The 468,197-nt window shown below is 49.2% G+C and overlaps 3 protein-coding genes and 1 long non-coding RNA gene across 19 annotated transcripts; 2 read left to right on the top strand and 2 right to left on the bottom strand.

Annotated features, from left to right (window-relative positions):
• The first annotated feature begins 45,290 nt into the window (after positions 1-45,290).
• STN1 (STN1 subunit of CST complex) lies at positions 45,291-81,312 on the top strand. 7 transcript variants are annotated; one of them, XR_008669005.2, is made up of 11 exons: positions 45,333-45,480; positions 45,924-46,118; positions 52,923-53,018; positions 58,242-58,307; positions 63,177-63,338; positions 64,401-64,524; positions 65,682-65,853; positions 71,149-71,271; positions 74,230-74,302; positions 79,953-80,054; positions 80,534-80,672. XR_008669005.2 is itself a non-coding variant. In XM_055352890.2 (11 exons), exons 2-10 carry the CDS (start codon positions 45,986-45,988, stop codon positions 79,827-79,829), a joined length of 1,023 nt encoding a protein of 340 aa, XP_055208865.2. In that variant the 5' UTR covers positions 45,333-45,480; positions 45,924-45,985; the 3' UTR covers positions 79,830-79,857; positions 79,955-80,054. The 7 variants fall into 7 exon arrangements, 6 of the variants coding, with proteins under 6 accessions (XP_004050095.3, XP_055208865.2, XP_018891006.3 ...); XM_055352890.2 differs by lacking the exon at positions 80,534-80,672 and adding an exon at positions 79,756-79,857 and having other exon boundaries at positions 79,955-80,054; XM_004050047.4 differs by lacking the exon at positions 79,953-80,054 and having other exon boundaries at positions 45,291-45,480; positions 80,534-81,312.
• LOC134759242 (uncharacterized) lies at positions 49,430-55,060 on the bottom strand. The gene is made up of 2 exons (XR_010135286.1): positions 54,356-55,060; positions 49,430-51,694 (listed from the first exon to the last, which is right to left on the bottom strand). It is a non-coding gene; the product is annotated as an uncharacterized lncRNA (long non-coding RNA).
• Positions 81,313-107,682: 26,370 nt separating the features above from the next.
• On the top strand, positions 107,683-366,844 carry SH3PXD2A (SH3 and PX domains 2A). Of its 6 annotated transcripts, XM_019034749.4 has the most exons (15): positions 107,684-108,226; positions 162,046-162,126; positions 196,214-196,289; positions 227,507-227,583; positions 238,970-239,061; positions 270,378-270,406; positions 294,769-294,813; positions 301,989-302,120; positions 335,872-335,985; positions 340,523-340,606; positions 345,759-345,876; positions 349,880-350,217; positions 351,440-351,489; positions 354,972-355,091; positions 357,100-366,844. In XM_019034749.4, the coding sequence occupies exons 1-15, from the start codon at positions 108,155-108,157 to the stop codon at positions 359,071-359,073; spliced, it is 3,402 nt and encodes a 1,133-aa protein (XP_018890294.2). In that variant the 5' UTR covers positions 107,684-108,154; the 3' UTR covers positions 359,074-366,844. The 6 variants fall into 6 exon arrangements, with proteins under 6 accessions (XP_004050093.2, XP_018890294.2, XP_055208858.1 ...); XM_004050045.5 differs by lacking the exon at positions 340,523-340,606 and having other exon boundaries at positions 107,683-108,226; XM_055352883.2 differs by lacking the exon at positions 294,769-294,813.
• Positions 366,845-370,370: 3,526 nt separating this feature from the next.
• Positions 370,371-466,736, bottom strand: NEURL1 (neuralized E3 ubiquitin protein ligase 1). Of its 5 annotated transcripts, XM_063710473.1 has the most exons (7): positions 443,061-443,248; positions 442,831-442,911; positions 389,856-390,097; positions 389,097-389,418; positions 375,674-376,363; positions 371,211-371,357; positions 370,371-370,744 (listed from the first exon to the last, which is right to left on the bottom strand). In XM_063710473.1, the coding sequence occupies exons 3-7, from the start codon at positions 389,955-389,957 to the stop codon at positions 370,506-370,508; spliced, it is 1,500 nt and encodes a 499-aa protein (XP_063566543.1). In that variant the 5' UTR covers positions 389,958-390,097; positions 442,831-442,911; positions 443,061-443,248; the 3' UTR covers positions 370,371-370,505. The 5 variants fall into 5 exon arrangements, with proteins under 5 accessions (XP_063566543.1, XP_004050094.1, XP_055208861.1 ...); XM_004050046.5 differs by lacking the exons at positions 442,831-442,911; positions 443,061-443,248 and adding an exon at positions 466,603-466,736; XM_055352886.2 differs by lacking the exon at positions 443,061-443,248 and having other exon boundaries at positions 442,831-443,014.
• Between the last annotated feature and the right edge of the window lie 1,461 nt (positions 466,737-468,197).

Below are 468,197 nucleotides of genomic sequence, written 5' to 3'. Positions count from 1 at the left end.
GACAGGGTTTTGCCATGTTGGCCAGGCTGGCCCTAAACTCCTGACCTCAAGTATTCTGCCCACCTTGGCCTCCCGAAGTGCTGGGATTACAGGTGTTAGCCACTGCACCTGGCCTCATGTATATCTGTTAAAATATAAAACCGGCATCATCCAGTACAGATCGTTGACATCTTTCCAAGCCATCCCAAATAGATCCGTCTAATCCTTTTTTAATAGCTGCACAGAGTTCTAGTGTCTAACTATACCATAATTTATTTAAGCATTTCTGTATTGACAGGCATGACAGGCATCTAGGTAGTTTCCAATTTTTTTGTCATCATAAACAATTCCACAGTTATCGTGCATATACAAGCATCTTTGTGTATTTGTCTGATTATATTCCCTTAAGACACAATTCAAGAAGTGGAATTGATGAGTCAAAGATCATATTAAAAGTGTTTTTGCTCTGTATTGCCTAACTGGCCTCTAAAAAGATTGGTGGCCAAACATGGTGGCTCATGCCTCTAATCTCAGCGCTTTGGGAGACTGAGCCAGCAGGTTTGCTTGAGCCCAGGAGTTCCAGACCAGCCTGGGCAATATAGTGAGACCCTCATTTCTACAAAAAATAAAAAAATTAGCCAGACATGGTGGTGCATACCTGTAGTCCCAGCTACATGAGAGACTGAGACAGGAGGGAGGATCACTTGAGCCCAGGAGGTCAAGGCTGCAGTGAGACACGATCGTGCCACTGCACACGAGCCTGGGTGACCAAGCAAGGCCCTGTCTCAAAAAGAAAAAAAGAAAAAGAAAAATGTTGATATATGAGGTGTCAAATTTCACCACACCCTCAATAGCAACAAGGTATTATCCGTCTTTTTTTTTTTTTTTTTTTTTTTTTTGAGGCAGAGTCTCGCTCTGTCACCCAGGCTGGAGTACAGTGGTATGATCTCGGCTCACTGCAACCTCCACTTCCTGGGTTCAAGCAATTCTCCTGCCTCAGCCTCCCAAGCAGCTGGGATTACAGGCGCCTGCCACCACACCTGGCTAATTTTTTGTATTTTCAGTAGAGACAGGGTTTCACTATGTTGGCCAGGCTGGTCTCGAACTCCTGACCTCAAGTGATCTGCCCACCTCGGCCTCCCAAAGAGCTAGGATTACAGGCGTGAGCCACCGCACCTGGCCTATCCATTAATCTTTACCAAGCTAATAGCCCCAAAATAACTTATCTTAATTTAGAATTATCTGATTATTAATGATGTAATACTTTTCCAGTTGTATATTGGCCACTTTTATTTCTTATTTTATGAATTGCCTAATCATATCAATGAATAATATCAAATAATGTTTGTCAGTATTCTATAAATGACATGAGCAAGTCTAACATACTTTGATGAAATGATCACAGAGTTAATAATAGCTTATATATTTTCACCATGAAGTTATAGCCACAGAAATTACTTAGTAACACTGGGTGTGATGTCATTTAGTCAGATCAGATTTTCCCAGTGAAGGCCATGACATGTAGATGTTTGTGTTATTTATAAATGATAATTTGGCTTTCCTGAATTTTTAGAACTTTAAAAGTAAAGCTGAAGCAGCGATCATGTATTCATTTTAAAAAAAATTTTTTTGGATTATACTTTGGTATGCAAATAAATTCATTTAATACATAATTTTTGGCTCTACCCACCTTAAAAATAGTTTAATACTTTCTCACTAAGCAGCTTGGTGAGAGGAATACTATCTTCACAATTTACCTGGTAAATAATCTTCTCTGGTAATAATAAGGATATCATCACAAACTGGAAATTTAGGCTGGGCACGGTGGCTCATACCTGTAATCCCAGCACTTTGGGTGGCCTAGGCAGGAGGATCATTTGAGGCGGGGAGTTTAAGACCAGCCTGGGCAATATGGCAAGACCTCGTCTCTACAAAAATAAAATTAGCTGGGTGTGATGTTATGTACCAGCTACTCGGGAACTTGAGGCTAGGAGTTTGAGGCTGCAGCGGGCTATGATAGGACCACTGCACTCCAGCTTGGACAACACAGAGACCCTATCTCTAAATAAATACATAAATAAATAAATAAATAAATAAATAAATAAATAAATAAATGGAAATTTAGTACATTGTGCTTAGTGGTTTACATGCATCATCTCATTTAAACCTCATGGCAACCCTATGAAGTAGGTACTATGATAATCCCTATGTAAAAGAGAGGAAACTAAGGCAGTGAGTTATGTAACTTGGTTATGGCCTCATGGATAGTAATGGCAGATTTTCACTTGAATCCAGATCTCGGAAAACCTAACTCTCCAGTATTTAACTACTCCACTAAGACGGTCTACTTAGCCTCCTTGAGATTTTGCCATAGTCGTCTCACAGGATCGTTGCCAATGCTATGTCTTTCTCCTTCCTCTAAACTGAAAACATTCTATTCACTGTCTCCACTTTGTCAGCTCAGCTCCCACGTATGTATGTATGCATGTGAGTGTGTATATGTGGATATATATGTATATATGTGTTCATATGTTAATACATATGTGTGTACATGTGTGAGTGTATAGTACTGAGGGTGTATGCATGTGTGAGCATGCATGTACATATTGTGTGAACGTGTGTATGTGTACGAATATATGTGTGTATGGGTATGTGTGAATGTGTTTGTATGTGAGCGTGTATATATCTGCATATGTATGGGAGGCTGTGTATGTTTCTCCTTCTAGACGGAAAGCATTTAGAGGGCAGGGACTGTCATGCTCATCCTTGTACCTCCTACATCTAGCCCAGTGTCTTCCTATTCCATATATTGTTGTTGAATTAATAAATGAAAATGATAAAACTTTACACCTAGTGAAAGAAATTACATGTCAATTCCTTTCCCCTTCCTTATTTAGACAATAAATTTACTAGTTAGTTATTTAAATGCTATTGTGTAGATTAGATGGAAGTAGCAAATTCCTTTGATATACAAGTATTCTGTGACGTAAATACAGTTTTCTATCCTTGTGGAGTTATATTTTTAGAAAGGAATTTTTTAGATATTTTAAGAAGGTAACTAACCTGTGATTATGAAAATTATTCTCCTGAAATAGAATTGTGTGTTATTCAGAAAATTCCAAATCAGGTTTTGGGTCTCTCTTTTTTCTATTTTGAAAACAAGAAAAAGTAAACAAGTCACCTGATTTAAGCTCTTTTTTATTTCATAAAAGGAATCGAAAAATATCCTCCCTTCTAATTCATTTCTCTTTCTGCGTCATACAGAACTGTTACACACACATACTCCCACCTTCTCCTCATCCCTAGTAACTTCTGCTAAAATGAATCATAAGCATTTGGCAGTGTGATGAGAAGGCTTAATGCATCCAAATCTTGGGAAATTAGAAAATAAAAACTAGATAGACATCCTTCTTTTACAAGTGGTACTCCAATTCCAGTTTAAAAATCTAGACTCCATAATATCTTTTGAACTTTAAGTATTTGAATGGTCAATATTAAATGTGTTTCACTCAGACACTGACTAAATGAGAGTAACCCAACCACAGCATCATCTGGCAACCAACACTTTGGGCTTGATAAAAGCCTCTGTGCTACTCCATTGCCCCCTACTTTTATGTATTACATTTGTTCTTTGTTTCATGAGACATATTTTGGATACGATCATTTTGATCATTAGCTCCAAATTATTTGTCCTCTTGTTAACCCTGTGACATTGGGCAAGTCACTAACTTCTCTGCACTTTGTGTCTTACACAGGAATTTCATGTTTAACAGAGGTGTCTTCAAGGAGATGAAACAATTCAGAATGACCTAGACAATGGGGTAATTCCTAAGGTAAGTTACTATAAATGTGTAGTAGTTTGCTTCATCAAAATGACCATGTGATCTCTAAGAACCTTTGCAGTTGTAAAATTCGATTTTTATTGTGCCCCTAATTTTAGTGGCATTATATGGTGATTGTGTTCATTTTTCTGACATAATGGTGACTGAAGAGCAAATAAGCGCAGTTAGGAATTTCAAAAAGAAGGACATACAGTATCCATCAAAATTCATGGAGAACACTATTTCCACTGAACACTGTTCTTGGGGTAAGCCTTAAGAAATTTACCTGGTGAGATAGGAAATGCTTGCCACGGGCAATGGGGGAGAGAGTGGAGATTTTTTTCAGAGTAATATCAGAAGCTATTTTGCAAAAGAAATTTTCAGTTTCCCCTGTAAAGAAATAACTACTCAAGTCCCTACTACTGTCTTATACATTTCCTCCTTCCCCCTTCTAATCTTTCAGGACCTAGTACCTCTCCTAGGTTTTTAATGAAAACTTTTTTTACTATGCATTCCTTTTTCACAAAGCTGTCATGACCATTACAAACCACAATTTGAGGCTTATTACATTATTAACACTGTCATGAGACACTGCCTATTTGTCTGGTAAATCCTAATCTTTTCTATTTCCATGACTCATATTTCATGTTGCTACAGGAGGAAATTAACCAATATAGATTCCTGTTAGAGGCAAATATATTCTTGTATTTTATATCAATGTTGTCATAAAATGATCATTTCTAACAAAAATGAACCAAATGATTTGCGATTGAGGGTTTGGTAGAATAAAAAAGTATATATTTTAGAGCTGACTCTTTAAATAACTATTTAGAATTGGTATCTTTCATTCTTTCATTTGTTCAACAGATAGTCATCAGTTTTCTCGTATATGTCAGGCAGTATTCTAGGGACTGAGGAATCAGTCAAAATCAAAACAGACAAAAAAATCTCTTGGAACTTATATCTAAATGACTAAGTGGGATTTAGACAAATAGATATTATTTTATTTTATTTTATTATTATACTTTAAGTTTTAGGGTACATGTGCAAAATGTGCAGGTTCTAATCCAGTGATATTTGGCAATTTCTGGAAACATTTTTGTTTGTCACAACTAGGGGAGGGGATGCTGCTGGTATCTGGTGGGTAGAGACGAGGGATGCTGCTAAACATTCTGCAATGTTCAGGACAGCACAAAGAATTATCCAACTGAGGTTGTGCTAATCTTTAGTATTAGAGATCAAGATATTGGTTACCTATGAGGGGGTGATGCCTGGAGGAAGACCTAAGGGGAGGTCTTCTGGATACTGAGTGCATGGGTGAGTTTATTATGTCAAAAGCTTCTGCACTTGTGATCTGTGCATTTTCCTGTGCATATGATTTTAACATACAACCCCTACATTCTGTGAAACTCCTCCCACTAAGAGTTAGGGATCAATGTCCCTTCCTCTTGCATCTTGGATCTGTGGCTGCTTAACCAATATAATACCACAGAAGTAATATTGTGCCAGTTTCCAGACTCAGGCCTTAAAACATTAGCTGTTTCAGCTTTCCATCACTTGCAACACTCACTCTTAGAACCCACCACCATGCCCTGAGGAAGCCCAAACAACCCATGGAGACATCCGCATGGAGAGACCTGTGCCCTCAGTCCTGGTTGAACTCCCAGCTGACAGTCAATGTCAACTTGCCAGCCATATGAGTGAACCATACTGAAGTTCATCATCCATCCCTGAGTAAAGCTACGTGAGCTGACACCATGTGGAGAAGAAACAAGCATTCTTACTGAGCCCTGCCCAAATTGCCGATTCATGAACTAAAAAAAAAGATTGCTGTTCATTTAAGCCACTAAATTTTAGGAATGTTTAGTAAGCAGCAATCTATAACAAGAACAATGGTCAATAAATGAAAATTTTACTTTAAGAAGGCATACTATAGCCACATAACTTTGGGAAACTCTCTTGGTTAAAGTTTTAAAAATTTCCCTTACTGCAGAGCTTTTAATGGGCTAATGTGTTTCATGTTCCCGCGCAAGAATATCCAGTGTTTCTCAAACATTTTTAACCACAGAATCTGTATTGTAAAGTGCCGTCTTGCAAGATTGGGGTTAACGGCCAGACTTTAAGAAAACCAAATGAACTTTTCAGTAATTCAATAATTGAAATTCTAATTCTTAAAATTGCAAAGAGTTTACATTAGGATAGTTTTAATTTGAAAAGTCATATGTTATAGAGTTAATTCTGGTAATAAAGTAAAATACCCTAAATTTGCCTCAATATTTTTTTAAACTATTTGCAAAGCTTTGATGACAGTTAAAAAACCTAGATGACCCTTCTGTAGTTATTCCAAAGTCCCTGAGGTCATAATCAATGGTTACATAAGTTTTTTAAAAAAAACCTAAATTCTGTTTTTCCTTGGAAAGTAATAGTAGCAATGTATATGCTGATTTAGATGTTGAATGCTTTCCACATTTCCTTAAGTTCTTTCCTGATCTTACACAACATACTTCTAATATACTGATACAAAGTTGTATGTTTATTTGTCCAGACCTTAAAAAGAACATTGGACTTAAGTGAATAAATTAAGAAGATATATCCTGTTTCATGTCTGGTGGAAGCCAAGTTTATTCCTTTTTGCTATCATTCAAAATCAAAATCAAATGGAGGTTTTTTCTTTTCTTCATTTTTTTAATTTTTTTTATTTTTTTGAGATGGAGTCTTGCTCTGTCTCCCAGGCTGTAGTGCAGTGGCGCGATCTTGGCTCACTGCAACCTCCACCCACTGGGTTCAAGCAATTCCAAATGGAGGTTTTTCTTTAGTTTTCCTATCAAAGGCCAATTCTCAGTCTCTGCAACACACATTCATCTCCACCACGTCTCAGCTCAAACATATCCTTTCAGCAGGAGGGAACTTTGGAAAAGAAATACAGAGACAAAGCATAGCTTCATGAGGGCTAAGATACTGACAGTTTCCCAGCTGCCCCTTGTCATTGTTCTTTAGCCTTTCAGTTACTCCAACAAAATGTGGCCCCTGGAGATAGAGTACTCCATTTTATCTTCTGTATTCCACTCTTATCTTGCATCAACAGTGCCTTGATTTCTATCCTGTGATGCCACCACCAAGTCTTATCCACTCTGATCTCTACCTGATTGCTGGAAAAGTTATTTTCTGTTGAAACATCTGGGTTTAAACTGTGCTGACTCTCATCACCTCACTCTCAAATCAACTGAGTTAGGAATTCTGGTTTCTAGATTTCTCTTTGGCTTATGGAAAGACCACTTGTTTGGCTTTTGTGCAACTACATAAACACACATAGCCAAGGGGATAAGGGAAGACTGAAATAGCCCGCACTTCATTAACCAGGGTGAGTGCCAGTGAATCTGTGTTGGCCCACAGGAACACTATTTTCTAGTTTTACAAAGATGACTTATAAAGTAGTCTAGTCCTGGCCTGTGACATAGACCTTGGCATAGCCATTTGAACATCCAAGATCGGCCGGGCACAGTGACTCACGCCTGTAATCCCAGCACTTTGGGAGGCTGAGGCAGGCAGATCCCCTGAAGTCAGGAGTTTGAGACCAGTCTGGCCAACATGGTGAAACCCCATCTCTACTAAAAATACAAAAATTAGCCAGGTGTGGCGGTGGGCGCCTGTAATCCCAGCTGCTTGGGAGGCTGAGGCAGGAGAATCTCTTGAACCTGGGAAGCAGAGGTTGCAGTGAGCCAAGATCGCGCCACTGCACTCCAGCCTGGGTGACAGAGCGAGACTTCATCTCAAAAAAAAAAAAAAAAAAAAAAAAATCCAAGATCTTATCTGTTGCCTTAGGCTGTTCTCTGTCCTGTTCCATGGTATTTCAGATGTTCCCTTTAAATATGAGTAGTTTGACTGAGTGATCTTTTTTTTTTTAAGATGGAGTTTTGCTTTTTTTTTTTTGAGCCAGAGTCTCTCTCTGTCTCCCCGGCTGGAGTGCAGTGGAGCGATCTCGGCTCACTGCAAGTTCCACCTCCCAGGTTCACCCCATTCTCTGCCTCAGCCTCCCGAGTAGCTGGGATTACAGGCATGCGCCACCACGCCCGGCTAATTTTGTATTTTTAGTAGAGATGAGGTTTCTCCATGTTGGTCAAGCTGGTCTTGAACTCCCGACCTCAGGTGATCTGCCCGCCTTGGTATCCCAAAGTGCTGGGATTACAGGTGTGAGCCACTGTACCTGGCCAACTGAGTGACTTTTAAAGATCCCCCTCTACCCTCAAGTTCCATGATTTTATATGCTGTTCTTCTTATCGCCCCTCTTCTTATGGATGTGGTGCCCTATCCCTCCACTTGAGAGGCTGTCATCCACCCACCTGCTGCATCAGAAGTTTCCATTCTTCCTCACCCATCTGAACATTATCACCTTTTACAATAGCCTCAGTTAGAGATGCCCAAACATCACATCGAATTTTAAAGGTAAACCTTATTGACATAGGTTATAACTTTTAAAATAGTGGAAGTCTGTGATCACTTTTTAATGAAGTTTTTTTTTAAAGAAAGCCTAAAATAATACTAACATGCTGTATATATATATATCTTACTCATATGTAATCTTTTCATTGAATTTTTAATGAAAACAAAGTCGGTGAATGACAGTCATTGTTGAACATATCTGTAATCTCTTGTTAAGGTGATATAAAATGATATTATGAGTTTGAGGGAGGAGTATACCATTTATTGTAAGAATGAATAACACAAAAGGCATAAACTATAAAAGAAAGAAATTAATGAATTGGAATTAATCAAAATTAAAAACTTTTCCTCTTTAAAAGTTCTATGAGCAAAGGCACAACTTCATGCAGCCCCCACATATTTTGGCCTCCCTCTATTCTGAGACAGTTCTAGTCTATTGCTTCTTAAGAGGAAATACAGACCTTGATTTCAAAAATACATTTTCATAATAGTTTATAGTCAACTAATTTTTGTAACCAATTATTGTAACCGATATTTTACTGGGAGAAATAAAAGGAGATCCAAATAAATGGAGAGGTATACCATCTTCATGGATTAGAAGACTTAATATTGTTAAGATGTTCATTCTCTCCTAACTGATGTCTAAATTCAATGCATTCACAATCAAAATCCCTTCAGGGTTTTGTCTGAAAATGACAAGCTAATGCTAAATATGGAAAAGCAAACAATCTACCATATAACAAAAGAGAGAAAAAGAGAACAAAGATACAGGATTTACACTACAAGGTTTCAAGACTTATCATAAGCTATAGTAATCAGGAGAGGTTCTGGTCTAAAGATGGGCAAAAATGAAACATAAGAGAGAACCCAGCATTAGACATACATACATATATATACACAAATACATGTATATGTATACATACACATATGTATATGTATACATACACATATGTATATGCACACACGCACACATATAGTCAATTGATTCTTGGCAAAGGTGCCAAGGCAATTCAATGAGGAAAGGATAATATCTTCAACAAATAATGCTGAAACAATCAGCCACGTGAAGAAATAAAAAGTAACCTCAACCCCCACATTATACCATACACCACAAGTAACTCTAAATGGAATATAGAGCTAAATGTAAGAGCTACAATTAAAAATTATAAAATTACAAAACATCTTTTAAAAATCTTAGTGATCTTGGCTTTGGAAAAGATTTCTTAAATATGACACAAGAAGCATAAACTATAAGAGAAAGAAATTAATGAATTGGATTTAATCAAAATTTAAAACTTTTTCCCTTTAAAAAATGCTACTAAGAAAGGCAAGCCACAAACTCAGGGAAAATATTTCCAAAACATATACCCAACAAATAACTTGACTCTTAAAGAAGACTTACAGAGCAGTGGGCTTAACCTCATTTGCAAAGGGTCGAGAGAGGCGAGAAATCTGTGGTCAAATAGTATGGCAACACTGGGACCAGATCTAGAAATAGAACTCAGGTGTCCTAACTGCCTGGAGTGTTTTTTCCAAGCCAACTAACCCAATTTAAAAATTGGCAAGATATTTAGACACACATTTCAGCAATAAAAAAGATATACGGAGGGCATACAAGCATATGAAAATATGTTCAACATCATTAATCATAAGGGAAATGTAAATGAAAACCACGATGAGATACCAGTCCCCATCCACCAGAATGGCCAAAATTAAAAAGACTCTCCCCATCAGGTGTTGGCAAGGATGCTGAGCAACTGGAAAAACTCATATATTGCTGGTGAGAATGTAAAATGTGCAACTAATTTGAAAATCAGTTTGATGGTTTCTCAAACTGTCAAACATATATTTACCATATGATCCAGCCATTTCACTCCTAAGTATTTACAGAAAAGAAGGTATATGTCCAAATACTTGCCCATGCATGTTTATAGCAGCTTTGTGTATAATAGCCCAGGTTGGAAACAACTCAAATATCTATCAACAGGTGTATAGGTAAACAAATTGCAGCATATCCATACAAGGGTATACTACTTAGCAATAAGAAGGAATGAGCCATAGATATACCCAACAATGTGGATCAATCTCAAAATAATCATGCTGAGTTAAAGAAGTCAGGCTCCCCCCAAAAAAGAGTACATTCCATTTACACAGTAAACGGAAACAAATGAAAACAAAACTATAGTGACAGAAAGCAGATCAATAGTTGCCTGTAGAGAGAGGAGGGAAGAGAGATTACAAGTGAATATATATGTCAAAACTTTATTATAAAGCTGAATTATAACTTTATAATCGTGAATTATAAATTTGTATGTTCCTGTATAATCTCTCCCTCCTCCCTCCTCCATCTTCAGGCAACTATTGATCTGCTTTCTGTCACTATAGTTTTGTTTCATTATAATCAATTTTATGACCTTGTATCTTGTTCAAAGGCAAATTCATAGGTTTACCTTAATGATATTAATAAACCCAAATTTACGTTACTGTTCTACAGTTAACATAGCTTTACACTCAAAGACCCCAAGCAAAATGTTAAGAAATCGCCTTTCATTGGTCACATTGTTCATTACAATTTCATTTTCATAGGAAAGAAAAATGGTAGCATGTAGGGATGATGTGAATGGACTTTGGCGCCCCCATCATTATCATTGACAACCACCTCCTTCATTCTTTGACATGGATAAGTATTAATATTATAGACGTAGTTTTTCTCAACGTTAGGTAAAGTGATATGTAAACACAGCTTAGAGGTAAGTCTGCCAGTTCCAGACGAATAGTTTAGACCCCCCTAAGCCTCTTCCATGTACGATTTTGAGCAAGCACTAGGGGAGGCCTTTCCCTTTCTGTGATTCTTTCCATAATAGGGAGTCACTGCGGTGGTTTTTATACCTGATTAGCACCAATAATCATACTGAGATTTGTAGAGCATCTTGCTTATAATTGATATTTACTAACTTTCACAAAATGTAGGCTTCTGTTGGAACCCTGAAAGTCCTTTCCTCTCACTGAATCTTTCTGCCTCACTCAGGAGACCATCCTAATTCTATTCTACAGCTTTGCCTTTCAAATGTTTGCTGGTTCACATAACAGCAGGGATTAGGGAATTATTAAGGGATAAAGACTGCTTTGAAGCCAAATATTACCACCATCCCACACCAGAACCAATCCTGCTAAACTAACAAACTCAGAAGCACTTGTTCCCTTCCAGAGAGCTTTCCTTTGTCCTCCCCTCAAACCATATGATTTAGTTTCCCGAGGAAGCCTATGTTCCATTACGGTTTGATAGTATCCAGATTCTCCAGATAAGCTTATTTACAATGTGTTATACGCCTATAAACCAGGCCAACTGAGTTGTTTTCAAATTATTCACTCCTTCTTAGAGCGGGCAAAACAAACTAGTTCAAGTATTTGATAGAAAAGCATTGTAAGGTGATGTGCTTCTCCAGCTTCAATAAAACATCATTTTATTAAGGAACAAGGGTTTCTGTGTAGTCAAAGTATTACTTATTCATGGGCTACACAGAAGGAAAAATTCAGTATCCCCTTAATTCCCAAGACCATGTAGCAAATTAACCAGCAGATTTAAACCCCCTTTATTAGAGTTTTAAATAATGAATGGAGGCACCATCTTAAAAAAGAAAAAGAGCAGTGATGTTTCTGATATGGAAGACGTTTCATCTTTTTACAGTTTGCTGAGCATTGGGTGTAGGAACTCAAAGAGACCAGCAATCAAATGATATGTCAATATTTTAATATGGGAAGCCAGAGCCAAGGAGAAAGAGCCAAAATCCAGTGCCGTTCTCAGCTGCAGCAGCTGCCTTGGAAAGGTCTAAGTGGGGTTTTGACAAATTTAAATTGTCATTGAACCTTTGGAAAACAATTTTGTTAGAGAAGTGGTGCTACAATGTGCCCCCTTCAGGAGTCTTCAGAACTGTCCCAGCTGAGGCTCTCCTCTCCCTAGGCCACATCCTTTTCCTGAGACAGCCCTCGTCCACTGACTGCTTGATGCCAGGGTCTGTCAAGGTCTAGCCCCCCTGTCTCAACTCAGGACAACCCTGAAGGGCTGTTCCAGCTTCAGATATCTCAGTGGGGTTAACTGAGGCCTTCACTGAGACTGTTTCATGATCCAACTTCTTCCTGCCCAATCCTGCTTCCTTCCCCTCCCTTCCCCTCCATAGGTATTAAATCCAAGAGTATTTGCATTTCAGCACACTCTTGTCTCACACCTGTTTTCCCCCAAAACCCATTAATTTGTTCTCATCTTATTCTTAAAAAATAGTTGAACAAATAAGATATAAAGTTAAAGATTAGGATCCCAAGGCTGGGCATGGTGGCTCACACCCTTAATCCCAGCAATTTGGGAGGCCAAGGTGGGCAGATCACCTGAAGTCAGGAGTTTGAGACCAGCCTGGCTAATATGGCAAAACCCTGTCTCTACTGAAAATACAAAAATTAGCCAGGCATGGTGGTGCACACCTGTAGTTCCAGCTACTTGGGAGGCTGAGGCAGGAGAATCACTTAAACCCAGGAGGTGGAGGTTTCGGTGAGCCAAGATTGCACCACTGCCCTCCAGCCTGGGTGACAAGAGTGAGACTCCATTTCAAAAAAAAAAAAAAAAGATTAAGATCCTGTACTTCTATTCCCCTAGTACCATGTCCTGGAAGGAATCACTGTTAACTATTGTTTGCATATCCTTCCAGAAAATAAATCTACAACCATATACACACATTTATGTCACTTTTCTGCAGAAGTAAGAGTATTACATGCAAACTGCTCTGCAACTTGATTGATTTCATTTAACATATTCTGTATGTCTTTTCATATCAGTGCATACACATACTTTCATAGTAGTTTCATATTATTCCACTACATAGATGTACCATAAATTTTTAACCAGACTTTCCTACATGAATATGTGGATAGTGTTTTGTTTTTCACTTTTACGAATAAGATTACAAGGAACATCCTCAAATATCCTCTTTGCCCTTTTGTATAGTATATATATAGGATAAATTCATAGATGTAGAATTCCTGATCAAATGTTGTGAGAACTTAAACTCTTTTTAAATTGTAAAATTGCTTTCCAAAAAAACAGCACCAATTTAAATTCCAAAGATTTCTATAGTCAATGTAAGAGAATACCCCTTTCCTTGCACCCTCACTAGATGTGGACATAACAAAATTTTTAAACCTTTGTCCATAATAAGAGGTGAAAAGATTATATATGGGGTGCTGATATAGTTTGGATATTTGTCCCTCCAAATCGCATGTGAAATTTGATCACCAATGTTGGAGTTGTTCGGGTCATGAGGGTGGATGCTCGTGATTGGCCTCATGGTAAGGAGTGAATTCCCATTCTTAGCTCCCGAAAGAACTGCTTGTTGAGATGAGACTGGCACCTCCTCCTCTCTCTCTTGCTTCTGCTCTCTTGCAATGTGACCCCTGCACACACCAGCTCCCTTTCCCCTGCCCCTTCCACTATGAGTGGAAGAAGCCTGAGGCACTCATTAGAAGCAGATGCTGGCACCGTGCTTCTTGTACAGACTGCAGAACCATAAGCCAAATAAATCTCTTTTCTTTATAAATTACCCAGCTTCAGGCATTCTTTTATAGCAACATAAGCTGACTAAGACACATGCCTTTGCATTAATATTTTTCAAATCCCTTTGGGCAAAGGAATTTAAAAATCTCCCTCCTCTCTTTGCTTCCTATAACCTCCTAGGCGGACTGAGACCATGACAGAACATGGAGTCTGCCATTCAGAATTCCATTTTCACTCCACTTGCCCTTTGGCCAGCCACCTTACACAGTGCTCAAACCGAACAAATACACATGGCAGCACTGGAGCCTCACTGTTTTGAATGATATGTCTTTAATTATGAGTAAGTCTGAACATCCTTTAGTATTTTTTATTGGCCATTTGTGTTTTGTTTTGTTTTTTCTTTATGGCGAGCTATTCTGAGTAGCTCAAAATCCATTGAGGCAATATTTTCATGACTCTGTACACTATCCCAATAGAATGAGTGAATGGTAAATGAAAATATTTCATACTTTATTTACTATGTTGAAACAAGTCATCTTTAAATTTAGTGATTTTAGGCCACTAGTTCATCAGCCTCAACTAAAATTGCATATCCAAATGTATAATGTAATTCCTATAGAGCTGTCCTCTTTTGATGGTAATAAAGACAATGGTAATGATAATAGATACCATTAATCAAGCATCTAATATATGGTAAGCAGATTAGGAGGCAGGAGAGCTTAGAAGCCTCATACCCTCACCAGCTGTGCCTAACATACAGCACAGGCTCTGCAGTCTGATCAGTTCTATTCTGATCCCTGCTCTACAAACTGTGTAGCTTGGAGAATTTACTTAGCCTCTCTGAAACTTAGCTTCTTCATCTCTAAGGTGGGAACGTTATTATCATCATGATTTTTATTATTATTAATACATTCCTGATGGGGTTGTGGTAAAAATTAAATAGTATGTCACTTAACATGGTGCCTGCTACCTGGTAAGTGCTCAACAATTGTGAGTTATGTTGACAGGGCATCTTATGTACATTATGGAACTCTCCTGATTTAAACAAACAAACTTCAGCAATTCTCTGTTGCCAGCACAATATGATTATGTTTGACACTGTGTTCCTTTGAACTGTAGAGATGCCCTAGGGGTTGCCGCAGGGAGAAGCACTGAGAGAGAGGTAAGGCCAGTAAGCCTTCCAGGCCCCTTCTCTTCAATCCAGACAGATCCACTTGTATCTGTCTTTTATGCTGCAGTTCCAAATAACAGTATTATTTGTTATTTTAAAAGTTTCCACTTTTTTTTTTAAGTAGAAGTTTCTCTGAACTGCAGGACAGAAATCCTGGTTTTCAAAGCCTTCCACAATTTGGCCTTAACCTACTTTTCCAGGATTGTCTTCCTTGGTATTCAACGATGAATTTACCATCGGATTCTCTGCAATGGCTTATTTGCTGCCTGCACAATAGATTACTTATTCCTTAAAGATGGGCGCTGGGTCATTTATGTTTCAGCATTTTCAGAGACTAGCAGAGTTTCTGACACCTACTAGGCATTCAGTAAATATTTGCTGAAGCAATAAATGAGTCAGTAAATGAACCCTCCAGTTAAATTTGTCTCCTAGATACCTCTCTCAAATGTGTCTTGTGTCTTTTTCCTGCCCTTTGCTCATGAAGATTCCCTTGTCTGCATGGCCTCTCCCCATCTCACCCCCACCAAATTCTTAATTCAGTCTATAAGACTAAAATCAAATTGTGTGGTTACTATAACATCAACTCTGGTCATCCTGGTTGGAAGGCTTCTCTTCCTCCCCAAAACTCATATGGTTTATGAGTTGCCTGTACATTCACCGAGTGCTTTAGCATGCATTACTTCCTATTGACATTATCTGCATGTCATATCTTCCTGTTGTGGAAAGCAGTAACCATGTCTTAAAGCCTTTTTATGCTTCATTGCTTAGCCCAGTCTCATACATAATGTGTGTTCAATATACACTGAAAAATGGATCAACAAATAAATGAATGTTTGGTTCCTTGATATCCCAGCCAGGGTAGCCCCAGAAAATGAAGGTTATACAATAGGAAAGTGAGAGTGAGACATTGTTTCTCAAAAGTTTTAAACACTGGACTCCTTTTTGTTTGTTTGTTTTTTTCTTTTAGACAGAGTCTTGCTCTGTCGCTGTTGCCTAGGCTGGAGTGCAGTGGTGTGATCTCGGCTCACTGTAACCTCCGCCTCCCAGGTTCAAGCAATTCTCCTGCCTCAGCCTCCCAAGTAGCTGAGATTACAGGTGTCCACCACCATGCCCAGCTAATGGGCTCCTTGATATGAGGACACTTGCCCCTGGAGTAGTTGGTTAGAGGACCCTCAATTCCGTACTTACCAGCCATATAGATTTACAATAGTGTACATTTAAGTTCAGGTTACAAAGCACAAGTAAAAGGAAGCATTTTTTTACTCTCTACAAATTGCACAATAAATTAATGTCTTTGGAGAGAAATCCCTTCTTTCTGCAGCCCCTTTGAGGTAGACAGTGTTTGGGTAGCACGGACATCTATGAAGAGCAGTGCTTTAGATATCTGCTCTTGCATAACAAGCCACTCCAAAACATGGTCATTTAAAATATCAATGTTATATTGTGTCTCACACTCCTGGGCTCCTCTTTTTCAATCTCGCCTGGGGTCACTTATGCAGCTCTGGTCATCAACCTCCTGCCTAGAACTGGAGGGTCCAAAATGGTCTCAGTTACAGGTCTGGCTGTTGGTGCTTGCTGTTTGTTGCAGCCCATCAGCAATCCTTCCTATAAACCAAACAAGGCTTCTCACAGCAGAGAAAGTCTCAGGATTTCAAGATGGGGAAGGTGGAAACTGCCAGGCCTCTTAAAAACCAGGTTCTGGAATTCATACAGCATCATTTTTGTCAGACGTTTCTTCATGAGACAAAGCAAGTCACAAAGCAAGCCCAGATTCAAAGGGTGGAAAATTAGACTCCATTTATTGATGGGAAGAGCAGCAGCAAAGCCACATAGCAAAAGGATATGAACTAGAAAGGTGGGATTCACCGGGGGCCTTTCTAATGATCTGTCACAGGAAGCTCTACAGACGTCATTAACACTGCTCATCCCATTTCTACCCCCTCATCATTCAGTGAGTGAGAACCACCTGAGTACTTTCGGTCAAAGGAGGCTAACTTCTGAGTTTTCTTATTAAAAAAAAAAGTAATATTGACTCATGAGAGAAATTTTAGAAATACTGTCAAAGCAAAGGAAGGAAAATAGCACCCACCTGCAATTCCACAACCCCAAAATAACCATTTTTAGGATTTAGGTATATATCCATCTAGCCTTTGTTCTAAATATTGGTAATAAAATATAGACTATATATTATTATATACCTTCCAGGCACTATACTGTGTACTTCACATGGATTATCTCATTTAATATCATGACTCTATGAGATAGATATGATTACCTTCTTTACGGGAGAGGAAATTGAGGCTTAGAGACCTCAGCTAAATTAATATTTTATATATAATGCCATATAAGTTATGCATATATCTTATACATCTATCTTATGTATCTCATACTGTTTTGTAGACTCCATTTTTTGTATAGTATTATATCATGTACATTTCATTACTTAATAGCTTTTGAACAGGCTGAATCAAAATTGAAAAGCAACAATGACTTTGCAATATTTGGATTTCTGGTTCCTGGCTGTGTTCGCTTCTTGAGCCTGTCAGGTGTTTGCAGATTAGAACAAAATAATGATGTGTGCCCTTCACTGAAAAGTGCTAGCTTTGAAATTTTAATCTTTTATAAGAGCCTCAAGGCTTGATCTTGGCAAAGTTGGTTGTTGGAGAATATAGCATCTGAGTTGTTTTAAAATTAAAACACATTTCCTAAAAGCCCAGCAATGCAGGTGCCGCACTGGAGCTCATCCACCTCCCAGGAGCCGGAGTGGGAAATGACAGTATCAAGGGCCACAGGGACACCCATAATCTTTTCAGGCATCAGATATTTGTGTTTTTATATGAGATATTACTTAATGAAACAATCAGCCAGCTCTCAATAAATGAACAAGTCCTTCCAGTGACATGGGCCTTGCATTTATATCTTTAATCTCTAAATTTTGTATATTCTAGGGCAAAAATTGACAGGGGTTTGTGGTATGTGGGAGGGAAGGTAGAAATGCTTGGGAAGAGAAATTCAGTAATGTCCCTTTTTACAGGAAATCATAAATTAATAACCTGAAAAGACGTGAAAATAGCAAATAGGCTGTGAGAAGCAACATAAATATACAACATAAAATGACGTGCTTTACAATTACTCTGTAAATTTAGTGCCTGTTTGTTCTTGTTTATAAGGGGATGACGTGATTCACCTCTACTTCTAGCTGTCAGAAATAGAAGACTCAGCAAGGTTCGTGGAAAAATTTTTCGAAATAAAGACCTTTAATCCACTTATTAAAATGATGCTCACAGTTCTCATTTCCAGCCTGCAATATAATAACAAAGATAAACATAGGAACAAAGCACTTTACTAATAAGGAGGAAATATTTTCATAGGCCTGATGTTGCCTTTTTACTTAACAGATATCATTGTGTTTTCAATTTATGGAGAAATACACAAGAAGAATAACCCAATTAAACAGACTGAACTTTCCTAAATGCTGGTGATTATGTAGCTGTCCTGTGGATATTTACTTTTGGGAATGAGAAACCCTTGATTCCTAAATTTCTCTTTCATAACAGTACCATATGCCCAATTGAGTAGAGATTAAATGTTATTGGCTTGGTACCAACCAGTAGTAAACTGGTAAATAAGTAAATAAGTTTCTTTTCATATTCCAATTATAATAGATTGGAAATAGCTGCCTAGAACACTAAGTTGAAATGGATTCTGAGGTTGACAGTCTGAGCTCAGAAGAAGTGTTCTGAGATAATTCAGTAATTTTTTGCCACTGGCAGGCAATGCAGGGGATACCAGCATGAATATCTCAGTGTTGCCATCCCTGTTAAGATGTAAGGAAATAATACTTTGCATGAAACATCTGTTTAATATTAATACTGTTTTCCACAATTATCCAACACGTATTTATTGAGCACCAATTAGGTTCCAGAAAATGCTTTAGGTACTGGGACACGAAAGTGAACAAACAATATATACACACTAACTGACATTTGAATATAGTACTTCACTATTTCCAGTGATCTTTCCTATATGATGCCTTATTTAATTCTCACAATAGACTGGAAAAATAAATAAAACAGGTATTGATATCTACATATTACAGGTGAAGAGACTGAGGCATAAAAAATTTGAATGTATTTCTTTAGCTTAAGTATACCCATACAGCAAACAAAATACTTAATGGTGAAACTGTAAGAACATTTTTATTAAAATAAGAATAAGATTCAATAAGATTCACCATTTTTATTCAATACTGTATAAGAGGAACATAAGAACTGAAAATGTATTATATAAGTTACTCTTATTAAAGAATATACATTGTGGACAAATTCCAAGGACACTATGTACACAATTAATATGAGGGCACAAGATTTCTGGGTACAAAATCAATGTATGAGAATCAACAGCATTTCTATGCATCATTAGTATTAACTAAAAAATGTAATAGTAAAAAAAAATTATTCTCAACCACAGTAACAACAGGATGCAAATACAATTTCAACCAAAATCCCAACTTAGTTATTTGTAGAATTTGACAAACTCATCCTAAAGTTCATATTGAAATACTTAGGGTCAACAAAAGATAAGACAATAATGAAGATCGAAATGGAGGGATACTTACACTACCACATATCAAAACTTATTATAAAATTATAGCAATTAAGACAACATGGCCTTGGCCCAGGGACAGATGAATAAACCAGTCAAACAGGTTAAAGAGACTATAAACAGACCTGTGCATCAATGGGAACTTGATATACGGCAAAGTTGTACTGTCATCAATGGAAATGATGAACTAGTCAATAAATGGCCTTCAGAAATTGGCTATTCTATGGAAACAAATATGTTCTTACATTACACCACACACACATACACACACACACACACACACACACACGCACACAAACTATTACTGTACAGGTAGATTAAAGACTTACAAATGAAAATCAAGTCTTTAAAACTTTCAAATTCACATCACTGTAGAAAGAAAAAATTTTTTCAAAAGAGAATATAGAAAAATATATTTAGAACTTTGGGATAGGAAAAAATTCTTGCACAAAGCATAAGAAGACTGGTAAATTTAAATTTCTATACAACAAAGATACTTTAAACAAAGTAAAAAGATAAGCTGCACACTTGGAGAAAGTATTTGCAATGAATGCAACTGCTAGGAGATTGGTTTCCAAAATATATAAAGTCATCCCACAGAACACTAGAATAATGAACTCCCCCATCCACCATGGGCAAAGGATACAAACAGGCACTCACAGAAAAACCCAAATGACAAGCATTTGGAAAGGTGTTCAGCATCATTCAGGATCAGCAAAACACAAATTAAAACAATGATTTCACACCATCAAACTGTCAGAAAAGTTTTTAAAGCTGGAAAAACTGAGCATTGATAAAGATGTAGCGCAAAGGCGATTCTCATACACTGATCCCTACAGATATTCAGGGGTATAGACTGATGGAGGCTCCAGGGTCTTCTGATAACACTGTTTTCAAACGTGGTTTCCAGGATCACTGCAGCAGGGAAAGAGAACAGAGAACTCAGTCATTCTTCTATGCTTACCCTGGAAGTAACACATAGCACATCTGCTTACAGTCCGTTGGCAGAACTAGTCTCATGATACCCATCTGGCTGCAGAGGAGGATGAGAAATGCAGTCTTTTTGTGTGCCCAGAAAGAGAAAAATGAAACAATATTTGATGAACACATGGCATTCTCTCAGCCATATTTGACCAAATAATATAAAGCTAGGTAGCAGATAAATGTTAATTTTACCCTTCTTTATATTTTTGTGTATATTTAAATACTTCATAATTTTTCAAAAAGGGGGAAAGTAAAGAGAGATTAAATTATCTGTTCTGGTTTACAGATCTAATAAGTGGTGGATTGAATATAACTGTCTCTATATAAACTGTCTTCCTTCAAAAGTCAAATCCACGTACTGTATTCAGATTATTCATTCAAGAAATATTTATTGACTGGGCACGTTGGCTCATGCCTGTAGTGCTAGCACTTTGGGAGACTGAGGCAGGCAGATCACCTGAGGTCAGGAGTTTGAGACTAGCCTGGCCAACATGGTGAAACCCCGTCTGTACTAAAAATACAAAAATTAGCTGGGCGTGGTGGCAGGTGCCTGTAATCCCAGCTACTTGGGAGGCTGAGGCAGGAGAATTGCTTGAACCCAGGAAGCAGAGGTTGCAGTGAGCCAAGATCACACCACTGCACTCCAGCCTGGGCTACAGAGTGAGACTCTGTCTCACAAAAACCCCAAAAAAACAGAAATATTTATTGAGCTCCTACTATATTCCTGCCTTTGAGCCTTGAGGAGTGTACAGTGCAATGGTAGAAGAGAGACACATAAATTATTACAATACAATGGGACATGAAGCAAATTATATACAAAGTGCTCCTGACCATTATAACCTGGTAACATAGTCACTGGAGACGTACTCATGATGGTCCTGACTCCCTGAGAGTTTTAAAATGTACATTAGCAATGCATGAGATCAATGTCATCTTCAATTATGAGAGCTGAACTTTTGTGGAGTGATTTTAGAAAATGCCTGAAGTAAAACCTTGTCATAAACTCCTCCTGATTCATACTCAGCCTGTACAGACTTGCTAGGGAGATGCTGCTAGAACAATACAGTCTTCTTAGACTTCATGTCTTCAGATAAGAAGTTCTTTGCTCATCAACCCCAAAGCAGAATTGAGAGAACCAAGTTCCCAAGGGAGAGGAGACTTGCTCAGCTTGCTAGTACTAAACTCTTGTGCCACATTGGTGAAATGCCTAAGCTGACAGTTCTCAGTGTGTGGCAAATCAGTGGAGGTCAGAGACAAAAAGACCTAGCATATTTTCTAGGCTCTTCTATGATCACAATTTGCTTCTGATAATTTATCTCCTGATAGTCTCCTTAATGTGATTTTTAAAATTTACATTACACATACAGCTCTGTTTCTCCAGGGAGTTCCATAGTCTAGTTTATTCATTCATTCAACACAAATGTTTGAGTTGGAAATATAGTAACTAGCAAAACAGACACAGTCTCTGACTTCATGGAGTTTATATTCCAGCTGGGGAATAGACATTAATTAAATAGGTATGCCATTAAACTTCTTATATGTGGATAAGAGTTATGAAGAAAAATAAAATAAAAGGTGTTGTGAAAGAGAATAAAGGCTACTAGGAATTCTAATTTAGAATGGAAGGGTTAGGGAATGCAAAGCTAGGCTGGTGGTGGCTTGGCCTAGGGAACTGGTAGAGGAAAGTCTAGATATTTGTGATATTTTTTGGTGGCTAAATAGATAGGATTTGATGATTCATACATAGGTGGATGGAAGGAGACAGACTATCCAGGGTGACTCCTAGGCCTGAATCCATAATATAAATACTTCCCTTACCTTGTTAGAATTTTTTCTCTTATCTATTTAAAAAAAACATATTGGCCAGGCACGGTAGCTCATGCCTGTAATCCCAGCACTTTGGTAGCCCGAGGCGGACAGATCACCTGAGGTCGGGAGTTCGAGACCAGCCTGACCTGACCAACACAGAGAAACCCGTCTCTACTAAAAATATAAAATTAGCCTGGTGTGGGGTTGTGCACATGTAATCCCAGCTACTCGGGAGGCTGAGGCAGGAGAATCACTTGAACCCAGGAGGCAGAGGTTGCGGTGAGCCGAGATCGTGCCATTGCACTCCAGCCTGGGCAACAAGAGCAAAACTTTGTCTCAAAAAAAAAACAAAACAAAACCATATTTATCTGTATGTTGCATTCCTTGCACACGTTTGATCCTTAAACATAGATATTTCCTTACCTGACCAAAGGATCGTTGGGATATTGACCACCTTTCACCTTTCTGTATTCAATGCCACTAGTCCTTTTGTCCTGTAGGCAGGATGTTGCTAAATCCAGATATGTGGGGCTCTCATCCCTCTCCTAATCTCTGCAGTTAGTCTATACTCTCAAAGAATAATTTAAAATTTAAATTTCATTTATTTACATTGCAGTCACATGTACATTAACATGGTGCACACAAGGATGTATACACAAAAGGGTATACAATGAAAAGTAGACCTCCTTCAACCCCAGGTTGTCTACCTGCTCTGCCAAAGTCAAGCAACATTATATATTTCTTAACTGTCCCCCAAAAGATCATTTTTGCGCATGCAAATGAATACTTTGTAAACAAATGGAAGTATACTATACACACTGGTCAACACCTTGCAATCTTCACTTAACGTGTCTGGAAGATCTTTTCATGTCATCTTTTTATGATGGCATACAATTTAATTAATTAATTATTTTTATTTTTATTTTTGAAATGGAGTCTCTTGTCACCCAGGCTGGAGTGCAATGGCGCAATCTTGGCTCACTGCAACCTCCACCTCCTGGGTTCAAGCGACTCTCCCACCTCAGCCCCCGAGTAGCTGGGATTACAGGTGCCCACCACCACGCCTGGCTAATTTTTGTATTTTTTTAGTAGAGATGAGGTTTCACCATGTTGGCCAGGCTGGTCTCGAACTCCTGACCTCAGGTGATCTGCCTGCCTCGGCCTCCCAAAGTGCCGAGATTACAGGCGTGAGCCACTGTGCCTGGCCACAATTTAATTTAACTAATTTTATTTGTTTATTCTGCCCTTTATTGATGAACATTTTCATTGTTTCTAACCATAGGCCCTTACAAACAATGCTGCAATAAATAATCTTTTACATACCTCATTTCACAAATATGAAAACACCTCTATAGAAAAAAATCCTATATACAGAATGTGGAAGCAAAGGGATGTGCATTTGTAATTTTGATAGCTATTGCCATAATTTTAAAGTATATTCCAATTTACACTTCCACTTGCAAATGTGTTAGAGTTCCAGCTTTCCCACCTCCTCACTCACACATTATGTCATCAAACTCTTTGATCTTTGCCAATCTGAGAAGTGCAAATATTATTGCACAATTCTGATCTGCATTTATCTCACAGTGAGATTGAGCATCTTTTCCTTTGTAACAGCACTAAGATTATACCTCTTCTGTAAACTTTGCACATCTGCTATCTTATGTGAAAGAAACTTTTCAAAATGAAAATTAATAAAAAGTGTTCTTGATTAACTATGAGTAAATATATATTATCAAATCCGGTTGATAATGTACTGTCTTTTGAATATGAAGAAACAAAGATCAATTTTGATGAAGTCATTACCTAATTTGCAAAAGTTAAGTCATAAAATATTACTATTTATCACTGAGATAGAACTAACATTGGCATATTTTCCCTTTTTCGAAAGGAACAAGCTATTCATTCATACAGCATGGACGAATATTAAATGCATGTTGCTGAGTGAAAGAAGCCAGAATGATAAGGCTACATCCTGGAAAAATTTATATTCTGGAAAAGGCAAAACTTATAGAGACAGAAACAAATCAGCCAGTTGTTGCTGGGGTTTGGGAGAGAAGAATGTTGACTATGTGAAGAACAAGGGATCTTGGGGGGCGTCTATTCCATATGCTACTGTAGAGGTGGATGCATGATACTATCATTTGTGGAAAACCATAGAACTTTACAAAACTAACAGTGAACCTTAATGTCTGCAAAATTTTACAAAATCAACTAGGAGGCTGGGGGATCCCAGGATGAAATACAGGCAATGACAAGAGAGCCTAACTATATTACACATTTATACATAACCGCACCGAAGAGGACTGGTATTCTATAACTGTGGAAATAATGGAAACTGGAAAACTGAAGACAAAAGGAACTGTACTTAGCACTATACTCTAGTTGGTAAAGGCGTTTCTCAAGGGGTACCAGTTAACAATTCTGAGACTGCTGTACATGTATGCAGAGACTGAACAAATAAGTAAATGGCTGGTACATGCTCACTCTCAGGGAGGGAGGCCACAGATAAACAAGAGGAAGAGGCTCTAATGTCATGTGTGGTTGTGGATTAGAACCAGAAACATAAATATGAACTCATGTTTAGATTAATATAGATATTAATGGATTGATATAGAAATAATGATGAATATGGGTATATATACAGGTTAGTATACAGTCATACATTTCTTGTCCCTATCCACTGAGAGGGCCTAGAAACAACAATACTCCAGTAGCAACACACACATCTCGTGCCCATATCTTGATTTCTTCTGCCATTTCCTAACAAAAGGAGCCAGGACTTCTTGGAGAAATGGCTGATTCTAAGAATGGGTCAGAGAGTATACCAGATGACGCTGGCACATCTTCTACTGCTAGAAAGTAAGGAAATGCTCAAAAAATAAAACCATGGAGATATTTCAAAGGAACACAGAAGCCAAGTGGAACAGCTCCCAGTGGCCAAAGCTGGAAAAATTGGGGCAAAAAAAAAAAAAGTATTAGGTTATAATCCAAAATATAAAATAAATAACCACCAGCCAGTACTAATGTGCATAAATTATTGAATAAATAAGTAAATGGGTGAAAAGAGACAACTCTCTCCCATACAAAAGAAGCCCAAATAGTTTATGTAGATGATCGCCCTGCAATGAGGCAGAGGGCAACTCCCTACCCCGTGTTAAGTGTGGATGGCACTTAGTGACTGGCTTCTGAAGAGCGCAATACAGAAAGGAGGGGAGAAGTAACTTGGCAATGAAGAAACCTGACAAACACCATCTTCTCCAGGCAGCCAAGGTTAACACCATCAGTGATAAGTTACATTGATAGCCTGTATTTTTGATATGATGTGTTGAGAATGTACTTAGTTTCTGTGGTCTTCTTCCCAAACACCTGACACCAGGCTCACCAGGAGAAAATGAATCCAAATTAAGGAACATTCTACAAAATACCTGACCAACACTCCCTCCTAAAAACTGTCAAGGTCATCAAGGAAAGTCTGGGAAGAAGGAAAGTCTGAGAAGTTGTCTCAGCCCAGAGGAGCCTTAAGAAGCCATGACAGGTCGGGAGCGGTTGCTCACGCCTGTAAATCCCAGCACTTTGGGAGGTCGAGGTGGGCGGATCACGAGGTCAGGAGATTGAGACCATCCTGGCTAACATGGTTAAACCCCATCTCTACTAAAAATACAAAAAAAATTAGCCACACGTGGTGGCGGGCACCTATAATCCCAGCTACTCAGGAGGCTGAGGCAGGAGAATTGCTTGAACCTGGGAGGCGGAGGCTGCAGCGAGCCAAGATCGCACCACTGCACTCCAGCCTGGGCAACAGAGCTAGACTCCATCTTAAAAAAAAAAAAAGAAGCCATGACAACTAAATGGACTGTGATATCCTGAACGGGATACTGAAACAGAAAAAGGATATTAATAAATCTGATCAAAGCAGAGAGCTCAGTTAATAAAAATGTGTCACTATTGTTTCCTCATTTGTTGTAACAAATGGTGCCATACTAATGTAAGATGTTAATAAGAGGGGAAACTGGATGCAGGATGTGTGGGAACTCTGTACTATCTTTGCAACTTTTCTGTAAAGCCAACACTATTTTTATTTATTTATTTTTGAGACAGGGTCTCCATCTGCCTCCCAGGCTGGAGTACAGTGGTGCCATCACAGCTCACTGCATCCACGACCTCCTGAGCTCAATAGATCTTCCAGCCTCAGCCTACTGAGTAGCTGGGACTACAGAAGTGCGTCATCATGCCCGGCTAATTTTTGTATTTTTGGTAGAGATGGGGTTTCGCCATGTTGCCCAGGCTGGTCTTGAACTCCTGGGCTCAAACAATGTACCCACCTCGGCCTCCCAAAGTGCTAGAATTACTAACACTTTTGTAAAGTAAAAAGTTTAAAACAAAAAATAAGATTGGTAGATGGATAGAGGGATGGATAGATAGCTGCGTGATAAAGCTGTGTGATAAAATATAAGAAAATATTATTGGTAAGATCTAGGTGCTGGGCATACAAGTGTTTGCTGTAAAATTTCTCTGACTTTACTGTATGTTGGAAAATATGCACAATAAAATGTTGGCAAAAAGAATATTAATATAATTCAGAGTTACTAATGTTGCTCATGTTTTTCTTTTTGCACTGTCATCTTTCTTTTTTCCTTATTTATTTATGGGCATGATTATATATAGAAAGTTTTAAAAAAAATTTTCCTGTTGCATTTCATTTCTGACCATTACTTCCATTCATTTTTTCATGATTATTACTAAAAATTATTTTGTCATGTGGAAGATTGTTTTAAAATTATACCCTCTGGGTATCAAATCATTAGATATGCCACTGCCAAGTATAACCGAATGTGTACTACCAAGGGGATCCCCCAGCCAGCTCCTGTCCTGGGGAGAGGCTGTGTAGGCAGCATTCACTGGGCTCTCTGTAGGGTGCTGAGAGCCCAAAGGGCAGCAGCTGCAGTGGCGGCGTGAGGGCTGGCAGCCTCGACAGTGGCCCCACTGCCCTTGTGGTGGTGAAGAGCCTGCTGTCAGCTTCAGCCCAGGCATCTGCAGGAGACACTGGGCACTTTTGGCCCAGACATTGGCAGCCTCAACAGCAAACAGATTCCCAGGGAGCAGGAGCAGAGCAGGAGGAGGACCAGGGCGATGCCACCTGGTATCTGGGGAAAAAGCCAAACAGGATTGTATGTATGTATGTATGTATGTATGTATGTATGTATGTATGTATGTATGTATTTCAGAGCCAGGGTCTCGCTCTGTTGCCCAGGCTGGAGTGCAGTGATGTGATCATAGCTCCTTGTAACCTCAAACTCCTGGGCTCAAGCGATCCACTCACCTTGGCCTCCTGAAGTGCTGGGATTACAGGCGTGAGCCACTGCACCTGGCCTTGTTGCCTTTTATAACTCATTTTTCTCATTGTGGTTTTGACTTGTATTTCTCTAATGATCAGTAATGTTGAGCTTTTCTTCATATGCTTGTTGGCTGCATGTATATCTTCTTTTAAAAAGTGTCTGTTCATGTACCTGCCCACTCTTTAATGGGGTTCTTTGTTTTACTCTTATGAATTTGTTTAAGTTTATAGATGCTGGATATTGACTTTTGTCAGATGCGTAGTTTGCAAAAATTTTCGTCCATTTTGTAGGTTATCTGTTTACTCTGATGATTGTTTCTTTTGCTGTACAGAAGCTCTTTAGTTTAATTAGATCCCGCTTGTTGATTTTTGCTTTTGTTGTCATTGCTTTTGGCACCTTCATCATGAAACCTTTGCCCGTTCCTATGTCCAAAATGGTTTTGCCTAGGTTGTTTTCCAGGGCTTTTATAGCTTTGGGTTTCACAGTTAAGTCTTTAATCCATCTTGACTTAATTCACACCAGTCAGAATGGGTACTGTTAAAAAGTCAAAAAATAGCAGATGCTGGTGAGGTTGCGAAGAAAAAGAAACGCTTATACATTGTTGGTGGGAGTGTAAATTATTAGGCAAAAACCACAATTACTTTTTGCACCAACCTAATAGTTCAACATTGTGCAAAGCAGTGGGGCGATTTCTCAGAGACCTAAAAACAAAACTACTCTTCAATTCAGCAATCCCATTACTGGGTATATCCCCAAAAGAATATAAATCATTCTCTCATAAAGACACATGCACACATATGTTTGTTGCAGCACTGTTCACAATAGCAAAGACATGGAATCAACCTAAACGCCTATTAATGATAGACTGGATAAAGAAAATGTGGTACCTATACACCATGGAATATTATGCAGCTATAAAAAAGAACGAGATCGTGTCCTTTGCGGGAACATGCATGGAGCTGGAGGCCATTATCCTTAGCAAAATAATGCAGGAACAGAAAACCAAATACCACATATGCTGATTTATAAGTGGGAGCCAAATGATGAGAACACATGGACACAAAGAGGGGAAAAACACACACTGGGGTCTACCGAAGGGTGGAGGGTGGGAAGAGGGAGAGGATCAGGAAAAATAACTAATGGGTACTAAGCTTAATACCTGGGTAATGAAATTATCTGTACAACAAACCCCCATGACACAAGTTTCCCTATATATCAAACCTGCACATGTACCCCTGAACTTAAAATCGAAGTCTAAAAAATAAATAAAATCACATTTTAAGTGATTCAAAAATTTGTGGGAAAAAAACTCATTTTTCTCATTTTTCAACAACTCCTCCCCACCTTCCTAATCTGTATGGTGATGACTTAGACGCGTAACCCAGTTATCAGCTGGGGCCTCCCTGCACATTCCATCCTTGCCTGAGTTTCTCTGGTTTTCTGAAAATTTCCAGAGGTACGTAAGTTCTTCATGGTCTTGGAGTTTACACGTCCATATTAGTCTCTGTTTTACAGCACATGAATCTGGATGTGAAACTCCACTGCCTCTCACACCCACCCTTGATGGGAGGTACCTCTTCACTAAAGATTTTGGGAGTGGGAGGCCAAGACAGGAGGATCGCCTGAGGTCTGGAGTTCGAGACCAGCCTGAGTAGAGAAACCCTGTCTCTACTAAAAATACAAAATTAGCCAGGCATGGTGGCGCATGCCTGTAATCCCAGCTACTTGAGAGGCTGAGGCAGGAGAATCGCTTGGACCCAGGAGGCAGAGGTTCCGGTGAGCCGAGATTGTGCCACTGCACCCTAGCCTGGGCAACAAGAGCAAAATTCCATCTCAAAACAACAAAAAAGATTTGGGGAGAGTGATGGAGGAGTTTACATGGCAATGCAAATGACTTCAAGTACATAGGCCTGCTGGCTACAAGGCCGCAAGTGACAGGGCTGCTCTCACTACATCCTGGACCGGCTTCAAAGCCTGGATCAATGCTGGACGTCTTCCCAGTCACCAGCAAAAGGGCTGAAGCAGTATTTCTGAGTGCGGAAGATGCTGCCTCCAGAACCCTACCAGGCACTGTGCTTCCTTTTCAGTAGTGGAGGCATGAAATGCAGACATTTGTCCTTTACTTTGAAGGGGATATCCCAGGGTAACCCAGGCTCTGTACTGATGTGGCACTGTGTGGACTAAACATTTCACTGACATGGCAGAGCTCCAGCCTCTGCAGCACAATTGTCTTATCAAGGCCTCCAATGTACTTGCACTTCTTGCTCACCCAGTATGATTAACATGGTATCATTGGTATAGTAGATCAATTTGATGTGATGTTCTCTCTAACTTCCAAGAGGCATTCTAGCAGTGCAACAGCTAGTGTTTCCTGGGTCCTTGCCGAGGTGAACTCCTACATCATGGGAAAGTGCTCTCTTATCAATGAATTCTTCTTTATCCAACTGTATGCTCTACCTCCCTCGATTACACATACTCAGGATTGTTAAAAGAAAAACTTTAGACAAATTAAATTTAACAGAGTTTAATTGAGCAAAGAATGATTTGCAAATCAGACAGCCACTTCTCCCCAACCCCGTCTCCCTCCCCTCCCAACCAGAGAGGATTTATGGACAGAAAAAGGAAAGTGATGTTCAGAAAATGGAAATGAGGTACAGAAACAGATGGATTGGTTACAGCTCAGTGTTTGCCTTATTTAAATACTGTTCGAACAGTTGGCTGCTTGTGAGTAGTGGAAGTGTGGTTTCTGTGATTGGCTGGGACTCGGCTACTTGTTACAAGAGTAGGTTACAGTCTGTTTACACATCCAGTTAGGTTACAGTTAATTCACTATGTACAGAAAAACCTTTAGGCTGAACTTAAAATATGAGAAGAGGCAGCTTTAGGCTAAACTGAATTTAACAGGATCCGTATGTACTCTTCCAGCTTCTGACAACATGTGTTGTCCAGGTCCTGCAGCTCCTTTGAGGAATGGTCTCTTTTCTCCCTGAGCAGGCTCTTCAATTATGTTGTAACCTCACCCTCATTACTGGTTTGGTGGCAGGATGAAGGGAGACGTTGAGATTCTGTGGGGAAAGAAGTTGTTTTCTTGCAAGGCAAAAATCTCTGTATTGACTTCAAAAGTAGGGAGTGTTAACCTTTAACCAACCAGGAGAATGGGCCCCTTCTGCAGGCCCAGAGAATTCAGAGGAAATCTGGGAAGTCAAAATTTACAAGGACACTTGCCTATATGTCCTCACCCCAAATCTCAGGATCCCACTCCCTCCCAACTAGGATTGTGACTTTGACATAGACAGCTCACTAGAATTGAGAATTCTGCCTTCACTGGAGCTCTGCGACTTTTGTTTGCTTGGTTGGTTGGTTTGTTTTGTGTTTGAGACAGGGTCTCACTCTGTCACCCAGGCTGGAGTGAAGTGGCACGATCACGGATCACTGCAGCCTCAACCTCCTGAGGCCCAAGCAATCCTCCCACCTCACCCTCCCAAGTAGCTGGGACTACAGTCACGCACAATCATGCCCAGCTAATTTTTGTGTTTTTTGTAGAGAGAGGGTTTCGCCATGTTGCCAAGGCTGTTTTGGAACTCCTGAGCTCAAGCAATATTCCCTCCTCCGTCTCCCAAAGTGCTAGGATTACAGGCGTGAGCCCCAGCGCCCAGCTGTGGCTTTCTAATTTAAGTTCTGGGTCTCATCTTCAGGAGGTCCAAACTCTGACTGCAGGAGATGAGAGTCTCTTGTGCTGCCAAGAAGATCTTCTGGTTTTTACATTCAGCCTGAAATTGGTGGTTAATCACCCATAACCTTTCATCGTCTCTCTCCAATGCATTGAGAGTGGCCAGTAACAACCATGCCACTTTATTGTCCTTAAATTACTACTTTCCCCAAACCTCTGGATGGGCCTACAGCCCATTCCAGTTTACCACTGGTGAAAGTCTTGCCCCACCAGGGACTCCATCTACCACTAGGGAAGGGTTCTCATCACCAGCCAGTCAGCAGCGACCCAGCTTCAAAATCCTACATTAGACGCTGCTTCCTAGGACCACTTTACCCCTGTGCCTGCTGTTGTAGGTCAGGTTCCTCTGGGCTGTCAGACTCTGAGATTTGCCTGATAGGGAATATTAGAAAATGCTTTCAGGAGCTGAGCCCTGAGGGCATGAGGGAAGCAGGATTGCACAGAAGGACAAGTTGAATTGAAGGGCAGTTACAATAGAGGCCTCAGCTGATCCCACAGAAAGTTCTAGAGCTGGGATAGTTAATCAGAAATGTCATGCACTAAGGTCTGGGGATGCGTCAACTGGTTACTGTCCCTGAGGGCAGGGCATAATTTTGGATGAGGTCACCCTACCTTGAAAGTGGCCAGTAAAAGCTCGTTTTCCCTCTACTCAATCCTGCTTCCCTCACCCACTCAGGGCTCAGCTCCTGAAAGCGTTTGTTAATATTCCCCTACAGGGGATCCTCAGAGTCTGAGAGTGGGGAACCTGACCTACAGGTAGGATGACCAGGAGCAACCAGGACTGAGAAAAAGCCTAGGTCATGGCAACATCAGCACTAAAACTGAACAGTCCCAAGCACGCAAGAATGTTCGGTCACTCTACAGCATCTGTCCATAAGCCCTGGCCTTAAAATACACTACAGGGAGCTGCGATTCTGTCAATTATAATTTATCAATAACAATGAATATATGTGGCTGGGTGTGATGGCTCATGCCTGTAATCGTAACACTTTGGGAGCCAAGACGGGAGGATCACCTGAAGCCAGGACTTAAAGACGAGCCTGGGCAACATAGTGAGGCTTCATCCCTACAAAAAATTGAAAAATTAGCTGGGCCCAGTGGCACACACCTGTACTCCCATCTGCTGGGCAGACTGAGGTGGGAGGATCTCTTGAGCCTAGCCAGTCAAGGTTATAGTGAGCTATGATCACACCACTGCACTCCAGCCTGGGTGATAGAGTAAGACCCTGTCTCTTAAAAAACAAAACAACAACAACAAAATGAATATATATGAATAGAATATACATCAGTAGTTAGGACGCTGGGCCACTGGATGCATTCTAAGGAGTAGGTCAACTAAAAAATGCTGCTAGAAGGTTTGTGACTATGTGACTATATTTGATTTGTAATATTTAGCGAGTCATTGAGTAGAAATATTAATATCTCTTAGGTCATGTCCCTGACATAAAAATGGAGTAGAAGTTGTTGAAACAAGGCCAAGGAAACAAGTTACAAGGAAATAAAAGATCACATCAGAAAAACTAGAAACATCAAAGGCATCAGGTTGGCTATCAACAGCATCAGAACCACCTGGGGCTCTTACTGCAAACGCAGAGTCCCACCAGCAGAAATAACCCGATTTGGTGGCTCCAGGATTGGGACAGGAGGCCACTGGAGCCTTCCTTTTTAACAGGTTCCACAGAAGATACTAATGCAAGTGACACCAGATCTCACTCTAAGAGGCACTGCAGTGTTTCTACCATCTGCTTTCTTTTAGCCCATTGATTAATCACCAATTATGTTCTTAAGTTTTAGCAAGTTAGGTTGCCAGATAAAATACAGAACACCTACTTAAATTCGCATTTCAGATGAACAACAAATAGCTTTTTAGTACATCTCATGGAACCATAAAATATTAATAATATAAAAACATAATATACTATAATAGAAATGTAATGTTAGAATATGAATAATACTGTTATAAATTAAATGATCACATCAAATAGACATAAATAAGTAATTATAATAAAATATAATAGAAGTGTTTAGTAAGAAGAAACTATTCATTGTTTACCTGAAATTCAAATGTGGCTGAACATCCTGCATTTTGATTGGCTAAATCTGCCAGCCCTGCTATCAAGGGAATTTTCAAACACACACAAAAGTAGAAAGAAAGTAGAATATACCCACGTGTAACCCTCCCTCTGCTTGAATAATTATCAAAATTTTGTTCCAGTTATTTTTTTATTGAACTTTTATGCTTATCCCCCATGCTGTGGAGAACATAGAAAAAAATGATGTTCTTAAGTAGCTTATGCTTAAGTTGGGGAACATGGTACACATTCCTGAAATAACTATTGAAGAAATAGGTGCTAAAGTGTGTGATGCTGACTGTAAGTTGCACAGTTGTTTGGGGAAGGGAGCATCAGCCAGTGTTGACTGGGGCGGTCTTGGCTGAGGGGAGGCGGGAGTGGAGATTGTGTTAGGCCTGATAAAGTCTGTGTAGATAAAGAGATGATTAAACAGGCTTTCCAGGTGGTAGGTGAGGTAACCAGCATAACCAGGCTGTATTCACTCTGGCTCTATAAAAAAACTCTCTTTCCATTTGAAAGCACTCACCACACCCGATGACCCTCCACCCCACCCTCGTGCTTCACACTTTAATCGTCTGGGCCCAGAGCAGCTGTCACCCATCAGGCTAATATACATCAAGCACTACTGCAAATTACATCATCAGAACCGATTAGCCCTTGAACATGTCAGCATAATAGCACTTCTATCTTCTCTGGGTGACTCGTTAATTAATCTCTGGAATATGCTGTCTTTGACATCACTGGGGAGTTAAATTTTTCCTAGATTGAAAGTAGCCCTGGGGAAAATTATAAGTTGATAAGAGAAACAAAATTCTATTCAGTCGCCCAGCTTTATGCTAATGCTCATGAAACGTCATGGCTACTTGAACCTATGGGCATGTGAAAGGAAAATAAATCTCAGTACCCCCAAATCACTAAACCAAAGGGAAAAGTCAAGCTGGGAACTGCATAGGGCAAACCTGCCTCCCATTCTACTCCTCAATAAGATAGCTACAAAGATAAAAAAGCTATATACCTCCCTTACAATTTGCCCACAAGAAAATTCCCTGCGGACAAAGGACAGACAGAACTCAAAGTCATTCCTCTGTTCATGTAAGACAAATGCATATCTGATTGCTACCTTCGGCCTATTGTTTCACTAAGCCAGACTAAGGCCTAAGTGACTATTCCTGTAAATTGCCGTATTCAGTGAAAGGCTCATCAGAAACTCAAAAGAATGCAACCGTTTGTCCTTTATCCACCTGTGACCTGGAAGCCCCCACCACACTTCAAGTTGTCTTGCCTTTCTGGACCAAACCAATGTACGTCTTATGTATATTGATTGATGTCCCGTGTCTTCCTAAAATGTAAAATACCAAGCTGTGCCCCAATCACCCTGGGCACATGTCTTCAGGACTCCTGGGGCCATGTCACGAGTGCATCCTTAACCTTGGCAGAATAAACTTCCTAAATTGATTGAGTCTTGTCTCAGATACTCTTTGGTTTACAGGCACATGTTGAAAAATAAAGCAAAGTACAAAATAGTGCTCTGTGTCTTCTCTGGAATCACATTAACATTTAAAATGATCAGTTTTTTTTGTTTTTTTTTTTTGAGACGGAGTCTCACTATGTTGCCATACTGGAGTGCAGTGGTGCGATCTCGGCTCACTGCAACCTCCGCCTCCTGGGTTCAAGGGATTCTCCCGCCTCAGCCTCCCGAGTAGCTGGGATTACAGGCACGCGCCTCCACTCTCAGCTAATTTTTGTACTTTTAGTAAAGACGGGGTTTCACCATGTTGGCCAGGATGGTCTCGATCTCCTGACCTCGTGAAAAATGATCAGTTTTTCCATACAAGTGACAAGAAAGCAAAATGTGGGATCTTACGCATTCACACACTCACTTTTTAATTCTTCTCAACTTTAAATGTAACTGTAAACACTAAGAAGAATGCAAACTTGAAAAAAATACTTTATTGAAATATAAATAGCTACAGATCAAGAAACACAAAATAACCAGTAGCCCCACAAGCCCTCTTCATGCTCCTTTGAAGTCAAACCCTTCATCAAAGGGTAATTGATTTCTTTACCTCTAATAGCATAGAACAGCTTTGACTGGTTTTGTACTTTATATAAATAGAGTCATATGATATGTACTGTCTTCTGTGTTTGCCTTCTTTCATTCCACATCACATTTGAGAGATTCAAGAGAAATAGCTTTTTTAATTAATATATACTCAACATTTTAAAAATTGGAGCTGGCTGCGGTGTTTCAGGCCTGTAATCCCAACATTTGGAGAGGCTGAGACGGGAGGATCAGTTGCACCTAGGAGTTCAAGACCAGCCAGAGCAATATAGTGAGACCCCCAACTCTACCAAAAAAAAACAAAAAAAAATTGGAAAACAGCCCTTTAGATTACTTTTAAAATTGTATGTATCGGCTGGGCACGGTGGCTTACACCTGTAATCCCAACACTTTGGGAGGCAGAAGTGGGCGAATCATGAGGTCAAGAGATCGAGACCATCCTGGCCAACATGGTGAAACCCTGTCTCTACTAAAAATACAAAAATTAGCTGTGCATGGTGGCGGGCGCCTGTAATTCCAGCTACTCAGGAGACTGAGGCAGGAGAATCGCTTGAACCCAGGAGGCAGAGGTTGCAGTGAGTCAAGATCATGCCACTGCACTCCAGCCTGGCGACAGAGCAAGACTCCATCTCAAAAAAAAAAAAAAATTGTATGTATGTCTGTACACAATTTATTTGACCAAGACTATAAATTTTTATAAATGTCCTGCCTAAAAAGAAAAGTTATTTTTTCTTTTTGACATTTTCATTAATTCTTTTATCCTGGCCTATTATAATGAATATTAATCCTGTTTCTCCAAAACTTAATCTTTACCCAGCTCCAAATGCCTTACAATCTTTGTAGCATTTTTATGAGAAGAGAAATATAAGAATAACACAAAGGTGTTTTCCAGCTGGTGGACCCACTAGCAGCTGGTGGCCACTAGGGAGGTCGATGTGTTGCCAGCTCTGTCCCTGTAAGGACATCTGTCATCTGTCAGAGCAATACTCTGGGACTTTCTCAGAAGAGTGCATGTGCATCAAGACTTGGCTGATTGTTTCCATTCACTTAATTATAAGCCTGAGTCCAGTTTAAAAAAAAAGGGAGTTCACCTATCACATAAACTACCAGTAACCATGGGAACTTCCAAAGTTGGCAAGACCCTGTGGATTTATGACTTAAATGACCAGGCATAATGTAGAACGCAGGCAACTGTCACGTAGATTTTTATACCATAAACTCCACAAACCATGCACAGTGTTGCCCTGTGATACAGGCTTTCTAAAAAAATTCTTTGATTTTCTTTTTAATTTTAAAAATTGTGTTAAAATACATGTAACATAAAATTTACCATCTTAACCATTTTAAGCGTACAGTTCAGTGGTATTAAGTATGTCCATATTATTGTGCAACTGTGACGGCCATCCATCTCCAGAACTCTTCATTTTGCAAAACTGAAACTCTGTACCCATTAATCAGTAACTCCTCATCCCCCCTACCCCAGCCCCTGACAACCATCATTCCACTTTCTTCAAGATGCAGATTTTTAAAGCACAAAACGCAAAGTTCTCTTGTGTACTCAATCCAGTCTCTTGGGACACAAATTTTCCTTAATTAAAGTCATTCTCTGCTCTCCAGAATGAACCCTAGCCCATTACCTCCTGCCCTCTTCATCTTTGCAAGGGTCATAATCCTTTGGTCAAGTTCCTGCCATTTGGACAGGAAGGATGAGCTATTTGACTTACATGTAAGGACCCAAGTAGCCCTCTTGATGCAGTGGGCAGCACTGTCAGTCTCATAAGTGTAAGGACCTAGAGGGTATCTCACCCTCAGCCATCTCTCCCTTTCATGTCTGCTTCTGCTCATTCCAAGAATGAGAAGAAGCAGAAATGCGAATTGCACCCTGGTTCACCTGGGGCCTTCTGCTGACACAGGAATCTCCTTCAAAGTCCATGAGGTGGGATGGGCTGTAACTGTTATCTACAACTAGGCAATTTCTGACTTTGTTCTACAATTCAGTCCTTCACTCCTTAAATTCTTGAGCCACCTTATTCCCCCTGACCAAATGGACTTGCTGTTAACGAAAAGCTATATCACTAATAACTTCTAGTTATGGGTGATTGACAAGATCAGCAAATCATCTTGCCAAAATGCAAACATAAAACTGGACAAAACTGACCAAAACAACCATTTCAGCACTCTGAGATCAAAGACACACAACAGTCTGAAAGCAGTTATGCTTGAAAATGACTGAACTCCAGGTAAGAACAGTGAGCATCTGATGCATTTGGCCTGGGGCCTCTCTCATTCCCCTTGCTGACCCCAGCTTGGTTAATGTAGATGTTCTGTCTGGGAAGGGCAAGCTGTCAGCGCAAGCAGCACCTCTACCACAGTCAAAGGGGCTCATTCAATTTGGAGTACCCATTCCTAAAGGGAAAAATGAAGAGCACAAAAGTAATAGTTATACAGGTTATTACAAAATCATCTATGGTAATTTTTCTTCTCATTTCTTTTTTTTTTTTTTTTTTTTGAGACGGAGTTTCGCTCTTGTTGCCCAGGCTGGAGTGCAATGGCACGATCTCGGCTCACCACAACCTCTACCTCCCAGGTTCAAGCGATTCTTCTGCCTCAGGCTCCCTAGTAGCTGGGATTACAGGCATGTGCCACTATGCCCAGCTAATTTTGTATTTTTAGTAAAGGCGGGGTTTCTCCTTGTTGGTCAGGCTGATCTTGAACTCCTGACCTCAGGTGATCCGCCCGCCTCAGCCTCCCAAAGTGCTGGGATTACAGGCATGAGCCACCACGCCCGGCCTCTCATTTCTTATCTAACTTTTTTCAAAGACATGAGATTGTATAAAGCAATAATTACAACATTGTATTGCTGTGTTTATAACATATAGATGTAATATATATGAAAATAATAGCACAAAGAAGGTGGGAGGGATAGAAGAATATTGAAGCAAAATTTTTATGTTTTTCAGGAATTTAGTATTAATCTGAAGTACGTTATGATAAATGAAGACATATATTGTAATTCTTAGACTACAATCTCTGAGAAATAGCTAAAACTTTTTTCAAAATGTGGAGTAATTCAGACGTTACCCTAAAAATATTTAACACAAAAGAAAAGAAAAAAGGAAAGCAATCAAGGATTAACCGATTAATAAAAAAGAAAGTTGACATATAGAAAACAAATAGAAAAATAGCAAATATAAATCTAACCATATCAACAATTACATTAAATGTGAATGGTCTACATACCCCAATCAAAACGCAGAGATTATTAGACTGAATAAAAAGACAAGAGCCAACTATATGATATCTATAAGAGGCTTAGATTCAAAGACACAAATAGGCTGAAAGTAAGAGGATGGAAAAGATACACCATTCAAAGAGTAACTATTAGAGGACTAAAATGGTTATATTAATAACAGACAAAACAGACTTTAAAATTAGAAATATTACTAGAGACAAAGAGGAACATTTCATAACAATAAGAGTCAATACATCAGAAAGACATAACAATTAGAAATATATGTGCCTTTAACAACTAAGCTCAAAATACATAAAACTGACACCTTTCTCAGAGATAACTCACGTGAAGCAGGGGGAAAAGTTACTGTCCTCTGATTACTCCAACTCAGGGCCCCCACTTTACGCTGCTAAGTTATACAGCATTTATCATGACATATTGTAATTGTCTGTTTACTTGTTTGGCTCACCTGGAGCCTTTTTTCCTTTTGTATGCCCAGGATACAGCACTTTTTTCAGTCTGCTCAGCAGATACAGAACAGTTGACTTTTGTAATCAATTAATTAATAAGTGAATGGTATCCTAGGCAGAGGGGGAGAAGCAAAAGACAGAGTGGCATATTGTAGGAACTGTAAGTTGTTCCAAATAGCTTGAGTTGTGTATTCCAATGTGAACTATTCATTGGATTTAAGTCCAAACTTATTTGGCCAAACTTTCTTCAATATTTTCAGGATGTATTCTTCAGAACAGCATTGGAGAGATGATGGCCTGAAGTGTAGGATGGCTATGAGGGACTGACGGGAGATGAGCCTGGAGAGGCCAGGCCAGGAGGAACTCGGTAGGAAATGCTAAGAGATTTGAACTTTATTCTGCAGACCACATAGAGCCATTGAAATATTTCAGACAAGGGAGTAACATAGTTTAATTTGCATTTGATAAGGCTCACCTTGGCAGTGGCACAGATGATGAATTGGAAGAAAGCCAGGCTGAAGGCAAAGAAACTAGTTGGAAGGTAGTGTCAGTAACCCAGGCAATAAATGATAAAAGCCTGGGCTCAGGTTATGGCAGTGGGAACAGGGAAGAGAGGCTGAGTTAAGAAAACGCATTTAGAAAACAGAACTGACAGGTCTTCATGACTAATTACATTGTAGGGTGAAAGAGAGGGAGGTGTCCTTGAAACATTCCAGGTTTCTGACTTCGACAAATGGCAGGTGGTGGTGACATTCATCCTGACTTAGAAAGGAGAAATGGGGAAGAGGTTTACTCTGAGGTATCCAGGAGAGTCTGGTTGGAAATTCACATGGCAGACTCAGGAGAGTGTTCTGGGCTGGATGTGAAGAGTTGAGAGTCACTAGAAGATTGTTTCCACTGAAGTCATAGGTTTGGATAAGGATACTCAGAGAAAGTACATAGGGTAAGAAGGGAAATGAGCAGGAGATTGAACCTTGGGGAACATCAACATGTAAAAGAGATAACAGGAGAGGACACTGAGAAGGAAGAAACAGAGGTAGTAGGAGGAAAACCTAAAAGGTGAGAAAACCCATCAGGAAGCCAAGGTGGGACTGAGAGAAAATATGATCAAATCAACATCAAATACTAGTACATCAAGAAAAAAAAGATACAGAATGATAAGGAAAGAAAAGTATTCATTGAATTTGAATCTGCTAAGGTTATTGTGAGTCTTAGGAGAGCAATGTCAGTCGAGTGGTGGGCTGTGGTGGGGTGGGTTGAAGACCAAGATAAGCCAAATGATGGTGGGTTGAATTAGAGACCTACCACAGAGAAGTACGGATAGGAAGCATTTAGGACTCTTCCAAGGAGCTTTGCTTTGGAAGGAGTTGAGAGTGAGCTGGAGGGCAGTAGTTAAAGGAGAGAAGGGGGTCTTCAGAGATGCTGTTTTTGGAAAGTTTGGATGATGTTAAAGAGAGCAGGAGAGCGTGCTTATGGGCCAAGGGGAAGCCAGAGAGAGAGGGAGGATGACATCATAAGGGATTGAGCAAGGTTGCTAAGGAGGCAGGAGGACAAGTGATACAGATGAGGCCCACTGCATTAGGCCCAGAAATGTTTTCTTACTCTAGTTTCTTCACCACCAATTGATGAATATCCATAAGACACAATTTTTAGGATAGATTCAGTAAATTGGATTGAGAACACTTCTTATACATTTTTGTAACCCCCACCATAGTATGTTAGATGTGGCAGGTATACCTACAATTCTTTTTTTTGAGAGAGAGAGAGTCTTGCTCTGTTGTCCAGGCTAGGGTGCAGTGGCATAACTACAGCTCACTGCAAGTTCGGATTCCTGGGCTCAAGAGATCCTCCCACTCAGCCTCCTGAGTAGCTGGGACTACAGGTGTACACCACCATGCCCCGCTGATATTTTTCTTTTTTGTGGAGATGGGGTTTCACTATGTTGCCCAGGCTGGTCTTGAACTCTTGGGCTCAAGCAATCCTCCCTCCTTGGCCTCTCAAAATATTGAGGTTATAGGGGTAAGCCACCACACCCAGCCTAACTACAATTTTTAAATTCATTAAATCATTCCTCTGATGAATAATTAACAACTCCCGTTGTTTACAGGAATAAAGGTAGAAGCTAGCTCAAGACCTTCAGAATCTAACTAAAATCTTGGTCTCCAGGTGGCTTCCACTGCAGCCTCCCTCTCCAGCCAGGCTGCTGTGTTGGCTTACCCAGGAACATGACTCGCCCATCCTGCTGCCTATGCCCTGCTCCCACTCCATCACAACATCACAGTACCCTTTTCACATAGAGTGAGACTAAGACTAAAATCCACACCAACCACGGCCTACAAGGTCCCTCGGATCTGCCTCCTGCCTATCTCTCCATTGCATATGCAACCGCTCTCCCCACACTCTCTTCTGTTCCTTGAACAGGGAAGTATTTTGCTTCCTCCACACAGTGGCCCTTGCTTTGACTGCTGCCTGAAATGCTCTTTGCTTAGCTCTGTGTGGCTGGCTTTTTTACCCTTCAGGTCTCAACCTGACGTCACTTCATCTAAGCACTGAGAACAATTTGTTTATTGTCCTTCCACTTTCCCCCTACAGAATGGAAGCTCCATAAGGGCTGGAACCCCACTGTCTTGTCTCTTTCTTACCCTCAATGTCTATTACAGTGCTTGACAAATGCCTTTAAAATATGCTTCATGAATGAAGCATGAATGAATGAACAGCTCCTCCATAATCTCAACACCCAGCTTAAATCCCACCTCCATAGTAAATATGAATAATAGCTGACATTTATTTAGTGCTTACCTTGTTCCAGTGGTTACATATATTATCTCACTTAATGAGGTCCCTCAATTTACCTCCTGTAACTCATACAGTAATTATCCATGCTACTCCTTTCATATTGAATCACAATTAAGCCTCTCACTTTGTTATTTAATATATTACACGCATCACCCTTTTTGCTCCAGTGGCATAATTACTGCTCCTCCACAACCCAGTGCCAAAGCACACAGAGAAAGCTCAAGATATGCTGAATGACTGAAGATGTCTCCGCCCCCCACCTGCCATCCCTGGGGTTATAATAGTAGCATAAGAAAAATGTTGAGAGGTTGTCTTTATTATGTCAAAGATAAGCACAGTCAGACTTTAGTTAAAGCAGTGAAAACACTTTACTGAATAACTATTGACAGTAGGGGAAAGAGCTGAGTTCCCTTCAGATTCATAGAGAGGTCACCGGGCTTTTTAAAGAGAAAATGAATTGGGGGGCAGTGGGGCAGGGAAGAATTGCAGGTGCTTAAGAAGAGTCTGCGAAGTGAAAAAATTACAAGAAATGAGAAGAGGGGGGACCAGTCCCTGTGAGACCCATCTAGGCTTGCTAACTGGTGCTTATTGGAGTTAGGCTCGTACCCTCCAACAAAGGCTAGGAGACAAGGCCTTGCCTTCAGGTATTGGCTGGAACAAACAGTAAATTCTTGTTTTGTTTTTTTTTTAATTATACTTTAAGTTCTAGGGTACATGTGCACAACGTGCAGGTTTGTTACTTTTGGCAGTCTCGAGTTTTCTCAGGCAGGCACTTTAAAGGGATCTAGTGTCATTCTAGGAATGTAGCCTTGAGCTGTTTGAAACTATGTAGCATTTGTTCATGTCTTTATAGGCCAAGGTTGAGGACAAATTGGGAAGAGGACTCAAGGAGCCTGATTAGAGTTTGGTCAAAGAGAGAATCTTTTGTCAACTGTAAACTTCAAATAGAAGATCTAACCCACTTTGCAAGTGGACAAACTCAATTCCACCTGTAAAGGTGTAAAACATGTTTAAAACATGATAGTTTGAGTTTGAGGTATGAGATATCCAGTTCAATCCCCTCATTTTCCAGGAGAACTTGTTAAAACCTTAACTTTCTAGAAAGAATTGTCTATTCTGTCACAAATGCTTCAAAACCAAGTTCAAAAGTTTCACATTGAGAAGCTATAAGAATGGGTTCCTAGCATTACGTCTTAACTGCTGGGTTTTGAAATACCTGCTTTGCAGTGTTGCAGAATTCCAATCAGAGGAGCCCTGCAGTGTTGAGGATTTTAGGAGTCCCTTCATACACGTCCAGGCGGTGGCTTGGGGAACCTGAAATCTGTGTTGATGGAGACTAAAGGGAAGAGGATCCTCCCAAATTCCTCTAAATGCTTCTGCAGTCTGGAAATTCTTTTCTACATTTCACCTTAGGTTTCAGTTACAACCTACTCCTTCAGGTTTGGGGCTCAGATCAAAAGGAACACCCTTAGACTCCAAGGAGTCCTCCCTTCATTGTAAAAGATGACATTGGGACATTCTGCTCTGCTTATACCACCTGGGTGTGGTCCTTCCCAAGGCTGGCGGTAAGCGTGGAGTCCAGGAGGGCTCTTATATCCAACACTCTACCCTTGAGAGCCATGAGCATTATTCCTGAAATCATCTCAGGCTCTGACACTTAGTAGTGATTTCCTCCTTTGGGTTTCACCCTGGAGCAGATGTGTACAGTCAGGAAAATGTCACCCAACCTGTCTCTCCCCATCTGACAGGTCAGCAGGAAGCACCTGTCCTACTGGGTATGTTTTCTTTGCAAGGGCCTTCCTCCCATAAGAGAAGGTATCTTCTCTCTCTCTCTCTCTCTTTTTTTTTTTTTTTTTATTGAGGCAGAGTCTCACAGTGTCACCCAGGCTGGAGTGCAATGGCCCGATCTCAGCTCACTGCAACCGCTGTCTCCCAGGTTCATGCGATTCTCCTGCCTCAGCCTCCCGAGTAGCTGGGATTACAGGCGCACGCCACCACATTTGGCTATTTTTGTATTTTTAGTAGAGAGGGGGTTGGTTTCCGTATATTGGCCTGCCTGGTCTTGAACTCCTGACCTCGTGATCTGCCCGCCTCGGCCTGACAAAGTGTTAGGATTACAGGTGTGAGCCACCGCGCCCAGCCAGTGTCTTCTCTTAATTAAATCTTAAACCCTACATTTCCTAGTGTTCATTGCAGTAGAATCTGGGCAATGTATTTTACCAAAGACTCTTGTTTTTGAGCTTCTTAAACAGCCGGGGAGGTAATTAAATGCCATAGGTCTAATGACACACACACTTTCCATTCCAGCGGCTCCAAGTTCCTTCTCTGATAAATAGTTTAGCAATTATCTCTTTGGCCACCACCTGCCTCCCCCGGGAATGGTCTGCCAGGGTGATCTGTACTCCCCTGCCATTTTCCAGAGTCTCTGTAAATTAGGAAGAATTCCTCACGTCTCGGGTAACGTAGCTCTTTATGGGAGTGGAACGTGGCTATCTTCCCTCACTTTAAAATAGAAATTCTGGAGACTAAGCACCATCAAGGTGGCCACGATTTACCAAAATGCCAGCTTTTCAAAGTTCTTAAGTGTACAACCTTCCAGACTGTAGACCGAACAAGGGTAAAGGAGACAAAATGTATTGTCATGATTTTGCACGGCTAGTCTCTGGCAGAGTCAAGACCTCACATTCACTCGAGGGCTCAAATTTAGATATTGACATCTCCAAGTGAAACTAGAGTCCTAAGTGTGTGTGTCAGGTCACTTACCAACTGTAAATGAACATTTAAAATATGCCACAATGCACTCGTGGCACTGCTTACTTTTTATCTGTTTTACATATCAGGAATCAAAAAGAAAAATAGTCTGATCCTGACCCAACCTCTAGGAGGCCCAGGTTCAGGGTCCCGCCACCAGCAGGAGGAGGGGTGAAAGGTGACTAGAAGAGCGGCGTTAGAACTGCAGGAATTTCAAGGTCGGCTCCTAGGCCTCAGCGGTGGAGGCTAGCACGAAGGCGGGGCTGCAGCGCTGCCTGAACCAAAAGTACGCTGCGCGGCGGCGGGGCACGGAACCGGCTGGACTTCGGCAGGATGGGGCCTAGCGCATGGTTGGGCCGCGGCGGGATGGGGCGGGGCTTCGGGCAGGATGGGGCGTGGCCGCGGCGGGATGGGTGGGGTCTGGGTGGGATGAGGCGGGACTTCGGGAGAGATGGGGCGGAGCCGTGGCGAGGCGCTGCAGCAGAAAGGAAATGCGCTGGCGGGGAGACCGGGGTTGGTCCCTGGCGGGGCAGGGGGCGGGCTCAGGCCGGAACTCCAGAGACGACCTCAGCCAACTGCTCCTGCGCCGGGCGGGGCCGTCGCCGCCAGCGGCTCCGAGCGCCGGAAGGGCCAGGTCTCGGTGCTCCTGGAGCTGCAGGCGGCGGGAGGGGCTACAAGTGGGTCCATTTTTTGGTATCTTTTTTCCTCCTTTTCTTGGCTCATCCCCAAAAGCGGAAAGTTTAGGGCAGAGCGACAATCAGACCCATCCACTATGCCCCAACACGTGCAGGGCTGCGAGGGCGCCCGTTCCTCCCGGGACCCCAAGCGGTTTCTGGTACGCCTGTATAGACGTATCTTCCCAGAGTGAAAGTTGATGTTTAGCCGTTCCGAAGTTGGTGCTTTGTGGGAAGGAGAACAGCGGGAGAGCCGTAAGGAACGCAGGCGTCCTGACGTGAGGAACGCCTCTTAACACGCCCCGTGGCATGGAGTTTGACAGGGCCCTGGATCCCTGCGTTCGCCCCTCCTGGAGTCCCGGACGCCCACCTGGGAGCAGCGTCAGGGCCGTGCCACTTTGACCCACGTTAAACGCATTGCATCCTCATTTCTGTGTCCCATCTAGATGCTTGACTCAGTGATGCAGAACCTTTCAGAGTTAGCTGGAAGCCACAGCCCTGCCTCTTGATGCAGCCTGGATCCAGCCGGTGTGAAGAGGAGACCCCTTCCCTCTTGTGGGGTTTGGATCCTGTGTTTCTAGCCTTTGCAAAACTCTACATCAGGGATATCCTGGACATGAAGGAGTCCCGCCAGGTGCCAGGTATGTGGCTAGCCACCCTGGGATGCCCTGGGCTGCATCTGCCACCCTTTCCCAAAGTCTCAGAAAGCTGGGATTAGAGGCTTTTAGGAGAGCCTTCCCTGCTGCAGGCTTTGAAAGGGACCTAGCCTGGACCTTCGCATGAGTTCATTTATTTGCAAGGTAAAAAAACAGTCTAAATCTTTTTTTTTTTTTTTTTTTAGTAGGTGTTTGGGGGAGTAACCTTTGTACTGAGGTTTTTACCTCCATTTAGGGTCTTTCATACTTGAAAATGCTCATTTGTTTTTCTTTGGCCCTGCTCCTGTTGGAGAGATCGCTGGGCCAGCTATTCCTAGGCCTGGCTCCTTTCCTAAATGTGCCACTTACCTGGTCCGGGCATGTGACTCACCTGCAAAGTCTGGGTTTCTTTGTAAAAATGGAGCTTAACCCTGTGTAATGGAATCTTTTGATTCCTGATATGTAATGGGGGTTTGTTTTCTTTTGAATTAAGCAGAATCAAAATATTATAAACTCCCTGAGAGGAAGAACGTCATCTGTCTTGTTCACCTTTGTAATCCCAGGGCTTAGAACAGTGCCTGGCATATAGTGGGCCCTCAAATAGAAATAGCAGTTGAAGCAACAAGGCATTATACATGTAAAGTTTAAATTTTTTTTTTTTGTATTAGAATAGTGGCTACTAGAGATAGGCTTATCTTACCTAAAAATATAACAAGTATAGTTTGGGGTGGATTTAAATAATTCACGTAGCTGTGTAATAATTCACAAATAGCCACATGTTTACTGTGCTATTTGAGAAGTTTGGTTAAACTTTCTTTGCTATTTTGAGTGAAGCTTTCCAGTCAAGGTCCTTCTGAATAACAAACTATGAGTTAGAAGTAGTCAAGAATCTCAAGCATCCACAGTTTTAATGAGATAAGGTTTTGTTTGTTTCCAGTTAAATGTACAAATATATTTGGATGACCTTATGCTAATGCCTTTTGTACAGATTTTTCGCCACACCTTTATTTCCTAGTTATTGTTGGAAATGGTCTGTGTTTTCCCTTGGAAGGCAGCCAACCTCCTCCACAGTTTTCCATTTTCCAGTCTGGTTTTCTTCATAGCTCATCTCTTCAGGAAGAAATTAATTCACACCAAATTCTAGCCTTGCTTAATGATCTTCTGCAGGTGAGAAAGCAGTTACCAAGGACATGACAGGGGCTTAACTCTACCTGTAGGCAAAAGACTTCATGATGTATTAAAAACAAACCAACAAAAACAGGACCAGTGATCTTTGATTTATCACTGGTGAGAATGTTTCCAAGGTGTTTTAAAAATGAAACCTCATGGTTAAAGCAGACATCAGCTGACAGATTGGATACTTTTAGACCTGGGGTCCCCAACCCCTGGGACCACAGACCACTACTGGTACATGGCCATTAGGAACTGGGCCACACAGCAGGAAGTGAGTGGTTGGCCAGTGAGCATTACTGCCTGAGCCCCACATCCTGTCACATCAGCAGTGGCATTACATTCTTTTAGGAGCGCAAACCTTATTGTGTACTGCATGTGTGAGGGATCTAGTTGCACACTCCTTAGGATAATCTAATGCCTCATGATCTGAGGTGGAACAGTTTCATCCCCAAACCGTTCCCCCAACCCCCATCCCCGGAAAAATTGTCTTCTGCAAAACCGGTGTCAAAAAGGTTGGGGACCACTGCTTTAGACTATACCATAGTGTTCTGGGGGGTGGGGAATTCCACTCCTAGGTTTTTGTTTTGTTGTTGTGTTTGGTTTCATTTACTATAAAGGCAAAACTTTTGACTACATAAAATTTAGGATTGTTTAAACAGCAAAGAATGTCTTAAACAAAATAACAAAGACAAACCCCAAAAATGATAAAATATGAAATGAATGTGTTGTGTGGTAAAGAATTTCGCTGACTTTTGCCCTTGGTTCCTGCAGGGTAACATCTAAATTATTATAGTTTCCTGAGTGATAGGAGCGTCATCATTATTCATGGTGCCCTCTCGAACCACACTTGAATTTATGCGAATCAGGTGGTTCATGCTGGATCCCTAGATAGTTTGGGGTGGGGCTGTCTATGCCTAAAAGACCAACTGTTCGATTAGAGAGTTGGGGGTTTTGAGCCAGATCATATCAGTCTGACCCTTTGGGAAGGGAGTGGGGCTGGAGATTGAGTTCAGTTATGTGGCCAATCATTCAGTTAATTGTGCCTACCTTATGAGACCTCAGTAAAAACTCTGGACACTGAGGGTCAGATGAGCTTCCCTAGTTGATAATTATGTGTTGGTGTGTCAGGGGGCAAGGTGTCAAGGACACAGAAGTTTTGTGTTTGTGCCCTCCCAGACCCTGCCCTAGCATCTCTTCATTTGGCTGGCCCTGATTTGGATCCTTCATGAATAAAACTATAATCATAAGTATAGCACCTTCCTGAGTCCTGTGAGTCATTCTAGCAAATTATCAAACCTGAGGGAGTGTTGGGGACCCCCAAATTTATAACTAGTTGGTCAGAAGTGCAGTTGGCCTGACGACTCTCACAAAACTTGGGACTCATGACTCAAATGAGGGCAGTATTGTGGGGGACTGTGCCCTTCACCTGTGAAATTTAACTTATCTTTGAGTAGTTAGCATCAGAATTGCATTGCAAAATGATTGCAAGACGTCAGCTCCTCAAAATTTGAATTTAGAGTTGAACTAAGAAAAATACTGTGAAATTTGATTGTGGTGGTATTTAGATTTGTGTGGGTTCTTTTTGTTTTGTTTTGTTTTTGGGGTTTTTTTTGCATTAAAAAAAAAGTATCCCAGGTACAGTGGCTCATGCCTGTAATCCCAGCACTTTGGGAGGCCAAGGCGGGAGGATCACTTGAGCCCAGAGTTCAAGACCAGCCTGGGCAACAAAGTGAGACCCCAGTCTCACTTTGTCTGAGTTTTAAAAAGCAGTACTTATAGTCCCAGTTAGTCAGGAGGCTGAGGTGGGAGAATCACTTTCGCCTGGAAGGTCAAGGCTGCAGTAAGCTGTGATTGTACCACTGCCTTCCAGTCTGGGCAACAGAGCAAGACCCTGTCTCAAAAAAAAAAAAAAAAAATATATATATATATATATATATGTATTTTTAATAATAGCTCATAACATACAGAAGTCGTATTTATTGTTTTAAATATCTCTATCCATGTCAAACTTTAATGATGGGTTAAATAATAGTGACTCTTTTATTTAAATCAGCATATAATACTTATCCTATTATTCTAGTGGGTACAATGAAGTGCAAATAATATATTCTAAGAATTATATTAAATCTGGTTGAAGAAGATTATCTTAGGTGTTTTAATGCTGTCAAACATAAATAACATAGCATCGATTAAATAACAGCAGTTAAACTAAAAAGAGAGCAATCAAAAGTACTTTTAAAAAGAGAAAACAGTCAAATGTCTTGCTGTGGTTGTGGATGTTCAGGGTTGGCTGCTTGAAATCCGAGTCAACCTGCCTGTGACCCTAGATCCCTGAACCCTTATAGCTTGACCCTCCTCCTTCTTGGGGGCCTGATGATCCAGGGGGTCCTCTGATGCTTTTAGGCCTCTGTGGGCTGCATGTGGAACAGCAGGAACACAAGGGCCTTGGGAAAGGCTGGAACATGAGCTCTGTTATCTAGTATTTGTTACCATTTTCTTTTCTTAGTTCATTAAGCTTTCTCTCAGTTGACAGAGCAGCCATCCAACTTTCCTGAGCTCTCTTCTTATAGAAGATCACTTTGATAGAAGAAAATGGCTCTCTAATTCTTTTTTCCATGTCTTCAGCCATCTTTTTGTAGATGCTGTGCATCTGATACGTATAGTTCATGTTTCTATATACTTGGAGAAGTTTCTTCTTTCTAAGCAGTGTATTTCCTCCTCAGTTGCTTTTCTCTGAGTTTTAAAATTCAAACTATCTGTTATAGTCTTCTGACCTCTTTCTCCGTTGTTCTGTGATGCTTTTAAGATTTTTTTTTTCATCAGCCACTTGGAACTGGAAGGATTTTGTTGCATCTTCATCTTGAGTGACCATGTCTGTCCTTAAAGGCAAGTCATTGTTGTCAGTCCGTGAGATGAAAATTCACAGGGCTCACTTTTCTGTCCTTTTTCAAGAAAGTCTACTGTGTCCACAAGTGAAGACCTGTTCAGATTTTTATTAAGTGTTGCCACATACAAAGTTGGTACCATTGGATGACTGGCCTCCATCACAGGTGACTTGAGTACTTCATTGGTTTGTGCCATTAGCCCAGTCTTCTCAATGCCTTTCCCCCAGACTTCAACCCAGGAAGAATACCTTTTGTTCCACTCTTCTCCCTATCTGAAAGTGTTTTTGCTCTTTATTAAAACCACGACAGTGGTATATGCTAGGATCTCCTTGGAGACCCAAAGAATCCTGGGACTTTCAGACATCACCAGCAGAGTATCCTGCTGCTTCTCAACCAACTGGAAAGACATTTCAGTGGCAGACAGCCGGCCCTCTGTGGGTCCAAACAGCTCTGCTTTCTGCCTCTGATTGCCTATGTGCTGTGGGCCACAACAGACCCCGTGGAGTGTCTGTCTCTAATACAAACAAGTACCTGGCAGCCAGGAAGGACCATCACGTAGGCCAGGGGAGGGGGAGGCCAGCCCTATTCTATAAAACAGTTCTCTCTAACTTTACTCTGCTCAGTGTACAAATAGTGATATAGAGCATTTGGGGAGGCAGAAGGGGCTGAGTGCAGCCAGAGATCCTGCCTGGAGCTCAGGCCACCTGGCCCTGCAGCAAACCTAGACCACCAAAGCAGCACCATGCCTCAGCCCTGCTCTGCACACAGGCACTCCAAGGCTGAGTGGTGGGGTGTACGGCAGTAGAGGGCATCCCTGGGTGAGGCTCATTTTCCTGGTTTAAAGTTTGCTTCTGCCATAAGGAAGCCTGCCCTTGACTACACAGGACATAGGGATCTCCCTTCTCTGCAGGCTCCCTATCCTTTTGCGTTTGGTCAGTGCAGGCAGGCAGGGGCAGGGGACTGAAGATCTCATCAATGGTATTATGGAAAAGACTAAGTTTCAATTGTGAGAACTTGGGAGAAGCGAGTTGGAACTGGCTACATCTTGAAATTTTATGGCCTGGGTGCAGTGGCTCACACCTATAATTCTAGTGCTTTGGGAGGCCGAGAGTTTGAGGCCAGCATGGGCGACAGAGAGAGACCCCATCTCTATAAAAAATTTTAAAAATTAGTTGGGCTTCTGCTTGAGACCAGGAGTTGAGACTGGAACCACTTTGTCTCCATTCAATCCAAGTTTTCCTGGATGGAGGTGACTCTCTTTTTGGGGGTGACACAGTGACCCAGGCTCCTTCCCTCCTTGTTCCTGCCATCTTCAGCTCATGCCTGCAAGGTTGTCCTGAGGACAGTCTCCAAACACCAGGTTATCTCTTGAAGCGTGCCTCTGTGGAGGGAGAGGGTCTTGCTTTTGGCTAAATTTGCCACCTCTTATTTCTTAAAACCACGTCTCACTCCCCTGGTGTCTCTCTGTAACTGAGGCTTAGAAGCTCCTTGTTCATTCTTTGGACTCTTCCTCAGTCCCTTTGTCTACAAGGGAAACAGAACCATCAGCAGAGGCCAGTCTGGGGGTTATAAGGGGCGTCGGGATTCAGGCCACAGGTCCCCCTATGAATGGAGAGAATTGTGAGGGGAAGAATGGCCAAATGCCTGAGGTGATCATTGTTTCTTAATTTAGAATTCGTATATTTATTTTAAAAAGGACTTAACTGGGTGTGGTGGCTCCCAGCACTTTGAGACACCAAGGCGGGAGGATCGCTTGAGGCCGGGAGTTTAAGACCAGCCTGGGCAACAAAGTGAGATGCCCATGTCTAATTTAAAAAAAAGAAAAAGGAAATCACCATATAAAAGTTTATAACCTGTTTCTGAAAGTAAAGAATTTAGCCATCATGGGGGCGGGGGGAAGAGGCTGGAAAAGAGATTGGGCAGGACTCTTTAGCTGCAGGTGACAGGAACACAGTGCGCGTAGCTTAAGGTGAAGTGGGGAGCTCGGGTTAGGTTATTGGGGGACAGGCAGAAGGGAAGCCCTGCAGGAGCTAGGACAGCCCTGGGACCATCAGGGACTCCCTGCTCTGAGCAGCCCCTCTGTGTCCTGGACCCAAGTCAGAAAAAAGCCCCTGGGTATCAGTGGGTAGGTTCCCCCCTCAGCTTTCTCCTCTGGCAGGAAGTTGCCTGCCACCATCTGTAGCCTAGGTTTTGAAAACAGAGTTTTAAAAAGAGAAGTTTTGGGGTTGTAACCTGGCCCCAAAGGGTAGCGTTTTGTAACCTACTTACTGTCTTTTTTTAAAAAAAAATGCTATTGCCAGTTCAAAGAAATCATGACTGGTTTCTTAGAAAAGCACTTGTTTGAAAAAAAAAAAAAAAAAGCCAAAGAAGCCTTTCTCATGGTTTCCTGTCTCTTTCCTTCTAGTTGCTTCAAATATAGTCCTGTGTTTGGTCCCCCAGTACAATGACTGTTTTCAGGCCCCTTGTAAGCATTCTGCACAGGGTGCATTAACCAAATCTAGTTGGACAGCGTTGGTTTTCTCCCGTCTAGTGCAAGCTTTAATGCCAAGCTTTCTACTTAGGACCTGTGAGGAAAAGACATTGGAATTTCTTGGGGCATTGTCATTTGTCAAGGACTGATTCTTAAGTCTAGAATTTCAGCAAACAGCATGGATTGATTTTTTTAAACTCCCTTCCCCCCTACAAGTTAACATTTAATGAAGCAGAAAATGTAATCATACATTATGTCGACTTTGCTTTTTTTAAATTTTAGGTGTATTTTTGTACAATGGACATCCAATAAAACAGGTAGATGTCTTGGGAACTGTCATTGGAGTGAGAGAAAGAGATGCTTTCTACAGTTATGGAGGTAAGAACAATTGTGTCTGAAATGAAGTTGATGTAGAAGGCTGACCCTTCTGGGCTGAAAGTTGGATTTCAGCAGCCCCAGCCATTTAGAGTAGCTGGGGACCCTCACTAAGGGCATGTACTTTCTCTATGGGGTGCCCCTTTATAGCCCCAGACACGGGCTAAGAATAAAATGAGGCAACAGGTAGGAATGATACTGATGAATTCAGTGAAGTGACAGCTGCTGAGGTGCTAAGAAGTGGAAGAATTAAAATACAGCCCCCTGTGAGCATCGATGGACGGGCAGGGGGGCACCTGATGCCAAAGGGTATATCTGTAAATAGCAAAGGGTGGTAATATTTGGTTATGTGGATCACTTTAAAAAGCAAAGACCAGATTAATGTTAAAGTAGATTCTTTAACAACACAGGAAGATGTGAAAAATAATTTTAAAATATTTATATCCAGAACAGTTAACAAAAAGCCTTTTGATACCCAAAGGGGTAAATACCCATTATCAGAAAGTTTATTTTCCCTCATGATGGAAGCTTAATAAAGGGTTTCTATATTTTGGACACCAGAGAATTGCTCAAATGTGATTTTAGTGTAATAGGTCTTTCTTTTTTCATTGAGTTGATTTTTAAGCCTTTAATACATTGCCTTGTACAACTCCAAGCTTCTCTATAGTCAAGAGCCCAAGCTAGATATTTTGTGGGAAACTTAACTTTAAATTCCAAACCTTTGCTGAAATTGACATTGTCACTTTTTGTGCTATGCCTTGGATTTGTATTCTTACTCTTCTTGAGGAAAGATAGAAGGCAGTTGAACTTTGTGACCAAGAGCGTTTCATTGGCAGTCCCTGCATGATTGATAATTTGTAGATACAATATTATTGCATTTCTTTACATGTATTCATTTTCCTGAAGAGTATTATCTTGTGCTTTTAATAAAATAACATGTGAAAAATAAAAGCTCTTATTTTTTCTGCTTTTTCTCAGCATATATATATATACATATAGATATATATTTTTTTTTTTATTCTGAAAAGGATCATCCTGTCAGACATTCCCATACTGAATCTCTTCTCTGCTTTATTTTACCAAAGATATTAGTCCTGTTTTTCTCCAGACAACTCAACAAATATTTACTAAGTTCCTACAGTGTATCCAGTGGGCAGTACACTGTGGTATAGTACAGTGCTTCCTCTCCAAATGCCAACAACGAAATAATAGCGTCTTTCAGTTTGTAAAGCACTTTTATATGCATAATTTCATATTATTCTCCCTCTAGTCTTTTGAAATAGAAAGTACAGGTATTATTTCCATTTTGTAGATGAGAAAACTAAGGCTTAGTAACTTACTCAAGATTCCACTGATGGAGATTTGTGGGTCCATTCTGTTTACTGACTCCAGTGTGTTCTGTGATCTCCATATAACTCAGTTTGATTTTTCTCTCCTCCTCCTTTCTTCCATCCCCCACCCACCAAAAAAAAAAAAAAAATTAACTGCATTTGATTTTTAGTTTTCTGTTTTTCAGATCAAATAAATGAGACTGTTTGAGGACTTTAAAATCCTGGCCCTAGAACCAGGCTAGATATTAAGCCTGTGTCTAAAGGAGCTTCACTTAACCTCTTTTCCCATTATAAAAAGATTAAGGCACTATGATTGCCTCTTCTCCAGTAAGCATTTCCCTCTGAGTGAGTGTCTGAGGAGCATGACACATCTGTGGGCTTTGGGAAAATAAAAAGCATCTGACTGCTGAAATTATTGAGAGTAGAGAGGCTTTTGCAACTTTAATTCTTGTGGAGAACTGCCCCTCTCCTTGCTGTCCTCAGGCACAATATGGCTTTTGGGCCACCTGCCAGGTGGCCGCTCCCTGCTGTTCTGGGTTCTGCTTCCCCTGACTCACCGCAGGCCTGTGCTGGGGGTGCTTCCTGCTCACACTGACTCATCCCGCAGCTGAAGCAAAAGGCCAGCGGCCCAGGCGGTACTGCGTAGCTGCTGAGGACATTGTGCAGCACTGCAAGGGTGCCTCCATTCAGGGGCATTCCAGCAGCCAGACCTCTGGGCACCAAGGCGCAGGGTCTGCTGGGAGAGGTCACAAACCTGGGAAGTCCGGGGGTTGGTGACAGTGCCCAGAGTGCACAGAACACTTGGTAGCAACTCGAGCTTAGACCTAGAATATTGGAAGGCTACAGTCAAGACAAGAATGACCTCGCATTCTCTAGGACAAATGTTCATGTGCTAATTTTTTTTTTTTTTTTTTTTTGAGATGGAGTCTCGCTCTGTGGCCCACACTGGAGTACAGTGGTGTGATCTTGGCTCACTGCAACCCCCGCCTCCCGGGTTCAAGTGATTCTCCTGCCTCAGCCTTCTGAGTAGCTGGGACTACAGGTGCTTACCACCACACCCAGCTAATTTTTGTATTTTTAGTAGAGATGTGGTTTCACCATGTTGGCCAGGCTGGTCTCGAACTCCTGGCCTCAAGTGATCTGCCCACCTCGGCCTCCCAAAGTGCTGAGATTACAGGGGTGAGCCACTGCTCCTGGCCTGCTAATTTTTTTTTTAAACTTTCTATTATACTATAAATCAAGCTTTTCAACTGCAGAGAAGTGGTGTGCCTGGAAGTGTCATGCATTTTTTTAACGCAAAATGTCATTATTCATTTTTTGGATTCTTAAAATGGTATTTACTCATTATAAAATAAAATTTCAAACTAGAGATAATTTTAATGAAGTATATAAAAATCATATGAAACACTATAAATCAGGCAAAACAATGTCAGTGTTTGGGTGAACATCCTTCCTCATTCTAAACATGTTCCCAGTATCAAAGAAATATAGAAATGCCTATTTCCTTAGTACTATTATGCATATTTCTTTCTCAGTGTTTCTGAAATTAGGCTTACAGTCAACGTATACATTGAATGTGGGGTTCCTTCCCCACACTCCAAGAGAAGCTGCTCTTAGTATTTAATGTCTTAAAATCATTTCTGTCAAAATACACTGTTTAATGTTGCACATAAATTGGATTATATATTTCTATTTTACAATGAGCCATGTATATCTTTTTATTCTCATATACTACGTCATTGTAATTTTTTTAACCAATTCCATATTTATAAACATTTAGGTATTTCAAAGTGTCAGTATTATAAAGAATACTACAGTGAACAGCCTTACATAAGATGTATGTATCTGTGTACTTGTTTTTGTTTTATCTGGAAGTAATTGTTAAGTCAAAGGATATATACATTTAAAAACAACTTTTTTTAAGAGGCAGGGTCTCACTGTGTTGCCCAGGCTGGAGTGCAGTGGCTGTCACAGACAGGCACAATCATAGCACACTGCAGCCCCAAACTCTTGGACTCAAGCAATCCTGCCTCAGCCCCCCAAGTAGCAGGCATATGCCACCGCACCTGGCTTACATTTCACAATCTGATGCATGTTTCCAAACTTGCTCATTAAGATTTAAATTTTAGAAATGCGTTACTAATTTATACTCCCACTATCAACGTATGAGGGTATCAGTATTTTTAATATTTGTCAATTTCATTATTGATAAATTATGTATACTTGCTTTTCTTAATGGTAACTAGTGAACTTATCATACTGATGTATTTTTATTGGCCATTTTTAGATCTTCCATGAATCGCATATTCTTTTCTTTGCCACTTTTTCTCTTGTGATGTTGATCTTTTTCTTATTAATTTATATGAGCTCTTTATTTATTTTTTATTTTTTGAAACAGGGTTTCATTCTGTTGCCCAGGCTGGAGTGCAGTGGCATGATCATGGCTCACTGCAGCCTTGAACTCCTGGGCTCAAGCAATTCTCCCACCTCAGCCTCTCAAGTAGCTGGGACTACAGGCACATACCACCAAGCCTGGCTAATTTAAAAAATTTTTTTGGTAGAGGCGGGGTCTCCTTGTGTTGCCCAGGCTGGTCTCAAACTCCTAGGCTCAAGTGATCCTCCTGCGTTGGCTTCCCAAAGTGTTGGGATTATAGGCATGAGCCACCATGTCCAGCCTATGAGCTCTTTATATATTAAATCATTAACCCCATCATTTGGAATATTGCTATCCAGTATTAGTTTTTAGGTGGTTAGACTTATCAGACTTTCTTTAATGAGTTCTGATTTTAAGATTCTGCTTAAAGAAGTCTCACCCCACCCACTGTAAGTCCAGGGTTAAAGGTATTCACCCATATCTTCTTCTCATCTTAAGTTTACCTTTTTTATATTTAATAAAATGAAACCCATCTAGGATTTATTTTAGTATAGGAAGTACTCTTTTTGGCTTTTTCTTCAGCATAGATTTAGGCCAGCAGTAACAAATTTTGCCTTAGATTTCTTCAGGATTATGTGTGCTTTTACAACAGTCTAGTTGATGATTTTTTTTTTAAATTTAGAGACACAATGACCCCATGCTTAGCAACCTCTGTTCTGAGTTTGTCGGAAATTAGGCAAAGAGAAAATGCCTGTTATTCCCTAGCAAACATCTCCAAATTCCTCTGTAGTTGTAAATATAACTGCAATGGAAATTGTTTGATTTTTTGCAAAAATGAGATAAGCCAGGAATAACATAAGCCAGACTAGTACTGTTTTTGTGGCCAGGATATAATTATTTTCTGTAATGAAAATAAAACGGTGCCCTTCTGTGATGTGCTTGGCTTTCCTTACAGCCCCTGCAGTGGTGAGGACTGGGCAAAAGATCTTTCACAAAGAGAAACCCAGGCCAGATGACTTGGAACGCTTTGTCATGGGAAGTCAGCACGCTAGCAAAGAGACTGTGACAGAAGGCTGTGCCCTAAGTGCCTGTGCCTCTAACCACACTCCACACGATGCTCTCTTGTTTCAGGGTGGGAGAGAAAGGCTGATTTTTTATGTGAGCAGTCATTCAGTTTTTGCACTTAACTTCCCAAGGCCACCATTTTTAGTAGAGAGGTGTAGACCAGCATCATGAGGGTACCCTTGAGGGTACTAATCGTTAGTACCTTGAGGTAGGATAAGTGAAATGCTGACCATATCCCGCTGGGCTTGTGTATTACATTGACTTGTGCAGACAAGCAGTTTATACTCGTATGTAGTGAGAGGTTGTTTCAAAGGTGGAAGGAGAGTTTGATAAGGGATTTGCTTCTCCAGGCTATTGAAAGAGGTCATCTTTCAGTATGGCTGAATGCAATGACAGCATGCTAATTCACCAGCCTTGCCCAAATCTCTCTTATACCCTTTTGCTTTTCTCTTGCAGTGGATGACAGCACTGGAGTTATAAACTGCATCTGCTGGAAAAAGTTGAATACTGAGTCTGTATCAGGTAATTTTATGTGCTACATTCCTTTACTTTTCACCTAACTAATGGATTTTACTCAATGTAGTTCATCAAAACAGCTATAGGGCTAAATTTTCACATTTATCTGCTGGTGAGTTACATTGATCTACCTGAAGCACTATACCCAGAGCTTTGGCTGCTCTGAAAACTGATGCCATAGGAGAGCCAGTTGCTTTTCTTTCTCCCATCTCTTTGGTGCTCACTGCTTCCTAAGCCTACAGGAATGTGAATAGGTTACAGGGAGTTTTAGCAACTCATTTTTACCATGCCCATTATTACATAAGTCAAGGTGTCTTAGCCTAATTGCTAGTCAGGTCTGAATCCCCTTGTCCCAGCCATATCACTTGACCAAAGAACATTTTGAAGACTGTTTCTCTCACGTGGTTGCCACTAACTTCTGTGGTGCCATGGTCCAGATTTTCTAAAATCTCTGTGTTCAAACAAATAATACCAGGAATTCTAAGATTGAGAAGGTAAGATAGGATTCCTTTGGAAATTATCCATTAAGTAATATAAATTAAAAGAACTTTAAAATTGTATAGTGAATACATTGACTATAACTGAAACAACATTTGGAGTTGCTTGAATATATTTTAATAATTTTTAGATACTTTTTTTTTTTTTAAAGATAGGTTCTCACTATGTTTCCAGGGCTGGTCTCAAACGCCTGGACACAAGTGATCCTCCTGCCTCAGCCTCCCAAAGTGTTAGGATTACAGGCTTGAGCCACCACACCCGGCCCAATTTTTAGATATTTTTTAATTTAAGGTCATAATATGAAAGAATATCGTGCAATATTGGTGATGGTTTTTGGTTCTAGAGAAGCTATGAAAACTGGAACCTTGTTTTTCCTGTGTTTTACAACATATACAGTATAGTGCCATACACAGTGTGGTTATTCAGTAAACACTGCCTGCTCTAATATCTAACATCTAGTATCTATCTACTTGCATTATGTATGGTAAGAATATCTAGTGCTTAGAGTCATTTCTTCTTTTTTGCCATTACGTGTCAGAATCTCAACTTTGTGCTTTGACTATACCGATCAATGGAATGCTCATTTGCTTAATTTTCTGATGTATTTACATTTAGAATTTGGCCATCAGTTTCATGTAACTTTGGAATTCTAATTCCTAATTTGGGAACATCTAAATCAATGGCATTGCTTTGGTGAGGAAGGTTTGTAGATAGATTTAAGGGAGACAACGTGTTTTTAGGCAGATACCTCATAGGCAAGAAATAAACCTATGAGACAATCAGGTATCTGGATTTTTATGTATGTCTGAGGTGTTTTTCTTAATCTGTTTTGTGCTGCTGTTACAGAATACCTAAGACTGGGTAATTTTATAAAGAAAGAAATTTATTTCTCATAGTTCTGGAGGCCAGAAATTCCAAGATCAAAGTTTTGGTGTCTGGTAAGGTCCAGGTCCCCCCTCCAAGATGGCACCTTGAATGCTTCATCCTCCAGAGGGGAAGAGAACTGTTCCTCACATGGCAGAAGAGCGTGAGAATGAGAACCACTTCTGCAAACCCATTTTATAGTGGCCTTAATTCATTCATGAGAGTGGACCTCTCATAACCTAAACACCTCCCATTAGACCCCCATCTTCTAACACTGTTGCATTAGGGGTTAAATTTCTAACACATGAGATTTTGAGGGGACAAAAACATTCAAACTTGTTTTTGTCAAACTGTAGCAGTATTAAAATCGTTTGCAGATTTTTGGTTGTTGTCACAATCTTCGGTCAGAAGGTGTAGTTTGAATATGCGTACTTGTTCTAGATGGGGAGTCAGCAAAGTTTTTCTGTAAAGGGCCATATTTTCTGCTTTGTGCACCCTATGGTCTGTGTGTCTCAACTATTCAACGCTGCCATTATAACAGAAAGTAACCATAGGTAGTACATAAGCAAATGGGCATGGCTGTGTTCCAATAAAACTTTATTTTAAAAAACAGGCTGTGGATGGATTTGGTCCATGGGCTATAGTTTGCAGACCCCTGTTTTAGTCATTGCTTCAGTTTTCAAAATTAACTCTTTTTAAAGAAATAGCATCATCAGGAATATATAATTCTTATACTTCGTAATTTTTTAGATCAACAAAATGGGTATTAATACTGAGAGTCAGATTTTTAAAATATCAATAAGTAGATGAATGGATGAACAATCACAGTAGGTAGCCTTAAGATTGCTTTGCAAATATAACGAGAAGGTAAGAGTAGGAGAAAACCTAAAAATGATTCTCATCGTCTTTAAATTGTTCCCAACTAGCCCATTCTCTCCTTTTAATTTAATTGCCCTTAGTTTAAAAGCTTTCCATTGGAAGGTGGCCAGCAAAGACTAATTTTTTAAACAAAATTTAGTCTGAGTCAAAATCATGTTCCAGTCAGTTAAAGTAAAAGAATATAATATTAGCTTCCATAAATGTCACATTGAATGTACCATTTGGACTTAGCTTATGAGCAAAGTTAAGATTTCCTGGCCCTGAGTATTCGAATGTTAAAGGGGATTTATCTTTCATGATGGAATAGACACTGAAAGTGAAGTTCTGTCAGGCTCCAGTCTTCTCATTATATTCATTTAATTACACAGCTTGAGCCTCCTTTTGGCAACTTGGCTCACCCTTTAAGTGAAAGGTGGGCCTCTTTTTCTCAGACCAACCATCAGTCTGATCATTTCAGTGGTGCTATGTGAAGCATTTATTATCACCTATAATGTCTGCATAATGACAATGAGATTTATAAATACCTTTAAAATGCAGCCTAAGTAGAAGAGGGCCTGGGGATAGGAACTGCTACTTTTGAAAAAGTAGCAGTTGGGGATTTTTTGAAGAAACCCAGTAAGCTCTGAGCAGCAGTAATGCTGATTGCGTCCAGGTTCCTACCTGGACTCACTGAATGCACAGAGTTCTCTGTGCTCCCTATGTTGCTGTTTCCCTGGGTATAGTAGGTGTGTTCAAGGAAAATTAATGCCTCTGTACATTACAGAGACACAGTTGTCAAAATTGTATTAGGTTGATTTTGATGAAGGGCTTCTCTATAAAGAAATACAGAGAGTAGATCATCTTGTGTAAAAACACAGCCTCTCCTGCAATTTAAAAGCAAAATAAGATATACGGAATAATTATGTATTTTTTAAGGTATTAAAAATCCAAATGACTGAAGCTGGTGTAGGAGTTGTGAGCCTGCATGCATTACTGACAATGTTGTCTAAAAACAGAGAGATTTGATCATTTTTTTCTGGCAAGCATTCTGACAATATGTAATGAACTGTAAACCAGTTTGTAATTTTTTATCCAGTAATAATCTCCAAAGAAAGACCCCCAAAAAACAAGATACTTTTTCTAGAAGGTTTAATTATTCATTATCACAAATAGCTTACATTTATTATTTCCTATAAATATGGAATTGTGCTAAGTGCAGAATGTAAGCGTTCAATTAGATCATGCACAACAACTCTATGTATGAGGTAGACTCTACTGTTATATCCATTTCATAATTGCGGAAACCGAAGCGTAAGCATAGAAAGGAAACAGGCATAGTGAGGTTAAGCAGGTTAAGCAGCCTGCCCAAGGTTACACAGCTAGTAGGAGGTAAACTGAGATTCACGTCAGGTCTTTCTGACTCCAGTAGCCAAAATGCCGATGGCTGAGCTGTACTGCCCCCATACAGTGCTAGTGAAAAAAACCAAAGTAAAAAATTATAAAACTGTACCTATAATCCCAGCTACTCAAGAGACTGAGGTGGGAGGATTGCTTGAGGCCAGGAGTTCAATTCCAGCCTGGGCAACATAGCGAGACCCTGTCTCTAATAAACATAAAATGCTTGGCTGTGTAGCTTCTTTGGATACACATGTGTATTTGAAATTATGCTAGACAGGAAAACAGAATACATAGTCTTTTACACCCACCAGCCGTAACTGGGAAATGTGAGTATCTTCCTGGGGCAGGCAGCAGAGAGTAAAGGATAAGTGGGATGGCTCTGGAGCTAGAGACTGCCTGGGTTCAAATTCCAGCCTTGTCTCTAACTAGCTGTTTTACTTTGGGCAAGTTGCTTGACCTCTCTGTGACTCAGTTTTCTCTCTAAAATGGGACTAATAATGAGCAGGAGTGGTTGTGAGGACTAAATGTGCTAATACATTGTAAACTCCTTAGAACAGCATCTATAGTACCCAGATATTCGTGACGATTCTTCTTACTTAACTAATACAATTTGGAAGTAAAATAGTGATAGAAGTTATTTAGAATTGAGTGTACATTGGGTTTTTTTCATCATAAAGTTGCTCGAGTTTATATTTTTAAGTGGTATGAGAAAGAGAAAGTGGAGAAAGTGTGAGAGTGTGTGTGTGTGTGTGTGTGTGTGTGAGAGAGAGAGAGAGAGAGAGAGACAGAGAGATTAGCCTAGTTTCCCAACAGAGATGAGAGGTGAGAAATTGGGATGTTGAGCACTCAGATGGGACAAGTCTCCTTGCAAGGACATTTGAAAGGTTGTTTAAAGCTATTGCTGCCACGCCCAGCTGAACTCATTGTACAGAATTCGTCTCAAGGCCATGCAGAGCCCTTTGACTGCACTGGTGATGCAGAGCAGGAAAGAAGGCCCTGGAGCCTGTCGGAACTTGCCCACTGGACCTCAGTCTAGACTCTGTTCCTTTCACCCCGCTCTTGAATAATTACAGTTTATACCTTGTTCTCAGTGGAGTACTCCAAAAGGTTATGTGGATTTCCAACAGTAGAACAATTACCCAGAAGTAGAATAAATAAGCATATTGTGTTGGTCTTACCCTAAAACTGTCTCACAGATGTGGTAGAGTGATTGTGTTATAACTTTTTCTCTTTCCCTCTGGCTCTAAACAACTACAGCTGCTCCAAGTGCAGCAAGAGAGCTCAGCTTAACCTCACAACTTAAGAAGCTACAAGAGACCATTGAGCAGAGAACAAAGATAGAGATCGGGGACACGATCCGAGTCAGAGGCAGTATCCGCACATACAGAGAAGAGCGAGAGATTCATGCCACCGCTTACTGTAAGCACAAGATATTTCTACCAAATTGGTGGTTTTTCTGGATGTGCGTCCAGTAAACCTCTTGTTCAGCTGGAAGTCAAACTTTCAAAAAGTTCAGTTAAGGTATAACTCTATTTAATGAGTGAATTACATTGTTTAACATGCTTTCTTTAGAAAATCAGCATTTCTTACTTTTATTTTGAAGACAGCTAATTATAAGTTGGGAAAGAAAATGAATTATTTACTTTATATATGGTTGGCAAGTTTATTTGGATGACATAGTAGAGTTTCCAAAGCACTTTCAAGTTCAGAATGTCAATCCATTAGGGCAAAATATGAATATTCTTCAAAATAATGGAAATTTCTTTATTTTTTCTTTATTTTTTTTCTTTTTTTGAAACAGAGTCTCACACTGTTGCCCAGGGTGGAATGCAGTGGCACAGTCACAGCTCACTGCAGCCTCAAATTCCTGGGCTCAGGAGATTCTCCCACCTCAGCCTTCTGAGTAGCTGGAACTACAGGCATGCGCCACCACACCCAGCTAATTTTTTGTAGAGATGGGGTTTTGCCATGTTGTCCAGGCTGGTCTCAAATTTCTGAGCTCAAGAGATCCGCCCACCTCAGCCTCCCAGAGTGCTGGGATTACAGCCGTGCGCCACTGTGCCTGGCCAGAAATTTCTTGAATACCATTAAGTCCATTAACTTTAAATGAAAACAGCTAATCAGAAATATGACAGTTCCCCATCATCTTCCCTTTGTACTGTGCTGGCTGGTTTTCAGTTGGAAATCTCAAGGACAGCCCCTGCTGTCCACCAGAGGAGCAGACGAATCAATACATTGATGTGCTTTCCTGGTTCCTTGGCCCTGGCCAAGCCCATGACACTTAGGGCATCGCATTCCCTCATGCAGGATGACTGGGAGCCATTTAGTGCATCTAGACTGTGATCCCTGGGCACTCACAAGGAAGGAGGCCCACCCAGCACCTCATTTACTGTTGTCTTAGCAGCAGTTTGGGCCTGGGAAAGAATTGATCTCAATGTAATTTGCAATTTCTGTAGCATCTTTTTTCTGGTCACTTGTTAGATAAAGTGGACGACCCAGTGTGGAACATTCAAATTGCAAGGATGCTTGAGCTGCCCACTATCTACAGGAAAGTTTATGACCAGCCTTTTCACAGCTCAGCCCTAGAGAAAGAAGAGGCACTAAGGTAAGTGGTGACTTATCACTGCTGAGCACGTGACCACAGCAGAAAAGTGAAGCAGCTGAGCCCAGATGCTGGGATCGGCCTAGGTGCAAATCCCAAACCATCCACCTATGCACTGTGGGACTCTGGGCAAGCCCTCTAACCCTCTCTATGCTTCAATTTCCTCAACTGTAACGTGAAGAGAATAATAGCACAGATGTCCTAGGGTTGTCGTGAGGAAATTATGTGTGTAATTGGAGTCACTGAAGGAGGAGTGGAGGCAGGAGCAGAGAAAAACACTTGGAAGAAATAATAATGCCTGACATTTTTCCAAGTTTGATAAAAACTTTAAACTCACAGATCCAGGAAGCTCAATGAACCCCAAGGCAAGAAACCTGAAGAAAAATGCACCAAGTCACCTCATAATCAAAATATGATACCATAGCACGTCATAATCAAAAACCTGTTTTAAAAAAACCTGCACCGGTCATTCTCAACCAGGGATGATTTTACTTTTTTATAGGGGAGAAAACCCAGGAGGAATGAGAATGTGTGCATATTTGCTAATATATGCATAAAAGAACTCTGAGAGGAGACACAGAGAACCGGTAACAGCAGCTCCCTGGGGGGTGGGGACTGGAGGATAGGACAGGAAGGGGACAGAAAGGAGACTTCACTGCGTATCCTTTAATGTTTTTTAACATGAATATATTATATATTCAAAAAAGTATATTAAAAGCACAACTATAGACTCATATAAAAAGTGAAAATTCTCCATTTTCCTGTCTCCTGCCTCAGGACCATTCCCCAGAGATTACCAATGTTCATAAGCCAATGTGTGTCTTTTTAAATTAGTTTCTTCTGTGCTTACACAAGCATGAATATTCACCCATAGATTTTGTGGGTTTCCATTTTTTTTATATAAAAATAGGACCATACCTTACGTGCTGTTCTGCAGTTTGACTTTTTTCTCCTAATCTGTCATGAATATCTTAGTTCCTGTAGTTCTGCCTCATCATTTTAAACAACCACATGATGTTCCCTGTATATATTACTCTGTATATGAAAAACAAACTCCAATATAGTGTTGCATTTTCTAGCTAATTTTCTGGTTTTTATACACCAAAAAGGAACAAAGGTGATGGTTTTCTGCAGAGCTCTTTAAAACTTTCCCTCCGCAGCAATCCAGGTGCCCTGGACCTCCCCAGTCTCACGAGTTTGCTGAGTGAAAAAGCCAAAGAATTCCTCATGGAGAACAGAGTGCAGAGCTTTTACCAGCAGGAGCTGGAAATGGTGGAGTCTTTGCTGTCCCTTGCCAATCAGCCTGTGATTCACAGTGCCTGCTCCGACCAAGTGAGTGCAGCATGCCCACGTGAGAATTCTTGTTCCCTGCCCCAGATCTGCAACTGCAGGTGTGGGTGAAAGTGACTGTGGCATGAAGATTCACAGAGTTGACCCAGGGAACAGAGGGAATGGTTCTGTCACACATTATTTCTATTCTGGAAAGGTCATTGACCACTAAGAACTTGAAATGAGGCATAAGGCTGGACCTGCCCCTTCCTCCTCCTTACCTAATCTTTTTTTTTTTTTCGGAGACAGAGTCTCACTCTGTCGCCCAGGCTGGTGATTCTCCTGCCTTGGCCTCACAAGTAGCTGGGACCACAGGCATGTGCCATCACGCCTGGCTAACCAAGATAACTTTTTCTAAGAGGAATAAAAAATTAAAGAATAAAAAATTACTTAAGTGTTCCTTGAAATTTTACTTACAAATGAGTCTGAATACAACTCGGTCTTTATTTAAACTCCTAAAACACAATGGATTAATCTTATTCTGAAAAAGACAGAGCAAGTCATTAAAAACCATGGTTCAAGTTCGCGAATCATTTTGCTGATGAATAAATCATCTTGGATGGATAATTACCTCCTCTCATCTACTTCCCTGTCACTTGGCTTCTGCTGAGATTAAACATCCATCTCAATGAATACTAACAACCTACTACTATGGACCTTAGACTATTATTATTTTTTTCTACTCAAATATTAAGCATAATAAGATTAAGTAATGAGGGGCCAGGCGCAGTGGCTCATGCCTGTAATCCCAGCATTTTGGGAGGTCAAGGTGGGCAGATCACTTGAGGCCAGGAGTTCAAGACCAGCCTAGCCAAAATGGTGAAATCTTGTCTCTACTAAAAATACAAAAATTAGACAAGGTCTCACTCTGGGTGACCCTGACCCCTGACTGTCACCCGGAGTGAGACCTTGTCCCAACAAAAAGAAAAAGTTATTTCCATGTTTTTACCCCTAGTTTTACTTGGGTAACTTGTTTTGTTGCTTGGTGTTGACGTATTGCTTGGAATTAAGAATTATTTGAGACATTGATTTTAGGCTTTCCCTTTCATTACAGTTCTTAGGTTTGTTGTTGTTGTAACATGACTCATTTATTTACTTTCTTTATTCCACCAGGGAATGATCTCAGCTTAAATGCCCCTCCTTGCCCTCCCTGGCCTTCTAGCTGCTCTGATTGCCACGTGGCCCCTCACCCTTACACCCTGCTTTTGTATCTGACGTCACTGGTCTTTATTTGTTTGCCTGCCTGTTCCTCCATCAGAATTTAAGTTCTGTGAGAGCAGAGGACTTGTCTGTCTTATTCTTTGCTCTCTACCCAGGGCCTAGAACGGGGCTGGCATAAAGCAGGTTCTCACTAATTATTTGCTGATTGAAGGAATGAATGATTTTTAAAAATTCAAATTGTCCCACAAAGTGTAAAGGTAAAGGTCAGTTTCTTTCCCATCCTCCCTCTCACTCCCTTTCCCCTGAGACAAGCACCAGTACTAGTCTCTGGAATATCATTCTGGAGATAGTCTGTGCTTGTGTGTACTCTAAGTCACTGTAGCCCCTTCTGTTTCACACAGATGGTAGCATGGCATAGTATACTATGAGAGACCACACTTTTCATTGACGTATGTCTTACAGATTCTTTCCTAGCCGTACATATAGGTTGGCCCCTACAGTCTTTGTCATGTGTACCATCATGTATGTGACCAGTCTGTCCATTCCTGGACTGTTTAGATGTTTTCTGATCTCTTGCCATCACCAACAAGGCTGCTGTGAACACCCTTGCTAGGTAACATAAGTTGTTCTTGATTTTGGTGGAACAGATACTGAGTCACATCCTGACTTCCTGGGCATGACCACTGCTTCTCAGTTTTGTTTGTGCTCCTAATTATCTCTTCTGGGCAACAGCCTGATGTGCCCAGTGACCCATGGTTTCATATGAGGAGATGAGGGATATCGTTTCAGAAAACACCAAAGTGGAAAGGGTCACGACTGGCTGCTTTGTTCTTTGCCAAGGTTGCTTCTAAACAGTTGCAGCGCTCCAGCTGTCGGCTGACAGCAAGATTGACCTTCTTCCCACTTAATCATTTAGAGGCGGCTCAAAGCCAAATTGACCTCCTAGGACTTCTGATGATTCTATCAGCATGTTTGGAAAGAAACTTTAAAGCTTAGCGAAGACCATATTTTTCACATGAAGCCAGCTCTTCCGTGATAGCTATAATTAAGTAGAGAGAGAGACTTAAGGACTCTTTGAGGACTAAAAGACTCCTCCATTCAAAATGATCTGTGGGGAACCTTTGGCATATCTTTTTGAAAATGCTTACAGCAGAAACTTGTGTCTGCCTAGTGCTATATGTTTAAAAAGAATCGAATATGGCACTATATTTGTTTTGTCTTTGGAAACTCTTTTTTCTATCAATTATGAATTAGTCCCTCACATTGCTCTGGTTGGGGAGGTCAGTGTGATTAAATTGAGTTCTGTTAATAGATTCCTGGGAGACTAAAGGTGCTTTACAATGAGACTGAAACCCTAGATCCTTTGGCACTTTCTGTTGTCATACAGATGAAAGCTTAACAGAAAAAATCATTGCGATGGTGTTACAGTTTAGAGGCAGAGAGAGAGCAGGCTTGAATGTTTCCTCCTTTTTTTCATAGTGGTCCTTCTTAGCAAATCCAGAAACGTGATAAGCAGGGCCTGCAAAACCATTGTTTCTTTGACAGCTGGATGAATGTTGAGTTTGTTTGTGAATGAAGACTATATATATTTCAGGGATCCACCCAGTTCCTGACCTGAGATGAGGCGAGGCTTAGTAAGGCTCAGCACGTTTAGCTAGTCACTGGTTTTTTTTGTTTGTTTGGTTTTTTTTTTTTTTTTTGCCTGTGAGCAATTTCGGTTTCCTAAATCTGATGAGTCTGTCATTGGTTTTTTGAAAAAGACAAGAAAGACACAGATCCCAGTCCAGGAAAAGCTGCTGGCTGGAAGAGACGATTAGTGGCTTTACCCTTGAGACTATGGTCTTTATAACTAGGCCAGGGAAATATGTCCCAGGGTCAGCTGAGGCAAATGTTTTTGGAAAGGAAGCTTCAAGTATTGTTTATATTTACAGAGAGCCATTTCTGGTGAGTCCTTGCTCACAGCTGAAACTGTGTTTTTAATCTCCCAGGCTAGCATTGTCTCTTCCTGCTGCTTGATCTGACTGAAATCTGGGAGGGGGAACTAGGCTTTTTATATGGTTTGGGGATAACCAAGAGTCATTTTTAAAGACAGGAATAATCATGTAACAATCATCTCTAGTTAGTTTCCAATTTATTTCTATCTTGCTAAGAGATGTAATAAACCTAACCTTTAGGATCCTTATGTTAAATTGACTAAAGAAGATAGATCTCCTTAGAATTATAAAGATTAAGTAGTTATGAAGGTTTGCAAAGGAGTCTATGTTGCACTGATGGTGCATCCCCTAAGAGCACTCATGTATGAAATTAAAAACAGTTTTGCCCTAAGCCTCGTGAATAAAAAGATGTGTGGCTGAGGATTGCTAGGTGTGGTGTTTATTCTAAACACACCCAGAGAGCTTTTCTGCCTGTGGGAGTTGTCAAGTATTTCTCAGCCTTATTCTCCCTTCCGAATGGAAGCTGTCATAACCTGGAATGTTTGTCAGTTTGGGGGCTCTAATGACGAGGTTCTCCAGCTTGTTCTTTTAAGGAAAAACTTAGACTGATAATTCAATTAGTGTGTTAGGCTGTTATTGTTAGCCCAGGAGAGCACATTTGTGAAACATCACCAGGATCTATTAGAGTAACAGAAAGCCTGTTTGGGAGGTCTCTTCTAGAAAGAGAAGGTTACTTTGGGACGGACTTGTGAACACTTGAGACCCTGTGGAGGCTCTTTCCTCTCCCCTTGAGGAAATGTCATTAGCAAATCTCAGCCAGTCTTTTTCAGCACCTCTGGGTGCTGCCCCACATAGGCTTTGTAAGTACCTTTCAATAGAGGTAGGACTTGGCCTTCAAATGCTTTTCTGGAAGCTTTGCCACATTTGTTTGGAACTCTGATCTTTTCAATATCTTGACAAATTTCTGTCACATTGAAAATGGATCTGTAGGCTGGGCACGGTGGCTCACACCTGTAATCCCAGCACTTTGAGAGGCCGAGGCGGGTGGATCACGAGGTCAGGAGATCGAGACCATCCTGGCTAACATGGTGAAACCCTGTCTCTACTAAAAATACAAAAAATTAGCTGGGCATGGTGGCAGGCGCGTGTAGTCCCAGCTACTCGGGAGGCTGAGGCAGGAGAATGGCATGAATCCAGGAGGTGGAGCTTGCAGTGAGCTGAGATCGCGCCACTGCACTCCAGCCTGGGCGACAGAGACTGTCTCAAAAAAAAAAAGGATCTGTACTTTGAAGAGCAATCGTTGTTCACCCTTTTCTTTATTTTAGGAAGGAGTGGAAAATCCCCAATGGAATAATAAGAAGAATACACACTCTCTAATGTGTATTTGTTTCCATTCATCTCACAGATACTTTATCAGTCACCTAACGTGTGCTAGGGAGGAGGTGGCCAAGATGAAACAAAGTCCCTGACTCAAGAAGCATCCCATCTGGTCAAGCATGGGGGGACATAGCTGATAGCCTAGCTTCCTCGGGGATAAGAAGCAGGATGACCTGGATGACCCTCCCCAGGCAAACGTGTCTCCAGAGAAGTGAAGAGACACTGAAAGTGAGGGGGAGAGCTGACAGCAGCAGAGGTCCCTTCTAGGTGGGGACTGTGCTTCACCAGGACTGCTGTCTACCTTCAGCCTTGTGGACTCCCCTTGGTGGATCTCTGCACAGCCTCTGTTGTCCTCCATTTAAAATAATGAGGCTATTTAATACTTCATGCTGGAATCCCCAAATTATTCCAACATACATAAAAATCTTTGAAGTCCCTAGGAAGAGATTGTATACAGCCTCAATTTTAATGGAAAAGGGGGCTAATATATATATACAGAGTTTTGGTTTTGTATAAAAAATAAGTCAAAGATTGTCCGACAGTGAGAGTAGCTTTTTTTATTCTGCACTACAGAGTGTTGAGTTCATTTAAAAAAAAAAAATCACAACTAAGGTAGGGAACAGTTATGAAAGGTGACCTGCTGGGGCACACTTCTCAGTCCTCCTTAAATACCATCCTGCTAGACCGGTACATACCAGGATCTTTTTGACTCAGCAGTTAAAAGGCCTGTTGGACAAATTCATGAACCAGTTGGTCTAGGAGTTGTTCTCAGGTGCCGTAAGGTGAGACTTATTTCTTTTCTTTTTTCTTTTTCCTCTCTTTACAGGTGAATTTTAAGAAGGACACCACTTCCAAGGCAATTCATAGCATATTTAAGAATGCTATACAACTGCTGCAGGAAAAAGGACTTGTTTTCCAGAAAGATGATGGTTTTGATAACCTATACTATGTAAGACACTTGCAACTTAACTTTTTTTCTTTGTAGCTTCAATTACAAATATATTTATTACTTATGAATAACCACTTAATTATTCTTAAAAATCATTAAGGAGGTACATAAAATCAGAAGTGAAAGTTGGCCCTTATCCTTCCCCAAGGTATCTCTTTTAATAATACAGTTGACCCATGAACCACACAAGTTTGAACTGCATGGGTCTACTTACATGCAGACTTTTTCAACCAAATGCAGATGGAAAGTACAGTATTTGCAGATGTGAAACCCACATATGAGGGCTAACTTTTTGTACATGCAGGTTTCACAGAGCCAACTTCAGGACTTGAGTGTGTGTGTATTTTGGTATACCTGAGGGTCCTGGAACTGATCCACTGAGTATACCGAGAGATAACTGTATATCCTTCTAGACATTTATCTGTACATTTACAGATGCATACATATACAAATGTGCTCCTGTGGCTTTTTAATTGTTTCAAATCCCTGACTTATGCAAGAGCCTTTTTGCTTTATAAAAAATGTGATCATCTTCTAAATCAACATTTCTCAATCTGAACACTATTTGGGCTAGGTGATCGATTGTCATGGGAACTATCCTGTGCATTGCAGGATATTTAGCAGCATCCCTGACCTTCACCTACTAGAGACCAGGAGCAACACCCCAATTGTGGCAACCAAAAATGTCCCTGGACATTGCCGGGTGTCTCCTGGGACCATTGAGACTTGCTACTATAAATAATGCTCTGTACCTTTTTTGGTACCAAGATAACACATGACAGGCACCTTTCCACATTAGTGGTTATAAATCTACCTCGTTCTTTCTAACATCCTCAGGGTATTCCATACTATGGGTACCTGTTGTGTATTTTTTAGACATTCCTTTTTGATGGGTACTTAGGGTATTTCTAACTTTTGCTGTCACAAATAGTGTTGCTGTGGCTATTTTTGCACAACTATATTTGTGAACTCATGTCAGTATTTCTGTAAGATTGACTCTTAAAAGAAGAGCTGCTGGAGCAGAGGGCATGGCCATTTAAGCTTTTGGTCGACACAGTGTGATGGGCCTGCCTGAAGGCTGTACCAGTTGACTCCCAGCAGAAGTATGGGTGCTTGTTTGCCTCACTCTTTCAAGTTAAAAGTTCACGTTTTGCTGCATACCTTTAATATTGGAGGAGCTAAGCTGGAAATGGGCCTTCTCAGGACCACTGACATCAGTGGGTGTGGACTCCGTTATGTGCAGCTCTCCCAGAGACTGATCAAATTCTGTGGTATTCCAGAAGTCTCACTATTTACAGGCAAGATTCCTGACGGGGAGCTTTTCTTAATATGACATTAGTGACTCCCCTCTTTAGAGAGATTTTAGAAATTACAATACCATTTAAATAACTTTTGAAACAGGTATCCCAGTCTACATAAGGGCGAGTGCCTCCCACACCGTCCCAGGATGGGAGTCCTGGCATGGGAAGGCCGGGTGGGAGGTGGTTGCTTCCTGGAAGTTGGAGAAGCTCATGGGGGCAGCTCACCTTGAGCCCTGCTCTGGGACACACATTTCCTCCCAGGCCTTTAGAGAGCAGCCCTTCCTGAGGAGCAGCAGTCCAGGGCAAGGCGTGGCGGGGCTGGGCACTTCCTCCTGTGAATCATTGTGATCACGCACAAATAGATCTCTTATCGCCATCTCTGACTTCATCTCTCCACTGCTTTGTAGTCACCTTTCTCCTGAAGCCCTGCCTCAGGGAAATGGTTAAAATAAGTCAACACTTCTGTTTGCCTAGTGCTTTCCTAGGTTCAGCAGCTCTCACACCTGACCTTGTTTAATCTTCATCATAACCTTGTGAGCTGAGAGAAGGCAGGTGTTCTCAAGATGCCCTCTCCAGTAAGGCAGGTCAGACAGGCATTCTTGGGCTGTCTTTAAGGAGGAAACTTACAGCTATTTGTTTGCATGCCTATTTTCTTTCTTCCTTTCTTCCTCTCTCTTTTTCTGTTTCTTTTTTTCTTTCTCTTTCTGTCTTTTTTTGTTACTAGATTCACTGTGGAACATGAAGGTGAAACCCATTGTGTGCTGCTTCCCTCTTAATCTGAGCTGGTTAAAAAAGACTAAGTTGGCCAGGTGCGGTGGCTCACGCCTATAATCCCAGCACTTTGGGAGGCCAAGTCGGGTGGAATCACTTGAGGTCAGGCATTCGAGACCAGCCTGGTCAACATGGTGAAACCCTCATCTCTACTAAAAATACAAAAATTAGCTGGACATGGTGTTGCACGCTTGTAATCCCAGCTACTCGGGAGGCTGAGGCAGGAGAATCACTTGAACCTGGGAGGCGGAGGTTGCAGTGAGCTAAGATCGTGCCACTGCACTCCAGCCTGGGCGATAAGAGTGAGATTCCGTCTCAAAAAAAAAAAAAAAAAAAGAGAAAAAGACTAAGTTATGTCTACCTTTGAGAGCAGAATGTGTTTCAGTGGATAGGCTAGCTTTACTCTCATGCTAGCCTGTCCTTGCAGGGTTTTTTTTTTTTTTCTCCTTTTATTTTTCCTTGTGGTTGGGAGAAGCAAGAAAACTGATGCAACACAAGACAGGTGTCAGGGCCCAGAAGAAGGAGTCATGGGGTGGAGATCGGAGGCCTTGATCACTGTGCCTCTCTCAAAACTATAACAACAAATAACAGAAATGTGTTATGAGTGTTGAAGAAGAAAGTTAGTTGCTCCTTAAAAGTATGCAATTCCAGCTTTTTTTTTTTGTTTTAACCTCATTGCCTCAATGAACCAACTCCCAAGGACGTGTCCTCTGGGCAGAACTGGTTTGACACTAGGCCAAGTATCAAACACCACATTAATGGTGTAGGGAAGATGATTATTATGTAATCTTTAGAAACTATCCTGAATACTAATTTGGAAGTCTGGATGACACAACTGCTGTGTTACCTAAGAACACTCTCTCTCTCAACTATTTTTCCTATTTAGGTAACCAGAGAAGACAAAGACCTGCACAGAAAGATCCACCGGATCATTCAGCAGGACTGCCAGAAACCAAATCGTAAGTGGTATAATGTACAAGTGATGCCCTGGTGCCCTGGAAGGGGATACTGTCTCCCGGGGAGCACTGGATGGAGAGTCAGGAGACCCGGGACTTTTCCCAGTAGTGACTTGGAAAGGTGATAGTCAAAGTACCTGCCCTCCCTGAGCCTCCATCTCCTCTCTAAAGGAGTGTTAGGCTAGCACAGTTGTTGTGATCTTGGCTGTACATAAGATTCAGCCTTGGAGCTCTCTGAACATTCAGAGCCCAGATTCTACCCTGGGGATTTTGTTTCCATAGAGGATGAGGTGGGGGCTAGACAAGGAATTCTGATACAGTGAGGTCACCACACTAGGACGTTTTGATGTCGTTCTGCTTCTCATGTTCTCTCTGATTTGTGTTATTTCCTATTTCATGCTTGCCCCCCTTCTTTGAACACAAACCTGACATTTCCCTCTATTCTAACATCAAAGCCTTTCAGTGTTGGAAGGGATGGTTCTAGACATGACTGTTCATGAACGGTGTAATTCAGTCATCTTGGAAACTGTTAATTTGCAAAAGACATGGTTTAGAAAATAGTTTTGGTAGAGTTAGTTCAGCCCCTAGTGGTTAGACACTGAAACGGTAGCTACTCTGACAAGGAACAATACCATTTCCACACTAGTTAGAAAGAGAAGGAAGCATTAGTCTATCTTTAAATCCTATGTAAACTGACCGGTCTTAAAGGTGACTTTTCAAAGTCTAGCTTTTGCAAACACATACTATAATAAGAAGTGTTGGAAAAGTTTGTTAATGACCCCAGGTCCCTGATCTGCCAGTGAACTCCACCTCCAGTCCTTCGGTCCATACATCCCTGGGGCCTGGACCTGTGCCAGGTTGAGTCAGTGGGTGAAGCTGGGCCAGGTTTCCAGCACTGGTGTTTATGGTAGACAGCCCTAGTTAGCCTTTAAGAAACCATGAGGTCGGATCCTAGAGTGGTGTGACAGCAGCTCTTAAAATAAACTCAAAGCAATATATTATTTCAGTGCAAGTGAATGGACTTTGTTCACTTCATTCAGAACAATAAAAGCAAATATCCTTTAGTTGAGGGAAAAGCCCATCTGTCCACAGTTGAAGGAGCTTTTGAGAGCAGTGCAATGTGGGATTCCTCAGCCAAGAAGGATGAGAAGATGCTCCCAAGATAACGTCACTGCAGTCACCCTATTCGCAGGCCTCCTGGCCAGGTTCTTATTTTCATCTGCATTAGGAATAGAATGGATTGAACCCTAGGGCTAGTAAAGCACATGAAAAGAATTCACATTTCATTTGGACTTGGCTCTCTGAAGTGTCCTGAAAGTAGCAGGTTTAACATCTACATCTACCCACAGCTCATCAAGTGGACAGGCCCTGCCACTCAGGCTGTGAATGGGAGCCTCTGAAAGCCACTAGCCAATCACCTGGCACTACTACACGCCCAGGAGCTGAATTCTGAAGCCTGAGTTACTGAGAATGCTGATAAAAGATGTTATAAGGACTGTGTTGGAACCTGCTGTGACCACCCCGCTTCATAATGTCATAACATAGCAATTCAGAATAGTAATGTATGCCCCTCATGAAAAGCCAAGCCGTGCAAAAATCCACTCCAAAAAGCCAGACTCCCTCCCAGCACTGAGCCCCAGCTTCTGTGTTCCCCTCTCCAAAGGCAGTGGTTGTTATTAGTTACTTGCATATCCTGTTGGATATGTGTTTTCTATCAAGGATAAACTATACAGATATGCACTTACAAACATATCGTATTATTTATCCTTGACAGAAAACACAAGTGAAGTTTAGCCGACGATATACATTGTCCTACACCTTGTATTTTAGATCTAACATTGCCTTCTAGAGGTCAACAGTACACATGAAAGTGCCTACGTCTTTTCATTAGCTGGACAGCATGCTGTTATATGTATAGGTAAATATCTGACCCTCAGTCTAACCATACCTACTGGGCCTTTAGTTCCTTTCTAGCCTTTCAAACAGAATATAGCCTGGAGTTTTTCCTTGTCAGGATGATTGGTAGAAGGACTTGAAGTCATTTATGAGTGTCTCACAAAGGCTAACCCTTCAATAATGAAAGGACTGTGAACATCAAGCCTGTGTTAGGTCCCTGAAGGATTGATACTTGTTTTCTGAAGATGGGCAATGTGGCGGCATTGTGAGGAGCTGTGCTCTGAAGCCACCTTGCCTAGGTTTGAATCCCGGCTCTGCCACTTGCTAGCTGTGTAATGTTGGGCAAGTGCCTCGGGTTCTTTAAATGCAAAGTGGGGATAATGATAGTACCTACAAGATGGGTTTTTATAAGAAGTAAATGAATTGGCATTTAGAAAGTTAGAAGAGTACTCAGTGCATAATTATGATCCAAAAAGTATTAAATAAAAATGAAGTTCTCTTTCCTAATGGCACAAGTGGTAACCCCTAATTCTCTAGCCTGCAGGCCTGAAGGCTCACCCTCTACTTGGTTTAATATTGATCTGGAAGGAGGCAGTTTCAGATAGAATCTGTATGTGGATTTTGCTGTATTATTGTTGGAGTAAAGTTGACAAAATCTGGATTTTGGCTTTCAGTATGGGTACAACAATGGCAAATTATCCAAAAGAGCTCTATGTTGAACATGTCTTTTTATCTCTAACTTTTTACTCTGAAAATATTCCAATTTATCAAAAAAAAAAAATTAAAAGACTGGTACAATAAACACCGATATACCCTTCACCTAGATTGACTAAAAACTTCAGTTTGTATTTGCTAAGCATGCAGAAATTCTCCTATTTGATCACCAAATCATTTCACACCGAAGAAAATTAACATTTGATGAGTTCCAAAATGGCAGGCTTTCACTAAATGTTACTTTATACCATTAGCTTTTCAAAAATCTCCTGTGTATTTAGCTCAGGTTCATTTTTTACTATCCCAGAGCTGGAGAGAACTGCTGCTTTTGGTAGAAACTGAGTACCATATAACACTACTTATACTGGAGGATTTTTTTTTTAAACTTAAGACAAACTTTTAAAAAAGACTTAAAGAAGTTTAACCTTTTGTAGTTATAGTAGTAGGTTATATCTGAAATGTATCTTTATGTCATTTGGGTCTCTAGAACATTAGCCTTTGTGGTTTCCGGTGGAGGTATGATGGGGTATAGTATGAATCAGGCTACATGTGAAAGTTCTTGGGAAAATATAAGGCGCAGTTATCACCGCTCATAGTGATCCATCATAAGATAACTATGTCTGCCAGGCAAACACTTTTCAGAAAAGTCTGCTTCGGCTTGTGGGTTTGTTCCAGAAGAGTCGAATTATGTAATTGTACTAACCCCTGGGGAGCTCCTTGCTGGCCTTTCCTACTTTTACTGTTTTCTAATAATTTCTCACTTAGAGAAGAATCTAAGGCCAGGCACAGTGGCTCACTCCCATAATCCCAATGCTTGGGAGGATTGCTTTGGCCAGGAGTTCGAGACCAGCCTGGGCAACATAGCAAGACCCTGTCTCTACAAAAAATAAAAATTAAAAATAGAAAGGAGTCTAAGTTCACGTTACCGATGTGACTGGAGATCACTTTTGAACAGCCTCACCAGATAACCCTCAGCAGAACAGCCTTTCTGACTAAATAGTTGAAGGCCTCTGAGACAGTCAGCATCACTGCTTTGGGCCCCACGGATGCCTGTAAGTCATCTTGAGCCCTGGGTCCAAGCATCCAGGCCTTGCAGAAACTAAAAGCTGAGCAGCACTAAATTCCCTCTGCTCCTCCCTACCATGTGCAGGTCTGTGTGGTTGGAGCCCCTCACCCTCCATCATCAAACCTATCCTTGCTTGCTGGTCAGCTCTTCCTCCTTGAGAGGCTTTTCTTCTTGGGAAGGGATGAAGCTTCTCTAGAGCAGGAACTAAGTTACATCCATCTTCTTGGATTATGGATATGATGAACCAAATCATAGTAGTTCCCCCTGGTCTCTCATCCACACAGCCACCCTGAGAAGGAAGTGGTTTTGTTACCGGGAGTGACTTTGTCCCAGTTGTAGAGCCAGGGCTTGAATTCTGGTGTGGTGGACTCCAGTGGCAGCTCTCGGTCTGCCAAGCTCTACTTGCTCCTCCTTGCTCAGCACTGCACACATAGTAGGTGTTCAGGAAGTCTGTGGAGTGAATGTTGAAGAAACAGCCTGGAAGTATAGATGCCAGCAATCCCAGTCGGAAGGAGTAATGAGTGGACACAGCCACTAGAGGTCAGAATTTAGCAAAGTTTTGTTAGCCCAGGAGCAGTCTCTGAACCTTAGGGTTGGAAAGGGCCTTGGAAGTGGTTTTCACCACAGCTGAGAACACTCAGGCCTAGGGATGGCTTGCCCAAAGCTACAGAAGTGCACCAAACCTTGAACCGTGCTTTGCCTCACACCGCAATACCTCTTCGAGCACCTTCCTGAAGCCTAAAGCATTTTTCATCTGTAAACAACTTTCAGTGACTTTGTGGAGCACCTTTTGTGTGCCAGATACTGGGTATACGGCAGAGAGAGACCATGCCTGGGCCTGCCATGGAGTTTTAAACTGTGACAACTGGAGAGGGTTTGCTTTTGGTAAAGAAGTTTGACTTTGACTCAAAGTTAGAAATACATTTTACATCATGACCCAATAAATTATATAATTCTAATGCATAAGATGTATATGAAATAAAGTTTCATGAATTAATATGTATCCAAATTACAATGCAGGATATTCTGTAATGTTCTATTTCTGCTCTCTTTTAGTTTGGTAAGAAAAAGTTGCTGATCGCAACCTACAAAAATTGGTTTCGTTATCCCCTAATAGGCACAACCCCCAGTTTGACTACTGCCGACCTAAAAGGAAGGAGCTGAGGCAAAATTAATACAAGCAGAGAGTTGATTTGGGCCAAGTTTCAGGATTGCAGCTGGGGAGCACAGATTCAGGTTTCTCTGAATATACACTCTGATTAGCAGCAGTGATAAGTGGATTTTGATTTTTTTTTTTTTTTTTTTTTGAGATGGAGTCTCACTCTGTCACCCAGGTTGGAGTACAGTGGCGCAATCTCAGCTCACTGCAACCTCTGCTTCCTGGGTTCCAGTGATTCTCCTGCCTCAACCTCCCAAGTAGCTAGGATTACAGGTCCATGCCACCACACCTGGCTAATTTTTGTATTTTTAGTAGAGACGAGGTTTCACCATGTTGGCCAGGCTGGTCTCGAACTCCCAACCTCAGGTGATCCGCCCACCTCGGCCTCCCAAAGTTCTGGGATTATAGGCGTGAGCCACTGCACCTGGCCCATAAATGGATTTTTAAAAGCCAAAAAGGAGGACAGGGAGTGGGCTGATACAAAGTTGTTTGTCAGGAATTCTCATTGGTTTATAGATAACATTGATTGGTGACTGGCTATACATTGTTAAGCCATAGGGTGTGGATTATAGTGTTCAATTTGGCATTATTAGGCTAATTTATAACTACTTGTGCCAATAGCAAGCAGTTTCCGAGGTGAATACGTAGGAGTAGGGCGTGATTGCCGTTTCATGGTCGTGTCTCTCTGGGCCTGATAATTAAAAGGACTTGCATTCTTCAGATAAAAGTTATTTCATTTTCTCATTACCAATGTTTAAGTCATTGATTTCAACTAGGAAAGAGGTTACTAACTCTGAATTTGTATTGTTGTATACTAGATGGTCTTAGTTTGGGGCAGAGCATAAGAGGTTACTAGGAATACAACCATCACAGATAAGACTTTTGGAAGCCAGGAAGAGAGGAATGAGAACAGGCCAAAGGTAGGAATCCCTTCTCACCAGGCAGCCGCATCAAATCAGGACTTAGGGGGAAGCATACGGAGGCTGCAGCAAACCAACTCTGCTGTGAGTCTCAAGAGGGCTCCTCCCTGAGAAACTAGAGGTTTGGCACTGAATACGTTACACTTATACATGTAATTACCCCAGAGAAAAAAGTTTATCAAGCACTAAAAATCCACTAGGTTACAGATAAAAAAATCTTTGATTGGGAATCCTTGAAGGTTGAAGTTCAGAGTCCCTGAGCAGTGGCTCCATGTCGCCGTGGTGACATCAGGGGCCTGAGAACAGGTGTTTCTGTTTTGTTTTTGTGATCATGTAGATCATGCATTTCTGACTTTAATGTGCATAAAGATCATCTGGGGATCTGGTCAGAATGCAGATGCCAAGTCAGGAGGTATGGAGAGGACAGAGGAGGGCCTGACAGTTGTGTCCACACTCAGCCACCTACCTTTTTCCTGCAGACATGGAGAAGGGCTGTCACTTCCTGCACATCTTGGCCTGTGCTCGCCTGAGCATCCGCCCGGGCCTGAGCGAGGCTGTGCTGCAGCAAGTTCTGGAGCTCCTGGAGGACCAGAGTGACATTGTCAGCACAATGGAGCACTACTACACAGCGTTCTGAGCAGAGACACGCAGACCAGCTGAGGAGGACAAAGATAACGTGGCGTTCACCCCCAGGCTCTGACTTTCAGCATCATGCAGGGGCTTATCTGTCTGGAGGCAGTTACCTCATAATAAACTATAAAATATAGTCATCTTGGGAATGGGATTTGGCATAAATGTTGTTGGCTCCCTTCTGTCCACTATGTCCTTGGTGTACAATGACTTTGATCTCAGCCATGACACAACAAGAAAACCCTCCCTGTTGAGCTCCTGGCTGGACTGTGCATTGTTCGCAGAGCAGAATGGGGAGGAAACAGTGTTGGCAGCTTAACTGATGTGTGTGGTTGGAGTCTCTTCCATGGCAAAGGGACACCACAGGGTAGTGAACATTCAGGAACTGAGGGGCATATGGCCTGATCACACAGTTCTAAGCTTTTCAAAACTTCAGGTTATCAGAGACCTTCCTGTGGGCCTCTCTTGCTGGCTAAGAACCGGTTTAGGGGAGTAGTTCTCCCTGGATGAGTGTCACTTGCTTACAGTTTCTGTGGCTCAGTTACCAGCAGTGGGGTTGAGACCTGGGTCGATGCTCTTTACAGGCCTGCCCAGAGATGGGAATAAACAGGGATCCACAGCGTGACTATGTGTTTGTCATTTTCCTTTTATTTCCTTGGGAATCGAAAGGTGTCCCAGTACATTTCCCTGCACTTACAGAGGTGCATGACTAAATACATTGTCCCTCGATGCCCCTGAAGATCACGGAGACAGTCAGCCAATTGCCTGGCAGGTGGTAGATGTTATTTTCAGGGTTGCCGCTGAGTGTGCAGGATGTGCTGACACCATCCAGACAAAGACTCAGTATGTGCCCAGACAGGTGATGGAGTCATGCTTTTGCTCAGAATGACAAGGTAAAGGAAAAACATCTGAGGTATGTTGTAGGCCTGTTCTGACAGCAAAATGACAAATCCAGCCAGCAAAAATAAAGTGTGGAGAAAGATTTGGAGTTAATTACAGTCATTTCACAGAAGGCACTGCCTTCGTCTGCCGCATTTGCTCTTGATGTAATAAGCTCTTCGTGGCTCAGCTGGAGATCCTTTAGGCCTGGAGAGTTGCTCCTCTCTCCGTGGAAACAGGACAGTCTTTATACGCAGAAGTCCGCTGCAGCTTGATACGTCAGGCTGAGAGCTAGGACCAGTAGATTGCCTCCTGTCATAGACTTTTGTAATGATGCAAACCTTTGCTGATTTCTAACAGTGATTATGTAGTGGCTGCCCTGCATCTTCTCTGTGTACAGAAGGGTCCCTAGCATAGAGTCTGCCTGGAATGATGTCCTGGGCAGTTCTTCCTTGAGGTCAGCAGCTGTTCCACGTTGAATGCATCTGATTAGTGGGGCTGCCCAGGAAGGAGTTCAGAATCAGAAGGTAAAAAGGGCATACCCTTGCCTATAGCAACTCTGCTCTTAGGGGTTTATCTCAAGGAGATGGCTACACAAGTGTGAAAGGATGGTTGCACAAGATGTTCATTGCTGTATAATCTAGAATTCTATATTGGGGAAAATATCTATAGGAAAAAAGTTAATTACGGTTCTTGGGCACAATGAAATACTATGCAGCCGTGAAAAAAATGATGAAAGCAGACAGACAGTGTTGCCATGGCACACTGTCCCCAGTAGATTTAGTGGGAAGTAGATAGAGTTATAGATCTGTTTCTATAGTATAACACCATTATCTACAGCTCCCTGTGTGTATGTATATATCCATAGAGAGAGTGTATATTTCTGCATGGAGGTCTTTATAAATGTAGCACATGTACATATATATATATATATACACACACACAGTCGACCACTCCCTTCTCCTGGAAGTACTTTCCGCGTTTGGCTTTCAGGACACCAAGCTCTCTGGTTGCTCCTTCTCAGGTTCCTTTGTTCAGTGCTCTGCCTCCCTGAGGACTCAGTCCCAGACCTCTTTTCTATCTGGCTTGCTCCCTGGGGTGTCTCCAGCAGCCACATGGATTATACCATCTATATGCTGTCCAACACCTCAGTTTAAACCCAGAATGGGCCTCTTCCCTGAACTGCAGACCCCTATATTCAGTTTGCTACTGACATCTCCACTTAGGTCTCTAATGGACATCTCAAATTTCATAGGCCCAAAGCCAGGCTCCCAATTACTCCTGACCCCAGGCTTGCTCCTGATAGTGACATGAGGCAGCCAAATGCCTGGGCAGAGAGGGGAGGGTCCCAAATGAAACCCCACGTTCAAGCAAAGAACAGCCTGAAGGCTAAAAGACCAGATTGCTGGTCCTGGATGAAACCCACCACGCAGAGTGGGAACTTCTGTTCCTGTTTGCCCACCCTTTCCCAGTTGTTCTTTCTGAATAACGCCTTGACCAATCGAATGTTGCCTTTTCCAGTAATACCTACAGCCTGCCCCTCCCCCATTCTGAGCCCATAAAAAGACCCAGACTCCGCCATATTAGGGGGACTTTCCCGCCTTTGGGGACTACCCCCACGTCTCCTCTCTGTTGAAAACTGTTTCATCACTCAATAAAACTCCCGACTTTGCTCAGTCTTCCACTGTCAGCACATTCTCATTCTTCTTTGGTGCTAGGCAAGAACTCAACCAGTGTGGAAGCCATACTTGGCCCAGGCGGGTGAAGTGGGCGGGCCGTCTCCTGCAGCAGGTAGCATGGTCAAGCGAGGCCCAGGTGGGCCGTCGCCAGCCAGAGGTCCCTGGCTTGCAAAGTGACCGAGAAAAAAATCCTGTGCCACTCCTTTGGAAAATGTCCCTGATTCAGGAAGAGGTAGCTCCATCCAGTTGCTCAAACCAAATCCATTGGCTTCTTTCTTTCTATCATACCTCACATCCAATCTGTCTGCAAGTCTTTTGGCTCTACCTTCAGAATATCTCCAGAATCTTAACTGCTTCACCCTCCTCCCCGGCCTCCTCAGTCCTCTCTGCTTCCGCCCTGGCCCCTCTTGGGCTGTTCACAGCACAGCAGCTGTTGCCGCCCTGTTAATGCTCCCACTCTCCTACAGCCTTTGGTCTTGCCCCAGGTAGGAGCCTGAGGCTGCACAGAGGTCAGCACGGCCCCACTTACCCTGCCCTCCCAGCCCAGCCGCACGGGCCTTGCTGCACACGTGCCTCGGCATATTCCTGCCTTAGGGCTGGTGCTCCTGCTATTTCCTCTTCCCAGGTAACCATGTGAAGTGTCTCCCTCTGCCCTCTTTCCAGCCTTTACTTGAGTGTCACCTTCTCAGTGAGGCCTGCCCTCATTCCTCTTTCGCTGTTTGCAACCCATCTCCTGTCCGCCTTCCCAGAACTCCCTTTCCTACTTCATTTTTCTTCACAGTACTTGATACTGCCTAACACACTGCATGGTTTCTTACTTGCCCTGTTTATTATTTTCCCCCAATAGACAGAATGTTCCATGATGGCAGAATTCTCTGTTTTGTTTCCTTCCATGTCCCCAGCACCTAGAACAGTGCCTGATGCATCTCCTAAGCAATACGACCAATAAGTATGTGTCTGGCTGCCTTCCGGCTGCCAGTGTCTGCCTCTTTCCTAGGGGGAGTGGTTGCGGGGGTGCTTTCTCACATGTGTTAGTAGGCTGTGCAGGCTGGAAGTGCTCAGAAGTCACACCCCCAGGGAGCAGCCTCAGCCAACAGCACCTTGGGTATAAATGCCCCAGCTCCCTCGCCCTCAGGTAAGCATTGCTGAGGCACATGTTCCATACTCTTTTCCACAGTTCCTCCGTGGGACTGAGCACCATCCAGCCACCCACAGGAGCAGCTAACCTGATAACCACCAGCCTCACCCTCCCTGCCTTACTTCCCGCTCCCCTTTACCACATGCTGACCTCCCAGATGCATTTCTTGCTTTCCGGTCTCTGTCTCAGGATTGGCTCCTGGATGAACACAAGCTAACACTATGTTCACAAATATATTTGGGAAATGCTGGATGAATGATTATACACATCAGACAGATTACTAGAAATTCTCACCAAAGGGATGCACGTGTTACCTCTGCATGGTGAGATCTCAGGTGCTTTTTACCCCACATAGCTATCCTTTGGCATTTTTATAATTAGCAAGTGCTCACTCTTCCACTGTCAGTACATTCTCATTCTTCTTGGGCGCTGGACAAGAATTCAACTGGTGTGTAAGCCAGACTCGGCCCGGGGAAGTCTCAAACTCCTGACTCCTTATATAATTTCTACAAAAATTTTAAAGCTGTTTCCCACTCCCCACCCCACATTCGTGTAACCTGAAGCATGAGTAAACCAAGAATGAGGTAGGCCGCTGTCTTCTAAGCAACATCAGAGCTCTAAGAACATGAGGGACTCTTAGAAAACTCTCTGGAGCTAACCACAGTTGGGTCACTGCTCATGTACTGAAGACCAGCCAGAGGGTTCCCCTGAAAAGGAGGGAAACTGAGCAAACATTCTCCAGTTCTCTTAGTGTGCACGTTTCAAGAGGTGTGAACCCCACATGTAGCTTGTGTAGGCAAGAAGACAAATAGTGCTACTGTCTGGTCAAGGATTTGTTTGAAGAGCCACGATTATGCCCATATGGTAAGCTACCAGTGCTCCCCATCCCTGTAAGACACTTCTTTCTCATTATTTTCTCCTCTGATGGTGTGCCAGGATGCTGGCCAAGAGAAGCCAAGTGGAAAGAAGGCTGTTCAGTGACAAGGAACCTAAGACTTAGTGCCAAGGACTGAAACCAAGTAAACTTGTAATTTTCCATGATGGAAACATCTACACTTTCTCATTAGTGGCCTCTACAGCAGTTGCCCCAAAGAAGCGTCTCATTGTTTTTTTACTACATTTATGTGAAGCATACAGGCAAACTCAGAAAGACTGTGATAAGGCTCGCCAGAGATGCCTGCACAGGTGCTGGGGGATAAGCAGGACCATCCTGAAGGGAGATGGTGTCTGTGGACAAAGAACTCTGTAGTGGTTCTTATTTGCATGATTTCTGCTGGTGGAGGCTGTAAATGTGAGCTCAAACTCCCACATAAGTGAGTTTTCATTGTAATCCAGAATGTTTTTAAATCACCCTACTTCTATTGAACTTGCACTATCATCTGTTAACCTCCACTGTATTTATTAAATAAACCTGAATAGGTAAATCACAGTACAGCAAAAGGTTCTGTGTTCCCCAGAATTCTAATCAAACTCCAAATTCCTGAGAAGGCTCTAGTCCTTTCCTATATGTCAAATTTAAATGATAAGTTTTCATTTTGGAACATAAAGAGGGATTTTGAAGACCACAGCATAGCCCTGGGTTTTTGCATAGAGATAATAAACAGACAATCTCTTTTCAGACTGATTTGAGAAAATGTCAGTGTGAATTGGTGAAAAATCTGGGTTGGAAATAGTGCTGTTTTATTACTTCAGGTCTACCCAGTGGTCTTTATTAAACCTGAAATACCACGAAGGAACAGGTTTCTGCTCTTAGGGAATTTGCTTTAATAAGAATTAATTGTGTACCAGTTATTAGTATCATTTGATTATTATGTATTTATCATTTAATATTTAGGTGATGTAAAAGTACTTCAACGCAAGAGAATTGAAAACATGGCCACACAAACACTTGTAAGCAGATGTTCACAGCAGCATTATTCCTAATAACCAAAAAGTAGCAACAACCCAAATGTCCATCAGCCAATTAATGGATAAACAAAAGGTGGGCTATCCATACAATGCAATATTACTCAATGAAGTACTGATATATGCTAAAGCATGGTGAACCTTGAAGAAATTAAGTGCAAGAAGCTAGGCACAAAAGGCCACATATTGTATGATTCCATTTATATAAAATGTCCAGAAAATAGGCACATACACAGAGAAGAAGTAGATGAGGCTGGGTGCAGTGGCTCACGCCTGTAATCCCAGCACTTTCAGAGGCCAAGGTGGGCAGATCACCTGAGGTCAGGAGTTCAAGACCAACCTGGCCATGGCTAAACCCTGTATCAACTAAAAAGTACAAAAGTTAGCCAGGCGTGCTGGTGGGCACCTGTAATTCCAGCTACTTGGGAGGCTGAGGCAGGGAGAATTGCTTGAACCCGGGAGGCAGAGGTTGCAGTGAGCCAAGGTCATGCCACTGAACTCCAGCCTGGGTGACAAAGCGAGACTCTGTCTCAAAAAAAAAAAAAAAAAAAAAAGTAGATGGTGTGGCCAGGCGTGGGGAGGGTGGGGATTGAGTGGTACAGGGCTCCTTTTGGGGTTAATGGACATGTTCTGGAATTAGATAGTGGTGATGTGTGCACAACTCTGTGAACAGACTCAGAATTATGGGCTAGGTTGGGATTCCTCACATCATGGTGTCTGGGTTTCCAGGGCAGGCTTTCCAAGAGATAGCAAGATAGCAAGAGCCACACGGAAGCCACATGGCCCTTTTTCTGTAGCCCCAGAAGCCACAGCCTCACTTCCATGGCCTTCTAATTGTTGAGGCTATCACAGTCCCATGCAGGTTCGAGAGGAGAGGAATAAACTCCACCTCTTGATGGGGAGTAATGAGGTTCTAGAAGGGAATACAGGTCCGGGAATATTACCCTGGCCACATTGGAAAATACAGTCTCTCACAGATATCTTTCAGCTTTTATATAAATACAGCATCATTCTTTAAATAGCTAGTCTTAAAAATACCAAAAAATACAAAGAAGGGGAAAGAATGGTCTACCACTTCCCAAATACCGTGTGTATGTATGTGTGTATATATATGTGTATATACATATCTCTCTCTATATATATATGTATGTGTGTATATATATGTGTGTGTGTGTGTGTGTGTGTGTGTATATATATAGGTGATGTATGTATACATACATATATATATATAGAGAGAGAGAGAGAGAGAGAGACGGAGTTTTACTCTTGTTGCCCAGGCTGGAGTGCAGTGGCATGATCTTGCCTCACCGCAACCTCCACCTCCCGGCTTCAAGCAATTCTCCTGCCTCGGCCTCCCGAGTAGCTGGGATTTCAGGCATGTGCCACCACGCCCGGCTAATTTTGTATTTTTAGTAGAGATGGGGTTTCTCTATGTTGGTCAGGCTGGTCTCAAACTCCCAACCTCAGGTAATCGGCCCGCCTCAGCCTCCCAAAGTGCTGGGATTACAGGTGTGAGCCACTGTGCCCGGCTTACTGTGTATATTTTTAAGATTATATGTATATTGTTAGGAAAATAACCATGTTAACAATATTTTTGTGTATCCTTCCAAAAAAAAAGTCAGCATTTTATATGCACTTCACATTTATATTAATACTATATTTTGGAAGTCTTTTTTTCTTTTTCACTTTAGCATGCAAAATCAGCATCTTTTAAAATGGTGACATAATTCCATCGTATTGCTGTTCCATAATGCACTTAGCCAGGGCCCTATTAAAAAACATTTAATTGGTTTCCGATTTGTTGCTATTGCAACCAATTCTGCAGGAAACATTTTTCTTTTCTTGGTATATGTTTAAAGTATGTTTGTATGGTAAATTTCTAGCAATGGAACTGCCAGGAAAAGGGGCATGAGCATTTTAAAATTTGCATAGGCACTAACAAATTACCCAGTAAAAAGACTGATCCATTGTACACTCGTATCAATGATTTATGCGTCTACTGTTTGCCCACGAGCTCACCCACACTTTGTATTGTCAGTATTTTTAGTCCATGTCCATCTCATAGGTGAAAATGATTTCTGGTTTCTGTTTGCATTTATGTTTTTTTAGTATGAGTAGTGTTGAGCATCTGTTCATCATGGGAGCCTTTAGATAAAGTTCTACCCTGGACAGTAGCCATTGCTTCCAGCAGGGGCTACAGACGGCCAAGCATGTGTTCTAGCGGTGGTATCTACTGCGGAACCAGCCCAGAGCGCGGCTGCCAAGGTGCCAGTTAATACACAGCTGGAATAAACATCCAGAAGAACTCAAAACTCAAAATTCCAAACCTGCCGCTCCAAGTGCTTGGTCACATGCCCACCCAAATATTAAAAATAATCATGTATTACAACAATGATGGTTTTATTTATTTTTCTTTTTTCTATATCACAAGTCATCAAGCAAAGAAAGGACAGCAATCTTTTCAACACCAGCCACCATATTATTGACTCAGACCTCTCATAGACCAGATGCCATTTAGCTCTGGTTCAGTGACACTGTCCCCAGTCAGATTAATGTGAAAAACTAAGGATGCTTCCAAGAAAGTGCTAATTAAGTGGAGAAGGTAGTTTTAGTAATAGAAGTGGTCTTACAGCAGCTGCCGTTGACTCAACATAGCTTAATTATCATCATAAGCTGAGGCTTCACTTTCATCGTTTACTGGGTTTGGTACAGTTAATTGGGGCATTGGGCAACACCATTTTTGATCATCTTCTTGGCTAGAAATTGCTCCCTCGGGGAGGAGGGCATTTATTTTTTATTCTAAGGACAATCTGTGATTGGAGGAAATAAAGCAGGGTGAGGACAGAATATCCTTCAGTTCTTCAGCTCTGCTTTAGAGCAAAGCAGCAGCGGGGTGCATGCGCTCTGATGTGGGACACAGGCATTTGTGACAAGGGCTGAATGTTACACTGTACTGAAATTGTGAATGATTATTCTAATATAAGTTAGGTGGCAGGATAATATATTGAGCTATTGATGTGGGTTTTGTTTTTCCTGTATTTTATTTCTTCTTTCCAAGCTGGAAGCTAGCCTTGCCTCAGGGAGGTTTGGCTTGGGGGCTGAATTCAGAAGTTGTTTGCGCAGACTCTCTGGTTTTTTTTGGTTTTTTTTGAGACAAGAGTCTCGCTCTGTCACCCAGGCTGAAGTGCAATGGCGCAATCTCGGCTCATTGCTTGAACTCCTGGGTTCAAGCGATTCTCCTGCCTTAGCCTTTCAAGTAGCTGGGATTACAGGCGTGTGCCACCATGCTCGGCTAATTTTTGTATTTTTAGTAGAGACGGGGTTTCGCCATGTTGGCCAGGCTGGTCTTGAACTCCTGACCTCAGGTGATCCGCCCACCTCAGCCTCTCAAAGTGCTGGGATTATAGGCCTGAGCCACTGCGCCTGGCCTGACAATCTGCTTTACGTTTTCTGGAAGCCCGAAGCCTAGGGAAGGATTGGAGATTGGTGGCCCCCAGGCATCGCGGATGGGAATGTACTCCCTGTGACAGTACTATGGCAGGACTTCTGTGGAAAGGTTTTGTGGTGTCTCTCAGAAGGTCAGAGCCTTAGCCTACGATTCTCAGCTTCAGCAAGATTCCTGTGTGTCAGCTTGGAAAGGAAGCGGCCACAAGCCCTTCCCTAAAGGTGCATGCAGGCTGGAGCCCCGGGGATTTCCACAGCGATCTTGGTCTCAGAAGAAGAGTGGACCTGTCCCTGTTTTTCAGGTACCCTGTAACCTCCTGGATTTTCACATATTTCCAGGGAAGGGAAGCCTGCCCCATCCTGTTACCACAAATCTAATTTTCATGCCAGGCTTGAGGTTGAGGGCATCAAGGCTGAGGTAACTTGAAATAAAGAAAAAAAGGGACCAGGCATGGTGGCTCATGCCTGTAATCCCAGCACTTTGGAAGGCCAAGGCGGGCGGATCACGAGGTCAAGAGATCGAGTCCATCCTGGCCAACATGGTGAAACCCCATCTCTACTAAAAATACAAAAATTAGCTGGGCGTGGTGGCACCCGCCTGTAGTCCCAGCTACTTGGGAGGCTGAGTCAGGAGAATCGCTTGAACCCAAGGAGGCGGAGGTTGCAGTGAGCCGTGATCGCGCTGCTGCACTCCAGCCTGGTGACAGAGCAAGACTCTGTCTCAAAAAAATAAAGAGAAAGAAAAAAAGGACTATGACAAGTCTCACCCACCTGCGTTTTGGTAGTAAGATTCATACTGCACCACAATTAGAATAACATTCAAGGTGAACCTTAAGGTTGTGCTCCCCATGCCCTTCCCTGCCAGAATGCTCTCGAGTGAGGGAGAAGGGGAGGACGTCACCGTACAGTTCCAGGGACATTGCCTATGGCCCTCCCTCGGGAGTGTGCTGCGACAGGAACCACCTGTCCTGCATCACTGCTGACACAGGATTGGACATCGCTGCCTCCGAGGATGGAGGAGAGATATGTAAGATCTTGTTGCAATTCCTCAGTGGGGTCCACCTCATCATGAATGAAAATGCCACCTTGTCCCACAACCATGACACCTGTTGCCAGAGGGGAAGAACGACCTGTGAACACAGGCCCTGTTCCTGCCAGGCTGTGTGGGAGCAAGCAGGGGACTCAGGAGAGTAAGCAAATAGAATCTATTCTAGGAGATTCCAAAACCACCTGAGCAATGAGTCTTCTCCCAACAAGAAGAAGCTTGAACGCCTTACTCATCGCAGCAGCTGGCCCAGCCCTGCCCTGCCCAGCCCAGCGCCTCAGGAAGAGTCAGCAAGCTCTGCCTGCGCCTGTGGTTTTGGTCCTGTCCGGGCTTGACTTGTCCTGGTGGAGGGCGAGACCCAGAAGCTCCGCTCCTGGGAATGACAGCTGGCGTGGAGGTACTGGTCTCAGCACTCTGCCACGGCTTAGGCCGTCAGCACGAGCAGATGCCCCATTAGGGTGGGCCTGAGAACTGAGAACGGGGACTGTAATCTGCTATTTCTGTCCATTTGTTGTTGACCCAGGTAACCAGGAAATATGGGAAGCAGGCAGATTCTGGTTGTTTCCACAGGACTTGAGACTTAACCAGACAACTAACTCTCCCGAGTGTTCCCTCTTGGGTGGCCACGCCACAGTTCACCCCGTAGTCTGTGGTAGACTCAGCATTAGACACAGTGCTGGTGCTTAAGAAAAGTTTCCGTGGACAGGCAGTGTGCTTATTGAGTGCCAGCTGTGTGCAAGGCATCGTCCCAGGTACCGAAGAGGATGCCAGGACAAAGTTTCCTGTCTTCAGGGAACTGTCAGTCAAGTGGATCAAAAGACACATGCCTGTGTGATCTACAACCCAGTGGATCATAAGGCACACGCCTGTGTTTTCTTTGACCCTCAGAGGAACAAAAGTGTTTTTATTTGACCCTCAGTGTGAGGGAAAACCCACAGAATTTTTCCATCTATATGGAAAAAAAGGCAGTGTGTGCTTGTGTATGTGTATGTTTGTAGGGTGTGTGTGTATGTTTGTAGGGGGTGTGTGTGTGTGTGTAAGGCAGTACTGCAGAAGAACCCGGCCACAGTGATGGCCTCTTCAAATAGGGAATCAGGGAGCAGGAATGGGTGAGAGACTTGTTGCAATGTTTTATAATTTTTTTAAGTGTAAAATGTAATAACTTTACAAATAAAAAAGGATTGGGGAATTCACATAAAAATCCAGGTATTTGGCTATTCCTGACAATGCAGAAGCTCTAGCAGGACTGGGAACATTTCGTCTGGAAACGGGTTGGGGGAGGTCAGCATTAAAGGATTTTCAGCTGAGAGGGGGCATCAGGTTTGTATTTTAGAAAGTATTTTAGCAGCAGAGTGGAGGAGCACAGCTTGAGGGCGAAGTCAGGGGCGGGTAGACCAGAGAGACACGTCTGCTGCCGTCATCCAGGGAGGGGTGGGGAGGGCCTGAACCGGACAGTGGCAAGGGACATTAGTGTAAGAGAACCAACAGGTAGGTAACCAATTTGGGGGAGAGTGGAAAAGGCCGGGTGAACTGCCAGGTTCTGCAAGGCAGACCACAGTAATGGCTACAGGATTTTTAAATTAATGGGAGGGGAAAAGGGGGCTCAGGAGATTTCTGGGGGTCTGAACTGGTGATAGCAGAAATGCTAAAGGAATACATCTCCTGAAATGTGAGGGAAAACCCACAGAGAAAATGGGCTTTCATGAGTCATTGGCTCCTCTACCCCTTTCCAGGCTCCGAGAGTGTTTCATGGGTTTACCAGAGAAAATGGCCTCCGGAGACTGCAACTTGAGAGAACTGGAATTTCAGACAGAAATTGAATGCATGTGGCTTAAAAGACAAAGAAGCACCAAGTGAAAAGTAGTCAAAATCATATTCCTTCAGGGAATGAATTTTTTTGGATCCGTGTTCATCCTTTATGGCTTTATTAGTCATTGCAAAAGTCCTTTTGGGGTTGCAAAGCTGCCAGCAGGGTGCTGTTCCTGGAGGATTACCTTGAGCAACAAGCCCCAAAAAGCAGCCCAGGCAGGCATGTCAGCAGGGAGGCTGTCCTGGCAACACTGCTGTCCAAGGGGAGAGGCCAACGCTCTACCCCTGAGGTTTGAGGCCAGAGGAAAAGAACCAACCTGGAGATTCTGCAATTCTGTTTTCTCTTAAGGTTGCTTTGGCCGTTTAGGGTTTTTCATGAAGGACAGAAACAGGTCCATTCCTTGAAGGCAGAAAGAAGTTTGTACTGCCCCTGCACTTGACAATGTTTAATTACATTTGCCACTTGAATCAGAGTTGAAAATATCTTCCTTTTTTTCTGTTTGAAAGTCTTGCTGTGCATCCCTCAGGCTGGCTGGAGGGCAGTGGCATGATCTCGGCTCACTGCAACCTCCGCCTCCTGGCTGCTGGGTTCAAGCAATTCTCCTGCCTCACCCTCCTAGGTAGCTAGGGCTACAGGAGCACACCACCATGTCCAGCTAGTTTTTGTGGAAATGGGGTTTCACCATGTTGGCCAGGCTGGTCTCAAACTCCTGACCTCAAGTGATCTGCCCACCTCAGCCTCCCAAAGTGCTGGGATTATAGGCACGAGCCACCACACCCAGCTGAAAATATCTTCCCTTTGAGACTTGGTGGCCAGCTGTTGATTTCATACTGGTGTGGCCTCAGACAATCTATGATGTAAGAAAGATAGTTAAAGTAAAATCAACCCAGTATTAATTACTTAATAATAACTAATGAACAGTTATGCACCAATAACTCAGCAAATTTAAATCTACCCGTAAGCCCAACTAGGTAGATACTGTCGTCATTCCCAGTTTACAGGTGAAGAAATAGAAGCTGAGAAACTAACTTTCCCAGGGGCATATATTTAGTAAACTGGAAAACCCAGGCTTCTACCCAGTGAGTTCAACCACTAGGCTTTAATTGCTTTCAGGATCAGAGAAGTCTGTTCTCTGGTAGCTTTAAACTATGAACCCAATACAGAGTGTCTTCAAATTTGGGTTGATATATAAACATTATTTTTGCCACAGTTGAGGCTGCACTGAGGACACACTTCTGGTGATGAACGGCATATGAGGGCGCTGGGCTGAGTGGGTGGGGTGACATCACATCACACCCGTGACAAAGAGGAAGCAGGTATTTACTGAAGATACAGGAGCCCTGGGTCAGGGCAGTAAGCGTTCGTACGTAAACAACTGTGCAGTCCCACAGGGAGACCAAGAGAATGGTTCAGTAGCCTCTGAGGAGTTTTATTTGGTTCATGCAGTGTTGGTCTTTCCAGGCTTTATTTTTTTAATGTTAAAAAATAGTTGATTTTAATTATGAAATATTTCAAACACACAGAAAATAATAAAGCAGATACCTAGTATCACTGAGATGAAACAGCTGTTAATATTTTCTCCTGACTGGGCGAGGTGGCTCACACCTGTAATCCCAGCACTTTGGGAGGCCAAAGCAGGAGGATTGCTGGAGCCCAGGAGTTCAAGACCAGCCTGGGCAACATAGTGATATCTCATCTCTACTAAAAATTTAAAAAATTAGCCAGGCATGGTGGCATGGTCCTGTAGTCCCAGCTACTTGGGAGGCTGAAGTGGGAGGATCACTTGAGCCTGGGAGGTCAAGGCTGTAGTGAGCTATGACTGTGCCACTGCACTCCAGCCTGTGCAACAGAGCAAGACCCTGTCTCAAAAAAGAAAGAAAGAAAGAAATCCCCCTATATGCTTCAGCCCTCTATCTCTTTGAAGAAACATGTTAGAAATACACATAAGGCCAACCCTGTTCCTTTCCTGCCTCTGCCCCCAGAGGTAATAACTGTCATGTGTATCATTCCCATGCAGATTTTTTTTCTTTTTTATTGTGGCATAACTTACAAGTGGTAAGTTGTACAAATTTTAATGATACAGTTTGATGAATGTTTGCTTATGCTATACCAGGATGATGAATTTTTACATGTGTATACACCTAAAACAAGGTAGAGGTCAAGATATTGAACATGTCCAGCACCACCTCAGAGAGCTCCTTTGCTTCACATTATTTCAAAAATAAGCAGATGGAGGTGCCAACATTTGAAAGTTTTAAAATCTAGAGATTTAATGTAAAAATTCAAATTTCTGGCTCTTGAAGTTTTGGAAAATATGACCACATTAAGCCCACATTCTAGCATGGGGACAGAGTGGCAACTGCCCACTGTAGACACAGCATGAGTGCCTCAATTTGCATACTATGCCTGCCATGCCGTGTGGGTATATCCAGCCCACTGCATTCACTTACAGAACCTGAAAGGTGCCACTCTATTTGTAAAATTTCAAAAGTGCCACAAATAAAAATGTAGAGAACAGTTACCTTAGCTATCTTTAGGAAGGCAGAGTTTGAGAAAAAGTGTCCTCCTCCCCACCTGCTAATGACTTAGGAAGCTGCTGACAATGTCATAAAATAAAAAGGAATCAGATTCTCTAGGTCCATGCTACTCAAAGTGTGGTCTGCGAATCAGCAGCATCCAGGAGCTTGTTAGAAATGCAGAAAGCTCAGTGCCTTCCCACACACATGTATGAGTTTGCTAGGGCTGCCATAACTAAGTATCACACACTGGGCGGCTTATACAACAGAAAGGTATTTTCTCACAGTTCTGGAGGCCAGAAGTCCAAGATCAAGGTGTCAGCAGGGTTTGTTTCTTCTGAGGCCTCTCTCCTGGGCTTGTGGATGGCTGCCTTCTCCTTATGTCTTCACATGGTCTTCCCTCTGCATCTGTCCTCAACTCCTCTTTTTTTTTTTTTTTTTTGAGACGAAGTCTCGCTCTTGTCACTCAGGCTGAAGTGCAGTGGCGTGACCTCAGCTCACTGTAACCTCTGCCTCCTGGATTCAAGCGATTCTCCTGCCTCAGCCTCCTGAGTAGCTGGGATTACAGGCACCCGCCACCACACCTGGCTAATTTTTGTACTTTTAGTAGAGACAGGGTTTCGTCATGTTGGCCAGGCTGGTCTTGAACTCCTGACCTCAGGTGATCCACCTGCCTCGGCCTTCCAAAGTGCTGGGATTACAGCCGTGAGCCACCACGCCCGGCCTCATCTCCTCTTCTTATAAGCACACCAGTCCTATTGGATTAGGACCTACTCTTATGACCTCATTTAACCTTAATTACCTCTTTAAAGACCCTGTCTCCAAATACATTCACATTCTGAGGTAGGGGGATTATGATTTCAACATACGAATTTTGAGGGGTATGACCAGGCACGGTGGCTCACGTATGAAATCTCAGCACTTTGGGAGGCCAAGGTGGGCAGATCGCTTGAGCTCAGGAGGTCAAGACCAGCCTGGGCAACATGGCAAAACCCCATCTTTACAAAAATACAAAAAATTAACTGGGCGTGGTGGCGTGCAGCTATGGTCCCAGCTACTCAGGAGGCTGAGGTGGCAGAATTGCTTGAGCCCAGGAGGTGGAGGTTGCAGCGAGCCGAGATCCTGCCACTGCACTCCAGCCTGGGCAACAGAGCCAGATCCTGTCTCAAAAAAAAAAAAAAAAAAAAATGAGGGGTAGACACAGTTTGGCCCATGACACCTACTAAATCAGGATTTATATTTTAACAAGACCCCAAGGGACTTGTGTGCACATTAAAGTTGGAGAAGGGCCAGGCACTGTGGCTTATGCCTGGAATCCCAGTACTTTGGGAGCCCAAGACAGAAGGATTGCTTGATCCCAGAAGTTCAAGACCAGCCTGGGCAACATAGTGAGACCCCATTTCTAAAAGAAAAAAGAAAATTAGCTGTGTGTAGTGGTGCATGCCTGTGGTCCCAGCTTCTCAGGAGACTGAGGCAGGATAATCACTTGAGCCCAGGAAGCCAAGGCTACAGTGCGCCGAGATCGTACCATGGCACTCCAGCCTAGGTGAAAGAGGAAGACCCTGTCTCAAAAAACAAACAAACAAACAAAAAGTTGGAGAAGCTTGGTCCAGGTCTGCTCCCTGGTAAATAAAACACTAGTGGGTCCAACTAGGAATGGGGAGGAGAAAAAGGAGAGGCTGCAATGATTTAGTTAGATGAACTTTCTCTCCAGTCCATAGGTGTTAGAGGCTGGAAATACCGGGAAACTTGAGGCCAATTCCCTCCTGAGTGGGAGTCCCTGCTTCTCGTTGAGGAGCAGGGACCCTCTGCACTTTGGGGCATGTGAGCAGGTTAACAGGTAAGGATTGATGAACCAAGTGGATATGAATTAGCCCATAGGAGCTAAGAGGAGCCTCCTTCTGAAAATAGGTTGGAATGCTGGAAATGTGGCTGCTTTTAGCAAAAAGCTCATTTTTACCTAATCACCATCTGTAGATTTCCTCTTTTAAGGTGCAAAGCAAGTCTCTTGGATTTCCTGGAATGGGGACCAGGAAGATATTACCCTGCATTCCTCTTCACTCTTCACAAGCCCATTTTCCACCTCTCTCATAGGCTTGATGCTATGGCGACAGTTGCCATAGAGATAATCCTATGCCTGGTTGAACCTAATCCATACCCATAATGGTCAATCATATGGTTTAAACTAGAGATTTTCAAGCTGTGTCTCATAAACCTGTAAGGTGCTTCCAGGATTTCACAAACATTTTATTCAAATAGCAATTAAATATATGTGTCTTGCTGTGTTGCCCAGGCTGGAATGCAGCGGCTATTCACAAGCACTAACATAGCACACTATAGCCTTGAACTCTGGGGCTCAAGCAATCCTCCTACCCCAACCTCCCCAGTAGCCAGGGACTACAGATGTGTGCCACCATGCCCAGTACTACTAAAAACATTTTAAATTTAAATTTATTTTTAAATGACAAAGAATGCAAACAACATCAAACCATATTTAATATAGTATTTGAACTAAAATGCGAATATCCAAATTTTGGTCTAACAGAGTAGAGTGATTTGTAGAAGGCTAACTCCTCCTACAGATCATAATTACAAACTCTGGACAAGGTGAAAATAAAAACCTGTTTGATGCCACTGGATGACAACCAGACTAAAGGAAGGGGACTTGTTCCTTGAAAGAAGGAAGACACTCCAGGTGAGGTCCACACTTGTATGACTTTCCCCTAAGGGCAGCCATTCTTGAACTTTAGTGTATATTAGAATCCCAGAGGAAGATAACAGAATCCAGTCTCTACAATATACCGTTTACAATGCTCACTATATAAAAATTATTAGATATGTGAAGAAAGAGAGAAATGTGACCCATAATCAAGAGATATACTAGTCAATAGAAACAGACTCACAGACAACTCTGATGTCAGACTGGCAGAGAAGGGCTTTAAAATACCTTTGATAAATGTGTTGAAGAGTCTTTGGAAAAGATGCATATACTGGGTAAAGAGATGGGAAATTTAGAAGAGATCAGGAAACTGTAAAAAACTATATGGAAATCCTAGAACTGAAAAACATACTATCTGAAAAGTGAATCTCCTGCTTCACATCCTCACTCCCATTCCAACCTTCTGCCCTGGAGTTAAACATCTGTAGTAGTCTTTGGTTATAAATGATAAAGATCTTACTCCAGCTTATGCCAAGGTGGTAAGGTATAAGAGAGAATACCTAATGAAACACTGGGGAGGGACAGAGTGGCTCTGGTTTAGGGTCAGTTGGCCCTAGGAATCCAAATGCTGGGAAGATGCTCTTGTTTCTCTCTCTTCCTGCCTCTGAGATTTGGCTGTATCCTCTCTCACTGTGAACATTATCCTCTGTGTTGTCAGAGAGATGGCTGGGGTCAGCTCTGGGCTTATAGCTTCACAGCTCTGAGAGGAAAGAGGTTCTCTTCCCACAGCACCAGTTAGAAAAGTCCCAAGGAGGGTGTCTGATTAGTCCAGTATGTGTTACAGGTGCGTGCCACCATGCCCGGCTAATTTTTGTATTTTTCATAGAGACGGGATTTCACCATGTTGGCCAGGATGGTCTCGAACTCCTGACCTCATAATCCACCTGCCTTGGCCTCCCAAAGTGCTAGGATTACAGGCATGAGCCACCGTGCCTGGCCTATTTTATTTCATTTTTTGAAACAGGATCTCACTATATTGCCCAGGCTGGTCTCGAATTCCAGAACTCAAGCAATGCTGAGTATTACAGGTGCTCACCACCATGCCAGCTTTTCGTGTTCATCTTAATACTTTTACCACAGATGTATGTATCCCTAAAATATGTATATTATGTATAGTATTGTTCTTTATGTTTAACATTTACATAAATGGTATACTGTCCATGTCTTTCTGCAACTTGCATTGTTTTTACTCACCAGAATCTAAGAGGTGATTGCTGATTTGTTTAGTTTTATTTCATTCATTCTTTTCTTTTTTATTGAGGTATCACATCTGTACATTGAATACACAACTCCAGTGCCCGGCTCAAAACCTCCACCCAGATCAAGGTGGAGACCATTTCCAGCACCCCGTAGTCTCTGTGCCCCTCCTAGCTCATACCTCTCAGAGGCAACCACTGTCCTGACCTCTAGCACCATCAATTAATTTTGTCTGTCTTGAACTTTATATAAGTGGAATCACACAGTATGTACCCTTTGAGTGTGTCTTTTATTTTTGGTACAATATTGTGTCTGTGAGCCTCATCCAGTGTGTTGCATGAAGCAGTAGTTTTGTCTTTGTCATGGGTATATAGTGTTCTGTTGTGTGAATATAACATTTGTGATATTGTGAAATATATTTGGCCTTAGTCCTCTGTTCTTGACATAAAACTCCTAAAATATTTGGTATCTTCAAAGTGATGTGTCCTTTTGTATGCAAATGAGTTGACTGGTGGCTAGTAACTCTGGGTAGCTTCAGGATGGGGGCTGGTCACTGGAAAGACCAAGGCAGGATTAGAGGGTTGGGACTTTCAGCCCACCCTTAACATCCAACAAGAGGAGAGGGTCCTCCATGCTGCTGGTCAGTGTCTACTGGGAGTCTTTCCTGCCCTCGGCCTAGGATGGGCCTCTGCTCTGTGTTCCTGAGGCTCCCTGTATTTCTTCTGGAGCACTACTCATCAGAACTGGACAAAGCCAGGTCAGTTCCCTGCGGTATCAATCCACAAGGCCTGCAAAAACATCACTGTGATAAATAAACTGGAAGTATGATAGCAGGTGGCTCGAGTTTCCACACATGTACCTCTATCTGTGTAACTGGTGAAATATACATCAGTGCTGCAGAAATTTGGGAGGAGATCAGGAGACACTCTCTTCTCCTTACAGAATCTAGAAGTAATTAATTGGCACTTTTTTTCTTTTTCTTTTTCTTTTTTCTCTTTTTTTTTTTTTGAGATGGAGTTTCGCTCTGTCGCCCACACTAGAGTGAAGTGATGCGATCTTGGCTCAGTGCAACCTCTGCCTCCTGGGTTCAAGCAATTCTCCTGCCACAGCCTCCCAGGTGACTGGGATTACAGGCACCCACCACCACGCCCAGCTAGTTTTTGTATTTTTAGTAGAGATGGGGTTTCACCATGTTGGCCAGGCTAGTCTCGAACTCCTGAGCTCAAGTGATCTGTGCGACTCAGCCTCCCAAAGGGCTGGGATTACAGACGTGAGCCACTGCAGCCGGCTTATTGGCGCTTTTTATACGGCAATGAGCAAAAGATTCAGAACTCTAAGAGTCAGATTTCATTTGAAAGGTTTTTCAATAATTATCTTTATGTCCTGTTTCAGTCATTTATTCATTTAACAAACATTGAGTGAAAACTGGCTATGTGTCAGACATTGTTCTCAGCACTTGGGGGTGTGCCATGATGAGCAAACCAGGCCAACATCTATGTGCTTATAGAGTTTGCATTCTTAATGTTTTAGTAAAGTCATTAATTAATAATCAGACATTGTCTACATGGTTTCTTGGCTCTCCATCGACAAGATTTTTCTATTTCGATTCTAAGCTTCTGAGCAGTGGCCACCCCTCATGAGCTAGGCAAGACAGACAAATGGCCAAGAGTCTTGGCCCAAAAGACAGGGATTTTTCCAAGGGTCTCCTGACACAAATGGTCCAGTTCCTACCACAGTAAACAACACTCTTAAGTGGAAATGTAAAATCTTTCCTCACAAGCACCTCTCATCTCCAGGGAGTTTCCTTTTTTAAATTTATTTTAATTTTTAGAGATGAGATCTCACTGTGTTGCCCAGGCTAGAGTGCGGTGGCTATTCACAGGTGCGATGATAGCACACTACAGCTTCAACCTCTTGGGCTCAAGCAATCCTTGTGCCTCAGCCTTTGGAGTAGCTGGGAGTCCAGGTGTGTGTGACTGTGCCCTGCTCCAGGGAGTATTCTTGGAGTGTGCATGTGCAGGATGCTTTGTACTTGTAGACTGACCTGGACCATCAGCTCTGACCCCTGCCCCAAATAGCCCTTTAAATCAGCAGCAATCACCTCAGCTGCAAGGCCAATGTGCAAAAATGCATGGGCTAGTGCTGCTTACTTGGAAGGAATGATTTGTTTTAAGTAAGTTCAAATCTATTAATATGCCTCCCAAGAAGTTAACTATTCAGAAAACTGATTCCTCTCCCCTGCAAAAAATACAAATAAAAAATGAAAAGCAACAACTCCAAAAATGCAGGAAACATCTCACCTCCATGAAAGTAAAAACAAACAAACAAAAACCCTTAAGATATCTTTTAAAAGACTTTGAAGCTATATTCATGTAAGTTACATCTATCTATGGTAAGCAAGTGAGTAACGATATCCAGGTGTGAAAAACCATGAAGTAAAAAACGATTCAGAAAACATTGCTTTCAGTCCATGTAATAAATGCCTTATTTTACCTTGAAATCTAAGGAGAAACTCATTCTTAGATGCTAACCACACCCACCCACCCCATCCTAAGTCTTTGCATCCCCCAAAACTATAGCTCCTCCAAATAATCTCTCCTCCATGATTCCAACTCTCCTTGGACTGGTCAGCCTGGAGGATGGTAATGACTCACCAATACTGCTAATGTTTGCGTCATTGTCCCTTATTTATTCCCTTCCAGGCTCATGACTCTTGTCTTTGATATAGGAACCCTGTCTGATGAAGCATCATTTCAGAATTTTAAGTCAACTTACTAGTGTGCTATTATTCACATCCGAGCACAAATTTAGGACTACTATTATTTCTTGAGTACTATTATTTCTTGTGTATTTACAAAGATCACTATTGTTGTATAAGAACTGGTCTCAACATTAATTGGTAGCAATACATAATCCACTTTATCCAATAAAACCGTTTCAGTTTTCAAAAACAAATAAATAAATGCCTTACTTTAAGTGTACAGGAAGAGGCACATGCTTAACAGAACACTTATTTCTCCCAGGCTTCATTAAATTAATGCTGAATAAATATTTAAAGAATAGTAACTTGAAGGGGCCCCAATGTGGCCCTCATTCTTTGAATTGATTCCCTAAACAAATGTGTTGGTTTATGATCAAATTCACAGAACTCCAGCCCATGGTAATTGACTGGACAGGGTGGATGCATGACCCAAGCTGGGCCAATCAGATTCTTTTTCCCCAGCAAACTGAGGGAACTGGACTCCAGAGGCATCCAGCGAGTCTTCAGGTGTGTCTGGAATTGAGAGATTGGTAGACACTTATGTGTTGTGGGGGGCTCCTGCTACATGAGTGAAGAAACGAGAAAAAGTCTGCAGTCAAAAAAGTAAATCAGGCACACAGTGCTAAGCAGAGATAAGGGATGCAGAAAATTATTATTGCTCATGTTCTTGAAGATTTGATACTTCCTGGTTCTACTACTTCAAGAAGCCAGGATGTGTGTGGATTCCATGAGACACTACTATATATTGGAAATAAGCCCCCTCCCCCTTTCCAAGCTAGCTTAGCTCAATTTTTAGTATTTGTAAACCAACGAGTCTTAACTAAGACATACACTGTTCATATGTTAGAAGGTAAGATCATAGCAATCTGCCTAGGGCAATACCTTGTTGATGACCATCCAAATCCCAGCCAGATTCACCCATGTAGGCAAAAGCCAGCCTGCTAAGGCTTTCTGTCTCTCACCTATTGGGTAAGAAAAGAACCAACTAGAGGGGTATCTTCTGCTTTAGATAGGGCAGGGCTTGAGCTGAAGCTGGACTTGACTTTGAGAGTCTTGAATCTTTCACCTGAAAGAGACGTGTGGATTCAAACAGGAGAAAGAACAGTAATTTCTATGCCATTTCTGAATAGAGAATTGAAAAAAAAAAAAAAGACAGGATAAAACCAATACCAGATTCATATTTTTGGTTATTTGTGGCTTCAGGCTATTTTTAAAGAAACTGCCTTTGAATTCCCCGTGGTATTTTTCTTTTCTGTTCTTTTTGTCTTCCAGAGGCCAACTCAGGGTTTGCTGGATTCTGGAAAATCCAGGGGATTTTGAAAATGAAAATCTGTGGTGGTTTATCACTAAAACAGAACTATACAGGCTGATCTTTTATACCCAGATGATGCTGGCAACCCCCTCCCAGCCAGGAATACACTTCAAGGTATGTTCAATTGTTGAGATAGACTGTATGAAACCATCCACACTCATTCCTGAAGGTCTTAAAACACAATGCACTAGTTTGGGGGCCAGATGTCTGGTCAGGGTTAGGGATGCAGCCTGGAGTTATGGAATAATATCCTTTTCCTCTGTGAATCTAATTATGTCCTTGGCCTCTTTGGCTGTGCAAGTTCCCAGATTTCCCTCTGGTATTCCAGGGGCATGGCCACTTTGCTAAGGCTGGAATTTCAAGTGGTTCTATCAAAACCTTCTGCTGCACACGGACCCTTACCGGAATCCAGGCTAAGACAGGAGAGTGAGACTCTCAAGGGATCGTGTAAAGAAGCATGTTGAGATTTTGCTGATGAACTTACTGTGCTGGGTGTCAGACGGAGGCGGCTTCCACCATCTGGTGGTTTGGCAACAGGAGGGGCCTGTTAGTTAGTATGGCTGGAATTCGTGAACAGTGGGGCTGGGTGGTAGGGCAGTTCTGGGGCCATATCCTGGTCCTGTTCCCCAGCAAGGACAAGAGAAGCCTGACAAGCAATTTACTTCCCTGGGCAGTTGGCCTTGCTGTCTGCTCCACACTCAGGTGGGACCATCCTCAAGACACTCCCCAAACATAAGTCAATAAATATATCAGGGCTGATTTGAGAGAGAAAGGGAGTGGGGGAGAAGAAAAAGGAGGAGGAGGATGAGAAGAAGCAGAGACAGAAGCGTGAGCGCTGGACCGCTTACAGTCTGTAGAAGGGCAGGTTATTCGTCCCAGGCCCTCCTGCCTGTCCCTGTGGCAGGAGGTAAAAGTGCTAAAACCACTTTGGCCAGAAGAGGGCCCCAAATTTCACTCAAATTTACACAACTCAGAGGGAGAGTCTTGCTAGACCTCAGTTTATGTAAGTTATCCACCACCGTACAGCATGGAAAGGGCCAGAAAGAGCACCAGAGACCCAGACGTGGGAAAGAACTTCAAGGTCACAGGCTGGTTTGTGGTTAAGCCAGGACTAGAACCCAGGTTGGGTAATTCCTGCTCTGAGACTCCAATTCTTCTTCTTCTTAGGCATCACTTAGCCCCAGCATTATCTACAAATATCTGCTGAGATCCCAGTAATTTAAAAAGACAATCATTTATTGAGGGCCTGGCATGTATAAAGCTCTGCGCTGGGTGGGCAGGTGTGTGTGGCAGGTGACAGAGGTGCTGGATGATGGGGGTGGGGAGGGAAAGGGTGGTGTCCATGTCTAAGTTCATGGTCCTCAAGGCCTTCAAAGGCTTCTTACTGGTTTAGAAGGCACAACCTAAAGCACAGGAAAGTTAAATAACAATAAAAGATATAAATAAGGTTCAATACAGTGAAGGCTGAGCTGTCATAGGGTGATGTATGATTAGTAAACAAATGTATGATTAGCAGTTGTCATTCGATTTCTGAAGAGGAAGAGAAGGTTCTCTTGTGCTTTCACATAGCACACTGTGGTTTCCAGTACTTTCCTGCATGTTGTCTTCTTTGGGGGTGGTCACAAAGACCCTACATGGGAGAGGAGGTAGGGCGGGTTCTGCTTTAGGGGAGCTGATGGAATTTGCACGTACACAGAGGACCATGGAGACACACACGGCCTCTGCTCTAGAGGATTGTACAGTCCTCTTTATTGGGAAGTCCAGGCATCACGAGTTCATATGCTTGTGTGAATGGAGAACTGGAACCAGGGACTCCAGGGTTTGAGTGAATGCAACATTCTAGACCTGCAGGTGTGCTAAGTGTGCCCTTTAAACAAGCTCTTCTTGCCCTAGTATAGGCACATAAATGTGGAGGGGAAAGACAGCTGGTTTTGGACTAACTGGCTATGTGGCATCAAGCAACTTGCTTAGTTTTTCTTGGCCTTGGTTTCTTCGTCTGTAAAATAAGAGAAATAAATAACCTCTCTTGTCCCTTCTAGTTGGAAAGTTCTTTGATTCTAAGCATTCTACAATTACCTGTTTTCGAAAATCAGATTTTCAGGTATCAGTTTGCATCTTTATGTTGGCTTCTCTTTCCCTTACTTATCCTAAACTTAAAAAAATTTTTTTGCAATTATATTTTGTCATTTTAAACTCACACAATGTCCTTAGGTTGGAGTCATCTCCAGTTCATGGGCGGAGGTGGCAAAATAGGGGTTTCTCTAATCCTTTATAGCACTAGCTCTTTGAGCAGATGTTTTCAACACAGGCCATCCTATATACCTACTGTGTGCCACGCATAGTTGGGGTATTTAATGAATGATGCACAGTCCCTGTTTCCAAGGAAACTTCCCCCAGTCTCTGTCATTTTTGGGGGATTGCCAGGCACATGTGAGGCATTCAATAAATGTGTATTGAACAGAAAGGAATTCCCAAGGCACTGTGGGAAATAAATCTGCATGAGGTTGAAATGTACCCAGAGAAGAGATAACCTGCACCATTTCATACTTAAATCCCCTTGGACATACGGCCCCAGTACAGAAAAGACATTTTTCTCCCACAGGTAGAAATAACTTCTGCCCAGATCTTGGCACCATGGGGTTGAGTGGGGAGCACTCAGTTGCTCCCTCCAGTAAAGGTAATTACGGAACAAAGGGGGAAGTTGGGAGTATGCTCAAGTGAGGCTTAAAGGCCTGAATTTATAAAATGTCAAGTTGCAGGGAGTCTTTTAGGCAGGAGAAAGGCTACCACTTTGTAGGCCGCTAGGAAGCGGGGAAGAACTGGGCCCTCTCTCCTACAAATTTATTGTGCTTGGTGTGTTCATTGTGGATCTGGGTCCGAAAGAAGGGTAATAAGGAAACCACTAGTGCTGTTTTAGGTGAGCTGACTGCTTTGATTCACAAGGGGACCCAAAGCAAACTAAACCCCCTCCTCTTCTTCCCCCCACAACAGCTAAACACCAGCCCCCCTCACTGGTGGCTTCTCAGGTTTTATTAGCACTTCCAGAAGACTTTGCCATCCACAGAAGATGAGTTATCCGAGAGCCATGATGAATCTCTTCCTCACAAACTCACAGGCTGTCTTGATCCATCATCAGAGAGGACCTGGAGCTGGCCAGCACCCTCCCACGTTCGGGAGCTCAATATGGAGGGCCCGTTCCAGGTCTACCTCTCATCCCTTCAGGGAATAATCCTTGCTCATGGAGGTAGTGCCCTGTCCTCCCATTTTCCCATCAGCTGAGCAACATTACCAGGTGCACCTTCCCCCAGGACTCCTGCTCCAACATTCACAAAGGTTTTCTGTTATCTTCTCTGACCAAGAAGCTCTGGCCTGGTGCCAAGATCTCTCACAGTCTGAGCCCCCTAGGCCCATCCATCTTTTTTTTTTCTTTGTCCTGTGCCATCGTTTGGCGTCCTGGCGCCCTTCCCCAGGAAGGTTGGACGAATAGTGGGTTACTCTGTACGGAGCAAATATGTGAATAAATAAAGCCTTAGATCTGTGCCTGGGTTCTGACAGTCTAGAGAACGCACAGAAGAAAGTATTAATGCAATTAGGTCATAAAATTATTTGTCCTCTTTTCAGATGTTTCACATTGGTCCACAGTCACAAAGCTTTATTGTGATTGTGTAACAACTGGAGTAGTTGTGAAAACACTACCCTTTAAATGTTTGAAAGCAGAATGGGAAAAAAATGTTGAACTAGAAGTGGGGAAGCTACATTGAATTAAGTAGTAACTGTGCTCCAAGTCCAGGGACCACGGACAAGTGGCTTGGAAAGTGGGTTTTCCAGACTAGAGGGAGGGGTGAGAATGCCAGAGCCTGGGGCTCACGGTGAGCTGGCCTCCAACCGGGTGGGTTTTCCCACCATTGTATGCTCCTTTCCCTGTCGCCAGCTTGGGGAGGGTCCCCAGGGGAGCCCTGGGCTTAAGGCAGTGGTGTTATGCAGAGTCTGTAATGTTGTCATTGGTAAATGATGCACAGGGTAGTTACACAAGCCCAGATCGATGGACGACTCAGGCAACGAATCGATCACTTTTCCGGGGAGAATTCACCCTTTATGACCTGCAGAGGGTCAGGTGGTTCGTCCAAAGAGGCTCTGGCTTGAAGGATTTAAAGCTGGCCTTTTCCCCATTCCCATCTCCTCCTCGGGGGCCTGGGCAGTAACAGCCGGGTAATAAACTACTTCTCATTAAAGAGATCTGGGGGTGGAAGTTGTAGGGGGGCATAAAAGTGGGGACAAAAAGGCAAAAATCCGCTCCGAGGCGGAAAGCCAGGATGGGGGCGCGCGGGGCTCACTTTCCCCGCTCCCTCTCCCCACGAAGCCACCCTGAGTTTTTGTGCCTAGCGAACTAGCCCGGTGCTGCGCCAGGCCGCTGGCTGCGCGCTGGGCTCGGGTGGGGGCTCGTCGGCCCGCCCCTGCCACTGGGGCCGGGCTGCAGCCCCCTCCCCGTCGCCCCGAGCCCCTCCCCCGGCCCGGAGCCCCTCCCCGCGCGCTTCCCCTCTCTCCCCTCCCTCCCTTCCCTTCCCTGCCTGCCAGGCCCTGCCTCCGCCTCCTGCGCCCACAGCCTCCGCCAGCGCCGATCCCCCCGGAGCCCGAGCCGGAGAGCGGCGAAGGGGAGCCGCCGGCCCCTCCCCAGGACGCTGACAGCAGGCTCCGGGGCCCCCGCCCCGTCCCCTCGCCGGCGGGACACACCCCCGCCCCTCCTCTGCTCCGCCTGTTCCCGCCGGACCCACCGGGCGGCGGAGAGAGCGAGCGGGCGAGCGCAGCGCGGCGGCCGCGCGGGAGTGAAGGGGCGCGCGGCAGGCCGGCGGGGAGCCCCCCGGGGCGCACGGAGCCCGCGCGCCCTCCGGGACCCTCCCCCGTCCCTGGGCCCGGACCTGTGGGCGCCGGGAGTCCGGGCAGCGTTCGGCGCGCCGGTCCGGGGTGGCGGGCGGCCCCGGGACCCGGGCAGCTGGAGAAGGAGCCGGAGCCCGGCCGGGATGAGAAGGTGACGCCGCCGGGGGCGCCACTCGCTTTGTGGGGGAAGATGCTCGCCTACTGCGTGCAGGATGCCACCGTGGTGGACGTGGAGAAGCGGAGGAACCCCTCCAAGCACTACGTGAGTACAGCCCCCGCCGACCCTGCTGGGGGTGGCCCGAGGTCCCGGGAGGGCCCCGGATGGCCCCTTGCCCCTCCCAGCTGTGAGGTCCCGAAGCTAAGCGCCCACTGGGCAGCCAGCAGCCGTGGAGTTTCTTCGCAGGGCTGTGATCTCCAGGGAAGCCTCTTCTGTCCTTCCTCGTTCGCACCCCCCCCCCCGGTTTCTTTTTTTGGCATTGGAATTGGCAAGTGGCTGCCCTTGTCTGTTACAACGGTGAAGTCATCTGTCCGCCTTTGATGGATGGTGGGGGGAGCTTTCGTCAACCCCTCGCAGAGCAGCCCCGTCGGGAAAGTGCATCTCCTCGGCCCTCCCCAGGGGCCCTGGGCGCTCACGCTCACACAGCCCGAGATGCTTTCAGAGCTCGCCCTGGGGAGGAAAGCCTCGCGCCCTGCCTCCCACGCCAGCTCTGTCTCTGCCTTCCTAGGCCTGGGGCTGGGGGCAGAAGGAAGCCGCCGCCCCCTTGCCCAACCTCCACCCTCCGCGCTAAGCTTTGATTTCCCTCATAAAGCCATTGTGTCCGTCGGTGTGAGGAGAATTGTGGCTTTTCCTTTTATCCCTCCTCTGGACGTGACCCTTAACCGGGTTCATTTCCTCTTAAGTGATGCTCCATCTCCAGACACGAGGAGGCGAATGTTTGCTGTGGTCTCCGAGGAACCGCCCCTCCCCCTTCCTCCCCCAAACTTTAATGAGAAGGGGTTAAGGTTGACTGGGGCAGCTCCAGAGCCTATGTGACAGTTCCCCTTTCATCTCAGCCGGTCCTGTCTTCCCATCCCTCACACCTTAGGAAGTAAACACGGTGTCCTTGACCCCTCTGAGCGTCTGTGCTCCTATACTTGAGATAGAAGAGACCCAAGCACAGAGGACTGCATGTTATTTGCAAATTGGGTATTTAGAGGAGCAGTTCCAGTGCTCAAAGCATTAATCTTAACAGTTAAAACAGGCGCTGGTTCCTGCCCTGGATTGTACATTGATTTCTGAAGTGCCTTTTCTTCCACTGTTGCAAAGGGACTGGGGTTTGTGGCAATGTCAGCCTCGGGCTACTCTTTGCCTTTGTCACCAGTGTAGCTCTAAACTTTGAGTTTCTTTACAGCTGAGCAAATGCGGCTGGGCTCATATGGGGAGGAGGTAAATGTGGAGGCAGGTTCCTGACTAGGCAGGGAGGTGGGTGCCTGTCGGGTCCAGTCCCTGACACCCTTAGAGAGTTGTTTCTTTTGTGTCATCTGGTCCAGCAAGCATCTTCTGCTGCTGTTACAAGAAAGCTCTTTTTGGAGGGCTTGGGTCACCAGGTGGTCAACCTGCTCTGTGGACAGATGTCCGTTTGTATATCCCAGGGTTTATTTTTCTCAAATGTTGCAGGCTAAGTTTTAAGGGTTCTCATTTGTAGTCCTCGGTTGAGCTTGGCACTGCATTCAACAGATGGCACTCTGCTCTGAGACCCAGGCAGGTGCGTTTCCAACTCTGGATTTTAGATGAAACATCACATTTCAGCTCCCACCGATGGTGCCCAAGGTTGCAGATGCAGGACACACTGGTAACAAACTAGAACTGGGGCCCACTGCAGACAGGATTGAAAGGCAAGATTGCTTGCTGGGGTTCTGAAGTTAGACGGTCTTGCTCAAAGCCTGGCATGCAGCCAGTAACTAGCTGTTCCACCTTGGCAAGTTATTTAAACCTCCCCCAGCCTCAGTTTACTCAATTTCAAGTAAGGATAATAATAGTATGTACTTGTTGGGAGAATTAAATGAGATCATCTATGTAAAGCACTTAGCCCAGTTCCTGGCATGCAGTAAGCTCTTATTAAATGGTAGCTTATTATTGGTGAGATTCTGACTAAGAAAGTATTTTTGAAAAGCAGCTATTAATGGTCTGGCAAAAAGGAAGAAAGATTTTGGGTTTTAAGATTGATAATAACTTGTTCTATGTGAAAAACACAAAAGTCCTGTCCAGTTCCCTCGAAATGATCATTTCCTTCCTTTTTACAGACAAAGTGTTTCCCGGGACGTCTCCGCTTCCCGAGTAAGAATCGATGACATTATGTTTGGGGGGGCAGGGAGTGATGTCACTGAACAGATGGGGCCATGCAGAGTTCTGAACTAGGGTTCTGGAAAACAGTGAGAGGAGAAAGTGTTACATGTTGTGGAATTGTGGAACGGGCAGAGACCCGAAGACTCATCTGGCTCAACTCCTTCATTTTACAGATGAGGAAATGGAGAGCCAGATTGGGTAAAGTAACTTGCAACACAGCTACTCACAGCTGGGTTTTTTTCATTGCATGTACCCTAAGTCCAGTTGGGTTTGGCTAAGAGGACAAATAACTGGTGGTCAAAAAGTTTCTACCCAGTTGGGGCATTGTATATATATTAATACATAACATAAGCATATCCAATAATAGAAAGGGGGAAAGAAAGCAATAGAAAGGGCCTGGTGGGACAGACAGGGGCAGGAGGAGCGGGTTTGGGGAGGCTGCAGCCTCTTCCTCTCCTGGCCCTTGCACGGTGAATACCACACACCAGAAGCTCAAGTGTTGTAAGTAAGGCCCTCTGGTGTGGTCAGCTGGCAGGACATGCTGCACCCATCGCCTATGTTCTGGAAACCCTCTACACTGGAGGAGCAAGCCTCCTTCCAGCCTTTCCTCTGCTGATGGTGAATTCTGAGTCTGTGGTTTGGTAAATTGCAGAGCAGAGAAGTTTTACGGGATGTGCATGTTAGCCAGAGCTAGCCGATGAGAGGCCTGGGGCCCACGCAGGAGGAGCTCTGCTGGCTCCAGAGTGCTGGGAACACACTGCAAAGGTTCTCTCAGGACATTCTGCAAAGGGTTTGCTCATCCCCACGGGGAGGGGGAGCTGCGTGAACACGAAGGGTCCTGTGCTTTCGGTCAGTTCATGAAGGCACGCAAGTAGCTTCCATCATGGGGATGGCACTCAGCCCTGGCTTCCTTCCTCTCTGCCAGGCCCCTGCTTGGGGTGGGGTTGAGAAGGGCAGGCAGCTGCTACTAAGGTCAGGCTCCCTGGCATGAAGCTAGGCTCCTTTCCCGGCTTTCTGAGCTGTGCCTGGGGAGACCCTAGGTAAACTGGCTTTGGCCTCTGACCGCTTGTCTTGAAAATGGTCCTGATGATGCTGGATGCAGAATGCAGATTCCTTCATTTGAAAGTTTTTCAGTAAAGATTTGAATTCAGGTCCACCGGATTCTTTGTGCTCACAGGCAGGTATAGGTATATATCAATTCATGTGGTGGAGAAAAGCTCGTTTATCTAAAACAAACAAGAAATTATATCTATTTGGATTTGGGAGGTATTGCACTTTCACAGTTGTTTTATTTCCTGATTGTTTATTTCAGACAAATACCAATCATGAATGTTCTGATCCTCTGCAGGACTCTTTGGGGAATGCAAATAATAGCCAGTTTAGCAGTTACCATCGATGGTAAAACATACTTAACACTCGTGTTTTTGTGTGATTCCTGCAGGTCATTGAATGTACCCTAATGTGGGGTAGGTTTTTGGATTCTGTTTTACAGATGAATTAACTGCGACTTGGAGCAATTCACCAACTTGCTTAGGGTCTCGCAGCTGGCACAGGGCAGAGCTAGGGCAATGCAGGTCAGGTTAGCTCCAAAGGAGGATGTGGATGTAAGGTGGGGCCCTTCTCTTCAATTAGAATCCGGGCAGGAAGGCCAGGCTCAGCCCTGTTCCATGGTGACAGAGCAGTGCAGGGTTGTCTTTAGGACTGCCTCACTGTGGAGACATCTACCATGTGCCCTGCAGGTGAGTTCGTGGTGGGCAACACAGGCGGGTCACTGTGAGGCAGGAGGAGTAGAGCAACTTCAGGCTGGTATCTGGTCCCCAGTAATGCTTAGGGTAATAAATTAAGGGTTGACCCTGTGGACATAATATATTCTTCCTCTGTTTAGATCATCCCAGATTTTATTCTTGGTCCTGGGAGCTACGTGCTTAGGAATTGGCCCCAAACTCATTCATTTCTGTGCCCTTTCTTTTTTTTTTTTTTCTCAGCCCTTAGATTGTGACTCCAGCCCCACAGGAATGAGAATGTGCAGCCACAGCCTGCAAATGCAAGGGTCTTTTTCAGGGCCAGTTCCATTATGGAATGAGTATGGTGTTGGGCAGATCAGTGCTTGAATCCTACCTGTGGCACTTCCTAGTTGTGCAACCTTGGGCTGTCACTCTGAGCCTCAGTTTCCTCACCTGTAACTTCACAGGGCTCTTGGGAAGTTGGCCTGAGATAATTTGGGGTAGTGTCTACCCAGTGCCTGACCTCACCATGGGCATGCAGCATATACTAGTTGCCATCTGCTGTTCCTGATCACCAAGGCACTGCAGGTGATTTAGGACCCAATCGGTCAATCTGAGAGAAAAGGAAAGACTGAGGCAAGAAGGACGGCCCAGCTTTTCACAGTCTGATGGGGAAGTGGGTTACACGCCCCATGGAAAACACCCAGCCTCCAAGAGGAACAGATAAACACAGAGCAGCTGTTCAGACCTGGAGGGGTTCCTGGAGCTGAGCATTGGGATCTGGTGGTGGCTTTCTGGTAAGCTGGGAAGAAACAGAGGTTAGGAGAGAAGGAAAGAGGTTGCTCTGGGTAAGGGCAAGGTCAAATAGGATCCTAGCCCCAAGGTCAGCACCACACATGGGTTAACACTCTTGCCTGCTCTCTCTGTCCCTCTGTCTCTCTTACACATGCACAAACATGGGAACGGTTTCTTCTCTGGGGAGGGAAGTGATCAAGGGGTGATTCACGGGTCTGACAAGGCTCCCTTCTCGTGGAACAACCAACCACATCCTTCAAGGCCGTTGGAACAGGGAGCACAGCTAGCCATTTATCGCAACCCTGTGTCGAGCTGAGTGAGGGCTTTTGGGGGGCAAACCAGGGTAGAAATTACCATGTGTGGTGGCAGGCAGAGGGGAAGGGAAGAGAAGGGAAAAATAAACCTATTTGATGTCAGAGGAGACCGATTCCAGCCCTGAAATACAAGCCCCAGCTGCTGCATTTTCCAAAGAGATATTCCGGGGCCAGCATGAGTTAACTGACCGTGGAGGCTATGAATTAGGGAAGTGTTGTTAGGACTTCTGACTTTGGGTTTGCACAGCAGTTCCCTGTAAATTGCCTTCTAATTGCCTCAGCCTGAGTCACTGACCAGACTATTTCTTGGCCAGAAAAAGTCTAACGGGCAACTGTGTTCTCTTTTACCTCTTAATTAAACAAAATGAAACAAATAATAGAGTTACACACATGGTAGTCCCACTTACTCCTCTCGAGTTCTGAGAATCCAGGAAAGGGATAGTGGATTAGGATAGGGACCCAGGGGACAGGAAGGACAAGGGGTGTGTGTGGGAAATGAGGTGGAGATTCTGGCTTTGGAAATAGGTTCTGAGTGAGGGCCAGAGGTGTTCTCTGCCATGACAATTGCCAAAAATAATGGAAGCGCCCAATAGAGTGATCAGGGCTTCCAGAGGCGGATTCCCAGAGCAGCGTGCTACTTCCTGCCTGGCCCGGGCTTCTGCTGCCTGTAGTGCAGCCAGTCACAGGCGGGCAGGTGAATGGAAGGTCAGGAGCCTAGCTGTGAAGGGGATGGGGGTCACAGGAGGATCCCTCTTGTGCCTCTGGGTAACCCCCAGGCAAGTCACCATATCAGCCACAGAGACTGAGCCCCTGCTGTGTGCATGGTGCCGGTCAGAGTCCAGCAAGGCTGTCCAGACCCCATAAGAACTGGGAGAACTAACATACAAGCACCTACTATGTGCCAGGCAATGCAGAAGATGCCTTTAGAGGCGATTTTGCTTGAACCTCATAACAACCCCATGCAGTTAGGTAGGTGTTTTTATTCCCATTTTATAGATGGGGAAATTGAAGCTCGGAGGGTTCGTGTCATTCTACTCAGAGTAATTCTGTGGCAGGGCTGGGATTCTCACCCTGGTCTCTGACACCCACATCTATGAGTGCCACTTCTTCCCCATCAGAGCTAGCTTGGTGAGAGAGAAAATAACCAGTGAGTCCAGGCAGCACCACCTGGGGATGAGGGGTGCACCTGAGAGGCTGTGTTGTCCCAGAGCACCTGTGTGCCGTATCCCTTGGCTGAGCATTGGGATATCCTGGCCCCACCACTCGCTGCCGTGGGATACAGTGCAAGTTACTTATGTCTCTGAGCCTCAGTTTCCTCATCAGTGAAAAAAAAAAAAAAAAAAGAATATATGGGGAAAGTTGGACCTAGCTCTTAGGGTTATGATGAAGATGAAATGAGTTTGTAATTGTAAAGAGCTTAGACCGGTACCTGGCACCTTATGGAGCTCAGCGTAAGTATTTGCTATCACAATCACTAAGTCCTGAAGCTGTTCAGAGGAGGGAGAGCACTCCGTGAACTGGAGTTTCCAGGGAAGACCGACTGGAGAAGGTAGCTTCATGATGGACCTTGAGGTGTAATTAGGATTTGGCTGGGAAAGAGTAGGATTTAGATGGGAATACTGGGGAAGGGCATTCCAAGAAAGAGAAAAGCAAAGGTGCTGGAGGTGGAACGTGCAAGGAAAAGCTGGGCAAAGCCGAGGGTGGATGAGGGAGAGAAGGATGACAGGAAAGCTCAGGGCCAGCTCTGAGAGGCTCCGATGGCAGCAGAGGGAATTCAGTTTATTCTGTAGACACCTTGGAACCTTCCTTTTCTCCCAAGGGCTTGGCAGAGAGAAGGAGCTAAATAGTCACTTTGAGGTCCTCCTGGTGGGCTCCAGCGCTGTTTTTGTGACTGTGCCTGGAATAGAGCTAAGTAAGGACTGGAACATTTTTCTAGCTCTGCCTGGGGGACTGTTTAGTTGGCCAGCTGGGTCCCACCCCTCCTGTTTACAGCTCTCACTCCTAGGGGTCTGGCTTCCCCATAAAAAGTTGATTGCACCTGGGCTCTTGGGGAGGAAGGGTTGAGGAGGAGGAGGAGGAGGAGGAGGAGAGGGAGCAGCAGGAAGTGAAGTGTCAGCTGCTTTGGGTCTTAACTAGCTTGGGAGGGCCTGATGCAGCAGCATTTCAGGTGGAATAATTTCCATCCACACTCCCCCAGTGGCAAGAGCGAGAATGCGCCCATCCTCATAGGTTCTGGGGGCCAATACCTCACAGTCTGAGGGGAGCCCAGCATGTCTGTGTCTTCTGAATCATCTACACTAATGTTGCCTTCTACTTCAGGATCTCTCTGAACTTGTTTTAGTTGTTTTTTTTTTTTTTTGAGTTGGGGTCTCACTCTGTCACCCAGGCTGGAGTGCAGTGGTGCGATCTCGGTTCACCGCAACCTCCGCCTCCCGGATTCAAGCGATTCTCGTGCCTTAGCCTCCCAAGTAGCTGGGATTACAGGCATGCACCACCACACCCAGCTAATTTTTGTATTCTTAGTAGAGGTGGGGTTTTGCCATGTTGGCCAGGCTGGTCTCGAACTCCTGACCTCAGGTGATCCACTCGCCTCAGCCTCCCAAAGTGCTGGGATTACAAGTGTGAGCCACTGCGCCTGGCCTGAACTTGTTTTAGTTTTAAATGCAGTGCTTCAGCTGGGCATGGTGGCTCATGCCTGTAATCCCAGTGCTTCAAAAGGCCAAAGTGGGGAGGATCACTTGAGGCCAGGAGCTCAGACCAGCCTGGACAATGTGGCAAGACCCCATCTCTACAAAAAAATTAAAAAATAAGCCAGGCATGGAGGCATGCGCCTGTAGTTCCAGTTAGTCAGTCGGCTGAGATGGGAGGATGGCTGGAGCCCAGGAGGTTGAGCCTGCAGTAAACCGTGATCACACCACTGCACTCCAGCCTGGGTGACAGAGTGAGACCCTGTCTCAAAAAAAAAAAAAATTCTAAAAAGCTAGGCATGGTGATGAACACCTGTAGTCTAGCTACCCGGGAGGCTGAAGTGGGAAGATCACTTGAGCCCAGGAATTGGAAGCTGCAGTGAGCTATGATTATGCCACTGCATTCCAGCCTCGGTGACAGCAAGACCCTGTCTCTAAAAACAAATAAATAAATGCAATGCTTCAAACTACCTCTTCATTTATTTGACCTCCACCACACTCCCAGATAGTCTAGTAAACCTTATTCTTAGGGAAAATGTAATAATAAAAATAACAGCCGACCTTTCTAAATGTTTTCTATGTGCTAAGCATTTCATATGGATGTTCTCAGAACGGCCTCACGCAGCATGTAGCTCCCACCAGCATCCATACTGTACAGGTGAGAGCACAAAGGCTCAGAGAGCTCAAATGAATTGCCAGATGCCACGCAGCTGATGAGCTGCATGTGGAGAGGCCTGCACTGACCCAGGTCTGCTGGCTCCAAAGCCTGCCCTGTCCCCACAGAGACCGCTTAATGACACATTACACACCCAGGATGCCTGGGCTCCACGGTTCCACCTTAGGCCTAGTTGGTTGGCTCCTCAAGCCGTGAGATCTTCCACATGTCACCTCCCCCTTCTAGAACTACATTTGCCCATCTAGAAAATGGTGCAACTGTTTCTTTTCAGGCTTGCCTTGCAGAGCGGAGGGCAGGTATAACAGCTGCTTTGGAAAGCACTGAGCCCAGAGATGATAGCTGTGTGAGGGGGTCCCTTGATCCCCCAGTCTGGGTTCTTAATTATCTAGGGCAGGGATGCTATACAAAGTGAGTTGTTCCTGACCCCAGGGAATTTTTAAACAAGGTTCACCTGCCCAGCCACCTCTCCTGAGAAGCCTCATAGACAGAGTCGACTCAGGAGTACTTAGGCTCTTAGTGAAGATCTCTTCTAGAAAACGGCCTCTGGTTTTCCTTCTTTCCAAACCAATCATTTTTTTGTGAACAGGAAAAGACAGAGTTATTCCCAGTCCCATCTCTCCCTGCTGTTACCTGAGCGGAGGAAGTGATATCTAAGTGGCTGAGTTAGCAAAGGGGAAACAGCTGTGGTTTCTGCCGCTCCACTGGGCTACTTTCTCTGTCCCTGTGCTGTCATTTCCCTTTGGCTGGTGAGGAAGCCACCCTCCCCAAGCCTGGGCGGAGGCCCATGGCTGGGTCGGGGTAGACTCTGTGTATGTGTGTCAATGCAGCACAAATTATGCAGTGGGGCAGGTGGGACAATTTAGCCTGTTCCTGGGATCCCTGGAGCATGAACTTCAGACCTGTTGGAAACTGATCACTCTTACCTGATCTGACCACAACTTCAGGGAGTCAGGAATGGAAGTAATGCCCCATGTTGAGAATGAACTTGCAGGGTGTACCAGGTAGGGTAGGGATTGATGGAGTGTGGGCTGGTTTGCACTTTTGCCCATCACTGTGTGGTCCCTGATGGAGAACCCACGTTGTTTTCCTTTTTTGAGGCGTACTTTCACTAAAGGAGATCTTGGCCCAAATTGTATCACCACCATCATCATAGAGCTGTTACAGAAAGGGGTCCCGATCCAGACCCCCAGAGAGGGTTCTTGGATCTCCAGCAAGAAAGAATTCAGGGCGAGTCCATAGAGTAAAGTGAAGGCAAGTTTATTAAGAAAGTAAAGGAATAAAAGAATGGCTGCTCCATAGACAGAGCAGCCCCGAGGGCCACTGGTTGCCCATTTTTATGGTTATTTCCTGATGATATGCTAAACCAGGGGTGGATTATTCATGCTTCCCCTTGTGAGACCATATAGGGTAACTTCCTGACATTGCCATGGCATTTGTAAACTGTCATGGTGCTGGTGGGAGTATAGTAGTCAGGATGACCAGAGGTCACTCTCGTTGCCATCTTGGTTTTGGTGGGTTTTAGCTGTCTTCTTTACTGCATGCTGTTTTCCCTTTTTTTCTTTTTCTTTTTTCTTCTTTTTTGAGATGAAGTCTCGCTCTGTTGTCCAGGCTGGAGTGCAGTGGCGCAATCTTGGCTCAGTGCAACGTCCACTTCCTGGGTTCAAGTGATTCTCGTGCCTCAGCTTCCCGAGTAGCTGGGATTACAGGCGCACACCACCATGCCCGGCTAATTTTTTGTATTTTTTTTTTTTTTGGTGGAGATGGGGTTTCACCATGTTGGCCAGGCTGATCTCGAACTCCTGACCTCAGGTGATCTGCCTGGCTCAGCCTCCCAAAGTTCTGGGATTACAGGTGTGAGCCACTGCGCCCAGCCTACTGCATACTATTTTATCAGCAAGGTCTTTATGACCTGTATCTTCTGCTGACCTCCTGTCTCATTCTGTGACTTAGAATGGCTAAACATCTGGGAATGCAGCCCAGTAGGTTTCAGCCTTGTTTTACCCAGCCCTTATTCAAGATGGAGTTGCTCTGGTTCACATGCCTCTGACACAGCTACCACATATTGAATTCCCATTTTGTGCCAGGCATTGCCTGGCCTTTGATTTATAACCTCTGGCCCCAGTGTGGCCATGAAGGTATGCATTTTTAACCCCATTTGACTCATATGGAACCTGAGGTTTGGAGAGTGCAGGTAGCATTGTTAAGAAAGCACAAACCCAGGCAGATGTGACCTCCTTCCCCTTCCCCAGCCTGCGCCTGGTTCTACACCATCACTGTGTCTTACACACTTGGTCCCTTTTCCGGGCACCCAGGGCTACAGGGGCTTCTGTGAGAAGGTGCTCCTCGTGGGGAACTTGCCCTGGTTGCTTTTGCCCATCTAAGTGTTCAGAGCTTATAGGGATTGTCCCTGTCCTTTGAAGTGGCTGCTTTGTAAACTCTTTCATGGTAGGCCCAATTCTGACCCAGCGTTATCCCATTTCCTGATGGCCCAGACCCAAAAGGCTATTTTAAGGGACTTGCCTGTGTGGGAGAATTTCTCTCTGTAACAACAGAGGAGGAGGCCTGGCCGGCCTGGCATGGGGCTGGCAGTGGAGCTCCGAGAGGGTGAAACTCTGTCCTGAATTCTGCCTCCTCGGCTGGAACAGATTAGTTGAGCCCTCAGCGCAGTGCCTGGCACTTGGAAGGGATAGAATCACTTCTTGATGAGTGTGAGATTCCCAGAGGTGGCAGCCCAGGGATTTCTGCTGGTCAGAGCCTCAGTGGGCTGGCAAACTGATGCTTCTCTTGCAGAGTTAAGGTCTGTAATAGAACAATGTCTGCCCTTTGGTCTCAAGCTGAGATTTATTACTGACTTTAGTCATCACTCATTGGCAACTTGAAGCAAGCAGCCTCATGTTTTTTGTTATTTCTGAACGTGGCAGCTCCCAGGCAGGGGAAGTGGGGATGTCAGGTTAGAGAATGTATGGGTGGAGTCCATTTTAGATGCAGGCACTTATCTCATTTAATCCCCACAGCAAACCCTGGTCATCATCTGTGTTTTATAGGGGAGGAAACTGAGGCTCAGGGAGGTGCAGCATCTTGCCCCATCACTGGCAGCAACAGTGGGAGCCAGGGTTGCATCCCAGATCTCTTCATGAACAAAGCCCGACGGCTTTATCTGACAGCTTCCCTAGGGGATGGGGAGCTAGGGAGCTCGTCACATAGGTCCTGGATAAAACCCCAAGGAGCTGAATTAAACCCCAGGTCACCTGCCCATGTGACCCTCCCTCTGAGCCCCTCCCTGAAAACATGATGTGGTTGGAGCGGATATTAGGATATGATAACAAGCTTGCTATAGGAACAGATCTGTGCCAAGGTCTGGCCTCTATTTGCAGGTTCAAATTTGTATTCCCCTTGAACTCTTGCCCAGGGCCACTTTTGAAGGCCTGGCCCTTCAGAGGGTTCAGCTGCCAGTCTCCACATCCTCCTCTTAGGGATGGTGGATAGCATGGCATTGTGGTAGGGAGCATGGAGGAGTTTAAGTTCCTGGTATTTTCAGCCCCATGCTTGCTTAGGCAAAACCAGGCTCTGGAAACCAGAGTAAGCACTAAGAGAGGGACTTGGGTGCCAGCAGTTGGAAGTTGAGGGCAAGAGGATAGGGGCAGAGCATCGGCAGCTGCTGTCATGGGCTGTGGCTCTGAAGCTGGCTATGAATCACAGCCCTGCCACTCATTAGCTTGTTTCACTTGGCCAAGTTTCTTCACCTCCTGGGCCTCAGTTTCCTAAGTAAAATCGGTATAATAATACTACTACCTAACCCATATGGTTGTTACTCATATGATAACTGTTCCATAAACGGCACTATTGCTATCACCAGCGTTATCATCCTTCTTGATTTTGCTCAGTTTCTGCCATCTCCTGGAAGCTTCCCTGACCTCTCATCTTAAAATGACATTTCCAGTCTACGAATTTTTATAATGTTAATTGTTTTACCTCTCATTTAACACTTACCAAGAATGACCTTGGATTGTTCAGCCTTTGGCAAGCTGATACTTACTCATGTTCATTCATTCATTGTTTCATTCAGTCAATATTTGAATGTTTACTATGTGTCAAGCGCTGGGAACACAGCAGGGCAGATAAAAATCCCTGCCCGTTTAGAGCTTACATTCTGGTGTGGGAAAGGAAACAATAAACAAACAAACGACACCCTGTCATTTGCAGCAACATGGATGGAACTGGAGGTCGTTATGTTAAGTGAAATAAGCCAGGTACGGAAAGACGGAAAGACGAATATTGCTGTCCTCACTCATAGGTGAGAGCTAAAAAGAGTAGATCTCACAGAGGTAGTGAAGAGTAGAATGGCGGCTACCAGAGGCCAGGTGGGAGGGGTAAAGAGAGGTTGATTAATGAATACAAAAATACAGTTGGGTAGAAATAATACGTTTTAGTATTTAATAATACAGTAAGGAAATTGTAGTTAACAATAATTTATTGCATATTTTACAGTAACTAGAAGAACTGGAATGTTCCCAGTACAAATAAAAGATAAGTGTTTGAGGTGATGGATATCCCCATGACCCCGGTTTGATTATTACACATTGTATACAGGTATCAAATTATCACAGGTACCCCCAAAATATGTATAACTATTATATATCACTTAAAAATAAGAATACAATAAAATAACAAAATAGGTCAAAAACATAGTGTATGAGATGGGGCTTGAATGGCGTAGGGAAAACTAAAGCCAGGTGAGGGAGACAGGCATGTTGGTGATGGTGGGAGTTGCTGTGCTATTTTTTTTTTTTTTTTTTTTTGAGACGGAGTCTTGCTCTGTCGCCCAGGCTGGAGTGCAGTGGTGCGATCTCGGCTCACTGCAAGCTCCACCTCCCGGGTTCACGCCATTCTCCTGCCTCAGCCTCCCGAGTAGCTGGGACTACAGGCACCCGCCACCACACCCAGCTAATTTTTTTGTATTTTTAGTGGAGACAGGATTTCACCATGTTGGCCAGGACGGCCTTGATCTCCTGACCTCGTGATCCACCCGCCTCGGCCTCCCAGAGTGCTGGGATTACAGGCGTGAGCCACTGCACCCGGCCTTGCTGTGCTATTTTATAGAGGGTGGCCAAGGACAGCCCCACTGTAGAGGTGGCTTTTGAGTAAGACTTGAGGGAGGTGAGGAAGTGAGCCCTGTGGTTATCTGGGGGAAAGTGGTTGAGGAAGAGGGAACAACAGGTGCCAAGGCCCGGAGGTGGCTGGTGTGGCCTGAGTGGAGTGAGAGAGGGGAGAACAGCAGGTCATGGGGTCAGATAGGGAAAAGGGTCACGTCGAGCCTTGTATCCCTCCCCACCGTGCACAGCATGCTCTGCTCAGCAGTGAGGCCTCATGATGACCCAATGGAGACTGAAACTGGCCAAAACACTGCCAGAGGTGGCTTCAAGGACTGCTTGGGGTTTGACCCTGACCCCCTTTAAAAGAGACCTCCTGGGGAAACTCAGTCTCCATCAGCAGCGTCATGGGTAGGAACTCCAGGGCCCCAAAGGCAGGGTACACACCAGGAAGCTTCACTGGCTGAACGTTATTTTTGTGCCTACTGTGTGCAAGGTGCTGTGTTGAAAGCAGTGCTCCAGCTGGGAGCCAGGAGGCGGGTAGGGGGGTGAATTCCTGCAAAAGCAGCGACCACATCCTTTCATCTTTAACGCCCCCACCTCATGCTAGCAGAGGGTCTGGATCATGGTGCGTCCTGGATCAGTGTGATAAATCCCTGGACAAAGGCTTCATTCTACTAAAGCCCCTTCCCCCCCGACCTCACACTCCTATTTTTACTGAAGCTTCTAACTTACAGTTGCTGAAGTTAGTTGTTAGAAACTCAGAACACATGTTCCTATCAGTATTGTGTCGTAAATGGTGTTAAGATTCTCAAGTCAGCCCACCAAAACCTTTCTCATCCTCAGAGTAGAGTTGTATCCCTGACAACCAGATATCTCTAGTTCACCTACAGCATAGGCTAACCTGGGAGCCTAAATGCTGTGTGTAACATCCAGGGAAACTGTCTTACATTGTTCACAGTGGGAAGGAAACCCTAAGGCTACATAACAATAACAACCGTAACAACAGCAGCATGAATGATGTGCCCGCCACTAAGCACATCACTCATTTAATCCTTGCAACAGACTATGAGAAAAGCACTATTATGGTCCTTCCATTACTCAGAGAGAACAGAGGCAGAGAGAGATGCATGAGATGCATTTACCAATGGTCACAAGCTAGGAAGGGGCAGAGAGGGGTTCAGAGCCAGGCAGTGGGACTCCAGAGTCTTTCGCGAAACCTCTTGCTTCCTGGCCTTCCGGGAATCCCGCCAGCCAGCCTTGCTGCAGCCCAGGGTGGCTGTCTGTAGACCTTACGTTCAGGACACTTGTCATTAGGTGTTAACAAGTGTCAGGGTGAGGGAACAAAAGCCACGGGTGGCCAGTATGAGCAGTTTCTCTTTCTTCTCCCAGACAGGAAAAACCATTTGTTTCTGGAACCTGACACTGCAGGGGGTGGGCTTGGTGTATGTGGCCGCCTTCCTGGGCCATTTACAAGTGCAGCACATGGGTCTGGGGAGGGGGCTGGGCCGGGGTGGTGATGTGTTTATTAGTGGAAGCTAGATTAGGGTGTCTGGCAAGATGTTTTTGACACCTAGACCATTCCACTCAGTGAAACCCAACAGGTGGCCAGGCTGTTGCTTTAGCTGGAAGCGGGGCAACCTCCCCGCCCTGCCCTGTTCAGTTTATTGTTGGAATGAGATGGGTCCTAACCAGTCCTTCCTCTCTTCCCTGGCCCCAAAATAAACAGCAGCTGTTGTTGGCGCCATCATTTCTGCCTCTGCCAGTCTGTCAGCAGCGCCGGGCTCTTGCCTGGCCTTGCCCTTTTTGATTTGATGGCACTGGGCGTTGGGAGCCCTTTAGCTTTGCCCTACGGAGCCTGCCCTGCTGACCAGCTGGTGTGCCCTAACATGCCCTCTCCCAGGCCTGGTGGCTGCCCACTGGCACTGTCCCCTCCGGCCCTGTAGTGAGGCATGTGTGCATGGCGGTTGCAAACTCGGACTCCAGAATCTGACATCCGTTTGCCCCCTGGTTCGGCTGCTTAGTTGGTGACTTTGGGGAGGTAGTTTACTGCTGAGCCTCAGCTTCCTTCTCTGTAAGGGCAGCTGTTAGTATCTGTATCACGGGATGTTGTGGAGATTATGTGAGGCAGCCAGTGGGAGGCCGACTGCCTGACGGGAATCCCAGCCTTGCCACTGAGGCTGTGTGGCCTCTGGGGAGGGGCTATGTGGCCTTGGGGGAGGGGCTTTGTGGCCTTGGGGGAGGGGCTGCAGCTTTCTGCACCTCGGTTTTCTCATCTGTAAAACGTTGATAATAAAAGCATCTCTCAGGCTGGTGATGAGGATGGCATGGGTTAATTAACGTAAAACAGAAAACACTCAAAACACTGCCAGGCACAGAGCAAGAGCTCAATGACTGGAATAGCATATGCTCTCCGTCAGAGAAGGCGGAGCATCCCCCGAAAGAATCCTTTGCATGTGCATGTTCAGAGCTGACACAATTGCTGTTCTCCTGACCTGACTTTTAGGTCTGTACTACCGAGCTAATTTGCTTGGCCTCGTGTCGAACCTGTGATTAGAACTTCCACTTCAGGGTGTAGGGGTGTTGGTGGAGCTAGTGATGAAGGAGGCTGGAGGCATGAAAAAAGAGAGTTGGGATTCCTATTCTACTTGCTAGTGGTTCTGCTGATGTAATGTAAGAAATGGAAAGAAGATTATGTCCACAGCCAAGGGCCGCCTTCAGAGCTGGTGAGCAGATCCCACGCGGGGTTGACCATTTATCTGTGCTGATGTGCACGCCCCAAGACGTTCTTCTAGATCTGTATGTATGTTGATGTTCTGGACACCCTCCCTGTGGGCTGGCAGCTGGGGCCAGCTCATTTTGGCCTCTTCCTGGCTCTGTACTCTGGGAAACTCTTGCTGTCTTTGGCTTTTCCTTGCTTTTTCTCTCCATTTTGGAAAGATTGTACTGGGAACCCCCATTAGAACATCCAAATGGAAAAATCTTTATTCTCAAAAAGAAAAAAAGTCATTGGCCCTGATTGTGTTGGGCCACAGTGCCAGGTGCCGCCATGGGCACACCGATGCCTGGTAAAGATCCCCCACTTAGGACCGAGCTGTTACACGGTCTCCCCAGGAGCCTGGTCCTGTAGGAGAGGTGGCTGCCTGTGCTGTTTTGCCTCCCTGGCCTTTGTCAGTCATTGTCCAAGGAGAGAGGGCAATGGTAGCTCCATTCCCAACATTTGGGGTGCTGCCTTCTGACGCATTAGTGAAGAGAATGGTCTGAACCTTAGAGAGGAAAGCACCAAAGTAGTTCAGAGAGGGGGTTCTGAAACCAGACTGCCTGAGTTCAAATTTCAGCTGCGCCATTTATTGCTGTGTGGCCTTGGATGAGTCACTTACCCCCTCAGTGCTTGGATTTCCTCTTCCGTTAGTATGAGGATAATAGTACCTTCTCAACAGGGTCATTAGGAGGATTAAATGCCGATGATGGCAAAAGCCCTGCTAAGGTGCCTGGTGCAGAGTTAGTGCTCCATGTTGCTGCCATGATTTGCACCCACACCGCAGGTGAGTCTGCTTCCCATCAGCCCAGAGCCCCTGGGGCCTGACAGGTATATATTTAGAGCCCTTGAGAGGGCCACATGGTGTTTGTGACAGAGGTGTCTTGGATGGAACCTGTGGCATGTTCTAGAGGAAGGGCGAGTGTAAAGATTCAGGCCAGCAGAGGATTTCCTAGCTGAGTTCTGTGAGGAGTCCTTCACCCTGGGGGCTCAGTTTCCGCAGCTAACCATGCCCATGCCTCCCTTGTTGGTTGGCTGCAGAATCAGAGACACCATGAGGCATCCGGTAGTCACTTTCCTTCACGGTGGCCGTTCAAACAGCTGTGAGGCTTGGCGAGGGCCCCAAGAGGCGGCTCAGTGGGCTCTGGCCTTTCCCACTCTTTCCTGCACTCTCCTCTCGAGAGCAGCCCTGAGTTGTGCAGGGCTGTGGGTGCAGCGGGTGACGGTGTCTTCTGCAGGTACTGTCTGTGTCCTAGTTTGCAGAGCTCCTCACGTCCACAACTTCTCTGAGGGGTGCTTCTGGGAAGTGCTACAGTTCTCCTGCCTATTTCACAGACAAGGAAAGGCTCAGAGAGGGTCCGTGACTCCTGGAAATATGGTGGGCACTGTTGATGCCTGCCCCATGTTCCCTGGGCTCACCTGAGTTCACCTGCAGTGCCCCAGCTGTGGCATCCAGCACACTGACAGCTCCCCACCTCACCTGTCTGTGTGAGCACTCCCTCCTGGGCCATGGCCCCAGGGAAGCTTGCTCTGCCCAAGTGGGTGCACCTGAGAAAGACTTGGGGAAGGTAGGGGGCCAATTGTCATCCCTGGAACACACCCTCAAGTGGTGGGGAATGGGAGTTATCAGCCTGGATCCAAGGCCTTGTCTTAGGGTCAGCTTCAGGAAGAACCCAACTAGGATAGCAAACTTCTCCTGCTAGCAAGTGGTAGAGCTAGGACTGAAAACCTCTGTCGGGAACTCCCAGGTCCCCACACCAGGCTGCCTGTCTGGTGGTGCCTGTCTGGAGGTTTATGGGTTTCTCGTTATAGAGGAGTCAGACAAGAAACTTGTTTGATGAGGTCTTCTTGCTAATAAGAGGGCAATTTCCTGAGTAGGTAAAAGAATAGAGGGCTGAAGAATACTTGATAAGTACAACAGCTTCTAGGGGCCCACCAGGGAGGAGCTCAGTCAGTGCAAACATGATGGGCGGGCCTTGGAAACAAGGGAACCCGGCCTTATGTAGACTTGCCTCAGGAAACAAACGAGAGACTTAGGGATAATAGAAATCTAATATCTTCATCCATCACTCGTCAGGCTGGGAGGAGCAGCATCAGTAAGTGTCTAAGGAAACGGAGAGGGGCTGCCGGCTCCTGTGCCCAGGTGCAAGGTGACATATATGAGCAAGACGCTCTGCTTGTTTGTAGTAAAATTCCCTCTGTAAAATCGGGCTAGTTGGCAGAGCATTGGACATTATGAACATGAAACCTTCTTGTGATGGTGTTTCAAATTGTGGAGACACTAGTGTGTTTTTAGAGATGGTGAGAACATCTTTAAGAAAACAAAGGGAGAAAATAAGGGGTGTGTGTGAGTGTGTGTGTACATGTCTGTGAGTGTGGAGTGTGTGTGCACTCGTGTGTTGGGGAATGTTGCATGTGTATGGACATGTCTGTGTGGGGGTTTGAGTGTGGACTGTGTGTGTTGGGGGATGTGTTGTGTGTGTATGGATGTGTCTGTATATGAGTTTGAAGGTGGAATGTGTGTATTGGGGGATGTGCTGTGTGTGTATGGATGTGTCTGTGTGTGAGTTTGAATGTGGAGTGTGTGTGTTAGGGGATGTGTTATGTGTGTATGGATGTGTCTGTGTGTGGGTTTGAGTGTGGAATGTGTGTGTTGGGGATGTATTGTGTGTGTATGGACATGTCTGTGTGTAGCTGTGAGTGCAGTGTGTGTGTGCATATGTGTGCTGGAGGATGTGTGTGTGTGTAATAAAAGCTGTTGGCATATTCCTGGGGCAATCTTTTATCCTTGAGAGCTCCCTATGATCAGGCTAGGGGGTCCAAGAATACTTAGATTTTAGTGTAAAAGGGTCTCATAGATCTTTGCATATACTTACAATAACCACCTTTGATCTTTTCCTCCATTGCCTCTTTGGTGCCAGGCAGGTGCCCATAGACCTCATTTCATGCTCTCAAAAGAGACTGTGTTTCTCCCCTTTATAGATAAGGGGCCTGAGAATCAGAAAGGCTGAGTCACTCACTCAAGGTAACACAACTAGGAAGACGCGGTACTGGGATTTGACCAACCTTTAGTCCATCCTTTGCTGGTTCCTCGTCCAGTGAAGGGGGAGCTTGGTGAGATTCAGCCAAGCCTTTGCTCATGCTGAAAGGGGCCTCCCTCTCCACTTGGGGCACTTGCTCTAGAAACGTGATTTCTGGCTTCAGTGAAGGCCAAGGAGGAAGTGTAGGGAGCAGAAGGCTCTGAGGCCTGGCTGCATGAACTATAGAGTGGTGCAGGTGTGCTGTGAGGACCTGCTTCAGGGAAAAGTTGTTGTGACCCAGAGGAGGGTAGAGCTGCAAGGGAGACTGTGGAAAATCAGTGATGACTTGGTGAGGGGTGGGAGGGGCAGCCAAAAGACCAGGACGTCCTTGAGTTCACCCCCCTGGGCCTCCAGGAGAAGAGACTGTAGAAAATTCTAGCTGGGTAAAGAACTTTATGTCTAGTTTTCATACCCTGTGAGCATCTGTCAACCTGTTTGTTTACGTGGTCTGATTTCTCCACCGTGTGGAGGTTCCATATCCAGGTGTGTGAGGATGGGGCGATGCAGATCCATCAGTTGTCTGCTAAGCGATTTCACTTCGAATAAGGGAATGGCAGAGAAACAGACCTTCCCAGTCTGGATTCCTGGAAGCGATCGCGGGTGGACATTTCGTCATTGTGAGTTCTTGGCAGACAGAGGCAATGGGGCCACCCGAGTTGCCTGGCTGCTCCCACCCCTGCGAGCTCACGTCAGAGCAGTGGGAAATCCCACGGAAGCTGCAATCCCAGATGTGACTCTGCATGGGGCATTTGGGATTTACTCCCAGCGTGGGCCTTTCATACCCTTTGGTTTCCAGAGCTGCTGGGAGAGGGCTTCCTGGTACCTAGCCAGCTTGTGACTCCAAACAACTACTTGAAAGCAGACAGCTTCTGCCAGTGTCCCCAAGAACCTTAAAGGGCCACCTCTGCCCCACCTGTGTGCTCCAACATCAGCCAAGTCTGGGAGGCAGGCAGACTCATTCAAGGCAGCCTGAGCAGCACAAATGTTGAAAAATTATCCTGCAATAAATTCCCAGGCCCAGAACGATTAAGATAAGTGTTAACCTAATACAGCATTAACTTGCATGTTGGTTCAGCTGTCTACTGACTTAGATTAGGATATAGCAGCCCACATAGTGGTTACAGGCCGCAGGGCTGCTTGAGAGAGTTGGAGTTCACCACCAGCCATGTGACTTTGGGCAAATTACTTAATCTGCCTGGGCCTCAGTTTCTTCATCTTTAAAATGAGGATGATAAAGTAGCACCAACTCCTAGAGTTGGTGGCTGGCATAAAAGCAATGTTAATGGTAAAAATACCAGAGACAGCAGGTGCTTGGCATCCCCACTGTGCTCCCTGAGTGGTGGCCCATGCCGAAGCAGTTGGCTCCCTCCCTTTTTGGAACAGCTTTATTGAGATATAATTCCCATACCATAGGACCAATTCACTTAAAGAGTATATTTCCAGAGTTTTTAGTATATTCAGAGTTGCACAGCCACCACAGTCAATTTCAGAACATTTTCATGTCCCCCAAAGAAACCCTGTACCCTTTAGCCATCACCTGTGACCACCACCCGAGGCAGCTGTGAACCTGCTTTCTGTCCCTGTGGACTGGCCTGTTCTGGACATTTCGTATAATGGAGTCATACACTACCTGGTCTCTTGTGACTGGCTTCTTTCACCAGCATAACATTTTCATCTACCATCAGCCCCTTCATTGGCTCGTAGGGTGAGCTGGATTCCTTCCATGTGGTGGCCGAGGGGTCCTGGACACAGCCACTCCCCATGGCCCTTGCAGGGCTGGCCTCTGCTCCTGAGTTCAGGTTGCATGAGAGCATTTCCTCTTGCCACCTTGCAGAGTGTGTGGATTTTCTCCCCTGCCCCAGCACCTTAAAGCTGGCCAGAGCTGGGTCTTTCAGGAAGTGTTGAACTCTCCTGCAGTTTATTCCCATTGCTTCCTCTGGCCTGGTTAGAGACGTGGGGGAGGGGTGGAAACTGGGCAGAGCCTTTACTGATCTGTTTCCCAGGGACTCTCTTTCCGGGAGGGGGAGGGGAGAGAGAGACAAAAAAGCATCTTTATTTGTTTTTAATGTTGACTAACTCCCCAGCCCCCTTACCAAGTTCTGGTGAAAGTTGCTGGGTTCCTGGTCACGCTGTCCTCCCTCAAAACACAGGATCATAGGACTTCTCTCTTGGGGGCAGCTAATAGGGAAGTGGCCAAGTGTTCCACACACAAGAGTCAGGCTGCGTTTCTTTTCCTCTAGCAAAGGAGATCCAGTGCAAAACCCGGGAATCGTTAGGAGGCGTTCAGTTGCAAGCAACAAAATCCCAGCTGAAACAATCTCAAGCCACGTGGAAATTTATCATCTCACTTTCAAGGCAGTTCGGGTAGATAGTAAGGAATTATAACTTTTAAAAAAAGATTCCTCTATTAATGAACATTTAGACTGTCTCTAACTTTTTCGCCACTTCAAACAATGCTGCTCTAAACATCCATATATAAATATAAATATAGAGATATAAATATATATATATGTCTTTGGGAACTTGAGCTACTATTTTTGTAGGGTAAATTATTGAAGTGACATTAATAAATAAGACAGGTTAGGATTTATGTCAGATGGGTCAGTTCACATTTAATCTGTTGTCCTATACCATCTGTATCTAAATCCATCAAATGAGAAGTGATGTTTACAGTGAAGACCATTGTGGATCCCTCATACCTATGGAATCACTTCATGGACATTGTATTATTTTGCATTTTTTCACACTTATGGCTGGGCAGCAGGCTAAAATAATGCTTAGATGGAAAAGACGTAACATAAAGGGCTTCCTGGTTAACCACCAGATATTTAGAATATTCTATACCCTTGAGTGCCATAGTTAGCAATTTTGTTCAAGAGAGTTTGTGATTCTCTGTTAGAAAGTACAGGATGAAAAGCCTAATAATGCTAAGTGTTGGTGAGAATATGGGGAAGTGGGAACACTTACGTAGAATTTTAAGTGGTGTAACCACTTTGGAAAACAATGTGGCAATATCTAGTAATTTGAAGGTGTGCTTATCATGTGACCTGGTGGTTCTACTTCTATTTTTTTTTCTTTTTATTATACTTGAAGTTCTAGGGTACCTGTGCACAATGTGCAGGTTTGTTACACATGTATACATGTACCATGTTGGTGTGCTGCACCCATTAACTCGTCATGTACATTAGGTATATCTCCTAATGCTTTCCCTCCCCCACCCTGCCCCAGTGTGTGTGTGATGTTCCCCTTCCTGTGTCCAAGTGTTCTCATTGTTCAATTCCCACCTATAAGTGAGAACATGCGATGTTTGGTTTTTTGTCCTTGTGACAGTTTGCTGAGAATGATGGTTTCTAGCTTCATCCATGTCCGTACAAAGGACATGAACTCATCCTTTTTTATGGCTGCATAGTATTCCATGGTGTATATGTGCCACGTCTTCTTAATCCAGTCCATCATTCATGGACATTTGGGTTGGTTCCAAGTCTTTGCTATTGTGAATAGTGTGTAGTATTTTAGATATTATTTAGAGAGTAGATAGAAATTTATTATTTCCTCCAGATCAGCTGGTTGAACCTTGTTTTCTTTTCTTTTCTTTTTTTTTTTTTTCTTTTTAGGTTCTACTTCTAAGTGTATACCTTAGATTCTAGGGTGTAGAGACTATCTCCCAAGTGCACATGAGAAGACATGTGCAATGATTTTTATTGCTATGTATTTGTAAGACAGACAAATTGGTTTATCAGTCAGAATGGGATAGGTTATGTTACAGGAACAAACAGCCCCCAAATTCTATTTCTTGCTCATACTGCCTGTCCATTGGAGTCATTAGGGGCTGCTGCTCATTGTAGGCACTTGAAGACTGAGACTTGCAAAGGCCTAGAGTGCTTCCATGGTCCCTGGGGCATGGGGAGAGAGTGTAGCAGTGTCCAGCAGTGGCAATTAAATGCTTCTGTCCATGAAATATAATTCTGCCATAAAAATGGAATGAAGTGCTGATTCATCCTGCAACCTGGATGAACTTTGAAAACGTTATGCTAAGTGAAAGAAGTCAGACACAAAAGGCCACAGGTTGTATGATTATATTCATATGAAATGCCCAGAACAGGTAAATGCATAGAAACAGAAAGTTGGTTAGTTGTTTCCCGGAGCTGGAAGTATTGAGGAATGGAGAATAACTACTAACTGCCATGAGGTTTCTTTTTGGGGTGTTGAAAATGTTCTGGAATTAGATAGTGGTGATGTATTAGTTGCATAATTCTGTGAATATACTAAAAAAAAACACTGAATTGCACACTTTAATTAGTTAATTAATTAAATTTATTTTTGTAGACACTGAGTCTTATGATGTTGCCCAGGCTGGTCTTGAATTCCTGGGCTCAAGCAGTCCTCCCACACTGGCCTTCCAAAATGCTGGGATTATTGAGCCACCCTGCCCAGCCAAATTGTACACGTTAAAATGGTGACCTTAATAGTATATGAGTTATGCCTCAATTTAAAAAAAATGCTTCTGTCCAAAAATAACACATCCCTTCGCCAAAGAAGTCACCTGGCCACACATACCTTCAGGTTGTTGAGGAAGCACAATTCTACCATGTGCCTGGGAAGGAAAAGAATTGGTATATTCAGTGAACAGCCCTAATGGCTACCACTTGGAACAGTACAAATGGCAATGGTTGGATAAATAAGGTATAGGATATTCACTGATGGAATTCTGTACAGTTAATGTGAATAAGATCTATAAGTGTCAACATGAAAAGATCTCCAAAACAGTATTGAATGAAAAAACAAGAAGTAGAATATTATCTCTGATACCATTTATGTAAATATTATTTATGGAAATATCGATCCATTTATGTAAATTAAAAATTATTCACAAAACAATAGTGTGTAATGTATGGTTACATATGTTTGTAGTAAAAGCATGCAAACACAGACTGGAAGGATGCTCCGCACCTGTCTTGTATTATGACTGTTCCCACCTAAAAATGTAGATCATGTGTTGGTTCTTCTGACCAACTGGGGAAATTCATCCTATTTTTCAATTTATTGCGTATTCTCACCATTGCAAACCCTCATCCTGACTTATTTTTATTTTTTCTTTTAGCCCTAATCCTCAATCCTATCCCTTTTCCTCTTAGCCATCCTCTCTAATTTGTTTAACCTAAGCCTGTGTGTCCTCAGAAAATAGGTTATGCTGTTGGTGTGTGTGGTTGGTAATCTATATACATGGTGTTATGCTATTGATTTTGTTTGGTAATCTCCCTTTTTACTCAATACTATATTTATAAGATCCATTTAAGTGGTTGTATGCCTCTACTTTATTGCTTCTGACTGCTGCATGGTATTCCATACTCATGTCCACCACACTTACTCATTCTCCCTCTTGATGGACGCTGAAGTTGCTTGCCTCCAATACCCTCTACTGCAAACATTGCAGCAGCAGACATCCTTATATATTGCAGCCCTTAAAACCTCCACAGAGATTTCTCCAGGAGTGGGATTGCTACTGAAAAGCCGTATGACAGTATTTACTTAAATGCAGTCTGTGTGCATGAGGGTTCCCAGCTCTCCTACATCCTCATCAACACTTGGTAATACCCGGAAGACCTTCCAGGCTATTGGCACTTCTCCCTAAGGACCGATTCAGCCTACATTGGAAGACATAGTGAATTTTAATCTCTTCCTATCATTCCTTCCTGGCCTGTCTCCCTTGTCTGGAATGAAAGTTCTTTTTATAATTTCCTACCCAGTTCTCACTGATAGGACCAGAAACCCAAAACCTTCCTCCATTATCTTAAGAACTCAGCCAGTTTTTCAAAACTAAGCCTCCTTTGTTTTTTTACTTAATCTGAAATAAACCTCTCTTATCTTGTTTTCCCCTCTTTGCTCAGGGCCTGGAAGCCTCACTGGCCATTCTTGTGGATTGCCCCTGAGAGGTATTGCTTCACCTGAGTATACCTGGGGTGGGGGTGGAGCTGCAGACCTTCCCCAGATGTCACCCACTCACAGAAGCCAGTTTTGGGATTTAGCTCTGTTTAAATTGGGACCTGTAGCTTTGCTTGCAAATGGAAATAAGTTGGTCTTATTTGCTGGGGATAATTATATGTAAAAGAATCCTACCTAATGCAACCCGACTTTTGGCCTGAGCCATTCAATGGATAATTAGTCCTAACTGTATTGCTGGAGTGGACCATTACTGAAGTCTTACCTTTTTTGTCCTTGCTTTTACCTTGCCTTGTTCCAGCGAGGCTTAAGCATAGCTTTAGGTCCTATGTTATGCGCATGTTATGTGATTGTCTGATTGATTACATTATAAACTCTGCACAGGCCACATCACGGTCTTTCTGCCCTTTCCTGCCTCCCTCCCTCCTTCCACTGCCTTGCTTCATGGAGCTTTGCACTTAGCAGGTGCTCAGTAAATACTTGCTGGGTGGTTGACACAGGATTACATGTTAATCCATCATCTTCAAAGGCTAGAACCAGACCTATTTAAAAAAACAAACAAAATCCTTCCTTTTAAAAGTGGCATTACCTTCTTACCCTTACAAATGTCCATTTTAGTCGCCTTTATTGCTTTCTGGGGTAGGGGGTCTTAAGGGAGTAACTCAGAGAGCCTCTTTAACTTAAAAGAGGCATAATAAATTACAGTCTTTAAGAGAAGATCGGATGCCTGCGTGCCTCCCAGAAGTGGGTTAGGAGCACAGAATTCTAGATGGCTCGTTTGTTTGCACCCCACCCTGTCTGCAGGGCTGGCCTCCCACAGCAGTGTGTGGTATCCTACAGATCACTATTAAATAAACAGTCCCTTGAAATCACAACATTGAAAAGTGCTGTCTACGTATTGTACCAGGAGAGCCAAATATTATGGAAAAGGCCAAATATTTCCACTGTGTTAAGAAAATAAGAACCCAGCAGCATGGAACTTCCCACTCAGTAGGCAAAAGATGTGGTGGAGACTTCAAAAGGGTGGAAGAACCATCAAGACAGCTTGAGCTGCAACGGGTGACTGCCCCATTAAAAAAAGCAAGTGTGTGTGTATTCCAGATGCAGCTGCAGAAATCGCAACACCACCTTTCAACTGGGAAATAAACGAATGCACCAACCTATGTATCATGGCTCACCCAAGCAATCGTCCAACTGTGACTAGGGCTGGGGGAGAGGTTAGGAGGAGAGAGGACGAAGTACAGAACACAAACGGTCTTTGTTCTCCAAAGACCCAAAAGGCAGATTCACAGGAAGAGGTTCCTCATCCTGGTCTGAAATGAAGATAGACAGTTGGCCATAGGGCTGATGGCTCTAGCAGAGGCCCTGCCCTTGGGATCTCGGCAGCGTCTCAGCCAGGAGGGCTCCTTGACTCTGGAAGTGGAATATTGAGTGATAAGAAGTTTGGCTTCTCCCACCCACTTTCCACCACCAGGTAGAGCTTGTGAAACCTGAAAAGTCTGTAGGGCCAAGCAGCATGACTTTCATGGAAAGAGACCCAGGAGTCAACTTGTTTTAATTAAAAAGTTAGGTTGGGTTATCTCAGGGCCACCCCCAGGGAGGGTGATGCTTCCAAGCTGACCAAATTCTGAGCTGCTGAGCTGCTTACTTTAATGAGCTTGGGGAAGCTCATTTGAGGAGTGGTGGTAAAATCGCTCACTGGACTTGCAACATGAGAATGTTGTTCATGAATCATCAGGAAGAACTCCCAGGTGTAGAGAATGGACTCTTGTTCTTTCAGCTGATTTGGGACCTGGCACTCACACTTGCTTACTAACTTTCTCTCCCTAGCGTAAGCATTCGCTTCCTGCCTAGAGTCTGGCTACCTACCCATCATCCCCATTACCCAAAATACAAAAACAGAGAACTGTAGCATCTTATTACATAGACTTTCTTCTCTCCCAAAAGATGTGCCAGTGCCCCTGCCTGCCGTGCCAGGCCCTGCAGGGATGATAATCATGGTCTCCATCATTTACTGAACTGTAATTCTGCACAGGGAACCAGGCCAGGCTCTGTGCACCTTCCTAGAGCCTCACAGCAGTCCTCTGCGGGGTACGACTGTTCTCATCCACTCTTGTCATCCCCGTTTTACAGCTGAGGAACCAGTGGCTCTGGCAGGTGTTGGGACGTCTGCCCATGGTCACGTAGACTGTGTGGCAGAGCTGGAATTCAAATCTAGGCCCCATGACTTCAGTACTGCTCTATCTGAGGACTGTGCAGAGATGGCATAGCCCCGCCTTCAAAAGCTCATAGTCTAGTTGTAGAGAGCAGAGCTCCTTGCATGGACAAATAATCCACCAGGCCCAGCAGAACTGGGTACCACAAACCGCATGGGATGTCTAGGAAGGGGCTGGAAGGAAGTCATGGTGCACTGAGCATGTGGTGTGCCAGGCGGTGTGCTATGTACCTATGTGTCCATGACCTCTTTAATTCTCAAAGCACTCCTGTGAGGTTCACTTTACAAATACAGGACTGAGGCTCAGAGAGTCATGTAGCTTGCCCAACACCACACAGCTCATGGGTGGTGGAGCTGGGCCTGAACCCACATGTCTTTCTAACTCCAAACCACATTCTCTTTGCATGATACCATGATAGACACTCCATTTCAGTAGTGTTACCGGGAGTGAAGGCCTTGAAGGATGGGTGAGAGGTGAGAAGGGAGAAAGGAGGGAGTGGGCATTCCAGGCTGAGGCAAAGGAAGAGGAGCGGGCCTGAGGAGCAGCAGGAATTCCACCAGCCCCGCCCAGAAGTGGCCCAGTTTTTGTCACCATCCCAAATACATCGCCTTGGTGTACATGAACTTGCTGAGGGCCTAGTTTCCATGGCTCCGAAGAGGTGACATCTCCCTCCCACCCCTCATCCACCTTGAGCTCCCTGGCTGATTTATTCAATGTGGTCATCTGCAATGGTGGTGGACCTGTTAGGATGACAGATTCGCCTGGGGACATCCTCCTGTGGAAGGAACTGGATTCATCCCTTGATCACTTCCATGCCCTGTGGGTCTCCCTACCTCTTGCTCATTCTATGAATTACCCCTCCATTAGCCGGGCGGAAGCATCCTCCAGGCAGGGGTTCCTAATTACCTAATGGTGACCATGCTACCCCTTGCCAACCTTATGAAAAGCATGGCCATGTCCGTTATCTCATCTGATCTTTTGCTCTTCCAACCAGCATTTATTAAGTGCCTACTATGTGCCACACACCATATCAGGTGCTGAAGATTCATGGGTGAACCAAAACAATTTCATGCCTGGAGAGAAGGGAGGTTACAGAGTAGCTGAGATGACTGACATTAACCAGAGTTACAAAGTGCCCGGCTCTAAAATGTGCTCCGGGACCTGGAAGGAATTACACTCACTAGGGGGAAAATTCTAGGATGGACAGCCAGTTCCATCAGAATCCTGGGATCCTCTGTCTCCTAGGATCTGCATGTTTCTCAGTAGATCTGAAGATGTTTGATCACCTGCAGGAGCTGGGGAGTCTGCTGGAGGCCTGGGATGGAGTTCTGGGCTCAGTCTGGAGAGAATATATAAACAGATGCAGCCTCCTTAAGGAAACCTGAGAGGCAGCACCACACAGTGGAAAGAACAGTTTTGGAGTCCAACAGACCTGGACATGCATCTGGGTTTATATCTGTGTGACCTTAGGCAAGTCACCAAACGTCTCTGAGCCCAAGTATCCTCACTTGGAGAATAGGGATGATGATAGCATGGATGTGCCTGAAATGCCCAGCCAGGAGCCCAGCACATGGTGACCTGAGCAAACATGGGCATCTTTATTAGCTAGAGGTCATGAAACTCTGGATGTGCAAAGCAGGCTAATTTGTGATTTGTTTAATTTACAAGATTTCTCATTTTATGAAAAAACTTGCTGACAATACTTTCATATTGGGAGCTCCTCTTATGGTTTGAAAAATAAAATAATTGGCCGGTCATGGTGGCTTACGCCTGTAATCCCAGCACTTTGGGAGGCCGAGGTGGGCCGATCACAAGGTCAGGAGATTAAGACCATCCTGGCTAACATGGTGAAACCCCATCTCTACTGAAAATACAAAAAATTAGCCGGGCGTGGTGGCGGGAGCCTGTAGTCCCAGCTACTCAGGAGGCTGAGGCAGGAGAATGGCGAGAACCCGGGAGGTGGAGCTTGCAGTGAGCCGAGATTGCGCCACTGCACCCCAGCCTGGGCGACAGAGCGAGACTCCGTCTCAGAAAAAAAAAAAAAATGTGTTACGGATGCTGTGTTTTACCCAGGAGCACCCTGTTCTCAACTTCATACAAAACTAAGCCAAGTGTGTCAGTGCTGTCCGGAAGGAGAGTCTCTAGGGGCATGCCACAGGACTCTATGCTCTGTCTCTGACCTGGAATGTTGGTCAGTGACTTGGATGATATTTTGATGGCATCCTGTTCACATTTACAGGTGACCAGGGAGGAAGGAGAGAGAGTGCTTAGAACTGAACAGATGTAGATGTAATGAGTTTCGAATGAACAATTCAAAGAGGAAATTAAGAAAACAATTCCATTTTTATTAGCATCAAAAAGAATAAAACACCCACCTCTTGCAAAATTGAAACTGTATCAATTAAATAATAACTCCCCTTTCCCTCCTCCTTGCAACGCCTGTTAACAGCCATTATACCTTGAGTAAATTCTCAACAAATGATACTGTCCTAGGAAAAAAAATGTAATGGGCCCTGATGAAATCAGCGGCCCAAGTGTAGGCAGCAGGAGGTTTGGTTTTCATGGAAGCAGGTGTGTGAGGTGTCAGGGTTGGGGTTGTTTGGGAGCCAGCAGAAGCCAGCAGTATAAATGCCTCTCCAAATCCTGGGGATGCATTCACAGAATTCACTTTTCTTGGAATGCATTTGTAGAAGTTTAGGATTTAGAAAGTTTAGAGAGAGGCTGGGCACAATGGCTCAGCACTTTGGGAGGCCTAAGCCGGTGGATTACTTGAGCCCAGGAGTTCAAGACCAGCCAGGATAACTTGGCGAAACCCTATCTCTACAAAAATACAAAAATTAGCCAAGCTTGGTGGTGCACTTCTGTAACTCCAGCTACTCAGGGGGCTGAGGCACGAGAATTGCTTGAATCCGGAAGGTGGAGGTTGCAGTGAGCAGAAATCGTGCCACTGCACTCCAGCCAGGGTGATGGAGTGAGACTGTATCTCAAAAAATAGAGAGACGCCATGGCAAGAGTTGCTTCCATTCTGCCCTCTCTGCCTGTCTACACCTGGTCTACACAGGTGAAGGTTGGATTCAGCTCCTGGTATACATTTTATGAGAGCAGGGTAGGAGGGCAGCCTGGATGGTGGAGACACTGGACTGGTCACCAGAAGCCACAGGAAGTAGGTCTGGTTATCCTCAAGCCGAGGAGATGCTGGGAGAGGGGCTATGTGAAATGTCCTCTTTCAGGAGAGGATTTTGATATGTTCTCTGTGGCCCCAGAGGCAGAACTAGTGGGTATGGGCGGGCATTAGCAGGAAGTAGATTCAGATCAGGATAAGGAAAATGTTCTCAGAGGCTCGGTGGATGCTGTGTGGCTTCCCCTCCGGGTTGAGCCAGCCTCTGTGCTGGAAGCTGGACTTGCTTGGGCAAGGGCTGAGTTCGGGACTGCTTCAGCATTCCTCCAAATAAACCTCCCCTGGCCACAGAAAAGCCCAGAGAACAGAGAATATTAGAAGCTAAGGGAGAGCTTGCAGTTATTTCCCAACTCTGCCCTTCCTCCTGCCTTCCCATTTTAAAGACGAGGAAATCAAAGCTCCAAGCCACCGAAAGAACCAAACTCCATGCCTGCCCACTCTCCCCTTGGGGCCGCCTGGAGGTTTCTGCAGAAGGAGGGTGCTTGGTCTGAGCCAGTCAGTGGATGAGGGGTTTCCCAGGGGAGTGCCAGGTCAGGCACATTCCTCAGAGCTTCAAAATAGCCCCGCAAGCCAATACATTTCCTCCCAGGGGTTGGGGAGTGGCCATCAGCTGGCAAGGGACAATATGAGGGACACATCTCAGGGGACACTCTCGAGTGAGGCATTAGGGTGTGGGTGCTGAGATGTCTCTTTTCATTGCTCTGCAGGAATGAGTGCGGCCTTGACACGCTGACTGGCCTGGCATGGCTGTCCCAGCTGAAGCCTGTCCCCTGTCAGCTGCCCTTCTTTCCCTCATCTCAGCCATGTCTGCAGGCACCTCCCTGCCTCCCACTCCCTAGGCTCACCAAGCTCCCTCAGCTTTCCAAAGTCTGTGAGTTGTAGTGTGAGGCCACGCCATGAGGCAGGGACAAAACACAGGGTTTGGAATCAGTCCCACTGGGACTGGAATCCAAGCTCTACTGTTAATACATCCCAGCTGTGTGACCTTGGGCAAGTCACTGATCCTTTTGGACCCTCAGCATCTTCTTCTGTTAGATGGGCTTGTACCCATCCCAAGGATTTGTATATGGGTTACATGGGCTTAATGATGTACGGCTGTCTCCAGTGCAGAGCCTAGCACATGGAACTTGCTAGGGTGGCCTCCCTTTGTGCCTCAGTTGCCATAAAATGGTGGAGCCCTGTGATGAGGCCAGCCAGAATGATGCTCCCAACCCTGTAAGGGCAGTGGTTAAAGCCGGTGTCAATCAAGGTGGGTGTTAAGGGTCAACTCTGGCCTGAATCAGGAATGCCACCTTCTTACACAAAGCCAGCATTGCCTTCAAGGTGACTTATGCAAAAGAGACGGATTTTTCTGCACGCCGCTTTTCTCATGGCATCCGTGGCACATCCTCTCTCCCTGTCAGCAAACCTAGGCTACCTAGATTTTGAGACAGTTGTAAAGTATTTATTCTGAGGATTCCCAGGACAACTTGATGGATCCTGCCAAAAACATCTTTGGACATATAACTTGACACACTTTTGTGAATTTATTCCCCAAGATAAATTCCTAGCAGGGGAATTGGTGGGTCAGTGTGCATTTCTCATTTTGATATATGTTGGCAAATGGCCCTCCTGAAAGAATTCAGCTCCCTCCCACGAAGTCTGAGACCTATCTATTTCCTCATAACTTCAGCACTGATCTGACCAAACGTGATTGTTTCTGCCAGCCAGATAGAAAAGAAATAACATCTTGTCGTTCTGATTTGGCTTTTTTCAGTTACACATGAGATGATGGAGTGTCTTTGCGTGTATGGGTTAGCCATATGTATTTCTTCTTTGGTAAATGCTTATTTATATTCTTGGTCCATTTAAAAATTTTTTTTGGGTGGTTCAGCTTATTACTTTGGGTTTAGAGGATTGTTCCCTGGAGAGAGGGGGTATTCTCTAAGGGGGCTTGGTGGTGGTATTCAGATCAGTTTCCTTTGAGGCTGTGAGTTAGTCAGAAGTAAGCTTCTTCACCCTCCCTGGGAAGAGGCTGCCCTGAGCTTGCTCCAGGCTTCCTGGGGTCCTCGTTAACAGGCATGAAAGTGCTGCTCCCCCCGCACCATGCCCTCATGGCTGAGCGGTGCATCAGGGCAGAGCTTATGTGAGGCTGAACGAGGAGTTTGGTGTTAGATTTAGGGAATGGGGGGCCATGGCAGGATGCCAGGGAAGAACCTGTGTATGTGTGCAGCTGTGTGAGAGCTCCAGAATTTCTGCGGGGAACTTGGACAGCTAGGGGTTACATCTGCATAGGAAGCACCCTGTCTTTGCTTAGAGTGTGTATTCCAAATAACAAAAAATAGCAAGTTTAATAAAGTTGCTTTTGTGCACAGTATGTATAACATCCAGAAAAGGTCAATGGCCTATTACTCAAGAGAAATAATTACACAAATAAGTCAAATGAGAAGGATGAAATAAAGCCAGGCGCGGTGGCTCATGCCTGTAATCTCGGCACTTCGGGAGGCCGAGGCAGGCAGATCACCTAAGGTTAGGAGTTTGAGACCTGGTGAAACCCTGTCTTTACCAAAAATACAAAAATTAGCTGGGGATGGTGGTGCATGCCTGTAATCCCAGCTACTCAGGAGGCGGAGGCTGGAGAATTACTTGAACCCAGGAGGCAGAGGTTGCAGTGAGCCAAGATCACGCCACTGCACTCCAGCCTGGGTGTCAGAGCAAGACTTTGTCTCAAAAAAAAAGAAAAAGAAGAAGGATGAAATAAAGAATAAAATAATAACAACAGGGCCAGGTGGAGTGCCTTATGCCTGTAATCCTAGCTCTTTGGGAGGCCGAGGCAGGAGGATCACTTGACTCCAGGAATTTGAGACCAGCCTGGGCAACATGATGAAACCCCATCTCTACAAAAAATACAAAAAATTAACCCAGCATGGTGATGCGCCCCTGTAGTCCCAGCTACTGGTGGTGGGGGGCAGGGGAGCTGAGGCAGGAGGATGGCTTGAGCCCAGGAGGTCGAGGCTGCAGTGAGCAGAGATCATGCCATTGCACTCCAGCCTGGGTGACAGAGCGAGACCCTGCCTCAAATAATAATAATAAGAGCAACAGATCTCCCACTTGTGTCTGGAGCTGGCTGATGGAGATTGTAAAGGTGGGGATTAAGCCTCCCTTGGTACTGCCACTGGTGTTAGAATTCCCAGGAAATCTACGAAATTAAAAGAATGAACGCCAGGTGTGGTGGCTCACGCCTGTAATCGCAGCACTTTGGAAGGCTGAGGCAGGCAGATCACTTGAGGTCTGGAGTTCGAGACTAACCTGGCCGACATGGTGAAACCCTGTCTCTACTAAAAATACGAAAATTAGCTGGGTATGTAAAATTAGCTACTCGGGAGGCTGAGGCAGGAGAATCGCTTGAACCCAGGAGGTGGAGGTTGCAGTAAGCCGAGACCACACCACTGCACTCCAGCCTGGGTGACAGAGCAAGACTGTCTCAAAAAAAAAAAAAAGAATGAACGACCATACATTAAATGTTTTCTGTGGGCCAGGCACATGCTAAGTGCTTTGGATGCATTATCCCATTTAATCCTCACTGAAACCATCAGAGGCATACCCTCTTATTACCCTCATTGTCTAGGCGAGGAAATGCAGGGTCAGAGAAATTAGTTGATTTGTCCAAGATCTTACACCAGTTAAGAGGCAAAGCTAGGATTGAATCCCTGAATTGGTTTTGGCTGTACACATTGGGCTTTCCTGTGTTTCTCCCCGGCCCTGACCCCTTGGTTAAAGCTGGGGGAGATGCCACTTAGAGGGTAGAAGACAAGGGAAGTTCTGGCCATGTGCCCCAGCCCCCAGCCGCCCTCTGGAGCCCAGCTGGCATCTCAGAAGACATGGCTGAGAGGGGCGCCCAACCCCCCCGCCCCTTATCTGGGGGCTTTGGTGTGCAGCCTGGGAGGGCTGGAATCTATAGCTCACGCCTTTCCCTGCATGGGCCTGGGTGTGAGCAAGGGTGTGGGGAGGGGACAGGCTCACTGGGGGTGGGCTCTGGCCAAGCAAAACAGGCTGAGGTCAGAGGGAGGGGGCCGCCCTCTCCAGGGAATGCTTGGATGACGTGACTTTGAGGGGGCACTGGGGGAGGAGGGCTGGCTGTGTGTTTCTCCTCTCACCTCAACCTCAGCCTGATGAGGAACCGGGGAATTGGGGCGGGAAGCCCGACCAGATGCAGCCCCTGGCAGGCTGCCCTGGCCTCTGCGCAGGACTCTTCTCCAGCCAGCTTGGCAGGTCCCTTCTTCCCCTCCTGAGGGGACCTGGGAGCAAATGACGTCCTGGAGTTGGCTGTGGCAGAGAGGAGGGTCCCCTCTGGCCACACGGAAGGAAGGGGCAGGGAGAAGCAGCTTGGGGGCTCAAAAGAATCCCCTTTCCTCATTCCAGTTGCTCCACATTTTGAGCCAAGTTTGGGAGCAGGAGGGGAGATTTAAAAGGTTTGCTCTCAGATCCGGTGCCTGGGAGCGAACTGAGTGTGAAACAAAGTCATTGACTTCTGGCACTTAGTTTCTCTCATTTTTCAAAAGTCGCTAACGCTCCCTGCATTGAATGCCTCAGGGTCTTAGTCACTGAACTGTCCAAAAATGAGCAGGTGAAGCACCCTGTGCCCCTCCAGGAACTAGGGTCTCCCTGGGGAACCCACTCCCACTCTGAGATCTATTCCAGTCACTCCACTGCATCCTGAGTGTGGACCATCTGGGGGCCCAGAGCCTTTGGGGTGGGATTTCTTGATCTCTAAACAGCCCCTCCTGGGCTCCCATCTCCGCCCCCTCCTCTAGGGACCCCATGCATTTCACTGCCCACACTCTCTCTCATTGCCAAGCCTGCTTCATCGTCCTGCCTGCCCCCTGCTCCAGGGCCCTTTGCTCCTTCTGGGCTCCCTCACATCCTCATCTATTCCTCCTTCAGCCCTTAGATCTCCCCGATGCCTGTTCTCGCCTCTCTCTCCAATCCCAAACCATGCCAAGTTCTCCACCGGAGAAACACTTTAGCTGGCTTTGACCTTGTGCGTCTTCGCCCCCTTGCCCTCCTCCCTCTTCTGCCCCCATCATTCCCTCAAGCCTCAGAGCTGGGACTCAGTTTACCTCCTGCCTCTCACTGCCTTGGGCTCCAGGCTCCAGTCACCCCAGCACCCTGGCTCTCCCAGGGAACTCAGGCTGTGTCATGCCCCCTCCCCTAGCCCTCAGCCTTTGCCTATGCTGTTTCTTTTGCCTAGGGTACCCTTCCACCACCACAACCGTCACCTCTTCACCCAGCCTACCTTCCTTACCTGTCACTCTGGCATCACCTCTGCTAGGAAGCCTTCCAGAGTGGTGCCTCTCCTGGGGTTCCCTGGGAACAGGCACAGCTCTTGACCTAGCCTTACAGCACATTGTCCCTTAGTACTGCTCTTTCTCACCACACCAGAGCTCCCTGGGACTGGAGCTGTGTTTTATTTGACTTTGTGTTGCCAGTGTCTAGCACAGAGCCCGCCCAGCACACAGTAAGCGCCCAATCCTTCTTGACGGGACTGGACTGAATTTTATCAGACAAGTAACATGGCTTTACTGAGGATCTACCAAGTCATTAGACATTGTAGAGAAAACAAAGGAAGCCCGGATCAAATATTTGCTTTCAAGGACTTTGTAATCCAGTCAAGAATGATTCTGGGAATGGGTTGGGGGAACGGTCAGGCATGAAATTGGCCATCTGAGTCTCCAGTGCTGCAGTGGGCACTATGGTTGCAGGTGCCTTGTAAAGGTTTCAGAGAAGGGGAGAACTGTGGGTAGAGGGGGACCCAGTGAGGTCTGGAGAAGGGGTGGAGGGTGGGTGAGATCACATGGGAGAAGGCTGGCCCAAACCCACAGTCAGGACTGGGAACTAGGGGAGAAATGTGTTTCCAGAGAAGGTGAGCCGATTTCACCTAGCCATAGGATCTTCCAGTGTCAGAACAGGGTTAGTGGATTTTAAGTGCAGTTTCTCTATCCTGGAGGCCAAACAGGAGCTGATGGCGTTCCCTGTTTTGCTGCATGATTCGGAAATTTTTCCTGCACATCAGGGTCTACCAGGGCCAGTGATCTCTCCAGGCAAAGAGAGCAGGATATTTTAGGAATCAGTTCTTTCCAATTCTCAGTGTTAAAGAGCCGGTTTCTTTCTTGCTGAGCCTGGGGAACCAGGTGTGTTCTCTTAAAGTCAGCCCTTCTCCTTAACCAGCCAGGCACAGCTGCTGCTGTGTGCCAGAGTTGGTGATGGGCAATGTGATCACTGCAGAGATGATTGCAGAGGTCCAGCTTACATTTCCCCAAGATTAATGGACATAGCATGGCGTCTACCCACACAAGCATGCTGTGCACCGGAGGAGGGGGCAGAGGGAGCACCAGGGCTGAGGCAGCCCAGGGAGATTTCTAGGAGGTGGTGGGTCTCGATTGGCTCTTGCAGGAATTAGACAGGCTGAGAAGATGGAGAAATAGAGTTCTTTCTGACAAGAAGCCCTTAACCAAGAGGTACATTGTCTCCCTTCTAACTTTTTAAACAATAGCTTTGTTGAAATGGAATTCATATCATACAATGCAACCATTTGAAGTGTACAATTAAATGGTTTTTAGTTCATTCACAGATAGTGCAACTCTCAACCACAGTCATTTTTGAACATTTTCATCATCCCAGAAAGAGGCCCCATTAGCAGTCTCCTTATCCCTGACAGCCACCCACCCACCCCCCAGCTCTCGGCAACCACAAATCTACTTTCTCCCTATGTATGTTTGCCTTTTCTGGACATTTCATATAAATGGAATCATATAATGTGTGGTTGCTCGTGTCTGGCTTCTTTCACTCAGCATAATGTTTTTGAGATTCATCCATGTTGTAGCATGTATCAGAACTTCATTCTTTTTTATAACTGAATAATATTCCATAACACAGGAACAGAAAACCAAATACCATGTGTTCTCACTTGTAAGTGGAAGCTAAATGATAAGAACCTATGAACACAGGTAAGGCATGGTGGCTCACGCCTGTAATCCCAGCACTTTGGGAGGCCAAGGCAGGCAGATCACATGAGGCCAGGAGTTCAAGACCAGCCTGGCTAACATGGCAAAACCATGTCTCTACTAAAAATACAAAAATTAGCCAGGTGTGGTGGTGCACATCTGTGATACCAGCTACTTGGGAGGCTGAGGCAGGAGAATTGCTTGAACCTGGGAGGCAGAGGTTGCAGTGCGCCGAGATGGCACCACTGCACTCCAGCCTGGGTGACAGAGCACAAGAACTTATGAACACAAAGATAGAAACAACAGACACTGGGGCCTACTTGAGGGTGGAGGGTGGAGGAGGGAGAGGAGCAGAAAAGACAACTATCGGGTACTGGGCTTTATACCTGGGTGATGAAATAATCTATACAACAAACCCCCGCGACGTAAGTTTACCTGTATAACAAACCTTCACATATACCCCTGCACCTAAAATAAAAGTTAAAAAAAAAAAAGAATAGGCCGGGCATGGTGGCTCACACCTGTAATCCCAACACTTTGGGAGGTGGGCAGATTGTCTGAGGTCAAGAGTTCAAGATCAGTCTGGCCAACATGGTGAAACCCCATCTCTACTAAAAATACAAAAAAAAAAAAAAATTAGCCGGGTGTGTTGGCACACACCTGTAATCCCAGCTAGTCAGGAGGCTGAGGCAGAGGAATTGCTTGAACCAGGGAGGTGGAGGTTGCAGTGATGGCGCCACTGTACTCCAGCCTGGACGACAGAGCAAGACTCTGTCTCAAAAAAAAGAATAATATTCTATTGTATAGATAAGTCACACTTTATTTGTTCATTCCTCATGTGGTGGACATTTGAGTTATTTTCATGTTTTAGTTATTACATAACATTACATAATGTATATATTTTATAATATAATGCTGCTACGAACATTTGCATACAAGTTTTTGTGTGGATGTAAGTTTTCATTTCTCTTGGGTAGATGCCTCAGAATAGAATTGCTGAGTCATCCGGTGACGCTACATTTAACCATCTGAGGAGCTGACAGACTGTTTTCCAAGGTGGCTGCACTATTTTACATTCCTACCCACGGTGTATGCAGGTGTGAATTTCTCTACATCCTCACCATCACTTATTATCTGCGAGTTTGATTATAGCCATCCCAGTGCATGTGAAATGATATTTCACTGTGGTTTGATTTACATTTCCCTAATTGCTAATGACTTTGAGCATCTTTTCACGTGCTTATTGGCCATTTGTACCTCCTCTTTGGAGAAAAATCTATTCAGATCCTTTGCCCATTTTAAAATTGGATTACATATTTTTATTATTGAGTTGTAAGAGTTCTTTTTAAATAAAAGTTGCATGTATTTCAAGTCTACGACATGATGTTTTAATACACAATACATAATGAAGTGATGACTACAGTCAAGCAAATGACCACATCCATCACCCTACATAGTTCTTTATTTTGTGTGTGTGTGGTGTGAGCACTAAAATCTACTCTCTGGGCATACCTCTTGCATGCAATACGGTATTAGTGATGGTAGTCCTCAGGCCGTACCTTAGATGTCCAGACATATTCACTCTACATACTGCAAATTTGTATCTTTTGACCAACATCTGCCATTTTCCCTACCTCCTCACCCCTGTCACCACCCTTCTCTACTCTGCTTCTATATATTTGGCTCTAGAATCCATATATGAGATTATACAGTATTTTTGTTTTTCTTTTTCTTTTTCTTTTTTTTTTTTTTGAGATGGAGTCTCGCTGTGTTGCCCAGGCTGGAGTGCAGTGGCATGATCTCAGCTCATCACAACCTCCGTCTCCCAGGTTCAAGCAATTGTCCTGCCTCAGCCTCCTGAGTAGCTGGGATTACCGGCGTGTGCCACCACACCCAGCTACTTCTTGTATTTTTAGTAGAGACGGGGTTTCACCATGTTGGTCAGGCTGGTCTTGAACTCCTGACTCCGTGATCCGCCTGCCTCGGCCTCCCCAAGTGTTGGGATTAGAGGCATGAGCCACCGCGCCTGGCCCAGTATTTTTCTTTCTGTATCTGGCTTAGTTCACTTAGCATAATGTCCTCCAGGTTCATTCATGTTGTCAAATGGCAGGATATCTTTTGTTAAAGTTGAATAATATTCCACTGTGTGTGTGTGTGTGTGTGTGTATAATATATATACTATATATAGTATATATATTATACACTGTATATTATATGTGTGTGTATATTATATATAAATACATATAGTGTATAATATATACACTGTATATATTATACATATATATACCACAATTTCTAAGAGTTCTTTATATGTTCCAGATATAAGTCCCTTGTCTAGAATATTTGCAAATGACTTGAAAATATTTTCCCCCATTCTGGGGATTGTCCTTTTACTTTCTTGCTGATGTCTTTTGAAACACAAAAGTTTTTTATTTTGATGAAGTCCAGTTTGTTTATTTGTCTTTGAGCTGTGGTTTTGGTGTCATGTCTTAGAAACCCTTGACTAATTCAAGGTCATGGAGATTTGTGCTGTTTTCTTCTAAGACTTTAATAGTTTTCTCTCTCGCATTTAGGTTTCTCATCTATTTCGAGTTAATTTTTGTGTGTGATCTGAGGTCCTTCTCATTTTGTACTGAGTCAAACTGAAGAGCCCCCCACCTCCCCACTTGGCCTGCCGCACTTTGCCTTCTGCATTTGGGTCTCAGCTCAAACATCCTCACTCCAGGGAGGCCTCCCCTGACCGTCAGTCTAAAGCAGCTGCCTCCCTGCAGTTTCAGTCACCACCCTATTTTATTGGGGCCGTCAGAAATGGTCTGACATGTTGTCTGTTGCCTCCCATATAAGCTCCATGACAACAGACCCCGTCTAGCTTACTGCCTTCATTTCTAGCACCTAGCGCAGTGCCTGACACTTAGCCAGAGCTCAGACTATTATTTGTTGAGAGCAGAAAGCTTCTTTTGGTTAAAAGAAACATTCCCAGCGGATTTTGCTTAAGACTTTGTAAGTGTCTCTGGCCTCATGGAGTTGGAGGGCTGAGTGGGAGGGGATCTACCAGCATCACAGTCACAGGTGGTCACTCGTCCCTTGCCCCAGCCATCCCATTACTTCACAAGACAGCCCCTTCCATCCTTGGACAACTCTGATGATTAGAAAATTCTTCCTGATGCTGGGCAGAGGCCTGCTTCCCCATCGCTGGCACAGTTATCCACTGCCTTCCTTTAGGGACAACTGGAGTTGAACTTCACATTTTGACAGTCCTTTAAATATTTGAAACCAGCTATCGTATGTCTCTTAAATACCTCCTCTGGGCTGAGTGCCTCTAGTTCTCTCAGCTGTTCCTCCTGGAGCCGAGAAGGGCTGGACTCTGACCCCTTAGTCGCTGATGAAGGCCCGCAGACATGGGGTGGGCACAGGCTGCCAAAGAAAGCCCCAGCACAGCCACAGCTCAGAACGAAGGAACCCGAGTCTCCTTGTTTGCTTTCCCCACTTTGAGCTGATGAATTCCAAAACTGGAAGCAGAACTTTGAGAAAAAGCACCCAGTACAAACTCCCTAACTAGATATCTTAAAGGCAGAGCTGACTCTTAGTAGTACAAATTACTCTGTAATATTGCTTTCTATTAAAAGGGTGTGGTTTTTTTTTTTTAGCTAGTCCAGTGGTCTTTTTGATGTTGGTTTAGCTTAGTGGTTCTCAACCCTGGAACAACCCGTAGACCCACCTGGGGAGCTCTTAAAACTATCAGTGGCTACCCCACCTTCCAAGATTCTGATTTAAATCCTGTAGTGTTTTTAAGGCACCCCAGGTGATTGTAATGTACAGCCAGGGTTGTAGACCTTGGCTTCAAGAGCTCAGCATTGAACCTGAAATTCCCTACAGCCCCACAAGAATGAGCAAATGCTGGATGTCAGCACAACATCCAGGAGCTGGCATGAGCCAGAGGACTGGCTAAGAGGACTCAGTTATTTTCTAAGATGGAGATTATGAAAGCTATACATGTTCAAAAGAAATGAAATAATATAGAAATGTTGGCCAGGCACGGTGGCCCACACCTGTAATCCCAGTACTTTGGGAGGCTGAGGCAGGAGGATTGCTTGAGGCCCAGAGTTTGAGACCAGCCTGGGCAACATAGCAAGACCCCATCTCTACAAAAAAATTAAAAAATTATCCAAGCATGGTGGCACATGCCGATAGTCCCAGCTACTGGGGAGGCTGAGGGGGGAGGACTTCTTGAGCCCAGGAGGTCAGGGCTGCATTGAGCTATGATTGTGCCACTGCACTCCAGCCTGGGCAACAGAGCGAGACTCTGTCTCTAAAAAGAAAAAGAAAAAAAGAAATCTATAAAGTAGAAAGCAAAACTGTTCCCATTTCTCCTTTCTCTCATTCCATGCAAATAACCATGATTATCAATTTGTTGTATTTTTTCTTTTTAATGTGCATAGACACACACATATGCAAACGTCCCCCCATACAATCCATCCCCCAGATAGATTTAATCATATGGTATACATAGCATTATAATCTTTTTTTTTCTCAAGATACTATAAACCTTTTCCCATAATGATATAGAAAAGTCCACCTTATCTTTAGTAGGTATATGAACCATAATTTATTTGACCTTTTTTTATCAATAGACATTCAATATTCCTTATCTTTATATACATACACACACACATATATACACACACATACATGCATATACACAATTGTGTGGATAAATTCTTAGCGGTCAAATTGCTGAGCCAAAGGGAATGCAGGTTTGGCGACAGAAATTGCCGAAAAGCTCTCCAAAAAGATTGTTCTTGTCTCTCTCAAGCAACGAAATTTCTAATGACAGCTATTTGCCTTGTGTCAAAAGTTGAGCTTTGCTGAGCACAGCAGAGAGGAAGGTGTGAGTGTGTCAGATGGTGGGGAGGAAGCCCAGGGGTCATTTCCCCTGCAGGCTGTGTGTGGAGGCGGCTGCTGGCCTCTGACTGCTGTGTTTCCCAGGAAAAGGAAACCAAGCTGTGTGTGTTAACCTTTGCCATTCTCTCCAGGGTGTGACGATGGAGTGGGGCACATTTTCAGGATGTGTGTGTCGGGGTCAGTAGGCCTGGGTCAGTCATTGATTTGGGAGTGTGTGGAATGAGATTCCCCTTTTCTGACCCTTTCCTAGACCCACTGGGTTGTTTCCAAGCCCCTTGGAAGCCCAGGAGTGTAATTTTTTTGATGGCTCAGGAGAGGATATATTTGTTTAATTTCTAGGACTCTGGCTCCTGAATGTCCGGGAGCATTGAGCTTTTCCCCCTGATTTCCATTGCAAGGTTAGCCTTATCACCTCAGCCTAGGCACACCATCGCCCTCTCTGGGCTCCTGGGCATTACCCAAGATGCCCACTGCCCACTGCTGGGCCTCTCCATTGGAGTGCCTGCTGGCTCGAGGTGATCAGACTTGTTTGCTCTGCCAAGCTGACTTGGGACCAGAGGGTGGTGGCAGGATTGGAAGGAGGAAGGTACAAAGGTCCAACCGCATGCTCTCAGGTACTCTGGAGAGTGTCCCAGTGGTGACATGCCCAGAACTCTGTGATTGCAAAGTGGGCTCCTTTCCAGGCCCAGCACTTATTGGTGCCCCAGAATCTTCTAGAGGAAGAGACTAAAATTCATCAAGTGCAAAAGACTGTGCTAGGCACTTTGCAGGGGAAGGGAAGTCACATTTATTAAGCGCCTACAGTGTCCAAGGCACTGTGGTTGTTCTTGTGTTCTCATTAATCTTCACTGTGAGGCAGGTATTCTTAACACTATTTTATGTGTTTATTTTATGGGGTATGGAGGCTCAGAGAGAATCATAACTTTTCATGAAATTGATCTGATTGATTTTAAACTATGCAAAATAGAGTGCTGATCCCTGCAAGGATCCCTAGCCACCTGCCTCATGGGCGGCCTCAGTATTGACAGATAGATCATTGTCTCTGTCACCAATTGACAGAGCTAATTGAGCCGCCAAGGCAAATCTTGTGGCAGGGACTCTGTCTTGCTCCAGGCAGTCTGCTGTTGTTATTAAAGAAGACAAAGAGTTCAGGATATAGAGTGAATGGCTGCATTTGAATCTGAGCTTCATTACTTGTTACAAATATGATGACCTCGGGTAGACCAGTTACCTCTCTGGGCCCTAGTCTCTTCACTTATGAACTGGAGACGATAACAACACTTTTCTCATAGGACTATTGTAAAGAGTAAGTGAGATAATTCGAACAAAGTGCTTAGCAATGCCTGGAACATAGTCAGTACTCAATACATTGGCATGGCCATTAGTGTTTCTGTTACTCCTGATCAATCAATCCCATTGTGCGTGTAAGAAGGTTTGGCAGAGCTGACTCTTTGGATTGTTTTTCTTCTCGTTCTGGGGGCTGTAAGGACAGAGCTGTGACTGCCTAACTTTTGAAAGGTCCGTGTAGGATTGTGAATCCTGGGAGTTCCTAGTTTATACACTCATTTCCCCTCCAGGAAACATGAAGAAAAGAAAAAGCGTCCAGCCCCAGAGGGGCCAACCACAGCACGTTCATCCTTTCAGCGGACGCTCCTGGGGACCGTCATTGTTTTCCCAGCCCTGGGCAGCAGAGCTATTTTTTGCTCCTCTGCTCTCCCAGGCTGGCCTTGGTATTAGTAGTGGTTCCACCACTGCCTTGTGTGTGTGTGTGTGTGTGTGTGTGTGTGTGTGCGCGCGGGCGCCTGTGTCCATGTGTGTGTCTCCGTGTGTGTGTCCATGTTTCTGTGTGTATGTGTCCCTGTGTGTGTCTGTGTCCCTGTATGTGTGTGTCTGTGTGTATGTGTCCCTGTGTGTGTCTGTGTCCCTGTATGTGTGTGTCTGTGTGTGTGTGTTGTGTGTGTTGTGTGTATGTCCGTGTCCCTGTGCCCTACTTCCTGCTCCCCTCCTATTTCTAGTCATAGCGTCATGATCCAAGTCTCACGGCAAATGGGAAGAAGTCAGTTCACTTCCTGAGTGTCTAAATAGCCCACATTCACTGGGCCACTTTGCACATTGCTAGGCCCTGTGCTGGGTGCCCCATGCGTATCACCACATTTAACGAGACACTCCCGTTAGAAACCACACTTCGCAGCAAAGGAAACCCTCACTCAGAGGGTCTAAGACACTTGCCTAAGCCCACATAGCAGGGACATGTATGGATTGAAATTCAAATCCATCAAGTGGATAGATTTGAATTTGAAGTCATCTTCCTCCTGTGTGAAGCCAAGACGGCCTCTGGTCCCTTCTGAGGCTTACTTCTTGGCACTCCATTACTCATCTTGCACTGTCCCTCCATGATTTGTCAGTGTGAGTTCCACTGCCCCTGCTGGGCTGTGAGGGCCTGGAGGTTGGATGCTTTGCCTCATCTTCTCTTTAGCTTGTCTCTAAACCAGGCGCGAGGTCAGCACTCACTGGATATTTGTTGGTTGCTTTGTTCTTTCACTGATGAAGGGAACAGTAAGTGAGCATCTCTTAGGTGTCAAGTGTGGTGCTGGGCACTAGCATGCCACGATCCACCTTCAGGAGGCTTCCATTCTAACAAGGAGACACAGAGTCAGCTCCCTGAATCCTCACAAGAGCCTCCAAAAGGTAACTACTGTGATCTTCATTCTGCAGGGTAATAAATAGAGGCTCCAGCAGTAGGGAGGCTTCCTCCAGACCCTCTCACCTACTCATTACCCTCCCATTTAAATAAATAGTGGGGCCGGATGAGGTGGCTCATGCCTGTAATCCCAGCACTTTGGGAGGCTGAGGCGGGTGGATCACCTGAGATCAGGAGTTCGAGACCAGCCTGGCCACCCATGGTAAAACTCGTCTCTGCTAAAATACTAAAAAAAAAAAAAAAAGCCTAGTGTGGTGACACACGCCTGTAATCCCAGCTACTCAGGAGGCTGAGGCTGGAGAATCGCTTGAACCTGGGAGGTGGAGGTTGCAGTGATCTGAGATGGCGCCACTGCACTCCAGCCTGGATGACAGAGCGAGACTCTCTCTCAAAAGAAGGAAGGGAGGGAGGGAGGGAGGGAAGGAGGAAAGGAGACCCATGATTCCTGCAAACAAAGGCAGGCACTGAGTGTGATGGGTACCTGCTACACACTCTTGAAGGATGCTCCCTACTGTAGAGGCATTTGCCATTGTCCCCTCCTCTGAGTCTCTTTTAAAAACCCTTTTCCCCAGAGAAGGTCCATCTGGCCCAGGTCTGCAGTAGAAGCGTCTGTGTTTTGGAGGCGACTGGTGGATGTGTGGTTCTGGGAGGAACCTTCTCCTAGCACATTATACCCCCTCCAACTCCCAGAGCCCTTCTGGGGTTCACTTCTGCTGCATTTACTATGACTGATTCTGAATACAAAGTCCTGTTGTCAGATGGTCTCAGGACTAGAAAAGTCCTGCTGCCTGGTCATTAGCCTTATAGTCAACCCGTGAGTGCGTACTAGCATGGAGGTCACCCTCCACTACATCTAGGCTTCTAAGTGGTGGTTGTTCCCCAAATCTGCAGCGTCACTTCTCTCCCCACCCTAAGAATGAACACCCACTCTAGCGGAGGGGTTGGAATTTTAATAGGGCCCTACCCTGAGGGTCCTCATCATTCTCAGGCTGAGCTCAGAAACCTTAGCCAAGTGGCCACAGGCTGTTGAACTTGATTTTGCTGGCAGGGTTTTAGGTTGGCAAAGATGTGTTTGTGTTCTGCTCCTAGGCCACCAGGGATTTGCTTCCGGGAATGGGGACAGTCTCCAAGTGTTGCTACTAGCCACCTCTTTGGCATTTCAGAGCCAGTGAATTTGATTGGCATTAGATCAGCCAGTCATTATCTCAGTGTGTCCAGCAGACTGGCAGGCCTAGTGAGCCTTGGGGGAGAAGAGGAAGATAGTTTGTACAGATAGGGAGATCTGGGAGGAAGACAGACTCACCTGTGTTGAATAGAGACCAACACAGCCTGTGTCAAGCTGGGTGTTCTGAGCCAACAATTAGCAAACGAAGGCAGATATAATAATTGACTAATCGTGGAAAGCATACTATGAGCACCATAAGGGATGGTCACAGACTCGCCAGGCTAGTGGGGGTCCAGATCAGATGTCAGAAGTCTGGGGAGATTTTTATCTGGGTGCAGCCATGTCAAGAGGGGTCTTTAGGCCAGGCATGGTGGCTCACATCTGTAATGCCAGCACTTTGGGAGGCTGAGGTGGGCGGATCACTTGAGGCCAGGAGTTACAAACCAGCCTGCCAACATGGTGAAACCCTGTCTCTACTAAAAATACAAAAATTAGCCAGGTGTGATGGCAGGCACCTGCAATGCCAGCTAGTCAGGAGGCTGAAGCAGGAGAATCGCTTGAACCCAGGAGGCGGAGGTTGCAGTGAGCTGAGATCACGCCACTGCAGTCCACCCTGGGTGACAGAGCCAGACCCTGTCTCAAAAAAAAAAAGAAAAAAAAAGAGGGGTCTTCAACACCAGGGCCTTTACTGCTTCCCGGTGGTGTGCAGTGGGCCACAGCAGGGAGGAGATGGGGCTCTGGGCCGGCGTTTGATGTAGGCACTCTCATGGGGAGCTGCAGCCCTGGAGTCCTCTGCTCTGCTGGGTGGTCTGCATCTAGGGGACCAGCCTGTACCAATTTGGAGTATATGTGCCCCCTTCTTACCAACCCCCCATGATAGAACCTTGTACATGGGGGCACTTTGAACAGAAGGTTAGAGCCTATTAGTACCTTAGACGGGCTGGCAGCATCTTCTTGGGTAAGAGCCTGACAATGATGAACTCCACCAGGAAGCCAGAGCGGTGATCGTGTCCCCACACATGAACTCCCTTTTTCTGGCTGCTCAATCGTGTTCATTTTGATTTCTGGGACCATATGCTTTAGCAGTCAGTCCCAAATGTTAGCTATCCCTGCATCCCCAGACTCCGAAGATTTGGGTAAGTTAAAGAGCTGAGGGTCTTGAAGAGATCGTATGACCTCGAGGACCCTAGAGAGCATTGACAGCCCACCCAGAGGAACAAGGCACATGTACATTAGAATAAGGCACACTTTTCTTGGCGTGGCTGCAGTCTTGAGCCAGGGTGCACAGTTTGGGGTGTGAAGTATAGGTTAGATTTCACACCTACATGTCCACTTGACCAGGCAACCACTGGGCAGTGAACAACTTGCCCAACTGTATACAATGGCCCTAGTGCAGCCAGCTGATCCCAGCCCCATGGTCATGTGAGCAGGTGAAGGAAGATTGCCATTGAGTTTCTGTTTGGTCTGGGGCCTGGGGCCAGGGGCAGCTGGTAGGAGTCCAGGGAAAGTAAGGCCTTCCTCAGTAAATGGGACCACAGTACCATGGAGATATGCAATTTCCTCCATAGCTCCTAACTCCTTGCCTCTCATTGTACATTTTGTAGCCAAGGGGGCAACAGGTACTTACCAGCACTTTCTAATTAAACGCAAGGCGGGTCCTAGGCCTTCTAGGAATGGTTGGGCTGTATATTTGCAGTTGCTAATTGGTCCCAGACCAGATCAAATCATGGACATCCCTCCACAGAAACGGGCTAGGCTTCATTCTCAGTGCTCTGGAGCTGCGCTGTAAGTCTGGTTTGCATCAAGGCCATTTTCTTGTTGAAAGGAGCAAGGCTAATAGAGGACAGAAGCACCCACTGGGAAGGCGATTTTGGAAACCTCAGACATTGGTGGGCCTTGTGAGCTGAGCAGACAGAAGGCAGCCCAAGATGACCTCTGGATGGGTGGGACTGGTTGGGCCAGAGCGTTGCGCTGGGTGTGTAGCGAGAGTTCCCACGCGGTGTCTGTGGTGATGATTCCACTCCTCCATCAAGAGTGAGCATGGTGGGAGGGCCTGAGCCCCTGGGTCCCCTCAGTCTGGACTGACCCAGGGGAAGCTGGAAGCAGTTGCTAGCCTCTAGCGAGCCTTCATAGACGCCTACCATCTGCCTGAAATGGCTGGAGACAGGGGAAATAGAATCCATGGGTTTTTAAAATCCAGAAGGAAGAGAAACTCCACCCGTGAAACATAACCCCAAGTAAAGCGTTTGGAAGCAGGATATTTAATTGCCAAACTTTTCTTGAGACCCAGCTGCCGGGTAATGTTATCTTGACTGCTCCTGAGGCTGGAGGAGAGTCTATCTGGGCCCCCGATGCAGGCTTGTAAACAGAGCTGGCTTTCTTGGATGACCTCTGCCCTGTCCCCCTTCCCTGTCACCTGTTCTTTCTCTGCGGTTTCTCTCTGAAGTTTCCAGTGCTGGCAAGGCCAGCTCAGGGAGACTTAAGAAGCTCTGGTGTTGAGGTAGGGAGCTAGGCATGGGCTGGGGTGGAATTTTGTGTGTCCATCACCCGTCTGGAGTGATAATCTAGGATGTCCAAGGTTTGGAAGAAAGCAGACGAGAGAGAGGCGTCTGGAGATTGTCCTCGTATCTCTGGGCTTATCTCCAGGGAGGTCTCTTGCTATTTCCTCAACCCAAGATGTAGACTCTGTCCAGGGGGGTAGCCTGGGGGGGCCTCTGGCAAATCCCCGAAGTTTGGGAGAACCTGGGAATGGGGGCTCGCTTCCCCATCCTTCACACTGAGTCACATTCATTGCTGCTCAGGGCATAGAAAGTGGGGTGCAAGATGTTAGCAGGAACAATCCTTTGCCAAACAAGGAAAGAACTGCTTTTTAGGGGGAAGCGTGGCTGTATCCTAGCCGGGTGGCTGTGGCCGGCAAGGGCCACAAGGACAGCTCTCTGTCAGCTCTTCCCTCTGGCTGGCTCTCCAGCGGGGTGTATCTTTAGTATGGTTTTAGGCCGAGGGTTAAACAGAGATGACTTAGTGTGAATTTTCAATTTTTATTTTTAAAATAGAGACAGAGCCTCACTATGTTGTCCAGGCCAGTCTCAAACTCCTGGGCTCAAGCGATCCTCCTGCCTTGGCTTCCCAAAGTGCTGGGATTACAGGCATGAGCCACTGCGCCCTGCCCTTTTATTTTTAAAATAAAGACAGAGCCTCACTGTGTTGTCCAGGCCAGTCTCAAACTCCCGGGCTCAAGTGGTCCTCTTGCCTTGGCCTCCCAAAGTGCTGGGATTACAGGCATGAGCCACCATGCCCTGCCAGTTTTCAACATTTCTGAAGAGTAGAGGGCAAAGAACTTTTCCGAGGGGGGATGCTCTGGTCATGTGCAGAGTAGTCCTAGGCTAGGCTGGGAAGTGGGACATCTGGGTTCCTGTCTCAGCTCTGCCACCAATGGATGTGAGCACAGTCCAGTGATAACCATGTTTTCATCAGTACTGGCAGCCCTGAAGGTTGTGTCCTTTGTATAGAGAAGGAGTCTGAAGGCCTGAGCGGCTGGGCTGGGGTCTTGCAGCCAATAAGGAGGGTGCTGCACCCACATGTGGCTAACTCCAGAGTCTGCTGCTTCCTACCTGGCCATGCCCCTTCCTCGGCAAATCACCACCCTGGCCCCTGGGTTTCTCCTCTGCTAAAGGAGAGGTCTCCCTGGATCCTCCCAGCTGCCAGGGGCTGTGAGCCTGTGATTGATTCTCTCTGGGAGGTGAAGGGAAGCCTAATTGCTAGTGGGATGGAGGATGTGTGTTAAGCCTCAATTAAGCCCTTCCCCTGGGCTCCACTTGGTTGGTTCCGGAGAAAGGCTGATGTCTAATGTCCTGCAGGCGAGTGCAGCCCTCTCTCCAGGGGCGGATTGGCCACTTGGGCCCTCCTCACATTTAGCTCCTGGGGTGGAGGTCAGAGAGACAGCACCTGGTGTGGGCTCAGCCTCTGCTCCTGCCCCAGGACCTGTGGGAAGCAGAGATGCAGGTGGGAGGGGAGATGGAGCTAGGAGTCAGCAGGGGACCAGGGTAGGTTATAACCCCCAGGAAAATCCCACAGCATTGAGTTTGAGGGGGTCCTCACCGTCAGTCGGTTTTGTAGCGTTCCTAACCATTTGCTTCTGTCTGGGCCCCCAGTTCTGTGTCTTCTTGGTCTCAGGCTCTTGGAAGGCGCCTTTGTTCCTGCATGTTTCTCTAAGGTGCGCTCCCTCAGCAGGAGCACCGCAGGCCTCTCAAAGCACCCACACCTTTATTTAAAAAGATGGTGTCAACCGGTCAGATGCGGTGATTCATGCCTATAATCCCAGCACTTTGGGAGGCTGAGGCAAGCAGATCATGAGGTGAGAAGATCGAGACCATCCTGGCTAACATGGTGAAACCCTGTCTCTACTAAAACATACAAAAAATTAGCCGGGTCTGGTGGCGGGTGCCTGCAGTCCCAGCTACTTGGGAGGCTGAGGCAGGAGAATGGCATGAACCCGGGAGGCGGAGGTCGCAATGAGCCGAGATCGCGCCACTGCACTCCAACCTGGTCGACAGAGACAGACTCCGTCTCAGAAAAAAAAAAAAGATGATGTCAACCAAAAATAAAATTTGAAGGCCCCCTGCAACCATCTGAATGTACTCCCTCCTCAGCCCGGGCACCCTAACATTGAACCTGAAAGACTGGTTCAGGCCATGACAGGAAGTGGGGATCAGACATGATTCATTATACTCCCACAGCATCAATATCAATGCAGACCTAAGATCTGATAAGAAACATTTACAATCTGTTCTCTCTGAAGCCTGCTGCCTGGAGGCTTCATTTGCATGATAAAACCTTGATCTCCACAAACCCTTATCTTAATCCAGACACTCCTTTCTAATGGTAGTAACTCTTTCAACCAATTGCCAATCAGAGTATGTTTAAATCCACCTATGACCTGGAAGCCCCTCGTCCCCTACTTAGAGTTGTCTCACCCTTCCAGATGGAACCAATGTAAATCTTATATGTATTGATTGATGTATTGTATTTCCCTAAAATGTATAATGCAGGCTGTACCCCATCCACCTTGGGCACATGTCATCAGGACCTCCCGAAGCTGTATCGCAGGTGTGTCCTTCACCTTGGCAAAATACACTTTCTAAACTGATTGAGACTTGTTTCAGATACTTTTTGGTAGACAATGTCATTCAGTCCTGATCAAAGTAGTTCAGTTTAGATAAATTTACGTACAGGGAGATAGTCCAGTTCAGTTAAGAGCATAGGTATTAGAACTCAGCTAGACCTGGGTTCAAATCTTTTGCTCTGTAATTTATTAGCTGTGTAACTTCAGGCAAGTTACTTAGCTTCTCCGAGCCTCACCTTCTTCTTGTACAATATGGGAATAACAGTGGTAGCTACCTCATTGGGCTGAAGATTAAATGAGCTAATGCATATACATGCTTTATGCTGTACTGGTAACTAGTTACATTTAGTTGCTTAAACATTAGGTAACATTAAGTTATCAAAATGGTTTTACAATGTATCATGTGATACCTATTTACATATGATATAAAGCAAAGCTTACCCCCATTTATTATAATAGCCAATAGTCTATTTTGAGCTGATGAAGATTGAAGATAGGGGTGGCCTTTTACCTTATGTTCTGTATCAGGGCCACATGTCATAAATGCCCCATCTCTGGGTGGCAACACTCAGGCCTGTTTGCTTTGGCTTTATGGCCCTCTCCTTGGTTGTGTTTCAGAAAAAACTCGCCATGGCATGAGGCTGCCTCTGTGTCATAGAGATAGGAAGGGAGAAGAGACTGGATTCAGCTCATTTTCCTGTGTATCACCTGAGCAGCCAAGCACAAAGCCTCACCACGCCTGTGGCAAACCGTGTTCCAGGCACCTGGGAGGTGGGCCAGTCTGACGGCAAGGTGTCTAAATGCCACTTCTCTTTGCTAATGTTCCTCCTCATCATGGCCCAGATCCCTGGCCTCACTGGCTATTTTATTCTTACTGGTAGAGTCCCCCCAGCCCAACCCCTACAGACCTACAGGACACAGTGACTAGGCAGAGACCCCGGAATCTGAATTTTTATGAAGCCCGCCCCCAGCCCCAGGTGATCCTAAAGGGCGGCCTGGCCTGGGAACCACCATTGAGGACCTACAGCCCTTGCCTCTCTCCTGAGGGAGGAAGGGAGGCAGAGGTCTCACCTGTGTCTTATCAGTGCCCTCCCTTAACTGTCCTCCTGGAGACACCCCTGCAGGTGTCCTTCCCAGGGAGAAGTTCAACAGAATAGCCCTGAGGCTGTGGGAGGGCACCCATTCCTCTAACTTAGGCCTTTCCCAGGAGGGACAGAAATAGTGGGAAGAGCAGGCCAGATTGTGTGGACTGGGGGCTTTCTCTCCTTCTCCAAGGATTCCTAAGTCAATTCAGCCTTCCAGAGTGGCATGAGCTCTTGCAGAGCCTGATGGAGACTTGGGAACCGGGGTGACAGCCTGGCCCTGAAATGCCTTCATTGTGAGGCTCCCAAAGAGAAAAGTTTTTCCAGTCTCCCACGTGCTAACGCCTCTTCTTCAAATCCGTTTCTCATCCAGAAGACCAGTGTGTTTGTTCAACATAGCAAAGTGTTTTCTGAGCACCTACTCTGTGCCAGGCACTGAGCAAAGACAGGGATGCTGAGATGAATCACACATCTCTGAGCACTTCTGGTCTCCTGAAAGGCATTTCAGAGTGAGTTCTGAGGATCCACAGTAGCAAAACAAGCTGGGGTTTGTTAAAAGTGTAAACATCCTAGCCCTCAAAACCCAGGTCTGCAGAATTTCAGAGAGCGGGGTCCACCTGCAATTTCGGAGGGCCTCTTATAGAGTCTCATTCACTCTAAAGTTTGTGAACCAGTGGAAATTAGCTATCTAAAAAGGCCAGGCGTGGTGGCTCATGCCTGTAATCCCAGCACTTTGGAAGGCCAAGGCAGGTGGATCATCTGAGGTCAGGAGTTCGAGACCAGCCTGGCCAACATGGCGAAACCCCATCTCTACTAAAAATACCAAAATTAGCCAGGCATGGTGGCAGGCACCTGTATTCCTAGCTACTCGGGAGGCTGAGCCAGGAGAATTGCTTGAACCAGGGAGGCAGAGGTTGCGGTAAACCGAGATCACACCACTGCACTCTAGCCTGGGCAACAGAATGAGACTCTGTCTCAAAAACAAACAAACAAAAATGTAGTGACCTCAATTTTATGTTTATTGTATGAAATATATACAAATAAAAAGAAGGAAATTAAAACCACTCATTCTGATCCTACTTTCCTAAGATAATCATTGTTGGCATTTGATGAAATATCCCTCTAGGGGTGCGTGTGTGTGCGTGTGTGTGTGTGTGTGTGTGTTTAGACATATATTGTATTATCTACATGGTAGCTGATACTGTGCTAGCCCCTAGGGACAGATGAGATGAGAAAAAGAGTGGTCCTGCCATATGGAACACCTGCAGTCATGTTACATGATGCCTGGCACAGACAGCTTGAAATCCAGCCTTGCTCACCTGCTCTTACCTTTTTCCCACAGGTATACATAATCAATGTGACCTGGTCTGACTCCACCTCCCAGACCATCTACCGGAGGTACAGCAAGTTCTTTGACCTGCAGGTGAGTTGGTCAGAGCTCGGACAGTGGCCCGAGTCTCTCTGGTGGGCTGGCCTCTCTCATACCCTCGCTTATCCAGGGAGCCCCCAACAGAGCTGTCAGGGTCAGAGTCCAGGTGGGAGCAGAGGGACAGAGGAGGGAAGCTGGAAGGTGGAGCTGGGCTCGTCTCAATCTTGCATACTGCAGGCAGACACTCGGGGCTTTGTTGGCCTCCTCTGATGGTCTTAACAGTCACGCTTTGTCACCCTCCCTTGCCTGCAGGGTAGGAAACTGTGGTGAAGAGGCGGGAGGATGGCGGGAGGTGCTGTGTGCCTGACCAGACGTGTGTCTGTAAACATCCAGGGTGAGACAGAAGCCACTGCATCATTGCAGGCAAAGAAAAGCAAACACTCAGGGAAGACTGAAACAGAAAATAAGCAATTTTTTCAACTACAGGCACAAACTAGGCATACATACCACGGTGTCTGTCTGACCGAATGAGGCACTTGCCACCCAGTTTGTACATGTACGTGGTAGGTGTGTGTCTCTAAGACACAAAGGCATGTTCACAAGGGAATGGTAGTATGGGTCCCACAGCTACCCCTGCAGACACCCCCCTTGGTGCCAGCTAAGTTAGTCAGGCCTCTTTGGGTTGCAAGTGATAGTTTTACAATTGCACTGGCTTAGACACAAAGGAGATGTGATTGGAAGGAGGGACCAGGGAAGCTTGTGCAGCCGACAACATGGTGAGAAGGGCAGTGAGGCAGAGGCTTCAGGAATGCCTGAAACCAGGATCTGCTCTCCCTCTGTCTTGTCTCTGCTTCTCTCTGGCACTGCCCTCAGCTTCTGTTACCTCACACCCTGAGGAATATGGCTGTCAGCAGCTCTAGAATTTTATATCTTTTGGCTCCCAACAGAGGGGAAATTGACTCCCAGTTCCAAGTTGAAAAATCCCAGGGACGATTTTGATTAGTCTGGCTTGGGTCAGGTGCCCTCTCTGGACCAATCAGTATGGCTGGGAGTTGAGGGTCTTTTAGCACAGACATGGCCACTAGGGAGCCCACCTCTGTGGATCACAGGCAAGTACTAGAGAAGGGAGAATCAGTGTGAGTTGAGCAGCAGCCCTTTCAGGTAGAGCCAAGATGTTCTAGATTCCTCTCGGGGTTGTGAGCCTGGTTTAGGCCAATAAAAACACAAAGAGACACCCACTTCTACCCTCACAGCCAGGGTCCACTCCTTTCTTGGCAGGCCTTTGGTTGTCAGTCATCTTGGAGAGGTCATCTTGGGTACCGTGTGCTTGCCCCCAATACCTGATTCTATCTCATTGTCCTCATTGCCCTACCTATGAGACAAGCCAAGGGTGAGCTAGCTTCCTGTATTACAAATCCTTTCTTAATCCAACAATGTGGGATTGAATATCCCATTGAATATGGGATTGAAAGCCACTCCTTACTCTCCAGCCTTCTTCCTCTTCCCTCCTCAATTCATATCCAGTCTCCTTAATTCCAGTGTAATCTGGTGGGGTTTGCTGATACCCCATCAATGGGTGCAGTGTGCTGGACAGGAAGTGATAACTCAGTTGGGGAGAGGGAACCCTGAAAGGACTCATTGACGAGCTGGAGGGGGCCTGAAAGCCAGTGGAAACTTCCAAATCAGAACTTTTCTTCCCCCTCTTCCCTTATGGTCCCCCACCCCCTCCTGCATTGCAGAATCTCAGGAGAAAGGAATGCTGCTCCCCCACCACCACCTCCCTTGCCTGGAGAGCTCATTCCCTGTGTGTGGAAAGGGGACATGCAAGCAGGGAGCAGCTAGTGCAGTGTGCTGGCCCTAGCTTGGCAATGGCCATGAGCTTGGCCAGGCTTGTCCACGTGGGTCATTGCTGACCTGTAGATGCAGTTTGGGAAGGGGTTGGAATCATTCTTTGGAAATTAACTTATGAGCCAAGCATAGCATCTTTACGAACCCATTTTACCTGCCATGATGAGTTTTAGTTCTTTTGAAAAGCCTTGCTTATTTATCAGGTCGCCGATTTGGTATGGCGGATCCTATAGAGGAAGAACAAAGGGAGTTGCTAACTCCATCTCTGGTCATTGGTGCACCTCAGAACTCATGTCCCTGAGAGATTGTGTAAGAGAGCAGCTTAGAGTTTAGGCACTGGGGGCACATTGCCTGGGACCGGTTACTGGCTGTCACCACGTAACTCTGGACAGGCTCCTTCACTTCTCTAGGCTTGCTTTTCTCATCTGTAGTGTGAAGGTTCGAATTGCCTGCCCGGTAGGGTTGTTAGGAGGAATGAATGAGTGAATCCACGTTTCTCCCAACACTTAGTTGCCTAGTGAGTTGCCTGGTGTTACCAGGTTGCAGGGATGTTGGGCTGCATGGCTTGGGGGTGTCTAGGGGCTGGAGACCCACTCACTGATGTTGCTTTGTGGCTTCCCTCACTTGGCATCACTCTGTGGTGAGCTCCCTGTGCCCAGTCCCTGCCGGCGTATTCAGAGCCAGGTAGGCCTCAGGCTCCTCTCTGAAGCTGTCCTCTGGGGCAGGGTGGGAGCCCGCTGGGAGCTGGGGTGTGGCCCAGGGGCAGCTCTCAGAAATGTTTTGCTCCTTTCCTTTTTGGCTGACCGTGAGAGTCCCAGGCTCACCAGGCGCACCTCCAAGGAGCTGCTCCCCGGGTTTCACCAACTCATGGTTCTAAGCCTCCTGGGGGCCACAGACCCCTCTGTGAATCTGATGGAAGCCCTCTCCCCAGGAAAAGAGCGGATACATACAATTTTACTTGCAGTGGCAAGTGTTCACAGACCCCTTGTGGACCCCCAGTGAAGAACTAGCCAGGTATGATGGTGTGCCTGTAGTTCCAGCTATTCAGGAGGCTGAGGTGGGACGATCACTTGAGCCTGGCAGGTCGTGGCTGCAGTGAGCTATGATTGCACCACTGCACTCCAGCCTGGGTGACAGAGTGAGACCCTGTCTCAAAAAAACAAAAAGAACTGCTGAGCTAAACCAGTTTAGGTTGTGAAGCATACATTCACACCTGGTACTACTTGGGCAGCATTTGGGGGTCTATTCAGATAACAACAGGAGGCCTGGACACCCCTTTGACCCCTTTGATAGACCCCTGGTTCCCCCCTGTACAAGTTGGTTCCCTGCACCCCAGCGTGGGTCTCCCCGTACTTCCCCTCCCTTATGTCTCCCTCTTTAGATGTTTTCCTTTGTTCCCGAAGGCCAGGCACCCACGAGGCGGCCTCGGGTTCCCACCTGTGTCACACAGCCGGGGAACCACGTGCAAAGCGATCCCAAGCGGTCCCTGACCCTCTCTGGTCATGAGTTGAGGGCCATGCAGATCTAGTTTCATTCGGAACAGCACACGGACCCTCTGTTTCTCCCTCTGGGAGCACACAGGGAGATGGACGCTTGCACCCTGCCCTTCACACTCTGCAGCCATGAGGCCAGGAAGCCCTTGAAGGGTGCTCTGTCATCTGAACAGAAACCCCACACTCTTTGGTTTTTCCATTTCTCTCCACAGTAGCTTCCACATCAGCACAGCCCTTCCCCACCCCCTCACCCCCACACTCCCCACCCCCTCCCAGATTCTAAGATCTGAAGCAGAACATTTCTCTGGTTATTATCTTCAAAGCTCCTGCCTCGACCTAACTGCCCTGCATGTGACGCCCTGCATGTAGATCCTTGGAAATGAACAGTCTCAGGCACACACCAGCCCTGAGAACAGCAAGCAGGAGGGAGCCAAGAGCCTGAGGCTTGTCCTTGGAGAAGGTTCCTTGTCCCTTTGGGGTGACTCATGGCATTAAGGACAGGGTACTTAGAACTCTGATGGTGCATTGAGGAGCTGTTCACAGGAAATGGGGAAAGTCAGAGGGTTGGGAGAGATGGAGAGAACCCCCCCCCTTCCCCGATCACCTGGTAACTGCTCATTCCATGCTTTCTGAAGCCTTAGGACCGTGCAGAGCAGAGCCATTTATCTCAGCGTCCCCTTCCCATCCCACCACCCACCTTCTTCACTCACAGCTTACCTGCTACCTGTGAGGCCTTGGATTAGGGTTGCCAGATAAATATGAGATGTCCAATTAAATTTACATTTCAGATAAACAGCAAATGCTTTTTTAAGAATAAGTGTGGGCACTGGGCGTGGTGGCTTATGCCTATAATCCCAGCACCTTGAGAGGCCAAGATGGGAGGATTGCTTGAGTTCAGTAGTTCAAGACCAGCCTGGGCAATGTGGCAAGATCCCGTCTCTACAAAAAATAAAAAAAATTAGCCGAGTGTGGTGGCATGTGCCTGTAGTTCCAGCTACTCAGGAGGCTGAGTTGGGATAATTGCTTGAGGCCGGGGAGGTCCAGGCTGCAGTGAGCTGTGATTGCGCCACTGCACTCCAGCCTGGGCAACAGAGTAACACCCTATCTCAAAAAAAAAAAAAAAAAAAATGTTCCAAACATTGCATGGCATATACTTACACTAAAAAACGTTATTTGTCATTTATCTGAAATTCAAATTTAATTGTGCATCCTGTATTTTCACTTGTTAAATCTGGGAGCCCCAGCCTGGCTGAGTGTGAGAGGCAAGGGTGGAAGTAGAAAGATGAGAGTCCAGGCTGGCTCCGGGTAAGAGTGGATGGGCCTGTGCTAAGGCCCCCCAGGCAGCAGCTTTTGTACACAGCGAAAGTGGCGCAGGCTGAGGAACACACTTTTGAGAAGGACAAGGTCTCTTCCTGCCAGGAGTCTACATCTCGTGAGGAAGGCAAACTTGGAAACAGTTAAGTCCACTGTAGATGAACTAAATACTAGATTGAGGTACAAGCAACATGCTATGAGATGAAGAGGAAGGAAAGAGCATTCTTGGGGGAGGGAACAAAGAAGATGCCCATATGGTCTCTCTCTCTCTCTCTCTCTCTCTTTTTTTTTTTTACATTTATTTATTTAGTTTTTAGAGACAGGGTCTCGCTGTGTCACCCAGGCTGGAGTGCAGTGGTGTGATCATGGCTCACTGAAGCCTCAGCCTCCCAGGTTCAAGAGATCTTCCGGCCTGAGCCTCCCAAGTAGCTGGGATCACAGATGCATGCCACCATGACTAGCTAATTTTTTTTTTTTATTTTTTGTAGAGACAGGGTCCCACTGTGTTGCCCAGGCTGGTCTCAAACTCCTGGGCTCAAGTGATCTTTCCGCCTCGGTCTTCCAAAGTGTTGGGATTACAGGCATGAGCCACCACACCCGGCCCCCATATGGTCTTAATTAGTGACAGCAGCCTAGGGTGACATAGCCAAACACCCACACTCTAGTTTGGGGGGATTTGGTTGTTTTTTGAGAATCCTTATCAGGGTAAAATATGTCTCTGGTTTCCTTCCTTCCTTCCTTCCTTCCTTCTTTCCTCCCTCCCTCTCTCCCTCTCTCCCTCCCTTCCTTCTTTCCTTCCTCCCATCCTTCCAATATTAAGTGTCTGCCTTGTACATCCAGGCAGTGTGCCAGCTCTGGGACACATTGATGATCCAAAGCAGATCTGGTTCCTGCCTTTATGGGTCTCACAGCTTAGTGAGGGAAGACAGATTTTAGTTAAAAAACAAAGACAAACAATATTGTTTTACACCATTCCAGATGTAACAAAGGAAGGTGCCATAGACATATTATAGGGAAACCTTATACTCTGGGATCAGGGCAGGCTTCCTGAAGAAGTAAGTTTTATCTGACACATCAGTGAGTTATTTTATCTTATTTTACTTTTGAGATGAGAGACTCTTTTATGCTTCTAATGAAAGCCAAAGACTCTCTCCCCAGACAAGTGCATGAATGTGCACCTGTAATTCTAGTAACCTTTTTGGTTATTCATACCCTGCCTGAAATCCACCCATGAGCACCAGGATAACACCCTCTGCTCTCCTCCAGACCTTCTTTCCCCATATCTCCTGCCATGAGCCTTCAGACCCAGACTCACACGTAGGGGCTGCCCACTCAGAACCCCCAGGTACGGAGACTTTAAAGCTGTACTGTCCAACGCGGTGGCCACTAGCCACATGTGGCTATTTAAATTAAAGTTAATTAAAAATTTTTGAAATTAAATTTTAAAAATTAAGTGAAATAAAAGTAAATGTTTAGTTCCTTGGTTGCACTTGCTAGATCACAAGTACTCAGTGGCAGCCGTGGCTAGTGGTTGTGTATTGGGCAGATATGGAACATTTCTATTATCACAGAAAATTCTATTAGACTGGTAGCTTAGACAACTTTGAACACACAACAGGCTTGAGCTGGCTTTCTGGCCACCCTACAGTGATCTGTCACCTCCCAGCCCCTTCCTGAGTTGCCCCCTGAAATCTTCTAGGGCCCTGGCAAGAAGAGGGAGATTATTCTCCTGCACAGTTTGCCCATCCTTAGGGCATTTCAGCTCAGCAGCTATTCCAAACACTTCTTCTGGAAACCAGGTCAGGTTCCCAAGAGGGCTTCTAAGAGCCTTTCAGATGTCAAGTTAAGAACAGGGAAGAGGTGAGGCTCTTAGTCTCCAAGTGGAAATTGGTTTCTTCTAAAAATAACTCACCACTCAGCCCTATCTGACCAGGAAAAGGACCTGTCCCAGGGGAAGCTGACCAGGACAGGGCCTAACGTCGAAGCCCATTTGGTGATTAAGGGCCTGGGTTGCTTGGAGGTGCAGTTGAGGTGGGAGGAGGGGCGGCAGATGCCCTTTTCAGTTGCTTTCTCACTGGTGGCTGGACCACATTTCCAGCCTTTGTCTATTTCCTTGCACAGCTCCTTCCTGGTCCCACTGAGGAGGGGCCGGAAGACTCTCTGAAGCCCTGGCTCCATGGACGGTTGTTTCACAACCTGACCTACAAAGCGCTGGGCTACAGTAATTGCTCTGCAAACACCGACTCCACCATGCTGCTAGTGCTTTAGTCTGAACTCTGGCCAGCGAGTGCACAGGGTCAATATTTGATCAGAACTGGGAGAGGCCCTTTATTTTCCCCTGCACCACTTGGAAGATAGAGTTAAGAGGGTTGTTCAGGTTTGCTCATTGGCTCTGAAGGACTTAACCTATTTTGACAAGCTTTTCTCTCTATTCCTTATTCATCTCTGCAGACTTTCCACCCATGCACCCCACCCTGGGGTCACACTCATTTTCCAGCTCCCCAACAGCCCACCTCATGATGGGTGAAAAAACTATAATTCCTGAATCACTAACAATCAGCCTTGGAATGAATGTGTATATGGGTGTGGGTGTGTACTGATGTCACTTACAGAGCTTTATGGGATCATTGCATTTTTAGAGTTAGAGGAGTTCTTATTCCAAGTGCCTCACTTTGCAGGTAACAAACTGTGTTAATTTTTCTATTCATTAAATTTATATAAGCTTTCATTTGGTTTAATATCCAAAGCAGGCCTCAGCTGAGATCAACCTGGGGTGATCCCAGTGTGTGCCAAGAACCAACCTGAAAGCAGAAAAGAGGAGGAAATGTCTCTTCTGCAGGCACTCTGCCTTTTAATCATTGAGGGAATTTGTTCGAGATTACTGACCCTAGACTAAAGCGATGAGGCCACAGCCTGGGGATGTAACCTGCTAAGTTCTAAGAATGATCTTGTACCAAGGATTGCAGAGAGCTCCAGCACACCTGGTGTGGCAGTGCCAGCTCCAGAATGTGCTGAGCATGGGTCATTTTGAATGCTCACATGCCCTAGACAGAGGAGAACATGAGCCTTGACTGAGGTCATTCACTGGTCCCAGGCAGGCACAGACAGCCTCATGTTGTTTGCAATGGCAAAAATGGGAAACAGACTAAAAGACCATCCATACAGAGTTGCTAAGTCAACTGTGGTATTCTCGCAGCACTTAGTACAGCAGTCAAAGCAAATGAGACTGATCCATGGGTGGATCTCCAAGAAACATTCTGAACAAACAGTGCAAGTTTCAAAACAGTACTTATAGTATGATAATAATTATATAAAAAAACCCAACAACAAGATTTATATTTTGCAGGTACATATCCAGCATATGAATGTAAATGTTTTTTAATCTAGAAGGCTGTACTCCAGATTGGTGTCCGACTCATCTCTAGATGGGGGTTAGGGATATCAGTAGGAGGAAGGGCTTGATAAAGGGGGAACCTTATCTTAATGTTTTACTCTTTTAGAAAAGGAGAATGCATTCATATATTATTTGCAACATTAATATTGACTAGTTAAAGAGTCACCTATGGGGGGAGCTAGGGTTGGTGGGAAGTCAAAAATGAAATATGTCTTTCCTGGTCATTATGGTATAATGGGACAGAAAGCACAGGTGAAAAAAGTAAACATAAGAACATGTCTAACAAGGAGGACATGAAACTCATTATAAAAATCACATTACCTCATATTTCCTGGACCATCATTCTAGATCATTCCTGTGGAATGTAAACTGGTTAGATCCCATTACAACCAACCCCAGGGACCTGTCCAAATTATCTTGTCCAACTGGAATCTTGTATTCAGGTATTACTCAAAATCTGCAAACTACATATTGAGGCAGGAAGCAGTTGGGTGGGGGTTCTTGTGTCATGACGAAACTGTACTCAGAGTTGTGTGTTGCTGGGGCACAGTGGCTAAGGGCATGCGCTCCAGGGCCAGGGCGCTTGGGTTTCAAGACCAGCCCCAGCACTTACTGTCTAAGCTTTGATGAGTGATTTAACCTCTCTGTGCTTGATTTCTCATCTGTATAATGGGTGTATAGTAATAACTGCCTCACTGGGTAACAGGAAAAATAAAATGACACAGTCCATATAAAGAAAGCCCTTAGAATAGGACTGGCACAGAGACGCCGGACAGGTAAGCTGAAATGTCACCAATTAGGCCCTCAGAAGCTTAAAACTCCAAAAAGCCAGAGAGCCCCACTCCATCTAGAGACAGAAGTTTCTTCCTGTGCCCCGTTAATGTAGACATCACTTTCACCAAATAGCTCGGCCTGCCTCCAGGGGAGAGAGGCAGAAGGCAGTGTTAAAGGTTTTCTAGATAAATGCTTTTCACCTTCAAAGTTTAACTACAAACCTACTTCCCTTCCAACAATGCTGTTAGGAAAACATTGTTTTTTAAAAAGTAATTATTAGTTGACAGCTTTTCCTTGCTCCTGGAAAGAGGCATCTTTGATTCCTGAAGGAACACATAGGGGTTCCAGGGGAGCCTTGTGGGGCTTCCATCGGCTCTTGGGGATTCCCTGGCTGGCTCCGCTGTACCTGGGAGCTGGCTGGGCTCCACCGCCCCTTTCAACTTGTGCCTGTGGCCTGAGTATGAACTCCAGCTTCCTCCTGCCTCTCCTGAGTTCCCCTTTGGCAGATCCTGTTAGCAGGTGAGGGAGTTGTGGAATATTGGGAGAGGAAGACCAGGGTGAACTGGCACCTCTGGGCAGGCTCAGGATGGGAAAGCCAGTTACCATTGAGTTTGAATCCTGGGGTTACCTGGGTCCGGCTGGAGGGTGTTGGGAAAAGTTTGGGTTGATCTTTTTTCCCCTTTAAGCAGATGGAGTTTGCAACTTCTCGTGCAGTTTCCCAACCTTGTGGGTTTAGGAAGACCCTTGTGCTTGTGGGGGCCTCTCAGGTCCAGAGCAACTCGGGACCTGGTTCCAAACAGATGGAGAGAGGTACGGAAGGAAGGTGGTGGCAGCGGGGATACAGCATCTAGGAGAGGTCTCTGCACATCTATGCATAAAGGGAAATAAGACCCAGAGGGCTGAGCTCAGGCCCTGAGAACCACCGCCTCGGGGCCTGCCCTCAGGAGAACTTTCCACCCAGCCAGAGCCTGTGGACATCAAGAGAGCTGGGGAACTTGTGTGACACTGAAGCCACTGGGAGTTGTCAGATATGCACCGTGCTGTGGGTGTGCGTGGGAAATCACACCTTTCCTATACAGTTGAGGACTCACTCTGTGAGCCTCATTTTGGATGGTTGTGTGCATTTGATCCAGGCCCAGGGTATTCACGGTGTTCACAGGGTGTTTGGCCAAATCCTATTCCTAATGGACTCAAGGCCCTGTCAGATCAGACCCTCATTTGTGCAGTAGAAAATCAAAAGCCATCTCCGCCCTTTGCTGTACCCCCAGCCTCTCCATGGGGTCAATGTGGGATTTTCATACAGTGGGGGAAGCTCTTTCGTAAACTGGGGAAAATTGTAAGAAGCTGGAATGTCCTCTGGGTGTCAATCCTTGGCACTGTTCATTGGCTCTAAATTTTTGGGTGACGTCTTGTGAGTGTGAGTGCTAGGAGCCTTGGGGGCATCACTGCTCCCCCAGTGACTGTCCAGCAGGGCTGAGAATGTCCCTTTCAGGAAGAGAAATCAGCTGTGTGCAAATAGCACAATATGGGAGGTACATGTTTGTCAACTGATGTTAACGATGTCCGCTGGGAAATCAGTGGTGGAATTATAAGTTTTCCAACCAGGAAGCCCTTAGAGATATCTAGCAGGATGACAAGTATCTGGCACTCATGTTGCTATCTCCCACTCATGCCTACAGCAGACATCACTAATTGATCATGGCATTCTCCTGTCCTGTACCCATGGCAGGCATTGTTAATTGATTACGAGCCCAGACATGGTCTCAGAGTCTTTCTAAAAAACAAAACTGAGTATCTTTAGGAAGTCACTACCTATCAGTTGGCAATGGCACCTTGAGATGAAACTAACTGGCCGCCCTCTGATCTTGCCCATTTCCCTTATTTGACAGACAAGGAAATGAGGTCCCAAGCGGGGAGTGATTTGTCCAAGATCACAGCAAGTGACAGCAGGACTAGAACTCTGGTACTCTCGCTTCTAGCTCACTCCAATCTGAGTTCCTAGTCTTCCACTCAGAAGTCCTCTTTCTGGGCTGGGCGCGGTGGCTCACGCCTGTAATCCCAGCACTTTGGGAGGCCAAGGCGGGCGGATCACGAGGTCAGGAGATCGAGACCATCCTGGCTAACACGTGAAACCCCGTCTCTACTAAAAATACAAAAAAATTAGCCAGGGGTGATGGCGGGCACCTGTATTCCAAGCTACTCGGGAGGCTGAGGCAGGAGAATGGCGTGAACCCGGGAGGCGGAGCTTGCAGTGAGCCGAGATCGCACCACTGCACTCCAGCCTGGGCGACACAGCGAGACTCCATCTCAAAAAAAAAAAAAAAAAAAAAGAAAGTCCTCTTTCTGTTTTTGGCTGATGAGGGCAGGAAGCTTCTGTTGCCTCACTGAGAGTGTGCCTGGAGGGAGGGGTGGGGAACCATTCACTCTCCCTAGAGAGAAGCTGCCTTTGCAAAGAGCTGAAGACTTCTCTCTAGATCCCAGAAAGGTCGCTGGTGGCTCCCTCCCAGGCTCAGCTGCTTCCTGGAGCTCAGCCCACATCTCCTGCACACCGTCACCTGCCTCTCTCATTGTTGAATAATAAACCCCAGCTTTGCCAGGGGCAGTGTCAGAGTCGGCTCACACCACCTGCATTACTGTTCAGAGCTGCACACCTTGTTTTCCTGGCGTACAGTGTCATGTCAGGGTGTGTTTGGGTGTCACGTCAGGGAGGCGTTGGAATGCAGTTGCTGCCTCTGCCACCTCCTTCCTCCTCTGCTCCTAGGCCCAAAGGTCCGACTTAGAAAATTCAGCTCTGCCCCTGCTGGGCCCTCATCTTACCCCTCTTTGGATAACCAACAGGAAAGTTGTCTGGAAAGTGTGTTGGGTGACAGTGCCCCCCTCCAAACTGGAGAATGAAGGGAAGGGGGATCTTTGGTGGTGGCCAGGTGAGTGTTGTGTGTGCGTGTGTGTGTGTGTGTGTGCGTGTGTGTGTACGTACACACACCCTGTGAAGCTTCAGGTGTGACCAGGTCACTCTCTTCCTGCTGGAGGGAATTTCAAGTGCCTCCTGGCACCTCTGGAGGAGCACTAGCTATGTGCCTGACTCCATGCATGGTGCTGGGGACCCTAAGGGGAAAATCCAGAGTCATCCTGGGTGGAAGAGCCCTCAGCTGGCAGAGCATGAGGGTGGAATGCACAGAACGGGTGTTGCCGCACTAAGTGGGCAGCCCAGGATGTAGACCACCTGCATCATGCCTGCATGCTGTGGGCATTCCCTTTGGCTTGTGGGGGCAGCTTCGATCTGGGGCCTGAAGGTCTCGACATCCTGGTCCTTCTACCCACCACCCGCCCCCCCAATCCTCCCCCACTGACGATGGCAGCAGCTGGTTTTGTTTTTGACTCTTTTGGAATGAGGCATGTAGGGCAGTCTGGTAAGCTATGGGAGCCTGAGCTGTGGGCTTTTCTGAGGGAAGATAGAGTTATTCGTCCCTCTGGGAGGCAATCTGCCACCAGTGTGGTGACCACGAGATGTGAGCTGCATTGATTCCCTCATCAGCAGCCCCCGCCCCAGGCTGGACCTCAGCTTCCTGATGATTTCAGGTGCTGCCATCCCTGTGTCTCAGGGACACTAGTTTATTTTATTTTATTTTTTGAGGCAGAGTCTTGCTCTGACACCCAGGCTGGAGTGCAGTGGTGTGATCTCAGCTCACTGCAAGCTCCGCCTCCCGGGTTCAAGCGATTCTCCTGCCTCAGCCTCTCGAGTAGCTGGGATTAGAGTAGCTGGGATTATAGGTGCCTGCCACCATGCCCAGCTAATTTTTGTATCTTTAGTAGAGACGGGGTTTCTCCATGTTGGCCAGGCTGGTCTCGAGCTCCTGACCTCAAGTGATCTGCCCGTCTCGGCCTCCCGAAGTGCTGGGATTACAGGCGTGAGCCACCGCACCCGGCCTCAGGGACACTAGTTTAGATTGGAACATTGTGGGAGTAGTTGGGATATTGGAGCTTTTTCCTTTATACCCTCAATTTAGCTGAAGCCAAGGAAAAAAGATTTTAGATCTCCCAGAGACCTCCACAGATGGATGACATCAGGCTCTCCAAAGGACTTGTGGGAGTCCTGGTGCCAAATTCCCAACTTTCCAAGTAGGGCAGCATCTCCCAGAGATGGAAGGTTCAGGCTGTGTTATCAGCCAGACTTATTTGGGTTTGCGCCTTGGCCTGCCCCTTTACCAGCTGTGTGAACCTGAGTTACCCTCCAGGAGTCTCCACCTTCCCATCTGCAAAATGGCTGTACTCGCAGAGCCTGTCCCATAGAGCTGTTGTGGGATGTGAAGATGAGCCTCAGGAAAGCCTTGCCATCATGCCTGGAGCAGCGGTGAAGCATTATTATTATGAGATTGTTGGTGCTGCCTCTGGCATCCCTGGAGAGGGGAAGGGGCTCCGATCCTCCCTGTGAACACAATGCATGCCCAGCCTGGATTAGGGGAACATTTTTCCCAGCCACAGAAGGGTCTTGGGTACCTCCAAGCTGCAGTAAATCAATGCTTTGGGGCTGGTGAGGAGACAGACCCCAAAGCCACCAGGGTTTGGCTCTATCTGCTAATTATGGAGCCTTGATCTGGTGCTCAGTAAACGAAGTGGCCGGTTCATCCACCCTGGCAGTCTTGTGCTCAGTGCTGGCTGGGCGGCTCGGGAAGAGCCCAGGAATGTGGTCCATTTAGGTATACCTTGTTCAAAAAGATTTTGTTTGTTTGTTTGTTTTTTGCCAAACAGGAAGCATGAGGCTGGTGTTTGGGCTGGAGCTAAGATGCTGGCAGAGGGTCTTTGGGTGGGTGATAAGCTGGGGCCATTCTTCCTGCTGAGACAGTCCCAGCTGCACCTCCCGAGGGCAGCCCTGGTGGAGGCCAGCCTGCCTTGCTCCCCAGGGAGACAGGCTCGTTTTTTTTTCTGGGTTTCCCAGGGCTTCACTGCTCATCTTGGAACCTTTGAGGAGGAATCCCCAGTGGGAGGGTGGAGGGAAACCCCTCTGTGTGTGCCTGCCCCCACTCCATCCAGCAGTGCAACAGGGTGGGGACCAAGACAGAAGAGACTGGGCCAGGCAGTCTGGCAAAGTGCCAATGTTTTAAGAAAACTGTGTAGGAGGACTCCAAAATGGGAGACTCTATCCATTGCTTTATATATATATTTGGTGCATATTGAGAAAAGTCTGCTGCTGCCTGAGTCTGGCAGTTGGGACAGTTTGGAATACCTGGGTTTCTTGGCTGCGTAGTCAAGAACCAGGGTGCGGGCTGGAGCCATGGGCCTGTGCCCTGGATGGGTGACAGAATCACCTGTGATCTGGGTTCACCTGCGAGCCAGATTAAACATGCATCCAGATTCCTGTTCCCCAGCAGCCTCCTGAATCTGACTGTCTAGGGTTGGCTCCCTGTGTCTGGAGTTCAGACAGGCTTGATAAGTGAATCGGATGCAAAGCTGGACAGAACTGTGGAGTGTTGGGATAAGGAGACCCTAGGGCCTGAGGAGCTCCCTGTCACAGCTGCTGGTGATGCCTGCAGGTGACCTCAGTCCCAGCGGCCAAGGGCTTCTCTCACCTCTGCACTTTCTCCTCAGCTCAGGAGGGGCAAGAAGGAAGGGAAGAGCTTAGGGACAAACCTTACTTGCTCCTCTTGAGGCAGGGGAGGTTGGGGAGCAGGGGTCACCCCTCAGGCTGGGGGGACTCTCCGTAGGAACCAGTGTTGGCACGTGCTTTGTATCAGGCCCTGTCCCATGTCCTTTCCATGATCACCCCTGAACTGCTTACAGCCCACCCTGGGATGTAGGCACCACGACTCTCCCCCATTTTTCAAAATTTATTTTTATTTTATATTTATTTTTTTAAGAGGTCTCACTGTGTCACAAGGCTGGAGTGCAGTGGTACAATCATAGCTCATTGCAGCCTCACCCCTGGGTTCAAGCAATCCTCTCAGCTCAGCTTCCTGAGTAGCTGGGAGTACAAGTGTGCACCACTGTGCTGGACTAATTTTTTAATTTTTTGTAGAGATGGGGGGTCTCGCTATGTTGCCTGGACTGGTCTCAAACTCTTGGCCTTAAGTGATCCTCCTCCATTAGCCTCCTTAGTAGCTGGGATTAAAGGTGCAAGCCACAGCCCCCCAACATTCCCCCTTTTTTTAAAAAAAAGAGATGAGGGTACTCAGGTCACATAGGATGTCAAGGTCTCACCACAGGTAGGTGGAGGAGCCAGGATTCAGACTGGGCAGTCTGGTGCCGGAATCCATGCGCTAAGCCGTTCCTCTCTGCTGCCACTTTGATGTGCTGCAGAGCCAGCCTGGGAGACCCCACACCTCGAAGAGGAGTCCTTTCCCTTCCTTGCCAAGAAGGCTTCAGCTACAGAGCAGAAGGGGCAGGTGGGGGCTGGGCATAGAGAGAAATGGTCAGTTTCTGTATGTTCGTTTCCTTGCTCTGCTCAGGAGTCTTGGATTCTCCCTGTGGTGTTCTCTCTCTGTCTCTCTTTCCTCAGTTTCTCTATTTCTCTCTCTGTGTCTGTCTGAGGTCTCTGAGCCCATCTCTGGCTGTGGCTCTGTTTGTTCCTGTGACCTTTCCCTGAGCCTCCGTCTACGCTCTTATGTCAGCCTCCCTGGAGGCTTTTTCTCTCGCCCTGATTCTGTCTTTGCCAGTCTCGTCTGCATGTCTCATCCCAGGATGCGGCTGCATCCCAGGCAGAAGTCTGGGAGAAGGGCAGGTGGAAGCCTGCTCTGGTCTGCATGGGAGTCTCCGGCTGGGATTAGTGAAGGCAGAAGCCCTTGCAGGGGAGGAAAGCTGCTTCCCCTCCTCAGGAGACTGTGGGGATGGGGAGGCAGCCTTCCCGAGAGTGGCTCACGTACAGACGCGCCTTTTGGAATCAGGCGGCAGTCTTGGCACCTGATGGGGAGGCTGTCCTGCCTCCTGTGGGCAGCCGTGATGGCCAGCCATTGCTCTGTCCCCCTCCCAGAAGAGCGGTGACTGCTTCCTCCCTTCCCTGGGCCATGCTGTGCCAGGGGGCCCTATGAGTACAAGGGGCTGGTAGTGGCCTCAGCACTCACTCAGGCTACCCCCAGAGAGTGGGGTTCAGAGTCCCTGTGGGTGGGGTTAGGGGCACGGAGGGCAGGAGTCTTGGGCCAGCTCTTCCCCTTATCTGACTGGACAGAGGGTCCCCGGGTCTCATCTGTCTGTTCCATTGCCTAATCCCTGCCCACCCCCATGCTAGCTGTTCCTCTAAGGCCACACCTGCCCCATTGCTGTTGCTGCTAGAAATAGCTGAACAGTGGGCAGGTGCCCAGGAAAGGGAGTGGCTCTTGTAGGGACAGGCTGGCCCCCAAGCTGTCAGTGATCCAGGTCAGGTAGGTGTCAGGAACAGGCTTGGGGCAGGGCTTTGCTGGCCCTTGAATATCTTCTATCAGTGAACAGCCGTTTTCTCTGGTCCAAGCCTTTGCCATCAACTGGAAGGAAGGGTTGGGGGTGAGCACCTGATCACATTTGTTGAGCACCTGCTAAGGGCAAGTGTTGGTGTTCAGAGTGGAGCTGAGGGGCTGGAGACAGATGCAACCCGAGCTGACCTGCAGACTGGTTACCCGTCTAAGCAGACACGCCTAGTAGGCTGCCACTCCCAGGTGTCTCTGCGTGTAAGCCACATGTGTGCCTCCACCTCAGTGTGTTCCAAACCCAGCTGCCATCTGGACCCCTCCCCACATCCTCCCCACTCCCTTCTTCTCCTTTTCCTCCTTCTCCCCTTCCTTCCTCATTCTTACTTCTCCTCCTCCTCCCCTTTCTTTTCCTCTTCTTCCTCCTCCACCCCAGCAGACCCATCCTCCTGCCTCCTCACTGCACCCCCCGAGTTTTTACTGGGACTGTCCTGCCCTCCAGCCAGCCGCTGCCAGTGCTTCTCTGTGCTGCAGTTTCTCTCCAGTGTTTATTTGTAATTATGAATGTTTTCAATCCTATAGAAAATGATATCACAGGCATGAGAGGACCGACTGCCCAGATTTAACACATGTGAATATTTTGCCACATTTGCTTCAGATATGTCTTTTTTAAATAAATAAAATGGTGCAGATAGAAGAGGTGTCTGGTCAATGCTACATTCCCTTCCTCCTGCCTTGGGTCTGCGTGTAGGAGTGGAACTGCAGGTGGAGAAGGGCTGGGGTTCAGGTAGGCTGGGAAGGCGCTCCAGGCACGGGCATCCACGTGGGCAAGGCGTGGGACAGGACCGCCTTGGGCATGCACAGAGGCTAGGGCGACCCCTGCTTCTGTGACCTCTTGGGGTCAGGAGTCCAGGGAGGGCGGGACCTGGAAAAGGGCAGGCCTGCACACAGGTGCCCCAGCAACCCCCAAGCAGCCAGCATCTTCTCTCCCTGCACTTCCTCCACCTCCTGCACCTCATTCCAGGTGGGCAGCTCCCCTGTTTGAAAGGAGCCCATCACCTGGGTCAGCAGCTGGGCTGCCACCTGGAGAAGTAGCCTGCAGCTGGGCACCAGGGTGGGCTTGGAAGACAGCAAGCTTTGCGGGGGGACTTTTCCTGTTGCATTTCCCAGGTCCCTGGCAGGAGGCAGTTTTTCCCCCAAGGAGAGCCTCATTAGAAGGGCTGGCAGCAGAGCCTGGGAAGCACAGGCTGCCCCGGGCGGCTCGCCTCACTGCGGGGGCTGCTTTACAAGGCTTCCCTGGCAACACTGCCCGAGGTTTATTTTTAGCTCTAGGGATTCCTCTCTTTTTCCATCTGGGCTCCACCTTGTTCTCCCCTTTTCCCACTGTGAAGGAACACTGGGAAGTCGTTGGCTTAAGGAGATTCCAAAAAGAAGTTACAGGAGACGTCTATGGGCAAAATAAATGCCTGACCTTAGTGACCAGGGAGGAAGCCATCCAAGCAGCAGATGCCAGCTTTGACACCTTCAGACCTGTACGGGGCACACCTGTGCCTGGGTCAGCTGCCATGTGCATCTAAGATGCCAAAAGGGATTCAAACCCAGTTGGGACCACCCCATACCTGGCCGGTCATGTCCCACATCCAGCCCAATAGCAAGTCAGCTCGTCCTCAGCTCATCTTCTCAGACTTCCCCCCAGAGACAGCCCGGATCTGCCCTCTTCCTCTGCATCGACTCTGCCCCCACCGTGGTCCAGCCCCGCATCAACCTGTCACCTGGGCAACTGAGACAGCCTCCTCAGGGGTCTCCACATTCTCACGGTCGCCTCCTCCATAGTCCAGTCTTCCCACGAATCAGAGCCCTCCTAAAACATAAACCCTATCCTAGCAGACCATGGCCTTGAACCTTTCTGAAGAATCTCTTTCTTTTTGGAATGAACTCCAAACTCCTTGCCTGCTCCCAGGCCCTGGGTGATGGCCCTGCCTCCCTTCCAGACCCATCTCTGTCACCCTCCTGTCACTTGTTCTCAGCACCCCAGCTCGCTCGCTTCACCTGCTCCTTGGGCACCAAGCGCAGTAATGCCACCAGGCCTTTGTCCTTGCTGTTCCCTCTGCCTGCAGTCCCTTCCCTCAGGTCCCCAAGGAGCTAACACCTGGGCACTCAGCCTCAGCTCACATGGCACCTCTCATAGAATCAGAGAGCTCCCCCCAGCCATGCATTCATTTCATGTACTCTTGGTCACTTTGTCACATTCTACTGTCTTCAAAACACTTATTACAACCTGTTATTATCTTTTTTTTTTTTTTTTTTTGGAGGGATGGAGTCTCCCAGTGTTGCCCAGGCTGAACTCCTGGGCTCAAGCCATCCTCCCACCTCAGCCTCCCAAAGTCTGGGATTACAGGGATAAGCCACCATGCCCAGCCCATTGTCTTCTTAACTATTGTTTACTATGTCATTCCCCACCTCCCTTCCCTTCTCCCCAGACTGTGAGCTTTCAGAGAGCAGAATCTTGCCTGCTCCATAGCTTCTGTTTTCCCGATGCCTAGAACAGTACCTGCCATATAGTGTGTGCTTGGGAAATCATTGTTGAATGAATAAATGAATGCATAGTGAGCTGCTGCTGGTTATGAAGGAATGGGAGAGAGAGGCCTGCTGTCCTCCTCCTCCACTTTAAAGGCAAGTTTTATTTAGCTCCCATTCCTCCTCTTGTGTGCCCATCTTTGCCTATGGGCTAGATTTACTATTGGGATCCGCTTGTTAAGGATTAGATGAAATCTTTATGGCAGAGAACAATGAGGGCTTCTCAAATTTTCATGTGCACATGAACTACTTAGCAATCTTGCTAAAAGATTCTGATTCAGCAGGTCCGCCTGGGGTTTGAGATTGTGCTTTTCCATCAAGCTCTGAGATGATATCAGTGCCACAGTCTGCCTTGAGTAGCACCGGCATGGAACATTAGGAGGATATGTTTGAAGTCCCTCTTCTCCATTCCTCTCTTATTCTTCTTTTGGTCCCAGTGTGATCTTTTCCCTTGTTAGGTCATAGCCCTTCGTGACCAGGTGGGGATCTGATCTGGTGAACTTGGGCTTTGTGAGGAGCCCTGTTGCAGCACTTCCCAGAGGCTGCCCAAGAATGGCGTGGGCTGCTTCAGAGAAGCCGTGGGTTCCCATCGTTGGTTCCTCTGAGCTTGAGGGTCATGTGTTGGGCGTGCTGATGTCCCTGTGGCAAGGAGGAGGCTCCTCCCTGCAATTCAGGTTTGTGTCTCTGTGTGCTTTCTACAAGCTTGTGAAACCAGGATCTTGAGGTGTGGCTCATTCACCTAGAGTGACTTTCAGAGGCCATCTGGCAAGTCCTCCACCCTTCTCAGTCCTTCCGGGGGAGAGCATGGCATTCTAACCACTGTGCATGTGGGTTTGATAGATATGGCTGTGGGAGAGGAGTGATGGTTTAGTTCCAGCAATAGTTGAGTCATGTAGGAATGTAATGCCTGACTTGATTGGATCTAAGGATAGAACCGCAGGAGGAATCTACCTTTTCTATTGCCTTCCCTCTTTTAGTTTGTTTCAATAGACCTTGATTGAGCTCCTCTGTATGAGTCAGGGCAGGCTAACTGCTGTATAACAAACTCAGTGACTCAACATAATATTTATTTTCTGCACAGGTCCCAGACCTAAACAAGTCACTAGAGGGCTCTGCTCCAGGCAGTCATTCAGAAACTCAGACTCCCCCAGCTGGTGACCCCATCCTGCGTGGAGTTTTACATCTAGCCAGCAGGCAAAGGAAGAGAGAATATGAAGGATTGCAGGGAGATTCTGTGGGTTATGCCAAAGAGAGGGGTACATTACCCTGCTCATGTGCCACTGGTCAGGATTTAGTTCCATGATTGTACCTCCCAGCAAGGGAGGCTGGGAAATGTATTCTAGTTATAGGTCCAGGTATGTGTTGGATACCATGATGGACAGTGGAAATATCGAGGCACAGACATGACTTTCAAGAAGCTCACAGGCTTTTGGAAGGAAACAGTTTCATAAGCAAATCATTAAATCCAGTATGGTAAGCATAGTTCTAGAAGTGTGACCGATCTGCAGGAGTGATGGGGAGGAGGGAGCTGTGGAACAGCAGGTTACACCTGTGGAGACCTCAGGCAGGCCAGGCAGTGTGCAGGGACGGACAAGCAAGGGTGGCAGGGCGTGTGACTAGAGAGGTCAGTTGAGCAGAGGTCATGAATAGGCTTGTGTCCCACAGGCAGCAGAGAGCCAACAAAGGGTGTGAAGCCGAAGATGAAATCTGCAGACTGGGGAGCAAGTTGCAGCAACATTAGAGACTGGTTCGAACTTAGCACTCTCCTTGCCTGGACCTGCAGAGAGGTTTCACATGTATCTTGGTTTCTCATGCCAGGAAGTTTCTAACAGAGGAGGAAGGGGTGGCAGTGGGGAGGTGACTCTCCAAGTCACCTGGTGCAGGCAGTGCTTCTGGCTGGAGTTTGCTGGGCCTGCCTGACCTTTGAGGGTTCCACTCAGCAACACAGGGCCTGGATGGTGACTTCCAGTGTCTTCAAGGATGCTTTCATTGCCCTCTCCTGAGTTCTAGGATGGCCCAGCCACTCTTATTTCCTGGGAAGGCCAAAGAGGCTGGTGCTGGTTCACAGCCCCAGGGCTCCATATTAACCAGGCAAGGCTGCAGGGAGGAGCTGAACTCTGCCCGCTTGACCCCAGCCTTCTGCAGTAGCCTACTCTTTCGCTTTTCCTTTTGACAAGACTTTGGAGGAAGAAGGTTCTGAGACCTATGGGCACCTTGACCCATTTGGAATAGAGAAAAAAGTGGGGAATGGAGATGCTTGGGGAAGGGAAGGAGAAAGGCAAGGATGTTAGACTGTCATTTAGAAGTGTTCTGCTTGGCTTCCCTTTCCAGGAAGCCCATCAGGGTTGCACACTGGGGGCCTGCTCTGGAATCTCCTTGCCTTGAGCAGCAGCCTGGGCCCAGGCCCACTGAGGGTCTGTTTTGGCTTCGTCTTTGCCAAAAAGTGCTCTCTTTGTCCCAGATTTCGGTCTGAATTTGATCCCGTAGTGGCCAGGGCACTTGGGGTACCACAGTTCTAGGCCATTTGGAGGACGAGAAGAATCAAGAACAATTGGGGCTAGGGGTGTGGTTCAGCCGGGAAAAGTTTAATGCCGTTTGTCTTCCTTCCCCTTCCCCCTTCTTCAGGGCCTCCTCCTATTTTGGATAGTCCTTGCAGTTTGTGTGAGAGAGAAAAGTGTCAGGCAGCTTTGGGGAGAATTTCAAAAACCTGTGAGTGGTCTCTGGCAAGGCTAGGGGATGGCTAGAGACCCCCAGGAGGAAACCGAGTGACCACAGCCAGGAACCTGCCAGAAAACACCTCAAATCTGGGCAGACTTCCTTCTCTGCGGAGTGTCACCACCGGTGCCCTGGGCTGGTGCCAGGATTCCTCTGGCTGGCTGTCCCACACACAGATGTTTCTTTCACCACTCTCCGTCCTCTGTACTGGCCAGATGTGTCTTCCTAGAATTCCACTTTCACAGTGTTCCTCCTCTGCTCAGCAGCCTCAGGGGCTCCCTATTGCCTGGAGGAGGAAGTCCGAGTTCTTCCTCTGTTTCAGATGACCCCTGCAGCCCTGCCCCTCACACTGCCCCATGTATACCCTCCCTGCTCCAGCACCAGGCTCCCCCAGCTCCCACACTTCCTAGGGACCAAAGGGAGGGAAGTTCACAAGCAGCCGGGGCTGGCACACTGGCGTATCAGGAGGATGCTGGGGTGTAGCTCCCATCCATAGTAAGAAGCCGGCCCCACACGGCACCTCATGCCAGGCGGGTGGATTGCTTGAGGTCAGGATTTCGAGACCAGCCTGGCCAACATGAGGAAACCCCATCTCTACTAAAATACCAAAATTAGCTGGGCGTGGTGGCAGGTGCCTGTAATCCCAGCCACTTGGGAGGCTGAGGCAGGAGAATCGCTTGAACCCGAGGGCAGAGATTGCAGTGAGCCGGGATCGTGTCAGTACACTCCAGCCTGGGTGACAGAGCAAGACTCCATCTCAAAAACAAAAACATAAACATAGTAAGAAGCCATGCCTCAGGTTCTGTGACTCCTGGGGAGACGCTATTCCTTCTGCCAGGAGCCAGGCTCAGAGCTGGCCACTTGCAGAATCTCTTATCTGACTCCTTTTGTCACTAGCTCCCCAGGTGCTCTGCTGCCCTGGCCTCATGCTCTTCCCTCTTGGCCAAGGGGAGCTGAAGTCACCTGAGCTATCTGTGTTGGGACAAAGCTCAACAGCCTTAGGATGAGAAAGGGTGTGAAATTATAGGTGAAAAACCCAAAAGGCCTTACAGCTGTTGGAAGTTAGGGTTAGATGGGCTTGGCAGGCGGCCCTGAGCAGCTCCCTGAAAGCAGAAAGGGCTGGAGGAGGGCATCAGAGATCAGGGAAACACGACCGGAGTCTCTTTACCTTCAAACTGGTGACCCCATTCATCTAGCACTCACGGTAAGGCCAGCACACCTGCTCACCTGTATTCTCATTTCATCCGCACAGTGCCATGGGGCGCTGTTTCTACTCCCACTTTACAGATGAGAAAATGGGGTCACAAAGAGATTAAGTGACTTGGCCAAGGTCATGTAGCTAGGAAAGAATAAGCTGGAGTTCTGACTTCAGCCCTCAAGCATTCCACTACTGACTAGAACACTAATAATGGTAAAACAGTGCCAAGGGAGGTGCCTCCTTCTGGGGGTTTCCTCTGTGCCTGGCCTGTGTTAAAGCGCTCTACCTATTCATTCCCCTCCGGCTTTTTTTTTTTTTTGGAGACGGATTCTCGCTCTATCGCCCAGGCTGGAGTGCAGTGGCGCGATCTCGATTCACTGCAAACTCCGCCTCCCGGGTTCACGCCATTCTCCTGCCTCAGCCTCCCGAGTAGCTGGGACTACAGGCATCCACCACCGTGCCCAGCTAATTTTTTTTTAATTTTTAGTAGAGACAGGGTTTCACCATGTTAGCCAGGATGGTCTCGATCTCCTGACCTCGTGATCCTCCTGCCTCGGCTTCCCAAAGTGCTGGGATTACAGGCGTGAGTCACTGCGCCCAGCCCATTTTCCCTTTTTAACTTCAGCCACCATGGAGGGGAAAAACAGGCATGGCTCCATTTTACAGATGAGTAGACTGAGGCTCAGAGAAGTTAAGTGGGAATGATGACTCCTGGCATTTGGCAGCACTTGCTTGCATCTTCTCCTTGGATCCTCACAACACGTGTGGAGACAGGCAGGTCCAGCATTTCACAGATGAGGCTGTGGTTACCCAGAGAGGCCAAGCCATTTGCCCCAGTTGCCCAGCAACTTCTTGCAGGCTAGAACTGGAATCCTCCTCTGTTGACTCCAACCTAGTGCTCTTTCTCTCCTGCACAAAGGCCATGGGTCAGCAGGTGGGGGGTCTGTGGAATGAGCCCACTGGGGTAGGTTTGGGGACAGGCATCGGTACTTGGGCACCTTTTGGGCATCAGAGAGAGGCTTTCTGTGGCTTGAGGATTTCCCCTGGGATTGCATCCTCCGGCACATCTTTGCTTAATTCACCCTGTGTACATCTCACTGCAGGTGTCGGGCTATCCGCCCAGGCCTAGCATGTTAAATGTCACGTCCTGGCCAGCCCCCATGCACGGAATGAGCTGCTGGGAAAGCCAGAGGCCTCCTCCCCAACCCTGGCCCACGCACGCCAGCTGGGCAGCTCCCCTGGGGCCTCTAGATGCCCAGAGCCAAGCTGGCCCAGGCCAAGACGCCTCCCAGACCCATCCACCCCTCTCAGTCTCCCTGCCGCCTCCCTGACCTCAGGGTTGTAGTTTCCTAAGCACTTTCCCTGGCATGAGGGACGCAGCCTGTTGTCATAACAAGAGTAATGGTGACAGGGGTGATAAGAATAGCTGGTGTGTATGGAGCACTTAGTGCCAGGCTCTGTGCCAAGCACTTTACCTACATTATCTCATTTAATCCTCTCACCCACCTGACCAGTCAGGTTTTGTCCCTGTTCCCATTTCACAGATGAGGAAACTGATTTGAATGCAGAGCTGCCTAGCTATGCACGATTTATTTTTCTTCACATTTTCTAAAATGTTGTGCAAGCACCACTGTGATTCAGGAAGAGACTCTTCATAGTATACGGACAGATATTTATCTTTTAATGGTTATGTTTTGTTTTAATGTGTTAATGGTATGGGTTGAAGTTTTTATGTGTTCCTCCCAAAATTCATATATTGAAGTCCTAGCCTCTGGTACCTCAGAATGTGATCTTATTTGGGAACAGGGTCATCAAGATGTAATTAGTTGAGATCATCCAGGAGTAGGGTGGCTCCTAATCTAACATGACTGGTGTCCCTGTGAAAGGGGGAAATTTAGACAGACACACACACAGGGAGAACAACATGTGGAGATGAAGGCAGAGATCAAGGTGCTCCTTTTTGCAAACCAAGGAATGCCATAGATGACTTACATCCCTGAAGCTAGGGGACAGGCATGGGACAGACCCTCTCTCACAGCCCTCAGAGGGAACCAACCTGCCCATACCTTGATATTGGACTTCTAGCCTCCAGGACTGTGAGACAATCAAACTCTGCTAAGACACCTAGTTTGTGGTACTTTGTTACAGTGGCCCTAGCAAACTAAATACAGTTAGAATACACACACACACACACACACACACACACACACACAGACACACACACGCATGCACACAATACACTTTTTTTTTTTTTTTTTTGAGACAGTGGTGTCTAGCTCTGTCACCCAGGCTGGAGTGCAGTGGCATGATCATGGCTCACTGCAGCTTCAACCTCCTGGGCTCAATTAATCCTCCCTCCCCAGTGTCCCAAGTAGCTGAGACCACAGGTGCACAGCACCACACCCAGCTAATTTTTAAATCTATATATTCCGTAGAGGTGGAGTCTCACCATGTTGCCCAGGCTGGTCTGAAACTCCTGGGCTTAAGCAATCCTCCTGCCTTGGCCTCCCAGAGTGCTGGAATTACAGGCATGAGCCACAGTGTCCGGCTATACACTTATGATTTGAAGACAGAGAAAGGGGCCATGAGCCAGATAATATAGGTGGCCTCTTGAAGCTAAAAAAGGCAAGGAAACAGATGCTCCCCTAGAGCCCAGGAATGGAAATGGCTCTGCTTTCCCCAACCCAGATGCTGTAGACAGCAGCTTAGTGAGTGTGTGTTATTATCGAGCAGGCATCTGAGACCTCCCACCTGCCAGTCCCCATCCCAGAGACTCCAGCCACATGTAGTGCTGTCCTTGAGCTGGGTTCTGAAAATGACTTCTCCATCTCGTCACACTGCTGGTGATGCTTTAGGGCACCCTAATTACCCCTGAGAGTGGCACATCAGGCATCTGCCCTCATTCAGCCCTGGTGCCAGCTGTGTGGTCATCCTCAAGTCACTGGAATAAATGATCAGGAGCCTCCACCCCGGATCCCAGCACTTTCTCTGACATACAGCAGCATTTCATGGAATCCGTGAGCAAGGCAAATCACTCCCATCCCACTGCTTCCTGTAGCAATCCTGACAGGCCCACTGCCGAGCATAAGTCCCTGCCATTCCTCCCCCTGGAAGGCCTTCCTCCCATTTCCCAGCTCTCTATTCAAGGCCTGGCTCTGATGTCTCTTCTGAGACATACTTTTGCTCACTCCAGCCACACTGATCTTGTCCTTTCCTAAACTCCCATCGCCTGGCTTTTCATACCACTCAGCAGGTTGACACCCACTTAATGCTGCTAGTTAAGTCCCTTGTACCCATGTGGGTGTCCCAGCTCCCACTCGGATCACAGACCATGACTGACACTCCTGAAACCTGCTGATGTGGTAAAGGCCTGGTTGGGAAGGGACTTGAAGTAGTGAAGGCTTGCATGTTTTCCAGAAAATGGTCAAAGAAGACTTCTTTGACTTGTTAAGGAACTTTAGAACCTGGAATGGGCTCCCTGTCAAAGTTGGGGTGTGTTCTAGCACCGTGCTTCCTCAGCGTGGCATGAGCCACGTCCCAGCTAAAAGCATCCCAACTCCTTGCCAGGGTGGACAGGTCCTCTCTCTCTCCTCTCTCTCTCTCCCTGGCTGTTCCTTCAGGCCTATCTGGGGGGCCACTAGTATGGAAATGGCAGAAGAGTCACTTAACTTGAATATAGATCATTAGAAATGATCCAGTCTGCATAACACTCCAGGCGTCCAGCTGGGACACCGGAAGGGCTGCACTTTAGCAGCAAGGACCTAAGTAAGACCCCAAAGTAAGGCCTACTGTAAACTCACCCTAATCAAACCCAAGAATAAGTCCTAACAATATCCACAGAGGAGACAGAATTTGGAGGTTGAGTCACATCAAGTTAGAGGTACTTGGAAAATACCTAGGACTTTCCATAGATCCCCCCTAAGAAAGCATAAAACTCTGCCTATGTAAGTTTAAGGTGATTAACCATTACTTGAATTGGCTACTAGAACAAAAATCAACACTTTTCAGAGAAAAACAACAGAATCCAGAGTCTCTACAGCATATTAGCCACAATGACAAGTATAAAATGAAACATTACTAAGTGGTCAAAGATATAAGAAAATATGACCCATAGGTGTAAAAAAGTACTAGAAACTAACACAGAGATGGCCCAGATGTTGAAAGACTTTCAAACAGTTAAATAACTAAAGGAAAATATGGATTTAATGATTAAGCAGATAGTAGAGAAATGGAAACTATAAAAAATAGAGTCAAATAGAAATTTTGAAACTTAAAAGTGCCATAATTGAAATGAAAATTTCACTGGATGAGCTTAACCACTAGTATGGAAATGGCAGAAAGATCACTTAACTTGAATATAGATGATTAGAAATGATCCAATCCGCATAACAGAGAAAACAGAATGAAGAAACACACGCAGAGTCCCAGAAACATGTAGTACAATATGCAGTCTTCTGACTTACATGTAACAATAGTCCCAGAAATAGAAGAAAATTATAATGGAGTAGAAACAAAACTTTTTTTAAAATGGCCACAAATTTTCTAAATATTGTGAAAATTATCAACTTACAGATTCAAGAAGCCCTGTGAACTCCCAAAGAGCATAAATATAAAGAAAATGGCTAGGCATGATGGTTCATGCCTGTAATCCCAGCACTTTGGGAGGCCAGGACAGGACCACTTGAGGCCAGGAGTTCAAGATCAGCCAGGGCAACAAAGTGAGACCCTGTCTCTACAAGAAAAAAAGACAATTAACTGGGTGGTGCACACCTGTAATCCCAGCTACTCAGGAGGCTGAAGTGGGAGGATCACTTGAGCCCAGAAAGTCAAGGCTGCAGTGAGCTGGGATTGTGCCACTGCACTCCAGCCTAGGAAACAAAAGCTTGACCCTGTCTCAAAGAAAGAAAAGAAGGCTGGGCACAGTAGCTCACGCCTGTAAGTAATCCCAGCACTTTGGGAGGCTGAGGCAGGCAGATCACTTGAGCTCAGGAATTCAAGACCAGCCTGACCAACATGGTGAAACCCCGTCTCTACTAAAAATACAAAATATTAGCCGGGCATGGTGGCACACACCTGTAATGCCAGCTACTCAAGAGGCTGAGGCAGAAGAATCGCTTGAACCTGGGAGGAGGGGGTTGCAGTGAGCTGAGATTGCACCACTGCACTGCAGCCTGGGCAACAGAGCGAGACTCCGTCTCAAAAAGAAAGAAAAGAGAAGAAAAACCACATTTATCATTATTGTCCCTCTCTTCTTCTGTGATGCTCGCTGATGTGTCCCCTGCATGTAACACAGGGGACTGCTTAGTCCTCAGCTAAGTAGAATGAACAAATGAATTCTGAGGTTTCCCGCAATCTTGCATGGTCCCCACAGAGACTGGGTGGCCTTGTCTCTTTTTTTCTCTTTTTTTCTTTTTTTTGAGACAGAGTTTCACTCTTGACGCACAGGCTGGAGTGCAATGGTGAGATCTCAGCTCACTGCAACCCCCGCCTGCCAGGCTCAAGCGATTCTCCTGCCTCAGCCTCCTGAGTAGCTGCGATTATAGGCGCCCGCCACCACGCCCGGCTAATTTTTGTATTTTCAGTAGAGATAGGGTTTCACCATGTGGTCAGGTTGGTCTCGAACCCCTGACCTCAGGTGATCCGCCCGCCTCGGCCTTCCAAAGTGCCGGGATTACAGGCGTGAGCCACCACGCCCGGCTGTCCTTGTCTCTTTTTAAGGGGAATTTCTGGGTCAGGAAAGCCACCAGCTTTTTGTAGTAATGCACCCTTTTTTCTTGAGCTAGATAGAAAGGGCACAAGGATGAAGGTTTGAGGATTGGGGCCTGAAAGCTTGAGTCTCTGGGAGCTCCACCCTCTGGGAGGGGCGAGGAGCCGGCCTCTTGGGTTACAGATGTGCCCCAGCTGGGCTTGCCCGTCCTCCCCTCTCCCCTGCGTGGATTGCTGCGGAGCCCTGCCCTGGGAGAGCTGCCGAATCAGCTTTCTCTGGCTGGAGCCAGCGCGTGGAGCCCAGCTGTCCCCTATCTCTCACACGATCCACCCTTTAGATAAACAGCCTGGCCGCCTCCACACACTGCGAGGTTCTGATGTGGTTGCGAGGGGCTCCATTAGCCAAATGCCTCTCACTCCAGCCAGGACCCTGGCGATAGGCCCTGCTTTTCCTCCAGCCTGAGTCAGGCCCGTGCTGGAGTGACAGGAGAATCTGCTTCCTGCCTGCAAAGGTGGTCCCGGAGAACGCTCTGCTGGGCGGGGCCTTCCTGCCTCACCGCCCCCGCGCCCAGCCTTCTTCCTCCCAGAGGGCGGGGCAGCAGGTTCAGGAGACAGCCCCGCTCAGCCCCGATTGTTTTATCTGTGGAAACTAGCCCTGCAAATTGGGTACTGACCAGGTTACAGAGCCCGCTTTGCAGCCTGCCTGGCCCTCTAGGAGGGGTGACATTTGAACTGTCTCTCACCGCCCGCCGCTCTGACGTATTGAGGGCCAAGATGCTGAACTGTGCAGCTTTGCTAGCTACAAGCGCCACACAGAATGAACTCTTACTTGATTTGCTCTGGAGTCTGAGCCCAGAGATTTGCTTTCGTTGAAAGCTGACCTGTGGGCAGAAAAGGTGTCCCTGGCAGCTGGTTAGCTGTGCTTCCGTTTTCCGTGGCCAGTGGTCCATGGGGGTGGGGGATGACTGACGGAGAGCAGCTCCGGGGCTCTGCTGGTTTATCCTGGTGGTGGGATTAGGTGACGTGTGGCTGGGCTCAGCACCTGAGGTCCTGCCCAGACCTGCTGAATCAGAACTTGCCAAGAGCTGCAGATGCATGTTGAAGGTTGTGAAGCCTGGCTCCTTGATGTGAAGGCTTGCAGGGTGTGTGTGTGTGTGTGTGTGTGTGTGTGTGTGTGTGTGTGTGTGTGTGTGTGTGTGTGTGTGTGTGTGTGTGTGTGTGTTTTGACGGAGTCTCGCTCTGTCGCCCAGGCTGGAGTGCAGTGGCACGATCTTGGCTCACAGCAGCTTCCGCCTCCGAGGTTCAAGCGATTCTCCTGCCTCAGCTGGGACTACAGATGTGCACCACCATGCCCACCTAATTTTTGTACTTTTTTTTTAGTAGAGATGGGGTTTCGCAGGCTGGTCTGTGAACTCCTAGCCTCAAGCAATCCTCCTGCCTTGTCCTCCCAAAGTGCTGGGATTATAGGCGTGAGCTACTGTGCCTGGCCATAAGGCTACAGTTTAACTTATTTGTAGCACCTAAGGCAGAGCCTGACATGGAGAAGGCATACAGAACGGTTCTTGGGGGAAAGGAATGAATGCATGAGTCCTGCCTGCCCCTGCCCACTCCCCACTGCATCACATTCCCTCTGCACTGTGAAAATCTCAGACTCTTAGGTCTGAAAGAGATGGAGGAGTCGGAGAACATATGCATGTCAGAGCTGGGGAAAAAAATGTCAAGTTTTTGTAGCCTAACTCCCTTAAGCCCCAGAGAGATATAGCACCTTGGGTGAGGTCTCACCACTTGTGGTGGAATAGCGGGTCACCTTGTTTCGGGAGACAGGTGGTTGAGATAAGGACAAAGCGTTCCATACCTGGGCGTGTGTTGCTGGGCCCACCTCTCTCCTCAGACATCTCTGTACCTCTTCATCAGAAACCTATGGAGTCATTTCTCAGAGGCCCCAATGACATGTTAGTTATCCATTTATGAATTCTCATTCTTCTTATGGAAAAGATTTAAGGTACTTATAAATATGCATAGAATACAACAAGATAAAAAGTAAAAAGAAATACGTTGTTATTAAGGAAGTGTGCGTAGACATGTGAACAAGGGGATTCACGACAGTGCTATATACAGTACTGAGAAGTCAGAAACAACCTAAATATCCAACAGTAGGGGAGTGGGTAAATACACTATGGCAGCAATATCCCACCACCAGAATAAGCCAGCAGAGCCCCGGAGCTGCTCCCCCTGTCAGTCATCCCCCACCCCCATGGACCACTGGCCACGGAAAACGGAAGCACAGCTAACCAGCTGCCAGGGACACCTTTTCTGCCCACAGGTCAGCTTTCAACGAAAGCAAATCTCTGGGCTCAGACTCCAGAGCAAACCAAGTAAGAGTTCATTCTGTGTGGCGCTTGTAGCTGGCAATATCCAGACATTGAAATTCTGTGTCCTGATTGAGAATGCTGACGTGTCCTGGGCGCAGTGGCTCACACCTGTAATGTCAGTGCTTTGGGAGGCCAAGGTAGGAGGATCGCTTGAAGCCAGGATCTTGAGACTAGCCTCACAGTGAGATCCCATCTCTACAAAAAAAGTTTTTAAACTAGCTGGGCATTGTGGCACACACCTGGTCCTAATTACACCGGAGGCTGAAGTGGGAGGATCACTTGAGTCCAGGAGTTTGAGGCTGCAGCAAGCTGTGATTGCACACTGTACTCCAGCCTGGGCAACAGAGTGAGACCTGGTCTCTTAAGAAAAAAGAACATTGATATGAAAGTATTCATTGACATGGAAAAATGTTCATTATATAGTGTAAAAGTATTGATGGGTTCATTTTATTTACATGGATGGAAGAATGCCTAGCAAAGATAGATATCCCAAGATATTAATGTCAGGGAGAGAGATTATGAGTGATTCTTAGTTTCTTTTTGACCACCCACTGCTATAACTTCTAGTTTTTTCCCTTAGCAAACATGAATTCCTTATGTCATAGTGTAATATAGAAATGAAATCTACAAAAACAGAATATGGGTGAGGAAAATGGGAAAAGGAGAAAATAGGAGTCCTAATCTGTATAGAATTTATTTGAAAATGTATTAATTTTTAAAATCCTTTGCTGAGCATTAAGGTGTAGGAAAGAAAAAAAAATCCTGTTTAGAGTGTTATGGCCCAGTTGCTGTTTTTACACATAGCAGGCAATTATTAATGTTTGAGAGTTTGACTCAAAACATTGAGAACTCACATGGCCAGGCGCCGTGGCTCACACCGGTAATCCCAGCACTTTGGGAGCCTGAGGCAGGCGGATCACTTGAGGCCAGGAGTTCGAGACCAGCTTGGCCAACATGGTGAAACCCCATCTCTACTAAAAATACAAATGTTAGCCAGGCGTGGTGGCACACACCTGTAATCTCAGCTATGAGAATCGCTTGATCCTGGGAGGCGGAGGTTGCAGTGAGCTGAGATCGTGCCACTGCACTCCAGCCTAGGTGACAGAGACAGACTCTGTCTCAAAAAAAAAAAAAAAAAAAAAAGAAGAAGAAAGAAAAAGAAAAATTCATGAGCCAGCTTTTGTTAAATATCCATCTGTATTCAGGGAAGTGAAAGTTAATCATGCTGCAGTCTTTGTCTTGTTTTGAATGTAATCACCGGTGACCTGCCCTTCATTATGTGGGATCTAAATAACCTGGGTATATTGGGTAATGATTATGCAAGAGACAATCCTAAAATTGTGTGTTAGAGCTGGATGGGTGGACAAACGGATGGATGGATGGAAATAAATGCGCGCGCGCGTGCGCGCGCACGCACACACACACACAGTCTAGCCTAGAACCATGCTATAGCTTGGATATTTGTTCCCCCCAAGTCTTATGTTGAAATTTGATACCTGGTGTCGGAGGTGGGCCTAATGGGAGGTGTTTGGGTCATGGGGGCTGATCCCTCATGAATAGCTGGTCCTGTTCTCATAGTAATGAGTGAGAGCCAGTTGTTAAAAAGAGCCTGGCGCCTCCCCCTTGCCCTCTGCTTCCTGTCTCGCCCTGTGATCTCTGCACATGCCCACTCCCCTTCCATGCCGTGAGTGGAAGCAGCCTGAGGCTTCACCACATGCCTAGTAGATTGTGAGCCAAGCTAAATAAGATTCTTTTCTTGATAAATTACCCAGCCTTGGGTCTTCCTTTATAGCAACATTAAACAGACTAAGACAAACCGCTTTTCACCACCTCCAGTGCTAACACCTTGGTCCAAGTCGCCTTCAGTAGGATCCTAACTGGTCTCCCTGCTTCCACCCTGTGGTCCACTCCCTACGCCGTAGCTAGAGCCGTCTTTTCTAAGTGTGAAGCAGATCATCTGTCTCTGCACAGAACCCTCCAGGACTTCCCCTTCCATCACGATAAGCCCTGAGTCTTCACCACAGCTTCACCAGGCCCTCTGCGCTCTGGCCCATCCTGCCACTCAGATCTCATTGCCTGTCCCTCTCATCCTGGCTCACTCCACTCCAGCCACATCGGCCTTGCCAGGCTCTTTTGGCATGTCCTGCTTCCCTGCCTGAAACGTTCTCCCTCTCCAGCGTAGCTTGCTTCCTCACCCCCCTGCAGGTCTCTGTAGAATTGCTAGCTCGGGGTCAGGCCTTCTTTGCCGCCCTATATAAAATGACAACTCCTGTACTGTTCCAGTACCATATCCTACTTGATTTTCCTCCGCAGCACTGATCTGATCTTCCCTGGCACATGACATTCTTATTTGTTTGCTGTTTGTCTCCCTCCACTGGAGTGTAAACTCCCTGAGCGCAAGAACTTTGTCTATTTTCTTTACTGCCCTTTCCTTAGTGCCCAGTGCTGTAAAGTGGATGCTCAATATATATTTGAAAGACTGATTGGACTTCAAAGATCATGTGACTGATCCTTCTCATTCTACCAAGGAGGGGCCTGAGGCCCAACCTTGAGAGGCTCCATTCCTTGCCTGAGGTCACACAGCTGGGGCAGCAGGACTAGATCATGACTCCCCTCCTGCCTATGCCTCAGAAAGGAAATCAGCCACACACAAAGGGGCCCTGGCCTCATCCATCCTGTCTCCTGTGTGTTTTTCCAGTTTACATAGAATTTCAGTCCAGAATAGAAAAAAAAAAAAAAAACAGTTGTTCCTCCAGAACCCTGGAAACTCTTCCAGTGGGTCCGTCCTTGGAAAAACAGCAGCGACCTCAGGGTGGGAAGGTAGGAAGTGGAGGAATGGTCTTCCGGCAGCGGGGGCAATGGGATGGATTTGGTTTTGCAATTAAAATAACAGCTGGTTCTGTTTCCACAGCATGGTTCTGGAAGGTGGGTGGTCTGTCTAAAGTATCAGGTGGGGCCTTCCCCCATCCTGGCCCAAGAGGGTTCGGGATGGCCAGTGGCTGAAGGATTCACCCCACAGACGAAGTAGGAAAGAAACTAGGCCCAAAGGAGCCTCTGGAAACCCTACAGGCAGCCTGGCCTGAAAGCCTCTGGTCCCTACCCCAGCCTTGCTCGGGATCATCTCCTGACACCTTCCCCTGCACTCCTACCCGCTCACTGAGCTTGATCAGATGCCCTCTTTGATGCAGAGAGAGCTTTGGCCTCCTCCCTCTCACGCCCCATGTGGTTTGTTAATCATCTGTGAAATGAGGGATCTCAGGCGTCACTCATCCGTGTGAGGACACTGGGGCCCTGGAGCAGTGGAGTGAGTGGGGAAGGGATGATGAGGAATGTTCTGGTCTTCTGAATCCTGTCCCTCTGTCTGTCTGGCTTCTCAGATGCAGCTTTTGGATAAGTTTCCCATTGAAGGTGGCCAGAAGGACCCCAAGCAAAGGATCATCCCCTTCCTCCCAGGTAAGCATTGGGTGGCTCCACCCAGGGATGGGGGATACCCGAGAAGGACCAGTCCTTCCCTTAGGCCCAGAAGAGTACTAAGCAGCAGATTCTGGGCGGGGCATGCCCAGGAATCTGCATATGAACAATTCCCCCAGGGGATTTGGAAGCTCCAGACTGTGAAGTCCACTGTCCTCCAAGTGGCTTCTCTCACCATTACAAGACCGTCTCTGCTGGCTCCTGGCCTGTGGCTTCTGAGGAGTTTCTCAGGCTCCTGGACTTTGGTTTCCTTTTCACAAAAAGCACAGAGAGACCGAGTTCTGTGAATGGATGAAGAGCTGCAGGCTGAGATGTTTGTACTGACTCCCATTCTAATCATGGATAACCTTAAATTGAGCACACTCCCTGATCTGATCTCCTCCAGTCCTCACGTCACCTTATATGGAAGAGGAGGCTTACACCATTCTGGAGTGTGTTTAAGGCAATCAATTACATTATGTAATTTAGAGGAAAACTTCTCAGGTGTATCATAACCTGTTATTTTGATGATGTCTTAAGTGTGTATAGAGATTTATAGCCGTGGAGTGCTTTTTTATTTGTTATCATATGCACATCTCTATACCGAGGTGTGTACTATAATCTCCTCCAATGGGTGAAGAAATTGGGGTTTAGACAGGTTAAAGAACTGCCTGTAAAAGTGGCGGAGCTGAGGAATAAACTCGGGCCTCCTGGTCCATGTCTGGCTCTGCCCTGCACCAGATAAGCGATGCTGTCTCTTGGCTCTCCAGAACCCCTACCGTTCCCCAGAAGAGCTCCCTTCACAGTGGGCTTCCCCCCGGGCTCAAACTGGCCCTGGACCTGCACAGATCAGGACCACAGTGATCAGTCAGACCTTGGCAAGAAGCAGGGCCTGCACCTTGCTAACCCCTGGCACACTGCCAGCCCACAGCCAGTGCCTACTTGCTGACTTGAAAACAAATGTAGGGGCACCTCCCTCAGAGAGCGGCTCCTCTCTGAAAGGCGTTTCTCCTGCATTCCTCCATCCTCAAAAGCAGCGAAAGATGTGAGTCCCTATGACCGCCCATCCTCAGAGTCCTATGCTATAGCTAGAGATAATTAGTTTAGCTACAAGGAAGAACTTCTAAATTCCACAGTTTGGGCAAGACTGGAACTAGTCAGTGAGGATGTAGGGACTCTCGGCCCCTGGCCTCCCCGCACAGGGGCATATCATTGCTCCTTCATTCCTGGCCCAGGAGTTCACATGGGGTGACTTGCATTCCTTGCTTGGCTTTGCACTGGGTCTTGAATGGAATGTCCAGCATCCAGGTTGGTGACAACCTTAGATGGTGCTCCAGTACAGTCTGGAAGCTCAGTGCCAGGGTTTGGTAGCCCAGCTGGGATGCTGTGGGCACAAGCGTTCTAGAGGCAACCTGAGGCCACAGTGTGTTAGGCTGGCCTTGGGGCATGAAGGTCGCCTGTTTGCTCCAGAAGAATGGGCTTCTCCCACTTCTTCCTCAGCTAGCACTCCAGAGAAAGAGCACCCCATCACCATTCCATCAGCAGCTGTTTACCAGGGCTCAGCCTGTCAGAGCTGATGGGGCTGGGTGGCCTGGTGAATTAAAGGGAGATCTGAATTTGTTTTCCTCATCTACGGAACGCTCAGGCTAGTGGAGAGAAGACCTGCTCCATCATCCCAGGACCATTTAAGGCAGGATGTGACTGTACCACTGTGCAATTTGAGGGTGACTGGAGAGGGAGCTCAGAGAACAGTGACCTCATTGTGAGCTGAGGAAGTCAGCAGAGACCTCCTGAACGAGGGGGGCCTGGAGCTGGCCCCCACACGATGGGTAGGCTTGGAGGGTGGAACGCAGGGCAAAGGCTTGTGTACTGCCGCTACCTCGGCCCCTTGTCTCAGGAGTCAAACTGCCCAGGTTCACCCTGGAAACCCTGGCTCTGCTGATTACCAATACAGAGAAGTTGCATTAACTTCTCTGTGCTTCAGTTTCCTCATCTGGAAAATGGGGATAATGATAGAATGTACTTCGTGGGGCTGTTTCAAGCATAAAATAAATGAGTGTATCTCAGGTGCTTACAACTATGGCAGCTCCTAGTAGGGGCCAAATAAATGTTAGTCGTTATTATTACTAATGTTCCACACATGCCTAGCATTTTACACCACAATTTACATATATAATCTGATTTGATCCTCCCAACAAGGTGATCATCCCCATTTTACTGACTAGGAAGCTGAGGCCAAGGGAGGCTAATAGACTTGCACAAGGATACACAGCCAGGAAGTACAGCTCACACCAGAGCTGTCATTCCTGACTCCTGGGCCAGGGCTCCCTTTCACATCAGCTGCCCAGGTGCCGAGAACACCATAGCTGCCACAGGACTGAGGACCTCTCTGAACTTCAGTTTCCACTTACAGGATTGCAGTGAGGATTAAAAGAATTTACGCAAAACACTTTGCACAAAGTCTGTCTTACAGTAAATAATAAATGGCAGCTGTTAATCAAGAAAGTCACCTGCCCCCACACCACCGTCACCTACTGGGAAAAGTCAAGCATGGAGACACCTTCCAGCTCCCGTGCAAATGTGACCTGTGCATAGCGGGTGATGTTGTCAGGAGGAGTAAGGTTGACTCGCCCCCACCCTGTGCCCTTCTTTTTCCTGGTTTGGCTTCTTTTCTTGCCTTGCTCCAGCAGGGTTCCCTTTTAGACTCCTGTTCAGCTCACTCACTCTCCAGGACTTCAAAACACACATTGCTGGCCATTTGGAATCCTACCCCGGGGTTCCCAAGCCCTGTCCCTGGCCTTCCTCCTGCTCACTAGAAACTACCTTAACCCTGTTATGCTCTGCTCACTCCTTAGCTCAGACATGAAGGAAAAAGATGGAGGAAAAATAACGCAACACAATCAGAACCTGGCCAGGGCAAGTTGAGTGGGTGTGAGGATTCCCCATCCACCCCCACCGCCCTGATGCACAGGGCTTCCAGGAGGAGAGGGTGTCAGAGAAGGGCAGTGATGAACATTGCCTGTCTTAGGTCAAGTTCATTAAATGCAGAGCCTGAGACGAGGATTCGCCTGCTAGTGGCTTTTGAGGGTATGCTCTCACGTGAATTTCCTGTGGCAGGGAAGGAAACAGGATGGGGCAGAAGAGGAAGTGAGGCAGAGATGTGTGTTCAGCTAAGTCTAGCCTCCGCCTGATCCCACGGGGAGCTCTGGAGGGTGAATGGCACCACAAAACTGTTCCATCTTAGGGGACAGCTTTTATAGCCCCCCCACATCAGTCATCCATTGTCTGTGGGCTGCCTCTTCTTCCAAAGGGTGTGGAGCATGGGCATGATGGCTCTGATGGCCGGGGGCATGCATCTGAAGAAGGGGGCAGCTGGAAGCCCCGAGCAGTAGCCCACACTCACAGCACTGAGGGGAGGAGCCGCAGCTGGTACAGGGGCTCAGGACAGCATCTGCTATACACACTAACACCAGCTCAAGGCTCTGCTTCTGCTTCCCTGCCTCTAGGGAGGGTGTCTGAAGGGACCCTGCTGATTCCCCCAGGCTCACCCCCAGCAGCAGTGACTCAGGAGAACTCCAGAGAACTTAACAGTCTTTCAACCCCAGGGAGGGTTAGCAGCCAGCCTTGAGAATGGCCTTGCCAGCCCTTTGCTTCACCTGAAATTTCAGAGCAAGGAAATCCCAAGGGGTGGAAGCAGAGAGCACCTATTATTTCCAGAAGGGTCTCAATTTTAGCTCCAGAGATGCTGGGATGTGCTGAGCATTTCTGCTGCCCAAGTGTGGAGTCTGCGGGATGTGCTTGGAGTGTTAGGCCAGCTGATTTGCTTTGGCCCATGTGGCTGCAGGCTGATGGCTGAGGGCTCATAGAAATTTTACTGGCTGGTAGAGCTGACAGAGAAATTAGAGACGAAGGGAACCCATGGCTTGGTTACATGCTTGCCCATCTGCCAGTCAAATCCTGGCAGAAAATCTCACACATGGGCCGTAAGTCTTGGGACCTAGGACACAGGCTTGTGATATGTCTGGGTGGTGTAATGGTCAGTTCAGGGTCAGCCTGTAGATTTAAAAAGTGGTGAGTGCCTGGGGCTCCTGTGGTCAAAGGCAGAAGCTCCATCCCTGGAGAAGCTGACCCAGACAGGGCCCATTGGCTCTTGGGGGACAGATGGAGTGTTGTGCAGTGGTGCTGAGGTTGGGGGTAAGGATTGGGGGTCTGTGAGTAGGGCCAACAAGGTGGTAGAGTGGGGAGCCAGTACACTGCTGACCCAGGGGGCTGACATTGGCATATCCATCAAATCCTGTAGAAAATTTTGTAGGGGAACTGCCCATAAGAGAGCCCCCGAATTGTTTTCATCAGGGCTAGAACCTGCTTTCTGGACCCTGGAAGTGAAAATCCACTGTGTCTGGGACCACCAGCCTTTATGAAGGCTGCAGAGCCCTGGAAGGGCAATGAGAAGCTATGGACCCACGTGGGACTGGCAGTTCTCCAGCAAGGCATCCTGGGAAAGAAAACCCAGACGTTTCATGGTCAGGAAGGGGCAGAGAGTTACTCCAGAGCCCAGATACCCTGAAGAGTGGTGGTGGGGGCAAGGGTTAGAGGGAAGGAAAGGGAGCCCCTCCAGGCCTATGCCTCCAAACCCCGTATTATGTGAGACTGAGGGAGACACACCCATCTCTTTTGCTGGCCTTTGCAGCCTTCCTTTGAGACAAGGCCCTTATCCGCCTCTGTCATGTTTCTATCATGAGGCTGGATGGGGGGTGCTTTGTTAAGACATGTTGGGCGCAGTGGCTCACACCCACAATCCCAGCACTTTGGGAGGCTGAGATGGGTGGATCACTTGAGGCCAGGAGTTCCAGACCAGCCTGGACAATATGGTGAAACCCCCATCTCTGCTAAAAATACAACCAAAAAGTTAGCCAGGCATAGTGGCACATGCCTGTAGTCCCAGCTACTTGGGAGACTGAGGTGAGAGAATCACTTGAACCTGGGAGGCAGAGGTCACAGTGAGCAAGATTGTGCCACTGCACTCCAGCCTGGGTGACAGAGCGAGACTCTATCAAAAAAAAAAAAAAAAAGACGTGTTGATTGCTCCTAGTGTGTGCCTAGCCTTATCCTAGCCACTCTGCATACCTTCCCTCCAGTCTCACTGCAGGTGGCTTTATCCCCATTTTAGAGAGAAGTCAAATCACTGTCCACCATCACTTAGCCATACAGCGGCAGAGCCGCGATTCTTCCTATGGGGCCGTATGTCTTCCCTTGGGCAAGAAGGAATTGCCACAACAGCCTCAGCTAGACTCTGTCTTTGTCCCTCCCTTCTTGCCTGCACACCTCCCAGGTTAGGGATCTGAGAAGTTCTGCCTGAGACAGACCACTGGGCGGTCCAGCCCCTCCCTCAGGCTGTCATTGCTATCTCATGTTTCAGGAGTGCCCTGTGTGGGCGGCAGGTGGCTGGAACCTCACGGGGACTCAGGTGACCTGTAAGGGTTCTCTCATTCCATTGAGTGGCCGAGGTAATTACTCACCAGCACAGAGTAATTGATATTTTTCTTGCAATTAAACCACTTAACTTATTATTATTTTAATGATTACAAATAAGATAGTCCCAAGGCTTTCAGAGTGCTATCTTCCTTTAATTATGATCTAACAAGTTTGGCTATTTGGTTTCCTAACAGCATTTTTTAAAACTTTTTATTTTGAAATAATTAGAGACTCACAAGAGGTTGCAAAAATACTAGGCACTCTACATTCCCCCCCCCCAATTCCACCACTGTACTGCAGGGTAGCTGGCATTATTCCCATTTTAAGGAGAGGTCAAATCGCTTTCCACCATCACATCACTTCCCCCCAATGGTAACATCTTATGTAACCGCAGTATGTTATCAAAACCAGGAAATTAATATTGGCACAACTCAACTAACTAGACCACAGACCTGAGTAATTGATTTTTATTTTATGGAGGTGGAGAGTGCTGTTAAACAAGCATGTCAGCTGGTCTTTAGGAAGGAGGCAGTGGTTTGATAATAGTCCCTGAGAAACTGCACTCCCAGGCCCAACCTCTCAGCATTCCCATCCTCAACAAAAAGGCATATTCCAGAAACCTGTGCAAATTCAGCTCTTTGGAACAAATCACATGATCTTTTAGGTGTCCAAAGTATTATTCTATTCAAAAGAGGCATATAATAAATCCTGTTGCAAAGCAAGGAACTTTTAAAAAAAATATTCTTTTAAGTATTCTTGGCTGGGCACAGTGGCTTATACCTGTATTCCCAGCAACTCAGTAGGCTGAAACGGGAGGATCACTTGAGGATAAGAGTTCGAGACCAGCCTGGGCAACATAGCAAGACCCTGTCTCTAAAACAAACAAACAAAAAACATATTTTTACTCCAGCTCTCTTTTGATTAAAAAAAAAGTATTCATCTTTCCCTCGTTACATATACATATTTAATTTATATACATATATTGTATTGTATATTTTATATTTTATATACATGTATATATTTTAAATACATATATATATCTTTTTGAGACAGGGTCTCGCTCTGTTGCCCAGGCTGGAGTACAGTAGTACAGTCACAGCTCACTGCAGCCTCCACTTCAGAGGCTCAGTCTGTCCTCCTGCCTCAGCCTCCCAAGTAGCTGAGACTACAATTGTATGGTAGTCTCGAACTCCTGGACTCAAGTGATCCACCTGCCTTGGCTTCCCAAAGTGTTGGGATTACAGGTATGAGCCACTGCACCTGGCCTGGTTTACATATATTTTTATACTTTGGGACTTCTCCTGTTCCTCCAAGTTCCATAGGTGTGACAAGACGGGATCAGATGAATGCCTGCATATGCAGTGAGTTACTTTATAGGAGGGGAGCCTGCATCTTTTTATAATGGATGGTAAGCAAACCTGCCCTTTTGCTCCCAAGATGGACACTATCCTTAGTCCAAGACTATATGCAAACCTGCCGTATGCCCCAGAGCAAGGCACTACCTCTGTCTTCTAAGGCTGTTTGCTATGCAAGCACCTTTGAAAAGATCATCCAAAACAAAAAGCAGTTAGTGCCTTGTTTACAAGACATGTACAACAGCAGGAGGCCCAGGGAGAATTGGCTCAGAAGTGTGCCTTAGCGCTTTCTGAGGTCTCTTGCTTTTTGGAGGGGTGGGCAGAAATCAAATTCCTTAGGACATTGGGCCAAGCGTGGCGGGGTCACCAGCCTCTCAGGGCAGCCTACTGTTTACTTGGAATTTTCTGCCTTGTTTTAGAAGATGATTGTGGAAAATCCATCTCCTGTTGCCCATCCTGGGATTGGAGTAGATTTCCTGTGTATCCCGAGTTTGCTGGCCTGAGGAGACTCCCTGAGAGGAAATGGTCATTACGACATGAAGTAGAGTGTGTAGCTGCTGATGTAAAAAGCAAACAACTGCGGCCAGGGATCGAGGGACTTCAGAAGCCAGGCAGTGGAGCAAAAAGAGCTGCACTCCCTCTGCAAAGGCTGTGCGAGGTCCCCTCCCACTAGCAAGCCATCTGTGTCTCTGTGCTGGCTGGCACTGGGCCTCTGGGCTTCCAGAAAGCCCTTCATCCTAATAGCTGAGTTAGTCCCATGCATCGCTATCCATATCCCCAGGTTGATGAGTCCTGGAGAAGTGAGATTGCTTAGGGAGAAAAGTGAATCTATAACCATAATCAAGGTAGGCGTTGCCAGCCTGCAGACAGCCTTGTGACCTTATGAGCTTAGAGGTATATTTTTAGTCAGCAGGCATGCTTGCTTCTTTTGTACTGACTCGCCAGTTTACGTAACAGCCCTGTAATGAAGAGGCAGTTTGGAGCCACAGTGCAGAGGGTGCTGGGTGAACTGCAAGCATGTTCTCCGGGGCCTTCCTCTCCCAGCCCCCAGAGCCCTGTGCAGAAGATCCGGTATTTGTTCCAGCATAGAAGGAAGCAGGGGGAAGGGATGTCTTTAACTAGAGCTGGTCCGTGGCCCCCTCCCTGTGCTATAGGTGTCTGTGTGTGTCTCCACCAGGCACCAGCTGAGAAAGCCCTTCCTGAAGGGCCCTGGATGCTATGAGGGAGGTCGTGGCTCATAGATTTCACCAGACTACAACCCCCAAGGGAGAGAGGTTGAGAAGTTTCTGGGTCCCACAGGTGACCTGGGATGTCAGGAAAAGCCAAACTATGTGATGGAGAAGGAAAAATAGGGTCTGTTGGTAATTCTGGGGTTTAAAAAGGTCAACAAGATTATAGGCCTGAGAGGCACCGTGTGCCATCTTAAACGCAGCTTTCCTCCAACCTCCTCTGGAGGTATTTTGTCTTCTCTTGCTGTAATTACTGCTTCCCATCCCCAAAAATCAGTCTCCTACTCTGTAATCTGGACGGGCAGTTCTCAGGGCCTGCTGTCAGCAGCTGACTCTGAACACAGCGTGGAATAGCTACATTCGTTCCTTTCTATCACAGATATTTATTGAACACATACTGTGTGCCAGCTGTGGTCACTGGTGATATGACTGAGAACAAAGTAGACCTGGTTGTGGTTCTCAGGAAGTTTACCTTCCAGTGTGGGAGTCAGAAAGAAGACAAATAGATGAGCAATTTCCAAGAGTGATGAGTGCCAGAAGGAAAAATAACCGGGTCATGTGGCAGGTGCTACAGCTCAAGACATCTGAAATTAGATGGTCACGAAGGGATTCTTTGCAGAGGTGACATCTCCACTGAGTAGGTTTGGATCATCAGGGCCCAGGGGTGCCAGGCTTGGGGGGACAGCAAGAACAGTAACCTTAGTGGGACCAGCGGTATATGTTTGAAGAACAGTAAGAAGTGTGTGGAACAGTGAGGAGTGCTGAGTCACCCAGAGACAGCTGGGCAGACAGGACTTGTGGAGCCAAGACACTCCAGAGCGGCTCCACCTGTGTGTTTGTGAGCTGTGCCATCTGGCCCAGTCACACGGACTCCAGGCTCTGTAGCATCATCTGTCAAATGGGTTGATCATGGTTTGGTGACATCGCAAGCAGTTAATGCATGGAAAGCGCTGTGTGGCGTGCAACGGGAGAGGACTGGTGCTGCAAGCCTGTCTGTGCTCGTGGTAGCTTTGCCGCAGGACACAGATGTGGGATTTCCTTTGCCCTCCCCACTCTTTGCTGAGTCAGCTCTTCCCACCGCAGCCCAGGCCACAGCCCAGGCACAGCCTCACTTCCTGCAGTTCTTTCCCGGCCTGTGGTAACTTGCGAAGCAGCAAGGAGCTTGTTTCTAAAGAGCAGATGACCCAGATGGCTGATCTGGGATGAAAGGTGGGGATCCAGCCTCTGATCACATGGCAGTGTCACTGTCACTACCTTCCAGACTCTGAGCTGCAGACCCTCCAGGTCTTGCGGGGAGTAACAAGCTTTGCAGGGGTCAGCCATACAAGGGGCTTTTTTACTTTTGAAATGTAGATCAGTCTCCCAAGCCCTTCCCCCGTGACATCCCCACATTCCAAGACCAGGAAAAGAGCCAGGCCAGCTTGTTACAACTTGGTATGTGCCTTCCCAATCATTCTAGAAGGGAATCAGCTCCTGAACACCTACCCCCAACCCTCCGTCCTGGATGGATTGTATCCTAGGTATCTTCCCCAGGAACTTTCTGATCTGGGCTGAAAAGCCTGTCTCTTTTCATGGTCTCAGTCAGTCTGTGTCATCTAAGACGCAGAAAATGCACCCGGGCCTGGGTCTCCAGAGTCCTGGATTCTAGTGCACCCCATGCTAATCACCATGGCACAAAATTGAAGAAGTTAAGTTTGAGCAATCAGGGATCACCTTGCTTGTTGGCAAAGTCACCAGAAAGTGACAGGCATGATTTCAGGGCTCGGTGACACTCCTGTCCTTTACCCTCCAATCCCTCCCCCTGGAAATACATCCTTTCCTTACCTGATGCCTAAATGTCCTTTTACAAGGTTGGATCCTTTCCCTCCATGCTGAGAGAGTACAGTTATACCCTGGTGTCCCCAGGGTTGGTGCTTCCAGCCAACTCATACTCCAGCGTAGATGGCAGACTGGATGGTTACTGAGACCAGGATTGATAGAGGTGAGAGGGCAAGTGGGCAGCTGAGGCTAGAGACAGAAGAAGGTGCTAGGCCTCAAAGGCCTGTGTGGAGTCTGGAGAAGGGGCTGATGGGAGCTTGCATGGAGCAGAGGAGACCAGCTGGGGTCCTGGAGAGGCAGGTGAGAGGGCAAAGGTGACTTGGCCTAGGCTGGGCCCTGGGTGGAGGGAAGTAGACTGAGGTCTGTCTTAGAAGGACAGCCAAGAGGCCATGCTGATGGATTGGAGGTGGTGGGGTGGGGTTGAGGATGACTGCCCATAGCTCTGTCTGGGCAGCCCTGGCCAAGATGGCAGAAGGAGTGTTTCACCTCACCACCACTCCGCACTCCTGCCTGTGGGCTGCATCCGTGGGGGTGAAGGGAAAGGACTTCCTCCCTCCTCCCTGAGGTGGCCGAAGCCTTTGGAGCATATGAAAGGTGCTTTGTGGTGGGCAGCCTCCCCCCCCAGGAGCCTCTGGGCACTGGGCACTCTGGTTTCTGGGTCCAGGTTTCACTGAGGGGTCGGGAGTGGCAGCAGGGGGTGGTGGTGGTGGAGGGGAACACTGAGGCGCATTGAGAAGGAGCTCCGGCCCCCAACAACTTCTTAGGAGGTGAGGGGCACTGGAAGAGATAAATTCCCACAGTGTCCCTGGCCTAATCTCCCACACTGCCCTCCTGGGTCACTCCAACTGGACCCAGGCCCAAGGACAAAGCCCCAAGCCAGAGCTCTTCTCTGGCAGGGACTGAGCTGGCTCTAGGCATCACCTGTGTGAACTGATGTATCATTCATCCAGGGCTGCCTGGCACCCAGCAGATCCATCGTTCTGGGCACTGAAAATACCTCCTCCCCCCTCACCTCCACAGTTCCCAGGACTGATGTCCACTGAGGAGGCCGCAGGATGCCAGGCCGCCCAGCCTCCAGACCACAGTTGGCCCCAGGGGACTGGCATGGCCTGAAAATGGAGCCCGTTCATCTGAATGTACCTTCAAAAGGGAAGGGAGGAGGCAATTGTGGAGGGTGGGGGTTGGCTGGCAGCTTCGCCTTTCTCTACCTGTCAGGGACAGGGTGGCCTGGCGACACCCCTGCAGGCTTCAACTGTCAAGATCAAAGCTCATGTGAAGGAAAGGGGCTAGGTTTATGTTTCTCCCCAGGCCCAAACAGGAGAAGCCAGATTTCGCCTTAGTGAGGACACATTTGGGTGGATCTCAGAAAGAACTTCCAGGGACAGGAAGAACTTCTCAGGGGGTAGGGGGTGGTTCTGAGCAATGACTTTGGGCTCCTGCAGATCTGGTTCATTCCTGGGCTTTCTACTTAGTGCTACTTGCCTGAACCAAAACTCTGCTGTTTTCCGTGGCTGAGATGGGTAGCTATTGTACTTCCACACTGGAGGACTTACAGCCAGACAAACCTGGGGTTCAAATCCCAACTCAGCAGGCTCGGCATGCTGTCTCACATCTGTAGTCCCAGCTACTCAGGGGGCAGAGGCAGGAGGATTGCTCGAGCTCAAGAGTTCGAGACCAGTCTGGGCAACATAGTGAGACCCTGTTTCAAAAAATAAAAATTAAAAGAAATCCCAACTCAGCCTCTTCATAGTTGTGTGACTCTGGGCCAGTTTTAATCAGTTTAATTCTGAAGCTCCATCATAATCCCCATCTCTGAAATCCCTTCCAGGGTTATTGAGAGCATCAAATGAAATGTCATCTGAAAAGCACAAAGTAAGCCCTCAGCACACGATTGTGATTTGGTAATTTTTAGTATCAGGTCCCTAACAAAACTGTGAGCTGTCTCTGGGATGGTTTGAATGCAGCCTCCTAGAATCCCTTCCAAGAGTGAGGTCTCTTCTCAGGAGTGCGGTCCCACAGCCTTGTGTGTTTTAAGGATTGCTGTTCAAAATGTGGTCCTCAGATCAGCAGTGTGGCCATCATCTGGGAGGTTGTTGGAAATGCAGACACTTGGCCTCCCCCAAGATCTGTAAGTCACCGTCTGCATTTTAACATGCACAGGTGATTTGTATGCACCATAAAGTTGGAGAAGCAATGTTTTAAGGTCCATCAGAGCCCTTCTACAGGAGGTCTACTGTGTCTTTAGGGCTCTCTTGGTGCTTGGTTATGTTCAGTTCATTCACATAATACAAACAACTGAGCCTGCAATGAATCCATTTCTGACTCAAAGTAGAGGTGCATGGGGAGACAAGGATTTACAGGGGTAACTTGGTGAGGGCTGGTATCTTGGCCTCACATCCTTCCATACACCTGAGCTGCCTGCCTGTTTCTGGTATTCTGTGGGAGGGAGTCGTGAGTAACAGCCCTCTCTCCTCATCACTAGCCCAACCAGGAGGATGCTCAGGTCCCAACCACACGCCCTCATCAGATATAGATCAGAACATTCTCTCTCCCCTCCCTTCCAAGATGGGGTGAAGTTTTGGGCCAAGGAGATTGCTAAGGTTTTTATTTTAGAAGTTCCCTGATTGGAGATGGGCAAGACTGGCTCGTGAACTCTCTGTGGTTTTGAAAATAGGGTGGCATGAGAACGTCTAAAGCCTATGTCTGGAGTTACGTCGTACTGTTAGGATGGAAAACAGGCTCTTGTAAGATGTCTCTGGAAAAAGTTAAGTCAACAAAATAAAGTGAAGCCAAGCATGGTGGCACACTCCTGTACCAGCTACTCGGGAGGCTGAGGTGTGAGGATCACTTGAGCCCAGGAGTTTGAGGTTACAGCGAGCTATGATCATGCCACTGTACTCCATCCTGGGTGACAGAGTGCAACCCTGTCTCTAAACAAAATTGGTTTTAATTTCAAAAAAGAAAAAAAAGTGAAATTTGAAAGGAGCATATTTTGCTCTTCTATATAAAATAACCATTGCAGACCTAAGCTTCAAAGTAAAGGAGACAGGGAGGAGAGTTGAGATGAGTGAGTGACTGGTAATTTGGTGGCCAGGTAATTCTTCTCTGATTGGCACAGTTTTTACTCCTGGCCTCTTGTTTCTGATCTGAAAGACGAATTAACCAGTTTAATAGTTGGTAGTTGGTGAAGATGGCTTAAGTGAGACCTATGTGGTCTTGGTTACCAGAAAAACTTGCTGGTGAAAGACAGAGGGTGGAGCAGCTGTTCACAATGTGAGCCCAGTGGTCCAGAGATAACAATTCGTTGAATTGGCTGTAGGGAAAAAGTTGCAAACAGCTTTCTAAGGAACTTTGTGTGAGGCCTGGAACTTCAACAAATTAAACTATCATAAATGAGAGAGAATGTCTGCTTAAGGATTATAGCTACTACTTATTAAGCATATACTTCTGCCAGATACTGTGCAAAGGATTCATGTGCTTATGTTGTCTCATTTAATGACAAGTCTACTTGACACATGAAGACTCACAGGCTAGAAGGGGTGCATGACTTACCCAAGGCCACTCAACTAGTAAGAGGCAGAGCTGGGATTCAAACCCAGTTCCCTCCACTTCCAAGCCCAAGCTCTTGATAACTATTCTTTTTTTTTTTTTTTTTTGAGATGGGGTCTCGCTCTGTTGTCCAGGCTGGAGTGCAGTGGGACAATCTCGACTCACTGCAACCTCTGCCTCCTGGGTTCAAGCAATTCTCCTGCCTCAGCCTCCCAAGTAGCTGGGATTACAGGCGCCCACCACTATGCCCGGCTAATTTTTTTTTTTTTTTTTTTTTTGGTAGAGGCAGGGTTTCACCATGTTGGCCAGGCTGGTCTCAAACTCTTGACCTCAAGTGATCTGCCCACCTTGGCCTCCCAGAATGCTGGGATTACAGGCGTGAGTCACTGCACCCAGCCTTTGACCACTATTCTTTATGTCCTTGCCACAAAGTGGGATTGACCAAAGATGTACTGTCTGGAGATTAACAGTTAAGATTTGGTATAAAATGGCAGGTATGTTGCCTGCACCAGGGTGTTTGCATTATCTTTAAACCTTGTTTCAACTATTATCTCATTTAAATATATATATATACATATTAGAGGTCGATCAATGTTGTCCTTTTAATAAAGTATCACATTCTTATGGTAAAAGTTTTAGCTAGATTACGTTATTTTCTCAGTCACCTTTCACTTACTCTATCAACTGCTACCAGCCACCTAGTGGCAGATGCTGGAATTGCAGGCATAGTGTCCAGAAGGAAATAATTGAATTCTGGAAAGCTGGCTTTGGAAACCCAAACCTATGAAGTAACTATGTAATGATAATCATCACAGATATTATTTCCTAAACCACGATTCAACAGAGTACTGAAAACAAGGAAGAAAGATGTCCCACTTTACTGTTATGTTTCTATGTGACACTAAAACTGAGAAGTTTTCCTTTGAGGCACCAAATAGAACCTTAGGAAAAGTCGCAGGGTTTTACTTATTCGTTCCTAAAACTTGGTGAGGGAGGAACTCTGGGCCTGGGGTCTGCTTTGCTGTCCGGTTTCTTTTGCTGTGCATGACAGCAGTTTCTCCAACATTAGGGTGGTGTTCTTCTGTGCATTGTAATAGATTTGTATTTATTAGTTCAGAATCCCCCATAAGGATAAGTCACAGCCCTTCTCTGAGCCTGAGTTCCCTCATCTGTGAAATACAAGTATTGGACTTGATGCTGTCTAGGTTTTCTCATAGTCCCAGCATTTAGTGACCTAATAGCTATTAAGACCAAAGGAATAAATGCCTAATAATGGAATATCATGCAAAGGGGAAAACATTTTAGGAGAACAGGAGTCCTCTAGGCCTGCCTCAAATCCCACTGTACTGGCAGAACATGGCTGCCTCTGTATAAGGCAAGCCTTGTGCCCTTCCCACTCCCCTGTTCCACTCCTCCATTTCCTTTGGAAGGCAGAGAAAGCCCCCTTGTCCTGAATGTTTCCCTGCAAAGGGCTCCTGCTGAAAGACTGCATACACAGCCAAGACTTTGACCTTCACCTTTGCCCCTCACTGACTTGGTGAAAAAGAGTTCTTATCCTCCCCTCTCTAGGTTTGGGAGGCGGGGAATCAGCTAGGGTTAGTAGGAATTCAATGAAAATATAAATAGAAACATGATCTATAAATAACAGTGCCCCAAAATATCAGGAGGCATGAATACCGGCTGGGCAGCAGACAGTCACAGATCACGAGGGCCTGGACAGGGAGTGCGGGTTATTCGGTTGCTTTGGTGTCTCTTGGGATGCTTCCAACTTGCCAGTGGGCTTGGAGAAACCCTCTCTCTTTCTGGACTCTAGAAACGCCCTCTTTGTTGCCTCTCTTGCACCCATCTCTAGCTAAACCTTCCTTAACACTGCCTGGAATTAGATCTGGTGTTTAATCCCAGCAGTGTGTGACTTGGGGAAATTCAGAAGATATCTCTGAGCTTTAGTTTTTTCATCTGTGCCCATGAGGATTTTTAAAGCTGGAGATTTTGAAGAGCAAGAACCGTATCTCATTTTATCTTGGTTAACAGGGTGGAACCTAGGGCCAGATTGCCTGGATTCAGATCCCCATAGTGCTCCTTACTAGTTGTTTGGCCTTGGAAAAGTTACTTAACCTCTCTGTGCTTTAATTTCCTTGTTAAATGGGAAGAATAATGGTATCTATATTGTTGGGCTGTTGTGAAGAATAAGTTAGTTAATATTTGTAAAGTGCTTAAAATAGTGTCTGGCACATAGTAGACATATATAAATATTTATTAAGCAAGGAAACAAATCTATATATCCCCCATGCCTACAGCATTACCTGGTATGTAGTAGCTGCTCAATACATGTGTAGCATGAATGACTGAATGACCTATGTATCTTGTAGTCTACAAAAGTCATTCAATAAGATCATGCATGAATTCTTTCTAAGCCACAAAGTTCTATACAAACGAAAGTGGGAATATTAATCTTACCTACTAGGGTGACAGTTTGACAAGGGTTAAAGGTACACTCCCTTATTATCCTCACTCGTCTTCTCTGCCTTGCATACTCTGCATTCTATTGGTCTGGGAGAAACGCCTGGAGCTGAGACAGCTCAGTGGTAGAAAAAGTCCGTTTCCCGCTGCGGTGTTCTGCGGCAGTGCCAGCCTCTCTGCGTGGCCTAGCACTGCCCTACCCTTCTTAGCATTAGGCCCTCATTGTGGGTAGTGCTGACAAAATTGTTCACAGGCAAAGCAAAGCAAAGCAAGCTCTTAAGCAGACAAACAATTGGCTGTGTCGCATTTTGCTATATACAGATTTTAAATATAAATAAAAGAAACAAAAAAAAGCCCGTGCCCCTCAACAAAGCAACCTGAATGGACAAGGCAGAAAGAGCATTGACCCCGGAGTCAGGTGCTGGGTTCTAGGCTCAGGTCTGCCTCAGCTTGTGAATAAGGGGATGGGGACCATCCCATCAGCTCTCTGAGCCTCCCCAGGTCTGGAAGGTATTGGATTCTCTCAGTAATTCTCAGCCTCAGAGGTACGTGAGAATCGCTCAGGGGGCTCATGAAAAAGGCAGACTCTCGCCCTGTCCATCCCCTTCCACTTCAATTCAGGGTGTCTGGGCAAATTTTAGGAACTTCATTCGTTACCAGTGTTCCAAATATCTCTGATTCAGGTAACACAGGGACCCTGTCCTTCCAAAAGGAGTGCTAGGCCTTGTAGTAGTTACCTGGGTAACAAATCATCCCCCAAAATTAGCAGCTTAAAACAACAATAAAAGGCCAGGCACGGTGGCTCATACCTGTAATCCCAGCACTTTTGTAGGACAGGGTGGGAGGATCACTTGAGCCTGGGAGTTCGAGACCAGCCTGGGCAACATAGAGACCCCCATCTCTACAAGAAATTTTTAAAAATTAGCTGGGCATGGCATCATGCACCTGTGGTCCCAGCTACTTGGGAGGCTGAGGTGGGAGGATCACTTAGGCTCGGAGGTCGAGGCTACAGTGAGCCAAAATTGTGCTACTGCACTCCAGCCTGGGCGACATAGCAAGACTCTGTCTCCAAACAACAACAATAAAAATGTATTATCTCAGCATAGTCTCTATGGGCCAGGAATTCAGGAACTGCTTAACTGGATGGTTCTGAGTCAGAATCTCTCATGAGGTTATAGTCGAGATTCAGCTGAAGGCTTGAGTGCAGTTAGAGGAGCCACCTGCAAGACGGCTTGCTCATCTCGCTGGCAGACTGGCGCTGGCTGCTGGCAGAGGCCTCAGCTCCTTGCCACATGGATCTCCACAGTGCTGCTTCAGCATCCTTACAACATGGAAGCTGGCTTCCCTCAGCATGAGTATCTGAGAAAGAGATGAGGAAGGCAGTTACAATGTTTTTATAATCTAGCCTTGTAAGTCATACGATTATTCCCACAACATCCAATTGCTTCCACAGGTCAGCCCTGGTTAGTATGGGAGGGGACCACGAGGCAAGAGTCACTGGGGCCATCTTGGAGGCTGACTTCCACAGGCTCCTTTGAGTCCTCAGTTCTATGAAACACTGTTAGTGGATGGCAGCTCTTGTTGTTGGGTTAGGATTTGTAGAAATTGGCGGCAGGAAAGACAGCTGAGTTGGAGACCCTAGCAGATGTAGCCTGGAAGCACAGAAGCACAGAAGCTTATAGGCTACGTTTGCTAGGCTGTCTGTAAGCCAGAACCAGGCTGCCAGGTCGGGTGCCCTTTGAGTTCAGCCTGGTCACTGAGTTGCTAAGAGAAGGTGGGCAAAGCGTGACCCTCTCAGAGCTTAGCTTTGACTTCAGAAGGTGAGGAGGCTGGACAAGATGGCCTCTGGGGTCACCTGGTCTTCACCCCTGTGTTCCACATGGGCTGTGGTGTGAGTTTACGTTGTATGTGCCCAGCCAGTGACCAGGCCCAGGCTGCTCCCCAAGCTCCTGAGATGTGAGGAAGGCTGGGTGCAGTGGCTCACACCTGTAATCCCAGCACTTTGGGAGGCCAAGGTGGATGGATCACCTGAGGTCAGGAGTTCGAAACCAGCCAGGCTAACATAGTGAAACCCCATCTCTACTAAAAATACAAAAATTAGCCAGGTGTGGTGGCACATGCCTGTTATACCAGCTACTTGGGAGGTAACAGAGCGAGACTCTGTCTCAAAAAAAAAAAAAAAGAAAGAAGAAAGAAAGAAAGACTTCAGGAAGAAGGGCTTCGGGCAGGGTCTGAAGGTTCTGGTGTCCTCTCAGCGTGAACATTATGGTCCTTGGCCTTGGAGGTCCAGGAACTCAGGCATTTCTGAATATGCAACTGTAGTGGCTTCAGTGTGCTCTGTGTGGCCATTCAGTCTCTTTGGCACCTTTCATAACCCCACCCCAGGGACCTCCCAGCATGCGTCCTGATGCACGTACTCACTGGACTCCCTTCAGCTTCTCAGATGTGCCTGTCTCTTCAGTCTCTGGGCCTCTGCTCAGACTCTCCCTCTACCTGGAACACTCTTCCCGCTTCCCTTTGCCTGTCTCACTCTCTCCACTTCCTCAGCCCTGTCTCCCTCCTGCGTATGCCTATGACAGCCAACACATCACAGTGCAGTGCCCACACACAGTATCCTTTGCGAGGGCAGGGACCGTCACCATCACACCCCAGCCCCCAGCACAGTGCCAGCATTTGGGAGGGAGTGAATGGGTGTTGCGTGTTGGCCCTTCTTTCAGGGATGGGGTAGGGTTGAGATGTACCCCGTCAGGAAAGCTGGCCACAGGTTGCACAGCCCGGGGCTCAGGGAAAGGAAGGAAGATAGCAGAATCATTAGGAGCCTAGGCATGTTCAGTCTGCCCAAAGAAAGAGACTGTGGCACACCCAATCCCAGCTCCACCACTTCCTCGCTTTGCAACCCTGGGCAGGGCACTCAACTTTTCTTACCTTCAGTTTACTCATCTGTAAAGTGAGAATAACAACAGCACCCAGTATGTAGCTCAGAGGTTGTTATGAGGATCAACTGTCATAGTAAATATAAGGTACATGGCACAGGGCTTAGCACATACCAAGTGCTCAATGAATGTACGTCCTCTTAATGTTACTGTCACCATCCTTGCAGGAGATGGGTGGAACCACAGAAAATGCTGGTGGGAGGTTGATGAAGAGAGTTGACTGTCTGGGCTCAGTTTTGCCAACAGAACCAAAGCTCAAGGAAAGCAGGCTTTGGGACAGGCGCGGTGGTTCAAACCTGTAATCTTCAGCACTTTGGGAGGCTGAAGTGGGTGGATTGCTTGAGCCCAGGAGTTCAAGACCAACCTAGGCAACACAGTGAGACCTCATCTCTACAAAAATAATAAATAAATAAATAAAATGAAAGCAGGCTTTGGTGGACAGTGTCCATCCCAAGAGAGCCAGGCAAACTCCCCTGTGGCTGGCCTGGCCAGGCCTGTGGTTTTGGGCCCTTTACCGACAGGCCTCTGCTTCCTGCGGCTTTTCCTCTGTCTCAGAGCCTCAGAAGTGAGTGGGTGTCTTTCAGCATCATCACTGCAACCCAGGACTTCCATCTGCCTGCCCCACAGCCTCCTCATCTGGCTGGGCCATTCTGCAGTGTCTCTCTGAGCCCCAGAGGCCTCGTGCCCCTCGCCCAGCCCCCCACACTGTGGACCATGCCACAGGGAGAGGCTGCCAGGAAGCTCTGCCCAGCGTCCCACCGTCTTTCCTGAGGGCAGCCTCCCCTGGAGGGAGGAGCCGAGGCTGCACAGGCTGAATGGGGCCCTTTATTCCCGGCTCCCACAGGGAGGGTACAGAGCCACTGCCCACCACGCCCACCACACCCACACCCACATGGAGGGGGTACAGCTTGGCCCTGATGCCGGCCTCTGAGCTAACCACACTCTGGCCCCACTGTGTCTGCGTCCTGGAGGGTGAATCCACCCCTCTCCCCAGCTCTGGCTGAAGCTGCCGTCCCTAATGTGTGGGGTGAGCTGTATTTGCTTGTCTGCCAGGGGTCTGGGGGTGTGTAAATGAGAGACAGCCTAGAGCAAGCCAGTGTGAACACACACTCACACTCACTCACCTTTCAGCAAGTCGCGATCGGGGTCCCTGTGTGCCAGTCCTTGTGCTGGGCCCTGAGGATACGTTCGTGGGCTTCACTGGCCGCGGGAAGCTTGCATTCTGTCCTTAGGGAACGCTGTAAAGAGGCAGGTTCAGAAGATCATTATCAATGGTGGCAGATTCTGGGAGGGAAACAACGGAGGCCGGAGAGAGAGGGCACATGGCCACCAAAGGCCTCCCAATGAGGGATGCAAGGCAATGGCTGGGCAAAGGGCAGCAGGAACAGTGCGCCAGGAACAGGAACAGGGACAGCGAACACGCAGGCCTGAGGTGGGGAAGAGCAGGATGTGTCTGTGGCGTGGGCGGAGTGACAGGAGATGGGCAGGCGGAGAGAGAGGCAGGAGCCGAATCCTGCCCGGCCACAGAAGGGAGTTTGGATTTTATCCTCAGTGCCCTGGGCAGTCACTGAAAGGGTTAAGCAAGGGTTATGGTTTGAGAATATTATTCTGAGGCCAGGCGCAGTGGCTCACGTCTGTAATCCCAGTACTCTGGGAGGATCGCTCGAGCCCAGGAGTTTAAAACCAGCCTGGGCTACATAGTGAAACCCAGTTTCTACAAAAAAATACAAAAAATTAGTCTGGTGTGGTGGCACATGCCTGTAATCCCAGCTACTCCGGAGGCTGAAGTGGGAGAATCACTTGAACCCGGGAGGCGGAGATTGCAGTGAGCCGAGATCACTCCCCTGCACTCCAGCCTGGGCAACAGAGCAAGACCCTGTCTCAATAAATAAATAAATAAAAATAAAAAAGAAAGAAATGGTTCTGGTCCCACTGCTCTAGAATGCTGCTCAAAAAGACTTCCATTCCATTTGGTTCAGCAAAGATGTATTAGTCCCTCCATGGGCCTGGGACTAGGTGCTTTATCACTAGCAGACACCCGTAAAATCCCAGTTGACCCACCTGGGGTGAGGGAGAGAAAGATACTGTTCCCTTCAGCCTGGCTCTGCTTACTGGGTATGGGAACCTCCGAACCAGAATTTGGGAGATCGTTCTTCCCTCCAAGGTGCGCTGATGCTTTCTGCAAGCAAGCCGTGGCTGCAGGAGGGTGCAGGCTTCACTCTGTCGTGAACCCCAGTGGGCTTTTGCAAGTGTGTTTCCCTGGGCGTGTGGGAGAGGGAGTGGGGAGTGCTGGAGCGGGCAGACACACCTGTGTGAGTCACCCTAGAATGCCCCTAGGGGGCAGGTGGAATGAACAATTGGCCTCCTTGCCATTGTGTCACGTCCTCTGCCCTCTGAGTTGGGCCTCCGAGAAACGGAAGCCGTGTGGGAGACACAGATATGTTTATGGGTTGGGTGAATCAGGAGGGGCAGCCGCAGGCTGAGGGGAGCTCGTGTTTGGCCTTGGTGGGAAGCCAGGTGGATGGACTGGGTGCCTGGGAAATGCTTCTGGTACTTGGATTCCACGTGGCCAGCAAGGAGACAGGCAGGGCCCACCCCACCCCATCCCACCTCCTTGACCTGGAAGTGTCAACTCATAAGAGATGCCATTTGTTCACCATTTGCCATGGGCTGGGCTCCATGCTAAATGCTTTTACAGACTCATTCACTGGCTCCTCATAATAGTCCTTTGCATTAGACATTACTGCCTCCCATTTTGTAGTCTGAGGAAACTAGGATTCGAATAGGTTATGACTCATCCCCTGTCACATAACAGTAACTGGCAGAGCCAGATGTACCAGTCAGGACTCTCCTGGTGACAAGAAATAGACCCATCTCAATCTGGCTTAAGAAAAAAGGGGAAACTTATTGGTTCACATAACTGAAAACCAAGAGTAATGGTTTCAGGCATAGCTGGATCTAGGGGACCAAATCTGTGTCTCTTAAGCCCTCAGCTTTGCTCTCTTTTCTGTTGACTTAATTCTCTGATAGGCTTCCCCCAGGTGGTAACAGAGATACATAAAGATGCTTCCTAGCAGCTTGGGGCTTGGCATTTATGAGTTAGCAGCTGTAGAGAGAGAACACATCTCTTCCTGGTAGTTCCAGTAGTCCCAGGCTGATTCCCACTGGACCAATGTGGGTTGCATGCCCATGGCTGGACTGTACTGACTGATCAGCCCCAGAGTTTGGGATGGGATCAACCCCACTGAAATCCCATGGACTGAGAATGAAGGAGGGATTGTTTCCCAAAAGAAAATCAGGGCACTGTAATAATTAAAAGCTGGCAGGCAAAACCTACCAATGTCTACCATGCTAGACTTCAAGCCAGAGGCAGCGTCTTGGCTCTAAAGAGAGATTCATGGGAGCCAGAACTCAGGGCATGGCGTCAGTATGCCTCAGGCTGCTGAACTTCGCCATGGGGATTGTGTCTTTCTGGAACCTGCATGTGCCCACTGCTTCCAGCCTCAGCATCTAGGCCTCACTCCTGCCTTCCCCCAGCCCAAGTAAATGGCAACAAAGCCAGATGTTGCAAGTGAAGGAGGAAGGATTGGGTGTCAGGGTGTGATCTGAGCCAGGTACAAGGTTGTAGACTCTGGGGATGTCATCTCAGCTGCACCAGAAGCTGGAGGCAGCCCAGCAGGGGAAGAGGTGACCTGCAGTCCCCAGGCTGCAGAGGGTCAGAGGTGACATGTGAGTTTCAGGGGCAGCACTTAAAAAGACAAGCAGGGGCCGGGTGCGGTGGCTCATGCCTGTAATCCCAGCACTTTGGGAGGCTGAGGCTGGCGGATCACCTGAAGTCGGGAGTTCGAGACCAGCCTGACCAACATGGAGAAACCCCATCTCTACTAAAAATACAAAATTAGCCGGGTGTGGTGGCACATACTTGTAATCCCAGCTACTAGGGAGGCTGAGGCAGGAGAATCGCTTGAACCCGGGAGGCGGAGGTTGCGGTGAGCCGAGATCATGCCATTGCACTCCAGCCTGGGCAACAAGAGCGAAACTCTGTTGCAAAAAAAAAAAAAAGACAAGCAGGGGCCTGCCATTCAGCCACTCCCACCCTAGCCTAGGCAGGGCTAATCCAGGTGAAAGCTGGGTGGCCCCATGGTCAGGAAACAGCTGAACATCAAGAGCAGGGCCAGCTTTCAGGAAGACAGGGGAGCCAGTAGAGGCTGTTCCACCGTTCTTCTCCCCTGCCCATTACATCCAGTTCCATCAAGGCCTCTCTGCTCTATGCTCTCTTCCCTAGCGAGACCCTGTTATTGAGTGAGAAGCCGGTGCCTGCTCATACTTAGGTGTGAATGGTTAATAAGGCTCACTGTACCATTCTCCAGGAAAAAGTTGATATATCTTGACGAAAATCTTAAAGAAACTAAATTCTGATTCTGCAATCTCAGGCATCAAAGAAGTAGATTGTGAGTTTGTTTGTTTGTTTTTAGAGTTGGGTATTCTTAGGGCCCAGGGCATACCCTCTTGGTGTCTGCTTGCTTTAAACCATCAAAAGTCCCAGCCTGGGCCAGGTGCAGTGGCTCAGGCCTATACTCCCAGCCTTTTGGGAGGCTGAGGCAAGAAGATCACTTAAGACCAGGAGTTCGGGGCCAGCCTAGGCAACATAACAAGACCCCATCACTATAAAAATGTAGCCAGGTGTTGTGTGCACCTGTTACTTCGGAGGCTGAGGTGGGAGGATCACTTAAGCCCAGGAGTTCAAGGCTGAAGTGAGCCATGATAGAGTCACTGCACTCCAGCCTGGGTGGCAGATGAGATCCTCTCTCAAAAACAAACAAAAAAAGAGTCCCAGTCTGCTTCTCCTTGGACCAGCTTGGATCACCGAGCCTCAGTGACTCGGTGAGTTGGGGGTTGGTAACAGCCTCTCTGAAATCAAACAGACTTAGAATGAAAGAGGGGTCGTTTGTGTTTTGTTTTTAATGGTGAAGAAAGCCCCATTAGTGGAATCATGGTTATATTCTCTCTGCCCTCCCCTGCCCAGGGCCCTTCATTTAAGAGCTTCTGTCTTCATCAGTCTGTCAGCAAACAACACGGATGGAGGCGCCTGGTGAGGGCAGCTGGACATGGGATCCTTGGCTGGTCCAGCCCACTTTGCACAGGGACCTGGTCAGGTCTCAGGACCACAGAGAGCTGTGGGAGTAGGAAACTTAACTTCTCCTCCTTCCTCCCACATGCATTGCCTGTGTCTTATCACCCCACGAACATGAGTGTCACCCTTGTAGGGGGAGGGAGGTTCCCTCTAGGAATCCTCACATCTTCTTTCCTCCAGTTCATCTGGGAAATCTGTTCGTCTCTTCTCTCCTGGGTGTCACATCAGCCCTCAGAGCCAGAGAAGGACCCGCCCCCCCATTCTCTCGGCTTCAGGTCCCCACAGCTTGCCTGTCTCCTCTCAGGCTGAGACTCCAGAGCTGCTCTGTTCAGACACTCCACTGTCCCCCACGAGGGCTTCAGGCTGCACTCATATCCATTTCACCCAGCGCCATGCCAGACATTTCCAGGGATTCAGGGAGTATAGAAACCACCCCTGTCCTTGGGGCCACTGAAATCTGCTTAGGGATATAGGGCCCTGTCAGGTGACTGGTATGCCCTGTGACTCTCCCATAACTACCCTGTGGTAGGTTGAATAATGGCTCCCAAAAAGACATATCCAAGTCCTAACCCTTGAAACCTGTGAATCTGGCCTTATTTGGAGAAAGGGTCTTTGCAGATGTAATCAAAGATCTTAAAATTAGATCATCCTGGATATAGGGTGGGCACTAAACTCAGCGACAGGTGTTCTTATAAGAGAAAGGCAGAAGGAGATGTGGGACACGGGCATGGGGTGGGAAGGCCATGTTAAGACTGAGACAGAGATCGGAGTGATGCTGCCACGAGCCAAGAGATGCCTGGAGCCCTCAGAAGCTAGAAGAGGTGCAGAAGAACTCTCCCTGATGCCGCCAGAGGGAGCGTGACCCTGCTGGCACCTTGATTTCAGACTTCTGACCTCCAGAACTGGCAGATAATACATTCCTGGGTTGTTGTTTGATTTGAGACAGTCTCACTGTGTCACCCAGGCTGGAGTACAGTGGCACGATCATGACTCAGTGCAGCCTCAACCCCCCAGGCTCAAGCAATCCCCCTACCTCAGCCTCCTGAGTAGCTGGGATCACAGGCGTGCGCCACCATGCCCGGCTGATTTTTTTTTAGCATTTTGTAGAGACAGGGTCTCACTATGTTGCCTAGTGTGGTCTTGAACTCCTGAGTTCAAGCGATCCTCCAGCCTCGGCCTCCCAAACAGCTGGGATTGCAGGCATGAGCCACCATGGTCTGCCAAATTCCTGTTATTTTAAGCCACTGGGTTTGTGGTAATTTGTGCCAGCAGCCTTAGGTGACAACTGCCTCCCACCTTCCTTTCTGTTCTCAGACCCAGTTAGAAGGGCAGGAGGGCTGTCCTTGGAGCAAGAGGCCTCTGCACCGTGCAGTCTGTGGGCTCCAGGCCCACCTGTGCTCTCCTTTGTTTCTTAGGCAAGTCTCCCTCGACAGCCTGGGCTTTCTGGGCTGCATTGAGGGGAGAGGGTTGTGAGCATCTGTATCCCTGGAGGCCAGGGTGGCTGGGAGGAGCTGGCCCTCCTTGAGCCCAAGGGGCTGCTGACCCTGTTGCTATAAATCAGGGATCCCCTTGAGAAGATGAGGGGGGTCCTGAGGAGGGTGGCTTCCTGACAAATTCTCTAGGACAGCAGGGGAGAGAGGGCCAGAGTGGGGTGACTGCCAGAGGGCCCTAGTGGTTGGCAAGGAAGGGCGAGACAAGCATTCAAGGAAGCCTTCATGGGGGAGGCAGCATGGAACTGTGCCTTAAAGACAGAATGAGTGTTAAGTAGGCAGGCCCAAGGGCACTTAGAATAAAACCAAACTCTTTTCTGTGGCTGCAGGCTCCTCTCTTTTCTGTCTTCCATCATGTCCAGTTCCTTCTGCCCCAGGGCCTTGGCTGTTGTAGTTTCCTCTGGCCAAGCCCGCTTGTTCCAGAGCTTTGCACAGCTGCTTTTTCTCCTTGAAGGCTCCACTGAAGCCCAGAGAAGCTTCCTTGACCATTCTCTGAATTCTTCTCGAGGCACCCCTCTTCACATTACCCTGTATTATTATCTTTGTAGAGATGAGGGAAGACCTGAAAGTATAACCAAATTACTCAATAGGTATGAAAATGTGTACTGCCTTCTTCCCGTGCCCACTCCCTTCCCAATTGGAAGGCCTGAGAGCAAGGCCCTCATCTGTCTGGTTCACTGCTGTGCTCCCAGCGCCTGGGACAGAGCCCAGCACAGCAGGCCTCCATCAAGACAGTGCTGGGTGGATCAAGGGAAGGAAGGAAGGGTAGAAGGAAGGAAAGAAGGAAAGGCAGGGGGAAGTCTTCCAAGAATGAATGGCGTTCCAGGTGGCAGAAAGACAGGGAAAAAGGAGTTGTACATGCATGCATAGACACTGTGAGTATGAAGAGGAGAGGCTGCCAGGAATAGATCAGCCTGCTCAGACCAGAAGAGGTCCCGAGGCCAGCCCTCTCTTACGGCTCCTATAATCAGTGCCCTCTTATTACCTCTACAAACGGGTCCTAGTTCATGGAGGTAGCTACCAAACTCTTCATGGCTGGTGTGGGGACCCTGGCCAGTGGTACTGTGTCTGGTGATTCTACTTGTCAAGGCCCCAGGCCCTGGCTCTCATGGGAGTCCATCCCATAGGTACCGCTTTCCCAAGAAGAGCCCTGGAGGCTGTGGTTGGTTTGGGGGTTTAACTGTTCTCATCTCCCTTCACATGCAGAATAAAATCCAAAGTCCTCACGGTGGCTCTCAAGGCTTGACATGATCCAAGTGCAAAGATCATGGCTCCCCCCGACTCCCTAAGCTTTAAAACCCCAGGTTGAAATCCCAGCTCAGCCACTAGATAGCTGTGTGACTTTGGACAGGTCCTTCAACCTTTCTGAGCTGCCATCTCCTCTAGGACAAAATGGGCCTGGTTAAAGTACTTGCTTCAAGGTTGTTGCGAGGATGAAGGGAGGGAATTCAGTGAAAAGCTCTTAGTGTGCACCAGGTGTGTGCTGAGCGCTTAGCTACCATTAACCCTTTCCTCCTTCCTCCTCTGCCTGCTAACATCCCCACTGTCAATCAATCTTAGGGCTTCCAGAGGTAGCAGCCATAGAGCCCAGGCCTCCGATGAGCACACAGCAGTCCCAGTGGAGAAGGGACCTGTTTCAGGGTCACACAGCCAGCCTGTGGCCCAGGTAGGACTTGAATCCCGGACGCCCACCGGAGGCCCCCACTCCTTCGCTGGTCTCACCCCAGCCCCGCCCAGAGTGGCAGGAAGAAGGACCTCCAGTTACTGCTTAGACGTCGCAGCTGCACAGCTTCTTCTCCGCTTTCAGGACTGAGTTAATCCTGATGAGTTAGGTCTGTTTCATGCCCCGTGCAATCTTCCTTGCGATGCTCATCAGATTCCTAGGGCGGCATCTGGATGGCTTCGAAGACTCTGGCAGAAGCTGAGCCCTGCCGTCAACGGGCTGCACTACATTTACAAGAGGCCTTTAATGCCCTGTGGTCCTGGCTTCCTTCATGGGGATTTTCCTCCCCCTCCTTTTTCTCTCCCCCTTTTTATACGGTCACCGGTTTGGCTTTCAGAGTGTGGTTTGGATTCCTAACAGAGAAGTCAAGACTGGAGAATCCCTTCCAGGCCCTCCCTCTCTCCCTCCCTGTCTCCCCCACTGGCCAATTGTGCCAAAGCCCTGGGAAAAGAAATCCTGTCAGGATTTCAGCGGGAAAGAGGGAAGCCCCACTGGGCTTCCAAAAACTCAGCTGGGAATTGGCTTGTGCAGAAATTCTCCTCTGACCTTGCAAGTGAGCAGCAGATCCAGGAGCCTGGTGGGGAGGACTGGGCAGCCCCAGGCGCAGTGGCCCGGTGGCCTCACTCAGAGTGCAGACTGGAGGGCAGGGCAGGGTCCTGTGCTTGGAGCCAGCATGGGGAGGAGTCAGGAGCACCCTCTCACCTACCTCCCCACCCCAACCTATCCCTCCCTTCTCTGGATCTCCTACACCTGTGGAGGCCTCAGTGCTCCTTAACTAGTTTTTAAAATGAGTTCTTCCCAGCACTTTGGGAGGCCAAGGTGGGCGGATCATCTGAGGTCAGGAGTTCGTGACCAGCCTGACCAACATGGAGAAACCCCATCTCTACTAAAAATACAAAATCAGCCGGGTGTGGTGGCACATGCCTGTAATCCCAGCTACTCGGGAGGCTGAAGTAGGAGAATTGCTTGAACCCGGGAGGCAGAGGTTGCAGTGAGCTGAGATCATGCCATTGCACTCCAGCCTGGACAACAAAAGCGAAACTCCGTCTCGAAAAAAAAAAAAAAAAGAGAGTTCTGTCTGCAACTAGGACAGGAATGATCCAAGCCTCAGCCAGAGCTTTGGCTAACCTTGAGATTGGGGGCTGGGAGAGGGACCCCATTTATCTTCCCATCTCCCTGCTTTCTTTTTTGTCCCCCAACAGGATGAGAAAGGGCAGGAGTGCATTTTTGGAGGCTGAGGCCCTGCTCCATGCAGGTTTGTGGGCCCTCCCCCACCCTCCTGTGGTCCCCCTGGGTTTCCTCTGTATCTCAGACGGTCCTTCAGGGTCCTGCTCATACGGCTGGACCGCTGGTGTCACTGGGTCTGGGCATCCCTCAGCTTCTGACAAACAACTCCCTTCATTAGAAAGGCCCAGAATTCCAGCCCCAGGGCCACCCATCTTCTTGGCAGTCCTGAGCTCAGGTCTCCTCATGTTTTTATTTTTACACAGCCTCCCCCTGGCCTCACACATGTAGCCTGTGGCATGTGAGCAATCAAGCGACAGGCAACCAAAAAAGGGTAGGAGGCAAAGAGGCAAGGAATACCGAATCTGTGACATCTTCCCCCAAGGAACAGCGGCGTCGCCGGTGTCTGGATAAATCACGTTTTATCTCTTTTCGAGAGGAACGCAGGGCAGAGCCGCTTCATCTTGGTGATGTCGTCTGTCTGCACAGTGTTGTCCATCTGACAGGGAGATGGCCTGGCCCTCTGGCTTCAGAGAAAAGATGACGAAGGAGAGCTTGAGCAAGAGTCCAGGAGAGGAACAAGAACGACCCAGCAAGCACTCATTGAGCATCTGCTGAATGCAAAGCCTAGTGCTCCATGTAGTGTGGGGGCAGACAGGAGGGGTGAGCTGCAGAGCCATCATGGAGAGATGAGAGATATCCACGGGAAGCAAGTCACATGCAATAGGACGCAGTTACACGTTCCACTGTCTGACTTCAGCAGGGCTGGCGACCAATGCTTGTGGTGGCAGGGAAGTCAGGGGTGGCTGCAGCTGGGGTTTTCATGGCCCCTGGGTCCCCCGTCTGTCCACTTCTGCCTACCAAAGGCTGCTCACTGGAGCCACTAGGGCCTTCTACCTCAGGGCTTTGTCTAGCCATGGGCACACACTCAGCCAGATGTGCTGGAGTTAACGCCCTCAGAGGCAGTCCTCAGTGACAAACAGGGAGTTGGTGGGTAGATCCCCAGCCTCCACATGTCAGGTACATTCTCTGTCATCTCCTGGAGCCCCCCAGCAGAATTGGGCTCTAGTTGCCCACCATGATTAACTGGCCTGATAACACTTCCTTCCCCTCCCTGCCCTTACTGTCCTACTCCCCTAATGATATTTCTTGGGATCGCCTCCAAAACAAGTCAAATCCTTGTTTCTGGGGCTGTGTCTGGGGGAATAATCTAAATCAAGGCAATGGCTTTTCTGAGTACTTCACTCGGACCTTGACAGAAGCAGCTGATGTGGATTCTATGCAGTCTATCTGTCTGCTCACATGCAATGGAAATGATCTAAATTGGGTGTCCTTTAATTCAAGTTATGAAAACCCATCTTCAACTCATTTAAATGAAAAAGAAAATGGTATTGTTTTATGTAACTGAAAAGTACCAGGTCGACCCTGGTTTAGGAACAGCTACCGACATCCAGCTGCTGAAATGATGTCAAAGGGCTCTGTCTCTCCCTCTCTCCACTTGGCTTTTCAATCACTCAAGAAGCTTTTACCAAGCACCTGTCTTGTGCTAGCCACCCTTCCTTTCTCTCATTCCGTTTGCTTCCCAGGCCACTAGAGGTGCCAGGCTTTCATCCTGCCAGCTTAGCAACCGTGGGAAAAAGCAGTCTCAGGGCTGACTCTCATTGGCCCAGATTGGGTCCCTCCCCACCACTGAGCCAATCACTGTGACTCTGGCTGATTAGGCTGCATCCTGTAGCTACCTTTGTTGCTAGGGGGTGTGGCTAGACTTACTGACACCACAAGGACTGGGAGTGGAAGATGCCTTCTTCAGGGGGAAATTAGGTAGACTGAGGCAACAGATGCCCGTTACAGCTACAGGTGAGCACTTCATCATGTGCCAAGCTCATGGGCCCCAAAATGGGTCACAAGTGCTATAACTCACAGCAGAATGTGGCAGATAGCCTAGGAATGGACAACGAGTTGTGGATGTTCTGGAAAGAGGGACATTACTCCCAGCTCAGCCAATCAAGGAAGGCCTTCTGAAAAGGGGGCTTTGGGCCTAGACATTGACAGCCACCTAGCACAGAAGTCAGTTGTGTAAGACCTTGAACGTCAAACCAAGGAGTTCAGATTCTAAATTTCTCAGACTAGAAAAGGACTTATGTCTTGATGCATTTGTTATGATTGAATGTGGCCAGCTTGGGAGAGTCAGCTGGGAAGGTCTGAGGGGCTGGCATTTCCTGTAAGCCTTGCCCATACCTGTAGAGGGGTGTCCCAGCCCAGCTGGCAGCAGCCCGTATGGCTGGAGGCTGTGTGTGCAGCGAGGCCAGGGAAGAGTCAGGCTGGGACAGCCATGCTTCCCTTGATATTGCCTTGTGCCCGCCCTGGAAGGAGCCACCCACCTAAACTAAGAATAGGAATTCCTGCCCAGCTGGCAGGAACGAATGCCGATTTCTCAAGGAGGGATGGGCCTGAAAACAAAGCGTAGCATGTGGGCTGGGCTCTACTTTGTGTTGATTTGCAAGGTCACTTGAGAGCCGCACCCACTCCAGGCATTCATTGATCCTGCCATTAGATCCAGGCGAGGTGGCCTGGCCAAGTCACTCATTGAATCCCAAGATGGCAGCCTCCAGGGCTCCTCACCCACCAGAGAGGTCCTGGGCTCTCAGCCTAGGGTGCCTTCTGCCCTCCAGGAAAGGTGACTGTTTCTCTCTTGTTTCCTTGACCATGGACAGGGGTGGTGGCAGGTAGTGCTGGACTAAGATGCTGAGAAGCTAATGGAGAGGGGAATGAGAAGGTCTCTGTGGCAGTTTTAGCCAGAATCCCCCACTCATGAGCATCTCTCTTCCAGGCAAGATCCTCTTCCGCAGAAGCCACATCCGGGACGTAGCTGTGAAGAGACTGAAGCCCATCGATGAATACTGCCGGGTGAGAGTGTGTCTGGGGCTGGGGGAGGGGCTCGGGGAGGGCTTCGGGGAGGGCTTCAGGGAGGCAAGGGGCCCATTTGCCTGAGTGTCCATCTGTGAGGAAAGGTTGCTGTACAGAACCGTCCTGAGGCCTGGTGTTTCCTGGCCAGAGGGGTGGGTATGGGATCACCCTGTAGCTGGGCCACCCTCTGGGACCCAAGGACCTCGGGTTCACAGCTAAGCTTCTGTGCCTGTCAGGGCATATCCATGTTTACAAAACACAGTTTTAAGTCACTTCCTCTGGGAAGTGAACTGAGCTCAGGAGCTAAGTCAAAGAGCCTCCTTCTGAAGGGCTGCTTGCTTCTCTATGTGAGATTTTGCTGGACATAGAAGAACTATTTCTTTGAATTCCTGTTGGGATGTTGTTGGGATCAGTTCACTAGCATCAGCAGTACACATTTGTTTATTCACCTAAATCTTGGTAACTACAAATTTTCATGTACACATCTTTACAGATGCAGGTGTTCACAGAAACACATGCACATTAACACAGCCAGTGCCAAAGAGCAGGCAGGAGAAGGACAGCAGTGTCATGAGCCAGAGCCCACCTGTCTGTCTTTGATTAGAGCCCAGCGCTGCTGCAGAGAGCATGAGTGGCTACCAGGGGATGAGCGGCCCTCAGTTTCCTTGGCACATGGCCTCTGGAGGGCCAGTCTTCCTGGGTTGGAAGCCCTGACTAATTTCATGAACTTGGGCAAGTTACTGAACTTCCCTGAGTCTCTATTTCCACATCCGTCCAATAGGGAGGAGAACACACAGGGTGCCTCCACACAGTGGTCATGAGGATGGAATGAGCTGGCACATTGTAAGGCAACAGCACAGCGTCTGGCTCAGAAGAAGCATTCAGCAGATGCTTTTATTATTTTTACAAAGGGCAAACAATTTGTATTAAATAAACAAGCAAATGAAAAAGCTTTATTTTTAAAAAATTTTTATTTATTTATTTATTTTGATGAGACAAGATCTTTCTCTGCAGCCCAGGCTGGAGTGCAGTGGCACCATCTTGGCTCACTGTAACCTCCACCTCCTGAGTTTAAGCAATTCTCGTGCCTCAGCCTTCCGAGTAACTGGGATTATAGGAGTGCGCCACCATGCCTGGCTAATTTTTGTATTTTTAGTAGAGACATGGTTTTGCCATGTTGGCCAGGCTGGTCTCAAACTCCTGGCCTCAAGTGATCTGCCCGCCTTGGCCTCCCAAAGTGCTGGGATTACAGGCGTGAGCCACCGCACCCAGCCATATTTTTAACATGTTTTTGAGACAGGGTATCGTTCTGTTGCCCAGACTGGTGAAAAGGCTTTATTAAAAGCAAATAAAAAGTTAAAAAGCAAATAAAAAATAAAAACAAGCAAATAAAGCAAACACAAAATAATTTAATGTTTCTACTGGGCACCATTGGCTTTAATAGAGCTAGAATTTCGTAGTTAAATGAAACCCACTGTGGTTCCTGACTCAAAAATCTTGAGAAGATGTGGTATAATGTGTTATAATGTGGCAAATGAGGTATAAAATTTCACAAGTGCTGGTATTAGAGTATCAGAAGGAGAAGAGCTGGAGTCGAATCTCGGTGCCCACTTACTAGCTACGTGACCTTGAGCAAGCTGCTTTGCCTCTTTGAGCCCTAGTTTCCTCATCTGTAAAATGAATATAAAAACACTACCTCACATGGGAGCTGAGTAGGGGGAATGTATATCACAGTGTCCTCATACAGAGCTGTTGCAGGAGGAGCACTTGAGGCCAGGAGTTTGAGACCAGCCTGGGTAGCATAACGAGACCTCATCTCTCCAAAAAAAAGTTTAAAATTAGCCAGGCGTGGTAGCACACACCTGTAGTTGAGGTGAGAGGACTGCTTGAGTCAGGAGGTCAAGGCTACAGTGAGCTATGATCACGCCACAGCACACTAGCCTGGGTAACAGAGAACGATCCTGTCCCTAAAAAAAAAAATAAAATAAATAAATAAAAAATGTTTAAGAACCAACTTGCTAAATTTATTAACTGGCATTCCCAAGCCTATAGGAAGAAAAGACAATGTAGTCTTCATTAAACTGAAGTTTGAATTTCGTGACTGTGAACATTATACTTGGGTCACATGTTCTGCCTTATTTTAAAAGGATGCCCCTGTGCTGGATTCCCTTAAGCTAGAAACTTCTCTTCTTCAGACCAATATTCATTTTTCTCTTTAACGGGCATTCACTGTTTCTGGTTAAATTGATGGCTGTAGCCTGAGCTTTTATTTCTCTTTTTTCCTTTCTCAAGAAGTTAAACCAATGGGCAAAGCTAATGGAGGAGGGGGCATAGGGCGGGAGGAAGGCTTTTCCAGCTGGGATTTATAGCTCAGATTAGCCAGCCCAAGGCATCTGCAGCTGGGCTCCAAGGAAATGCTGTCTGCTGGGTCATCCGGAGGAGGAAGTGATAGCATCTTATCTCCTGGGATCAGGCTTTGAACAGGACTCCTGATTCAGAGGGGCTCTGGAGCTCCAGTGTACCACGGGTAGCTGGGGGAGCCATTGAAGTGGGGTCTGCAAGAGGAGGGGCCTCCTAACCTGATTAGCACAGATGGAAACTGCCCAGAGCCAGACAAGGAATGGGGCCATGGGCTCACCAAGCAGACAGCCATCTATCTCACAGGCGGTGATTTACTCTGAGAATGGCGGGGGTGGGGCAGTACAGAGTGACCTTTAATTCTGCTGAACTAAGAAGCTGGGATCTGTGGTCTGATTGTCTGAGAAACCCACTGACCTTGGAATGGTTTTTAGGGACAAGTCCATGGCCACTGCCACCTAGCTATGCATTTCACAGCTTGCCTCCAGACAGACCACTCAGCATCACCGGCCGACCCCAGCCAGCACAGTGCCGTGTGCAGTCCGCTCCACGGCCAGCCCTTCCCCTGTCTCTACCTGCCTTTGTCTACGTACTGCCTAGAGCCTCTGGAGTCTCTACTTACAGTGCCCTGCATAGCCCACCTGCTTGGCTGGTCATCTTCCTTGGACCTGCTAGACAATGTGGGCTCAGAGTCTGGGGTTTGATGGGAATTCAAATGCACCCAAAATTGTACAGCTGGCTCTGCACACCGAGCAGCTGGCTCCCTGCAAGGACTCAGACGTGGAAAGTCTGACCGTGCAGTGGACCTCCCCAGACTTCGGGCTCCCTGCCCTTGCTGGCCAGCCAGTCCCACCACCTAATAGCAGTTTCACAGCCCAATATCAGTGTTAATTTTTAACATATAAGCAGCAGATTGGATGGGAATCACGGAAAATTTACCACATGCCGACTGAGTGATCATTTTATGTGGCACTTGAGGGTCAGGTGTCTATGAAGAGGGGTTCCAAAGGCATTTCTTTAACTTTATAAATTAATTTAAATGGAAACGTGGTAATGCAGTTAATATTTAATGGTCTGAGACCTCAACAAGTCGAAGACTTTCATCAGACTAACAAGAGGAAGCTATACCATAGAGGCTTGGACTCACAATTTTTTAAGTGACTCTATTTACCCCATTCCTAGGGGTGAAATACATGTTTGCAGTGTTTGTCCAAGGGGTAAAATAAATATTCTAGGGAGGGGTTCAGAGAGGAGTGTGAGAGAGTGTTTGAGAATGAGCAACTCAGCCTTTGACATGTTAATGACATTTATCCAAGTCACCACTTCCTGGTTGGTACGACTAGAATTTTTTTGCTGCCCAAATAGCTGAGCTTGTTTCTATTATTCGTCTATCTATGACACATTTGATTTCAGGGATCAATGGCTTTCTTTGTAGGAGGGAAGAGGGATTGGGTGCGGTCAGACTTAGGGGCAGGAAGTCTGAGCCCAACAAGAGGTCAGCACTGAAGGGTAAGGATCCCCTGACCCTCCCCCTCTGCACTTCCCAGACTCATTCATTTTTATTCCCACTTCCCAGACTTGAAAACTGAGGCTATTGCATGGCAGTGGTTCCCAGTCCCAGGTATTCTCCCTTCCACTGTGGGATTTTCCACCACAGCGAATCATTGGCTCTCCACTTGAGGAGAGTAATGTTGTTCTTGTGGTCCTTGTTCTGAAAGCAGACCTGGCCCAGGAGAGGCCTTGCCAATGCGGAGTCTTAGGCAGAGCCCAAGGCTGATCCATTCATGAGGGGCCTCCTGAGTGGCCTAGTTCTCTGGGGGAACCCAGATAGTAGAACCTCACCATCTCCCTCAACCCAGATAGTAGACCCAGGAGAAGGAGTTTCTAGGCTGAGATAAAGCAGATCATGTCCCTTTTCTCCTTAAAGACCTTCAGAGGGCCGGGCACAGTGGCTCATGTCTGTAATCCCAGCACTTTGGGAGGCCAAGGTGGGCATATTGCTTGAGCCCAGGGGTTTGAGACCAGCCTGGGCAACATGGTGAAACCCTGTCTCTACAAAAAATACAAAAAGTAGCTGGGCGTGGTAGTGCACGCTGGCAGTCCCATCTATTGGTGAGGCTGAGGTGGGAGGGTCACTTGAGCCTGGGAGGCAGAGGCTGCAGTGAGCCATGATTGCACCACTGCACTGCAGCCTGGGCAATACAGTGAGACCCAGTTTCAAAAAAAAAAAAAAAAAAAACGGGACTCCTTCAGAGGAGCCCTGCTGCCCCCAAGAAGAATATCTGAGCACCTCAGCTGGGCCCTGTGTGGGCTGGTTCCAAGTGCTGCTGGGGCCTCAGCTCCTACCTCTGTCTTCCATATCCTGCAGTCCAGTCTGGCAGACACAAGGCCATCCCCAGCTAGCCAGGCCTCCGCCCCTGAGCCTGTGCTGGTCCCCTGCCTGGGTGCACATTCGGTCTCCGCAGTGGGCCCTTCCATAAGCCTCATGACTCCCCAGGAAAAGCTGATCACTCCTGCCATTCTGCCCCCAGAGGACTGCGCCCACCCCCACTCTGCATTTCTCCTCTGCAGGAGGGTAACTTCTGTGTGTCTGTCTTCTCCCAGACTATGAGCTCCTTGAGGGCCACATTTGTCATCTCTGTGTCTTCACTAATAAACAGGAAGCCCAGCCCTAAGGGATTGTCCAGCCAATGCCTGATGACAAGATGGAAAGATCACAAGTAGACAAAACTTCCTCAGAGAGTGACATATCCCCCAGGCCCTGATGTACTAAGATCCCTTGTGAAATGGCTTAAACTGCTACCAAGAATTAGACATCATTTACATTTCAAGGGGAGTCGCTGCTCAGATCCTTCAAAAAGAAAACCCATGTGTTTTGAATACTCTGAACTCAGAAGTTCAGTGAGACCCCAGCTTTCTAGGTGGTGACCTAGAAAGAACAGTCCAAGCAGGTTAGAGGCAGCCCCAGAGGTGGGGCTGGAAGGACACAGGTGGGAGGCCAGAGGGGCAGGATGCCAGCCCCCTTGTGCCACGCCTCCAACTCCACCCAGCGCGGCCGGGCTTTTACCCATAAGATTTCCAGGGATTAGAAACTGATGCTTTAAAAAAATTAAAAACAAAACAAAAACAGTGTGCAGGAAGGAGCAAAAAAAAAAAAAAGAAACGAGAAAAGAAACTGATGCTGCTGAAAAGAGAGAAGCAATTGATCCTGTGTAAAGAGTGGGCACCTGTAGTGTTTTGCCAAATGCAGAGCTTTGCTCTTTGTCCTGACGCAGGCATTACCCAGAGTGGTGGGCTCTGTGGAGGATGACCGTTTCGAGGCAGAAGGCCTGAGCACAGTCTGCCAGGGCCCCCTCCTGTGCCACTTGCATGTGCAAAGACCACACTTGTGCCCACCATAGCTGAGTGGAGGTCTCAGAGACACACAATGCAGCCACCCTCTCCCTTGTTTACACCTGCACCATTGGCCATGATGACACTTGGTGCTAAGTGGTGGCTCATGTCATGGCCCCCATGAAATGGTCTTGAGGGGCAGGAGCTGGAGACTGCAGGACAGTTTAGGACTGGAAATGGGGAAACTGGCAGGGCTAGCTGATGGCAAAACCTGAATGGCTCTTCAGCACCTCATTACCAGTCCCCACGACCCAGGTACCCACTACCCCAGCCCCTTCCTGCGTGCCATTTCTGCAGATCTGCTCTCAGCCAACTCACTGACCCCTGGTTTACAGAATGGCAGGGTTGGAGGGGGACTGAGGCCAGCTCAGCTGACATTCTCCAGGGACCTCCATAGTTCCAGCAGCCCTGCAGGGCAATGCTTCCTCCCACTTGCCCCAGAACCTGAGGGCTAGAAAGTCGTACTCATTTCAGCCCTTCTCCAACCTGAGGCCTTCGGAACCCTCTGAGCTCACCTGAGCTCTATTAGAAAGTCTCAATCAGATTGATTGATAGATCAGACAAATGAATTCACTGGTGATGGTGCTGTTTAGTTAGAGCTGTTAACAGTTAGAGCTGGAAGAAACTTCAGAATGTCTTGAACCTGGATTTGCCTCAGCTGTGTTCCACAGGGCGTCACTAGGACTTGTTTGGAAAATCAGCACCGCAGTCAAATACCTGTGGGTAAAGCTAGAGGCAGGAGGGAGTAGATCAGGGCATAGGCTCTGGACTCAGCCTGATTCAAAATTTTGCTACTTACAGCCGGACGCCATGGCTCATGCCTGTAATCCCAGCACTTTGGGAGGCCGAGGCAGGTGGATCACTTACTTGAGGTCAGGAGTTCGAGATCAGCCTGGCCAACTTGGTGAAACACTGTCTCTACTAAAAATACAAAAAATTAGACTGCTGTGGTGGCACGTGCCTGTAAATCCCACCTACTCAGGAGGCTGAGACAGGATAATCGATTGAACCCGGGGAGGGGGAGGCTGCAGTGAGCTCAGATTGGGCCATTGCACTCTAGCCTGGGTGACAGAGTGAGACTTTGTCTCAAAAAAAAAAAAAAACAAAAACAAAAAAAAGCAACTCTTTGCTACTTACTAGCTGTGAGGCCTCAGGGAATTATGTAAACTCTCTGTGCTGTAGTTTCTTCTTCTGTAAAACTGAAATCATAGTCATACTGTCCTCTTAGAGTTGATGTGCTGATTAAATGACACAGTCCCACAGGATGTTGTTAGTAGTAGTAAATGCTGGCTTGTACAAAGCTCTACAGGTTTCTTTCCTGCAGGATTTCTCAGAGGCTTTGTGATGGTAGCAAACATGGTGATCCCCAAGGCCAAGATGGGGGGACCCTCAAGGCAGATTTCACATGTGCTCACAGAGCTCATTTCACCTCATCAGGGAGTTCTTCCGTGAGACATACTTTGGGATTCCATTTTATCTTGGAAGAAATGACAACCAGAGAGGTGAAGTGAGCTGCCTAAGGTCACACAGCAAGTATATAACTGCAGAACTGGAACTAGAATTGACTCCTGTCCCCCATTCCAGTGCTCTTTCAAGTGTTCATCACTGCTTTCTCCTAAAGAATGACAATGGCAGCGATGACACTAATGTTATCACGGCTCACATTTACTGAGTGTACTCTTCACCAGCCACTGTGCTCGGCTTCTCGTATTCATCTCACTTAACTTCCTAACAGCTAGGTAGGTGCCACGTCACATCCCAGAGCTCAGAGGGCAGGTAATGCATCCAGCCTCACACAGCCCATAAATGGCAGAGCCAGGACCCAAACCTGCATCTGCCTGCAGCCCTGAGGTCCTGAGGCTCTGAGGCCCTGAGGCTCTGAGGCCCTGACTTTACCACCACGTGGCGTACATCATGAATGTCTCATGGCAGAATTTTAGACCTAAGCTGGGGTTGCTAACCCTGATATGCCCATTATCTGGCCCCCTACCCTGCTCTTCTCAGAACGGCTGGGCTTGGGGGTGCCCTGGCCCTGGCCATCATCACCAGCCCAGGCTGCGGGGACTCACTGCTCAGCATCAGTCTCTCCTGCCAAATGATTTTGGCCAGAGCTGAGCTTTGGCAGCAGCTCTGATGGAAGCTGCTCTGGGCTGAGAGCCTCTTGTCAGCCTGAAATCAGGACGAGCCCTCCACGCGGCTCCCCTCAGGGCTCCCCGTTAAATAAAGATGCTGCGGTTGTTCCACCAAAAGGCCTCTTTGTCTGAGGCCCTCGTGGCCCACGCGTCCTCTGCCTCCGGAATGTGGGTCTCTGTCGGCATGAAGAGCCCCTCTGTTCCCTGCCAGGGCTGGGTGAGCCGTGGCTGGCCAGGGTCTGTGCTTAGGGTGAGTGGCAGCACACTGAGCTGGGAGGGCACTAGTGCTGTGGGCCGCTGAAACCCGCCCTCTCCTGCCCTGCGTCCCTCCTTCTCCCTTTCAGGGTGGTCACCCGGCAATGACTTTGCACAGAGCCGGGATCCCTGGTAATGGTTTCCTCCTGCCTTCTGCCCATCCTGATCCCATTGGCGCTCTCTCCTGGGGCCACCTGTCCTCCCTGACTTTCTCTCCCTCCCTCTCACTCCCTGTCTGCCTCTCTCTCCTCAGTTTTTCATTTCCTTTTCCTTCTACCCTTCCCGAGGAGAACACAGCATGGACAGTGTGCGTTAAATGAGAACTTGAACATTCTGGGGGCATGCTCCACCCATCTGACCTTCACAGCTTGGGGCTGGATTCTGCCCCTTTCCTCACTTATGGCTTCACCCCCAGCAGCCTCAGTGTCCCCATCGTACGTGGAGGCAATGATGTCTACCTCCAGGACAAAATGGGGTGACATGTCATTAGATTTGCTCTCTCTCATCCCTGTAAAACCAGGCACAGCCCCATATGCAGCACACACTGCAAAGCCCTCACTGTTTGGTGGATGACTGGAGGAGTCAAGGGGCCAAGGGCGGGGCCTGACACATAGCTGCTCATTTAATGTTAATTTTCCTTTTCTGGTTCTTGCCTGTTGATGGAGGTGTGTTATTTTAGAGACCCTTGGAGAGCCATGACCCCTGAAAGGAATGACTGAGAGTTACATCATGCTCTCTTATCTGCCATGGTCTGGTCTTATCTCATCTTGCCTGGGTGTGGGTTTGGCATCGAGAAGGGCCCATCTTGATAGGATGCCTGGTGCTAGATGGCACACTTGAATTGTTATCTAACTAGCTCAGAGAATAACTAAACCATTACTTTCCTCTTCCTCAATATTATAATTCTATAGATGCAACCTAAGATTATATGTGGGTTTTTTGCCCCACTATCATGTCCCATGGCTACTGGATATTGGGTTTATAGACATGGAAACCTTCACTACCTTATCCATTTTTCATTCATTTCTTTAAACAAATATTAATCAAGTGCCTGCTCTGTCAGGTACTCTACTAGGATCTGGGGACACAGAAATCAACCAAACAGACTAAAATCGCGCCTACATGGAGCTTACCTTCCAGTGAGTCTTTCCCACCCTCCGTGGGTGCCTGTGGGTAGGCCACAGTCTCCCTGCGCCTCTGTCTCCTCACCCGTAGTATGGGGATGGGAATTGTGCCCTCATGAGGACGACCCTCATGAGGATTTCCTGGAACGACACTCACAGACTCACCGTACTTGGCCCAGGAGCCACTGGATCTAGGCCTTGCATCTGAAGCTGGTCGTGGTGTGTGAGGTTTCAGGAGGCAGGGGTGTGGGACAGGGTCCTGTCTTATAGACCAGGTCTCATCAGGAGTTTCTCACAAGCCCTGTGTTTGTTGACTCCTCCAGTCCTGGGTTTTCCTGTCTTCTCCTGGCTCTAGCCCTCGGCTCCCTGTCCCCGTCCCTCAGCCCTGCTTTGGTAGTGTTCTCTCCTGTCTGTTTGGACCAGGGGATCCTTCCTTGCCCCAGTATTTCTCCCCATACTAAATTGAGGGGCCCAGAAAACGGGGCTACACCTGGCCTCACCCTACACCCCCAACCCCTCCATGTCGGACTGGGCCAGGTCAGGGTCCTGCGTGCTGGTGTGCAGCATGAACTCTGACTACCTTCTTTTTATTTTATTTTGTTTTATTTTATTTTATTTATTTTTATTTTTATTTTATTTATTTTTATTTTTTTGAGACAGAGTCTTGCTCTGTTGCCCAGGTTGGGGTGCAGTGGCACGATCTTGGCTCACTGCAGCCTCTGCCTCCTGGGTTCAAGCGATTCTCATCCTGCATCAGCCTCCCGAGTAGCTGGCATTACAGGCGCCCTCCACCACACCGGCTAATTTTTGTATTTTTCATAGAGACAGGGTTTCTCCATGTTGGCCAGGCTGGTCTCCAACTCCTGACCTCAAGTGATCTGCCCACCTCGGCCTCCTAAAGTGCTGGGATTACTGGCATGAGCCACCACGCCTGGCCTAACTCTGACTACCTCCTGACCTAGTGCCTCACTTTCCAGCTGCAGACTCTCCCCATGCCTGGATGACAAGCTCACAGCTGGCCCACACACTTGCCATGACTACTGTTTCCCATAGAATGCCCACTCCTCCTCTCTGCTTGTCCAAACCCTGCAAACTCCACAAGCCGTGCTCCTGCCCAGTCTTCTAAGAAACCTTTCCAAACTCTTCAGTTTACATTGTTTCTCCAGGCATCCTCAGCTTGGCCTAAAACAAGGCCCTGCTAGTCGTGCCCCTGCCCACCTCCTATGGCCCCTCTCCCTTGCTCTGGGTCCTCAGGCCACACTGGCCTTCATTCATCTCCTGAAACCAACATGCTTGATCGCTCCACCTCCACCTTGACCAGTTAATTCTTACCCATCCTTCAGAACTTAGCTTTAAAGAGTCCTTCCTAAAACACTGGCTCCCCATCTTCCACATCTTCTTGGGTTCTATCAAACTCCATCATAGTGCTTTGTTGTCCTTGGCAGCAATTATCAACTTGTCATGAAATAATTAATTTTGTGGTCAGTGTTTAGGGAGTGTGAATGCCTGGTGCAGCTGGAGCGTGGCTAGTGGAAGACAAGGCTGGGAGGACGTGACCTTGGACTGTTAGGTTAGGGATCTTGGACTTATTCTGTGTGCAGAAGGGAATTCCCTCAGGGTTCCTGCAGAATGATTAGCTCCTGAGGACCCTAAGACCCAGGGTTCCAGGGTTCAGTGGTCTTTTTTTTTTTTTTTAAGTCAGTTGTTTAGTTGGTTGACTGGCTGGTTGGATGGTTGGTTGGTTGGTTGGTTGGTTGGTTGACTGGATGGTTGATGGGTAGGTTGATTGGATAACTGGTTAGGGGTTTTTTTGTTGTTGTCTTGTTGGTTTGTTGATTAATTGGCTGGTTGGTTAGTTGGTCAGTTAGTTGGCTGGCTAGTTAGTTGAGAGAAATGGATAGAAAGAGGGAGGGAAGGAAGGAAGTTTGGTTGTTTGATTCGTTATTTGATTGGTTGATTTGTTGATTAGTTTTCTAGGTGGACAGGTGGGTGGCTGGTTGACCATGTCTTTCATGGCTCAGTTCTTGAGCCTCTCTGTCACTGTTGGTGTAAGGTGACACTGTCTTGGTTTTCCTGTTCCCAAGTTCGTCACACCTAATGCCTTTTCTTCCTGTCTTTCCACAGGCACTTGTCCGGCTGCCCCCCCACATCTCACAGTGTGACGAAGTCTTCCGGTTCTTTGAGGCTCGACCCGAGGATGTCAACCCTCCAAAAGAGTAAGTAATAGCTCAGGCCTCTCCTGTGTGCCGGGGAGGCGTGGGCTAAAGCAATGGCCAGCCCGGGGAGGCTGAGGCTGTGGGAACACAAACAGAAGGTGAGCTAGCAGGGCCAGCCGGGCTAAAGAACAGTGGTCCAAAGGAATGGGGGACATTATTCCCCAGGCTTCTAGTGCCAGAGCCCACTCTTCATTTTCCTTTACCCCGGGGCTGCAAGCAAGGGTGTCTCTGCATTTGTGGAGCAGATTTTCCTACAAACTCTTTCTGGCTCACAGGGTTGTTACAAGGAGCAGATGAGATAACAGAAAATATAATGGTCATGCCATTGAGACTGCTCAGGGCTAGCACAGTCCTTGCTCTTCGCTGTTATGGCTGCAGAGGTCCCAGTGTGCACTGCCCAGGCTGAAAACTCACCTGCCAAATAACAGCAGTCCTGGGCTGCTACAACAGATTTTATAATCATCATAAAAAATCATAATGAATTTACCCAGTGTCTTTTATGTATAGCATTTTATGATAGGCATTACCATATTCAATAGTCCTATTTACAGAGGAGGAAACCATGGCTCGGTGAGATCAGGTGCTTTGCCCCCAAAGTCATGCAGATGGTTTGATAGGAGACAGGATAAAACCTGAACCTAAGTCTGTGGTTCCTAGTGGCCCAGTGCTGGCTAATGTTTCCATGTTTGGAGAGAAACAGGGAACCATGCAGGTCTTTTTTCTCTCTGAAATTGGGATGCTGTGGGTGGTGGTAAAGATGGCCCACTCAGCCATGCTGGTTTCTCACATCCAGGACCCGACTCCATCCAGATGGCCATGCTCTCTTGCTCAGAGCATTCTGCTCACCTGCAGTCGCCAGCATAGGTTCTCACTGGAGAGAAAAATTCAGCTCCCACCCAGGAGCTGGTGGGCAGAAGGCAGGGAGGGGTATTGGGTAAGAGAGAGGGTTGGGGAGAGGACTTAAGGGGATGCTGATGAATCAGCTCACTCCATAGCTATCCCCTGGAAGCTTAAAGTACCGGATGGGTGAGAGAGAGGCAGATGGGGTGGCTACTACAGAGGGAAAGGAGAGAGTAGGACACAGGAACCCTCTGGGCCAGGTGGGGAGAGGCAGGGGGTACCTGATGATGGGGAGGAGAAAGCCTGAAGATGAGGGTGAGCATTGCATGGCTCTGGAGGTGCCATTCACACTGCACTTTCTGTGAATGTGCCCATGAGGTTGTAGAATATGTGGCCTGCACACCCATACATGGCAGTCCTGCCTAAAGGGACCCTTCTGTCTTCACGCATGCTAAAAGACTAATAGCCTGAAATGGCCTGGGCATTTTGAGGGAGGAAAAAGCAGCTCCGAGCCCCACCTGGCCTAGCAAAGACCATCTTCATTGATGGCTGCCTCAGGCAGGAAACAAGCACTGTGAACCATCAGGAGCTTATCGGTAGCTTGGTTCACAGTGTGAAGCAGTGGAAAGCCACAGGGTATAGGATGCAAAGTATTGAGTTCACGTCCCAGTTCTGTTGCTACTAGCTGTGTAATGTCCAGGCAGATCCCTTGTAACTTCCCCAAGCCTTCCTGTGGTCCCTAGTGGCTCAGTGCTGGCCGAAGTTTCTACATTTAGAGAGAAACGCGGATGAATCTTAAATTCAGCTGATTGGAAAAAAAAAAAAAAAAAGCTAGGCATATTGGCTCACACCTGTAATCCCAGCACTTTGAGAAGCCAAGGCAGGTGGATCTCTTGAGCCCAAGAGTTCAAGACCAGTCCTGGCAACACAGTGAGACCTTGTCTCTACAAAAAATAAAAATTTAAAATTTAAAATTTCAGAAGAAAGAATAGCGAGAAATAGGGAACCATCTGTAAAAAGGGAATAGTGATTAAGACCTGTTTTTGCTACCTCCAAGGGTTATCCATGAAACTCAGATGATGAGAGGTAGGAGAGGTTTGCACCAGGGCTTGTATATTCTTTTTTTTTAGACAGAGTCTCGCTCTGTCACGCAGGCTGGAGTGCAGTGGAGCAATCTCGGTTCACTGCAACTTTTGGCTCCCAGGTTCACGCAATTCCCTTACCTCAGCCTCCCTGGTAGCTGAGATTACAGGCACATGCCACTATACCTGGCTAATTTTTGTATTTTTAGTAGAGACAGGGTTTCACCATGTTGGCGAGGTTGGTCTCGAACTCCTGAGTTCAAGTGGATCCACCCCCCTCAGCCTCCTAAAGTGCTGGGATTATAGGCATAAGCAACTGCGCCTGGCCAGGGCTTGTATATTCTTATCCCCACATTACAGATTAGAAAACAGGATCTCACAGCTAGAGTGGGAATTTGAACCCAGAACTTCCAGGTTGCAAGCAGAAGCCCACATTCATCTGTTTCTCCCACCTGCTTTACTGGTTTGGGGACTGTGGTCCTGAAGCTCCTCAGTGTCTCCTTTCTGTCCCCACCTCTCTGCGCTCCTGCCCCTTCCTTCTTCATCCTTGCCTTGCCTCAGGGCAAGGGAAGGCTCTGAGCCTGGCAGCAGTATCCCTGGGTCCTCACCTGACCCTGTCCTTGCCCAGCTGTGATGTTCTCTCCAAGCCTCTCATTTTCTGTCCTTGCATGGGGAGAGAGGAGATGCTCCTCCCTACGTGGGTGGCTGTTGGGATCCCCCGTGATCGTGTGCCTGGCCACGGGGGAAAAGGATCAGGATCATTGATGGTGGAGGCAGCAGGTGTATCTCCACAAAAGCAGCTGACCCAGCCTCTGATCCATGCCTCCAAACCTGCTCTTTGCCAGTCAGCTGAATCCATCGGCCTCACTTCATTCATGGCATTAAGTTAGCCTTTTGCCCACCTCTAGGAGGCCCTTGAGGAACTGTGGAAACCAGGCTCAGTGAGGCACTTGGCTATTGGGGAGGCAGCAGGCCATGGCTTTGTGGGGCCAGGCTCTGGGGCCAGGCCCTGCCACTTAAGGCTCAGTGATCTTTGGCCATTTGCTCAATGTCTCTGCATTTCTGTTCCCCTAAAATGAGATAATGCAGAACTCACGAGCTGGTCAAGAGGGTTTACTCAAATAACCCGGCCAGGTGCTACTGGTGCACAGGAAGTGCTCCACGCCTGTGTTCATGGAAGGCTGGGGAACAGAATGGAATGTGTGCACGCTCCGTCCCTACCTGACTTTTGCAGGGAGGGGCTGTGAAGCATTTGGCCGCTCCATCACCAGGCCAGCAGGGGTTATCTGCCTCTTTCTTGAGGTGGTATTGGCCACGTGGGCCAGTTCACCACTGGTCTGGCAAGTTATGGGCCTGGGAACAGGAATGCCTCCAGCCCCAAGACAGGTCTGAGGCTCAGGAAGTGAGCTCAGCTATGGCCAGGCAGTTCTGAGGGGCTCCCCCTCCCCGGGCCCGGCCCTGTCTCTGCTCCGCCTCCAGGACCCACCAAGAGAGACCTGTGTTCCCCTGCAGAGTGTGCCTGCCACAAAAGAGCCAGACCTTGTCCGTGACCCTCGGCTGACAGGCTGCCGATGTGTCAGCCTAGTGCCTGCACCTCCTCCCTCTCCGGCTGTTTGGACCTTTCCAGGCCACTGTGCACCTCCCTTCCCTCCAGCCTAGAACATAAATACGGGATCGAATAACAGCATATTTTGACTCTGGGGCGACTGCGGAGTGGCTTATCAAATTATCAAAGCCTGTGGATTTAATTGGAATTTTGTAGATAACCCCTGGCTTCTTTCAAGTGTGCTGCTGCAGGGTCCATTGAGAATTCATGGGGGCTGGGGTGGGGGACTGTCTTCCCTTTCCATCTTCCAGAGAAGACAAGGTCTGTCACAGCCCAGACTCAGTGGGGGAGGTGGGCAGCAGGCCCGAGCGCCTCGGCTTTGATCCCAGGCCACTCGCTGGCTTCTGCAGGCGGAGAGCCAGGCCCATCTCCGGTCAGCTAGCGGTTGCTCTTCCAGACCACTGGCCCTGCACAGAAAGGATGTTCTTCATGGACACCTTTGATGAGCCTGGCACAGAGCAGCCATAGTGGTTTTGCCTCCTCACACGGCCCCCCCCAGAAGGCTAATGGGATTTGCGCCCTTATGAAAGAGGCTCCAGCAAGGCCCTTGCCCCTTCCATCATGTGAAGGCACAGCATTTGCCCCTTCTGCCATGGGAGGACACAGCTAGAGTGCGCCATCTGTGGGGAACCAGCCTTCACCAGACACCAAATCTGCTGACACCTTGATCTTGGACTTTACAGCCTCCAGAACTGTGAGCAATAAATTTCTGTTGTTAAGAAATTATCTAGTGTGGCCAGGCGCGGTGGCTCACGCCTGTAATCCCAGCACTTTGGGAGGCCAAGGTGGGTGGATCACCTGAGGTCAGGACTTTGAAATCAGCCTGGCCAACATGGCAAAACCCCATTTCTGCTAAAAATACAAAAATTAGCCAGGCATGGTGGCACGTGCCTGTAATCCCAGCTACTTGGGAGGCTGAGACAGGAGAATTGCTTGAACCCAGAAGGTGGAGGTTGCAGTGAGCCGAGATCGCGCCACTGCACTCCAGCCTGGGCGACAAAGCAAGACTCTGTCTCAAAAAAAAAAAAAAAGAAAAAAAATAAGAAAAAGAAATTACCTAGTGTAAGAAGGTACTCTGTTATAACAGCCTGAACAGACTAAGACGCTTGCTGTGTTTATTGTTGGCCCCTCCCACTAGAACACAGGCTCCAGGAGAGTACGAACTTGTCTTTGTTCTGTTCACAGCTGTATCCCCAGTACCCAGAACAGTCCATGTCCCAGAGCAGGGTCTCAGAGGGTCTCTGTTGGATGAATAATTGTTGTCATTCAGTCCTCACTATGGTCTTACATGGTAAGTACGACTGTGACATGATTTTACCAAGGAGCTGAAGGCTCAGGGACATGAAGCCACTCACCTAAAGTCACCCAACTGGCAGGTGCAGGGCCAAGATCCAAGCCAGGCTGGCTGGCCCCAGACCTACGGTTCTAACCACAGCCCTGACCCAACCCATCACTCAGCTCACACCCACTACGCCTTCCCAACCTCCTCAGCACCCGCTCCCCACCTCCACCCCAGCCAGAGTAGGTGGGTACCGGCCTCAGCACCTTTGATGTTTTCCTTTGAGGATGGTGTGTGTCAGTCTGTTCAGGCTGCTGGAACAGAATACCATAGCCTGGGTGGCTTATAAACAACAGAAATAAAATTCTCACAGTTCTTATGAAAGAGGCTGGGAAGTCCTAAACCAAGGCACCAGCAGATTCAGTGTCTGGTGAGGGCCTGCTTCTTGGTTCATAGTCATCTTTACCCTGGTGGACAGGGAAACAAGCTCTCTAGGTTCTCTTTTGTACGGCACTGATCTCATTCATGAGGCTAATGACCATAGCCTAATCAGCTCCTACTATATCACCTTGGGCGTTAGGATTTAACATATGAATTTAGGTGGGACACAAACATTTGGTCTCTAGCAGTGTGTTCTTGGAAAGTCAGCAGTTGAATAGTGGTGTATGTGTGTGTGTGTGTGTGTGTGTGTGTGTGTGTGTGTGTGTGAGTCCTAATTGGGGGGAGGGAGGAGAGCAGAAAGGGAAAGGAAAAGTGTTTGCCTTATTGTATTGGTCACCTCCTCTGTAGTCTACATCATGCTTATTTAAATATTCATTTAAATATTAGGCCGCCCACGAAGGTGATGTTATTATCCCCATTTAGCAGATGGGGAAGCGAAGTTGCTAGCAGTTACCTGGCTTCCCCAGGCCATGCAGCCAAGTGGGGAGGCAGGCCTTGGAGCCTGGGTGCAGTTCTGTTAGGCCCCTCCAGCCCCCCCAGCCCCCAGCCCTTTGCCCTGCAGTCATGAGGGGTCAATGGGCAGGGGTGGGCAAGAGAAGCTTGATGTAGTTTCTTGGTCTCTCCTGTGTGAATTGCTGGGGAGCCATGTGACAGCTTGGGATGAGGAGACCCTTGGTCACCAAATCCTAAAGAAGGCAGATAAAGACATGCCCTTGGCCCCGTGTGGTGGCTTATGCCTGTAATCCCAGCACTTCGGGAGGTCAAGGCGGTAGGATTGCTTGAGCCCAGGAGTTTGAGACCAGCCTGAGCAACATAGTGAGACCCCCATCTCTACAAAAAAAAGAAAAAAGAAAAAAAATGAGCCAGGCATGGTGGCACACACCTGTGGTCCCCGCTACTCAGGAGGCTGAGGCAGGAGGATTGCTTAAGCCCAGAGTTTGAGGTTACAGTGAACTATGATTGCGCCACTGCACTCCAGCCTGGGCAACAGAGACAGACCCTGTATCTTAAAAAAAAAAAAAAAAAAAAAAAGACACATGGAAGCCACACCAAGAGACACCCTCTGTAGCAGCTGAGATGACCCCACTGTGAGCATGACCTGCCTCCTGGCACAGTGTCTTGAGGCCACTTTACTGACTCAGCTCCCCCTTGCTTTGCTCTGCCTGATTTCCTGAGAATCCCTTGCTTCCACAGGCAAGGCCCCTCACCCCCAGATGCAGTCCTCCCATATGGTGTCAACAAGGGAAAACAGAAGCTAAAGACAGGCCCAAACTGGCCCGGCAGGACTCACCACGTGGTCAACTGCGTGACCCAGAAATGCCTCTTTGTGTTCCATTTTAAATTCTCATCCAGTGGAAATAAGGAATCTAAAAGTCTTTAAAACGAACGCTAGGAACTCTGTCTGTAGATTCCCAGGAGGATGCAGTTCTGGTGGGAGAAAGATCTGGCCGTAGGGCCCCAGGATCCACCTTTGCATCTCTGCAGCCTCCTGGCCCAGTGGCCACGCCCTCATTCTTTTCTTAGCTTGTCGCCAGCCTCCATGCCCTGCCCCATGGTTCCCTCCACCAGGAGCACCCTCCTCTCCTCCCCACTCGCTCTGGAACTGCATCCTACTCTGTCTCCAGACTCAGCTTGAGCCCCTCCTCCAGAAAGCCCTCCCTAGAGCTGGCAACCTGGCAGCCTTGGGATCTGTTTATGAATCTCTCCCCACCAAGGAACCCACATCTCTGGACCCCCAGGACCTGGCACCTAGTAAATGTTGGGTGATTGCCCAACTGTGCCAAAATAAAGCCAGGCTATTTAATAGAGTTATACATTGAACTGCCCACCTCAGGGGAGCAGAGCCAGGAGGATTCTCAACCTCTCCGGAGTCAGGGGGCCAGGGGTCAGAGACCAGCTCTGCCACTTGCCGCAGGCAAGTTGCAAGGCCCTTATGTGCCTCAGTTTCCTTTATCTGTAGAGTGGGAATCGTTGCTGCCTCCAAAGGCAGTTGCGAGGATGATGCTTTAGCACACATAAAGTGCCAAACAAACCTGGCACGGTGTCAGCACTGCCAAGGCCAGTGTTTGCTGTCCCCATCATGGTGGGATAGGGACATCCCGGGTGGGAGCGCACAGCAGCAGCAGGCCCACATCACTTCCCTCCACATACATACACACGTTCTCCACTTCTGGAGATGCAAGGCTGCCTTTGCAGCCTCAGGGCTGAGGTTGCAGCCTTCTTGACCACTGCTGGCGGTCCAAGCCTGTGGGCAGGGTGGGCACACATGCCTTTGGTGCACCCATATCACAGAGGGGAAAACTGAGGCCAGGGCTGAGCTGATCTGCCCTGCTCTTGTCACTCACTTAGTATCTTTCTTCTCGGGCCTCTTACCAGCCCACTGGCCTTACCAGCCCACCTCTTACCCACGATGGGACACATAGTGGGCTCACACAGTGGGTAGACAGTCACCTCCCACTTCCTGCTCTCAGCCTGGGCTTATCCCTTCGGCTTGTTTCTTCCTGCTGAAGCCAGCCATGATCCTGGTTAAATTCTTGACATTGCATGGGAGGAGCAGAGAGCCCTGCTAAACTGGTTTCTGTTCTTCAGCCCAGGGCCACAGAGCCATCCTCTGTTGTACAGTAGAACAATGCCCCAATGTTCCGAGGGACCTGGGGTGAGAGGCGGATGGACTGAGGCCAGGCCAGAACCATCCCTGCCTCAGCCTGCCCATCAGGGGCCCCCAACACTCCCCATGGGGCAGAGTCCACCCCCAGTGTCCCTGCCTCCTGCGGGGAACCCCAGGGCAGGCCAAAGGGGAGGCCATCCTGCGGGAGGCCTGCCCCAGCCAGAGCACAGGTTTGGGAACTGGGCCGGGCTGGTTAAGGTGGCGCAGGGGCTGGCTTAGGACACTGAGGGAGGCTGCCAGGGAAGGAGGGCCAGGGCAGAGGCAGATGCTGCTTGGGGCCTGGGGTGGGAGAAGGTCAGACTCAAGAAAACACTCTCCTCTGCATGACTTTCTCACACTCCCCTCCCATTTATATTTTGGGGATGGTTGTTTCATCTTGGACTGCATGGTAAAATTGTGGGGAGTCCATTGAGGGGGACAGAGGTTGTTGCTGCCATTTGCCTGGGAGAAGCAGAGCCCAGGAGGACAGATGAACTCTGCCAGCCCTGCTTCAGGGTTCCAGTAGGAAGACGAGGGCCAAGGTGGTGTGTGTGGCAGTGCAGCTGGAATAGCACTGAGAATGTGGGGTGTCTCCTCCAGGAGCCCCACATCCCCAATCCCAGTCGAATGCCAGGTCTGGCCTGTTCGGGAAGGCAGGGCGACTGCTCGGCTTATGTCTGGCTGCCAGCCTCTTGAGTTAGAGTCCAGGCTTCCCTGCTCACCAGCAGCATTGCTGTGGGTTGACTGCGTGGCCTTCCATTCTCTGTAAGTCACCCGGAGTCACTGCTCCGGCACTGGGGAGAATGAATTGGGATGATGTGTGTGGATCACAAACTGGGCACTGAGTCATACACCCTCCTACTCCCTTCCTTTTCCTAGGAGGCAAATGGAAGGTTGTGGACAGAGCCCTGGAGCCTCTCCACAGCAGCCTCCCTTCACTCTGCAGGTAGTTATTGAGTGCCAGCTGTATGCCAGGGACCGCGTAGGCTAATCACCTCAAGGGTCAAAGCTGCAATTGTGAATTGAGTTAAATTAACTGCAGTGGCAACTGTGGGGACACCCAGCTCTGCCTGTGAGCTTGAATGGCTCACTTCTCCTCTTCCAGTCTGTTTCCCCATCTGTGCAAGGCCCCCATGGTACACGTGGCAAAATGATTGTGAGGCTCAAGGGAGCAAATGCGTAGAAAATGCCCCTAGTGTACTTAACCCATCACAAAAGCTCAGGAAATGGGATTTTCTGTTTTTCTTCTCCTTTCCTCCATTAGCCCAGGCCTGGGTACAGAGCAGCCACCCCGAAAAGGCTGGGGGAATGGAATTGGGTTGGCCGAGCTGAAGGTGAGAGCTGGGAGAGGAGCATCTCACCGCGTCCCTCTCTGCTCTGGGAGTCCTGGCCAGGGCTGGTGCTGCCTGTGGAGCGAGGCTGCCCCTACCACCCTGCAGGCTGTTGGAAACTCCAGGGCATCCCATGTCCCTGTCTCTCCTGGGGGATTGGGGTAGAAAGCCCACCCACACATGCCTGGCTGCGTTCTGGTCAGACACCTATCATCAAGATGGCTCTGTGTGCTCTGTAAAGCCCTGCCACCACCCATCTGGCCAGGGACGTGGGCCACACTGTCCTTGCAGCCCCCTGCCACTGGCTGCTGCACAAATAGCCTCTTTATGTTGATGGGCAGGAGGGCCGGCTGGACCTTGGAGCTGTGGGAGGCTGAGGGAGGCAACAGAACGTTAGATAAATAAACCCTGTCCATCCCCTGCCATGCCCCCCTTCAACCTGGGTGGGCAGGTGGCAGGAAAGTTCCCACAGGAAGCTGTGTCCAACCCACTTGAAAGGGGCATTGGCCGTGGGGAACAAGGACTTCTGCAGGCTCAGCTGTCGTGCTGGGTCGGCGAGCCGGAGGGAAGCAGATTCAAACACCCCCAGTCCAGCCCAGCTCATAGAGCACACGCCTGGGAGGCCCATGTCCAGGGAGAGAAGATGACTCTGTTTTCAGGCCTGGCACAGGATTTTCTGCAGGGTGGGGAGGAAGGTGGCAGGGAAGGGTATCCTGGTGCAGGAGTGTGTGGGGGTAGACTGGGTCTCCCATTAATTTCTTGGGCTTGTGCATTCTATGTTCTCTGAAACCTCAAGACCCCCATGTGCCCACTCTCTTACCCCCAAGGAAGGCCTACAGAGCCCTTTGGAGCCTCTGGCGGAAGGGGTAAGCCCTGGAAGAGTGCCGAGGCGTGCTTTGCTGTTATGTTGTGTTCAAGGTGGGTCTTGGTTCCCCTGTGGTTATCACTACCCTCCATGTTCCTAGTCCCTGGGTAGTTACCCCTCCATGGGGAGTTTAAGGCAGAACTGAACCTAGAACCTGGGTCTTCGGCCACTGGGACCAGCCTTCCTCTGTTGCATTCTTGTGGGAGGCGTGTGTTCATGCAAGCATTTCTAGATCATCTCGATGTGAGGCCCGGGACTTCAGAAGTAGCTCAGTCCCCACTCTCGGGGCCCTGGTGGTCTAAGGGGGAGGATAGCATGGCATGGGCCTGGCTTGTTTCCATAGGAGGCAGCAGACCATTATAGGCTCTGGCAAACCCTGGCTCCTCCCCCACCTGCTGTGTGGCCTGGGAATTATTTAAACTCCCAAAACCTCAATGTCCTTGCCTATAAAACAGGGCTTATAACAGCTGCTGATAATGGGGAAGGCAGAAAAAGAACAACTAATTGTAATAGGTGCAGGGCCTTGCACAGCAACAAACCAGCCTGCTGAGGTGGTCAGGAAGGCCTCCCTGAGGAGGTGGCATTCAGGCTGAGACTAAAGCAAGAGCTCACTACTCAAGGAGAGTGGCAGAGGAGGGCATCCAGGCCAGAGGGAGTCCCTGAGATTGTGTTTCAAGGATTGAAAGAAATTTCATCTTCCGTGAGAGTAAGGGATTTTTGGCTAGGGCTAGGCCAAGAAGAGATAGGCCTGAGGCAGTCATTAACAATCGCTACACTTCAGCATCAGGTAAATGGGCAGAACCTAGGGGTCTCTGGGCTATCTCCTGGCTCTGACATTCTGAGGTCCTAGCAGAACCAGTTGGCTATTGCAGTAGTCCAAGCATGCAACAGTTAGGATCTAGAGAGGGGCTGGATGGCTGTGGGAATGGGAGATGTTCATAGACATAGTCCGAGATGAAAGGTACAAGCATCCAGAGACCTTGTGACTCCTTCCCCTTCACAGGCTCTGTAAGTTGGATCTTGAGGGTGGTTGGAGTTTGGGCACGTCTGTAACTTTGGGTCACTTTGAAGCCCTCGGTTCATGAGATACATGTGTATCTGGCTCCACCCCATGGCCATGTCGGATACTACAGCTCCCAGCGTCTGGCTGATGCTGTACTAAAGCCGTGCTGTACCCTTGAGCATGGTTTATCTTGTTTGAGCATCCGTACAATCCAGGGAGGCCCATGCTCCTTTCTGCAGATGAGGGACCTTAGGCTGAGACTGGTTGACTTACCTCTCAGCTAGGAAGTGTCAGAGGCTGGACTCATGCTATTGCCCTTCAGCTCCAAGTCCACACCCCACACGGGGGTGAGCTGAGGATGAAGTGAGAAGCACCTGACCCTTGGCTGGGGCAACTAGCTCCAAATTTCAGGATGGGACCCTTCATCAGACAGAAGGGCAGAATAACTGCATCAGGACACCATGGTTGCCATGGTCACCAGGGGGGCTGAAGGTAGTTGAGGGCATGTGCCACATTTGGGATCTTTTAAGGGGAACCCAGGTTTCCTGCCGGGCCACATCCCTGAAAAGGTACAAGGTTTGCTGAGACTGCCAAGTCTGGTCCAGGCCCCCCAGGGCAGCCTGTTGAGACCCTTCCCCCAGCCTCAGGAGCTCCAAGGAGGGGCTTCCTATCCCAGGAGGGTTCAGGCCTCTGAGGAGGGGTGCTGCCTGGCTGGTACAGGCTCCTCTGATGGAACAGACACAGAGAAGCTGGTTCTAGAAGCACTCAGAAAACCAGGTTTCCCGCTCCCAAACCACAGACTGAGCCCTTAGCTTCCCACACCCTCTCTCATGAATGGCCCATTTGGTCATGAGTCCAGAGGGCACGCAGATGGCTACGTGTAAAACCCCACCCAGGACATGCGGCCCGGAGCCTGGCTCAGTGGTCAGAGCCAGAGGGAGAGTTTCCCCCAGACAGCTTTACTGAGGTATAATTTACATGCTATAATATGTACTTGTTTTAAGTGTACAATTAATTCATTGATTACTAATACTTTTACAGTTGTGCAACCATCACCACAATCCAATTTTAGAACAGTTCCATCTCCCTTAAAAGATCCCAGAGGGAGGTTTTGGGGTTATTTTCTTTCCTTTTTTCTTTCTTTTTAATTTTGAGACAGGGTTTCTCTCCATTGCCCAGGCTGGAGCGCAGTGGCACAATCGCGGCTCACTGCAGCCTTGACATCCCAGGCCACCTCAGCCCCCAAGTAGCTGGGACTGCAGGCACACACCACATGGCAGGATAATTTTTTTATTTTTATTTTTTGTAGAGACGGGGTCTGGCTCTGTTGCCCCTGCTAGTCGCAAATTCTTGGCTTCAAACGATCCTCCCGCCTCGGCTTCCCAACGTGCCAGGATTAGAGGTGTGAGCCGCCATGCCCGGCCACCAGAGGGACATTTTATATTCTTCCAAACTCCAGGTTTTCCAGACCTGCTGGTATCCCTTCCCTCTGCTCCTATGTGAGGGGAGGGCATGCCTGTTCCCAGGGACTGAGTCTCTGCCCCACTTGCTGCTGCGGTGATTTCTGGGCCCTCTGGTAGTTCCAGCTGCTACGCTGCCCTTGCACAGATTGCTCAGTAGCCCGGGGACGAGGTCCGCCTGGCCCTCCCGGTGCAGCTCTGAGGTGAACTAACCACTGAGTTGGCGCCCAGGGTGAAGGGGGAGGGTGTTCATCTCGGTGGGCACGTTCCCTGCGTATTGATTCCAGTGGCCCAGCTGGGTGTTCACTTTGAACTTCATCCCCAACCCCAGGTAGTTACGTGCCCCAGCTCAGTGGGAAGGCCACCTCAAATGCAATGCTTACTTCCCCCCAAACTTCTTAGAAGGCCAGTAGGTGCAGGCAACAGGCCAAGAGGCTGCACCACAATGATGCCCAACTTTCTACCCAGGGAAATTCCAGGTGTTCTGGCAGCTCAGCTGTTTAGCAGAAAGTGCATGAGGAGCTGATTATCAGCTTGGCTTTTTATAATCATTTTTCCCTCTTGGGATGCTCCTGGGAACGAAGGTGGCAGAGCTGTTAAGGGAGGTGGCCTTGGACTCACAGGTGTAACTTCAGATCCTGGCTCAGCCCCCCACCAGCTATGTGCCAGGTGGGGCAACCTTTTTTTATTATTATTTTTAGAGACAAGGTCTCTGTCTCTCTCCCAGTCCTGGAGTGCAGTGGCACCATCACAGCTCACTGTAGCTTCAAACTGCTGGGCTCAAGCAATCCTCCTGCCTCAGCCTCCCGAGTAACTAGGACTACTGGCACATGCCACCGTGCCCCACTATTTTTTAAATTTTTTGTAGACATGGGGTCTTGCTATGTTGTTGAGGCTGGTCTTGAACTCCTGGACTCAAGCCATCCTCCTGCCTTGGCCTCCCAGGCAATCTTTTAACCCCACCTAAACTCACCACTTACTCACCACACCTGGGCCTGCCATCCCCACCTCTCACCCCAATACTGGGACGTCTCACTTGTGGCATATACCACAGAGGTAATTAAATCCTTAACATCCGGCTTCCCTGAGAGGCTGCACACACCCTGAGGGCCGGGACATTACCGCCAGGCATCTACCATATCCCTCGTGCTAGCTGAAGGATGGACACAGTAAATGCAATAAATGGAGAGGATGACTCTCTGTGGGCCTTATGTTCCCCGAGGAGTAAAATAGGGACCATAGAAGTGGCAGCATAGGGTTACTATGAGGTCTAGAAAGCTAATAATAGCTCAATTACTGTATCTCACCATGTGATGACATTCTTCTAAGCGATTTACATTTTTTAAATTTTTTTTTTTTTTGAGATGGGGTCTCACTCTGTCACCCAGGTTGGAGTGCAATGATGCGATCTCAACTCACTGCAACCTTCACCTCCCAGGCTCAAGCAATTCTCCTGCCTCAGCCTCCCAACTACAGGTGATGCCCAGCTAATTTTTTGTATTTTTGGCAAAGGCAGGGTTTTGCTATGTTGCCCAGGCTGGTCTCAAACTCCCGAGCTCAGGTGATCCACCCACCTTGGCCTCCCAAAGTGCTGGGATTACAGGTGTGAGCTACTGTGCCCAGAGGACTTTTTTTTTTTTTTTTTTTTTTTTGAGATGGAGTCTTGCTCTGTCACCCAGGCTGGAGTGCAGTGGCATGATCTCAGCTCACTGCAACCTCCGCCTCCCGGGTTCAAGTGACTCTCCTGCCTCAGCCTCCCAAGTAGCTGGGATTACAGGTGTCCACCCCCACGCTCATATTTTTAGTAGAGACAAGGTTTTGCCATGTTGGTCACACTGGTCTCGAACTCCTGACCTCAGGTGATCCACCCACCTTGGCATTCCAAAGTGCTGGGATTATAGGCATGAGCCACCTTGCCCGGCCAGCCTACATGTTTTAATTCTCTAATTTTTGCATCCATCCTATGAAGTGGGTATAGTTGTCATTTCCCCCTAGTTTGCAGATTAAGCCACTGAAGCACAGAGAGGTCATGTGACTTGCAACGCCAATAACTGGCAAATATGGGCGAGAACCTCTTACCTATCCTACCCCTCAGTGAAGCTTGGCAAGGGCTTAGCATGCTGCCCAGCATGCAGTCTTAATGAATGGTACCAGTTGTTACTATTGTTGTTGCCGAAGGGGCTGTGCCAGAGGCTGGCTCATTAGCGCCCACAAAACACAACTCATCTCTCAGCTACGTGGTTTTGCAGTTTCTGGAGTCATCGGAGCAGCCTCTCCTTCCATCCTTGCTGTGTCCCAGTGAGAGGCAAGGTGGGAGGGTTTGCCCCTGGTCCCAGGCTTTGGAGCTCAGTCCCGCAGACATCATCCAGCCCAGCCTTTGCAGGTTGTGCAGTCCAGAGAAGGGAAATGGTTGCCTGAGGTCAGAGAAACTGGATTAGCACCAGGATTTTCGGCTCCAAGTCCAGTGCTCTTTCTGGCTCTCAGAACTTTCCCAGCCAATTTCAAGAGCAACCCCAGGCTTGGAGCATTTGGAGCATCCCTGGTGCGGTGCCTGGGAGGGTGCCTGGAGGCCTGAGTTGAGCCCTTGAGAAGATTCCAGTAGGAGCCTGGCTGATGGACAGGGAGAAGGGACTGGCTCCTCTGAATGGCTCAGAGGCAGGAGCTTGGCTGTGGCCAGGTCTGATTTAATTTGGCAGAGGCAGGCTGCAGCTTAGACCAGGCTATGCCTGCAAGCCAGGGAATTGAAGGTTAATTGCCAGGGGCACCTCTTCCTGGCCCCCACCCCAAGCAGGAGAGGGCACCCATGAGCCTGTCACCTGGTCTGAGACCCCTGGAGAACTGCAGTGCTGCCTCAGGAGCCAGTGGATGGGGGACATGCATTATCCCCATGCTGGCCCCCTCATGTGCTGGGCACGGTGCTAGGTCCTGGCAGCCATGAGGATCTTAATAGGCACGAGCAGGGGACACTTTGTGCTGCCCGAGACAGGAAATAATTCAAGGAAATTCAGGCATCTTGGTTTGGAATTTCCCAGAAGCAGATCTGAGGCTGAGGATTGCAGCTCAAGCAGTTTGGAGGTGACACTAGAAGGCATCAGTAAGGTGACACAGGGCACGGAAGACAAGGCTGCCAAGCACAGTGTCAACGAGCTTCATCTCGCAGGGACTGGCACCTGGCTGCAGGCTGTTCCCCGGGGGCAGGGGTGCTGGGGCATTCATGCACCCCCTTCCCCTCCCTCCAGGCCATCCCCAGACATAGCCGGAGGGAGCTGTCCAAAAAGCCTGTGTTTCCTACTGTGCTTAGGGTGACTGCCTGGGGTTTCCTGGTGCCCTTCTCCTGGGGAGGCCTGGGCTCCAACCTCCCACTGAGGGAGCCACTGGTTGGTGCTGCAGGAACCAGAGGAAAGAGGCTGGCAGCCGCAGGGAAGGTCAGGAAGTCCCCACCACCACCCACCCCAGCTTGGGGGCCCGAGCTGAGGCCCTTTGTCACTAGCTGAGTTTCTGTAACGAGTGTGGAGACAGGACTGTGATTCACTCAAGGCCTGAGGTCGGCGCCAACAAGGGTTATCAGGAAGGCCTGCAGGGAGGAGGCCAGGCTCATGTGTCCCTTGTCCCAGAAGAGCCAGATCAGGGTACCAGAGACAGTCATTGAGCTTGAGGAGGCCAGGCAGGTCCCACACAGGTGCTCAAGCCAGGAGAGCAGGAGGACACTGGAAAGGGAGAGAGACTGTGGGGGCTGTGGGTGTGCAGGGAAGGCTGCCGGGGAGCTGGGCCTCCAAGTGAACTTGGGTGCTGAGGGAGGGTTTGGAGGCAAAAGGAGAGGGAGACAGCCTGGGCCACGGTGACCTTGAGTGCAGGCTTGGAGATTTCCCAGCAGAGGAGGGCAGGAGGGTAGGAAGGTAGAGAGAGACACACACAAAAGCTCACGATGGTTAGGAGTCAGCTGGCACTGGAGTTAAATCCCAGCTCTGCCACTGGGCTAGTGACTTAACTGACTATGCCTCAGCTTCCTCTTCTGGGACATGGGAGTAATGATAGCATCTTCTTCTTGGTGGGTGGCTACGAGGATTAACTGAAATAATGTACATGAAGTACAGTGAGCAGCTGGGCCGGGTGGTTCACACCTGTAATTCCAGCACTTTGGGAGGCTGAGGCAGGAGAATTGCTTGAGGCCAGGAGTTCAAGATGAGCCTAGGCAACATAGCAAGACCCTGTCTCTAAAAAAATGTTTTTTAATTTAAAAATATTGAAATACAGCCTGGCACGGTGGCTCACGCCTGTAATCCCAGCACCTTGGGAGGCTGAGACAGGCAGATCACGAGGTCAGGAGTTCGAGACCAGCCTGCCCAACACAGTGAAACCCCTATCTCTACTAAAAATACAAAAATTAGCTGGGTGTGGTGGTGTGCACCAGTAATCCCAGCTACTCAGGAGGCTGAGGCAGGAGAATCACTTGAACCCGGAGGCGGAGGTTGCAGTGAGCCAAGATCGCACCTCTGCACTCCAGCTTGGGCAACAGAGCTAGACTCCATCTCAAAAAAAAAAATTGAAATATATAGTGCCATGGCTAACACATAGTAAGCACCCAGGGAGTATCACTTCCTAGGTACAAGACTCTGTTTTCAGACTTTAGCCCTGTCAGGGAGAGGGGTGAAGGGGGCCATAGACACTGTAGTCCAACTGCCGGAGGAGAGAGACACACGTGAGGCAATAGTGCAGGACATTAGCAAGAGCATCCAGGCTCCACTGTGATGCCAGGGTGGTTTCCATGACAACCAAGGTGATGTCACAGAGGACGGAGCACAGGAGGCCGTGGGCTGCTGCCAAGTCCGTCCTCATAAATAGGCAGGAAATGTACTGTCTGCACTTGCTGACCCATCTGTGACAATCAGGGATGACCTCCTGGAGGAAGTGGCACTTCCACTGAGCTCTACTCGGAGGGGAAAGGAGGGGAGAGCAGAGATGCAGGGCCTGCCTATCCCGCCAGGCAGGGATTGAGAACAGGTGGAGGATGCTCGGGATGGTGTTAGCAGCATCTGACCAGCCTCTTGAGACCATCCGGCAGCCCTGAGCTTGGTTACTGGTTGTCAGGGAATTCGTGCATTTATTCAGGAAACACGATTATAACCAGCCCTGTGCTGGGCCTGGCAAGACACACACAGTTCCCGCTCTCAGGGAGCCTACTGTTGAGGGGAAGAAATAGACAACAAACAAGGCAATGGCAAAAATATAAAGGGAATGGTGAGGGCCACACAGGAAAATAACCCAGTGCTGTGCTAGAACAAGGTTTGGGGGGGTGCCAGAAAGTGTATTAGGCTGGGAGCTGGGGCCCAGGACAGCACTGGTCCGGCATCACTGCCCCCAGAACTTAAAAAACCTCTGCTGAGAGGAGGCTGTAAAACCAGCCCTGGTGAGGCCAGGCCATCCTCAGGCTCCAGTCCAGCCACTGACCCACTGAGCAGCCACACCAGCGGCAGAACCACCAGGAGGCGGCCCAGGAAGCTTGACAGCTGCAGGTGCTCTAGAGGGGATGCTCCATCACCATCGGAAACCACAGTGCATCTCTTGAGCATGTGGTCATGGACGCTGTGACACTGTGACCCACTGTGCGGGTCACCAGCCAGGTTTCTTCCTGTTGGACATTCTCGTGCCAGCCCTGAAGTTGTGACCTCCCTAAGGAAGAGTCTAGAACTCAGTGATGTCATTTGGGTATTTCTTTCTTTTTTTTTTTTTTTTTCTTTTTGAGACAGAGTCTTGCTCTGTCACCGAGGCTGGAGTGCAGTGGCACGATCTTGGCTCTCACTGCAACCTCCACCTCCCAGGTTCAAGCGATTCTCCTGCCTCAGCCTCCTGAGTAGCTGGGATTACTGGTGCACACCACCACACCCAGCCAATTTTTGTATTTTTAGTAGACAGGGTTTCACCATGTTGGCCAGGCTGGTTGTTTGGGTATTTCTGACCCTGAGTCTTTGCCTTCGTTTTACCTTTCTCTTCACCACCTACTCCTCATTTAGCTTTTCTGTCTGGATTTTATGTGTCCTTCTTAGCCACAAGGTGGTAAATGAACAGTGTGGTGGTTAGGATTTGAGCACTAGACTGAGCCAGGTTGGCCTCCAATCCCATCTGTATCCCTCACAAGCTGTGTTATTTTGGGCAAGTCACATGCTCTCTCTGATCCTCCATTTCTCATCTGTAAAATGGGGATAGTAAGGGACTCTGCCACACAGGCATGTAGTGAGGATAAAATGAGCTGATGTGTGTCAAGGGTTTAGTTTAGCACCTGGCATAATGTAAATGCTTGACAAATGTAGTGCTCTTGTCAATAATAGTATTAATAATAATAATAGCAGCACTACCACTCCCACCTTTGGGTAAGAAGAGCTCACTCAGGGTGGGGAGAACTGCTCAGTGGTGACTCCCACCAAGGCCTGGCCCACGCCCGCCCTTCCCTCCCCCTGTTTGCCACCATACTTTGGGGTTCATGGGCACAAGCCTGCTCCGGGACCTCGGGGGCTTTACCTTGGTGTAGAAGCTCAAGAGAGGTTGCTTGGTGGAGGATGGAGGTGGCGGCCCACGGCTGGCCTGCTGGGACCTGTAGCGGACAGGCTGGTGAGCAGGCAGGGCCCTCACTGTAGTTGCAGCTGAGCTGGCCCAGGAGCGTTCAGGGTTGACAGGAAGGCAGCTGGAGAAGGCTGGGAGCATGGAGGTATTACCTAGGTATTACCTAGAGTTCCTGGATGGCCCCCCTACTGCAAGCAGGACACAGGCTTGTCCTGTGAGCCTGGAGCTGGAGGCCTCTTTGCAGAAGCCCAATCAGGGAAACTAAGGCACAGAGAGGGCTGCCACCACCCAGGTCATGCTGCCTCCTCAGACAGCCAGGCCTGGAACCCATGTCTTGGGCCTCACAGGCTGGGATGGCCCTGGTTTGGCATCTTACAGGACTCCTCCCTAGACCCCGTCCTTTACATGTATGCTCTGGCAGACCCTGGGGAAGCCCCCAGGCCGCCCTGCACCCAGGCTAGCCCAGGAGCCACCCATCCCTGGGCACACAGGCCCTTGGCCAGGAGCCCCTTTGTCCTGCGTTTTGAGTGCCTGCTGTGAGGAGCATGGCAGCCACTGCCCTCTGTGGAACAGGCTCATTAAGTCAGCCTCTTGGTCCAGCATCGAGGGGGATCCAGACTTGGCTGTCACTCCTGTCGCCTCTGGGGAGACCCGTCAGCCTGGCAGCAGCAAGGGATTCTGAGGGAATGTGAAAGTGATAACAGTCATTCAGATGGACCTGGAAGTCCCCAGCTCTGCCACCCCCAGTGCTGCCAGCCACCAGCCACCAGTGTGGTCTCAGCAAAGTGGCTTTACCCTGCAGAGCCTGGGTTTCTTCATCTCTGTACAGACACCCCAAGCCTTGGCCGCCCCGCCACATTGAGGCCAGCCAGGCCCATGTCCCTGCTTCTTCCCATGCTGCTCCTCCTCCAGTGGCCACCGCCCCCACCTTCCTGGCTCCTTCTCTCAGTGCCCTCCTTTGGCCAAACCCATTCTGTCCCAGGTGGTTCTGTCATTTCCCCTGCAAGTCACAGCTCTTCCAGAGTTCCTCCCTCTCCCCTCTCGAGGGTGAAGCAGTGCTGGCAGCAGGGCCCTGTGACTGACAGGTGGAGCTGGAGCAGGTGGAGGATCTGTGCATGCGCTCCCTGTTACTGAGCCTGACTGTGCACGGGGGACTTTATGTGTATTAACTTGTTTATCCCCCAGCAATCCAATTAGGTGGATCCTTTTAGTCTCTGCACTTTATAAATGAAGACAGATACCCTAAATAATCTGTCTGGCAGAGCTGGGATTTGAACCTAGGCAGCTACATACACACACACAGACACATACACACACATGCACACACACACCATGGGAGCCAAGCAAACCTTCTGGCCATACCATGTCAGAGTATGGACTGTACTGTCCAATAAAGTAGCCAGTAGCCACGGTGGCTCTTTAAATCTAAATCTTAATTAAACAAAATGAAAAATTCAGTGTTTGAGTCATACTGGTCACAATTCAGTGTTTGAGTGCTCAGCGCCACTGTGGCCAGTGGTACCACACTGGACAGGACAGATAGAGACTATTTCCATTACCCTGGAGAATTCTACTGGTACCACACTGGACAGGACAGATAGAGACTATTTCCATTACCCTGGAGAATTCTACTGGACAGCTCCTTTGAGGGCACCACTGTTGGGGACAGAATTGGAACATTCAGTGCTATTGGGGGTCAAAATCAGAGTGGGCTTTCTGGAGGAGGTGCTCCTTCCTTAGGCCTTGAAAGTTGTGAAACACTGGACAGGGCAGGAGGGGGCCTGTGGTGGTTGCAGCACAGACAACCGAGTCTGCAGCCTTGCCTCCCATTGCAAGCTGTGTGACACCAGGCAAGTGACTTAAGCTGACTGAGGTGCATCTGTAAAATGGGGCTAACGCAGCTGCCTCTGTTGGGCTGGGCACATCTGGGTGCTTGGTGCTTGTGGGTTTGTCACATGATGTCCAGGAAAGTCTGGGAGGTTCAGGTTCCTTCACTGTAAGAGGCGATCACCTGGGCCTCCCAGGGCCGTGCAGGTGGGCTAGGTGTGTGGGAGGAGTGTGGGGCCCTCTGAGTCCTCTTTCCCACAGAGGCCAAGGCAGAAACAAGCACAGCCTGACTTTGGGCGGGCTCCTTGGCCTCCATGGGAAATAGGGAGCTCCTTGGCCCAAGCTCCCAGTCTCAGGTCAAAACTAGGCCAGGGCTGGGGAGTGAGGGGCCATCAGCCAAGGATCGACCCAAGAGGTCTGTGCTCTGCAGTGGGGCCCTGGTATCTGCCCGTGTGTCACACACACCCACACACACACGTGACACAGAGACCAGGCACACGTCTGCAGATTGGGCCAGTGTAGCTTGAGGGGCAAAGCAGTCCTCTGGCTCCCCCGAAACAAGTCCTCACCCCACCACCTGAGCAGGGGAAACCAGAAGGAGCTAGAAATGTGATCCTCAGGCACAGAGCTGGTGCCACTGCCTTCAGGGAAAATCTCTCTTTAGGAATACTGCCACTGGGTTGTTCTCAGCAACTTCCTTCTAAAATCTGAGCCGCTTCCTCTGGGACTCAGTCCAGCCCCAGCTGCCTGTCCTGCTCCCCCAAGACATACAGCCTTCTTGCCCTCCACATCCAGCATGCACACACACACACACACACACACACACATGCACACACACAGGCTTACATCTGTTCCTGCCCCTGCACCGTTGCTCACACCATCCCTTCCACCCCAAATCTCCTTCCTGCTTCTGCTCTTTTTAAACAGTCTTCATCTTTCAAGGGCTAGCTCTAGTGCCCCATCTTCCACATAGCCCTCCCTGACCACCCCAGACCACTCTGATCTCCCTGTCCTGGAAATTTCTATACAATGTTTCCTTTGACCAAGCTTTGGGGCACCTGATCACAAGGGAACTTGTATGTTGTCTTTTCGTGGGTGTTTGCCATCTCTTTCCAGCTAGATGGACAAAAAAATAAAAAAGAGGGCAGGACAGTGTGTCTTCTGCCACTCTCTTACTTCGTACACAAGACTGGGTCTACAACAGACCTTCAGTCAAGATGTGGATTGATGGTGGATGAATGATGGATGGATGGATGGATGGTGGATGGATGGTGAATGGATGATGGGTGAATGGTAGATGAATGATGGATGGATGATGGATGAATGGTGGATGGCTGCCTGGATGATAGGTGGATGGATAATGGATGGATGGATGGATGATGGTGGATGGATAGATGGACGATGGATGGTGGATGGATGATGGTGGATGGATAGATGGATGGATGGATGGATGGATGATGGATGGATGGTGGATGGATGGTAGATAGATGATGGATGGCTGGATGATGGATGGATGGATGGTGGTTGGATGATAGATGGCTGGATGGTGGATGGATGGATGGATGATAGATGGATAGATGGTAAATGGATGGTGGATGGATAGATGGTAGATAGATGATGGACAGATGGATGGCTGGATGAATGATGGATGGATGGATGATGGATGGATGGTGGATGGATGGCTGGATGAATGATGGATGGATGGATGATGGACGGATGGATGGCTGGATGAATGATGGATGGATAAATGATGGACGGATGGATGGCTGGATGAATGATGGATGGATGGATGATGGATGGATGGTGGATGGATGGATAGATGATGGATGGATGGTGGATGGATGGATGATGGATGGATGATGGATGCATGATGGATGGATGATGGATGGATAGTGGATGGATGGATGGTGGATGGATGGATGGATGAATGGATGGATGATGGATGGATGATGGATGGATGATGGATGGATGAATGGATGGATGATGGATGGATGATGGATAGATGGTGGATGGATGGTGGATGGATGGATGGTGGATGGATAGATGATGGATGGATGATGGATGGATGAATGGATAGATGATGGATGGATGGGGGATGGATGGATGGATGATGGATGGATGGTGGGTGGATGGATAGATGATGGATGGATGGTGGATGGATGGATGATGGATGCATGATGGATGGATGAATGGATAGATGATGGATGGATAGTGGATGGATGGATGGTGGATGGATGGATGGATGAATGGATGGATGATGGATGGATGATGGATGGATGATGGATGGATGAATGGATGGATGATGGATGGATGGGGGATGGATGGATGAATGGATGGATGATGGATGGATGAATGGATAGATGATGGATGGATGGTGGATGGATGGATGGTGGATGGATGATGGATGGATGATGGATGGCTGGATGGTAGACGGATAGATGGTAAATGGATGATGGATGGATGGATGGATGGATGGTGGATGGATGGATGGATGATGGATGGACTTGGAGAGAGTCAGGGAAGATTTTTAAATATAGGATATCCTCCTTGACCTTCTCCTCAGGGACTTCATTGTTGAACCCCATCTCCCCATTTTTTCACTCCCCCTCTCATGGTTCCCTAGGTCTGGCATGTAGCCCCTGGAAGTCCAGGGAACCCCCATAGCCAAGAACAGTCTGGCATTTACACAGGGAGCAGGATCTCAGGTGGCCTGAGGAGGAGCTCCCAGCACTCCATGGCAGTGGGCTGAACTGGCAATCCCCTGCCCCATTTTGCCCTCTAAGAAATCAACTGTGTATTTCTGCCATCCTCCCCACTTCCCCTAACCCTGCCTCCTCCCACTCCCATGGACTGCTGCTCAGTGTCACCATCTAGGTGGGACTCCTTGGAATGCACCTGATGGGAACCCAGGCCTGTCTGTCGTCATGGTCCTGCATCAGTGCCCTGAGTGACAGAGCCAGGGTCTCACACAGGCCACACTGAGAAGGTAGGCAGTCAGCACCTCCTGTATTGCGGCCACCATCCACACTCCTAGTCTAGCCCCCTGTGAACCCAGGCTATTGGGCTGTGGGTCCTTTCCATGGGCCAGATGCCATTTAAGAGCTTTGCACATTATCCCATGTAATCCCCACGACAGCTCTGTAAGATAGCAACTATTTTAACCCCCTTTTACAACCGAAGGTACAGAGAGGGGAAGTCACTTGTTTATATCACAAAGCACTAGGTGGCTGAACCAGGGTTCTAACCCACCTGCCCTTTTAACTCCCTGCTCTGAGGCCTGGACATGGTAAAACTTGTCCTGTGGCTGAAGACACACTTAGGGCCTTTGCCCAGAATAGTGTAACAAGTCAGAGGAGACAGACAGACAGTGCTTTGTTCTTTTGCTGTGGACAGGGCAGCAGCAGAGACCCTCTGGGATGTTCAGGAGACAAAATGCCTGGGGGGCAGGGTTCTGGGGTCTATGATGGCCATAGCATCTGGCCTCTCTGGGACGCAGCCTAGGGAGCCCCAAGACCCCTTCTCTCCGCAGGAATTCAGCTTTTTCACCCAGGGCAGGAATTCCGGCCCCTCTGGACAAGCCACATGGTCACAATGGGGTCCATTCTCAGAACCCTGGAAAACACAGGCCCTGCGGAGAAAGGACAGATTCTTGTTAAACACAAGGGCCCTCAGTGCCACGATTTAGATCAGGGAGCAAATGGGGGCAGAGAATGGCCTGCAGGCCCCTCTGTCTGTCTTGCCTGGAGGTTGCTGCCTCTGGAGACCATTCCGTGCAAAGGCTCTCAAAAGCCAGAACAAAAACCCAGCTAGGGGCTAAGGGGTGGAAAAAAAACCCCAACTCTCCAGACCTCAGTGACCCAAAGCCCCTTCGCCCAGCCCTTTGCTCAGACCTTCCTCACTTGGTTTCTGGAAGAACATGCTCCATCTCACTATGGAGGTTTCACAGATAATTCGAATTCTCACAATAGCCCTGTGAGGACACTCAGAGTAGCCTCCTGTTAGGACTGGGGAATCCGAGGGCTCCTGCCACAGTAGGAAATTTCACACTGCAGCTCGATACACAGACAGACATCTGATGCAGGTGCCACAAAACAGCCTTGCCAGGGGTGACTCGCTGATCATTTCTAGTCTGTTCTTCTTAAAATGCTCATTGGGACCATTAAATTGATTCTGAAACTCACTAACGGGTCACTGCCTGTCATTTGAAAAGCACTAGTTTGAAGTGGCTTGTCCAGGGTCACCAGCCCCTGAGGGGCAGAGCTGGGCCCAGAACCCGGGTCTGTGGACATTCAGCACTGGACTTTGACAGCCCCTCTCCTGCCCCCAACCCCCAGCTGTCAACCTCTCCTCTTAACAAAATTTTCCTCCAGCCAAGATCTGACCAAATCACTCCCCAATTCTGCAGACTTCTAGATTTCACAGCCAGACATCAAAGCCCTGCTCAGCCTCGCCTTTCCTGGCCCGTCCACCCACTACCCCCACTGCCCAGTCCACAACTGTTTGGAGCTGCTTGCTCCTGCTTGTAGAGCTTTCCCCCTGCATCCCTCTATGGATCCAAACCCCCTTGTCCTTTAAGGCCTCCTCCTCCAGGAAGCTACCTGGGATGTTCTGTAGCCCCCAGGACCTCTCTTTTCTCTGCACTAAGTGTAACCCCTCCTGTAGTTCTCAGCGTGGATTGTCTGAGAATGTTGGCTTTCTCATTGGACTTATGTCACATATATCTCTTCTGCCTGCCTGCACAGGCCTTAATGAGATTGCCTACAGCGAGAGCTTAAAAAGTGCTTTTAGGTTGATAACAGCAGTCAAAATCATTATGTACCTCAAGAGCCCCACGTCACTCCCCTGGCCAAGGTTGCATCTTCTCCAGCCCTCATATTCTAGATAGTGCCCATGTCCCCAGTGACTGCTGGGCTCTGAAGGTCACCCCCAAGTCAGCTGTCTGGCAGCCCAGCCGGCCTCTTGAGCAGTTCCCAGTGGCTGTAGGCCCCGCAGACAGGCATCCTGGGCCCAGCAGCCAATGTCAGCTGGCAGACAGAAGGGTGAGAACATCAGGCTGGAAGTTCGTGTGTGTGTCCTTCTCTGCCAAGGCACTTGCCAGTGGGAGGGAGAGTGGTGAGGGGTGTGGCGGGCAGTGGAGGGTACAACCCTGCAGCATTCAGCAGAACTCCACCTGGCAGGTACTCAGCACCCTTCCACAGAGCCGGCCCAGCCAGGCCCAGCGCCCTTTCCTCTCTCTCCCGTGCCTCAGTGGCTCTTCCTGGCTTCACCTCTCACTCTGGGAACCCTGAACAGCAGGATGGCAATCTCCATTCCCCAGCAAGGGCCTGCTGCCCGTTGCTGGTGTGACCTCTCCTTGTGGCCAAATCCCTAGTGGGCCTCAGCATGGCCCCTTTGGAGCATTGTGGGTCAGGGCTGTCTGTTTAGCTTCAGGAGCCTGGGCCAGCCACTGAAGCCTCAGACCTCAATCTCCTCATCCATGAAATGGGTGAGCACCTGCTCTGCCTACTTCAGAACACCAAAGAATAAATCCTGGGAGTTTTCAAGGGGAAGGCAGAGTGTGGGGAGCCATGTGTCAAAACAGGGGAACAACACATGTGAATCGTTCAGTGCCTTTCCTGCCCCCACCAGCCTCTCCCTGTGCAGTCTCCAACACCAGCCACTTCACTAGAGCATCCGGGGAGGGAGCACAGCATGTCTGGCCAAGATAAAATGAAAGGAAAAAAGAAAAACCCTTTAGGGTCTGCGTGAGCATGAAAATGCAAGCCCTTTACATCTCTTGGTTTTGGGGCTCTGAGAGTTGGCCACTCCTTGGGAGGTTAAATGTGTCCTAATAGATGGGTCCAGAGGCGTGTGTCCATTCCTGTGGGTCGGGGATGAACGCACTTCCTGGTGCTCGGCGCTAGACAGAGACCAGTGGTTGTTCTGGCATTTGCGAAAGCCCAAAACTCTGAAAGTGGGGCTGGAATCACACCTGCCTGGCACTGTCTGCCAGCATCGTGGTGAGGTCCTTAAGGAGAAGCTCCTTTTGTTTCAGGGGCTCTGTAGGACCCAGGTTTAAACAGGTCTTTGCCACCTGTGTAGCAGCTGAGGTGGGTCAGATGGGCCCAGGTATGAAAGAATAACGACAAAGACAATTTATAGCAGTTTCTGTGCCGGCCACTGTGTGAAGCCCTTTCTACACACCGTACATTGCATCTTCCCCAAACCCCAGGGGTTTGGTGCTATTATTGTCCTCGTTCTACAGATAGAGAAGTAGAGGCTCAAGAGGCCAAGAAAGTAGATCAAGGGCACCCCCCTGCCCCCACTGCAAGCAGCAGGGATTTGAACTGGAGGCCTCCGTCTCCAGAACCTGCTCATCCAAACATAGCTTGCATCATCCTATGGGGAGGGGCCAAGAGAGGAACCGTATCACCTGGGGATGGGGCAGGGTGGGAGTAGAGGCCCCAGGAGTCCTTGTTTAGATGGGGAGGGATGGAGTGCTGGTTGGAGGAACTCCACCCCTCTTTCCCAGCCAGGCCAGACCTGTGGACCACAGGAGATCACCCATCCCAGTATGTCCAGTTTGAGCCCTGAAAGTCCCATGTCCCTGTTTTCCTGGGACTGTGGGTCACTGTACCTGTGGTTTGAGTCACCCCTGGACCAGCTGCAGAGAATGAATGGCTGAGTGGTCTGATGGGAGCTGTTTCAGGACACAGCTTGGGAGGCCTTTTCAATTACATTAGCCTCTGGCAACGCTAGAGGGAGATGCTAGCCCCGCCCTTCCTCCCCTCCTCTTCTTCCTGTGGCTCCCTGGCCGATGGTGATTCAGCAGCAAGTCGGAAGCAGGCTAGACTGTGACCTACCAGGAGTGGAGTCACCAGCAGGGTGGGGGCTGTCAGCACCAGCTCAGGGCAAGACTTGGAGCAAGGAGGGAGTGTGGATTGGAGAAGGGGACTGATGGGAAGGGGAGGGGTTCTTGAGTTGTTAGGGAACTGAGCCCCAGCAGAGGGCCCTGCTGTCCTGCCAGACTGGGACTGGTTAAAGGGCAGTGGGAGGTGGTCATGGTGTGAAGGGGGATCCCTGCCTTTGCGTCTTGCCCTCGTATGTGAGGGATGGGAGAGTCCCAGCCACTGGCTACCTAAACTGCTTATCACCCTATTCAGCAGCTAAAAATATGAAATGGCTTTGCTAAAGGATGCCCAACTGGAAACTTCCAGAAGGTCTCCTATTAGGGCAGCGCCTGCTCAGGCAGGAGGCCAGACACCCTGAAGGATTCAGGATTCCTCTTCGTTCCCACCATTCAGTCACAGCCTGGTGACCCCCACTGCCAGGACCTCAGCCTCCACCCCATTAACCCCGTGTGCTGATCAGGCCCTCTGGGCTCTGCCTTCTACTCCTGCATCCACTACTCCAGGAAGGGGTGGTGAGTGGGCATTTGTCTTGAGCCTCAGAGCAAGGCCTGGGTTTTCTGGTCCCCAGTCCTGGTCTCACCCACTCACTATGGCCTTGAGGAAGTTGTCTGGCTTCTCTAAGCTTTGGTCTTCTCACCTGCAAGAGGAGAGCCCACACCCCCTGCAGGGAGGGACCCAGAAGTCCTCGGTGGGGAGGACTCTGAACTCTGGCTGAAGGACAGGCAGGCCAAGAGATATTTTCTAGAGGCTCCTTCAGCACTACAAGCACGTTGTTCTTACTGAGCATAAATGTTTCTTAGGGGTGGCTGGAGGCCTGATGGAGATTATGCAACACCGGAGCAGCCTCAGAATCCCCAGGGGAGTTTGTTGGAGATGCAGACCATGCAGTAGGTTGGGGTGGGGCCCTGCATCTGAATTTTAACCACTTTCTAGATGATTCCATTGAATAGCAGGCTGAGAATCACCAACCAGGGCCTGGCACAAAGGAGGCCCTCCAAGCATGTGAGTTTTGTGTCTTCCCCACTCTTTTTTTTTTTTTTTGAGACAGAGTCTCACTTGTCACTCAGGCTGGAGTGCAGTGGCACTACCACAGCCCACTGCAGCCTTGACCTCCTGGGCTTCAAGCAATCCTCCCACCTCAGCCTCCCTTGTGGCTGGGAGTACAAGTGCTTGCTACCATGCCTAGCTAATTTATTTTTGGTAGAGATAGGGGGTCTCACTATGTTGCCTAGGCTGATCTCAAACTTCCTGTCTCATAGGAACAGCCTGGGTAGTCTCAACCTGCTCAGAGCTGGAGAAGGCAGCCATCCCTGTGAGGCAGCCACCCCTGCCTGGGCTACTGACAGCCAGGGGGATGGTCAGGGGGCCATCGGTCCTGGGCTTCTCCTGCCAGGACCAGCAGGAAAATTGTGGGACAGCAGAGGGCAGCTCCTCAGTGCCATCACTCCCTGCCCTTCCCCAGTAGCCCTCAGTGAAAAGGCCTGAAAAGCTAATTTCCTCCTTGGGAGTGGAAAGTCTTCTGGGCAGGACACAGCTACGATCTAATACTCTCCTCCTCCTCTCTGGAATTCCCTGCACAGTTGAGCTTTTGGGGGGCACGGCTAGGACTCAGTCTCTGCCCAGTCTCCCTTCTGCAAGGGGGGCAAGCATGCCTTTGTTAAGGCCTTCCCTGGACTGACTGGTGGGAGCCAGGGGAGGGGGCAAATGGAAGCTCTCCCACCTTTCTGTAGTTCCTTTCCAAGGCAGCGGTTTCCCAGATTCTCCTCCACACTATCCACACTGCAGTTTTTATTCCTTTCGGTGGGCTTATAAACCACAGCCCTTCCCCAGATTGGGCAACCTTGGGCAATGGCTGAACCTCTGTTTCCTAATCTATAAAATGGATTAGGATGATAGGACCTTCCTCTTAGTGTGGGTGAGAGGATTGAAGGAGACATGGAATACCAAGGGGGTTCTCAAACAAGATGGGGAAGGAAGGGGAGAGAGTCAGAAATGCAGATTCCTGGACCTTGCCCCCAGCATTCTGATTAAGTGGGTTCTAAGTTTTGGGAAAGGTCGATGCCTAGGAGAGGGGGAGCTCCGCACTCCTGGCTGTGCAGGCAAATCACCTTGGAGATTAATAAACACTCCAATGTTGGAGGGCACCCCTAGACCTCCTGGATTGGAATCTTGGGGAGCCTCCATGAGGATGACTCTGCTCCTTTCCCTGGGAGCCTGCTGCCTCTTCCTCCAAGAGAACCCCCTTCCACCGCATCCCCCCAACCGCCCCCCCCCCACACCTTTCCAGTGGCAGACTAGCGGGCTAGTTTGCTTCGACCAAAGATGGGCAGCAACTGGCATTTTCTTTGGCCCCTGGGGAAAATGGAAGGCATTTCCTTCAGACTCTGGAGAGAGCCCCAGCCAGCCCCTCCGCTGTTCCCTGAGCACTGAACAGAACTTTCAGCCTTTAGGGGCATGTGAGGCTCAGGTTAAGGGAGCCAGCTCACCTTTCCCAGTCCCCTGAGGATTGGTGAATGGAGGGGGGTGGGAGGAGTGGGGAGATAAGGAAGGCAGGAGCAAGGGCAGGATTTGGGAAATCTGCCCATCTTTGAGTCTGGACTTTTTGCTGGAGGGCAGGGCAGGTAAACGGAGGCTGGGAGGGTGCAGTGCCTAAGGTCACAGCAGTTACTTTCTCTGACAGCATTTGAACCCACTTCCTCAGAAGCTCCACTTCCCTTCCTACCGTTCCTGGCCTCCCAGTTAACCTTGCAGTATTCTCTGTCCCCCCACTCCCCGCTCCTCATCCCGACTCCCCAGCTGTAGCCTTTGGGAAGGACCTTATCCATGGCCTCTGCCATTCTCGTGGCGTGCAGTGAGAGGAAGCAGCCACAGTGGTCCCCAGCGAGTCTCGGGTCTAGGACAGGGGCAGACTTTAATCAAAGGATCACACAAATCTGTGATTACCTGGCGGGTGGTGTTGAGGAAGACACGTTGAGGAGGTGACATTTCAGTAGTGACTTACGGGCTGAGTAGGCTGGGTTCACCTCCCAATTCTTTGCATCGCTAAGGCAAGCCATGCAAAGAATTGAGAGGTGAACCGCTCCGGTGGCGGGGAGAGCGGGCTCCCAGCGCTGGGTAGGGCCCGGGGTCCGGCGAGCGCCATCCCGGAGCGTCAGTTTCCCAGTTTGGGAAGTGAGGAGAACCTGCCTCGCCCTTCCCCAAGGCTTCGGGAAGGTGAGCCCCAGTTAGCGGGGCGGGCTGGGGCGGGGCGGGGCGGGGCGGGGCGGGCGAATCGCGCCCGGGGGCCGGGCTGGCAGGAGGCCCGCGGGCGGGCGGGCGCGGCGCGCAGTGCGTGCGGCTGCGGAGCGCGCGGGTAGCCGGCCGTGGGCATCACATGAGCAGCGGCACCGGGGACCGACCGCAGCCAGCCCGAGGGCGCCCCTGCAGCTGCAGCCCCGCGCTCGCGCCCGGCCCTAACCATGTCTATCTGTTGTTGCTTCTTTTTCAGGGACTATGGCAGTTCCAAGAGGAAATCAGGTAAGGGAGCCTCCGGGCGTTTTCCCTTCAGCCTTCCTTCCCGCTTCGTGCACGCGCCCCCTCCGATCCTGCAGAGGACTTCTTGGGGGCGGGGAGGGGGGGTTGTCCTTGCACGCCAGCCCACGGGTCCTGCCGGGCCAGGGGTACTCGCTTCAATCGCCCCTCCTCAGTCCATGGCCCCTGAGACCCTTGGTCCTAGAACCCTCGTTCGCCTTCCACCGACTCGCTCGGGCTCCCGCTACCTCGCTGTCCCCAGTGGGTGTGGGGGTGGGTGCATGGGGAGTGCGTGGGTGGCTCGTGAAGGGGCTAAGCCCCCGCACGGTGGGCAGCCGGGTCCTTCACCCCCGGGATGCGGCGGCCACTGCTGCGCAGTGCTAAGACTTCTCCGGTCCCTCTCGCGGTGCAGCGGTGATGGAAGGGTTAATAGAGACGCGGGGCTTTCCTGCGAGAAGGTGAAATTGAGAACCGGGACTGAAAAGGGGTCGTCCTTGAGTGACTTGAGTTTTTAGCGCCTGCACCACAGACCTTCTTCCCTCCCCCAACTCTGAGCGTGTCCTTGCTGCGGAGGTGGGGGCTCTGCGTTTTGGCAGCTGAGACGCACTTGGGAGGGGGCGGACCCGACCCCCCCCAACCCCCTCCCCGCCCCCCGCATTGGCCTGACAGGTGCCAGGGCCCGCCCAGAGTTTGGAAGGGGGTGGAGGCAGGGAGAGAGGCGGGCCAGCCCTCGGAGCTGTGGGCTGAGGGTAGAGCAGGATTCTCTCTGGAAGGGAGAGGCTGGGCTCCCCAAATGGCAAACGCCTGGATGTGGGCGGGCTGTAGTTAACTGGGGGAGAGTGGTCCCTAGGAGTTAGGGCTGTGTGTGTGCTGAAGTGGGGGCGGGGACAGACTGCTGCAGCGATCCGTGCTGACACGTGGATTGGCCATATTGACAGGGTGGCTGTACCTGGACAGTCATCCCGGCGTCTGGCCCCTGGGGATGTAGGAGGTAACACGTGGCTCCTGTGAATGGCTCCTGTGCCCAAGTGCCTTGGCCTGTGGATAGGTGGAGGGGAGTGCCCCTGTGTGGCGGATGGATGTAGAGTGGGGTAGATGTAATTGTATGATATGTATGTTTCTGTGTGTACAAGTGCTTGCTCACGTGCCTATTGGGACAGGGAAAGTTGTGTCCTGGTTTATGTGTTGGTGGCGTGTGTGGCTGTGGGGTTCTGTGCACATGTGTGAGTCATGATAGCTGTGTGCTGTGAGGGTATGTTTACTTGTTTGGGTGCATAGGCTGGGGGTGTGTGTGTGGTTGAGATATATCTGGTTATGGGTTGGAGTCTGTGTTTGTATTTGTGTACCAGTTTGGGACATGTCTAGCTGTGGGATGAGGTGTGTGTGCACTTGCCTATCACCTGGGTCTGGGGTGTCTCAGGCAGGCACACCCACTGGTGCAGAAGGCCATTTCCTCCTGTGAACCGTGGGGTGAGCCTGGGGAAGAGCATTCCTCCACTGTCACTCCAGGCAGGTCTCAAGTGAGAGAATGGAAGGCGCGGCAAAATGGGGGTTGTGTTCTGTCACCGCCCCCACAGGAAGCTTGCTCTGGGCTTCAGACGTATAGCGTCCTGGTTGAACCTGGGCTCAAATTCTGGCTCTGTGTGACCTTAGGCAAGTTTCATAACTTCTCTGTGCCTCAGTTTCCTCATTTTCTTTAAAACAAAGATGCTAATGTTATCTGCCTCACACATAGAGGATTAAGTATGTTAATGTGGAATAGTCCTGGCACCGAATAACTACTGTACAAGTATCAGTTCTCAGCAGCAGCAGCAGTAGCACTTTCTGAAGGCCTGGGACCTAGTCCTGCCTCCATTGCCACTTTTCTCCCTATGTGACCTTGGGCAAATTCCTTCTCTATGCTGGGCCTCAGTTTCCTCCATAAAGGCAAGAGCTGGAACAAATAACCTCTCAGGTCCCCCGCCACAATCTCTGGGGCTCAGCTTCTGTGCTGCTTCCTAAGCAATGCAGGGCCACACCCAGGCTGCCTCCCCCAGGGAAAGCCAACCCCCAGTTTCTCTTGTCTTCCACTCTCACGCCAGAAAAAGGATGGATGGAGAAATTTAATTTATATTGGTGTGCTTATGATAATGGCCACTTAGTGTCATGGTTGAAAATGCCAGCTCTGAAGCCAGACAGCTGGAGTTGAGAGTCTGGCTTCTCTCCTCTGTGACCTTGGGTAGATTTCTTAGCCTCTCTCTGCCCATTACCTCTTCTGTACATTTGGGATAATATTCATACCCACTTTGTGATGGTTTATTATGTGTCAACTTGGCTGGGCCACAGTGCCCAGATATTTGGTCAAGCATTATTCTAGATGTTTCTGCAAAGGTGTTTTCTAGGTGAGATTCATATTTAAATAAATCAGTGGATTTTGAGTAAAGCAGATTACTCTCCATAATGCGGGCTAGCCTCATCCAATTGGTTGAAGGACTCTTAATAGAACAAAGACTGACACACACACACCTGCCCTCAGCAAGGAGGAGTTCTGCCAGCAGCCGCCTTTGGACTCAGCTGCAGCTCTTCCCTTAGTCTCTGCCGGCCTCCCCCATCACATTTTGGACTCTCAAACCTCCACAATCACATAAGCCAGTTCCTAAAATAAATCTCCCTCTGTCTTCAAGCTCTCTATGCACCTCCCGTTGGTTCTGTTTCTCTGGAGAACACTGACTAATACACACCTCATATGGTTATAACGAAGATTAGATAAACTAATATATGTAAGCATGTTTAGAACACTGCCTGCCACCTAGAAAGCTCCTCTGGAAGTGCTAGATGCTGTTATTGAATGAGCATCTACTATGTGCGAGGACATTTTCACGTTTCCTCATTTGCTGATCAGAGCCACAGTACATGATGGGTGGTGGGATTCCTATTTTGCAAATGAGAAGCTGAGGCTCCGATGGGGTGACTGCCCACACACAGTCCTTGGCAAACTGAGGATTGGAGTCTATGTTTAGGGCTCTGTTCTGCTCTATAATGAACCTCACGAAGCTTCCCAGGGTCACTCCAGCCAGGGACATTTGCGCAGAGGAAATGGATGCCATTCTGGGTTTCACTGTAAATCTCTTACTGAGCATAGAGCTTAGACTTGAGGCAAGGCTTAGGGATGGTGGAGTCAACAGAAGAAGAAAGTTCTCAGGAACTTTCTGGAGGAAGCAAGGCTGGTGACCTTGAAAACTGAAGGACAGTTTGGCCTCAAATTTATCTGCATCTTTCTTCCCTCCATTGAACCTGCTCCTTCCAGCATCTTCCCCATCTCAGGAACTGGCACCATCCACCCCATTGCTCAAGCCCAACATCTAGAAATCACTCGTTTTTTGTTTTTTGTTTCTATGAGACAGATTCTCCCCTGTTGCGCAGGCTGGAGTGCAGTGGCATGACCTTAGCTCACTGCAACCTCCGCCTCCTGGGTTCAAGTGGTTCTCTTGCCTCAGCCTCCCGAGTACCTGGGATTACAGGCACCTGCCACCACACCTGGCTAATTTTTGCAGTTTTAGTAGAGACAAGGTTTCACCATTTTGGCCAGGCTGGTCTCGAACTCCTGACCTTAAGTGATCCACCCATCTCAGCCTCCCAAAGTGCTGGGATGACAGGCGTGAGCTACTGTGCCTGGCCGAGAAGTCATTCTTGACTCTTGTCTTTCTTTTACCTGCCAACTCGAGCTGCAAAACCACCTGTCTCCCCACCTCCACCATCACATGCGTTAGAAGCCCCCTTCATCTCTCCAGGAAGACCCCACCTTCCTACCTGGTCTCACTGCTTCTCTATTAGACCTCTATCTGTCATTCTCCACACCACAGCTAGAGTGAGCTCTTAAAAAATATTGATCAGCTGGGTGCAGTGGCTCACTCCTGTAATCCCAACACTTTGGGAGGCCAAGGCAAGAAGATCACTTGAGCCTAGGAGTTCGAGAGCAGCCTGGGCAACAAAGCAAGATCCTCTCTTTACCAAAAAAATAAAAATAATAAATTAGCCAGATGTAGTGGTGCAGGTCTGTAGTCCCAGCTACTCAAGTGGCTAAGGTGGGAGGATCACTTGAACCCAGAAGTTTGAGGTTGCAGTGAGGCATAATTGTGCCACTGCACCACAGCCTGGGCAACAGAGAGAGACCCTATCTCTAAATAAATAAACAGGAAGGAAGGAGGGAGGGAGGGAAGAAGGGAAAGAAAGAAAGAAAATAACATACTTTCCTGCTTAAATTCCCCCAGGGACTCCATCCCACCCAGAACTAATTCCCTACCCTGGCTCACAGAGCTTGTGTGACTTGGCCCCTGGCTGCCTTCCTGACCTGGGCTTTACCCCTCTCGTCCCCACCCATCACACTGCTCAGCCACACCAGTCACCTTCTGCTCCTTAAACGCATCAAACACATTCTTCTACGTGGCCTTTGTACTTGCTCTTCCCTCTTGCCTGTAATGTTCTTCCCTGATCTTTCACATGGCTGGCTCCTTAAGATTTCTGCTTAAAACTGTCACCTTCTCAGCGAAGCTGCCTGATCCTGCACTGTCCAGCCTCCCCCGCAGATTACTCCTCTTCTTCCCTCCTCATCGCTTCCCACACTCTAGTGATCCTGTGTGTTTGCTTGCTTCTTCTCTGTCTCCCACCACCTCGAGAGCAAAGACCTTGGCTGCAGGGCTTGCACCAGCCCCAGGGTCCACTGGTACTTTTTGAATGGGTGGGTGGATGGAAGAAAGCATGCATGAATGAGTGAACCTTGTGCAGGGTCAGGAAAGAAAGGTCATTGTGGCTTCAAATTGGGAATCATTGCCTGGAAAGAGGAGACATTTTTCTGGTTTGGGAGCAGAGAGCGGGAGGCTTTGGTAATCCAGAGAGAGCACATGCACAAAGGTAGAGGGATAGGACTAAGTGTGGCTTGTTTGGAGACTGACCTAACTGAGCATCAACTATGCCAAGCACTGCGCAAGGTGTCGAGGCTATAGGAACGTGCCTTTCTACCCTAGAGAAGTTTGCAGTCTGCTATGGGTGATGAGCTATATAGAAGAATGTACTATTAGATGGAGGGAAGTGAGGGAGCAACATGGTTACCTGAGGAAGAGCACTCCAGGCCAAGGGCACAGCAAGTGCAAAGGCCCTGGGGTGACGGTGTGTGCTGGCTGCTCATGATGCAGTAGGGATGCCTGTGGCTGGGATGAAGAATAGTGGAGGGTAAAGTGGAAGGAGGTGAGAGCAGAGATGTAGCTGGCGGTGGGGAGGGAATAGGGTGAAGCAGCACCATGTAGGGCCTTGCGGGACATTCTAAGGATTTTGACTTTCATCGAGTGAGATGAAGATTCACTGAGGGGTTCTAAGTAGAGGCAGGGACATGATCTGGCTTCAATCATAGAATGATGGGGATTGACTAGGCAGGATGGGTTATGATGTGCAAGGTCGCAGGGGGCGGCTAGCCGGGTGAGATAGGATGTGGGCTCTGGCAGCAGTGGAGGGGGCAAGGCACTGCAGGTGTTGGACAGACTCTGATGATTGGATGTGGGCCGCAAGGGAGAGTTTGTGTGGGAGCTGGGAAACACCTGCATCAGGTTGCCTGGGGTCCCACTCTCAGGCTGACAACTTGCCAATCATGTGACTTGGGCAAATCCCTTCACCTCTGAGAACAGGTTATCTCACCTGTTCTGTTGTATCAGCCAAGGTTCAACTAAAGGAACAGAACGAGTGGGAGGTATATATTAAGCAATGTAGTGTAAGGAACTAGCTTACACAATTGTGGGGGCTGGCTAGGTAAGTCTGAAATCCTATGGCAGGTCATGAAAGGGGGCAGGCTGGACCCCCAGGCCCAGGCTGGAGCTGCTGTCCGCAGATGAAATGTCTTCAGGGAAACCTCCACTCTGCTGAAGGCCTTTCAGCTATTGACTCAGGCCCACCCAGATTGTTTTAGATAATTTCCCTTACTTAAAGTCATCCGGTCATGGTCTTTAATAACTATAAAAATACATTCCCGACCAGGCGCAGTGGCTCATGCCTGTAATCCCAGCACTTTGGGAGACGGAGGCAGGTGGATCACCTGAGGTCAGGAGTTTGAGACCAGCCTGGCCAACATGGCAAAACCCCGTCTCTACTAAAAATACAAAAAATTAGCTGGACGTGGTGGCGGGTGCTTGTAATCCCAGCTACTGGGGAGGCTGAGGCAGGGAGAATCTTGAACCCAGGAGGCAGAGGTTGCAGTGAGCCGAGATCACGCCATTGCACTCCAGCTTGGGCAACAGAGCGAGGCTCCGTCTCAAAAAAAAAAAAAAAAAAAATTCCCAAGCAACACCTAAATTTATGTGTGATTGCATAACTGGGGACAGTAGCTTAGCCAGGTTGATGTGTACCACTTGACCATCATACCTGTCAAATGGGGTTGTTATAGTAGCAGCGACCTGGCCTGCCCCAAAGTGCACAGGGTTCAAGGAGGTGATGCCCTTTGAGGGGTTTTGTGCTGTGCCTGGCAGTAGGAAGGGCCTGTTGTTGTTAGCTGTTGTTGCTTCCCCAAGGTGGGCACTGCTCCAGGAGCCCCAGTGGGGCTGGAGCGGACTCCCCAGAGCAAGGGGTTCTCTCGAGACCTGCGAAGATCTCATGCCTCTCACCCAGTTGTCTAAAAAGCTGCATTTCGCCAGGGCGCCTAGCCGGGAAGTTCTGAGATGCACCACTAGGGGGCACAGGTGGCCACAGAGCCTCAGGATTGTCCGGGCCCTGGGGCTGAGGTCAGGAGAGCCTGATGGTTCATCCAACCCAGGAGTCCTGTGGAAGCTCCAGCTCGTTTACATGCAGATGAGGTTGCTCAAGAGTGTTGTTACAAGCTTGTTCTCTTAGGCAAGTGTTGATGTTCCTCATGAAATCCTGTTTACTTTATTCTTCTCCTTGGAAAAGTAGTGAGCTCAGCCCCACTTCTATCTCAGTGATCATAAAACTGTATTATTGGCTGAGTTCATGAGATCAGCATTAATGTAGTTTCACTGCAGAGAAGCAATGTTGCCTGGGGTTGACAGTTTAGGTTTTGGCAACAGGCAGACAGGGTTTGAACCCCAGCTCTGCCATTTGTTATTGCCGTTTTAATTATTGATAGACTAAGAAAGAAGGGGAGAAGTTGGTCTTTGAGTTGACATTTATTTCCATTCTGTGAGACCCAGGAGGGGACGACAGGGCGTAGACTCAGCCATTGCTGAGTATTCCGTTGAGTTAAAAACGTGGACTCTGGAGCCAGAATGCTTAGTTTCATGTCCCGGCTCTGCCTGCTATGTGATCTTGGGCAAGTCCTTCTCTATGGCTCATTTCTTCACCTGTAAAATAGGGATAATCAGGTTTTTTTTCATGGGGTTGAGGATTGAATGAAAGTTCCTGAAGTGATAACTCCAGCACCATGCCTGGCCCAGAGGAAGCACTAAGGGTGAAGCAGCTTTTACTATGAATAGGAGGCAGCACCGGAGGGGTTCATCTCAAACAGGAGAGAGCGCTGGTTTCGGCTTTTGCCCTTTCTCCGGAGTGACTCCTCAGTCAGACCGGGGAAGGTGGGGCGTGCACTATCTCATCATTGCCAGGAGCCTCCCTGCAGCAACCAGGGTAGGTGGTCTTGTCCCATTTTATAGACCAGGAAAGGGAAGTTAAGGAATTTGCCCCAGGTCAGCCAGACACAGGATTCTCTCTTTTTTTTTTTTTTTTTGAGACAGAGTTTCGCTGTTTGCTTGGGCTGGAGTGCAGTGGCACAATCTCGGCTCACTGCAACCTCCACCTCCTGGGTTCAAGTGATTCTCCTGCCTCAGCCTCCCGAGTAGATGGAATTATAGGCGTCCGCCACCATGCCCAGCTAATTTTTTGTATTTTTAGTAGAGATGGGATTTCACCATGTTGGCTAGGCTGGTCTTGAACTCCTGACCCCAGGTGATCCACCCACCTTCGGCCTCCCAAAGTGCTGGGATTACAGGTGTGAACCACCATGACTGGCCTTTTTTTTGTTTTTGTTTTTGTTTCTGTTTTTTTGAGACAGGGCCCCAGGCTCTGTCGTTCAGACTGGAGTGTGGTGGCACAACCACAGCTCACTGCAGACTTGACCTCCTGGCTTCAAGCAATCCTCTCACCTCAGCCTTCTGAGTAGTTGGGACTACAGACATGCACCACCACGTCCAGTTAGTTTTTGTAGAGACAGGGTCTCGCTGTATTGCCCAGGGTGGTCTTGAACTCCTAGGATCAAGTGACTATCCTGCCTCGGCCTCCCAAAGTGCTGGGATTACAGGTGTGAACCGCAGCACACTGCCTAATTTTCCTTTTTATGAGTTTGGTTTTTATTTATTTATTTTAATTTGGTTTTTAATAAAGTGAATTTGCTTAGAGCAAGACCCGCCCATAAGTTCTGGCCACTATTAAGGATTAGTCTATGGCCGGGCGTGGTGGCTCGCTCCTGTAATCCTAGCACTTTGGAAGGCTGAGGCAGTTGGATCTCCTGAGGTCAGGAGTTCAAGACCGACATGGTGAAGCCTCGTCTCTACTAAAAATACAAAAAATTAGCCGGATGTGGTGGCACGCACCTGTAATCCCAGCTACTCGGGAGGCTGAGGCAGGAGAATAGCCTGAACCCAGGGGGCGGAGGTTGCAGTGAGCCAAGATGGTGCCACTGCACTCCAGCCTGGGTGACAGAGTGAGATTCCATCTCAAAAAAAAAAAGGGTTAGTCTACCTGAAAAAGTTCCTCTATTCTCCTCCTTTTATAGAGGAAGCTTTTAAGAGAGGGATGGCCACTTGCCCAGGGTATGGGGTGGGCAGAACCTGGTCTTCTGCTGGTCAGCACTCCCACCAAGCCCTGGAACCAGGTAGAAGTGTGAGGAGGGCTGTCCTGAAGCAGAGGAAGCCGGTCTGTGAGGTCTCTGGTACCTCCCTTCCCCGCAAGGTAAATACCTCAGCAGGGCACTAGCAGAGCTGGGCTCTCTGGCCCTCCCTGGGCCTGCCCTGCCCAACCAGCAGCAGAGGGAGATGGAGGGAGACGAGGCAATGGCAGCAGGCCTCCTCCCTCCAGAGCGCAGGCTTTGTGAGGCTTTCACTTCTCTTAACAGTTTGTTGGCTCCTGGCCCCATGGAGTGCACAGCTCAACTGAGAAGGTGGGACCTTTTCAGGGATTCATTAATACTAGGCAGGATGGCTTGGGATCTGCAAGGTGGAAGGAGGGGCGGCTGGCCATTGTGGGAGAGGCTGGAGATGGCCCTGAAGGACAGAGGAGATTATGATGGGCTGAAGGGTGTGGGTAGGGCACCCTGCAGGAGGGACAGCCAGGCATGAGTAAGGATGTGGAGCTGGAATGAGTTTTTGCTTTTTTGTTGTTGTTGTGGGTTTTTCTGGTGTTAATTTTTAACATGGGGTCTTACTCAATGGCCCAGGCTGGAGTGCAGTGGTGCGATCAGGGCTCACTGTGGCCTTAAATTCCTGGGCTCAAGCGATCTTTCCACCTTATCCTCCCAAGTAGGTGGAACCACTGGTGTGCCACCATGCCTGGCTTATTTATTTACGTAGGAGACAGTCTTGCTCTGTCACCCAGGCTAGAGTGCAGTAGCACAATCTCGATTTACTGCAACCTCTGCTTCTCAGTTCTCATGCCTCAGCCTCCCAAGTAGCTAGGACTACAGGCACCCGCCACCATGCCTGGCTAATTTTTTTGTATTTTAGTAGAGATGGGGTTTCTCTGTGTTGCCCAGGGTGGTCTTGAACTCCTGAGCTCAGGCAGTCCACCCGCCTCGGCCTCCCAGAATGCTAGGATTACAGGTGTGAGCCACCATTTCTAGCCTTTATTTTTTATTACTGATTTGTTTATTTATTTGGTAGAAACAGGGTCTCGCTTTGTTGCCCAGGCTGGTGTCGAATTCCAGGCCTCAAGTGATCCTCCTGCCTCAGCCTCCTAAAGTGTTGGGATTACAGACGTGAGCCACCACACCTGGCCTGGCATGAGCTTGAAAAGTCTGAGGGAAGGAGAGGCCCATCATCCCGGCAGGAGCGAGGGTAGAGCAGGAGATGAGTCTGGAAAGGAAGTCATGGAGAGTGTATCATAAGCAAGACCTTTTAAAGCAATTTCCGAGGATTTCTTGTCCTCCTGAGCTACCCATCCTCAGTGAGAAAGGCCCAGGCTCCTTAGAGAATGTGGCAAAGATCTTCCTGCCGCCCTCCAATGGCCCATTTCAAAAGTGAGCATGTCTTTTGAAGGCGTCAGCTTCTGGCACATCTTACCCAGGCTTGTGGTTTGTTTTGTTTTTTTTTTTTGAGACAGAGTCTGTCTCTGTTGCCCAGGCCAGAGTGCAATGGCGCGATCTCGGCTCACTGCAACCTCTGCCTCCCAGGTTCAAGCAATTCTCCTGCCTCCACCTCCTGAATAGCTGGGATTACAGATGCATACCACCACGCCTGGCTAATTTTTTGTATTTTTAGTAGAGATGGGATTTCACCATGTTGGCCAAGCTACTCCTGACCTTGTGATACACCCTCTTCGGCCTCTCAAAGTGTTGCGATTACAGGCATGAGCCCCTGCAGCCAGCCTCCGGGCTGGTGTTTTTAAACAGTTTTTATTTTCATGGCTCTGGGTCCTCAGCCTGATTTTACCCTTGCAGTTCAAAGCCATCTAATTGGAAACGAAGGGAGCCTGATTGATTTGGCAACTCTGCGGCCAGCCCACGTGGCAGTGATGCGATGGAGAAAGTGAGTGCTGCTCACGTGTGTGTCTGCGCCACGCTCCCTGGCCCGAGGTGGCTGAGCCCCACTGCCCAATTGGCCTGGACACACAGAGCGAGGTGGAGTGGGGAGGGGGCAGGGGCGTGGCAAGCACTCCCCGGATCCTGGAATCCCCAGAAGGAGGCAGCTAGTTGGAAGCCTCAATTCCCTCAGCCCTGCTTGCACAGCTGCCTCTGCCCCCTCACTCCTTATCACCCAGTTTCTCCTGCTAGGAAAATAGGAAGTTGGTCCAAAAGGGAACTGCATGGGCAAAAGTGAACTGCAGAATCTTGAGTCTGCTCATTGAAATACAGATTCCCAGGGCCTGCCCAGACCTACTGAATCAGCGTGTCTGGAGTGACGCCCAGGTATCTGCATTTTTTCATTTTCTTAAGAGACAGGGTTTCACCATATTGCCCAGGCTGGTCTCGAACTCCCAAGCTCCTCAAGCGGTCCACCCACCTCGGCCTCCCAAAGTGCTGGATTATAGATATGAGCCACTGCATCTGGCCGATCTGCATTTTGTGTGTGTGTGTGTGTGTGTGTGTGTGTGTGTGTAATGGAGTCTCACTCTGTCACCCAGGCTGGAGTGTGGTAGTGAGATCTTAGCTCACTGCAACCTCTGCCTCTTGGGTTCAAGTGATTCTCCCGCCTCAGCCTCCTAAGTGGCTGGGACTACAGGTACCCTCCACAACACCTGGCTAATTTTTGTATTTTTAGTAGAGACAGGGTTACACCATGTTGGCCAGGCAGATCCTCCTGCCTTGGCCTCCCAGAGTGCTGGGATTATAGGCGTGAGCCACTGCACCCAGCCGATCTGCATTTTTGACAGGCTTCCCAAGGCTTCTGAAATCAAGCCAAGGTTGCATCTTGGATGGGTCATCCATGTGGGTTGATGGCCATGTTCAGGGTAGACAGGCAGCAAGATGGCAGAGGGATTGGCATCCCCAAGATGAATGGTGCCTGGATGATGCCTGGATGGGACTGCTCCTTGAAGAACATTTAGTTGTCTCCTGAGATGGGAGGGTGGGCTACGGGGGCAGGAACGGAGGACAGGACTCCAAGTCTCTTACCCCTGAAACACAGCCCAGCATTTGGAGTCTTGGAGAACGGCTATCTGAGGGGCCTACCCAGCCCTGACCTGATGAGAGACACCATCTGCCTTTCATTTCCAGAAGGTTTTGTTGCTGGGGGAGGAAATACCCAAATTGTGGTCCAGCAAAGAAATGTTTCCCACCGTGGCCCACGGCCAGAAAGTCACTGGTTCCTCACTTCAGCATTTGGTTTATAGACACGTGACAGAAGAGGCAACCTTTCCAGTGATGACAAAGCCGGCGGAAAAACAAAGACATGGGGGAAATGTGCATTACTTATTGTTTTAGCACCTTTTTCTAATCTAAAGTTACTTTGTTTAGAAACAGAAAAGTGGTGTGTGTAACTTAGTCGGCACGTGGCATTTTTAGAATTGGTCTGTTTCGAAATGTGAAAGAAAAAAATATTTTTTTCCTGAGTTTCCGTAAAACTTAGAAGTTTACAGGAAAATCATGCTTTTCCCTGACTCTCTTCTTTCTGCTTTGCCCCCTGGATTTCATCATTGCCATGTGTGGCCCAAGCAGCCGGCTTGAAAATGTATTTTGTTATTGTTAGAATAAAGTCTTGCACCAAGACAACTGGGTCATGTTAGAAAGTCCCTTTGCTTCCTTGTGCTCAGAAAAAGAGTTTGCTGGGTGTGGTGGTTCACGCCTGTAATCCCAGCACTTTGGGAACCTGAGGTGGGAGGATCACTTGAGCCCAGGAGCTTGAGACCAGCCTGGGCAACCTAGTGAGACCCCTTCTCTACAAAAATAAAAAATAAAAAATTAGTCCAGTGTGGTGGCACACACCTGTGGTTTCAGCTACTCGGGAGGCCGAAGAAGGGTTGTTGAGCCCAGGAGGTTAAAGCTGCAGTGAATGGTGATCACACCACTGCACTTCAGCCTGGGCAATAGAGCAAGACCCTATCTCAAAATAAAACATAAAGAAGGCAGGCCGGGTGTGGTGGCTCACGCCTGTAATCCCAGCACTTTGGGAGGCCGAGTTGGGCGGATTACTTGAGGTCAGGAGTTTGAGACCAGCCTGGCCAACATGGTAAAACCCTGTCTCTACAAAAATACAAAAATTAGCTGGGTGTCATGGTGGGCACCTGTAATCCCAGTTACTCAGGAGGCTGAGGCAGGAGAATCACTTGGACTGGGGAGGCAGAGGTTGCAGTGAGCAGAGATGGCGCCATTGCACTCCAGCCTGGGTGACAGAGCGAGACTCTATCTCAAAAAAAAAATAAATAAATAAAATAAAAGAGAAGGCAGAGCTGGCCGTCTCTTCACCATCCTCCCCCTTGTCACTGCTTCTGGATCCCTGTGAGTAAGGGTATCCTCAGCTCAGCCCTGGAGCACCTTAGACTCTGAGTGTTGGAAGAGGATCAGGTCTGGGTGCATAACTTCCCAGCTGGAGGGTCAGATCCTTGCTATGCTAAGCAGTGATGACAGGCTGGTGACAACAGACCAAACTAAGACTGTCTTTGTATGTTGGCAATGGCCCCCCCAGGGGGACCTTGCAAATATGCAGATTTTAGCATCCCTCATTTCAGATCTGTCAGGGTGGGACAAGTTCTTCTGGCCTGTGAGCTCCTGCCATACACAGTCCTGGAGCCTGCTGGCTCTGAGTTGCTCATTTGCATTTGGCCACAGGGTTCTGGTCAGGGGAACTCCCCTCTCCCCCACCCTTCCTCCATGACTTGGCTCGCTCCTTCTGCTCCAAGCCCATGGCTCAGTGGACACTAGGCAGCTGTCTCCTGGGGTGCAGGGAGGGTACCCTTGAAGGCTAGTGGATAGGAAGCAAGTTTCTGAATAGACACTGGTACTAGGTCTTCCTTCTGGGATGAGGTGGCTCCTGCCAGACCTAAAGCTGGCTTTTCTGGCTCTGGCTGTGCCTGCCTTCTAGGTTTGTCTACTGCACATCTGACAGGTCTTGTGATGGAACCTCAGTGATACCAAGATGGAGACAATGAGGTCCTTGTCCTCAGAGGACTCCTGGCCAGATGGGGGAGGTGGGCAAGGAAACAGCAGTTTTAAAACAGTGTCACAAGTGCTGCACGGGGCTGGGGCCACACCATGTAGGGGTCTCTGAGCAAGGCACACAGACCTGCATGGCTGCTGAGCCTAATTTACTGAGCTTTCTAAATGGGTCAGCTGGGTGAAGAGGACAGTACCTGTGCAGAGGACATCTGTTCAGTGGTAGGAGCCACTGTCCCCATGGTGCCACGTCTTCCATGTGGGGCATCTCTTTCATAGCCCTGGAGCACCTACTGTGTGGTTCTGTTTCAGAGGAGCTATTGCAGATTGCTACTTGTTCAATAAAATTATTGAAGTTTAAAATGTTCTAATTAATATGTGTTGGCCCAGGAGCCACCTCCCTTTTCCTTATTGTTAGGAAGAGCCCAGCCGTTTCCTGGGAGACAGAGGAGGGCATGAATCTTGACTCCTTGTGATTCCAGGATCACTGTCCCGCAGCCAGGTTCCTGACACTAGGAGATGCACATGAAATATCCTCCATCAGGGAAGGAATCTCCCTCCAGTGAGAACTCCCGAGAGGCTGATGATTGACCAGGATTGACAGGACAGGGAAAGAGCAGCCCTTTCACATCCCAGGTCAAGACCAGTGAGGCCCAGAGAAGTGTCCCAACCTTCCCACGCTGGGAAAGGCAACCAGGGCCAGGGCTGAGCACTGAGCACCAGGCCTCCTTCCTGGCTTCTCCCCTCCCTGGAAGCTTAGCATTAGACAGAGCCGCCGAGCTGTGGTGCTGAAGGGTTACCTCGGGGCTCCCCAGAGAGCCGCACACTCCCGACCCTCTCATCTTCCAGGCCCTCTCAGCTGCAGCCTTCTGGGCATAGCTGGGTCACGTGAGAGCCAGATGTGGGGATTTCCCAAGCAGTGGTGTGTGCGTGCGCACTGCGTGCATGCACAGCTCTGTTTACGTGGCATCTCAGTGCTCAGGGGATTGGTCTGGACCCACGCAGAGGAGGGGAGGGATGGGGTAAGGAAAGGCTCAGGGGCTCCCAGCAAACACCATGGGAGGCTGCACCAAGCCCTGCTCCCCCCAGACATTACACATTAACGGGTTGTTCCTGCTCCAGCTCCTGTTTCCTGTAGCATCCATCCTGCCAGAGACTGTACTGGTTAGGGGTAATTTTTCTAAAAATCTCTTTGAAGGGCATTAAAGCAGATGCTGGGAGCCAACGCCCTTCAGGGTGTTCTGCAGGCTCGGAGGCCTGCACAGGAGCCACTGTGCCCAGCACAAGCCAGGCCTGTATGCCTGTATGTGGTTCCGGAGGCCAAGCCTGGACTAGAGAGGGCAGAGCCGTGGGCACCAAGAGGGTCCTGGGGCAGTGGGGTAGCCGGGCCTCAGTTTTCCATGAACCCTTGGGCTTGAAAGCAGTGAGTATTCATCTTTCCATCAGCCACTGAGGGTTAATTGGGCACCTCCTGCGTTCAAGGTGTTGTGGGGTGCTGACAGGGTTAAGGCCTTGGAGGAACTAAAGGTCTGATTGAAGAGACTCATAACAAATCTTTAATAAGCACCTACTATGCGCTATGCGCTTGCTAGGACTATAGCCCTAACCAGACATTTGGAGCCAGTGGGAACAGTCAGTGAACAAAGATCCTGCCCAGGGCATGATAAGGGAGACAGAAAACCTTGACAAGTGGGTGTCCTCAACCTCAGTCCTACCCCTGACCCCCCATCCCCACCCCTGTCTTGCACCAGTGGATGGCAGCGTCCAGCCAGATGTCCCTAAGGCTCCGTGAGCCCTACCCCAAAGATGGGTCCAGTTATACCTTCAAGGCCTCCAGGACTCAGCCCTGCCGTCTCCTCCCTCAGACCTTCCGGGACCCAGCCTGTCTCCCCAAACCTACATGACTCCTGAAGCAGACAGGAATGCTGGGGAGGGTGTCTGTGGTTGTGTGTCTGATGCTTTGAGACGGAGGGTGGAGAGTCAGATGGTCTCAACCAGGGGCCGTTGATGCTCCCGAAATAGTTGGCGGTTGATTCATTGATAATCGGATAGCAAGAGTCCAGTCTGGAGAGAAGGAGATATTCCACATTTTGTTGTCCGGGGAGGGGAATGTCTGTCCTGAGTCCATTGCTATTGACTCCATCACTCACTCGCGGCTCTCAGGGAGACTGAGCCAGGGAGGAGGCGGATTGCAAGACTGGGGGCTGGAGACCAGCGACTGCTGACTTCATCCCACTGCCCGGCCTCTCTGCTGCTCCTTCTCTGTGTGAACGCAAATACTGGCCTTGGCTCGGGCTTCTGGGGGAGCTGGTGGGTGGGGGAATTGGAGGGAGGATCTCCCAGTAAGTGGGGGAGGACCACCAAGGCAGGCCACCCCAGGGAGGGAGGTGGCTGGGATCCTGGAACTCAGAACAAACTTGAGTTTGTCTCTTCTCTGCACACAAATGCCCTGGGGTGGGGAGAGGTGAGAACCTGAGAACTGAGGGGGAGGCCGCCACCCAAGGGGCTGCCATGGGTTAGGCTCCCAGAGCTGCTGGGAGCAGAGAGGCTCTGAACCTGCCAGCCTCCCTGGCCAGCACCCCTCTGTCCACCCACCACCCACGGCACCTCTCACTAACCCAGCACCTGTCTTTAACCAGGAAGCTTCCGGTCTTCTCAGCAGGGTGGAGGGAGGTGACAGAACTACCTGCTACTCCGTGCCAGGGCAGCCCCCTCTAGGCAGCCGCAGTGCTCCTAGGGCATCCTTGGCTTCCCCATCCACACCCACTTAGGCTGGGCTGACCCTTCTGGCCCCAGGCTTGGCCTAGGCAGGCACCCTCGGACTTAGTCCCTAAGGGGCTGTGGAGGGTCTCCAGGCCCAGCCCCCACTGCACCCCATCCCCCGCCTGAGCAGGGAAACTGCTCCTTGACTGCATAACCCAGGGCCAGAGGGTCAATAGTGCATTCCTACCCTGGGTTGGGCTGCCCCCACACGTGTTCTGGATTCCAGGGAATGAGGCAAGTCCTTTCTTGCTGCATTTACGAAAAGCAGCAGAAATAAAGAAAGCCTTGGCCAGTGGCCAGGGAGGATCAGAAAATGACATCGCCCATGAGGACCCTTTGTTCCCAATTTCTGGCCAGCCTGCCTGGGCTTAAGTCTGATGCCATCACTTCTTGCTGTAGGGCCTTGGGAAAGAACCTTAACTTTTCTTTTCTTTTTTTTTCCCCCCGAGACGGAGTTTCGCTCTTGTTGCCCAGGCTGGAGTGCAATGGTGCGATCTCAGCTCACTGCAACCTCCGCCTCCCGGATTCAAGCAATTCTCCTGCCTCAGCCTCCCAAGTAGCTGAGATTACAGGCATGCACTACTACGCCTGGCTAATTTTATGTTTAGTAGAGATGGGGTTTCAACATGTTGGACAGGCTGGTCTCGAACTCCTGACCTCAGATGATCCACCCACCTCAGCCTCCCAAAGTGCTGAGATTACAGGCGTGAGCCACCGCACAAGGCCAGAGCCTTAACTTTTCTGTGCCTCACTTCCTCATCTGTAAATTACAGACTGTTGTGAAGATTAAACAAGAAAATGCTCATAAATGTTTAGCACAGCACCTAGCATGAATGTTAAGTAAGTGGAAACTGGTATAATTATTCTAGCTCCAGCCCTACTACTTATTTGCTGTGTGATCTTAGGCAAGTCTCTTCTCCTCTCTGGTTCTGAGTCCCTAAATAGTCCTTCCAGCCTGTGGGGTACCACCAAGAAGCCAAAGATGTAGCAGAGAGAGGGGACCTGGAGACAAACAATGGCCTGGCTTTCCATTTGGGATTTGCTTTCTGTCTTTAAGAAGATATCCATCAGAAATTCAGCTCTACTAGATTTCTTCTTGAGTACTTCTGTTTATTTAGCTCAGTGGCCCCAAACCCTCAGGCCTTGGGCATAGCTAGCTACATAATTTGCAGGATCCACTGCAAAATGAAAATGAAGACTCTCTCATTCATAAATTATTGATGAAACCCCTGACAGAAGAGTATTAAATCGGCTGCAGGGACCCTTCTAAACCTGGGACCCTAGGCCACTGCCCAGATCACACCTCCACGAAGCCAGCTCTGCCTTGGAGGCTCTGAGTGTAGGAGCAGGCCTGGGGTCCGAGCTGCTGCAATAACAGCATTCACCCCTCGCCCTCCAGTGCAAGGGCACTCTTTTTTCATGCCATGGGTATCTCTGACCAGCTGGCTGCTGCTTATCCTGGAACAAGCTTTTGTAGAGTTGCCCACGTCAGAAGCAGCTCACACACTAAACAACTGCCCCCTGGACCAGACTTCCACCCAGGTGTGCTTGGATTGGAAGTCATACCTGAACTATTTGTTTTCTGTCATCCTAATTGGTGTTTGTTTTTGTTTTTTTTTGTTTTGTTTTATTTTGTTTTGTTTGTTTGTTTGTTTTTAAGAGACAGAGCCTTGCTCTGTTGTCCAGGCTGGAGTGCGGTGGCGTGATCTCAGCTCACTGCAACCTCCACTTCCCAGGTTCAAGCAATTTTCCTGCCTCAGCCTCCTGAGTAGCTGGGATTACAGGCATACACCACCACGCCTGGCTAATTTTTGTATTTTTAGTAGAGACGGGGTTTCACCATGTTGGCCAGGCTGGTCTCAAACTCCTGACCTCCTGATCTGCCTGCCTTAGCCTCCCAAAGCACTAGGATTACAGGCGTGAGCCACTGCGCCCAGCCCGGTGCCATGTTTTTTAAGACTTTTTAAGAATTACGAATTGGCCATCCGTGTTTTTCCCAGATGACATTCACGTGGCTTTCACTGTTACGCCTCAGTTTCTGCTTCTCTGAGCATGACAACCTGTTTCAGGTCCTCTAAAGTGAGTATCACATAGGCCAAACTACTTTGTAAAGGACCGATAACCCTGTTGGGCTGTCGTAAAGATTTGAGTTGCTGTGTGCCTATACAGTAGTGCCTACCACAAGGAAGTGCCCTGTTCATGGCAACAATGACAATTACTGTTACTACTGAATAATAGGGCTAGCATCTCTTAGGCCCTAATTATTTGATGGCCTGAAAGTGGTGGCCGAATTTCCTGGTTTCCTAACCAGAAAGGAAAAGAAACGTGGAGTCTGCAGGAAACCTAAGAAATCTAGCCCTGTACAAAGTTTAGTTGTATGGGAGAGGAAAGGCTTAAACTGCAGCAGTTATTTAGAAACCAGTTCAAAACTGCAATGAGGTAAGAACAGTATTCCCAAAGACAGAGAGGGCTTGAGTGCTCCAGTGTGTAGAGATACTGAAGGATGGAAGGGCATGGAGAAGACAGGGAGGTGTTCATTCCATCGGGCCCCCGGCCTGTCACCCCTCCCCTGCCCAGAGCCCAGGGTGGGGATGTGGAAAGAAACTGACAAGGCTAGTGACCCTGCCCTGGTCCCCTGAGCCTGTGGTTCTCTTTCATTCTCCATGGAGTTTTCGCTGTTGGCTGTACTCATTCCGGTCTCTCCCACCTGGGCTCATGGCCCACTCTGGATTTATTAGTTTGGATGGATGGAACTTGCTTTACACCAGGGAAGCATTCCTGGAAACATGGTTTCAGACTAGATTTGGATAAATTCAACCCAATTCTCACTGCTCTGGAGTTACTCAAGGTTAAAAGAAGCCTTACTACGAATCTATAAGTGCCCTTTTAAAAATTATTTTATACTTACTTACTTATTTTGAGACAGGGTCTCACTCTGTTGCTCAGGCTGGATTGCAGTGGCGTGATCACGCCTCACTGCAGCCTCGACCTCCCTGGGCTCAAGCAATCCTCCCACTTCAGCCTCCAGAGTAGCTGGGACCACAGGTAGGCACCATCACGCCTGGCTAGATTTTTATTTTTTGTAGAGATGGGGTCTCACTATGTTGCCCAGGCTGGTCTCCAACTCCTGGGCTCAAGCAATCCTCCCACAGTGGTCTCCCAAAGTGCTGGGATTACAGACGCGAGCCACCATGCCCAGCCTTTATTATTATTATTTTTAAGACCAGTCGAGTGCAGCAGTGAGATGGGGAGAAAGAGTGGAAGAAGTTTGACGTGTAATTCACTGGGAACAGTTGAGATACTCACCATCTTCAGAGCAGCCAAGGACCCTCTCCTAACCTAGGCCTATCCAGTTGTTCCTATGAAGTCCTTGGATGTATGTGTGCTGGATGGGGTGGGTTGTCCTTAAAGTCAGGGGCACCTGCAGTGTTGTTCTTTGGTTTCTCAGCATCACCTGGGCCTGTCAAGAATCAGGTTCAGCATCTAAGTGCCTTTGGGTCCCTGTATTTGGCCGGAATCTCCAGGCCCCTGGTTTTCTCCTGGCTTGGCTTCTTGCTGGTATTGCGAGCAATGCCAGGAGGGACAGCCATGGCAGGGACATGAGCACTATGGGCTGTGTGAGGGAGGGACATGGCATACCTGCCATTTCCCAGGAACCTACTGCTTTTGCTTTCAGCTTTGTCCCTACCACTTACTCCTCTTTGTGTCCAGAGGACTAATTCCCAGCCCTCCAAAACCTTTCCCAGGCATTAGGCCATTTCAGTCTTAACCCTGCAAAGAAGGCAGGGCAGGTGTTTTTTCCCCGTTTACAGAAGAAGGAACAGATGTTCGGAGATTTCCTAGCTATCCCAGAGTCAGCGAGCTAAGTGGCAAAGCCAGCACAAGAACCAAGGTTGCTTTTATTCTTGCTCCAGATCTCTGCCCTCTGTGCCTCCTTAATCATCTGCTATTTTGGACTTGGGTTGCCTCAATTGAGCCTGCATTCAAGTGGTTTTTCCAGGAAGGACAGTCCGTTTCTCTGGAAAGATTCATTTCCGCTGTGGTCCCCTTGTGTTATGGAGACTACCAGTTTTCTGCTGGGAAGGTCTAGAACGTCAGACAACTGCCTCAGGCAGGCCATCAGACAGGAGCAATAGGCCCAAATGCTTAACTGTACAGATGTGAGCACTGAGGCCCGGAGTATTTATTTATTTATTTAGACAGAGTCTCACTCTGTCGCCCAGGCTGGAGTGCAGTGGCACGATCTTGGTTCACTGCACCTTCTGCCTCCCGGGTTAAAGCGATTCTCATGCCTCAGCCTTCCGAGTAGCTGGGATTACAGGTGCTCACCACCATGCCCGGCTAATTTTTGTATTTTCAGTAGAGACGGAGTTTCGCCATGTTGGCCAGGCTGGTCTCGAACTCCTAACCTCCAGTGATCCACCCACCTTGGCCTCCAAAGTGCTGGGATTACAGGGTGAGCCACCACCCAGCTGAAGCCCAGAGTCTTTAAGCCACTTGCCCAAGGCCACACAGTGTGTTCTCAGCAAGAGCCAGGGTGCAGGTTTCCAGTCTGATGCCCTTTACTTTCTCGCAGGCTGGTGACCCTGCTCTGTAGGCCCCTTGGTTCTGGGTCACCAGAGGAGATGAAGGCAGGGACAGGGGGAAGGCAGGAAGCAGTTGGTTCGTGTCAGTCACAGCTGCTCACTTGGCTGCGCCCCCTGCCCCCCCACCCCCACCCCACTGCTCCTTCACCCCTGTCCCTCTGTCTCTCCAACTCCCCGTCTTCCCAGCCCTTAGCCAACAGCCTTGTCTGCCTCCTGGCCGGAGGGCCAGGGTTTGTGAGCCAGGGGCTCTCCTCTGTTCATTGTAATGAGGGAGAAGGGGTCCTTCCCACCCCTCGAGAGCTTGCTAGGGTGGGCTAGAGAGAAGGGGGAGGGACTTTGAGTGGGAGCAGCAGAACTGGATTAATTCTGCAGGTCAGGGGACTGGGAAATAAATCATATTTTAGACAGAGGTTTCTTTTTAAAAAGACAGGCTTACTTCTGGTCTGCTTCCCATTTTCCTTTACGGAGAGATACGGGAAGGCCTGCTTATGGGGACTGAAGGGGACAGGCATGAGCTCCGGTTGTCTGCTCACAGGCCATGTCCGGCCCCCTTTTGGTTTTATAAATAAAGTTTTATTGGAACACAGCCCACTCATTCTTTTATGTATTGCCTGTGGCTGCTTTTGTACTATAAGAATAGAGTTGAGTAGTCTCAACAGAGACCATCTGGCCCCCAAAGCCTACAATGTTTATTCTCTGGCCCTTTGCAAGCACCTGTCCAGCAAAGCAGGTCTTCTTGGGTTCTCCAGGCCCAGGCAAAACAGCTTTCCTTGGCTCACTGAAAGAGGTTAGTGCTTCTCAGGTCTCCTTATGAAGAACCCAAAAGGAACCCAAAGTAGACAAAGTGGTCAAGCAAACTGAAGTGGAGAGTGGCATGGAGAGAGGGCCAGATGGGGCTGGGATGGGCCTGGTGCTAGGCCTGTTCAGGAGCATTTCAGGGCCTTGCAGCAGGCAGCCCACTTGGCCACATCTCTGGGATGCAGCAGCAGGCAGTTGAAACTTCAGCAAGATGTGGGCACCAGGCAGCAACACCCACATTCTGAACCCAGACCTCCTTGGCCATACCAGCTTAAATCCTTGTGGAGGCCCTTGGTGTGTCTACCTTGTCTCAGCCCTACCAGGGCTTGAAAGCTGGGCCAGCATTGCTCCTGCTCCCCAAGGAGGCTGCTGACTGCTGAACCTGGGGAGGGGCTGTAACCTCAGATTTTGCCCTATTTGTCTCTGGGTGAGGTCCCCTGGAGTCCCTCTACCTTCCATTCCAGATAACCCAGTGTCTGAGAGTGACTGTGGGGCAGTATCTCTAACAGGGTGCCAGCTTTTTCTTGGTGCATCCAGTATTGAACACTGTCTAGTTCTTGTCCTTGCAGGCCGGGGGCATGATTTTCTGGGTGTCCCCAGAGCTGAATGAACCCAGGGAGGCAGGCTTATGCTAACCACGTTCATGGGAGTTACTGCCAGTGGTGGCTAACCATTATCAAGCACTGACTATGTAGTAGGCACTGTACTGGGCACTATTACATATTATGTAATTTAACTCTCACAGCAACCCAGAAGGTAAGTATATCACATCATCCAGATTTTTACAAGTTCAGGAACAGGCTCAGAGAGGGTAAGTCACTTCTTCAAAGGAGCAGAGCCTATATTTGAACCCAGGCAGTCAGACCCCAAAGGCCTTGCTAGACCGCTCCACCAAAGCCCCACTCTGCTAATTTACAATGAGAACCAGAAGGGGACAGGCTTTCTAGTTCTACACTGGGAGCCAACCTGCAATTGGAAGGTGGCTTGCTGAGTGAGGGGAAGAGTCAGGTGCTTTAAATAGAGAGCAGCATCAAGCTCTGATTAGCTGAGGTGTGTGTCCCTGCAAGAGATGGACACTGCTGTACTAGCTGTGTGACCTTAGGCAAGTTACTTAACCTCTCTGGTTCAGCTTCTTCATCTGCAAAATGGAGGGGATAATAGTACTCATCGTTGTAGGTTTGTTGGGAAAAATACCACTTACTATATGCAAAGTGCTCAGCAGGATGCTTGGCAAAGGGGAAATGCTGTATAAGTGTTTGCTGCTGTTTATCAGTACTCTCTGAATGGGTCAGGCTGCTCTCCTGGCAAGCGCCTGGTGGGCAGTGCGAGGGTTTGTCTCTCAGACCTGCAATTCAGCGTTGCCTTTTAATTGTCCCCACTGCAGCCAGTGCTCTGCTCCTTTGGAGGTGATGAGCAGCCCAGCAGAGAAAGCAGCAGCCTGGGGATGCCACCAGACCTGGTTCCATGTCTGAGAGTCCTCCCCGGTAAAATGGGGCTAAACATGCCTACCCACTTGATGGGGTTGCCATGGGGACTAAATGAGTCACTGTAGTTCGACTGCGTCAATGCTTTTGACATGGTGGCCCTCTTCTCTTCTATTCTAGAAATACGCAAACCATTGATTAGACCAAGAGCTTTCTGCCTCATTCAGATGTTAATGGTATCACATCTCAATCATAAGTTCTTTATGCTCCTTTGATTTTGCTCCTTCCTCTTGGCAGGAGGACAACTCTAAATCCCGTTTCACAGGTGAGGAAACTGAGGCCCAGATTGGACACCACTGTCTGAGCCTGGAGTAGAGCCCTCATCTCTTCTGGTCACTCAAGGTCCCTGTCCTTCTGCATTGGGGTTGGGGAGCAAGACTCCCTAAAACGATGCTCCCTCTGCTCTGCTGGGGCCGATCTGTCTTCCTCAGTGGGTGGGGCTGCAGTAAGGGCTGGATGACACATCAGGGTCTAGTGGGTGTAGTGCCCCCAGGCCTAGAGATGGGTCCTGGGTGCTCCAACCCTGACATTTGAGGTTCTGGGTCCAGGCCACTGAGCCCGCTGGCCTTTGAGGATCCTTGCAACCATCAGGCCCCGTGGGACCCAGCCACCCACATGGCCAGAAAGGAAGGGTCAGGCTGCCTTGTACAGGGCTGTGATAACCACGGGCCCCGTTCCAGGGAGGATCGTGTGGGATTCTCTGTGCTCCGAAGGAGTCCTGCGTTTCGGCGGACACCTCATTTTCCCTGTCCCAGCCAGCTGTGTCCCAGCGCCTCTGTAATCACACGGGCCCACGCCCAACAGCCAGCCCAGGGCCAGGAAATCACTCTCCTCCCTCCTCCGCCTTCCGCCCGCGGCTGGCCGAGCGCGGCGCCTGCAGCCACTCACTGTGGACCTCCTGCCTGCCTAACCGTTCTCTCTCTGGTTCTCCTCTCCTGCTGCCGCTTGCTCTCGGGGACTCGGAAGTGTGGCTGTCCAGCTGGGCTGAGTCGCCCAAGAAGGACGTGACAGGTACTGCCCAGCGTGCATGCATGTGTGTTAGCATGTGTGTTCCAGGCCCGTGTGCGCGGGAGCCGGTGCCTGCAGGCCCTGCGCATGCTTCCCTGTGATGTGCAGCAGCTGTTTGCCAGCATGGCAGGGGGTCTGCCACTTGCTGTGCCCTCTGCCTCCCCGGTCAGATGTGAACATGGGGCCCTTTGCTGAGTGACGACCACGTAGCTCAGCGTGTAAGCATGTGTGCTCTGGACCCAGGATGTGTGGGTTTGAATTCCAGCTCTGCTACGTCCTGGCCGTGCTGCCTTGGGTGGGGTGTGTAACCTCCCTAAGGGGAAGCCATCCCACCTCGTGGGGAGCCTGGCACACAGAAAGTGCTCAGGCAGTGGTGGGGCTTTCGCCATCTTCAGCCTTATCTCAATTGGCCGTCTCAGTGAGAGAGCCCAGCCAAAGATGGTTCATCTCACTTTAGGCAGGTAAACTGAGGCAGAGAGCTAGTGGGCCCTGACACCCCACCCTCATTTCCAGTGATCTCACTGGGGAGCTGCAGATTTGGGGCAGGGGGTGGGGCAGTTCTGTGACTGTGACTGAGGGTGGGTCACAGCCCCCATGCCCAGCAATCCAGAGCTTGGCCTGCCTGGCTGAGATGGCCCTCAGGGACTAGGGCCTTGGCCTGTGTCTGGGAGGAGCTGGGCAGGGGTCAGGGACTTGCCTTCAACCTTTGGTCTTATGGGACCATGGCAGAGAATCCCGGACAGCAGGGTTCTCAGCTCCTGGATGGAGATGGTCAGAGGAGGGATGGAATTTCCAGAAGGGTCTTCTATGGGACCCCTCCATTTTTGAGACTGTTACACACCCTGACCCTCTAGCCCCAAACCTGAGAGCAGAGGTTCAGGCTGGGGGAATAGGGGACAAAGCAGAAGGGTGGGAGCTGAGTGGGGTGGTGGGGCTGGGCCAGCCCCAGTGTTTAGAGCCCAAAGCCCAGCCCCTACTGCTGCAGCTGTGGGCGGGGAATGGGAGGTAAACGTGTTGGGAGGAGTCCAGAGGAGAAGAGAAGGCAGTGGGTCGGAGGGCGTTGCAATCTCCCTCTGGAGTTTCCTGTGACGAGGGCCTGGGCCTGAGCTAATCACTGGGCTCCTGTCCCTTTTTCCCCTCTCCACACGCCAGTGAGCCAGAGCCCACTTGGCCCACAGCAATACATTTTATTCACCAAACGTATAGCGGAGGGGCCAGCAGTCCCAGTCCAGCCTGGGAGGAACCAGTTATAAGGGGCTAGAGGGACTTTTGTAGGATGCCCGGGGTTGGGGAGTCGTGGGGAGCCTGGGGTGGAGGCCAGCACAGGGCCTTACTAGCTCTGTGACCCTGGGGAGGACACTTAACCACGTCTCAAGATGATCCCGGCTGTTTGGAGTGAGAGGCCCAGGGGAGGCAGTGTGGGCTGGGGGAAAACCCAGCCAGACTGCGAGTCCAGGGCCAGAGTCTCTCTGGGCCTTGGTTTCTCCATCTGGAGTGTTGGAGGGTTCTTTGAGATATGAGACAGGAAACTCAGAGGTAACGGCTGATGTTGGAGATCCTTATAGATCAGGGGCCTCAGGTTGCTTAGCCTGGCATCCCCCCAGAGTAGGCCCAGGGGGCTCTGAGCTGCCTCTCAATCCAGCTGGAAAGTACCCGTTACCTGCTGAAGGTAGGGTCTGGGAGGGGCATGTTGCAGGGACACAGCCCCAGGCCTCCCTTCCCCACCCTTCTCCTGGCACCTGCAGCCCTGGCACCGAGCTGCCTGCTGGTGAGCCCACGAAGGAACCAACACCTTTGCTGCTCCTCAGATCTCCCATTCCCTCCACTTGCTTTAAAATGACCATCTAGGATTTCCATAGGACTTGAAGCCCCATCACTTCATTCCGTGCTCAGAACAATTCCCATGAGGTAGGAACTGCTATTGTTCCTGTTTCCAGATGACACTAAAGCTCAAGAGAGGTTACGTGTCCTCCCCAGGATCTCAGAGCTAGTAACGACAAAGCAGGACTGGACCTCAGACCTTTGGACTCTAATTCTAAGCATTTCCATCATGAATTTCAGGTAATTACTATGTCCCATGTCATGTCCTAAGGCACCAGTCCTGGAGTGTCGAGAGACTCTTGTCCAAGGCACATGCTTTGGTTGGGGAGCAATGCCCAACATAAAGTCCAGGAGGGAACAGAAAAGAGGGAACAAGAGTGATCAGGAGCCTCCTGGAGGACAGAGATGCTTGGGGAGAATTGGGAAACTGGGATTGGTAGAGAGAAGGGAAAGCATTCCAGCAGCGGGCAGCAGCTAGAGCACAGACTTGGAAAGTAAGAAGCTGCATGGAGCAGTGGTGTTGGGTGTTGGCGCCTAGTGGGTGCTCGATACATGTGTTGAATCATGAATGATGTATTGAATGGTGGTGTGGGGGACGGGGATCAAGGAACTTGGGGAGCTCAGATTGGCAAGAAAGACTGGGCTTGAATTTGTCCTTTACAGGCAAGAGGGAGCCGTGGAAGGCGTTGGAGCATGGGACTGACTTGGCAAAAGCCCAGTTGAGAAGTTTAAGTTGGCAGCCAGGGTTCCATCCAGGTGGTAGTTGAAGGAATGCAGATGTGAGGCAAGGGTGGGGCAGGGGTCCAGGGGACCCCTGGGACCCCAGCAGGTCCAGCCAGGGGCTCTGTAATAAAGCACAAGGGTCCATCTCTGGATGAGACTCATGCAAAGGCCCCTTCCAACCCAGGAGAGGCTCTGCTGTCTAGAATAGGTACACCCCTTCTCCATGCTCCTGCCAAGCACTCCTCATCTAAAGACACCAGGCTCCCTCCACTGCCCCCTCCCCACTCAGGCAGACTCCTCCAGCCCTTAGTTCTGCAGGCCTTGGCTGGGAGGGGATCCAGAGTGGCCTCTGTGGGATGACATCACCGCCCACTGCCTGCCTGGCCTGCAAGTGGTTTCTCATCTGGATACCTGCTCGCAGCTCCCGCCCGCCCGGCTGCCCTGGCCAGGGAACACCCTAAGAGGCAGCTGCCAGAGGGAAGAGCTGGGAGCCTGCCTGTGCAAGGGGAGGGAAGGGCAGCCAGAAGGACAGAGTGTCCATGTGTCCATCCCACAGCCTTTGGAGCAGCTCCTGAGAGGGGCCATAGCCTGTCTGTGCTTTCCAATGCCTAGAGAATATTTCCTTAACTTTTCTACCTGTGTCCCAGAGAGTCAGCCTTCAGGAAGGTCAGGCCAATTTTCCAGGAAGGTGGTGGGGGGAAGGGGTGTGGGGGTGTGGATTTAGCTCTGCTTTGAAACCCTGCCTCAGATTTTCTTGGCTTGGATTAAAATGAGCTGATGTCTGTCCACTCCCCAGCACCTCCTGCTCGTCCTCCAAGCATCTTCTGGCCGCAAAGCTGGGGCTTCTTTCTCCTCCTTACCTCAGTTTCCCCATCTCCCCTTTCTCCCTTCGAGTTTGGCTCATTTTCCCATATTCCCATATCGGAGTCAAGGTATTCATATTGACACCACAAACCAATGAGTCCCTCTGTTCATCTTTCTGCCAGTTCACGCGTTTCACTGGTTCATTTCACACTTATTGAGTGCCTGCCACCTAACAGGCACTGTGGTCTGGTCAGTAGAGGTGGCAAGAGTCAACTAGAAACCCATACTCTAGGCCAGGCGTGGTGGCTTATGCCTATAATCCCAGCACTTTGGGAGGCCAAGGCGGGCAGATCACTTAAGGTCAGGAGTTCAAGGCCAGCCTAGCCAACATGGTGAAACTCCATCTCTACTAAAAATACAAAAAAAAATTTAGCCAGGTATGGTGGTGGGCATCTGTAATCCCAGCTACTTGGGAGGCTGAGGCTGGAGAATTGCTTGAACCTGGGGGGCGGAGGTTGCAGTGAGCCGAGATTGTGCCATTGCACTCCAACCTGGGCGACAGAGCAAGACTCCATCTCAAAAAAAAAAAAAAAAAGAGAGAAAGAAACCCATACTCTAGTCTTTATTAAGCAGCAGCTGTGTCCCAGGTATCTGGGATGTAATGGGCCCTTCCCTAGGGACCAGGCGCCGGTGGCCCATTATAGGCCACATACAGTGCGGAAGTTAAGATCATAGGCAGTGGTGTCAGGTGGGCTTGGGTTCAATCCCAGCTGTGTGACCTTAGGGAATTCACTTACCCTCATGAGGCTTGCTTTGCCCATGCGTGAAACGGGGCCAACACAGGACCTACTGCACGGAGTTGCTCTGAGGATTGGACGAGGCAGCTCGATGCTGTTGGATGCCTCCAAGTCAGCACTGATGAAGGCTTGCTGTCACTATTGCTATGATCTGGCCATACTCAGGCCTTGCGGGCTCTCTAACCTGCCACAGAACTCTCTATTCTTGTTTGTTGCTGGAGCCTTTCTTTCCCACTCTTCTCATCCAGTGCCCCCACACTGGGAAAGGAGGCCCCATTTCTCGTAGGGCAGGGATGGCCCTTTATGTGCCGGGTGCACTTAAGAAGTGCTGTTGGCCACAGAGGCTCCAGGCATGGAACAGGCACTGCTGTCCCCCTAGGGGCACAGTGGGAGGTAGTCTGTCAGCGCAGCACCCGGCGCTGCCTCTGCCCAGCTGGCAGGGGCAGGCACAGAAGCTGGCATGCCTAAGTACAGAGGCGGGGCAGGCCCTGCTGCCCGGCTGTTGGTTGCATTTCTGCCTGAAATACAATCCCGGCTTTAGCAGGGCTGCTCGGGACTGTGCACGTGCGAATGTATGTGGCACACTCAGCTGTGCAGGGTCCCTTCTGCTTCTCCAAAGGGCTGAGATGGGCCTGCAGGGCCCACACCTCATGGGAGAAAACTGCCGGGGGCAGTGGGTTTCTTTCCCTGGAAGGAGGCCTCCCCTTGGGATTTCCTAGAGTTCTGTGGCCATTGCCGTCTGCCCTAGGTTGGAGGGAACCTCCCCCGACAGAAGGACCCAAAGATCTAAGTAGTGTTTCTTGCACCTGGGTGCACACAAGCACCATAGGGACACAGAAGGGATGTCCAAAAACTACTCATGCCTGAGTCCCAGACCAAAGAAACCTGTCTCTCTGGAGCCCAGCATCAGTACTTTTAAAAAGCTCCCTGGGTGATTCTGTGCTTCCAAGTTGAGGATTACTGTGCTAGAAGAACCAGACTGATGGAAACAAATCAGAGGCAGTTATTCTGCAATGGAAAGACAGATGGGCTTGGGCCTGAACAAAATCATACTGAATGAATGTGATGCTCTTCATAGCAGCTGTGGGAGCTAGAGTCGTCTCTTGCCTGCTCTAGAGGGGCCTCTGGTTAGTCTTCTGTGAAATGGAAGATAAGGGGGATGATGTGGGCATGAAATGGGGTGGTTAATGTGCCTGGCACATCACATTTGCCAAGTCAAACTCATGCGTGTGGGGAATGTGGCTATAGGCTGAGGCACCAAGGGGGCTGTGTGGAACTTGGAGACCCTCAGCAATTTTTGTAGCCAGGCTAGTGACATGAAGCCCCCTAGCCTTCAAGGAGATTGGCAGACATATAGTTTATGCCAGTCGCAGTGGCCTATGCCTATAATCCCAGCACTTTGAGAGAATGAGGCGGGGGGAGGATCACTTGAGCCCAGGAGTTCAAGACCAGCCTGGGCAACAAAGTGAGACCTCAGCTCTACAAAACATAAAAAAATTAGCTGGGTATGGTGGTGTGTGCCTTTGGTCCCAGCTACATGGGAGGCTGAGGTGGGAGGATTGCTTGAATCCAGGAGGTCAAGGCTGCAGTAAGCCATGATTGCACCACTGCATTCCAGCCTGGGCAACAAAGAGAGACCCTGTCTCAAAAAAAAAAAAGTATACTAGGAATTCCCTTTGGGCTGGGGGTGGTCTGAGAAGGCTTCCTGTAGGAGGTGACTAGTCCATCTCTGGCTAGTGGATCCTTTTCACTCCTAGCTAAAAGCACATCATATTTTAAGTGTCTTACCCCCCTCCCCGCCCCACCGCCAATAATGGTGATGGGAAGAGTTGAAGTGCAGAGGTTTAAGCAGCATCCAGTGCCACTCAGCTGGGAAGCTAAAAGGGCACCCAGCCTGTCTGCCTTCATGCCTGGTGCCTGCTTAGCAAATGTCGTGCTGGTCCAGTGGCTGAGGAGGACAGAGAAGCTGCTTGCTCCTGGGAGTCCACCTGCCCTCCCTCTGCTGCACCCAGCTTTTGACCCCTCAAGCCCCTCAAACTGCCGGGGCCTGACCACAAGCCCCGGCACTGAAAGGCAGAGAGAAACTGAGTCAGTCTCTGCAGCCAGAGGGCCCTCTCTGGAAGCAGGGCTGGGGGCAGGCCCGAGGCTGGTCCGACTGTACCCGGCCTGGGCTAGGTGGCAGCGCCTGGGTGAGCCCAAGGGGCAGGAACGGAGCGAACTTGAGGAAAAGTTGGCGGGGGGCGGGCTGGGCTCGCCAGCCGCTGGCGCGGGGACTTTCTTCTTGGGTTTCAAGTAAACAGTCTAGGCCTCCTCCCCCTCCCCGGCCTCCACCCCCGGCTCCTCATTCGACGGGTCTCATGTGTTTCTATTTAAGGGTTGCGAGTAAACCCCAGTGATTGGCGGCCTCAAACCCTCTTGACTCCTCGCCTGGGCCTGGGCCGTGGAGAAGCTCTCTCCCGCTCTCTCCTCTCCCTCTCCCGCCCGAGGGAGCAGGGCTGCCTTTTCTCTCGGGTTTGCAGGGGTTGGGGGCAGAGGCTGGAGCCTCCTGCTTGCCTTTCCTTTGCCTCTGGCCTCAGCCCTCATGGGCCGCCCACCCGCTGGCTCCCTGCCCTCCCCGATGCCCCTGCCGGCCCGAGAGGGAGGCCGGAGAGACCCCGTCGGCCCCAGGCCTCCCCGCAGGCTCCCTCATGCTGGGCTGTGACTAACTCATCGCAGCACAAGGCTTCTTTCTGAGCTTCCTTGGCCTCCGCCTCTGTTCTGCCTCTCTCTTTCCTCCTCCTCCTGCCCGTCCCCTCCCCGGCCCCCTGGCTCCCCATGTCCCCCGGACCCTGCGGTGCAGCGGGCCGGTCTGGGGCCTTGCTATATGGCCTGTCCTTGGCGCCCTGTGAGCTGCGAGCCCCGGCTGCGGGCTGCCCCTGGGAGCGGCGCTGGCGACAGAGCAGCCACCCCCGAGGAGGCCGATGGACAGGGGGCGCCCCGGCCGCGGGGCCATGGCTGGCCGCTGGCTCACCGCGTGCTTTCTGCCCTCGCCAGGTGCCGACGCCACCGCCGAGCCCATGATCCTGGAACAGTACGTGGTGGTGTCCAACTATAAGAAGCAGGAGAACTCGGAGCTGAGCCTCCAGGCCGGGGAGGTGGTGGATGTCATCGAGAAGAACGAGAGCGGTGAGTGCCCTGGCCAATGGCCGTCCACTGGGGTTCCGGTCTGGCCCCCGGGCCGAGCTGGTTTTTGTTCCTCCCTCCTCCCCCACCGCTGCAGCTATACGTTATTTCCATCTGGCAGAGAGAGGGCCGAGGCGGCTGAAGTTTCCCCCTGTTGGTTTGGGCTGCAGGCCAGCAGTTTGCCTGGTGGTGGAAGAATGTCTCCTTGCTCGGGGTAATTAACCAGCCTGTGTTAATGCACGTTTCAGGCACAGCGCGGGAATAAACGGCCAGCCCTGCTGGGGTCCCCGTACCCTTGGAGGCCCGTGGGGCAGGGTGCTCTCAGCTCAGGGATGCCCAACAACAACCACGTTCTGAGCCAGGGTCCAGGCAGGGGCAGGACAGCCCAGCCAGCTGGTGGGGAAGGCAGGCCCTGCTGTCACCATGGGGTCCAGGGTCCCCGGGTCGCTGGAGAGTTGTCTGTGGAAGGGCCAGGCCTGTGGGCGTTGGTTGGGGTCTGGTTGGGGATCTGACTGCCCCCTGCCGAGCTGGAGGCCCCAGGACCTGGAAAGCAAGCGCAGTGAGGGGGATGCAGCCAGGCCTGGGCCAGGCAAGGTCCCGCACTGACAGGGGCCGTACTGACAGCTGCCCGGGGCAGCTGGTTCTCAGGGTGCCACAGAGGGGGCAAAGGTACCTTGGTGTCCCTGGCAGCAGGAGTCATGGCAGGTGAAGAGCGGAGAGCCCAAGCCCGTCAGTCCAGGCCTGTTCGGCCCCCAACAGGGCCAGGGCTGGGACTCGAGCCCAGGACATCCATCAGCCCACAGCCTCCCAGGGCTTGCATGGGTTTCTGGGGTGTTTTGTTTCAGTTTCGGTTTGCTGCAGGGAAGGCCCCTGTGCTCAGAGCCTCTCTGAGTGGTGTTTGGTGGATACTTCCAGAGGGGAGGAGCCTGTTCTCCTCTCCTAGTCCCACTCTATGCCTTGCCAGTGTTTAAACCCGGAAAGGAAAGGCAAAGCATAGGACGGCAGTGCCTGTTCCGTAGAGACAGGAACCGAGACACAGGGAGGTTGCGGGGAAGGGAGTCTCCTGAGATCCAAAGCAGAACCCTGTGCCTCCTGGTGGCCAGGAGCTGTGGAGATGCTGAGGAAATCCCAGTGGGCCTCCTGGGGGATGTGGGTGCAGGCTCCTGCCACCAGTGGCTCCAGAGAACAGGGCTGTGATATGCGTATAGGGTCTGACTTGTGGCCCTCCTGCTCTGAGGTCTTCGAAGTGCCTGCTCCCCTCTCAGGTCAGACTGTGTCTGCCCTTGTGCCTGGAGTCATCACCAAGGTGGTCAGCAGTGACAGTCCTCCCTGGCAGAGCCATGTCCCTGCTGTGAGGCCTCAACCTTTCATCCCAGGTGCCCACACTGGGCTCCTCCCTGGGCAGCTTTGTCCTCAGCTTTTGTCATGCTCATGGTGCCATGTCCCTGCCCCCAAAGGAAGCTAGCAATGTCATGGGGGTCTGGCTCTGGAAACCCCCAGTACCTGAAGACCCAAAGCAATGGATCTCTAATGGTGACATGGGAGACCTCAGGCGAGGGAGATGTTTGTTGTAGAGCTTGCATCAGGAAAGGTGGTTGGTTCTTCTCAGAACTTCTGGCTAGGGAAGTTCCGAGCGAACCAATGGTTCTTCCACCATGCCTGCCTGTCACACCATAGCCGTTTAACCCTTGAGCAGCAGGAGGTAGTGAGCCCCCATGTCTTTGGGGGCCGCCAGCCACTGGCCAGGATGGCTGAAGATGAGAGCACACAAGAGGAAGTCATCCTGCTGGAAGACTCCAGGATTCCCAGGGCACGTGCGCCCTCTCCCCTCCTATCCCATCTACAGGACCCTGGGACACTGGAGTCCTAGGATTGGGGGAAGGAGCCTTGACAAAGGGGGAGACGCCTGCTCTCCTGAGGAGCTGCTGATGGCTGTTAGAGGTGGCCCAGGCACCCCAGCTCCCCACGGCCACCCGTGGCCAGAGCAGGCCAGTCTGGCACGCAGACCGTGTGAGGGAGCTGCTGTTCTTAGAAGCCGCATTCTACCTGCCACTGCCTGCTGGGGGGCTTCACGTCCCTTAACTTCTCTGGGCTTCAGTTATTCCTTCCATAAAATGGAGATGACCTTGTGGCTGGTTGGAAGCAGGGGCTGGAGCAAATGACCTCCCTGAGCTCTCTCTCAGGTCTGAACTCCAAGGCTGGGAAACTTGGTGGGACTCAAGGTGTCGGGTAGAAAGAGCTTCCCTGAACATGGCTTTTCTACTTCTGGGAGTTTCGTATCTTTACCGTTGGTGGAGACAGCTGCTCAGCTGCAGATATTTGCACAGGACCTGCAGTGCTGTGCCTACCTATTCAAACCCGTCTGTTGCTATCTACTAGGAGGCCTGGAGTATACATCCAGCCTAACCAGAGAAATGAAGTGGGTGGAGGGGAGAAAGGAAGAGGGCCGAGCTGCAGATCTCTGGGATGGTCGCTTCCCAGTTCAGGGAAGCTGGAGGCCTGACGGTGGGGGAGAGGAGGCGTCTTGTGCATCCTGAAGGAGTGGTGAGTGAGGCTTTTGAACTCAGGAACAAAGACCCAATTGTGAAGCCTTTGACCTTGGGACACAGTGGGTGTGTTGAGGCATTTCCATTTGCAGTGTTGGGCAATGGCCCCAGCCAGCACCATCCCCACCTCCCTGGGCCTTGCCTTGCCCACAGGGTGCCAGGACTCTGCCTGTGTCCCCTCTCACTTGGCTGGGAGTGCCTCAAGTAGAGTGTCCACAAGGGGACCCAGCCACCTCTGGCTCTGCCTGCTCATCAGAGCCCCTCTGTGCTCTCATTGGTCTGAAGAGAGATGTGCATGGAAGGTGATTCTGAGTCAGTAAACACCAGGTGGCAGGCCATATGCTTCACATACATCATTCTAATGGGATATCATGGAACAACACCATGCAGTAGAAGGCAGTTTAACCAATTTGTGGCTGAAGTAATAGGCTAAGAGGCTAAGTAATTGCCTTAGAGTCCAAGAGCTAAGATCTCTCCCCTCAACAGAGGCCATGCAGGGAGGCTGAGAATGGGCCCATCCCAGGTGGGAAGGGTAGAAGTCCAAGTTGGCAATGCTGTAGGTTGAGGCGAGATGCAGGCTGGGTGAGATGGCTGTAGAGCTCCCTGGAACATCTATGGGGAAGGTTGCCTCTGCATCCCTCCTTCCAACTAGTGGGAATTCATGTTGTTCATTGATCCATTGAACTTAGGGACAGGAAACAGCTGAGAGGGTCTGAGGAAGGTGATGTGTACCTAGGACTGAGGACAAACCTGTTCCACAGAACAGGAGTCAAACCCAAAGTGAGACTTGAATAGCTTTAAGGAAAGCATTTGTGATCAACCAGTGGGCCTAGGGCCAGACTAGAAGAGGACTCTTTTTCTCCATTGATATACAGGGACACATAGAGCAGGAAGATTCATAGCTTTGGTAGCTTTGCCACCCAGCAAGCCATACCAGGGCATGCAGCCGCCATTGTTACTTTGTCTTTGGAAACCCCTCTACCCTTGACATAAGCAAAAGTGCATAAGGCGCCTCCTCTTTAGGACATTCATTTGCCTCAAATACTGCATTGGCTTCCCTCTCCAGCAGGCATAATTTCTGGCAGCGTGGTGACATCAGGGTCCTGGTCACTCTGATTTGTGTGTTGAGCAAAGCTGCATCCAACTTCCTAGGATTGTTTCCTTCTTAGGACTGCAGGCCAGGGGAAGAAGTGGGGAGATGAGTCAACAAAATTTTTCCTGCCTCACCTTTCTTCTCTGAGTCTTTGCTTACTTCCTGGCACCAGGCATGATACATTGGGAGTTCTTATACTTCCATGGAAGCAAGAAATTTTGAGCTCCTGGTCCATCATTTTTTTTACAAGTGAGAAAACCAAACCTTGGGAAGAATTTGAGAATTTTTACTCCCCTCTAGGGTCAATGCTTTAGTCCCAGTTGAGTTGTGAGCGGAGAACAGAAATTCACTCAGACTTTCTCAAGAGACTGTTGAAGCAATAAAGGAAAATCTCACCAAACCCAGGGGTGAGAAGTAAATCAGCCTTAGGAGGCTGGAACTGGGAACCAAAAGTCAGCACGAGCCAAAGCAGCTTCTCTGTCTCTCTTACTTACCATGTGGATTTTTTTTTTTTTTTTTTTTTTTTTTTTGAGATGGAGTTTCACTCTTGTTGCCCAGGCTGGAGTGCAGTGGCATGATCTCGGCTCACTGCAACCTCCACCTCCTGGGTCAAGCAATTCTCCTGCCTTAGCCTCCCAAGTAGTTGGGATTACAGGCACCTGCTACCACGGCTGACTAATTTTTGTATTTTTAGTAGAGACAGGGTTTTACTGTGTTGGCCAGGCTGGTCTCAAACTCCTTACCTCAGGTGATCCACCTGCCTCGGCCTACCAAAGTGCTGGGATCACAGGCATGAGCCACCGCGCCCAGCTACCATGCAGATTTAAAGTACAGCTATGCTCTTCTAACTGTAGACCAGCCTGCCTTCTCCTCTCATCCGACCATGACAGCAGCTTGTTTGAGTGGCGTTGGTTTCTCAGGACCAGACTTGCATGACTTTTCAGTTGAGATCTCTCCCAACAACTGAGTTTGACCTCTGGTCCTCTGAGTTCAGAATTCGAAGTTTGAATCTGATTGTTTTCTCACCAGCAGTGGATTGGCAAACGTTAGATCGGGTGTCCAGCCCTGGTCCAATAAGCTGTGTCCTGGAGAACCATCACAGAGTATAAACATGGTTACCTAACCAACCTCTTCAGCAGAGGCTGTTGGTGGGCAGGTTTTAAAGAAAAGTTACCCAAAAACATGGTGGCTCCAGCCATTTTGCTTGTTCAGTACCTGTGCATGTGGTGGAGAGGGTGAAGAATCCAGAATTCCAGTACGGGGTTTAAGATCTAAGTCTATACTGTGTGATATAAGTAGAAATCAATTTGTTTTCTGATGGTTAAGAGGGGCTAGTGATACATACTACATGGGCTTTCTGTAAGGATGAAGTATACTGTATGTAGGAGTGGTTCATTTATTCACTCGTTTATTTCACCATTCTTGAATACTTTGTGCTAATTGTGTATACATCCATGAGGTACCTGCCTTATGGAGCTTAGAGTCTAATTGATGTGCTCATTCTGGTAGACTGTATTGTGAGCCTGGGATAGCCTTACAGACTTTGCTTGCTTTTTTTTTTTTTTTTAGACAGGGTCTTACTCTGTCACCCAGGCTGGAGTGCAGTAGTGCAATCTCGGCTCACTGCAACCTCTGTCTCCCAGGATTAAGTGATTCTCCTGCGTCAGCCTCCTGAGTAACTGGGATTACAGGCGTGCACCACCATGCCTGCCTGATCTTTGTGTTTTCAGTAGAGATGGGGTTTTACCAAGTTGGTCAAGCTGGTCTTGAACTCCTGGCCTCAAATGATCCACCTACCTCGGCCTCCCAAAGTGCTGGGATTACAGGTGTGAGCCATCGTGCCCAGCCTGCATTGTCTTAAACGGATTTTATGTGTATCTTCTACATCTTGCTTAGATTCTGTGCTTACTATGTAACCACCTGATTACTATTATAATTCAGACTTCCACATTCGCCTGCTCCTAGAAAAGAAGTGTCCCAACAAAGATAGGCTAGGCTGTTTCTAGAAGGGCAGGTTTATTGTAGTCTGCATTGCGGAAAACTGAACTAACATGCTTATTTCTGCAACAGTCTTTTAAGAGTTTGGCTCCGGTGAACCAGACTCCATTTAGATGTGGTGCCACAGAGGTGGTGCCTGGCCCCACGAGGTCCTGTCCCAGCCATCAGAAAGCCTTGTGCACTGACAGCCCTTCTCTTCAGAGTGCAGCCTGTGTGTGTGTTCTTGCTATATCAGGCTAATCAGCAGAGTCCCTTGTGGCCCAAGACGATCTCCAGTGTGCAGCTGTTACCTACTTCACAGAGCTGGCTGGAGGGGAAAGGGCCTGGGAGCATAAAGCCAGGAGCAGAGGCAGGCATGCTAGCCCAGTCTTGGGCCCTTCCACTCAGCTTTATTCACTCCAGGATCAAGATTATGTTGAGAAGGAGATTGCAGGATAGCCTAGCAGTTAGGAACATGGGCTTCGTGTTAGAGAAGGCTGCTTTTCATCTTGATTTGGTTACTTCCTGTGGTAATCCTGGGGAAGTTTCTTGGGTCCTCTCAGCATCAGTTTCCTTACCTGTAAAATGGGGATAATTGTACCCACAGCTATAGGGTTGGTATATGCTAATTCTAAAGGAATTCAGGGCCAGGAATGGTGGCTTATGCCTGTAATCCCAAAACTTTGGGAGGTTGAGGTGGGAGGGTAACTTGAGGCCAGGAGTTCAAGTCCAGCCCGGGCAACATAGTGAGGCCCTGTCTCTACAAATAATAATAATAATAATAATAATAAAGACAAAAGAAAGTTAGTGCTTCATGCAGGGCCTGACACACAGTGGGTGCTCAATAAGTGACAGCCGCTAGAAAGACCACTGATTGGGGCAGCTCTGCCACAGATCGACCCTGGGACCTGCAGGGGGCCAGTTTCTCTCTTGTGGCCTCGATTTCCCCCATCTGGTCATAGAACTGACTTGGTGGTATCTGAGGACTGTCACTCCTGAGGGTCTGTGAGGTGGCTATAGCGGCAGAGGGGTTTACTGTCAGGCAGTGAGGCCAGGACAACCCATTCTGGGGCCAGACTCACTCCCCTGGAGTTCTTGCTTGGGCAGTTATCGTTGTCCCAGCCTAATCAACAGAGTCCAGCAGGAAGAAGGGTTGGCAACAGAAGTCAGGGTCCCATTGGTGGCCTCATGGGATCGGGGGCTTTCATGACAACCCCACGCTGATGGTCCCTCAGTAGCCCTGTTGCATGGTGCAGAGCTGAAGTGTCAGGGGTGAAGACAAGCATAGTCGAGAAGGCTTCCTGGAGGCATTGAGCAGGGCTGGGAGAATGAAGGGATTAGACAGGCAGAGCGAGGAGTACAGGGCGTGGTGGGGCTGCAACTGCAAAGCAGGCATGCATCTATGTGCCCCAAGCAGAAGGAAAGTGGGAGCTGGGCAGTAGGAGGTGGGAGGGTGGGGCCTCGGGAAGCTGGTGAGCCGGAGAACTCCCTGAGAAGGGTGAGCCTTGAGGCAAGCCCTCTGGGCTGCGTGGGGAGGAGGGTGGCAGGCACAGGTGTGGCAGGGGCTGGGCAGCTCTGCAAATAGTGCTTTTTTCCAGCTGGATCCATGGTGCCTATTGTCAGGGAGGCATCCAAGGGCTTGTCAATGCCAAGTGCTGCCCGCCACCTGCGTGGAGCCAGCTGCCAGGCAGGCAGGTGGGGCAGTGAGCATGGGGGTGCTCCCTCCACCATGCTGTCACCCTGCCCAGGTTGGACAGGCCTAGTGTCCAGTTGCTGTGGCCTGACTCTGTGGACCTACTGGCTCTGTGGACCTCTCATGTCCCAAACTCCTCCAAGGCCATTTTCCTTGAATAGTTATTTCTCAGCAAAATATATGGGTTAGTGGTGGCCTCGGTGTGGCATGCAGCCCTGGAAATCCCACAGAAGTGCCAGAGTGACAACCACTGCTCACCCGAGTTGTAGCCTCAGGGCAATACCTGGCCGCCTTCCCTTTGGGGGACAAACAGGTTTCTACTGACTGAGCCCATGAGCATCTCCAAAATGTTATTTTTCCAAGTTTGAACACCAAGGGGCCTGTGAAGCCAGTCTTCCGATGGCTGGTCAGTCGGTCATCAGTAAATCTGTACGAGCTGACTAAGTGTCAGGCTGGGATCCAGAAGTGACAGAGGCCAACAAAGCCCTCATGGGGCTCAAATATTGTGAAGAGACATGTAACAAGTAAACCAAGGAAGTAATTCTAGGTGTTGACAAGTACAAGTCAGGAAACAAGCAGGCGCTGTGGAGAGGTCAGCAGCAGGGAGGGGGCAGGGGTGTGGTCAGGAAAGACACCATTGAGGTGTTGTTAAAGCTGGGGACAGGTGGGCCTTGGTGAATGCAGGGAACAGCAGAAGGCCCACTGGTTCTGGGAGGGCAGGAGTGAGCAAGGGCAGAGACGGGTGCCGGGCCCAGGAGTATTATTCTAGGTACAGCTGTCACTGCGTGCCTACTCAGAGCCCCGCAGCGGAGCTGACAGAGGTGACTTGCCTCCTCTGACTCAGGTGTACCTTTGCACAGGTGTCCTGTGAGTGGGCAGCCCTGGAGATCTTCTGCCTGCCCCCAACACACAGACACTGCCTTTGTCCTCAGTGGAAATGACAGGTCTCTCACCCCCCTCCCCGGCTGAAGTGCAGGGAAAAGATCACACCACACATTTTCTCCACTGTTACGTAACAGATTTCGGCAAAGTGTAAAGCAAACACTTTCTGGGGAGTATAATTTTTCAGGACCTTGGGGAATTTGGGTTGGGAAATTGCCCCTTCCTCATTCTCTCCCCAGCTTATCCTGTGGCCATGTGATATTACACCCTTCAGCAGTTGGGTTTTCTGTAATTGTTCCGGTGGGAGTGGGGGACGGCTGCCCTCGTCCCTCTCAGCATCTTTTCAGATTCCATAACCTCATCCTCTGGGTTTCCAGTGCTGACCTAGAATCCTGGCCTCATTGTGGGGGTGTAGCTGTGGTGACCCAGTTCACCCAGATGGCCTGCAAAGTCTGGGGGAGCCAGGGCTCAGCAGGGCTCCCCATCCTGGGAGCTGAGCTGTGGAATCCCAGGAAACTGACGGAAGCTTCTGGCTCATAGAACCCCCGAGTTCATTTCCCTCTGAAATATGCTGTGCATGATTATCATTGGTTTTGTTTCATCCAACTCTCTTAGCCCCAGCTCCACACTCCCCTTCTTAGCTGGGCATCTCTCAGGCTCCGGCTAAAGTTCGTTTGCCTCCCCTGAGTTTTTATTGGATCGGATTGTGGGGAAGTGGCCCAGGAGCACCATGGGAAATGAGCAAAGGCCAAACTCAGAGTAAGTTTGCCAAGGACTGTCCGTAAAGCAAGTGAACTGTGGGTGGGTTTTGAGACTGGTGTGCGATAGCAGATCCCTCTCTCTTGTGACCGGGCCCATTGGCAGTGCCACAGGTTGCCCTGGGATCCCCATGTCCTGGAAAGCTCTAAGGACAGTGGCCAGAAGCCTGCATGTTCTGTTCTTCCACACTCCTGCCAGGAGGGTTACTGGGGAGGTCAAGGCCACCTGGAGAGATGCCTGCTCGTGCTAGCTAAGAGGGGGGGATTTTGGACTTTTTTAAAGGTGATCTCTTTCTGAATCACAGTATTTTATGTTTTACAAGATATAAAACCATGCAGTCTATAAAACATCTTGGCAAGAGGCAGGATGGATGTTGGCATTCTGTCTTTCCAAGGAGGAAGTTGAAGCCCAGAGAGGTGAAGTGACTTGCCCCAAGGTTGCACAGCTGGGAGGTGGGGCATGAGCTTCAGTCACTGCCATTTGACCAGGGTTTGGAGATCTGGATATTTGCATTGTAGATTTCACTTCTTTGCAAAGCCAGACTCCAGAGTGCTTCACCACATGAGTTCCCTGGCCACAGAGAGCAGGAAAGCAGCGGTCAGTTGTGCTAAAGCCCCATGGGGGCAGGAGAAAGGCCAGGGGCAGCAGGTCAGAGGGAATCTGAAAGGGAAGAGAAGCATGTTGACTCTTTTCCCACAAGAGAGTTGCATGAGCCTTCCCACCTTTGGCTTACCAGGTCCTTGGGGAGGGGCTGGTCTGTGTGGGTAGGTCAGTCTGCTTACCTGGTGGGCAGCACCAAGGGTGTGAGGTGTGTAGCTGTGGGGACCCAGCTGCCGGGAGGCTGGTCAGCACTCCAGCCTACAGTGCCTTCTTCTTTCCACTATGCAGACCCATCCTGGCCACTCCCCCAAACACACACCCCCTAAGGAAGACCTGCCACCTGCCACCCTCTCTCCTTCCGCACCCCTACCCCAGCATTCATCACATCTCAGCCCTCAGTGAAATCCTATATGCAGGGGCTGCTTCCATAGGATGTGGTTTGCTCATTCAGTCAACAAACATGAGCATCTACTGTGTGCCCTGTGGCATGGCCAGCACTGGGGTGCACGTGGACAAGAGGCAGCTGTCCCTGTCTTCCCATTGCTGAAGGTGACAGCATCCTAGGGCTGTCTCTTTACCTGCAAGGTAAAAAGCCCAGGTGTAGTGAGTGAGTCATTTTCACTCTGCACCTACAGTGTGCAAGGCAGAAAGCAAAGTGTGGCTGAGGACTGGAGATAGGACTCAGAAGGATGGCACAATCTGCTCTGGGCACTGTGAGCTTTCATGAATACTGTCAAGTTTGCTCAGAGACAGGGACAGGGCCTGGACTGGGTGGGTCCAGAAGGCCTACTTCTGGAGAAGGTAGGCCTTGAACAAGGGCCAGGCCCCAGGTGGCTGGCAAAGCTGAAGCAGGAAGATGCTCCAAGCAGAGTGAACCTGAGTGATGCATGTGGAGGTGTGGAGGGTGAAGTGGACAGGTGTGATCCGGCCACAGTGCCTGGGGGCTGCCTGAGAGAAGCTGGAGGAACTGGTCAAGGGCTTTGAAGGGCCTTAAATATAGACAAAGAGAGCTTTTCCTCTGTTCTTCCCCATTGCGCTGAGGGGCTGAGGGAGAGCGGAGGCCTGGAAAAGTGAAGCCACGTGCCCAGCATCATAGTGAGTTTGAGGCAGGGCTGTGGCACATCTGTGGGCTGCTGGTGCAGTGGTGGCTGTCTCTGAGGTCCCAGGAGGACTGGGGAGTGATGCGGCAGGTGCCAGGTGAGGGGAGGAGGGGGAGCAGGGCTCTCCAGCTGCTGCCGCTGCTGAGCTGCTGCTCACCTGGCCTGGGCCCTTCCGCCTGTTACTAGGGCTAGAGCCTGGAGCCAGGCAAAGGCACTTCCCCATCCCTGTGCATTTAAAGAGCCTTGTTTTTCTAACTCCTCTCTCCTCTCCCCACAAGATCAGCTTCACATGCCCCAACTGGAGAATGCAAACTCCCCCATCTAGCAAGGCTTCTGGGGGCCAGCGTCAGGCTGGGAAGGATGCATGGTGCGCTCCAGGGAAGGTGGGGCTGCCCTACAGCTGGCTGAGTCCCCCGTCAGGTCCAGAGGCTCTGCCTCCTCAGCCCCTTGTGTTCCTCCCTTCCCCCAGGAAGGGGGTGAGGTCGCTGTTGAGGTTGGCCAGGCATCCAGCTCTGGTGTTTCTGGACATGATGTCTTTCTCTTTTGTTTTCTGTACTTTTAAGCAGCATTCTCACAGGCCCCAGCCTTCTCTCTGCTCAGCGTGCTTTCCATCTTTTGATTACAGCAGCATCTTGAGCTGCTGCATCAGGAGTAGCATGCAGGTTGGCAAGGATACAAGGCTTGGGGTCTTGCGCTTGAGACCGCAAGCCAGCACCTGAAGCACTGGCTACTTGAGTCTCCCATGCCTGGTTTGGCCAAATGACCTTTCTGTGCACTGGTGGCGCTTTCTGCCAGTTCTCTTCACTCACTTCTTGCTCGAGGCATTGGGTCAAGGAATAGCCACTTGGCATGGTGCTCAGAGTATCACGTTAATGGGCAGAGCAGTGGCATGCCATCGAGGGAGAAAGGCCAGGCTTTGCGTAAGAGGAGCTTGGTCAACCCAGACTCTAAGCTCAGCCACCAAACAACCAAGTGACCTCAGGCAAGCCACTTCACCTCTCTGAGCACCGGCTTTGCTCATCCACAGCATGGAGGGGTGATTAGGAGTGGAGACAGTGGCCATGGTTGCTTTCCAGATACCAAGCTACCCCATTCCCCTGACGACTGTGCTCTTGCCAAGCTGGGCAAGAAGCCCACTTTATCTCTGTAGTTCTGGAGCTCCTAAGATTCCATCTTACCCCTAGGGACCTGAAAACGGGCCAGTTTCAGCTCAGAGGGAGCAGGCGAGGGGAATTTGACCATGTTGGCAAGCCTTCAGCCAGCTCTTCCCCGCAGCCAAATGGGTCACTGGCTACAAACGTCTTTGGGTTTGTAATGATGATCACAGGGATCGTGGACTCCTGAACACCTTTGGAATGGGCTTTGTGCAGCCAAATGCATCACAGGTTAAATTTCTGGAGAAGGAACAGCTGAGACATAGTCTTGAGCTTCCCTGAGCCACTTCTGTACTATGGCAGCAAAAGGGTGTGCATACGCACGCGAGGGGGCATGTGCATTTTCTCCCCTGACAAAAGGGTGGGAGGTGGGGCAGAAGCAAAAGACGATCTGATCTTGTAATTTGCAATAGCCAGTGGGCCAGCTGGTGCTTCTCGTGGTTTTTAGGATAGTGCCGGGAACAGAAAGAATATGATGAATGTCATGGAATTTCATGATAGGAGTTTGGGGTGGCTTCCCCTCCTTTTTAAAATAATGTTTTGAAGAGTTGCCCTGGAGAACTGCTGAAAGCAGAGAGGCTGATGGACGTTTTTGGTTATGTCAGATGAGGACAAGATTATCCAAGTGAGCGAGGGTGTCTCTCCCTGTCGGCTGGGCTGCGGGGTTCCAGGGCCGCCCTGCCAGAAAGCAAGCAAAGGGCCCGTAATCACAAACAGGCTGGGATCAGTTACAACCAGAAGTATTACTTTAGACTCTTGGCTTTGATGGGGAAGAATGCAGTTTTCCTTGGCCCCCTCCCCCATCCTTCTCAAGTTAAACAAGAGCCATGAAAGCAATAGCTCTGGCGCTTAAAGAGAGGCTTGGTGCAGGGATCTCAAAAGCCAAACATTGGAGGGCTCCCCTGACCCCCACTGGTATCAGGGTAGGGATTTGCCTGACCCTTTTACTACCCCATTTCTTCTTGTGTGCACTGGGGAATCCTGTTTTTCCATACTCTTTCTTGTCTACCTGGGCCCTTCTCATCGCCTCACCTGTGTCGTGCGCACCAGCCCGTGTCCTGGCATTCTCTGAGTGCTTGCCATGCATCTTTCCTGCATGGATATGTGGGTGGGAAGGAAGTCGGGCAGGGATAGCAAAGAAGTGGCTCAGCACGTTGGAGCAGACCTTAACCAGCTCCTGAAGATAACAGAATAGGAGATTCTCATCCCTCCGGACTCCAACCCACCCCTAGGGGACCCTCTTCTCCTCCCCTCCCCCTGCCTTAACCAGTGCCTCCTGGGCAAGCATCTGATTGACTCTTTCGTGCTTGGGCATGAACGACACTGCTCCGGAGCAGTGGCATTATGCGGGGTGTGCTTTCCCCAGCATTGATAACCGGAGCAGAACCAGGGTGGCTTGAACCTCATTGCCCACAGGGTGGGATTTTAACTGGCTGCTCCTTGTAGGAGAGAGAGGATAGTTACCTCGGCACCTGGGCTCTGCGTGGGGAGAATGAGCATCCAGGGTTCCTGTCTCGCTGGCTCCCTCAGGAGTATTTAACCCTGTTCTTCTGTTTCCAAGCACCATGTGCAAGCACCAAGTGAGGCTCCATGTCCCAGGCCTGACTGCACAACCACACACAAACTTGCCTCCTTGGATTTAAAGGGCCTCTACATTCAGTGGAGCTAGAGCATCTTGTTGGTGCTCATGTGCCAGGTGAGAGGAGCATTTGGACCTCAGGGGCCTGACCTGCCCTCCACACCCTGGTCTCTCCACTCCCAGGAGGTCATCCTACCACCTCAAGGCCCTTGAAGGAGAAAATCCATTCTAGAAGTGGTTCCAGGGTAAGGGGCTGGGTGGAATCATAGCCAGGTTGGGCAGGAACTCTGACCCAGAGACAGGACAGTGAGATTTGAGGGACGGAGACATCCAAATCCAATCTAAGGGCCATGCCAGAGCTGGGGAGCTGGAGCTGATGCCATGATATTGCAATATTGCCCGCTTCCTGGGGAGTGAAGCTGTGGCTCCTCATGGGTGACAGCTGGGACTCAGTGGGGGTATCTTGGCCTGCCACAGCCAGGGTATATTTAAAGGGGCAAAATAATCCCCTACCTCCATCCCCCCACCCCTGACTACTATTATCTGACTCCGTCTAGACCTCCCCATAGAGGCCTCCCTCCAAGGGCCCCCCAAGAGGTGGTTGGAGGACCCCATGGAGGCTGGGAGATGGCAGTGTGGCAGGCAGGCCAGGTCAGTGACTTCCCCCAGCTTTCTACCCATCTCTCTGCGCTCAGGTGCTCGGATCTTCCTGTTAAACGGTGGTAGAATATTGATCAAAGGCTGGGCCTTATTCAGAGTGGAGAAAACCAGAACCCAGCAACCAAGCAAGTGTATAGTCAGGAGCTAGAGATCAGACATTTGTTCATTCAATTCACTCATTCCCCAGCCTTTATCTCCTGCTGTGTGCCAGGCACTGATGCACAGAGGTGAACAGGAAAGACTTGATCTCCATCTTTATGGAGCAGACAGTCTACAGGGGACACATACAGTTGCCCGCTCTGACCCAGCTGAGGGGACTGTGGTTGCTGGTTGGTTGTAGGACAAGGTGGTTGGCTCTCTGCAGGCCTCTCCCCTGTGGGTGCTGGGGGTGGGAGGCACCAGAGATTGACAGGTCAGTGTGGGAAGAGCTGTATCACTCACTGGTACTCATGGGTGTCAGTCACCACTGCCTGACCAGTCACTGTAACTGTGGCGAGTCTCTAGAATGAGAAACCTGGTCTGGGCCAGTGTTGGGGGGTATCTGGACTAGGGCAGTATCTGGTTTGAGTGTGGCCTTTTCTCCTTGGATTGGGGTGGGATCTGTACTAGACCAATTCTTGGGAACCAAGAAGACAAGATGGTTCCCAGAGGCAAAAGAGACAGGAAGGGAATGGGGCAGGAAGCCGCTCAGTGAGAGAACCTAATCCTAGGTCACCACAAACCTAGCTGAGGCCCCAGGATGGTTATCCCAGGACAAGGGGATTTAGGGCTCAAGTTAGACCCATTTGCTGCTTTCTGGAGACTTAATATCAGAAACCGATGAAACTGATGCGAAAGACAAGAAAGAGATTATTAAAGCACCTCCTATATGTCAGGCAGGGAACGAAACACCTTTTTTCTTATAATTATCACCACTGCCCTGTGAAGTATGGGTATTGTGATGCCTATTTTACAGTTAAGAAAGCCAAGGGCCAGACGGTTCAGGTCATCCACAGTTCTCCCCTGTACACTCTGCTGCCTCTTGGTGAATCCACTGGAGGCTTGTGCTATGGTTGTGGAGCTATTTTTGGTATGCCTCTCTCCCCACTGTCCTCTGGGAGTTGGGGCAAACAGGTGTCTGGGGCTGCCCATTCCAGTGCCCCGAGTTGCAGCCAGGGGAGGACTTTGTTTGTGGTCCCTGGATGAGAGGCAGTGCCACCAAGATTCCCAGTAGAGGCCTGCAAACAACCTGTGGGGCTGCCTTGAATGGGCTTGGGAGATGCTGCTAGTGGCACCCCCTGCATTCCTCCAGGAATGTTGGCCTGTTCCTGGTGATTAGCCTGTGGGGCCTCCCTGAGCTTTGATCTTCCATTCCTGTAAGGGGAGAGGCCCAGATGGAAATGGCCAGGTCAGGTATCCAAGCAGACTACATGAGCTGTCAGGACTGGAAGTATTAGCTCACTGGATGATCCTGGGCAAATTATGCAACAAGCAACAAAAACCTCTGTGCCTTGGGTCCTTGAAGACAGATCCTCCTGTGTAAGCTAGAGATGCTTGCTGTGGGTCGAAGTCATTTCCCCAAATTGGGGAACTGGAAGAAGGAACATTGCCCAGAGGCTGAGTCACCGCACAGGATTCCAGCAGAGCAGAAGTTGCGGGGGCCGGCAGGAAGACAGCTGGAGAGAAGATGCCCAGTGCTGATCCCGCATTGGCCCCAGGAGCTGGGCTTCAGAGAGTCTGAGCTTGACAGGATGCCAAGATGAGCAAGATTCGGCCTATGTCCTCAGAGAGCTCTTGGTCTAGCTGGGGGACTGGCCAACCCAGACCTAAGGTCAAGGTGATGGGGGAGCCGTGAGTTAGAAGAGCAGAACGCTGACTGGCAGGGGAGTCAGGGGAACATCACAAAGTTAGTGGCTTCGAAGGACGGGGCCTGGGTACTACAGCAATGAATCAAAGACATCAACACATTTGGGGGCTTCTGAACCCTGCTGCATGTGCATTCAAAAAGCAAGACGGGGTACTTCTCCCAGGCCCCAAGAAAGGCTTCGAATTCTACTCTGCCACTGAATAGCCACTCTGTGGCCAGCATGTGGCCATTCTGCTCCTCAGTTTCCATATCTGTAACATGAGGATAATATTGGAAACCCATGTGGCTATTGGGAAAGGCCAGCTGTGAAAGAAAATTGTCAAGTGGCATATTCATCCTCCTTTCCTTTTCTCTGATGGACAGGGATGGGCTACCATCCAGTTTAGGCAGTAAGTTCTATTGGGGGTAGTTAGGAGTCCGTCGGGTTTCTGAAATTGCTTAGAATAGTAACCCCTCTGCCCCCACCAGCCTATAGCCTGGAGACTTTTTTTTTTTTTTTTTTGAGACTTGGTCTCACTCTGTCGCCCAGGCTAGAGTACAGTGGCATGATCACGGCTCATTGCAGCTATGACCTCCTGGGCTCAAGTGATCCTCCCACCTCAGCCCCCGAGTAGCTGGGACCACAGGTGCGTACCACTATGCCCAGCTAAATTTTTTAAACTACATTTTTAGTAGGGACAAGGTTTCACCATGTTTTCCAGGCTGGTCTTGAACACCTGGACTCAAACGATCTGCCCACCTCGGCCTCCCAAAGTGCTGGGATTACAGGTGTGAGCCACCGCACCTGGCCTATCCTTTTCAAAGCATTTTTCTCATCTATTATCTCAGAGTAACTCTCTAAGGGTAAGTAGGGCAGGTGGCTTTGTTTCCATTTTTCAGAGGAAACAGTTGAGACCTCAGAGCTTGCTTGTGGCCAGGCTTGGATTTGAACCAAGGTTCGGCAGATTCTTTTTTTTTTTTTTTTTTTGGGACGGAGCCTCGCTCTGTCACCCAGGCTGGAGTGCAGTGGTGCAATCTCAGCCCACTGCAAGCTCCATGCCCGTGGTTCACACCATTCTCTTACCTCAGCCTCCCCAGTAGCTGGGACTACAGGTGGAGGCCACCACGCCCAGCTAATTTTTTTTTGTATTTTTTAGTAGAGATGGGGTTTCACCGTGTTAGCCAGGATAGTCTCGATCTCCTGACCTCGTGATCCGCCCGCCTCGGCCTTCCAAAGTGCTGGGATTACAGGCGTGAGCCACTGCGCATGGCCTGGTCTGCAGATTCTTTACCCCAAGCTTCACCTGAAGAAGATCAGTGGTTCCCCGAGAGTGGGTCGTGCAAACATGTGCTGGGCGGACACAGCATTGAGTGGCATTGAATCTCGTCACGAGAAGTTTCTTTCCTTTCAGTTCTCTTTCACTCCACATTGGGTCAAGGGGAGAATCTCCATCTGGGGCTCCTGTGCTGTTAACATCTGTCAGACGCTGGCTGATGTCATTTGTTTGTTTGACCAAGAGCAAATCTGACCCAGGCTTAGAATCTTGCTAGAACTTGCCTTGATCTCTTGTTGAACTTCATGGCATTGTTTCATTGTATGTGTTTTTCCGGAATCTCCCGTCTATACCTAGGAATGCTGGTTTTCCATCCACTGTAGCATAGGAAAATGTCTTTTTGAAATACATGTTTAAGTTTTAAAAAATAAAGTCAACTTAAATAAACACACTAAGATGACACTAGTGTAGGTGTTACTCAGATTCATTGGTTCACCTGGCCGGAGGGCTTGGGGAATGCAGAGTTAAACGACCCCAAGTGGGACTCTGTCTCTTAGGCACCTAGGGTGCCCTCTGCCTCTTGTCTCCTAGGGTGACACCAGTGGCTCCCAAATTCCAACTGGGAAAGGAGCCTGGAAAAGCATCGGCATTCTTGGTGGCTGCTCCCCACACCAAGTAGAAGAATCCACGTTGTCAGAGAGCTGCTAACGTCAGGCGGTACTGGATTTTTGCAAGCCCTCTATTTAAAATTCCCCAGAAATTAAATAAGGAGGCTTTGGAGGGAGGAATGCCCTAGACAAATTGTGGAGTGGGTTTGTTTTGTTTATGGAGATGGTCTTTAAAGTCTAAATTGTCCCCGTTTTATTTTTGCCCAATTGAAGAGGGGCTGAACTCAGCTGGGAGGGAGGGGATGGTTGTCAGCCTACAGCTTTTAGTTGAAACCAAGTCCATTCTGGGGCCAAGAAGCTTCCATTTTTAGCAAAGAGAGAAAGGGGAAAAATATACAAACTCGTACATGTACGCATCTTAGGCACTGGAGTAAGCCAGTTAAATGGATAAGGATAATCTTTATATTTCAAGTGACCACAGCTCTCTTCTCCAGGCTGCAAATAGATCTATTAAGCACCAGGCACATTGCTGGGCACTTTCCATTCTTTTCTTTTCTTTTCTTTTCTTTTTCTCCCCACAACACTGGTAGTAAATACATGCCGTTTCATATTCCCATCTCACCAATGAGAACTTAAGCCTCATTCTTCAGTCTCTTCCTTCAGCCAGTCTGAAGGACCAGGCACCACACTAGTCTGACGTTGGCTTCCTAAAGCTGTAGTCCATCCAACACCATGATACAGGGGAGGATCTTAGGTGGCAGAGAGGCAATATCAATCCTTCTGCATCACACAGTGGGAAAAGTTTGTCTCATTGCAGTTCTCTTCCAAGCCTTCTGACTTATCTCAGTTTGATGTTTGATGATCTTTAACCCCTGTCTAGCAAATCTTTGTAGCAAAGAAAGAGCGGGCCACAGGCTCAGCCTCTTTGTTTGTGGCACGGTTCAAATGTACTACATAGCTTTGTTTTCATCGTGTGCTTTTTTTTCTGGTTGGAGCCAGTGGTCCTCGTTGTTTATTCATGGTGGCGATCTGAAGTTTCCTTAGCAAATTTCTTTCTTGAAGTTAAAAAAAAAAAAAAAAGGCAAATTGCTTTAAATATACAGTCCATTTCCAGACTGGTGTGACTTACAATTTTTCAGCTTTATGATGGGTCATTGGGGGTATTAAGTACATTTTGAACTTGGGATATTGTCAACTTAACGATGGCTTTATCGGAACGTAACCCCACTGTAAGTCAAGGCACATCTGTATATGTTATATGAACCACAGTATATGTAATTCAAGGATATAGCAAAGGTTGTGTGTGGTGTGGAAATACCTGAGGTTTGGGGAAAGCAGATTCAGAGTCACTCTTGCCTGGCAAAGCCCTTGGGTGAGATCTCGTGCCAGAACGCTCTTTCAGCCTGGGTGTCCCTGCCTCGCCCTACCATGTGGGCTTAGAGGAGAGGCAACTTGGAGGCAAGCCTGAAAACCGCCTCTCCATGAGGAGTGGGAAAAGCCACACCCTCGACTCTTCCAAGACTCAGGGCTTGGTAGACACCAGTGGAGTGGAGGAGAAGCAGATGAGGGACTGGGTTTCTTGGCTCATCTGTCAGATGGGAATTGGGGGCATAATAGAGCAGGCATTTGGGGCACTAATAGAGCAGGCATTGCTGGTTTCCTTCTGCAAGGCAATGAACAGCTGAGCTGGAGTGGTTTTAAGGGTCGCTGAATGAATGCTGTACTGGGTATGAGACCTGAGTGCCAATCCTGGCACCTCCCCTTAGCCACACACTCCTTGGGTAAGTCCCCCATTCTGAGTTTCCTAAGGCAGCCTAAGATTTCACAGACCTGGGGACAGACTTCTGCCCCAAGACATACTGAATACATGGTCCTCAGAACTCCTTTCTCATCCTCACTGCCAGGAGGGGGACCTGCACAACTCAGGCTGCCTGGACCCTCCCAGCTTGCACCTAAGATTTTGGCGTCATGGTTGTTAATATTGATATTGCCCTTCCATTTGCTCCAAAAAGTTTGAACAGTAAATTTTAAGATCCTCATACTAAGCCATGTCCTTTTGTCTCTCCATTTAAGACTTTGCATCTTGTCAGATTTGAGCTGTCATTACCATCTGTTCAGACCTCTTTTTTGGCTCCTAATCCTGGCACAGCTTTTGCTAAATGAGATCGTGCTGCCAGTACTGTGTCTCTGTCCTCATCCTGGGTTGATTAAAACATCCAACAGGACAGGTTCCCTTTGGAGCCACTCCGTCCTGTTGGGTTGTGCCAGCCCTCAAGCTGTGGATCTGTCAGTGCTTCCCTGTAGCCCCCAGGGCCCTGGGGGATCATGAGGGACACAAGGGCCTGGAGGTCTCAGCTGTGACACATCCCGGGCCCACCAGTCCAGTAGCTCACTCACTGCCAGGCCCCCTTTCTTCCTGTTGCACCCTTCTGACCGACACTGCCTGGGTGAGTGTGCAGAGCCCCTTCCCAGGCTCTCCCAGAATTCCTCAGGGAGTCCATGTTTTCCTTAACCACGACCAGCAATGAGGCTGCCCTTCTCTACTCTGGAATTCACCGCCTTCTTCTCTAAAAGCTGGGACCGTTGCCCATTTTGTGTCCTTGGGTGTTGCTCCCATCTCCATGTCTCCCACGATTGCTGATGATGACTGGAGGGCTCTTTGTCAAGTGCTCTTGGGACCCTTCCCGCGGCCAGCAGGTGAGAGTGCATTGAGGCAGCCTGTCCATGCTGTCCCTACCTCTGCCTGGGGTCTACTTACCCTCTGGGGATCCGTGTGCCAGGCTGAGACCCTTCCTTCTGAGAGCGAATGCTGAGCTGCAGACAGGAGCCCAGGAGACCCCTCCTCCCTGTGCCACAGCCTCCTCAGGAAAGAGACTTAGCTCTTTCTTTTTTTTTTTTTAATTTTTTTAGATGGAGTCACGCTCTGTCACCCAGGCTACAGTGCAGTGGTGCGATCTTGGCTCACTGCAACCTCCGCCTCCTGGGTACAAGCGATTCTCCTGCTTCAGCCTCCCAAGTGGCTGGGATTACAGGCATGTGCCACTACACCTGGCTAGTTTTTGTATTTTTAGTACAAACGGGGTTTCGCCATGTTGGCCAGACTGGTCTCGAACTCCTAACCTCAGGTGATCCGCCCGCCTCGGCCTCCCAAAATGCTGGGATTACAGGCTTGAGCCACTGTGCCTGGCCGACTTAGCCCTTTCTTACTCTTTCTCTTGCTGGAACAGCAGGGAGAACGCCCTTTTTGTTCCCCTGAGCACGTCCTCAGGGCTCCACCTCTGAGAATGTAAGTGTCCTGACTGGATTCTTAGCAGGCCACCCCTTCCCGCCCCACTCTCCTTCCCTGACTGCCACTCTTCCATCATCTTCCATCGTCTTGCCTTTGACAGCAGGTCTCTCTCACCATCCACATCATTTACAGTTGTGACATTAGAGTTTACCTTCTTGCATCTTCCATCTTTCCTGAGCGCCTCATGTTTAGGAATCTGGGCACAGGCTCACACCTCTGTGCTCTGCTTAATAATGGCACTGAGAGAGGGCACCAGCTTGAGGTGAGTGCCTCATTTTCTTTTTTTCTTTTTTTTTTTTTCTTTTTCTTTTTTTTTTTTAAGACGGAGTCTCGCTCTGTCGCCAGGCTGGAGTGCAGTGGCACGATCTTGGCTCACTGCAACCTCCGCTTCCCAGGTTCAAGCGATTCTCCTGCCTCAGCCTCCCAAGTAGCTGGGACTACAGGCACACGCCACCATGCCCAGCTAACTTTTGTATTTTTAATAGAGACAGGGTTTCACCATATTGGTCAGGATGGTCTCAATCTCTTGACCTCGTGATCCACCTGCCTCAGCCTCCCAAAGTGCCAGGATTACAGGCATGAGCCACCATGCCCGGCCTTGAATGCCTCATTTTCATCTGGAATAATCCCCTATGAAGCCATTAGAGTGAGCCCATGCAGCCTGTCACTCTGAGGTTCAGTTCAAGTCTCTTCTCCTCTAAGAATTCTTTTCTGCCTAGTCATTCTCATCTCTGGATATCTCTGGTTCCTTGGCAAGCATTGTATCACCCACCGCCATGTCCACTGCACGGGGCTGTCTGGGTCGCCCTGCCGCACCCAGCACAAGCAGTCTCGTGCCAAGTCCCCCTGCGAGCAGCCGCCCTTCTCATCCGTCCACTGCTCTGCAGCTCCTGGAGAGGCCTCATGCCATCTTGTAATCTCCACCTCAACCTGTCTCCGATCCCCACCCGTGCCAGGCACAGAATCAGACCCACATGTTTTCAGTAGAGACCTTCTGAGGTCAAGGGTAAATGACACTGACACCACGAGGGTCTCTCTCTCCCCCTGAGACTCCAGACACCTAAGACCTACCTGCTTCCCTGGCCATCCCTGGCCCCAGTCACCCAGGCGCATTGAGGTCTTGGTTCCTTCTTTAGAATTTCACTTCATGTCAGCGCTTTGCGACTTGTGCTCGTCTGAAGGCACTATTCTGATTCCAATCAGGCACTATTCTGAAGGCTTTTCAAGGATTAGCTCCTCTAATCCTCATAACAACACTGAGATGTGGGTACTTTGGGTCGGTTTTGCAGATGAGAAAATTGAGGCAATTGCCCAAATTCATGCAGCTGGCAAGTAGCAGAGCTGGGCCTCAATCCCAGGCAGCCTGGCTCTGGCGCCCTCGCTGGAAACCATTCTCCGCTACCTGTCATTTAACCATGTGTCCCTCTCTGCCTGCGATGCTTGTTAGTCAGGCCTCCTTCTGGGTGCCTCACCCATGACCTTGGTCTGCTCAGACACAGCAGAGCCCTGTGGGCTTGGCGGGGACCCAGCCTAGCACTGGCTTCTGGGCCTGTTCAGTGAGGTGGGCAGGCTGGAGCTGAGTGGGAAGGTGGCAGCAGCCCAGGCTGTCTTGACACGGACTCCACGGAGCCTTCCAAATGGTGACGTAGCAGCCTGTGCTAATGGTCTTGGAATCCAGGCCCCAGGCGCCCAGGGGAGGTTCTGGGTCCCTGGTGGCCTCAGAGCCCATCTAGGGGAGGGAAGGCCCTGGGCAACGGAGCAGGGTGGGCACAGGTAGGACCCGCTGAGTGGCTCATGAAGGCAGGGGCTGTGTGGGTGCACGCAGGAGGGACTGGAGGAGTTTCTCGCTCGCTCCTGTTTGCTTTGGACCATGGAGGCGCGTGTCTTGGCAAGAGCTGCAGTGACAGGGCTTTCTGACCAGGGGAGGCCTGGCCGAGGGTGGGCGGCCTTTCACTGGTCTTAAAGGCACAGCACCCGCAGACAGCCTGCATTTCCAGCTTATCTGGTTCCACAAAGGCAGAAGCCTTAGCTCTGCCTGGAGGTCATGGGAAAGGGGTCAGGCTGGGTCCAGGACAGCAGCACTCACTTGGGCCCAGCCTTGTGCTGGGTGTGGTATGGGTAGGTAGGCAGCGCTGGTGCCATGCGCCTGGCCAGGATGCCCTCAGCCCTTTCTTCCTCTCAGTGTCTCCCCACCCGTCGCCACTTGGCACTCGCAAATGCCCTATTCCCTTCTCCAAACCCGCACCAAGCAAAGAACTTGGAATGCCTAGGAAGATCACCCTTCCAAAGGGTCAAGGTCTGAGCTCAGGTTTAAATCATGAATAGAGGTGCTTTGAGAAGCAGGTCAGGGTGCTGGCTGAGGGTTCTGGAAGTGGGCTGCTGCTGTTCACCCACCCCGAGCCTGTATGAGGAGGAGTTTGAGGCAGGGCCTGTCTTCCTCTTTTCCTAGCTCCACCATGCACCCTTCCCCACCTGGATACCAAAACCCTTACATAGGTCTGGGCATGGAATGAGTGCAGCCCACATTCTGAGCTCTGAATTACCAGGTGTTAAGCCAGATGTGAAGGACCAAGAGTAACTCACGGGGAAGGAAAACATGAAGCCTGGAAGTCATCTAAAGCCTCCTGGGTTTTTCCAAACTCCAAGCTCTGAGTCTCATCCTGCCTTGAAATCCTCTGGGTTTGTGCCCAGAGCCTGAAGCCCAGCCTTCTCCAGCAGGCCTCAGGGCCAGGGCACAGGCGGCAATTGAACCCCGCGTGTGCCATGCCTGGGTGATGGGGGAGGAGAGCATGAGTCCCGGATGGGTGTTGTTCACTGCAGTGTCCTTGTGCCTGGAACAGGACCTGGCCCATACCAGGTGCTTGGGAAATACTCACTGGTGAAAATCTCTGGGTATTGCATACACCGTATGTTCCTGATGCCACTGGGCATCCCCAGGTACTTAATATTACTCTGGTGTGCCAGTGAGGCTCAGAGAGGGCCAGTGACCTATCTCAGGTCACGCCAACAGTGAGTGGTAAAGCTAGGATCCTAACGAGGTCTGTCTAGGAAGAAGGGATTAAGAAGCATCCTTGGGCTCAATCCTGGGCTGAACAGGGCTGGGAGGTTTGGGAGTCAGAGGGGGAGGACGAGAGGATTTCAGAGGGAGAGGAAGGAGTGGGGGGTCTCCCCTCCCCCCACCAGCTGTTTTGTCCTAGGCCGAGCTGTGACCTCAGAGGACTTAATTAACATCCTAATTGTGTGCAGCTGGCCTGACTCTGGCCCTAACGAGCTCATTATTCTCCTTCCTTAAGGAGGCCATTGTGGCCTAGTCACCCTGGGGACAGCAGTGGCCTGGGAGTGCCCGTCACTTCCTGCCGCCCTCACCCAGGCTCCCCCATTCCTGGAGAGGCTAAGGCCCTGGTCCCTCTCCTGGCCTCTTGCTCTGTCTGGCTCACTCTTTCATTTCCCTCTGTCTCTCTGTGTATGTCAATCTGTGCCTCAGTTTCCATCTCTACTCTTTTTTTTTTTTTTTCTTAAGATGGAGTCTCGCTCTGTCACCCAGGCTGGAGTGCAGTGGCACAATCTCGACTCACTGCAAGCTCCGCCTCTCAGGTTCATGCCATTCTCCTGCCTCAGCCTCCTGAGTAGCTGGGACTACAGGCGCCCGCCACCACGCCCGGCTAATTTTTTTGTATTTTCAGTAGAGACGGGGTTTCACTATGTTGGCCAGGCTGGCCTCAAATTCCTGGCCTCGTGATCCGCCTGCCTCGGCCTCCCAAAGTGCTGGGATTACAGGCCTGAGCCACCGTGCCCAGCTTCATCTCTACTCTTTCCCTCCCTCCCCTGGTGTCAGCATCAGTCAATTTGAGAGAGATTTGAAATTGGCCAAACAGGTGGACTCTGCTGGGCCGGTTCACTGAAGATGCTTAGCCTGGATAGAGGGAGGACCTGGTGCTTGGGCCCCAGCTTTTCCCTCCCAGGGCTGGGACATCCCCCCTTCCCTGCCCTGAGCTGGAAGTGCTGGCCAGAACCCCCCATGTTGCTGTCTCCTCTCCTCAGCCGCTGGGTCATTGCAAAGTGGGTTGTTACTTAAGGCTCACAGAGCATGGCTGGCTGTAAATGCCAAGCTACATGTTCGTTCTTTCTGGGCCTCTGCCGTCTGGAAAGGGCTGGGCCCTGGCCTTCTGGCACTGCACAGACATGGCCCGATGGAAGGACAGGCCAGGGTGAGGCAGCTTTGGGGTATTGTCCAGTTTGGGATTCTCCTAAACAACTTCTCCGGTCTAGGGGTTTAGCCCTGAAAACCAGGGCTAGAGACTCCAGAATAAAGGTTTCTGCCACATACCGTGTGTACCTGGGGTCCTCTCTCAGGGTTCCTCTAAAACAGGCTGCAGTTTCCCATTCAAGGGAATAAGCATGGTAGCCCCTCCCCTGGCCCCTGTCTGGGAGGGGTCATCTCAGCATAAAGGCACTCCAGGCGAGAAGACCTGCCTAAGCAAGGCCCTGGCAGGCATCAAACGCCCTGGTGGGTATCAGAGGGCCTGACTGCCAGGCTGGGCTGATGGGTGCACTAAGGGGTCTCCTAGCCAGCCCAGGCCCCTTGGGAGGGTTCCCACTATCTCTTGCTGCCACCAAGCTCCCTGCCCCACCTCCCAAAAGATCCTGCTTCCTTTGTACCTGGAAACCAGGGTTGACTTCTCAGGGAAGAAGCCAGGTGTGGCAGCCAGCCAGAGAACAGCTGCCCCAAACCTGGGCACAGATAGGGCCACTTTCTCAGTCCACTTCGTTCCATCCTTCTGAAACCCCTGAAGATAGCCCTAAAACCCCAGCTTAGAGCAGATGCATGGGCACACGCCTACACACACTCAAGTCAGTTTCCCAAGATGAGTGAGTGCCTCCTGATGCCCTCAGGCTGTCCTCTGCTTGTGCACAGCACAGATGCCACCTGGCCACCCATGGGTGCTGACCCTCTAGTGATTAACGACCACCGCCATGTGGATAATAGCTCAACCTAAGCTACCTCCCTGCAGTGTCTCCTTTATTCCCCTCAACAACCTCAGGAAATACGCTCCATTCATTCCTGTCATTACAAAGAGGGTGACTGAGACTCAGAAAGGTCTAGTAACTTTCCTCAGGTCACACAGCTAGGAAGCAGCAAGCCAGGACCTGACTTCGAGTCTTTCTGACTGAATACCCCTAATTACCTCTGTTCCCAGAGGACCCTCAGCTGTACACATTGACACCCAGGTACATGCAGGCTGGCATCTCTCCTCATGGTGTGCACATACAAGACACCTGCTCAGAGATGTGTCCATTCTCAAGTATCTGTGTAAAGTACCAATATTCAGGGACATACATTCTCAAGGAGTCACCTTATCCTCGTGCATGCAACAGACCTGTACCTTATCCGCTGACAGTGGCTAAGAACCTGGGTTCTGCAGCTGGACTCCCTGGTTGTGAAGCCTAGAGTCCTCATCTGCAAAGTGGGATGGATGATGACAAGAACATTTATTTCTCAAGATCCTCAAAGTGTGAATAAAGTCATATATGTGGAGCAAGTGCCTAACACAGACCGCCCTGCTCAGTGTTCAGCTCTCAATATGTGTGATACACACATGTGCAGACACGGCCTCGGTGCTATGTGCATATCATGTCCAAGCACACAGGGCCTTTCTCCTTGGCTCCAAAGGCCTCCTGATCCCATATCTGGGTCTCTTCTCCACTGGAGGCATCCTCTCCTCTTCTTCATTCTTGGGGAAGCTTTCCATGTAAGTCCTGCTCCTTTCCTTCCCCAGGAGCCAGGGATCCCGGATGGAGGATGGGTCTGCACTCACAGGCAGCTGGAAGCTCCCAGGGGCGGAGCAGGCCTGGCCTCTGCTCCTACCTCTGCCACACAGGCCTCAGCACACAAGGAGAGCTGGGCAAAACTTGCTATGGAGCCGAATGTACGGCACAGGGGCCCGCTGGGCAGGGCAGCATGATGGTCTGTATCTCAGACTGTGTGGGTGGCCCAGGGATGTGCCCAGGGTTGTCTCTGAGTTCTTCCCATCTCAACATCTCTGCTGCACTAGAAGCTTCTGCGGTGGCTGGACCACATTAACTGCTGACCAGGAGCTCCTCACCCTAAGATATTTAATAGCAACTTAGGATCCTTTTAGAATCCTATTCTCCCGCTGTGCCGTCAAGACTTGGAGCTGAGTCTTTTTTTTTTTTTTTTGAGACAGAATCTTGCTCCATTGCCTAGACTGGAGTGCTGTGGCACAATCTCGGCTCACTGAAATCTCCACCTCCCGGGTTCAAGCGATTCTCATGCCTCAGCCTCCCAAGTAGCTGGGATTACAGGCATCCGCCACCACACCTGGCTAATTTTTTTGTATTTTTAGTAGAGACACAGTTTTACCATGTTGGCCAGGCTGGTCTTGAACTCCTGACCTCAAGTGATCTGCCTGCCTCGGCCTTCCAAAGTGCTACAGGGATTACAGGCGTGAGCCACCACGCCCAGCGTTTTTTTGTTTTTGTTTTTGTTTTTCAGACAGAGTCTCACTCTGTCACCCAGGCTGGAGTGCAATGGCATGGTCTTGGCTCACTGCAACCTCCGGCTCCCGGGCTCAAGTGATTCTCATGCCTCAGCCTCCCCAGTAGCTGGGATTACAGGCATGGGCCACTACACCTGGCTAATTTTTGTATTTTTAGTAGAGACAGGGTTTCACTATGTTGGCCAGGCTGGTCTCAAATTCCTGGCCTCAAGCAATCCGTCTGCCTGGATCCCAAAGTGCTGGGATTACAGGCTTGAGCCACTGCACCCGGCCGGGGCTGAGACTTTTATCCTCACCAGCCTGGGCTTGCCATGCCATCTCTAGCATGTGCAGAGTGGGGCTGTGTGGCTTCAGGTCTCAGGTCCTTCCTGTGTCAGACTCTGTTTTTGTTTTTTGGTTTTTTTTGGCCGGGGGGAGGTTTGTTCTTTTTGTTTCTGAGACAGAGTCTCGCTCTGTCGCCAGGCTGGAGTGCAGTGGCATGATCTCAGCTCACCGCAACCTCTACCTCCAGGTTCAAGCGATTCTCCTGCCTCAGCCTCTCGAGTTACTGGGACTACAGGCGCACATCACCATGCCCAGCTAATTTTTGTATTTTTAGTAGAGACGGGGTTTCACCATGTTGGCCGGGCTGGTCTCGATCTCTTGACCTTGTGATCTGCCCACCTTGGCCTCCCAAAGTGTTGGGATTACAGGTGTGAGCCACCGCGCCCGGCCCAGGCTCTGTTGATGCCAGGGGAGATGACAGCTGCAGAGAAGAGCCTGCCACCACCTTGGCTATGGGCACTCCACTGAGCAAAGACAGACAGGCTCAAATGCCACCTAGGTGGGCACAGGTTAACATGAGCAGAGGCGCCCACCCCGACTCTATGCAGACCTCCAGGAACCCTGGCGTGAGTCACACTGTTGGGCCTCTTGGAAAGATTCCCTGCGCTGACCCCACCCATGGCTGCTGACAGGCCTCTGCCAGGTGCCAGCAGCTCAGCCGTCAATTGTGGCAACCAGGGCTCCTGACCAAAGTCACTGGTGCACCACTGAGGAGCAAGCAAAACCTGAACCCCTGGATGTGGCTCAGCTCCCCAGAAGGGCTCAGGCATCAGCTAGTGAGCCCCGTGGGGCTTCCAGGCTCCCCTCCAATGCATGCAGAGGCACCGTTTTCTTTCCCACGGGATCTGAGAGTGCAGTGGTAGAGAGGAAGTGTGCTGGGGGTACAAGGATATGTGGTTGGTTTTTTTTTTAGGTGGGGTCTCGCTCTGTCACCTAGACTGGAGTGCAGTGGTATGATCACGGCTCACTGCAGCCTCAACCTCCCGTGCCCAAGCCATCCTCTCACCTCAGGCTCATAAGTAGCAGGGACCACAGACACATACCACCACCTAGGGTGGTTAGCGTGGGAAGTGTCAGGATGAGACATGGGAACCAGAACCGTGCGCTATCAACATTTTTTTTTAAGAGATGGGATCTCACTATGCTGCCCAGGCTGGTCTGGAACTCCTGGGCTCAAGCAATCCTCCCACCTTGACCTCCCAAAGTGCTGGGATTACAGGCATGAGCCACCCCCACCTGACCACTACTGACATTAGAACCTGCACCTGCGAAGGCATGTGAGAGCCTCAGCTTTCAAGAGCCTCCTGTAAGTGACTCCAAGTTGGGAATTGTGGTGACAGCTCTTTGGGATTCTTGGGGGTTACATCCTGGTAAGCAGAAATTTGGGGAGTGACCACATGCCCAGAATGGCTTGGTGGGCTCCGTCCTTCCCTCCTGAGGTCTGTGGCAGCAGGTGCTTGGTTGACTTTTGTTCCTCAGATTTGGCTCACGATGGGGGACCTTCAATCATGATGCTTAGTGATTGTTAGGGGTGGCACCAGCTAGGACTGTCTCTGTTCAAATGATTGAAACCCAGCTCCAGGTACAGTAGTCCCCCCAACCATCTGCAGTTTTGCTTTCTATGGTTTCAGCTACCTGAGGTTAACCATGGTCTGAAAATATTACAGTATTTTGAGAGAGAAAAACCACATTCACATAACTTTTATTACAGCATATTGTTATAATTGTTCTATTTTATTAATTATTGTTAATCTCCTGTGCCTAACTTGTAGATTTCTATTTATTATTAAATTTATAAATTATTTATTTATTTAGAGGCAGTCTTGCCCTGTCACCGAGGCTCCAGTGCAGTGGCACGATCATAGCTCACTGCAGCCTTAAACTCCTGGGCTCGAGTGATCCTCCCACCTCAGCCTCCCAAGTAGGTAGGACTACAGGTGTGTGCTACTACACCCGGCTAATTTTAAAATTTTTGGTAGAGATAGGGTCTCACTCTGTTGCCTAGGCTGGTCTTGAACTCCTGGCCTTAAATGTATAAGTTAAACTTCTTCATAGGCATGTATGTATAGGAAAAAAAATGTATATATAAGGGCTTGGTACCATCTGCAGTTTCAGGCATCCACTGGGGGTCTCGGAATGTATCCCATGTGGATAAGGGGGATTACCATAAGGTAAACGGTGCAGGAAGTTCGTTAACTCATTGCAGCTAGGAAGTCTAATGGGATGGCTTAGCTTTAGCACATCTGGAACCAGGAGCCCAAATGATGGAAATTAGGACTGAGTCACTTTCCATCTCCTTTGTATCTTTTTCCTTTTTTTTTTTTTTTTTAAGAGAAGGGAGTAGGGGTCTTGCTATGTTGTCCAGGCTGAACTGGCCTCAAGTGACCCACCTTAGCCTCCCAAGCAGCTGACATTACAGGCACAAGCCAGCGCTTCTGGCTCTCTATCTCTTGACTCTGCTGCTGCTTTATTGACTTAATTCTCAGGCTTCTCACCCCATATGCCCCCTGCAGTTCCTGAGTTTTGTGGGACTCAGGTTTTAGATCATCAAAGCACCCACATTTGCTCCTAAAAAAGCCCCTGAGTGGCTTTGCTTGGAACCATCAACAGTGTCCAGAGAGATGACAGACTAATCAGGAGATGAGTGGCCAGATGTGCCCACATCTGTGGTAAAGGAGGCAGGGTCACATGACATGCAGCCCAGGGAGAAGGGAAAGCCCTGCTCTGTGACCTCCAGCCAGCATCTGTGGGAGAAGAGCTGGGACTGGTGCTTCCTGGCAGAGGCTGCTGGGGTTCCTGAGAGTACTCCCCCAGAAGCTCAAGAAGGGGGAAAAACATCCCAGGCAGAGCCCCTTGCAAAGTCCATGCCCTCTGGCTGTTTTGGGGCCTCCATCAGCCACAGCTTCTGAGCAACCAAACCATGGTGGCCTGGGCATCAGGGAGGACGGTGGTGCTGCTCCAGGCAGCCCTCTCAGTGCTCCATGCTGGGTTCAGAATGTGCAAGTGGCTGTGGGCAAGACGAGGGTGACCCCCAGCCACCTTCAGGCAAAAGGCAGGGGAATTGACATGCAAGCCTCAGTAATATTTTCCCAACCTGAATCAGGCAGAGGGAACGAAGGCAGGTATCCACTCCAGGCCCAGGGCAATGAGGCAGCTGAAATGCTCCCTGCATCCATTGCTGCTCCTCCCCTCCTCTCCCCAGGGCGACAGGCCTAGGCCCTTTGCCTCTGCTGGATGTCTCTGTAAAGGGTAGACAGGGAAAGGTTGTTGGGCATTCTCATGGAGACAGAGCCCTGGGACTCCTTGACTAGCTAGTGAAGGTTGGGCTTTTCCTGGGTCAAGGGAAGTAGACAGTGAAACCCCTTCCACCATGTCAACAAATGGGTCCTACTGGCTTTCCTCCCAATAGCCTAATGTGGAAGGAATGGTGCCTCTTTGTTTATCCAAATGTCAGAACAGCCAAGGTGCAAGTAGAGGTCAGGTGGGGGCTCCCTAGGTGCCAAAGTCCACCTCCTCCAGCCTGACCTTGGCCCCAGTGTGGGCATCCCTTGCCCACTGTAGCTAGCTCTCAAGGGTACTGCATGCCTCAAGCATGGTCTGGACCCTTCCTGAGTTCCCATAATTAAAAGCCACCTGGAAGCAGTCTCATCACCCAGAAGTTGAGTGAGTACAGATATCTGGTGCTCTAATAACCACTGAGCCCCAGAGGCCAGGGAAATGACGATAAATTTTAGTGGTGTGTCCAGAAGTCTCTGATCTGCCAGTGGCTGCTGCCCAGTCCCCAACCAGTGGGTTCCAGCACCTGCCTGTCACCACGAGCTGCTCAGTGACTTCAGCTGTTCGCTCCTAAGAGGTACCTACCTTTTTCTGTGATCCAGAGAACTATCCAGCCTGCCGATGATGCCTACCTGCCCTCTTCCAGCCTCAGACCAATGTCCCCAGTGTAGGAGGTCTCAGGGGTAGAGAGTTTACCTGAGAATTGGTGTGGGCTTCTCACCCTGGAGATTGCCTGCCTATCCTGGTCCCGCACAGGCAGCAGAGTGTAGGGGTTAGAGGCCAGCCTGCTTAGGCTCCAATCAAGGCTCTGCAGCCCCTCAGTGCCACAGTGTCTCATTCACCTATGTACGTGTTTATGAAATAAACGTGGCAGTAAGTGGCCCGGGCACAGACAGTCTGAGAAGTGGGCAATCTGGGAGACACAGGGTTTGGAGCAAGAGCAGGAGGTACAGGAATTGGACCGGTGGCATTGCTTCACCAGCAGTGGGGGCATATCCCCAGTTCTTCCTGACTCTGATGGCTTGTGACTCACTGGCCCAGGCTTCCTTTTTTCAGGTGTGTATGGGTTGTGTCATAAGAGAAGGTTGTGGTCTCCAGGGTTGGCAGAGCCTAGGGGAGGGAGATGGGCACAGGGAGCAAGAGGGCCTGACCGGGGGTTCTCCGGAAGTGATCCTGTTACCTCTCTTCTCTCACCCCAGGCAGAGAGGGACAGAATCTGTGGGCTGTCCAGGCAGCCCACAGGGCCCTGGATCATGGTGCTTGAGCCGGTAGCTCAGAGGTAACCCCTCTCCAGATAGGAGGACACCGAGACCGTAAAAGGGCAGTGACCCAACTGAGGCCCCTGAGCCACATAGGCCTGGACCTCAAGAGTCCAGACTCCTGGTCCAGGGCATTTCATGGGCTTTGCAGAGCTGCAAGCAGAGGGTTGTGGAACTCCCCAGAAAGGGTAGGAGACAGAGGGCATTCAGGACTAGACTGCTGGCTGTTTGCAAGCCCAGACCTGTCATGTGGGGCGGTGGGGACCTAGTTGAAGACCTGGGAGATGAGCTGGGGTTCTAAGTCCTTGAGGTCTTCCCGCCACTGTGCAGTGGTACCTGGCGGTTTTCCCCTCCTCTCCATTGTTTTCACAGCAGCCATCACAGAGCCTTCTCTACCTCCCAGTGCTGAGCCCACCTGGGGGCACCCGAGAGCCTCCTCCCACCAACGTGCCTTCTAGATCCTCGGGCGGCCACTTGCTGCAGTGGATGGTGACAGGGCCTCAAGTGCTGCCCAGGGAGAAGCCTTGAGTTCTCCAGACAGGAAATGGAGAACTGGGCCATGAGCAGAAAAGAGAATCAGTACCAAATTACTTTTGGGGGCAAAGAAGTGTCAGGGAAGAAGGGATGAGGAGGAAGACAGGACCGTGTGAAGAGGACCGTCTCGGAAGGGACCAAAGGCAGTTAGTGGAGTCCCAAGACCCGGGTGCTCAGAGGACTTTGTATGAATGAACGAATAAGATGAATGAGGCTTTATCACGTGGCCGTGATCATCAAGCATCAGCTGAGGATGCAGTGCCCATTTACTGCGACTGAAACGTGAACACACTTAAAGGGCAGCTGTGAGTGGCACCAATGCGAAGGTACCGCTGACCCGCGATGGGGAAGAGGCAACCGTTGACTGTTAGAGACTGTCTGTGAGGCACTTAGTTTGAAAGCTGAGAAGGCAGCCAAGCTCCAGGCAAACCAGTCATCCTAATGGGTTTGAAAGACCATAAATGGTCTCTCTGTATGGCCGGAGCTCCCTTGGCCTTTCCTGCAAGATGAATTTTCACACACTGGACATATCACTATGTCTATTTCATTTTCCATCAGACATTTGTTAGTGTGACTCACAGTTTATTGGTCCCACTTCTCGGGAAGTGTGCCGGTCGTTTCTGCCTTAGAACAGACGCAGGCTCCTCAAGGCTGGAGCTGGGCCAGGCATTTGCTGGGTCCCCAGGCCATCTGGCTCCATGCTCCGCTTCTCGTGCCTCTCCTTCCGTCCTTGTCCTGGCCCCCGAGCCGCCCCTGCCACCCTGCAGTCTCTCACAGTCCTGTTCTCTCTCGTCCTCCCTGCAGGCTGGTGGTTCGTGAGCACTTCTGAGGAGCAGGGCTGGGTCCCTGCCACCTACCTGGAGGCCCAGAATGGTACTCGGGATGACTCCGACATCAACACCTCTAAGACTGGAGAAGGTGAGGGCTTGCAGGTCCAAGGGGCAGGGAGCAACGCGGCCTCTGGAGGCAGCTCTCTCACTCTTCCCCTAGAACCAACAGAACCCCTAAAGTGAGCTGAGCCATATCCTAGCCTCCTCCCTTGGGATCACATCTCAGTAAGGTTGGCCCAAAAGCTCACCTCCCACCCCAGTCCGACCCCTGCTGCTCTGTCTCAGGGGCTCAGGAACTGAGGGATGGCTCAGACCCCTACACAGTCAGCCTCTCTGATTAGCTTTGGCTTCATGAGGTTTGTTTTCCCACCCACCCCCCTTTTTCTTATTTTTTTTTTATTTTTGTATTTTTTTCTAGAGACAGGCTTTCACCATGTTGGCCAGGCTGGTCTCAAACTCCTGGGCTCAAGCGATCCACATGCCTGGGCCTCCCAAAGTGCTGGAATTACAGGTGTGGGCCACCGCACCCAGCCCTTCCTTTTTTCTTTTTCTTTTTCTTTTTTTTTTTTTTAATTCCAAACACTTAAAAACTACTCAGTGAGGTTTTTCAGGGTCTTTCTCCTTGCATTTCAAAGAGTCTGCCCCTGCCCTCTAAGCCAGCACTGGCCTGGGCCTATCTGTGGCTTCTGTACTCCCTAGAGCAGGCTGCCTGAGCCCGGTCCATTTGCGCCACCCCCAGTTCTTGGCTGCCTGCTCCTAATGGCTTCCAAGCCTCCCATGGCCTGGCTGCGGGAATTCTTTCCCTAACGGTTGGTGGGGATGGTCCAGATGGATGTGTCTGAAAGCCAGAGGGATTGAGGCCGCCACCCGGTGCTCGGGCCACCTCCAGGCCTGCTTTCTGCTGCCAGGCCAAAGTAAGCAGCCGCCAAGCGCCAGCTCCTTATTCATCCTTCCCCTAAATGTCGGTTACTCGGCGGGCGGTTGGGGCTTCGCCCTTCCTCCTATGTCGAGGCTTTACTTCAGCCCCTTGACCAGAGCCTCGGCCCCTGCCGTGTGCTTCCACTGTGTGACAGGTTTCCAGGGACAAGGCCCCATTGGGAAGGGCCCGCATGTTCAGGCTGGACTGCTCCCTGAGCCCTGGGGCTGAGCCTGCACCCGTCTCCCCTCTGGTTCCATTGCACCTCTGCAGCAGGGGAGAGTCTTGGCCCCTGAGCTAGGTCTGGTCTCATATGCCTGCAGTCCCTAGCCTCGCCTCCTACCTAGTTCCACATTCTTTTTGTTGTTGTTGTTGAAACAGAGTCTTGCTCTGTCTCCTGGGCTGAAGTGCAGTGGCACAATGTCAGCTCACTGCAACCTCTGCCACCTGGGCTCAAGCAATTCTCATGTCTCAGCCTCCCGAGTAGCTGGGATTACAGGCACCTACCACTACGCCTGGCTAATTTTTGTTTTTAGTAGAGACGGGGTCTCGCCATGTTGGTCAGGCTGGTCTTGAACTCCTGGCCCCAAGCAATCCGCCACCTCAGCCTCCCAAAGTGCTGGGATTACAGGCATGAGCCACAGTGCCCAGCCCCTAGTTCCACATTCTATAGGGCATGCCAGGGCCTCTCAAAAACAGCAGGAGCTCACAAAGTACCAGATGCTAGACCAGGTCCTGAAATGCCCTTGCCCCCACCCTGGGAGGACCCTGTGGCTATGGCCATCCCCATCCTTCCAGCTGTGGCAACTGAGGCTTCAAGATGTTTATCAGGTTTGGACCCTAGTCCACCTCCTTTGTCCCATGGTCCTTTCTGCTGTGCCACACACCTCTCTGTGAAGCATTTTGCTTGTAAGCAGTACAGGCAGCTCTAGGGCAGTGCGTGTATGAATCAGAGCCCCAGTTGAAAAGGCTGCACCAGGAAGGTCAGAGCGGAGCTGTTGGGTCGATTATGGAGGACCTAGGCACTGAGTGGGGAGAAGGCCAGGGCAGGAAAGCACGCGAGAGGTGTGGAGCACAGATGCCAGCCTGGTTGGAACAGAAGGCAGGTGCTTTGCGCGCAGAACAAGTAGTAGTGGGTTGGGCAGGATTTTAACCTTGATGGAGGAAGAATCAGGCAGCCAGTGCAGATTCTGCGTTCAGAGGCGGTGTGGGTGTATGTGTGTGTGGGGTGGGTGTGGGTGTGTGTGCGCGTGCGTGCGTGCCCAGGGTGATTCTCCTAAAATAGGTTCCTGTGCACGCCTCTGACAGGGCCTGTGTGCCAATTCTCCTGGCAACTTCTGGATAGCTGTGGATTCCACCGTCACATCTTGGGCATTTCCCACCCAGATCTACAGAAGGGCTCAGGGATGGGTCCCCTGGGCCTAAGGCCCCAGCTGCTGTGGTGTGTCCGCTAGTCTCTCTGCACCTGCAGCCACATGGCCAAGAGATTGGCCGACACTAGTTCCCTCTCCAGCCATCTCTACCCCAGCACTATGGCCATCCCATCATAGGTGCCCTGAGCCCTGTAGACAGAAATTGGAAGCCTGCATCCTATCAAAGCTTTCCTAATAGCTCATCTTCATTACTTTAGGAAGAAAAGATGATTGGCTGTTCTGGTGTGTCCTTATCATGAGACACTTTGATGTATGTTCATGCTGCTCTTGAACCCAGGTGTGCCGTGGGAGTTCAGTATGGTAGGAAGGGTGGGAGTTGAGACTTTCTTGTCCACTGACAGAGGTGCGGGTCCAAGCCTGACATTCGCAGGGTGCTTCAGTGAACCAGGAGAAGTGTGTTACCTCTGTCAAGCCCTCGGGTTCATTTGTGATAGAGCCAAGACCAGAACCCAAGTCTCTGCCTTTGCTCCTGTGTCCCACATCTACCAGTATGGACCTGCTTCCTCCAGAGTGGGCGCATACTGGGACATGCGGAACAGACCACGGTCTTCTGTGCTACTGTACCAAAGGCATGTACCCCGTTAGTGAGCAGATCCCCCAGCACCCAGACCCTGTCCCCTCCCCACATCCCCTTCTTCCCAGGGCTTGGCAGCCCAAGGGGCAGCAGAGTTAGGGGAACAGCAATAGCTCGGGGTGCAGAGTCTACGCTAAGAGTCTAGGCTTTGGAGCCAGACTGCCTGGATTCACATGCTGCCTGACACAGAGTGTTCTTTAAAGCCCTGTGCCTCTGTCTCCCCATTTGTAAGATGCCAACCACATAGGGCTTTTGTGAGGCCCAAGTGAGATGATCTTTGTACATGGTTTAAACTGGGCCTCGCACACAGAGTAAATGCCGACATCAACACCTTACTGTGAAAGCTGCCTCTGGTCTGGCCATGAGCTGAACCCCTTCATCTCTGCAGAGAAGCCCTACACACCTCCCCCACCTCTCCCCGCCCCACCAGGAGGCCTTGCACAGGACCTGATTCATGTTTCCCAGAGCCCATTCAGCCCCTTGTCTAGGCTCATGCCAGGGCAGGTGGTGTCACTGTAAGACAGATGAGGAAAGAGAGGCTTAGAGATGGGTGGCCGGCCTCCTAGAGTGACACAGGTTGCTGGCAGTGGGGCCTGGACTGGAGTCCACACCTCCTACCCTTTTGTCCTTATAAGAAGCAGGTCAGACAGGTCCCTCTTCTTCCAGGAAAGCAAATGCTTTCCCAGGGCCTCGGTGGTCTGGGACAGTTTTATTTTCACTCCAGCCACTGGCCCCTCTCCCACCCCCAGACCCGGGCAGCCTGGCACCTTCTTTCTGTGGTGGCAGGAAGTGAGGCCAGCTGGCACCCTGGAGCCCTGGTCCAGTATCCATTCCATCTGGGAGTCTCACAGGAAGACAGAGGCATCTGGAGCTGGGGTCTGAGCAGAGGGTGCAGGGGGCTCAGAGCCGAGCAGCAGCCACCAGAGGAGCAGTGCAGGATGCTGCTCAGGGCACGGGGTCAGGAGCAGTGAGAAGCTGGGGAGGGGCCCCTGTCATCAGATGTCCCGATGGGTGGCCTGAGAGGAGGAGCAGAGCCAGGGCCTCTGGCACCCACCCTTGTGTCATTCCGTTCAGCAGGTGCTTCCTGGGACCCAGCTGTGTGCCCGGCCCTGTGCTAGGCCCTGGGAATGCAGAGACACAGGGAAAGGTTCCCAGAATGGCGAGAGCTCTCAGCCCCGCAAGGAAGGGATCCAAGTCTCTCTTGGGCACACTGATTCTTCCAAGCATGGTGCCTGTCCAAGGTAGCACGTTCACAGTCAGTACTCAGTGAGCGAGTGGACATAAGCTCAGATGTTGCAGGACCCCACACCCTCCTGGGAATCAGCACCGCCCAGCAGTGAGGGACACTGATCTCACCATCCCTGGAGGCTGTAGCTGAGGGGCTGTCTTGCACTGGGCTGGAGCTAGGGACCCTCTTTTCTCTAAGGTGCTGGGATTCTAAAGGCTTTAGCCCACTCCTAGGCTCAGGGGCACACACTGTGGAGTTTGGTTGAATTTTTCCCTGTGTGCCAACCATGACCTGTCATATCTGCCCCATCCAACAGGGGCGTGCCCTTTGGTTCAGTCCAGGTGATGGTGACTGGAAGTATGGGCCTCCCCTCCCTGTGCCCCTTCCTCCCACCCCCATCCCATCTCATCCTCATCTCCATTCTCTCCACCGGTTGCTGTTGGCCGCATGCTCCATCACCATCTCCCACACCAGTGTCCAAGAGACGCAAGGCCCATCTGCGGCGCCTGGATCGCCGGTGGACCCTGGGCGGGATGGTCAACAGGCAGCACAGCCGAGGTGACTGCGGGAGCTGGCTTCTCCTCCCTCGCAGCGACCGCCTGTCTCTCGCTAACACTGCTCTTTCTTTCCGGGCTCTGCTCTCTGCCCTGTGGCCTCCTTGTTCACCCAGATTCACAGGCCAGGCTTTCTTCTCACCTACTGCAGCTGGTGTGGGGTGGGCCTGCTTGGGAATCGGGGTGGCATTGGGGGTTGCTCTGGCTTTGTCAACCTCCTGGGTATGAGGGTCATGGAACACAGTTGTGGGTTCCCTGAAAAGGTACAAGGGCTTGAGGAGGGGGACAAGGGGGTCTCGGGTCTTTAAGAAAGGCCACATTAGCCCTGGAAGCTGCAGATTAAAGGAGCTAAGCATGTCTAGCCCTCTGCTGGGGCCATCCCACTCACCCATCCTTCATGGCCCCTGTCCTCTGAGAAAATGCTCCCTCGGCCAAAGTTGTTCTATCAGTTTCTTGGGAACAAAGCAGAAAGAAGGACTGGCTCACATTCACGCTCCTCCTGCCGGCTCCACGGAAACTAGAAAGGGAGCAAAGCCAGACCCAGCCTGGCATCAGGGTGCAGCCCAACAGGCTCTGCTGAGGGTCAGGTCCAGCCAGGAGCAGTAACTGCTGGGGCTTCAGGAGGGGCCTGATCCAGGGGAGTCCAGGGAGCCCCCCAGGCCCAGCACATGGGCTGATCAGATGTTTGTGGGTTTAGAGCTTTCTCACCCAGGATCTTTCTAGCATCCAGGAACTTGGGAGGTAAGGAAGTGGAACAAAGCCCCAGGGCTGGGCTGCTGAACAAACCCCTAAACATCTGCAGACCCCTGGGCCAGGGCTTGGCCAGCCCCGCATGGAGCAGGGTGTGTGTGCTTCTCAGAGTGACGGCACAGAGAGAGGTGTATCATAAACACTGGCCTTTCTGGAAGCGGGGACACCCAGTGACCCCCACCCTCACAGCTTGGTTCTAAATGACTGTAAGAGCATGTTTTGGTGTCTGCCCCAGGCCCAAAGCAGCAGGAAGCCTGGACACAGGTGGCTACAGCCTATGGCTGGCTCAGCGTCAGGCACAGAGCACTGGCCATGAGAAGTCCAGCTTGTCCTGAGGGCACAGCCTGGGCTGGACCCTGTGGGCTGACACAGGGCTGGGGGTCAAGTTGTAGAAACAGCAAGAACAGGCCAGACATAGAGCAATGGCCACCCTAAAGCTGGGACGCAGCTCAAGCCTTGGCGGCAAAGGAGAGTGGGACGTAAGTCTGGAAATGCATGGCACGGATGAAGGTTTGGCTCCAAACACCCTTGCACACTGAGCCCCAAACACGACCATCTCCACAACCCCACAGACACGCACAGCCCTCATGGCCACAGATACGACTGTGCGCCCTGTCACATCCAGCCTCCCTGACACCCACATATCCACAGTCCCGGGCACACAGCCACTCACAATACACATACACAATTCCAATTATGCAGCCACGCATACACCGTGCCATGTGTCTTCTGTTTATACCACCACAAATGCATCATACACAGTCACAAAATCATCACACACACACATATACGCAACATACACACATACGCCACCCGTTCCTCCACAGCAACACTCACAAGGGCACATACAGCTTCATACACACAACGCCTTGCACCACATATATGCCAGTCACAGACATACAGTGATATGTGGAGACACAAATACGCAATGAAATGCCTAATTCTTGGTCACCCATACCTAAGCAAATATAAGCCCCCAGCTCTTGCTCTCTCTCTCTCTCTCTCTTAAATAAGCGACCTAAACAACATAATATCCCAGCCTCAGCCTGATGGGCTAAGTTAAACCAGGCAGCCAAGAAAAACTTGCAGAGAGTTGGCTTGGAGACGCTTGCTGCAAACAGCAGAGCTGGTGGGGGAGGCAGGCTGCAGGTTGTGGAGGAGCTAGACAAGAGAAAAGCGGAGCTTCCCCACGGCCTCCGCTCCCCGTTCCCTCAGCCAGCCAGGCCTTGGAACCAAAAGGCCTCTCTCAGTGGGGTTGGGTAAGTCGTGGGGGCAGGAAGGGAGTGGGGAGACTGCTGACAGAGGGGAAAGTGTTGGGGAAGAGGAGGCTTCTGTGGTTTGGAAACTACAGGGCATCCAGCCCCTGCCTCCAAAACCAAAGCAGGCCTGTCCCCCTCACCCACCCGGCTGACCGCCTGGCCAGCCCTCCCCAGGGCAGGCTGCCACCGTCTCCTGGTGGCGTGGTCAGTGCTCACGGCCCCAGTGCTTCCCAGAAGCCCTGAGGATCCCACTGGAGCTCACAGCCTCCCTTCCCTCAACCCCATTTCCGACGGGACATCTCTTCCCAAGACCCTGACCACCCTGAATCATGCAGCTGCCCGCTGAGGCCATGTCCGTCTGTCTGGGCCTTCTCTTGTCTGGCGCCCCCAGATGGGTTTGTGGCCTAGGCAAGTCTCTCTTCCTTGGGACACCTGTGAGTTGGAAGGCCTGAGACCCACAAGGCCTGTGTCCACATGGAAAGTCCATGCCTCTGCCATCTGAGCCAACTGGGTGGAAACCCAGGAGCTGGGACAACCTGGTCTGCCTGCCTAGCCCTGCCAGGGAGGAGGGCTCTGGGTTCTCATCCCTGCAACCTGTGCAGTGACCGGGGCAGGACGAGCCTCCCATCCAGGAGCTCTCACCAGCAGCACGTGAACTCCTGGACATCTGTGGTTGCTGCAGCCCCAGGGCCCCCAAGAACCTTTTGCAGGAGCAGCTCAACTTTACCGGCCGGAACTGATATCCCTGGTTCTGCCCCCACCCCCAAGAGGTCAGGAGAAAGCCTGAGCTTACATGGCCCACGGGATTCTGTCTTCCACGCACCCCGGGAGGCTGCGAAGGCTGGGGCTGGGCCCACATGATGGGCTAGACCTTCTTCTCTGCCATGAAGCAGGGCAGGGCTCCTCTGATCTTCCCACAAGAAGGGCTGTCATTTTTCCCTGCAAATGCAACCTTGCCTAGGAAAACCTTAATGATGGCTTCCTGCTCGAACCACAGACTTTTAAAAATAGCCCAGCTGAACAAAGGCAAAATGTGGAGCCCAGGCCTCGCCTCATCCTAACCTCAGAATCCTGGATTCCCGGAGCCTGGCGCTGCCCCTCTGGCCGCCGCTGAGCTGGGATTTGCCATGCCTCACTGGAAAATGGAGCAGAACCAGGAGCAGGCAGGAGAGCAGAGAGAGTTGGACTGTGGAGCCCTGAACTTCTCAAAGGGCCGAGTCAGAATCTGGCTGGGCAGGGTTCTCAGGCTGCCTTGGCAGCAGTCCGAAGCATGGCTGGGTTGGAATCTGAAAGCCTCCAGGAGTAAGGCCCTCCCTGAGTCGATGCTGACCAAGTTCTGCAGCAGAGAAGGGCGTGCTGAAAAATCCTGCAGGCTCCCATGGGTCATCACCCTCCTTCTGCTTTTGGGCAGCCGTTTGAATTTGGCTAGTAGCCCATCAGTTCTGTCCTCACAGCCTGGCAGGGCAGCCACAACCACCCCCAAAGGGAGCTGCTATCTCGGCTCAGCACAGGGCTGCAGACAGGGCCCCGATAATCCAGGGGAGAGTGGACAGATGGCCCTCCCACAGCTGGGGGTTGGGGTGGCAGCTGCCTCCCACCCCCACGGCCACCAGTCTTAGGCAGGCTGCCCGCCAGCATCCAGCCAAGGAGCCCAGGGGGTGGCTGTCACAGCTGGGAGCCAGGAGGGGTGGGTGTCCCAGAGACCAGAGGCCAGCAGTCTACTCCAGCATCCCGCTGTTTTCAGCTCACAGCGCTTCCCATCAGTACCCTTGCTCAGCCTTGCCTGGTCGTGATGCAGTCAACAGTGTCTCGCTGTCTGCCAGGCACTGTCTCAGCCCCTGGGGAGCACCCACGCCAGAGAGGACAACAGTGGCTCAGGGTGACCCTTCGGAAGGGCATGGCCAGATTGCCACTTCCTCCTCCTGTCTCAGCTCCTGTTGCCCCAGAGGGTGAGGTGGGGAGTGTTCCACTCCGAGCAGCCCTCTACGGAGTGTCTCAGCCAGGAGGCAAGGACTCTTTAGCCAGCCAGCTAGGAGCAGAGCCAGGGAGTACTCAGCTCTGGAGTCTACCTATCAGGGGCTTCCTGGGACAGGGAGAGCTGAACCCCAGCAGGCATGGAAGAAACACCCTCCTGGAAGCCTGATCAAGGACCCAAGCAGGTGGCACCCAGGCCTCCTGCCAGGAGAGAGGCTGAGAGAAACCAGGGGAGGCACCATGGTGCCCCACTCTCCCCACACCTGCCCTCCCAAGCCTTCCTGAGAGTCTACAAGGCACTTCTTTCCCAGCACCTCGGGAGGACCTTGGCCAAGACCCTGAAGTGACATCCTTGAAAATAGAGCAGGCTGCCCTCCAGAGGGGCTAGGCCTTGGCTGCGTGGTTGGTACAGCATGTTCTGCAGAAGCTGCTTGGGTGCACTGGCCCAATAAGGGCCCCAGGGTGCTGCCTGATTGTGCTGTGCTTGGTGTTTCCAAGCTCATTTGGCCGTCGAACCCTTGTCTTAACAAAACACATATAACTGCTCCCATGAGACCTGGGTTCCATGGACTCCTCTTGGGAGATTACATGACCAGGTGTTAATGGATGAAGTGGGTGCTCAGGAAAGGCTTCACCGAGGAGGTGTCCCTAGAACCTCTGAAGGTCAGACAGAGGAAGGATGCAAGAGGCTGAGCTGGGGGCAGGGATACGAGAGTTCATCTGGGACACAGATGGAAACGGCACATTTCAAGGAAAAGCAGTATGCCGTGGGGCCTCAAGGCATGCAAGGACACCTCATGAGGGGCCGGCTTCTCCTAATCCTGCCCTCGGCCCAGCAAGCTTCTGAGCCCTGTGGACTCCAAGGTCCCGGCAGCCTGGCTGCCATTATCAGGCTGGGAGAGCCGACTCCCTGCTCCCAGGGCCTTGCCTGACAACCTGGGTCCTGGCTGGCTTTGGCACACACTGGGAGCAGCAGTGACCTCTGCTCCCATGGTCTCCCTGCTGCCACCTCTGGGGCCTGGTCCTTCCCTCCCCTGGAGAAGCCAGAGCCGACCCAGTGGACCTTCTTGGCAAGCAGTTGAGCAAAAGCCAGGCCAGGGCAGGAGGAGGGGACAGGAAGCAGGACCTGCACCCTGACCTCAAATAATCTTGCTTTCTTGCTCCCACCCCCAGAGGAGAAGTATGTCACCGTGCAGCCTTACACCAGCCAAAGCAAGGACGAGATTGGCTTTGAGAAGGGCGTCACAGTGGAAGTGATCCGGAAGAATCTGGAAGGCTGGTGGTATATCAGGTAGGGAACCCTTACATGTATGAACGAGATGCTTCTCGCCCACCTGGGCCCTGGGCAGAGTGCAAAGTGGCCATGGCCACCTGATGGCAGGTAGATACTGACAGCTTTGTGCCCATGGCACAGGGCTGGGCTGCTGCACCTCTGCACAGCTGAATAGCTCAACCAGAGAATGCTCATCTTGCAAGTTTTCTCCCGGGACACGTAAAGCAGAGCTTGAGCCACAGCCAGCGGGGCACAGAGGCCCCGGGTCAGCTTGCAGGCTGTGGTGCAATCCCTTCCCACGTATCTGCCAAGAGAGTTCAGCACATCTGAATTTGGTTTTGTGTGTCCGGCCTTGGCTGCCTGGTGTGCTCCACAGCTAGGGCTGCCTGGAGCACTGGCGTCCGCAGGCCTTGCTGAGGTCCCAGCAGGCAACCTCTGCTGCCCAGGCTCAGTACTCAGGGAGGTGGGCTGGGGGCGGGGGCGGGTGCAGATGCAGGCCTCTTGCAGCCACGTCCCTGGTGGATGGGGACTGGCTGTCCAATCTGCAGGGCTGGCTGCAAGGGCTGGAGCAGAAGTCAGGCCTCGGCTCAGGCCATCGGAGGCTTCTTCCTTCTCTTGCCCCTCCCTCTCCCAGGCCTAATCACAGTTCCCAGCCTAGAATGCTATTGAATGGTGTGGGTAGGGAAGTGGGGTCTTTCCTGACCTTCTGGAAGCAAACAATCCCGTGGGTTTCACTCACCATTACCTGGCCAAGACCTACCCTTCCAGGACCCCTGCTCTCAAGAAATGCTCCAGGAGACTTGATCTCAGTAAGTGCTTTTGGTGTCCTTGGAACTGGCTCAGCTGTGATGACTTTGCCCACCTTCTCTCTTCTCTGCCAGTTACCCGGCTGACAGGGATAGTCCTATATCCTTGGGCTCTGGGGACCCCAGATCCACTGTGGGCAGGACATGCATTCTAGGTGGTCTCCGACAGAGGGGACAGGATTGTGCAGTGGCACCAATGTGCCCCAGGGGATGTGAGTACTCATGGGACAGTTGCTCAGAACATGGTACAACATGATGGCATTAAAGGCTAGTCCATGCTGAGGTCACTGGCCATATGGAGATTGCACCTTAGTCTGACCTGATGGAACATGGCTCCACGGCACGCACCACACCCCCCGCCCCTACCCCGCCCCCACCCCGCCCCACCCCGGAGCCCTGGTGCATATCAGTCAGGAGGGCTGAGATGTCCCTTTCTGTCCCATTGGGTGGGATGGGACTGTGCATCTGGATGTGTATTGTCCAAAGCCAGTGCCCCTAGACTTTTATGTTCTCTGAGCAATGGAAACTAGAGTCAACCCAGTCACCCACCAGCCATGAGTTGAACATGGGAAAGCCAGGAAACATTCTGGCAGGCTGGTGGCCTAGCTCAGTTGCCTGGAGCTTATCTACAAGGCTGCTTTATTATTATTTTTTAGTTTTCTAAAATGACCAACAAAGTCACTCTGAGCTGCTTCTAGTCCGCTCCTATCCCCATGGCCTAGTCTTACAGCCAGCAGGAGCTTGGACTGAGAAAACCCGGCCGAAAAGATTCCACCTTAAAAAGGCTGCCAGACACCCCCTTAAATATGCCATTTCCCAACATTCCAGGCTCTACGTTGATCCTCATTTCCTGTCTTTCTTCTCCTCCCCCAACCCCTACACACACACACACACACACACACACACACACACACACCCTCACACTCTCCATCGCGCCCTTTCCAGCTTGCTTCCCGCTGGAGTCATTTCATTCTCCATTGCTGGAAAGCAGATGTGAGCAGAGCTGGACCCAGACACACACAAGCACTCCTGATTCCCTTGCGTTTCTCCTCCTGGAATCTTAATTTTACCCATGTAGTGCTGAAGGAACACAAATACAGCACTCGGGGCCCTAAGCAGGCCTGACCGTCACCTCCATGAGCCCCCTCTCCCCATAGCTCTACAGTGTCCATGTAGAAAAACCGTCAGTGAGGGCCAGTGGGCTCATCTTTGTCTTTTCTCTGAGATGCAAGAGCACCAGGCTCTGGGCCAGATGCTGCTAAGCGCTCACTGTGTGACCCCCTTGCTTTTCTCAGCCGTAGTTGTTGGCTCATATAAGATTAGGTATTTTTACTCGTTGCTCCCATCCACCCTTAAAATTCTGTGCTTCTGTTTGCACCCATTGCATCAGGGAGCCAAAGACAGGCCCCTGACTCCCACCCACGTGTTAACTCACCTCTGCCTCCCAATCCCTGGGGAGGTGAGCTTGGCTCAGCCTGCCTGCATGTTCCTGTGACAGAACGTAAGGAGCCACCTCCTACCTGAGCTTTCTTGCAAAGCTCAGACATGTTGATAGGAACTTCGGCTTTCATATTCCTTTTCTCCCACCTAATGAGCGCCCAAGAACAAGGTCAGATCAGGAAGACGGCGGGGGGGAGGGGGGCGGGGGGAGGTGTTCAGACATCTGGTGTGGAGGAGCCATTCCAAAGAGCCAGATGTGTCCAGGGAGCAGATGGGGACATTGCAACCCAGACCTGGGGGCACTGGCCAGCGACTACTGGACCAGGAAGTGAAGTCCCCATGGGTTTGGGTGAAAACTCAACACCACGAGGAAAAAAGGAAAAGCTTGTTTTCAGAAGTCATCAAATCACCAGAAATTAAGTCAGCCCTATCATTTGCCTTTTGCCTTTGTTTATGAGCTTTTGGTTTTGTTTCCTTTTGTTTTGTTTTGTTTTTGTTTTGCTTTGGTTTTAGTTTTATCTAGTCATGTGCTTTTGTCTTTTCACTTATGGTTTCTGCTTTTGGAGCCCCGCTTAGATTTTCTCAACCCCCAACATTATGTCAATCTTCTATTTGTTAATTCTGCTATATGGTATAAAGCCAGTGTCTGTCTTACTTGTTTTTCCTAACTGGGTCATCAGTTTTCCCCAAATCACTTTTTACATTTTTGGAGACAGGGTCTCACTCTGTCTCCCAGAGTGGAGTGCAGTGGTATGATCATAGCTCACTGTAGCTTCAAACTTCTGGGCTCAAGCAATCCTCCCACCTCAGCCTCCCAAGTACCTGGGACTACAGGTATGCGCCATCACACCCAGCTAATTTTTTTAAAAAAAATTTTTTTTGGTAGAGATGAGATCTTGCTATGTAGCCCAGGCTGGCCTTAAACGATCCTCCTGCCTCAGCTTCCCAAAGTGCTGTAATGACAGGTGTAAGCCACCTCGCCCAGCCCCAAATCACTTATTGAATAATGCATCTTTGTTCCACTACAGTAAATTTAGCCTGGTTTGTGAACTTGGTCTGTGACAGTCTATAGAGGATCCACCTACTCTCCCTGCAGTGGCACCACAGCTGTCCCATTCAGTCATCTGGCATGGAGGAGCCATTCCAGCTAAGATGTTGGAGACAGCTTAGTTGATCTCAACGTGTCTGTCCTTCTGGGTACATTTTTAGCAGCGACTCTATCCCTGCATCTTGCAAAAGAGACACAAACTGAGCTCCAGGGAAGGGACTTGTGCAAGGTACCACAGACTAGAACTCAGACTGCCTGACTCTCACCTTCTGGAGTCAATTCCCTCTCTAATAATACCTCCCCTTCCTACAGGCCATTTACCTCTACATACCACATCCACACCTTCTTATTTCTTGTCTCTCTAATTATCCTCAACTGACTGGGAAGTAGCAGGCCATTATGAAGTCCTCCTTTGGGCAACCCAAAAGTTGATAAATCTGATCCCAAGCTCCCACATTTGCCTGACTTTGCAGAGCATGAGAGCCCACCCCAAGAGGGATCAGGCAATGAAAAAGGAGCATGGTGGGGGGGCAGTGGGAATTGGTGTTCTGGATGTCTTTTCCACCTACCGTCGGTGCCATTTCTCTCCAGAGTAGTGGGATTGCCAAGCCTTGCAGAACATGGTAGGGAAGGCTCCACTGGGCAAGGCCAGATGGATCCTAGGGCCTGGGAGTGGGCTGTGAGGTCAGAGTGCTCTAACGATAGCACATCCTGCTCCTCCCCACAGATACCTGGGCAAAGAGGGCTGGGCACCAGCATCCTACCTGAAGAAGGCCAAGGATGACCTGCCAACCCGGAAGAAGAACCTGGCTGGGCCAGTGGAGATCATCGGGAACATCATGGAGATCAGCAACCTGCTGAACAAGAAGGCATCTGGGGACAAGGAAACTCCACCAGCCGAAGGCGAGGGCCATGAGGCCCCCATTGCCAAGAAGGAGATCAGCCTGCCCATCCTCTGCAATGCCTCCAATGGCAGTGCAGTGGGCGTTCCTGACAGGACTGTCTCCAGGCTGGCCCAGGGCTCTCCAGCTGTGGCCAGGATTGCCCCTCAGCGGGCCCAGATCAGTAAGAGCCTCGCTGACCTCTAAGTCCTCACTGCAAAGCTCCTTAGAGAATGGGCATGGGTGCCGTGAAAGCCAGGGGGGTGCACAGGACCCCCATGGCATTTTTCTCCTGGGCTACAGACTGGCCTTTGACCCTCACTCTGTCAACTTGTGTCATGCTCATCACAGGAGTGGAGAAGGCAGAGGAGTATGATGACTCAACTGCTCCCAGCTGCTCCACGGAAGCTAGATCACATGAGGATGTGGGTGGTAGCGTTCCCTCCTCTAGTGGAGAGCCAGCAATGGTCAGTCTGCAGATACACGCGTTCCAAGAGCAAGAAATGTTTTCTTTTCCTTATGGTAAAGGCTTTATAAATCAAGATAGATGATGTGTAGCTGACTTTTAAAAAATCAAAAAAACACATTTCCCTGGGCTGTTGAATGTGGGTGCTATATGCAGGGCTGCCCTATGGAGTGACAGTCTGTAGAGAAACGTCTTTCTGGGCCTTACCAGCTCCTTCCCTATGACTTTCCACTCGTTACTGGAAACCTAAGAGACTTGGGAGCTAAGGCTTTACCACTCTACACAGGCAGTTTCAACAGGGCGTTCTTCAAGAATCACCTTCATTTCTACAGGAGACTCCAGGCAGTCTGGCACCCTCCATCTCTGGCCCAATAATGCCTTTTGTTGAGGCTTAAAACTTCCATGTTATAGGAACCTAGCTTTTGTTTGTGTCCAGCCATTCTTAAAATCTGGAGGAAAGCTGTTTCTTTAGTTTAGCTCCACTGGGTTAAGTTAGCTCTCGTGCCTGAAATCTTTTAGGGAACCAGCTGGGAAACAGTTATTGGGCACCTCCTCTTGCCTGGCATTATGCTAGCTTCTACAGATTTAATAGTAAGCAAAAAACAGACATGGTCTCTGCTCCTAACTTTGAAAACCTGATAAATCTATACACCCGTTACCCTGAAAAATGCCCACATAGCTGCACATTTTGAAAAGTGCACATAATTTTAGAGTGTTCATAGATCCCCTGGAAGCACAGCCAAGGTAAAGGTCTATAGTTTCCCCTTGAAAAAGCCCAACCACAGTGCCCATAGTGACTTAGAGTGTCAAGTCCTTCATAAAGGCTGAGCAAAAGCATGAACTTGAAGGATCAGGAGTTAGTTTCACCTAGGGAAGGCAGGTATGGGTACTGTTGCCCATCGTCTGACTAGGATTTCTGAAGCCATGTCTCTTCCTCTAGGCTCCCCGAACCTACGGACAAGACCTCCACCACGCAGAGAATCCAGCCTGGTATGTATACTGAATTTCTTCTCCCCTTTCCTTCCTTTTCTGTGGATGCGCTATAGCCACCCGATCAATTGGCTATCTTGCGGCAGAGCCTCTTGATCCAGGGGTTTTCCAGAGCCCTGCTGGGGCTTCTAGTTTTGTGGGGCTAGGGGCAGGGAGGGAAGCCTGCAGATCCCAGCCTTCCTGGGGGCCTGGCTGGACAGTTTATAATCGGAAACACACTGCACTCCAAAGCTAAATAAATCCATCCCAGCCACTGCATTGGCAGACATAAACATTTAGACTGCCCGGCAAAAGTGTCCAGCCAGGGCATTGCCAGGGGCTGGAAATGGGGCTGCTGTCCATGCTAGCCTGGAAGCCTTTCAGCTTTCCCTGGTCAGGAATGCCCAGTGGAGGTGGTGGATGGCAGAGTCTGGGAGGGCAGAGGACAGATCAGTGAACGTCTTCCAGGGAGGAGTGTGAGTTGCAAGGACTGGCTCATGCCCCAGCTTTAAGAGGTTAACACTGCCAGGGTCCCTGGTTCATGTGGGTGGGGTTTCCTGGTGTCCAGACCCTCGGGCAGGTAGATACGCATCAGGGGCCAGGGCTTGGGGTGCCTGCGATGCTGGTGGCAGGCTGAGAGCCCTGGAACAAAGAACTGTTAGTAAGCGCAGTGGGATGTAGTGGAAAGAGTGTGTCTTCAAGTGCCAGGCATGGATTCGGATTCCACTTCTGACACTTAGAGGCGGAGAGACTGTAGGTAAGCCAGTTGCCCTCTACAAGCTTCAGTGCCCTTATTTATCAGACGGGACAGTACTAGCCATCTCTTAGGGCTGTTGTAAGGATGAAATGAGATGATTTATATGGGGGGCTAGCAAACAGGTTTCCATTTCCTATGTCAGCTCTTGCCTGCTTGGTAATACTACCTGGTGCACTGGGTTAAGGAGGATTCTGAAGTCACATCTGAGCTTAGCAACAAGAGTTACTGTGGTCAGTGACATCAGCCCTGGCTAAGGGAGATGGCACCAGTCTATGGAAGAGTAGGCCCTCCATAAAAATATGGTTTTTAAAGATTTCATCCCTGGAGATGAGACCTTCCTTGCCTTGGCCATAGACCCCAGTGGAGTTTCTCTTTTTCCTCCTGAGTTTTACACACCCAAACACTGAATTCTCCCTCTCAACCATCTCTTCTAGCCACGGCTAATTATTTTCAGGCAGACTTGATTTTGGCAAGAATGGGGTAATTCCTTCCACACTTACCAAATGTGGCGATTGCTGAGGCAGGGCTGCTGTTTCCAGTTAGGCCCAGCTGCATCCCACCTGGCCAGAGATGTGGCCTGGGCTGAGCCTGGGCTGTGTCTGCTCACATGCACGGCTGCACAGCCAGGCCCTGGGGCCAGGAAAGGTGGCAGATTCTCACTCAATCCCTCAAAACCAGCTTCCTCCCACCCCCCACTCACTCTGCCTCAGCTCAGTTTCAACTGGTGGGGTTAGGACATGCAGAGCCTTGAAGGATGAGGAAGGCTGGGAAGAAGAGAAATTCAGGAGTGCTGAGTTCCAGCTTCTATTTATTGAGCTCTCCCTATGCCCCTCGCTGGGCCCAAAGTGATGTATGTTATCTCAGGGATCCTCTTCAGGATGCTGGTATTAGTTCCGTTTTACAGATGAGAGAACTGAAGTTCAGAGAGGTCAAGGGCTTTGCCCAGGGCCACACAGCTGGTAAATTGCTGTGATTGGAGTCCAGCCCCAAGGTTGAGGTCTTTCCAGGTCTTCCTGCTACACCAAGCTTCTTCCCGTCCCCTCATCCCTCCCACCTTTTTTTCCCAATTGTTTTATTTGAACCCCTTTGCATGAGGGAGGACATAAATAGCGGGGTACAAAGTCCATTTTAGCTGAGAAGAGACAAGACCATTGAAGCAAAAATATACAATCCACAAGGGCAGGGGGTTGTCCATTCGGTTTCCTACTGGGCGCTCGGTGCCTTAGACCAGTGTCTGGCACCCAGTAGACACACAACAAACAGTTGTTAAATGAATGGGTGAGGCTCACAAACCATGGGCCAAAGCCAGCTTCTAAATGTCCTTGAATGTCATGCTTAGATGCTGCTGTGCCAGTGTCTGAAAAGCATTGAGGATCTCCAATGAGTTCTACCCTGCCCACAGAATATTGCGAGTTTATTTAGTGCTTGCCTGCCTATCTGGCCTTGTCATGATGACCAGCCAAAGACTTTGCTCACTCAACCGCACTGCCTTCTTACACACACACCTCAGACTAGAGACCACTGTGCTCCATTGCCTTGCCTGTGCTGTCAGAAGTCCCACCTGCAGCCCTCACCCCTAGACTCCAGGACAGTGGCTTTCCTTCCTCTCCCACAGGGCAGTGTGCAAGTGCTTTGTTAGAATGATTTCTCTGCTTTTTCTTTCTTTCTTTCTTTCTTTTTTTCAGAGACAGAGTCTCACTCTGTCAGTTGGGCTGGAGTGCAGTGGTCTGTTCATAGCTCACTGCAGCCTCGAACTCCTGGGCTCACGCTATTTTCCTGCCTCAGCCTCCCAAGTAGCTGGGACCACAGGTGCATAACACCATGTCCACCTAATTTGTGTGTGTGTGTGTGGGTGTGTGTGGTAGAAATGGGGTCTCACTATTTGCCTAGGCTGATCTCAAACTCCTGGCCTCAAGCAGTCCTCCCACCTGGGCTTCCCAAAGCACTACGATTACAGGAGATTTCTCTGCTTTTTAATTTTCATTTTGAGATTCAGCTATTGAGGCATCTGAAAACTAGACCTCCAGAGATGTAAGATTAGAAACTGCTGTATTAATAATGAGCATTTTGTGCTGGGCACAGTGGCTTATGCCTGTAATTCCAGCACTTTGGGAGGCTGAGGCAGGAGGATTGCTTGAGCCCAGGAGTTTGAGACCAGGCAAAACCCTGTCTCTAGTTTTTTTCTTTTCTTTTTTTTTTTTTTTAGCAAATTCTTCCAGATCCTGAAAGAGCCCATCTCTACCAAAAAAAAAAAAAAAAAAAAAATTAACCAGGTGTGGTGGTGTGTGCCTGTAGTCCCAGCTACTGGGGAGGCTGAAGTGGGAGGATCACTTGAGCCCAGGAGATGGAGGCTGCAGTGAGCTCTGATTACTCCACTGCACTCTAGCCTGGGTCCCAAAGCAAAGCAAGACCCTATCTCAGAGTAATGATGATGATAATGATGATGATGATGATGATGATGATGATGATGATGATGATGATGATGATAGTAATAGTAATGTGAGCATTTTGATAGCTCAGACAAGTCTTCCGTGAGTCCTGAGTATTATTAGAAAGCCTCATCAGAGTAGTCCCCTGGCGATATATACCCTGAGACTCCCATGATAGATACGTACTCAGGCCAGCTGCTGTCCAGCTGGTGTAAACGGCCATCCGCACCCCCTGGGGACTGAGTGGGGACCAACCTTGGCCAAGTTACTCTTCTGATTTAGGTGGGTTTTGCCCACTGTGTGTTCCTTAACCTTAGGGGTTCCAACTGCCAAAGCCACCAGAGCCCCCTTCTGTTGAGGTGGAGTACTACACCATTGCCGAATTCCAGTCGTGCATTTCCGATGGCATCAGCTTTCGGGGTGGACAGAAGGCAGAGGTAAGCCTCGGGCCATGAGGCCGAGGGTTTTAACTCATCGTGGTGGAAGACCTACTGCATTTCCCATTTTAGGCCTTGCTAGTAAGATTCCTGAGGGGCAGGCAGGCAGGAAAGGTACAGAAATGAGCCCCACAAAGATGAGCATCTGCCTGGCGCTGGCCAGTGCCACGGCCTAAACTAGATCCCAGCTCTCACGCTCCACCCTGAGCTCACAGGGCTTGTCTCACAACAACATTTCCCAGAGCATGTGCAGGAGCTTGTGACAGGGGGGCCTTGAAACAAAGGGCTTCTGTGGTCAAATGAGCTTGCAGGACAGTGGATTAAACAAAATCCAACCCATTTGTTGTTTTAATTGCAGGGCTTCCCAGAGCCTAGGATACAAGGATGTCACTGGGAGTGTCACCTACAAGCAGTCTAGAATAGACAGCATTGCCCAACCCCACAAGCTTTCTCTCCCAGGAACATCTCAGGGCCAGGATCCTGCAGAACCCACATCAGGAAGTGTTAGGAGGATGTGGACCAGGCAGGTAGACTGAGATACTGGGGACCTGGGCTCTGGCCAAGTCCACACCACATGACCCCTGGCCTTTGATGCAGTCACTTCTCTCACCTGCCACCCCCAACTTTAAGCATTTCTCTCTGCAAAACAGGGTGATAGATCCTGGGACGCCCCCCCACCCCCCAGCATGTCTTCCAGCATTCATACCACTCTATTTTGTGGCTGGGGCTGAGCATGGTATTCCCGGCAGCAGAGAAGAGCTGTAACTTAGTCAATTCTCTGAGTGGCTTTGTGTAGTAATTGAGTTAACTCCATCTAATACAAGTGAACCTGTCAGACTCATTGAGCAGTCTCTGCCTCTAAAGCAGTGACATTCCCAATGTGAATGTTTTAAATCACATGCCTGGAACTTGGAACTAAATTTCCAAGAAAAATCATTCTCTCTGTGCTGAGGTTTCCAGGAGGGTCTGTAAAGAGCATAATGTGGCAGAACTGTCAGGCTCAGGAGCCACCTGTGCTTGAACTGTAGCTACAGGGCTGGGGCAGGGTGAAGGACAGAATGTAGGACCCAAAGAAGGAGAAAATCTTTCTCTTCTGGTGGGGGATGCAGAAGACTGGTCTCTTCTTGCCTTTGCATTCTTCACCTTTCCCTCCCTCCTTGGCCCTCTTCCCATAGTGCCAGTGTTTTCACGCTACCCCTTCCCCGCCCCAGGACCTTTTCCTCCAGGAGTGTCCCACAATCCCTAGTTATCTGCCCTTTATGTTCCCCAGTCCAAATGGACCCCAGCACAACCAGCAGCCACACTTTTGGCCATTGGTTGATCTCCAGAAGTTAAGGAAGAAGCTCCTTAAACCAGTTTATACTAACATGGAAATGACTGAAAGCCCCCTGCCCTTCGTACAGGAAACCACTCAACCCAAAGAAATCTCTTCAGCTAGTGGGATTTCAGTGGGATTCCAGTAAGATGACCACAGCGGGTGGACCCTGGGGAAAGGCTCTGCAGAGAGGCTCTGGCCTCGGGCCTGTACCTCCCAGGTCACTTCATCTGCATCTTCCCATTCTCTTCTGACCCTAGAGACCCTTTCAAGGAACTCAAAGGGAGGACCTAGCAACATCGAGGGTACGAGGAGGGAAGGGGCAGCAGAAGGGCAGTGTTTTCTTCATACGTGTCCTTAGTCTACTGGCAGGATTGTAGGGACTGGGAACAGTGCCGTTTAGGGGGAGGCAGAGTGGGCCAGCTCAACCCAGCTGTTAACACAGACATGGAGGATCAGGGAGGGAACTTGGCAAGTGGGAACCCACCAACCATGAGATGATAGAGACCTAGGTTTGAATTCTGGTGCATTATTTACTATATTGGGTTTTGGGCCACTTACTCAGTGGCTCGGTTTATTATCTGTAAAATGGAGATAATTTATCCCAGAGCCAAAGTATGATACTCCTACCCTGGGATGTCATAGGGTTCCAGATCCTCCCAACTCACTGGCTTGTCTGCACTCGTCCCCCAGGTCATTGATAAGAACTCAGGTGGCTGGTGGTACGTGCAGATCGGTGAGAAGGAGGGCTGGGCCCCCGCATCATACATCGATAAGCGCAAGAAGCCCAACCTGAGCCGCCGCACAAGCACGCTGACCCGGCCCAAGGTGCCCCCGCCAGCACCCCCCAGCAAGCCCAAGGAGGCCGAGGAGGGCCCTACGGGGGCCAGTGAGAGCCAGGACTCCCCGCGGAAGCTCAAGTATGAGGAGCCTGAGTATGACATCCCTGCATTCGGCTTTGACTCAGAGCCTGAGCTGAGCGAGGAGCCCGTGGAGGACAGAGCCTCAGGGGAGAGGCGGCCTGCCCAGCCCCACCGGCCCTCGCCGGCCTCTTCTCTGCAGCGGGCCCGCTTCAAGGTGGGTGAGTCTTCAGAGGATGTGGCCCTGGAAGAGGAAACCATCTACGAGAATGAGGGCTTCCGGCCATATGCAGAGGACACCCTGTCAGCCAGAGGCTCCTCCGGGGACAGCGACTCCCCAGGCAGCTCCTCGCTGTCCCTGACCAGGAAAAACTCCCCCAAATCAGGCTCCCCCAAGTCATCATCACTCCTAAAGCTCAAGGCAGAGAAGAATGCCCAGGCAGAACTGGGGAAGAACCACTCCTCAGCCTCCTTTTCCTCATCCATCACCATCAACACCACTTGCTGCTCCTCCTCTTCCTCCTCCTCTTCTTCCTTGTCCAAAACCAGTGGCGACCTGAAGCCCCGCTCTGCTTCGGACGCAGGCATCCGCGGCACTCCCAAGGTCAGGGCAAAGAAGGATGCTGATGCGAACGCTGGGCTGACCTCCTGTGCCCGGGCCAAGCCATCGGTCCGGCCCAAGCCATTCCTGAACCGAGCAGAGTCGCAGAGCCAAGAGAAGATGGACATCAGCACTTTACGGCGCCAGCTGAGACCCACAGGCCAGCTCCGTGGAGGGCTCAAGGGCTCCAAGAGTGAGGATTCGGAGCTGCCCCCGCAGACGGCCTCCGAGGCTCCCGGTGAGGGGTCTAGGAGAAGCTCATCCGACCTCATCACCCTCCCAGCCACCACTCCCCCATGTCCCACCAAGAAGGAATGGGAAGGGCCAGCCACCTCGTACATGACATGCAGCGCCTACCAGAAGGTCCAGGACTCGGAGATCAGCTTCCCCGCGGGCGTGGAGGTACAGGTGCTGGAGAAGCAGGAGAGCGGGTGGTGGTATGTGAGGTTTGGGGAGCTGGAGGGCTGGGCCCCTTCCCACTATTTGGTGCTGGATGAGAACGAGCAACCTGACCCCTCTGGCAAAGAGCTGGACACAGTGCCCGCCAAGGGCAGGCAGAACGAAGGCAAGTCGGACAGCCTGGAGAAGATCGAAAGGCGCGTCCAAGCACTGAACACCGTCAACCAGAGCAAGAAGGCCACACCCCCCATCCCCTCCAAACCTCCCGGGGGCTTCGGCAAGACCTCAGGCACTCCAGCGGTGAAGATGAGGAACGGAGTGCGGCAGGTGGCGGTCAGGCCCCAGTCGGTGTTTGTGTCCCCGCCACCCAAGGACAACAACCTGTCCTGCGCCTTGCGGAGGAATGAGTCACTCACGGCCACTGATGGCCTCCGAGGCGTCCGACGGAACTCCTCCTTTAGCACTGCTCGCTCCGCTGCCGCCGAGGCCAAGGGCCGCCTGGCCGAACGGGCTGCCAGCCAGGGTTCAGACTCACCCCTGCTGCCCGCCCAGCGCAACAGCATCCCCGTGTCCCCTGTGCGCCCCAAGCCCATTGAGAAGTCTCAGTTCATCCACAATAACCTCAAAGATGTGTACGTCTCTATCGCAGACTACGAGGGGGATGAGGAGACAGCAGGCTTCCAGGAGGGGGTGTCCATGGAGGTTCTGGAGAGGAACCCTAATGGCTGGTGGTACTGCCAGATCCTGGATGGTGTGAAGCCCTTCAAAGGCTGGGTGCCTTCCAACTACCTTGAGAAAAAGAACTAGCAGAGGGCCTGGGCTCTTCCAGCCTCAGTGTGCCTCTCTGGCCGCCCACTGGATGAGTGGTGAGACGAACAAAAGGGAAAGGAAAAAATGGGGGTGGGGGGTGGGGGGTGGACAACATTCAACACTGCAGAATGGGTGACCTCAAAGATGCCCCCTGTCCAAGCCATCCCACAGCTGGAAGGTAGAGGATGGGGGTGCCCACACTGAGTAAGGAAGGGAATGGACCAGGGAGTCCCAGGCCTGGGACCCAGAGCCAAGAAAGCTGAGATATCCTGTGCACCATAGGGACTTCACCAATGGATTACATGCCATCTGGGACAGGCCATGTGGGAGACCCCAGTTGTGCCTTTGCTACAGATCTGGAAAAGACAAGGTCATGGGGGCCTCCAGTGTCCTGCCCCTGCTTGGCCCAGTTTTGATTGCTGGCATCTTGCCACCCCAGGTATCCCTGGTATTGTCCTAAGCTGTATTTGTGAATTGTGCTGGTTTCCTGGGCATTGCCACTGCCTACCACAGGTGGGTACATTAGAAGCCACCACTGGCTTTCGGGCTTGGGGGTGTCTTCTGAGCTCAAGCCTGCTTCTGGGCCAGGCCATTGTCACTGTTAGTTGAAGAAAAAGCAGTTCCCAGGTGCCAGCAAAGACCATCTTTCATAACTGTCACTGTCTTGGCCTTGAGAAGAGAGCCCGCTCTCCGTGGGGCACCCCATGGAGGACACAGTACCAGAGTTTACAGAGAGGGTGGGCGAAGCCACCGGTCTCTTCCTAATCTGCACAGACTATTTTGGGTATTTCTGGGCGGGCAGTTCCTTTGCATGTTTCGGGAGAGGTTTGTTGATTTGGGGCTTACATGTCAGGCCTTTGGTTTGCGTCTTATTTTAGGGGTTGTTTGGGGGCCTGGGTGGTCGGCCTCACATGGGAAGGGGATGGGTAGTGGATGGGGTTTCTGTTGTATCTTGTGGGCGGGTGATTTTGCTTTTGTTTTTGTTTCACATTCTTCCCCCTCCACAAGCCAAAGTCGTTTCATTTGGTTTCCACTGTGTGGACTGTGCTGGAGCTTGGCGCCTGCCAGAAAAATCTGGGGCTAGGCAAGCCCCAGGTTGCAGACATGGTGAAGCAGAGAAACTGTTCTTCTGGTTCCTGCACAACCTCAGAGGGGCAAAAACCCTCCCCAGGAAGGAGGAGGGTGTTCAGGAGCCAGACTTTTGGAGAGAAGGCAGCTCCCAGCCTGCTGGGTGACCGCCATTCTGCGTGTGTTCCCCAGCTGGGCAGGGCTGGAAGCCTTACGTATGAAGCATGGAGAAGCAGCCATTGTCCCCACTGTGGGCAGAGGGGGGACCCGGCTGGCCCCTTGGGTCAGACTGGAGCCAACACCGCCAGCCACCCCCTCTGGCCTGCTGGCAATGCCACAGGTGCCCAAGAAGATGGAGGATCCCTGTGCCAGGAGCCAACCTGGTCTTCCCGAGGGGCAGTGCCCCAGTGAAGACAGAAGCGAGAGAATAAAGTTCCCTGTAGGTCCTCTGTCACCTTTGGGTTGTGTTTTTCAATTGTTGACATTTCAGAGGGGACCCTCCAGAAGCCCAGCCGGCTTCCCCCAAGGACTCCCCCTTCGCTGGGAGTGGATTTCCACACGTGCCTTTGATTTCGGACAGATTGGGCCTCACAGCCACCGATTCAGCTGCCAGGGTCCCTGGACTGGGGGTTGGTGTTTTCTATAGAGGAGGAAAGGCCCTCCCTCACCCTGCTCCCCACCCAGGCAGGGCAGCATGGGACCCAGTGTCTCAGTGCCTTCAAAACCCACCCCCACCCCTACCCCACCACACCCCATCCCAGAGGCTTTGCCTGGGCAACCCTAAGCCCCTGTCCCTCGCCATACACTGATGCCTGGCAGCTAGAGCAAGTGGCTCGTGTTCTTTGTCGAAGGCCTGTGGTGAGATTGTTTTGTTTCCTTTTGTTTTGTGAGTTTGTTTAAAATTGAAATTAGTTATTTTCTTCTGCTGGACAGTATTAAATAGAGCAGGATGTTGATCTGCTAGATTGCAGTACTAATGGTAGTGGTTTAGTGTCTTCATGTTAATATTATTTGTACTTATTTGAACAATAATGATAAAGAAGTGGTTCATTATTTTTTAATTAATGCACTTTAAATAAGGTAGAATGGAAAAAAGCCAGAGCGCAAAGTGCATTACTTAAAGATGCAGTATATACTTTTCTCATTTTTAAACAGCACATATTTATTAAGAGAAAAAAAGTAATTTATGACTATTTAAAATAAAATTTAAAAGTAGAGTGACTGTCAGGTAAAGAACCTTCAATGTAGCTATCTTCCAGGGGGAGGGCCCTGCAGCCTCGCTCCTCAGATGTCTGCACTGAGCCAGTTCAGTCACTAGTGCGCCAGCCAGGCCAGGAGGGAGTGCAGAGCATGTCTGCGAAGCACAGAGCATCTCAGTTGGACTGGACCACAGTGCTCCCGAGAGCCTGCCTTTCCTGCCCTTCCCCACCACCTGCACTGCCCCCCACATTCTCCCAGCCCCCCCAAGGACCCCCTCTCCTTGACCCCCAGTGCTGTAAGTAATAGAGTCATTAAAATGCAGGACTTAAAGAGACCCCAGAGGTCTCTATCCCATCCCTTCCTGTTACTGCGGCCCAAGGACAGGAAACAACTTTTCCAAAATCCCACAGCTAGTTAATGACAGATTTCCCCACTACATTAATCCCGTGCTCCTCCTCACCGCCATTATAGTTTATTGTGTGGTCATGTTTACATTGTGACATCCAGCCCCAAGGATGGCTGGGAGTTGCTCAGGCATCCAGGAAAAGTGGGGAATGCTGCCATCTGGTGACAGCATGTAGATTTGGGCAGTGAACAGGGATTGCCATGCCCCAGTCTTCGCACCTCGCCCCCTCACCCCCTAACTCACAGCACAAATCCTGCAAACCCAAAGAGAATATTAATACTTGAAGCAAGAAGGGTGCATGCCAGTCCTTCTCCGACATGGCCAGGGGGTACCAGGCCTTGTGCGCCTGGCCTCCTAGCCCTAGCCAGGGCGAGAGGGCCTTTCCCTTGAGCTACTGAGCTGCTTTGTGATGCTGAAGGATACTGTCGGCAGCAGGCAGAGGAGGGAGGGGGCCTAGGGATCTGACCCATCTGGAGGAAAACCAGATCGGACTGAAAAAGGAAAAAGAAAAACAAAATCTCCGTAGTGTCCAAACCTAGTTTCCCATGAGTTGTGATTGAAAATGTGAAATGACACTGTATTGCTGTATACTGCAACTTTAACCATAATGAGCCCTTCTGAGGTCATTATTGAGGTTCATATAATGCCCGAAGATGCAGCATTTGGTGCTTTGTTTTCCTTTCGGTTTCAAGACCTTTTTCTTTTATTGCAAGGGGAAAAAATGTCATCTCCCCCCACCTCATCCCTCTTTGTGACAGCAGACCTGGCTGTGTTGCCCCTCTCCTCCTCACTATTCTCACCAGGCCATGGGACTTTGGGGGCAGTGAGAGAGAGCTGGAAAGGGGCAACCCTGAGCAGCAGGTGTACCCCATGCCCTGTGGGTTTCCCCTGTGTCCACTGACTGTAGACGGGCTGTCTTGCCAGGCCTCAGCCCCGTCTACCCTAAGCCTGGCCCCAAAGGTTTCTCTTTCTTCCTCCTTGATTTTCCATCTTGACGAAGGCATTATATAGAATCATTTTAATCACTTTCAGATGTTAGAGCAGCATATTTTACAGGCATTTATATCCATTGCTTTCCTCAGCAAGGCATGTTACTACTTTTATCATCTAAGGAAAAAAGACAAGGGAATTCCAGTCAGGCATTATTTTCCTATTACTAGTGTTTGCAGAATAGGTGTAGGACTATTTAAGTTTAGACCTTGGTTTGGTAGTTTTTGTTTTTAATAAGGGGAAAAAGATAAAATAACCCCTATTTTTCCGGTTATTGTATTTAACTAATATATTATTTCTTTAAGGTTACTCACTTCCCCTACCCCTCCAAATACCTTGCATTCTCAATCAAAAATGGAAACAATCTGAGAGACAGGAAAAGTGCAATATTACCAAGATGGATGCCAGGGCTCATTGGGGACAATGGAGGGAATACCAGTGGCGCTCAGAGAGCAAGAGGCAGGGAGCGGGGTGCTGAAGGAATCCTAGCTGTGGAACAGGTGGGTGGGTTGGTGGAGTTTGATCTTGTAGGGTTCTCCTCTCCCCCTTCTTTGGGAAGATGATAGGGGTCCCTGCCAGATCCACCCAGAAGAAAGGGATTCAGGCATGGGGCCCTTGACCTCTAGGCCCCAGTCCCTGGAGCAGAGGCAGGCCCTTGGGAGCTGTTCCTTGTTTTGATTTCTGTTGTGGTGCAGCCAGCTGCTCAGAGAGACCTGGCCTAAAAATGACTCCCAGCAGCCCTCTCTCACCCCAGTGTCCTGATGTTTGGGCTGTGATCCTTCTGGTGTATGTTTGAATCTTTCTAAAACTGGGTGCCCTCAGTTCAGTTTCTAGGCAGGAAGCCTAGAAGTCACCAGATCTTTTTGGGGGATGTGAGAACCTTGAGCCGCGCACACCCTGGTGAGACACCAATTCCCGCAAGCCTGCAGCAGGGCCTGGGGCTGAGCCTGGGCTGCCCATTCATCTCAGCGACTTCAGCCTGAGGAGTGAGCCCTGCCTGGGCTCCACACCCAGAGAGTCCGTACATATTCTGCTCCGGGAAGAGTCGGGGGGTCTATTCAAGTTTCTCTGCAGACAAAACTTCCCACAACAGGTACCAATCTGGCCTCCTTCCTCAGCACCGGTAGAGAAAGCAACAGAATGGGAAGTTTCCTCTGGGTTGGAGCCTCAGAGCTCTGCCCCTCAAGGTGACAGGGACGTCCCTGTGGCTTGTTCCCTCCACCTCCAGTACTGTATGCTTGCTACTTCAACCCCCTATTTGGTGAATTTCTGCACAGACACAGATCTCTGTGCCTGGAATGGGACTGTGCCCTGTGCGGGTCTCTCCCTTGGCGTATATCCATCTAGATATTTAGTCTTTGAGAATCTCAATGCAGAGCTCTCTGGGAAGAGAACTGTCCACACTGCTAAATAATTAAGATTCCCTCACTTTTTTGAGGGCCATGTGTTGAGAGTGTGTGAGAGTGTGTGTGTGTGTGTGTGTGTCTGTGTATGCAAGTGTTGGTAACTTCCCACTAGAACTAAATAACATGGGGTTAGAGAAAAAAAAAAAAATACCAGGCAAGCTGTCTCCATTGAACAAGTCCTTGGCAATGGGCAGGTCCCAAGGGACTCACAGCTTCTGGCAGCAAGTGTGTGTGTCATTCACACACATCATTCTGGCTAGAGAGTGCAATGTATCATTTTTTTTTCTTTTTGTAATTATTTTATTAAGTATTTAGTTGGAAATTTCACACTGGCATTAACAGGTCTAGCATAAGTGGCCTAGGCAGTCATCCCAGGCTCCAAAATGAAGATGTGCAAAAGAGATGCCACTGGGAATAGGAACACTGAGTTGGTTCAGTTAGGTCACCCCCTGCAGACGTGTCATCGAGCAGGCTGACTCCCACCCCTCAGCCATGCCATGGGTATGAGAAGCCCCTTATAATAAAAGCTGCCAGCCCTTTCGTCCTTGTTTCAGAGGGTGGGTCAGGTGGTTGGGGTGAGAACTTGCTCACGGTGCACCCAACAAGACCTGCAGGTGCATATAAGTTTAGTCCCAACTGCAGGGCCAGACCAAACACTTCCTGGGAAGTGTGTGGAGGGCTCTGCTAGACCTTCCTGAGTTTCTGGCTAAATCATCAGCCCTGTTTGGTGCAGTCTCATGTCTCTGTGGTTCCCAAGCTGCATGATCAGAGCCAGTGAGAAGACAGATCAGTGACCCACAGCTTTGGGGAAAAACAGCCCCACTGTTAACTTCCCTCCTGCAAACCTGGGTCCCCAGGCCATAAGGTGGGCACACTGGTGCTTACAGACTGGGTGGAGGGCCCTACCTTCCAAGGTCTTGATCCCAGCCTGCCTATAAGGTTGGGATTAGCATGCAATCCCCCTTCCCCAATCCTGTCTTTTTAAAATCTCAAGTTTGCACTTAACCTTGACAATCAGCACCCTCTCCTACTCCAGTCCTAGAACTCAGTGGCCTTAGAGAATGGGGTCCCCTGCACTGAAGGTCCCTGCCTTGCTCCCAGTTCCATCCTGGCCAATAGGCTGAGCCTCAAGAGGTGAAAGAGAAAAAAGGGAGAGAGGGAGGAAGAATTATTTAGAACAAAAGGATGGCTCGAGCATGTTAGAGGCAAGTGAGAGGCACGTTGGTGAGAAGAGCATGTGCATGTTTGGGGTAGCTGGGGCCTACTGTCCCTTCATTAGGGAAGGAGGCTTCCAGAAGCGGGTGTCTTCTAGAAAGAAAAATTGTGTGAAGGCTGAAAAGGGGCTTGGAGTTTTGTCTTTGTTGATTAGAAAGAAGGAAGAAGTCAGCTCTGAGTGTTTCAGGAAGAAGAGAGCAGGTAGAAAGGGAATTTAGTGATTTAACACCCAAGGGTCCAGCCACAGCAGGTTGGAAAATCCTCCAAATTTGGCCACAGAAGCTGGCTGGGAAAAAACTGCCACTCATTGGGCCACACGCTGGGTCCCCATCAGTTCTCAATGAATGGTCATTGATTTACTTAGCAGACAGGAGAAGTCACCAGCCACAAACCAATCTTTGAGTTTGCAGGCCCTGATTCCAGAATATATGCATCCAGCTCCCAGGTTCTCAGCTGGTTTTGCCCACTTCCCTTTGACTGTCCAATCCAAAGCCAGTCTCTCAAGTTGTATGGCTCAAAGACCAGTGACCACAATGGGTCATACAGTAGGGACCCACCTCCACAAATTAGAACCAGAGTTCAGACTCCATTGGGCACATCTGGGAGGAAGGCAACCTCCTTTGTCGTCCTGTTGGTACCAGTCATTCTCAAGTATCTCTGACACCCGTGGTGGTTGAGTTTGCTGAGCCTGCCACCTGGTATGAGTTAGACTGGGTGTGATGAACATTCATCCATGCATATACCCTACCATTTTGCGTTGCCTTATAACCAAGGCACACTCCCCATAAGAGTTTACTGCAGAGAAAGAACAGCAAAACAGGCACCCTCCTTGAATTTACAACTCATTATCTGCAACAGGTTTTCTTTAAATCCAAGACACAGGATGGGAAATGGGTTTCCCCGCCAGGTACTCAGAGGTCTGCAGGAAGTGACTCCCGGGCAAGGCAGACTTCAGTAATCCCTGAAGCGTGAGCATGTGGACTGCATGGCTGGGTGGGGACTGGTGGATGTCTCTGGAGCTCCAGAACCTTGGAGAATTCCTCATGGAATTCCCCTCCCAGCTCTTAGTGGGCTCTGTGGGGTCAGGAGGAGCCCTTCCTCCAGGTTTTCCTTCTTTCCTCCTCAGCAGAGAAACTGGAGAAAGGACATTAAACTCAGTGCAGTCGATTTGAGTGCTGAAATATTTCCAGAATCAATGGTGGTGCTAAACTATCTCCATGTTTCTAGCATTTTTAATAGTGGAGTTGGTTTGTTTTTAATCTCATCACAAAAATGCAGTGCCCTTGGGGAAGGGACCAGCCCCTTGGCCTGCCACTTTCCAGGTGTCCTTTATCACTTTGACGGGACTCTTTGGTCTGCAGAAAATGCTCTGTCTTGGCATGCTTCTAGACTGTAAGATTTGGGTTTTGTTTTGTATTTTATGTTTACATGCATCTTATATTTCCCTAAAAACTAAATAAAGTTTTGGGCCTTTTTAACCAAACAGAATCACCTCTTAATTCTCCCTGTCACCAAAAACACCCATCCAGCTGAATAGCCAATGTCCCATTATCCCAAATTGCAAAGTGGACTTCAGGATCCCAGGGCCCTCTGAAAGAAAGGACACTGGAGGGTGGGGGCAGGTAGGTAAGCTCTCGCTTTTTTTTTTTTTTTAACAGGGTCTCACCCTGTCACCCAGGCTGGAGTGCAGTAGCATGATCATAGGTCACTGCAACCTCGACCTCCCTTACTCAAGCGATCCTCCCACCTCAGCCTCCTGAGCAGTTGGGACTACAGGCGCACCACCATGCCCAGATGATTTTTCTATTATTTGTAGAGACAGGTTCTTGCTATGTTGCCAAGGCTGGTCTCAAGCTCCTGGGCTCAAGCAATCCTCCTGCCTCAGCCTCCCGAAGTCTGGGATTACAGACATGAGCCAGCTCTCACTCTTGGTGAGATCCGTGGTCAAGCTCCTCCAGCCTCTTCCCCACTTTTGGGAGGTTTTCTGGGCAGTGGCCAAGGCTTTGAAAGATGCAGATCTTGGGGCCAAGGACCCACATCCAGCAGGCCTAGCTGGCTCCTTAGCATGGCCCCCCGACCCTCTCCTGCTTTTGCTGGACCCCAGGAAGCAGGACCAGGTAACCCTGATGCAAGGAACAGGCCATGGCTGTGCAAGGCCATGCAGAGGCTGGGTAGCCTGAGCATCCTCCCGGGAACAGGATGGGCAGGCAGGTATCCCACGTGCCTCTGAGGCCTGGTGCTGCCAAATGAGCTCAATTCCAACACTGTGCCTAGACCTTGGGGCCAGTCTGGCTGCCTCCTCCCCACCACCCCTCTCCCCTCAGCCTTCCCCATCACTCGGATCACTTAGCGCATCTAGAACACTTCTCTAAAGGACTTTATCCAGAGGCCTCCCTTTTCTCCTCAGTGGCACCACCCATTTGGTATAGGCCTCTGCACCCACCAGTGGGAACACAGCTGAGCTCCCTCCAGATGTGGGGGCCTGAGCCTGGGGAGAGGGGTGGAAGCCTTGTTCCTGGGGAGCTCAGAGCACAGCCCCTGATGACCTGAGTTGACTACTTGTCATCCTCCCATTAGCCCCTAGGTGGCACTGCGCACCCCCCTACAAGCGGCAGATTTGAGCCCTGCTCAGCCTTAAGGAGAAGCCCCATCCCAGGGCACCTTCCCCACCACACCCTGCTCCTCACAGATGCAGTAGCCTCTCCCAATTTGCAAGGCTCACCTGGCATTCTAGCCCCAAGTCACGCTCCAGCCCCCGACTCCAGGGAGTCTTCCCTGATTGCCCCAGCCCACCTTAAAGCCTCAGAGGCCTGCAATTACCCCTCAGGGAAGGGCCACACCTCCTGATGACTCCCCTAGTATCCAGGACACCAGGCCTCCACACCCCAGCCTGCCCCCACATGTGCACGCACACGCTGGCCCTCCTTCCCCAGTGCTCTGCGCACAGCACCGCCCTCAGGCTGGTACGAAATCACTTTTATTCACAATCACAGCGACCCGAGTGCACAAGGGAAGCAGCAGCCACCCCTGTACTGACAGAGGTAATGAGATGATGGCTTCCTCTCCCCAACCCTCAGCCTCTGGGATCCCTGGCTGGGGGGCCCGCTAGCCAGCCCCCGCTCCCTCCCACACAGAAGGGGTCTCCCAGGGTCAGTGACTGGGTAGTGGAGACCCATAGTGGGACAGTGACTTCCCCACACGCCCACTGCAAGGCCAGCACAAAGGCCCAGCCTGAGGTCCTGGCACACCACCCCCTAGCAGCCCTCACGGAAGAACTCCCAAGAGTCACACAGAAAGCCTGCCCCTCCCTCCCCAAACAACCATTTTATAGAAATGGAAGCTGGGCTCCAGGGGGCTACGACTCGGCCAGGGCCACACAGCTGGTCAGTGGCCAGGACTAAAACCCATGCCCTGCCTGCCACACAGAGGTGCAGTCTCTGATGGATGCAAAAAAAAACAAAAACAAAAAGCCATCTGAGGGGGCAGAGGGCTGGGAGGCTGGGAGAGCCCAGGCCAGGGCAGGCAGGGCTGAGAGGACCGACCTCAGCAGGTGGGGCGCTCCCTCCCCAGAACTTAGAATGAGAACCTGGAGGTGTGAGAGGCAGCCCCTGCCTCCTCATCTTCCCTACGAACAGGCTCCCTGCCCCGCCATCACAAGGTCTCCCTGTCCTGTTCCTGGCCCACACTAGGAACACTGGCCCTCCTGTAAGTTTGACGTCCTTATGGAGGGGGGACCTCCTGGGCCACCTGATGTACCTAAGCCAACCATGATAACCCAGCTCTGGCCCAGGAGGAAGGGTGCTCTATGGCTCTGGGTGACCATCAGCCCCAGGGCACTAAGGAGGCTTGGTTTGCCTCTCTGTAAAATGGACACTGTTTGCCAAAAGGCCTCCCAATTTGGCCCCTCCTTATGGAGTTCCAATTCATGATTGGTAGGGCTGGGTATGAGCTTTGTGGCTGGAGTCAGGGGAAGATACTGCATTATGACTGCCTCAGCCACACCCTTTCCCAGGTACCCCATACACAAAGGCAGCATTTCTAGGGGCCCAGAGGATGGGAACTCACCTACAAACAAACAAACAAACAAAAAAACCCAAAACCACAAACCAAATAAATAAATTAATTAAACTGAGGAAAAAGGCTGGTCTTGGCCCAGGGAACCCACACCTCCCCACCCAGGGCCCTGGCCCATCCCAGGTGTGCCACAGGCTCTGACTATTAGCCTAGGCCCTGGACAGCACAAGATATGGGGAAAAGGTCAGAGAGGGTAGCTGCAAACCTGTTCTTAGGGACCCTGGCAGAAGACCAACCCTTCTCCCCAGCCCATACCGAAGGGCTACCCCTGGGCAATGGCATCCAGCGAGATGATTGGGGCAGGAAGGCTACAGCCAGGACAGGGTCCTCCCCTTCTCAGCCAGGGGCCCAGAACCTGGAGCCCTCTGCAGCCTGTCCATGTGCCCATCAGGTAGTGGGAGAGAGACATGGCATGAGGCTGCAGCCTGCCCAGGACGGGAGGCAACCACCAGCCTCTCACCCCCAGCTGCCATGCCCAGTGGGCAGGGAACGAAGAAAGTGAAGGTAGGCATAGGTCAGAGAGGGAGACAGCAGCTCAGGAGCGGCCTGCCCAGGGCGGTTGTTGAGCAGGCTGTACACTGCTCAAGGGCAGTTGGCTGAGAGGGCAAATGAGCCTAAAATCCACTCCATGCCGCACTAGCCAGACCACATGTCCTGGCTCAGGGCTGCAGCTGCCCAGAGGAAGGTACATGTTTTCTAATTCTCACAAAGGTGCCACATGGACTACAGACACCTCCTAGAAACCTGCCTCAGATGGGGAAAGATTAGGGCAGGCTGAGATCCCAATTTAGCCCTCAGCATGCAGAGAGGAGCTGGGTGCAGAGACGGGAGAGACAGGGAGAGTGCGGCCTCCTCTCCTCCCCTCCCTCTGCCTGGCGATTTGCCTCTGCCCCCTCCCTGCCTGATACCCCCCTCTCCCCAAACCTTCAAGGGCCTCAGTTTCCCATGTTTAATAGAGGAGGAAAAGTTTCCAAAATGAGGAAGAGAAGGGGCCCCACTGGCTTGTTCCTCAGCTGGGACTGGGCTGAAGCCCGAGAAGATGGGTATGCGGGATGGGCCACCGCAACGAGCTAGGAGCTGCGGTAGGTCTTGATGATGTCCTTGATGGGGCGGCGGCAGATGGGGCAGCAGGCGTGCAGAGCCTTCTTGAGGCGCAGGCCACAGGCGTAGCAGAGGCACATGTGGCCACATGTGTAGATGACCGTGTCCACCGCGTGTTCATAGCAAATGGTGCACTCATCGCTCCACTGGCCCAGACCTGGGGTCACTGGCGACTCGGGCAGGCTCACTGGCGAGTTGGGGGCTGTCCCTGAGGACAAGGGGGCACCAGTCAGGAGGAGACATGGCCCAACCCGGCGCTGGATTCACGGGAAGAGAGCTCCCCGGCCTCTTGTGTCCCCCTCCATTTATCAGGATCTGCCTGTTCACCCTGACAACCCAACTTCTAAGGCACAAGGGAAGAGGCTGAGCTCTGAGCAGCCCCACTTCTGACCCACTCCAACCCCAGATGAGGGGACAGAGTGGCTAGGAGGCAGTGAGAGAAAAGAAGGCAAGATGGAGGAAGGAAAGGGTCCGGAATCTTTTAAGGTAGGTCCCTCCTGAGCTACCCTTTGGCACTGCCCAGCTAGGGGACAGGAGGGGATGACCCCAGAAATCACCCCCCAACAAGGGTTTACTGAGCCCAGCTCCAGCTCCTCTCCACTCCCAGCCCAAAGGCTGCATCCTTGCTGCAGTCCCACATGGTCACCAAGGAACAGAGGAGCCAGCCTACTTACCACCAGCAGAGCTGCCCAGAGGGCCAGAGCTGCACGTGCTGAGCAAGGGGTCAGACAGGCGGCTGCCCAGGGCACTGGGCGAGGTTGGCGTGGAGGCAGGGGAGCAGGGGAGTGATGGGATACCCCGCTCGGCCAGGATGGTGGAGCCTGTGAAAGGGGAGAGAGGGAAGGACACACTAGCTGCCTGCCCAGGCCAAACTGGAGAAAGCTCTGTCCCTCACAGTGGGTTCCCAGGCCTGACCACACAGCCCAGCCACAGGGCCAAGAGCGGGATTTTGCAGGCTGGCGCGGGGATCATTTGATATTACCGCCGTGGAGTATAGCTAATCAGCTAAAGACTTTGACCCCAGACAGCACCCAGCCTGGCCTCTGTTCTCACCTATGAACTGGAGGGTCATATCCTGCTTGCTTCTTGTTAAAACAGCAGCTCCAAACTAGGCCCCTGCCTGGCACCTACCTCCGCGCCTCCCCGTGTATGCTTTCTGCAAAGCTTCCTGGGCCGGAGCATGTATGTTACCATCTCCCCTGCCCCGCAACCTCACCCTCCTGTTCGGAGCCCTGAGCTCTTCACCACTGTCCCCAGATATCACCCACCTTTTCTGCATGGCACCTCTGCAATGCCTTCACTTTTTCCCACCTTGTTCTGATCATAGATTCTCTCCTCCCCTCCTTCCTCCTTCCGTCACTCACTTCCTCTCCTTTCTTTTTTTTTTTTTTTTTTTTTCAGACAGAGTCTCGCTGTCGCCAGGCTGGAGTGCAGTGGCACAACCTCGGCTCACTACAATCTCCACCTCCCAGGTTCAAGGGATTCTCCTGCCTCAGCCTCCTGAGTAGTTGGGATCATAGGCGCATGCCACCACACCCAGCTAATTTTTTTGTATTTTTAATAGAGACAGGGTTTCACCATGTTGGCCAAGATGGTCTCCATCTCCTCACCTCGTGATCTGCCAGCCTCGGCTCCCAAAGTGCTAGGATTGCTGGGGTGAGCCGCTGCGCCCGGCCTTCCTCTCCTTTTTAACAGTCCTCGCCTCCCTCTTTCCCTCCTTCCCTCCTTCCTTCTCTCCTCCCTTCAACAAATCTTTACCAAGGACCTACCAGGCACCAGGCCCCATGCAGACAGAAAGCTAGAGACAGCCCCTGACTTCAAAGAGCTGGCTGTCCAGGGAGCCTCTGGCGGCTGTCCTCAAACTCCTTCCTCTGGGCCGCCCTGACTACCCCCAGACCACATTACTCCCTCAAGTACACACACACATGCACTACAGACATACAACTACACAACCACAAAGGCTGGAGTAATATTTGTTCTGTGCCCAGGACTCCAGTTTTGTTTCTCCAGTGAAACCATGAGCTTTCTTTTTTTTTTTTTTTTTTTTGAGACGGAGTCTTGCTCTGTCGCCCAGGCTGGAGTGCAGTGGCGCAATCTCGGCTCACTGCAAACTCCACCTCCCGGGTTCACACCATTCTCCTATCTCAGCCTCCTGAGTAGCTGGGACTACAGGCGCCTGCCACCAGGCCCAGCTAATTTTTTTTTGTATTTTTAGTAGAAACGGGGTTTCACCGTGTTAGCCAGGGTGGTCTCCATCTCCTGACCTTGTGATCCACCCGCCTCAGCCTCCCAAAGTGCTGAGATTACAGGTGTGAGCCGCCGTGCCCAGCCCATGAGCTTTCTTAGAACAGGAAATAGTATTCACCTGTGACTCTCCTACAAATCCTAACGTAATGCCCTGCACACACCTAAGTGTCCAATGAGATCTTTTTTATCTGTAGTTATTAATTCTAATTCATTTAGTTGTGTTATTATTTCTAAGAATATTCAATAGATGCCCACAGGGTTTCTCTTACTGTGTTAATATTTTTCCAAGTTAATTATCATCTCCTTCTTTCAGGAATTCACAACTCCTATTTACTTTTCTTGCCTTGTTGCATTGGCCAGAATTTTCAGAACAACATCTGTAAGCCATCTCTATTATATTCCTGACTTTCATGAGAATATTTCTGATGTTTCACCAATAAGTATGGAACTGGCTGTATGTTTTGTGATACACATGAGTGAAGGAAGTAACCTTCTATTCTTAGTATACTTAGGCTAGCCACAAAGCCAAGCATTCCTCTATAAGGTTAATAATGACCCTTCATACATTGCCACTGGTTAGTTATTCTTTTGAAGTCAGTCAGGATCTTTAAACACCAATTTGCTGGTTGAGATGCCCAATTTTCCAAACAGATCAGGAGCACTTTGTTGAATGTATATTGAATTCTGGGTGGTTCTTCTTCAACACCCACCTTGGCCTATCCTCCTCTTGAGAGAGAGAAATCTGGATTTTTTTTAAGCCTCCCCTTTGCTCCAGTCTAGTAAACCTCTTTGGGCAACAGAAGCCTTACTGGAAAGCTGCTTAGCTATTATTAGATGGTGCTGAGGGAAGAAAGTACCTTACTCTTATGTAATTTCCTTGCCCTGAGTAGTAGTATATCCTGGTCAGTGAAATCAGCTTGACTATTGTTTATTTTTTATTTTTTTGCATCCCAGCCTAATTTCTTTTTATTCCATCTTGAATTCTCACCCAAGCCTGATTCATCTTGCCTGCTTGCTTGATTTCTCTCTTTCTCTCTCTCTCTCTCTCTTTCTTTTCTTGAGACGGAATCTCACTGTTGCCCAAGCTGGAATGCAGTGGCGCCATCTCAGCTCACTGCAGCCTCTGCCTCCCAGGTTCAAGCGATTCTCCTGCCTCAACCTCCCGAGTAGCTGGGCTTACAGGCGTGCACCACCACACCCAGCTAATTTTTTTTGTATTTTAGTAGAAATGGGGATTTGCCACATTGGCCAGGCTGGTCTTGAACTGCTGGCCTCAAGCAATACATCTGCCTCGGCCTCTCTAAGTGCTAGGATTACAGATGTGAGCCACCGCACCCAGGCTTTTCATTTCCTTTTTATTTATGTTTCACTCCATCTTCATTTGGTCTCTTTCCAGAGTTGGAAGTCCCCAATGTTTTTTATATGATTTCTCATGCTCTCACAAGCCAACAGCATTGCATGCATTAACATATGTGTATTCAGTTACTCACATGTGCCTATACACAGTACGCCAATCTCATAGAGTAACTACCTCATGCTCACTCATCTACACACATTATCTTATCTATCAAGCCTCCTGGGCTGAGGTCTAGGCTAGGGGCTGTGAGGCCCAGGGGTCTCCAAACTTGGGTAAGCATACTTACTAAAGAAAAACAATTCAGATGTCCAGAACCTGTCCAAGGTCTACCGAATTAAAATCTCAGGAGGGGGGTCCAAGAATCTGCACTTTAATAGGTCCTCCAGGTAAATCTAACGAAACCAGCTCAGTCTCACAGAGCTGGTTCAAAGACCGGCACTTGGAAAGCATGAATACCTGCTCACTCTGGGGTACAAAGGTACCAGGAGACACTTTGTGAAAAGATTTCCGGTCAAATTAGTATGGAAAAACTCTACACCAAAACCACCATCACCGTCTCCTTAATCAAAGTGCATATTTATTAAAGGCTCTGTGAAGTCTTCCAATAAAGAATCTTCCTCCCTTCTTTTCTTAACTCAATACACATCCCTCAGTCCTTTCAAACCCTGTGCCCCCGAGAAAAGGCAGGCCCAGAACTCTGCAGCCCCACTTCCCCCAAGGCTGCCTGCTCAGGGATTCCCCCGAGTCCCCCAACCAGACACCACCCTGCACCACCTGACTACTGACATTCCAACCTCTTTTTCTCATTTGGACTCACAAACTTCCTTAAAGGTGAGGACCTTTATTTCCATTTTGGAGAAATGGTAACCGAGACTCAAAAAGTTAACTGCTGGGGGAAACCTTTTTTTTTTTTTTTTTTTTTTTTGAGACGGAGTCTCACTCTGTCGCCCAGGCTGGAGTGCAGCGGCACGATCTTGGCTCACTGCAAGCTCCGCCTCCTGGGCTCACGTCATTCTCCTGCCTCAGCCTCCCGAGTAGCTGGGACTACAGGCGCCCACCACCATGCCCCGCTAATTTTTTGTATTTTTAGTAGAGATGGGGTTTCACCGTGTTAGCCAGGATGGTCTTGATCTCCTGACCTCATGATTCGCCCGCCTCGGCCTCCCAAAATGCTGGGATTACAGGCGTGAGCCACCGCACCCGGCCTTTTCCTCTCATTTTTGAGTGGTCACTGGGTTGTGTGCTTCTGGACTGTTTATGTATCTGTGAGACTATGGGTTGATCTGATTCTGGGCATCAAACTCAATAATCCGCGCTTTCCCTCGCCTCACCCCCCAGGTTAGTCTCCCAGGTGACATATAAGGGCCACTGACAAGATGACCAAGTCCCGCCCAGAACTCACCTTAAGTGTCTGTGATTCCTTAGCAACACCATCATGAGCCTGGAGGAAGGGGAGCTCGCCCTTTGTCTCCTACCCGGATCGTCCCCGCCTCCAGGAAAGGCACACGCCCAGGCGCAGCTGCGGGCACTCACCGAGGATGCGGATCTGCGTGATGGTCCCGTGCAGGCCGAAGAGCATCCAAAGCGGCTGCGAGGCGTCCACGCACAGCTGCATGCCGGCGGCCGCGCCATTGTGGCTGAGGTGCAGCTCGCCGTCGGCGTTGACCACCAGGCCCAGGATGTCGCCGCTGTGCAGGGGCCCGGGCACGCGGCACACGGCCCAGAATTCCTTGCGGTCCACCAGGGCCTCAGGGCTGAAGGGCAGGTCGGCCGGCCGCAGCGTGCCGGGGTCGCACGTGGTGACGCCGAACGACAGCGCGCCGGGCCGCGCGCCACCCGAGCGCGTGACCTTGACGAAGATTGTCTCGGCCACGCGCACGGGCCGGCTGGTGAAGACGAGCGCGCGCTCGTCGCGCCCGTGCTCCACGCGCGCCACCGTCTGCTCGTCGAGGATGCGAACGTGCGCGCCGGCGCGCAGGGCGTGGAAACGCAGGTCGCCGTCGAGCTGCGCCGGCAGCGCGCGGCTGTGCTGCGAGTTGAGTGAGTTCTGCGGGATGGGGCAGCCGGCGGCCGGCGCGGCCTCGTCGCCGTCCGCGCCCGGCACGTTGAGGTCGCATAGGCTCACCGAGAGGCGCGCGTCGTCCGCCTCGCGCCGCAGCGACGGCCGCCGCAGGGCGGTGAAGGAGCGCGGCCGCAGACAGTCCGGGAGCACCAGCTCGCTATCTGCGCGGGAGACACGGGGCAGTGTCACGCAGGGCTCCCGGGAGGCGGCCCCGGCGCGCCCCGCTGTCCGGTCCCTACGCGCGCACCGTTACAATCCCGGATGGCTAATGGCGCACACGATGCTTGTGACATAAATTAGCGAGGACAGTCAAGAAACGACTCTTGAAGGACATCTGTTTAAGCAGAGGAATAGGCGGGGGGAAGCACCGAAACTGAAACCATGTGGATGCTTCCAAATGCTCACAGGTGCTTGCTATATGCATATGTGTACTTCCTCATTTTCTACAGTAAATGTGCATTCCTTATAATTTAAAATTTTCAAAAATTTAACTCCTGGGCTCCTTCCGTCTTATCCCTAGCACCTAGAACAGCGCCAAGCATTCTGTTGACAAACAGTAACCGTCTGTCCAGTGCACTGATGAAGGCCTAACATCCTGGAAAGCCAGGGAGCAACCACCCCCCAGCAAACACACACAGACACCCTCTTTGCGTACATTATCTCATCTAACCTTAACAATCACCTTTTGAGGCTACCATTGCCATGTCAGGACACAGGCTGAGAGAAGTAGATCTATCCAAGATACCCTTTTGAAAGTGGCTTAACAGGGAATCAAACTCATCGTTCTTTTTTAAATCATACAAGTTATACAAAATATAAAACGGTATTTTGTAGAAAATTCAGTTCAGCAAAAAGAAAAAACAATTGCCTATAAGCCCACCACCCAGAGAAAAGCATTTTTAATATTTGGATGTATGATCTTTTGGCCTTTTTAAAGGCTGTATTTTTGGGTTTTTTGTTTGGCTTTTATTTTTATTTATTTATTTATTTTTTTTTTTTTGAGACAGGATCTTGCTCTGTGGCCCAGGCTGGAGTGCGGTGGAGATATCTCAGCTTACAGCAACCTCCGCCTCCCAGGCTCAAGCCATCCTCACCTCAGCCTCCCAAGTAGCTGGGATGCACCACCGCGCCCAGCTAATTTTTGTATTTTTGGGGTGGAGACGGTATTTCGCCATGTTGCCCGTCTGGTCTCCAACTCCTAGGCTCAAGCGATCCTCCTGCCTCAGTCTCCCAAAGTGCTACGATTAGAAGTGTGAGCCACCACACCCAGCTGGTTACTTTTTTTAGTGCAAAAATTGAGTCATGCTATATAAACATCACTTGTTTTTTACCTTTTATATGTACTACATCACTTTGAAAATGTGATGACATTGACCCATTTCCCCAGAAAAATGAACATTCTCACTAAATTCTGTAGATAATTTCTCGGCATTCATGAACTACATGAAGCCATTCATGGGCAAGGACTCCAGGCTAAGAACCCTGGTAGCTTTTTTCAAAATTTTCAAAAATGTAACTCCTGGGCTCCTTCTGTCTTATCCCCAGCATCTGAACACCTCTCCATGCCAATAACTGTTTCCAACACCATATTCTTCTAATGGCTGTGTTATGTTCTGCTTTATGGAGTTCTATAACTTTCAATAAAAGTGATCACCATGTTCCATGAATTACCCCTGCAATTCATCCTTTACGGCAGCCCGTGGAAGTGTTCCCGTTTTACAGATAAAGCTCAGCGGCGTTATGACAGCCGCCATGTGGCAGATCCAGGATTGAAAAAAAGGTCTGTCCAACTCCTAATGCCGCATTCTTCACTTCCAGACTCTCCTTGTTTATTGAAGCCTTTCTGCGTGAGTCAATCTCTCCAAATTTGCCTGGTGCCACTGTAAGCCGCACCATGGACCGATCCCTTCCTGTGGGCCTTCTCTCTGAACCTCTCCAAGGGAGAATCTGTGCTGTCTCTTCAGGAACTGGGTTAAGGATGGCTGGGGTTCTCAGGTATGACAGCAAAGCTTGGGGGATTGGTCTGGTAGGGACAGCAGAGGCCAAAATTCACTTCCAACTGAATGTAGACATGGTCACTAAACCTCCCTCTTTTCTTTCACCCTTTCACTGCCCCTTCCAGGAACTGTGTTGTCTGGCCCCCAGAAAGCTCTGGGTGTGGGCCCTTCCCCCCAAGCCTCCTGAAGCTCTGGAGAAGCCTCCTGGGGCCTGGCTGATCGGGGTTTCCTGGAATCGTGTTGGCGAGGAGGAGGGAGCCGGCCAGAAAATGTGATTATTCCAGGGAATTGACTGTGACAGTGATGGTGCATAGAGGCTGGGGGGCTGCAGAGAGGCAGAGGCAGAGGCCAGGAGGGCCTGTGCAGGGGGGAGGTAGGAGAGACAAATGGTGCAGAGTAGGGGAAAGCCAGTGGGCTGACATGGACCCTGGGGAACAGTCCCTGCTCCCTCACCCCTCTGGGATTCCAGGCACTGACCCTTGGGAACTTCAGAGGGTGGGAGACAGAGAGGGGAAGGGGCAGTAACAGCAGGGAGAAGAGGAATCAGGTCGCTCAGAGATGTCCAGCCAGAGCCTCCAGGAACACAGCTGTCACAGGGCCCACACCACCCCCTCAGGACAATCAGTCCAGAGCTCCTGGGGCTGGGCAGACCCTCAGAACAGAGCTCTTAATGGGGCTGGATGCAAGCTATGCTGGTCTCTCTGCCCCTTCAGGAGTCCCCTTCTACTTAAACATGCACACTACCAGGTGCTCACTAACTTCCAGGCAACCTGTTCCATTGTGGAGTTAATTTGTCTTTAAAGAGTATTTCCTTCTTTTAAACCAAAATCTACCTCCCTGTATTTAACCCACTACCTCCTGAGCTGCCTATCAGCCCAGTACTGAAGACAATTCTCAGGGAATACTCAGACTCCCACACACCTTCCCACCTCTTAGATAATGAACAAAACCAGACTCAGTACTCTAGATGTGCACCAACCAGCTCAAGGCACAGTGTGGCCATCACCTCCCCTTGGTATATATGCTATACTTCTAATAATGCGACCTAAAAGTACATTAGGTTTTTTTCAGTAACCAACATTAATATACTAGTAGGCAGGACAGGAGCACAGTTAAGTGCAATGAATTTGAAGTCATCAGTCTAGGTTCAAATCCTGGCCCTGCCATTTCCTGTATGACAGGGCTATATGACTGGACAAACAGCTGAACTTCTTGGGGCCTCTTCAGCAGTGAAATCAGCATCTACTGATTTACATAAAATCTGTATCTAATACTCCCCTTAGAAGAGACGCTGTGAGGATGAAAAGGAGTAAGGTACACAGGGCACCTAATAGGAGACCTGGCACAGTCATTAGGTTAATATAAGCCGTTGTTATTGGCATGTGAACTGCCACATGATTCAGAAGAAAGTGCATGGGCTTTGGGGTGATCCAGGTCTGGATCAGGCCTAGGTTTAAATGTCTGATCCAGCACTTGGCTGGTGGCTTTTGGGTAAGCAACCTTCCTCCCAGCCTCAAATTGCTCACCTAGAGAATAGGGGTAATAATACCTGCCCTGAGTTGTTGTTGGAAAGATCCGAGGTAAAGTGGGACCACCCCCAGCACCCAGAAGCTACCCGATAACTTCAGATATTAGTATTTGCTTGGCTTGAGCACAGTCTCAACTAAAAGTCAGGTACACCTGTCCTCAGACCATGGGCTTTTTGAACCTTAATGCAGGATTTCACATCAGTCATGATGGGTACCCAGGAAATACTCATTGAATGAAATCACCAAAGACCAAGAAGCAGCAGCTAAAATGTAGAGGTGAGAGGATAAAGAAGAAAGAAAGGAGAAACAGTGGAGGATGTACAAAGAGAAGGGGGTAGGAAGAGGATCCCTTTAGCCTTGCTTGAAATCTTGCTAGAGTTGGGAGGGGAGGGACAAAAGCTGCTGGGAAACAGCTAAAAACGGAACGAATCCCTAGGGCCAGTGCCCAGCCCAAGTCTGTCTTCTCTCCCTCTCCACCCCTCAGGGTCAGAAGCAGCTGCAGGCAGCCAGCAGCTCCAAAATAACCATCCCATCAGTGAGTCCAGCTGTGTTGAAGCCCTGAAATAGATGAAACTCGAGACACAGGAGCTGGTTAGAACACCCTCTGCAGAAGGGACGGCAAAGGTCACAGTTGAGTGAGCCGATACCAAGTTAGAGGTCAGGGCAGTGTTTGGGGCCCCAAGCCATGGGAGAACACCATGGGACCAACCTCAGCCCAAGACTGCACCACTTGATGGGTAAGGCTTAGAAAAACCAGATGGGCAACCTGTCACCCCAAGCAGTGGGGTGGCCCCACATTCGGAAGCAACAAGTTACATAATCGGTGCCGGGACACGTGCCCACCTGCTTTGGAGGTGTTTATGATGGGAACAGAGACGGCACAAGGCCATGAGGAGAAGCCGCTAAGCTGACTCCCCTTGCATGTCCCATCATTCAGGAAAGAACCTGTCAGTCTTCAGCTCTTGCCTGTTCTGGTGCCCGGCGGTGGCTCTACCGACACCCTGGGCCAGAGCAAAAATAAGCAGGCCCTGCCAGGGCAGGGAGGTCCTGGCCATGTGTTTCCCCTCCTCTAGGTGGTGCTGGGGGCCCTACTCACTGACCTACTGTGTGCCCAGCCCTGGGCAGGGAGTCTGGGAGAGGGAGGAGCCAGGAACTGGGCCCTGGGAGCCAAGAGTCAGTGGAAGGGGCAAGGCTTAAAGGCAGGACATGTTTTTTTTATTATTATTATTTTTTGATACAGGGTCTCGCTCTGTTCCCCAGGCTGGAGTGCAGTGGCACGATCTAGGCTCACTGCATCCTCTGCCTCCCAGGTTCAAGCGATTCTTGTGCCTCAGCCTCCAAAGTGGCTGGGACTACAGGTGCACACCACCACGCCTGGCTAATTTTTGTATTTTTTGTAGAGACAGGGTTTCACTAGGTTTCCCAGGCTGGTTTCGAACTCCTCAGCTCAAGTGATCTGCTGGCCTCAGCCTCCCAAAGTGCTGAGATTACAGGTGTGAGCCACCATGCCCGCCCCGAAGTCAGGAAAATATTTGAATACAATTTAGTTACCAGAGTCTTAGCATCTAGGATTAGACAGGACTTTCGAGGAACTAAGGTACTAGGAAATCCATTTATCCCTGCCAATCTCTCGGCTAGAGGCTAGAATGGCCCTAGGGTCAGGAAGTTTACCATCTCCCAAGGCTACCTATTCCCCACCTTGGAATAACTATGACTTAGAAAAACTCTCCTGGTGGGAATCCATATGTATCCCAAATACCCTCCTTGGGGCTCCCTCTGAGTCTTCTCTCCTTTACAATAAATAACCCCTTTAGGATCAAGATCCCCAACTAAGGCTGAAGTCCCCTTCCTGTTTCAGAGTGGGCTAGGGAAGGTATTCTGGAAGACACAGGAGTTGACCTGAGCTGAAACACAGGAGGGTTTGGGTTGACAGGTGAGAAAACTGTTAGCAAACACCTGGTGAAGAGCAGGAGGGGGAGGGGGAGGAGACAGACTGAGGAGGGCCCCAGGGCTTGCTGTTGCCCAGAAAGCCACCCGGCCCTGCCATACGCTGCCAGCAGTGCAGGGTAACCAAGCCAGGACCTGGGCGTGGGGGACCTCAGGGCAGGCCGGGGCCTCCTTTGAGGCAGAGCTTGCCGTCAGCCTGAGAGTCCCATTTGTTGACATTCTCACATCCGGAGCACTGGCTAATCTGTAACCACAGGTCAGCCTGCAGCCGCCTGGCTTGCTAGCAGGTATCTGCTGGCCCCTGTTTGGGAGGCGCTGCCAGCCCTTTACTGTCTCCACAAACATCCTCCTGCTGGTCCGCATCTGGCACGGGGCATGGGAGGGAGCCGGGAAGGGCGGGTGCCTGGCTTAGACAGGCAAGGGGGTTCTCCACCCCTCCCAGCACCCACCTCCACCCTCTCCCTTTAAACCCAACCATGGGAAATTTAGGAGAAACAAACATGCTTTCTGGGGCTCACAGAGGGAAGGGCAGAACATCCTAGAATCACTCACAGTCACAGACTTTAAGATTCAGAGAATCTTCAAGCCACGGGATCTCATAGATTTATAGAATCATCTGGTCTAGTGGGTCTCAAACTTTTTTAAAAAGCAGTGGAATCCTTTTGTCCAACAGAACCCCAAGTTCCGGCTGAAGTCTAGGAGGTGGACATAGCACCTATCCCCTCACCCTCTCTCTGGCCTTCTCTGCAGCCTCCAAGACACCTCTGTGGAACCCCAGTGTTCCAAGGAACCCAGCTGGAGAAGCACAGATCTTGTTCCAAGGAGCAATTTCGATTGCATGGTTTTCCTTTCAGCCCGATACAGAGACCTGGGTTCAAGGCTCCCTCTTCTAGTTGAAGAGCTGGTTTGAGGGGTTGGCTTTTTTGGCCGTGGAGGGCGGTGTCTTTAAATTAGATATTCCTTTTTAACCTAAAGACAAAAGCCCTTCTCATTTGTGTAAATGCCTTTCCACATCTGTGAGGTAAGTGGGGTGTGTATAATTATGCCCAAATAATAGATGAGGAGGCTGAAGCACAGAGAAGCCGAGAACTGCCCAGAGCTAGTGAGTGGCCAAGTCAAGCCTTGATTCAGTGGGTCTCCTGCATCTTAAATGAAGGCATTGTCCCCAATACTGCAAGGCCCCAGCTCCTCCCTCCACATACACCCCACCCTGAGCCCCACCACTCTCTCCAAGGCCCCAGTACAATCTCTTGGGCCCAAGAGATGCTAGGGGCAAACATGAGATTGCCTTTCTTGTACATTAAAAACAGTCCAATACTGGTGATTACATATGGTTCAACTTGATATATATTCATTGTGGTAGAAAACTAGAGTGCACAGGAACAACCGAACCAGACAAAGCCCTCGGGAGCCTCCGGGGAACTATAAGGCAGGCAGACCGACCTTCCCCACTGAATCTGGCATCCTGAGCACTGCACTGCCCCTCTTCCTTGTACCAGCACTGCTGGGGCCCTGGTGGCCTATCTGTGCCCAACATGTGCAGTTGATCCTTGATGCCTTGAGCTCTCGTAAGCTCGACTCTGGAAGGCACAGGAGGGCCACTGTCCCCGCTCTTATCGGGTATCCAGACCTAATAGGGAGATCAGATGGACTCACATCTAGAGAAGCTGGAAGGTAATGTAGCCCAAGCTCCTGGGTTCAAATCCCAGCTCCACCAACTGCCAGCTGTGTGACCTTGGGCAGGTTATCAGACCTCTCTCAGCCTCTGTTCCTTATCTACAAAATGGGCACAATAATACCTTCCTTTATATACAAAGAGGATATATGCTGGATCTTTAAAGAGCAGGACAATACATGACTCAAAGCTGCTTATACCACTTAGGTCTCCAAGTGCTTCCGATGGTCAGGAGGAGGAAGGGTCATTTTGAATGAGGGAGGTCTGGGAAAGCTTCCTAATGGAGGGGAGGGTTTGGTGTGGGGCACTGATATAGCTGGCAGAATTTGGGGTAAGCAGAAAGGAAGCACCAGAAAAGCCTCTGAAGCAGAAGGAAAAGCAAGATTTTTTCTTAATCAAAAAGAAATGAAAATCATCAAAGAGGAAGAAATCATGATCGGCAGCCTCAGCTGTTTCCCCCAGCCCAACAGCTGGCTCAGGCTCCTTAAACTAATATTTGCCTCTTGGCCCCTAGCAGCCACAGCTGAGGGTAAATATTGGTTTAGCTTGGGAAGCAGAAGGCCCAGATGGCAGTGTGGTCCTCGGCTGGGGATCACTCATGCTCAGCACCTCCAAGCTGAGGCACACCCTGGATAGGGGATCTGACCCAGGCCCCTATCTCCAGGGGGCCTGGAGAACCCACCCAGCAGCACATGACCCTTGGAAGCCCATCCTGAGAGTCTCCATACAGCTCTCTCCTCAGTAGGCAGGCGTGGGTCTTTTACCAAGACCTGGGAACCTGTGCATGGCAAGGGATGGAATAGAATGCATAAGCCCTCGGGAGCCCCCACCTCATCCCCTCCTAGAACCCTCCCGGACCCAGCCCCACCATTTAGATGTGTTGATAGCCTCCTCCCTCTGACCTTACTCCCAGATCAGCCTGAGAGATCTGGGTTCCAGGCCTGGCCTGGCTGATGAGCAGCTGGGAGAGTTTGGGCAGGCCCCTCCCCATCTCTGGGTCTCATACTTCTCCACTGTCAACCAGCCAGTCCCTCTTGCTGAACAACTTGACAGCACAAAAGCTGCTGGAAGCTTTCAGCTCTCATGGCTGTCTCCCCTGTGATGCATACACATACCCACACCTGTGCACACCCCTCACCTCCACAAGTCACCCGCTACCTTTCCACCTCATTCCTTCCCCTCCTGGATCTGCTCCCCTACTGACCGCCAATTCCCCACCTCTGCGCCTGTGGACACCCCCCCCCCCTCCGTCTGACCTAAATTTTTCCTCAACCAATCCATTCTTTTCACCTCACTTAGTTACTGACTTAAAACTTGTCTCCTACAGGAAGTCCTCCTGGATTGCTCTCTAGCTGCACTCCCCTCCCACACATACACACAGTTTTACTCTTCAGGTCACACTTGATTGCAGAATTGAACTTGGGCCACCTTGCATCAGTTATATGATGTGTCCCCCAGGGAAAACATTATTCCAGGAGAGGGGCTGGGTTTTTGATTCTTCTGTCTCCCACCTGCCCCCGCTTAGTGCCTAGGCAGTGGTAGGCACCAAGGGATGCTCTGGAGCGCCCTGTAAGTGGGCTCTTGGCCCGCCAGCCAAGTCCTGCTGGGACTCACAGCTGCTCTTCCTGAATTGACATTTCTGAGAAGAGCAAGGAGACCTTGAGATACTGGGATAGGAGCTTCTTTTTCCATGTATTAATCACCCCATAAAACCTGTGTTTATTTAGTTGCTGGCGGGTCCTTCTCCCTGGAGGAAGGAAGCTGTTATTCTTGACGATACCAGCCTGGGCTTGGGCCAGGGCGCCCCAAAGAAAGAGGTGATCTGCAGAACTCCAGCATAACAGGGAGGAGGGCCTGCTGGGGCTGTGGCATGGGCACCATAACAGGGAGGAGGGCCTGCTGGGGCCATGGCATGGGCACCATTGTGGGCTTGGATTCTGGTCAGGGCAGGGAGGACCGTCCACTGGGGAGAGACACCAGCCCCTGCCTCCACTCTGTCTGGGGACACAACCCATCCACCCATGGCCTGACCTGCTTACCTACTATGTGCCAGCTACCCTGGGAAGCCTCTGGTCTAAGGAACAAACACAGAGCAGGTAAGTTTGGGAGGGCTTTGACCACAGGCTTCAGACAAAAGGGACAGGGGCAGGCCTGGCAGAAAATCCCCGAAGATCAGACATTGGTTTGGGGGACAATCACCCCAGGAAAGACTGGCCCAGCCTCAGAGCCACCAAGATGGACAGCGACTTTCTTCAGAAGAGAGACAGCAGCGGGGAGAAGGACACCAAGACCAGGGAAAGCAAGAAGGGTGAGAGGATCTAGGTCAAGGGAGAGAAAAGCCCAGAAAGATACAGGTGCAGTAAAGGTGCAGGTGATGGAGAGAGGGAGGGGCGGGAAGTGGGGCGGAGAGGAAAGAGGAGGCAGAGAAGGAAGCTGATCCTGAGGCTACCTGGGGTAGAGGGGAGTATCTCAGAGGACAGGCAGTGAACGAAGGTGGAGAGATCACGCCCACCTCAGGAGATCTCTGGATGAATCTCTGTGTCTCCCTCTCTCTCTTTACCAAAAAAAAAAAAAAAAAAAATTCAGGAAGAATAAAATGAAGGGATATCTCAATCTGCCAATTGAATTTAGGGGCCATAATCAGTGTTTGAAAATACCCAGGGATTATGGTGATTTACGGCTGGGACGGAATCCGCTGGGGCCTTAGCCTTATCGGGTGTGCAGAGAGGAGCCTGTCGGGAACTCCAAATGCAACTGAAAACACTGCGTGCAAACCCATTTATAGTCACAGAGGGGATGGGGCTGGACCAGGTCAGGCCACCTGGGCTCTGGCCCAGGATGGGCCCTTCAGATTATTCTCCAAGCCCTCCTCAGTCGCTGAGGGTGGGAAGCCCATCTGGCATGTTCCACTTCATTCCCATGTGCCAGGGCCCTCCTGGAACTTGTAGGCCCAGCCCAAGTCTTCTCTTCCAAGAAGCCCTCCTGGCCTCCATCCTCCCCCACTGACCTCAGCCTCCTCTGACTTCCTGCCTCCTTTTATGTTTAAACCAGCTGGAGGGTAATGGGAAAGGTGTTGCTTTTGGCATCAGAACACCCAGTTCAAGTCCCGGCTCTGCCACATCCCTACATGGGCAAGCCAGGCCTTGCGTGGGCCTCAGTTATCTCCCTGCCAAATGGGGATAAAAAACACTCCCTGTGGGGCCTGCTTCAGAGGGGTTAAATGAGATAACTGGACAGAAACCATCTCGGCAGATGGAAGGCATCCCATGACCACAGCGGTTAGTGATTTACTGGCTTCTCTTGGGTTGTGCCCTGAGCGCTTGCATCGTCTGGAGTGTTTGCTTCATCTCCCTAACTTCCCAATGAGCCTGGGTTATCTGTGGGCAGGGCTAGGTCGCCCTTGGCCCCCACCCACCTGCCGTTTTCTTCATCTAACAACGCATCTGCCCTCCCATTCGTCCCCCACCCCGCCCCCGACTACTCTCCCCTACCTACCCTGCAAATATTCCTCCACGTCCTCTGCAGGTCAGGCAGAAGCCTCCACTCTGGAGAGCAGCCCGACTGAGTGAGATGTGGATTCTTCCCCATCTTGCAGGGAAGTGGACATATGGACGGACCAAGGCTCTGCGATGCTCAGTACTGAGAGAAGCACCAGCACCACTTGGTGGCACACAAAGATGGAGAGAAGAATTCCGCCCAGGAAGGTTTCAGGGAGGAGGGGGCTTCGGGACTGGCCTTGAAGCCAGAGTGGGGACTGTGAGGGAGGGCACTTTTTGCTTAGGGAAAAGCAAGAATGTTGCCCCACTGCCTTCACCTGCCCACCCCTCAACAAGACTGTGGCTTTCTCAGGAGCAGAGACTTTGTCTTCCACCATGTGGTTAAGTCCTGGGCTAAGTCAAAGCCTTCACAACCATTATACAGGTGGGAAGCCTGAGGCTCAGGCAGAAGTGGTCAGGTTAGAGCTCAAACTCAAGCGCTGGGACTCCAGTGCCTTGAAGTGTGGGGCCCTGAGGATACCAGAGCAGCACCAAGGCATTCACTTGAGCCCTGAGTGAAGAACTGTCCTCCCCAGAATGGGTGGGGATGAATGACAGCCACTGACCCCCTACTGTGCATCAGCTGCTCCTCAAAGAACCCCGAGAAAGCATTTAGCCCCACGTTACAGATGAAGAAACTGAGGCCCCACACCTAGTACAGCGTGAGGCTAGGATCTGCCAGTCTCTGTAGCTCAGGGACATGAACGCTGCCCTTTCTGCCCCCGGCTGCAGGCACACCCCTTTCACAGAGAAAATGCAAAGCACCTGGGCTCCCTTCTTCAGTCGCTGAGACCCAGAACTGCCCAGTTCCAGGCTCTTAACATGTCATTGTGAATGCAGAAACACTTTTGTTGAGGTGAAAAACAGAAAGTTCCCAAACTACTAGCTAATAAAAACAGCTTCCTGATGTTTGGAACTCAACAAACAGGCTTCTGACTCATTTCTTTGTTTTTACTATCACTGACTTTTTGCTCAAAAGTGTTGTGGACAGAAGAACTTCACTGTTTCTAGGCTCTGAAGTCAGAAAGGGAAAAAAAAAAGGTTTTCAACCACCTTCATGGCCTCTTTCTCTGCAGGGAGAGGCGGGTAGAGATGGGAGACGAAGGAAAAAGTGTTGCTTGAGCATATACTTGGTACCCGAGACTGTGCTGGGCACTTTACTCACAGCCTCCTTGATGGAACTTAATCTTCCCACCAACCCATTTCACAGCTGAGGAAGCTGAGGCTTGCACAGCCTCTGCCTGGAGACAAAGCCAGTTTGCCGATGGCCTGATTTGTACCCAGAGTCTACGTGTGCGCACATGCACTTGAGTGCCTGTGCACAAGGACAGCCAGGTGGGAAGGATCCTGGGCTGGGAGTCAGGTGACCTGAGTTCTAGTCCTACCTTAACCACCAACTTACTGTGTGACCCTAGGAAGTCGGAGATTCTCCTGTCCTCTTCCGGACCCAGTACTTGTGCCATTGCAGGGAAGCCTGGCCCCTGAGCGTGCCAGGCTGCTTCCTGAGGCTCCTCCTCCTTGCTCTCTCACTGTCCTCAAAAAGCCTAACTTACGCTGGGGGCCAGGGAGCAGCCAAGAGTCTTAGCTCCCCCAGTGCCTTCTGCCCCTGGATCCTACCCTTTTATCCAACATCCCTGCAGAAGGCACTGGGGTGGGCTTGGAACCCCGTCTCCTGGAAGGCTGCAAAGCCCAGGGGCTGACAGCTGGCTTTAGAGCTGGAGACTGAGGGCTGGCTCTACCCCTCAACGGCCATGGCTCCTGGGACCATGATGCAACCTCCCTGGACTTGAGTTTCTGCCCAATAAAGGGGTCTCCCTCCCAGGGTTGCTATGAGAACAGGCAAGAATCAAGTGCCTTGCACATAGTAAGTGTTCTATGAACTGTGGTTGTGATGATTAATTTAATTACTTCCGGGGGTGGTGGTCTTTGAGGTCGCCATTTATGATTGTGAAGGTTGCATACTGCCCAAGGCACCACCTGAGAGGCTGCAGAGAGCAGAAATCACACCCAGGTTCCACTGCAAAGCCACAGGCCTGGAGGAAAGGAGTTCTCTGCAGTTCATGCCAAGGTTCCCAGGGCTGCCCCGGTTCCCCTTGGCACCAGTCAGAGAGGGGTCCCTACGCCTGATGGGATTGAACAGTGCCAGGCTGCAGTGCCCAGAGGCTGAGGGGTGTCCCCTGCACCAAGGGGCCGGAGGGGCAGGCACTCACCAAGCAGCTGGACGCCCCGCGTGAGGCCGTAGACGTCCACCAGGGCCCAGAGCGGGTCGGCCGTGCGGACCCCGCTGAAGAACAGCATAACAGCCGAGTCGTTGATGCGGTGGAAGACACGGCCCTTCTTGTCCACCCAGAATGCGATGATGTTGCCCTCATTGGCAAACTCCTCAGGCAGCGCCTTGGCCCAGAAGCCACTCTGGGACACCAGGTCGGGGCAGGCGTACTTGGGCAGCGAGTCAGGGTGGATGCGGGACGGGTCCTTGCTGGTGAAGCCCAGCCGCAGGGCCCCGCTCCAGCAGCACTGCTTCTTGGTGATCTGGGTGGCAGGGGGTGGCCTCAGCCCACCCTCTCCCACTTGGTCAATCAGACCAAGGGCAGCCTCCCTGAGGTGGACTCCCTGGAGCATCCCACAGCAGCCTGCCCACCATTCCAGCACAGTTCCCTCCCAGGAGCCCTCCCTGCTGGGAAGACAGCAAGGGGTTCCCACGGCCACCGCCCTCCCGGTTCCTTCCTTGTCACACAGGGAGGTTGAGAAAGGCATAAGGAAGAGGGAAGAGGGTCACCAGAGAGGAAAGGCAGGGGCAGGGTGTGGTGCTGGGGGTGGCAGCAGGGTGTGGTGCTGGGGGTGGCAGCAGGGTGTGGTGCTGGGGGTGGCAGCAGGCAGCGGCTGAGGGGCAGAGTCCAGAGGCCCAGGGGATGCCATGAGGGGAGCAGGAAGCAGGAGGCGGGGGCGGGGGCAGGGGGCAGGCCCACCTTCAGCCTGACTTGCTCGTAGATGAGGACCGGGCGGTTGCTGAAGGTGATGGCGTTGCAGAAGCTGGCCTGCCTCTTGACAGCCTTGTGGCTGAGGTCCATGAGGATCTGGGAGCCCTTGGTGTGCGGGTGGAAGAGCAGCGGCGTGGCTGGGAGCCCCCCGCTGGGCAGCACCGCCGGACAGTGCTTCTGCTTGTGGTGGCATCGGTGAGAAGTGACGGGGAAGGGGCCCCCGATAGAGTCTGCAAAGGAACAGGCCACGGTGTCAGAGAACTTGGCGGGTCCAAGAGCCAGACCAGAGTCCCCTAGGGAAGGGCAGAGGCTGGGCATGACCAGAAGTCACCCGGAGCCCAGTTCTTCCACCACTGCTGCCACCCCTTGCCACCATCCTTCTGCCACCATCTCTCACCATCTCCCACTCCACCATCTGCCACCATGCTCTACTGGTTCACTATTCACCACTTCTCCCCTCGGCCTTCTCCATCACCTCCCACCCCCACCCTCTCCCACCTCCTCTCCCCACCAGTATTTACCACCCTCTGCCTCTCACCACCTACCATGGTAGCACATCGCCTTTACTACCACCCTCTACCACCACTCACTGGCACTCCACCATCCTTGGTTTATTTATTTTATTCAATAAATATTTATGACATATCTGCTGAATACCAAGCTCTGTCCTGAGCACTGGAGACACAGACATGAAACATACATGGATCCTGTCCTGGGGGCTGTCACTAACTGGCTCTGTGACCTTGGGGAAGACAACACTTCCCTCTCTGGCACAATGGGTGGCCTCTACTCTATGGCTCCAAGACAAGTCTCAGCAGCACAGGCAGCATTAATTAATACACAGCCTCAGGGGCTGGGGACTCTGGTGGGGCCCCCAAGATCCATGCCCAAGTAGAGCCCGCCCGTCCTGTCATCGTAGGGAAACAACCGTGAAGAATGGAGAAGAGGGTGGAGCCGTAGAAAGCCACAAAATGTGACAGAGGCCTTCTGGGATGTTTCAAATTTTGGTCCTCCAAGGCAGGAATTTAATGATGCAAAGAGCTCGGCATTGGGCCTGCCTCCCCAGACCCTTTCACTCCCTAGAGGAGGAGGAGCGGCTTCCAGGAAGGAGATGGAAGACAGGAAGAAAAGGGAGAGGGAGAGGCCCAGCCCTCTGTGTTGGCTTTGGTCTGCATCCCTCTGTACCACTTTGCATCTCCAATCCCCGCTTCTCCAGAGGCCCCAGACAGCAGTCTCCGAAGCCCCAGGCCAGCCAGACACCCTGTGCATGAGCCCCCGGGTCTCTCTAGAGCAGCTTCCTGCCTGCCAGGCTCACTAGGAGGGGGTGGCATGAGGAGGAGTTCACCTTGTCCTCACCAAGGAGACAAGACGGGAACGGCTGGGCAGCACAAGAGCTTCGGAAGCGGTCAGGCTATGAGGGCTGGAAATGCTCAGAAGAGACCCAGACAGTCTGGAAAGGCTGCCTGGAAGAAGCTGAATGGCCTCTGGATAGTGCAGAGGAGGGGAAGCCATTTCAGGGAAGGGGACAGTTGGGGCAAAGGGCAGAGAGTGGCACTGGCTACAGGTGCCCTGCCTGGAAAAGATGCCCACTGGGCTCAGGCCAGCCTCAGACACAGCTTGACTCTTGGTTTCATAAAATATGTGCTGGTGAAAGGCTAGCTGTTGAGGTTCACATCTAGAGGTAGAAATGGAAGCATAAGAGAAAAATCACCCCTGCTGTGTGGGTGGCTAACACACCGTGGTGCATCTACTCAACGGAATACTACTCGGCAGTAAAGCGCAATGAACTACCGATATGAATAACATAGGTGAATTTCAAAATAACGATGTGAGTGAAATTAGCCTGTTAAAAACAAAGCAATACACAATTCATGGAGCAACTGCAGGGCTTCCATTCCCTTCAAAACCCTTCCTCTCCTTCCATTTTTTATCAAATTCTAGAAAGTGCAAATGAAGCTGTAGTGATCAAAAGCAGATAAGTGGCCCAGGCACCACGGCTCATGCCTGTAATCTCAGCACTTTGGGAGGCCGAAGAGGGTGGATTACCTGAGGTCAGGAGTTTGAGACCAGCCTGGGCAATATGGTGAAACCCCATCTCTACTAAAAATACAAAAATTAGCTGGGCGTGGTGGCAGGCACCTGTAGTCCCAGCTACTCGGGAGGCTGAGGCAGGAGAATCACTTGAACCCAGAAGGTGGAGGTTGCAGTGAGCCAAGATCGTTCCACTGCATTCCAGGCTGGGCGACAGAGCAAGACTCCATCTCAAAACAAAAACAAAAACAAAAAACAAAACAAGACAAAAAAACAAAAACAGATAAGTGAATGCCTGCGATGGTGGGGGGAGAGAGGCAGGATTACCAAGGAGCACAAGGCGACATTTGGCAGTGTGGCTGTGTTCCTTATCTTTTTTTTTTTAATGGGTGGTTTTCAGTGGTCTGTGTGTTCCTTATCTTGATGTGGTAATGATTTCATGGGGGTACACTATGTCAAAACTCATCAAATTGGACACTTTAAACATGTGCAATTTAGTGTATGTCAATTACACCTCCACGAAGCAGTTTTTAAAACCCTGCTGAGCCCAGCTGCTGATGACAGCCTTTCCTTTGGGGTTCCCCCTCCCGAGCCTCCACTCAGAATCCACGGAGCAACTGCAGGGCCACCAATCCCTTCAAAATGCTTCCTCTTCTTCCCACCCATCCTACTTGACGTCCTGGGGCCCTGGGTAAAGGCACAGAAAACACTGATTCTGGGCAAATACAGTGGAGACAAAGGGGCCAGAGACCCAGCTCCTGGAAGGACATTCCCCAAGGCCTCCGTTCCAGAGAGGACCCCTGCCAATCCTAGTGTTGGGTAGGGGGTTGAGGGTGGGGCTGGGGCAGCACAGGCCCAGCACCCTGGCTGGCAGCACAACAGACAAAGGAGGTGGGGCCAGGAGGACTCTGGTCCAGGGGCACCATGTGCACCCAGGCATGTGGGCTCCAAAAGACACACTCACGGGCATACACGTACACCTGTGAGCATGCGAAAGTAATCCCAACCCTAGGCCATTCATCCTCTCCCGTATCCCTGAGACCAGGAACCACACACTTACACACACACGTAGTCATGTACACATGGATGTGAAAAACAATACATACAAAACACACGCCTATCACACATGGGTCATATGCATCAAATAATAGTGGCAGTCATTTGCCAAGCTCTGAACTAGTTTTACATACACTTACTGGTTTCACTCTTACGGCAAACTTATTATCAACCAATTTACAGGTGACAAATATGCGCCTCAGGGAGATTAAGTGGCTTGCCCAGGGTCACAGAACCAGTAAGAAAGGGACGTAGGAGCCACACCCAGCAATCTGACTGCAAGGCCTTTGTTATTGGCCATTAGGCATTAAGAGGCCAGGAGCGGTGGCTCACACCTGTAATCCCAGCACTTTGGGAGGCCAAGGCAGGAGGATCACTTGAAACCTAGGAGTTGGAGACCGGCTTGGGGAACAAAAGTAAGACCTCATCTCTACAAAAAATTTAAAAATTAGCTGAATGTGGTGGTGCTTGCCTGTACTGAGTCCCAGTAGTCCCAGCTACTCAGGAGGCTGAGGCAGGAGGATACTTGAGCCCAGGGGCTGAAAGCTGCAGTGAGTCATGATCATGCCACTTCATTCCAACCTGGGTGACAGTGAGACTTTGTCTCAAAAAAATTAAAAGGCATTAATAGCCAAGAATTCATGGATTTGGTGTGCTGGATAAATTTTTAAAATGCAAATTAAAAAATACTCTTAACCTATAAACGAAGAAAAAAAAAGGTTCCTTCAGGCTGGGCGCAGTGGCTCACACCTGTAATCTCAGCACTTTGGGAGGCTGAGGCAGGCAGATCACTTGAGGTCAGGAGTTCGAGACCAGCCTGGCCAACACGGTGAAACCCCGTCTCTACTAAAAATACAAAAATTACCCGGGCAGGGTGGCACATACCTGTAATCCCAGCCACTTGGGAGGCTGAGGCACAAGGATTGCTTAAACCCAGGAGGCAGAGGGTTGCAGTGAGCCGAGACAGCACCACTGCACTCCAGCCTGGGCAACAGAGCAAGACTCTGTCTCAAACAAAAAAAGAAAGAAAGAAAGAAAAGAAACAAAGTTTCCTTCATATACCACCCAAAACCATCTCATGTAGCACACAGGGCAATACATGGCATTCTATTATGTTGTCTCTATGATACATGTATGTATATGTATGCCACCAAAACACAGAAATGTAAACCATGTCCTCAGCCCTCCTACATTCCTGTTGGGACACGACACAACCTGGAAAGCCAGTGTTGAGAATGGTTTGGCAGTTTCTCATGAAGTGAAAAACGCCTAACATATGTCCCAGCACTCACACTTCCAGGCATTTCCCCACAAGAAATGAAAACATGTCCACACAATGACCTGCACACAAATGTACAGCAGCTTTATTCATAATAACCCTGAACTAGAAACAACTCAAACGTCCTTCAGCTGATGAGCAGTTAAAAATGTGGCAGCTCCATACAATCACTACTCTGCAACAAAAAGAAACATAACCACTGATATACACTAAAAAAATGGCTCTCAAAAGTATGCTACGTGAAAGAAGCCAGATGCAAAGGGCTGTATGCTGTAGGATTCCATCCGTATGATATTTTGGAAAAGGCAAAAGGAAAAGGCAAAAGGAGATCAGTAGGTATCAGAGAAGGAGAGCAGGGGAGAGATTTGACTACAAAGAGGCAGGAAGGAAGTTTTTATGGCGATAGAAATGTTCCATATCTTAGCCTGGACAACACCGTGAGACCCCATCTCATTGTACAAATAAAAATAAAAAATTAGCCAGGCATGGTGTCTCGCACCTGTAATCCCAGCTACTTGGGAGGCTGAAGCGCAAGTATGGCTTGAGCCCAGGAATTTGAGATTGCAGTGAGCTATGATAGCACCACTGCACTTCAGCCTGGGTGACAGAGCATGATTCTGTCTCTAAAAAAAAAGAAAACAAAGAAATAATGTTCCATATCTTGAGACTGGGGTAGTGGTTACACAACTTGTACACTGTCAAAACTCACAAAACTATACACTCGAAAAGGACGAGTTTTACTATATACATATTATACCTCAATTTAAAAGCTACAACTGGCTGGGTGCGGTGGCTCAGGTCTGTAATCCCAGCACTTTGGGAGGCCAAGGCAGGCTGATCACATGAGCCCAGGAGTTCGAGACCAGCCTGGGCAACATGGCAAAACCCCTTCTCTACAAAAAAAACTACAAAACTTAGCCAGACATGGTGGTGTACACCTGCAGTCCCAGCTGCTCCGGTGACTAAGGCGGGAGGATCACTTGAGCCTGGAAAGTTGCAGGCAGCCGTGAGAGCACCATTGCACTCTATCCTGGGCAATAGAGCAAGACCCTGTCTCAAACAAAAAATTAAATTTAAAATTTAAAAGTAAAATCTATAATACAACTAAAAAGGCACATCTTCATTCAGACGGAGAGAAGAGAGGCTGCACTTTCTCACCACCACGGCACCCCCATCAGCTCACCCTGGGCAGTGCCTAGGATGTGGCCATCTACCAGAAAAGCCCCAATGCTTAGTTGGGCCTGTCACCCTAACCCTTAAGTTCCTTCCACAGCTGTGAAACAGAACGGGGGTTCCCTGCCCCAGGTATGGAGAGAGAGCACTTCGTAGCTGCAAAGCCCCACCCACTGACTACCGTGCCTGTCTTCTGCCAACAGTGTGGGCAGGCCGTTGGGGCAGCCATGGAGGCCAGGCCCGGCCCGGCCTGAGCAGCTGTCCTCAGCCCCTTCTCGCTGTACTCAGCTCGCTGTGTGATCATCACCCACTGAGCCACCTCTGGGGAGACCACTTGAAAAGCCTCTCTGGTGTGCTGGGCATCTCCTGCCATGGACTGTGGGCTCCTGTAACGTGGCAGGCCCTAGCTGGACTCCTGACCTGCCCCTCCCTGTTCCTGGCTCCAGGGGAGCCCCTGAGCACCCCTCGCCCCATCTACCAATCCTGCCTCAGGAATAAGCACCCCTGGGTTCTGTCCTCTCCTGTCCACCCTGCGGCTACAGCCCTAACTCAGGCCTCGCCACTCTTCTAAACCAGGGCTGGGGCCGTGATGCGCTGTGCCCAGCACTCCTCTAGGGGGCGCTGTTCTCATGGACTATGAGTGTCCAATGTGCAGCCTTCATCAGGGTGACCCCCCTCCTACCCCACTGCAGTGTCCCTGCTCCTGCTACCCCCTCCTCCATCCTGGCATTAAAATCTTGGGGGCAGGGAGTGGGGTGGCGAGCAGAAAGCAAAATGAGAATGAACTTTGGATATAGCTCTGATGCCAAGGGTCCAGAGGGGGCAGCTGGAGGTGGGGCTTCCCCCCTACACTATCTAACAGGGTCCCTCCCAGCACTGGGACTATGACCCTTTAAGGTCCCTATTCTACGAATGAAGGAGTTGGATTCAGAATGGTTAAGCAACTCACTTGTGGTCACACAGCAGTTATGTGGCAGAACTAGGACTTGAACCCTGGTCTTCCAAAGCCATGTCTGGGGTCCTTTACCCTACTCAGCCTGTGGTACTAGAGCTCCTTTTCCCCACAAGTCCAAGACAGCAGGCACTTCAGGGAAGGCTGTGTGCAGGAGGGGCTGGGCAGCCCGGGCTAGGGGAGCAGCTGCAGCAAAGCGCCTCAAAATGGGGGGGCGTGTGGGCTGCACAACTGCTCCACCAGAGGCACACACAACTGGATGGAGCCCCAGTTGTGCCACCTGGCTCTCAGCAGAGCTCCCAGGGAGGGCCCTCAAGTGACATGTTTACAGGCTTCTTGGGAGCTCCAGTGGGCACCCTCCTCAGGCGAGGCTGCTGCTGACACAGTGGAAACTCCCCCGACAGCCCCATTCCTCCTGGGCATTTATGAGCTGCCAGACACAAGCCTGGCCAGCTCTCCGGGTGACCCTCAGCTGGCGGACCACATTCCTGCCTCTCAGCGGGGTCCCAGGGCAGACGCCTGGACACACATACCCTCCAGAGTGACCTCCCCATGGCCCCCACCAAGCTCTGCCCCAGAACCACTGGCAGAGCCCCAGATGCGCTAGGCTGGGCTCAGCTGGGCTGCCAAGGAGAGATGGGGGGAGCTCACCACCCCAGCCAAGAGCAGAGGCATTGATACTGATGACAGTGCCCAGCCTCTCATGGCTTCAAGGGCAGTGTCTTGATTTATGCCCCCAACGCCACTCTGGCACAGATCCTCTGAAGTTAGGTTTACACATTGAGTGAGAAGCCCACATCTGAACCCAGGGCTGGCTGCCTCCAAACCTAGCAGCTCTGTCACTAACTGTAAGACCGTGGGAGCCTCACTTTCCTCATCTGTAAAATGGGGTCATGGCAGGCCTTCATGGGATTCTTGTGAGGATTAAAATAGATGGTGTTTGTAAAACTCAGTAGGTAGTTGCTATTATTATTATTATTACTATTTATATCATTCTGCTTTCCTATCCCCACACCTTTGCTCAAGCCATTCCCTCTGCCTCACCTGCGCCTCTCCAAACCCCACCCATCTTTCAAGGCCCAGCTGAAGCCCACTGCATCCAAGATCATCTTGTTCTGAACCTGTGGTCCTGAATACCAGTGCTGGCATCATCATCTTCATCCAAGAGACAGTCTCGTCTCACTTTCTGGGCGGTGAGGCGAGGCACAGAGAATGAGTATTGGAGGCAAGAGGCCCTGGGTTCAAACCCTGACCAGGCCACAGACTTGCTGTGTGACTTTGGACAAGTTGCTTCGCCTCTCTGGACCTTGATTTATTTCTCTGTAAAATGAAGCTCATCATAGCTGCCCTGCCCACCTCTCTAGGCTGTAGTGAGGCCCCGGTAAGTTTACAGATGTGAAAGAATTTTGCAAACTTTAACACTTGATCTCAACATAAGGTCTTTTTTAAAAATATAAAAGCAAACATAACTACTGCAGGAAATGATCGGCTCATTTCAGTCCAATGGGAGACCAGGAACTTCAGTCTTATTTTACCCCAAACGTCCTAATCTCAGATTGCCAGGGTGGTCCTGATATGGACTCGCTTAACTGCATTAACTGAACAGGGCTCCCTCTGGGGGAAAGGACTTAGGAGAATGGTTGGAAAGCTGGGGATGCCTGACTCCTGGTGGGAGAAGGACAGGTGGGGATGGAACTTGGGGGACAGAGATGATTGTAAAACTGGGCAGAATTAAACTTCTTTGGGTTCCCTAAAGGGGCCTTCACCTCCCACACCTGTCTCTGATTTCCAGGCTTGGCCCAGGCCCATTTCTGTGCTGGGAACCTTTCCTTCCTCCTTCCCACCTATATATCTGCCTTTCTCATGCATCCTTCGGACGTAGATTTTTCCCAGAAGTCTCTCTGACCCCCAGACTAGGTTAGGGGCCTTACTATGGACCTTTGAGGACCCCATCAGCCCCGTAACAGAGGACCCATCACCAAGCAGCCTTTCCCAATCCTGGTTCTTACACAAGATTAAGCCCAGATACCCCGAGGCACGTGTTGTATGCAATGCATTGACTTGTCTCTTCTGCATCCAGAATGATTTTGGTTCTATGCCATCCTCAGGAGAGTTGAGAAGTCACTCCCATCAGCTTCTGTGTTCTGCAGAGTAGCACTGCACTGGGAAAGGCTGCAAGGTTATTTGTGCCTGTCTTTCCCCCTGATGGACTGTGAGCCTCCCTAGGGCAGAGACCACTTTCTTTTTTTGTTTATTTGTTTGTTTGTTTTGAGACAGAGTCTGGCTCGGTCACCCAGGGTGGAGTGTCGTGGCGTGATCTTGGCTCACTGCAACCTCCGCCTCCCAGGTTCAAGTGATTCTCCTGCCTCAGCCTCCTGAGTAGCTGGGATTACAGGCACGAGCCACCACGCCTGGCTAATTTTTGTATTTTTAGTAGAGATGTGGTTTTACTATGTTGGTCAGGCTGGTCTCGAACTCCTGACCTCATGATCTGCCCGCCTAGGCCTCCCAAAATGCTGGGATTACAGGCGTAAGCCATGGTGCCCAGCGCCATTGTCTTTTTTACTACTGTATCCCTATAGCCTAGTTCACAGCATATAGCAGGTCCTCAATAAAAGTTGCTGAATGAATTGCTAGTGTTTGATTCTTCTATCTACTGATGAATTGGCAGGAGTTCAGGCAGCACCCACTTTGTGCCTTGCCCTTTCTGGTGTCCAGTGGAGAAATTAGAAAAAGAAAGGAATAAAGGCAGCCGCTCCCTTCCCTGCCTAGCATGCCTGACTACAGCCCTGCCTGCTCAAGAACCTTCAATAGCTCCTCACTTGCCAGCAGTAGAAAAGAAGCAGATAAGGAAGGCCATGAGGGTTGATTCTTTCTTGTGTATCAAATGCTGCAGCATTTGCCCTTCATACACAACCTGATCACATCCTCCAATCCCTGCAAGGAAGGTGTCTATGGGAACAGCCTCTAAAAGGGCCCCAACAATCCCTGCATCCACCTCTTGGCGTTCAGGCCCTTGTGTGACCCCTTCCCCTTAAGCGTGGGTTGGGCCTAACAAGTAGCTTCGAATGAATAGAATACAGAGGAAGTGGCTGGTGCAGTGGCTCACGCCTATAATCCCAGCACTTTGGGAGGCCAAGGTGGGCAGATCACCTGAGGTCAGGAGATTGAGACCAGCCTGGCCAACATGATAAAACCCCATCTCTACTAAAAATACAAAAAAATTAGCCAGGTATGGTGGCGGGCACCTGTAATCCCAGCTACTTGGGAGGCTGAGGCAGGAGAATTGCTTGAATCCAGGAGGTGGAGGTTGCAGTGAGCTGAGATCACACCACTGCACTCTAGCCTGGGTGAGAAGAGTGAGACTCCGTCTCAAAAAAAAAAAAAAAAAGAATACAGAGGAAGTAATGAAATGTCACACCCAAGACTGGGTTATAAAAAGACTGTGGCTCCCATCTTGGTTACTCTCTTGCCTCTCCTGAATTGCTCCCTCAGGGGGAAGCCAGCTGCCATGGTGTGGGGCCACCCCATGGAGAAGCCCGTGTGGCAAGGGACCAAGGACTGCCCATAGCCACGTGAGTAAGCTTGGCAAGCCTTCCGATGCAGCCACAGCCAACAATGTGACTGCAACCTCATGACAGACATGAAGCGGGAGGCACCTAGCTAAACAGCACAGAGATTCCTGAGCCACAGAAACTGGGAGATCATTAAATGTTTGTTGTTTTAAGCTGCTAAGTTTTGGAATAATTTGTTAAGCAGCAATAGATGACTAAAACAGTATCAATAGTCCCATTTCACAGATAAGGAAACAGAGGCTCTGAGAGGTAATAACTTGCCCAAGGTCACATAGCTGGTAAGTGGCGGAGCTGGGCTCTGAACTCAGATCTGTCGCACTGGTGCAGAGGTTCCTCCATGGGCTCCAGCTAGCTGACTGGCATGCTCAGTCCCCTCTCTCCTCCTAAGTTAGTTTCTCCATGAACACCGCAGCCCCTGTACATGCCCAGGGTGGGGGCCATGTTAGCACCCTGGCACCTCCCACAGAGTGCCTGGCATGCGAATGGCAGGTCCTGCTGCTCCCTGGAAGATGAATGAACTCATCATGACAGGGTGGGTGAAAGAAAGTGGCAGGCAACGGGTAAGACTGGCACCTTCATAGCCAAGTTAATCCCCAACTGAGCCTCCTGCTCTCACTCACTCTGCAACATCCCCATCCTGACATTTCTAGCAGCCAGAGGTGTATACAGCTGTGCCTCCCAATTCCTCACTGCTCTGGGAGAAGGACCAGTCCTCCTCCTCTCCCTCTTGTGTCCCACCTCAAGATTCCAGGAGGGGACTCCAAATGTTAATTCTTCAGGGCTCAGCTCCCAATCCCTGCCCCTGTCCTTCCAGTATCTCCCCAAAGCCCCCCAGGCCAGGCCTGGAGAATGAGGGGAAGTGCAGCCCAGTAACATCAGCACCCCTAGCTCCCCATAACAAATCCACAGTCATGCATGTGTACATGCATGCACACACACAGATGGCATGTGTGCCTCATGGCAGACACAACCAATGTTCAGGGCTGGGGGACAGAGGCAGCAGGTGAGTGTGTATGTGTGTGCGCATGTGTGTATGTGTGTGTGCGTGTGTTTATGTGTGCACTTGTGTGTATGTGTGCATGTGTGCATGCATGTGTATATGTGTGCGTGTGCATATGTGTATATATGTGCGTGCATGTATGTGTGTGCATGTGTGTAATGTGTGCGTGCACGTGTGTGTTGTGTGTGTGCATGCACGTGTGTATGTGTGTGCATATGTGTACATGTGCATGTGTGTGTGCACGCGCATATGTGTGTGCATGCACTGGCAAGCACACACAGACCTAGAGGAGCCTCCACAAAAGCCTTCATAAAAGCACACTCTGTGGAGTGCTTACTATGTACCAGGTGTACTGCCCTTAGCGTCCACTGGCTCACTTAATCCTTCCTACAACTCTATAAGGTAAAACTTACCCTTCCCAATTTACAGAAGTGGACGCTGAGATGCAGACAGATGAAGGTACTGACCCAAAGTCACACAGCCAGCAAGAGCAGAACAGGATTCAAACTCTCACCGAGAACACCTGCTCCGCCTTCCCTTCCTTTCCAAATACTGCCTGGCCTCACTGCCCAGCTCCGGCCTCACCTCCCTGATGGCTCCCCCACCCACCCCCTCAGGCCACCTTCAGCTCCAACTGCCCTGCCGTCCAGCAGGCAAGGGCCTCTGTCCACCCCACACTCTTCCCCGCTACCCACTGACCCAGCATCTGCTGGGAGCCACTGCGTGCCAGGCGCCAAGCTGAGGTAAGGGAATGCAGAGCTAGAGTGACCGGATGCCCACCTTCCTGGAGCCCACAGGCACGAGCGGGGTGTGGGGATGTGCACCTTCAAGCTCCGGAGCTCCCCTTGGTCTAAGCCCCCAGAGCTGCTGCCGGGAGATAGGCAGCTCCCTCTGCTAATCTTGGGTTTCACAAGGCCACTGGATGCGTTCTCCGCTGCTGCCTGCTTGAGGATTAAGGAACCCAAGAACGGTAAGTGGGGGACCGGCTGCAGAAGGAACAAGTCCTGGCTTCCCCGCTGAGGCGCCAGCTGTGTGGCCTCAGTTAGCCATTTCCCTTTCCTGGCCACAGCATCTCCCTCTGTGACAGGAGGGGGTGGGAGCCAATGTCTCGGGTCCCTGTACGCCAGCATCCTCTGACACTCAGGCTTGTTAAATCCAGAGACTAACCTGAGGGTGACATGTATGTCTGGGTGCATGAGCGTGTGTCACCCACACATCAGCCGTCAGCAAGGGGTCCATTCCTTGCCCTGAGGGAGCATTGAAGGGAGGTGAAGGAGGAAGGAGGGGGGAAGGAAGAAGAGAGGACGGCAGAGGCGAGAGGAGGGGGACCTCCCAGTGTCACTGCAGCCTCCCTCTTCGCGCTACCCTTCCCGCCCCTGTCAGCCTGCTCTCAAGACCAGGAGCAGCTCTGGAAACCTACCAAATGGAAGAGATCAAGCGTGTAACCGCTAAAACCATTTTCCAAATGGGAATTCATTTCCCCGTGGGTCTCCTGCCAGGCTGGTCCCAGAGGAGCCCGACTCCTCACCACCAGACCCACTACACACACACACACACACACACACACACACACACACACACACAGAGAGGCATGGCACAGGCACAGAGTACCACAGATGTGGCTGCCCCCGCATGGAAACACAGGCACGGCAACACACAGTCGCTTCAATCCACAGTTAGAGACACATCACACAGGTACACAGAGATCTAAAACACAGATACACATCTGTTGACACCAGAAGCTCAAAGAGCCAAAACACGTCCACAAACAAAACACACAATTAGATAACCCCCGACACACATACAGAGTCCTGGGTCCTCCTGTCACCCTCCCCTCACTCACTTTAACGCAGCAATCCAAAATGTTTGGCCCGAATCAAGCCGAAAGTCCAAGGCCCTAAAGAAAATATAATCAGCCAAGCGCGGTGGCTCACGCCTGTAAGCCCAGCACTTTGGGAGGCCGACACAGGTGGATCACGAGGTCAGGAATTCAAGACCAGCCTGACCAACATGGTGAAACCCCATCTCTACTAAAAATACAAAAAATTAGCCGGGCATGGTGGTGGGTGCCTGTGATCCCAGCTACTCGGGAGGCTGAGGCAGAGAATTGCTTGAACTCAGGAGGCAGAGTTTGCAGTGAGCTGAGATCGTGCCACTGCACTCCAATCTGAGTGACAGAGAGAGACTACGTCTCAAAAAAAAAAGAAAAGAAAATACAATCAAGGACCATTTCAATGTGTCTTCAGGAGCCCAGCTACAGGCTACGGCACCCCTAGGAAGGAGCAAACCCCTGCGTCTCCCGCTGGCCCCAGCTCATTTCCTAGAAGAAGGTGAAACCAGAGCCGCTGGGGCAGCCAGGGCGTGTGTACAGGTGTGGGCACACATGGGCGTGGATGCATGAGGACGCATATGCAAGGGTTCTGATGGGGGTGGAGGTTGGCTGTGTGGACACAGGCAAACACTCCCTCTCCAGACCTTCCAACTCCTGTCCCCTCTGCTTGTGCAATGGCAAAGGCCAGGGCCAGCTTAAGGGAGGCCCCGCCTGGGAGGGCGGTCCTGGCAAAAGGGTGGAGGCCAAGGCAGATGTGGCATTTGATGAGCGCTCACTGATGGCCACCTAGCCTGGATGCGCAATTCCTAGAGTTCTCAGAGCACCGCAAGTGATCCTCCTGCCCCCAGAGAAATGGGACAAATGAGAGGAAGGGAATATGACCCTGGGCCCAGGTTGCCTTTCCAAGCCCTCTTGATTTTCCCCATGTTGAGTTCTCTGCTCACATGATTCATGTAATCCTCACAATAATCTTGTTTTCTTTTTTTCTTGAGACGAGGTCTCACTATATTATCCAGGCTGGTCTCGAACTCCTGGGCTCAAGCAATCCTCCCACCTCAGCCTCCAAGGTGTCTGGGATTGCAGGCGTGAACCATCGGGCCTGGCCTGCACAGCAATCTTAGAAGGAGGGTGCTATTACTAGCCTCATTGACAGGTGAGAAAACTGAGGCTCAGGAAGACATTTGCCTTCCTTACAAAACATATCTACCCACTCCCAGAGCATGAGCTAAGGTGGTCTCACCCTCTAGGGAGCCTGTGCTCTAGGCAGCTGGAGGACAGTGTACTATGTCCTGAGTCTGCTCTGAGAGCCTCTCTGTCCTTCCCAGACCACAGGCTTGCCCAAGTCTGACTCCAGTGGAAAATGCCAGTCGGCTCCAGACCCTCTGCCAGCAGGCCCCGCCGGGGCCAGCAAGCCCTGAGAAGAGCCCCCACCCCACAGACGGGCAAGGCCAGGCTCAGGTCAGCCCAATCCAACTCTCCGGCCAAGGCCCAGGCCACTGGCAGTGCCCCTGGCCTGGCTCCGGATTATGTGTCTTCCAGGGCCTTCCATCTGTCACTTAGCCCTCCAAACCCAGGACGGATTTCATTTCCTTTTAAGAGAGCCAATGATTTGCTTTTCCTACATCTTTCCCTGTCTTTTTTCTTTTTTAATTAAAAATTACTCTCCCAAAGTCCAGAGCCTGGAAGGGAGAAGCCACCTGGTCACCAGTTCCGGCTGCGGCTGCCCACGCGCTCCTGCCACCACCCTCCTTCCTTCCTGAGCCTCTCCCAGGCTCTTCAGTGCCCACCGGACTCGGCAGATGGACACTGTCCCACCTCCTAATACCCCATCCAAGCAGGGAGCAGGGTACATAGGGGAGTGCGTCAGGGACTCCCCAAGGTCAGCCTATTCTGTTCTGGCTGGTTTGTAAAGGACCCCAGTTCCCAGGGCCCAGGGAAGACACACAAGTCACTAGGAAGGCTTCTCTGGGTCTGCTGCCACATCGGCCATGGTGCTCCCAAGACCACAGTACTAGAGCTAGGGGAACAAGAGAACAGGGTTTGGAGCAAGCAGGAGCTCTGCAAATGGGGAGCCAGCCAGTGGCCCCCCTCTCTTTCACCCCTCCAGCTCCAGGCTGTGGGTCTGTCTGACTGTGGACGTGACCTGCAGGGCTCAGAAGTTCTCTGGCCTCCCCCACAGAGCACACACTTGGAGAAGCGAGGTCAGGCGCTGTGGGGTGCTGTCACTTGCACACCCGTGTGCTTAGGCACAAGCCGGCACAGGTGCACACCCACGGGCACCTTCAGTGCCTACTCACGAGCACAGACACACATGCACACTCAGCACACATGTGGGTGCCCACATGTCTTTGCGGGGCTCCAGCATAGAACACAGCACCACCTCCAAGGCCCACATCCCAGAGCCGACAAGCAGGTCCCCTCAGCTGTCTAACTAACTGTGGCTGCCTCTGTCCCGGGAGAGGTGGGTAGGGAAACCCAGGACCTCGCATCCCACATGGGGACTAGTCAGCACCTTGGTAAGAGGACAAGAGGGTAAGAGGACAAGGAGACTTTGTGGGGAGCCTCAGCTGCCTGACCTCCCACCATCAGTGGGAGGGCGGCACTGTCAGGGAAGGCACCCCTCTTCCTGCTCTACCCAGCTCCCTTGCTGCCCCCACCCCAGTGCCCACCACCAAAAGGTGCCCCTCACACAGCCCCAGACCCCTCCATGGAGTGAGAAGTAGGGGCATGACCAAGCCCTCAGCCCCAGCGCCCCTCCGCCCGGCCTCCCCAGGCGGTCTCGGGCTGGGGTGGGCGGGCCCGCAGGCATCCGCGGGGCCTTACCGTGGAGAGTGCTCCGGGTGATCTGTCCCCCCATCTCCGGCGGCGGGCAGTGCAGCCACCTCTGCTGGGCCGGCCGGCTGGTCACCGAGTCGCCCCGGCCGGCTGCTCCCCTCCTCCTCCCACGTCTCCTCCCCCGCGGGCGGAGACCGGCATGGCAGGGCCGAGGCCCCTCCCGCGCCCCCACGCGCCCCCACGCGCCCCCTCCCGCACACGCGCACGCCGCCCGCCCGCGGCCAGCCGGCCACACGCGCACGCAGCACGCACACCCCTCCGGCCGCCGCCTCCCCGCTCCCACCCACTCCAGCCTCCCCACCTCCCGCGCTGGTACAGCCGATGGGATCTGTCATGTTTATTTACATAAGGAGGAGGAGACTGGAGGCTTCCTGAAATAGCAGCGAGCTCCAGAAAGCGAGCAGAGGCGCGCACACGCACACACATCCCCATCACACACAGCCCCATCTCAGGGATGTAGTGACACACACAGCCCTCCCTGAACGCCCAGGCCGACAGCCATTCATTCACTAGCCTCATGCACCTACTACATGCAGAGGTCTTGCTAGGTGAGAGGGGACCCCCTGAGAAGCAAAACAGACATCATCCCTGCCCTCAAGAGGTTCACAATCAAGCTGATGGAGCTGTTAACCAAGTGCTAACACCGTTTCTGTCTTCTTCCAGGCTCTGTTCCAAGGGCTTTGCAAGTATTAACTCCTTTGGTCCTCACAGGCTGAATGATGAGGTCAGTATTACAGTCATTATCAACAGGTACCATCTCTAAGATGATGATGATGGTCTTACAGATGAGAAAACTGAGACAAAGAGAGGCTGCTCACCTAAAAGGTGGCAAGGGTGGAATGCAAACCCAGCCAGTGCAGCACCAGAATCCAGGCTTTTCCCCCCCGCCACACCAACCTATCCCTTTAACCATGCACATACACACACACCACACACCCCAACACAGACCTGCACTATTCTTCTGCATCATGTCACACAGATGTGCATATACATGGGCTCATAAGCACTTGGGAGCATTCACCACTGAGTGCACTCAGCCATCTACTGACCATCAGACATGTACTCACATGGTTACATGCACACCTCTCAATGTCCACAGTCAACATACGCCTGCTTCCACAGACTCGCAAAGTTTCTAGAGAAATCTTAAGGTGGACACTGGCACCCCACACTCAGGGAAGAGGGAAAGGTGGGAACAGAGGGGGAAGAGGGAGGCTGGGATGGCAGGCCCCTCCAGCCCTGGGCAGGCATGCCGGGAGCCCAGATCATCATCAAGAGAGCAGCTGCCACGCAATGAGCATGCACTGTGCACCAGGAACTGTGTGGGTGGCAGCGGCTATGATGATATCTGTTTTACAGAGAAGAAAGTGGAGGTTCTGAGAGGCTAAGGAGCTTGCCTGAGGTTACCCAGCAGGTCACAGGCAGGACCAGGACTCAGGCCATGTCTGAGGGACAATGTCACCATCCAACACAAGCTCAGGGGCCTCTACCAGGACAACAGGACAGCACCCTCCTCCCTGGCCCTGGCCTGGACACCAGCCACTGTCCTCAAGGTCTGGGATCTTGGACCCCAGGGAAAGGGCTGGGTGGGAAGAGAAAGCCAGCGGGCAGGTGGGAGGACAGAGGGGTAGGGGCTGAGGAAGGGGCCACGGGAAAGGTGGAGGCTGTCGCACAGCAGATGGAACTCAGAGGCCTGGGCCCTGTAAGGGACTGGACTGGGTCCTGAGCCCGCAGCTCAAGACCCTGCTGCTCCCACTTCTGAGTGGGTCTGGGGAAGCAGTTAGGAGAACAAGGAGGGACATTCAGGCCTGACCTAGAGTCATCAGCAGAGGGCTGGGCGGGATCTGGGGGAGAGTAAGCCCAGTCAGCCGATGCTCCCCTGAGCCAGAGGCATGCCCACGACTTCCGGGATAAGCCACGACACCCGAGTCCACACAAGGCAGCCCACTTTCCACAGGCACATACCGGCTCGTAGCTGTGCAGACTCACACGTACACACACGCACACACTTCCTGGCACACATACCCAGTTCCCATGGGGGCGGGAAGCTAAGTCAGTCTGACAAGGAGAAAGTAAGCCAAACTCCTTTTGTCGGATAATGATCATAATAACAGCAAACACGAGGCCTTGCTGCATGATCCACACTGCCCTGAGCGTGTGACGCATTTAACTTGCTCAATCCTCACGACAACCCTAAGAGATCAGTGTATGTGTATGCCCATTTTACAGATGAGGAAATTGAGGCCAAAAGAAGATGCTTTGGAGGCTGTTCCTGTAGCAGCAGAGTCACCCTCCACACCCTGCCTGCCTTTTAACACACCCGGCTGGCCCCTTGCCCACCAACCCCTCGCACATGCCCAGCCTGGCCTTCCTATGGCCCCACACCCAGACATCAGCCTCCCTCTCACCTTGGTTCCTGCCTTCTCCTCACTTGGAATGCCCCCTTCCCATCACCCAGCACTGGGAACACTTCTTCTGGGAAGCCTCCCTAGGGCCCTAGGTAAGAGTAAGTCCCTGTTCTTGGCACTTATATTTCCTCTGAGCTCCTGAGCTGGGCATCTCCTAACACTTACCCTACTCGGTCCTATACAGAGACAGCCATGGCCTGGCTGGGGCCCTATCTGCTTGCCCCAGCTTCTCCTGGGTGCACCTCAACCATTTAATTCAACTCTACCCACATTTATTGATCCCCTACTATGTGTCAGACACTAAGGATGCAAGGGTGGCCCTCAGTGGCAGGTCCTAGTTCTCACGGACTTCCAGTCCAGAAGGAAACAGACATTTATCCAGTAGCCTCACTAAGGAGTATATCATCACAACCTGAGAAAAAGGGTCTGAAAGAAAGGAGCAAGGTTCTGGGAGGCTCAGGGCAGGCTTTCCTGAAAAGCAACAGTGAAGGCAAGATCTGAAGGCTAATGGCCCTGTGCTGTGGAGGTGGCTTAGGGGAGAGAGTGAGTACAACATAGGCAAAGGCCCTGTGGCTGGAGAGAGCTGGTGTGTTCCAGAAGCAAGGTTGGTATGGAGCAGGGTGAGCAGGAGGAGCCTCAGGAAATGCTCCATTGCCGAGCCAGGATGGGTCAGGGATACACCAGGAGGGTCTTGAGGAGAAGGGTGAAGACTCTGGCCTTCTTCCTGAGAGCAATAGGGAAGTCCTGCAGCAGGGAGGCAACAGACCAGACCCACATTTCAGAAAGTCACTGTCCTATCTGGTTGTGAATGGTGAGGGAGGAGGCAGGAGGCTCAAGGGGAGGGAGCAGCAGCAGCAACATCCCGCATCCTGCACCCCACAGGGTGAGCCTTGCTTGACTTAGCCTCACTCCCCTCGGGCTTCACATCACTCCTGCCCCTGCCTGGAGCAGGCACTCAGAAAACATCTCACAAACAGACCTGAAATCATGTAATTTTCAGACACAGAACTGTGGGAAAGCAGCCAAGTGGTAAGCAAGCAGGGATGGGGGCAGGTTTGGGGCTCCACGAGCTGGAAGTCCTTCAGATGAGCAGCAGCCCCAACTCTGGCCACTTGAGTGAAACAGAACAGAGAACTGGGAGGTGGCCCGAGTGGCCCCCAGGCCTTCGACACTGCAGTCTAAAACAGTTTTCCCACAGACATATGAGCCTGTTTCCCACAATCACTTCCCCAAATAGGATGTGGCAATCAGTGTCCTGTGTCTGAGGCTTCCCTCTCCTGTCACTTCCTCAGGCAGTGTCCAGGACCTCTAAAGGGAGAGGCAGCCCCGGGATATGGCAAAAGAGCTGCACCCCTTCTCTGTTTTATTCACTGGGGCATCCCATAAAATTTCATTTGGGGCCGGCCGGGCACAGTGGCTTACACCTGTAATCCCAGCACTTTGGGAGGCTGAGACGGGTGGATCACTTGAGGTCAGGAGTTCAAGACCAGCCTTGCCAACATGGTGAAACCCCATCTCTACCAAAAATATAAAAAATTAGCCGGGCGTGGTGGCACACGCCTGTAATCCCAGCTACTGGGGAGGCTGAGGCAGGAGAATCGTGTGAACCCAGGAGGTGGAGGTTGCAGTGAGCCAAGATTGTGCCACTGCAGTCCAGCCTGGGCGACAGAGCGAGACTCCATCTCAAAAAAAAAAAAAAAAAAAAAATTCATTTGGCCAAAGGATTCTGTTACTAAAAGGGTGAGAAAATCACTAACATACATCATTCATTCACTTATTCATTCATCAACCATTCACTGAGTGCCCACTATACACCAACTGGTGAGCAGGACCCAATGCCCACCCTGCAGAAGCCAGGGGTGTAAAACGGGCATGGATGGGGTAACAGGCAGTTCCAGATCCCAGCAGAAGCCAGGCAGGGATTGAGGAATCAGGTTCTTTCAGCTCTGGCTAAATGATATGTGTTCCATTCTATAGCCGCACTTTGGAAAGGATGTGAAAGGGGAATGGAGAGGCTATAAGTAAATATATAGCAGAAGCTATAAATGCTACCATTTATTGATCGCTTACTGTGTGCCAGGCACTGTGCTAAGTATCTTATGTATCAGCCAATCCCAAAACTTCCCTTCAGGAGTTATAATCACCCCCATTTTCAGGCTATAAAACTGAGGCTTAGAGAGGTTATTCTGAAGGCAAGACAAACGAGGTTTCAAACCCAGACCTGCCTGACATCAAAACTCATGCTCCATCCAGGAAAGGGCAAAGGGCAGGGGCCCCTCTTGCTTAGAGGAGAGAAGACAAGGGGACAGTGGACCGTCTCCTTAAGGAAGCAGAAGGGTTCTGTATGGCAGCAGAGCCTAGACGTTTTCCAGTGGACAGAAGGTGACATTCCAGGGATGAAGCCTAAATGCAGGCGGAGGACAGGCAGTAAGGCTGGACTTCTCATCCGCTAACAGGTGACCCAGACAGACACTGGAGATGTCATCCTGGAAACTGTGAAGAACACAGACCCATATATGACCTGGGTGGGGACTTAATACCTCAAAGCCTGCAGGCAGGAAGCAAGGCTGGCAGTGCCCCTGGGGGCCTGGTCTGACAGAATCCCCAGCTGCATCTGTCCTCTCATGCCATCTAGGGAACCTTAGGCCCCTTGGCTCTCTGAACCCATTCAGCTCCCAAGGCCCTCCCCACTACTATAGCTGTCCCTCATTTCCCTGCCATCTCCTGTCCCCTGACCCCTTTCAGACAGCTCCTCTTCCCTTGGGTGCCATCTTGGTTTCCATGATGGTCTACCTAGCTCAAGGCTTTCCTCACCAAGTCCTCTCTCATCCAGGTTCTCCAAGGCCTAGCACCTCATTCCCAGCCTAAACCTGCCCTCTCAGAACTCAAAGTCTAAGGCAGAGCCAGCAACTCCAGAATAAAACATGGAACAAATTCACTGGGGAATAGAAACCATCAGAGTCACAGTCACCAAGCTCTCTAAGGGGGAAGAGCCTCCAGAGAGCACTGGGGCCAGCCCCTACCTTCAAGCAGGCAAAGAAGTTCTGGGCCCATTTTACAGGTGTAGCAAAGAAGGCCCAATAAATGATAGAGACTTTGCCAAGGCCACACAGTGGGTGGAAGGCAAGGAGGACTGGGACCCAGGAGTAATGTCTTCTGCTGCTATGCCTAATATGACATATAAATCCAGGCATCGGGAGGTATAGAAGACAACACTGGACAAGGAAGGGGGTAACTTCTTTTTATGAAGTAGGGGGAAGTGACTAGGGTCTGGGGAGGCCAGGAAGAGGAGGTGACCCTGCTGTGGAGGAGCTGGGAGGCAGCCCCTTGCTGCTATAGTGTTTCCTTCATTAAGAACAAGGGATAATTTGATTGAGTTGATGAGCCGCCTCATCAGCATTTGAGGCTTATGGCCATCCTGACAGGGCCCCATCCTCTCTACCCATTAGGCTGGGCCTGGCAGTAGAGAATAGGAAGCAGGGAACCCCAGCTGAAAGCTTCCTTCTATGCCCAGAGCCAGGACAAGAGTGGAGGCTGCTGCCTCGAGTCTGGAAGAGTGAGAGATGAGGAGGGAGAGGAGAGCAAAAGTACTCAGAGATGGACAGTGCAAGCCAAGTGCTGCAGAGAAACTGGAGCCAGGGAGCCCAGAGGGCGTCCTCGGGGGTTGGGACAGGTGCCCCAGCCGTGACAGCTGCCAGCCGCCCAGGAGGATGGGAACACAACAGGTGCAGAGGCGGGGTGGAGACTGAAAGGGAATCTGAGCAAACAGAACCTGGATGGAGTTGAGGTCCCTCCCTGCCAAGGCCCACTGCCAAGCAGCCCTTTCTCGGCCTCTCCAAGACACAAACACACCTGCTCGTGCTCCCCAGTTCCAGGCCTCAGGGCCAGCATGGCCAGCCTAGACTGGACAGAAGGATCACCATCCATGCCAGGCAGAAAGGATGGAACAAGGAAGAAACCAGGTTTCTATTCCCAGGACAGAGTGTGCCAGACAAAGCCCACACCCACTGAGTCCCTAGCTGGAGGCAAACATTTGCCTATGATAAGATCTGTGTCACAGGTCAGGAAGGGTGGATGGATGTGCCCACCCCACCCACGTGGAGGGTGGGAGCTCTGGTCTTCAGGTTGGACGGGCAAGCTACTGAGCTTCTCTGAGGCTCCACCATCTCTTCTCCATGGTGGAGATCACATGGCCCAGAAACTTGTGAGAACTGAATAACATAACACCTGTGACGGCCGCTGCCTGGCTCCATCCATAACAGCAACGCTTGAGAGTCAGAGAACTCGGGAATCCACGTAGAACTGGAAGGACTAAAGTCTCTGTCCCAGCCTTGGAGAAGAGTGACTTGGGATGCAGGATATGCCTATAGCACTAAGAATACAGCCAGGTGTGGTGGCTCACACCTGTAATCCCAGCACTTTGGGAGGCCGAGGCGGGCAGATCACCTGAGGTCAGGAGTTCGAGACCATCCTGGCCAACATGATGAAACCCTGTCTCTACTAAAAATACAAAAATTAGCCAGGCGTGGTGGCACACCCCTGTAATCCCAGCTGCTCGGGAGGCCGAGGCAGGAGAATCAATTGAACCCGGGAGGTGGAGGTTGCAGTGAGCAGAGATTGTGCCACTGCACTCCATCCTGGGTGACAAGAGTGAAAACTATCTCAAAAAAAGAAAAAAATACATGTTACCCCAAGGAGGAGAAATAGAAGACCTGCTTTAATAAGAAACATTGACTCAGTACCCGCTTACTCTGCACCAGGCACATTCTAAGCTTTGCATGTATGATTGCATGGGTACCTCACATGCAAATGCCATTTCAGAGCACTGGGTAGCAGTCAGTTCTTCTAAGGAAGTAGATTAAACAGTCCCTTGTCACCTGGTTAGTGCTGCGTTTTTGTTCAGGAATAGAATGAATTTTAAACTGGAAGCTAGCCTTTGTCCCAGCAATCACAAGTGATAAATTAGCAGGGTCTGAATACATAAGATTTGCTCCCTACACCAGAACCTGGATGGGGAGGCTGAGGAAGGGCAGGCAATGAGACTTTATGGGGAGAAGAGACGCAGAGAAATGAGGAGACCCAGGGTGTCGCAGGAGACAGGATGAGCGCGGGATGTGCTGGAACAAGACATGGGCCTCGTCCATCCGAGATGCGGAAACACGCTCTGCTGATCCCTGCTGGGCCTGCCTGGATTATGAGAAAAGCTGGCAGCTGATAACAGGAGGTTAAATCTCTCCTCCACAGGCAGAGATCCTCCTCAATCCATCCCTCCCTTCACCTCCACCCCACGCACACACACACTCACACTCACATATACACCTTTAGCCCCACGGCTCAGCCTACGCTCCTGGTGCCCACTCCTTCTTGTGTCAGGCCCCCAGCTAGCTGAAGCCACCCCAAAGCTGGGAGGCCCCCCTTCTTCCTCTGGGGATTCTGCTTCCTCTGGCTCTTGCCTGCTTCCTGCCTCTCCCAGGTCCAGCTTACAGAGGGATGGCCAAGCCCAGGACCAGCTGACTTGGCCTCCACTTCTGCTCCCATGCCCTGGCCCTGCCCCTGCCTGCTACCCCTCCTGGGGCCTCTGACTCCAACCTTTGGGCTCAGATACTGGGTGTCAGTAGCTACAACAAAGTGACAGTACAGGACCCCACAGGGGCTCAGGCCCTTGGCTGGGGTACTCCCAGTATGGCCACTGGCAGCTGGATCCCAGTGCTGTGACACAGCAAATACTACTCAGTGCCACCAGTGTTGTCTACACTAGGGGCTTCACAGTAGAGGGGGCAGTTAAGAGTAGGCTCCAGAGTCAAACTTCCCGGGTTCAAACCTTGGTTCTAACATCTACTAAGTGTCCATTTCCTCTTCTGAAAAATTGGGTTGATAGTAATAGTGCCTAGCTCCTAGGGCTACTGGGGAGATGAAATGAGCTCATGCATGTCGTGTGCTCAGAACAATGTGGGGCGCATGGGAAGCGCTAGTATGTGGTAGCACTGTAGATGAGCTACTCCTGACCTCTATACAGAGGCCCTGACCTTACCCTTCCTTACAAATGAGGAAACCAGGACACAGAGGTGGGAAATGACAGAGTCGGGATTTGATCTCAAGTCAGTCTGCCCAGAGCTGTTCTATCTGGGGGCTTCTTCCCCTCAAAGCTCTTTAGCCCCAAAAGGCCTAGTGGCCTGGTCTCCCCCCACCTCTGACCTGGCTCCCCTGAAGGGGCTTTAGCCCGTCAGTAGGGGGTCCTGGCACCTCTTCCTCTGAAAAAACTAGGCAGGAACTTGACAAATAAGTACCCAAATCAATTCAGAAAATTACATCTGCTGCCAGCATCTTGAAACATCTGCTCTGGGCCCCCAGAAGGGGAGGAACTCAGCACCCTAGATGGGAACATTGAGGCTTGGGACACTGAATACTTTGCCCAGGTCACACAGCTAATGCTCAGCTAAGCTGGGATTTAGAAACACACCTACTGGACATCAGAGCCCAACACCTGCCCCTCTGCCACGTGGCCTCTCAGAATGACCCAGCTCTTAAAAGCTATGAAACAATATCACCAGTATCTTACTGGATCTGCAAAAGTACCCTATCAGGTACCACAGGACAGATGCTCATCCCTTTGTACAGAAAGAGAAAAACAGAGGCTCAAGGAGGTGGAAATTAATTGTTAAAGCTATAAAGTGCCAGAGCTGGGCCAGAACCCAGATTTCAGACTCAAGAGTGCAGGCCCCAGGGCTTTGTCTACTGCAGAATGCTGCCCCTGAGAACAGCCACCTTCGGTTAAATAAACACAGCATCAATCAGAGGGACCCAGGGCCACTGCACCCACAAATGTAAAATTTGAGCTGGGCACAGTGGCAAACGTCTGTCATCCCAGAGCTTTGGGAGGCCAAGGCAGGAGGATCACTTGAGCCCAGGAGTTTGAGGTTACAGTGAGCTATGATTACACTCCTGCACCTGGCCTAGCTGACAGAGTGAGACCTTGTCTCTAAAAAAAGAAAAGTGAAATTTGATCCCAATGTGGACTGCCCTGGACTTTGGCTGTAGTGTGCCCACAGTCACCATACTACTTTGCCAGAGTCCCCGTCATGCACCTAGGCACCCACCTGCAGGCCTTGCCCCAGCCAGGCTCTGGGCCACTCCCACACTAGGGGTCAGAGCTTCAGCACCACACACGTCTCCAAAAGAGAAAGTGGGGACTGAGGCAGGGGGTGCCAGCTCTCACAGGTTGCAAGGCATAAACCTGAAAATGCTCCAGAAAGAAAAAGGGGGTGGCAGGTCCCTTGCAGGAGCAGAGCTTGTTTTTTGAGCTTGGCTCAAAAAACAGGAACTTCTGTTCTCATACAGCAAAGGTGAGAGATGACTTGAGTCCAGCCACTGCACTATGCCAGCTCTGTGCCTACCACTATGGGCCATGACCTAGAGCCCAGAGGACACCGGCCATGCCAGCTGCTGGGCCACAGGCAAGATCCCCAGGCACAGAGGTACCTGTGAGTAATGGGGTCCATGCAGTGCCTCTCAGGAAAGGCCAGTGGCTTTCATCCCCACTGAGTCCAGGAAGGAACTCTGTCCCCTGCTACTACACCTCCAGTCCTAGCCCTAGACTGAGTCCCTGACCCCAACCCCAGACAACCTCACATCTCATAGCCCCACAAACAGGGGCTTTTAGTCCCTAAAGACCTGGGGACCGTGGGCATGTGGCTGGCTCAGGGCTGGCTGCCCCACCCTCCTGAGCCAGAGTTCAGGTGTGGCCACCAAAGGTGGCTGTCAGGACTGTGGTATTCCTGCACAAAGGACAGCCCAAGGAGGGGAGCCACCACAGGGTGACTGCAATGACAGAAACCCACCGCTCTAGCTCCTAGCTCTTCCCTGCAGCTGCCCCATCTCACAATTTGCACATTCATCCGTGGCTCATTGCCACTGCCTTCCTTTCTTCCCTTTCCAGTAACTTCTCTCAGGCTCCTGTCCCCCGACACCTCCCTCTTCGGGATTACTTCCTTCAGAGACCCCAGGACTGTGCAGGGTCAACATTGAGAAAGCAAAGCCTTCCCTGGCAGTCAGAACTCCTGAGTTCCAGGCAGGCCCTGAGGCTCTGGAATTTAGGGAGGGCAGCCCCTTTTAATGTCTCCGTGGCTTCTCCCTCCTGGTGGCGGTGGTGGCAGTCAGGGCTCCAGAAGGTGGGCAGCAAATGCAGCTCCTGGGTTGGGCTCCACCAGCAGGCAAATAGGAGCAGGAGGTCTCTTCCCTGGGAACCCCTCCCTTCTCTAAAACAAATGCTGCACCCCTCACAACCTCAACCCTGCTTAGCCAAGCCCACTTCCCTCTGGGGAAGAGAGCTCTTTGTTCTCAGGGCAAGTGAAGGAGGTGGGCTACATTAGACTTTGTTTGGGGGTCCTTTTTTACTAACCATGACACCGCCTGCCATAATTCACTGTGTGACCTTGGGCAAGTCAGTCCCCTCTCGGGACACAGTTTCCACACTTGTAAAATAGAGGCTTTGGACTGGTTCACTTTATCTCTGAACCAGGAGTTCCCTGAATCAGGAATGTGGGATGGGGATCATTTGGGGGGAGGCAATCAAGAATTTCTAAACTGTCTGAAGAAGCAGCTCCTTCCCCCATTCCCCCTTCCACCAGGGTCTGGTGGGAAACCCAGGATGGGCCAGCGGCACATTCTTCACTGGAAGTGACTGCTTCTCAGTCCTCCTCCTGGCCCCACCCAACATGGGCACCCCCAAGGTTCCGGGGCCCAGTTTATCCCTTGAGTTCTGTTATCCAGGCCGGAAATCTGGTGTCAGCCCAGATTCCCCATCCAAGAGGTCACCGTGTCCTTCTCAAATCCATCCCCTCGTTCCCTCCCCTGGCTCTGCCCATGGTTCAGGCCCCCAGCATCATCCTGCTCTGGACAATCATTCCAGCCTCCGTCCCCCTCCGCAGGGCTGCCAGGCGGGCCTCTCTGCCCGACTCAGCCCTCTACCTCCTGTGGCTCCCGAGCACCTCAGGATAAACTCGACCCCCACTTTGGGGATTATTCAAGGTCCTCTGTGAACTGACCCCAGCCCATGTGTCTGGCCTCACCTTCCATGACCCCCCCACCCCACCCCATGTACCTATGCTCCATGCACACGAGCCAGTTGTGTTCTAGAACATGGCACATCACTTGTCTGTTGCTTTTTGAACACTGTCCCTCTCCTTGGAGTGCCCCTCCCTGGCACTGGTCCCACAAACACTCCCACCTCACCTTCAGCCCCCAGCTCAGAAGAGCCTTTCCTCTGAGATCATCCCAATGCCCCGGGATGGAATAGACCAGACCATCCCTCTCCAAGGCTGTCCAGCCAGTCCTCTGTGCAGCCCCAGCCCTGCAGCCATGGCAGGAGGCCCTTCCCATACTGGGAGCACCCTGAAGGTAGAAAGGTATCTTTTTATCTCTAGATCCTTAGCATCTGACAAGGTGGTCACTCCGTAATGCTCAAAGTAGATTTCATGAAGAAAGGAAGAAAAGAGGAAGAGGAGGAGGAGGGAGGGAAGATGAAAGCCTGGAGCCGATGGTGCGGGCTCTTTACTCTTCCCCCTTCTGCTCCTCTCCAGTGCCCCAGGTCCCTGTGGACCCAGTGAGACCCAAAGGTGACAGATTGCCTGGCCGTGACCTCGCAGCACCAGTGGGGGCCCTCCTTGTTCCTGCAGTACTATTGGCAGCACTAGCCTGTGCTCACTCAAGCAGAAAGAGCCAAGAAGCCACGCAGCCAGGTGTGTCCTGGAACATGGGGGAGCCAGAGTACAGAGCCTTATCTGACCATCTTCCCTGGAGGCAGCAGAAGAGCATCTGCCTGCCCCCAGCCACCCCACTGCAGGACTACAGGGAGGAGGGGCGGAAAACCTTGTGCCTGGCTCCCTCCCAGCTTCTCCCGGATTAAAGCGGCAGGGGACAGAGCGCCTCCAGCTCATTTGCATAAACCATTTATAGCAGCGCCTTAAAACCCACGCCTTCCAAGAAGAAAAAAGCCCACTGCAATTGCCTGTGGCTTCCCAGTCTGTCGTTTTCCCTTCTCTTTCGTTTTTTTGTTTTAATGACAGGAAGCTGTGCTCAAGAGAAATCTCTGCCCTGGCTGTTCTTGGCAGCAGAGGGAGCTGTGCTTTCCCTCCAAATTGAATAAGAATGATAAGCAGCCAGCCCCCGGGTGTCACTGACTTACAGTTTGCAAAGCCTACAAGCACTCACGAACTGTTTCAGTCTTCCCAGGAAGCACAGGAGGTAACTATTGCCAGACCCCATTTTACAGATGAGAAAACCAAAGCTGAAAGAGGGTAAGTGACTTGTCTAAGCCACAAAAAACTAGTAAGTGACTGTAATGCACATGGTGGCTGATGCCCAACATCTACACCACCCCAATACAACAGCAGTTCTCAGCCCTGGTTGCACATCAGCATCACCTAGGAGGTAATAAAATTACTGGTAGAGCCAAGTGTGGTGGCTCACGCCTGTAATCCTAGCACTTTGGGAGGCTGACGCAGGAGGATCACTAGAGCCCAGGAGTTTGAGACCAGCCTGGGTAACATAGCAAGACCCTGTCCCTACAAAAAAAAAATTAAAAATTAGCTGGGCATGGTGGTGTGTGTCTGTAGTCTCAGTTACTTGGAAGGCTGAGATGAGAGGGTCACTTTAGCTCAGGAGGTCAAAGCTGAAGTGAGCAGACATCACGCCACTGTACTCCAGCCTGGGCAAGAGAGAGACTCTGTCTCAAAAAAACCAAAAACAAAAACAATTACTGATGCCCAGTATCCACGCTAGACCAATTCATAGAGAAATCTGAAGTGTGAGGCCCAGCTCCCCAAGCAATTCTCACATACAGCCAGCGTGCCATACCCTGGCAATAAGCCAATCGCAATGGTTTCATTCCCCTTCTCAGTCACATGGTCAAGAATGGCCAGGTGACCCACTTCTGGCCAATGAGGCATAGATTTCCCAGCAGTGGGAAATGTGCTGGAACCCCTCTGAGAAAGGGATCCTTGCTCCACAGAACATAGGGGTCGTTCTCCTTTCTCCAGATATCACTGTGTCCAGCTGCAATTCCTGGGACCACCATGGCCATGTCACTACTGGTCTAGAAGGAAAACCAACCCAAGGATGGCAGAGTAGAGAGATGGCAAGTACCTCATCCTACAGCCTTGACTCAGCCAACCCTGAAAGCCACCCACCTTGGGACATCCTGTTTTCTGCATAGTACAGCTCCTTACTGCTTAATTCAGTGCAGGCCAGCATTTGTTATTGCAATAGATAGGCCTGAGACAACAGCAGTCACCTTCTCATGTCCCTCACCCCAGTCATCCCCATGTCATCCAGGAAAATGGGCCTCTGGATCTTCCACTGCAGGGTGGACGCTTGACTGATGGCCCCAGCTGTGGAGCTCTGAAGTCCATCCCCATGTTTGCTCCAAGGCAATGCTTCCCACAGCTCACCCCAGCTAGTGATGCGTGTGGCAGGGATATTAAGGCAGGACCATTCCTGGGAGATGTGGGGCTCCACTGGCCAGGGACTGTGGCTCTGGCTGGAGGATACTCCGAGGTCTTGCAGAACTTTTCTTAGAATTGCACTATAGTCTGATATGCTCCCACCAAACTTCCTTCCTTTCTTACCCCTCTCCTTCACTCAGGGTCCCACTTGCACTGAGGTCTGATGGCTCCCCCAGACTCCCCCAGCTTCCTCCTTATTTTTCTTCACACAGGCATTTCCCCTGATTATGTATGTATGTAGGCATGTATGTATGTATGTTTAATCCTCTCTTGATGTCTACTTAACCCATGACCTGCCTAACACACGACCTGCATCACCTCATGCCTGGACTACTACTACCCAGTTGTGTGTCCCTTCCACCCCATCCCTAATCCTTCCTACACAAACCATGCTACTCCCCAACTCAAGACCCTCCAACAGTTTCCTATTTCTTATACTATCGAGTTCAGTTACTTCTGCCTTTCTTTATAAGCAGTACTGACCCTGACCTGCCCTACCAGCCAACTCTGGCAGAAGACTGAAATCCGTCCCTGTTGTTTCACTTACATGCCTAGAGGGCATCCCCATGTGGGAACAACCCTGGCCATTGGCAGCACAGAAATGACTGATGTGGCCCATGACCAATGAATATTGAAGCTGTCCTAAGTCTGAGTACCAATTCCACCCCTTTCCACAGATGTTCCTCAATGACAAAGGGCTCTCTCGGCCTCCCCCGGCCTCCCCTCACTTCGCCCCAGTGGAATATTTAATTTTAAAAAATACATTTTATACACAAATCACCCTCCATCAACAAGAAGAGAATCCTCTAAAGATGGTTATGGTAACGAAAATGATTCTTATTCATAATGATAATGACATTAAGCACAAGATGATAAAGTTGAAAATGGTGATGGTACTGGAGAAAAAAGTAGTGATAAAAATAAGTGTGAAGGCTGGGCGTGGTGGTTCGCGCCTGTAATCTCAGCACTTTGGGAGGTTGAGGTGAGCAGATCACTTGAGAACAGGAGTTCGAGACCAGCCTGGCCGACATGGTGAAACCCTGTCTGTACTAAAAATACAAAAATTAGCCAGGAGGCTGAGGCAGGAGAATCACTTGAACTCAGGAGGTAGAGGTTGCAGTGAGCTGAGATCAGGCCACTGCACTCCAGCCTGGGTGAAAGAGCAAGACTCCATCTCAAAAAATTAAAAAAAAAAAAAGTCTGAAAATAAAAGAAAATTTTAAAAGCAGAAAAGCAGGGGTTAAAATGTTCTCACATTATGATCTCAATGATATAAGCATATATGCAATACAGCTGACTTCCTCCTGATGCACTGCTATGTTAACCAGCTGTGTCTGTTAGGAATTGCATTTGGTTGCTAGTAATAAAAAATAGAAATAACACTGCTTTTAAAATATATTAAGTGTTTTCTTTAACATAGGAAGTCTGCAGGTACACAGACATAGCTAGTGTGGCAGCTCTGTAATTATCAGGGACCTGGGCTTCTTTCATCTTTCTACCCCATCTTCCACATAACACTGCAAGGTTGCTTCATAGTCTGAAATAGAAGCTGAAGCTCCAGCCAGCTTGCCCACATTCCAGGCAAGAAACAGAAAGAACACAGAAAACCAAAACCAAAGGACATATATTAGCTACCTGCCCCTCTTTAAAGGAGCCTTATTCAAAGTCCACCCAACAATTCTAATTTGCATCTCATTGACCAGAATGTAGTCACATGCCTACACCAAGCTGGACAAGAAGCTGAAATGTGTGGTCTTTTCATTGGACATATTGCCCGCTGAAGTTAAAAACAGGGTCCTCAGCCATAAGATGAGTTCCATTTCCTCTGGAGAACATTCTGATTGATGCCCTTAGTACATGGAAACTTCAAAGCTGGGAGTGTCTTCCCTGGTGTCCCCACACACCCCTTTGCTCCCTCCAGCTGAACTGCCACCCATAATGAGAAGCTGTGTTGTCCCTAAACTTGATGACAGGTTGGTATGCCAGAAAACTGTGTGATTTATTTAATTAGGACATAAAAAGTATGAAAAGTCTCTTTTAAGAGAATGAAAAGATTAGCCACAGACAGGGAGAAATTCATTGCAAAGCACATATCTAATAGAGAATCCAGAACATATAAACAACTCTTAAAACTCAAAAATAAGAAAACGACCTAATGAAAAATAATGGGCAAAAATTTAAACAGACACTTCACCAAAGTAAATATATAACTGGCAAATAAGCACGTGAAAAAATGCTCATTGGCTGGGTGCAGTGGCTCATGCCTTAATCCCAGCAATTTGGGAGGCCAAGGTGAGAGGATTGCTTGAACCCAGGAGTTCAAGACCAGCCTGGGCAACATCACAAAACCCTGTCTCTACAAAAAGCTCAAAAATCAGCCAAGTATGGTGGTGTATGCCTGTAGTCCCAGCTTCTCAGGAGGCTGAGGTGGGAGAATTGCTTGAGCCTGGGAGGTCAAGGCTACAGTGAGCCATGATTGTACCACTGCACTGCACTCCAGCCTGGGTAACAGCGAAATACCCTGTCTGGAAAAAAAAAAAAAAAAAAAAAACGGGTGCAGTGGCTCACGCCTGTAATCCCAGCACTTTGGGAGGCCAAGGCAGGTGGATCACCTGAGGTCTGGAGTTCAAGACCAGCCTGACCAATATGGTGAAACCCCTCCTCTACTAAAATTACAAAAATTAGCGGGGCAAGGTGGCATGCCCCTGTAGTCCCAGCTACTCAGGAGGCTGAGGCAGGAGAATCACTTGAACCCGGGAGGCAGAGGTTGCAGTGAGCCGAGATCATGCCACTGCACTCCAGCCTGGACGTCAGAGCGAGACACCATCTCAAAAAAAAAAAAAAAGGAAGAAAGAAAATAAACAAAAAAGAAAAAATGCTCATCAGTGGGTAGCAGGTGGTTGGAAAAAAAAAGTTTGGTTTGTTTTGAGACGGAGTCTCACTCTGTCTTTCAGGCTGGAGTGCAGTGGCACTGTCTCTACTCACTGCAACCTCTGCCTCCCGGGCTCAAGTGATTCTCCTGCCTCAGCCTCCCGAGTAGCTAGGATTACAGGCACATGCCACCATGCCCAGCTAGTTTTTGCGTTTTTAGTAGAAATGGGGTTTCACCATGCTGTCCATGCTGGTCTTGAACTCCTGACCTCAGGTGATCTGCCCGCCTTGGCCTCCCAAAGTGCTGGAACTACAGGCATGAGCCACCGTGCTTGGCCTAATCCAGGGTAAATTTGTGCCTAAATTAAGCCGGGCGCGGTGGCTCACATCTGTAGTCCCAACTACTCGGGAGGCTGAGACACGACAATCACTTGAACCCAGGAGGTGGAGGTTGCAGTGAGCTGAGATCACGCCACTGCACCCCAGCCTAGGCGACAGAGCGAGACTCTTGTCTCAAATAAATAAATAAATAAATAAATAAATGGATTATTGATATACACCATAGCATGCATGAATCTCAAACTAATTATGCTGAGTGAAAGAAGCTAGAGAAAAAAAAGACCATACTGTATCATTCTCATTACACAGAACTCTAAAAACTGTAAACTAATCTATAGTGACGGAAAGCAGCTGGCGGTTACTTGATTATGGCAGAGGCAGGGGGTGCAGCAGGGAGGAGTAGGAGAGGGGATTATTTAAGGCACAAGGGAACTTGTGAGGGTGACGGAAATGTCCACTAAGTTCATGGTGCTGATGATTTCACAGGTATATGCATATGTCAAAACACATCAACTGTGCATTTTAAATATGTGCAGTATATTTTTGTCAGTTATACTTTAATAAAGCTATATTTTAAAACCTATTAAATGTAAGCGTAAGCCAGCCGCGGCGGCTCACGCCTGTAATCCCAGCACTTTGGGAGGCTGAGGTGGGCGGATCGCTTGAACTCAGGAGTTCAAGACCACTCGGGGCAACATGGTGAAGTCCCATCTCTACAAAAAATACAAAAATTAGCCGGGCATGGTGGTGTGCACCTGTGGTCCCAGCTACTCCGGAGGCTGAGGTAGGAAGATCACCTGAGCCCAGGAGGTTGCAGTGAGCCATGATCACACCACTGCACTCCAGCCTGGGTGACACAGTGAGACCCTGTCTCAAAAAATATATATATGAGTGTGAGAGGAGGGAGTAGGGGAAAAAAGTGTTACTTCTATAAAAACTAAGATGAATCAGTTCCTCAAAAAATTAAAAATAGAATTACCATATGATCCAGCAATTCCACTCTGGGTGCATACCCAAAAGAATGGAAAGCAGGGACTTGGACTTGAACAGAATTCATAAACCCATATTCTTAGCAGCATTATTCACAATAACCAAAACATGGAAGCAACCCAAGTGTTCACTGACTGATGAATGGATAAACAAAATGTGGCACATACATGCAATGGAATATCATTCAACCTTAGAAAGGAAAGAAATTCTAATATATGCTAAAAGAAGAATGAATTTTGAGGACATTATGCTAAGTGAAATAAGCACTCACAAAAAAACCAAATACTGTATGATTCCACTTATCTGAGATACCTAGAGTACTCAAATTCACAGAGACAGAAAGTAGAATGGTGCTTGCCTGGGGTTGAGGGCACTGGGAAATGGGAAGCTAGTGTTTAATGGGTACAGGGTTCCAGTTTGGGAAAATGAACAAAGTTCTGGAGATGGATGGTGCAAAATAACACATGTACTTAATACCACTGAACTGTACACTTAAATGGTTAAGATGGTTAAATTAAATGTTTAAATTTTATGTTATGTGTATTTTACCATAATTTTTTTAAGTACAGAAACAAAAACTAAGTTGAAAGCTTTGGAAAGATGCCCTAAAGGATTGTCCATTAAAAATGCTATCACACTCGGGAGGAGAACAAGACTGGAACCCGCTGGCGCTCCTCCCCATCACAAAGATAGCCAAAACAATGAATAAACAATGATATAGGTATATAGATAGATAGATAGATAGATAGATAGATAGATAGATAGATAGATAGATAGATAGGTAGAGAGAGAGAGAGAGACATGCAGTTTCGCTCTTGTCACCCAGGCTGGAGTGCAATGGCGCAATCTCGGCTCACTGCAACCTCTGCCTCCTGGGTTCAAGAGATTCTCCTGCCTCAGCCTCCCAAGTAGCTGGAACTACAGGTGCCCACCCCCACGCCCAGCTAATTTTTGGATTTTTAGTAGGGAAGGGGTTTCACTATGTTGGCCAGGCTGGTCTCAAACTCCTGACCTCAGGTGATCCATCCGCCTCAGCCTCCCAAAGTGCTGGGATTAAAGGCCTGAGCCACAGCACCCGGTCAACATTGTTATTTTAACAAAAATAACTTGAGGGAGAGTGCCAGAGTTCATCAGATGGGTGATAGAAACTTGAGATGGCTACACAGAGAACAGAAGAAAATGCTGGGACTCTACCACTCCATCCCCCCACCAGGATCAGCTGGAAACCAGGAGGTAAGCAAGAGGGTGCAAGCAACCCCTATCAACACCTTGGCCACCTACAGACCTCACCACTGGAGTCCCTGCAATTCTCACAGGCACCAAGCTCAGCTAAGGAAGCTGCCTGGAGTCCACACAGCAGTGCTCCTCCAAAGAAGAAGCCAATGCTGTGCCATGCCCCCTGTGCCCACATGGCTACTCTGCTATGCCATCTTGGAATTGGAACAACAGCTGGAGTGCGTCTTGCTCCTGGGGTGAGTTGCCATGGGTCCCCTTCATCCCTGGAGCTAAGCCACCCTGCACCCCAGCCCAGTGGCCCAACATCCCCAAGCCAAGCTGCCAGCAGCTGTTACACCCTTCCCTGCAGGGCCCAGCAGAGGTAGAGCCACTCCATCTACCCCTCCTTCTGCCCCCTTGGGCCAGAGCCTAACTGATTTCCTAGGTACCCTGCCTCCTAAACACAGTACCTTGGCTGCTCAGGACAGTCACATCTCTCTGGTGCCTAAGTTGAAGGAGTGCCTTACATCCCAGAAAACAGTACCTTGGCTACCTGGAGCAGTCACTCACCCCAGTGCCTAAGCTAAAGTGGTGCTCTGCATCTCAGGGAAATAGTTCCTGGGCTGCCCAGGACAGTCATGTCCCCTATCACCCCCAAGCATGAGCTGAAGCAGCACACCAGCCCCTGGGGAATCAGTGCCCTGGCCAAGCTGAGCAACTGTGCATCCCAGAACTGAGCTGACCTAGTACCCCATGTCCCAGGGAAATAGAGCTGTGGATGAACTGAGACATCCTGCCCTACAGGCCAAACAACCCTAGTACTCTGTTGCCCCAGAGCTGGGCTAGCCCTCTAGAGTCTGAGCCGCTGACATACCCCTCTCCCTGGGGAGTAAAGTCATCACTGTGCTGTTCCTTGCCCCCTCAGTGCCCAAACAACAGCTGTGCCCCACCTTTCTGGGATACTTGCTGCTGCTGCACCTGGCATCACACAGTCAGGATTATTGCCAAGCCCCACAATCCCTTGTTCTAGAGTCACACTACACAATGCCTCATCCCCTGGGATCTGAGTTGCTGCTGAACCCTATTGGTTCAAGTTCCTGAATTGCAGCCATGCCTTGTTTCCCAGGCCCAAATCTTTAGAGCACTTCTTCCCAGGAGTCAGGCCAGTACTGTGCCCTGTCCCTCCCAGCAGTAGAATCACAGGTACAACCCAGCCTATGGGGCTGAGCTGATAGGGGGTGCTTCAGAGTCACAGATACTGGCTCTGTGGGCAACATATATCCAACCCTGCCACTGACAGCAAAGTTGCACCCCATGACCCAGGTGGCATAATAACGCTTGCAAGACCCTCAGCCTAGGACCCCAGCCCCACAGCCACTCTAAGCACCTGCACCTGGAACTCAGGGCTGCTGCAGCTGCTTGTAGGCCATGTCAGACTTGATACCAAGAGAGATCCCCTTGGCTAAGTCTTCCCCTTGTGGGTTAAATGACAATAGGAGGACCTCAAGAGCCCTCAACACTGAGGACATTAACAACCTATGATGCCAGTGTACAAACATCTACAGCCTAGGCCACGGGGGTGCTCACAGTTATTGCTGATGTCCAGTGCAGCTGAAGAAGCTGCATAGAGACTATACCATTGCACCTATCCAGAAACAGAGTCATCACACTCTTTCCAACTGGCACACTACAACCCAACTGCAGATGAAAACCTTTCTCTACAAAAGCCATTCTAAAAATTTTGGAAGAGGTGATTGATCCACTAGATGTACAGACATCAATGTGAAGATGTGGGGACACAAGAAACTCAAAAGTCAAGAAAATATGACACCACCAAAGGAACATAATAACTCACTAGTAAGAGACCCAAATGGGAAGGAAATCCACAAATTTCAAGAAAAGGAATTCAAAAAGAGATCTTAAGGAAATCAAGAAGATACAAAAAAAAATACAGATAGACAATCTGATAAAAATCAAGAAAACAATTCACAATGTGAAAGACAAATTCAACAAAGAGATAGAAACAATTTTAAAAGAAACAAACAGAAGTCCTGCAGCCAAAAAGTTCAATGAATGAAATAAAAAATGCAATAGAGAGCTTCAACAGCACTTGATCAAGCAGAAGAAAGATTCTCTGAACTTGAAAGGTAGGTCATTTGAGCTAGGCGCGGTGGTTCATGCCTGTAATCCCAGCACTTAGGGAGGCCAAGGCAGGTGGATCACCAGAGGTCAGAAGTTCAAGACCAGCCTGACCAACATGGAGAAACCCCATCTCTACTAAAAATACAAAATTAGGCCGGAAGCGGTGGCTCAAGCCTGTAATCCCAGCACTTTGGGAGGCCAAGGCGGGCGGATCACAAGGTCAGGAGATTGAGACCATCCTGGCTAACATGGTGAAACCCCGTCTCTACTAAAAATACAAAAAATTAGCCGGGCGTGATGGCAGGCACCTGTAGTCCCAGCTACTCAGGAGGCTGAGGCAGGAGAATGGTGTAAACCCGGGAGGCAGAGCTTGCAGTGAGCCAAGATCGCGCCACTGCACTCCAGCCTGGGCGACAGAATGAGACTCCATCTCAAAAAAAAAAAATACAAAATTAGTCGGGCATCGTGGCTTATGCCTGTAATCCCAGCTACTCAGGAGGCTGAGGCAGGAGAATCACTTGAAGCTAGGAGGCAGAGGTTGCAGTGAGCTGAGATCACGCCATTCCACTCCAGCCTGGGCAACAAGAGTGAAACTCCATCTCAAAAAAAAAAGAAAAGAAAAAAGAAAGGTCATTTGAAATTACCCCATCAGAGAAAAAAAGAAATAAGAACAAAAAAGTCAAGAAAAATTACAAGACTTATGAGACATAATAAAGCAATCAAATATTTGTATTACAGTAGTTTTAAAAGGAGAAGAGAAGGGCTGGGCGCAGTGGCTCAAGCTTGTAATCCCAGCACCTTGAGAGGCCAAGGCGGGTGGATCACGAGGTCAGGAGATCGAGACCATCCTGGCTAACATGATGAAACCCCGTCTCTACTAAAAATACAAAAAAATTAGCCAGGCATGGTGGTGGGCACCTGTGGTCCCAGCTACTCGGGAGGCTGAGGCAGGAGAATGGCATGAAGCCAGGAGGCAGAGCTTGCAGTGAGCCAAGATCACGCCACTGCACTCCAGCCTAGGTGACAGAGCAAGACTCCGTCTCAAAAAAAAAAAAAGGAGAAGAGAAGGAAAAAGGTGTAGAAAACCTATTTAATGAAATAATAGCTGAAAACTTCTTAAGTCTGGGGAAAGATGTGGACATCCAGATCAAGGAAGCTCAAAGATTCCCAAATAGATTTAACCCAAAAAGGCCCTCCCTGAGGCCATTATAGTCAAATTGTAAAAAGTCAAAGATAAAGAAAGTTCACAGAGAAAGCCTCCAAAAAAAGAAAAAAAAAGAGAGAATTCTAAAAACAGCAAGAGAAAAGCATTGAGTCAAATATAAAGGAATATCTATTAGACTAAGAGCAGATTTCTCCACAGAATCCTTACAGGCCAGTAGAGAATGGGATGATACAGTCAAAGTGCTAAAAGAAAATAATCATCAGCCAATAATACCATATCCAGCAAAGCTATCCTTCAGAAATTAGGGAGAAATAGTCTTTCCCACACAAGCAAAAACTGAAAGAATTCATCACCACTAGACTAGCCTTACAAGAAATGCTCAATGGAATCCTACATCTGGAAGCAAAAAAGACAATCATCACTATCACGAAAACACATAAAAGTGTAAAACTCACTGGTAGAGCAAATACACAAAGGAGAAAAAGAATCAAACCTTATCACTACCAAAAAAACAAAAACCCAAACCACAATCATAAACAATAAGAAAGAAAGGATACACAAAACAATCAGAAAACAATTAACGAATTGACAGGGGCAAGTCCTCACCTATCAACAATAACCTTGAATGTAAACAGATTAAATTCCTCCATTTAAAAGATATACACTGCCTGAACGGATAAGAAAATAAATGACCTAACTATATGCTACCTACAGGAAACTCACTTCACCTGTAAAGACACATATAGACTGAAAATGAAGGGATGGATAAAGATATTCCATGCAAACAGAAACCAAAATTGGCAGGAAAAGCTATGCTTACATCAGATAAAGCATGCTTTAAGTCAAAATGGTAAATAGAGACAAGGTCATTATATAATGATAAAGGGATCAATTCAGCAAGAGGACATAACAATCATAAATTATATGTGCCAAACAATGGAGTATCCAGATATATAAAGCATAAATTATTAGATCTAAAGGGAGAGACAGAGGCCAGGCACGGTGGCTCATGCCTGTAATCCCAGCACTTTGGGAGACTGAGACAGAAGGGTTATTTGAGGCCAGAAGTTCAAGACCAGCCTGGGCAACATAGTGAGACTTCATCTCTACTAAAAAAAAAAGAAAAAGCCAGGAATGGTAGTATGCACTTAGGAGGCTGAGGCAGGAGGATCACTTGAGCCCAGGAGTTTGAGGATGCAGTGAGCTATGACCATGCTACTGCACTTCACTCTGGGCAATAAAGTGAGACCCTGTCTCAAAAACAGTGGGGGCCAGACATGGTGCTCACATCTGTAATCCCAGCACTTTGGAAGGCCACAGCAGGAGGGTAGCTTAAGGCCAGGAGTTCAAGACCAGCTTGGGCAACATAGCAAGACTCCACCTCTAATAAATAAAAAAAAATAAAAATGTTTCAAAAAGTAGAGACAGAACCCAATATAATAATGGTTAGGGACTTCAACACCTTACTCTTGGCATTGGATAGATCATCTAGATAGGAAATCAACAAAGAAACATTAAATTTAAACTGCACTATGTAAAGACATTTACAAAACATTTCATCAAACAGCTCTAGAACACATTTTTTTTTTTGAGACAGAGTCTTGCTTTGTTGCCCAGGCTGGAGTGCAGTGGTACAATCTTGGCTCACTGCAACCTCTGCCTCCTGGGTTCAAGCAATTCTCCTGCCTCAGCCTCCCAAGTAGCTGGGATTACAGGCACACACCACCACACCTGGCTAATTTTTGTATTTTTAGTAGAGACAGGGTGTCACCATATTGACCAAGCTGGTCTTGAACTCCTGACCTCTTGATCCACCTGCTTAGCCTCCCAAAGTGCTGGGATTATAGGCATAAGCCACCACGCCCAGGCAAATACATATTATTTTTATCAGCACATAGAACATTGTCCAGGATAGACCACATTTTAGGCCACAAAACAAGTCTCAACAATTCTAAAAGAACTGAAATCATGGCCAGGTGTGGTGGCTCATGCCTGTAATCCCAGCACTTTGGGAGGCTGAGGCAGGTGGATCACCTGAGGTCAGGAGTTACAGACCAGCCTGGCCAACACAGTGAAACCCCGTCTCTACTAATAACACAAAAATTAGCTGGCTGTGGTGGCGCACACCTGTAATCTCTGCTAGCCAGGAGGCTGAAGAAGGAGAATTGTTTGAACCTGGGAGGCAGAGGTTGCAGTGAGCCCAAATCGTGCCACTGCACTCCAGCCTGGGTGACAGAGCAAAAAAAAAAAAAAAAAAAAAAGAATTGAAATCATATCAACTATCATTTCTGACCATAATTAAACAAAACTAGAAATCAGTAACAACAATTTGTGAAATTGTACAAATACATAGAAATTAAATAACATGATCCTGAACAATCAATGGGTCAATACAGAAATTAAGAAGAAAATTTAAAAATGTCTTGAAACATATAAAAATAGAAACACAACAAAGCAAAACCTATAGGATACAGCAAAAGCAGTATTATGAGGAAAGTTTATAGGAATAAATGAATACAGTAAAAAAAAAAAATCTAGTGAAGTATCTCAAGGCACTAGAAAAGAAAGAACAAACAAAACACAAAGTTAGTAGTGGGAAAGGTATAGTAAAGACCAGAGTAGAAATAAAATAAATTGAGACTAAAGAAAACACAAAAGATTGACAAAAAAAAGTTGGTTTTTTTGAGAGAATAAACATAATTGACAAGCCATTAGCTAGACTAACCAAGAAAAAAAGATAAAAGACCCAAATACATAAAATCAGAAATCAAAACAGAGACATTACAACTGATACCACAGAGGCTGCTCTGCCTGTGGAGTAGCCACTCTTTTGTTTCTTTACTTCTCTAATAGACTTGCTTTCACTTTACTCTGTGGACTCACCCCAAATTTTTTCTTGCATAAGATCCAAGAACCCTCTCTTGGGGTCTGAATTGTGACCGCTTTCCAGTAACATCTTCCATGGTGAATCACAAAGGGATGATACTGAAGAGACCCCTGACCCAAAGAAAATAGACTGCAGCATCAATCGGCCAACTTTAGTCAAGAAAACTTTTCAATTATTTACAGCTTTTAGCAATTGAGTAAAGAATCCTCCTGTAAGCAAAACTTGGAGCATATTTCTTTCTCTCTATTTGATTTCTCCAGAATTTGGAAACTATTTGTGAGTATTCTTAACTTATGGCAATATAGTTATTTACATAAGTGCAAAAAGCAACTGTTTTCTTTTGTAACAGAACACAGTTGGAGACTGGTTCTTTTACCAAGGCTTTGACTGGAATTCTTTCAGATATAAACAGATTCCTTTAAGGAATAAAAGCCCCTTGGGAAAACTGGCCTCATATCTTGTCTACACAGTCCCTGTACAGGGTTCCTCACCTGTGGTAAGTATAGAATGTCATTTTCTGGCAGGCTTAGGAGCCCGAAATTATCTTGGGACCTCGAGAGGAGAGAAATTTACCCAGCTCATACAGGTATTTGCAGTCACAAACCCATGGCTCGGCTCAAGGCTTTAAAAAGTCTAATCCATGATTCCTTATGGAACAAAGATCCATCAAAGGCAATTTTAAAAGGTGCCTATATGGCAAATAATTATTCTTGCTGCACTTCTACAAACAATCAAGACAATTATAATAAGACTAAAGCTTATTTTGCAAATGAAACCATGATTTGGTTTTAATAAAAATGAAGACCGGAGAGAGAAAATTTGTATTTCAAAAACTATGGTACACCTGTTATTAGAGTCTAGTCTTATTTGCTGTTTTTTAGTTTTTTTCTGCAATTTAGATTGACCCTGCTTATTTCTGTGAATCAGTTAGTGATTTCTGGCTGCTGCTCAGAAGAAACAAGAGAAATAGGTAATATAAAAATCTGGATCAGTCTTCTAATTCTGGGCATATACTGGAATTGGGTAGCAATCCCAAATCAGCTTGGTTCCAACACTTGCCCAGTTCCTTGGTTCCAACACTTGCCCAGTTCCAACACTTGCCCAGTTCCAGTTCCTGGAAAGTTCCCAGTTCTTTCCAGGAACTGGGCAAGTCACAGTCAAATACCTGTGACTGCAAACTAAACTTCTCATTTAGTTTGGTTGGAATGCTTTTACTTATATTGATTTACTGTTGTGAAACATATTGCTGTTGTACTCTTTGTGCAGGAATGCAGGATAAGCTTACTCAACAATTTCTTAAATTGAACACTTATTCTTCTTCCTGATATCACCTTTTGTCAGAAGTCAGAGTTATGAATGACCCTCACCATACCAACATTTTCTTTTTCTTTTCTTTCTTTTTTTTTTTTTTTGAGATGGAGTCACGCTCTATTGCCCAGGCTGGAGTGCAGTGGCACTACCTCAGCTCACTGCAACCTCCGCCTCCCGGGTTCAAGCGATTCTCCTGTCTCAGCCTCCTAAATAGCTGGGACTATAGGCACACACCACCACACCTGGCTAATTTTTGTATTTTTTTTTCTTTCTGTTCTTTTGAGACAGAGTTTCACTCTGTTGCCCAGGCTGGAGTGCAATGGTGCAATCTTAGCTCACTGCAACATCCGCCTACTGGGTTCAAATGATTCTCCTGCCTCAGCCTTTGAATAGCTGGGATTACAGGCACCTGCCACCACGCCCAGCTAATTTTTTTATTTTTAGTAGAGATGGGGTTTCACCAGGTTGGCCAGGCTGGTCTCAAACTCCTGACCTCAGGTGATCCACCCACCTCAGCCTCCCAAAGTACTGGGATTACAGGCATGAGCCAACGTGCCTGGCCTAATTTTTGTATTTTTACTAGAGACAGGGTTTCACCATGTTGGCCAGGCTGGTCTCAAACTCCTGACCTGAGATGATTGGTCCACCTCGGCCCCCCAAAGTGCTGGGATTACAGGCGTGAGCCACTGTGCCCGGCCTTTATACCAATGTTGTCTGACTGAGCTCCTCTCTACTCTAAATACAAGAGACCCTAATAGATAGAAATATCATCACCCCTATTCAGCCAGCAGAAGTTAGAGAAGATAGATATTCATCCCTCTACAACCCATAGGATTAAGGGTCCCCTTATAAAATGGAGGGAGAAATATGTCAGAGGTGTTCAAACCAGAGCCACTCCATCTTCAACAGGGCCTGGGTAAAATGAGACTGAGATATGCTGGGCTGCATTCCCAGGAGGTTAGGCATTCTTAGTCACAGGAAGAGATAGGGAATCACAAGATACAAGTCACGAAGACCCTGCTGATGAAACGAGATACAATAGGCCAGGTGCAGTGACTCATGCCTGTAATCCCAGCACTTTGGGAGGCCAAGGTGGGCAGATCACCTAAGGTCACGAGTTCAAGACCAGCCTGGCCAACATGGTGAAACCCCATCTCTGCTAAAAATATAAAAATTAGCCTGGCATGGTTGTGCATGCCTGTAATCCCAGCTACTTGGAAGGCTGAAGCAGGAGAATCGCTTGAACCTGGGAGGTAGAGGTTGCTGTGAGCCAAGATTGTGTCACTGCACTCCAGCCTGGGCAACAGAGCGAGACTCTGCCTCAAAAAAAAAACAAAACAAAAAAAAAGTGCAATAAAAAAATCCAGCCAGCCAAAACCTACCAAAACCAAAATAGCAATGAAAGTGCCAATAGCATACTAAAAAGACACTCCCACCAGTGCCATAACAGTTTACAAATGCCATGGCAACATCCCTAAGTTACCCTATATGGTCTAAAGGGAGGAGGAACTCTCAGTTCCAGGAATTGTCTGCCCCTCTCCTGGAAAACTCGAATAATCCACCCCTAATTTAGCATATGATAAGAAATAACCATAAAAATAGCCAACCAGGAGCCCTCAGGGCTGCTCTGTCTATGCAGTAGCCATTCTTTTGTTTCTTTACTTCTCTAATAAACTTGCTTTTACTTAAAAAAAAAAAAGATGATACCACAGAAATACAAAGGATCATTAGAGACTATTACAAACAACTATACACAAACAAATTAGAAAGCCTAGTCGCTATAACCTGGCATTCATATGCAGAAAAATAAAAGAAAACCAGCCAGCGTGGTGGCTCACGCCTGTAATCCCAGCACCTTGGGAGGCCAAGGCGGGTGGATCATGATGTCAGGAGTACAAGACCAGCCTGACCAACATGGTGAAACCCCATCTCTACTAAAAATACAAAAATTACCCTGGCATGGTGGTACGCGCCTGTAATCCCAGCTCCTTGGGAGGCTGAGGCTGGAGAATCACTTGAAACCAGGAGGCAGAGGTTGCAGTGAGCTGACATCGTGCCACTGCAGTCCAGCCTGAGTGACAGAGTGAGACCGTCTCAAAAAAAGAAAAGAAAAGAAAAGAAAACCTAGCAGAAACTGAGAAATTCCTGGACACACGAAATCTACCAAGATTGAACCAAGAAGCAATATAAAACCAGAACAGACCAGTTCCAAGTAACAATATTGAATCTATAATAAGCCTTCCATCAAAGAAAAGCACAGGACCTGATGGCCTCGCTGCTGAATTCTACCAAACATCTGAAGAAAAACTAATGCCAATTCTTCTCAAACTCTTCCAGAAAATTAAGGGGGAAAGAATTCTTCCAAACTTATTCAATGAGGCCAGCATTACCCTGTACCAAAACCAAACAAGTACACAACAAAAAAAAGAAAGCTACAGGCCAATATCTCTGGTAAATAGAGAAGCAAAAAATCCTCAACAAAATACTGGTCAACCAAATTTAGCAGCACGTCAAAAAGATGATTCACCATGATCAAGCAGAATTTATCTCAGGGATACAACATACACAAATCAATAAACACAATATATCACATCAACAGAATGAAGGACAAAAACCATATGCTCCTCTCAATAGATGCACAAAAAGTACTTGATAAAATTCAACATCCCTTCATGATAAAAACTCTCAACAAGTTAGGTATAGAAGGAGTATATCTCAACACAGTAAAGGCCACATAGCACAAAATCATAGCCAACATCATACTGAAAGGGGATAAGTTGAAAGCTTTTTCTCCAAGATCCAAAACAAGACAAGAAAGCCCACTATTACCACTTTTATTCACCACAGTAGTGGAAGTACTAGCCAGAGCAATTAAGGAAGAGAAAAAAATAAAGAGCATCCATATTAGACAACAGGAAGTCAGATTGTCCCTATTTGCATATAAACTATCATATATAGAAAAACAAAAGACTTGCAGGCACAATGGCTCACACCTGTAATCCCAGCACTTTGGGAGGAGGAGGCTGGTGGATCACTTGAGGTCAAGAGTTCGAGACCAGCCTGGCCAACATGGTGAAACTCCATATCTACTAAAAATACAAAAAGTGGCCCAGCATTGTAGCGCACACCTGTAATCCCAGCTACTTGGGTTGCTGAGGCAGGAGAATGGCTTGAACCCAGGAGGAGGAGGTTGTAGTGGGCCGAGGTGATGCCACTGCACTCCAGCCTGGGCAACAGAGTGAAAGTCTGTCTCAAGAAAAAAGAAAGAAAGAAAGAAAGAAAAAAAACTCCACCAAAAAAACTCTGAGAACTAATAAATTAATTCAGTAAAATTTCAGAATACAAAATCAACATACAAAAATCAGTAGCATTTCTATACACCAACAACAAACTAGCAGAAAAAGAAACAAAGCAATCTCATTTACAATAACTACAAAAAAAAAATCTAGGAATAAATTCAACCAAGGAAGTGAAAGATCTCTACAATAAGAACTGTTAAACACTGATGAAAAAAATTGAAGAGGACATAAAAAAACTGAAAGACATCCATGTTTATGGATTAAAAGAATTAATATTGTGAACATGACCATACCACCCAAAGCAATCTACAGATTCAATGCAACTCATATCAAAATACCAAAGACATTCTTCACAGAAATAGAAAAAACAATCCTAAAAATTCTATGGACCCCACCCCCCATATAGCCAAAGCAGTCCTGAGCAAAAAGGACAAAGCTAGACATATCACACTACCAGACCTCAAAATATATTAAAAAGACCAAAACAGCATGGCACTGGCATAAAAACAGACACATAGACCAATGGAACAGAATAGGAAATCCAGACATAAACCCATGTATTTATAGCAAAACTGATTTTCAATAAAGGTGACAAGAACATTCATTGGGGATGGAACAGTCTTTTCAACAAATGGTGCTAGGAAAACTGGATATCCATATGCAAAAAAATGAAACTAGAGCCGTATCTCTCACCATATATAAAAATCAACTTAAAATTGGTTAAAGACTTAAATGTAAGACCCAAAACCATAAAACTACTAGAAGAAAACATAGAAGAAATGCTTCAGGACATTGGTCTGGGCAAAGATTTTATAAAGAAAACCTCAAAGCACAGGCAACAAAAGCAAAAGTAGACAAATGAAATTATATCAAACTAAAATGTTTCTGCACAGCAAGGGAAACAATCAAGAGAATGAAGAGATCACCTGCAGAATAGGAGAAAATATTTGCAAACTATTCATCTGACAAGGGGTTAATATCCAGAATATACAAGGGACTCAAACAACTCAACAGCAAAAACCAAACAAAAATCCTCCAATTAAAAAACGGGCAAATGAGCTGAATAGATATCTCTCCAAAGAAGGCAGACAAAATCAACAAGTATACATTTTCAAATGTTCAACATCACTAACCATCAGGGATATGCAAATCAAAATGACAATGAAATATCATTGCACCCCAGTTATAGTGGCCATTATCAAAAAAAACAAAAAATAACAAATGCTGGCAAGGAGGCAGAGAAAGGGGAACTCTTTCTGCAGGCGGGAATGTAAATTAGTACAGCCATTATGGAAAACAGTATCAAGGTTCCTCAGAAAAACTAAAAACAGAACTGCCATATGACCCAGCAATCCTTCTACTAGGTGTATATCCAAAGGAAAGGAAATTATTATGTCAAAGAGCTGCACGCCCATGTTTATTGCAGCACTCTTCATAATAGCCAAGATATGAAATCAACCTAAGTGTCGATCAACAAGTAAATGGATAAAGACAATGGTATATATACACAATGGAATACTATTTAGCCATTTAAAAAATGAAATTCTGTCATTCATGGCAATATGAATGAGCTCGGAGGACATTACGTTATTGAAATAAGCCAGGTACAGAAAGATAAATACCAAATGTTCTCATTCATATGTGGAAGTGAAAAAAGTTGTTCTCATAGAGGTAGAGAACAGAATAGTAACCAGAGGCAGGGAAAAGGAAGGGGGAGAGGGATAACCAAAGGTTGGTTTACAGATTCAGAAGCACAGCTAGACAGAAGAGATAAGTGCTAGTGTTCTATAGCACTATAGGGTGACTATAACTAACAACAATTTGTTGTACTTTTTTTTCTTTTTCTTTTCTTTTTTTTTTTGAGACAAGGTCTTGTTATGTCACCCAGGCTGGAGTGCAGTGGTGCCATCGTCTCTCACTGCAGCCTTAAACTCTTGGACTCAAGTGATCCTTCCACCTTAGCCTCCAGAGTAGCTGGGACTACAGGCATGTGCCAACATGCCTGGCAAATTTTTTTATTTTTTGTAAAGATGGGGATCTCACTATGTTGCCCATGCTGGTCTCAAACCCCTAGCCTCAAGCGATCCTCCTGCCTCAGCTTCCCAAAGTGTTGGGATTACAAGCTTGAGCCACCAAGCCTGGCTCTGTATATTTTCAAATAGCTAGGAGAGTGGATTTGAATGTTCCCAGCACAAAGAAATGATAAGTGTTTGAGTTGATACACATGTTAATTACCCTGATGTGATTATAACACATTGACTATATATATATCAAAATATCACTGTACCCCACAAAATGTATAATTATTATGTGACAATTAAAAATAATAAAGGCTAAAAAATACTGTCAAATTATATACAGGCAAGACAACTATAAAATCCTCAGTAAAAAAAAAACTAGAAGGATTTTGCCCCTAAAAATTTCAACAGCATCTTTAGGCTCCTGTTGCACTTCAAAGCAGCCAAAACTGACTACTGGAGAGCGTGCCTTAGGAGGGTTCCTACAAGAGGTACTCAGGGAATTCCAACCAGCGGATCATGGCTCTGCATCAAGACACCAACTAGTAAATGCAAATTCGTGTGTTTTGGTGAAAATATTTATGTATGTATTATTTTATACTACTATTCCCTACATTGATGTTTTACCTAACAAACCAATAAGGTTTCATTCTGATTGCATGAGACAAAGAGGACTTCTTTTTTTTTTTTTTTTTTTTTTGTTTTGCTCTTGCTGCCCAGGCTGGAGTGCAATGGCGTGATCTTGGCTCACCGCAACCTCCACCTCCCGGGTTCAAGTGATTCTCCGGAGTAGCTGGGATTACAGGCATGTGCCACCACGCCCGGCTAATTTTTTTTTTTTGTATTATTAGTAGAGATGGGGTTTCTCCACGTTGGTCAGGCTGGTCTCGAACTCCCAACCTCAGGTGACCCGCTCACCTCGGCTTCCCAAGGTTCTGGGATTACAGGCATGAGCCACCATCCCTGGCAAGAGGACTTTTAAGAACATAAAAATGAAGACCCAGAAAAAAAAACACACCAAAATGCTGACTGTCAGGCCTCTGAGCCCAAGCCAAGCCATCATATCCCCTGTGACCTGCACGTAAACATCCGGATGGCCTGAAGCAAGTGAAGAATCACAAAAGAAGTCAAAATGGCCAGTTCCTGCCTTAACTGATGACATTCCACCATTGTGATTTGTTCCTGCCCCACCTTAACTGAGTGATTAACCTTGTGAAATTCCTCCTCCTAGCTCAGAAGCTCCCCCACTGAGCACCTTGTGACCCCTGCCCCTGCCCACAAGAGAAAAACCCCCTTTGACTGTAATATTCCACCACCCACCCAAATCCTATAAAACGGCCCCACCCCTATCTCTCTTCACTGACTCTCTTTTCTGACTCAACCCGCCTGCACCCAGGTGAAATAAACAGCCTTGTTGCTCACACAAAGCCTGTTTGGTGGTCTCTTCACATGGACACACATGACATTTGGTGCCGAAACCCGGGCAGCTAGCATTCCAACTTCTGTCCCTTATGGCCAGTTTTTCTCCTTCTCATCGATCACTCCCACTTACTCTCCCAATGAAACTTCCACCTATCAATCTCTTCCCACACAAGGCAAATGGTTCTTGGACCAAGGAAAATATCTCCTTCCAGCCTCACGGGCCCATTCTATTCTATCATCATTTCATAACCTCTTCTAGGTTGGTTACAAGCCACTAGCCCACCTGTTAGAACCTCTCATTTCCTTTCCATCATGGAAATCTATCCTTAAGGAAATCACTTCTCAGTGTTCCATCTGCTATTCTACTACTCCTCAGGGATTCTTCAGGCCCCCTCCCTTCCCTACACATCAAGCTCGGGGATTTGCCCCCGCCCAGGACTGGCAAATTGACTTTACTCACATATCTCGAGTCAGGAAACTAAAATACCTCTTGGTCTAGGTAGACACTTTCACTGGACGGGTAGAGGCCTTTCCCACAGGGTCTGAGAAGTCCACTGCAGTCATTTCTTCCCTTCTGTCAGACATAATTCCTCGGTTTGGCCTTCCCACCTCTATACAGTCCAATAACGGACCAGCCCTTTATTAGTCAAATCACGCAAGCAGTTTCTCCGGCTTTGGGTATTCAGTAGAACCTTCATACCCCTTTCTGTCCTCAATCTTTAGGAAAGGTAGAACGGACTAATGGTCTTTTAAAAACACACCTCACGAAGCTCAGCCTCCAACTTAAAAAGGAGGACTCTGTCAAGGATACAGCCCAAAAACTCACCAACCAAGCAAGTAATTACACTGAACCCCTTGGGCAGTCTCTAATTGGATGTCCTGGGTCCTCCCAGTTCTTAGTCCTTTAATACCTGTTTTTTTCCTTCTCTTATTCAGACCTTGTGTCTTCCGTTTAGTTTCTCAATTCATCCAAAACCGTATCCAGGCCATCACCAATCATTCTATATGACAAATCCTCCTTCTAACAACCCCACAATATCACCCCTTACCACAGAATCTTCCCTCAGCTTAATCTCTCCCACTGTAGGTTCCCACGCCAACCCTAATCCCGCTGGAAGCAGCCCTGAGAAACATCACCCATTATCTCTCCATACCACCCCCCAAAATTTTCCCTGCCCCAACACTTCAACACTATTTTATGTTATATTTCTTATTAATATAAGAAGACAGGAATGTCAGGCCTCTGAGCTCAAGCCAAGCCATCATATCCCCTGTGACCTGCACATAAACATCCAGATGGCCTGAAGCAAGTGAAGAATCACAAAAGAAGTCAAAATGGTCGGTTCCTGCCTTAACTGATGACATTCCACCATTGTGATTTGTTCCTGCCCCACCTTAACTGAGTGATTAACCTTGTGAAATTCCTTCTCCTGGCTCAGAAGCTCCCCCACTGAGCACTTTGTGACCCTCGTCCCTGCCTGCAAGAGAAAAACCCCCCTTGACTGTAATTTTCCACTACCCACCCAAATCCTATAAAATGGCCCCACCCGTATCTCCCTTCACTGACTCTCTTTTCAGACTCAGCCCACCTGCACCCAGGTGAAATATACAGCTTTATTGCTCACACAAAGCCTGTTTGGTGGTCTCTTCACACAGACGCGCGTGACGCTGACATTAATCATTTATAAGTGAGTTCTTATTTTTTCCTTCATATGCTCTTGGATTTTCCTAAAAGTATATGTTACCTTTATAAAAATTTACGCAATAATCTGTTTTTAAAGCAACTATCTGGGCCAGGAGCAGTGGCTCACACCTGTTATCCCAGCACTCTGGGAGGCTGAAGCAGGAGGATTGCTTGAGGCCAGGAGTGTGAGACCAGCCTGGACAACATAGTAAGACCCATCTCTACAAAAAATTTAAAAATTAGCCAGAGTATGCTGGTGCATGCCTGTAGTCTCGGCTACTCAGAGGCTAAAGTGGGAGAATTGCTTGAGCCCCAGGGGGTCAAGGCTGCAATAAACCATTATCACGCCACTGTACTCCAGCCTAGACAACAAAGCAAGACCCTGTCTCGAAAAAAAAAAAAAAGGAACAACAACAACAACAAAAAACTATTGCTGGTGATGGTAGTAGAGTTTAAAATGGTGACAAAAGTGATGACGATGGTGTAATGTGATGTCCAGGACAGGTGGCCCAAAACAACAGGCTCAAGGGAGATTTGGCATCTTCTGGATAAGCCCTTAAGGGGTTCCTTAATCTCTATGGAGGGAACTAGACCCGACCAGCCCTCAGATGCATACGACGTGGAGCCCAGGCACTGACTCCCACGGACTTGCGCCAAGGCAGGTGAGCCCAGGACTCCACTGTGGTTACATTATGCACTTCTGGATACCTAGCCCTGCCTGGGCACTGAGGGGAAGAATATGAGAAGGAAACAAAATTTAACCTTTTCTAGACATAGGCACAACCACTGGCAATCACATCAATTATCTCATTTATTCCTTGATACCACTGGTCAAAGCAGCAAGACGACTCTGCTGACCATACTCTCTTTTGGGAGGGGACAGGGCTATAAAAGTTCATTTTTTTAAAAAGTGTTTTCTTTCTTTCTTTCTTTCTTTCTTTCTTTCTTTTTTTTGAGACAGAGTCTTGCTCTGTTGCCTAGGCTGGAGTGTGATGGCACAATCTCAGCTCACTGCAACCTCCACCTTCCAGGTTCAAGCAATTCTCCTGCCTTAGCCTCCCGAGTAGCTGGGATTACAGGCACCCGCCACCATGCCCAGCTAATTTTTTTGTGTTTTTAGTAGAGACAGGGTTTCACCATGTTGCCCAGGCTGATTTTGAACTTCTAACCTCAAGCGATCCACCCGCCTCAGCCTCCCAAAGTGCTGGGATTATAGGCATGAGACACCGCGCCTATAAAAGTTTAAACTGTAAAAGCAATATGTGCTTATTGTTAAAAATAAATAAATATAACAGTACTGATTTGTGTGGAGTAAAAGCATCCCGTTCCCCAACACTACTCAACCCCAGCCAATTCTCCAGAGATAGCCCCTGGTAACAGTTGGGTGGGTATCCACTCAGCCTTGGTCTGTGTGTGTACAAACAAACAAAGTAAATATGTCTGAGTGATAACTAGATGCACAGGTAGGTATCAAGGTATGGAACCACAGAATAGAGTTGTTCCCCAAGATACCTGCACTGCTCACTCCCTCACCTCCTGCAAATGCCATCAGTTCTTCTCTGGCCCAACCTATTCAAAGTGCTGTTCCCCAGACCCCCCAACTCATAATCCCTGTATCTGCCTCACTCATGGTTTCTTTCTCTCCAGGGCATTTTTCATCATCTGACATCCATATGTCATGTTTTTGGGTTTTAAAAATCTGTCTCTCTTCATAAGAATGTAATTCCATGAGACAGAGGACTTGTTCCCTGCTGTATCCTAGTACTTAGAACAGCGCCTGGCACACAGTAGGCATTGACTAAATGCTGGTTGAAAGAAAGGAATGAAAGAAAAGAGGGAGAGAGAGGGAGGGAAGGGAAGGGAGAGGAAGAGGGGGAAGGAAAAATGTAGCACTCTAAATGCAAACAGGCCCATACTATACATATTACACAATTTGCTCTTTTAATAATATAGTAGACATTTTTTTTAAATCATGGTACCTCATTAATGTGAAAAGCCGCAAGGTGTTCCTGTGAATAGACGTCATCATTTACTTAACCCACTGCTTCCTTCCTGAAACTCTGTGTGGGCAGTAAGTGGAGAAAGGGGCAAAATAAGGTACTCCCAGTCCATGGCTCTTGGCAATAAGCTTTCCCAAATTTCAGTCTAGGAAATTGACTGTTCATGGATCAGGGCATGCAAAGTTACCCTCAAGAGACATAAAGGAGACCTGGCTGGAGGTGAAGAAAAGATGTGTTCATTGGATGCCAAAGATCGGTGAAAAGGGGATGTCACTGAGGCACACCGCGGTGAGGCCCACAGGAGCAGAGCCAGGGAGATGGTGGCCTGCCAGGCCCAAGTGTTGGGTCCTCCTGGCAGGCATTTCCCTGTTGGTGAAGTGGCCTGGGCAAGGCTCAGAGCCCATAGGCATTGAACTCTCAGACTGTGTTCTCAACTTGCCAGGCCTAGAGCAAGTTCACCCAGCACTCAAAGAGCTGCTGCAGGGGAGAAGGTGCCAGGAAGTCCGTCTGACAGAAAATCTCTCTTTGGGAAACAGTACATTGACTTCTGATTTGATTCATGAACCTTTGTCGACTTGATTACAGAGAGCCAGGGGCTTCCAGTACTATCAGCTCAGTGGAGACACAGAGGAGATGAAATTTGGGGCCAGCTCAGGCAAAGGCCAGATGTGGGCAGGAGAGGACTCACTACGGAAACCAGCCCCTCAGGCTGACCCACCTAGCTCCCAGCTCACAAAGCCATTGTGTTGAGTAAATGAGGTCAGAGGTGTGGGTCTTGGGGCTCAGGGCCTGGTACACAGTAGGAGGTCATTAAACAGTAGATATTTCTTGTTTATTATTAGAAGTTTAAAGAAGGTGAGTAATGGTATAGGGCAGGTCACACAATGGTGACTCACACCTGTAATCCCAACACTTTGGGAGGCCAAGGCAGGAGGATCGCTTGAGCCCAGGAGTTCAAGACCAGCCTCGGCAATATAGTGAGACCTCATCTCTACAAAAAGTTTAAAAATCAACTGAGCGTGGTGGCACATGCTGGTAGTCCCAGCTACTCAGGAGGCTGAAGTGGGAGGATCCCTTGAGCCCAGGAGGTGGAGGCTGCAGTAAGACGAGATCACGCCACTGTACTCCAGCCTGGGTGACAGAGTAGGACCTTGTCTCAAAAAAGAAAAAAGAAAAGGGAGGGAGGAAGGGAGGAAGGATGGAGGGAAGGAAGGAAGGAAGAAAGGAAGGGAGGGAGGGAGAGAGGGAGGAAGGAAAAGGAAAGGAAATAAATCAGGAAGTGTAAGTCTTCCAGGTTTTTCTTCCAAAGAAGGAAGGAAGGAAGAGAGGGAGGGAGGGAGGAAGGAAGAAAGGAGAAAGGAGAAAGGAAAGGAAATAAATCAGGAAGTGTAAGTCCTCCAGGTTTTTCTTTCTTCCAGAATCGTACTGGTTATTCCAAGTCCCCTGAGGAGGAATCTACATTTTTCCAAGCTCTCCAGGCAATTCGTAGGCCCTTAGAGAACCACTGCACTGTGCCATATCACACCTCTAAACTCTGCTCCCTTGGCCTCTCTGGCCCTCTGACCTTTCCTGATTCTCCTTGTACCTCTCCCACACCTTCTTCATGGTTTCATTCTGTCCACCCTGTGATATTTCAACCACTCTCATGGTTTAAGTGACACCCACTGCTGATAACTCATTGTGGCCCTGATCTCTCTTCTGAGATTCAAGCTCACACATGGAGTTGCCAACCCAGCGTCTCCCCCAGGATATCTCAGGGCTCTTCTGACACACCCTGGCCAAAACTCAACCTATCATCTTTCCCTCCAACCCCCGCCTTCTGCTTGGGGTCCTAATGGGATCACCATCCTCCCAGTCACCTGAAAACCTGGCACCAGGAATAATCTTGGATTATTCCCTCACCCTCACCGCCTGCATCATTCAGTTATCAGTGCTGCCAAACACAACCTTTTATTTTTTTCTTTTCTTTCTTTTTTTTTTTTTTTTTTTTTTTTTTGAGATGGGGTCTCACTCTATCACCCAGGCTGGAGTGCAGTGGTGCAGTCTCAGCTCACTGCAACCTTCGCCTCCCAGGCTCAAACGATCCTCCCACCTCAGCCTCCCAAGTAGCTGGGACTACAGGCGCACACCACCACACTCGGCTAATTTTTTATATTTTTGTAGAAATGGTGTTTTGCAATGTTGCTCAGGCTGGTCTCAAACTCCTGGACTCAAGTGATCCACCTGCCTTGGCCTCCCAAAGTGCTGGGATTACAGGCATGAGCCACCACACTCGGCCAAAGCACACCTCTTAAATATGTTTCAAACGTGTTCCTTCCTCTCTTGGACCACATCTGTAGTTCAGGCTTCAGCATCCCTCCCCTAGACAACTTCACTTCCTTCATAAGTGGTCTCCCAACTTGTCCCTCTTAACTCCATCCTCCACAGGGTAGCCAGCGCAATCTTTCCAAAAGGCAAATCTAAAACTTTCAATAGCTCCTACTGCCCAGAGACACCTAGGGTCTGTGTGGACACTAGTTCATTCGTCATCTGCTTTCACTTTCACGGCTGAGCTAAATGTTTCACTAGGTGGTGATTTGTTCTTGGCAACAAGATGATCTTTTGCAAATGAGTGTCTCACTGACCTTGCAGAAGTGAAAGTTTACTATACCTTTATAAACAGCCTTGGCTAATATACTAGCATGACTGCTAAAAGAGCAGTGACTGGAATTTTCATAGTAAACAATGCAGCATCTTCTGCCCTAATTTCCCCAGCACCAGGGGCCTTCTAGTTAGGATTCCCCAGGCCCACACTTTCTAACATCTCTCTTTCCTTTTCCAGTCCCACACTGGTCAGTTACAGCCTCCTACGTCCCAGCTGTGCGTTTCCTGTGAAAAGAATAAGTGAGTAAATGAGAAGTTATTTTAAAGGACGTGAAGTGGGGAACTTCCTCTGGAAAGAATATCTAAACATACACTTGATGTTTCTTTTTTTTTTTTTTTTTTTGAGACAGAGTCTTGCTCTGTCGCCCAGACTGGAGTATGGTGGCGCAATCTTGGCTCACTGCAACCTCCACCTCCCAGGCTCAAGCGATTCTCCTGCCTCAGCCTCCCGAATAGCTGGGATTACAGGTGCCCATCACCACACCTGGCTAATTTTTGTATTTTTAGTACAGACAGTTTCACCATGTTGGCCAGGCCAGTCTCAAACTCCTAACCTCAGGTGATCCACCTGCCTCGGCCTCCCAAAGTACTGGGATTACAGCCATGGGCCACCTGCCCAGCCTGATGTTTCTTGAGTAGACTGAGATAGAGCTAAGGCCACAGGGTGGTGAGGTGGACGGGGAGAGGGGGCTGTCCAGAGAGAGCCCCAAGGCTGGCCTGAGGCACCTAGAGTTGAGCACACCCCTGTCGGTGGCCCTGGGCATGCATGCTTCCTGCCCCACTCCCTATCCTACGTATGGGGCCCTTAGGGTCCCTGGGTTTTGAAGTAGCTGCCCCAAATTAATAGCCCAGTTAATAAGTGTCAGAGTCAAGGTTTGAACCCAAGATCTGCCTGTCAATCTCACTCCCTTGCCACAGTGCCAGGGGCTACTCCCTCTGTTCCCCACCAGCCCTGCCCTCTCTGTAGGGCTGGGGGTCTGAGCAGGAGGACTTCCCCAGACAAACTTTTGGGTCTGAGGGGCCCGACCCTGCAGACTCAGGAGTCTAGAGTGAAGAGAAGCCCAGGGGCAGATGGCCCAGGCTGGGGCAGGAGGGGTCAGAGAGCAGAGGCCTCAAGGAGAGTCCACACTCCACTTGACAAGGAAAGGAGCCTGGGCACAGAGAGGGATAGTAACCAGCCCGGGGACGCAGTCCATGGCAGGTAAGAAACACTCCCTTTGGAAGGCCGAGGTGGGCAGATCACAAGGTCAAGAGATCGAGACCATCCTGACCAACATGGTGAAACCCCATCTCTACTAAAAATACAAAAAAAATTAGCTGGGCTTGGTGGTGCATGCTGTAGTCCCAGCTACTTGGGAGGCTGAGGTAGGAGAATTGCTTGAACCCCAGGAGGCGGAGGTTGCAGTGAGCCAAGATCATGCCACTACATTCCAGCCTGGCAACAGAGCAAGACTCTGTCTCAAAAAAAAGAAAAAAAAAGAAAAAGAAAAAGAAACATCCCCAACTCAGTTCATCCAGGAGACCTCCTGGGAGAGGTGCAAAAAGAAAAAGAAAAAGGAAAAAGACTGAGCCTCTGGGACAGATGGGGGAAACCAAGGCTAAAGTCACACTGACAACAGCGGGGTCAGGGCCAGACCCAGCTCTCCCAGCCTCTTGGACACCTCTCCCTCTCCTCTCACCTCCCCTTCCACCTCTCCCACAGCCCTCCCCTGGCCTCACTGCCCCAGGCCTCACACTAGGCTGCCCCAGAGGCCTTGGGGGATTCCCAAGCTGCAGACCACTCCAGTCAGATTCATCCGCACCCCTGTCCTCCCACCCCCCACCCTCACCAGCTCCTAGGCCAGAGGCACCCTGGCCCCACAGTATAGAGGTCTGAGAACCAGAGGACCAGGGGCCCTGGGTTCTAGACCTCCACCTGCTTCAACTTGTCCTGTGAGTCTGGGTAGGTCCCTGCTCCTCTGTGAGCCTCAGTTTCTCCTCTGTGAACTGACAGAGTTGGACATGACCCCAGACACTCTCCATTCCTGAGGCACTAGGCGTGGCTCGCGGCTGTCCGCAGTCTGTGAACCTGGCAGGGGCTGAGGTATCCCAGGGCTAGCCTCTGTGGCACAGGCACCTCAGTGAGCCTTGGAGAGGCCACTCAGGCCACACCCTGGGGCAGGGCCCAGTGGGGCCTCCCCAAAGCCCCCAATGCCTCCCAGTGAAAAACAATGAATTTCATTCCAAATAAGGGAACTACAGCAAAGTTCCCTGCCACGGCCCAGTTCCGGCTGGTTTATGTTAGCTGGACAAGACTAAACAGACCTTCACATTCCCAGTAGTAAGCACTAAAAATGAAAATGTGCCTGCTTGTCTCTGGAGCACTGGGGCAAGGGAGAGGCCAGTGCTACCCTGAGGCCTCCCGAGAGGCTCAGCAGACCTGGGGGCTGCCAGGGAGGGCTACTGGGGAGCGAGCAAGACTTCAGCAGGCAGCAAAGCCGGGTGGGCACCGGGTGATGGTGGCCATGGTGGCCTGGGGGGGTGTCAATGGAGAGGGGCAGGGGGTCCTTTATGTCGTAGAGGTAGGAATGTGACAGGGAACCAGAAATGAGAAGGTAGAGGGAGAGCAAAAGACGGGGAAGGAGTGAGGCAGCCAGAGACGAGAAGACCCTAGGGGCCCCCACCACCTGCCTTGACTGGGAGGCCAGGAGGGAGGGAAGAGGGGAGAGAAGGGACCCAGCCGCTTCCTGGACAACACAGCACCTTGTTCCCAGGCCCCTCCTGCCTCCCTCAGTGTGGACACAACTAGCTTAAGATAAGAATTTAATTATTTACAAAACAGAGACACCTGAAGCCCTCCCCTTTCCCACACAAGCCTCCCTTCACACATACCTGCCCTTGAGCCCAGCCCAACCCTGCGGGCGCTGGGGAAACTGCCGAGCAGCACAGCTCCCGTCCTTTTTATGTTTGTTTGGTAGAGACGGGGTTTCTCCATGTCACCCAGGCTGGTCTTGAACTCCTGGGCTCAAGCAATCCACCCACTTCAGCCTTCCAAAGTGCTGGGATTCCAAGCATGAACCACCTCGCCCAGCCAGTTCCCATCTTAGAAATGACTAAACTAACACTTGGAGGGACAGAGAAGTGCCCTGCCCAAGGTCACCTATCTGTGGCTGGCAGAGCCAGGACCAATGGTCCCCACAGCTTTTGAGTCCTGTGAGTTGGCTGCACAGCCTCAGGCCACACTGTCACTGGTCAGCCTTGCCTCATGGCTACACATAGGTGGCTCCATCTCCATCAACTCCTTGCCCACTCCCAAGAGAAAGCCCCTCTCTGTCCATCCAAAGTTCTCCACCATTCTTCAAAGCAAACCCCTTCTCCTGGAAGTTCTCCCTGATTCCATTCAGCCTAACTGACCACTCTCTCCTCTGACTTCTGACCTCCCTCTGCCCGAGTGATCAGCAGCACAAGTTCTATGAGGGCAGAACCATGTCTGTCTCCAGAGCCTGGCACAAGGCCTGACACCTAAAGAGCACCCAAAGAACATCTGTGCCATCAATGAATGAATGAATGAATGAAGCAATGGTTCCGTCTTGCTCTTTTCTGGGCCCCAGAGCCTGGTATTCAGAAAATGTCATTTCAACAGAGAACTAACTGGATGTGGCTGCGGCAGCCCTGAAGAGCCCATAGAAGAAAAGTTTGAATTCCCCAGAATCAGCCCATTCTTGCATTAATTTCAAAACATAGTTGAGTGCCTACTGTGTGTGCCAGGCACTGGTGGTGGTGATACAGCAGTAAGCAAGAGAGACAGTAAAAAATACAGACAAGCAAGCAGGCCTGGCAGCTAGTGTGATCAGTGCGAGGATGGTGAAGCCCAGGGCAGCCAGAGAGGGACAGCAGAAGCCATCTAACCCACCTGGTGGTCAGGGAAAGCTTCCTAGAGTAGGCGAAGCTAAGCCAAGACCTGAAGGATGAGCCCAACGATGGCAACCATAGCTAATATTTATTGTGCTTTTATTACTAGTCAAGCATTACCTCAAATAAGGAATTAGGACATGGAGAAGTTAAGCTTTGAGGCCCAGGGAGCCAAGACAAAGTCCAATTCCAGAGTCTATGCTTTGGCTACAGTGCATTCTATCCTGCCTACCTTTCCTCTTCCCTCCTTGCACCCCAGGTCCCCTCAGATGCTGCTGGAGAATTCCAGAGGCCTGCTGGGCTGCACCAGCGTCAGCATGTGGGTTGGGTTTCCATAGCCCAGTGGGACCCCCAGGCCTCTCAGCCTCTCAGGTTCCATGGCCAGGCCAAGAGAGGGGGCCTGGGGGTCCCTGCAGACCCAGAGCTCCCCCTGTGTCCCTGGGACAGACTGGCTGGTGGAGAAAGTTCCCCCTCTCCTCAAGTGCCTGAGTTTCCTGCACTTCAGGGAAAGGACTCTATCCCAAAGTTGTCCTTTCAGAGCACAGAAGAGATTGCCCTAGACCTGGAAAGCATGTCCCCCACTCACTCCTATCCTGTCGCCTGTTTTGGTAAAACAAAGGAGGGCCTCTGAGATGGGGAAGTCCACGTGCAGCAGGGTGGATGCGGGCTAAGAGGCCAAGTCAGGAGCCCCCCCATTCAAGGCCCACTGGCAATGGTGTGACCTGGGCAGTGGAAATGGGAAACAGCGGTGGGGGGTGGCCTGGAAACATCCAGGAAATAAAGCCAAGACCACCTGCCTGAGAAACTTCTAGGGGGGTCTTGAGCAACACCTGGGAAGGAAGAGGGCTTACCAGAGCTCAAAGCCCAGGACAAATGGAATGGAACTTTTTCTTCCCAGCAACTTTAGCTCTCCAAGAGAAGGATCCACATTGGAGGTAGCAAGAGAGAAACAGAGGAGGGGTGTGGGTGGCAGTCCTATATAGACACAGATGTTTCTCAGGCAGGGGTCAGCCCAGCCAGGGGTGAAGAACAGCTCCTCTGGGTCTCAGCCCCTCAGCACAGCACAAGGGAGACAGCTGGGCCCCTTCAGAACCTGGCTTGCCACATGTCTTTGCCCACTGCCTGGCCTAGGTAAGAGCTGGCCTATAAGGAGGGGGGCTGTTGGCCCAACCTGGCCCATCTCCCACCCCACAGAGCCACATGCCAAGCCCCAGGGACCCAGATTTAACATGTCCCACTCGATGTGTGCTCACTCTCCCCAGGGGCCGCTCAGCACACGTTAAGATCCAATTGGCACTAACTGGACCAAGCTGGCAGTGCCCAGGGCAGCCTGAGTCCTGTCACCATGGATTTGACTCACCAAGCAAAGCAGTGGCCGTGGGTGTCTACGGAGCCCACCATTAGTGTCATTTTGGGAAGCTCAAGTGAACATGGATGGTGCTTTGTGAGTCAACATCACTGTCTGGCCAAAGCTTGCAGCCAGAGACCTAGAGCTTATAAGTGACTTACCCACAAACAGTCTTACACCAAGGCCAGGGCTGGAGCCTGGGCCTCCCAGGTGTCAGCTCAGAGGTTGCTCTACCGGCCCCTTCATCTGCTGATGGCCCCAGGAAGTCTCCTCTAGAAGAGGAAGGAGTTTCTAGCTCTTCCCTTCCTCCCAGGGTACAAGACCTCCACCCTGATCATCAAACCCCACCCAGGGAGAGAATCTCAACCCAATTCCAGAATACTGAGCTCCAAAATGGACTCTTGACCACAAGACTGAAACACAATCACAAATCCTGGACCCTGAAATGGAAACCTGCCCTCCAGGAATGGAACCCTCATCCTCAACCTGGAACCCATACTCCCAAATGGGAGCCTCAAGATCAGCCCAAAATCTTGCCTGCAGAAATAGCACCTTCACCCCAAAATACCACCTCATGCCTCAGGAACTGAGAACCTTAGCACCAGACAGAAAACCTCCACTTTCAGAACAAGTCCTGAATCTTGGGGAGGGAGCTCTCTCTTCAAAAGCCGATCTGGCCTCTTCTTATACAGAAATAAGCCGCACAATGACATTTCGTTCAATGACAGATCACATATAAGACAATGATCCCATAAGATTATGACGGAGCTGAAAAATTCCTATCACCCAGTGATGTCGTAGCCATGATAACATCATCGTGCAATGCATTATGTTACCTTTTCTATGGCTAGATGCATAAATACTTACCCTTGTGTTACCACTGCCTGTGGTATCTAGCACAGTAATGCTATATAGGTTTGTAGCCAAGGAGCAACAGGCCACAACACATAGCCTAGATGTGCAGGAGGCTACACCATCTAGGTTTGTGTAAGTGCACTCTGTGCTGTTCCCCTATGACGAAATCGCCTAACAACACAATTCTCAGAATGTGTCCCCATTGTTAAGCCACACACAACTGTATTTGGTTTCTTTCTTTTTTTTTTTTTTTTTTTTTGAGACAGAGTCTTGCTCTGTCACCCAAGCTGCTGGAGTGCAGTGGTGTGATCTCGGCTCACTGCAGCCTCTGCCTCCTGGGTTCAAGTGATTCTCCTGCCTCAGCCTCCTGAGTAGCTGGGACTAACAGGTGTGCGCCACTACACCCAGCTAATTGTTTTGTATTTTTAATAGAGATGGGCTTTCGTCATGTTGGCCGGGCTGGTCTCGAACTCCTGACCTCAGGTGATCCACCCGCCTCAGCCTTGTGCTAAGGAGGTGAAGCTAAGCCAAAGCCACCCAAAGTGCTGGGATTACAGACATGAGCCACCGCACCTGACCCTGTATTTGGTTTCTTTAACACAACCTCAACTTGGGGGATCAGATGAGGAAACCCAAGATCCCTAAAACAGCTTCTTTCACATTTTGCCGTGAAGGAGGCAGGACTCCCTCATGCACGCAGAGCCCTAGTTTCCCGGCGGGCTGCCCTCTGAGGCCGAAACTTTCATGTGAGTGGCATTCTGCTCCCTCATGACCTATCCCAACCGCTTCCTCCAACCCCTGGGCCCACATCAGGGTCTGCATGTCTGGCTGGTCTCCTCAGTCCCACAGATCTGCAAACGCCAGCCTCAGAAAGGGAAAACCCCTTCTGCCCCTCTCAGGCACTGGCTAAGCCCTCTCGGCCCTCCAAAGAGGGGGTTTCCTGCATGGGACTTGCAGAGGGGTGGGTGAGAAAATCTGTCCACCCAGACAGGGCTGGCACTCAATTGAGTCCAAGGTCTGCCGTTGTCCCTCGGGGCTGGAAGAGAAGTCAGGGCGCTCAGAGACAGAAGGAGGTCCTGGCTGTATCCTGAGGATGAGAGTCGCAAATGGATGTCACCCTAATGCTGATTCAAAGAGGCCCCATGAAGAGACCCAGGAAGAATCTGAACGAGATTTGGAAGATCGGACTTTCACAGTCCTGTGGCAATTCGGACTCAGTGTCTCCTCTGTAAAGTGTGCTGTGAATTCTGTCATGGGAGGGGAGGGGGGTTGGTTACATGCTTTTCAAATTCGAGGGACCTGACCCTGTGAGAAGTCCCCAAGCCCAGGGGCGGAGACAAACAGGCGTTTCCTCCTCTCCCCACTTTCCCAGCTGTTGCCTGGTTCTCAGCCGCTCTTCCGCATTCTGTTTTACTACAGGGCCATCCATCCAGTCCCTCTTGCTTGTCCATCCCTTGACAGTTTTATAATTTAATAAGTGCTGAGCCCCAGGGTGGGGGTCTGGGGCTTTGATCTCCACTCTGGGAAAGCCAGAGCAACCTTGGCCTGTCCCGGCTGATTTATGGCCACCTTTCAGGGGCTTGTGTGTGGCTGGGAACTGGCACCCACAGGGAGGGGAACCACCTGAGAAAGCCTGGCTGGGGCAGGGCTGCAGGTCCCTGGCAGAAAAGAAGCCAGGTGCACATCACACCGCAGGTGCTGCCTCTGCCCTCCTCGGAGCCACCTGTGACAGGCAGAGAGGACATTAATAATTGATGGTGTCCCAAGGGGTAGGGATGGAACCACAGCTCAGAGCCTGCCCAGCCTGCTCACCTGTCTCTCTTCCTGGCTGTAAAACCTCACACCCACGGCAGGAGCACAGGTCCCAAGTGTGCACACCCTGACCTTCCACAGAGCCCCCGGGTGCACATCGACCACTGCCACAGATGTCAGGATTCAGAGATGGCACAAGCAGCTCCCCAACAGCTCCCTCTCCTGGACCCACCTCCAGAGCTTCAAGTTGACCTTCTAAAGTATCTCCCGAGTCAATCTGCTCGCCTGCCCAACTCTGACAGAAGCCACACCTCTCTCCTTGCATAGAGGACTGCAGTGGACTCCTGCCTGGCCCCTCTCCACCCCTCCCCATCTCTTGCCCCAAGAGCCTACTAGCACATCTAAGTGATCCTGTCACTCTTCTGTTTAAGGCTCTTCAGTGATTCCCCTCAGGCGTCACACTCCAAGCAGAGGAGCATCTGCATCACATTTAGGGCCAGCACTTGTCCCCCTCAGGTGTTCCTCTGGAGTCAGCTTCCAGCAGCTCCTAAGAGTATCATCCTGCAAGGTCAGAGCCTGGGGATCTTGTTACTGCTTGGTCCAATCCAGCTGTATGACCTTGGGCAGGTCAATTTCCCACTCTGGGGCCAAGGGGACCTGAGATGAGAAAGCAGGTAGGGCAAAACAATCTCCATGATACATTTGGGTTCTGATGTTTGAATCAGTGGCCACCAGCCCTTCCACCAGGAACCAAGCACAGGCCTGACTTTGTGCCTGTGCTTGGTACCTGCCAGACCTTCTCCCTTTGGGAAGAATGTGTTTAAAGGAACACTAGCTGGAAAGAGTAGGGCAAGAAAAGGAAAAGAAAGCAGAAGTGGGCCGGGCACAGTGGCGCACACCTGTAATCCCCGGTACTTTGGGAAGCCGAGGCAGGAAGATCACTTGAGGTCAGGAGTTCAAGACCAGCCTGGCCAACATGGTGAAACCCTGTCTCTACTAAAAATACAAAAATTAGCTGGGCGTGGTGGTGCACACCTGTAGTCTCAGCTATTTGGGAGGCTGAGGCATGAGAATCGCTTGAACCCGGGAGGTGGAGGCTGCAGTGAGCCAAGACTGCACCACTACACTCCAGCCTGGGCGACAGAGTGAGACTCCGTCTCAAAAAAAAAAAAAAGCAGACAGCAGACATGAAGGAGGAGGAGGAGGAGGAAGAAGGGAGGACCCTCCTGCCAATAAGGACCTACTGAATTGGACAAGGCAGGGCCGTGAGTATGTCAGGGCAGAGACCATGCCCAGTACTCACCTCTCAATTCTCCACACCCAGCACCATGCCTAGCTCAGAGCAGGCACCAATACATGAAATGAATCAGCTAGAATATCCTTACAGCCTCATTCTACCCTGATCGGGCCAGAGCGCCTCCTCCCCTCCCTCTCAGGGGCACCTGGACACCCATACTTGGACACACATACTCTGGACTGCCCCATGCCCTGGAGAACATCAGCCTCTCAGCAGACACCAGGCAGGGGCTGGGGCAAGCCAAGTGGGAAGGATGAAGGTGAAAGCCAAGAGCATGTGGACCTGCCATCATCTTAATCCTAGCAACCTCGCCTGTCAACATTCTCCCTTTTCCGTCCTCACCCCAACCGCTGGAGCAGCCAGGATGGCATTCTAGGGCAACAAGGCTAAAGAAGGCCATCTGGGTAAGCCAGCAGACATACTTCCCTCTTCTGTCCCCCCATCCCAAGAAGGGCCCTCTCTCCTCCTCCTCCTCCCCTGTCCCCACACGGTCTGTGACCAGCAATGTACTTCCACGGACAGAATGAGTGAGAAGCGGGTGGGACACCTCTGAGAGGCAGGGAAGCAGCTACTTAATGATTTTCTGCTGAAAGTTCCTTGGCCAGGAGGGCTGGGGTGACTCTGGCCAGGGCTCAGCCCTGCTGTACCCGGCAGCAGCTCTGGGCCAGTCCTGAGCTCCTTCTCCTAAGAACACCCTTCATGTGGCCTCCATACCCAGCTCAACTGGGGTAGTACTGCCCCGTCTAGGGTGCTTTTTAAGATACAGAAGAGCTGGCTGGCTGGACATGGTGGCTCACGCCTGTAAACCCAACACCTTAGGAGGCTAAGGTGGGAGGATCACTTGAGGCCAGGAGTTTGAGACCAGCCTGGGCAACATAGTGACATCCTGTCTCTACAAAAATTAAAAAATTAGCCAGGGCTGAGAGCAATGGCTGAAGCCTGTAATCCCAACATTTTGGGAGGCCAAGGTGGACAGATCACCTGAGGTCAGGAGTTCAAGACCAGCCTGGCCAACATGGCAAAACCTTGTTTCTACTAAAAAATACAAAAATTAGCCAGGTGTGGTGGTAGGTGCCTGTAATCCCAGCTATTCGGGAGGCTGAGGCAGAGAGAATTGCTTGAACCCAGACACGGAGGTTGCAGTGAGCTGAGATCGCACCAGTGCACTCCAACCTGGGCAGCAGAGCAAGACTCCGTCTACCAAAAAAAAAAAAAAAAAATTAGCTGGGCTTGGTATTGTGTGCCTGTAGACCCAGCTACTCAGGAGGCTGAGGTGGGAGGATCGCTTGAGCCCAGAAGGTTGAGGCTGCATCAAGCCAAGGTCACAACCACCACACTCCAGAGCCTGGACAACAAGGCAAGACTCTGTTTCTTAAAAAAAAAAAAAAAAAAAAAAAAGATACAGGAGAGCTATTATTTTTTTAATGGCACATTGGCATTTGGAGCGGCCAGTGGCATTTAATCGGCAGGGGCCAAGGATGAGAAATGAACAGTTCATGCCTAACATGCTAGTAGCTCCCCATCTAGGAACTGAGGCCAACCCCTACTCATTTTCAGGTCACTTCCTAGAGAAACGTTCCCTGATCCCTAAGACCAAGTCAAGTTCCCCCCTTATAGCTCCCTAGTTTCTCCTTCAAAGCCTTTACCCAGAGATAATTGTTTGGGTAAGAAATTAAAGAAATAGTGGAGAAGAACTGTTAAAGATAGCGGGGCCTCTGGCCTCCAGGAGGTGGAAAGTAAACACCCCACCCCTGTGGAGCGTAACCCCCCCACCGCTTAAGTGTGGGCTGCACACAGTGACTTCCTTCCAAAGAATGCAATAGAAAGGGAGGAAAGTGTAACTTCAATTGCACGATGGAGAAACCTGACAAGCACTCCCTCAGCCAGGCGCTCAAGGTCAACATCAACAGCAATGAGTCATGTTGACAGCATGTGCCATTGATATGATGGGAAATGGCACTTTACCTCTGTGGTCTTTTGCTCCAAAACCTAAAACCGCAATCTAATCATGAGAAGAACACCACAAAAATCCCAATAGAGAGACAGTCTACAAATACGTAACCAGTAATCCTCAAAACTGTCAAGGTCATCAAAAGCAAGGAAAGTGTGAGAAATTGTCACAACCAAGAGGAGGGAGACTAAGAAAACATGACAACAGGCCAGGCACAGTGGCTCCCGCCTGTAATCCCAGCACTCTGGGAGGCCGAGGAGGGCAGATCACGAGTTCAGGGGTTCAAGACCAGCCTGACCAACATGGTGAAACCCCAGCTCTCTAAAAATACAAAAATTAGCTGGGCGTGGTGGTGTGTGCCTGTAATCCCAGCTACTCAGGAGGCTGAGGCAGAATACCTTGAACCTGGAAGGCAGATGTTGCAGTAAGCTGAGATGGCGCCACTGCACTCCAGCCTGGGCAACAGAGTGAAATTCTGTCTCCAAAAAGATAAATAAATAAATTAATTAATTAATTAATTTAATTAAATACTAGCCAGGCATGATGGTGCACACCTGTAGTCTCAGCTACTCAGGAGGCTGAGGAGGGAGGATCCATTGAGCCCCGGGGGGGTGAGGCTGCAGTGAGCTGTGATCACACCACTGCACTCCAACCTGGGCAGCAGAACAAGACCCTGTCTCAAAAAAAAAAAAAAAAAAAAAAGCCGGGGGGAGCACAGCATGAGCTCTAGCACATATATGTTAGCAATTGTGATCTCCAGATTCATTTTTATGCATTTGTCATTTTTGTTCCCATCTGTCTTCCCACTAAAGGGTAAGGTGGAAGTGGTGAGCACTCACCTATTGCATTTCTCACCGTATCCGCGTGCCCAGGAAGGTGTCTAGCCCACGGCTGATGGCCCTCAGCTGATGCTTAGTTTGTTAAACAATGAAATGAGCTCTCCCACCCACCTCTTACCCTCCCCATCAGTGCATCCCACAAACCCCAACTCTCATCCTCAGAGAACTTCAGTTCCCAAGCCTAGTGCCAGAGCCCCACCTCCCCTTGGAACTGTCACTAGAGCAGAGAAAAAGCCAAGGCCTCCCACCTGCCTCCCAGTGACTCCTGCTTATTCCCTCCTCCTCTTCTCTTATCCCTTCTTTTTCTCTAAGTTCTGCCCTCTTACCCCCTACAAGTGTCAACACCTGCTCATTTCCCAAAGCCATCCGGGGAATGACTCCTGATAAGCATCTTTTAATAAACTCTGGAGCTGGATCTGTCATCCAGAAGCTATATTCTCCCTCTCCCCAGCCCCCCACCACCTCCCACTTCCTGGGCTGGCCCATTAGCGCCTCTGGTCTGGCCAGGCGGGACCCACAGGCTCCACAGGGCCTTTGGACTCTGGCTTGCTGGAAATGGCCAAAAGGCGGCCCAGGCTATTTGGGAAGCTGGCCCTCCTATCGACCAGCTTGTCTCAGCAGCCGGGGCCAGTTCTGCCTGTGCCACCGAGCCTGATGCTGGCCAGTTCACTTCCCTCCATCCCTGAGGCAGGTTTCCCAGTCGTTACCAAGGAGACCACTTGCATCCTGCCCAGGGCTGCCAAAGCAACCGGCTCAGCGTCAAGCAGCCCCTCAGCTCTAGCCCCTGGGTGTGCAGGTCCAGGAATGAGACAGGCACAAACTAACAGGAAACAGGCGGCCCTGGCACACCCTGGGCAGTGCCCAGCTCCCACCCTCCTTCCTATCCTCACTCTTCCTCCTTTTCTTACTGCTTTTGCTCGTCCTGCCTCCATCTTGGGCTCTGTGATTTAGAACCAATGCCTGTGCCTCACTGTGCACACCTTGGAAGTGAGCACATGCCATCTGCTATGGACTGAATTTCACCCGCCCCCTCAATATTCATATATTGAAACCCTAATGCCCAATATGACTATATTTGGAGATAGGGTCTTTAGGAGGTAATTAAGTTAAATGAGGTCAGAGGGGTGAGGTCCTGATCTGATAGGATTAGCGGCTTTATAATAAGAGGAAGAGAGAAAGGTCGTTCTCGCTCTATATGCACACACCAAGGACAGGCCATGTGAGGCCACAGCAAGAAGGAGCCACCTGAAAGCCAGGAAGAGGGCCCTCAATGGAACCTGACAGTGCTGGCACCTCGATCTCAGACTTCCAGCCTCCAGGACTCTGAGAAAATGCATTTCCATTGTTTAAGCCATCCAGTCTGTAGTATTTTGTTATGGCAGAACAAGCCGACTAAGAAGACACCATCCCAGAGGGCCCAGGAAAAGAGTCCTAATATGGAGAAATTCCCCCCAAGATCAGTTTCCTCGCTGATCAGCTTTGGTGTCCTGAGTAGAGATCCCAGCCCTGCTCTTTCCTAGCTCAGTGTTTCTGGGCAGCACTCTTCACATCCATTAATCTCAGTTGTCTCATGTATAAAATGGGGATAATAAGAGCCTGGCACAGTGGTGTGCGCCTGCAGGCCCAGTTACTCAGGAGGCTGAAGCAGGAGGATCGCTTGAGCCCGGGAGTTTGAATGTAGCCTGGGTAACATAGAGAGACTCTGTCTCTACAATAAATAAATAATGGCCCACGCCTGTAATCCCAGCACTTTGGGAGGCCGAGACGGGCAGACCCCCTGAGGTCAGGTGTTCGAGACCAGCCTGGCCAACATGGTGAAACTCTGTCTCTACTAACAATACAAAAATTAGCTGGACTTTGGTGGCAGGCGCCTGTAGTCCCAGCTACTCAGGAGGCTGGGGCAAGAGAATCACTTGAACCCGGGAGGCAGAGGTTGCAGTGAGCTGAGATCGTGCCATTGCACTCCAGCCTGGGTGACAAGAGGGAAACTCCGTCTCAAAATAATAACAATAATAATAATAATAATAATAATAATAATAATAAAGTGGGAATAATACCTACCTCTCCTTTACGGGGAGATTAAATGAATTTATTTACATGAATACACCTAGCATCAGAACTTGGGCTTCTTAAAAATCCTTTCATTGCTGGTTTTTTTTTTTTCTGCCTATGAGCAATGATCCTGCTGCCCATAGCTGTGGGTTGGAAATGCTTTCAGACTTGCCCATGGGAACTCCAGATGAGCAGGTCAGCTTGGCTGTCATGCCCAGCCCTTTCAGCGTGGCCTAGGACAGAAGGCTGACAGCCTCTGTGAACCTCTCAGCAGCTCAAGATGCCTCATCTCCTCCTCTCCCCAGCCTGCCTTCCACCACCATTGGTGCTGTTGAAATAAAATCACTACATGCATCTTGCTCAAAAGCTGTCCATGGCTCCCAATGCCTACAGGATAAAATCTAACCTCCTCGTCCTAATATCATAGGCCCTCCAAGATATGACCCTAGCCTACCTTCAAAGATTGACCTGTTAACCTCCCCACTGGGGACCCCACATCCAGGCAAGAGGACTGCTCACCGTCCCTGAACACACCCTGTGTTTCTCTGCCTCTGTGCCTTTGCTGCCAGCCCACTCACCAAGACACCTTTCTAGCTCCCCTCCAAATCTCCCCCATCCAACTCTGGGCTCTCCTCCTCTGAGAAGCCTGGTCCCACCTCCTCCAAGCATGCAAGAGTAGGACTGTTCTGAGGCCCCAGAGTCACAACAGTTCTCAGATCTTGAGGACCCTGTTAAACACGCAGGTTTGAGGGTCCCATCCCCAATATATTCTGAGTCAGCGGGTCTGAGCTGGGGGCTGGGAACCTGCATGGTAGACATGCTTCCAGCTAATGCTGATGCAGGCAGTAGAAAAACCTCACTCTGAGAAACACTGGCCCCAAAGAACCACAAGTTTCCTCCAAAGTGTCTAAAACCCTAAAGAAAGCGTAAGGGGGAGGAGGCTGGGAATTCCAGACTAGCACAGCCCTCCTGATCTTCTAGTTAGCCAAGGGAGAAAGCATCAAGAACCCCATTGTGTGCCCTTTCCCGGCACTGGGGCTCTGTCCAGAGACTCAAAAATTACTCCCCCATCTCTCTCCCACAATGAAAGACAGAGCCCACCCAAGGCTAAATGCTACAGGGGCAGGATAATACAGCGATCACAATAATAAACTCTAAAGTCTGAGAGCCCTGGCTTTGAATCCCAGCCCCATCAGTTTCTAACTGTGTGGACTGGGAGAAGTTACTTAACCTCTCTTAGCCTCTTTTCCCCCATCTGTAAAACAGTGACAATGCTACCTCCTTCTGTAGGTTTTTGGGAGGTTATTAATGGAAATAATCCACATATAAGAACTTGGTACAAAGTAACCACCCAGTGCATGGTAGCTATTGTAAATATTATTAGGATAATTAACATAACAGGGTTCAAAGGTAAAACTGAACTGAAAACCAACAGGGCATGCAGGATGGGTGCTCTGGGTTCAACACGGGGCTGACGCAGCCAGTCACTCTGAGGAGGCCACCAGGCACCCCCTAGATCCGTCTGCTGCATTCCCGGGGGTGGAGAGCTGGATGAGCTCACCTAATCTGCAAGCGTCATGACAACCAAGGAAGGAGCCCAGACAAGAGCTGAGGGAAGATCTGTGGGTTGACCAAAGAATGGAGACCTTGAATATCCCATTATGGTGACTGAAGGGGGGAAGGGTATGATGAAGATAGTACTTTGGGAGAATCACTCCGGCAGCATCGAAGGAGGGACCGGAGGCAGAGAAGCCAATTAGGATGGCAGCTGTGGCAATATCTGGGATGAGGACTCAGATAGGGGAAGTAGCAGCGAGAATGTGAATGCAGAAAAATGGCTAGAGGCTGAGCACAGTGGCCCCAGCATTTTGGGAGGCCAAGGCAGGAGGTCTGCTTGAGTCCAGGAGTTCCAGACCATCCTGGGCAACATGGCAAGATGCCATCTCTTAAAAAAAACCTACAGAAATAAGCCAGGAGTGGTGGTATGTGCCTGTGGTCCCAGCTACTTGGGAGGCTGAGGCAGGAGGATCACTTGAGCCCAGGAGGTTGAGGCTTCAATGAGCCAAGATCCACCACTGCACTCCAGCTGAAAGAAAAGAAAAGAAAAGAAGGAAGGGAAGGAGGAAGGAAGGGAAGGAAAGAAGGAAGGAAGGAAGGAGGGAAGAAGAGAAGGCAGGAAGAAAGGAAGGAAGGGAGGGAAGGAGGGAGGGAGGGAGAGAAAGAAAAATAGCTAAGACCTTGTCCAAGGATGAGCCTTCCCCTGCCCCTGCTCTCATCCCCAGAGAGTAGTGAGGAAATTCAGGGTCTACAGACACTCTGGCCCACCACAAGAATCAAGACCCTTAGTCAACCTTTGCAGCTCCTCCTTCAGCCCCCCAGCAGCCTCAGCCATCATAGAAAAGAGACTGAAAACAACAGGTGTCTCGCTGGTGTCACACCCAGCGAGAGCTGGAGGGGGACGGCCTTCCTACAGCTGTCACAACCAGTGACTTTGTGAAGTATCCAATTCAAGAAGCACCACCTTTTGAAAGATGGGAGGTGTACTCTTAGGTGTATACCCAGAAGAACCCAAAACAGGTGTTCAAACAAAGACTTAGACACAGATGTTCATAGCAGCACTATTCATGAAAACCAAAAGGTAGAAACATCCTAAAGTCCACCAACTGGTGAATGGATAAGTGAAATGTGGCATATTCTTACAATAGAATATTATTCAACCACAAAAGGAAAAAAGGTGCACGCTACAACATGGATGAAACTTGAAAAGATTATGCTAAGTAAAAGAAGCTTGACACAAAAGGACAAATATTGTATCCTTCCATGTATATTAAATGCCTGGAATAGGCGAGTCCATACAGACAAAGAGTAGATTCGTGGTTGCCAGGGATTCGGGGGAGAGGGTAACAGGAGTGACTGCTTAATGGCCATGGCGTTTCCTTTTGGGATGATAAAAATATTCTGGAATTAGGTAGAGGCAGTGGTTGTACAATATTGTAAATGTACTAAATGCCACTGAATTATACATTTTAAAATGGTAAATTTCAGGTTATATAAATTTTACAATAAAAAAAAATGGGCCTGGCGCGGTGGCTCATGCCTGTAATCCCAGCACTTTGGGAGGCCGAGGCGGGCAGATCACAAGGTCAGGAGATCGAGACCATCCTGGCTAACACCGTGAAACTCCATCTCTACTAAAAATACAAAAAATTATCCAGGCGTGGTGGCAGGCGCCTGCAGTCCCAGCTACTCGGGAGGCTGAGGCAGGAGAATGCCGTGAACCCGGGAGGCGGAGCTTGCAGTGAGCCGAGATCCCGCCACTGCACTCCAGCCTGGGCGACAGAGCGAAACTCCGTCTCAAAAATAAAAAATAAAAGGAGGTAGCCCATCCAGTCAGGCACTCAGAAAGACCTGGGCAAGGAGGAAAATCTTTATTCTTCGTATTTTTCTCCAAGAGGCATGAACCTCCTGTGCACCCTACCCCAGTCACTCTGTGTCCGTCGCTGAAAATATATACATAACTTCCATATACATATACTTTCTATTTCATGTAATATATAGATATACACTCAAGCCCCTCCAAGCCTTTACTGTCAGTGCCTTTCCCCCTTCTTCCACACCCTAGGACTCTGCTGCACCCCTTGCTTTCTATCCAGTTCCTGCAGTTCCCTCCATGTCCAGCTCAGATCCTCCCCTGATACCCCTTGTCTGACCTCCGCCCACACATCTGGGTTTCGACAGTACAACCAGGCAAACACTTGATTCCATCCACTCCCTCATCCATGCCTTTCGAGTAGATCTCCAGCCTGGGAAAGCCCAGGGGTGTCTTATCTCTGAGCTGGGCACATGGGAGCTCCTCGGGCACTGCCTGTTGGTTCTAAGCCCAGAGCTACACCGTGGACCTCTCCCATGAACACTCCTAGACAAACGCTGTTCAGAACCCAGTGGGAATCACCAGCAGCAGAGTGGGGTCAGTGTGTTCCCAGGAAGAAGACCAAAGTCTATCACCTGAGAGGCGATGGTGGGGTCCCATGTCATGTCAGCCTAACAGCCAGACCAATCTTAGATCTCCAATCAGTCCCAGGATCCCCATTATACCAGGTCCCTTCCAGTTGTTTTAATTAAAATGGTGAGGAACCAAGAGACTGCAATTATGTAAGGAGAGAAAAAAATCAAGACGGTCAGTCCACCCCTACTCCCAGCAAATTTCTGGATGAGCACTCACAAGAATTAGAGATGAATTCAGGCCGAGTACAGACGCCATCCCAGCAGAACTCTGGGTAGGCAGTTAGCATCACAGCCTATCAGGTCAACACCAACACAATTAGAATGAACTTCTGGCTGACCACTGATATACCAGAGAAGACTCGTAGGTCAGTGCTGATACATTTAGAAGGGAATTGGGAATAAACACTAAACAATTACAGAATAAAGGTGATGGCTCTATTAGGGTAGAAAGATGGGAAGAAGTCCCTAGAAGTCAAGCTGAGAAGGAGGATCAGTGGACCTTGGGTGAAGGACAGAGCCAACAACTGGCTGCCTTCATGGGTACCCTCTGTCCTTCATTTCAGGCTTAGTAGGAGCGGGATCAAAATTCCCATGGTCACCTACAGTGGTGTGTGGATGGGGCCCCCACTCCTGCCTTCTGCCAAAGACCCTAGCCACAGAGACCTCAGATCCCCACAATTCCAAATTTTAGATTAAAAAGATGCAATTAGTTGGGAGCTCTCTGGGTTTCCATAGAGTCAAGGATGGAGCAAGACCTTCTCAGGAAGATAGTCTGTGAATATTAAGGGCCAGCTAACCCCTGCCCCCAGCTAACCCTTGCCCCCTGAAGGACAGGGCCAAGTTTTGCCACTTTAATTTGGGCAAATAATTATTCTTTTCCCTCATTATTCTCACTTGCAGAGAAGGTTGAGCTGAACGATATTCATAGGTTCATTAGGAATCTGTTTCCAATGCTCAGAAACAGTCTTCATACTTGCTAACACTGATAGCTTATTTCTGATTACAAAAATAATACTTATTATAGAAATTTTAGAAAAGAGCAAAATATAAAAAAGAAAAATGCAATCCCATATGATCCCATACCCAGAGGAAATAATTGTTAACCATTTGGAAACTTTACAAGCATTTTTGCTTGTTTTGTTTTTGTTGGGGTTTTTTGCATTCACACCACTTTTTAAACAAAATTGGGATCATACAGTCTTCACAACTTTGTATTCTGTCATTATACTGTGAGCATTTTCCACAGTCATCAAATATTCTTCACAAATATAATTGTAATCACTGCACAGTACTCTACCAAGAATATATACCATGATTACTGAGCATTTAGGTTATCCACCTAGTATAAATAACACTGCCATGAACATCCTAGCCTAGTGCCATAAGTATATATTCCTGCATCTCCACTTTCTTAGTATCAGTTCCTCAAGGTAGAATTACAAGGTCAACAAACTGATTTTTTTTTTTTTTTTTTTTTTTTTAGCAAGGCAGAGTCTCGCTCTGTCGCTCAGGCTGGAGTGCAGTGGAACGATCTCAGCTCACCGCAACTTCCATCTGCCAGATTCAAGGGATTCTCCTGCCTATCTGCCTCCCAAGTAGCTGGGATCATAGGCAAGCACCACTATGCCCGGCTAATTTTTGTATTTTTAGTAAAGACAGGGTTTCGCCATGTTGGCCAGGCTGGTCTGGAACTCCTGACCTCAAGTGATCCACCTGCCTCGGCCTCCCAAAGGGCTCGGATTACAGGCGTGAGCCACCGCACCCTGCCAACAAATTGATATTTTTAAAGTATCTTGACATGTATTGCCATATTAATTTCCAGAAAGACACAACAAATCCATTGATTTTCCTGAGCCAAGTGAAAGCTGAAGTTCTGAAAGAGCTGGAGTATTAGAATGCAGGACAGTGGTCCCGTCTCTCCTCCTCTTCCCTGGTCTTAAAAGTTAACCGTTCAGCAAAAGAAGGGACAGAATTCCAAGTCAAAAGATAGGGGTCTACAGCCTAGCACCTAGCGCCGAGGTCTGGCTGGCTTTGGGAACCTGAAGCAAGCCTTGGTTCTCCTCATCTGTAAAATGGGTATAGTGTGATTAGCTCTGCTCTGCTGACTACCCCAAGCAGTGTCCATGCTCACTGAAAATGTGTTTGAGAAAGTTCGATGCCTTGTGTTAAAGGGCACTATTGTTATCCTTCTCATAACCTGAGGAGCTTAGGAAGTGGGGTATTCTTTGTGAAAGCCCAAGGGCTTCCCTTCCTGGCTTTTAGCCATCATGCCCAGGACAAGTGCCACTGGTTCTGAGGTGACAGAAAAGCACCTTCCGGAAGGAATTTAGTAGGGTCTGAGGGCCCGGGAGGACCCAGCAGTGTCTTCCAAAGGTCAGAGACAGCATTGGAAGATCCAAGACAGGAATGGCAGGCTCCAAATGGGGAAAATGGGCCTAGGGTCACCCTGAGGGTGCTGAGTGGATCTGGGGAGGTGAAGAGCAAAGACATTCCTGGTAAATGTCCCTCTGTTTCAAGGCTCCCAGACCCTCTTTTCTGGGGCTCTGACTGGATATCTGGTCTTTGGGAAAACCAGAAATCAAACTAATTCAATGGATGCAAAAACCCAACGGCTGCAAAGGACCCCAGGAACCAGCAGCTCTGACCCTTTCTTCCAGGCTGCTGTAATCCTGTCCTGAATTTTTAAAACCCTCCCATTGGAAATGCAACTAGTGCTCCCAGCCTGGTCTCTCCAGCCCTAGGGCCGATGGAAAGGAGACCCATCGAGGTGCCTCCCTGGAGACGGACGACCCAAGCTTCCCTCCTCACTCCCCACTCCCCTATCACCTGGCAAACATCCTTTCCCACCTCTTCAGGCTCGCCTAACACCATGGCCTGAGGGGACTCCAGTGACGTTCCCAGTGCCAGCAGACAGAACTGCGCAGACCCCGCGGGACGCCATCCTCCATCACCATCATCGCCGGCTGCCCTCCACCCCCAGCCCACTCCATGGCCAGAGGTGCATCTCCGGCCTCCAGACACGCACAACAGGTGGCGTCTGCCCGCCCTCCCCAACCACACCTCCCTGGCCCTCCACCTGCGCCCCAGTCCTCCAGCAGCGCCCGGCCTGGGAGCCTACCTTTGAGGTTCTGGGGGTGGCCCCGCGGCGCGCGGCTTGGGTTTCCTCGGGGCAGCGAGGGGATACTGGAGAAGTTGTTACCCATGGCATCCGGCCCCAGGAGGTTCGGCGCTCGCGGGTGGGGGCGAGGCCGGGCAGGAGCTGAGGTACGGTGTGCGAGTGTGCGCGCGCGGGTGCGCGCCACCGGGGGAGGGCCCTGCTGGGGCTGCAGCCGGGGGCGGGCGGGCAGCTCCTCTGCTTCCTTTCTCTGGACTTCGCGGTCCTTGGCGGGTTCCGCCCGCCACGGGTGTCCTGGCGCGAGCGGGGCTACCTGCCTCCCATGCCCCGTGGCGGGAGCGGGGGCCACAAGCAGGGCCCTGGGCCGGGGCCGGGGACGCCCGGGGCTCCCCGCTTGCTCCCCGGGACGCTCGGGTTCCGGCTGGGGGTGGGCGGCGCGGCGGCTCCGGCGCGCTCCCCCGGGGCCATAGAGTCAGGGTCCCTGGCGTGGGCGTTCGGCGGCTCCGAGGCAGGCTCGGTCACCGCCCCGCGGAGACGGCCGCGGCGGCGATGTGCGTGGCTCCCTCCCGCCCGCGGGTCTGCGTGGAGCGGGGCTCGGCGGAGCGCGGGGCGTGCTGGGCGCACGGACGCGGCTGGTGTCCCCCGACCGCCGCGGTCCCGCCCGCGCCGGGTCCCTCCTGCGACCGCCGCCCCCGCCCCCCGCCCCGGCAGTCGCCAGGATTCCCTCGCTCCGGTTGTTATGGTGACAGCTGCGCCGGTGAATGAGCGTCTTAGTGACACGCGCGCGCCGGCTAGGCCAGATGTGGCCCCGGGGCGCGCCGCGTTCCCGTAGCCGCAAGCTCTCGGAGGCGCGGGTCGGGGTAAGACATCAGGCGAGTATGGTGGCCCCCGGGGCTGGCCTTATTCCCAGCACGGAAACATGGAACTTGCACTTCAAAACAAGGGGAGCAGGGCCGCGAGAACGCCGAGCTCCCCGGATGCGGGGGCGGGCGAGCCAGCACTAATGTTCGGTTTCCCTAGCTCCAGGTACCGGGCCTGGCGCAGAGTGGAGAGCCCAGGGAAACATGTAAATAAGCGAGCGGATGCTTGGATAAAGTAATTGAGATTAGAACCCCGGCACTTGACCCTCCGTTCTCAGCCAGGCTAGGGGCACTAGGGCAAGGGTTCAGAGCAGGAACCCCGGGCAGTCTCACTGATGCACAGATGCCACTGAGGGCCTTTGAATGCCCGCGGACCAGACTCACAAGCCTGGAGCTCTGGCCAAGCTGAGGGAACAGATCTCCGGGACAGATCATCAGAAGACCACCTGCTCTGAACTGAGTGGTTCTGTTAGCTATAACAAGGTGGGGGAGAGGAGCCTCTGCAGCCTATGGCAGTCAAAGAAGGCTTCCTGGAGGAAGGGGGTTTCAGCAAGGGCCCTGCTCATGTGGCTAGTGCCTTCCTGTAGCTCAACACTGCACCAAGAAGCCTGCAGGAAGGGAAACGGAAGTCATTCTTCTCCTTCCTGGACCCGGAGCATCTCTCCTGGTCTATCAGGGATGGAAGATGTTCCAAGGTTCCCCCCAGGGAATCAGACTTCCTGCTCCTCTAAGTCATCT

Source organism: Gorilla gorilla, chromosome 8 (genome assembly GCF_029281585.2).
Source record: "Gorilla gorilla gorilla isolate KB3781 chromosome 8, NHGRI_mGorGor1-v2.1_pri, whole genome shotgun sequence".
Lineage (NCBI taxonomy): Eukaryota > Metazoa > Chordata > Mammalia > Primates > Hominidae > Gorilla > Gorilla gorilla.
This window is presented reverse-complemented; position numbering and strand designations above follow the sequence as displayed.

What these genes read in the sequence shown, in the direction of transcription:
- NEURL1 (XM_004050046.5), bottom strand. Translation starts at nt 466,687, where the DNA reads ATGGGTAACAACTTCTCCAGTATCCCCTCGCTGCCCCGAGGAAACCCA. An exon ending in GCGGGGCGTCCAGCTGCTTG is followed by an intron (nt 376,364 to 389,096) that starts GTGAGTGCCTGC and finishes TCTCCCGCGCAG; the next exon opens with ATAGCGAGCTGGTGCTCCCG. An exon ending in CACGCAGATCCGCATCCTCG is followed by an intron (nt 371,358 to 375,673) that starts GTGAGTGCCCGC and finishes CCCCTTTCACAG; the next exon opens with GCTCCACCATCCTGGCCGAG.
- SH3PXD2A (XM_019034749.4), top strand. Translation starts at nt 108,155, where the DNA reads ATGCTCGCCTACTGCGTGCAGGATGCCACCGTGGTGGACGTGGAGAAG. An exon ending in CAGTTCCAAGAGGAAATCAG is followed by an intron (nt 270,407 to 294,768) that starts GTAAGGGAGCCT and finishes GGGACTCGGAAG; the next exon opens with TGTGGCTGTCCAGCTGGGCT. An exon ending in CATCGAGAAGAACGAGAGCG is followed by an intron (nt 302,121 to 335,871) that starts GTGAGTGCCCTG and finishes TCCTCCCTGCAG; the next exon opens with GCTGGTGGTTCGTGAGCACT.
- STN1 (XM_004050047.4), top strand. Translation starts at nt 45,986, where the DNA reads ATGCAGCCTGGATCCAGCCGGTGTGAAGAGGAGACCCCTTCCCTCTTG. An exon ending in GAATACTGAGTCTGTATCAG is followed by an intron (nt 58,308 to 63,176) that starts GTAATTTTATGT and finishes AAACAACTACAG; the next exon opens with CTGCTCCAAGTGCAGCAAGA. An exon ending in GATTCATGCCACCGCTTACT is followed by an intron (nt 63,339 to 64,400) that starts GTAAGCACAAGA and finishes GTCACTTGTTAG; the next exon opens with ATAAAGTGGACGACCCAGTG.